We start from the raw sequence: 549,616 nt of genomic DNA on the forward strand, positions 1-549,616 counted from the left end.
AAAGCAGCAAATAAAGAGAAATATCTGTGTTTAATGAGCAAACAAAATGTGAGTAAACGAAAACTTTTTTACTCCCCTACTCCAAGTCATATCAAAATGTTTAATATGATAAAATCTAAGTAAAAATAATGAATGTGCAACATCCTTAAAATGCTCAGGCACTTTCATTTCTATTAGGAAAATATTCTGTGGGAAAAATATAGACAGTGTTGTTGTAAATGACAGGAACTAATTATTTAACTAAAAATTAAAACAATTGAACTCATGGAGATATAGAAAAATAGAATGATAATTGCCAGATGCTGGGAAGGTTAGTGGGTGGGGAAGGGAATTGGAGATGGTTAATGTGGGTACAAAAACAGAATGAATAAGATCTAGTATTTGATAGCATAACAAGGTGAATGTAGTCAACAATAATTTATTGTACATGTTAACTAAGAGTATAATTGGATTGTTGGTAACACAAAGAAAGGATAAAAGCTGGAGGTGATGGGTGAATATCCATCATTTTCCCTGGCGTGATTATTAAGCATTGTATGCCTCTATAAAAATATTTCATGCATCCCATAAATATATACGCCTACTATGTACCCATGAAAATTGAAAATAAAACAAAAATAAATATAGTATGTAAAATATGTAGATAATGATTTTTATAGACATTAACATATTATAGATAATACATACTTATCAAGTGAGTGTTCACATTTACTTTTGTAATGGTTGTAATGGTTACCCGGGGATGTTCAATCTTTTGACTTCCCTGGGCCACACTGGAAGATGAAGAATTGGCTTGGGCCGTGCATAAAAACACTAACACTAACAATCGCTATTAAGCTGGAAAAAAAAAAAACCCTCATAATGGTTTCAGAAAGTTTATGAAATTTGTATTGGGTCACATTCATAGCCATCCTGGGCCACATGTGTCCTGTGGGCCGTGGTTTGGACATGCTTGGTATACCTTAACTTTGATACTGGGTTCTGAGAAGAACTCAGGTAGATTTTAGCTCAGTCCTTTCCCCCTTTGTGTTTAAAGCACCCAGTTTCATATTATTAAATAATATTAAATAAACTTCTAGTGCAAATGAACAGATGATACATGTCAAAATAGTCCAAGAACTCACAGGAAAATTAGCAACTGAACAACTCTTGGACAAAAGTCTCCAATCTGAAGAAAAGATATAAAGTATTGACTATTTTGGGATGTTGGTTCTTACAGTAAATGGAAGGCAATAGCCAGAATCTCCATGATTCTTAAAGTCTATTAGGGATACTGACAAGAAACACACAAAAATGAGTAACTATGTAATAAACCAGGTTATGATGTGCGTGATGTGTGGGGGAAAGGAAGCAGAATAAGAGGATGGTTAGTGATGAAATTAAAGTGAAAATTAGGGAAAGTGCTTATATAGGAGAAGGATCTTTGAAAAAATAAAATCTGAGCAGAGACAAATTTGAAGTTGGTTTGAGACATCAATGAATTACTTGATTCTCTGATGCCAGTTGGCATCATTTCCCCCGTAAAATTTCCCAAGATTCTGCAAGCTGTATGATTATAATATATGACTACCGCGGGTGGGCTCTGTTATCTGTATCATTCTATAAAATTTAACATTAAAGACTTATACACATGTCACTTATAATAGAAAACCAACACAAAACAAAATGAAACATTTTAAAGGGAGTAACTATAACCATCAAAATAATGTTATAACAATATTTTATGACAAATATTTCCAAATCTATTCAATAATTTTATGAGAATATTTAATTACACAGAAATATTTCCAAATATATTCAATGGGAAACTGTTCATAAAAATATGAACAGTGATATCCTACGTTTGTTTATATCAGTACATATGGAAAATTATATGGAAAGGTATGCCAGATTTTTTATAGTGTTGTGTTTCAGGGAGAAATCACAAGTGCTATGCTTTTTTATTTTCTTTTGCCTTTTGATTTACTATATTGTGTTAAAATAAAATTTTATTGTAAAATAAATGGCAGAAATTAATTTTAAAAAGGAAACCAAAAAAGTAAGAAAAGTCTAAAGTTGTATTTCCAGATTGTAAGAATAATACATAGATTTAAGTGATATTTGGATAGTAACTTTCACTCAGGGATTTTTTTTTCCCAAAGCTAAAAGGAAGAATGCTGTATGTCAAATAATGCCCATAGATTGAGGCTGGTTTTATATCACCTTCTTTGGTTTATTTTATCTCATTATTTAGCCTTCAAATTACTTTCATTTATTTGGATATCAAAGAAGTTTATATGTTCAAAATTTGTATCCTTATATACAAACTGTATATAAATTTATGTGCTCACGTGGGGGTATCATCGTTTACTTTGCAACTCCTAAGATATTCTGATTAAATAAACATTAATAGATGATGACATGTAAAAACTGTTTAATGCAAAAGTGACATCATACCCATGTCTTATTATGTGTTCTCCAAGAAGCAGAATGTTAGACAAACATTTTAGTACAAGCAGTTTATTTTGGAGAGGATCTGAAGAAATGGGGAGAGGGAGTGGGAAGGAAAAGGAATAAAGAGTGAGTTATCCAGCAAATTGTCACTGCAAATAAAAGATTCTTACCAAAACTAGGAACAAGGGCCTGTGGTATTTATATATCAATTTATCTCCATAATTTGTTGAGGGCTGCCCCAGTGGTTTCTAGTTCTCTGCATTTCTGGTGCCCATTGAAAAGAGTGAGGCGATATGAGTGGTATATTTGTCGTGTCCATTGCACTCTTCTTCATTAAGCATTCTTTTAAGGTTCTTTGAAGGCTCTCTGTTTGTAAACATGATAGAAATTTTAAAAAAAATGGAAAGTTGATCAGGAAGATGGGTTACAATATATAGATTATTTTACAGTATTCTTAGGATAAAAATATGTTTATGATATACTTTGGCATTGGGAAAATGACACTGAGGAGTAGCCAGAAAAACTTTCAATGGAATTCTTACATTATTCTAAGACATTTGCACCTTGTCCTAAAAGGCAATTGGAGGCCACTACAAGATTGAAACCAGAATTTAAGCATTTCTGAAGAGTTTTCTGATGTAGAACTGGAAAAAAAATGGGAGAGAAGAAAGGGAAGCAGCAGATTAGGTTCCCAGAGATAATGGTTTACATAGACAGTGATAAAATAAGAACAGAATATATGAATATATTTGAAAACTATTTGGGAGATAGAAAAATTAGGAAGAAGAAAAAATTTAAAAGAACAAAAATAACTTCCAAATGTTTGCCTTTACATGCTGGATGAAGTAAAAGCAAATGACAGACGCAGTCAAAAAGCCAATATCTTCACTGGTCTGAAATCAAGATTATTTATAGCCACTGCTGCACATTATGGTATTTTGTACACTAGATGTGTAAAATTATTATTTAACTAAGCTGAAGCATGTAATTCAATTATAAAATTGAAGGAGGGAGTGGTAAAAGGAATTAAATATTCATTAGGAAGCATTTCCCCTCAACCACTTGTTCATGCTTAGATCAAACAGATCTAATAATTTCTTGTTAAATTCATCACTTTTCATTAGAAGAGTAATTGTAGTTGGTAAAAGGTAATGGTTACAGTGTGTTACACAATTAACAGTGTGAAATGAACTAAAATATATTCTCTATAGATTATTTTCTTGGAACACTAGATACTGGGTTTAGGATATATAAATGTAGGAATTTCTAAACACTATTTTGTTAAAAATCATTTATATTTCAGTTGAAAACTAATATTGTCATTTAGATATTTTTAAATTGATAATATTTTGTTAAGGATTAAGACAAGAAAGTTCAATTTTTAAAGAAATAACCATGATCTCTATACACAAGACCAGAGGAAATAGCTTAGATCCATGTTGCTAATTTCAGGCCTGAAACTCTTTGTTTCCTCTTGTTTTTGTTTGTTTATAAAGGCAACATGAGTTCATTTGGAAAGTAAAGAAAATAAAGGTTAATACCAAGAAGAAAACTTATGGGTAATTATTATTAAAATATAGTTATAGGACTTTCTAATCTTTTGGGGTCATGTTTTATATTGCATTATAAATGTTATAGTGCATCTGTAAATATATGTATGTATATTTTATACCTTTTAATATACTTTAGGTATAATTTATATTCAAGAGACTGCACTGATTTTAGTGTAGTTTGATAATTTTGCAAATATATTTGCCAGTCTAACCACCACCACACTCAAGATACAGAACATTTTAACACTCAAAAAAAGTTTCCTTATGACTCTTTCCAGTCATTACTGTTACACTGTAAACTCTTGACAACCTGATCTTTCAGTCATCATAGATGTGATTTGTTTTCTCTAGATTTTCATATAAATAAAATCATGCAGTAAAAACAGTGTACATGGCTTCTTTTGCATAGAATAATACTCTGATATTTAGCCATGTTTTTCCATGTATTAGTAGTACTTTTTCAAGTAACATTCCATTATATGGGTAGAGAAAAACTTGTACATTCATTTTCCTGTTGAAAACCCTTGGGGGTTTTCCATTTTGGGGTTATTGTGAGTAAAGCTAGAATGAACATATCTGGACATGTTTCAGTACTCTTTGGTATATAATCAGAATTGGGATTGCCCCAGGTATATAAGTGTGTGTTTAATTTAAAAATGATAAATATATTTTCAAAGAGATTATACTACATATCTTCCCAAAAGCAACATATGAGAGCTTCAACTTGGTGTTTAATCTTTTTAATTTTAGCCATTCTAACATGTGTACAGTGGAATCATGTGGCAATTTCCATTTGCACATGACTAAGGATGTTGAACATCTTTAATGTGCATGTTGGTCTTCATATATTTTCTTTGATGAAGTGTCCGATCAAATATTTGCCCATTTTTAATTGAGTTTTTGTCTTTGAGTTGTTAGAGGGTCTTTATATATTCTGGATACACATCTTTGATAAAATGTATTACAAATATTCTCAGTCTGTGGTTTTAATTTTGTTGGAGTATAATTTAACACTGTTTTCTTCTTAACATTTGTGTTGTGTCCTATCTAAAAAATTACTGTCTGCAACATTTATCTCCTCTATAGTCTTCTATAAGACTTATACTTACAGATTTTTTTGGTTTGGTTCTATAATACATTTTGAGTTAATATTTATATAACTTTTATAATATAAAATTTTCCTTTAACATGGATATGAAATTATTTCAGTGCCATTTTTGGAAAAGTTAGTTTTCCTTATTGAACAATATTGACATATTTCTCAAAAATCGATCATATACTGGATTTATAATTATATTCCATTGATCTATATATTTAACATTATGTGAAATCTGTCTTTATTATAGCTTTACACTGAGACTTGAAATCAGAAATTGCAAGTCCTCCACATTTTTTCTTTATCATTTATTTTTGGATACTCTAGATCATTTGCCTTTCTCATATACATTTTTAAATCAACTTATCAATTTTTACAAAAGCATATTGGGATGTCGTTATGGCTTGAATGTGTTTCTTGAATAATTCAGTATTCAGTATTGCCAATCTGATAGTATCAAGAGGTGGAGCTTTTTTTAAAGCTGTTCTTTATTATTATTATTATTATTATTATTATTATTATTATTATTAAGTCTGGGATACATGTGCAGAACGTGCAGGTTTGTTACGTAGGTATACACGTGCCATGGTGATTTCCTGCGTCCATCAACCTGTCATCTACATTAGGTATTTCTCCTAATGCTATCCCTCCCCTAGCCCCCCACCCCGTGACAGGCCCCAGTATGTGATGTTACCCTTCCTGTGTCCATGTGTTCTCATTGTTCCCCTCCCACTTATGAGTTAGAACATGTGGTGTCTGATTTTCTGTTTCTGTGTTAGTTTGCTGAGAATGGTTTTCAGCTTCATCCACGTCCCTGCAAAGGATATGAACTCATGTTTTTTATGGCTGCATAGTATTCCATGTGCCACATTTTCTTTATCCAGTCTATCATTGATGGGCATTTGGGTTGGTTCCAAGTCTTTGCTACTGTGAATAGTGCTGCAATAAACATACGTATTCATGTGTCTTTATAGTAGAATGATTTATAATCCTTTGGGTATATACTCAGTAATGGGATTGCTGGATCAAATGGTATTTCTGGTTCTAGAACCTTGAGGAATCGTCACACTGTCTTCCATAATGGTTGAACTAATTTACACTACCACCAACAGTGCAAAAGTGTTTCTATTTCTCAAGGTGGAGCTTTTTAAGAGGTGATTAAGGCATGAGGACTCCTTCCTCCTTAATGGAATTTAAGCTCTTATAAAAGAGGCTTCATACAGTGTTCTGCAAGCTAATTCGCTCTTCTGTCTTCTGCCACGTGCGGACATGGTGTTTCTCCCCTCTGGAGGATAGAGCCCTAACCAGATCACCAAACCTGCCGAAATACATTTCTTTTTATGAATTACCCAGCCTCAGGTATTTTGTCATAGCAGCACAAACAGACTAAGACTGGAATTACATTGAATCTATTGATCAATTTGTGGATAATTGATATCTTGATGATGAGTCATCTATTGAACGAACATGATATATGTCTCCATTTATTTGTTTTTTAAAAATAGTTCTAAATGGTTTACAGATTTAAATGTACAGAATTTGCACAAACATTAAAATGAACATTAAATGTTTCATGCTTTTGGAGCCTAGTAAAAATGGTATTTTTAACTTATTTACCTGTTGTTCATTTTTAGCATATAGATTGATTTTTTATATTGACCTTTTTGTGATCTGTCTCATTTTGATTAATTCTAAGAAATTCCTTAGAATTTTCTGTGCACACAATTGTATTAAAAATTTTGACTCTATTTTTGATATTTGACAACTGATGGCTTTTAAGCCTGACCCCTTTCTCTTCTCCTTCTGCCCAACATTTAGGCAAACTGATAAGAAAGCTCAGATTCCTTCTATCTGGGAATTATTCAATACCATTTTATCTTCTATTTCTAATCCTTTTGTGTCAGCAGGGATGCAGAGACTCTCAACCCACTCTTATTAACCACCGTAAAACCCCAACTCAATCTATTTTCTTTGCTTTCTCAAGTCGTTTCCTTTTCTCTTCTTCTTTTTTTTTTTTTTTTTTTTTTTTTTTTTTTTCCAGACATAGTCATTCTGTTGCCCAGGCTGGTGTGCAGTGGCACAATCTCGGCTCACTGCAACCTCAACCTCTCAGGTTCAAGAGATTCTCCTGCCTCAGCCTCCTGAGTAGCTGAGATTACAGTCACACACCACCACACCTGACTACTTTTTGTATTTTTAGTAGAGACAGTGTTTCATCATGTTGCCCAGGCTAGTCTCAAACTCCTGACTTCAGGTGATCCACAGGCCTCAACCTCCAAAGTGCTGGGATTACAGGCAAGAGCCACCACTCCCAGCCTCAAGCCATTTTCATACCTCGTTAAAAGATCATTGTGCTATCCCTAGAAAGCCTCATTCTGTGAGTAGTAAGTCCTTTTATGCATTTTTGGTACATGTGTGGGGTCATCTGTCTCAACAACTAAAACAAATTTTGGGTGAGGGACCAATCCTGCTTCTGCAGAGTGATTACAAAAATCATGTTGTCTCAATAAAGATAAATTTACTTTTTTCTTTCCTTGTATTTATTTTTATTCTCTTAATGAACCAGTGCAGTCACCTGAATACTATGTATCATGGTGTATTGCAGTGATGAGAGTGGACATCCTTGTTTTGTTACCAATATTAGGGGAGAAGGAAGAAGCATCAGTATTTTAGAGAAGTATTTTACTGTTAAGTATGATATCAATTGTAAGCTTTATCGATACCTTTTATCAAGTTGAAAATGTTTTCTTCTTTTCTAATTTTGAATTTTTAATCCTAAATAAATGTTTTGTCAAAAGCTTTTCTGCATCTATTTGAATGATAACATTGATTTTCTATTTTAATCTCTTAATATCGTGCCATTCCATTGTCATAGGTCTTGCACAGTTTCTGATGAGAAAAATGTTTTGGTCAATGGTAAACTGCATATACAACAGTGGTTTTATAAGATTATAATACTGTATTTTTACTGCACCTTTTTTATGTTTAGATACACAAATACTATTATTTTACAATTGCCTACAGTATTCAATACAGTAATGTGTTATGAAAGTTTGTAGTCTAGAAGCAATAGGAAAAACCATATAGCCCAGGTGTGTAGTAGGCTATGCTAGTTATGTTTGTGTAAGTACACCCTATGGTGTTCGCACAATGATCTAATCACCTAATGATGCATTTCTCAGAATGTCTTCTGTTATTAAGCAACTCATGACTGTACTCACTCCTTTGCAATATGTGTCTCTTTGCTCTGGCTGCTTTTTAACATTTTATCTTTATTACTGGTTTTCAGCTATTTGATTTTAATATACTGTATGTGTGCATAATGTTTGGATTTATTCAACTTCCTGGGTCTGTCATACTTATTTCATCAAATTTTGAATGTTTCAGGCCCTTGTTTATTAAAATATTTTTTTTCCTGGCTACCTTCCTTCTGTGACTCCAATTTCACATATGTTAAAGAAACATGATAGTGTCTCATAGGTCACTGAGGTTCTGTTTGTTGTTGTTGTTGTTCCATATTTTTACTCTCTGTATTTCACCTTGGTTGGTTTTTGATGCTTCATTTTAATGTTCACTGGTCTTTAATCATGCAGTGTGTACACTGTTAACCCCACCCCGTAAAATTTTAATTTAGACATTGTATTTTTCATCTCTAGAAGTTCTAACTTGCTTTTTTATCTATATTTTAAATTCTGAAATTTTTGTGCATATTGACCATAACTTTTTAAATGTTCTTTTCCATCATTTTAGTACTTTTTTTACAACTGTTTATACTTATTGATCTTTTTCCCCATTTTGGGCCATATTTATGTCTTCATATACCTATTCATTTCTGATTAGACAACCCCCTTTTCCTCAAATCAGGAAGACTTACAGACTCTTCATGGATTTTCCTTTTTTGCACGGCCATCCAGAAATTGCCTCCAGGCAACACGTCTGGTCAAGCATATGGCCCACACTATGTGTTTGCCTTCTCTCAGGGATCTCAGTCCTGTGCTGTCTGCTGTCCAACATCTGAAATGATGGTTTTATCGTAGTTTCATTTTTCTCGTTGTTTGTCTGGAGAGAGTAATTCCACACCAGTTATTCCAGAAGCAAAAGCTCACATTTATTTTTTTTAAAACTTAGCACTATATTATAAATATATTAAATTTACCATGTGTAGTAAATATTTTTCTTCTGGTATATGAGTTAGGATTTTAACATGGCTACAAGCAAGAGAAAACCCAAGCTGTAGTGGTTTAACCAAAAAGAGATTCTTTTTTTCACACAAGATCAGAGGTAGATGGTGCAATTCTGACATGGCAAGTCCATGGTGCTCAAGATAAATATAGTCTCTTTAGAAAGTGACACCACTCTTATTCTTGCCATCTTGTGGAGGCAAAATGGTTGCTCCACTGTCACACATGTATCTGTGTTACATGAAATGAAAGCAGAAAACAGATGGGAGGGGCTAGCTGAACCTGCTCCCACCTGGCAACTTCTTCTCACAATTCAACAACCAAAGTTATTTTATGTATTTACCCTTTGGGATAAGCCAGAAATGTAGCTTTTGTTTTAATTGGAGCATTGCAAACACTCACATATCACAAAGAAGCAAACGAAAGTGAGACTTCACTCAATATTCTAAAACATTTGCAATAGGTAAGTTGTAATTCACAGTATGGAAATAATATGATTTTAATGCTTCATTCTCTGCTATTCTACATGTAGATGCCATCTCAGTCCTAGGGTCATTTTTAAAGAGGGCATCAAGTACAAGTAGTTATATAAACTCATCACAAGAAATGTGAATTCACAGAAGTAAGGAAAATACCTAGATTTTCTGGGACGTTTCTCCTCATGTAAACAATAGAAATTTTCCGACTTTCATAATTATTTTACCTTGAAGGAGTGTGATAACATTGAGAGTGGGAAATAACACATTTAATTCTCAGGTGAATAAATGAAGATATCAAAAAATATACCACCTGAAAGTCCCAGGCAAACCAAACATACAAGAGTATAACTTTTATATGATATATACCAAATTGCACAAATATAAATCATAGAATCAGTGAACCACTGAAACTGGCAGTTTTTAAGTGACTTATCAAAGCAAGCAGTTACTGACTATCCAAATAGAGAGAGCAAACTCACTGGTACATGTCAGATCTTTAAAGGTTCCATAAACTCTTTCTTGCTGACTACATTTTTCAGTATTTATAGTGAGAACTTCAGTGGTGTAAGAGTGCATAAAAATCCAGAGACTAAAATTCCGCAATCAGACATCATTGCAATGAACATTCTAAAATCAGAAAAACATATATGGAATGGGAATTAAGTAATTGAAACAATTACAACCAGATTTTCTTATCCAGGCTCATAAATTAAAGCCCGTACAAATAGTTTAATACTTACTATAAACTCTTCTGCATCCTACACTAGTTTCTTGCAGAAGTCTGAGAAAGTTGCAACACTGCCCTGTAATGCTTGGCACATTCCCAGGCAGCTGAAGTAAAATGCATCAAATCTTAACTGAGGGACCATATAGAGGCTCCAGAAATACTATTTGTAATACTAAAGAAATGCTCAACTACAAATGAAATGTGTTGAATTCCTCTTGAACATTCAGACTGAGCACTAATGCTCGTTGTGGGTCCAACAATATCGCTTGTGTATATTTTGATGTACACTCAGAGCCATATCCTTTGGTCTGACATGCCTACTTCACTTAAAACTGTTGAGCATACATTGAATATATTCTTGGTCTCTGGCCATCTTTGGTGGCTCAGCTTAGCTATCATCTCTATCATAGTTCATGCTTCATTAATATTTACTGCCATTTTTAAAAATCAGAATGCTAGTTTTAAAGAGAAAAGGTCTGTATGGGAGTAAATTGTCATCTAGCGTAACTATCGGAATAGTTAGATCCTATTGTTTTACAAGATATAACGGTATTAATAGCTGAGATTTGAGGGTTAAATTCTAGTTGAGATGAAATCTTAAAGTTGCCTTTTCATGCATTTACCATAAGAGGGAGATGACCATTAAATATACTGTCTGCATTGCTTAGATTGTGAACGTATGCGTGAAACAATGATTCTCTAATTTTGTATTTAAGAAGTTATTTCCACAGACTGTTTATACTGACTAGTTTCATAAAACATGATTCCTGGAATTTAGGACATTTGGCTTTGATATAATAAATGTCTAACTTATTTAACTGTATATCATTAGAAATTTTCCGATTACAAAGTTAGTACCTGCATTGTAACCTTTGGTAACTATCCTTAGCTTGATACATCATGTCCTTTCTGGTCTGGCCTCTGCCTACTTCTGCAAGCTCTTAACACTTCTTCCTAACATCAAGCTATTGTCAGTGTCATGATTCCCTCACATGATTGAGTCTTTGATGGCCGTGTCTTCTTTCTGAAATACTTCTCTTATCCACTGGAGCCTAATAAACACCTATTTACTATCTACAGGCGTCTTTTAATATTCAGATCAAGTTTTACTCTTTCAATAAAGTATTTTCTCATCAGCCTATGGCCTATCTTAGAATAACCACATCCTTCTTTGTGTTTTGCTTGCCACTCAAGAAATTCCCCAAGTAAACGAATAAATATAAAATTAAATCATATTTATGACATAGCAGAAACTTAATATATTAAAATAAGTTTTTAGTTCAAGTAAATTGGATTTTGTAAAATGTGCATGCCTCCTGGGAAAATAGTGGACTTCACCAATTTTTCAAGTATTTGAATGTATTTCGTATTATAGAACTATGATTTGTATTGTGCAGATTCAAAATAAATATAAGGCATGATGCTTACATCTAAAAAATTCAAAATGTAACTGGGAAGATTAAACTATGAAATTGATATTATTAATTGTTTTAAAATATCACCATTTTAATATAGTTTTTAAACATTTTCTATAAAAGTTTAAAACATTACATTTGAAATATTAAGGGATTTTTCAGGTTGTTTAATCATGTTAACTTTGGTTTTGTTTTTCTTTGTAATATTCCTATTTTATAAGTTCATTAAGGATGATTTAATCTGTAATATAAAAAGGTAAAAAGGTATCCTTGTTGAAAAAAAATTTAAAAAGAATTAACATTATCATTTTAGTAATATAGATTTGGAATTCAAAAACACAAATTAATAATATTTGCAAAGGCAGTTTGGTATTATACCAAGGTGCATAAGAAATGGTTCATACCCTTTGACACATAATTTCCCATAAATATTCTAAAAGGAATGAAAACAGAATGATGTTCATTGCAGTGCAACTCATGATAATTTAAGAAACAGAGGCAACACAAAAACTCACAAACTACAGGAATGTTTTAGTAAATTATAATACACAATTTTAGTGAATTAATCTGCATCATTATATTAGATTGGTGCAAATGTAATTATGGTTTTTGCCATTAAAACTGATGGCAAAAATCACAACTAAGTTTGCACCACCCTAATAGTAATAAAAAGTGTGGGAACAGAAAAACATTAAACATTTTTAAATCAAAAACATAAGTATTGTAAAGTATGGTTAAAATGATGTATGTTGGTAAAAATAAGAAGATACACAAAATTAAATATAAAGTTAGAGAAAGGTATTGTTGTTTTTTTCTCTTTGTAATACCTTTAATGTCCTGGTTTTGTTGTTTTATAATTTAAACGATGATTTTAAATAGAAAATAGTGAAAAATTTAATTAAGCAAGTTTGTTTTCTTTAACGTTATTTTAAAATTCTTTATATATGAGTTATATACCCTTTGACAAATAATTTTCCATAAATACACTAAAAGGGTATAAAAATAGAAGGATGTTCATTGCAGTGTTACTCTTAATAAGAAACAGAGGCAACACAAATACCCCAAAATATGTGATTGATTTAGTGAATTTTATGTCCTTTAATGTATGTCAATGTGATGTGTCCACTTAACACTAAGTTTAATATTATCCTATAATGTGATATTGCCTTGTGCATGGTGTTAACATAATATTTAGAGGATTCCACTTTAATTTATGTTTATTCCAAGACCACCTATCAGATAGTGAATATCTTCCATTTAATTGACATGAATGAATGTCTTCAAATGTAACCACCACAAAATTTCACTAGAATATTTTCCTATTCCTGCTCAAAATCTTACTGCATTATTTCCATTAACTTCACTTCACTTCCAGATTTACTGAGTCTTCAGTCATTATTGAATTTTATTAGGAGACCCCTCTATTGTTAAAAAATATACTCATTTGTTGTATTGCTTGGATATTGTTTTGGTCATCTCTTAACGCTAATTTACAGAAATAAAGGATTATTTGGCTGGTTGTGAATAAAGTGAGAAAAGTCAAAGAAACACTTTCAGAAAGCAAGACAGCACTGGAAGCATAAAAGACTAACAACATGGGTCTTTCCATGTGTCTCTACGGAGCACGTCCCGGTTTAACACCAGATGGATAAAACTGGACAGAATGGCAGATGAAAGGGGAATTCCCCAGTGGAAGAACTGTTTCCTCACTCTCACATTGCCAGGTGTACTGAAGACAGACGAGATCAGAACTTGTTAATGGAACAAGCCAAAAAATTCAGGAATTTGCAAATTGAACAGGTGAAAATGTAACTGGTGATAATTGAAAGCTAATTATCATCAGCTAGCAATTGGCAACCAGGTGTTCTGAGTCACCTAAAAGGCAAAGCACGGAGGACTGTGAAGATATTTACTTTTGGCACAGATGAGATAAATGAGTTTCCTGAGTGAGTCCTCAGTATAGGAAAATTAGCCTGTTTATTTTTGCTGTTTTGGCATGCCTAGGAACTAACCATGAAAGAGCAAGGATTGCAAAGCAAAGTAATGATGAATTGCATGTAAAAAAAAAAGCACTTTATGTTTTTCTAAATAGGACTTTTCCAAGTGAGTAAAAGCAGAAATATAGTAACCATCAAACCCATATCTATTGGCTGTAGGCCATTCTGAGAGGACACTGGCTTTACTCCTTAAACAGCACTAAACACGCAAAAAATGCTAACCAACCAACCAACAAACACACGTCTATTGACACATTCTGTATTCTTACAAGGCATGTTTTACCTATTCAAATCAATTAGGTAATGTGTTCTGGTGTTCAGTTTCATAAAGCTGGCAGGCAGTAAATTTAAACTTAGAATTCAAAATTGCCTGATCCGAAAGTCCATTCCCTTGTGTTATACCATCCTGTTTTTGATGGAAAACATTCTCAAGCTTAAAAATCAACAGGTTTTTCTTTTTCTCATATGAATGTCCTGTATGTCTAATAATTCCAAATCATAGAGATTTCAAAAGTTTATATTCAAGTTTAACATTTATATAGAAAAGCACATAAATGACAAATGCTGCTCAATGGAATAGATCCATCTAACTCTACCCACCCACAAAATAGATTTCTACTATCAATTCAGAAACTCCTCCATGCCCCTCTCAGACACTGCACCTCACTACAGTAGTAACCTGTAGCCAGACTCTTTACCCAAGGGATTTGTCCTGCCAGGGATTGAACTTTATATAAATGGAATAGTACCAGTTTGTGCTTTTTTATCAGACTTCTTTCACTAAACGTTATGCTCATGAGATTTATTGCTATTATTTCATGTAGAAATATTTTTATATTCATGGCTATACAGTATTCCATTATACTAATATATCACAATGTATTCATCCATTCTACCTTTAATGAACATTGGGGTAGAATACAGCTTTTCTCTATTACTATTAATGCTGTGGACTTGTTTTTAATGAATGCATGTATGCACTAACTGTTTAACAGTTAGTGATGATAATATTGAGTCACAAGGTTTGTATAGGTGCAGCTTTACCAGATATTATCAAACAGTTCTGCAAGGTTGTTATACCAATTTACACTTTCACCACCAATGTATGAGTTTTGTTTGCCCTATAATCTTCCCAATCATGAGTAATAACCAGCATATAGTTTTAGCCATTCTGGTGGATGTGCGGTTGTCACTCATGGATTTAATTTGCATTCCTCCAAGGTCTAATGAGTTAAGCACCTTTTTATATGTTATTTTAGCCATTTGAATATTCTTTTGTATTGTACCTCCTCAAGTGTAAAGTATTTTTATTAAATTTTCTGTCTTTTTTAAATTGACTTGTAGGAGACTATTACAAATCCTAGATGTAAGTACCTAAACCAGAATATTGCAATATTTTTGAACTCTATGACTTGCCCTTCATTGATTAGTATTCCATATAACCTATGAACCAATTTAAGTAGAATTAACATTTGTACAATATAGATACTTCCAATGCCAGAATATACAGAAAGATTCATCCATTTTATTGAGTTTGTGTAACATGTAATGCCTTCTTCCCCAACTCACAGAAAAACTTATGAGGATCCCACAATTAAATATATTTTCTTCTTATCTTTTATATATATACTCTTAATCAGACTAAGGAAGTTCTTTTCTGTTTCTAATTTTACAAAAGTAAAATTGGATACAGAATTTTAACATCTATTATGCTCTTACTATGTTGAATCTATCAAATTCATTAATTATCAAAAGTGTACATTCCTGGATATGCTATTCATTCCATATGCCATTGGATTTGGTTTGCTAATGTCATGTTAAAGGTTTTTAACATGTATTTTTATAATGAATTTTATTTATAATTTTTATTTCTCATAAGGTACCTGTCAGATTTTATCAAGATTATGCTGATATTTGTGTTTCAATTTTCTCTGTTTAAAGAGTTTGTAAAGGACTGATGTTATTTATTTCTAAAAATGGCTGAAAGAATTATTTCACCAGTAAAGCTATTTGAGTCTAAATCTTTTCTTTGTGGGAACTTTTAAAATTATGCCTAAAGCTTATTAATATGTTTTCTATTTATAATTTTGTTAGTTTTGAATATTTTCTAAGTTTGCCCATTACCCCTACATTTTAAAACTCAATAGCACAGTGTTGTTAATATTATTTTATTAGACTTTAAAAGTCTGTAGAATATCTAATTTTATTTTCTCATTACTGAAATTTAAAATTCATACTGCCTTTTTCTCTCTCTCCCTCTGCTTCTCTCTCTCCACCCATCTTACTAAAAGTTTATTAATTTTATTAATCTTTGTAAAGAACTATTTATTGGCTTTGCTGACCCTCTCTATTTTATTCCTGCTTACTATTTCATTGATCTCTGCTACTCTCTTTATTGTTTTATTCCTTTTAATTTCTTTAGATTTACGGCACTGTTCTTTTAACCACTTATTGAGAGCAATACTTATTTTTAATCTCGTTTCTAAGATATTTATTTAGGGCCATAAGCTTCTCTCTAAGTACTGATTTGCTTTATGCCACAAGTTTTTAAATGGTATCTTTTCATTCTCTTTCAATTAAAATATTTTTTATTCTATTGGGATTTAATTATGTAAGCATTAGATTTTTAAAAATAATTCCTTAATTTTCAATTTTCTATCCTTGTTGTTAATTTCTAGCTTAATTTCACTGTCATAAATAATCATCTACAATATTTCAATTTCTGGAGATGTGTTAAAGCTTGCTTGGTGCAGCAGCATATGGTCAATTTTGAAAATGTTCCATGGGCACCTGAAAAGATTTTGTGACCTGCAATGTTGGCTATATAACACCTACATTATGTATGTGTATTTATGTATCTATATAACCACTTTTTATTGTATCTTTAAATCTATACACTTAATTTTTGACTATCATTTATTGAGAGAAATTTAAGTCTCACACTATGATAGTAGATTTGATTAATTTTCCCTGTAGATGTACAAGTTATAGCTTCATATGCCTTGAAGCTGTGTTACTAGGTACATATGAATATAGAGTTGTGTATATAGAATTATGTGTCTGTTCTATTGTTTATGATTTAGCTGTGATTTGTCCTCACTAAAACTCATGCTGAAATTTAATTCTCAATGTAGCAGTGTTCGGAGGCAGGGCCTAGTGGAAGGTGTTTGGATCATGAGGGCAATGACCTCATGAATAAAGTAATACCATCTTGTGGGAATGAGTAAGTTTAAGGGGGAGTGAGTGAGTTCTCTCACTCTTTTGAAAATAGATCAGTTCCTCAAATAACAGGTTGTTATAAAGTGAGCCCAGATTCTTGTGTGCATCTCTTTGTACACACCCACTTGCTCTTTTTCTCTGCCATGTTGTGACACAGCACATGGCCCTCACCAGAAGCTAAGCAGATGCCAGCACCATGCTTTTGGAATTTCTAATCACCAGAACCATAAGTCAAATAAACTTCTTTTCTTTACAAATTATGCAGTCTCAAGTATTCTGTTATAGCAACAAAATGGACTAAGATACCTGTATATTAACCCATTTTCACTATAAATTATCTTTATCTCTAGAATGTCTCAGTTTAAAAATCTACTTTGTATGATACTAGATAACTTTACCAGTCATTTTGACTAGTATCTTATACAGCATTTTGCTTTCAATCATTTCACAGCTTCATATTTAAGCTGTCCCATTTGTAAATAATATAGAGATGATTTTAATTTTTTGTTTACTCTGGCAATATTTTTCTTTCAACATGAGTATTTAGTCCATTTACACTTAATGTAATTATAACTTAGGGTTTAAATATTAGTGCTTCTCTCTTTCTACACACACACACGCACACACACACACCCATGTCTATGCATGTATGCATTCCACAATATATCACTGTTATTTTAATATTATTTGTTTTACTTTACCCACATATTTGAGCATTCATATAATCAACTCTCTTGTGGCTTCAAACAGATGGTTTTTTCAATATAATGTTGCTAAATACTCTTTCTGGGAGATTTATTCTGATACAGAGAGTTTCCCAGAGCTGGTAAACTGAAACAAAAACATTATGAACTGTGAGTCAGCAATAGGAACTCACTACAGAAGAAAGAAAGAGTGGTAACTTGCAAAAATAGAGATTTGATGGGTAATTAGAAGATTTTAGAGTAAAATCTAAGATCATTTGAGTTGGGACTTGCACAAGTACTTATTAAAATTTATTTATTAATTAATAATAAATTGTAATAAATACTGTGCAAGTCCTGACTCAAATCACCTCACAAAATAAAATTTATATAAAATTTGTAGACATAAATACACACTATGCTACAGTTCCAATAGAACAGTCAAATTCTGTCAGATGTAAAAAGAAGAGCTGGTACCATCGCTACCAAAACTATTCTTAAAAACTATTATCTTAGGGAGGAAGTACTCCTCCCTAACTCATTCTGTGAATCCAGCATCATCCTGATACCAAAACCTGGCAGAGATACACACACAAAAAAAGATCACTTCAAGTCAACATCCTTGATGAACATACATGCAGGATATCTTCAACAAAATATACCAAATCAAATCCAACAGCACAACAAAAAGCTAATCTACCAAGCAGGCTTTATTCCTGAGATGCAAGGTTGGTTCAACATTCACAAATCAATAAGTGTGATTCATCACTTAAACAAAAACCACATGATCATCTCAATAGACACAGAAAAGACTTCTTAAAAATTATAACATCCCTTAATATTAAAAACTATCAACAAACTGGGCATTTGAAGTAACATACCTTAAAACAATAACAGCCATCTCTGACAAATCCTGAGGCAACATCATACTGAATGGGCGATAGCTTGAAGCATTCCCCTTGAGAAATGGTACAAGAAAATGATGGCCACTCTCACCACTCCTATTCAACATAGTACTGGAAGTCCTAGCCAGAGCAATCATGTAAGAGAAAGAAATAAAAGGCATCCAAATAAGAAGTGAAGAAGTCAAACTATCTGTTTGCAGATGATATGATTCTATACCTAGAAAACCCCATAGTCTCTGCCGAAAAGCTCCTAGATCTGAAAAACAACTTCAGCAAAGCTTCAGTATACAAAATCAATGTAAAAATATCAGTAGCATTTCTATGCACCAATAAAGTCCAAATTGAGACCCAAATCCTATTCACAATAATCTTTTCACAAAATCCTATACACAATGAGAACGTAATCCTATTCACAATATTCAAAAAAAGGAATAAGATATGCAGGAATATCACTAACCAGAGAAGTAAAATATCTCTATAACAAGAACCATAAAACATTGCTCAAATAAAACAGAGATGACACAAACAAATGGAAAAACATTCTATGCTCATGGGTAGAAAGGATCAATAATGTTAAAATGACCATACTATCCAAAGCAATTTATAGAATCAATGCTATTCCTACCAAAATACCAAAGATATTCTTCAAATAATTAGTAAAAACTATTCTAACGTTCAAATAGAACTAAAATAGAGCCCAAATGACCGCCAAGGAAATTCTAAGAAAAAAGAGCAAAGGTGAAGGCATCATATTACGAGACTTTAAAATATACTGTAAGGCTACAGTAACCAACACAGCATGGTATTGATATAAAAATGGACACATAGACCAATAGAACAGAATAGACAACCCAGAAATAAAGCCACACATGTACAGCCAACTGATCTTTGAGAGAGTAAACAAGAATAAACAATAGGAAAAGGATTCCTCATTGGCTAAACATATGCAGAAGAATGAAACTGGACCCCTACCTCTCACCATATACAAAAAGGAGCTTAAAATTAGTTGAAGACTTAAATGTATAAACAAAAACTATAAAAATTCTAGAACAAAACCTAGGAAATATTCTTCTGGTCATTGGTATAGGGAAAGAAGTTATGACTAAGTCCTCAAAAAGAAATGCAACAAAAATAAAAATTAACAATCAGGATGTAATTAAACTAAAGATCTTCTTAACAGCAAAAGAAACTATGAACAAACAACCTACCAAATGGGAGAAAATATTTACAAACTATGCACCTGAAAAAAGGAGTAACATCTGGAATCCACAAAGAAAAGAAACAAATCAACAACAATTAAAAAACAAACAGCCCCATTAAAAAGCAGGTAAAGAACATAAACTTCTCAAAAGAAGACATACAAGCAGCCAATAAACATGAAAAACTACTCAACCTCACTAATCATCAGAGAAATGCAAATCAAAACCACAATGAGATACCATCTTATACCAGTCAGAATGGATATTATTAAAAAGTTTTAAAATAACAGATATTGGCAAGGCTGCAGAGAAAATAAAATGCTTATACATTGTTGGTGAGAATGTAAATTTGTTCAGCCCCTGTGGAAAGTAGTTTGGAGATTTCTTAAAGAACTAAAAATAGAACTACCCATCAACTCAGCAATCCCATTATTGGGTATATACTCAAAATAATAGAAAGGGGTCTACCGTAAAGACACATGCATGCACATGTTCATGGCAGCACTATTCACAATAGCAAAGATATGGAATCAACCTAAATGCCCACCAATGGTAGACTAGAAAAAAAATTGTGATATATATACACTATGGAACACTACGTGATCATGATAAAGTAACGATCATGTCCTCTGCAGCAACATGGATGGAGCTGGAGACCATTTTTCTAAGGGAACTAATGCAGGAACAGAAAACCAAACACTCCATGTTCTTACTTATAAGTGGGAGCTAAACACTGAAATCACATGCACACAAAGAAGGAAACAACAGACACTGGGGCTTACTTGAAGGTGGTGGATGGGAGAAGGGAGAACAGGAAAACTGCCTTTTGGGTATTATGCTTATTACCTGGGTGATGAACTAATCTGTACACCAAACCCTCATGGCATGCAATTTACCCATATAACAAACCTGCACATATACTCCTGAACCTAAAATAAAAGTTTAAAAAGAGAACATTTCTCATTTTAAGTTAAAAGCACATTTGTCTTAATTTTACCCTACCTCAGTAAAAATTATGTTGTATTTTCATTTTAAATTTTCAGTTGCTTTTGGGTATGCTTCCATAGTGCCATACATATACATTTATATAGCATAAATAAAATTGTATTGTTAATGTTTACTTGCCAGTCTCCCCTACTAGACAGTAAGCCCATTGATATACAGAGAGAACTCTCCTGTATATACTATACCCCTAATATCAATACAGTAGAAATTCAATAAATACACCTTTAGTTTTAAAGCTTTTACACGCTGAAAATCTTTCTCAAAATGAAATATTTTGCTAGGCCAAATATTTTCAAATAATTTCTTTGTCTATTCAAACACTAATTGAGTATTGGGCATGGAGTATGGACAATTTCTTTGAGAAATGTGTTACAAAAGTTATTTGTTGTTGTTGTTGTTTGGTTTTGTTTTGGTAGAAGTGATTTGAACATGCTCAATTGTCACTGCAAATAGTCCAGTAGAGGGGGGTATTGGATGTAATTAAAAGGAAAAGGTAAGAAGACAAGTAATAGCCTGCAGTTTCTGAGAAAACAGACGGAGTTACTTTAGTCTTGGTCAAGAGAACTTGAAAGACCAGTTCTTCCATTGTAAGAGGAGAGGATGATGGGTAGAAGTACAACTAAATTTGGGAATTAGTTCTCTTTTATCTATTTCTCTTTTTTCCCTCTATAAATAGAAAATAATATGCTGACATTGAGGGATTGAGTGGGAATGTACATATTAGACATCTGAGAAGAGTGTAGAAACTTTGAAATATCAATGTGGGTAGTGGGAAGATTGCCCAGAGGTACGAACCATGATTGCCAACAATACTAAGAGTTGGTCTGAAATCATGTTATGATTTTTAGAAGAAAAATTATGTTTTGTTATAGTATTTTCTCAAAGATCTTTGTGCTACCTGGGCACCGGTACAAGTAAAGCAGACAGTTGGCTTCGTCTAGGAATGGGATTCTGCCATAGAGATGTGACAAAAGGAAAGTGGAAAAGAATTTATAATAATAGTGAAAGTTTATTGATATAATATAACTTAAAGTTTAAAGTGAACATAAGGGTTGTGAATAAAAGAGAAACATGATGAACTGGAAAATGAGTTAGGAGAATAGGAGGAGCCAAAAAGATCTATGAATAGGCATAATGAGAACTACAGAATAGTATGCTAGAAATAGAGGAGATTTAGGTCAGGAAGTTAGATCCTTGAATTAGCAGTTACAGGATGGGGCATTTATAGAGGCAAGGCATGACGAAGAAAGTAGGTTAAGGTGAAGAGGAAAAGGAAGTCATTGGAAATAAGGAAGTCAATGAATTGACATGTGAAAGATAATGGTCCACCTTCCATATAGATTATAAATCACTCAAGATTATGAAACTGCTTTAGTTCAAAGGGAATGGGCCACTCAGCCTTATTCTAGTATTCACTTGTGCTTTAGTCATAACTCTGCGGAAACCTTGGCATCAAAGGCTTGAAAAAACATAGGTTTAATTTTGTAAATGGTCTTCTTTTAAATTTTTGAGTATTTTTAAATTTTTCTGCCAGTTTCAAACCAAAACAGATGTTCAATGGAGGGGGTATCATTTAGGGAAGATAGCTCCTGAGATGAGGCCTTATGTCAAACCATAATTATATAAATCCTTTGAAAGCTATTTTGAATATTTCCATTGCTGAGCCATTACTCCAACGTCAGAATGGTAGTGCCTTACCATCAGCTCTACTGCTATTTCACCCAAAGCTAGAAGCAGTGTGGACAAGAAGACCATTATCTCTCACCCCTAGTTACAATCCTGGATCACCCACAGGGAAGAGAACATGTTCCTGCATCTATCAACACTCATCCTTACACACATACTAAAGTGGAGGAAAACAATCCAGAAAGCTTTTTTTCCACACAAGAAAAGCAAGAAGGGTTAAATTTACGTGATTTTCTTCTAGAGACATTGATATTCTCATTATTAAGGAAGCAAAGTAATGTACTAAAGGTTCAGTTTCTGAAAAGAAAGGACTAAAACAGCACAAATAGAAACAAGACAAATATCCACTTCAGAATTGCTAGCAGAAGGTGAGGAGAGGTTAAGTACCAAGCAGTTTCCAGGAAAGATTCATAGAACTAATTCAGCTTGTGCTACTTTGGCAGGAGAAAATTCAGGTCCTTGTAACCATACCAATAGTTTAGGAAGACGAGTGAGTCCTCTTGCCCCACAGACAGTAGGTCACACATATGTCAGGTAATGCTAGATTATTCAAGGGTTCATTATCTTTTTCATGAGTTTCCCCTTAGACCTCTGTTCTACCTTTTCTTTATTCATGTCCATAGTTGTGTCATTTCACTGCTCATTAGCATCTAAATTAAAGAGTTAGAACTTAGGTTAAGTTGAAATTTGTGAGATGCTCTGAGGAAAAGAAGTGGGGGAGTAGCAGCAGGTTCAGGAACATGGCTCAGCTGGTGATTCAGAGTGCCAATTGTTTTCTTCTTGCCCCCAGATTTCCTCCTTGGAGCATCTCTCCATTCTCTCTTTGTCAACATTCCTCTCTACATCCCCAGCGAGTGGTCACTGGCCCAAGCTACTAGCCCCCTACTTTTAACCCACTGAAATGGGTTAATATGTGGCCTAAGATGAACCAATTAGGATTTCTTTCCTGTCATTTTGGAATTGTGTTGGAGCCATTAGGTATTTGCTTTTTCCTTTTTTAATTTTATTTTTTACACTTTAAATGCTTTAGGGGGACAAGAGGTTTTTGGTTACACAAATGAATTGTGTAGTGGTGAAGTCTGAAGTTTCAGTATACCCAGCACCTAAATAGTGTATATTTTACCCACTATGTGGTTTTTCATCTGCCTCTCATCTTCCCCCTTCTGAGTCTCCAATGTCCATTATATCACTCTGAATGCCTTTGCACAGCCATAGCTTAGCTCCCATTTATAAGTGAGAATATGTGGTATTTGGTATTTTGCTTCTGAGTTACTTCACTTAGAATAATAGCCTTCAGTTTCATCCAAGTTACTGCAAAAGAAGTTATTTTATTATTTTTAATGGCTGAGTAGTATTCCATAGTGTATGGATACCACATTTTCTTTATTCATTTATCGGTTGATGGACACTTAGTGCTGATTCTGTATCTTTGCAATTGTGAATTGTGATGCAACAAACATATATGTTCAAGTATCTATTTTGTATAATGACTTCTTTTCCTGTTAGTAGATACCCAGTATTAGGATTGTTATTGGGGTCTTTACTGGAAAGCTTGCAGAAATCTGTGACTAACACCTTCAGTTTTTATCCAAACAGAACCAGACTTTACAGAAGAGAATTAAAACAGGCATATAGAGAGGAATAGGGTTAAGAGATTACAGCAGGGCGGACCTGTAGAAAGAAAAATCACAAAGACTTTTCAATTCCTGATTCTTGTAGCTTTATAATGCCTAGCCAATCTTCCTACCCTTGAATTTAACGACTGGCTCCTTACGTTTCCAAAAGAAGAAAATGCACACACACACACACACACACTCAATCTCCTTTACTCTTAACTTAGTAGACTGAGTTAATTTTCCTATCTCTAAAGGAACCTTTGTGTTAAAAAAATCATGGCAGCTACTAAGAAAAGATGAGACTCAAATAGTATTAATTATTTTTGAAAAATAAACTACTGCCACATGTCAGGAAATGATGTTGCATCATATATGCAATGAAGAGTCACTAAAGATTTTACATATATAAATAAATATACATACAAAATATTTATATATATATATAATTGACAAACATGTTTTAAAAGGAAAGAAACTGACAGCTCTATGAAGGTTGAATTGTGGGTAAATGAGCATTTGATGAAGCTGATAAACTCTCAGCACAATGCAGCTTTAGTTTCGATTTTATAATCAGCTGTAGCTTTTACTTTGGGAAATTGTACTTTACATTATGAAAAATTTTCTTTCAGACATAAAAGAGATAAAAGATTGCAGAAGTAAATTAATCTTATTGAGGAAGACAGAGTCACAGGATCAGGAAAAGAGACATCTTTACCATCCAGACTAAGACCTGAAACCCAGAGGTATTCCGCTTCTGGTTTCACCGGAAGAAAAATTACTATTTCCTTGAACAAGCAGAGAAAACTTCTGACCTTTGTCTCCATATGGTGAATTATTCCCAATCACAAAAAGGAATGTTACTTTCACCTGCCGACAGTGTAGTGTGCCCTTCACTCTCCAACCTCCACTCTCTGCCACCACCGCTGCTAAAGTACTGAGCCCTATAAATCTTTCCATACCTGAGTTCTTGCTCTCTCTCCTCCTCTCTTGCACACCACCACCACCACCACCACTAAAATCTGATATGTTGAATGCTGCCCATCCTAACCATAAAGATGTGCTTGATTAAGGTCTGATCTATGAAATCCATGAGTAAGATATGTCAATGACCCTCACTGACTACAGGATAAAATATAAACTCCTTAGCATGGCATATAATTAAACTAACTCTGACTTTATTCTAACTAATCCCAGATGTCAAAACTCAGCAAGCTCCTTTTCACCCCATACCATTGCATATACTGTGCATTCTACCTAGAATGTCTAATCCCCTCAGCTCACCAAGTCTAACTATCAATCACTTATAAAAACTCAATTCAGATTCACTTCCTCTGGAAGCATTCGTGAATTTCCACTTCCTCCCTACTATCCAATACTGAGCATGGCATGATTGCTTATTTACTGCATGTTTTTCTCTACTCTAATGTAACCTCTTTAAGAAAGGGACCATGACTGTGCTGTCTATATCCCTAACGTTTATCAGAGTGCATAGCCCATAATATAAGAGTAATATATGTCAATTTAATAGCTATTTATTTAATTAATTTCTACTCGATTTTTAATAACTTATGCCTTGAAGAAGTTCAGTCTGAGTCTTCTATTTAATAGGATTACAATTTAACTAACAACTGGTTGGATCTTACTTTGAAGCTAACTTCTTTTATTGGATTATTTTTAAAGATAGCAAAGCATATTATTGATGTTAATTTCCTTTACAATCCAGTCACTTATCTGAACTTTAGAATAAGTGGTCTCTCTTCACAAATGAAATAGAAATAGTGTCTAAGTGTTTAATGATATTTTAACAAGGAAAGATGACAATTATATACAGGACAAGAATTCTATTCATTAGCCTGATACTTTTAATTAGCAGCAAAATAAAAAGGCAGAGCAAGGTTTTATTTTGCTCATAGGATGCTGTTATTCTTTCACAGAGACACTTTTCACTGTATTAGCATATCCCATCAGGTGTCTAGAAACTAAGCCATTACAAAGTTTTGCTAATCTTGGGAAATGCTGATGCCCATCATTAATAAGAAATACTCTCCCAGGAAAAATACTCCTAGGTGGAGGAATCTAACATTAGATGCAAAGCAGTGTGATTCTGCTCAAGATGGCCTTGAGATGGAGCCCATTCATGGATTTTAGCACCCATGAAATTGGAGGAGTAAACATACCTTGAAAATGCTTTTATTTGCTTTTAGCTAGCAGGATAGTACTTTCTTGCTTTGCTGCTTCTTGAAGGTTTTTGGATCTTCAAATGGCATTAAAAGCTAGAGAATGAAAAACAAAAACTGCAAGCAATTGCCCAGCTAATGTTTGCCTTGGATGCAAAGTCGGGGAAAAGCAGAACATCTTCAAAGAGCATAATCAGCTTGAAATGAGTGATAAAAATTCGATTATCCAGTGCAAATTTGTGCAACAAATTGCCATCATCTACGTATGGCCTAGGAACCTATTTGCTATTTTAAAATTGTTTTGATGTTCAGTGAAAAAAAAATATTCATAAAGATTTCAAAAATAATTTTCAGGTTTGTTGATGCCTACCAAATATGATTAAATGCACCATTCATGAACCTCAAGTAAATTCTCTTCTTAATGTACTTATCTTTTTACTTAAAATTTAAAACACATTACAGTAACATTTTTAAAGTACATTTATAGGATAATAGATGTTTCTAGAAACAAAACATCAAAATATAAAAACAGTTCATTTTCAAAAAAATACTTTAGAAAAACTTTGAGTAAACAAAGGCCAAGGGATTTCTCTATGTTGGATGTCTTAGGGATTTTATTAGACTGACAAACTTTTGAGAACCTCCAGGGAATAAGTGGTTTATCAAATTCATTTGACCATTGAATTCTTTTTCCACAAGTATCACAAGAAACTGCTGTTCTACAGCATGTCCCTAATAAAAGCCATATTTAAGCATCTGTGACCAACTGGTAATAACAAAGCACAATTCCTATGGTATTTTGCTAGATTTTGCCTGTGTGCTTTTGTGATGTTTGTTTCACTTCAGTTGCTATTGAAGTACACTGCAGTGATTCAGGGAGAGCCAACCCTCATCATGATGTCAAGAGTCTTCTAACCATGTGGTCTGACCATTTTGGCTTGGGAATAAATGAAATCAGTAATGTTGAAGGAAAATCTCAAATTTTCATGAGGTTCATTTTAACAAGCATTTGTACTGTCTTCTTCCATTTCAGTTAAAATAACAAAGTATGATAAACTGAACAGTATGTATAACAAATTAAATTTATTTCTCACAGTCATAGAGCCCGTGAAGTCCAAGATCAAGGTGCCAGTAGATTTGATGTCTGGTAAGGGCCTGTTTCCTAGTTCATAGCTGGTGTCTTATTTTTGTCTTTATATGGTGGAAGAGCCGAGAGGTCTCTCTCAGGCCTCTTTTCTAAGGGGACCAATCCATTAATTTGTCCTCCTAAACTATCTCACCTCCCAAAAGCCTACCTTCTACTACTATTACCTGGGGAATTAGGACTTCAACAGGTTAATTTTACTGGGGACACAAATATTCAAACCACAGCACATTAACTCCACAGCTCATTCCTTATGCATTTCCACTTCCATTTTTTAAAGCTAGACTTATCTAAACTTCAGAATAAATGGTCTCTCTTCACAAATGAAATATAGTGTCTAAGTGTTTAATGATATTTTAACAAGGAAAGTGGAATAAATTCTTGCTAGATAACTATTCTCAATCCAGGCACTCTGCAGATTAACCGGGCTAGAAGGATGGATAGGGCTCTATTTTGGACCTAAAAGTCTAGAACTCTCAAAATTAATGTAGTAAGAATCCAACATAACTCTAAGCTACATAAATACACTGATCTTTCTGGACCTAGTAAAATATCTGTAATGTTACCAAAAAATGGCTCTTCTTCTGGGATGCAGTTGAATGGGTGCTTAAATGTAATGAATTTGTCTGTTTATATTTCACTGGTTTCATTGTTAACTTTTTAGTTTGAGGTTTTAATTTTAGAGTAATATAAGTCTTACGAAGGTAGGGAATTTAGTATGTTTACTAGTCAATATATCACCAGTGCCTATAACAATGCCTGGCATATAGCAGACAGTATAAATATTGTTGGGTGAAGGAATTAATTTTAGAAAATAAGTTGTCTTATGTCTGAGATGTTAGAACCCTCTTTCAACTATTAGAAGCAAAAGAAAATAAATTGGCAAAGGCAAAGGAGCTTGGTAATTCTGATTTTATGCAACATCGCTGGATTCATTATTGAGTTCCCAAGTTCATATACAAAATTCTGCCTTTTTCAACCATAAATTAATGCCAACTGACATCATCTTGCCCTTTGAAATACAAATAAAGCTAGCTCTGTCAACCAAATGGGAGGAGACATCTCTCTCAATCTCTCCTTGGATTCTTGGGGACTTGCATCTCTCCTAGTCATCACTGGCTTCAGGTTCTTTCCTCTTATTTAGCTCAGTTTGTCTTGCCACCCACATATGTTGTCCCTTTCCTTCCCCGAATCACTTCCCACTGCAAGAAATACTGATTTTTTCATTCCCCAAAACAGCCGCTGGTATAATGCTATGTCTGTAACTGTCTTTTACTGGATATTTGAGTAAATGGATGAGATTTACTGCACAGCAAAGTAAACAATAATTGAATACCCTCTATCTCAGCTCTCACAATTCTTTGGCTATCCCACTACAAGGAAAGTGCAATTGAACATTCTCTGCGCAGACCCCTATGTTCCCATCAGGTCACTCTTTCCCATCTTGGTACTTCTTATGCAGAGATTAGAATGTAAGGATGGGGGTGATTTTTTCCTCATAGGTGCATGTGATAATTTAGTGAAAAATTCTCAACAAAACTTATTTTCAAACATAATTCTGTATTGTTCAGTAGAGTTTTATTTCAATCCCTCCTCATACCACTCTCCATAGCACCCACAGACAAATGGTGATGCAGGGTTCTTGGGTGAAATTCAGGTGTGGACTTCTGAAAGATGGAGTCTTTTTTAGAGATAGATCCCTATCTGCCTTGATACTGACGGATGGGGAGCCAGTAAAATAACTGAGTTATAGTCAAGGTGGTACAGACCATTTGAGAGCTTACTTTAAATGTCCTATTTTTATTTTAAAATTATACAGACAAAAATTTACCAACACCATCTTTTTTTAGTCATGTTTATTTTGTCTTATGAAAGAATGGTCAGAAAAGAAAATTAGGCATATAGAGAAAAATAAAGGAACAAATAACCCTGGTGGTCTATCACTGAACAGAACCACACTAATCATTTTGGCATATTTCATTCCATTCTTTTTTCTGTCCAATGCCCCTTTATGCTAAGTTATTAAAATCCTTTCTGTAGATTCATTGATACATCCTGCTTGTTCATCTCACATATTTTAAGCATTTTCAATATTTTATTTTTAATATCTTCACAACAGTTTATCAAGTAAATATCCAATAATTAATTATTCTTCTAATAGATACTTAGCACCTATCTAATATTTTGTCATTTAAAAAATTTCTGAACATATTTGTACCTAAAATTTGCTCAATATTTGAAATTATTTCCTTAGGACTTACCCTCAGATGTTAAATTAGCCCCAAAATATAAGCATTTTTTAAAGCTCTTGATATTATTTCCAATTGCTCCCAAAAGGGTTATCTTATTTTTCACCTTATGATGTTTAAAACTTTACTACAACAGCTTTATTCTTGTTTGATATGAACCAAATATTTGCTGCCACCAAGGCTGTTAAACTTGAGAATAACAGAGCTGACACAAAGCCTTTGTGTTTGGCATAAGGTCACTGGAGGCTTCTGAGTATCTTTCATCATCCTCTGTTTGACTAGGATGATATGGTCTCTCGGTCATGGAGTCATTACCTGGCAGGCTGTATTCCTCCAGATACTAACAAAAAATTGTGCTTCAAAATGATGATCTTTTGGGGTCCATTGTTATCTTTACTGAGCACCACAGTTTTCTTTTGTAACATCTTTGAAACAAAAATATAATACATATTTACAGTAAAAATGGAAAAAATACAGAAAAGTACAAGAAATTTTTAATTACTTTTAGTAACACAAGCCAACAATGACCTCTTTTAATATTTGATGCATTTCCTTCTGAATGTATTGAAAACACACAATGTCATACTCACAGTGCTTCTATCACCAAATCACAACAACCAGAATCATGTTATACAAGGAGCCTCCAATACTGAATGTTTTTCAGGTAATATTATGAGACCAATTAATAGCCTTTGAAACTATGAATTTAAATGACGAGTTGATGGGTGCTGACGAGTTGATGGGTGCAGCACACCAACATGGCACAAGTATACATATGTAACAAACCTGCACGTTATGCACATGTACCCTAGAACATAAAGTATAATAATAATAAATAAAGTTTTTTTAAAAAAGCATATACTATGCCACAGCATAGATATACTACAATTTATGTAACAATTCTGTTAGTGGGCATTTAACTTTTTTTTTTCTGCATGATCTTTTGTATGTTAAAAGCTGTAATAAAGGTCTTGTAAATGAATATTTTTATATAATTTTGATTATAACTAAAAGATAAATTATTAGATGACTTATGCACATTTTAAAAGGCATTCAAGACAGACTTCCAAACTTCAAATGGTTTATACCAATTTCCTTGTTCTGCTGAAAGAGCAACAACAGATGACAAAGATGAATAGAATAGGTAAAAATTATAGCAATTTAATTAACATTTATTAATACCCCTCTATGAGCATTTTAGGCAATAATTTAGAATTAAAAACAAGTAAATGTACAAAAATACTTAGACTGTCTGACTCTTACTGACTTTTCATGAGGTAATACCAATTTTTTTAAGCAATAAGAATTTAGTTTTAAAAAATAAAATTAGGCCACAAGTGTTTCCTTTTATATGCATTTTTCTTTTGTTTTGAAACTAATTAAGGTAAGAGGAAAGTTGCCATGTGTATTACTTTTCTTCCAAGTTTTTTACACATTTTTCGTAAATGTTTATGAAAAATTCCAAAAATTTCATGTAGTAAAACTAAGCTGTCAATCTTCTTGGACAAAATCTCACTGTTTACTACAATCCATTATATTAATGTGAATATATCTTTGAAATGTATGAAATATATTTAATATCTTTAGGATACAATTATATATAAGCACATATACTTCAATTAAAAAAAAAGTCTTACTTTTTTAAAAAAATTAAAAGCTAGGTGCTGTGGCTCACGTCTGAAATCCCAGCACTTCGGGAAATTGAGGCAGGCAGATCACCTGAGGTCAGGAGTTCGAGACCAGCCTGGCCAACAGAGTGAAACCCCATCTCCACCAAAAATACAAAAATTAGCTGGGCGTGGTGGCATGCACCTGTAATCCCAACTACTCAAGGGGCTGAGGCAGGAAATTCTTTTGAACCTGGGAAGTGGAGGATCACCAAAAATATGAAACAATATGTCAGAGGAAATGGCTTAGTCAGATATAAAGAATAAGGAAAGAAGAAATCAGGTGGTTTACATATATTTTAGTTCAAGGTAGATTGTCAATCCAAGATTAGAAGCTATTTTAATCCTGTGTTTTATGCAAATGGAAAACAAAAAAAGCAGGGGTCACTATTCTTGTGCCAAATAAAACAGATTTTAAACCAACAATAGTAAAAAGGACAAAGAATGGCATTACATAATGATAAAGGTTCAATTCAACATGACAACTTAACTATACTAAATATATACACATTCTACATAGAAGCACCCAGATTCATAAAACAAGAACTTCTAGACTTATGAAAAGACTTAGAAAGCCACACAATATCGGTGGGGAACTTCAACATTATACTGACAGCATTAGAGAGACCATCAAGGCAGAAAATTAACAACAAAATTCTGGACTTAAACTCGACACTTGACACTTAAACTAATAGACATCTACAGAGTACTTCATCTATCAACCACAGAATATACATTATTCTCTTGTGCACATGAAACATACTCCAAGATCAACCACATGCTCAGTCATAAAGCAAGTCTCAACAAATTTAAAAGAATCCAAATAATACCAGTCATACTCTCAGACCACAGTAGAATGAAAATAGAAATCAATACAAAGAAGATCTCTCAAAACCAAACAAATACATGGAAATTAAGCCACTTGCTGTGGAATAACTTTTGGGCAAACAATGAAATCAAGAAAGAAATCAAAAAATTATTTAAAATAAATGAAAATAGAGACACAACACAACAAAATCTCTGGGATGTAGAAAAAGCAGTATTAGAAGAAAAGTTTATAGCACTAAATACTTCCCTCAAAATGGTAGAAGATCTCAAATTAATGATCTAACATCGCACCTAGAGTAACTAGAAAAGCAAGAACAAACTAATTCCAAAGCTAGCAGAAGAAAAGAAATAACTAAACTCAGAGTGAAACTGAATGAAATTAAGATCCAAAAATCCATACAAAGGATCAATGAAACCAAAAGTTGGTCTCTTGTAAGGATAAACAAGATCAATAGACGGCTACTAGATTAACAAAGAAAAGGAGATCTATATAAGCACAATCAGAAATGACAAAAGTGACATTACAACTGATCCCACAGAAATACAAATGATCTTTGGAGACTATTATGAAAATGAATACCTGTATACATACGAACTAAAAAATAGGGAGTAAATAAATAATTCCTGGAAACATACAATCTCCCAAGATCAAATAAAAAAATTAAAATACTAAATATACAAATACCAAGTTCTGAAATTGAATCAATAATAAAAGAAAACCTACCAATCAAAAAAAAAAAAAAAAAGAAAGAAAGAAAAGAAAACCAAAACCCCAGACCAGATGGATTCACAGCCAAATTCTACTAGCCATATAAAGAAGGGCTGGTGCAATTTAACTGAAACTCTGAAACTGTTTCCAAGAATTGAGGAAGAAAGACTACTCCCCAACTCATCCTATGAAGCCAGCATCACCCTGATACCAAAACCTTCCAAAGACAAAACAAAAAATGAAAACTACAGAGCAATATTCCTGATGAATATAGATGCAAAAATCCTCAACAAAGTACTGCAAACTGAATTCAACAGCAAAAACACCAAAAAGTTAATTCACCATGATCAAGTTAGCTTCATTTTTGGTATGAAAGTTTAGTTCAACATATGCAAATCAATGAATGTGATTTACCACATAAACAGAACAAAACCACATAAACTAAAAACAAAAACCATACGATCATCTCAATAGATGAAGAAAGAGCTTTTGATAAAATCCAGCATCCCTTCATGATAAAAACCCTCAATAAACTAGGCATTGAAGGAACATATATCATCTATGACAAATCCACAGCCAACATCATACTGAATGGGCAAAAACTGGAAGAATTTCACTTAGAACTGGAAGACAAGAATGCCCATGCTCACAACTCCTATTTAACATACTACTGAAATTGCTAGCCAGAGCAATCAGTCAAGAGAAGGAATTTAAAAGCATGCAAATAAAGTCAAACTAGCCCTTCACAGATGATATTATTCTATACCTAGAAAACCCTAAAACAGCCATAAGAATTCTGGAAGTGATAAATGATTTCAGCAAAGTTTCAACATACAAAATCAATATATGAAAGTCAGTAGCAATTCTATACACCCATAACATTCAAGGTGAGAGCCAAATTAAGAATGCAGTCCCATTTACAATAGCCACACACACAAAAATTAAATAACAAGGAATACATCTAGCCAAGGAGGTGAAAGATCTCTACAAGGAGAACTAAAAAACACTGCTAAAAGAAATCATAGAGTACACAAACAAATGGAAAAACTGTCCATGCTCTTGGATTAGAAGAATCAATATCATGAAAACGGCCATACTGCCCAAAGCAATTTACAGAATCGATGCTGTTCCTATCAAACTATCAATGTCATTTTTCACAGAATGACAGAAAAAAACTATTCTAAAATTCATATGGAAACGAAAAGGAATCTGAATAGCCAAAGCAACCCTAAGCAAAAAGAGCAAGTCTGGAAGCATCACATTACCCCACTTCCAACTATATTATAAGGATACAGTGACCAAAACACCATGGCACTTGTACAAAAACAGACACATAGGCCAATAGATCAGATGAGAGAACCCAGAAATAAAGCTGCACAACTACAGACATCAAATCTTCAACAAAGTTGACAAAAATAGGCAATGGAGAAAGGACTCCTCATTCAATAAATGATGATCAGATAGCTTGCTAGCCATATGCAGAAAAATGAAACAAAAACCTCTACCTTTCATCATATATGAAAATTAATTCAAGATAGACTAAAGATTTAAATGTAAGACCTCAAGCTATAAAAATCCTAGAAGAAAACCTCAGAAACACCATTCTAGACATGGGCCTTAGGAAATAATTTATGACTAAGTCTTCAAAAACAATTACAATAAAAACAAAAATTGACAAGAAGGACCTAATTAAAGAACTTGTGCACAGAAAAAGAAACTATCAAAAGAGTAAACTGATATCCTGCAGAAAGGGAGAAGATATCCACAAACTATGCATCCAACAAATGTCTAATGTACAGAATCTATATGGAACTTAAACAATTGAACAAGGAAAAAAGAACTAACTCCTTTAAAAAATGGGCAAAACACATGAACAGACACTCTCAAAAGAAGATATACAAGTGGGGCCAACAAATATATCAAAAAAATGCACATCATTGCTAATTAAAAGAGAAATGCTAATCAAAACCACAACAAGATCTCATAGTACATGAGTCAGAATGACTGTTACTAAAAAGTCAAAAAACAACAGATGTTGGTTGGGCTGTGGAGAAAAGGGAATGTTTTTACTCTGTTGGGATGGGAATACAAATTACTTCAGCCACTATAGCAAGGAGTCTGGAGATTTCTCAAAGAGCTGAGAATTGAAACTACCATTTGACCCAGCAATCCATTACCGGGTATATATCCAGAAGAAAACAAACTGTTCTACCAAAAAGACATATGCACTTGTATGTTCATTACAGCACTATTCCCAACAGTAAAGGCATGAAATTAACCCAGGCGTGCCCATCAATAGTGGATCGAATAAATAAAATGTGGTACATATACACCATGGAATACTACACAGCCATAAAAAGAATGAAATCATATCCTTTGGAGCAACACGGATGTAGCTGGAGGACATTATCTTAAGTAAACTGATGCAGGAACAAAAAAATAAAATATCACATGTTCTCACTTAAAAGGGGGAGCTAAACATCAGGTGCTCGTGAACATAAAGATGGCCACAATAGACACTGAGGACTATTAAAGGTAGGGAGGGAGGGAGCGGGCAAGGTTGAAAAACTGTTTGGCACTATGCTCAGTACCTGGGTGACAGGATAATTCATACACCAAACCTCAGCATCACACTATGTAGCCGGGTAACAAACTTAACACATGTACCTCCTGACTCTGAAATAAACGTTGAAAATAAGCAAATAAATAAAAAAGAATTCCACAGGTTTCTTTGAACAATCTCAAGCATGAAAATCTACCATATATACCAATTAAATATTTTATTTATGGCATATAAAATTATAAAGCAAAATATTACATTTTAAAAGCTGAAGACTAATAATTTTAGATTTTCTAAAAACCTGTGTTCTCTAAGTAGCATAGCACATTGTACATAAAAGAAACTGAATAAATATTCTGATTAAAAAATGCTGTGTTTTACAATGTTGGAAAACATTTTCATTTGTATGTTTCTCATTCACTTCACAGTAGTCCGCATATCAATCCATCTGCTATCCTAGATGATGTCACGTTGTTTCTGTAGGTACCAGCAATTACTTACTGTACCAAAATTATGGATTAAAATCATGAATTGATGGACAGATTCTGGCAAAGCATCATAGATACATTATAGCATAGTATATGTTTACTAATGTTGTGACCATGTACATTCTTTGAGGAGGGGATAGGGAAATGTAGCAATATATATTAACTGTAATTTTATGCTTCTTAGAAACAGAGAGGTACATACTATCTACACATGACATCTAGATGTGTCAGTGTATACATTCGCTATAATACATATGTACTTACAAAGAGAAATATATTCTTCTAGCCATCAAGAATATACTAGTTTTATACAAAACGATAGCTAGCTAAACCAGATGGGAATAAAAAAATCACTTATCCACATGATTACTGTTGCAAGAGTCCTTTGAATGTCCAGATTTATAACACCAACATGGGCAGAAAGATTGATGCCCTAAATGAACATCACCACTGCCAACTGCCTGGGGGATGTTAATATGATCTAGCATCACAAACACTGATTAAATCCAGGGCTTCAGAGCAAAGTTTGCTTTGCATCATCAGCACACTTTGATTCTACATCATTGAATTTGGGCGCCTAGTCAATTCCAAATTGATCTGATAATGGAACTCTTCCTTTTTTCATTCTGTATAAATAAACCCCAAACAAGCCTCTAGACAGGTGGTTTATAGTACAAGAAAGCAGCCGTATGAGAGTCCCAGATCTTGCACATTCTCAACTGTAAAAAGTTTCTGAGATGAGTGTTAATTAAGAGTCAGTCATGGTTTCTTTTTAAAATAATGGTAGAACGGAGGGCCTATCAATACTCAATAACCTAGCATTTTTTAGTGTTTCACCAATTAAAAATTCCCATATCTACTTACTTTTTTTTTCAGCAGCCTATTACACAGATTCTGCTAAACTTGACTTTCTTGTAAGTTTCTAATGCTGCTCATAACCCAGACAATAAAAGATTTAGGAAGTATAATTAAACATTACAGCCTAAGATGCCTACCTTAACCAATATCCTTAACCTAATTTGATTGTCTTATTGCAATTTATAAAAATGATGCATCAGTCTTGGGGTTAGATGCGTGACAGGCCAGATATTCTCATCAAAGGCCACATCTGACTTGAAAAGCTCTTAAAAACTACAAATACACAGGCTCTACCTTGAGATTCTGGTTTAAGTGTCACAGAAAAGGAGACTGAGCATTCTTTTTTTTTTTTTTTTTTAAACTTCAAGAACTGTTGGTTGAAATAGTTGAGAACTATTGGTTTAGAATGAATATATATTTACATACAAATCAACATAGGTAGTGAAAAGAACAAAGTCATTATAATAGCTTTGACTCAAGGACCTTCAGAAGCCTATTTTTCTTGCTTCTATAGTAACCTAAAATAAATAATAATGTGGTGGTGGTGGTGGTGGTGGTGTGGTGTGATTTTTAACATTTCATTTGGATTCTCAGGTTAAAAGATATTTTATAATAAATCAATAATAGCAACTAGAATTCATAGAATATTCACTATGTGTAAAGCTCCATGCTATGTTACTTTATAAGTTTCATCTTACTTAATCCTTATAACCCTTGGAGGTACATATTATTACACCTATTTCACAGATTAGGAATCTGAGACTCAAGAGAGGTAAAATGATTTGCACTAGGTGAAACCAAAACAGCTTAAAAAGCAAATCTGTACAGAGCATCTTTCCCAGCATCCTTCTGCTTTCCAATTCTACATTCAATTTCTCAACATAAACTGATCTGGTTTTATATCTACTTATCCTGGAGTCCAGTCAACACATTTCAGAGTGTAAGAACTGTCCTTCTCAGCGAACCAAAGTAAAAAGTTGAATGCTGACACAATTATCTATATTTTGGTTTCAAAAAACATTTTAATGTAGCAAACTTTGAGAGAATATCCTCAAAAATGCATGCTAACTACTTTCTCTCCTTCCCAGAGGACATGAATCCTAAATGAGATGCTTCCTGCCTGCAGAAGAGCAATGGAAACAGAGAGATATTTGAGGCCATAAATATGCTTTGGGGTGACGGTTTACAGGATTTACTTGCACATAAATCATCTCAAGAACAGACCTAAATCCCAAGCATTTCCATACAATTTTCAACTACTAGTAAACAGCAATCCTGAACAAAAACACTCCTAAAAAAAAATGAAAAGACCCAAGACAGTAGAATCCTTTACCATAAGCTGATACACAAAGTTTGTTCAAAAACAAAAACTTCTTCCAGACTAAATGTTTCACTAGCCTTGTTTGAGCTGAGGATGTTTGACCCATAAAATGTCATGCGAATGAGTAGAAGATGAAGCTCCTATGAGTATAGTCCTTAGCATAAAAAATATAAAATCATGTTTACAAAGGTTGCATTATCAATTTATCCCATTCTTGTTTCACAAGAAATAGCTTTTCAGAAATCAAGATTAGGTTCATATTTATTTCTTTCACAATCTTTTATAGAGTAGTTTTAAGCTAATGATTACTGAAAACACGTATCAATGAGCCCTTCATCTTCAAATATCAAGTGAAAAAGTTTTCTAATATGAGAAAGTGAGAAATTCTTCTGTTCATATCATGTTAGACCTTTTCTAGAAAATTTGATGCCACCTCAGCATCTTATCTTAAAGTCAGAAAAATAAACTGGGTTCAGGGTCAAAAAAACTCTTTGGCACAAAACACTATAATTCAATCCTTTTTGCCTTCCTCCAAACTAGTCATCAATTCAGTAAGATAAAATTTATTTTGAATAATGTCAGCTTCCTGTTATTTTTTTGTTTCCCTTCTTAACTGACTGCATTGACCTCCTATGTAGACAGACTTTATGGTGTACTTAATAAAAACACCACAATGGAAAGGCTGACAGAATGGAAGTCAGAAGACTCCGGTTTGACTCGAGCTCTCTAGTCCTCTGCCTTGAACCCATGATGTAGTCTAACATCTCAATTTCTTCCTCTCTCATATTCTGATTTTAATGCCAACCTGAGAAGATAGCTTTGAGAACAAAATACAATAACACACATTAAAGAATTTAAACAGAAAAAAAAAATGGTCCTATTAATTCGTCTGTGAAAGAAAGGACAGTAGTCAAGTTTTAAAATTCTACGTTACTCACAATTTATATTCAAATTTCAAATGTGTTAAGAAATCCCATAGTCATAGTCTTGGACCTTAAAGCTTTATAAGCTCAATATTTTCCCAACTAATGTGACTGCACCATTTTTCAAATGTGAGCGTCTCGCTACTTAGATATTCTATAGAGTAAAAATTTGAAAGATGATGTAGACTATATTAAATTTAAAAATATAGTGACACTGTTAAAGCTAATTTGGAGCAAAGTTAAATTTTAGTTAAGTTTGTAATTACAACTATTTTACACTTATTGTTTAGAACAAAAGTGATGCCCAAAATGTAATAACCATATTTTAAACAAATAGAAAATTTTTATTTAAAGGATACTCTGATGCTATGATTTTCTATATCTTTATCATTATGAGTAGTTATAAAATAACAGATTTTCCTCAATTTGTCCTAAACAACAACCACCCCAAATTTTTCTTTTTTTTTTAATTTATTTATTATTATTATACTTTAAGTTGTAGGGTACATGTGCATAACGTGCAGGTTTGTTACATATGTATACTTGTGCCATGTTGGTGTGCTGCACCCATCAACTCATCATTTACATCAGGTATAACTCCCAATGCAATCCCTCCCCCCTTCCCCCTCCCCATGATAAGCCCCTGTGTGTCATGTTCCCCTTCCTGAGTCCAAGTGATCGCATTGTTCAGTTCCAACATATGAGTGAGAACATGCGGTGTTTGGTTTTCTGTTCTTGTGATAGTTTGCTAACAATGATGGTTTCCAGCTGCATCCATGTCCCTACAAAGGACGCAAACTCATCCTTTTTGATGGCTGCATAGTATTCCATGGTGTATATGTGCCACATTTTCTTAATCCAATCTGTCACTGATGGACATTTGGGTTGATTCCAAGTCTTTGCTATTGTGAATAGTGCTGCAATAAACATACATGTGCGTGTGTCTTTATAGCAGCATAATTTATAATCCTTTGGGTATATACCCAGTAATAGGATGGCTGGGTCATATGGTACATCTAGTTCTAGATCCTTGAGGAATCGCCATACTGTTTTCCATAATGGTTGAACTAGTTTACAATCCCACCAACAGTGTAAAAGTGTTCCTATTTCTCCACATCCTCTCCAGCACCTGTTGTTTCCTGACTTTTTAATGATCGCCATTCTAACTGGTGTGAGATGGTATCTCATTGTGGTTTTGATTTGCATTTCTCTGATGGCCAGTGATGATGAGCATTTTTTCATGTGTCTGTTGGCTGTATGAATGTAAAATAATAAGAGCTATTTATGACAAACCCACAGCCAATATCATACTGAATGGGCAAAAACTGGAAAAATTCCCTTTGAAAACTGGCACAAGACAGGGATGCCCTCTCTCACCACTCCTATTCAACATAGTGTTGGAAGTTCTGGCTAGGGCAATCAGGCAAGAGAAAGAAATCAAGGGTATTCAGTTAGGAAAAGAAGAAGTCAAATTGTCCCTCTTTGCAGATGACATGATTGTATGTTTAGAAAACCCCATTGTCTCAGCCCAAAATCTCCTTAAGCTGATAAGAAACTTCAGCAAAGTCTCAGGATACAAAATTAATGTGCAAAAATCACAAGCATTCTTATACACCAGTAACAGACAAACACAGAGCCAAATCATGAATGAACTTCCATTCACAATTGCTTCAAAGAGAATGAAATACCTAGGAATCCAACTTACAAGGGATGTAAAGGACCTCTTCAAGGAGAACTACAAACCACTGCTCAGTGAAAGAAAAGAGGACACAAACAAATGGAAGAACATACCATGCTCATGGATAGGAAGAATCAATATCGTGAAAATGGCCATACTGCCTAAGGTTATTTATAGATTCAATGCCATCCCCATCAAGCTACCAATGAGTTTCTTCACAGAATTGGAAAAAACTGCTTTAAAGTTCATATGGAACCAAAAAACAGCCCGCATTGCCAAGACAATCCTAAGTCAAAAGAACAAAGCTGGAGGCATCACACTACCTGACTTCAAACTACACTACATGGCTACAATAACCAAAACAGCATGGTACTGGTACCAAAACAGAGATATAGACCAATGGAACAGAACAGAGTCCTCAGAAATAATACCAGCCATCTGATCTTTGACAAACCTGAGAGAAACAAGAAATGGGGAAAGGATTCCCTATTTAATAAATGGTGCTGGGAAAATTGGCTAGCCATAAGTAGAAAGCTGAAACTGGATCCTTTCCTTACTCCTTATACGAAAATTAATTCAAGATGGATTAGAGACTTAAATGTTAGACCTAATACCATAAAAATCCTAGAGGAAAACCTAGGGAGTACCATTCAGTACATAGGCATGGGCAAGGACTTCATGTCCAAAACACCAAAAGCAACGGCAACAAAAGCCAAAATTGACAAATGGCATCTAATGTAACTAAAGAGCTTCTGCACAGCAAAAGAAACTACCATCAGAGTGAACAGGCAACCTACAGAATGGGAGAACATTTTTGCAATCTACTCATCTGACAAAGGGCTAATATACAGAACCTACAAAGAACTCAAACAAATTTACAAAACAAACAAACAAACAACCCCATCGAAAAGTGGGCAAAGGATATGAACAGACAGTTCTCAGATAATCTGTTCTACACACACTCTCTGCCTGTCTCTACTCCTTCACTGTCTCTGCCACTCAGGAACACAGTGGTATATCTGACAAATGTGAGGAGAATAACTGTGCATGTAAAACTCAGCTCCACCCAGAACAAGCTGGCCCCCAAAAGTAGAAATTCCTCTCACCTTACTCCATCTTCCATGGGAAGGTGATCCACATGAAAAGCATATTTCCCCAACTATTGGGTAAGTCAGCACAGTTCTTGGGTGTGGATATCAGACCCATTTAGCTCTTACAATAAATTACATCTTCGTACAGAGTCTCTATCAATAAGAGAGTTGGCATTTTGGCCTGCAAATTTACTCTGTATTTGTCACATTGTGTAGAATGGGTAGAAAAGAATGTTGCTATGATTGAGGGCTCACTTTTCAACTCCAACAATCTGTGTTACAAATTCTTGTCAAATTCTAAGGAAAAAATAATACTCAAAACTATGTATTTTCTTCACAGAACATGCCCACTGGTGAGATATACTTAGTGGAAAATGTTAGCTTCACACTGATCTTCTATTTTCAAGTTGGGTGTTCAAGGTGCTTTGGACTAATTAAGAAAATTGTGAAAAATATATGTCAGCAAAGAGCTCATACAATCATTTTTCTCTATAGAAATAGCATCAGTCGTCTGGGTGTGGCAGCTTACGCCTGCAATCCCAGTACTTTGGGAGGCTGAGGCGGGTGGATCACAAGGTCAGGAGTTCAAGACCAGCCTGGCCAAGATGGTGACACCCCATCTCTACTTTAAAAAAAAAAAAAAGCCGGGCTTGGTGGCACACTCCTGTAATCCCAGCTACTCATAGGCTGAGGCAGAGGTTGCAGTGAGCTGAGATCATGCCACTGCACTCCAGCCTGGGCAACAGAGTGATACTCTGTCTCAAAAAAAGAAAAAAGAAATGACATCAGTCTGGGCCCCCCAAATTATTTGTTCTTCGTCTTATAATCAAGCTTGGATCCTTTATTTAAGTTTCCCAGTTAATGTTATGGCTTTCAGAGAATTATCAGTTTATTTTTATTCTGTGTCCAATCCCATGTGTAAATATTACCTCTGCTGCCTCCCATTATTAAAGCCCTTTTTATTGGCTGTCTTTCCTAGTCTTACTTACCTATCTTTCAAATAAATTACTTGCATTTAAACTAGAGGGAGCATCTAAACCATAATGCACTTCATTCTGTCTACAGGCAAGATATTTTATTTCTTCAACTGGGCCACCAAAGCAATTTATCTTCTTTATCATATCATGTTGATATGGTATAATATAATTATATTTATCATGATACAGAAATTGTTTTTTACCTCCTACAATGTGGAATTTCTTTTAAAATATTAGTTTGATGTTCTCAGCACCTATTATGATGTCTAGAGCATTGTAGGGGCTCAATAATTTCTTATTACATAATTTTTAAAAAAATATATGACTGCAATAAAGAGCCTAATATTTAAAATATTATTTGATCTCTTCAAATACTTCTAATACTAAGAGTGAGAAATCAGTAACATGCAGAAAAAGACAAATATATTTTGGGTAGGGTAAAACTAAGCAGTGGTTGAAAAGTGGAATATTAAGAAGAAATTATAACCATGCATTAGGCTTGCCAGTTAAATCTGTCATGTATCATAAACTAGTTGTTTTATGTGAAAATCAATATGTTCTCTAAAATATATTTTCCTATGCAATTTATTCACTTAAAATTTTAAAATTACTAAAAATAATAGTTTACCTGGTTTTCATAGCATTAAAGATGTCTATATTTATTTCACACATTATGCCCTACTAATGTCAAAAATATGCTATGTGCACATTATTTTTCTTGCAAATAGGCAAATTTCTTTTCTCACATAAAGGTTTGAATAAGTTAATGGTAAAAAGATTTTTTTAAGTATACTAAAAAATTAATCAACACTAATCCATGCTTATATGCCTATACTATAGGCATCTAGGCATCTACATATATAGGCAGATGCTAGAAGTGAATAGTCACCTTGAGGAAGAGAAGGACCCTCAAATCACAACTGTAGCTATGTCAAACCTCTGCCATTGTTTTGAGTTCTTGCTTAAATATTTAATCATGACCCCATAATTCAAAGTAAGGGTATAACTGAAAAGTGAGTGCATTTTTAAATGTTAGTGTTCAAATGCTACTGTATAATGTTAATATATCTAGGTCATCAGAGTTAAATATTTAATGTACATTATCTGAAATAAAATATTCATATCATCTTCAAATATAAATAAATGAGTTCTTAAATTTCTTTATATAGTTTTACCAACAAAAAATAAAATATATACTCAAAGATACATAAGCATATTTCCTAGACTACTAAAAAGTTAGTACCAAAATTTCTGTTTAATTATGTCCAAAAATTAAGACCAAAATGAAAGCATAAAAAGAGCACCCAGTTTGGAATCAGACCCAATGTATACTCTCTTAACCTCTATGAATTTCAGTTTCACCATCAGTAAAACATGAGCGATTGCATCTATAGCTCTCACAGGTTTACCCCCAGGATTGAAATAGAGAATATGTAAAGTGCCTAGGATAGTAATTGGGACCTAATGTGCATTCAATAAATGTTTCTACCATTTCCATTTAGTTATCAAATTGGAAACTGATCACTCATGTATGCTATGTAAGTACTTCTGTAGGACACTTGCAGAGGGTAGAGGAATAAAATAAATGCATGTGTCATTGAGGCTACTGATGAGAATATACCAACTCATTTTGCCTATCAGTCCTGGCATTTGATTTTTATCCTGTCTCATCTAAATCAAACCTTTAAAAAGAAGTTGCAATTGGTTTATTTTATAAAAGATATGATCCTTTCTAGATTAACATACATCATCCATTTCTAGCTCCAAAGGACTAGAAACTCAGGCAAAGGCCACATTTCATTGATTAACACAGAAAAGGAAACTTAGTAGCATAAATGTCTCTTAACATTCTTAAACATTTACATATAATTATTTGATTTTCTATATAATTTAATGGAAGCATCAGAATAAAGGTGAAGTGTAAAGGTGATTTTTTTTAAATGGGTATTTCACAATGAACAAAAAAACTCAGATTAGCCTTATCTTCTCTGATACGTCAACTGGAGCCAGAAATGTAATTTCGGAAGATGTGATGAGGCAGCCCTCTGGAGCATAAGCAATTCATGAAGAAACTGAAAGCTAAAACCCATCTGCTGACAGCATTCTCAAAAGCTTGGGCTAGAAGTATTTTATTGAAGGAGCATATGAGTGACAGAGCACGGTGTTCACTATACTCAACTATATGCTGTCTATAAGAAACATAATCTAAAAATAAAGGCATGGGTAGGTAAATAGTAAAAGGATTTTTTGAGGTACACTATAAAAACACTAATCAAATAAAGATGAACTGGCTATATAACATTTTTAAATGACGTACTTAAGATTGAGGAATATTACCAAGAATAAAGAAGAACATTTCATAACAAAAAGTCTTAATTTGTCAAGAGGATGTAACCTCTGATTTGTGTATATGCCCACAATAAAGTTTCAAAGTACACAAAGCAAAAAGTGCTCAGAATTGAGGGAAGAAATAGATAAAACTAATGTGGATAATTTCAGACATTGATATTCTTCTTTTGGTAATAAAAAATTAAATATACACAAAATTCATAAGGCTATAGAATTGTTAGCCAACTTAACATAATTGACATTACATTACACTATAACAAACAGCAGAACACACATTCTTCTCAAGGGTGTATAAACAAGCCACCCACTAAAATAAACAGACCATATGCTAGCCCATAAAATCTCAGTAAATCTAGAGAGACTGAAATCACCTAGAGTATATTCGTTAACCACAATAAGATTAAATATCAATAACACAACCACATCTGAAAAATCTACAAATATTAGGAAATTAACATATTTCTAAAGATATGATGAGTCAAAAATATCACAATGAAACTTGGAAAATATACTGAAATGAAGAAAAATGAAATCACAACATATCAAAATGTATAGATAGAAATCAATGGAACCAAGTAGTGTGCAAAAGTAGATGCCATATATATGTTTAATCATTTTTTTTACAATGTTGTCAGTATAATTCAGTGAGGAAAAGACAGTCTCGTCAACAAATGTTGCTGGCAAAAACTATGTTCATTTGTAAAAACCTCACACCTCACACAAAACCTACCTTTAAATACATCATAGACCAAAACAAAGAATCTAGAACTCTAAAATTTCTGGGAAAAAAATTAAGAGTAGGCAAAGATTCCTTAGATAGGACATCAAGAGAGAACTAATTATTTAAATAATGACAAATTGCACTCTGTTCTTCAAAAAACACTATTAATAAAGAGACAAGTTAAGACTAAAAGAAATTATTTTTAATACATATATCTGACAAGGGACTGTTATCCAGAATATATGAAGAACATCTACAACTCAATAATTTTAAAATGTTAATTTATAATTTTAAAATTATTGAGTTTAACAGACATTTCACAAATGGAAAATCTATAAATTGCCAATAAACATCTGAAAGATACCTAGCTTCACCCATCATGAGTAAAATACAAATTAAAATCACAATGAGACACTATTGCATACACACTAGAATGGCTAAGATTTTTAAAGATTGATAGTACCTATTGTTGGGAAAGCCCTGGGGCAACTGTAGCTCACATAGACCATTGGTGGGAATATAAAATGTATAAAACCACTTTGTAAAGCAGTAAAATATTTCTTACAAGTAAACATACCCTTATTATACAACCCAGAATTCCCTTCTTAGGTATTTACCCAAAAGAAATGAAACATAGGTCCACACAAAGGCTTGTTCACAAACATTCAAAGCAGTTTTATTCATAATAGCCAAAAGTGGGAAGCAACCCAAATGTCCATCAACAAACAAATGTATACACAAATTGTAGCATTTCTATGCAATGGAATACTACTTAGCAATAAGTAAAACCTATTGATTCATAAAAAAACGTAATGAATGAATCTCAAAAACATAATGCAGAGTTAACGAAGCCAGACAGAAAGAGTATATACTCTATGATTCCTTCTATATAAAATTCTAGAATAAGAAACTTAATCGATAGTGAGGAAGGACATGTTGGGGGTCATGGGGGTTGACTACAAAGGGGCATGAGGAAATGTTTTAGAGATGTTCCATATCTTGATTATAATGGAGGAAATTACATAGTTGTATCAAATTTATTGAACTGTACAACTAAAATGTACTTTACTGTGTGTAAATTATACCTCAATAAATGTGATTTTTAAAATCCACATTCACAAAAGATGTCATTTTATATTTGTGATTGAATGCAAATATAATGATCAAATAAATTTTTTTCAATCTATATATATCTTAGTGTCCATTCCCCTAAAAGTGTTTCCTGAGACAAAGATTTGAATGAAAGTAATTTATATTAAAGGTGATTATATGAGGCATCAATAATGAATAAGTAAGGAAGTGAATATTTGAAGCAGAAAAAAGTAGTTTAGTAAAGTGTGTTCCATCAAGCAAGTTACTACTGTGGGGTTTGATGAATCCGTATACAATACACACATGAAAGGTATCCCTCTTGAGATCATTGGATGAGGACTTCTCTGGTAACTCGTAGAAGCCTGTTCTTGGGTACCAAAGAGCATTATTTCCTGAGCACTTCTGTCCTGCTGTACAGTTAGCAGAGCAGGCTCCAGTGGATAAAGAAAGCCTTCAGGAAAAGAAATCCATGTGCTGGCAGTTGGAAATTGAGCTAACGTGGACTGCAGTGATGAGGAAAGTAGTGACATAGACGGACAGTGTCAGTGTCTGCTACAGCAGTGCCGGAAAAGAACACTCGATAACTTAAAGTTCGTTGCTAACTCAGGAATTTTAGGTATATAAATATTAGAGCTAAAGACAACTTTGTATCCATTATACATTTATTCTCATTTTGTTTTCAAGACTAACACACCTTTTACAACTAGAAAGATGTAAGTCAAAATGAGCTGACCACAAATTTGAAAGTCAGGTTTATGCCATTCAAATATGCCGGAAATAGTCAATATCATTGAATGTTATCATCAAATTAAATACACATCATTTTTTAAAAAAAGATACAAATACAGTTAATAAGTGTTTCAATTATTAATTCCTGCAGTAGTCTTTATTTAGCATTGATAACTACATCATCCCGAGGATCCCTTATTTGCAGAAATATATTAAAGGATACATATAGTATTTAAGACACTTAACTGTTATAACTACCAAACTATTATTCTACAACAGAATACTAAATGCTATCCCAGAGGCCTATAAATATTAATATCAATTTCCACATATGAAATGAAACAATTAAACTTGTTATTATTTTGTTTTGTTTTTAAACAATAGTATGAGGAGAGTCAGCATCAACTGATGGCTATAGCAGACTATTCAACCACCACATATATTTACATTTCTAAGTAAATATCAGTTCTACATATTTAATCTTCAAGCAAAATACTTTTGAATCAATTGTCCCACTAAAGTACATCAATATGAATTAAATGTATTAGCCAGTGTACAATGGCATGCCCAATTACATAATCAATTTTTTCTAGACAAACAGATTATTATAGCCTTTCCATTGTACGATTTGTAGCTTCTTTCCTGGTTTTCAGTTTAATTGCACATTTCAGGGAAACCTGAGTACAAGACCAATGTTAGTGCTCACAGATTTTGAAAAGGTTTTGTAGATTAACAAGTAATTGTGGTGACAACACCTGATTTTAAGGTATGCCCCAAGTATGTTTCCAGACACTTTAGGATGATGTAATATTTTAAGTTTAAATTAATTATTGTTTTGTTCATTGAACTTTTATTCAGAAGTTTAAAAATATACAAAAATTATAACCATCCAGCCACCTCAAAAATAATTTTTTAAATTGCAGATGGTTAAGTATAAAATAATACTTTTTAAGTAATCTTCCAAAAATCTTTCAAAATTTTCCTTTATTAATTTAGCTAATTAGCGAGTAGCTTCAGTCCCAACAACCATTTTCTATTTCCTTAACCATTCAGTTGTTCTTAACATTTTTTACTTTTAAAAACTCTTTCATAAATATGTTGGAAAATAGAATGTCTCTTCCAGGAAAAAGGAATATATGCACAATTTGGGGAGTTTCATGGTCTCCATAAAAGTCAAATTCAGAACCTCTGCCCTATTGGCAGGTTATATGTAGATCTACTTAGATATGAATAAGAAATGATGGTTTAAAATGGAACATAAATTTACATGTTCTATTTTTTTATTTACTTGTCCCTTTCAATTTACTTAATAGTAAATTTTCTCTCAAATTTTCAACAATGGATCAATATAAAGCAAGTTTTACACTTGTTGAATGAGTTCTTCATATATTTTTAAATAGTGGCATCAAAAGAAAATAACTGTGTAAATCTCATAAAGCTTCTAAGAGCAATTAAGTGACTGTCAGAATGGTCCCAAAGAAGATATAGAGTATTCAAAATATAAAATTATTTTTTCCCTTCTATGGATTCCAAAGAGACAGATCAAGTGTAATAGAATGGAGATCAGAGGGAGCATGCACATCTGTAACTTTCTACTAATGTCAAAGCAGATTTTCGAATGTTTGCTTTTATAAAGCATCTATCTTTATTTGTAACCTGAATATAAAAAATAAATAAGGCATCATTAACTCGCTCTTTCACACATCATAACCAATTCAGCCAGTAAATCCTAGGCTCCACTTTTGTCCTATATGGAGAATCTAATCATTCCTCACCCACACTGCTACCACAGTGGTCTAAATATAAGCCCTCATGATCTCTCCTCTGTGTTATTATGCTAGCTTCACATCTTGCCTCACTGCAGCCACCCTTTCCACTTACAATCCATTTTCCACAGTGCAGAGTGGTCCATAAAGGTAAGGCAAGTAATAGCACTAATTCTGAAGATTTATTTTACATTTATAAGTAAAGCCAACATTCTGCTCCTTTTCTTAGCTAATTTTCTAAGATTCTCTCCAGTGTTCACTCTGCTCCAGCTACTCTGGTCCTTTTGCCTTTCAGCAAAACCACATCAAGTGAGTCCCTGTCTCAGACACTTAGAATTGCTATGCTCTGTTTTTTGGAATGCTTTTGTACTAGATATCCTTATGACTAGCTCCCTCACTTCCTTCAAATGTTACCATGGAATAGAAAAGCCACCTTTCCAAACCATCGATTAAAAAGAAACTAATAAACCCCTACATCATACCTCTCTTTTGTCTTCATGACACTCACTACCACCAGATGTACTAAGTGTTTATTTAGTGACTGCTGTCTTGTCTTACTGGATTCTAAGCTCCATTAAGTCAGGCAGGGACTTTGTCTATATTGTTCACTACTGTATACATAGTACCTAAACTGGCACATGACACATGTAGACATTCAGTAAATATGTCAAATGAATACATGAATGCTAAGATAGAAAGTTACACAAATGGCTTAGTTCTGTCTCCTTCTTGGCCTCCTTCACGTCCTATTTCAGAGACCCAAGAAATGGAAATTTACTATGGCAAGGTATATTTGTGAGGAAAACCTCATAAATACCTGAAGAAAACAAAACAAAAATCCTGTGATCCAAAGAAAACAAAATTTACCAGGCAATAGAAATTTACCAGACAATGGAAATTTTACTATGTCTGTGGAAATTTAGGAATTTGGGACATATGTATAGACAATGACCCTAATATAGAAACATGATTTTACAATTATACAAGTAGGACCTCTCAGAGAGAGTAGACAAAGTATAATTTGGTATGACAGAAGAGTGTTAGATGTGTATCTGATGAGTTAGGTTGAGTCCTATTCCCAGTGAAATGCATCTCCATAGCACAGGTGTGTAAGATTTCCTAAAACGTCTGTTTCTTTCAGTATGTCAGCATTTGAAACTAAGTTCTACACTTATCCACAAAGTATAAATATTCCATTCCAGAAGGGGAAGGGGGAAAGAATGTTGAAGGTGTGATTTGCAAACATATTTACACTCAACCCATCTCCTTCATGCTTCTGTAATTGTCCTTTGAATCTAAAACCATTATTTATGAAAATTATTTAAGCCAATATTAAAATGTTGAATTTCTATTGGATGGGAAGCATCATAAAGGTTGCAAAATCCTCTCTACATTTTAATAGACTACCTTGTCCTTCAATATAGGTGTCTCTATATTAAAACCTGTTTCACAGTGTGCTACCATTCTACTTTTTCCAAAATATATACCATCAAATTCCATCAAATGAATAAAATGACATCTAGTTGATGTTAATTAGTCACATAATCAACTGTAGAAAAAGTAATTTTACCTTTCTGTAGCTTAACTTTTTGTCTTAAACCCAAATTCTATCAGATGTAGAACACACAAAATTTCAGCCAATCGAAGTCATTTTCAATCTATCTAGGGATTATTCGAACCTGTTCCAAAGGTTGCATACAACTTTCACAGGGCATATATAATGCCATGGTGTTGGCAGAAGCTAGCACCCAATTATCAATCACTATGAGCCCACACTGGCCTCCCAGAAACTCACATCCCATCTAGTCAGCAGCAGTCAGGTCTGGTAGATGGCTCCTAAATACTTGTTGTTCCAATCTCAAGGCCTCTTTGGTACTCTGGGCTCCATCAAGTTTATGCCACTCTGCTACAACAGAAAACTTCCTGCTGCTCTTATGAGACTTTTGACACTCCTTTCCCAATGGCCTAGCTACTCCATACACCCATCTCAACTCTGCTGCAAGACTTGCTGTTTCCCCATATTCCATTCCGGGAGGAAGTATACCCCTGGTGTCAGATCCCAAAGCCCCAAGAGGTCAAGGCTCTTTCCCAGGGCCACCCCAGCATTTATAATCTTGCCTCCAACTAGTGAATTCCTTTTCTTCACGGTGTGAATACAGAACACCTATTTTGAGTTGGTGGAATGAGTGAGGAGGAACTGGCTTTGCATGACCTTAACTTTTTCCAAGAAACTCTACTAGATATGATGTAGAATTTATATCCTTGTGCTTCAAGGCATTCCTTTTGATATACATAATTCAAGTGGAAAGAAAACAAAGCAATAAACAGAAAAACTTTTTATGTCAAGATCATTAGCTCTGCCAAATTTTCGAAATAAATTTGCCAAGAATTTCCAATGTTCTTATTTGTTTTTTGGCTCTGCTATAGCAAAGGCCTGAATGTGGAAAGCTGTAGTTGCCGAAGTTGAGGGAAGCCCACACGGTACAAATAGGTAAATGTGTGTATGGGGATTTAGGGGGCACATACTGCAAAAGGCGCCAATAAAAGTAACTGCATGAATAATACCTCACAAAAACCTGATGAAAACAAACAAAAATCCTGTGAACCAAAGAAATCGAAGATCATTTTAAGCTCAACTAAACTTGTAGTGTTTTGTAATTTATAGAGAGTGAAAATTTATAGAGAGTGTAATTTATAGAGAGTTTAGACCTGACCGCGTGTCATTTTAATAACATTCACTTTTTTCTAAAATTGGGAGAAAAATGAAAAGGTGACCAGGTTCAGTTAATAACAGAAAGTTCATACATTGTGTTCATGGATTATTTATAACATGCTAGAATTTGAACATGATTCTACTTAACATAATGGAGTATAAGTTGCCTTCACACTTACGGTTCTCTTAAAGAATGTTAATTTTATACATGAGCAAAACATGAGTAACTTAAAAAAAAGTAAGTGACTATAAGTATCACTGTCACAATCAGAGTACCAGGGCACAGCAGCCAAAAGCATTCAGTGTATTCCAATTCCTGTTTTTTGTATAGAGCTGGGTTTCTAAGAAACTTGAGACAGTAAACAAGTTGCTACCATTTTTGGGGTGTGTGTGTGTGTGTGTGTGTGTGTAAGAATAAAACCTTGAAAGCAAGGAAAATGAAACATATCAGAAGAGAGGATTTGAACAACCTTTTCAAGGATCCTCAACTCACTTAAGCTTTTTACAGAAAATACCCTCATGTGTTTTTGTTTCGACTCTGTGAGAATACCCAATTCAAAGCCTGTCGCGGAAGGGCAGAAAGACTCACTATGATACGAAATTTAAAAAGTTGAAAAAAAGCCACATTAAAATTACCTGAGTCATTTTTGAGGACAACTTAAGTCACGTTGCTGAAAGTTTCCTAAGCATGCAGTAGTATTTCCCTGAAATGAGATTCCTGTGAAGGAATCTTGGGTAATTCTGAATTACATTATAGCTCCATTTATCCCTGACCTGCAACTTTCATATGTATCAAGCTCAGAAACAACTCTGGCCCTAAATCAAAAACGATTTTATAAAAGGTATTTTGGAGAACAATGCTAGCTACCACAGCAGTGTATTAGCAGAGGCAACTACATTGCATAGCTGGTTTCTGCCTGAGAGCCACCAGGGTTGGAATTTGCCACAGGATTATGAGGGGAATGTGAGCAAATAAGAGAAATAGCGAAAAGCTGAAGAAAAATAAATGAGTTAAATGAATTATTCATCTCTTTTCGATATAATGATACCATGCTATGTTTACATTAAATGTGCTAATTTTGTGTAGAAGTGTCTTCAATTCGATTTGAAAATAGAGTAACAAAGAGGAGTAACAGTTTAAAAAGTCAGTGTCTGGAGTCTAGAGGTGGGTTTTGACTCCTTGATTTATCACTTAAGAGCTGTGCTACTTCAGACAGGTTACTTCATGTTTCTAAGCATCAGTCTCCTCTTGTAATACAGGTATGAGAGCATCTTCCTTACAGAGTCATGATGCTTAAGTGAGGGAATAGGTAGAAACAGATTAGCACAGTAAATGGTCCACCCTTATGTGTTCAACAAATATTAGTCATTATCATGGACTTGTCGCCTTTCTCTTTTGGGTAAGGGGGTTAGTAAAAGAGAATAGCAATTGTTTACCTCTCTTACAAAGCTTGTGAAATATTTTTAACCTGCTTAGGCAATGTCATTTGGCCATGCTTTCTATCAAAAATTGCTATGAAATGCAAAACAAATTGATTTTGGTAATAAAACTGGACTTCAGAAAATTGACATGGTAAATTTTAGCAGTAATAGACACAATGGTAGATGTTTTATTTAAAAAAATACCTATTTTGGGAGGCCAAGGCAGGTGGATCATGAGGTCAGGAGTTCAAGACCAGCCTAGCCAAGATGGTAAAACCCCATGTCTGCTAAAAATACAAAAATTAGCCAGATGTGGTGGTGCATGCCTGTAATCCCAGTTACTTGGGAGGCTGAGGCAGAAGAATCACTTGAACCTGGGAGGCGGAGGTTGCAGTGAGCCGGTATCACGCCACTGCACCCCATGCTGGGAGACAGAGCAAGACTCCATCTCAAAAAAAAAAAAAAAAAAAAAAAAAGAAGCATTTATTCAGCAATAGCTGAATTCTAACAACTTCTTACATTATTTCTTTAAATTATCACAATAACAAGGGCCAAGTTTACTCTTGTGTTTGAGTAGAAGAATTGCATTCTATTTGTCCCTTTGAACTCTAAGATTAGGAAATAAAAAGCCAGAGACTTTTTGGTGAGCATGTGAACAGAGCTGTATGTCTAATTTGGTAGCTGGAATTTTGGGTAACAACACCTGGCCTCTGATGGCAACAGCTACTCCAGCTACCAATAAAGTCTCTAAGCCTTCCACAGTCATCACATCTGGGAGCTTTACAGTGATCTTGCAAACCATCAGTGATAAAAGGCATGTTATCACTGATGCAGAATTATAAAAGTACTTTTGGACACCTGGCTAGCTGCTTGGCACTAGTACTCCCCTAACTTAAGGCTGTTTCTCTAGACCTTGCTCACGGAGCAAATCCTAAGTAAAGCTTTTATTAGGAGGTTTCTGTCTTTCCCATCCTAGTAAACAAATTATAAATTTGTTAAGCAAAATATTCGATATCACTGCATATAAAACTTAATGATACACTGCAATTTTAGACTGTTTGTCTTATGTACCCAACCCCCGCAATTATTCTTTCACATGCATGGGACTCCTGAGAAAACCCAGACCTTGCAGTAAGTTTTTCAGGATTTGATTCAGCCTATACTCAATTTTTGTCATCTAGAGATTCGATAAATGGTCATCATTTTTATGCAAATTATTTTTCAATTTTTGAATCCATATACTAACTTGCATTTTATTTGAAAAATGTAAATGAAATAAATGTAAAATAAATAGATTGACAGTTGAACAGGTAAATAAAGGTCTAAAACTGGTAGATCAACCGAGTCTTCCAATGGTTTTTAAATACAGCCATTAGAATTTGTTTCAGGCTAAAACTGGGCATTCAAAGCTGATGGTGGAGATGGATATTGCTATTCCAAAGAGCTGTTTATTGGTTAGGCTGCTTCTTACATATAAAGCAGTGGGAAAAAAAGTGAAAAGAAAACACTTTCTCAGGCTTCTCATGATTTTTTAATCTATTCTGTGCAAAAATATGGCTTACAATTTATTGCTGAAATGTAGGAACCTGAAGATTTCCAGTCCACACTTTTAAATTTAACAAGTATCTCAAATACTTGCAAAGTGATCACTTCCAGAACTTTACTGCATGCCAGGGATGCCCTTCCACCTGTTCAGAGAAATTCTCCCATGCCCAGCTGAGAACATAACATGACAATTCATTGTTTTTGTTTCATAAATAGATAAACCAGTAATTTGTATCATTTTTCTTCCATGAGGCAAGAAGCTACAACAATCATTACTTTATAATAATTTTGATTTTACTAAATTGTTTTTGAAATGAACAATAGGAGATGACAAACCCATGGTTTGCATCAGATACTAACCATTTCCACCTGGAAGGTTTTTTTTCTGTACTTCAACAAAGGCATGAAATAACATTTAAGATTCTAGAGAATGTTATTTTCTTAGTGTTGCTTAAAGTTTTTTTTTTTTTCCAAATAACAAAAGCATTTTCTAACACAGTTAAAACTTAACCAGTGTGTTTAAACAAGTGGATCTAACAGTTTTCGTCTGAGCCTTTGATCTTGATATTGATCATCTTCCTTCACATTTCTGTGTCTAAGAAAGGAAGAATATAATGGGTGCAAATACATTTCTTTGAATCAAAGTTCTATATCATAATAATTTTTCTCTATTACAGATAGAGGTGTTGTTGATATAAAAGTTCCGGATGAGTGTCTACCAGCCCAGAATAAGGGTCCTGAAGGTTTGGATTTTTTTTAAATAAAAATGCTTGTTGGAAGTTTGCTACATCTTTTCTTGTTGTTTTTCTTCTAAAGAAAATATCAGTAAAACATTTCAGTCTATGACTGTTAGTTAACTGTGCTCTGTGTTTATAAAACTGTATAAGCTACATTTCATTGGGAGGTTAGAATGCAATATAGAGGGTTGGAGACTGAAGCACATTTTTATCTCACTTTGAATTTTGGATTACAAAATGACAGATCAGACCATACAATGCGAGTCATGGTCCACTAATCAAATGATCCTTTAAAAATATATATTTTTTTCCTTTCTCACTTACTCTCATGTTTGCTAAGAGCCAACTAATTCCTAAGTGATGACTTTTGATAAATAAACTCCAGAATGACAAGATTTATCTATGACAAGTATGTTCAGCAGCCAGGACTCATTAAGCTCTTATTGCCTGTTGTGCCAGAGACACTGTTCTGACAGTAGCTTCTAAATTCCATGGTAAATTAATATATTGATATAAATGGTCATCTAGATATTTTGCAGCATTTCAAGAAATGGACATTTAACAGAGTAATGGGTGTTCAATTTGCAGTTGACTCTCGTTAATCAAATTGGCCATTGAGTTCTCACTTTAGAACTCTGTGGTTTTGTTTCTCTTGCTGTACTTCTATTATTTTCTGTATGAAAACGGACTTATTTCTAAGTACCATGAGGGGAAGATAATGAATTTGTGTTCTTAATTTGACATCTTTTGTTAACTTCTGAAACACTTCAAGTTCCGATTCCCAACTTGTGGCTTTAGAAATTGGTCACCTCACATATTTCTTCATCTGGTTATTTTGCTGAGATTGTGTACAGCAATTATTTTTGAAAATAAAGTTAATGTCCATAAACAATGCTATATATATCTCCAATCTGCTATAGGTAAATTGAGCATTGAAGCCCTCCAATGTTATCACAATTTCTTCAGTTGAGTTGAGTCATTACAGTATAATCAGGAAAATTCAGCCACAATCTTCAGGCATCTTGACTCTTTTAAAGCAAAAAGAATGCCTTCACTTCTTTTCTTCTGCTAAATAAAGACTGGTCAGGAAATAATTCAACTACATATAATTAATTTAGGAGACCTCAATTATATCCTTATGTTCATTGATTTTTGGTATTCTTGAATAGCATGACAGTAAACCAAAAATGTGTGCGATTCTATATGCCACAAATTCCCCAGGCTTCAGATTGAAACTCTTAAGTTGTTTTGACTAGGCAACTAACAGCAGTTTAGCTAGTTCTGTACAAATTTAGAGATGCAAAGCCATGACCGTATTCCAGCACATTCTTCTTGTCAGAACCATTTAAATCACCATCTTACACAAGTACATATTGAAACTCAACTTTAAGTGTTTTATTTTTATGTACATTTCATTTTGTCCAGAAATAAAATATCTAAATACAGACAGACTGTAATGTTGTATATGTATAGCTTTCAACAATACTTGATCTGAATAAATGCTCTGTACATTGTTTGTCTTTTTAATGGAGTTCACAGCTACATCGATAAAATGAATTCCTCATATCCTTTTTTCTTAACCAATAACAAGCAGAGAGACAAGTACAAGTTAATATTAATAAGCAGCTCAAATAACACTTGGTTAAACTATGTACAATACAAACCATTCATACAAATGAAGACTAGGATATTGAATTTGTTACAATATGTGTAGTAAAGATAAGACAGACACTTATAACTTACATGGTGTCTGCCAGGCATTTCCCTTCTTATATAATGATCAGAACTTATTTTAAGCAGCTTTAGCTGGTCTCAACTTCACAAAAGTCCAATGATTGGTGATGAAAGTTGTTATACCAATGTCTGCCCACATGTAAATTCCAAATGTTTGCTCATCTTTACTGAGAACAGGCCCCTTTCATAGAAAAAAGAGCCATCTTGGACCACCCTGAATGTGCCTACTGTATGCTGGAAAAAAGTTACTACATTTTGTTGTGTTTGTAAAATAAAGAATACTGAGCTCTAAAGACACATTTTTCCATTTTAACAAGCAGATACTCCTACAATAGTATTTACCAGTACAGCTACTCCAAGCAGTAGGAATGCATGAGTGGGGATTATTGATTAGCATGTACTCAAGACTTTAAAAGAGATTTCCATAACAGCGAGTGTTAGAAACATTCTCCGTCTAGTTAATACTTCTGTTTGATGATAGTTGATCCCTGAACCATTATGAGTCAGACAATGAAAGCCCTCTCAACAGGAATCACGACAGATGCAAGCTGAAATGTGCATGACAGTGTGTTTGTGTACCTCTATATGTGAGAGCATGTCTTCAGGTGTGACTTCAAAACCTGTGATGATTTACAATTATACTGAGGGATGAAGCTGACTGGGCAGAAATTACATCAGATTGTTTTCCACTAGTGTATTTGCAGCCAGTTGACAAGAGCAGCAGTGTAGACACATTCCAGGCAACAGATGTGACCTTCTTCTTTGAGGTATCAGCCCTGTCATATGACCTTTAATTCCTCAGGCTTTAGTCTCACCCCCATGTTCACCTTCATCCCGAGGGAAAGTAAGGTGTGTCACTGTGGTAGTTGTAGTCAGGGCACACTTTCTGTACCAGTTTATAATCTGTACTATAAAAGGAAATGTAAATACAGATCACCTTAAAGGGCTTGGAGCAGAGCCAGGATACATGACTTTGGGTCTGCTCCTGGTAACAGGTTTTTGAAGGGTCATAGTTGCAGAGTGTGTTCTTGGTAGCCTTGTCAACCTTTTCATATTCAATGCGACAATTGAAAGACTTGGAATCTTTGGCATCAATCACAGTTTGTTGTGCCAAGTCAAATTCCACGATTTTTGTAGGGGGTACCAAGCTGACAGATACATTCCCTTGACCAGTTGAATTATGCCTGAAATAAACACTAAATGTTCCATTGCCGTGATCTACAATTTTCCCAGTTATCAACAGATTCAGCTTCACTGTTTTGATGTTGGAATGAAAATCACCCCATCCAAACATTTTCTTAAACTTGCCCGTTTTAACAATGGGCCTTCTCTTGGCCCTGGGTCGAGGCTCTTGAAGGTCTGTGGAGTTCCTCAGCCAGTCCCAGAGGTCTTGCTCAGAATAAGGTTCTGGGGTGTCATATCTCAGGTCCAAATCTGTATCATTCTCTTTGCCACGAAAAGTCTGTGACAAGAGTCGACTGATAGACAAGTCTTTGCCGCTTTCTGTCCATATATGCTTTAGTGTGGATTTGCTGCTTCCTGATTTCAGAAGTTCTGACTTTCCACCGTTCGTTAAATTGGCACATGTGACCTGAAAACAGAACAGAAAAATGGCATTTACATCTCTGCATCTGAGAGTAACACTGAATGCATAAATCCAAGCCTTCTCTGAGTCTCAGAATTAAATAATTACACTTTTTGTTTAAAAGCACCGCATCTGAGAAGAACACCCAAAGCACAGATTCAAGCCCCCTCTCCCAGAGTCTCAGAATTAAATAATTACATTTTAAAAGCACCATCAGCATCTGGCTAATATTTATTAATATGTGATAAAATACTTCTATTTTTGTATAACAATGGAAGAAGGGAGATGTGGGTAGAAAAACTACTAAATATGACCTAAAAATTATATAAAACCATTGGTTAATGGAAGAAAAGGCCACCCAGCATGAATAAAGCAAAGTGAATTCAAATATAAACCAAACTAATTACTTCTTAGCACAAAAATCCAAACTTTTGAAATCAAATTTTATAAATCATTGCATTCTTTTTCTATTTCAAAATTACTCTAAGCTTTAAAACTGTATGATTCTCTGGACACAGAGAGGAAGACAGCACACACCAGAGCCTGTTGAGGGGTGGAGAGGTGAGGGGAGGGAACTTAGAGAACGGGTCAATAGGTGCAGCAAAACACCATGGCAAATGTATACTTAGGTAACAAACCTGCATATTCTGCACATGTATCCCATTTTTTAGAAGAAATAAATATAAACTGTGTGATTCTCAGACATATGTCAACTGACACCCTTCAGACTATTTAGTTATCCATATTACAGTCATATTAGAAAAGTTAGTTTTGCAAAGGGACTCCAGTATATTTTCACTGATCAAAACAATGTTTACTACCACCTATAATAAGCAAGGAATATATTGAATAAGACAATTTTTTACCTTGCAGGGCTTATCATGTGGTCTAGAAAAGTGACTTTTAGTAATTGTCAAGTCTAGAGAAACCAACATGCGGTCAATGACTGAGAGGTCACTTCAGGGTGGATTATGAGAGTCACAAGCAGACACTGTTCTCCTAGGACTCCAAGATTATTTCTTAGGAAAGAATTGTATCTCAAACTGCACAGAGATACAGAAGAACCAGTGACCACAATGACTACATTGGCCCATAGTTAAAGCAGTAACTTCTTATCCTGACGTGGAAGAATCCAGAACTAAAGACCTACAGGAACTAAAATAGCCAATACCAGTAAACCACTCAATATGCGGACTTGCTGTTTTAAGGTACTGCTGTTGAATGGAGTCCCCAGCCACCCATTAAAAAGCCACATTTCACAATAAACTTATATTGCCATGCCCCTAGAGAACCAGTTCTGAGTCTTGTCTCAGATACCAGCCTGATTACTACTCGGCAGCTTCATTGGACCCTCCAGTCTCCTTCCAAACTGTTCTTAAAATGAATGGTCATTCCTAGAAAGCTTTTTAAAATTCAGGCCCATTAGGAATTATAGCTGTGTTCCAGAGACACTTCCCTAGACTTAGCTGTGTGGGACTCATGTTAGGATACAAATGTGACCTGAAAATAGCATTTTAGTCAACCACTTGTTGCTGAAAGGATGTATTCTCAATCTCTGGGGAGCAAGACCATAAATTTTAGAGCCAGACTCCCTGGAATTCCCTCCCAGCTCTGACACTGCCAACCTGTGTGCCCTTGGTCAAGTTAACTTCCCTCTGCCTCTTTTTTCCGAATCTGGAAAATGTAGGCAATATGATATCTACTTCATAAGTTTGTGAGGATTGAATGAGTTAAAACAGGTAAAACCTTTAGAACAGTGGCTAGCATTTGGAGAGGGTTCAATAAATGTAGCTATTATTGTGAACACCAAGCTGATGTTTGAAGACAATTAGAGAAAGAAGCCAAATAATACATATGGAGATCTTGCCTGGGAGAAGTTTTTCCCAGGATTACACAGCCAAGTGCTGTGGGACATGGATGTAGAGAACCTTGGTCATCTAAACTAGAACAAAAGCTCTTAGATCTTGTAATCCTTCTTTTCAAGCCAGGAAGTAGTCTCCTCTTTGCCCTCTTCAAATTGAGGTAATGTGAGTGTAGTTGGACTATTCTCGCCCAGAAAGAATACCAGCTGAAGCTGTAATCTTCCTAATAATGCTGAGCTTAAAAACCCTGAAAGTTTGTCTCCATGAAAATTCATTGCATCTGAGATAACAGGCAACTTCATCATGCATTCATATGACAGCACCCTGAAAAGTCAAAACTGAAACTTTGGGTAGGTAACCAAAATACTGTCAACTCTTTCAGGCTGCTAGCTTGAGTACAGTTGCATCGGCTGTGATCCCCGAGGCAATGGCAATGGCTTCATGGAAAGATGCAGAGGGTCATTGTGTGCAGAGATGAAGGAAGAATGGATAACACTGACCAATGGAGAATCAGACTCTGGATTATTGTGGGGGCAAGGTCACATCTAAGAGAAACATGGACCAGACTCGTGTATGCAGTCAGTCTTTAAAGTGTCAGCTACCCACAAAGAGCAAACACCCTGATGTGGAGTCAAATATGGCTATCAGATGGCCATTACTGGTCTTGAGGAAAATATAGGAAATTGAGATAAGGTTATCTTTGCTGCCAAAGTTTTTTTTAGTTTTAAGTGCTTCCCCTTCACTTTTGCTCAACCCTTGCTTTGGTATCTCTTCTTTCCCCTATGTACCCAAACTCTTTCCTGTTTACAGATTTTCCTCATACCAAAATATTATCCCAGAAATGGACCACATTCAAATAGTAGAAATGACTAATAACAGCAAAATGGTTGCTTTAGCACAAGTAATTTTTAATAAGAATTAAATATTAATTTCTAATAGGATAAAATTGAGAGGAAAAATATTCCTTGAGAGAAGAGGATTATGTATAGGAATATATAAGTTTTCTTAAGAAAAAAGCATTAAATTTCCAATCTATCCTGACAACAAAGCCATTCCATTAAGGAAAAAAATATTTACTCTCACATCAAAAGTATAATCCCTAGCAGTTCCAGAGTTAGTATTTTTCATTACAATTATAAAACTAATAAAAACAACTACAGCTCTCCCACTAATTTTCTGAAGGTACTGCATTTCAAAAGATACTATTTTTCTATAACACAGAGTAGCTATAATGTAAAATTTAAAACTAACATTAATCAGTAAAAATAATACATACCTTTGGATTTGGGAGAGTGTGTGTGTGTTTTAATAAAATCTAATTGATTAAACATCTGAATCTGCACTTGCCTAGTTACATAAGCATTGCCCTTATCACAGTTCCTACATTTATGCCTCAGTATAAAACAAATACATATGTATCCTCTTCTCTTGTTTTTGCCAGGAATTATCTAGACAGTTTCCCATTGTTTGTGTGGCAAAAAGAATAAATACAGGCATGCATTTAGCAGTGACTTAGTACTTATATCTCAGCATAAGCACAGGGCTATACTGAGATGCTTTCATGATGCACTGGCTAATGAAGCAGTAATGAAATTATCCCAAAGAAGGAGGAGAAGAGGGATTTACCGTTCAATTTACCAGTAGCATAGGGGGAATGAAAGGAAAACATGTGGAAGTAGTGAATATGGTTTCAAGAAGGAAGAATCAATCTATTCAAAAAGATGCTAAGACTCCTCTGACAGGCAAACAAACCTCTGATTTTCAGGTAGAATAGAAATTGTTTAGTTCTAAATTATATTATCCACAGCTGTAGTAATTATGAGCATGCACTCTGGAGCCAGACTGCCTGAATCCCAGTCCAGGCTCTGATCTTTTAACAGCTGTGTGATGTGGGCAAGTTACTTAACTTGTTTAAGTTTCACTGTTTCTCTCTTCTAGGGAATAGAAGAATAATATTGAGGATCAAATAGGGTACTCCATTTAAATCACTAAAGACAGTACCTGGAACACTGTTCAATATTAGTAGCCCTAGCTGTTGTCACCAGATATTTTTACCTCTGAATCTCACTACATAATATTTTATGTAAATTATTAATTTGTAATTTGATTTAAAAGCATAAAGCATTCTTGAAAGAAAATCTCCCTTCAATATAACCACAAACTTAAAGCAAACAATTCAAAACAAAGCATGCTGTGGGGGAGAGCAGGGAGAAGAAAATGGGGAGAAAATGAGCATAAAGTTTTAATCAGGTTGAAATAAATTCTAGAGATCTGCTGTACAACATTGTACTTATAGCCAGTACTGTATTTTACAGTTTAAAATTTTAAGAGGGTAGAACTCACATTAAGTGCTTATACCACAATAAAATATTTTTTTAAATTTATATTAAGGATAGCATCGATATATATTGAACTCTAAACAAACATGAATTGAAATGCTGAAAAGGAAAGAAAGCAAGCATATATTTTTGAAAGTGCTGCTGTGACTATCTAAAAAATACGGCAAGTCAAGTAAGTGGTTGAACTCAAGTTAACAAAGGATGAGCATAAATTTAGCTATTAAATAGCTTAGCTTCCAAATGCAATGAATTATTTGCCTTCAGTGATATAATGGGAACGGCTTCAAGTGGTGCTGTCAGGAAGCCTCTCTGGAACATCTCAGTGCGGGTAAAGAATCAAAGCAGGTTTCAGCTGTAATCATCATTAACACTGTCTTAAATATTCCCATTCCCTCAGTCCTTGCTTTTTTCTTAGATTGGGAAGGGAGTAGGGCAATGTCTAAAAGAGAATGTAAATCTGGAAAAACCAGGAAGGTTCCTTAGCAAAGTCCCCAGAGCTGTTCAATACTAACAACTCCAATTTCTTTTGTCTTATTTACAAAATAGCTGTATAGTGAGACTACATGAATATTGAGTGGAATAAAGAAATGCAAACATAAATGGCACATGGTCCTGGCTCTCAAGAAGTTTATAGTTTACTGGAGGCATCAATTAAGCCATCACAGTGTGATGCGACCAGCACTATGTGTAACATTCCAGCAGTCATCGTCAAAGTTGAAAGGTAGAGAAGGTATAACAAAAGAGATGATCCTTAGATGTAGCAGATAAAAGAGGCTTGGTAGTCGAACAGCTAGTGCATGGGCCAGAGGAGTTCTTCCAAGAATAAAGAACAGGGCCGGGATGGTAGCTCACGCCTGTAATCCCAGCACTCTGGGAGGCGGAGGCGGGCGGATCAAGAGGTCAAGAGATCAAGATCATCCTGGCCAACATAGTGAAACCCGTCTCTACTAAAAATACAAAAAAAAAAAATTAGCTGGGCGTGGTGTAACGCACCTATAGTCCCAGCTACCAGCGAGGCAGAGGCAGGAGAATCGCTTGAATACGGGAAACGGAAGTTGCAGTGAGCGGAGATCGCGCCACTGCACTCCAGCCTGGCAACAGAGCAAGACTCTATCTCGCGGGGGGTGGGGGGAAAGGCAGACAGTGCAAAAGCACAGCGCAGAGAAAGGACACGTCAAATGTAAGAACGAAAAATAACTTGTTATTTTCTAATTAAAATTTTATATTCATAGACAAACATCTCTCTACTCCACCCAACCCCACCCCCAGTCTCTGGTATCCACATTTTACTCTGTTTTTATGAGTTCAATTTTTTTACACTCCACATATAAGTAATGCCATGCTAAAACAGTAGATTTTAAGCATTCTCACCACACACAAAAAATAAGTATGTGAGATAATGCATATGGTAAATAGCTTGATTTAGCCATTCCACTATGTATACATATCTCATAGCCTTATACTGTACACCATAATTATACACAATTTTCACCTGTCAATAAAGAAAGTGAAAAAAAAAGAAAATAGCTTCTTACTGCTGAACCCTAGGGAGCATTACTTTAGAGGAGAAATGGAAGAACTTGCCAAAAACATGTAGAAGATAGGCTAGGGCCAAATTGTAAAGGTGCTGCTAAGGCATTTAAACTTAATCTTACAGGAAATAGGGAGTCACTACATTTCATTTTGTTTTGTTTTTAAGTAGGTCATCCTGGCTCTAGAAAAATCGCTAAGTAGACATTGAAGGGTGGTTTAATAGAGAGAGACCTTGAAGGAAGGGAGACTAGTTAAATAACTAATTGCCAATCCTTCATTTGAAAAAGAAGTGAACCTGAACCAAAGCAGTAGCAGAGAAAAAGAGGAAGAAATGATGGATCTAAGAGATAATTCAGAGGTAGGATTAACTCAGCTTGATGATTCTTGGCTAAATAAAAACACGAAAAGGTTGAGAAAGTTTGCTTGCATCTGTAAGGAAAACAGTAGTAACAAGTTGGCTCGAAAATAAAATTAAATCTCATAGAAATATTAGGAGTTTAAGTGCCTGTGGGAAGTCATTCTGGTGATGCCATCCACTAGGAAATTGGGAACAAGGATCTGAAGGTCTGGAGACATGAGAGGGATGGTGATGTTGATTTTGTATTATGAGTAGATGGTATTATGCAAGTAACGTGTGGTAATAAAGAAGTATGCTAAGAATACCTTTTAAAATGTTAGCACTTTGAGGACAGGCAGAAGAGGAGCCAGGTTGATTATCAGAAGTGGTAAGGACTATGGCAGAAAGATGATTACAAAAAAAAAACCAAACAAAAAACCCTGACAACTTCTAATTAACCCAATTTCAAAAAGGCAAAGCATGTGAAATTTTTTCTATAAAAATTTTCTATATTATAATGAAAACACCAAATATACTTCCTGAGAATAATTTTCCCTGTCAAAAGTGGCCAATGCCCATTCCAAGGGAGCTTGCTCTCTAGTTCAATGATACCATTTGCACAAATTTTATGTGTCTCATTGTTTTAGGAACCTTAAGACATAAAGATTCTTAACATAAGTGTATGCATTTCAAAATGTATGATTCTTTTGAGACTATATAAAAATAGGAGCAAAGACAAGGGTCATTTTCTTCAGCCTTAAACAAAGACCAAGTTTAGATCTAATATCAAAAGAGCATACCTGGGACAGAACCTGAGTTTGGGGCTAGAGCAAAAAAACTACCATTGGATGGTGGAAGTGTGAGCATATGAAAAGTTGCCACACTTTGGCCGGGCGCGGTGGCTCACGCCTGTAATCCCAGCACTTTGGGAGGCCGAGGCGGGCAGATCACGAGGTCAGGAGATCAAGACCATCCTGGCTAACACAGTGAAACCCCATCTCTACTGAAAATACAAAAAAAATTGGCGGGGCGTGGTAGCGGGTGCCTGTAGTCCCAGCTACTGCGGAGGCTGAGGCAGGAGAATGCGTGAACCTGGGAGGCGGAGCTTGCAGTGAGCCGAGCTCGTGCCACTGCACTCCAGCCTGGGCGACAGCGCGAGACTCCGTCTCAAAAAAAAAAAAAAAAGTTGCCACACTTTGCTCTAGCTCCTCCTCTACATGTCTTGGGACCATAATTACACACTGCTTGTTCTAATACCATCTCATAACAGGTTTATAGTAATAATGTCAATATGTTATCTTTTAAAACGTTGTTGAAAGACACCATTTGGGGGGGGAAACCACTTCTCGACCTCACTCCCACTTCAACTATTCTGGCCTTACGTGACAAAATGTTTACTTCCTTATATAAACAATCTTCAACTAGAAGTGTCTCCAAACATTTGTATACCTCTTTTTATAAATGAGAAATTAGATGTCTTTTAACTTTTACCAACCTGCATATTTTACTGTTGATCTATTAGTATTCAATATAAATAATCTCGATTGCTTTGAAAATTTTATATTTATTTCACTAAATGTATGAACACAAACAAAAATATTAAAAAAAAAAAACTATTGCTTAAGCAACATTGCTCATCAGTGAATAAGTAACCAACAAACTAGCATTGCTCTATAATTACAACTTCATTTTAGTGGTTTATGGCTATCTATGTTGAATACATGTTGCATAATATTGACTACTCTTGGTTAAGGGCACACTGTATCCCTGACATTGTAATTAGCACTTTACATATGGCATTGCATTATGTTTAAACCACATACACGCACACACTCACTAACTCTGAGGTCAATACCGAAGTCTTCAGCTTACTGAAGAGATATGGAAACTCAAATAGCGTTTTTCCAAGATAACTACTGGTAAGTTACTTCTTCCTATTCCACAGCATATATCCTTTATTTTTAAAAGTCATTTTAATAATGAAATTTTACTTTACATAAAATATTTTATTTTATTTTAAAATATTTACATAAATTTAATTTATGCTTATTAAAGCATTAAACATTATAGGAATTTTATAAAATAAAATGTAAAATATTTTCTTCATCATCAACCCCTGATCCTTTGCAATCCCATCCCCCCCCACCACAAAGGTAAAACCTGTTCAAATTTTGGTATATGTTGTTCCTATTTTCACTCTTTTTCATATATAAATATCTTACATACATGGTATCATATTTTACAATTAACAAAATATCTTAGAGAAACGTCTCTGCTAGCATATTCAGATATATAACCTGTATTTTATTAACTAAACATTCTACAATACACATCACCTTCACTTTAAACTTAAGTATAGATAGAATTCTATATTATGAATATGCCATATTTTTACATTTTATGTATGTTTTGTGTGATAGATCCTTAATTATTACATTGTTTCATAGCCAGGTTACACAATTACTATTTTAGCCTTGATTCCATTGTTTTCTTTGTTCATTGCTATTTCAGATATCCCACTCCTCTCTCTCTTGTTGAAAATTCATTTTTCTGGGTATATATATTTGTATGATTACTTTAAAAGAAGTTCATATAGGATAAAATGAGTTGTCCATACCCAAAAGTGTCTTTATTGACCATAGACTTACCTGGATATAGTATTCCTTCATCTTTTAATTTGTTTTGTTTTATTTTTCTCTCTGCAAAAATTTTAGAATGTTCTCTATCTCAGGCACTCTGAATCTTACAAGGTGGATTACATGGTGCCCATGTTTTCACTAGACCCTTTCTTAACTAGTTTAGAGAAAGGTGGGCAGCTGTTTATAGATGTGTTAGACTCTTTTTCATACACTTATCTCAAGAGTTTGGTTTCCCAAGACTATAGTCTTAAGAATCTTTGAGGGACGTTCTTTCTATTTTATGCCATGTGTATCTTGGCAAAAGATACATTCTAGCATAAAGTAAGCACCTAATAAATTTCCTGTATGGTTCATATTCTTAGTTACATCTATTTTAATAGTGAATGTTAATTAACAATCAATATTTTAGGGGGACACATGGCATTCCAAGATTCCTTTCTTACGAATTTAGAGCCTGTATTTTATTGATAATACCCAAAGTGCCTGCATTTTACATAAGCCAGAGGAAAGAAGTTGGTGTTTAAATACATCAAAAATACATTCCTTCCTGTAAATCAAAGCAACAGTGATATATCACCTCACACCTGTCAGCATAACTATTATGAAAAGGTCAAACAATAATCAGTGCTGATGATGATGTGGAGAAAGGGAACAGTTGTACACTGTGGATGGGATTATAAAATGGTAGACAGATTATGGAAAACAATATGAAGACTCCGCAAAAAACTACAAATAGAACTACCATTTGATTCAGCAATCTCACTTCTGAGTTTATATCCAAACAAAATGAAATCAGGGTCTCAAAAAATCTGCATTTTATGTTCATTGCAGAGTTATTCACAATTGCCAAGATAGGAACCTAAGGCTCCATCAAGGGATGAATGGAAAAAGAAGATATGAGCTATATAATGAATGAGAAATATGCATAATGGATGAGAAAATTATTCAGCCTTAAGAAAGAGGGAAATCCTGTCATTTGTGGCAACATGGATGAACGTAGAAGACATTGTGCTAAGTAAAATAAGCAAGATAACAGAAACAAATACTGCATGATTTCACTTGTATGTCGAATCCAAATAAGTGGAACTCAGAAACATAGTAGACTGGTATTTGCCAGAGGCTGGGGAATGGAGGAATTTGAAAGATGTTGGTTAAAGGATACAAACATTTGACTGGCGGAGCAAGATGGCCGAATAGGAACAGCTCCAGTCTCCAACTCCCAGCGCGAGCGACACAGAAGACCAGTGATTTCTGCATTTTCAACTGAGGTACTGGGTTCATCTCACTGGGGAGTGCCAGATGATCGGTGCTGGTCAGCTGCTGCAGCCCGACCAGCAAGAGCTGAAGCAGGGCGAGGCATTGCCTCACCTGGGAAGTGCAAGGGGGAAGGGAATGCCTTTTCCTAGCCAGGGGAACTGAGACACACAACACCTGGAAAATCGGGTAACTCCCACCCCAATACTGCGCTTTAAGCAAACAGGCATACCAGGAGATTATATCCCACACCTGGCCAGGAGGGTCCCACAACCACGGAGCCTCCCTCATTACTAGCACAGCAGTCTGTGATCTACCGGCAAGGCAGCAGCGAGGCTGGGGGAGGGGCGCCCACCATTGCTGAGGCTTAAGTAGGTAAACAAAGCTGCTGGGAAGCTCGAACTGGGTGGAGCTCACAGCAGCTCAAGGAAACCTGCCTGTCTCTGTAGACTCCACCTCTGGGGACAGGGCACAGATAAAAACAAAAGCAGCAGAAACCTCTGCAGACGCAAACGACTCTGTCTGACAGCTTTGAAGAGAGCAGTGGATCTCCCAACATGGAGGTTGAGATCTGAGAAGGGACAGACTCCCTGCTCAAGTGGGTCCCTGACCCCTGAGTAGCCTAACTGGGAGACATCCCCGACTAGGGGCAGTCTGACACCCCACACCTCACAGGGTGGAGTACACCCCTGAGAGGAAGCCTCCAAAGCAAGAATCAGACAGGTACACTCGCTGTTCAGCAATATTCTATCTTCTGCAGCCTCTGCTGCTGATACCCAGGCAAACAGGGTCTGGAGTGGACTTCAAGCAGTCTCCAACAGACCTACAGCTGAGGGTCCTGACTGCTAGAAGGAAAACTATCAAACAGGAAGGACACCTACACCAAAACCCCATCAGTACATCACCATCATCAAAGACCAGAGGCAGATAAAACCACAAAGATGGGGAAAAAGCAGGGCAGAAAAGCTGGAAATTCAAAAAATAAGAGCGCATCTCCCCCGGCAAAGGAGCGCAGCTCATCGCCAGCAATGGATCAAAGCTGGACGGAGAATGACTTCGACGAGATGAGAGAAGAAGGCTTCAGTCCATCAAATTTCTCAGAGCTAAAGGAGGAATTATGTACCCAGCGCAAAGAAACTAAAAATCTTGAAAAAAAGTGGAAGAATTGATGGCTAGAGTAATTAATGCAGAGAAGGTCATAAACGAAATGAAAGAGATAAAAACCATGACACGAGAAATACGTGCTTCAAATGCACAAGCTTCAAACCGACTCGATCAACTGGAAGAAAGAGTATCAGCGATTGAGGATCAAATGAATGAAATGAAGCGAGAAGAGAAACCAAAAGAAAAAAGAAGAAAAAGAAATGAACAAAGCCTGCAAGAAGTATGGGATTATGTAAAAAGACCAAATCTACGTCTGATTGGGGTGCCTGAAAGTGAGGGGGAAAATGGAACCAAGTTGGAAAACACTCTTCAGGATATCATCCAGGAGAACTTCCCCAACATAGTAGGGCAGGCCAACATTCAAATCCACGAAATACAGAGAACGCCACAAAGATACTCCTCGAGAAGAGCAACTCCAAGACACATAATTGCCAGATTCACCAAAGTTGAAAAGAAGGAAAAAATCTTAAGGGCAGCCAGAGAGAAAGGTCGGGTTACCCACAAAGGGAAGCCCATCAGACTAACAGCAGATCTCTCGGCAGAAATTCTCCAAGCCAGAAGAGAGTGGGGGCCAATATTCAACATTCTTAAAGAAAACAATTTTAAACCCAGAGTTTCATATCCAGCCAAAATAAGTTTCATAAGTGAAGGAGAAACAAAATCCTTTACAGATAAGCAAATGCTTAGAGATTTTGTCACCACTAGGCCTGCCTTACAAGAGACCCTGAAGGAAGCACTCAACATGGAAAGGAACAACCGGTACCAGCCATTGCAAAAACATGCCAAAATGTAAAGACCATCGAGGCTAGGAAGAAACTGCATCAACTAACGAGCAAAATAACCAGTTAATATCATAATGGCAGGATCAAGTTCACACATAACAATCTTAACCTTAAATGTAAATGGAAGAAATGCTCCAATTAAAAGACACAGACTGGCAAACTGGATAAAGAGTCAAGACCCATCAGTCTGCTGTATTCAGGAGACCCATCTCACATGCAGAGACATACATAGGCTCAAAATAAAGGGATGGAGGAAGATTTACCAAGCAAATGGAGAACAAAAAAAAGCAGGGGTTGCAATCCTAGTCTCTGATGAAACAGACTTTAAACCATCAAAGATCAAAAGAGACAAAGAAGGCCATTACATAATGGTAAAGGGATCAATTCAACAGGAAGAGCTAACTATCCTAAATATATATGCACCCAATACAGGAGCACCCACATTCATAAAGCAAGTCCTTAGAGACTTACAAAGAGACTTAGACTCCCATACAATAATAATGGGAGACTTTAACACCCCACTGTCAACATTAGACAGATCAATGAGACAGAAAGTTAACAAGGATATCCAGGAATTGAACTCATCTCTGCAGCAAGCAGACCTAATAGACATCTATAGAACTGTCCACCCCAAATCAACAGAATATACATTCTTCTCAGCACCACATCGTACTTACTCCAAAACTGACCACATAATTAGAAGTAAAGCACTCCTCAGCAAATGTACAAGAACAGAAATTATAACAAACTGTCTCTCAGACCACAGTGCAATCAAACTAAAACTCAGGACTAAGAAACTCAGTCAAAACCGCTCAACTACATGGAAACTGAACAACCTGCTCCTGAATGACTACTGGGTACATATCGAAATGAAGGCAGAAATAAAGATGTTCTTTGAAACCAATGAGAACAAAGATACAACATACCAGAATCTCTGGGACACATTTAAAGCAGTGTGTAGAGGGACATTTATAGCACTAAATGCCCACAAGAGAAAGCAGGAAAGATCTAAAATTGACACTCTAACATCACAATTAAAAGAACTAGAGAAGCAAGAGCAAACACATTCAAAAGCTAGCAGAAGGCAAGAAATAACTAAGATCACAGCAGAACTGAAGGAGATAGAGACACAAAAAACCCTCCAAAAAATCAATGAATCCAGGAGTTGGTTTTTTGAAAAGATCAACAGAATTGACAGACCGCTAGCAAGACTAATAAAGAAGAAAAGAGAGAAGAATCAAATCGACGCAATAAAAAATGATAAAGGGGATATCACCACCGACCCCACAGAAATACAAACTACCATCAGAGAATACTGTAAACACCTCTACGCAAATAAACTGAAAATTCTAGAAGAAATGGATAATTTCCTGGACACTTACACTCTCCCAAGACTAAACCAGGAAGAAGTTGAATCCGTGAATAGACCAATAGCAGGCTCTGAAATTGAGGCAATAATTAATAGCCTACCAACAAAAAAAAGTCCAGGACCAGATGGATTCACAGCTGAATTCTACCAGAGGTACAAGGAGGAGTTGGTACCATTCCTTCTGAAACTATTCCAATCAATAGAAAAAGAGGGAATCCTCCCTAACTCATTTTATGAGGCCAACATCATCCTGATACCAAAGCCTGGCAGAGACACAACAAAAAAAGAGAATTTTAGACCAATATCCGTGATGAACATCGATGCAAAAATCCTCAACAAAATACTGGCAAACCGGATTCAGCAACACATCAAAAAGCTTATCCACCATGATCAAGTGGGCTTCATCCCTGGGATGCAAGGCTGGTTCAACATTCACAAATCAATAAACATAATCCAGCATATAAACAGAACCAAAGACAAGAACCACATGATTATCTCAATAGATGCAGAAAAGGCTTTTGACAAAATTCAACAGCCCTTCATGCTAAAAACGCTCAATAAATTTGGTATTGATGGAATGTACCTCAAAATAATAAGAGCTATTTATGACAAACCCACAGCCAATATCATACTGAATGGGCAAAAACTGGAAAAATTCCCTTCGAAAACTGGCACAAGACAGGGATGCCCTCTCTCACCACTCCTATTCAACTTAGTGTTGGAAATTCTGGCTAGGGCAATCAGGCAAGAGAAAGAAATCAAGGGTATTCAGTTAGGAAAAGAAGAAGTCAAATTGTCCCTGTTTGCAGATGACATGATTGTATATTTAGAAAACCCCATTGTCTCAGCCCAAAATCTCCTTAAGCTGATAAGCAACTTCAGCAAAGTCTCAGGATACAAAATTAATGTGCAAAAATCACAAGCATTCTTATACACCAGTAACAGACAAACACAGAGCCAAATCATGAATGAACTTCCATTCACAATTGCTTCAAAGAGAATGAAATACCTAGGAATCCAACTTACAAGGGATGTAAAGGACCTCTTCAAGGAGAACTACAAACCACTGCTCAGTGAAATAAAAGAGGACACAAACAAATGGAAGAACATACCATGCTCATGGATAGGAAGAATCAATATCGTGAAAATGGCCATACTGCCCAAGGTTATTTATAGATTCAATGCCATCCCCATCAAGCTACCAATGAATTTCTTCACAGAATTGGAAAAAACTGCTTTAAAGTTCATATGGAACCAAAAAAGAGCCCGCATCTCCAAGACAATCCTAAGTCAAAAGAACAAAGCTGGAGGCATCACGCTACCTGACTTCAAACTCTACTACAAGGCTACAGTAACCAAAACAGCATGGTACTGGTACCAAAACAGAGATATAGACCAATGGAACAGAACAGAGTCCTCAGAAATAATATCACACATCTACAGCCATCTGATCTTTGACAAACCTGAGAGAAACAAGAAATGGGGAAAGGATTCCCTATTTAATAAATGGTGCTGGGAAAATTGGCTAGCCATAAGTAGAAAGCTGAAACTGGATCCTTTCCTTACTCCTTATACGAAAATTAATTCAAGATGGATTAGAGACTTAAATGTTAGACCTAATACCATAAAAATCCTAGAGGAAAACCTAGGTAGTACCATTCAGGACATAGGCATGGGCAAAGACTTCATGTCTAAAACACCAAAAGCAACGGCAGCAAAAGCCAAAATTGACAAATGGGATCTCATTAAACTAAAGAGCTTCTGCACAGCAAAAGAAACTACCATCAGAGTGAACAGGCAACCTACAGAATGGGAGAACATTTTTGCAATCTACTCATCTGACAAAGGGCTAATATCCAGAACCTACAAAGAACTCAAACAAATTTACAAGAAAAAAACAAACAACCCCATCAAAAAGTGGGCAAAGGATATGAACAGACATTTCTCAAAAGAAGACATTCATACAGCCAACAGATACATGAAAAAATGCTCATCATCACTGGCCATCAGAGAAATGCAAATCAAAACCACAATGAGATACCATCTCACACCAGTTAGAATGGCGATCATTAAAAAGTCAGGAAACAACAGGTGCTGGAGAGGATGTGGAGAAATAGGAACACTTTTACACTGTTGGTGGGATTGAAAACAGTATGGCGATTCCTCAAGGATCTAGAACTAGATGTACCATATGACCCAGACATCCTATTACTGGGTATATACCCAAAGGATTATAAATCATGCTGCTATAAAGACACATGCACACATATGTTTATTGTGGCACTATTCACAATAGCAAAGACTTGGAATCAACCCAAATGTCCATCAGTGACAGATTGGATTAAGAAAATGTGGCGCATATACACCATGGAATACTATGCAGCCATAAAAAAGGATGAGTTTGTGTCCTTTGTAGGGACATGGATGCAGCTGGAAACCATCATTCTTAGCAAACTATCACAAGAACAGAAAACCAAACACCGCATGTTCTCACTCATAGGTGGGAACTGAACAATGAGATCACTTGGACTCAGGAAGGGGAACATCACACACCGGGGCCTATCATGGGGAGGGGGGAGGGGGGAGGGGGGAGGGATTGCATTGGGAGTTATACCTGATGTAAATGACGAGTTGATGGGTGCTGATGAGTTGATGGGTGCAGCACACCAACATGGCACAAGTATACATATGTAACAAACTGGCACGTTATGCACATGTACCCTAGAACTTAAAGTATAATAAGAATAAATAATTTTTTTTTAAAAAAAGGATACAAACATTTGATTATATGATGAATAAGTTCTGGAGTTCTAATGTACAACATGGTGACTACAGTCATTAACAATGTATTCTATACTTGAAATTTCCTTAGAGAGTAGCAAAGTTCTCACTATATACACACACAAAAATGGTAACTATGTGAGGTAATGGATATTTTGATTAGCTTGGTTGTGGTAATCATTTCACAGTGTATGCATAAATCAAAACATCACATTATAAGACTAAGTATACATAATTTTATTGGTCAATTACATATCAATAAAGCTGAGAATAAATAAATAAATTTAAAGGGAAAAAAGACAAGCAACAAAAAGGTACATCATTTCCTTCATGCAGAGCATTACTTCAGGTACCGCAGAGCTGCATTAACAATGGAAAAGCAGAAAAGGAGCTTCATGGCTCTCTCTTAAGCCAGTAGGCTCTAGCCTGTGTTACATAGGAACTAAAAGAATGGGCTTTGCAGTCAGAGATCACAGATCTAAATGCAAACTCTGCTACTTCATCATTGTTTACCCCTTAGAGCCACATTTTATCCAATTAAAAAATTGAGACAATACCTAACTCATTGGGTTTTTGTGAAGACAAAACTAAAAAATTTGTATGTAGTGCATATCATGGGGATAAATACATGCCTGCATTTATTCTTCTTGCCAAACAATGTGAAGCTATCTATATAATTCTGGGTAAAAATCAGAGAAGAGGATATGCCTTTATTTCCTTCATTTGTTTTATACTAAGGTATAAATATAGGGGCTACAAATATAAGGCATAAATACAGCATTATATGCAGTTTGAGCACAACATATGAGATCTATTATGCCAAGTTAGGTTATGAAACCCTCAAGGAGAAAGGAAAATAAGGCTTTCAGAATGTGCACTGCTATTCTATTCTTGTCTTCTGACTAGAAACATTACATCAGCTCAAATAGTCCAAACAAACTGAAGTGGGAATTAGCATAATTCTGACAACTCTGTGGTCATCTTTAGAGGTACAGTCACACACCGCCTGTTGATGTTCAGACAAAGATGGACTGTATATACAATGGTGGTTCCATGAGATTATAATGGAGCTGAAAATTTTCTATCACCTAATGATATCTTGATGATGCTGACCCTGTGTAGACCTAGGCTAATATGTGCGCTTGTGTCTTCATTTTTAACAAAAATGTTTAAAAAGCAAAAAATAAAAAATAAAAATTTTAAAAATAGAAAAAGTTTATAGAATAAGAATGGAAAGAAAGAAAATATTTTGTACAGCTTTATAGTGTGTTTGTGTTTTAACCTAAGTGTTATTACACAATAATCAAAAGTTTTTATAAAGAAAAAAGGTACAGTATGCTAAGGTTATTTTAAAGAAAGAAAAAAGAGAAAAATAGGTGGCTGGCAAGATGACCAAACAGGACCAGCTCCAGCCTGCAGCTCGCAGGCGAGATCAATGCAAAAGGTAGATGACTTCTGCATTTCCAGCTGAGGTGCCCAGATCGTCTCATTGGGAATGGTTAAGACAGTGTGTGCAGCTCATGGAAGGCAATCAGAAGCAGGACAGGGTGTTGCCTCACCCAGGAAGCACCAGGGGTCGGGGAACTCCCTCCCCTAGCCAAAGGAAGCTGTGAGAGAATGTGCCTTGAAGGATGGTACACTCTACACTTTTGCCATAGTCTTTGCAATCTGCAGACCAGGAGATTCCCTTGGGTGCCTACACCACCAGGGCCCTGGATTTCAAGCAAAGAACTAGGTAGCCATTTGGGCAGACAAAGAGCTAGCTGCAAGAGTTGTTTTGCATACCCCACTGGCGCCTGGAACTCCAGTGAGATGAAACCGTTCACTCCCCTGGAAAGGGGGATGAAGCCAGGGACCCAAGTGGTCTTGCTCAGTGGATCCCACCCCCAAAGGAGCCCAGCAAGCTATGATCCACTGGCTTGAAATTCTCGCTGCCAGCACAGCAGTCTGAAGTCTACTTGGGATGCTTGAGCTTGGTGGGGGGAGGGGCATCCACCATTACTGAGGCTTGAGTAGGTGATTTTCCCCTCACAGCCTAAACAAAGCTGCTGGGGAGTTCGGACTGGGTGAAGCCCACCACAGCTCAGCAAAGCCACTGTAGCCAATTTGCCTCTCTAGATTCCTTCTCTCTGGGCAGGGCATCTCTGAAAGAAAGGCAACAGCCCCAATCAGGGGTTTATAGATAAAACTCCCATCTTCCTGAGAGAGAGCACCTGAGGGAAGTGGTGGCTGTGGGCACAGCTTCGACAGACTTTGAGACAGAGCACCTGAGGGAAGTGGTGGCTGTGGGCACAGCTTCAACAGACTTAAATGTTCCTGCCTGCTGGCTCTGAAGAGGGTGGTGGATCTCCCAGCATAGCACTCGAGCTCTGCTAAGGGACAGACTGCCTCCTCAAGTGGGTCCCTCACCCCTGTACCTCCTGACTGGGAGATACCCCCCAGCAGGGGTTGACAGACACCTCATACAGGAGAGCTCCAGCTGGCATCTGGCAGGTGTCCCTCTGGAACAAAGCTTCCAGAGGAAGGAACAGGCAGCAATCTTTGCTGTTCTGCAGCATCCACTGGTGATACCCAGGCAAATAGGGTCTGGAGTGGACCTCCAGCAAACTCCAGCAGACCTGCAGCAGAGGGGCCTGACTGTTAGAAGGAAAACTAACAGAAAGGAATAGCATCAACCTCAACAAAAAGGACATCCACACAGAAACCCCATCTGAAGGTCACTGACATCAAAGACCAAAGGTAGATAAATCCACAAAGATGAGGAAAAACCAGTGCAAAAAGCTGAAATTCCAAAATCCAGAATGCCTCTTCTCCTCCAAAGGATGACAATTCCTCGCCAGCAAGTGAACAAAACTGGACGGAGAATGAGTTTGACAAATGGACAGAAGTAGACTTCAGAAGGTAGGTAATAATAAACTCCCCCAAGCTAAAGGAGCATATTGTAACTCAATGCAAGGAAGCTAAGAACCTTGAAAAAAGGTTGGATGAATTGGTAACTAGAATAATCAGTTTAGAGAAGAACATAAATGACCTGATGGAGCTGAAAAACACAGCACGAGAACTTCGTGAAACATACACAAGTATCAGTAGCCGATTCAATCAAGTGGAAGAAAGGATATCAGAGATTGAAGATCAACTTAATGAAATAAAGTATGAAGACAAGATTAGAGAATAAAGAATGAAAAGGAATGAACAAAGCCTCCAAGAAATATGGGAACATGTGAAAAAACCAAACCTACCTTTGATTGGTGTACCTGAAAGTGACAGGGAGAATGAAACCAAGTTGGAAAACACTCTTCAGGATATTATCCAGAAGAACTTCCCCAACCTAGCAAGACAGGTCAACATTCAAATCCATGAAATACAGAAAACGCCACAAAGGTACTCCTCAAGAAGAGCAACCCCAAGACACATAATTGTCAGATTCACCAAGGTTGAAATGAAGGAAAAAATGTTAAGGGCAGCCAGAGAGAAAGGTCGGGTTACCCACAAAGGGAAGCCCATCAGACTAACAGTGGATCTCTCTGCAGAAACCCTGCAAGCCACAAGAGACTGGGGGTCAATATTTAACATTCTTAAAGAAAATAATTTTCAACCCAGAGTTTCATATCCAGCCAAACTAAGCTTCATAAGTGAAGGAGAAATAAAAATCCTTTACAGACAAGCAAATGCTGAGAAATTTTGTCACCACCAGGCTTGCCTTACAGGAGTTCCTGAAGGAAGCACTAAATATGGAAAGGAAAAACCAGTAACAGCCATTGCAAAAACATACCATATTGTAAAGGCCATTGACACTATGAAGAAACTGCATCAACTAATGGGCAAAATAACCAGCTAGCATCATAATGACATGATCAAATTCATACATAACAATATTAACTTTAAATGTAAATGGGCTAAATGCCCCAATTAAAAGACACAGACTGGCAAATTGGAAAGAGTCAAGACTTATCAGTCTGCTGTACTCAGGAGACTCATCTGACATGCAAAGACACACATGGGCTCAAAATAAAGGGATAGAGGAATATTTACTAAGCAAATGGAAAGCAAAAACAAAAAGGTAGGGGTTGCAATCCTAGTCTCTGAGAAAACAGACTTCAAATACATAAAGACGAAAAAAGACAAAGAAGGGCATTATATAATGGTAAAGGCATCAATGCAACAAGAAGAGATAAATATCCTAAATATATATGCACCCAATACAGGAGCACCCAGATTCATAAAGCAAATTCTTAGAGACCTACAAAGAGACTTAGACTTCCACACAAATGTGGGAGGCTTTAACACCCCACTATCAATATTAGACAGATCAAGGAGACAGAAAATTAACAAGGATATTCAGTACTTGAACTCAGCTCTGGACTAAGAGGACCTAATAGGCATTTACAGAACTCTCCACCCCAAATGAACAGAATATACCTTCTTCTTAGCACCACATCACACTTATTCTAGAATTGATCACATAACTGAAAGTAAAACACTCCTCAGCAAATGCAAAAGAACAGAAATCATAACAGTCTCTCAGGCCACAGTGCAAACAAATTAGAACTCAAGATTTAAGAAACTCACTCAAAACTGCACAACTACATGGAAACTGAACAACCTGCTCCTGAATGACGCCTGGGTAAATAATGAAATTAAGGCAGAAATAAATAAGTTATTTGAAACCAGTGAGAATAAAGACACAACATACCACAATCTCTGGGATACAGCTAAAGCAGTATGTAGAGGGAAATTTATAGCACTAAATGCCCACAGGAGAAAGCAGGAAAGATCTAAAATCAACACCCTGACATCACAATTAGACAAACTAGAGAAGCAAGAGCAAACAAATTCAAAAACTAGCAGAAGACAAGAAATAACTAAGAGCAGAGAAGAACTGAAGGAGATAGAGACACGAAAAATCCTTCAAAAAAAAAAATAAATGAATCCAGGAGTTGTTTTTTGAAAAGATTAACAAAACACATGACTAGGCAGACAAATAAAGAAGAAAAGAGAGAAAAATCAAATAGATAACAGTAAAAAAATGATAAAGGGGATATCACCACTGGTCCCATAGAAATACAAACTACCATTAGAGAATACTATAAACACCTCTACACAAATAAACTAGAAGATCTAGAAAAAAATGGATACATTCCTGGACACATACACCCTCCCAAGACTAAACAAGGAAGAAACTGAATCCCTGAATAGACCAATAACAAGTTCTGAAATTGAGTCAGTAATTAATAGCCTACCAACACAGAACCAGATGGATTAGCAGCCGAATTCTACCGAGGTACGAAGAGGAGCTGGTACCATTCCTTCTGAAATGATTCCAAACAATAGAAAAGGAGCCTCAATTAAAATGCCCCCAAAAAAGTTTGGGGCATTTAACTCATTTTATGAGGCCAGCATCATCCTGATACCAAAACCTGGCAGAGACACAATAAAAAAAGAAAATTTTAGGCCAATATCCCTGATGAACATCGATGCAAAAATCCTCAATAAAATACTGGCAAACCAAATCCAGCAGTACATCCAAAGCTTATCCACCATGATCAAGTTGACTTCATCCCTGGCATGCAAGGCTGGTTCAACATACACAAATCAATAAACAGAATACATTACATAAACATAACCAATGACAAAAACCACATGATTATCTCAATAGATGCACAAGGCCTTCAATAAAACTTAACACCCCTTCATGCTAGAAATTCTCAATAAACTAGGTATTGATGGAACATATCTCAACATAATAACTATTTATGACAAACCCACAATCAATGTCATACTGAATGGGCAAAAGCTGGAAGCATTCCCTTTGAAAACTGGCATAAGACAAGGATGTCCTCTCTCACCACTCCTATTCAACATAGTTTTAGAAGTTCTGACCAGGAAAATTAGGCAAGAGAAAGAAATAAAGAAAACTCAAATAGGAAGAGGGGAAGTCAAATTGTCTCTGTTTGCAGATGACATGATTGTATATTTAGAAAACCCCATGGTCTCAGCCCAAAATCTCCTTAAACTGATAAGCAACTTCAGCAAAGTATCAGGATACAAAATCAATGTGCAAAAGTCACAGCATTCTTATACACCAACAATAGACAGAGAGCCAAATCATGAATGAACTCCCATTCACAATTGCTATAAAGAGAATAAAATACCTAGGAATACAACTTATAAGGGATGTGAAGGACCTCTTCAAGGAGAACTACAAAGAGACTTAGACTGCCACACAAAAGTGGGAGACTTTAACACCCCACTATCAATATTAGATAGATCAAAGAGACAGAAAATTAACAAGGATATTCAGGGCTTGAACTCAGCTCTGGACCAAGAGGACCTAATAGGCATTTACAGAACTCTCCACCTCAAATCAACAGAATAAACATTCTTCTCAGCACCATATCACACTTATTCTAAAACTGACCACATAATTGAAAGTAAAACATTCCTCAGCAAATGCTGAGGAAATCATAACAAACCACTGCTCACAGAAATAAGAGAGGACAAAATAAATGGAAAAATCATTCCATGCTCATGGATAGGAAGAATCAATATCGTGAAAATGGCCATACTGCCCTAAGTAATTTATAGATTCAATGCTATCCCCATCAAGCTACCATTGACTTTCTTCACAGAATTAGAAAAAAACTACATTAAATTTCATATAGAACCAAGAAAGAGCCCCTATAGCCAAGACAATCCTAAGCAAAAAGAACAAAGCTGGAGACATCATGCTACCTGACTTCAAACTATACTACAAGGATACAGTCTCCAAAACAGCATGGTACTGGTACCAAAACAGTTATATAAACCAATGGAACAGAACAGAGGCCTCAGAAATAATGCCACACATCTACAACCATCTGATCTTTGACAAACCTGACCAAAACAAGCAATGGGGAAAGGATTTCCTATTTAATAAATGGTGTTGGGAAAACTGGCTAGTCATATGGAGAAAACTGAAACTGGACCTGTTCCTTGTACCCTATACAAAAATTAACTCAAGATGGATTAAAGACTTAAACATAAGATCTAAAACCATAAAAACCCTAGAATACTTAGGCAATACCATTCAGGACATAGGCATGGGCAAAGACTTCACAACTAAAGCACTAAAAGCAAAGGCAACAAAAGCCAAAATTGACAAATGGGATCTAATTAAACTAAAGTGCTTCTGCACAGCAAAAGAAACTATCATCAGAGTAAACAGGCAACCTACAGAATGGGAGGAAAAAAATGCAATACATCCATCTGACAAAGGGCTAATATCCAGAATCTACAAATAACTTAAAGAAATTTACAAGAAAAAAACAACCCCATCAAAAAGTGGGCAAAGGATATGAACAGACACTTCTCAAAAGAAGACATTTATGTGGCCGACAAACATGTAAAAAAAAAAAAAAAAAAAAGCTCATCACTGGTCATTAGAGAAATGCAAATTAAAAACCACAATAAAAATTTAAAAAGTCAGGAAACAATAGATGCTGGAGAGGATGTGGAGAAATAGAAAGGCTTTTACAGTGTTGGTGGGAGTGTAAATTAGTTCAACCATTGTGGAAGACAGTGTGGCGATTCCGCAAGGATCTAGAACCAGAAATACTATTTGATCCAGCAATCCCATTATTGGGTAGATCTATATAGCCAACGGAGTACAAATCATTCTACTATAAAGACACATGCATGCATATGTTTATTGCAGCACTATTCACAACAGCAAAGACTTGGAACCAACAGAAATGCCCATCAATGATAGACTGGATAGAGAAAATGTGGAACATACACACCATGGCATACTATGCATCTATAAAAAAGGATGAGTTCACGTCCTTTGCAGGGACATGGATGAAGCTGGAAACCATCATTCTCAGCAAACTAACACAGGAACAGAAAACCAAACACCACACCAAACATCGCTCATAAGTGGGAGTTGAACAATGAAAACACACGGACACAGGGAGGGGAATATTACACACTGGGGCCTGTCGGGGAGTTGGAGGCTAGGGGAGGGATAGCATTAGGAGAAATACTTAATGTAGATGACGGGTTGATGGGTACAGCAAACCACCATGGCAAGTGTATACCTATGTAACAAACCTGCATGCTCTGCACATGTATCCCAGAACTTAAAGTATAAATTTTTTTAAAAAAGAAAAATTTTTAAAAAAATTGTGTTTCATGTAGCCCAAGGGTACAGTCCTTATAAAGTCTACAATGGTACAGAGTGGTATCCTAGGCCTTCACATTTCCTCACCACTCACTGATTCACCACTAACAAAGAGACAATAACCCAGAAAAAAAAATAGCTTATATTTTATATTACATTATTTTAAAAGTTATAAGGAGTATCTCATCTAAGGACCCATGGGTACATGGTCATAATAATGAACAAAACATTTAAAATAACATATTGAAAGACTATTTCTTTGCTAAAACAGACACTTCAGCATCACTTTTGTATTACCCATAAAACGATTTGAATTTGTCAGTAAATCCACATGCCTTTCAGGAAGAGAGAAATGTTCTATATGTAGAAATTGCTTCTTTCTATCTGAATTGGTGGTCAATATAAATGATTTTTCCATAACAAGGCTATTATATGAATGGTCATAGACAAATTTTTAGCTTCTTAAAGTCAAGTGCAATTCTGTCTAGAACGAAACAAACGAGGAAGGATTGACTTACCTTCCAACCATATTTTCAGAGTAGTATATGTAAGACATTTGTACCTATTAGACATTGGTATTCATAACATACTTACAAATGTTCTCATATACAACTGTGGTGTATAAAAACATACTTTGTAGCAATAACACAGCTTATCCAATAGAAGTCCAAATTCCTAAGGAAATAATGACTTTGATATTTTTGATACAATATGCCTACATTAACACCCTCTGATTATCCAGAGTTTCATCTGGAAGCCTTTTGTTAGAAGGAAGCATTATATAAATTAAGTAATGGAGATTAGTTGCCAAGGAATAACATTCCTGTGTCATTTAGATCTTAGATTGATTCAAAAACTCTTCTAGTGTCTTTTTCTGATCAGAGTATTGTGCATGGACGGTGCTCAGAGATTCCCAGGTGCTGAGTGGCCAATGGCAGTCAACTCAGAAATAGAAAAAAAAGGTAAAATCCTGGAAATAGAGCCTCTCTACACTCCTGTAAAAGTCCTGGAAATCTCCAACTCTCTGAAGCAGAGCAAATCCAGTGTTCTATTGTGGCATTATCTAAGAAAAAATAAAATCTAGTAGATAGAATGGACCTCTCACCCTTTCAATAAAGGTGGGTGATGCTGGAGTTTGAATTACATAAAGAATTTTTTACATTAAGTAAATAAATATTTTTTGGTGAATCATGCCTTGGCCAGAGCAAAAAGTGGTAAAAACACATCCAACTTAGAGTACCAGGCCCTACAATGGAATTTTTTTTTTTTTTTTTTTTTTTTTTTTGAGACAGACTCTCACTCTGTTGCCCAGGCCGGAGTGCAGTGGCAGGATCTCAGCTGACTGCAACCTCCACCTCCCAGGTTCAAGCCATCCTCGTGCATCAACCTCCTGGGTAGCTGGGACTACAAGCACCCGCCACCACACCCGGCTAATTTTTGTATTTTTAGTAGACACAGTGTTTCGCCATGTTGCCCAGGTTGGTCTCGAACTCCTGGTCTCAAGTGATTTGCCTGCCTTGGCATCCCAAAGTACTGGGATTACAGGCATGAGTCACCATGCCTGTACTACAATGGGTTCTAGGCATAGCTCAGGGAAGACACAACTCATGCACTGAGAACATCAACCACCACTATTTCTATAACAAAACTATTCCCTTGAGAATTCTTTTTAAAAGCTCTTCCCTAGGCCGGGCGCGGTGGCTCAAGCCTGTAATCCCAGCACTTTGGGAGGCCGAGGCGGGTGGATCACAAGGTCAGGAGATCGAGACCACAGTGAAACCCCGTCTCTACTAAAAATACAAAAAATTAGCCGGGCGCGGTGGCGGGCGCCTGTAGTCCCAGCTACTCAGGAGGCTGAGGCGGGAGAATGGCGTGAACCCAGGAGGCGGAGCTTGCAGTGAGCCGAGATCGCGCCACTGCATTCCAGCCTGGGCAACAGCGTGAGACTCCGTCTCAAAAAAAAAAAATAAATAAAATAAAATAAAAAATAAAAGCTCTTCCCTAAGAAGATAACATTCCTTGACCTTCTGTTTCTCCCTTGCAAGACTCCTAGCACTGGATTACTATACTCTGCCCTCTGCAGACCTCTTAACCAGTTACTGCCAGATTTGGAATCAGACGCTGCTGCTGTCCACAAGCCTGGGCTAGATTTTACTTTGGTCTTGCATCACCCTTTTCTTCAATTCCCAGGTTCTTAAAGCATGGTGTGTAAAATCTCCTACTAAAGAGACATGTGCTGATGAAAAAAAGATGTTTAGCCAGAGAGATCTCATAAATAAGCAAAAAGATGGCCTCTGGATTTAGATTATGTTAAGAAAAGTTAATCAGACATAAAACTGAGTGGTGCTCCTGGGGTTAAAAGAAAAAATATCCCTTGGTAACAAAAAGAGCCAAGTCTTAAGTAAACAGTTCCATTAAATCAAAGAAGGGTATTCACGCAAATATCATAAGATGAAAAAGGTCATAGAGAGAATGAGGCAGACATAACCTCAAAATGACTGGAGATGCTGTACGTCACAATAGAGAGGTTGAATGAAAATTTGTATATATCAAAGCTCAGAAATTCCCTCAGCCCTCTTTTAGTGTAGCTTAAAATGGCTTACTCCTTATTAGTAGTTTGTTTTACCTTGAGCACTGTGGATAGAAGGCATCATAGGCAAACTGAGAGAACAGGTTGTTGGGGAAGACTTTCCTCTCCTAGTATGTCCCCAAACTCACTGACTTCAAATACTGAGAGGTATTTTAATTACCCTTTTCAAAGAACTGGGTAACATTCCAGCTGCCGCTAGAGGGCACAGCTAGGACATATGACAGCTGCCTCTATTCATGGTGCTGAAAGACAGGATTGTGTCACTAAGGGTCCCAGGTCTCTTTGAAAAAAGATGGACCAGCAACTTTGATAGTAACTGCTGGCTGAGGCACTCTGTGGGAGCCACCTATTCTGTGAGCTTTAGTGACCAGGAAGGAGCAGCTGTTGTTCAAGGAACTACTACTAAAAGCCATCATCCACTAAAGAAGTTATTGTGGGCCCTATTCCTGATAGAAAGGATGTTCAAAGATAAGATACACTTACCTTTTTATTTATTTATTTATTATTTGCTTGCTTACTCATTGGAAAGTAGTCCAAGTCAATGCAACATGTGTCTATATCTCTAGCTTCATGTTAGCTACTTTTCCCTTTAGTCTCAGGATTTTTGCACATCAAACTTTTTCATGTGCTCTCTTTATTCCAACTTTAGAAACTGTGTATAAGCTGCTTCCCCTTCCTGGAATCCTTTCTACCCATTCCCATTAGCTAAGCTAACTCTGCATTATCTAGCTCACCATAAACTTCATTTCTACAGCAGTCATTGATTCACTCGTAGCACCCTATACAAATCCTTCATAAATATTATCTATCTGGCAGAGATAAAGGTGTTTGTATTGTAATCCTTTGTGGAGGTTTTGTGTAATTCTGTAAACATGCACAGTGACACAAGAAAAAAGGTGGCATTCTTCTTGGAAAATACAAGTGACTACTACAGGCCATTATAACCAAAAATGTTGTATCAAAAATCCCCAAGTAAATGTATTTTTACTTAAGACAAAACTGAATAAGAGCAAAATACCTAGATGAGAATAAAACTATATTTTGGGGGGTTGACAAACATTAGCAAAACTTAATAAAAATAGTGAGTATGGTCTCTTCAGTGGCAAGAAAGTTAGCATCATCTTCTACATTTTCTTCCTTGAATTTCTGGAAATTTGATCCTAATGTGGTATTGAAAAGAATACTGATAGAATTGAAGCAGAGAACAAGAGCCTGCCAAACTTTCTGGGAGCATTTTCTTTGCACTACTCAAGTGGACATTTGTGTTGACAAATAATAATTGCTTTGAAACAGGCAGTTAGACACGTGTTAGGCTATTTGTTTGCATAAATGCCTATTTGTTTGGGAAGTGCAGTGGGGTTTTCAAAATGTGAAGCAAACACAATTTTATGGGTATGTTTGCAACAGTTTAAAATAGAGCTGTAAAAGTGTTCATTAACAGCACAAATTAAAATTATATTAAAATGTGAGTATTGAAGGCCTTTTTGGCTTCACTCTACAGTTGATAAAGTGTAAATAAACACAGTTTGACTGTGACATTTTTGCTCTGTGGCTGTGTCATGAAAATCCATGACTGTTGAGAGTTACAATCACTAAACATCTGAGGCTGGAAGGGGCCATTGAACATATTTTATAACTTGGAAAACTGAGCCCCATAGAGCTAAAGTGACTGACAAAAGGCTATCAAGATGGTTAGGAGCAGAGCCAAAATTGTGATGAAGGTTCCTTAGCATCCAGCCCACTCCTCTTGCATTCCAAGATTTTCCTTTATTGAGAGCTTGTACTTAATGTCTTCTGCAGAGCTTTTGGAGCTTCAAAGCTCCAGAAATCAAATCACTTCAAAACAAGGAACTTGCTTAACTTTGCTGAAAAGTTCTAATTTTGTGAAAGGAAGGGATACTAGAAAATTGGCATCATTTGCAAACCCTAAAAAAGAGGCATTAACCTAGTCCATTGCAATTACACCGCGGGGTCTCTTGGGTTGACTTTGGACAGAAACTTGTGCACAGACCTTCCCAGGCTTTCATCTGAACAGTGACGGCTGTGAGGAAGGAGAGAATTGTAATGACAGAACCATTGTAACAGAATTTCAGTCAAGCAAATTATAACACAGAGGGAATTATTCTTTAGGCTCTGAAGGGAAAATGTTTTATATGTGTTTCCCAAAATCTCATTCATCCCTATTTTCAGAAAGCTTGCTTTTAAAAAGGGAAAGTAAAAGTAAAATGTCAGATTTTCTCTTTTATCCCAGCCAAAAATAAATAAATAAATCCATCAGCAAGCTTTTGTTAAATAACTATGATATTAAAATTTTAAAAAAATTATTCCAGGGAAGCCTTTCTTTTGCATACTTTAAATCCATCTAAAAGTCAACTCACTCCATATAACCCACATCATCGGTACTTTTTACCCTCTAATGAATAAAGGTCCTGGTGTTTTGGAGGCTCTCTCCTGCTACAAGCCTTGAAAGTCAGTAACTCTCAACAGGAAGTACTAAAGTAAAACCAAGGTAACTTGATCTGTAATATTTACCAAGGATCATGGAATTTGTAGTGGGGGTGATGAAATTAAATAGCATATTCTAAATGTATCATTAATTTCATTTTTAGTTAAAATGTTTATTTCATAGTTTCACATAATGTTAAAGGAAGGTATGAGATTTATGGTTTATTCGAACTGGATGATTGTTTAAACAATCAAATGCATTTTTAAGTGAAACTGTCTTTCTTTAAGTAATCTTGGTTCTTAAGTAGACTGCAAAGATTATCCATCTTAATTTAAATCTGCACAAAAAAGTATTTAGATTTTTTATTTTGATATAATTTTCCATTTTACAAAAAGTTACAAGAAACTTCCATATGCCATTTACCGAGATTCACCAATTAGTTTCATTTGATTATGTTGTTTTATTGCTCTCTTACTCTCTCTCATATTTATGCACATATGCATGCACATGTGTATAAATTTTCTGAGCCATTTTGAGAGTAACTTTGAGACGTCATGCCCGTTTACCCTTAAGTAGGTCCTGGAGTAGACCCTAAGAAAATTACATTATCTTATACAACCACAATAGAACTATCAAAATCAGGAAATTTCACCTTGATATATTACCATAATTTAGTCTAGAGCTATTATTCTAATGGCATCTGTTACCCCATTATGTCTACCAATTTTTCTAGTCCAGGATCTAATTCAATGCATGCAACTGCATTGCATTCAGTTGTCATGACTCTACAGCTTATTTCCCTTCCATTTCTGGTTCTTTACATTTTTGAACAGCATAAGCTATTAATCTGTAAAATGTCCCTCAATTTGGGTTGTACTGATGTTGATTGCAAATCATTTTATAGTAAAGTTCTAGAACTTTAGATTGACAAATGTGATATTAGAGAAAGTGTACTCCTTGATTTGAGTATATAGGAAGCAATGTTTTTAGTAGTTGCAGAGAGTAAAATATTATTGTACTATGCAAAATCATTGCCTAGTAAGTCATTTAGGCTCTTTAATATAATTTTACAGGTAATTAATTTGCATTATATTCAATTGTTTTACTGATAATAAGCTCATTAAATCTTGTCATTTTGTGGTCTGTTTCATTTCACATTTTGTTTAAATGAGGCTAATGTTTTTTTTAAATCCATTTGCTGGATTTTCTAAACTTATCTTTCAGTCTGAGGCTGACATTCTTTTGTTTTAACCATAAAGATTCTTAAACAAATATTTGCATAGTGTTTATCATTTCCATCATATGTTAATACATTATGTGAGTGGATTGATCCCCACAAATCTGCCTGGGTTGTAGATACCAGTAACCTAATAATAGAGTAGAGAAATGCAAGACCCACTGCCCCAAGAGACGGCCTTAGAATCACACATCCAAGAAACAGCATTCGGATTCTTATCCTGCTCTTCTGACCCAAAACCACAGGATTGTTCTGCGATTACCAAATGAAAGGTGGTTGTACTACCTATTGCTACTTAAGACTGTATATTATGGTGATTCAGTTCATTGAACAGGCATGAACCAAGAATGGACACTTAATGACGTAGAGGTATTTTCAGGTTTCAATGCTGGAAGCCCAATCCTTGAACTTCAAGTTAAAGTGTAACTTCCATCATCACTCTCCAAACGGAGCTGACAGGCAGATCATACTGTTCGTAATACACCAGGTGCTTACACAGACACTCAAAGATATATTCAGCAAGGACTTCATAGCCAAATGACAATTAACTGTGAAGCCATAATCTCTTGAACCTAAATGTTCTTATTCTAAATTAGGGATGTAATACCCTGTCCCAGTGTTATTTTGAGAATTAGAATGTATATGAGGTGTTCTTCTCAGATGTTAATATTTTTATTTCATTTTTACTTATTAATAATATGATTATATTGATCTATATAGTTAAATTTGTATAAAAGTATTTCATTTCCATAATTTAAATTCATGTTGGAAAACATTGCACATTTTAGGTAGCATGGCATAGTGGTAAGAGCCTAGATTCTGGAGCCAGGCTGCAGACTCACAGCTCTTAAGGCAGATGCCTTTTTTTATGGGAACTCCCTCAATGATGACTTTCCAAGTCATTTTGGCAACCAGAACACTGTTATCTTTTTCAAATGGTTATCCACCAAATACAATATAATTTTCATTAATAATCCTACTTTTAGAATGTGAAATTATGACTTTGCACATAGATTTTTGGTTGTTTTCTTAATAACATATGGAGGAAAAGTACCACCCAATGTCCCCACTAGGGTTGTGCTATCCAAGCCATAACATTTTTGATCTATGCTTTACGGAGCATCCCATTAGAGTTCCAGAGAAACCCTTACTTTCTATTATGTCAATGACACCTTTGCTGGCCTGGAGCCATCATCAGCTCTTGGAAAGCTGAACCATGAAGCAATATCTCTGTAACTAGGCCAAATAGGCCATGACCTGACAGGCTGTAAAGCAGTCATTATCTCCTATTAAGTCTGAAATCTGCGTTTTGCATATTTTAAAACAACTATCCAGTTGTGCTACAGAGGTATATCTGCCAAATGAATAATTAGATTTTTAAGAGACTATAAAGGGGACCAAAATGCTTTCTACTATGCCAAAAACAAAGTCAATTCAGATTTTATTTTCTCTCCTCCCATATTTTTATCCTCACTCTTTGGCAGTGAAACCAAAAATATTTCAGTAACAGATAAACAGACTTCCGTTGCACAATTTACTGTATAAAATCAAGTCTGGTTTGACGGCATGTGAGTGCCAAAGCATTTTGTGTTATAAACTGTACCCTGCTTCCTCATACAGTTAGGTAGAAAGCTGCAGATGGCTGGCACCTAATATTTGCTTGGTTTGGTGGATGTGATCACAAAAAGTATGTTGTAAAATGTAAAATGACTGAATGGGTCACCTAAATGTCAAAGCTCAGAAGAGATTTGCTTTTCTGGTTTAAAATTTAAGTGTTTTTCTTCCCCTACTTCCTGGAAATGTCTAAGTAACTCATTTCATACCTCTTTAATGGTAGAGATGCAAGTGACTTTAGAAAGATTTGGAAAAGGATTGAAATATAACTATATAAAATATCCTATTAACTCTTGCCCCCTGTTTTACATTTTGAGAATGATTTTTAACTAAACTCTTGATGTCATTAACTATTTTTCACTTCAGTGAATTGTAACTCCAGAAAATGTGCAACTACTCTTTTCAACAGGGGATTAAACTTTCAGGGAATAAATTAAATTGGGTTAAAATATCTAACAGAGTTTTCAGATGAGTGCTTTATTCAAGTAGCACAGAGACATGTTAGCTCTGAAATGAAACTCTAGTTAGGTAAATAACGTTTGTCAAGAACCAATTGCTCAGGTGCTACACTGCTCTAAGCCTACTTTATTAATATTGGTTTGCGGTCTTCAGTACAGTGCAGAAAGGAATTTTAAATGCAATTACAGCTAAGCTAGAAGGCCACATAACTATGTTTTAATCAAAAGTTGAGTTCAAGCCTGCTTTACATATAATATGTTCAAAGAAATATCTCTTTTTCACTGTAAGTAAAACTGCATAAATATGCTGAGAGAGAGCAAACTCATTTCAAGTAGAAATGTAAAGGAAGAACAGTTCCACATCAGGAGGAATATTACAAGCAACTAAAGAAGTATTGTGTCAGAAATAAATTAATACATTATTAAACATTAAGAGATACAACTTTTTACATCCTGAGTCATCAAGCCAAAATAAATGTATATAGGGGCTCTGTGTCTATGTGTATATGTATACACATACATATCTATATGTTGTGTGTGTGTGTATATATATATATACACACACAGAGACAAGAATACACCCACATGATCCAGTTTTAATTTTAAAGTTTAATATTTATTAGGAAAACCTAGAATCCATTACTCTCAAATCCACTTTAAAATAGACATGAATGATGTAAAGATCAAGAAGTTTGTCATTATTAAATTATATTCACAGGTGGTAGAAAAATAAGTTTACCTCATATGTACCAGGAGGGAGCTAGCATCTCCTAGATGGGAGCACAAGTCTCATTGGTATTACAAAAGATTTCATTCCACTGCCTTGCGGCCCAGAAAATGAAGGCACCTTTATTCTAGACTTCTCAGTGAAAAACCAAAAGTCAGAAAAGGGACTTAGATGGTCATCTTTAACTAACGATTCAAAGTTATGATTAATTCAGTGATGGAGCTTCAGGAATCTTAGATACATCTAAGGGATTTTTTTTTTTTAATCTATACATTATCTTTTTCAGCTGAATCCTAGGAACATTTTGCAGAGGTTGACTCACTAAAGATCAGTCAGTTTGTTGGAGTTTCTTCATCAATCTCAGAACTGTTCTGCTTTGGGGAAACATACATAATAAATCCTTCTTGTTTTGAGTCCATAGGCAAATACAGCGACCAAAATACCACTCTTATTATTTTCAACATTTTTTTTCTTAAAATCAGAATAAGAATATAGGACATTAATACAGCTAGAGACACACTTAACTCAAGAGAAAGAATGCATCACCTCCAAAGTTATGTGTTTATGTTTCTTAGCAAACCTACTAAGGAAAGAAACGTAGGGAAAGAAAGATGTACAAACAGAAGTACTTGAGTAAGAGAAGAAATGGTTACATTTTCAATCACATTCACCCAGTAACTTGCATGCTATTACTTGGGGTGCAATTCAAAATGATTAACAACTATACAACATGAAAGTGGGTACTGGGGCACCAGGGCAGTATCTTGGAGCCTCCCTGCTGTACTAATCAACCCTTTAGATATTGTGCATTAAGGAGGTGAAGAAATAATCCTGGGGGAAGGGCCAGAGACTAGAGTGCCCAGTGCAGCAGTGGGAGGAAAGGATTGTGGGGGAGGACACTCCAATGGCTCAGGGCAATGACTGTTTACCAACTAGTACATCAGTTTTTAAATATTTTATTGCTGGTACATACTAGTCAAATATTCCCTGAAGGTTTTCTTTTTTTAAATCATGTACTCTTCATTGTTCATCAGCCTAGAAGCACAGATATATCCCAGTGATACCCATTTGACACCAAAATCCAAAGAATTCAAAATGGTTGAAAGGCAATGAAAAGTAGAGAAACAAATTTTTCACAAGTTTAAATTTTTCTTATCTTTTATGTTTGCCCTTTGGTAATGCAGAGGTAGAATTCTTTTGAATTATTGCTGTCTGATACAATAAATTGGATAACAATCTGTACTTAATAAATTTAGTTATAAATTTTCTAAACAAAAGCTTTTGTCAAACTGACCTTTGCATGACATTATAAAACAACATTAGTGCCTTTTTTCTCCTTGATTAATCCTAATCCCAGGGTCCAAGGTTTGGGAAAATTATATTGGCTAAACTCCATTTCCTAGCACTTTTTATACAAAGAATTTCAGACTAAAGCTATAGTCAGGGCCAACTTAAAGGGGAGATGATATGGGAAGACTTTCTGAAGTTTTGAGGTTTGCAATATGAAAAAGAGTAAGATATGAAATGTATTCTGACACTCACATTGTTTTACTGCCACGAGGAGTTTTAAGAATAATTTGAGGCCGGGCGCGGTGGCTCAAGCCTGTAATCCCAGCACTTTGGGAGGCCGAGACGGGCAGATCACGAGGTCAGGAGATCAAGACCATCCTGGCTAACACGGTGAAACCCCGTCTCTACTAAAAAAAATACAAAAAACTAGCCAGGCGAGGTGGCGGACGCCTGTAGTCCCAGCTACTCGGGAGGCTGAGGCAGGAGAATGGCGTGAACCCAGGAGGCGGAGCTTGCAGTGAGCTGAGAGTCGGCCACCGCACTCCAGCCTGGGCGACAGAGCGAGACTCCGTCTCAAAAAAAAAAAAAAAAAAAAAAAAGAATAATTTGAGTCCTGTGGTTCCGGGTTTCTTAATATCCAAAGATGCTGGCTTTTTCAGCTTGTCTGCTGTCCCTCTTTTGTCTTTGCTATGTGAAACTCACATTAGTGCTCAGCACCCACAAGGCACCATCGTACATATATACACATGTACATATGTATGCACATATACACGTACGTATGTATGCACATATATACACATACGTATGTATGCACATATATACATGTACATATGTATGCACATATATACACATGTACGTGTATGCACATATATACACATGTATGTATGTGCATATATACACATGTATGTGTATACATATATCTATATTCCTATATGTGCATTGACACCTGCTAACACATTTTTATATATGTATATATAAATGTATATACACACACACATGATGTTTTATGTGCTCAGCACTAAGATTTCAAATCAGGATTTCAACTTCTTATAATGCTATTAATTTGGGGACACCTCTCTCCTCATCTCTAACGTCAGCTGACTGGTCCTGTTTGCTGTCCCACATCCATAGTCAGTCTTTTGCATTGTAATTATAAGTCTGCCATTTCCCTCACCCGGAATGTTCTCTTGAACTCTCTCACCTAACCTGTGTTTCTTCCACAACCCTAGTGGCTCCTAAATCATGACTCTATGTAACCTTCCCAAATCATTTTATTTTTAATTAAGAAACAATAATTTTGGTATTTTTGCCTTTTTATAACTGATTATAGCAACCTGAAAGGAGACCTGGCTTAAATTCGAGAGCCAAGAGTTCAGATTCTGGGGAAGTAGAGCAAGATGGCCGAATAGAAGCTTCCTCCTGACACCCAATTGTCCTCCCTGCAGGAACACAAAATTTAACAACTATCCACATAATAAAAGCACCTGCAAAAGAACCAAAAACCAGTATCTGGTTTCAACTTCATATCACTTAAAGAGTCACTGAAGAGAATAAGAAAGGCAGTCTCAAATTTTTGATGCTACCCTTCCCCCATCCCCTCACAGCAGTGGGCCATGTGGTATGGAGAGAGAATCTGGGCACCAGAGGGAAGGAGAGGGTAGTGATTGTGGAACTTTGCATTGGAACGCAGAGCTGCCAAAACTAGACAGGACTTAGCCAGCACCCACAGAGGGAGCATTTAGACTAGCCTAGCCAGAGGGGAATTGCATATTGCAGCAATCAGAACTTGAGTTTCAGCAAGCCTCACCACCACAGGCTAAGTGCTCTGGGATCCTAAATAAACTTGAAAGGCTGTCTAAACCACAAGGACTCCAACTCCTAGGCAAGTCCTAGTGCTGTGCTGGGCTCAGAGCCAATGAACTCAGGGGGCATGTGACCTAATGAGACACCAATCAGGGAAGCTAAGGAAGTGCTTGTGCCACCCATCCCCCAACTCCAGGCAGGGCAGCTCCAAGTTCCAAAAGAGACCCTTCCCTTCTACTTTAGGAGAGGAGAGGGAAGAGTAAAGAGGACTTTGTCATGCAACTTGGATACCAACTCAACCACAGTGTGATTTGGCACCAGGCAGAGTTGTGATGCCCCCATTCCAGGCCCTTGCTACCCAATGACATTTCTAGATACAACCTAGGCCAGAAAGGAACCTGCTACCTTGAAGGGAAAGAGCCAGTCCTGGCAAGATTCATCCTCTGCTGACTAAAGGGTCCTTGGGCCCTGAATAACCAGCAGCGGTAACCAGGTAGTACATATTGTGGGCATTGGGTGAGACACAGAGATGTGCTGGCTTCGTGAGTGACCCAGCACATTCACAGCTGTGGTGGCTATGGAAACACCCCTTCTGCTTGAGAAAAGTGGAGGGAAAAGTAAAGGAGACTTTGTCTTAAGCTTAGACACCAACTCAGCTACAGTGGGGAAGAGCAATAAGCAGGCCCTTGGGGTACCCAATTCCAGGCCTTGGCTCTTGAATGGCATCTCTGACATATCCTGGGCCAGAGGGGAGCATACTTTCCTGAAGGGTGAGTCAGTCCCAGGCCTGTCAACATCCACCACAAGCTGAGTAAAGAGCCCTTGGGCCTTAAGTGAATATCGGTGGTACCCTGACAATACTCTCCATGGGCCTGTGGTGGTGATGGATATAGGAAGAAGCTCCTCTCCCTGGAGAAAGGGAAGGGAAGAGTGGGAAAGACTCTGTGTAGTGGTTTCAGTACCAGCTCACTTGCAGTAGTTTAGGGAACCAGGTAGGTTTAAAAGATTTCATACTCTAGACCCTGGATCCTAGACAGCATCTCTGAACTCACCCAGGGCCTTGGTTGGCTTTGACACCTGCTAATTGTAGAGTACTAGTTCCTTTAGTATTCAAGGCAATAGGCAAACAGTGGTTACAGGGGCCTTGAGCAAGACTCAGTGCTGTGGTGGCTTCAGGTTTGACCCTGTGCAGTACCAGTGGTGGTGGCCAAAGGGGTGATTGTGTTCACCCCTTCCCAAGCTCCAGGCAGCTCAGAACAGAAAGAGAGACTCCATTAGCTTGGTAGAAAGTACGGGAAGAGAACAAGAGTCTCTGCTTGGTAATCCAGAGAATTCTTCTGGATCTTATCCAAAACCACAAAGGTGGTCACTCTGTGAATCTGCAAGAATTACAGTGTTATTACACTTGGGGTACCCCCTAATGCAGATATGGCTGCAGTGACCAAAAACTTACATCAAAGTACACTAGTCTCTTTGAATACCTGGAAAGGCTTCCCAAGAAGGATGAATAAAAACAAGCCAAGCTTGCAAAGACTACAATAAATCTCTCAGTCTTCAATGCCCAGATAGCAAAAAAGAAATCTGCAAGCATCAAGACCACCCAGGAAAACATGACGTCACCAAACAAACAAAGGCACCAGGGACCAATCCAGAAAGACAGAGACATGTGACCTTTCGCAAAGAGAACTCAAAATAGTTTTTTTTTTTTTTTTTTTTTTTTTTTGGAGGAAATGCAAAGAAATTCAAGATAACACAGAGAAGGAATACGGAATCCTATCAGATAAATTTAGCAAAGAAATAGAAATAAATAAGAATCAAGCAGAAATGCTGGAGTTGAAAATGCAACTGATATACTAAAGAATACATCAGAGTCTCTTTATAGCAGAATTGATCAAGCAGAATAAAGGATTAGTGAGCTTGAAGATAGGCTATTTGAAAATATACAGTCAGAGGAGACAAAAGAAAAAAGAATAAAAATGAATGAAGCATGCCTACAAGAAAACTTCTTGTAGAAAATAGAAAGCCTATCTAGAAAATAGCCACAAAATGGCGAATATAAGATTTATTGGCTTTAAAGAGGAGGTAGAGAGAGATAGGGTAATAGGGTAATCTATTCAAAAGAATCATAATAGAGAACTTTCCAAACCTAGAGAAAGATATCAATATTCAAGTATAAGAAAGCTACCAAATACCAAGCAGATTTAACCCAAAGAAGACTACCTCAAGGCATTTAATAACCAAATTCCCAAAAGTCAAGAATAAAGAAAGGATCTTAAAAGCAGCAAGAGGAAAGAGACAAATAAGAGTTTGAATTCTGACTCTGCAGTTTACTAGATGCTTGACCATGAGCAAGGTGGTTAACCTCTCTGAGTTTCATATTCCTCATCTGCAAAATTAGTCATGCTGATAGCACAATCCATGGGGCTGACACAAGAAGTAAATGAGATAATGTTTGTAAAGTTTTTGATACACAGTAATTATTTGATGCAGAGATGTTATTATTCTAGGATTTTTTATGTTTTCATTCAATGCTTAGTCTGTGCTTTTTCTTTTTCTCATTCTATTGAAATCATATCAGGAGTGGAGAATAGTCATCCAGTTCTTTTTGTAATCCCAAGACACAGAGGGAAGAATTTTCATTCAGTGGGCACTATTGACTGATTTTTTGAAGGAGTTTAAGCTACTCATTTGTCAAAGCAGTTGATTTACTTTGCTATCTTAGAGCATCAGGGAAATGCTGCAAAATGAAATCTGGTGAGATCATGATAGGTACTGACACAAAGATTTATTATCTAGATGAGATATCTAATGTATATTTAATTCAAGGGAACGGCCTTGTAAAAAATATTGGATACCTGGCTGGAAAAAAATAACATAAAGAGAACTGATCCTGAAATTAAGCATACTGAGTTCAACACTGATTTAGGGGTACATACTTGTGTTCATTTTTGATCTAAACATAAAGATGCCTGAATCCAGCTCCTATCAGTCTATACCAGAGCTGTAGTCACATTAGCACATGTCAGTTAAATCAAGCCCCACTTCTCATCTCTTTTGACAAAGAACAACCTTGAGCTTTCAGAGGAAATAAAAAGACAAGCTGATCAAGAATTTCTGGTTGTGAAATCAAGCGAATGGCAGATAATGTAAACATAATTGTCTCACAACTGGATGGCATTCTAATCAGAATTCCTGACACTGGCCCTTTCCTGTTCTATCCCAGCTTCCCTATTGTAACCATATCCTTCCCAAAATTTGCTTTCAACAATGGCTTTGTAATCTCTTTAGTATATCACTTACCCTGGCATTCAATTCCTCAGAGGTCAGGCTTCATTCCATTTACATGACCCTCTTCACCTTCAGTTCCTTCTTGAATTCAAGTCCTTGTTCATTCTGCAGCATTCCCATCCCCTTACACACATATGCATGCATACACACCCCCACATGCACACATTCATGCTCCCAAGTGATAGCTTTCTTCCCATACCCCAAAAAAGCATGCATACGCTTCAGTCCCCAGAGCAGCCTCACTCCTTCCATAAATTGTGCCAGCCCATATTGACACCATTATTCTGACACTTCACCTGACTGCTTGTAATATAACTTAACTGTGTTTTCTGGCTATGGCCTATGTTTCCAAATCAGATTATGAGCTTCCAAAGACAAAACTTGCTGCCTTTATTTTAACTTACATGCCTGCCTCAGTGCTAGGCCTCTAGAAAGGATATAGTAAATCCTCTCATGGAAAAAATATACTATTTTGCATTAAAAATAAATATGTCTAACCCATGCTAGACTAGCCTAACAATAATATGTTACTAACGTCAAAAAGAAAAGCAAGAACAAAGAGAACCAAATATACTAACATCTAGAAGGCCAATGGGGTCAAAAAATAAGTATGTCAATAAAGTCTTTGTTTTCTTCTCCAGGTATATTGAGAATCTAGGTCACTCGTAGGCAGTCATTACTTGGAAATGGTTCATCCTTTAGTTTTCCTTTTAGTAGGAATACTCCAGGGAGATAACTTGAAAGTTATGTTGCCATATCTAAATTTAAAACTGCTGAAGATGGAGCTATAGCAGAAAAATGTAGGAAATAAAATCTACTTTCCATGGAATAGAGTATCCTTGTGTTATCACAAAACCATAATAGTTGACATGCTTTGTTCAACAACCATGTAGGAAAACCTGAAAATATTTATGTGTTTGGCAGTTGATTTTGGCCTTCAATGTCATTTGATTATTATGTTTCCCCTTGATATCATTTTCCTGAAAAAGGAAATTCAAGGCTTAATTCCTCAATCTGGAAAAATGCTTCTTTAAAATGTACAATGTGAATAGCAGAAGAAAGAGAACAAACTTCACACATTAGTAAACTGTCACTCCTCCCCCATGGAAGAATTGATTAAAAGATGAAAACCCACCACAAGATTTCCAGATAGGCAAGGAAGCCCATTTGCCTCAGTTGCCTGGAGACATTTTAACAGTAGGGACTTTGAGCTTTTAATGAAAATCAGGTTGAACACAGTGTGGAATCAGGAAGCTGCCCAACCTATCTGTCTGCCAGAATAAACTGCTCCACTTGCAGCACCCTTCCTCTTCTAATCAAGAGCTCAAACACCCCCCACGAAGTCACAAAATTGTTCTTAAAACCAATTCTGATGCTTAAGAACAAGGCTTTAAAACAATATCAATACAGACACTGCCTAATTATTCAATTCTGTTCATAGGGCAAAGGAGATTCTCTTCTGACCCCTGCAGTGATTAATTTATGCCCCGAAGCATAAGATTTGATTACCCCTCTCTTAGCATGTGTAACTTGTGAGCCTTATTACTGGTCATAAAATTATTCAGCCACTATAGTTGGTTCCATGGATTCCTGAGGCAGTAAGTTCAACTACTTGGCTGTCTGCTGGTAAAGATATATAGCCTAACATTAGCTCAGAATTTACCTGCGACTTGTTTTAACAGTACAAATTTGATGTAAATAATTTCTAGATTCTTAGAAAATCATTGTACTTTAATTTTAAGAAAAGGACTAGAAAAACAATTTATCTATAAAGATTTAACAGACTCATATTCACCAGTGTTCTCATAAAATAGAATGTTTTAATTGAAGTGAATGTTCTGATTTAGTCAGAAATCTTTTGGGTTTTCCACTCTTGTTTAAATTCTTTAGAAAACATATTAGAGTCCATGTTTCTGGCTCAGTAAGTACAGTATAGTGTGCTGAGTATAATTAATACTTCTCTGATAACTGTAACCCCCAGAGTGCCTCAAAAATCTTCATACTGAACATTAATTATGATGCTACAGAGAGGTAGGTAGCAAAGAGGAAAGAGTAGGTTTGCAATGCTCAAGTTATGCAACAAATCCTGGAAATATTTAGGCTCTTTATTTTGGTTTTATTTCTTTATACTCATCCCACCAAGAATTTGAAGCACCTAATACACCATAGAACAATTTTAAAAACTGAAGGTATCAAGGCAAAGGGAGCATGTGAATGACATACGAATCAACAAATAAAAGGATAAGAAAAGTACTTTCAAACAGGACTACCATACAGTACTAAAAAGTGGTAGCATACACTGCCAAAGCAGGTAGGGAAATGAGATCAACCACAGAATTCAGTGTTCAAAAGATTGAAAACAGTAACAAATACTTATTTGGATAAGCACAGTTTTTTTCTTAATTATGTGTACTGTCACAATCATATAATTACTATTTTAAGATAAACTTTATCATAAGCTAATTTTATGAGGAATCTCATAAAAAGGACACTATTTGGACATGGTATCCAGTGCTTCCCACACTTCAATGTGCATATGGATCACCTCAGCCTCTGGTTAAAATGCAGATTCTGACTCAGTTCATCTACAGATAGGGCCTGTGGCTCTGAATTTTTAATAAGCTCTTGGGTATTGTCAGCATTGCTTGTCATGGAACACATGTTGAGTAGCAAGATACAGAGAATATCAAGGTTGTTCTTGCTAACAATCCATCAAAAGTGAAATTTCATAATTTCCTTATAGTATTCTTCATGGTATGATAATAGCATTCCACCAATTCAGTAAATGCAATTCTGTTTAAAAAAATTGTATAGGGGGATATAGAGAAACATGTATTCTAGGCCAGGCTTCATGGCTCACACCTGTAATCCCAGCACTTTGGGAGACCGAGGCAGGCAGATCACCTGAGATCAGGAGTTCCAGACCAGCCTGACCAACATGATGAAACCCCATCTCTACTAAAAATACAAAAAAGTAGCCGGGCGTGGTGGCAGGTGCCTATAATCCCAGCTACTTGGGAGGCTGAGGCAAGAGAATCACTTGAACCCGGGAGGATGAGGTTGCAGTGAGCCAAGATCGTGCCATTGCACTGCAGCCTGAGCAACAATAGCAAAACTCCATCTCAAAACCAAAAAAAAAAAAAAAAAGAAAAAAAAAGAAACTCATGCATTCTAGGTACACATATCTCTTAATCTATTTTGACCAAATGACAAAATTTAGAACACCTAGATAAGCAAAGGGGAAAAAACATATCTTCCTTTGTGTCAGTTGAATGAATTAACTAATAGACATCAAGTTCCTCATGTTTGATCATTTTTCTGAGTAAAGAAAAGAATTGAGAACTCTTTGTAGACCATGATTTGGCTCTTTGTCACTATAGTGATTCCAAATGTAGGATGAATCCTTTGTAATAGCATGTTATAAATATTTTCAGCTTCAAATTAATCCAATTTAAAATTTGCATATTCATATATATGAGTGCATATTAAATTATTTAAAGATTAATGTTTTGTATCCTAGCAAAGTTTTAAGCATTGATCATTTTCAAAAGAAAAAAAAGCTTTTATCTGCATTATTTAAGTAATTAAACTATATGAAAATAAAGAATAAAAAAGGGAAATTCTAAAAGTTAATTGTTCCTATAATACAATTTATTTCTTTTTTTGAAGTGAGTAATTAAATAGTAGAATGACAAAGTTAAAAGAGGCCTCCTTTCTAGAAAAGAAGAAATCAAAGCTCAGGGAAGTTAAGTGACTTTCTCAAGGTCACGCAGCTAGCAAATCCTAGAGTCAGGCCTTTGAATATTAGACAAATGCTTATCTCTCATATGTCTTACTGCTTTACTATCATTATTCAAACTGACCTACAGACCCTGATGGATCTGTATGAGATGATGAGCATTATATAAATATATATATATATATACTCATTGCCATTCAATATAATGGTAAAACCAGAAAAAAAGTGGAAGGTACCATATTCCATTCACTCACTAATATATACTGAGAACAAACAATGTAATAGTCATTGACTTGGAAGCAGAAGGACAGGATGCAATAATAGCATTGGCAAATCCTTGTGAAACATACTATTTAGATGGGGTAAACATGCACTTATAACGTGTCTTAATAATACAGCCTGAGAAGTATTATGCTGTAAATACATAGGAAATGTTGTCAGGAATTAAAGGATGTGATATTTGAGATGGGTCTTGAACATTGAGCATTATTTTGGCCAGGTAGAATAGAAAAGCTGGGCCTGCCAGAAGCTTAAAAAGTATAATATGTTAACAAATGACAAATAAATACCTTGTAACTGTAAGAAATATTGGGTGGAGTGAGTGTGAAGTGCTAGAGAGCAAATTAAAGATGGAAGTCAAGGATACATGTTTCTAGCTTAAATAGTAAAAGTCAAGCTAATACAGTCAATAGTCATTAAAATATATTAAAACATTTTTGTTTTATAATTTGTATAAATTTATGGAGCATGTGTGCAATTCCGTTACATGGATGTATTGTGTACTGGTGAAGTCTGCGATTTCTGTGTATTCATCATGTGAATAATGTATATTGTACCCAATAATTTCTCATCACTCACCCCCTTCTCACTCTCTCACCCTTCTGCACCTCAAAAACATTTTTAGACAATGAAAAGGAATCTGTCTAATATAGTCAATCTGCTCCTAAGAGGGTCTCCTCCTCCCTCTTCAATGGGGTACCCACAGAGGACACAGCCTTAGCCTCTAGAATTGTCAGATTAGTCACTCAGGAATGGAAACAATTGGACCAGTCTTGGTAAGGGAATATTCTTGTTGTTGAGCCCAGGAATAGTATCTAGTTTTGCTTCTATGGCCACCCTGTCCATGAATCCATTGAGCAGGAATGAGAATGGCTGAGGAGAGAGGCAAATTGACAATCAGAGGATGGGTCTTCAATTCCAAATGGTTGTTCTGAGCCTGTTCTCTGGTAGTGCTTTTTTTGAACATTTACATAGAATGTGACATCTTCACACTCTGACCATTCCAAACAGAATACTTTAATCAAGTTTTCCTCTCAGCACTCAACTATTCCTAAGGAATTCCCCCATGAGGGCTTAGTTATGCATTGAGGGAGGAGAGGTAATGCAGAAGGACTACGTGTAGTAAAAGTTTGAGACATCTGCTTCTGCCTTCTGAATCTGCTTAAGCCTGCTCTCTAACATATTATTCCCCACATGATACATTGTTGCACACGTGCCCAATCAAATAGTTTATGACGGCAGCTTAAATTGCATGGTTACTTGATGATCCATGTTCAGGTATTCCAATGCTACCAAGGCCTGATAGCTTTGCAGGAACTATTTTTTGAAAAGAGGTTAGTTAACTGCAGAAGTTGACATAGCTTTCCTCCAAACCCTAGAGATTATAACTCTGATTCTCCTATAAGGGTTGGTTTTTTTTATTATTATTATACTTTAAGTTCTAGGGTACATGTGCATAATGTGCAGGTTTGTTACATATGTATACTTGTGCCATGTTGGTGTGCTGCACCCATCAACTCGTCAGCACCCATCAACTCGTCATTTACATCAGGTATAACTCCCAGTGCAATCCGTCCCCCCTCCCCCCTCCCCCTCCCCATGATAGGCCCCGGTGTGTGATGTTCCCCTTCCCGAGTCCAAGTGATCTCATTGTTCAGTTCCCACCTATGAGTGAGAACATGCGGTGTTTGGTTTTCTGTTCTTGTGATAGTTTGCTAAGAATGATAGTTTCCAGCTGCATCCATGTCCCTACAAAGGACACAAACTCATCCTTTTTTATGGCTGCATAGTATTCCATGGTGTATATGTGCCACATTTTCTTAATCCAGTCTGTCACTGATGGACATTTGGGTTGATTCCAAGTCTTTGCTATTGTGAATAGTTCCGCAATAACCTAGGTAGTACCATTCAGGACATAGGCATGGGCAAAGACTTCATGACTAAAACACCAAAAGCAATGGCAGCAAAAGCCAAAATTGACAAATGGGATCTCATTAAACTAAAGAGCTTCTGCACAGCAAAAGAAACTACCATCAGAGTGAACAGGCAACCTACAGAATGGGAGAAAATTTTTGCAATCTACTCATCTGACAAAGGGCTAATATCCAGAACCTACAAAGAACTCAAACAAATTTACAAGAAGAAAACAAACAACTCCATCAAAAAGTGGGCAAAGGATATGAACAGACATTTCTCAAAAGAAGACATTCATACAGCCAACAGACACATGAAAAAATGCTCATCATCACTGGCCATCAGAGAAATGCAAATCAAAACCACAATGAGATACCATCTCACACCAGTTGGAATGGTGATCATTAAAAAGTCAGGAAACAACAGGTGCTGGAGAGGATGTGGAGAAATAGGAACACTTTTACACTGTTGGTGGGATTGTAAACTAGTTCAACCATTATGGAAAACAGTATGGCGATTCCTCAAGGATCTAGAACTAGATGTACCATATGACCCAGCCATCCCATTACTGGGTATATACCCAAAGGATTATAAATCATGCTGCTATAAAGACACATGCACACGTATGTTTATTCCTATAAGGGTTTTTAAGAAGTTCCACAAGTATCTCCATTTCCAGATACATCAAATATTATTAGGTCTACTGGGACACTAGGCTCAAGTAGAAGAGTAGTTTGCACTACAGTGTTACTAGCTGCAGAGACTTTTCTATGAGATGCCTTTTCAGTTACTCAATAGACACAGTGGAAAAATGTGGTTTATGTTGTCCCCCAAAGCCAAATAAGCTAACCAAGATTTGTACCACCATAATCTTTGAGGACTAAATTAAGGCAGAGAGAAATGTTCACATAGCCCTGAGGTAAGACTATAAAGACACACTGCTGATCTTGCTAGGTAAAAGCACACCGCTGCTGGTGATCTTTGCAGTAGTTATAGAAACAAAAGCATTTACCAGATCAATTACTGTGCACCAGGTCCAAAAGGCTATGTTGATTTGCTTCAATAAAGAAACCACATATGGAACCACAGCTGCAATTGGAATCAATGCCTGATTACATTTAAGATAATCCACAGTAATTCTCTAAGATGTTTGTATCTTCTTCAAAACCCAACCAAGGGAATAAAATGAGGACATAAGGGAAATAACCATCCCTGCATATTTCAAGCTTTTGGTGGTGGCACTAATCTGCAGTTTCTCTAGGGCTGCAGTACTACTTTAGGTTCACCGTCCTGGCAGGGATGAAAAGCTCCAGAAGTTTACACATGTCCCATCCTGCCAGAAAAACTTTCACTTCAGGAATCAGGGGTCAATGTATGGAACCTGACAGTTGTCATATGAGTGTGTTGCAATTATTCACACAGATGTCAGAGAAGTAATTACAATATGGGTCCATGGACCCACTAGGGGGATAAGCTTTGTTCAAAACTCCATTCCTTAATTCAGGATTGAGACTTCAGGGAGAGTCAGCACTTGCATAAACCTGTGAGTGCAGCCTACAATTTTTTATACCCTACATGCCTGGCTTGCTTTACCCTAGTCCTGGCTCTGTGTCAGGACCAGCACAATCTCCACTTTGACTAGGTGATTGCAGTAGCATTTTGAGTCCCATGAATTAGTATAAATTTAGACACTACATTTACTAATCCCTATGTATTTTGGGTATTTCTCTCTCCCAAGTGCATAGTAACCCTGTTTAGTGGTTCCAGGTCCTTTTGGGTAGAGCTTGAAGGAAGATTTTGTGTACACTTGTGAAAGTGCTTTAGGATTTACCGTTAGGAGGATTTTGCCTCCAGTTCTGAAAGCTGACTTAACCTATGAACTCGGTGAGAGGCCAGGACCCTTCGTTGTGGTGATTCAAGTCAAGTTCCTGGCCACAAAACCTATGATTTTGTCTTTTTTTTTTTTTTTACAGATTAAGTGATATTTTAGGAAAATGTTTATATATTTGCTTTTGTGAATACCATAATTATCTATAACCAACTCCATGCAGATAATAAAAGTGCTCCATGCTACTTAGCTACTGCTGCCTTCTACTGATGGTCTCCCTTAATTCTAAAGGTTAGGCATCACCACTTGGAATTACCTTGCCCCTGTAGAATTCCAGAAACCACAGTGAATTCAGGAACTTATCTCATTGGCAGCATCTCCCACCATCATCTCTGGCTTATAGAAGACAGTGATTTCTGGGATATTCTATTTGTCAATGTATTTCTCAACACTTAAGTTAAAAGAATGTCCTTTGGGATCTCTCTGGCAATACAGTGTCTAGTGTGGTGGTGATGTCATGGGGTGAGAGAATTGATTGTGCAAGACACATGGAATAAATCTACTCCAAAATACCTACCTACCTCCATATGCCCTTTTATTCTTTCCTTCACAGTATGCCACAGAAGTTCTGGGATTTCAACCTCAGCGAATGTAGGCTACCACTGAGTTAAAGTTTCAGTTACTAACCAGGTAAATTTTTACAACCACTTTCAGCAGAAAACTGGAACTAAAATACTAAACAAACTAAAACATGAAATCACAAATTTCTGCCAAGTTAACCATAGCAATAAGTTTGACCTTATCTCATATACATATATAAAATTATATATCTCCTCCTTAGTCTAAAACCCTTGAAACTGTTGCTATAAATTAGCAAAATTTTTTATTCATTCTAGAAGTTATCCTGCGTCAGACTTCATTTTTCCTCTGGAGTATTCTGATATCTGATTCTAGTTCTGGGTCTGGAAGTAATAGGAATGGGTTTGGAAAGAAAAACATCCCTTTTTCCCCAGGTGAAATAATTGAACAAAGGGAGAATAGTGTAATTTATATTTCTTTCTAGTGGGTTGGCCCCACAATAATAAGAAATAAAATCTTTCAGAGCTGCTATGAAAGCTCTCTGATTCTCTAACAGTGATTTGAAACAAGGGTTTAAAGAAAGGAGTTTGCCCTTTTCTTTTTTGAAAGCTCCTCAGTGAAGTCATAAAAAGCTATCCCACCCATTTAATCCTTCCAACAACTTGCTTCAGCAGACACTTCATTTCAATCAACCAGATAATAATTTAATTGAGTACCACTACATACTATAAGCAAAAACATCAGTACTGCTTCCAAAACAAAGATAAATACATAACCAAACCAACCCCAGAATATAACCCAATCCCAGAGTATATTTTCTGTGACTACTCATGATAACAAGCATACCATTATACAGGGTGTTTTCAGGAAAATGAAAACCAAACCAGGTATTTCAATAGAGTGCCTATAACATAGGGAATTTATTTCACAGGTATTAAATTAGGGGACTGAGAAAGCATGAGTGGAACACTAAAGTAGCACAGACATAATAATTGTAGAAAGCAGCTACCATGACTAAGCATTGAGAAATATGAGAGGTGTTGTAATGATCAGAATCTCAGAAGTTCATAGGAAGGGCTGGGACTTGAACCTCTGAGAAAAGGCACTGCTTTGTGGATGCTGGTAGCTCTAAGGAAGTATGATGAGACTGGTTTGGGGAAGGCCAGGATAAGTTTCTATTCAACTTCAATTACTAGGGATATGCTGACAGAAACAGCAAGCAAAAAGGGAAAGGTAGAATGGGCCCTCTCTTCCTCCAGCAATATCTAGCCTCCTCATGTGCCCTCTATTGGCAGAAACTAACAGGAGGCCATCTAATGAAGGAGAACAGGACCCTGCAAATCCTATCCCTGTACCACAAATCAGAGTATGGAAGGATAGTTTTAGAGCCCAGAGGCAACAGTTTGATAATGAGTACATATTTTATATGAAGAAAAAAAATCAGAGAAAAATTTCATGGAATCAGGAACTAAGTTTTACTCTCATCACATCTCTAACTGTGAGAGTTTCAGCAAGTAATTTCATTTTTCTGAGCATCCGTTTCACTTGAAAAATCTCTGGAACAATACCATCTATGCCTTCCTAGCAGGAGGCATAATGTAGGTGAAAGCACTTTAAGTAAGTATAAAGTACTATGTAATCATATGCTTGTCTCACTATTATTGTCCAAACTAAATGGAGCCAGGAAAATAATAGATGAGTGAAACTCATAGATAATCTTAAAAATCTTTATTTAGATGGTTTTATATTCTTTCCCATCCAACCAGTCTATGTAAGGCACACATATAATAGTTCAGTAAGGCCCATGACTAACCTCCCATGGATGTGCTAACAAGCAGTAATGTGAATCTAAGGACAGAAGCAGAGGGAATGATAGGACATCGGAATCTTACTTAATTCCTCAAATAAATGTCCAGTTTGAATAAGTGAAACATAACACATATTTTTAAGTTTTATTGTATTATTGATACAATCATTGTATATATTTATGGGGTACAGTGTGATGTTTCAATACATGTATACAATATGTAATGATCCAACTAGGATAATTTGCATAAATGATTTTAGGTGACAGAGAGCCATGTACTATTTCTACATGACCTGATCTTCTTGGTATTCTAATCTTTGAGATGCCAAAAAAGCACCAGAGGAAGCTGAATTTTAAAATTTAACTATTGCCTATAGAAATAATTAATTCATTAATTAAAACTAGATCAACGTAACACAGACAACAAAAGTTAGAATACAGAGGGCTTTTTTTTTTCTTTAATTGGGATCATGAATAATTATTTGGGAAAGAAATAGTTAATAGATAAATTGGTACATTTTATTCAATAAATTTGCAAGTTAGGAAACCAGAGAATTAAATAAGGAAGACTGTTCTAGATGCTTATCAAAGACTTTTGGATAATCACCCACAAAGATTCAGAGGTTCATTCCAGACCATATAGAATAATAGACTTGATTGTTATTATTTTTAGAATTTTGGTTCTGCTGAATTAAACTGAAGAATCTTTCTAAAGTAAATGAGCACTTATTCAGCCAACAAATATTTACTGACTATCTTTGTAACAAATGTGAGGTTCTGAGGATACAAAATGGGGAAGAGTTCCAACTTCTACATAGATGATTAAAATACAAGTGCAGAAATTCAGTGGGAGAACACTTAATTTTACCTGAAAGCCCTTGAAAAGGATTCTTAAATGTGACATTTAAACTGAGTCTCAAAAATTTCAATCAAGTTTGCTGTTTAAAAAGTAGTAAAAGGGCAATAAAGATAAGGCAGCCGCATTACAAAGGCAGAGAATTTTGAAAGAAATCAACATATTGGGGTACAATAAGAAATACTGTCTTGTAGGAATTTAAGATACAAGAGGGGCAAGAGGAGGGAACAGGCAGTCACAGGAGATTAGACTAGAAAAGGAATCACGGCCAATGAATGACGGGATTTGTTATGGTGCTAAGGAGTTTGGACTTGATTCTATGGAAAGAAGGATCCCAATGACATCTTTAATAGGGGAAAAAAATGGTCTAATTTATTAATGTTCATGAGACGATAATTCTAGTACTATTATAGAATTACATTTTATTGATGAGAAGCAGGAGTTATGGAAAACTATTGCAATTGTCCAGGCAAGAGATAAAGGTTACAGTAAAGAGAAGTTTGGTCTGGAGATATGCCTTATATACATTAACAGAATATGAATATTAATAAAAGGAAAGGTTGGAAGGTGATTTGGTGGTTTTAAGATTAGGAGATGAGAGAGTGGTGAAACTTTCCAAGTGTGACTGTGTTCCAAAAAAGTATTATTTATAGAAACAGAAATTTTAATTTCATCTGAATTTCACGTATCATGAAATATTACTCTTTTTATTTTCTTTCAACCATTTAAAGATATAAAAATATTCTCACTTTACAAGGCCATGCAAAAATAAGCAGTGGACTAGATTGAGCCCAGAGACCATCATTTGCCAATTTCTGTAATAGAGAAAACGTGGGAAGGAACAGTGCTCAGGCTAAATTTAAGGTGCTATGGGATAACCAGGTAAAGATGTCCAGAAGGTGGGTGTACAGCTATGGACTTCAGTAAAGGGAGCTACCCCAAATTCTCTGCAAACACTGCTCTTCATGGTCATAAAGAACCAAAACTACTTAAGAAGGCAAATATAATAAAAAAGTGAAGACCATATTGTACTCTAATGCTGCTTTTAAAGTACTTTTTAATTGAGGGTAAAGCAACATTTGAGGTTTTTATACTATCAAACCCAGACACTTATCTCTATAATAGGCTGTTAGAAGCCAAGGCCAAAGAGGTAAAGCATTTATGACAGAACTTATAAAAGTAATGAAAGATGATAGAGTACAGGAACTGTCTAAGAAGCAAATAATGTTTCATTCTTTATGGGTGAAAGACAGAAATGAAGCCTGATTTAATTTTAGAAAAGGAATTTCATTTGTTACCTGTCAAACGCTGATGCAAAAGATAAATAGAAGTAATAGAAACCTCCTTCTTAGGCAATATGTAACACTACTCCACAACATTATGCTTGTTAAATAACATTCAAACTGCTCATAAACGATCCTAAATAGGAAGAGTTTACAATTCAATTTGGTAAAGAAACGATGACAGTTTCTCTCAGGTGCCTCACTGGAGAGCTTTTAAACATGTGCTCTGCTGCCTTTCATAGGCAGAGTAATGAAAAGTAAATTTATCTTCAGGTTTCACCATTCATTTGGTTGAGGTGCAGTATCTCTGGTTCACACTGGATTTTTAACACATGAAATATTTCCTAAACCAAGTAATTTGATTCTGTGAAGATAATAACCACAGGCAGTGTAATTAATTTCTTTTATATCTTCCACATAGTAAGTGGATCTTTCCTTTCTATCCATAAGACAAAGACAGCACAAATCACCATGAAGAGCAAGGTGCAACATGAAGATTAAGAAATCTTCCATGATATTGTGGATTGCCCCACAGTAAAAAGGAAATGTTAAAAATCAATCTTTTAAAACCATGTCAATTTCCAGTGTGAAGTAGCCCAAACAGAAGAATACAGATTTAGTATTTTAACCCATATTTTCCCCATCATCAAAACCCTATCAAAAAACTCTTTGATATAGTACACAATGTGTTGATATATTATTCCCTAGCAACTATCTTTCTTAACTGTTGCAAATTCTTTTAACGTTCAAATTAAAATGCATTGGTGATAGTTGGACAATGGCTCACAAAACTGTCATATCTGTTCAAAATTACTTTTTTTCATGAGAATTACTGCCAATTTAATTCCTTCTTGGCTATTCTTCTGCAGAATAATAATATTGTTGGTACTTGCTGAGATAAAACATTGACACTAAAAAGAACATTTCACTATGTGAATTTGCAAAGGGAAAATCAGAGATAAAAACTGAACAACAGCTTTTCTAATAAACAATTAGTAGTTTTAAAATCTTAACATAAAAATATGTGTTTCCATTTATGATAGTCCTGAAGCATTTATCTAACCAAGTATGAGGCAAGTTTGTGATAAGAGAAGATAATTAGAAACAAATAGAAACCTGTTTTCATGTTTAAAGTGAAAAATCATGAGAAAACCTAGACTTTTCCATAAGACATCTCAACAACTGGATCTAAGTGAAAAGAAACCACAATCAGGTTTTGTTCATCATATAACTGACCAAAAAAATTGATCTGTTCTAATCCTCCAAATTTAATTATTTGTATCACTAAATTGGCTGAATCAACAAATCTATTTTATTGTTAAGACACAGCTTTAAAACATTTTCTTTGCACCAAGAATTTAAGCAGCATACTCTACTACAATGAATAAACTTCTGAAAATAAATTTTTACCCTGATATAATGGTATAATGGAATGAATATGGGCTCTAGAGACAGTCTAGGCTGAATTCAAAATGAGCACAAGTGGCTGATTAGCTATATGTTCCTGGGAAAATTACATTGATATAATAGACTAGCAATTCTAATTCCATCTAGCTTAAACTGGTCATAACCATAAACTTAAGATTCCAGATTATCCATAATTATATAGATCTGTGGTTCTCAACTTATCACTCTAATAGCCTTCTTCATATAGCAATAGTTTATTACTCTGAAATAAAATTCATAGATATTGTAACCTATATACACTACAAAAAATCAGTATAGTACCCCATGTCTTTCAATATGTAAATGCATAGATACTACTATTCTACAAGACGTGTTGAAATCAGATGCTTATGCCTATACATAGAGCAATCAATAAGATAGCAATTACAAATACAGATATATACTGGTATGAGATATTGGCCACACCAATTTAAATACCAGGTGTGACATTACCATCAATGACTTGATTTTCTAAAATGGTGAATAGTTATTGGTATAGTTCTGAACAAAACAAGTACAACATTTTCTTCAATATGTGCAATAACTGTATTCCTGAAAAACTTAAGTGTACAATAAAAGTATGCAAAAAATGGTTTGTATTTATATATAATATAGAATTGAAAATAGGTTTATTACCTCCATGAATTTTCAGTTGAGTATTCAAACAACACATGGAATATTGGTGGAAATATTTGTCATGGTTCAGGACTCAGCCATGCATTGTAAGATGTCTAGTATCTCTGGTTCTGAAAGCCTCCTACTAAGCTTTTTATCTCCCTCTTCTACTTTTGCTCTCTGCACTGTCCTTTTCCCATCAATTCTTCATATAACAACCAAAGTGATCCCTTTAAAAATGCTAATCAGACCATTTTACTTGGGTAAACCCACCAGTGATTTCCTGCCACACTTAGAAGGCAATCCAAATTATCTTGCATGACCTTCAGGCTGTAAACGATCCTGCCTGTAGGAGTCATCTCTGTGATCTCTATTCTGCCAGTGTGTCCCTCTTGCTCCACGCTCCAAACACACCGGCTCTCTTGCCGGTCCTAAAATTCATCAAGTTTATTCTAGTCTTTGTACTTGCAGTTTTCTCGCTCTCTGGAACATGCTTGCCTGAGCCTTTCTCTGGCTTCTGTATCCTACCTCACTTCTTCACCCGAATATTGAGTACGCATTTTCCAAAACGGATACTTTGTTCACTCTCCTCAAATCATTATCCTCCCCATCTCATCAATGGTGTACAAATTGAAATGTCTGTTTACTAATTATCACACAACCAAGAAAATCTCAATTACAAAAAAAGAGACACACCAAGTCGTTCAGGCTAAAATCTCTGACAATATTCTTCTCCTTACCCCAGCACTTCAGTCTGTCTAAACGATGAGTGAGTCTTCTGTCTACCTCTAAAATATACCACAAAAAGCAGCCATGGCTACTATTGCAGTCTGAGCCACTATCATCTCTCACCTGTACCATTTCACAGGCCACCTAACTGGTCATACTACTTCTATTCTTACCCTTATAATCCATTATCAACGCAGCATCCACAGTGACCTTGTAAAAGGATTAAAAAACGTATCACTCTCCCATTTCAAACCCCCAACTGGCATCTTTCACACTGAGAATGGAGCCCAAATTCTTGGCACCATAATCTACGAAGGTCTTTGACAATCTGCTCCCCTCACTTCATCTTTCAGATTTTTTTTGTTTGTTTTTGTTTTTGTTTTTTGAGACAGAATCTTTCCCTGTCACCCAGGCTGGAGTGCAGTGGCGCAATCTCAGCTCACTGCAACCTCTGCCTCCCTGGCTCAAGCGATTCTCCTGCCTTAGCCTCCTTAGTAGCTGGGATTACAGGCACCCACCACCACGCTCAGCTAATTTTTGTATTTTTGGTAGAGACAGGGTTTAGCCATGTCAGCCAGGCTGGTGTTAAATTCCTGGCCTCAAACTCCTGGCCTCAAGTGATCCACCTGCCTTAGCCTCCCGAAGTGCTGGGATTATAGGCATGAGCTATCGTGCCCAGCCTCACTTTTATTCTACTCACTCTCTATACAACTTGCCTTCTTTCTGGTAAAAGAAAAAGTCACACGCATTTCTGCCATAAGACTTTTGCTCTATACTGGAACTATATGCCTGGAAATTACTGCAACATATATTTGTATGACTGGCTTTTGCCTATCATTCAGGTGTCCATTTTAAAAGTTATATCCCCAGAGAGATCGTTCTCAACCTATGGGGTCTGAAAAAGTCCATGTTTATTCCAATCATAATATCTTGCTTTATTTTCATCCTAATATTGTCATGTGGCATTTTCTGGCTTACTTAGTTATTTAGTAATACTCCTCCTCAGAATGTAAGACCCATGAAAGCAAGAACCTTGATGGAATTAGTCATTAGCTTGTACCCAATGTCTGCACAGTCATTAGAGTGAATTCAAACAAGAATATCTGTTGAATGAATCAATGGACGAGTGGCTCCATTTTCTAGCAGGATCTCCTGGAGAAAATTCTTTAGCTTCATGATTTTCAAACTAGACCATGTGCGCCACCAGAAAACATGAGTTAGTTTTCCAAAACAGTTCACACCAGAGGAAAATGTAGCACATCTTCCTGAAACATCAGTTTTATGTGAAAGTATTTTAAACAACATATTTATATCATATAGATAAGAATATACAAGTTAGAGTGCACTCATGAATTTTTAATATGAAACAAAACTTGAAACTTTATGCTGTTAGAAGTTACTTCAGACTGTGCTTCCAAATCCCTGGACACATGGTGTTATTTTCTTTCAGTTTTAAGGAGTACATCAATATTTTTACAAAGAAGAAATTAAGAAGCAATAGAATTACTCCATGAACATTCATTGGGGCACAGCTGAGAATAGGATCCACGTTTAATCTCAGAAAATTTCACTACAAAGGGTAAGCAAAGCTTCCTATTGATTAAAATTCAACAATCTGAATCTTAACATTTGTGGGGTATTTTTTCTTTATAAAAAGTTTTGAGTGCTGACAGTACTTGTCAATGGTAGTAAATGTTTAACTATGGCACAAAATACTTAGTATATTAGAAGTTAAGTTGGAAGACCAGAACCAAGAAATATCCAAAATTCCTTAACAAAGAAGGCTGAAATGGTTCATATCTACTTAACCATAGAAAAGTAGGAGGTAAAGGTCATACAAATAGCAATGTAGTTAAGGCTAATGATGGCAATCTAATAAATAAGGGATAAAGAGGTGTTTAGCAAGCATTATGATTGCAGTAAATTGTGACTTCCACTAAAGTTATGACATCCAGGAAAAAAACATAACAACTCTTGTAAACAAACCACATTCTGTAACATGGTAAAAGAGCAAAGTCTAGCATTGAAAACTGGCTCCATCAATCACTAACTGTGTGACTTTGACCAAGTTAGTAACTTCAGTTTCGCCACCTGTGCTATGAAGATAACACTAACTCTTAAGAAGGCAGGGAGGATTACATGAGACAGTAAACTTCAAAGACCTAGCATCCGCCAAGCCCTTAAATTGGAGCTAATATTGTTATAGCACAATGTACCTACCATTATAAAAATTAAAAGTACCATATTCTAATTCCAGATTCAATATAGAAGAAAATTTGGAATAATATCAGCAATGAACATCTCATGTTTTCTCTTAAAAGGAATGTTTTAATAAAAGTTGATATTCTAGTTCTGCCAGACATCCAAAATTATATCCAATGCTTTTAAAAGTCTAAATCCTCTAATACTTGGTTTTTAAATAATAATGTATTCAGAGATTTTCTTTCCTAGGTAGACTGAATTATCAACAGAATCCCAAATCCTGCCCTGAAGTATTCATTTTAAACTTAACAGTTATTTTTCACTCTCTTCTCATTTTCTTCAACTTTTTTTCATGTATACAACTCTGAGAAGTTAGCAAGCCAGCTGAAAGCAGATGCTATTTCATGTGAACTGATTTATATGAATTTCTAGTTACACTATGGTAGGAAAGAGGTTGGCATAGAAAGTAGAATGAGATGAATTTTAAAGGTACTTGACATTTGTTAATTATAATATTATGAATTTTTTAGCTCCTTTCCTGCTACAACATATAAAAATCAATCAAATGATGAATCAAATATGACAAAAATAGATGTGTTATTATAACCTGTTTAAGAGAAATGAAATATTAAGAATTCAAAGTTTCATAGTTTTCCAATCTGGTGTGGAACTAGGACTATGTCCAGACTATACTTTTTAAAGAGCCTCTTTTTCTCTACCATGTGACCAAGTTGAAAAATGAAATTACCATTCCCAAAAAATGTCATCCCAGTGGTTCCCCCAGAACCACCTAGCTATACTTTCTGTTGAGACTTCAAAAATTCATTTTCCCTAAAGACAGTCATGTTGCTTTTACAAGCATCCCTGACATGGGTGTCAAGGGACAATTCAACCCTCCCCCAATGCGCATAGGGGCACCTGAATCACAGAGACCACCGTGCACCTGCACTTGGGAAACAGTGGATTGCATTCCAACATCATGAGCACTTTCATGACATGCAGCTTGAGGAAATGATCCACAAGAATGTATCTGGTCTGCCCCAGCATGTTCCAAGAGTGACAGATCATTATGAGTGTCTCAATCCATCAGGGCTGGCCAGTGGATTCACTGCATATTCAGTAAATAAGACACTGCTTTGTTTCAGAAAACTGTTTTTACAAATGTAATCCTGACATGACTTTTTCTTCAAAAAAATTCAAAGATATATATTTTAAATTATACATTGGACGATTACGTGAGTAACAGGAACCATTAGTGGGGTGACAACATAATTTGTTGTCCAAACTGGGACACTTTTAGAGTGACAAGAGAAACCATTAGTAATTACACCAAACTGAGAGGGAAAGAAACCATGCAGAGATCCCAGGAGAAAAATAGTTCAAAGCAAGTATGTACTTATTTAAACAAACTTGAAAACCAACATATAAATGCTGTGTATGGGAGTGATATTCTGTAATGGAAGATGAACAGTAATAATATACAAGAGTTAAAGAAAAATTAACAGAAAGGAAAAAAATATTGATTGATTGCCTTTTCTGACCTGAGATTTTAAACACTGAAACTTCAAAAACAATAATACTTAATGATAATGTATTAGACAACAATCTTGTGACATAGATATTAGTCTTGCTTTAGAGATGAGGAAACAAAGTTTTAAAAGAGTAATTATCTTGCCAAAGACAAACAGACAGGAGTTAGAGTCAAACACAGCCAGCTCGTTCAATGTTTTCTAGGGTCACTATGATTTAGACATTATATCTCCATTTTCTACATGAAAAAATTGAGACTCAAAGACAATTCCCTGTTGAAAGAAGCATGATAGAAAGGGATGCTGTGTGTAAGCATCCCTCTCTTACACACAGAAGGACACACATGTAATTTGGAACGTGGATTCAAACTCAGGCCTGCCTGACTCTAAAGTCAATGCTCTTTCTTCCAAATCTTGACTTGGGCTTTGTTCACAGACTGAGGTTTGTTTTTGTTTTGGGGTTTGTTTCTTGGTTTTTGTTTTTGAAGCAAATGGAAAATGAGACTCTTCCCTTCTTTTTGCTTTGACTCGGCTTAAGTTCCATTTCCATTCTAAATTTTTCCTCCTTGCTCCTTCACTTGCCTCTTTTTTCTCTTTTCCTAAAAGCTCCTTCTAAATATTTAATCAAGATATCAGCCGTGGGCTTGTAGAAAGACTTCATTTACTTGTAAAGGGCTTCAGTAATGCATCCTTTGTATCACTTACAGGCAGTGTTTTGTCTAAGGGTGATTTGTTCAAATTCCCTTCTTCCTTGTCACATTCATTCAGCACGGGTCATTTCATCTCATCTTCCAAACAACCTACTTACACACAGCATCCCTTTCTATCATGCTTCTTTCAACTCGGCTTTAGAAGTTACCATCACCCTTTTCTAAATAGCACAAAAATGTATGAATTACAATTGTGTACACAAGAGATACTGGGAGTTAGACTAACACAAAGCACCCAGTCAATATGGGCAGGTTGAGAGGCAACTATGGAAACTTTTCCCATAATATTTTATGAGAAAAGTTGAGTAGCACTTTTCCAAATAATAGGCCAAGAAAACTAAACAGGAAAAAAGTAGTATAGCTAGAGCACATACAAGTCCCTCCTGAGTTCTTACCTAGGAAGTCTTGTTCTGTTAAAAAGAAACAAACAATCCTTTGATTCTAGTCACCAACTATTACATTCCTATAGACTGCTTTCTAAAGTCAAACATCCAACAAAGCAAAACTTGACCCCATTCTGCCTATTTCTCTCCAGTGCTGTCACCACTACCTTATTGTCAGCCACCGCTGTCTCTCACTGGTGGTGCAATAGCTTTTCAATCATCTTCAAGCCTCCTTTCTAGCTTACGTGTGTGGTTAATTCTTCACTCAGCTGCCCAAGTGATCTTCTAAACATGTTCATCAAATCATTTCACTTCCTTATGTAACACACTTCAATTATATCCCAGAGAACAAATAATAAAATCTGAACTCTTTATCCTGGTTTACAAAGCCCAACAGAATCTAGTAAGCCCTTCCTGCCATCTCATACCACTCTCCTCTCTGCTCACTCCAACCTCCCTGACCATCTTCTGGTGCCTAGAACCTGCCAAGCTGGTTCTAGCCCCAGCCCCCTTGTGCTAGAGATTCCTACAGACTACAAAAGTATCTCCCCAGATCTTTGCTTGACTGGTGCCCCTTGTCATTCAGACATTAGCTTGACAGTCACCTCCTTCAAGAGACCTTCCTTAACCTAGAAAGAAGCCACTCTGTGACCCCATAACAGCATTCTCCACATAGCACTTGATATTCTCTGATGGTTTATAAACTGTTTACTTGTGTTGTAGTTGTTCATTGCTTGTCTTCCCTACTTAAAATTTAAACTCGATTAGGTTAGAGAACATGCCTATCTTACTCACCATTGTACCCCTATACCTGGAACATGTGGTGATAACAGGACTTAAAAAGTATTTTATGAATGAACAGATACAGTAGTTAAGCAGCTTATTTGCAAATATTTGCTTTACCTTTATATGGTAGTTTCAGTGGTTAAAATTTTTCCATTTCTACTTTTCAATTAAAAAAATTGTATTTGATAGCAAAAAAATATTTTATTATAATTACATGTGCCTTTTTAAAAAATCATGTTTACCAATACCAAATTGTGTAAATTCCTTAATTTGTTTTTGTAGAGGTGACATTAAGAAGTTCTAGAAAGGGGAGGACGCAGTGGCTCTCGCCTATAATCCCAGCACTTTGGGAGTCTGAGGAGGGTGGATCACCTGAGGTCAGGAGTTCGAGACCAGCCTGATCAACCTGGAGAAACCCCGTCTCTACAAAAAATACAAAAATTAGCTGGATGTGGTGGCTCATGCCTGTAATCCCAGCTACTCGGGAGGCTGAGGCAGGAGAATCGCTTGAACCCAGGAGGCAGAGGTCGTGGTGGCTGAGATCATGCCACTGCACTCCAATCTGGGCAACAAGAGCAAAACTCCATCTCAAAAAAATAAAAATAAAAAAATAAAATAGAAGAAGTTCTTAAAAGAACTCATTGGAAAGTTAGGATTATACCCTGTCTTTCAAAAGGGTTGGAAAACACTAGGGCTGAGAGAACCATATGTTACCCCAATCAATTAGACTCACAGTCAAGTGAATCTACCAATTGTTAAATAAAAGGAAGTCTCTAGAGGAAAGGAGTAACTTACTCCTTGAGGAGACTTTATTCAAATCTGAATGAATGGCAAAGGAGCAGTGCAAGATCCTATGAACAATTGGACACATCAAAGTTGGGCAAAGCAAGCATTTTCAAGAAAGTCAATGGGCCAGGAAAGGGAAGCAGCAGGTTATTGAGGTTGGCAGGGATGTCACAAACAGGTCAGTAAATGCGTCAATATGAAAATGGAACACTGATAAGCAGACATCACCAGGATTATTTATTTCTCAAGTATGCTGTCAAAAAAATCACACTGAAGATATATATACAAGGTAAACCACAATTTCCATACAGTTTCCTTTGTTCCAAATGCACTTTATTCCATTTAATCCTATTGACATTTCTTCACTTAAATAAAATTGTTTTTGTCTTTGAACTTACAAGTTATCTATGCTGAACTGTTTGTTGATATCATTAATTCCCTTTATTCATCAGTATTCTTATTTCTTGCTTGAAATAAGACATTAAAAACCACTCCTGGTCAATCACCAATATTAACACAAACTAAAAATACTAATCACAGATATCTTTAAAAACATAGCAATCTACATATGAAGTAATTGGGCTTAAGATAGAAATAGAAAGACCACGGCTATAGAAAAATAAATAGCTCACCAAATTTATTCATGCAAAGCATGTATATCCCATTTATTAATAGACTTTCTGCTGCTTCTACTGTCTTCAGTGCTCAAAAGAGGTTTCTAAGCAAGGGGAGACTACTAAACAAGATAATCAGGACTTAAGTTTAACGAATAACCTAAATCCTTTGCACTCTTCTGGCAGATGTTAGCAAGGGACTCAGTAATAATTATGACTTTGGAAAGCCTGCCACAGGGGTATGAGTCTAGATTGCTTTATTAAAATAATCCAATCTTCTTTCTCAAAATACTCACATTACACTATTATAAGAAAAGAAAGAATCTGAGAAAAGTGGTTAAAAAGGGAAAGGCAATTCATATTCACCTAGGCTTATTATGCTCTTAGTAAAGTAACAGTAAGCCCTAATTTGCCTGACTCAGCTCTGCTTTATGCCCATTGTCCCAGTGCAGTTATTAATAGTGATGTCTCCTTTTGTTCTCGAAACTGTTGCAATTTGGACAATAAATTATATGGCCACCCTATATGCTAGGTAGCAGTCACTAAGTCCATGACAGATCCATAGACAGCTAAATATATATATTTTCCTCTCTGTTCCACCATTCTCTGTTCCCTAGAGGCTGATTTCTATAAATTGCATTAGTGGATTCCCTTCTGGCTGAGTATGGCCGATCAGAAGCCCTAGCAGAAAATGGGAGAGTGGGAATCAAGTAAAGTCAGTGTATTTACTTGCTGTTCTCATGCCCTACCAGGCTATGGTTCAGTTTCATTCTTCTGCCAAAGGCCACACTTCCAGAAGGCACTCTCCTACGCCCTAGCATTATCTCTGGGTTTTGGAAACTTCACTCCTCTCACTCCTTCTGGCCTATGCATAGTGAGAATCCCACACTGTTGCTGGCCCACAATACCTCATAGTACCTTGTAGGCCCCCTTAACCTTGTCCATACTTGTATAAAGGGTTGCTTCCCTCAATTTCCCATTTGAATGTGCCCTATGCTTCCTGCCAGTGAACTGACTGATAGAAACCTTTTTTTTTTTCCACTTCATCTACATAGAATGTAGCATGGAATAGAAAGCACACCTACTTTACTTGTGTAAAAGACTAGGCTCAGCAAAGCTACATTATTTTTTCCAGCTAGTGCAGAATAGAATGAGAGTCAAAGATGAGTGCCCTTGACTCTGAAAACTATGGGTTATCCTCCTATATCAAGTTAGTCATCCTATATACTCTCATTCTATAAATTAGATAATGAAGGGCACAATACATGCTTTAAAAAATTCCAGAGACATATGAACAAACATTCAGTCAACAAACATTTTTTGAAAAACAGACCACTATGAATTTGGTGCTGTAATAATTAAGGCAGCACCAGAAGAGATCAAAAACAAAGACCATGGAAAAGGAAGTTACCTAGAAACATTAACAGATGTCAATTTCAAAATGTAACAATACAGTATCCAAGAGCATCTTTAGAAGGATGTGCCTGAAAGCTATAATCCAGTTCTGCAACATTTACCAATTACATTCTGATAAATTGAAATCCTAATTATTAGCTGTGTCATACAAGGAAAAAGTATCTGCAATGTCAAAGAAGGTTTCTCAATAAGACTAGGAGATGATGAGATGTATAAGAGCAGGACTCACAATTCCCCTTTCCAGCACAGGACTGTCTGATGAATGCCAAAGCCTTAGAAGTGAAAAGAAGATAAATGCATGTGTCTAATTTGAATATGACACACTATGCTAAAACATTACTTACTTTCTATCATATCTTTGCCTGTCATGCAACAGATCAATGACCTGTAATCCTTTGCTTCTTTAACTGTACTTCCCAATTCTGTTGGCAAGCAGACACAATCTAATGATTGGTTTGGCCTAAAGCAAGGAAGATACGCAAAATAAGGACAGAAACAGCAATCTAATATATTACAGTAATGGAAAAAAAATGAGAACCACATTTACCCAGATATATACTATAGGACATTAAATAATAGAAGATAACATTTAAAATGTTGAATTAGCTACAAGATATGTAAATGAATTTATAATGAATCAGTTCCATGACTTACATTAGTGTTATTTAAAAGTTTACATTTCTGCTTATCAAGTTTCTGAATAATGAGTCTTACCTGCATCAAGAACATCAGATCCTAGAGCATCCTTTTGCTCAGTCTGCTGTGCATTTTGAAGACACCCTTATACACACAGACCTCTGCCAAAGTAAGCAAAAGCTCCTGTCCAAGATGCCATGGAGAAGCAAGTAATAATGTACATTTCATAATGATTACATTTATACAAAGAACCATAACAATTTTCAAATAAGGAATCTACATTTCTTGGCATAAAAAGGTTTGACTAAGATTCTCTTACCTCACTTATTTAAAGTCAAATCAACTTTGCATGTATTTGTACCACTTGGAAAAAAACAACAGAGCCCAATAGTCCTGATTTTCAAATATATTAAAAATGAAATAACAGTTATTTTTGTTAAGTCTGACCAAAACGCTTATGTCTAGGAAGAAATAATTTTTCAGAATGTCTCCAAAAAGAGATAGCAGTATCAATGATAATGATACTAGCTAACCTTGAACATTTACCATGTACCAGCACTCAATGAGGTGATGTACAGATATCACATTACTCTATAAAAATCTCATCAAGGTTATTATCTCTGTTTCTCAAATGAGAAAATTATGATCAGTGTGGTTATTTAACTTGCCCAAAATCACTTTGCTCCTATGTGGCAAAGGCAGTATTTAAACTCATTTCTTTCTGATTTTGTACCCATGCACTTTCAGGGACAAAAATGTCCAAAGACATAAATGTTACAGGAAAAAGAACCATGTTTCTATGATTAGAAAAATGAGGTAAAATGATGTTTTAATATAACATTTTTCCCAAGCAAATGTCTACATGTTGACTTTTCACAAGCTAAATATCAAATGGGAACAAGTTAGTAATACTAGGCCTAAAATTAGTCCTACTTAATATTGAAAGATTTGATGAAATTTGGATTCTCTGTCTCTCATGTTAGCACTCCTCCTTCTTGGAGCCCCCCTGCTCCTTTTCCTCACTCACCTCCAAAAGCTCACTCAGGCAGTGCTCAGTCCTCTAAAACCCAAACTAATGGTCTAATGGTCCCAATACTCCACCAGTCATCACAGTTTACATGCATGGTATCCCGAGAGCCTCTGCACTGATGCATTACATGCAGTAAAGTCTACTGAAAGGATTAAGTAGGAAGGTAATGAACAGCCTTTACATATAGACTGAGGTCAAAAGGGTGTCTTGTTTTGAGACTGAGACCTTTACTTAGCACTTGCCAAACTACATTCTATGAACAATGACATATTTTGTCTTCATGAAAATTCTATCTTGACAAACAGGACAACTTCTTGTCTGCTTTTTTTCATTAAAAAAAATAAAATTTCTTATAGGCATCAAAATTATTGTCATTTGTTTATGGTAATGTGTAATTCAGAATAAAATGCAGCATCCTTGGCCGTAAATACAATGATGGCATAAATGACAACAATGACAACAGTTCCAGTTTATCATAATGTTAAGTTGGTTTGAAGGAACCTAGATTCCAGTTGTGTATGACATTCCACACATGGTATTTTAAAGATTATTCTCCTCTCTCCCCTAATTTAACAAGATTAGAACTAAAGGCAGATGAAATAATGCCACTTGTCTCTTTGTCTTTAGCACATTTGTGGAGCTAACTTTCTTCACCTTTTTCTCATTACATATCAGAACAGGAATATAATTCTGATATGAGCAATTACTTAAAGAAACTATACTTTTACCGTGTATAGATGACTTTTTATTCAGCCACAGTTCTCCACTGCTTCTTTAACAAAACCAGGCACTATATTATTTTTCCAAAGGTCATATCCAAGTGTAATAAATACACCCGATATTTTCTGCATTATTTGCATGTAATTTGTTTATGCCTAAATAGGCTTTGATTTTGAAGAGTACAAATCTAATTTAAATTTTCCTGAACTACCACAGAGAAATGATAATGGTTCCTTTTGAATTTTGACAGCAATACAGAATTTTCATTAGATGTAAGAAAAGAAACATCCAAACACTTGAGGAATAAAACACATTCTAAATGCAAACTAGAAAGAGGAATCTTGTAGGTATAAAATATCAGACATGTTTGCTAAACTTAAGGTCATACCTAACAAAGAGCTTTAGAATATTTAATCAAATACTTAACTTTTTAAAATGGCTCTTTTCGATTGGGATAAGAGAGGAAAAATAATACATTTTTCATTTTAAAATTAATTTTTGTGGGTTTATGGTAGCTGTATATATTTGTGAAGTACATGAGATGTTTTGATATATGCATGTAACATGGAATGAACACATCATGGAGAACTGGAGTATCTATCTTCTCAAGCATTTATCCTTGGTGTTACAACCAATCCAATTACACTCTTTGATTTGTTTTAAAATGTGCAATTAAGTTATTCTTGACTATAGTCATCCTGTTGTGCTATCCAATAATAGGTCTTATTCATTCTTTCTATCTTTTTAACCAATTAACCATCTCCCCTTCCCCCTGCCCAGCCTCTGGTAACCTTCCTTGTACTCTCTATGTCCATGAGTTCGATTGGTGGGAATGTAAATTAGTACAACCACTATGGAGAACAGTTTGGAGGTTTCTCGGAAAGCTCAACTTTGAGCTACCATATGATCCAACAATCCTACTGCTGGGTATATACCCAAACGAAAGGAAATCAGCATATCAAAGAGGTATCTGCACTATGTTTTGTATAGCACTGTTCACAATAGCTAAGATTTGGAAGCACTTAACAGTCCAGCAACAGATTAATGGATAAAGAAAAGGTGGTACATATACACAAGGAGTACCATTCAGCCATAAAAAAATAATGAGATCCAGTTATTTGCAACAACATGGATGGAACTAGAGATCATTATGTTAAGTAAAATAAGCCAGGCACAGAAAGATAAAAAAATCACATGTTCTCACTTATCTGTGGGATCTAAAAATCAAAAGGAAACATTTTAATCAGCCGGGAATGCCTCTGTACTTCAAACATACCCAATTAAAAAAAAAAAAAACTCATTCGGCTTAGGGTATTATAACCTATTAAAAGCAAATGCACATAATAAAGGATAACTCTCAGTTATCAGTTGATTAAACTATTGTGTGAATGAATTTAAAGGAGTATCATATAAGGGAAGGTTTTGAAAGGAACAGGTAGAAACTGTTCCTGACAGACAGAAGCCAAGACCACTGACAGGAGAGGGAAGGGACAAGAAAAGCAGGTCTAGGATGCAGAACAAAGTTTCCTTACTTCTAATTCTGCCCAGAGCCATCCCCAGATACACCAATTGTAGTTGTACAATGCGACGTGGCAATCTGCACTTGAAATCAAACCCACACATTGTTTATGTTGGAGGATAGTTAAATAATTAACACAGCAAGTACATCTTATGGAAGGGCCTAAATATGACCAATGGGACAAAATTAATAGATTTAAAATAGGTAAACAAAATGGTTTCCAGAGGAACATAATAAATAGCACACGGGACATTGGACACAGAAAGAAATGATTTGAAATTTTCTTCTAACCATGACAAAAGTTGGTTTTAAAATATAATTAATCATTAGATCTGATTTATTAAGGTAAAGCCTCTCCAAACTCATAGTCTCTTCTTGCAGTTACAGTTCTGTAAGTATGCTGGATGTTAGCAAGACTATCATGAAGCTCTGAATATCCAGGATCATTAGTACTTAGTGTCAGGAGACTTGTATTTTCTCTTTTATTTCAAGCGTCAGTTTCTCCTTCCAAAATACATACCATCCTGAAACATACTGAAGGAAGGAGACTAAGAATTAGTAAAACCAGAGTATGGCCTGAAAGAAAACAGTCAACAAAGAAGGAAGAGTGAACCTAACCTTTCACATCAAGTATCACATATGAAAGGCCAGGATACCGTGTCAAAAGTCTCCTGAAAATAAGCTCTGGTAAACACACACATACTATGTGGTGATCACAGCTAATGGCAAAGGTGCCTCATGGGCAGGAATAAGACGTTAACAAACCCAGAAACAGCCTGGCCATAGAAAGTTGCTTCCTGAAAAGGCAAACCTGTGAGCCTCATAGAGGCACTTCACCATCATTCATACAACCCATCTTTTCAGCTCATTTCCCAGGGATTCTCTTCTCATGTCCTATGCATCAAACTTAATTATTCGCTGTTCTCCAAATATGGTACAGTTATTTCTTCTCTCTCTACCCGAAGTGCTGTGCCCCACCAAATTTCCATTTTTAAATCCTTCCCGAACTTTAGTATGCAACACAGATGCCATCTCTATAAAGCAGAATCAGGCTGGGTGCGGTGGCTCATGCCTGTAATCCCAGCACTTTGGGAGGCGGAGGTGGGAGGATCGCGAGGTCAGTAGATCGAGACCATCCTGGCAAAAACGGTGAAACCCCGTCTCTACTAAAAATACAAAAAATGAGCTGGGTGTGGTGGTGGGCGCCTGTAGTCCCAGCTACTGGGGAGGCTGAGGCAGGAAAATGGCATGAACCCAGGAGGCAGAGCTGGCAGTGAGCCCAGATCACGCCACTGCACTCTAGCCTGAGCAACAGAGCAAGACTCCGTTAAAAAAAAAAAAAAAAAAAAAAAAACAAGCAGTATCATAGTAGAAATAAGCTCTCCTAGTCTGAATTGTTATAATTATCATTCTATAACAATGTCTCTAGCTTCCTGGGCATTGTCTGTTTCTTGTCATCTCTATTAATCTCTAAATTCCTTTGGGGTTAATATTTTTCATATTAAGCAGGTTAGTGTCTTGAATATAATATGTGTCAATAAATATTTGTTAAATGAATAAATAAATGACAAGATGATCTAGAACAAATAAAAAGTTAGCTTGGTGCAAAAGTAATTGCAGTTAATGCCCAAAAAATTACAATTACTTTTGTGCCAACCTAATAGATCAAAGAGCCAGGAAAAAAATGTCATTTTTTAATTAAAGATATTTAAAGACTATAAACGGCAAACCCCTACATCTTATCAGTTGTAGCATTTTACCAGAAGAAAGCACACTGGGCTGATGCATTTTCTGCCAACCAACCACTGTAGTACTGCAGTAATCTGACCCATTCCTGTCTAAGAATTCTAAATCACAATGGCAAATATCATAGAAAATTAGATTTGGGGACACTTTGGAGATATAGCCCTACTCTTTTTCTGAGTCACTAAGGAGCACTGTGGAATTCAGCCAGTGTAATGGTTCGGATGTTTGTCCCCTCCAAACCTTGTATTGAAATGTGATCTCCAACGTTGGAAGTGAGGCCTAATGGAGTTGGATCCCTGAGGAATGGTTTGGTACCCTCCCTACAATAATGAGTTCTCGCTCTATGCATTTATGCAAAAGATGGTTGTTTAAAAGAGCCTGACATCTTTGTTTAATCTCTTACCATGTGACACACCTGCTCCCACTTCACCTTCGACCTGGATAAAAGCTTCTTGAGGCCTCACCAGAAGCCAAGCAGATGCTGGTGTCATGTTTCCTGTACAGTTTGCAGAACTCCAAGCCAAATAAGCGCCTTTTCTTCCCAAGCTACACAATATTCCTTTATAGCAATGCAAAACAAAAATATACCCAGCTAGTTAGGAGCTGAATGACAGCTAGAACCCAGATTTATTGAATTGAAATCAAGGCTCTTGGTGCTGGAGCAAGCTGCCTTGTGGTAAATTCATCTTCTCTTGATACATGAAAATATTCAACATCACATTCTAATGACTTGAACTATTAAAAGGTTAATAATGTGTGCATTTCTTTAAATGGCATATCTTGTACTGCATTTCTGAAGAAGCATCACTCGTCTTTTATAAAATGTTACAATGATTGCTTCTGACTGATGGTCAATACTTCTATTTATTCATGCCCAGAGTCTAGTTGGTGGGTACTCATTTCCATTAAGCACTAGAGGCACGAGATTATATTTCAATTTTGTATCTGTATGTTGATTCCACTGATGCTTATTTCAAGTGATTTTTCCACAGATAATAGAAGAATAGGAGAGTAAAGTCTTGCCTCTTATTTGTATGACCTTTATATGGAGCAAAGGAATTTGGTAAAGTAAAAATGGTATCTTGTAAATATTCCAGAGTCTTTATTAAACATTAAAATATAATCACTTAATCATTGTGTGAGTACTGTCAATAATTTCCAGAGGAGTATAGCCCAAATCAGCGGTGTATCAGAATCCTTTAGTGTGCTTTTAAAAAACATACACTCCTGATCTCACCCCAAGACCTATGAAGTCAGAATGCATCTTCCTAGGAATCTGATCCCAAAGAACTTCTGATGCACAGCTAGGTTTGAGAATTACTATTCCTAAGGCCAGAAGAGACTTAGAGAGGTCTGAATTATTTTCCCACCTGTGATCTTCAGTACCCTAAGTAACTACATTCATCCTCACTCCCTGCTCGGCCCCTCCCCTTGCCCTTTCAATGAAACAGGCATACTCAAGCACAATGGTGAAGATGATCAATCACCCCTCACCCCAGCACCCATTCAGACCCTTCCACTGGCCTGCTCACCCTTCACTTCTCTTCTTCCTCCTGTTTTTCTCCTCTCCTGCCTCTCTGGCTCTTGCTCCTGATAACTGTCCTGAGGACTTCTGGTTCTGGATCTCAACTTTCAGATTTCTAGAAAAGGGGCAAAGCTCAATCTCATTGCAGTAAATGAGGCACATATGGGCTGGACAAGTTTCTACAACCTCCCAATAGTAGAGAAAGACTGGAAAAATATAGATGTCATAGGCCAGATAGGCATCATAAGATCTAGGATGCAGCCTGACACAGGGCTGATGTTTCTCAAGAAAAACAGCCACACTGTACTAATAATCATAAACTTTGTAATGCAGTATAATAAAGATTTCATTTCACCATATATTTTATATTATGAAATCAAAACTTAGATATGACTGTTAACACTGAAGAAATGCCTGAAGGATTGTAATTGTCCTCTATATGCACACACCCTTCCCAGAAATCCTATGACTTACTGTCTAGTCATAGAGACAAGGGGTCAGTGGAGGCAGCAAAGGTCAGGCCAGTGGCACAATTCCAACTCATGGACTTCTGAGCAGCTTCATTAAACTATATATTACAATTTATGTCATACATATATTATAATAAACAAGGTCCCTTTGGTGTCTAAGAAGTTAAAGAAATCCACATTACTGGGTAAATTGTCTCAAAATATTACTTAACTTTCACAGAAAGAAGCATAAAGCAATTCCAGTTTATATTTGGTATTTCTGCATCATATATCACTTTGGTCAGAAAATAAACACTTACATATGAAAGATGGTGTAGTATGGTAGAAAGATCTCAACATCTAAAAGTAAAAGGGATTGATTTGTATTACTATAGTTCTGAAGCTAAATGACTTGTGCCACTTAATGGTGTCATAAATATCTATTCATCTAACTACTTAACACAAAGGGGCTGGCCAGGGACAGCAAAGTCTAGGAGAGGAGCACTGTACTGGACATTAGCGCTGGCTCTGTTCCTAGCCAGTTGTGTGTTTGAGCAACTCTCTTTACCTCTGTAGCCTCAGTTTGTTGATCTGTAAAACATCTAGTTCGATAGTCTCTTAACCCTGTCCCAGGTGAAGTATTCAGAAGGTTGCTGATGGCTTTAGGTCATGTGATCCTTTTCCAGTGCTAATATTCTGTTAATAGAAATTTTCCTCATGGCTCCTGCAGGAGCTGTTTTAGCACTTTTCTGCATATAAAAGATGCTGATCACAGGTACCCTTGATGGGAGCTACCTCATTAGCACTGGCAGCTCCAGGTGTTAACTTTAGATCAATCATTGTTACAGTGATCCCTGGTATTACACTAATTCATTCCTTTGATTATTGCATAATAATTCTACAATTTTTCTTAGTCACTACTAAGTGTATTGGCATAGTACTTCACTTTTTGTGTGCACCACCTTCCTACTTCCATCAGAAACATATTTTTTGTTTTGTTTCATTTTAAAATGCTTTTTGCCATTGAACAAGTTTTAACTAAGCATCTGTATGTACTACCTAACATTTTCTCTTTAGTCATTTGGAGAAATAATCTATAAGACACCAGATTCGTTTTTCTCAATGTAATCTATAATCTTAGGTTAAATGGCTTGGAAGAACAGACTCTATATCTTTTTAACTTTACCTGCACTGATTATTCATCTGACCTCACACAGCCCATGTGTTTTCCATACTCTGTGCTTTCTGCATATGCTGTTCCCTCCATCTGAAACAAGCTATCCCTCTCCCTGATTCACCACCAGCACACTCTTACCATGTTGAACGCACCTTCATATCCCCAGGATCTATCATAGTACCTGATGCATCACATGTACTCAATAAATGTTTGAAATGAATTTAACTTCTTTTGCACAATTACCAACATAGGAAAACCCACAAATGGCACCGAATAAAAGCTTTATGCTGTTGATGAGAGTCATCAGACCATGAACAAATACCACTCCATGTCTGAAAAAATACTAGGGTTTCAAACAGATGATTTAGCTTTTGAGATGTAGTCTTGCTCTGTTGCCCAGGCTGGAGTGCAATGGCACAGTCTCGGCTCACTGCAACCTCTGCCTCCTGGGTTCAAGAGATTCTACTGCCTCAGCCTCCTTAGTAGCTAGAATGGCAGGCATGCACCACCACACCTGGCTAATTTTTGTGTTTTTAGTAGAGACGGCGTTTCACCATGTCAGTCAGGCTGGTCTTGAACTCCTGACCTCGTGATCCACCCGCCTCGGCCTCCCAAAGTGCTGGGATTACAGGCGTGAGCCACCGCGCCCAGCCTAGCTTATATCTTAATGAAGAGAGTACAACAAATAAACCTGGTTAATTAAGGCCACCGTGAAACAAGCCTTCATCCAATTCAGACACATTTGATCACAAACATTTATTCTTAATCAAAGACTTTCAACTCACACCAAAAATAACAAAAGTTAATTTTTGACAAATAAACATTGAGGGAAAATTGACAATAAGAGTTTAACTATTAATAATTTCAAACCTGCTGTGACTAGGGTGTTTTTAATTCTTACTCTAATGTTATCAATTAAACATGTTACATTAATTTTAAAACATTCTGGCCATTATATGAGATACACAGATAAATGGGACACAGTTTCTCTTTTCATAGAGATCTTCAGTGCAGCACCCCAATTTCTTGAAATTATATTTGTCTAGCCCATAATGTTGCAAATCGTACTGAATTACACTTGAACATGTTCTTTACAGAAATATTTCTTAAAATGTTAGGGGCCAATAAGAATTGGATAAAGCAGCCCAGGCGCGGTGGCTCACGCCTGTAATCCCAGCACTTTGGGAGGCCGAGGAGGGTGGATCACAAGGTCAGGAGACCAAGACCATCCTGGCTAACACAGGTGAAACCCCGTCTCTTCTAAAAATACAAAAAAATTAGCCGGGCATAGTGGCGGGCGCCTGTAAGTCCCAGGTAGGAGAACGGAGCGAACCCGGGTGGCAGAGCTTGCAGTGAGCCGAGATCCCGCACACTGCACTCCAGCCTGGTCGATAGAGCAAGACTCAGTCTGGGGGGCGTGGGAAGGTGGGAGGAAGAATTGGATAAAGCAAAGATAAATCTAGAAAAGTGAACCAAAACTAAGAGAGGAGAGGTCTGCAAGGATAAAACAGATTTTATACTAGGGTCCAAAGCAACTCTGCTGTGGACCACTCTAAATAAACAAAACAACAAGAGGACTTTATTTCCCTCCCCCCCCATAGGAGTAGTGACTGTGCAGACCACAAACCTGCAGGCAGTCGTAACAGCCTAAATGGCACAAGCAGCAACCAACAGGAAGTGACCCATTCCTTAACAGGAGGCTCTGTGGACTCATAGGAGCCTGCGATTTGGCTGAGAGCAGTGGGAGTGAGAGTAGTAAGAGATTCTTGGTGATCACGAGAGGATGAGAGAGGCTCAGCTACCCTGAACACTGGCATAGCTGCCCATCCACTACAGCCAGCAAACAGCTCCAATGCTGGCTGTAGTGAACAACAACCAGACGGAGCTAGGATGCAACTGGAGAAAAAACACTGGAGATGCCAAAGGACTGTAAATGAGAAACTCCTAGAGACTCCCAGAGATGTTCTAGAAGGGGAAAGGGTACATAAGGAGTTCTAGGCAGAGTAAAGGAAAAGGAAAAATGTGTCTACTCAAGGGAAAGATGTGAATTTATATAACGGCAATTAAACCAAGCACCTGGAGGTAGTGTTTATTGAACTTCTGGACTAACTGCTGGCATAACCTTATTCTGAACCCATAACTTGGTGAGTTCTGTAGACGCTTGGGCTACTAAACAATAGTACTAGTGTACTAGTGACCTAAAACACTTAGGAGATCACCTACTTTAGAGAGTACTTGAAATAGGATAAATGTATTCCTCTTATCCAGCATTTTCTCTCAAAGTATCCTCTAACTCCATCAAACTTTAACTAATCCTGTCTAATTATTCTTCATTTTCATTGGTAACATATAAGATTGAGATGCTTATATTTGTTGATACTAAAGATTATTTTATAACCATATATAGTTGTAAAATATATATATATAAATATATGTATGTTTATATATATGTAAACACTAATTCTTTGGGCAACTATTTGGTAATGTAATCTAATTACTTTGGTGACAAAAAGTTAGATTGAGAGTACATTTTATCAAGTCATTTTATAAGTTTCAAATAAACTTTAATTAATTTATAACCTGTAAAATGCATTGTTTTACTATCAATAAAAATCATCTTGTTCATAGCTAAATTAATCTTTAGTTTTCTTCTAAATTAAATGCATTTGCATTTTCTTTTAATACAGTGCATTGCATATTTGGAAACTAAGCATAGAGAGGAAGGTTTATTTCTTTCTTTTTTCATTTCACAATCTTGGGATGGGCTCCATATGGCCGGGAGCTTTTGTCAGGCTTCACATTCTAATACCTTGATCATCTGGTTTTGTGCTATCATAGTTCCTTTTTCCTCTCTGGGGAAACTCATGTCTGTTGCTGGCATCTGTCCCCTGCCTTTCCCTGTAAATATCTTAGCAAATAATTCATTGAATGTCTACTCTTCCTATTAACAAACTAGCATTTTCTCTTTGGTCTGTCATTTCTTAAATGCACTGCTAAATACCTTCCCATTATTTCTTTATTCACATTCTGACAACCTTCTACTTAAATGGAACCCAGCTAAAACATTAACTCTCTAAGGAATCATAGATCTTAGTATAAATGTTATAACCTTAGAAATTTTTAAATTTATTTTAATTCCCAAATTCTGTCATTGTCAACCTGGTTAAATATAGCATGGGGAATTTCTTCAAAAACTGCCCTTTATAATTATTCTAGTTTCCTTAGGTCTCAACACCAAATTAGTATGAAACAAAGTACATCTATAACTTTCCTGTCTGTTGCCAAGATAACTCTGGTATATCAGACAGGACATCACAGATGGCTACATTCAACATGTACCATGCTTTCAGACACTGGAGACTAAAGGACACAATTGGAATAAACAAAGCAGAGATGCAATATTTGCTGAACAGTGTAAATTTGTAGCAGGGTTAGCATTTCTGCATAGGCCCATATACTTTAGAGTGATGAGAAAACATATTTGGTTCAGAAGCCTTTTCCCCCTTAATCACCTTGGTTGGCTCTTTACAGTTCTTGATAAATAATGAGATTTGAAACAACAGAGTATAAAACTATAGGTCCCAAACAGTATATTTTCTCTCTGGCCTTTAAGTCCTGTGTCATAATGGATTAGATATATTTAAGTTGCTACTACTTTACTTCTTTACCCAGTTAAGCAACTTACTAACATTCCTCCAAGTACTAGAAAACTATAAAGAGGCAGCCAAGATCTGTATTGATAAATAAGCACATCTTGGATTCCTGTGTTACCAGCCATCACTTCCTTTCTTTTCCAGTAATGTAAATGTATTTATTCAACATTTCTCTATATATCCATGCATTTCTGTGAGCTTACACTTTGCTAGACAAAGTGACATTTTAAATATATGTATTCCAATAATATACAAACAGCAAATTCTTTTGTCCAAAATATATTATCTAACTAAAATAAAATAAAAATCACGATTGTATAGATGAGGACTGATTTGGGGCTCTCAGGTGGAGTGTTATGCAAATGACTTCAGTTTACAGCTACTCATCTTAGCGCACATAAGTTGACTAAAGTATAGAGCACCAGAATTCCATCCTTTGCTTTGATAGACTATTTGTACAAAATTTAAACACTGTTTTTAAACTAGTTACATTATTGCACACAATAGATGCTTAGAATAACACACATCTTAGATGTAGGGAGTTACAATCCTTTCTGGTTATTCAATTTATAATACTTCTTTTCAAGGCTGTGTGTAAAGTATAGCAGCAACTGCACTGAAATGTTAATTCCCAATAAAAGTTTACACTTTTATTTTTTGTTAACACATCTGTGGCACTGACTGTGGTTACATTGTTAAGAAAACCATCCAGACTCTGCTTGCAAATCTAAAGCCTATCCCTAGAGCTTTGTTAGTTTACACAGCCAAACAGTATTAGAGGTAGCTGGAGCAAAGAATGACCAACGAGTGGCAAAAGAGAAGGCTAGATGGAAATGGGTGTCTGTGATTAGCACTTGAATTGACTAATTTATTAGAAGTTATTTAAACATTATAAATGACCTAAAACACCAGAAAGAGACACATATTTGTCCATGCAAGGCCTCCATATCTTTACATATGTTATCCTTTTTGGGGAATGTATCATTACTCTCATCCACCTTTACCTGGATAACCTATACTCATACTTTAAAATGTACCACAGATGTTAACCATCATTCTATCTGTCCAAGGTGCTCCATTAGCATCCTATACTCACCATATCGTATGGAAGTTGTCTATGAATGCTGCAATGATTCAGCATGGAAGAAAGTCCATGTCTTCTGTTTCTGCAATCTCAGTACCTGACACTGTTCCTGGGACATTGTATTTGTTCAATAACTGATTGTTGAATGAATAAATGAATCATCAACTTTAAGAAAAAAGCAACAATAAGAGGAAATTATAACCAGGAAAAGATATGAAGTACACTGTATATCAATTCTGGTCTCAAATATTAATAGGAGACTGATAAAACTAATATTTATTGGCTTATGCCTAAATATTAGAATATTGAATTTAAAAATTTTAAAAATAAAATAAAAATTATTAAATAGATGTTACATTACAGAAATTTATGTATATTAGGCATTTTGAGGTAGGTATTCTTAGTCCCATTTCAGAGATAAACTAAAGCCTAAGAAGGTAAATAACTTACCCAATATTATATAAAATAAATGGAAGAGCTGAGTTTTGAATCTTGGTCTCTCTGACTACAGAGTTCCTATTCTCCCACCTACACTGCAAGACCAGGAGGATTTAGCCTAACCCTTGTTCTATATTAGGGTTTACTCATCCATACCCAGTCCAAAAACCTGTCAGCCCTGGCAGGAAATACTCAGGGTTGCTCTGTCACTAAGTTGGCTTAGAAAAATTATATATTTCATCTGGAGCTGTCTACACCAGTAAGGGCTTGACTATAAGATACCCCTTGAAATACTGGCCTTGGTTTCTAGGTCGATTGTTCCTGATGAGCGTTCACACCTCATCACAGTGATGTATGGAATCTCATTAGTTAGCATCCCTTCTGTGATAGGCCTCCAGAGAGCATGATTTACTCTTTGGTGCATGCTGCTGGCTATCAGCATGGTTCACCAAAATTGACAAGAACCTGCTTCATTAACGCAGCTACAATTCAACCCCTCTGTGACTATGGTCACATTTTTCCAGTCTGTCTATTGATCAGCATCTTCCATGCTTATCTCTGGCATGGAAGCCTGGAACCCCAAACTCCTTTAGAGTGAGTTTTGTTTCCATTCTGCCTCCAGAGATTTGCTTGCCAGTCTCAGGCCTTCAGAAGCTCTCCATATGAATGCACCCATATTTCTTAGTAGAGATTAATTGCAAAGAACATTCTTCTTAAATATAATATGTTTTCTGAACATAAAGTATAGCAGAGGTCCACAGAGAAGTGTAATAGTCATACACTCAGGAAGTGAATATACTGAGAGAAACAAAGAGACCCAAAGAATAGTCAAAAAGTCTCCCATTTACTCAGTTTAGTCATCCCTTTAGGCAAGCCACAGAATTTTTCTCATCTCCAATTTTTCCATTTATGCAATAGAAATATTAATACCTGCCTTGCAGAATTGCAGCAAGGATTGAATTGCGTGCATGTGCGTGTGTGTGTGTGTGCGTGTGTGTCTATATGTTTGTGAGTACTGGGGACATTGATTAAAAATGTACCTTACAAAAAACAAATGTACAATTGATATTTTCACAAAAGAAAAAATAATTTTTAATTAGGCACAACTCCAATACTGTATCTTATTTACAAACCAAGTAGACAATAGATCTTTACTTTGTTATGTGGAGTAGCTTTCAAGATTGTGGCTATCTTTAACTTCTTCATCAATAAATAAATGCAATACTGATAATATTGATCCCCTTGTTTTAGGCTCAAACAGTGTTTTCTTCTAGTCTGTGAAGATATTCAATGCTCAATCAATGTTACCCATAAAATAATGTGGGGAAGATGTATTTGTTTTCAAGTAGCACTATCTTCCTGTAGCTACTACTACTGCTAATGATAGCAATAAGAGGATCTAATTAATATCAAACACTTAGTCTTTGCCAAAGACTGTTATAATCCCTTTCATGAAATAATTCAGTTAATTATCATACACACATGCACACACACACAAACCATGTAAGCACAGAACTATTATTATTCCAAATGTATGCATGAAAGCATGAAGCAGTTAGGTAGCTTGCCCAAGGTAATACAACTAGTAACAAAGTTGAAATACAAACCCAGCACTGCACTTAACTCTAATTCCACACAGCTTCTTTGACTCAGAAAATATCACATGCTTTCACAAACCAATATACAAATTTGAAATGCATTTGCATTTTTGAGTATATATCTGAAATATTATTTCTCCATAGTGGCCTCTAATTTAGGAACATTACCAGAGGTATCCATCCTCAAATTATATCTGAGAACTTGATACTTTTCTCATAATGTATTCGGTTTAAAAGCATGCATCTTAATTGAAACAGTTTATGCCTGCTTTTATTTATGTTTGGCTATCTCATTCAAATAACTTTTGCTTCTATTTATACTTTTTTTCCTAAAGCCAATTTGTATTCCTTTTATTAGGCTTAATATAACTATGTTTAAATTGGGTTGTGGTGGTATTTTGACATGGCATATGAAAATAGAGCAATAATGCCTAATAATTATTGAGAATTCATTATTTGTCAGCAATCCTGCTAAGATGTTTTCAATATATTACCTCGTTTTGTAACAGAAATTATGCCAGTGTTTTAGATGGAGATATGTAACTTGACTAAAGCAATCTTGATGGTAAGTAATAAAGCAAGATTCCAATTCAGGTCTGTCTCATTCAAAGTCCATGTTCTCTTCACTCTACCACCTTGCCTCTTCCCTTAACAGCACACAGGGGAAAGAACAGATGCTCAGGCCAGGGAAAGTAATGAGGAAAGAGATGGCAGAGCAGACTGTGGGATAAGAAAGAACCGTTTGAAAGAAAATGTCTCAAAGTTGGAAAAAGAGAAAGGATCCACAGTGGTTAGCACACAGTGTTGGCATAAGCTGAAACCACTTAGGTCACCTCTATGAAACAATGGTATTCCCTGACTTTCATTCTCACTTATTATTTCTTCAAAATGCAGACTTCTTTTATTAATTGCCGCAACCATCACAACAGTTCAGCTGTATAGAGATTAAAAAACAATTAGACAAGACTGTATTGGATTTTTGTTTCAAGCTGTTTTCTAAAGAGGCAACAGAATGTTTACATCTATTATTTCATTCCATCCTAAAACACTCTCTTTAGAAGTGGTGACAGGATTAAGATTTATGCAATAATCTTATGATAGAACCAGTGCCAGACCCAATTTTTCTGAACAGGAGTGTTTTTCTGTACCAAACTTATCTAAAACATTAAAACTACTCAAGACCTAAAATGACCTCAAAAAACATCACAGAACCATTCCTCCCATGTAGAAAGAGCTTCATTAAGACAACTCAAGAAATATAAATAGCCATTCTGTTTTTAAAGACCTTAATGGGAGGTAATTATACAGCCTTCCACAGTACCTCATTCCAGTGCTCTAAAATGTTTCTCTTGCTAAAACTGAGGGAAAGCATCAGTATGTTCATTCTTTCTGGCAAATACATGAGACAGAAAGTCTCTAAAACCAGACGTCATATTGGCAATCAAAAAGAGTGTTTTTAGAATGCTCAGACACATATCTATCCAAGAAAGCGTCAATGGCCAAAGACAGCTGGGTGCTTAATATGATAAAATCTTAGTCAAGCACATGGTCTTAACGTGATAGTATTTTCCTGTAACAATGTTACCAATTTTTTCTCTTTCATATAGAGATAAAACTGTTCATTTAAGCACTATGAACATACAAAAATAACATATGTAATTTATTTAACTATTTGTACAGAAATATTCTTGCCTTAAAAAGTAATCTGAAAAATGTGTAGCCTTTATTAGAGTTGAAAGGTATGTATCTGTGGAGTGCCTGTCTTAACTGTCCACAGACCACGGTAGGGCAATTTTTTATTTCTTGTTAAAGAACATGATGATGATTCAGCGAGATGAGCACATCCCAAGTAGATAAGACCATGTCAGAGGTGCTATCAGCTTAGATATTACCTAACACACTGTGTATGGATTTCAATGATTAGAAAGCAGTATCAGAGGGGAACCCATAGTGAAAAACCTTCCAGACCACAAATCCTTGAAGAAGCTGGAACAAAGAGACCCTGTTGCTAACCTTCTACATAGAAAAAGAAAACTCTTCTGTGATGCAGGTAACTGAAGCATCAAAAAGTTTTTCAAATTGCTTTTATATTGTGATACATATTGGACCACTGACCTATATTTTAAAGAATACATTTTTTTCTGGTAAATGATGATATTGGGCAGCCTAAAGGTAATGCTAATAGAAGTTACAACTTCTGTTAAAACAGTAGAGGATGAATTTCACTGAGATTAAATGGAAAGGAAAGGAGGGATGGGACAAAAGGACTTGGATATGTTGGCAGAAAAGATGCATGAGTTTACATGAGAAGCTTTGCATTGGATAATTCAGACAATAGTTGGTACCATTAAATCAGTAAGTTACAAAAAGTCATAAATTTGGGGTTAGTTAAGTTCAATTTTACATAATCTTTGGTAAACCCAATTTGGTTTTAAACATTGGTTTTAAGTAGACATGTTTCGGAAGAAAAAAGGGATAGAACTTGTGAGAGATTTCAACACTAAAAATGTAAATTTCAGAAAAGTAAATTTTCCAGAGAAGAGTTTATTAGACTAGAAAGCAAAGGACACTATCTCAAGGGACATCTACATTTAGGAAAGCGAGAGGAATAAAAAGTCAGAACCGAAGAAAGAGAATCAAAGGCAGTGGGAAGTTCATCTCAAAAGATGCAGTAGCCATTCCAAATGCCAGAAGGCCCAGAAAATGACATTGGTTTGCATCATTATGAGTTACTGATAACCTTCAAGAGAGCAATTCCAGTACTTGTTTATAATAGAAAATATTCTGAATCCTTAACAACTCAAGACTGGGGTTCTGATCAGCAAGATGTCAGGAATATGGCAGAATAGGACTTTCCAGTTCTCATTCCCTGGCTTCTTGCAGAAACATCAATTTGAACAACTATCCATGGATGAAAATATTTTTATAAGAGCTAAGGAAACAGGTGAAAGATTATAGCACCTGAGTGTGACACAAAAATAAGAAAAGATTCATTAAAGAGAGTAGGAAGGACAGTTGTACATTACCCACATCAATCCTTCTCATGTAGCAAGGCATGGAGAGAAATACTCTTTGCTTGAGGGAAAGGAAGGGAAGTAAGCAATGGACTTTTCCTTCAACTCCAATACCAGGCTCACTCCAGTAAAACACAACTGGGCAAGCCCACATGCTCCTCAGACTGAAACTCCAAGTTGGTGCCAAGACTTTGCCTTGGACTCCAACACCAGGCTCACCGCAGTAAAACACAGCTGGGCAAGCCCACATGCTCCCAGAATTCAGGCTAGTACCCTCAGACTGAACCTCCAAGCTAGTACCAAAACCAGTTGAGTTCCTATAGCCCTAAGTTTCATACTGTCCCCCAGGCCAGGTCTGAGATTCAGGCCAACCCCAGTGCCAGGCCAACCCCCACATCCCTAGTAATCAGGCCAGCATCTTCAGACTCAACCTCTAGGTCAGGCCCTTTGGTTTCCAGGTCTACCCTTTGGTTTCCATGTCTACCCCTGTGTGGGTGGACCCACACAGCCCCAGGCTTCAGGTCCACACAGGACTAGCTTGGCACTCCTGGTCTTGGTACCTAGGCTGGTACCCATGGACACATGCTCCATGTCTGCCCAGTCTCAGACTCGCCCCAGCAGCCCCACATACCAGCAAATCCAAGGTCCAGGCCTCCTCCAGAAAATACAGGCTTCAGACCCATCCCAGTAAATCCCAGCAATTTACTGGCTCAGACATAGTCAAGCCCCAGGACCATCCCTGTGGACCCAAGTTCCAGGATGGCCCTCATAGAACTAGTCTCCAGGTCAGCACTCACACACCCATGCTCCAGGCAAATCCCAGAGGACCCAGGCTTCAGGCCAGTCCCCATGGGCCATATTCCAGTTGGACCCAGAGTCGAATCTGGCTTCAGCATACCCAGGGTTCGGTCTAACTGCAGTAGACCCCTGAGTGCCAGGGCGGTGCTAGGGCAGCCCTCACGAACCCTGCAGACCCAGGCTCCAGGCTAGCCCCCAGTGGACCCAGAAGACATATTTGCCCCCATGAACATAGGCTTCAGGCCTGCTACGGCACCAAACCAGACCCTATCGACTCAGGCTCCAAGCCTGTTCTAGTAGACCCAAGTCAGCCCCTGCACACTCAGGCTCAAAGCCTGTTCACCAGTATATTAGCCTTTGTGGACCCAAGTTTTAGGCCAGCCCCTGCAGATACAGGCTCCCATGGACTCAATCAACAGGTCTACCCAAGTGGATCCAGGATTCAGGCCGGATCCCATGGACCCAGGCATCAGGCTTGCCTACCTGCTGAACCCAAGAATCAAGCCAGCTTGCATGAGAACTCCAATAGCAAGCTCACCTGTAGACTATGGCAAATGGCCTGCCTAGAATCTCTGGATGGGCTGATTGCTGAAGGGTATTCGCAGACAATGTCAGTCTGCAAAGACTAAAATAAGTCTCAACTTCTTCAAATGTGCAGTTATCAGCATAAGACAACAACAACAACAGCAACAAAAACATAAAAAAAAAACAAAGAGACAAAACACCATCAAAAGAATACAATAATCTCTCAGTAGCTGACCACAAAGAAATTAAGAAACAAACTATCTGACAAATAATTCAAAATAATTATTTTAAGAAAGCCTGGAAAACTTCAAGAAAATACAGAGAAATAAAATAATAACAGAAAAACTATAATAAACAACCAAATTAGAAATTTAACATAGATCACAATCATTTTTCTCTAAATCAGAAATCCCAGAGCTGGAAAAGACAATGAACTAAACAACAACAACAAAATACAATACAGAACATCAATAGCAGAATTGATCAAAGCAGAAGAAAGAATCTGTGAACTCGAAAACAGGATATTTTAAAATATACAATCAGAGGAGAGAAAAGAAAAGAGGATGAAAAGGAATAAATAAAACATATGGGATTTATGGGACAGCTTTAAAAGATCAAATATTCAAGATTTAGGAGTTCCAAAAGAAGAAGAGAGGGACAAAGAGGTAGAAAGCTTATGCAAATAAGTGATCATAGAAAACTTTTCAAATCTAGGTAGAGATATAAATATTTAGGTATAGAAGAGTCTCCAATTAGATTTGATCTAAATAAGACTACACAAAGTCATATTATAACCAAACCGCCAAAAATCAAAGGCAAATAGAAGATCCTGAAAGCAGCAAGAGAAAGGATGCAAATCACATATACAAGAGTTCTAATCAGGCTGGAATCAGATTTCACAGAAAAAAAAAAATTAAAGGCCAATAGAGAATGGGATGGAATATTCAAAATGCTGCAGAGAAAAAAACAAACAAACAAATAAAAGAAAAACCCTGCCAACCAAGAATACTGCACCTGGCAAAGATATTCTTCAGGAATAAAGGACAGATAAAGGCTTTCTCAGACAAAACAAAATGAACATTAGGGAAATTACTTACTACCAGACCTGAAATGTGAAAGGGAGTTCTTCAAGCTGAAAAAAAGTGGGACGCTAATGTATAAACACACAATCATCTGAAAGTAAAACTCTCTGGTGAAAGTCAAATTCAGAATATGCTAATACTGTAATGGTTAGTTATCACATATCCTTGTATAAAGAGTAAAATGCAAAAGCATTTAAAAAACAGCTACATTAACCTGTTAAGGAATACATAGTTAAAAAATTAAACTGTGGCATTTAAAACAAAATGTTAGAGCATGTGGAATAAAAGTGTTCAGTTTTTAAGATGATAAAAGTTGTCATTGGCTTAAAATAGCCTTAGTTATAACTATAAGATGTTCTAAGCAAGCCTCATGTTAGTTACAGAGCAAAAATTTATAGTAGATGAACAAGAAAATTAAAAGATAATAAAATTGACAAGGGTTTAGCTAGATTAATTTTTTTAAAAAGAATCAAAATTAGAAATAATACAGGAGACATTACAACTAATACTATAGAAATACAAAAGACCATAAAAGACTGTTATGAGTAATCATATGCCAACAAATTGGATAACCTAGAATAAATGGATAAATTACTAGACATACACTACCTACCAAAACTGAATCATGAATAGAAAATCCAAACATACCAATAATGAGTAAGGAAATTATGTAAGCAATAAAAAGTCTTCTAGGAAAGATAAGTCAGGACTTGATGGTTCTACTGCTGAATTCTAACATCTAAAGAATAATTTATACCAATGTTTGTTGAAGTCTTCCAATAAATTAAAGAAATTGGAATACTTCCAAACTTATTTTACAAGGCCAGCATTACCCTGACACCACCACCAGGCAAAGCCACTACAAGAAAAGATCATTACAGGTCAATATCCCTGAGGAACATAAATGCAAAAACTCTTAACAAAACACTAGCAAAGAACTTAAGCAGCATATTAAAAGGATTACTTATTATGATCAAGTGGTATTTATCCCAGGTATTCAATGATGTTTCAACATATACAAATCTACAATTGTGATACACCACATTAACGGAATGAAAGACAAAAACCATATGATCATATCAACAGAAGCAGAATAATCCTTTGACAAACATAATAACCTTTCATGATAAAACCTCTCAACAAATTAGTAATAGAAGGAATGTACCTCAACATGATAAAGGCCATATGTGACAAGCCCAAAGCTAACATACTCGGTGGTGAAAACTTGAAAGCTTTTCTCTATGATCAAGAACAAGGCAAGGATGCTCACTCTTCCCACATTTTTCAATGTAGTACTAGAAGTTTTAGCCAGAAAAACTAGACAAAAGAAAGAACTACAGGGAACTAGAAGGTCTCCAAATTGGAAATTAAATGCTAAATTATCCCTGCTTGTAGACAACATGATCTTACAAATAGAAAAACCCAAAGACTCCTTAAAAAAAAAAAAAAAAAAAAAAAAAAAAAAACCTCCTAGAACTAATAAATCAATTCAGTAAAGTTGCAAGATACAAAGGATACAAAATCAATATACTAATAGCAGTAGCATTTCTATACACTAACAAACTTTCTAAAAAAAGAACTCAAAACATCCCTTTTATAATAGCTACCAAAAAATAAAATACTTTAAAATAATTTAGCTAAGAAGGTAAAAGGTCTGTGCACTGAAAACTATAAAACATTGATGAAATAAATTGAAAAAAAAACACAATAAATAGCAAGATATCCCATGTTCATGAATTCGAAGAAATAGTATTGTTAAAATGTTCATACTACCCAAAGTTATCTACCAATTCAATGCAATTTCTATAAATATCCCAATGGTCTTTTTCCCAGAAATAGAAAAAACTATCCTAAAATTCATATGGAACCACAAATAGACCCCAAATGGCCAAAGCAATCTTGAACAAAAGGAACAAAGCTAAAGGCATCACGCTATCTGTCTTTAAATATGCTACAAAATTATATTAAAACAGCATTGTATAGCATATGAAAAGACAAGGAGACTAATGGAATAGAATAGAAAGCCAAGATATAAATCCATGTATTTATGGTTAATTGATTTTTAGCAAATGTGCCAAGAACACACAATGGGGAAAGGACAGCCTTTTCAATAAATGGTGCTGAAACATTTGGATATTCAGACGTAGAATTAGGAAATTAGATCCTTATCTTAAACCATTTACAAAAATCAACTTAGAATAGATTAAAAACTTAAATATAAGAACTGAACCTGTAAAACCACTAGGACAAAACATGAAAAATCTCTACAACATTGGTCTTGGCAATGATTTTTTTATATGACCCCAAATGCACAGGTAACAATAGTGAAAATAGACAATTGGATTACATAAAATATAAAACTTTCTGACAGCAAAGGAAAGTATCAACAGAGTGAAGAGATAACCTACGGAATGGGAGAAAATATTTGCAAACTGCACACCTGTTAAGAGATTAAAATAAAAAATACAAGAACTCAAACAACTTAATAGCCAAAAAAAAAAAAAACTAATTAAAAACAGTCAAATAAACTGAATAGACATTTCTTAAAAGAAGACATACAAATGGCCAACAGGTATATGAAAAAAAAAATGCTGAACATTACTAATCATCAGAGAAATGCAAATTAAAACCACAATGAGATATCAGCTTGCATCTGTTCAAATGGCGAGTATCAAAAAGACAAAAAATGAGAAGTGTGGGTGACGAGGTGAGAAAAAAATCCCTTGAATACTGTTGGTGGGAATATAAATTACTACAGGCATTATGGAAAACAGTCTAGAGGTTTCTCAAAAAATTAAAAATAGAAGTGCCTTATAATCCAGCATCTCTGGAGAAAGGTATTAAAGGTAATTTTTCTTTCTTTAGTATATCTTTGTAAGTTTCTATAGTAAATAGATATCACTTTTTAAATCAGACAGAAAACAATAAATGCCAGTCAAGGCAGAGCAGAAGCAATTTCAAAAGGGCAGTAGGAGAAGATTACCAACTGCAAGAGGTTAGGTAGTGAGCAGTTGAGGCACATGTGAAGTTTGCTTTGTGCAGATTACTTTTAAACAAGTTGGGCAATGTAAGGAGGGAAAGAAGAATGCACATGTTCTAGGAAGCACAGGATATTTTTCTTGGTCCTCATAAAGGGGAAAAAGCTGGCAAAGAGAAATAAAAATGAAAGAGAAAGTACTTGAGGGAGGAGATGGGATAAGGTTACCCTTCTCTTTCTCTAGGAAGATGGGAAACAAAGAGAAGAAAATGAGTGGAAATACCAAAAATAGACAGAGAAAATGTGTTAGGGATGGAAAGTTAAAACATCATACATGGTGTTCTAAATTCAGTAAAAATTTGTTTGAGTTCTTTGTAGGTTCTGGATATTAGCCCTTTGTCAGATGAGTAGATTGCAAAAATTTTCTCCCATTCTGTAGAAGTGGGCAAAGGACATGAACAGACATTTCTCAAAAGAAGACATTCATACAGCCAACAGACACATGAAAAAATGCTCATCATCACTGGCCATCAGAGAAATGCAAATCAAAACCACAATGAGATACCATCTCACACCAGTTAGAATGGCAATCATTAAAAAGTCAGGAAACAACAGGTGCTGGAGAGGATGTGGAGAAATAGGAACACTTTTACACTGTTGGTGGGATTGTAAACTAGTTCAACCATTATGGAAAACAGTATGGCGATTCCTCAAGGATCTAGAACTAGATGTACCATATGACCCAGCCATCCCATTACTGGGTATATACCCAAAGGATTATAAATTATGCTGCTATAAAGACACATGCACACGTATGTTTATTGCAGCACTATTCACAATAGCAAAGACTTGGAATCAACCCAAATGTCCATCAGTGACAGATTGGATTAAGAAAATGTGGCACATATACACCATGGAATACTATGCAGCCATAAAAAAGGATGAGTTTGAGTCCTTTGTAGGGACTTGGATGCAGCTGGAATCCATCATTCTTAGCAAACTATCACAAGAACAGAAAACCAAACACCGCATGTTCTCACTCATAGGTGGGAACTGAACAATGAGATCACTCGGACTCAGGAAGGGGAACATCACACACCGGGGCCTATCATGGGGAGGGGGGAGGGGGGAGGGATTGCATTGGGAGTTATACCTGATGTAAATGACGAGTTGATGGGTGCAGCACAGCAACATGGCACAAGTATACATATGTAACAAACCTGTACGTTATGCACATGTACCCTACAACTTAAAGTATAATAATAATAAATAAATTTAAAAAAAAAAAAAAGAAAAATAAAAAAAAAAAAATAAATAAAATAAATAAATTCAGTAAAAAGAGTAACAAGACCTTTGAGAAGAAATAAGGATTCGGATTAGAGGCTAACAGACCCTGACGACCAGACCTCTCTTCAAGCTATCTTGACTCAAGCTATCTCCATGAATTAAGACTATCAGACATTGGAAACCCAATTATTTCTCTGTATCACAGGATTAGACTCCTTTCAGCTCAGTTAAATTTGAGAAAGCTAATGCTGGATCCCCTGGCTGATTAGTCAAGTAATTAATGTACTTCTTAAGAATTTTCATAAATGAGAATATTCGATTAATGTTAATAATTTTGTAAGGGGATATCTTTATATTTCGGCAATTGAGAAACCTGTAAAAATTTTAGTAGGTTTTGCAGCCTTAAAACAGTATTATCTGGAACAGAAGCCGGCTTTAGCTATTTTTTGTGTGCAACTATACATACAACCAGTTAATTGTAGATGAAAATGCCACACGGATTTTTGTTTTGTTTAGCAAAAAGAGAACTTGGAATTAATCTACAGTGGGGCTAGGCAGATAACAAAAACTGGAAATCAGATGGATCGTAAGACCAGAAAGGATGATGGGGCCCATGGCTAAATGTCAAGTGCATCCTCTTGCAAAGGGATTTAAAAAGGAAAATTGTGCACACTATGAGTGCTAAAGGGACGAGAAGGCAGAATCAGCCAGAATTCAACAATGAGGGATCCTGATGTCTACCAATCTCCTCCTTTTTACAAGTAAGAATTTTGCTACTCACAAACATTGACTCCAGTATACTAAATGACTCCAATATCTCAATTTCTATCCCAGAGCTTTCTGTGAGACCACATCCTGATACTCTCTGACTTTGTCATTAATCCTTTGTAGGCAAGCATTCCATCTCCCAACACACCAAAGTATTCTATCCATATCAGTTCAGAGTATTACACTCATATCTTCCTTTAGCACTTACTGTGTTATAATTAGTAAATTTTTGATAAAGATAAAAACATGGATAAGATAATCTTATATAGAAATGTCCTCACTTGTTAAAAAATGCATAACCTTTTATTGTTGCATCTTCTAAGCATTGAATAATGACACGTATTTTAAAATATATTTAAGAAGCAACACTAGTAGCTGCACAAATATCAAAAACTATGGCTTGTTGATATCACTGCAATATTGAATAGATTTAAAACATTTGCTGTAGTTTAATGAACAGAACATTGAACCTGAGGTCAGACAGCCATGGTTTAAGCCCTGACTGACACTTATTTACTTGCCATCTGACTTTAGTCACTTCTCACTTTTCTCATTTGCATAAAGGTAATGCAATAACAATTACCACTCACCCAGACTTCATAAAAAATTGAAAGTCCTTTATTCACAAATTTTTTAAAAATCTACATAAAAGTGAAATATTAAATTTTGTACAATTTTTATTTAGGAAATAGAATCATAATTATGCTTGAAGTTGTCAAAGTATATTTTCTCATTCTAGTTAAATATATTGGTCAAAAAGTTCTAGTAACTTAAGCCAAAACTTATCCCCATAGTTTAAAGGAAACTCTTCGGACATTTATGAACAGAAATAAATAAAAAATAACTGTCCACTTTTCTTATTGGAATCACAAGGCATCAATATCATGTAGTGCCAGTTACAAATTTATATGGCAATGTTAAATCAAACATAGAAACAAATACCAAGACTATACAACTATGCATCTCTTCTTGAGATACATATGTGTGTGTATAAATATCTATATATATAAAATCATATACCATATCTCAAAAATATATGAAATAATCATTTAAACTAGAAATGTAAGCCAAGGCATTTAAGAAGGCATTTTCAAGCTCCTGAGCAACTTTTTGGCTGGTATCTACCTGGGAAATCTTTATATTTTAACTTACTTGATATATTTTGTTTAATTTACAAAAGACTTTATATTTTAATTTACTTACTACATTTTGTGTAATTTATAATTTCAAGTTAATTGGTTTGTTTTTTTGGGGGGTACTTGATATATTTCAAATACTTGTAAGTTTTCTTTTATAGTATAATTTTATGTGTCAGTCATACTTGGTGGTTAACTATTTGGAAACATACGCAATAATAAATTTTTATGTAAAAGAAGACTGAGGGGCACTCCTCATTTAAGAAGTTAAAAACTGAGTACTAGGCACTCCTCACTTAAGAAGTTAAAAACTGAGTACTATCTTTATATTTGAGAATTTTTGATCTCCCCTTGGTTATTTCTACAGATTTGGGATATCTGGGATATAATTGAACCAAAGTCATAAATTCCGCTTACATTTTTGTTTTTTCTTTGTTTTACACTGACTTTTTAATGTCCTTTTTCAGGTGTCCAAGGGAGAGAATACAGACATAGGTTCTTAGTTTGTTTCTGGTTGGGCCAGTAAAGCCCCTTCCTCTTCCCTCTTTTCTGCTTACCACTTCAAACAGAAAACAAAAAAACATGACTTCAGGCTGCTAAAAGCCCAAAACAAAACAGAAAAACAACAACAACAAAATAAGGTGGGTCAGACAAGCTTTCTAGGCAGTTGTCAGATCCACTTAGGTTGAATTATTTTGATAAGTCTGGGTGTGGTGAGCCAAATTGTCATTTAAGAATCAGTAGGTGTAGGAAACAGTCGCATTAGTATTGGTATTACTTGGGATAAACAGATCTTTTCATAACCCATCCTCAGTTCAAACTGTTCTCCAACAATATCATTTTATGTGCTGCAAACCTTAAGGTAACAAAAAGTTTCAAATGCATTTTAAAGATAAAATAAATTGGTGAAATATTCTGAGGTTAGAAAATGAAGACACCTCAATACTCCCAGTTATTCTTGCTTTGACTACTTATTATTCAGATATGATTTGTAGAGGAAGCAATCACTCTGCTATATTTTTCTATGTCACTGTGCAGCTTCTTAATCAAAAGAGATTACCTTAGAAAAAGATCGTCCCATCTAAGGCAATGTATAATGGTGTTAGCCACTTAAAATAAAGGAATGATATAAAAATTATGTCCTCTGATTTTTCCATAACTGATGCTTTTCTTCATTTGTGAAATTAACTATTTTTAGACTGGAAATTTTTGATAAATAAAAGACAAATAGTAAAACTAAAAATCAAATGTTTAACCTTCTAGAGTAACCTTAAACTCATTCTTGTACAGTGTCATAAAAAAATTCACATAGCTATTATTGGAAAGATTGTGAATCTTTTCCTTGTCTGATAGTGCTGCTTCAATCATACATTAAAATTTTACAATTATTATTGTGCCAAAGAAGCCTTCAGTTGTTATTATGGTAAAGGATTTCAGTTCCAGTGAATAGCTTTACTTTTGTCCAATTCATTTCAAATTTACATTTCCTGTCCTCAGATGCCAAAAAATGAGTTTTACATTTGAGCGTTACTCATTTTAAAAACATCAACAAGTTTGGCATTGCAATCTTTAAAATTCATAGCTACTTAAATGTGGGAAAGTTTCTTCTTAAATTTTGAACAGTAGTTGTGTTAGTGACAAACACTATGCTTTTGCTTAGTGTCTCTTCAAAAGTTTCACATGTGTTTATGTAAGTTAACAGAGTTTTAAGAGCTAAAGGTTCAGTAAGTTAAGAATTTTAAGTCCAAGAGTTTGAATCTTCTCACCACCCCTGATTAATTCTGTGCTACTCAGACTGTTACTTAAAATCTTTAGGCCTCACTTTCCTTATTTGCAAAATACAAACAACAAAACAAATTAATGCCTATCTGGTAGTGTAATTTTAAGAATTAAAATGAAATAATTTATATAAAATATTTTCACTGTGCTGACACATAATAAGATGCTCCATATATCTGCTGTCATTATCATTACCATATTTTAGCAATTTAAATTAATTTAAAGTAATATTGCAAGATGAAGAAAGTCACACTGGGATTTTTCCAAGCAGGATTATGCTCCTCTTAAGTATTCCCCAAACACTTGACACCAATCCCATCCCAGCACTTCTCTCTGTATTGTGACATGTCCCAAATTGTTTGCCCACACAACCATTCACACATCCCTAGCACTGAATGATAAGTTGCATCAGAGCTGAGACTATCTGCTGTGCTGTGCACCCTCAGGTGACTAAGTGCACAGTACACAATAATTTGAGTTGATAGAAGAAATAACACAATGCATTTCTAAGTTATAGTCATTCATTCTTTTTAAAGAAAATTTCTTCTGATACCCTTAATAGAGGGTCTGAGAAACAATATCCCTAAGTACTGAAGGCATCCAACATTTTTCTAAATAGCAATGTTTTCTGGACAGATAAACCTGTTTAAGGCCTTTCATTATCTCCATTTAGTTATTGTCAATAGCACTCTGGTAACCCTCATTTTTAAATTGTTAATCAGCTTTCAAAACTTCCGGGATTCTTCCACATCCCTCTAAGTGCGACTCAAAACTATAACCACACAAAGCCAGTTGTCACTTGGCCCTGATACATGAAAGAAACCCATTTGCCAGTGCATTCACCTTATACTTTTTCTGTTTTAGCCAAAAAATATATATATATGTATTATTATGCCAGCTTTCCCTTTATCATTCTTCTGTAAATGACAGCATTTAAATGTTAAGTATGAGATACAAATCTTGTGCATATAATTCATTATTTCTTTTAGAGCATTCAAAACTAACCTACCCTGTCCCCAAATCATCTATTCTACCTCACACTGATTTTGTATGCACATTAATCTGTATTATTTTATTTTCTTATAGGTAGCCTAAATTGGTTGACCTTTTTTTCTACTAGAGTGTAAGAAACCAAAACCAGGACAATACATAATACTATAAAATAATACATACTGAGTGCTGCATATTGCTTTTATAAATACACAGTGATATGGGAACCAGAAATGATTATAAATGACTGTTTTCATCTTACTTGATTATATAACTTACAAATCAAAGACAAGGATAGATAAGAAACTTTTTTTTAATGTCTGAATGTGGTCACAGTAAATCTATATGTTTTTTAAAATCGCAAGATCAACTTCATAAGCACAAATCAACAAAAAGCAAAGTTTCCTTGGCGCCTGGTACTGCATATTGTATTCAATTTATTGTAGCTGTAGTTACAATGTGTTCAGAAGTTGTGAACCAATAGAAACTAAAGAAAGAACTTCTTAAGTACTAAACACTGCCACATACTAAATGGAAATATGTTCACTAATCAAACACTCACTGAGTACTTAATATAAATTAGACACCATGCAAGTACTGAAGATAAAAAGAATAAAACATAGCAGTAGGAACTTACAATTTAGGCACTGAGAGAGTGTATAAATATGTAAGTGTTAAGCCTAATTTTATTCAAACTTTATGTGGAAAGTTTCTATGGACATAGAAAAACTGTATTTTCAAACTCACTAAATACTGGTATGAAAACAGAATTGTAGAGTGAAATTAACTTTGAATTACTGCATTTCACTGAATTTGTTCTCCCTTCACAAAACAGTATTGCTTATTTATTTATTTATTTAGAGGTAGTCTTGCTCTGTTGCCCAGGCTGGAGTGCAGTGGCGCGATCTCGGCTCCCTGCAACTTCTGCCTCCAGAGTTCAAGCAATTATGCTACTTCAGCCTCCTGAGTAGCTGAGATTACAGGAATGCGCTACCACACCCAGCTAATTTTTACATTTTTAATAGAGATGGCGTTTCACCATGTTGGCCAGGCTGGTCTCGAATTCCTGACCTCAGGTGATGCACCCACCTTGGCCTCCCAAAGTGTTGGGATTACAGGCATGAGCCACTTCACCTGGCCCAGTATTGCTTTCTTTTCTTTTCTTTTTTATTCTCTCTTTTTTTTATTATTATTATTATACTTTAAGTTCTAGGGTACATGTGCATAACGTGCAGGTTTGTTACATATGTATACTTGTGCCATGTTGGTGTGCTGTACCCATCAACTCGTCAGCACCCATAAACTCATCATTTACATCAGGTATAACTCCCAATGCAATCCCTCCCCCCCACCCCCTCCCCATGATAGGCCCCGGTGTATGATGTTCCCCTTCCCAAGTCCAAGTGATCTCATTGTTCAGTTCCCACCTATGAGTGAGAACATGCGGTATTTGGTTTTCTGTTCTTGTGATAGTTTGCTGAGAATGATGGTTTCCAGCTGCATCCATGTCCCTACAAAGGACACAAACTCATTCTTTTTTATGGCTGCGTAGTATTCCATGGTGTCTATGTGCCACATTTTCTTAATCCAGTCTGTCACTGATGGACATTTGGGATGATTCCAAGTCTTTGCTATTGTGAATAGTGCCGCAATAAACGTACGTGTGCATGTGTCTTTATATCCGCATGACTTATAATCCTTTGGGTATATACCCAGTAATGGGATGGCTGGGTCATATGGTACTTCTAGTTCTAGATCCTTGAGGAATCACCAAACTGTTTTCCATAATGGTTGAACTAGTTTACAATCCCACCAACAGTGTAAAAGTGTTCCTATTTCTCCACATCCTCTCCAGCACCTGTTGTTTCCTGACTTTTTAATGATTGCCATTCTAACTGGTGTGAGATGGTATCTCATTGTGGTTTTGATTTGCATTTCTCTGATGGCCAGTGGTGATGAGAATTTTTTCATGTGTCTGTTGGCTGTATGCATGTCTTCTTTTGAGAAATGTCTGTTCATATCTTTTGCCCACTTTTTGATGGAGTTGTTTGTTTTTTTCTTGTAAATTTGTTTGAGTTCTTTGTAGGTTCTGGATATTAGCCCTTTGTCAGATAAGTAGACTGCAAAAAGTTTCTCCCATTCTGTAGGTTGCCTGTTCACTCTGATGGTAGTTTCTTTTGCTGTGCAGAAGCTCTTTAGTTTAATTAGATCCCATTTGTCAATTTTGGCTTTTGTTGCCATTGCTTTTGGTGTTTTAGACATGAAGACCTTGCCCATGCCTATGTCCTGAATGGTATTACCTAGCATTTCTTCTAGGGTTTTTATGGTATTAGGTCTAACATTTAAGTCTCTAATCCATCTTGAATTAATTTTCGTATAAGGAGTAAGGAAAGGATCCAGTTTCAGCTTTCTACTTATGGCTAGCCATTTTTCCCAGCACCATTTATTAAATAGGGAATCCTTTCCCCATTTCTTGTTTTTCCCAGGTTTGTCAAAGATCAGATGGCTGTAGATGTGCGGTATTATTTCTGAGGACTCCGTTCTGTTTCATTGGTCTATATCTCTGTTTTGGTACCAGTACCATGCTGTTTTGGTTACTGTAGCCTTGTAGTATAGTTTGAAGTTAGGTAGCGTGATGCCTCCAGCTTTGTTCTTTTGACTTAGGATTGTCTTGGCAATGCGGGCTCTTTTTTGGTTCCATATGAACTTTAAAGCAGTTTTTTCCAATTCTGGGAAGAAATTCATTGGTAGCTTGATGGGGATGGCATTGAATCTATAAATTACCTTGGGCAGTATGGCCATTTTCACGATATTGATTCTTCCTGTCCATGAGCATGGTATGTTCTTCCATTTGTTTGTGTCCTCTTTTATTTCATTGAGCAGTGGTTTGTAGTTGTCCTTGAAGAGGTCCTTTACATCCCTTGTAAGTTGGATTCCTAGGTATTTTATTCTCTTTGAAGCAATTGTGAATGGAAGTTCATTCATGATTTGGCTCTCTGTCTGTCTGCTGCCGGTATATAAGAATGCTTGTGATTTTTGCACATTAATTTTGTATCCTGAGACTTTGCTGAAGTTGCTTATCAGCTTAAGGAGATTTTGGGCTGAGACAATGAGGTTTTTTAAACATACAATCATGTCATCTGCAAACAGGGACAATTTGACTTCTTCTTTTCCTAACTGAATACCCTTGATTTCTTTCTCTTGTCTGATTACCCTAGCCAGAACTTCCAACACTATGTTGAATAAGAGTGGTGAGAGAGGGCATCCCTGTCTTGTGCCAGTTTTCAAAGGGAATTTTTCCAGTTTTTGCCCATTCAGTATGATATTGGCTGTGGGTTTGTCATAAATAGCTCTTATTATTTTGAGATACGTTCCATCAATACCAAATTTATTGAGTGTTTTTAGCATGAAGGGCTGTTGAATTTTGTCAAAAGCCTTTTCTGCATCTATTGAGATAGTCATGTGGTTTTTGTCTTTGGTTCTTTTATATGCTGGATTACATTTATTGATTTGTGTATGTTGAACCAGCCTTGCATCCCAGGGATGAAGCCCACTTGATCATGGTGGATAAGCTTTTTGATGTGCTGCTGGATCCGGTTTGCCAGTATTTTATTGAGGATTTTTGCATCGATGTTCATCAGGGATATCGGTCTAAAATTCTCTTTTTTTGTTGTGTCTCTGCCAGTATTGCATTCTTAATATTCCAATTGATTGTGTTGATGCCAAGAAACTTAACTTTTGAAGTTATATTGGAAATATCCCTGACATCTCCTACTGCTATACTACTCATCTTAAATCATATCTGAATCTTATACTCCAGGCTGCTGTCCACTTCCCTTTCAGCTGCCATGAACTTCCATCTCTGACTTGGTGCTGGTTCCTATTCCCAAATCCCTCACCCTTCCTCCAGTGACTGCCTAGGAGTAGGCCAGGGCTTCTTTACTTTTGCCTTGTTTCCAAGTCAAGTGTCCAGACCCTTCTTGTGAAATGAAATGTCCTGCAAATCACTGCTCAAAAGCAGACAAGAAGTACCAAAAATAACCTAAGGCAGGAAGTTTCAAAATATCTTACAAAATTATCAAATCCAACCACCCTGACAGTTCCCACCTACAATGATTCCTCTCACTTCTGAGTTCATAGCCCATTTTTCTTGTAACATTTCTTTGGCACTTGCACTGCCTTATGGCATTTATGGTGCTGATCTTTTGCTCTTTTAATTCAGAATTTCTAATTAAATGTGTGTATGCTTTTATTAGTAATGTGCTGTGTCAGGTAGACAATATAAGTCTAAGAAATAAATTAAACACGATCCCTGCCCTTATGTAGCTAAGACTGTATATCCTATAGCAGTTAGGACATCACGTACATAAAAGTACAATAAACACTGAATCAAAGATCCACCAGCTGTGGAAACTCCAATCTTACTCTGCCATACACAATTGGAATGAGGACCAAAATAAAAAAATCTGGGGGGCGCGCCCAAGATGGCCAAATACGAACAGCTCCAGCCTCCAGCGCCCAGCATGAGTGACACAGAAGGCGGGTGATTTCTGCATTTTCAACTGAGGTACTGGGTTCATCTCACTGGGGCATGTCAGACAGTTGGTGCTGGTCCATGGGTACAGCCTGACCAGCGAGAGCTGAAGCAGGGCGAGGCATCACCTCACCTGGGAAGCGCAAGGGGGAAGGGAATTCCTTTTCCTAGCCAAAGGAAATTGAGACACACAACACCTGGAAAATCAGGTAACTCCCACCCTAATACTGCACTTCACCAAGGGTCTTAGCAAACAGCACAGCAGGAGATTACATCCCACACCTGGCCCAGAGGGTCCCATGCCCACAGAGCCTCCCTCATTGCTAGCACAGCAGTCTGAAATCTAACTGCAAGGTGGCAGCAAGGCTGGGGGAGGGGTGCCCACCATTGTTGAGGCTTAAGTAGGTAAACAAAGCCACTGGGAAGCTCGAACTGGGTGGAGCCCACAGCAGCTCAAGGAGGCCTGCCTGCCTCTGTAGACTCCTCCTCTGGGGACAGGGCATAGCTAAACAAAAAGCAACAGAAACCTTGGCAGATATAAATGCCCCTTTCTGACAGCTTTGAAGAGAGCAGTGGATCTCCCAGCACAGAGGTTGAGATCTGAGAACGGCCAGACTGCTTGCTCAAGTGGGTCTCTGACCCCTGAGTAGCCTAACTGGGAGACATCCCCCACTAGGTGCAGACTGACACCTCACACCTGACACGGCAGGGTACAACCCTGAGACAAAGCTTCCAGAGCAAGAATCAGACAGCAACACACACTGTTCAGCAATATTCTATCTTCTACAGCCTCTGCTGCTGATGCCCAGGCAAACAGGGTCTGGAGTGGACCTCAAGCAAACTCCAACAGACCTACAGCTGAGGCTCCTAACTGTCAGAAGGAAAACTAACAAACAGAAAAGACACCCACACCAAAACACCATCAGTATGTCACCATCATCAAAGACCAAAGGCAGATAAAGCCACAAAGATGAGGAAAAAGCAGTGCAGAAAAGCTGGAAATTCAAAAAAATCAGAGTGCATTCCCCCCTCCAAAGGAACGCAGCTCATTGTCAGCAACAGAACAGAGCTGGATGGAGAATAACTTTGATAAGTTGAGAGAAGAAGGTTTCAGTCCATCAAACTTCTCAGATCTAAAGGAGGAACTATGTAACCAGCACAAAGAAACTAAAAACCTTGAAAAAAGAATCGATGAATGGATAACTAGAATAATCAATGCAGAGAAGACCTTAAAAAAACTGATGGAGATGAAAACCATAACACGAGAACTACATGACAAATGCACAAGCTTCAGTAACTGACTCGATCAACTGGAAGAAAGAGTATCAGCGATTGAAGATCAAATGAATGAAATGAAGCGAGAAGAGAAGTGTAGAGAAAAAAGAGTAAAAAGAAATGAACAAAGCCTCCAAGAATTATGGGATTATGTGAAAAGACCAAATCTACGTCTGACTGGTGTGCCTGAAAGTGAGGTGGAAAATGGAACCAAGTTGAAAAACACTCTTCAGGATATCATCCAGGAGAACTTCCCCAACCTAGTAAGGCAGGCCAACATTCAAATTCAGGAAACAGAGAGAATGCCACAAAGATACTCCTCGAGAAGAGCAACTCCAAGACACATAATTGTCAGATTCACCAAAGTTGAAACGAAGGAAAAATGTTAAGGGCAACCAGAGAGAAAGGTCGGGTTACACACAAAGGGAAGCCCATCAGACTAACAGCAGATCTCTCGGCAGAAACTCTCCAAGCCAGAAGAGAGTGGGGGCCAATATTCAACATTCTTAAAGAAAAGAATTTTAAACCCAGAATTTCATATCCAGCCAAACTAAGTTTCATAAGTGAAGGAGAAATAAAATTCTTTACAGACAAACAAATGCTTAGATATTTTGTCACCACCAGGCCTGCCCTACAAGAGATCCTGAAGGAAGCACTAAATATGGAAAGGAACAACAGATACCAGTCATTGCAAAAACATATCAAAATGTAAAGTCCATCGATGCTAGGAGGAAACTGTATCAACTAGTGAGCAAAATAACCAGCTAATATCATAATGACAGGATCAAGTTCACATATAACAATATTAACCTTAAATGTAAATGGACTAAATGGTCCAATTAAAAGACACAGACTGGCAAATTGGATAAAGAGTCAAGACTCATCAGTTTTCTGTATTCAGGAGACCCATCTCACATGCAGAATCACACATAAGCTCAAAATAAAGGGATGGAGGAAGATCTAGCAGGCAAATGGAAAACAAAACAAAGCAGGGATTGCAATCCTAGTCGCTGAGAAAACAGACTTTAAACCATCAAAGATCAAAAGAGACAAAGACCATTACATAATGGTAAAGGGATCAATTCATCAGGAAGAGCTAACTATCCTAGATATATATGCACCCAATACAGGAGCACCCAGATTCATAAAGCAAGTCCTTAGAGACTTACAAAGAGACCTAGACTCCCATACAATAATAATGGGAGACTTTAACACCCCACTGTCAACATTAGACAGATCAACGAGACAGAAAGTTAATAAGTATATCCAGGATTTGAACTCAACTCTGCACAAAGCGGACCTAATAGTCATCTACAGAACTCTCCACCACAAATCAACAGAATTTACATTCTTCTCAGCACCACATTGCACTTATTCCAAAATTGACCACATAGTTGGAAGTAAAGCACTCCTCAGCAAATGTCAAAGAACAGAAATTGTAGCAAACTGTCTCTCAGACCACAGTGCAATCAAACTAGAACTCAGGACTAAGAAACTCAATCAAAACCGCTCAACTACATGGAAACTGAACAACCTGCTCCTGAATGACTACTGGGTACATAACGAAATGAAGGCAGAAATAAAGATGTTCTTTGAAACCAACGAGAACAAAGATACAACATACCAGAATCTCTGGGACACATTTAAAGCAGTGTGTAGAGGGAAATTTATAGCACTAAAGGCCCACAAGAGAAAGCAGGAAAGATCTAAAATTGACACTCTAACATCACAATTAAAAGAACTAGAGAAGCAAGAGCAAACACATTCAAAAGCTAGCAGAAGACAAGAAATAACTAAGATCAGAGCAGAACTGAAAGAGATAGAGACACAAAAAACCCTCCAAAAAATCAATGAATCCAGGAGCTGTTTTTCTGAAAAGATCCACCAAATTGATAGACTGCGAGCAAGACTAATAAAGAAGAAAAGAGAGAAGACTCAAATTGATGCAATAAAAAATGATAAAGGGGATATCATCACCGACCCCACAGAAATACAAACTACCATCAGAGAATACTATAAACACCTCTACGCAAACAAATTAGAAACCTAGAAGAAATGGATAGTTTCCTGGACACTTACACTCTCCCAAGACTAAACCAGGAAGAAGTTGAATCCGTGAATAGACCAATAGCAGGCTCTGAAATTGACGCAAAAATTAATAGCCTACCAACCAAAAAAAGTCCAGGACCACAGGGATTCACAGTCGAATTCTACCAGACGTAAAAGGAGGAGTTGGTACCATTCCTTCTGAAACTATTCCAATCAACAGAAAAAGAGGAAATCCTCCCTAACTCATTTTACCAGGCCAACATCATCCTGATACCAAAGCCTGACAGAGATACAACAAAAAAAGAGAATTTTAGACCAATATCCTTGATGAACATTGATGCAAAAATCTTCAATAAAATACTGGCAAACCGAATCCAGCAGCACATCAAAAAGCTTATCCACCATGATCAAGTGGGCTTCATCCCTGGGATGGAAGGCTGATTCAACATATGCAAATCAATAAACATAATCCAGCATATAAACAGAACCAAAGACAAAAACCACATGATTATCTCAATAGATACGGAAAAGGCCTTTGACAAAATTCAATAGCCTTTCATGCTAAAAACTCTCAATAAATTCGGTATTGATGGACCATATCTCAAAATAATGAGAGCTATTTGTGACCAACCCACAGCCAATATCATACTGAATATGAATGGGCAAAAACCGGAAGCATTCCCTTTGAAAACTGGCACAAGACAGGGATGCCCTCTCTCACCACTCCTATTCAACATAGGATTGGAAGTTCTGGCTAGGGCAATCAGGCAAGAGAAAGAAATCAAGGGTATTCAGTTAGGAAAAGAAGAAGTCAAATTGTCCCTGTTTGCAGATAACATGATTGTATATTTAAAAACCCCATTGTCTCAGCCCAAAATCTCCTTAAGCTGATAAGCAACTTTAGCAAAGTCTCAGGATACAAAATTAATGTGCAAAAATCACAAGCATTCTTATACACCAGTAACAGACAGACAGAGAGCCAAATAATGAATGAACTCCCATTCACAATAGCTTCAAAGAGAATAAAATACCTAGGAATCCAACTTACAAGGGATGTAAAGGACCTCTTCAAGGAGAACTACAAACCACTGCTCAATGAAATAAAAGAGGACACAAACAAATGGAAGAACATACGATGCTTATGGATGGGAAGAATCAATATTGTGAAAATGACATTACGGCCCAAGGTAATTTATAGATTCAATTCTATCCCCATCAAGATACCAATGACTTTCTTCACATAATTGGAAAAAACTGCTTTAAAGTTCATATGGAACCAAAAAAGACCACACAATGCCAAGACAATCCTAGGCCAAAAGTACAAAGCTGGAGGCATCACGCTACCTGACTTCAAACTATATTACAAGGCTACAGTAACCAAAACAGCATGGTACTGGTACCAAAACAGAGATATAGACCAATGAAACAGAACAGAGCCCTCAGAAATAATATCACACATCTACAGCCATCTGATCTTTGACAAACCTGAGAGAAACAAGAAATGGGGAAAGGATTCTCTATTTAATAAATGGTGCTGGGAAAATTGGCTAGCCATAAGTAGAAAGCTGAAACTGGATCCTTTCCTTACTCCTTATATGAAAATTAATTCAAGATGGATTAGAGACATAAATGTTAGACCTAAAACCATAAAAACCCTAGAAGAAATCCTAGGTAATACCATTCAGGACACAGGCATGTGCAAGGACTTCATGTCTAAAACACCAAAAGCAAAGGCAACAAAAGCCAAAATTGACAAATGGGATCTAATTAAACTAAAGAGCTTCTGCACAGCAAAAGAAACTACCATCAGAGTGAACAGGCAACCTAAAGAATGGGAGAAAATTTTTACAATCTACTCATCTAACAAAGGGCTAATATCCAGAACCTATAAAGAACTCAATCAAATTTACAAGAAAAAACCAAACAACCCCATCAAAAAGTGGGCAAAGGATATGAACAGACACTTCTCAAAAGAAGACATTTATACAGCCAACAGACACATGAAAAAATGTTCATCATCACTTGCCATTAGAGAAATGCAAATCAAAACCACAATGAGATACCATCTCACACCAGTTAGAATGGCAATCATTACAAAATCAGGAAACAACAGGTGCTGGAGAGGATATGGAAAAATAGGAACACTTTTACACTGTTGGTGGGCCTGTAAACTAGTTCACTCATTGTGGAAAACAGTTTGGCGATTCCTCAAGGATCTAGAACTAGAAATGCCATTTGACCCAGTCATTCCATTACTGGGTATATACCCAAAGGATTATAAGTCATGCGGATATAAAGACACATGCACACGTATGTTTATTGCGGCACTATTCACAATAGCAAAGACTTGGAATCAACCCAAATGTCCATCAGTGACAGACTGGATTAAGAAAATGTGGCACATATACACCATGGAATACTATGCAGCCATAAAAAAGGATGAGTTTGTGTCCTTTGTAGGGACATGGATGCAGCTGGAAACCATCATTTTCAGCAAACTATCGCAAGAACAGAAAACCAAATACCGCATGTTCTCACTCATAGGTGGGAATTGAACAACGAGATCACTTGGACACAGGAAGGGGATCATCACACACTGGGTCCTATTGTGCAGGGGGGCAGGGAGGGATAGTATTAGAAGATATACCTAATGTAAATGACGAATTGATGGGTGCAGCACACCAACATGGGCACATGTATACATATGTAATAAATCTGCACGTTGTGCACATGTACCCTAGAACTTAAAGTATATATAAAACAAAAATCCATTGCTGAAGAACTATAAATTCATGGGCAACAAGCAGACAGGTGAAGACCTTAATGAGAAAGTGAGTAAGACAAACCTCAGTTCAAACACTAACTCTGCAGTTTGTGAGTTATCCGATTTTAGTAAAATTATGTCATTTCTTCGAGTCTATATCCTCTTCTCTGTAATGGGGATAATAACACCTTGCTCCCAGTGTAATAGAAGTAAAATGAGATAAGTAAATAAATTTACTCAGTGTCTAGCATATAGCAAAGGTTTAATTTAAAAAGCTTTTATTAATTATTCATTTATTCTACAAACATTACAAAGAGCCTACTTTGTGTTTTTCTGATGCAAAAGCAAATAACGCTTTGTCATTGTTAATTAGTTTTATTATTTTTCTTATCAGAAGTGAACTAGAATATTTTGCCTTTGCTGTTTCCTTCTTATGTCTATCTTCCTTGTGCAGCAACCAAGATGCAAACATCAAATGATGCCAATGAAATAAATCACTTAGATGAAGATCATTCATTCAATAACATCTTATCTTACATCTAATTTGTGCTACAAAATTGCTATGCACTAGAGATGCAATATTAAATGCCTTCCTAGCCCCATATAGTTTAGTGTAGCTAGGGAGAAAGACGCATGCACAACAAAATATAGTATCGTAAAACAAAATTGTGCTTATGGTTGTGCCAAGGCAGCACATTGGAGTAAGGGTTAATTCTGCTAGAGATCAAGGAAAGCTTTTCAGAGGAGCTGATATATGAAAGGGACCTTGAAAACTTTGTCACATTTTCCAAATGCAAAAGCTGGGGAGAGAATTCTAGGCAAAGGCAAGAGTCTGAACAAACAGATCCTTATTTTGCCTGGCTGCCTATCAACTCTTCTTGAACTGCTTGTTATTCTCTTCTCTGGATAGATATTTCAATACAAGGGCAGTATCCTACGAAGAAAATCTTTTAATAATCAACAATAATCACAAATGAGATATGACCATCTCACACACACACATAAACACACACACACACACACACACACACACACACATTTATACATTGAGATGATAAAGGCAAAACTACAATGAAAGCATGTGTGTGTGTGTGTGTGTGTGTGTGTGTGATGGACATATATGATGTGTGTGTGTGTGTGTATATACACATTGCACTATACACACACATACACACACACATCTATATATAGACAGAGAGAGAGAGAGAGAGACTCCCTTTGTCACCCAGGCTGGAGTGCAGCAGCGCAATCTCAGCTCACTGCAACCTCCGCCTGCCTGGTCTCAAGCAATCCACCCACCTCGGTTTCCCAAAGTGCTAGATTTACAGACATGAGCTATTTCGCCCAGTCACCTATATTTTTTCATCTACTCAGAAATTGGCCAATTTCTAGGAAAAAGAAAAAGACACAGTGGGGAGTCTTATCTTCAAGAAAAGTTGAGTTTTCCTGACTATTCAATAAGCAATCTGGATAATTTCAATTTTCCTCTCCCTTGATCTTCCATATACACACCTTTGCATTTTATTTCCCTTGGATTATTAGACCCACCTATCTCTCTCTACCCCCAGCAAGAATCCGTCAAAATCATCCCAACGATACTGCACCAAACCCCTTCCTTCTTCTGTGTCCACCTAAATTCCCAAATCTCCAGCTCAGATAGAATGAAGCTGCCATGGATGTCAGGAGGAATTATCTGGAGCAGACAGAGGTGTCCCACCTGGAGCACCTCTTCCCAAACATAAAGTATGTGTCTATGCAAAGAGGTGGCTTGAGTGAGGATGCGAAGATTGGAAGAGGTAAGACCACTATCACTGTGACTATTGATTGCCACATGCCTCATGGAATGTTTTATAAGCCATACAAAGAGGAGGAACTCCAGCAAATCCTTCTACCAACTGCTGGGGATGGGCTATGTTTTCACAGGAATGAGTCTTCCCTTCGCATCTGAATCCCTCATTGTGACACTATATGATAATGCACTTTTATTATATATTCCTTCAATGGAATGTGGTTTTAGTGGTGAAAATTCAGAATAAGATAATCATGTTTGTTTTGTGGCCTTCTAAAAAGAGATCATTTTCAAAACAGTTGAGCTATACGTATTTGCCCCTCACTCTTTTTAACTCCAGCTAAAAACCTTTCCTAAATGTCAACTAAAAACATAAATACTAGTTGGAATGTAACTCCATGAAATCTGTGGTAAATGACTTACTCTAAAGGATCTAATAGAGTGTGATTTTACAAAAAAAAAAAAAAGTTTGAACACTAATTCTGAATTTTCTTAAGAGAAATGGAAGAAGAAATTGAGACTATCAAAAAGCAATGAAGAGTTTTCCAAAAGTTGAAGGTTATGGAAGTCTTAGATTTCTGCTGTCCTGCTAGCCAGCCCTCCCCTGAAAATAGATTTATACATTGAAATGAAAAAGGCAAAACTACAATGAAAGCCCAATTAATTATCTATCTCTGAACTTCCACACATGAAATCCAAGCAAAGTTAACTCTTACATTAATAGTGCCACTTTTAATCTATATTTTTCTAATGATAGGAGTTGACCCCTAGCCATGCAAAAGTATATAGAGGAGAAAATAGTCAGCTATGTATTGTAAGAAATGAAAACAAGAAAATGAATGAAGTCCAATGGGGTATATCATGTTTCTGATAAAATGAAAAGTCCTCTGAAAAGTTCTGCTATCACCTTATGGAACAATTTAATAATGAAGTGAGTTCCCCAAAGAAGTAGGCAGGCTGCCTTTCTGCATTCAAGAAGGCAAACATTCCCCAGGATTTAGAGGAGAGAAATTGAAGTTATGTATATAGAATAGGTTGTTGGTATAGACTATCCTTCTTTGAAAATCCTGCCATTACTATGATTGAAAAAGGCAGTATAACATCTTTATGGGAAACCAGAACCAGAAGCCAGAAGATTGGATGATTATATATATATACAAAAGGGTTTAAAGTCATTTGTACCAGAGTCTTAAGAACTATTTTTACAGTAGTTAGTGCAATGCTTCTCTGTCCAGAGCTTACGAGCACTACAGAAATCACCTCAGCTTTTACAGTTAAGAATATGGAGCAATGCCACACAGGACAACATGAGAGTAAAAAGTGGCTGTCAAAACTCCACCACCAAAACTACTAAAATATACGCAGCCTATGAGGCTTAGATGAAACTGTACTGTAACTCATATATACAAAAATGTGTTTATTTAGGAACATTTATTTTTAAAAAGAGTGATAGTAAAATATGATTCTTTAGTCAATAAATACAAATATTCCAGCTACACTTTTAGTTTTACAAGAGCACTCATTTTTCTGTACCATCAAAGTCTTGAAAGAAAAAAAAAAGCAGAGAAAGTGAAAAGTGCTTCAGAAAGTGAAAAAGTTCTTTATAGATTTGTGAAAACTTAAAAAGAGACAAAAGGAATTTTAAATGCTTTTGGAAATTAGCAAAAGGAAGCAGAAAATAGGATGGAGGTGGGAGGATCAATGGCCCTATATTTTTCTGTGTGTCAACAAAATATACAAAAAAAATCAAAGTAGAAAGAAGTCTCTTAAAGATTATTGTACTTGTCCTTAAAAATTCATAACCTACATAAAAAAGAGAATTAAATATTTTAACCATGAATGGTTACTCATAGTTGGTGGAAGAAAAGGATGGGGAGATACATCCAAGATATGTTTTTTCCCTTAAGAAGGATATAAATCATCACCTCTGGAGAACAACCTAAGATATGTGTGTGATAATGAGGAAAAATACCTTGGTTAAAGAAAATAGAGATTAATTCGAAGCTACTTTCCAGAAATAAGCTCCATATGAGCAGAAACTTACCTGTCTTGTTTATTGCTAAATTCCAGTGCCTCAAATATGAGCTGGCACATAGTAGGTGCTCAAAAATTGTGTTTAATAAATTAATGTTCTTAGAAACCTCCTGAATTTCTAGTAATTGAGGATTAAAATTTGTCATATAATGTAATAGAATTTTGTTATATATAAAATATAAGTTGTAGAGGCACAACTAAAAAAATAAAAACAGATAAAGCATTAAATAATATACAAATTATAAGAATAATAGAGTTTAAAAGATTGCTGGATATGAGATAAATGTACAAAAATCCATTGCACTTGTATTTACCACTCATGAAGAGTTTTAAAATGTATCTCTAATAAGTTCATTTACAATAAAAAATAAAATAACTAATTATACCCAGTAATACATCTAAGAAAAATGGTACAGGGTTGTCATAGAAAAAGTTAAAATCTTTGCTGAAAGACGTATTTTAAGACCATTTAAAAGTTGAAGAGTGGGCCACATTAATGGATAGGATAATAATATGTAAAAGATGTCAACTTTTCAAAATTATTTAATTCAATTAATAGCAAAATCATAATATCTACAGGGTCATAAGAGGACTTGACAAGATGTTACTAAAATGTGTACAAAGGAAAAAAATACTTCATGGACATTAGTACCTATTATAAAAATACAATTAACACCCATGGAATTGGCAAAAAGATGACAGAGACAAATGAAACAAAGAATTGGACCTATAAATATATGCAAACTTGATATATAGTAAGTGGAATTGCTTATCAGGGGAGAAATAATGGTGTTAGGAATTTCAAATGAAATAAAAACATACAATTATGTTACTACATCATAATGTACTACAAATCTCAATTCCATATGGATCAAACACTTGAATATAAGAAACAAAACATTAAAATGTATAGAATAACTTTAAGACCAAGATACAAAAATATTTCCATTGAAACACACAAAAAGCACAAACCATGATGAAAACATTAAAAGAAAAAGAGATAATACATTTATAATACATGTGATGTTCATTAGATAAAATCAAAAAAGAGTTGATATCTAAAACTTATTTTAATAAAGTCCTAAAAGTAAATTTAAAAGAAAAAGATGCCAATAAAATGTGCAAATAATATAAAGGAGCATATCACGGAGGGAGTTTGAATACCATAAACACATGAAAGGATGTTCAGAATCATAGGAATCAATAAACTGTAAATCAAAAGCCCAATGAAACACAACCTTCCATATAATATAGTTGCAGACATTTTAAAGCTTTGAAAATATCACTGAGGGAGTGGAGGCTTGAAAACTTTTACATAGAATTTGTGGGAATGTAATGGGTACAGCTTTTGGGAAAAGGTAAGTTATCTAATGAAATTAAAGATGTATATATAGTTCATGACTCAACCATTCTAACCCTATTTATATAAACCATAAGAATTCTTCGTGTGCATTAGGAGAGAAGTAAAAGAATCATAGTAGTATTGTTTCCAATAAAAAAGATTTAGAACCACTCAGATGTTTACCAACAAGAGAATGAGCACTATTTTTATTCAGTGGAACACTGTACATCTGCAAAAGTGACAAATAAATTAGAACTGCATTTATCAACAGGGATGAATCCCACAAATAATATGCTAAGCAAAAAGGTAAGCTGCCAAAGAAGACATTCTATTTATATAAAGTACAAAATATGCAAAACTAAACCATATACTGTTTAGAGAGATAAACATATATAGTAAAATTATTACTGAAAGCAAAGGAATGATATGCACAAAATTTAAGACAGTGGTTACCACTTGGAGAGGAGGAAGATGTGCTGGGCTGTAATACACAATAGGATCCAATGGTCATTAATTCTTAATCTGGGCAGCAATTGTTATAATATTTTTTATATTTAGATATTAGATATTTCATATTCACAAAAAAAGTTCTAGTCTGTTAAAAACATGACACTATCAATTTGAGACAGCAGGCTGAGCACAATGTTCTTTCTTAAATCCCAATATGGCAGAAAAAAAAATAGTCTAAAACAAGAATTCAACAATAACTGCAGTCATCAAGAAGAAAAAATGCCATCAGCAAACCAGAAATACAGAAGGATTTCTAGACAGGAGAATAAAGAGAGGATCAAACTGACAGAAACTATAGTGAAAAAACTTCAACCGAAAGTAGGCCTGAGAGAAAGCCATTGCCAAGGTGAGAATCTTTCTTCCCAAAGGAACTCCGGAGAAACTCCAAGCTCAGAGTCAGCAAATTCAAACAGCAGGACATTCATGGGTACAATTAATTAAAATACCATCAGTCAAACAGCAACTGCTGTGTCAGTATTGGCCCTCTTTCTCCCAGACAAAAACCAAAACAGCTAGAAACACTGACATTTGCTTCCCAGGCTAAAGTCTTAAGAATTACTTTCCAAAGAAAGAAGACTCTTCCGTGAGAGGGCTTTTAGCCTAGATATCCAGGCCAGAAAGAAAAGCAAAGCAAACCTCCTCAAAAGGCAGGGAGATAACTATGTAGTATGTAAGTGTGTAAGGCCCAGCTGTGAAACACACTACATTTCTCTACTCCAAGAGCAAAGATTTTCAGCCCAATGTTGTCCATGAACCCCAAAGAAAGCCCTCTATGAGCACACACTGCAGTATTATTATTAGAAAAAGTTTAATACTAAAATAAGAACAAAAGTATGAAATGAAACAATACGAATATTTAGATTGATAGAAGGCCAAATCCACATAGTTTTAAATTTTATACACCAAGTAACATGGAATTTAAAGTTAAAATTTATATATGAAAGAAGGTATTGTCAAAAATTATAATTGTAGAAGGGTACTCTAATAAACCTCTATGCAAAAGTAATAAAGTAATAAAGAACCTAAAAGTAAAAAGTTTAGTTCAGTTAAATAACAATAATTAGTAAGCTTACAATAAGTAGATATATAGAGAAATCTTGTACATATTATACATTCTTTCAAATGTGCTTTGCAATAATTATAAAACCTTAACATATATTAGGTTAATTAAAAAATCTCAATATATTCAAACAAGTGAGATTTAAATAAATCAGTCAAATTGTCATATTAACAAAACACTAGTCAGAACATTTATAAACGCGAACATAACGGGATGTCAAAACAGAAGAAAAGCTCTAAAAAGGTAACTTTAGAATATCTATTTTGAGAATATTCATGTAAAATTCCCAATAAAATATTAGCAACAATTCAGCAGTTTCTTAACAAAACAATTCATCATAGCCTCAAATCAACTTTCCAAAGAATGCAAAATTACACAGGTATAAGAATATATATGTACATATACATATATTATTAAAAATTAATGTCAAAATAAAATGGCCAAAATGTATAAGCTATTTATCATGCTAATCATATAAAGCTGGGAATGAAATGAAGTGTCCTTTGCTTATAAAAGTATATGCCTGGCCAGGCGTGGTAGCTCACACCTATAATCCCCGCACTTTGGGAGGCTGAGGCAGGTGGATCATGAGGTCAGGGTTCGAGACCAGCCTGGCCAACATAGTGAAACCCCATCTCAACTAAAAATACAAAAATTAGCTGGGCACAGTAGTGTGCACCTGTGATTCTAGCTACTTGGGACCCTGAAGCAGGAGAATCACTTGAACCCAGGAGACGGAAGTTGTGGTGAGCCGAGATCAGGCTACTGTGCTCCAACCTGGGCAACAGAGCAAGACTCCTATTCAAAAAAGAGAAAGAAGAAGTATATGCCCAGACATCCATAGTAAAACATTAAGAACTTTCCCATTAAAGTCAGTGAAAGTGAAAGAATATCTGCTGTTTGCAGTTACTATTCTCCACTGACCTAGATGTCTTGGACAACTAAATAAGACAAGAAAAATAAGGAATATGAAAATATGGACAAATAGATAAAAAGTCATTATTTATGGATGATATTCATGTAAAATATCCAAAAAAATCAACCAAAAAAAATTAGAATGTTAGAATAACAAAATCCAGTCAGATGGTCAAACAAAAAAGCAGCATTAAAAAGATAAAGTATTTTTTTACATATTGTTGGTAACCAATTTTAAAAATTAATCTCAGAGGGAACTGCTTAAGCACCCTCATCCTCAAAAAATTCTGCCAAATGAAGGAAAATATGCCCATCTAAGGGATATCATTTGAATTAAGAATACCTGTGATTTAAAAAGAAAAAGTCTTCAAAGCTTTCAGAGAGAACAAAAGAGGCCACCTACAAAATATTTGAAATGAGAATGGCATCAGACCTTTTGACGGCAACACTGAAATCTGTAAGACAATAGAGCAATGGCTTTAAAATCGCTAGAGAAAAATGATTTCCAGTTTGAACATTATACTCAGTTTAACTATCAACCAAGTATCATCCAAGAATAAGGATACTTTCAATTCTGCAAAGTACCAGTAAAAGGATCTTCAAACCACTCTTTTTAAAGAAGCTGATTGGGTGGTTCAAAATATAGAAATAGCCCAGGACAATGAGATACCATCTCACACCAGTTAGAACGGCAATCATTAAAAAGTCAGGAAACAACAGGTGCTGGAGAGGATGTGGAGAAATAGGAACACTTTTACACTGTTGGTGGAATTGTAAACTGGTTCAACCATTGTGGAAAACAGTATGGCGATTCCTCAAGGATCTAGAACTAGAAATACCATATGACCCAGTCATCCCATTACTGGGTATATACCCAAAGGATTATAAATCATGCGGATATAAAGACACATGCACATGTATGTTTATTGCGGCACTATTCACAATAGCAAAGACTTGGAATCATCCCAAATGTCCATCAGTGACAGACTGGATTAAGAAAATGTGGCACATATACACCATGGAATACTATGCAGCCATAAAAAAGGATGAGTTTGTGTCCTTTGTAGGGACATGGATGCAGCTGAAAACCATCATTCTCAGCAAACTATCACAAGAACAGAAAACCAAATACCGCATGTTCTCACTCATAGGTGGGAATTGAACAATGAGGTTGCTTGGACTCTGGAACGGGAACATCACACACCGGGTCCTATTATGGGGAGGGAGGAGGGGGGAGGGATGACATTGGGAGTTATACCTGATGTAAATGACGAGTTGATGGGTGCTGATGAGTTGATGGGTACAGCACACCAACATGGCACGAGTATACATATCTAACAAACCTGCATGTTGTGCACATGTACCCTAGAACTGAAAGTATAATAAAAAAGATTTAAAAAAAAAAAAAAAAAGAAGAAGAAATAGCCCAGGAAAATAAACTCCAGTGAACAGAAGTAAAAGGAATTCCCAGAATGACGGTGAAGGAAAGCCCAAGAAGGACACTTGCATAGTAACATCCAGAGCAGAATGGAACAGGAAGGTGCAGGGCTCCAGGAATGTCTCCAAAGGGTAAGAAATGAAGCTTATAGGTAAACTGCATGGCATTTGATTTCATTGTAGGAGTTTCACACATTCATTGAGTGAAGGGGATGATTAGTGATATATTCATAGAAAACTAAGCTAAGAAAAATTAGGCAATTATTAACTCAAATAAGGACAAAAAGGTTGTATAAGAATAAAAACTAAATTATAGTATATAACTCATGAAAAATATGGACATAATCAAAATAGTGTGCCTGAATAAAATGAGATGTACCTATTATAGGAAGAGGAGGGGTGGAAAGGAGAAGGACTGTGTACGAGAGTTAAATTCTCATCACTCAAGGTGGGAAGTAAATACCATAAGCAATGGCTAATGAAATTTTTAAAAAAGAAAAAGGAAACTGACAAAGCATATTTAGAAACAGATACGCATAGCTGAAGAGACTGCTAAAAACGTTGAAAATTGTTGTCTCTGGGGGTGGGAATTGGAGTGGAGTAGTGTTGTTACAGTGTTAGGCTAATAAATGTTTAAAATTTGCTCTCCAGGAAAAAAAAAGAAAAAGTTCAGATTTACAGCACCTGCCAATTTCTGTGGTAGAAATACTCCCACCATGGCCAATTTAAAGATAACGATTTGTCATCCCTGAACACAGAGCTGGGAAGAGATCCACACAAGCTTGTTCCCGCACACCAGGGTTTTCGATCCTAGGAGAACTCTTTTCTATTATTTAATATTAAACTGTGCATAGGTATTACTTTGAAAATTAATAAACAAATACTTGGTTGGGATGATAACTTAAAATTAAAAATAACAATAAAAAGTCCCCATTCTTAAAAATTATAAAATACTTAGGAATAAATGCTATTGAAAGGGTTAAAGATCAGTATCAAGAATATGATAAAACTTAACTAAATATTTTTAAAGACAAGAAAACTTTGTTCTTACATGGAAGACTCCGTGCAATTAAAATGCTAAAGCTTCACAAACTTTTAGTTAATTGAAACTTCAGCCTAATATAAATAACACTTTTTAAATTTTTATTTAATTTTATTTATTTATATTAGAGACAGAGTCTTGCTTTGTTGGTCTGGCTGGAGTGCAGTGGTGTGGTGACAGCTCACTGCAGCCTTGAACTCCCAGGCTCAAGAGATTCAACAGCCTCAGCCCCCTGAATCACTGGGATTACAGGCTCGCCACTACCCTGGCTAATATTTTTATGTTTTGTAGACATGAAGTCTCCCTATGTTGTCCAGGCTAGTCTCAAACTCTTGGATTCATAGCAATCCTCCTGCCTTCATCTCCCAAAGTGCTAACATTACAGGTGTGAGCCACCATGCCCAGCCAGGATTTTTGATAGAAATTCTTAAGCTAATATTAAATTTTATCTAAAAGAATAAGAATTATGAGACTATCACATAAAAAATGAGTGAGCATTTTCTATATATTAAAATACACCATAAAGCCAATTCATTTTAAGATTATGTTATTTATTTAAAGATAAGTAAAGAAGTATAAGAATACAGAATGTATAAATAGATCAAAGAAAGCAAGCAAAATGAATTTAAAACTATACATATATTTAATACTTAATAAATATAATATTCAAATCAGTGGTGAAAAAAAATGGAGTGCTCAAAACTTACATGAGGACCTTGAATATTCTTACAGAGAAAACATTAATGGAATTAATTTTGATTTCCATGCCATATATTTTAAAAATCAATTTTGTATAAATCACTAAACATTTTTTAAAACTTTAGAAGCATTTAAAATACAGATTTCTCTTTGAATTTAAAATCTTCTTAGATATGAAGCCCAAAGGCCTTACAGAACAAGATGTACACTGACATAAATAGTAATAATTCCTATGGAGTAAAACAACCAAATATTAAAAGGCAAGTAGTGGATGGGAAAACGGATTTGCAATATACATTATAAATTAAAATCTGTAGAGAGTTTCTATAAATCAATAAGAAAAACACAAATAATTGAGTAGAAAAGTTGTCAAACTATAAGATCAATCAATTCATGGAAGCTAGGTATATTAGTTCATTTTCATGCTGCTGATAAAGACATACCTGAAACTGGGAACAAAAGGAGGTTTAATTGGACTTACAGTTTCACATGACTGGGGAGGCCTCAGAATCATGGTGGGAGGCGAAAGGCACTTCTTACATGGCAGGGGCGAAAGAAAAATGAGGAAGAAGTGAAAGCAGAAACCCTTGATAAACTCATTAGATCTCATGAGACTTATTTGCAATCATGAGAATAGCATGGGAAAGACCGGCCCCCATGATTCAAATACCTCCCCATGGGTCCCTCCCACAATACGTGGGAATTCTGGGAGATACAACTCAAGTTGAAATTTGGGTGGGGGACACTGCCAAACCATATCACTAGGTAAATAGCCAATAACTTATAAATAAGATGCTCAGCCTCACTAATGATTAAGAAAATGTCAATGAAAATAACAAGATACAACTTTTCAGCCAACAAATTGTCAAAAATTTAAAAGTATATAGAGAAACAGTCTTTTTTTTTTCTTTTACACTGATAGTAGCCATATAAATAGGTACTCTTTTAGAGCACAATATGGCTGTATCTATCTAAAGTAAATGTTCATGCCTTTTGTTTATAGTGCCTGGAGTCAAGATGTGAAAATCTATTTGACTATACATTCTCTGGAGAATTCCTTATATCTCCATTTGCCTATGTAGAGGCAGATATCAGACTATATTTTTTTCTAAATTAAAATAGTTCCTGACATATCTGAAGTTTGATAATGTAGTATTAGGATGGTCAGAAGTCTCAAAATATTAATTCTATTATTAGTTGGTTATTAGAGCTTACAGCACCTGCCAATTTCTTATTAGTTTATATGAATTTTTCATAATTCTGTTATCAATTATATTTGTATGTAACACTGACAGAAAAACAAGTTAATAGCTACGAGTGATTGACTGCTTGCCTTATGCCAGAAACTATACTAAGCACTTTCTATACATTTCATTTCCTAGTTTCAATATATTTATACAGTAAATGTTATTATCCTCAGCTTGGAGATGAGGAAACTGAGGGTTGGAGAGGTCAAGGAACTTAAACTTAGCAATGGTCAAAGAGTAAGTTAAGTGGGTAATTCAAGCCAAGGTCTAGCTGTCCCCAAAGATCCTAATCACTATATTGTGATTGTAAAATATGAACAGTAAAGTGCACAACAGTGCAGTGGGTAAAACGTAATGCAGCCAAGATGGGTTATATTACAAATTATTATACAGCATTAACTATAGGATCCATTGTTAAAATCATACTATTGAAACATTAAATACAATAATCATTCACTAAATTAACATGCACAGCACTGCACGGAGAAAAGAATTTTTGAATTCCTTGCTCTTCTCTCTCCCTCTTAAGAGCCCCTCTAAGTGTTTGTTATCTAACTAAAAACACAACTACTTATGAAAAATATGATACAACAATCAATCCTTAAATAAGGCATTCCTTTGTTCTCCCCATTCTCTTTCTTTAAAGCTTTCTACTGTGGATTACAACTTTTTAATATAGTATCTTACACAATTTCTTAGCTTACTGGTATATTTGAATGAGAATAGCACTAGCAGTGGTAATATGCAAACTTCAAGAGGTTTCCTGGCACCAGGACATTCTAATTCTCCCCAGTGGTTGTTGGCCCGCAGTGAATGGGAGCATCTACAGGCTGGTGGTCCCTCTGCTTTTTCTGATATGCCCAAGACAATGAGCTGAGCAATGCCAATTTGGGTTCCTAGCTGTCGGATGTGGTTGCCGAGGTGTTTGTTCGCTTTTATTAGTCCATTGCAGATGTTGGCTCTTCTCCCAGACTTTCTGCTTTGTTTTCCTAGCTCGTGTTTGTTTGAACCATCTGCTTTAGTAGATCAGCATTCTCCTCTCCAGGTTCTTCATCTCTGTCGCTACAAGCTGGAGTTTTTTTCTTTTCAAAGTAATGACCACCTGCACTGCATCCATTTTTATATTCAATTCTCCAATTTTCTTTAGCTGACTTTTTATTTTTGGAGGAGTTTGTTTTATTTAATTTGATAGTCTAGACTGGGATTCCTATTCCAGGTATGGGGTCAGCTTATTCAGTGCATGTTTTTAAAAACCAGGAGCACATTTAAAATAAATTTATTTGATTTGCTTTATATCATATCACCAGAGTCCCTCTTATTAATATATTTACCCAGTTGAATAACTTACTTATTTTCTGACTTAAACCACCTATGTAAGAAAAATATCAATCTCTGTGTAAACAACAAATTCAATGAAGCTGAAGAGCATGTATTGTATTGTGAGTTCATTGCACAAATTAATTAAGGCCAAAGTAACTCAAAGCCTAAAATTTATTTCTGAATCTAAACAAAAATCTAAACACAACATCTAAAAATAAAAAGGAGCTGTTAATGTGGCCAGTTAGATTGTGTAAAAGCAGGTTAATCAGGGACAGCCCAGCCTCACTGACCAGAACAGGAAATAAGAGTCAGTCCCTTGACCAGGTGCAGTGGCTGACACCTGTAATCCCCTGCACTTTGGGAGGCTGACGGAGTGAATTACTTGAGCCCAGGAATTCAAGACCAGCCTGGGCAACATACTGAAACCCCATCTCTAAAAAATGCTTTTTTAAATTTGTCAGGCATGGTGGCATGAGCCTGTGGTCCCAGCTACTCAAGAGGCTGGTGTAGGAGAATCACTTGTGCCCAGGAGGTCGAGGCTACAGTGAGCTGTGATCGCACTACTGAACTGCAGTCTGGTTAATGGAGCCAGGCCCTCTCTCCAAAAAAAAAAAAAAAAAAAAAAAAAAAAAAAGAAAAGTCAGTCCCAGCAGTGAGCAAGATGAGAAATACGAAGTGTAAGGGACATTCAAATGTTTACAGTTGTACAAAAGACAAAGGTCCTGCTATTTTCTTGATTTAAGTGTAAAACCTGATCACATGTCTATAGGCAGTGCCATGACTCTGCTCCCAGGAAGAAAAAGAACAAAGTTGTACACAAAAGGATTGTTGTACCATGCACAGGGCTCTCAAGATGAAGCTAGGCTGCTTAAAGTAGGTTATGGTCACAAATATCAAAGCAATGCCCCTAGATCTAGAACTGGAAGACCAAGCAAGCAAAGCTGGCCTATTACTGAACCTTCAATTATTGCTCAGATTTGAGCATTTCACTAATTAAAGAAATCCAATATGAATCTTCATATTCAGTTGGAAATAAGAATCCCAAATTAACAGAGTATGAATGATGTAGCTCAGAAACCCAAACAGGTAATTTGTAGGCCTATAAAACCTGACGTTGAAGATTAAGCCAGAGGTGGAACACGTGTATAACATATGCCATCATTTGCCTTCCCATGCCCATGGCAAAATCAAATCAATCACAGCATGCTTTCCTACTGAGGGCAGATACATCCTCATCAACCCTCTTAGCTTGCATGTGATGCCATACTCACTAAATGATTGGAATTGGCATTCCATTGGAATTGGAATCAATTTGCTATCCTTGGTTTGCCCTTTCCTTTTTAATCCTTTGCTAAGTTCTCGTGGAAAGTTTTAAAGGCATATCATTATGGGCTGTAGACATGTGCTTCTAGTTCTTTTACCTATTAATATGGGGAGAAAGTGACTTGAAAATACAAGAGGCATTACTGGAAATTCTGCTGACTGATGAACACTTTTGCAGGCCAAAATGTATTTTTCAGATCTTATCTGGAAGACAGTTCTGCAGATAAATTTCTTTAAATATGTTCACGGTGTCCTGAGTTAAACTTTTGTTTAAAAGGAACACAGAGACAAACACAGGGAGCTTTCACTTACATTTACTCAAATATCCCAGAGGGCTGTTGCTGGAGTTTGGCTATTGAGTGAAAGAGTCTCCTGAGTCTGTAAGCACAAACACAATCCTTTTCAGGGTATAAATGAAGCTGGGCACAATTAGGTGGAAAACGATATCTTTAAAGGAAAAAGAAAGTCTATGCAGGCTGCAGTCCAACTTCAATAAAAAATAAAAGAGAGAAAGAAAAGCTTTACCCTTGGATAGATAAAGCGACCTTCAGTGGGTGTAGTGAGAGACATTACCTTTAAGCATCATATTTCCTGGATTCTTTCTCTCTCTCAAAGAACAGCACTTTTTTTCTATAAATAGGAGGAAAAATTAATACACATTTTAAAACCCTACCAGTTAGCTGAAACAAATGAGCAAACTATTCAAGTGTATATATTTTAAATTCAGTTGGACCAAACTTTTTTAATTGTCAAAAAAAAAAGCTGTTTTATCTTTCCATTGGTTAAAGACTTAAATGCTTCCAAAAAACAATTCAGTAGAATAAAATATGATTTCTATAGGTGGTTGATTTGTTATTACATTTCTTTTTAAATATTTCAAATCATTTTAGACCCAGTGTCATCACAGTCACTCTCCAGCATTCTGGCAGGTAACTGAGTGATGGTTCTCCATCTAACATATCCATCTTGATGTATCTTTACTTTCTTTTTTCTATGTCCATAACGTTGCCCTTAAGATTTAGCAGTGGTCTTGATAATGGAGGAAATACCAGAAACCAATCATTAAGATCTTGCAGAATTTAATAGAATAATTCAAAGGGTGCCCAAGAGATTGAATTCATTTATATTACTAAAAAGAGAAAGGTAGGAAAAGAAACTTGAAAGAAACTCTGAAGTTCTTTTGAGTTCAATAGCTGTCTAACCAAATAGAATATGATGTGAGATTTTAGGGCAAAAGGCAACAAAGACTGCTGTATGCTAGTTCTTAAAGAATTGTGCCTTCAGCCTGCTAATAGCTGTCATTCCCATAACCTTTGAAGAATTATGCACAGTACTTGAGCTCCAAGCTTACGTATACCTCGGTGACATAGCATTTTTTTCCCCTTGCAAATCTTATTCAGCACTTTAGGTTGCCTCTAGAAAAATGGCCTATGGGTTGACAACTTCAGACAGGTAAGACCTCTAGTCTGCTTTTGACAAATGTGATTAGAGATAGCTATTGTTCAAAACTTCCAGTATTGTAGCTACATCATCAGATATTGTTTGCACTTCCAGTAAAATGTCAATGATGAGAAGCAAAAGAGTCATTTCTACTCACAGTAGAAAGTTATACAGAAATTATTATTCAAGTACTTTAAAAGTGCCTCATGAAGGAGTTGAAACATCTGAATTCTGGAGTTCTCAATGCTTATTCTTGGGGAAATTATCAGAGATTTGGGGCAGAGAGGAGCTCTTTATGTCTGCATGCTTTCCTATTAAGTAAGAAGATAGATATAAGCCCTATCACTTCCTGGGCCATTTCCATCTCAAAGCAAATCACATGATGAAGTGAGGCTGCTCTTTGAAAAAAAAAAAGAAACTCTTCTGGACAATCTCTATCATGCAGATAACTGCAGAAGAAAGAGCTCACTCCAAGGAATTGTATACCTATTGCTTTGTAAGTTAATGCAAATCTGGCCATATCATAGGCCTGAAACACTCAGATGAGTATGATAGCAAAACAAAACAAACCTTATCATTATCCAGGTGTATTAGTCCATTTTCATACTGCTTTGAAGAAATACCCAAGACTAGGTAATTTCCAAAGTAAAAGAGGTTTAATGGACTCACAGTTCCACATGCCTGGGGAGGCCTTACAATCATGGTGGAAGGTGAAGGAGGAGCAAAGGCACCTCTTACATGGCTGCAGGCAAGAGAGCATGTGCAGGGGAACTGCCCTTTACAAAACCATCAAATCTCATGAGATATTCGCTATCATGAGAACAGCACGGGAAAACCAGCCCCCATGATTCAATTACCTACCACCGGGTCTCTCCCATGATACGTGGGGATTATGGGAGCTACAATTCAAGATGAGATTTGAGTGGGGACACAGCTAAACTACATCACCAGGAAATGAAAAAATAAATAGAAATTACCCTGAGACAGATTAGATTTCAGCCTCACATCAGACTCAACTTTCACACAGTCAGAATTACCCTGTAATGGAATAAATGACCTCATGATGGGAAGAAATCTCTATTTACAGATGCTCTTAAGCAAAGGTGTTTTAATAAATAAGGAAACTGACCCAGCATATAACCTAGATTTCAAATTCTTAAGCAAACACTTCACACAAAAATTGAAAAATATTTAACTTTACTACAACTGACAAGAACCTTCCTTCTGCAGACCTCAGTTTTGTCATCCACAAAAAGAGGGTTCAATTGAAGAGAGACTGTCAAACATGCACTGTTGTCAGCTAACACAACGTTCGGCTTGATGAACCATGGGCTGTATAAAAATTACAAATTCTTTTTTCAGGTCTTCTGGGTAATTGGCAATTACTTTTTGCAAATTGTTAAAGGTTACTAAATATCCTATTGAGTGGTTTGTTAAGTGTTTCTAAAGTTTGGATTCTATAAATTAATGTTAGAAGATTGTTAGAGCTTACTCTGGCTGAAATTCAGTATTCTGCTAGAAATTCGGTTGTCACACAGCACTGGAGTACAATGTGTGTACGCTTTCACACCTGCATAATTTTAAAGAAGGAAACTCTATTGTGAAATCATCAACAAGGATGTCTTGAGTAGCTTTCACTTGCTGTTACTCTTTTTTTTTTTTTTTTTTTTTTTTTGAGATGGAGTCTCGTTCTGTCTCTAGGTTGAACTGCAGTGGCACGATCTCTGCAACCTCCGCCTCCTGGGTTCAAGCGATTCTCCTGCCTCAGCCTGACAAGTAGCTGGGATTACAGGTGCATGCCACCACATCCAGCTAACTTTTTAAATTTTTAGTAGAGACAGTGTTTCACCGCTTTGGCCAGGATGGTCTTCATCTCCTGACCTCGTAATCCACCTGCCTCGGCCTCCCAAAGTGATGGGATTACAGGTGTGAACCACCATGCCCAGCCTGTTACTCTTATTTTAGTGATACATTATGGTTGTATTAACTTCATTATTAATTGATTTTATGTGAGTTTGGTTGCATGTAGAAGCACATGGATGCATCACTGATAATATCTGTAAAATTTCATAAAGTAGTTTTCCACATTCTCGACACATGAATTAATTACAATTTGAAAAAGAATCATCCATACTCTTGTGGCTAAAGTGATGTAATAATGCACAGAACATACAGAAACTGCCCCAAAAATATATTTGTCATGTTTGCTTTTCACCACTAGGTACTTGATTATTAGAATGTCACCTAAGTAGACTGTGGTTCAATAAAATTCTAGAAAGATATATATAAAATCTTCCAACAAACTAGAATATTTCTAGGGGCCTTAGAAGCCCTACTTTACAATTACAGCTCTACACCATGGAAATTCTTCTCATGGGAGAGGAAATTTGAGAGTAAGTTAAGGCAACAGTATATTAACTTATAAGGAGAAAGTTAGCCACACTGCTGCCATCTTTGAGGAGAATGCTTTCTAATTCAGAAGAATCATGAGGCAATAAGAACAGATTCCATGCTCCAGTCACTGTGCCAGCTGCTGCATTTGGGAAATACATGAGACTAGCCACTAAGCATATAAGTGAGAAAAATCAAAGGATAACCCTTAAAGTGACTAATTTCCCACTCACCTCTGCCAAGCAACCCTCGATGTAGTCAGAAATGAAGCTACCAGATAAAAAGAGCCAAAGACATAAAGTTATACATCTACTTGAATGTAAACAGGTGAGTAATGGAATCAAGAATGCTGATATAGAAGTAAATTGCAATCAACATATAAAATATTGATAGAAAAATACTGCTGTAAAAGCAGTTTTAAATTTAAAGTATGTTTTAAATCTTCAATCCTGCTTCAAGCTAAAATTCTTCGGTTAGTCGTCATAAGATTTTCTTAATTCAATATATTTATTTTAAATAAAGAAATGAATTAGAGAACAGAAAAATTTTAATTATGAGTAAATCCTCAGTCCCTGGAGAGAAAAGAAAGTATATGGCAATTTTCAAGTTATCACAGCCATCTGATGGACACTCCCTGAATGGCAGACATAAGGTGTCAAAGCTGAACTTACAGGATTCTTTAAATCTTTATCAGTGCTTTAGCGATGTCAGGCACAGTCAAGAATACCCTATAACCTACACACGAATAACAGTGTCCTCCTTCAGACCAGAAAACTGAGGACATTTATTATTACAAAAATGTAATACTCATCTTGATCAAATACATTTGAAGTAAAGACACATGGATTTGGAATTATAGTTTTTAGTGTTGTGTCCTAACAACAGTTCTAAGTATAACTTGCTTCTAATAAGAGAATGTTGGAAATTAAAGAATACAATAGAATTAAATGGATTGACACCTGTAATATCCAATAATCCATGGCTCTCTGGATGTTGACCACAGCACCTGCAAATGCTACCAACATTGTGGTGACTGAAAACCGTTAAAGTCTTTTAAGTGGTCATTTTGTGGACATACTAAGATTAAAACAAATCAACAAAGCAGTCAAAAATAAAAGTTGAAAAGTGCTAATTCTGTTATTAATAGTATACTAGAAAGAAAAAGAAAACCTTATAGATGCTGGATATTAGACCTTTGTTGGATGCATAGTTTACAAAAAATTTTCCCCCATTCTGAAGGTCATCTACTTACTCTGCTGATAGTTTATTTTGCTGTGCAGCTCTTTTGTTTAATTAGATCCCATTTGTCAATTTTCCCTTTTGTTGCAATTGCTTTTAGCATCTTCATCATGAAATCTTTCCCTGTGCCTATGTCCTGAATGGTATTGTCTAGGATGTCTTCCAGGGTTTTTACAGCTTGGGATGTTACATTTAAGTTTTTAATCCATCTTGAGTTAATTTTCATTTTATTATAAAGACACATGCACATGTATGTTTACTGCAGCACTATTCACAATAGCAAAAATATGGAATTAACCTAAATGCCCATCAGTAATAGACTGGATAAAGCATATGTGGTACACATACACCATAGAATACTATGCAACCATAAAAAAAGAATGAGGTCATGTCCTTTGCAGGGACATAGATGGCACTGGAGGTCATTGTCCTTAGCAAACTAACACAGGAACAGAAAAACAAATACCACATGTTCCCACTTATAAGTTGGAACTAAATGAGGAGAACACATGGACACATAGAGGGGAACAACACACACCGAGGCCTTTCAGAGGGTGGAGGGTGAAAGGAGGGAGAGGGTCAGGAAAAATAACTGATGGGTACTAAGCTTAATGCCTGGTGATGAAATATTCTGTACAACAAACCTCCATGACACAAGTTTATTTAACAAACCTGAACATGTACCCATGAACTTAAAGGTTACAAGTTTAAAAAGGAGGGAAAAAACCCTGCATTTGTAATTTCAGACAATAAAGTGAAGTCGAATTATGCATAATATTCAATAGTTTGACTTTGGCTCAGTAGTATCATAGGCAACAAGAGAACTGAAAAATTCAAGACATAAAAGTTCAGTAGTTTTAACTACTTTGGACATATTTCTTTTCCATGTAAAATGACAACTTAGAATGTTGAATGATGGATTTTATTACGTATATGCTTGCAGAACATTTTTATAAATGTTATGCCAAGCTGTCTATAGTTCTGTTTGCATTATTTTCTCAAAATCTTTGTTATCGTTTTCCTTTGGTCAGCATGGGGAGCACTGGTGGGAATGTATTGCAACTTGGGAGCTGTCATGAGGAAGCATTGCACCTGAAACAACATCCAATCCTGGATACAAAATGTATCATTAAATATCTTGAGAATAGTGAGACATTTTAAAACACTGTACAGTTTTAATTCTTCAATTAGTTTTTTAGTATTGGATTGAATTAAATTCAATAATTATTTAATTATTATATTTTAGAACATGTCTTAGTAGGAAAGACTTTCCAGGTGAATCTCTTAATGAGGCACAGGACCCAGAACTATAATGTCACCCTCTGATGGAATCTATTATCATAGTATTATGTCAACGTGATACGTCTGAACAACCATCAGCATGCCTTACAACAGAAGTTATTCTGGCAAAATTAATGGCATGCTTTTTTCCCAAGACCCAGGGGTGAAATGTGGGGGACTAAAATTTTCACCCACCTGCCCATCTTGGCCTCTTTAGCATAGTACAACCAAATCAAGAGATTTGGTTATGTGAACTTAAAGCTATATATAAGCTATTCAGGCCAAGAATATCTAATTCTCACAGAGGCAAAGGGTTGTAGGAGCTAAATTATCTGTAGTAGCTGCTTAAGCTGATAAAAGCACCAGGCAATTTCTAAACTCCCCACTTTACTTTGTGCTGCTACAACTGTGTTTAAAAAGTCCCATGCAAGGCTTTAAATTGGCTCATTTGTAATATACTGCAGATGGTACTTCCATTTATTATTGGGTATTGCTCTGCACTGTATTATAACTTCAGTGTTTGGACAGCAATCAAAACATTTTTCACCTAGTGGCCTCTACTTTATAGACAATACTATGTAGTTATTGCCTACCAATATAAAGAGCAAATTTTAGTAATTTCGATGAATTATACACGTAACAGCTTGTAATATTATTTTAACACACCAAACTTAAAATCAGTTTGCATTATTTTTAACTAGCTATGAAAACCTGCCCAAAGATCTTAAATGAAATACCTCCCCCAACTGCATGTAAGTCATTATAAGCCTCCTATCACAAAGCATTCGTTATGGCTCCTACCAGCTCACCTTTCTTAGTAATTACAAATTGTCTGTAATTTCCAAAAGTTGCTAAACTAACCCATTTTCAATGTCCATCCACCATAATTTTCAAAACTCTTGACTATAAAAACTGGAAAGTTTTCAGTACAAAAGGAATGCTTAAGAAACAAATTGTTCATAATGTTCATGTTTACGCATTGGATTTTTACAAATATCTGGTTTAAATTATTTCTGTGACCATAAAATTTTATAACAACTGGGGTAAATAATCTATCTTTAAAATCAATCATTTTAATAATGGAACAGTACTTCTGAAATGGAAACTTTTGTACTTGAAATTTTGTTTTTATTCATTTATCTTTCTCCTTCTTTCCAAAAACAGCACAAAGCTATTAGAAGAGTTTACTAGATTTATCTTAAATTTTGCCAAGAACTAGAATGCATGTGGCCTTGACCAATCTCATTAGCCTAATGATAGTGAGATACATGAGGCTTTCGTCATCCCAACCCCATATGGGGTCTGGCTTCAAGGGAAAATGCAGCTTTCATAAAATAACCTCAGAAGATAACAACTGCACCACCGTCTGTTCAAACATACGCGTCAAATCTCTGCTAAATTTACACATTCTACTTCTAAGCTTTGCTTCTTCATTTATCCAGAAAACATTCATTTATATTTGTTTTCTTTCAAATACATCAGGCTTTTTGTATACCACTCAAGAACATTGTTGAATCTTCCTGAAGATAATCTCTGCATTGATTATAGTACATGAAAAGAATCATTTCTTTCATACCCACAGTTCTTTTTTTTATACATACACAAAAAGGGCTGGCTTAATTTAGAGAAAATGAGAGTTCTAGTTTAACTTGTAATTTTCCTTATCCTATCACCAGAAACTAAATTCTTGTCCCTGACTTTCCTCTTAAATGTTTGTTTGTTGTTGGGTTTGGGTTTTTGGTTTGGTTTGGTTTTTGCTTTGTTGTTTGTTTGTGATGACACTTCTAACCTTACATTGTTCAAAAAAAAAAAAATCTATGCATAAAATGCTGTAATGTTTCCTACTTGGTTGAATCAGTAAGAATCAATTACTGTGTAGAATTTCACTGAAACTTCGAAGATAGATAACATCAAACTCTGTAACATACTAGTGACGTTTTTTATTTGCACCTTTTCATGTCTCTTCACTGTGAAAATCTTATGAGGAAATAGTATGTAGTTACTAGGTCATCCACATATTCTCTATTTTCCCTTTACATTTATTTTGCTTTGATTCAGGAAAAAAATATATACCTGTTATGTTTTAAAATAATACTAACTTCTGAACACTCTAATGATTCTAGTTGTCATGATCTTCTCTCATTTTAACTTTGGCAATTATTCTCATACATACCCAAGATAACCTACCCAGTCTAGACATCACTTCTTCCTTGTCCTTCTCTTTTTGTAATATACTTTATGCCCACATAGTGCCTTTTATCCACAGATCTCAAAGTGCTTCTTTTTCTCTAATATGCCTTTATATTCTCTAGAGAACCAAAGAGGCTTTTTTTTTTTTTATTGTACCTCTGGCTTTCTTTCATGGGTGAAATCTGGTCTGGTTGCTAAGAAGCATGGATTTGAATACACTCTCTAGCAGCCTTCTACTCTTCAGCTTTTAAAACAGTTATTTTTTTAATCCATTGAAGTGCAATTTGACTATCATTTTAAAAAATCTCCTTTTAAAAGTCAAAATGCAACTCTCTGGAAACCAATGAATCTCATTGCCACGGTATGGTAGGTTCTCCTGCTTCACGATCTATAATCATTTCTTCAGTGTCAGTAATAAAATGCTTCAGTACCCTCTCCCAGCCCCTTGGCATTCTGCCTACTAGTATCAGACCTTTCTCCCCCTGCAATCCTACTACTCAAAGAGCCAAGAGTGATGGTGCTGCTGCCATGGCAACTTAGAACATTGAAGGCTTGTAAGTCTTTTCTTTGTTTTATATGAGATATTAACTGAAGAATATCTACTGAATATTTAAGAGGCTTATTTCATTACCAATTTTCCCTGAGTTCTTTTCTCTTCCCATATAGACTTGCCTATCTATATATGGCCTTAATTTCTAGACTAACAAGTAGTTTTTTATTCTGCCTCATTTACCGAATGAGCATTCCCTTGTTACCTTGCCCAGGGTCATGCATGAGTTCCCAGGTAAGTAAATAATAGTTGCTGGACACCAAATATACATAAAAATCACCACTAATCTGAATCTTTTTCTTCTTCCAAGTAGGCCAGTTCACTTAAATGTGTATTAGTCATTTACTGTGTGCCAAGCACTCGGCTGGGTATTGGAATGATCTACAGAATATCATTGTCTAATGAAGATAATAGACATAAACAGAAATATAAACAAGTTGGGGACATAAATTCAGAGGTATTCACAGGGTATTAAAAGAACATCCAGAGAGGCTCTTTGTCCTTATGCTTAAAGAAATGAGGATGTCAGGAAAAAGAACCCGGTAAAAAGGGAGTCTGAGCAGAGGTGTATAGGAAGAATAGAAGGTAAGTAGGCAGAGTGTGGGGGAAAAGTGTCCCAAGAATAAGAGAAGCATGGATAATGGCTTGCAGGTGATAAACATCACATCACATGAGAGAAATTACTAGTTTACTGTTATTAAGGCATAAAATCTGAGTGAAATATACCTTGCAAATAGAAGACATTATCAAGAACCAGATCATGAAGGGCCATATGCAACATGTTGAATATGTAAAATGGATAAAGAACACTTTGATTTCATATGACCTGACTTCAGTGTAATATTAGCACAAAGTACTGGCAAAGTGTGCTAATGAATCCTATCTCTTTTCAGTCATTGTAAGGAGTCATTTAAAAGAAAAAAAAAAAGAAAAAAAGAAAATTCAAGTGCTTGGAAAGGAGTCCCTTGTGGCAGTGAAAAAGCAATGGAATCCAAAGTAGGTAGCAAGTTACCCTCAGCAGAAAGTTAGATCTGGAATAATGAAAGTATTTGATGTTGCCAAAAAAAAGTAAACTGCATGACAATGAGTATATCCTACTGACACATCAGAATTATAGTCCATGAGGTTCAACAAAGTTGCAGTTTACAATAGACTAAGAACCAAAGATACATGATTTATTATGTATATGCAAACATGCTTCATCACACTCAATATGAGGTCAATACCAGCACTTTCCTTATTAAAATGTTCTCTTTTTTTTTTCAGAATTGACTTTCCTCATCAGGTTAAATACATCCTTTGTTTGCCAGTGAAGTCTACATGCTTAAAGAGAAAGAGGTCCCCTAGCAGAAATGCAAAAAGAATGGGTCTTTCCAACATATGAGAAACAATAGCACCTTGTATTTCCTATAGTCCTAAATGAACAAACAAAAAAGCAGTTCCCATATATCACAGATTAGATAACTGATTCACAGACAAAAAGAAGATTATATAACTAATTGAAGGTCATAGAGAAAATCAGCCATCTCAAGATCAGAGCCCAGTCCTCTGACTCATTGTTTAAAACTTCCCATTATGCCATTTATCTAATGGAAGGCTGTGGGGTTAATCTACAATTACACTTTGCCAAAATCCTTTCCAAAAATCTTTAGCTTGACATTGATCTAGGATAACAGATGATGCCTGAATCATAAGGAGGATTTCAGGCTCTTTATCTCTTTGTGTGATAACAAAGATCTGAAAGCTTTGTTAAGAAAACTGGTGATGAGCCAGTTTCTGCACAAGCCTCTGGTAAATGTTCTGAGAAATAGGGACCCATAGAGTTAAAAGGAGCTGGTAGATTTCTAATGGAACACTATCCTCTTCAGAAGACCTCTAATTGTATATTTTATAGTCTACTTGAGACTGTGTTCCACAGCGTTTCTTTTAGTCACTGAGAGCTTTGGCAGGGGTTAATTGACCAGGAAAAGCATTCATCATTCCAGGTTTGTCATTTAAGCAGAATGGTATCATCTGCACAATTCCTTTCTGCATATTTGGACCTAATAGGATGTAGAAAAATTTATAATGGAGTATAGAAATGTTCAGAATTTGAGTTGATCTTCCCCCTAACTTCCTACCAGAAATTGCTAATGCATAGCAACATAATATAACATCTCCTCAGCTCTTTAAAATTACCTTTGAAATTGGAAAAAATTAAAGTATTATTTTACTATTCAGTCAAATTACATTTTGCTTATGTCAGAATGCTATATGGATATAACTATTGACCATTCCAATAATTTCATTGTAAATCAGTGAGGTTGCCAAAAAGAGAATAAGATAATTCTATTTCTACATAGGGACTCTATAGTCAAAGCAATTGTGACACATGGGAAGTTGAAAATGGCATTGCAATATGCATTGGGACAGTCTTCTCTAAATGTGTATTTTTTTAATTATACTTCATGTTCTAGGGTACACGTGCACAACGTGCAGGTTTGTTACATATGTATACATGTGCCGTGTTGGTGTGCTGCACCCATTAACTCGTCATTTACATTAGGTACATCTCCTAATGCTATCCCTCTCTCCTCCCCCCTCCCCCGACCCCACAATAGGCCCCAGTGTGTGATGTTCCCCTTCCTGTGTCCAAGTGATCTCCTTGTTCAATTCCCACCTATGAGTGAGAACATGCGGTGTTTGGTTTAAAACAGGTGAAGGGCCAGTGGAATGTGAGTGCTTTAAGAAATGTTGGACATCACTTAGCCTACCCCACTTTTTTAGGGAAATTGACAACTGAAGCCCGGGAAAGGCAGTTATAGAGTTAAGAGTCATGACTTGAATCCAGGTCTTCCTATCCCCAAACTGCACTGAGGAGCCCTCTACTACTCAGCTTCCCCACTTCCTGGTGCTGACTTTTGCTTCCACAATGAATCATTGCAACAGCCTCCACCAAGCCTTTAGTCTGAGTTTAAAATAACCTCTCAACTCCTAATCCCAAATGCGTTTCATTCACTCTGCAATTGTCTTTACTGTTCTCTTTATCTTTACTTTAATGACCCTCACTCTTTTGCACAATTCCATTCATTCATTCATTCAAAAAGATGTATAGTATGTTCACCATGGGCTGTGTGCTCCCTCCACTTCTCCACATGACACTATCTTTTCCTTTCTGGTTTGGCATGATCTGTCTGCTTTGCTCTCCTCACTTTTTCTTTCCACCACCTAAATATGGGAATTTCTTAGTGTTTTCCTCAGTTTTCCTTTTGCACACTACTTTACTCATAACTTTCATCCAATTTCATGATTTCGACTGCCGTCTGCTGTGACTGACTATGGAATTGGCATCTCTAGCTCTGATCTTCTCAGTCTGGACAACCTTCCTCCAACAAGGTTCAATTGGAAAGCTCATATTTGCTGGAAACTAAACCCTTCTGAAAACGAGTACATTCTCTCCCTCAAACCTACTTTCTCTAAAGACATTCCTGCCCTTATTCAAAACATGACCACAGCCAATCAGCAAGGCCTTAATGCCAAAACTCATGCTTAAGAGGCTCCTCTGATGCTTTGGGTTAAAAAACTCACCCTCTGCTACCAATTATCTCTGCACATCTGCTCCTTCTTTTCACTCATACTGCTTCTCCTTTAGGCTCCAAGTCCTGACCTATTTCTCCCCCTTCCCTCTAGCTCAATTATTATTATAAAAATCTTGAACACACCAAAAAATTAGAAGAATAGCATGGTGCTCATCTGTACATCCATAAACTAGATTCAAAAATTTTTAACATTATGCCACATATATTTCTTCTAGATCTATATCTGGATCTAGCTATATATACAGGGATAGGGATGGGGTGACTATGAGTATGGGTCTGAGTATGAATGTAGATATAAATACATGCAAAGCCATAGAAAAGGTTTACATGTAAATATAGATACAGATAGAATACTGATAAAAATACACATATTCATATACATATATTTTGCAGAAAAAATTGACAATAAAAAGCACATGAGACTTCTCAGCATATATCTCTTAAAAATAAGAACTTTTTCTTACTATACCACAAAATCATTATCACAACTAAAAATTGACAGCAATTCATTAATATTACCTAAAATCCAGTCTATATTCAAATATCTCCACCGGTCCCCCAGCTTTTGGTTTTAGTTAACTATGATTCAATCACAGTTTACAAATTGTGGTTGTAGTTAATTATTCTGTTTCTTTTATCTTTTTTATTTCTCTCTCTAGTATAGTTTTCATGACAGTTTACTTTGTCTTACAGAATGTCAAATAAATTAAATTTCTCTGATTGTTTACTTGAAATGCCGTTTATCTATTTATTCTTCCTTATTTAACTTGTGGGGACCTGACCTGTTCCAATCACTTTGTGGTTTGTGTTATTTATTTCATCCAATTTCCCCAATATTTTCTATAACAAATTAACCTTGGACTCTACTCTCCTCCTGTTTTAATTCTTCTCCCAGAGTCTTCTCTGTCTCCACTCCTCCGCACCTCCAGCCCTTCACTGCCCTCCCTCCTGCATTATTAAATCCAGGCCTCTTAGTTTTTCTTTAAGACTTCCTCAAGCTGACCCTGACCCATTTCTGTGATTTTATCCTGTATTTAAATAACAGTTCTAGACAAACTGCTCCCTGGAGCACACCACATACCTCCTTACCGCTCTACTTTTGCTCTTTCTGATATCTCCAAGTCTTCCCTTCAAGGAGTAGTTCAAATACTTCCTTCATGAGTAACAATAAATTTCATGTTAACATTTCTCAAGACCACTCCAGCAGCTAGAAATATTTTCTTCCTCTGCATTCATAGTCCTTAATATTCATATCATACATCAATTCATTATATCCCACCTCAAAATATTCATTTAATCTTTTCTCAGAGATTACTCACACATGTACTGTATAGGTTTTCGCCTTGTCCTCAACTATATTTTCTATTCCATTAGTGTAGGGTTGGCACAAAGTTCTTTTTACATTAGCATATACTTTTACCTAATGAATTGGTATTCAATAAATATTTTTTTTATTCTGACTTCTTGACAAATCATAGAACAAATAACCAGACAAATGGAAAATTCAAACTTTGAGTTTGAACGAGACTTAACTTTGTCAAATTATCACTCGTATTCGATAATTACTTAGACTTTCCACACTCACTAGTAATAAGCACAAATGCCAAGTCTCGTTTGTACTCTACGGCCACTTAAGGTCTAATGTAACTCCAATACATATAAAATGCCAAGTTTCATATGTACTTTTTGGCCACTTATAGACTAAAGTAGTGGGGAAAGAACTAGACTTATAATTGAAGGACCTGAATTCAAGTCACAGCTCTGCTCACACTAACTATATGCCCTTATATAAGCTACTTAAATACTTTTGATTTCAGTCTTATTGTCTATACAAAGGGAATAATGACACCCACATTCACAATCTGTTAGGGAAAAATGAAATAATAATGATGCAAATACTTTAACTCAACCCCTTAAGTTGTGACGTTCTTAATAATTATTACTTCAATCTAATTTATGAGATTTCACTCCCTTGCTTTAAGTGTAGAATAAATACCAATGAATTTCATGGTAAAACAGAGGCTTTTTAAATGCCTGAAATCTAGTCATTCTAAGGATTTGTTAGTAGTAACTCCGAATATTAAACTTGCCAAAAATACAAATACTCACTGAAATGTGCAGAGGACTATTATAAACTTACATGACATGTGCAAAGTGACTGCTCTGTTCATCTTAGACAGATGGAATTTCATGACCAGAGCAACTGCAAGGTTTTCAGAGGCAGACTGTCCTTGGTTCATTCTGCCTCATACACTTACAGGGTTGGTTGGTACAACAACACCTACCTGAAAGTTATTATTACTGAGATAACCCATGTGAAGTTTTTTGTTTGTTTTTTGTTTGTTTGTTTGTTTGTTTTGTGGAGACAGAGTCTTGCTCTGTCACCCAGGCTGGAGTGCAGTGGCGCCATCTCGGCTCACTGCAAGCTCTGCCTCCCGGGTTCACACCATTCTCCTGCCTCAGCCTGCCGAGTAGCTGGGACTACAGGTGCATGCCACCACACCTGGCTAATTTTTTGTATTTTTTAGTAGAGAGGGGGTTTCACTGTGTTAGCCAGGATCATCTCAATCTCCTGACCTCATGATCTACCCGCCTTGGCCTCCCCAAGTGCTGGGATATCAGGTGTGAACAACAGTGCCCGGTCCCGTGTGAAGTTTTAACCTAATGTCATATATGTAGTAAGTGCTCAATAAAGAGTTGAATCCCAGCACTTTGGGAGGCCAAGGCCAGTGGATCACCTGAGGTCAGGAGTTTGAGACTAGCCTCGCCAACAAGTTGAAACCCTGTCTCTACTAAAATTCAAAAATTAGCCGGGCATGGTGGCAGGCACCTGTAATCCCTGCTACTCTGGAGGCTGAGGCAAGAGAATTGCTTGAACCTGGGAGGTGGAGGTTGCAGTGAGCCAAGATCGTGCCGTCACACTCCAGTCTGGGCGACAAGAGTGAAACTCCATCTCAAAAAAAAAAAAAAAAAAAAAAAAAAAAGAGTGGCTAGCATGTTATTGTTTCTCAATACAAATCTTAAGCAAAGAGTTTTGTCCCAAAGTTCTTCTCAAAAGTAAGAGATGGAAATTTCCAAGCTATTTTGTTCCTCACCCTACTCCTCTACTGCAACCCATCCTGTTGAGTCACTGCCTTCCTCAAACACCATTATTTCCTATCTGAGTCCTTGTCTGTGCTAAGCTCCAGCTCCTGGACAGACTTCTTCCTGGTCACCTGCCCAAATCCTAAAGATTTGACTCCAGTTCTCTCTTTCATAGTGACTATCACTTTTCAATCTATGGCAACCTTGTCCTCCTTTGACCTACTCCTGACACTCACATCAGACTTAGTTATATACATTAATTAAATTTAATTTTCTTTCCATTGTAACATTTTTTTTCTACCAACTAAATTATAAATTTTTTGACAGCAAAGATGATGTCTTGTTCCCCAGCCTACCTCAGTGTCATAACAATAATTATTTGATGAGTTAATATAGGCAACTGACTATGACAAAAACACCTTTAGATTTTGTGAAAGTTTACAGAGAGAATTTTTATTCATAGGTTATGAATTACCTTTTCAAAGGAAGAAGAAAAACATACAACCTGAAAGAGATCAGATCAAATTGGAACATCCATTTCTAAATCGTCCCTGTCCCCATGAGGCCTTTAAAGTGACAAATTAGAATATTTAACCATTTATGAAAGAATACAGATGATTTTTAATGATGATAACTTCATCTAATCATTTTAAGGAAAGGAGAAATGTACTGGTTTGTATAATTCTAAAGTGCAGAATTAGCTTCAGCTTTTTTGTCAACTTGACATCAAATGGTATCAGCAGGACTCAGTTTCTCTCTCAGATCTCCTTAATTCCAGCATTGGCTTCAATGTTAAGCTACACGAGGAGTCAAGCTGGTGGCAGCAGCCTCAGCCTGCATGCTTCCAGAGTCAGTTACAGAAGAGTAGCAATATTCTCTTGCCCAAAATTCACAGTCTCATGAGATCTGGTTGGCTCTAGTTGAATCCCATAATTACCCTTGAACTAATCACCATGACAAGAAGAGGCAGCACAGAGGCTTACTGAGGCCCACATCTTTAACCTGGGTCAGAATTATTGTCAGCTGGCTACCTGGAACCACACAGACTGTCAGTAGGGAGGGGAGGTTCCTTGGAAGTAAATATATGTGAATATCAGAGGTGGATGAATGGAGACTGTGAAAACATTTCCAGGACTGTTAGGCACCTAGTAATCTTTCAATAAACTCATTGAGTGACTTAATCAGGTCTCTCTTTTTCCATTATATGTTAGAACTGTGCTTCTGTGTTTTTTCAGTGTCAAGGTACACAAAAGGTAATAGTTCTGTGTTGCACTGAGGTAAGAAGCCTGCTTGTGGCTAGAGGTCAATGGCTACTCTGGCAGCTCTAAGTGCTGAGAGAGTCAGTGTCTCCACACAGTACAGCACAGTAGCACATGGGTGGGAAAACTCTGCTCATGAGCCAGGATCATATTTGGGAAAGGACACTTGATTAACAGCCTTAAGTCTTGGATTTTAGATCCAGATTTACCACATACTTGTTGTAGGTAGTTGAGGAAGCAAGTCTCAATTTCTCTACATCTTTTTTTTCCTTGTAAAATAGAGATAATAGTGCCTTCCTAGCACACCTCACAGAATTACTGAAAACATCATATGAAATAATGGTATCAGTATATTTTGTAAACTACAGAGTGTTATTATAAATGCAGAGAATTATTCCTATTCTCTGGGACTCAGTTTCCCACTTAAAAAATAAGTTGGAGAGTAAGATAGGACATGATCTCTGTAATACTTTCCAATACTGAATTTATAACTATTATTTTGCTTCATAGTTAAATAAATCCACAAGAGTCAGTGAGGTTGCTCAATATAAGTATAACTGACAGTACAGACACATGGGTAAAATGAGGTTAACCAGGATATGCATACTTATAAAGGCTTAAATTATTGATCCCATTACTTTAAAGGATATCTGAAAGAGCATTGTACATCATTTGCTTAAGCAAACATAAACAAAATAAGACCTGGATTAACCAAAACTCTAGTAAAGACTTTGCAATGGACACATAATTATAAGCTTCATCCCAGATGCAGGAACAAATGTTAACAAGAGAATAGAAGCAGATTGCAGAAGTTAACTGGAGGTCATAAAAGATTCAGAGGCCAATCTGAACAAGGAGACAAGACAGGGATTGCTGACTACACAGAGGACCTAATTTCTTTCAAACGCAAATCAGTGCCCCTTCAAAATGCATGCACCCTCAAAACTATGCCAGGAACACACGGCAAAAGCAGAAATGTTCACCAAGGGCACCAGGGCAGACATAATCCTAAAATCAAGCTCAAGTTCTCAACTTCCTTCTTAGAGAGAAAAAATAGCCAATTAATGCCACAGGAATTCATTGAAACCATCTCTTTTGTACATACTAAACTTTTCCTGCTTAAAAATAGTAAGACACAAAATGAAATGATTTCAATTTTATGATTTTCATCTTCTATCAGATTCTTGCCATGAAAAATGCAGCAGCAAAACAGAAAAACCCAGGGTCCAGATAACTTCAATTGTGGCACACATAATTAGCATTCCTTGAATTCTGTAGAATGTGTTTAGCATAAATTCAAACAAATAAAATTAAAAAGAATACACATTCTCCAGTTCTTCTTATGCAGATTCAACATATAAAGATATTGAATTAAATATCTTGTATAATCTCAGAAGGCTCTCAAAATGAAAGAATGATGCAATGATTACATTTCTAAGAAAACAATGCATTAGCAAAAGGGTAAATTCTGATTCCTTGTTTCCACCTCCTCTCCTACTTTGCAAGTGAAATTTAAGCCTCAAGAATATCTCATTGTCTGAAAGTTTGTGCTATAATGCAATACAGTTACTTTGGTCTCTTCCTGCCAATACAAGCACATAAAGAGTATGAAGGAAAAATGTATATGAAAATGCTTTGGGCTCTTGTATATAAAGTTAATAAAATATTTAATTACCTTTACGTAGTCACTCATTGGCTAAACATCCAAGATTTTCTTAGCACAGTGTTGATGCTCTCTAAAAGATGCATTCAACGACTATTTTGATGAAGCCAGCCCTGAGAATTAGTGCCACACATATGAGCTATATGAATACAGTCAGATGAATCAGTGGCATCAGTTAATTGAGTGAAAATATCAAACTAAATGTTGTATTTCCTAACCTCCATACTAATACAATAAAGTAGAGCCCAAAATGCCCAGATCATAAAGTACAAACATGACTATTCATTCTACCCTTTTGGTTACTGTTGTTAACATCAGAGAAAAGATACAGGATGGACAGAAATCAGTAATTCCTTATGGGCAGAAGAACTCTGCAGTGAGTGACACTCATCCGTTTAGTTACCCACATCTCAAATCTAGGAGTTTTTGATTTTTAATTTACTTTAAAATTTTTTTTAACTTTTGTGGGTACATAATAGATGTATATATTTATGGGTTACATGAGATGTACCCACTTGCTTTTTAAAAAGCTTTAATTTTTGTGGGTACATAGGTGTATATATTTATGGGAGTATATGAGATGTTTTAACATAAGCATGCAATGTGAAATAATCACATCATTGAGAATGAGGTAGTCATCCCCTCAAACATTTATCCTTTAAATTACAAACAATCCAATTATACTCTAAGTTGTTTTAAAATGTACAATTAAGTTATTATTGACTGTAGTCACCCTGTTGTGCTATCAAATGGTAGGTTTTATTTGTTCTATTTTTTGTACCTCTGCCACATTCCCCCAATCTCCCCACTACCTTTCTCAGCCTCTGGTCCATTCTACTCTCTATGTCCACTAGTTCAATTGTTTTGATTTTTAGATCCCATAAATAAATGAGAACGTGCAATGTTTGTCTTTCTGTGCCTGACTTATTTCGCTTAATGTAATGATCTCCAGTTCCACCCATGTTGTTGCAAATGACTGGATCTCCTTCTTGTTTATGGCTGAATAGTACTCCATTGTGTGTATATATATATACCACATTTTCTTTATTCATTCATCTGTTGATGGACACTTAGGTTGCATCCAAATCTTAGCTATTGTAAACAGTGATGCAACAAACATAGGAGTGCAAATATCTCTTTGATATACTGATTTCCTTTCTTTTATAGGAAATATCCACTTTCTTAACTCCCTTGTCTACTCCAACATCAAGTTTTGAGTTTTTACCTCATGAAGAGAGTTCATGAGTTTACCTCTAAAACAGTTTATCAATCTCAGCACCATTGACATTGGGACTGGATCACTGGAGAGTGTTCCGCGCATTGTAGGATGGTTTCCAGCATCCCTAGCATCTACTCAATAGATGCCAGTAGACATCCCCTTTCCCCCAACAATTGTAATGACAAAAAGTATCTCCAAACATTGCAAAATATTGCTCCAGTTGAGAACAACTGCTCTCAAGCAATCCACTCCCTTCTAATCCACTGAAGCCAGTGGCCCAAGCTGGCACCATCTCTTGGCACAACTACTGTAACGAACTCCTAATTGATCTACTCACATTCACTCTGTCCTCCCCTCAAATCTGATATCCATACTGCAGCCAGAGTGGGGTTTTTTTTTTCTTAACATAAACTTGATCTGGTCCTTCAACTCCATCTCAACTTAAAATACTTTAGTAGCTTGTATTTGTTTTTAGGGGAAAATCTTTATAAACTGTATGATCCAGTCTTTACAAGACTACCTTTTTTCCCTCCACACTTTTTTTAGTTCACTGTGTTCAAAAGCAACAATGTCTTTCCCTCATTCCCTCCTAGCTGCCATGCTTCCACCTGCCTTGGGGCCCTTACATGTGCTTCACTCTCTGTCCTAAATGCTCTTGCCACCATGTTTCTTCTTCCTTAATTCATTCCTCAAACATTGAATGAGTTTCTAGTACCTTCAAGGCACTATTCTTGGAGTTGGGATTTCAGCAGTAAACATAACCTCCTGATCCCATGAAGTTTTTAACAAGTTGAGTTGAGATAATGAGGGAGAACAAAAAATAAACAAATAATTTATAAAATGTGGGATGGTGATAAATACAGCATAAGGACAATGAGGAGTACTGATAGAGACAGAGCTGCTATTTTTCTCTAGGGTCATCAGGGAAGAGCTCACTGATATGGTGAGGGGGGTTTCGGGGAAAGTGTTTTGGGCAGACAACAAGATCAAAAGAATTCAAAATGAAATTTACCTATATGTTCAAGGAACAGCAAGAATAGCAAGGAGACCAATATGGTTGAAGATGACTATGTAAGAAGACAGCGAAAGAAAATGAGGTAAGGAAGGTAGCAGGAGGCCAATCACATAGGGGTCTATAAAACAAAGTAAAAACTACGAGATTTATTCTGAGTGAGATGTAATGAAGTCATGATGAGAGGAATTTGAACAGAGATATAATATAATCTAACTTTCATTTTAATGGGGTCACTCTGGCTGCTATGTGGAGAATAAACTTTTAAGGAGATAATGGCAAAAACAGGGAGACTACATAGAAGTCTACTGCTTCGCCTGTTTACTTGTTATACTTTATTTTCCTGTTTCATTTTCTCAGAGAAGTCTTTCCAATCTCCTATATGCTCTTATAACCCATGCAGCTGTGATTTATGTAGCACTTGTCATCCTTGCAATTTTACATTTATTTATGTAGCACTTGTCATCCTTGCAATTTTACATTTATTTATGTGATTATCTGATTAATATTTGTCTTCTCCACTGGTATGTTAGCTTCTTCAAAAAATGGTTGTTATCAGTTTTCCTTCTCCAATCTTTAGCAAAGTATAGAATACCATCGGTTCTCAATAAATGCAAGGAAAGGAAAAGAAGGAAAGAGAGAAGGAAGAGAGACAGGAAAATATTGACATAATAGTTATTTTAGAGATTCTGTTATAACTGTTTCAAAATGAGGCAATAATCTGGGACAAGCAGAGTCAGATTATTTTTGCAATAGCTATAGGAAATATGCCCTCCCATCTGAGAGAAGTGTGGATCACCAAGAGATAGCAGTAACACCTAACATCTATTGAAAGCTTACTAGGTCCCCGGTACTTATTTAAATTATCCCATCGAATCCTCTCAGCAACCTTAAGAGGTTTGTATCATTACATTTTTCAGATGAGTAAATGTACTTAGAGAGGTTAATTACATAGCCAATAAGCTACAGATCTGAGGGTTTGAATCCTCATGGTTAGCCACCATGCACACTGCCTCCTGCAGGGACAGTCAATAACAATTTTATTAAAGATTTAGCTCCAGCAATCCCATTCCTGAAAACTGATTTTGTCAAATAAATAGCAGGGTTCAAATGCAGATGAATTTCTGGGCACATCTAATTCGTACATTTTCCCCCAACAGAAACAATTCCAATCAGCGTCATACAGTTTCATTTGAAATTGTAATGAGGCACAACAAGTAAAAAGAAAGAAGAGATGAGAATTTAAAATCAGAGCCAACTAACAGTAGAAGCTAGGAAACTATATTTGCTGCAGTGTTAAAATATAAAACAGGGGCGCCTGTAGTCCCAGCTACTCGGGAGGCTGAGGCCGGAGAATGGCGTAAACCCGGGAGGCGGAGCTTGCAGTGAGCTGAGATCCGGCCACTGCACTCCAGCCTGGGCGACAGAGTGAGACCCCGTCTCAAAAAAAATGTATATATATAAAACAGAATCTTTAATCTCAAACACCATTTAAAAGATCTTTGTTTGCTTAATATATTAATAAAGAGTATAATTTAGTGTTACGTTGAGGCATAGAATAATTCTTGTTTCAGGATGTTCAATAAGAACAATAACTGCCACAAAATGAATCTCTCTTTTTGATCAATCTTTACAGAGAAATAGGAGAAAAGTCCATTTAAGCCTATACTTTGATATTCTTTCATCACAGCTGCATAATCAGAGTTTCTAAAATATTTATGGCAGCTTTTATCATTTAAATCTTTCCAGTGAATTTCATTTTTCCCAAAGAGGAACTTTCCTTTTGCCTAAATGGAAACTATAGACATATACATACCTACATATATGTACACGGATATGTCTCTATCTCTAAATGTCTCTATCCCACTCAGCTTGTTAAGGAATCAAATACACATATATGTACACATGTATGTCTATTTCTAAATGTGTGTGTATGTATATACATGTATCCATATATATAGACATATACATATATCCACTTATATGTATATCTCTATAGAGATGAATACATATATATAGCATCCTCTCTTAAATAGCCAGCAGGAATGTAAACTGGTTCGACCTTTTGGAAGGCATTTGGAGAGCAAACTTTAAATTCTTACAATGTTCACCTTTTTTACCCAATAATATAATGTCTAATTATAACAAAACAGATTTAACTACAAGTATAGCTATTCCATTATATTTTATAGTAGTAAAAACAACAACAAAGATATAATCTATCTAACAAGGGGAAACGAATCAATAAATTATGGCACATCCACTGAAATACTATGCAATCATTATAAATAATGCTGTAAAAGTACATTTATCAACTTAGGACTGTGTTTAACACTATATCATTAAGTGAAAACAAATCAGAAATAGTAAACTTAGTATGCTCTCACTTTTATAAAAACACAATGGACAGAAATAAAACCATAAGAACAGTTATTAAAACAATATTAGTTGTTGAAACAGATTATAATTTATGATATAATTTTATGAATTATATATACACATGTGTGTTCAGTCTATATGTGATTTATATGTATGTGTGTGTGTGTGTGATTTTCACAGTTTTTTAATGAAAAAAGTTGGCCAAGATATATGTTCCTTTCTAGAAAAAAGTTATCAATGTTATTTGTTAAAAATAAAGTCCCCATAGCCAGTCACCTTAAAAAACACTATGAGATATAAAATATATATAATCAAAGTCAAAGGCTTAAGATATGGAATGATGACACAATGAATAAAATAAAATTTATCCAACAGCCTCTACTAACTGTATTCTGAACCACAGATAGATAATGGTTGCTGTTCCCTTTTTACAAAGATATCCTACATTAGCCAGTCATTTTCCCTAATCTGCATTTTCCCTAAGCCTTTTAAGATTGTTAGAAAGCTACATCAAGTATCTTACTCTAATAAAAATACCCACTGTGTTCCCACTCAGCTTGTTAAGGAATCAAAGAAAGAAATTAAGTTAGTTTGGCATGATTTGTTTTTGATGAACCCATGTTGCCTTCTAATTATCACATTATTTTCCTCCAGATGTTTGCAAATTGAGTGAGCATAGAGATTCTCTTTGTTGAAATGCACCATGAAAGCCCTGGACAATAGAGTATATGTGAAAGCTTTTGAGTTACTGGATTTGCTAGCATTTAAAATGGAGCTTTTCTGGCTGAAAGAAAATGTGCACAAAACTTAAAACATGACTATAATTATTGAAATTGGCTATGTGAAACTAATGGAGCTAATTATTGAAAAAAAAACCCTGTGAATCCTATATATTAAGGAAGACTCAAGGTAGTAGTGGCATGAAAACTCAAACATGGTTATATAAATGTGGAAATACATGTGTATAGAGTGACAAGTAAAAACACACATATCTCTACAGTTTGTAACACACTGATTATCTTTATTATTATTTATTTACAGAAAATTCAAAATTAGTTTGTATTCCCTGGTCACATCCTACCCAACAAAGCAGTTTCACTGCAGCATGGAATCCCCTGGTGCATAATTGAGACCTAACTTCAGGTGAGGTAAACAAGGCAATTAAGCTGCATTTTTTCAATACTTTTATCTAACATCAGCAATAGCAATAAGTAGACAAAACACTTGCCAAGAAGGTTGACCTCTGTGCCTCTCTTTATTTACAAAGCAAGGTTAATGATACCAGGCCAGGAAAAGGGTATAATGAATGAATGAGACATACTGTGAAGACAGAATGCTAACAAAATAAATAGTGATCTAATATCAAGAAATAAGAATATAAACATGGAATATTTTAAATATTCTCTTTGGACTGTAACAGAAGTAGGAGAAAAAGGCAATGTTAGAATGCAGAACTGATTAGATTCTCTTATAACCTGGCACATATGAATGCTTATTAATTCACTCTTGGTAAAATTGGCCAAATCAGTATTTATATAAATGTAATGTAATAGCATTGGAATGCTTATAAAATTTCAAGGTAAATCAAGTGTCTCTTGAGTGCTCCTACTAGCACTAAATCTCCTCTCCTCAAAAATATGTTTGAGAGGAGAAAAGAGAAGCAGGGAGTCACCAAAACAGCCTTTATTACAGCCAAATTCCCTGAGCTGCTTGATTATATCACTATAAATACTCAAAAGGGAGAAAAAGAAAAAAAAAGTGGAAGGAAGGAAGGAGAGAAAGTTAAAAAAAGAAAGAAAAAGAAAGAGGGATGGAGAGAGGTAAAGGAAGGGAAAAAGAAGGAAAGGAAAGAAGAGAGGGAGAAAGGACAGAAAGAGAAAGGAAAGAGGGGAAGGGGAAAAAAAGAGAAAAAGAACTCAAACATTGAATATGCTTTCATATATTCATTTAGCTTTATAACAACTTGAACTCCCAGAGAGTCAGTTCTTGATATCCTTTATTACTTTATTACTCTGGAAACTTCAAGAAATTTACAATCTTGAAATATTTATAAATGCATCTGACTCATTCTGAAATCACATTTCCTTTTAGTGTTACGTGCATGCTGGGAACTTTCTGACATCACAAATTAATTGCCTAAAGTTTCACTGCTGAGAATATTTTATGACAATTCTCCACGTTACTCTAGACTTAGTAGTACTAGGAACACACAAGAGAGCCCTGCTGAGAAGGATATGCTGAGTGGCTGGATAGATGCACCTACTACCTAACCAAAGTCTCCTATCATCACTTTATCATAAACTTCATGCAAATTTGGCAAAATTATGCATTCCAACATACCAAGAGATCATTGGAGTTACTGAAAACATATTTGTTAAATATGCCACAAGGTTTCATTGTACAGAGCAAACTTTAAAATTTTTCTTTCCCTATTTCAGTGCCTTCCTTCACAAATTCCCATCAAATACTTAGGATTTTCACACTGTGTCCTAGTGACTCAAAACTCTCCACTTTGACTTCATCACCTAGTGCTACTGATAGTGATCCACAATCCAAACAATTCTTTCTCTCCCTTCCTCTGTCAATATTCTTACTTTATGCTCATTTCTTCAGAGATTTGGTCTTTAGCAAGTAATCTGTAGAATGGTGGTCTTGACCATGTAACACAAGTATTTTCAAAGACATTTTCTCAAAATACAGTGATTTAACCTAAAGGAAGACAGAGGTAATTGAAAACCCTAGGGCCAGCTGATTGAGAGAAACTTGGGGGTAAGGGAACATTTTAAAAGCCCATCAAATTATATCATGTAGTCATCTGCCTGCCCTTCAATAATCTAAGTACATTGATTTGATCACAGCATGTATCATAATTTCTATGCATGTATCAAAATATCACTTTGTATCACATAAATGTGTACAATGATGTGGCAACTAGAAATAAAAGGGAAAAATTGAGAAAGATAACTCATTTGCAATTTCTGTGGGTAAAGTGAATTTGGCACAGGGTACAACTCTAAGTGGTGTTTCAGCTACAGTGGCTATCATCCAGATCCAGTGCTATTGTGACTCAAGTTAAGTGCTGCCTAGGCTCTTAATGGCTATTCCATTGGTGATACCCTCCCAGCACACTTGTTCCATGCTCACCTGAGCCTCTTAAACATTTGCATATCCCTGGAATTATACTTAATAGCAGTCTGCTCTCCTGTTCTAAAAAAGACCCTTTGATATCTAGTGTTTTGGTTATACTGTGGAGATGGGATTTAAAACATTCACCCTAATTCAGTTGTTCTAAGTTGAAAAAAATATTACACAATTAATGCATGTTAATCATAGAAAAATTAGAGGGAATGGGTAAACAAAAGGAAGAAAATAGAAACCAGTTGTAATTATACCACCCAGAAATAACCCTGTTATTTCTTTCTCTCCCTTTCTCTGTCAATATTCTTACTTTATGCTCATTTCTTCAGAGATTTGGTCTCTAGTAAACAAAAGGAAGAAAATAGAAACCAGTTGTAATCATACCACCCAGAAATAACCCTGTTATCATTTGGGGATCTACATCTAGAAGGATACATATATTCTCCTCCTTTCTCTCCCCTTTCTAAAATTATACTGTTCTATGTGGTACTTTCTATGTGTCCTATTCTTCCTTACTCTACGTGATCAATTTTTATGTAATAAAATTCTGCAAAGGAATTTTAAAGTTATGTTTTCTGAAATGACATAAGTCATAGTGATGTGTGCTCCTCTAACATGCCCTGTGATAGAATCACGAGGAATGAAGATTTGGAAATAGACAGAAAATTAAAAGAAAAGAGGAGAATGTTGACAGGTATATAAAAGTCTTATCTAATTCAGTGCAAATTGCTAGCTAATTCAACATTCTTGTGCTATGGAGAGTGTTCGGTTTTCTACGTGTATCAACCTATGCATTAATTCACAGAAAGGCTCTCCGTTCTTAGAAATTTCAAAGGAAAATATTTACCACTTCCCTTAATTGGAATCATATCTCTTAATGCTATTAGTCAAATGTGAAATTGCAACCAAAATTATCTCAAAATGATTATAAAGTGCAGTTATTTCTGTTAGCAATTTCCATTTAAAATAAAATGTTATGAATTCTTCATAGCTATCACTCTAGCAAGCAAATAAATCAAAATTAAAGTTCAAAAATCTTAGCATGTCCAACAGCAGTACTTCTAAATCAAACAAGTAAATTTTAATAATGCAATACCTTCTTCGCCAAGGGATTTGAAAGTCTGAATGGGAAAAATAATCATCCTCATTTATTTTAACAACAAAAATGCTTTTCTCTACCTAGCTTAAAATAAAAGACATATTTCTCCCTTAGAACAGCAAAATATAAGAAAACCACAGTCTCCATTATGTTAAAATTAATAGAAAAAATAGCTCTGAGAGCTTGGGAAAAATATATTAAAATTGTGTCATGTTGAGATCATTCTTTGCTCACATAAAACCATGAGGCTAATAAAATCTACAACACAATCACACAAGTGATAGGATTTTTGTCTGTAATGCTAGTTTAAAGATAACTGCCCTCAAACAGTCATCAATCATAATGTGCTTTGTACCAAGAAACATCTTTTTGTCTTTGAATCTTTCTGAAAGTGTCTCAAAGTACGTCACAGTCATAATCTCAGTTCTGAGTTCATTTCCTCTCACAAGATCCATTTGCATAATACCAGCTTCTTGATATTTGAGGCAACATCATAAATTAGCTAAGTCGTGGGTTTCTCTTAATTCTTTCTTCCATTGCCAATGTTTTAGACTGTTTCTTGATTGTTATATTCTTTATCTACAAAGTGTAAACTATAAAGCCCTTATGGTATAGTGCCTGCTATAATTTTGGAATAGAAGGTTAAAGAATAATCTAAAACGATATTTTTGGGTTTTCCAGTTGCTTACATGTATTGAGCTTCTAAGTTTTTCCTAACTTACCTTGTTTAGCTAGTAGACATTAGCTATTTGTAGAATAAGAAAGACAGAGATATATCTTTGGACCTAACATATTGTTAAATAATATATAAATATATGCACACAGTACGTCCACACCTAAAATCATTGACAGGTTCTTGTAAACAGTGATGTCAAGCAAAATAACTCTTGTTTATATCATTTAGGTTGGGATAAAATTTGTTTCATTATAGATTAGTCATTTCCCTTAAAGTCAAGTTTCCAAGAACCTATCAATGCCATTAAATGAGGACTTACTGTATACCCCTGTTCTCATTTTAATGTTCTACCAACTTACACAAGTAATTTTTAAGTGTGATCAAAACTCCCTAGTATACCTGTCAGTACTTACAATATGACTCTTTGAATTTTTATATAAATTATTAAAATTCCTTATAATCATTTGTCATTGATATCACACAAAAAATGGATTATTCTTTGGAGTTTATTTTATATGAAGTTTGTGGTGGTATTTTGGTGGGGTAGTTTCTGTTATTAGTGCCATATGATGCACAAAAATGTTAATGTTTTCAAAGTTGCATATCAAGAAGATGCAAACCTCCATATTTTTTAAAAAATACAGAAAGGGTTATTTCACTTTCCTCAAATTTCTGTAGTTTACTTGTCTCTCTTCTCACTCCACTTCTGCCACTACCCCCATTCTTATTTATCTGTTAAAAATACCACTAGGCCGGGCATGGTGACACATCCCTGTAGTCCCAGCTACTCAGGAGTGGGAGGCTACTGAGATGGGAGACTTGCTTGAGCCCAGGAAGTCTAAGTTGCAGTGAGTTGTGACTGCTCCACTGCACTCCAGCCTGGATGACAAAGCAAGACCCTGTCTCAAAAAAAAAAGAAAAAGAAAGAAAGAAAGAAAAAAAATCACTGAATTTTTAAGAATTTGTCCTAATGAATAATTATCGGACTTTCAAGACTTCCATTTACCCCTGAGAACAGCTGATCACTTCTTCCTAACTAGCTAAGTAGTTAATCTACTATGGTTAAAAATTCAAGTAAGAAATTTCTATTCGTTTCTTCAGGCTGCTATAACAAAGTACCACAAACTGGGTGGCTGAAAACAATGGAAATGTATTCTCTCACCATTCCAGAGGGTAGAAACCAAAATTAGGGAATCAGCAAAGCAGCGTTCTCTCTGAGACTCTGGATAGAATCCTTCCTTACCTCCTCCTGGTTTCTGATGGTCACCACCAATCCTTGGCATTCCTTGGCTTGCAGCTGCATCACTCTGATCTTGACTTCTATCACCACATGGCATTTTCCCTGGGTATGTGTGTGTCTCTTCTCACCTCATGAGGGCACCAGTCATATTGGATTAAGGGTCCACCCTACTCCAGTATGACTTCATCTTAATTTACATCTGTTATGACCACATTTCCAAATTGGGCCATATTCACAGGAACCAGATGTTAGGATCTCAACAGATCTTTTTGGGGAACATATTTCAACCCACAACAGTATCCCATAAAGGCATAGCCAACACAATTATAACAAAGCAAAGGGGTCTAGCAACATATTCCCACAGCTGAATGTGAAAACCATCATAGCTGAGTATATGGGATACTCTATTTCCAGGAGGATGTAATAATGATTTTAGAAAGAAAAGAGTCAAAGTTATTCACCAGAGTTAACCTGAGTTCTTTTCTTAGGCAGTTCTTCTAAGAATAAGTACAGAAGTCTGTTAAATTAATAACCAAGGGCAAAATGTGGTCTGTAGTAATTATAGTGATAACATGATCAACTAATGAAGTTCATTAGTCTAGTTGATGGAAACAGGAATTTATTGACTTTTTTATTTGCCACTAGTTAATGAGTACTGTATAGAGTGACACTATCCCAGAAAAGTATGAAGCAAAATGCGTTCTTCTAGCAACTCATTGGTCTTAATTAAACTGTGCTTTTAACTCATTTAAGCAAAAATCATCCAGAGCATGTAAAATTTAAACACCTATTTAAGCAATTATACTTATAAGTACTGTATTAATTATGGATAGGACAATTATTGCTACTAAATTTAAAATGATCCAGTGTGATTTCACACTGTTTAATTTCAAACTTCTTTGAGTTAATTTTGTTAATTTTAATATAATTTAAACTGTATTGGTCCCAAGATATATATGAGTCCCAACTATATATTTGTCCCAGGAAAAAATGGAATTAAAGCCCCAACTACAAGTATTCAATAAAATATGTCCTAGATTACCAAATTTACTTAGAATAGGTTATATTTGCAAAACATCAGAAATCAAGCAATCAATAAAATTAGTGGTTTGCTTTTCAAGGTAGAAAAATATATCTAGAAAAAATAAAATAAAAATGTGTTTCAATATACCAAGAAACTATATGTTCTCATCATCTAATCCCAGCTTCCTGCCAATTCTGTTTTTTAAGATTCTTCAGAAAGTATCATTACTATCATGTCTTGATTTACACGTATCATTCTGCACATATTCACTGAACTAGTAGGATATACACTTAGATTTGAACCAAAGACCTTGGGCAAATGTGTCAAGTTTACAATATGACAGAACCAATTCATTTAACAAGCTTTTGAAAAGGCAGAGTGAGAGGGCAGCAGTCCTGTATCTTTGCCCAGTACAAAAAGAGGGTCAAAAACCATGCCTTAGCTTCCAATGCCTGGCAGAAATTTTATGCTATGCTTGTTTCAGATGGTTTTCTTGATCCCCATTATGTTTTTAGCTCAGCAGAGGAAAGAGACAGTTTTTAAAATGTCACAGTGGGAAGTACTTTAATATTGAGTGGTAAATCCCCAGAGGCAAATGCAAAATACATCCACATTGTTAACAGTACCTTTGAAGCAGGCACAAGATTGTTAAAACAAGTAACATAGGTTTCTTTCCTTTGGTTGAAGTTGTTTGTGGTTAGGGGTTACTTAGGGTAGGGAAAAGGAGATGAGTTTTCCATAAAACATAATTTTTTTTTTATTCTTGGGTGTTTTATATTGTACCACAAAATAAAAAAATTTCCTCTCATCTTCTATCAATCTATTAATATGTTTCCTAAATGTAAGAAAGGAAATTATATATAGAACAAACAGTGATGTTAAATTGAGTACTGAATACCTGAAAAGGTCAACTTGTCTGTTGTACCATGTTTAGTAGCATCATTGTAGGTCATTGCTACCCCATACCTTGCACAAAATCACCAAGAACCATTTTTACATATTAGACACAGGAAGAACTATGAATATTCATATGTGAACTAATTAATTTTCTAGAATGACAGATTCTTTCAAGGAAAAAATGTTGGCCTCGTTTTATTTATTGTATGGAAGAAAATAACAAAGATATATAACAACTCCAAACTACAGTCTCTGGAGATTAAAATCAAGAATGATGCTTTTACAAAGCTGGAAATAGAAATATTAAGATCTTCAGAAACTTCCACACAGCCCCTTCTGATGCCTTTTGATGCTTTTTCTTCCTAATCTCATTTGATTTTTATTGTCCCCACTCTAAAAGATTTAACTTATCTATTTTCAAAAGTGCTTAGATTTTCGGTATCCATTGCAAATCTTTTGTAGGCAAAATTGGTATTTTGATCTCTGACGTTGAACATCTGCAAACTAAATTTGTATGCATGATAATGACACACAATCATAAAGGATGTGAAATATTCTGTCTGTGTTATAACAGATGTCAATTTTTGTTGCTTGTTATTACTAAAAGGGGAAATGGAGCTCCTCTCTGTGACAAGTAATGTTGCTTCTAATCCCTAGCAATAAATGTACCTAGAATATGTGCAGAAGTGGCACTCAGCCTGAATATCCATCACCGTTTCGATTGTTTGAAATGCATCTGGTCCCTTTGAGTATATTTACTGTGATTACCCAGTTCAAGCCTTTTCACACTACTGCATGTGCCTTCAAATGACAGTAATGAAAATAACTGCAACCATTATTATAGGTTTTAGGACTTTGCCATCTGTTGAGTATTAGCCTTTGCCATTCCCCAACTGGCATTCCAGTGAGCCAAAATTACACAGAAGCTACCCTACAACTCTGCATTTTTATATCACCTTTCATTTTCCACACATCAAATATAAGGCATTCCTTAAACAATCCTATTAGGAATCTCGTAATTAAGAATGAATCTGAATGAATTCACTTGAAGTTATTTCAAATGTTAAAATACAAAGGAAAAGCTTTAGAAGTAAATATGGCATAAGGTATGCAGTTCTTGAGAATTAGCAATGATGTACAATGTTGTGATATTTAAGAATCAATCTAAAATGGTGGGGAAAAATGACAAGCATGTTACTATTTCCATATAATATAAATTATTTGGAAGTACTCAGTGTATCTCCTTTATGAAATGAGTAAATAGATTTGGGCTTATTTGAGGCTACAGACTTCCAATTAATCAGAAAGTCAGCATTTTGACCAGCCACAAATTTATAAGAAATGTATATTCACAAATCTCAAAACTGGTATTTGTTTATGCTATGCCACTAGTAGTGTAGTACCATATTGGAACCTGCCTATAATACCTTGTTTTAGAAAATAATTCCATACAAATTCAAAATCAAAAGTAAGGCATATATATGTGATAAAATATTATAGATTCTAAATTGCAATGAAAAACATATATCCATGAAGCTCAAAGTTTGACTGAAATTATATTTTTGATATTGTTCACTTCAAAGCCCCTCTTGCATAAGTCAATTTTAACCAAAAGTATGGTGAGAGAAAAGCAATCTACTATGTAACAAAAAGGAAATCATATAGTAAGAGATCAGAAATAGTGAAACTAAAAAGAAAATGCAGGTGAAACCAATTTAGTGTATTTTCTTATTGTAACACTTTATATTCCATTTGTACCCCTCAAAGAGTACATTCAGTGTTGGGTATATTGTAGGTAGGTGCTCAAGATATGTTTTTGTACAAGACAATTAGAAATTTAAAAGATCAGGCTATATTGAAAGTGGTTGCAGAGAATATTTAATCAACAGGTTTAAAAAATACATGATGTTTTATAACAACTTAATCCAAATCACTTCTTATATCATTCTAAATGTACTAAGTATCATATGATCTTGACTTAGAAAATGTCACCAACATTAAGGGCAGCTACCAGCTTAGTCTTTAGAAGAAAGGATAGAACCATCCACATTTTTTTATTTTTTCCTCATTTGCACATGACTGATAATATCGCATAGCTAACACACTATCTTCATTGCATTTGTCCCAAGAAAAAACAATGGAAATTTGGGGTGCTTATTTTAAGGAATGTGTAAGAATAGATTTCAACAATAGTCTTGATTTTTTTTTTCTTATAAATGGAGTCACAGAATTAAAGATTAACTTTCTTATGCTCAGTTAGTTTTTGAGAAAGTAAATAAGGAAAGAATAAATAAGTAATAAAACATACCTGGAATGATTTTTTAATTAAAAGAAAAATCCAACAAATAAAGGAGAGGACGTCAAGGAGATTACACAGTGTGGTGAAAGATAAAATGCATTCCTTTCTACTAAGATCCTGGAAAGAGTAAAAAATAAAAATAAAAAGTGTGCACCTTTCAATGTCACTTAGAGAACAACCAAAAACAGCAAAATTATATTCTATCCAAAAGTAGACTTGGAAAAATAATTCTAATAGGTAAAAGCTGAAAAGATATCACAAAATGTGGAAAAGGTAAACAAATGATAGTAATGACCAATAATACCCAAAATGATGAAGGCAGACTTAAGTGGTCTTAAGTAAATTGATACAATCCTCTACCTGGAAGGTGGCTGATGACAAAACTATTGATTCAATCTTAATGCCAATGTGTCCAGCTGAACAAAAAAAAAAAAAAAAAAAAATAGTAAGAACAATAATGTTTCAAAAGGTGATAGTGGCTATTGAGGTCACTAAGAACACTCTGTAATACACATTGCTACCTGGAATAATACTTAACTGTATTTCTATTCAAAATGCTTTATACTACTGAATAGGTTTCATAGTAATAAGCTTACTTCCTTCAAAAACGTTCCAACGAATTTGGACATGGCCCATGTATGCTCCTTACTTACAGTAAATAACAATTCAATTTAACAAATATCTCTTAGGCATTACCATATTCTAGGCATTATGCTAAGAGCTGCAAAACACACAAGGGTAGATAGAGCACGGTGGTTCACGTCTATAATCCCAGAACTTTGGGAGCCTCAGGCAGGCAGATTACCTGAGGCTAGGAGTTTGAGACCACCCTGACCAACATGGTGAAACCCCATCTCTACTAAAAATACAAAAATTAGCTGGGCATGGTGGCAGGTGCCTGTAATCCCAGCTACTCAGGAGGTTGAGGCGGGAAGGCAGGGGTTGCAGAAAGCCAAGATTGTGCCACTGCACTCCAGCCTGGGCAACAGAGTGAGATTCCATCAAAAGAAAAGACACAAGGGTAAGTCCACTATTGTTGAGTTTGTACTATTCTCTCCCCAGCCAACAGGAACATGATATTGGAGCTATGAAGGTGGACCCTGCCTTTATACAGATAATAGCAGAGTAGAGAACACTGACATTAAATGAGTCTTCGCAACAAATTGTGAGAATGATAATCCTCTCCCTCCAGACTTAAAATCTAGTAGAGAAAGCAGTATATAAACATGGAGTTAAGGTAAGGCTGACTGAGAATTATGCTTAATATAAATGAGCTGAATAGCAGAGTAAAGCAAGACATTAATTCTGAGAACATTCAAAGGAAGGAGAATTTGAACGGCATTAGCCAGATGGATAATGAAGGAGAAAGGGCATTTGAGACAAAGGGACCCAGCACCCAAAGCTACACCTATTCATATGTCAGAGACCAAAGTATAAATCAGAAAGTTTAAGGGGAAACAGTCAAAAAATCATGAGGAGTCTTAAAAACAGGCCAGGGAGACTGAGTTTATTCTACAGACACAAGAGAACGCAAGTAAAGATTTTTAAGTTTAAGAATAATGTGTTCAGATCTCTAATGAAGGAAGAAAATTTTGTAACACATTCATGGATCACTTACAAATCCATTTTAAATATAAAGAGAAATAACTAAAAAAAAACATAGCACCAAAATATTAACAAAAGTAAAATTTTTGAGTAACAGAATCTAACTACTCTTGCCTATTGGCATTTTCGAAATGTTTTACAATGAACATGACTAGTGTTTGTACTTTTAAAAGTTGCGTACTTAGGCCGGGCGCGGTGGCTCAAGCCTGTAATCCCAGCACTTTGGGAGGCCGAGACGGGCGGATCACGAGGTCAGGAGATCGAGACCATCCTGGCTAACACGGTGAAACCCCGTCTCTACTAAAAATACAAAAAACTAGCCGGGCGAGGTGGCGGGCGCCTGTAGTCCCAGCTACTCCGGAGGCTGAGGCAGGAGAATGGCGTAAACCCGGGAGGCGGAGCTTGCAGTGAGCTGAGATCCGGCCACTGCACTCCAGCCCGGGCTACAGAGCAAGACTCCGTCTCAAAAAAAAAAAAAAAAAAAAAAAAAAAAAAAAAAAAGTTGCGTACTTTTCCGATATACTATATCCACCAATAGTAAACATACTAATTGTTATTACTATAACATATATATAAGAGGTTGGAGGCAAAAAAAATGAAAGCCATAAAAGTATTTAACTTTCAGTATTGATTAAGCTAAAATGTGACCATTGGTCTTTGGTCTGGACTTTTATTGTAATTGATTTAAAGCCAAATATTTCCAGCAGCCAACAAATGATGGCATTTTAACGAATATCCTGCAGTCTGGTCCTAGAATAGCACTGTGGCTCTAGGAGTTACAGGAAGAAGAGCAAGTTGGATCACAAATCTGGGAAGTGAAGGAGTTTCTCATCACAGAGCAGTTTCGGCACTAAATAAGCACAAGGTCACAGTGACTTCCTGTATTTTAGGGAATCAGGTCCTGACGTGATCTATTCCATGATGAGTAGATGTACCTCTTATGGGACTTGTCCCTATTTTCAGTGAAAGACAATCCAAGCATAACATTTGTGAGGACAAGGGTGAGCATCACTAACCATTCCTGGAATATTACTTGGTCTTCACATGAGGAAGACAAGGAAAATAGTGAAGGGACTGACAACTTTCATCCTAAAGAACAGGTAGTAAGTGCTGAGAATTTGGGTAACCTCAGAGTCACTGGATACACCAATTTGGCAGCATTGTCTTTTAGCATTTTTTTCCCTTAATGCATTCAAAAGTGATTTGGCAACAAAAATGATATTTTTTTTCACTTCCTCTTAGTCTGGTTCCCCTGTGACCAAACACCATAGTAGATTAAAATTCAGATACTAATAAAAGAAGTTTGGTTACTTCCTTTAACGGGATTTTTAAAAAAACAGAAAAGAGAAATGATAGTAACTAATTGCATAAGGTTCAGGAAGGAAGACATTGTAATCACCACATGGAAAAATATATAAACTCATCCCTCGGTATCTGAGGGGCATTGGTTCCAGGACCTCCTGTGGATACCAAAATGTGGGGATGCTCAAGTTCCTGATATAAAATGTCATAATATTTGCATATAACTTATGCATATCCTCCCATATACTTTAAATCATCTCTAGATTACTTATAATACCTAATACAAATGTTATGTAAATAGTTATTATGCTATATTATGTAGACAATAGTAACAAGAAAAAAGGTCTACACATTCAGTACAGACACAATTTTTTTTAATCTTTTTGATCCAAAATTGGTTGAATCCATGGATGCAGAACCCAGGGATACAGAGGGACAACTGTATATACTTGTTTTATAAACAAAGTGTTTGCATTCGTATGGAGTCCCCTAATGAAAACAAAGTGGTTCATTTATATTATGCAATAAAATTTAAATACTCTTGCAAAACCAAAAGTCAATCATAAATAGTAGAGAAGAGAGAAGGTTCAATGAAGGCAAGTGGCTTAAAGTTCAAGACTTAAAACTGGTTGTCATACTATACAATCCACATTTCTGCTCTGAACATCTATGTCTGATCTCCCCCAAACTGTCCTAGACAGAGCCTAGACGTTGATGCAGGTCCACACAGCAGGGTCTGCAAACCAGATACGACCACAGTGGCAGGCCTTTCACATATGTGGTGCACAGAGGTACGTCAAGTAGATGGTTCAGTTATGTAATCTGATACCTGGTAACTGAGGCTGAATAGATAGATCAGAGAAGGGAGCCAACACCACTAGAAGCCAGTGGGTCAGGCATTGAATGGGCAAAAGCATAAATAGGAAATAAATTGCACCTTGCAAAATCTCCTGATCTAGATTTCAGGTTTCCAAATTAGCTTTTTACGTGGTTCCTCTCAATCACAGGCATGGGTTTCCAAGGATTCGGTTAAAAAGTCAACACAGTAAAAAAGTAGGAAAAGGCCCCAGAACAAGCATATACCCAATGCCCTGCGATAATCATTTTTCAATATTTATTTACTGAATCATACTTCTTATTTGAAGACTGACATCATACAAATATTTTCTTAGAAAGAAATTTGAAAATGTTGGAAAACAGCCTCCACCAATGCCACCTTCCCTCCTTCAACTACTAATATTCTCTTCAGATAATTCTCACTCCTACAATCCCACATCTTTCATTTCTTAAGCTCTTCCTCCAAAATTAACCTGTTTTAGCATCTGCGTAGTTATCATAATATGACTGAAAGATACATAAATAATGACTAAAGATGAAAATTCTATTTGCTACTAAACTAATACCAACAATCCCTCCCTTCACCACCCCAAAAAAAATCCCACCATCTAAGGGTAATATGGGCATAAGTAATGAACAAGTGTGGTTAAATAGCACTATGTAATGGTGCTATTTACTGGCTCCACTCACACTAGCCTGCAGTACTAGTACAATAAACCAAGTCTTGAGAGCTAACAATAGTACAAATTGAAGTGATTGAACTTAGTGTTTGACAGGCAGATAAGAAATAAAGGAATTGAAGGCAGTAAGACAAACAGTTGAAAATTCATGCCTGATTAATAGGTAATCCTAAATTAAAATGCAGAAAGACATGAAATGGCAGACATAGGTGCCTACCAGATCATGGCAGGCCTCATATACCAAGCCAAGAAAATTGGATACTATTGTACTTACTAATTGGGGAAGACAGGATGAGAATGAGATTTTCAAAAAGGATAAGCCTGGAGGAGGAGCACAGCATTAGGAAATAGTAGGATTCTCAAGGCCACGACAAAAGTCATGGCAGGGAATGGTTAAGAAGATGAAATCATAGAGTGTAATGACCTTCGTGAGTGCTGATGGCATTTCCTCATCCTGAATGTCCAACCAATCCCATACCATCTATAACTATCCTTCTCACTCCAAAGGCTCAGCTCAAATATTTTCTCTTCCAAGAGGTCATCTCTTTGAGAACTGCATCTTCATCTCTTCTCCCACAGCCTTCTATTTGTTCCTCTTTCATTCTACATTGTATTCGAGTTAACTGTTTCCGTGTCTACTGCCTCCATTATATCACAACTCCTTTAAAGAGGGTCCCTGGCTGATTCATCCAATTATACCCCTTCTCCCAATAAATGTAGCACAATTTCTTATGCATAATAGTAGGAATAAATGAAGAAATTGAAATGTCTCAAAGAGACACCTTGCTGATTTTGCATTGCTATAGACATAACCAAATCCAAGAGCCAGGAGCAGGCATAAAATGATCAGAAGCAATTAGGCTGGCTTCAAAAAACTCTTACCAGGGTATATAGAGAAAAAAGGAGTAACTGAAACATGATCTATTTTGAGGAAAGCACTGATATTTGTTTCTTTGCAGAAATATTTCTCTGTGCATCCACCTGCAAATAGTGACAATAATAACAGAGATACAAGTATATTTTATCTGTAAACTGCAAACAGAAAAATACTGACACTGTACAAATATACTTATGATACACTGAATAAAAAGTTTCTTTTCCTCTACCCCCTTGCTTCCCATTCCAACATTAAAATGGAAAAAGAAAACTCATCCTAATTGTTCCTTAGTTAGGAATAACCAAGCATGGGCCCTTAGGGCTCCAGAAGAGTCTAGTTATGGGAGAGACGGGAAAAGTGACAAAGATAGCAGCTTCTCTTCTTTAGTTATGACTCTACCACCAAGGAAGGGAACTATGTCTATTTTCTCCAATATTAGCCAAAAAGAAGATTGGATAGTAAGCTATTCATTAACAACTTATCAAGCATTTTGGATCTCATAATAGAGATAGGGTGAATTATAAAAGGAGAGCCATCCAGGCCTACTGGCTTCTTAAGAATTCCTCAGCATTAATACCACTCATTCTAAATCCCTTTGAGGATAGCTGCTTAGATGCTGGGAGAAAATAATTGAACAATTTCATGGTGACATTAAACAGCAGCTCATAATTGACCTCAATATGAATAGCAATAAAGATGGAGAAAATGACATATGCTCTATATATGAGTGTGGGCAGGATTCAAATCCTAATGCCTTTAACTCCATCAAGGAAAGAACACATGAGAAAACTGCTTAATAATCATGCAAAGCCTATTTGCTTTCTGTAGCAGAGCTGGAGGTTTTCATATCGCCTCTGCTAATTGACTACACTGAAATGATAGGACCACTCTGTGCAGCAAAAGAACTCTCAGATTTGCATTGATCCAGGAATTGACCGATTTGGTAGTGCCACTTGTTTCCTAAAAGGGCATTTCAATTGGCCAAATCAAAGTGAGGTGTTGTGCAATTTTCTGTGTAATCAACATTAACAGTAGCTAAAGAATGACTGGTCTTCAGAGTGGTAAGGCATGTTGCCAAGTAGAATGGTGATAGCTACTGCTCCCCGCATGCCCCCACCTGGATCCTTCTTTTACATCCTGGACCTGACTATATAAGCAGGGCTGCAGACATTTACTCAGTTTTCTAATTCTTCTTTAGACAACTCTGATGGCTGAATGAGCAAATAGAGAGAGGCTGCTTGATTTTAAAAACTGATTCCTCTGAGTATCTGTCCCCATACAAATTTACATTAAAGAAAATCCTAGACCTAAAGGAAGTACAAAATATCACCAAATGACTCATCAAGTAATTGTACAACCTTCATTCAAACTCACTATCTTCCCCAAGCCTGCTCTTGTATTCCCGAACACAGGTTCTCTACCATCCACCCACTTACCCACCCCCATTATCTTTGGTTAGATTCCGGCACTGGACCGGAAGAGGTCTCCCAGCCACCAAGTCTGTCCACCATGCACGTCCAACTAAGCAATCTAGCTAAATAAACTTTACCCTTTAATGGCTGAAACCTCTTACTCTGGCTGAAAAGACCCAACTCTCTTTGTTGTTGTCAGTCTCTATTCTTGTCTCCTGGACACTTCACCCACTCCCACTCCATTTAAAAATTTATCATAACTAGTACTTACAGCTCTATGAATTCATGTTGTAGTGGCAAATCTCTTACATTTGCTAGACTCTTTCCTCAGGTGTGTATGACCATCCCCACTTTGTCCACCTGGAAGGCCTCTCTTGATCCTTAGTGTACCAAGGTGTCACTGACTCTATAAGCTGCCTTCCTTCCCATATCAAGACTATTCCCACACATAATATTAATAGTTCCTTTTCTATAGGATTCCTGCATGTTGCACATAGTTGTTTGATTGTATTTATCCTACTATATTAAAACTGTATGTACCCATTCTCCTTTATTCCTAAAGTAAAGCACTGATTCAGAACATAGGCTTCAGAGTTCCCTGATTTCAAGTCCTGACATCAGCCTTTATCAACTGCATGACCTGGGCAAGTCACCTAACCTCTCTGTGCCTTAATGTCTTAACTGTAAAATAAGGATCATGATAATATATACCTTAGAGAGCTATTAGGATTATTAGAAAATATGATTTCTATAAAGTTCTAGCATAGTAAATGTTTAATGAGTGTTATCTATGATATTGAAAGGTAAATGACATCCATCTTTAATCTTCATTGGACACATGGTAGAGTCTTAGACATGACAGTTAACTGGCCTGCATAGGTTGACTTAAGAAATAATAGTAAAGTTCATTCCAATAAAAAACACTTTGGCAGTGGTTGATGTTAGATTTTGTGGGCCATTTAGCAGGAAACATTCTTCCAAGAGCTCTAATAATTAATGTCTTCATTAACTCCTTCCACGTACGCTATTCTGTCACTTTTCAAACTTTAATTCTGAAGCACTCTCATCCTTTTTAAGATTTTATTTCTGTACCAATGCTGTCATTCTGTTCCTGAACAGAGTTTCCTCAGGCAATTCAGAATTAGCTCATGAGCTTACTTACTTAGCAGAAATGAACATCCCAATTTCAACTTCACTGCTCACCTTAGAAAAAACAGGATTTCAATAGTCCTCAACCTTAACTAATTTTATAAGTATAAAAATTGAGTAATGCAAAATCCCCAGGAAAAAAATATATAACACCTAAGTGAATACATATACCATTTGTTTTCTGTGACATGTACACCATAGACATATCAAACTTACTTGCTAAATTTTTACAAGGGATCTGAGTGTCAGTACAGTGTTAAATTTACAAATTAATTCATCTGAGTAACTTAAAAATCTGAGTAACTTAAAATCTTAAAAATCACTTAAAAATCACTTAACCTATTATTTATCTGTCCTTAATAATAACCTTTTAAGATGAGAAAACAGGTTGTGAAACTGAGCCACAAATGGGTACATGACCATTAAAAGTGATGATAAAGTTCAATTTTGTTCAATTGAATTTTTGTTCAATTTTCCTTTCACTAGGGAAAGAAACTTGAAAAATTCAGAAGAAAAACATCCCTCCCCAGAAGCGCGCGCGCACACACACACACACACACAAATAACTAAGCTCAACTAAAATACACTCAGTATACTCTTGAGTTCCATAGAAGTCAGATATACTTTCACAAATTGTCAGAAGTTGCAGCATTAAAAACCGGATTTTATCAAATACCTTTCAAACAAATGCCTAGCAGATTAAATCAATATTATGTATGCAATTACTAATTCATACTTACAATGTTTAAGGATTTTCACTATGCAAACTAAATTATGAAATTACTATATATATATATATGTTTACAATATAATTTTACCAAATAATTTCCAGATGGTTATCATTTTTCAGCTTTTCAACTTATGGTAAACATGGCTTTAAGTTCATTTTTTCTTAAGTAAAAAATAAAACAGTATTTGTACATCCAACGATATTTTAAATGCACTAAAATCCATTACATGACTTCTTTAAATGCATATTTGTTGTCTTTATTTTATATTTTCTTATACTGGGGTTGCTCAAAGTGACATAAGCCAGAATTCTTGAAATCAAATATTTGTTTATTTATTTATTTATTTATTTATTTATTTATACTGGCAGAAGTAACACTCCTTCTTTATACTAGAGAAAACCTAACTTCATTTTTAAAAGACAGATAAAGTGTGCTTCCCACGAATATTATAGAGATGTTGCCATTGAAAATTAGGGCCAAATAATTCCCCAGGGTGACCTTGAGATTCTACTTAGTGTAGAATCTATAACTTCACTTTTGTGAACTTTGGTAGCTTTGTCAGGTTCAAGAGGTTTTGAGTCTTACCTAGGTTTGTTCATCTTTTGGTGTCTTTGCTTCCTGCATTGCTAATTAATGGAAATACATACTCAGCCTGCAGCAAATTCAGAAAGTTTATTCCCCACGAAAACCTAATGAAAAGGCTGAGCCTACACAAGACGATAATTTGTTTAAATTTGAAAGTGCCAATTGGAAGCGGCATTGATTCTTTAGGGACCCCAGGGCTCTATTAAGTAGAATCTTCCTTCACTGAACCAGAGTAAAGTTAAGTCGACTTCCAAAGAAATATAACTTGCCACCAAGGCTCCCTTGAGAAGATTCCACTGAGGCCAAACAAAACTCATTTCTCTTCCCCCCCAAGTCCTCATATCATTTTGTGGAAGCCAGCTGCGGAGGTCAGAACCTCCTCACTTAATTTATTTTGTTCACAGCCTTGTCCCACAAACAGGCAAAGAGAAACATATTTTTAAGCTTGAATGGCTGCTTTATAGGGACATAGACTATGCATCTATGCTGCTGATGTACACTGTAGTTAAGAAAATATGCTTTCTCTGTTTCCAGATTTCTAAACAGGGTAATCTCAACTCCCTCCTCCAGCTGTTCCAGGCAGTTATCTTTACCAGCTGTTTACCATTGTCAACAATGACATAGTTCTGCATATCTGAAATATGTGAAACTTCAAAACAGCCCTTTCATGTTTCTACCCAAGGTAAACATCAAAACACTTCCTCTTCCTGCAAATACTAGAAAGTAAAAAATACTCATTTCAAAACTACTGTAATTTGGATGCATGTCATTTCATCAGCATTCTCTTAACTTTACATTTGCCATTCAAGTAAACATGGGGTTAGAGTGTGGTGGTCTAGTAAAACATGGGCCTTTTAAGGTAGATAATCATTAGGGATCTTGAAGAACTCTGGCTTTCAGAGAAACCTTTAAAAAAAAAAAAACACCCTGAAGTCGTGGTCTTCAAAATTTGTTGCTATCATACCTCCCACAAGAATTTTGAAAAACTACCCACTTACATGTTTTTAAGTTGATGTCTAAAAATGTTATAAGTTAAAATGTTTGTAAAAATATATGTATTTTTGTATGTAACACATTGTGTATACTTTAAATATATTTTTACCAAATCATGGTACATTTTGGGTCCCAATCTATGGAAAATGTCTGTTATAACCAGAATCCAAAATGACAAAGCCAGTTATCATTGTTAAAAATATTAGCCACTTCTTACGTATTAATGACAATTTTGTTACATCTGAATTTTAATTTTAAGGTAACTAGGGAGATGAAGGGGTCCAGAGACAGCAAGACCTCAAGACAAACTGGCTACTGGTGTATTATTAATGAATTTCTTCAAGCTTTTTCTATTTTTTTACTCATTTTACTTAGATTTTGAAAGCTCTTACCTTCACCTTTTGACTCCACAGGCACAATTTCAAAACAAGAAATTAAAGAATTCCCCATGGTTTAGGGGACTAGGGGGCAATTTATTCCACAAAGGAAGAGAAATCAACTTTTTGTTTTACAAGATTTGCATGTGAAAACTGGAAATATGGCACTAATTCTACAAATATGATGTGAAAATGGCATCCAGGATTTTAATCATCTTCCTAATCAGTTTTCAGGGCCCCCCTTTAAGAGGGCTAAATTAGGTAGGCAATATAAATACGATTGCTATGTATTCCCAAAAATCTACAGTTCATAGCCACTTTCAGAGAAACCATTTGAAGGGCAGGTAACCCACTATTGAATGCCTACTGTAAGTCCATCATTCTTGTGGAGGGAAACAAGAAAAATAGAAGAAAAAAATGCCTCTTCCTCTGAGAAACATGCAATCTGGTTGGGGACTAAAAGTTATATGCCAGAAACAATTAAGAAATTATTCTGGGAACCCAACAAATTGTTAATGCTGTGAGGCATTTGAGTTAAAGAAATGGACCTTGGAATCTACCAGACCTAGGTTTCAATTCTGACTATAAACGACTTCCCAGTAACTCCAGCTTCCTTGTTGGTAAAACAGGGACAATGAGGAGAGCAGGTGGGAGTAGGTAAATTACAGCCCTTGGTCAAATCCTGCCCAGTGCCTGTTTTTATATGACCTGTGAGCTAAGAATGGTTTTTACATTGTTAAATGGTTGGAACATTTAAAAAAAAAAAAGACTATTTCACAATATGTGAATATTATATAAGGTTCAAACTTCAGTGTCCAAAAATAAAGTGTTATTGGAACACTGCTACACCTATTTATTAACATATTGTCTACAGCTGCTTTTGTACTAAAACAGCAAAGTTAAATAGTTGCAACAGAGATGATGAGCTCTGTAAAGCCTAAAATATTTACTATCTGGCCCATTGCAGAAACATTTGCCAAGATCTCTGTTTTAATGGATTAAAAGTAATAATATGAATAAAAGGGTTAACATACTACTTAACATATAAGTCCTCAATGAACAGTAAATATGATGATTGTTTTGTAAGAAGCTATAATTTAAACCCAATTTACAACTTCAAAAGTAAACAAGCCTACAGAAGGCATGACTTACCCCTAAGTGGCCACTAAAGCCCCTAAAAAATGGAAATACTGGCACGGTCTAAACTATAACCATGAAATGCCCATAAAACTGTCATGCATGGATTATGGAGAACTGACCACCAGAAAGCAATTGTTGCTATATTATGTATTGCGTGACATTTGAAAGGATGGTGACTGAATTCTTGAAGCTCCTGCTTACCTCAGGACTCTCACACATCATGTCCCATAATGAGTATACACCTTCGTCTGCTCATCCCAGGTTTCTCCTTTCTACCAGTCAGGTCTTCCCTTAAATATCACTTCCTCAATCACTTCATTCTAACACCTCTTTGGTTTCCTCCATAGTACCCTTACAGTTATATATTTAGATGACAACTTTTGACAATCTGTCTCCCCTCCAGATTATCCCTTAACTCCAAGAGAAGAGTGACACAGTCTTTGTCACCATCATATGCCTGGCTCCTAGAAGATTAAAAGATGATAATGAGTATCTGTTAAATGAATGCCTGTAACCCTGGAGGTCACCAGTAAAGTACAACAGGCAACTTGTCCTCAAACATAAGGAAGTGTAACTAAAGAGACTATCGAAAAAAAGAAAAGAAAAGAAACCTCAGCCCTTTCACGCTCCCTTTCAACTCAGAGTCAGAAAATACAATGTTCATTAAGTTGTGAGTGAAATTTCAAAATTGTCAGCAACAAAAATATTTTGTGTACCTACCATATTAAAACACACTTCTAGGCCGGGCGCGGTGGCTCAAGCCTGTAATCCCAGCACTTTGGCAGGCCGAGACGGGCGGATCACAAGGTCAGGAGATCGAGACCATCCTGGCTAACATGGTGAAACCCCGTCTCTATTAAGAAATACAAAAAACTAGCCGGGTGAGGTGGCGGGCGCCTGTAGTCCCAGCTACTGGGGAGGCTGAGGCCGGAGAATGGCGTAAACCCGGGAGGCGGAGCTTGCAGTGAGCTGAGATCCGGCCACTGCACTCCAGCCTGGGTGACAGAGCGAGACTCAGTCTCAGTCTCAAAAAAAAAAAAAAAAAAAAAACACACACACTTCTAGGTACCAGTGGAAATAAAACTTCTATATGCTAAAGTTCTGACTCCTCAGAAGCTCAGAGTACAGACATAAAATTCCAACACAAAGCAGACTTTGAAAATAATGGAATGGAAACACAAAGTTTTGTAAGATTAAGGGAGGAAAAGAATGTTCATGTTGGCTGAAGAGGTGTGGAAAATCCTGGAGGAGATAAGAATCTTAAAGCATGACAAAACTTCAAAGACAACTAGGAGTAGGGTATTTCCAGTCCAGCTTGAGAAAAGACACAATTGGGAAAGCAAAGAAGGTGTTCAGTAAACAGCCATCTTAGTCAACTAAGATATGAAAATGGTGGTTAAAAAAATGGTCTCTAGAATCAAACAATTTGAGTATTACAGCTTAGATCCACCACTTACTAGCTCTGTGTCGTTGGGTAAATTACTCTTTCTCTATAAGCCTCAGTTTCCTCATCAGCAAAATAGGAATAACAATCTTACCCACCTGAAATCATTCTTGTGAGGGTCAAATAAAACACATGAGACAGCAATACAATGTTTATCCCATTGTAAACACTCAATAAACATTAGGTCTCATTGTTTTTATTATCCTTCTTTGGTAACTGTAGGTGTGAGAAATAGTATCTTGTTTTCTCCTCTCTGCTTTTCTTACCCTATTCTAAACTAAGCTATTCCCTGGTAGCAAATTAAACATTTCTGAAACTGCATGAGCACTTTCCAGCTTCTGGTGTGCCATTGTGTACACAGAAGCAATACCTAATTGAATAGTAGCCTAATAGCCTCAGGAAGCTGATGCAGTTTTTTTAAAAAACCATTGAGTTAAAAATAGGAACAGTTCAAGGAGTGAGGAAATGAGCTTCTATGTGTTGCCTTGACATTATTCCTCAATACCATTTTTAAAAGAGCAAAATTTAGCAAAAAACTAAATAAATATGCAAATCCTAATTGCTTACCAGTTCAACAAAATTGGAGTCAATTACTGTGAAAAGGTCCCTGTTTCTAGGAAGAATCATTGATGAGGGCAAAAAATATCTAAATTAAAATAAATACACCAAGTCAAATAATTAATATTTACAAATAGCAGAATGTGAATTTCATTTTTTAACATTTTTTGTTCATGAACAGATTGAGTTACTGCCAAAAAAAAAGAAAAAAAAAAAAAAAAGAGACGGCTTTAGTTTCAGGATCTCAAACCACCACATTCTTGCGATAAGGCAGGTATTGTTGCAATTATGTAAAAAGACCTGACGTCTGTAAAGGTTCTAATTTTACCACTAAATCCCAGACAAAGTTAGCATGTCCTTGGAGAGATGAAGCAACATCTAAAAAGAGCTTGGCCAGTCGACTGTTTTATATGGCTTAGGTACAGCCTTGATTGGAAGCAGAAGGATCACTCTAGGAGTTGGCTAACCATAATTAAAACAAGTCTTTACCTGGTAGCCTAGACCTAGACTGACTGACTGACTGACTGACTGACTGACTGACTGACTGAATTATTTATATTTTGGAAGGAAGTGGAGAACTCTGGATGCAGTGTTTCATATCTAAACCCAACCCCCAGTATCTGTCTCTCTAGTGATGCTAGATGCTTGCCCCAAAATGTTAGTGTCAGAATCTAAGTAGATTCCTAACATAGTCAATCTCCAATAACTATGGAAGGAAGAGTGGAGCCAGGACATGGGGTCAAGGCTTCAGGTTCATGTTCACTTCAGGCTCACTGTCATAGCCTTTCAGTGCTATCCAATAGAGCTTTCTGCCATAAGGGAAATATTCTATGCCTGCACTGACTTTGAACCCCTAACTCCATGTGGTTATTGGGCACTTGAAATGTGGCTAATGAGACTGGGGAATTGAATTCCATTTTATTTTAATAAAGTTAAATAGGCATCTGTGGCTAGTGGTTATCTACCGGATGGTGGCTCTCTATTGGATGGTGGCAATCTATTGGATTGTGGCAATCTATTGGATGGTACAGCTACAACTGTAGACCTGCTGTCTGCTCTGTTTGTCTTTTCCCAGAGCATAGTCTTTTAACACCTTCCAGTCAGCCCCAACTTCATATTTGGTTCAATATTTAATACTTATTCACCAAATTCTCTTCAGATTATCCTTTTCGTTCTTTTTCTGACTCACTGACCTGTTCTGTCTGCGTGACCCATGCTCTTGTCTCCTGCCCCTGGAGTCCAGCGTCAGAAGCTGATCTCCTCACCTTCACTTTTTGCTGGGGATAGTACCCTCTCTGGTACATACTCCCTCAGAAACCACTCTTCCATCATCTCATGTCTTCAGCAGGATTCCATCCACATAGTTCTCAGCTATCTTCTCCTGTTTGCTGGTGAGCATACTTACTTTCTCCTTCTGGATAGTAATATTTCAAGAACTAATATTGCACCCATCAAAAACTACAATTTTCAGAAGTCTTGCTCAAAAATCTTACATCTTGTGGCTTAATATAATGCAAGTGACCAGGCCTGCCAAACAAAGATAGTTCAGCTTCACCTCTAATTCTCTGATTCTCAGATTCTATTTTAGGTGTCCGTTCTCATCTTATACTTAATCACCATTAGTTTAGTCACCATTTTTTATTATTCACCTGTAGCCTTCTTTCCACAGCCCAGAGCAGAGGAAAAATATTTTAGAAGTTAAATTTGATATTTCTAAAAGTCAGTTATCCAGGTGTGAAAGCAGGCAAACTTTATTCTACCAGAAACCTGTTTTGAATCCTTTTTCCTCTACTGATAATAACATACTGCTTTATTCTTAAATTACAAATTTGGAGAGTCTAGATTTTTTTCTATTTCCATATAGTGCTAATACACAAAGGAAATTTTTTAAAGATGACAGCATGCATGTAAATAAATTGTACACTTATCAACCTTATTTCCATAATTGTAAACAATGAAGTTCCAAAGTATTCTGAACTTTTATGATCTTATAATCACATTTTATACACCCTTTCCATGTTAACCCAAGTGTAGTTTTATGTACATCTCTGACACCAGTTAGAGGAGGGTGGCTGCTCAACTCCCTCATCTTAGAACACAAGATAAACAGGAATGTACTCCAATTACCAGGTGTGCCATGTGACTCCATTCAAAATCCACTGGGCACCTAACCCAAGCCATGCCAGTCTTTCCCCAAAGTCTTCCAAGATGGAACTAATGAAAAAGAGTCAGTACCTCTCTGGAGGGCTGTGGAAATTAAAGCCTGGGAGCCTTGAACAACCATGTTCCCCACCATGTAGTTATGTGGTCTATTGTGCAAGAGAAGGCCAATGTGCAAAAATAAGCAGAAATTCCATTCCTTTTTTTTTTTCCCACTGTCATGGGACACAACTTTCCCTGTCTTTCCTGATTTATACCAGATATCCCAGTGCAGTTTTAATAAATTTCCTCTTTTTTGAGTTAGTTCAAATTATGTCTGCCACTTGAATCCGTAGTGTCATTTAATACAATGTATTTAACATGGTAAAAAATTCACTCCTATGTCTTTATAGTAGAATGATTTATAATCCTTTGGGTATATACCCAGTAATGAGATTGCTGTGTCAAATGGTATTTCTGGTTCTAGATCTTTGAGGAATTGCCACACTGTGTTCGACAATGGTTGGACTAATTTAGACTCCCACCAACAGTGTAAAAGGGTTCCTATTTCTCCACATCCTCTTCATCATCTGTTGTTTCCTGACTTTTTAATGATTGCCATTCTAACTAGCGTGAGATGTTATCTCATTGCTATTTTGATTTGTATTTCTCTGACAAGTGATGATGAGCTTTTTTTCATATGTTTTTTGGTCACATAAATGTCTTCTTTTGAGAAGTGTCTGATCATAATTGCAGCATATTCTTAATAGCAAAGACTTGGAACCAACTCAAATGCCCTTCAATGATGGACTGGATAAAGAAAATGTGGCACATATACACCATGGAATACGACACAGCCATAAAAAAGTATGAGTTCATGTCCTTTGCAGGGACATGGATGAAGCTGGAAACCATCATTCTCAGCAAACTAACACAGGAACAGAAAACCAAACCCCGCACGTTCTCACTCATAGTGGGAGTTGAATAATGAGAACACAGGGACGGGAACATCACACACCAGGGCCTGACAGGGGGTGGGGGCTAGGGGAGGGATAGCATTAGGAAAAATACCTAATGTAGATGATGGATTGATGGGTGTAACAAACCACCATGACACGTGTATACCTATGTAACAAACCTGCATGTTCTGCACATGTATCCCAGAACTTAAAGTATAATTTTTAAAAACATTCTCTCCTGAAACCAGGAGCAGCGGTATGCACCTATAGTCCCAGCTATTTTGGATGCCGATTAGAGAGAATCCCTTGAGCTTAAAAGTTGGTGCCTATAGTGCACCCTGATCACTGCAGTAAATAGTCACTGCACTCCAGCCTGGGCAACATAGCAAAACTGCACTCCATCCATCTCTATAAAAAAAAGTTTAAAAATCCACCCTTGAATAAATGCAGCATTGTGGATAAGAATTAGAGATATATACACAAACCCAGGAAATTTAAAATAAAGGATTCCACAGCAACTATTTTCAAATAAATGTCACAAATGTATTAAGGTTATGAGAAACATGGTACATGAGATATGACTAGGCAATTAAAAGAAATGTCATTTTGAATTCTCTGACATGTAAAGTCTTAACTGTATTTTGACACTATTTTTACATAAAAATAATAAAGAATATAATTTATAAGCAAGTAAAGCATGATCCCATTTTTATTATTTATGATTAATAATTATCTATGTATCAATCTTTATATATTCATAGAGAATTGTCTGGAATATTTACCTAATGTCAACAATAGTCTTTTCTCTAAGGGACAGAGTATTGCATGGTGCTTTACTTTCTCCTTCATGGTCTGATGAATTAAAATTTCCAACTCAAATCAATTGAAATACCTTACTCCACATTATCAACACAGAAAACCAACCCAAAGAAAAATCTTAGTGCTATTCCAACTGGAATGCAAAAGGTTAAAAGTTTTGAAAATCACTACTTTTATCCTAAAATAAATCTCCAACAGTATGTGAAGTTTCTACTTGGGGTGTGTGTGTGTGTGTGTGTGTGTGTGTGTGTGTGTATTCATTATTCTCTTAACATGTCATTCCTTCTCCCAGAATTTTTGACCATGCTCTTCCTTAATCCCCTTTCTACCTTGGTTATTTGGCTGTAATCTTCAAGACTGAACAAAACTCATGTCTTCTTTGGAAACTTCTCTGACCATTTCAGTACTCAGGGTCCTCATTTCCTCTTAGATCCTGTGGTTTTAGATCCTACTTGCATACCAGCAATAATTTGGCACTGGTGCATATGACATGGAGTTTTATTAATTAAGTTTCTATGAATTATTATTGAATTCCATACTAAACTCCCTACTCTTTGAGATCAGGAATAAATTCTTAAACCCATTTTTACAACCTCCCTCCACAATCTTCTCCCCTTCCATTCCTGTTCTATGGGTTCTAGTACAGTATCCCAAACAGAGTGTTCTGGGATTTGAATTTCCAGCATTTTAGGTTCCTCGGTGTTTTTGGATTAAAATTTTCATTTGATTTAGTCAACTGATTCCATTCTTATCTAACCAACTAAGACAGATATGGTGTGTTCATGATGAGATCATTCAAGACTTTCTATGTTACTATCCCTCCATCTCTATAGCAAACTGTATCACTAACCTCTCCATGATAACTTATAAAAGGGTCAATGTCTATTCCACACTGAGCTTCCTAAAAGGTTTTATCCCAACATTTCCATGGAAAAATATTTGAGGAAGAAACAGTTCTATGGTTCTAGCCAAGAACCCACCTACTGAGGTCAAGAAGTACTTTTTTCCAAAGCTCAATAAATCCCTCCTGATAAAAATGTGGCACTGTCACAAATTGCAAATTGGCATGAAAAAGAATCTGAAAAGATTGCCAAGGCTGGCTGTCTGCCTGCCCTACCCAATCACTTAAGAGAGTAGCACTAACTAATTGCAAATGTTTCAACATATGTGATGCACACTCATCTTTTTTATTTTAATACACAAATAAAGTTTCTTGAAATATAAACAGTCCAGCCAAAACATATCATATTACCAGATTGAGTGCAAGGATGAAAATAGATTCATAAAATATATTTAAGACTCTTAGATATGAGACACTTCAATGTAAGAGCAGCAAGACTGGGGCAAGTTTCCCTGTCCCTATGACTCTTTCTACTAACCCTGGCTCTTTCATCAGTAATCCTGGTTATGATTTACCCATGAATGATTATATCAAGTTATACTGAAAGAATTGAGCTACTCTCTAAGAATTATGTTGTAGTAAAGCCCAAGTTCAAGATCCATAATAAAGGATTGTTTATAGCAAGAACACAAAGCTTCAATTGAACTCCCCACTCCCAGACAGAGCAAGCTTACCTCATTTGGACCCAGTAGAGCTGGGCACCTGTCAGCAGGTTGGATCCCTTTTACAAGGGCACAAATAAATAGAAGAGGCATCTCTTTATATTTTAAAAACACAGAAGAAAGAATTATGAGCAGAATTATAAGCAAATCAAGTATTTCATGTTACCAGATGTTGTAGACATAGAATGATTTTAGAGAAGTTCCCCCCAAGTTACTGATATTTCCCAATGAAAAGAAAGCAGTAAAAATATTGGGTAGGCCAGTTTCCAGATTTCGAACACTACTGATATCTCCAATATAGAAAAGTAACCAAAATGTAAAATGACAACTTTTGTAAACTGTCGAGAGGCCTTAAGTCAATTTTTTAACATGGAAAGAGATATAGATAGTCCTAGTTACCAAAGCAATTCCTATGTGGTCAATCTAAGCAGTCTAAATGAGACAGAAATATTTTAAGATACATAGTATGAAGTAATATAAAATTGTGAATAATGTGAAAAGGCCACTGAGATAGATAATAATTTGAAATGGGATACCTTGGACACAAAAGAATTGTGAAATTACTAGATGTTTAAATGGTGAACACAGACAACCTCAAACTTTAACAACCGTCTCCATTCTGATCCCCCAGATTTCACTTGGAATAACTGGTTAAGGGTCTAATAAATCACAAATGTTTTTTGAACAAGTCCTCCCAACCCATAATACTGACCGTATTTCCATGTCACTTTATCCCTCTGTGATAGCATTTAATACTTTATTTTGTATTGGATCTCTGAGTGTGTATTTGTCTCTATAGAAAGCTTGGCTTATTAGATCTTGACCTCTTAAAAGAAATCTTGGCCGGGCGCGGTGGCTCAAGCCTGTAATCCCAGCACTTTGGGAGGCCGAGGCGGGCGGATCACAAGGTCAGGAGATCGAGACCACAGTGAAACCCCGTCTCTACTAAAAATACAAAAAAAAATAGCCGGGCGCGGTGGCGGGCGCCTGTAGTCCCAGCTACTCAGGAGGCTGAGGCAGGAGAATGGCGGGAACCCGGGAGGCGGAGCTTGCAGTGAGCCGAGATCGCGCCACTGCACTCCAGCCTGGGCAACAGCGTGAGACTCCGTCTCAAAAAAAAAAAAAAAAAAAAAGAAATCTTATTCATCTTTGATCCCCCAATGAAACCTAAACTTATAGCTTATATATAATAAAAATATGCATGCATATTTGTTAAATAAACTAAAAGTTTATTTTCTTGTTGAGTAAGACAAGTCTGTAGAGGAAGAAGGCAAACTAAGCTATTCTGTGCTCCTACAGTGATTGGGGAACAATGTTATTGGTGCTTCAATAGTCTCTTTTAATCTTCACAGTTAAGAAAGTTCTAAGTATGGAGGTTCAGATTACAGGCTCTAGAGTCTGACTATCTAGGGCCAAGTCCTGATTCCACTTTACAGCTCTATAAGATTCATCAAGTTGTTTAACCTCTCCATGCCTCAGTTTGATCATATATAAAATTAGGATAATAATAGTACTTACCTCACCAATGTGTTGTGAATATTCGTTAATATCTGTAAAGTACACAGAACAGCATCCAATGCAGAGTAATATCTGAAGAAAAATTAGCTTACACTTATTAATAGTTTAGGAGAACTGAGAGCCTCAGCCATGTTAAATTTTCTGTGCGAGACCATGCAGATTACTGTATTCTCACTGTATGCCATTAGCTACTGGAAGCTTGACCACCACTTTACATCTTCCATATCCAAACAAGGGCTCCATGCCCAGGCTGTGGCATGAAAGATAACTTGCTACCCTACATCTCCTCCAGCTCTTAGAGGAGTTTCCAAAGATGAAGAGGGAATGGGAGGGGACTCCCTGCCCTCTCACCTTTGTCAGTTCTCAAGTCCTGACCACCTGGCAAATGTCTGGGAACCACTGTTGCTGTACTTGTTGCTCTTGGCCCCTGTTCAGTATCTGCTCTCTCTACCAGAAAAGCAGAGTATGGCATCCTTCACCAGGGTAGTGGCATCCTCAGTTCTATCACTAAGTGCTGTGTAACACATTTCTTAAACCCCCTGCAACTCAGTCTCTCCCACTGTAAGATGGGGGTAATAATGGGGTAATAATAATAATCATGATAGCAAACATGCATTGAATGCTTACAATTTGTTAGGTACTGACCTTAGTTCACTTTAAATTCACATAATCTTATGATACAGGTACTATTATTATCCACATTTTACACATACATAAGGAAACTGAAGCATAGAGAGGCCATGTAACTTGCGTAAGGTCATATAGCTAATAAATGGCTGTGCCGGGATTCAAACTCAGACACTCTGATTCCAGACCCCAGAAGGCACTTTACAGTACCTGTCTACCTATAGTAGATGGTTGGGAAATGCCAGATCTCTGTACCTATTTCGGGTAGTCACAGTAGATCTACAGATTGGCAGACAATTTAGAAGTCAGGGTGGGAGTCTTCATTATATACTTGTGGGCAAGAGAGAATCCAGCCTATACTTGAGCAGATCCCTAAGCACAACTTTCACACTCTTCACGAATTGGCCCCTTCTTATCTCTTCAGTACCATTTCTTACCATCTCCTCCCTGACCCTTCATAATGCCCTTCCCGAACACCATGACCATTAAACTTTACCCCGCCCATGTGAACTTCTCTCAATACCTTAAACATATCTCAATTCCATCATCTCTCTATTCTAGATCTTCTCAACTCCCTGCTCTCTTGGCTCAGAGCACTCTGCCTAGCTCCATTTCACCTAGCTCACTATTGATGGCCATGGTGGGCTGTCTGCAACAGCCACTGCAGGAATCCCAGCAGCAACTGGGGAACCAGCAGGGGCTGATAACAGGAAAGAACGCTGCCCACTACCAAGTTAATGGGGTAGGAGCCCCATGCTCCTGGGCACAGCTGCAGTTGCCCAACAGTGGCTCCAGAACCAGCGTCCTTGTGGTATCCAGGCCCAGGAACCTACCCTGCCCCCTCAGGCTTGGAAGTGCCTGCTCTCACTCCCTGGCCTCTCCCTACTCCCAGCTCCTGCTCTGATTTTGGAGTAAAGTTGTGGCCAAGCCTGGGCACTGTCACAACGTGGCCAAGTGTGCTCACACTCAGGGTGGTGCTGACATACCAGCCACCTGCCCCCTTGGCCCCCTCTGGGCTTTAGTCTCCAACAATCATGGGAGGAAGGCCAAGGGGGTGCTGAAGGTGGCTTGGTATAGGCCTGTAGCTGCCCCTCAGCATGAACAGCCTGGTTGCCATGGACAACATAAGTGATGGCAGCAGGAGGCTGACAGGCTCCTGGGTGGAAAGGGTCCCTAGTGAAGCCCCACCTTCAAGCCAGGGACAGCCTGAAGCATGGGACTGGGCTGTCAGTTGCAGGTGGAATCAGCGCCCAGAGTGAGAATTTATAGATGGTGCCTCTTCTGGCCCACCTATGGGGCCCATGGACCAATCAGCATGCACTTCCTCCCTTCTGAGCCCATAAACCAACCCCCGGACACAGCCAGACTCACACAGGTGTCTGAACTACCAGCTGCAGGAAGAAGCAACCCATTTCAGGTCACCGGGATAACCTTCCTGCAGAAGGGAGTTACTCACTGAAGAGCTACCCACTGCAGGTCTCCTCTCTGCTGAGAGCCGGACACTCATCAGGACAACCTGCCTGAAGAAAGGAGCTACATGCTTCAGGTCTCCTGTGAGCTGTTCTGTTACTCAATGAAGCTCCTCTCCACCTTGCTCACCCTCCAGTTGTGTGTGCACATACCTCATTCTTCCTGGACGCCGGACAAGAACTCAGGTCCTGCCAAATGGCAGGACAAAAAGAGCTGTAACACAAACAGGGCTGGAACACAGCCCCCACTCACCACATTGTGGGCAATGAGAAGGTGAGAAGAGCTGTGTCCCTTTGGGGAGACCAGACCTAGGGGCTCTTGGAGCCAGGGCTATGACACTCTCTTTGGGGCTCTGTGGTTCCTGGCATCTCCAAGCTTCCAATTGCCACTGTGTTCCCGTCATCCAGATGCCAGTGCCCACAGCAGAAGCTGCATGCAGTACATCTGGCCCAGCCACAGCCTGGCACAGAGCCAGCACCTATGCTGGTGCCCAGAGCTACCCACCCTGCCACAGCAGCCAGCATGCCTGGCTATGTGCAGAGGCTGGACCCAGCACTCGCTCACCACTCTGCATCTGTCTCACCCTTGGTAGATATAGGATCCAGGCCGGTAGCGCAAGCAGAGGCAGCAGAGACAGAAGGTACAACCGGCCATAGAGGTTTCTGGCTAGCAAAGCAACACCCCAAGGATCCCATGACACGATTATTTTGTTTAAATGGCAATTTCTCTGGGGAGTCATTTTCGACCTCCTCTACTCTCCTTCTCAAATAAACTCAATGTCGCTACTTTGTCCCCTAGTTCCCTACAATTTCCTATTTTGGCCCCTATCACACTGGACTATACGAGCTCTGTTTCATATGTGTGTTTCCTTCTACACTCTAAGCTCTGTGAAGACTCCAGCATGTTGTCCTTATCATTAGGATATGGTTTGGATTTGTGTCCGCACCCAAATCTCACGTTGAATTGTAATCCCTGATGTTGGAGGAGGGGCCTGGTGAGAGGTGATTGGATCCTGGGGACAGAATTTCCCCTTGCTGTTCTCATGATAGTGAGTGAGTTCTCACATGATCTGGTTGTTTACAACTATGTACCACCTCTCCCTTCTCTCCCTTCCTCCTGCTCAAGCCATGTAAGACGTGCCTGCTTCCCCTTTGCCTTCCATCATGATTGTAAGTTTCCTGAAGCCTCCCCAGGCATGGATTCCTGTACAGCCTGTGGAACCATAAGCCAATTCAACATCTTTTCTTTATAAATTACCCAGTCTCAGGTAGTTCCTTATAGCAATGCAAGAATGGACTAATACACATTATTTCCCCAATGCCTGATACACAGATGTCTTTAATAAGTATACATTTTTTTTAAAAAAAAAAAAAGGAAGAACAGGAATGAGAAAGAGAATGGCTTTCTCTTCCATCCTAATGCCTCTGGGGAAATTTTCAATAAACCTGAAACTTCTAGGATTGTAGACCAAAGATTTCTAGAATGGTAGAGGTGGAAGGCGAATGTAATGGACTCCCATTTGGTCCTTGAATGTAACTCCTTTTCTTGTTCAGGGATTTAGCATTTCTCAGGGATGAGCGCTCATTCAGAAACACTAGAGGACTGGATGAATAAATGGTTATGTTTTTAAAAAATCCAAATAAAAAGGAAAATGTTAAGAAAATAAGAATAATTCAATATGCCAAGTTCCAGATGTTAAAATATTTCATTGATAGAAGGACTAAGACTTGAGGAAAGCAGGTGTCCTAATTGCTCTGGAAGGAATTTAACCCTAACGGGCCCCAGATACTAATTTTTTCCCTCTGCATAAGAATTTAAAAAAAAAAAGTGACCAACACAAGTCAGCCTGCATAAATACCGCAGACTCAGCTTGGGTGTCAGGGAACTTCACTCAAGTGCCAATCACCAGAATTCTAAGCTATCCAGAGGTTTGGCTGGATCACTGCCAGTCAGTACTATGACTGATATCTTTTTCTTCAGACATCGAAACATTCAAAAATAAAAGGAAAATATGTTCAGCTGCTGCCTCTTCAGCAGCTTTGCAATTTTCCAAGGATCAGCCTCTCTCCCATTCTCAGCCCCCTAATCTCCAAGCAGAGTAATAGCTTCTTCTTGCCTGAGGAAGCAGTCTCTGGTTAGTAATTCAAAAATTCTTGGTTTCCTAATCTTTTTCTGCCAGGAGTAAGTGGATGTTAGTTAAATGTAAGGCCTCATGTAACACCCTGTGTCTCTCTTCTTCCCTTTATTTTCCATCTTTCAAGATGTCATAGGCAGTGGAAGTATAAACTTTTAACAATAGCAGCCTGTGACTATCTCCTCTAAACTCCATATTCAATCAGCATTATCTTTGGTCCATACCCATTCTTGATTCGGCATATAAATGCTGCATAAGCACCTTCCTTCTATTCTCTTACATGGAAGGTCATAAGCCCGTCCATATCCTTACATGCCCCTTCCAAGTGAAGCAGGCCTCAGGGACTAAGCCTACTTTGTTCTCCTTAACTAACAGCTGCTGCCCATTTTACATGTTTTAGTTCTTGGCCAAAGTAGTTGTGGAATGGCATAGACTCTTCCCAGCTGTCTCCACTCACTGTTTCTGATAACAAATACATAAACCATTTTTTATGTAAAGACTTTGCTTTTTCTCTATAGGTCTGAAGCCAGAGGCATTCAATGCAGACAAATGCCTGACCCCCTTCTAGATGATCCCTAGATGCCCCCAGTGGATTTAATAGAGATGGCTCTAGCTGGACTACCCTTCAGGCTCTCTGATAGCCCTTGTGACCTATGCTCTGTAACACTGCCAAAGATGCTTCTGGCAATCAGGTGGAACAATTGTGAATTAAATGAAACCAAGTGGATAAAACAAATTACATCCTGAATTTTGTGTCATAAAACTAGAATTCCAGCCAGGCGTGGTGGCTCACACCTGTAATCCCAGCACTTTGGGAGGCTGAGGCAGGCAGATCATCTGAGGTTGGGTGTTTGAGACCAGCCTGACCAACATGGAGAAACCCCATCTCTGCTAAAAATACAAAATTAGCCAGGCATGGTGGTGCATGCCTTCAATTCCAGCTACTCGGGAGACTGAGGCAGGAGAATTGCTTGAACCTGGGAGGCAGAGGTTGCAGTGAGCCAAGATCATACCATTGCACTCCAGCCTGGGCAACAAGAGTGAAAACTCTGTCTCAAAAAAACAACAACAAAAAACTTGAATTCCATGAATCTTAGATTAATAGCCAAGTTCCTTACTGTACCACAAATGAGTTATAATTTTAGGTAAGTCTTGTCTTTGCTTTCACTGAATCTGTTTTCTTCCTCTCTTTTAAAGTAGGTATTTGGTTGCTCACTCTCTATCTGTCAAGAATACTCTAACAAAGTAATAGTAAGTGCTAAAAGATGAAAGGATTGGAAAGAAAATCCAAGTTCAAGTTCTAGTTCAGTCACACACAGCCATGCACTTCAAGTTTCTCCCTTTAACTTTCACAAGCATGTGGTACTGAGTGATCTAAGATGATGAGTACCTGGCCCCTGCCTGCTTCTCCAGAATCATCTACCACCAAGTGTCCTCTTGCTTGTCCTGCTCCATACATACCTGAGTTCCTTCAGGTTTTCAAACAACACATATCCTGACTCACAGCTTTGATATGCCTAGAATATTCTGCCTCATCTTTACCTACCACACTTTTTCCATTTGATAACTCCTGCAATCTTGTGAGACTCAACTGAACTAAAATGCTTTCAGAGAAGACTTTCTTGGTCCTTATATTACTTTGGCTTCCCCCTGTTTTATGTTTCCAGAGCAACTTATGCCTGAACCTTGGCAGCAAGCATGCTCTAGTAGCCATTTAAGTGTTCCTCCCCTCTTCAGTGAAAACAGAGACTTTGTCTATCTTTATTTCTGCTGTGAATTCAGTAACTAGTTCATGACCAGCATGCAGTAGTTACTCAATACAGATTTGTTAACTCCTCATCTATAAAATCAGCTCTACTTTCAGAGGACTATAGTTATTGTGTGAAAGTACTTTGTAAACTGCAAAAGTAAATTGCAAATTGCTAGAAAATTCTAAGTCACTACTATTATCTATGGTATGAATTCTGAAAAGCTCAAATTGTAACTATCTATTTGCTGAGGCCATAGTTGAACTTTACTATTGTTTGGGACATGGCTGAGATGTGAATATAGATAGTCCCTGACTCAACGATGGTTAGACTTGGGATTTTTCAACTTTACAATGGTGCAAAAGGGAGATGCATTCAATGGAAACTGTACTTCAAATTTTGAATTTGATCTTTTCACCTTACAATATTTTCAACTTACAATGGGCTTATCAGGATAAAAGCCCATCATAAATCAAGTAGCTTTATACTACCCTCCTCCGTTATAGAAGGGAGAATAATATCTTCAGGTAGGAACCAGTGTTGGAGTCTACTGCAGTGTAACAAATCGCCCCAAAAGTTAGTGGCTTAAAACAATAAGAAACATTGATTATCTTTCATGGTTTTGATGGTGAAAAATGTAAAAGTAGCATGGTTAGATATTTCTGGCTCAGAGTATTTCACGAGGTTTCTGTCAGAAGTCTGCTGGGACTGCAGTCATCTGAAGGTTTGCACGGGGCTGGATGATCCACTTCTAAGGTGTCTGCTCACTCATATGGCTGACAATTTGGTACTGATAAGTAGCCTCAGTCCCTCTTCAAATAAGCCTCTCTCAAGCGATTCAAGGAGCAAGTGATTCAAGGAAACAAGATGGAAGACCCAATGTCCTTTGAAACCAAGCCTTGAAAACCACACATCATCACCTCTGTAATACTTGTTCCGTCACAGAGGCAAGCCTTGACTCACTATGGAAGGAGACTACACAAGGGCACAGTATCAGGAGGTAAGGAGTACTGGAAGCCTTCAAGCTAGCTTCCACTGATGATGTCTTTTTCTCTGTCCAGAGTCACTAGTACAGTGCCTCATGCACAGTATATAATTGAAAATAAATATTTGTAGGGAGCTACGGTTGGAATCATGGATCAGTAGATGAAAGGGTGGCACAAGGAACAGATGCTACATAGTTTTTGATGTAAACAGTGAAAAAAAAAAAAAAACAAGGAATACTGAAGCAAGTAATGAAACTACACATACATATTCCCCAATCACCACAGCAAAGAAGATTGTTACTCTCCTGGTTTTGAGGAGAAGGGTTAGTGAGAGTGGGAGAGGACACATACCCCTGCAACAGTTCCCAAGTTTCTGAACCAGTCTTACTTGATCCACTAGCATAGTTCTGAACAAAACATACAGACAAATGAAATTTGTCATTTATAGTAAAAGAAACGATAAGAGGATTAGAAACTGCCAAAGTCAATCTTTTTCGCATTATCCTTGTAATGGAAATTCACAATTTAGATACTCCTGTGAATGTTATACAAATACATTAAATACAGTGAGGATCTGAGCTTTTAGAACTCCTGAATAATACAGTATTAATATTATTATTTCAAAGTTCTAATAATAACATTATTTGCATTTTCTTTTGCCCTGTTTTTTAAAGGAATTTCTAAATGCTTGAGTAAATATTTGTACATTTTTACCATAAAAGAGTAAAGGCCATTCAGAGTAAAAAGGGAATTTTGCAGACCAGAATTGATTAATATTCAAGCTTACTAGTTCATCTAGAAACATAACTCTGACCCTGTAGGAGTTTATAATCTAATGAACTCAAGAGAAAAGCAACATTTCAATGAAGAACAACCATCATCAGTATAAGGAACAAGTCAAAAACATGGTACTTATCCTATCATCTCTCTTTCCCTCACCTCTCTTATCTAATAAATCAATATCTCCTAGATCTTTTTTCCTCTACTGTCTGTTCCACAAAGCCACGTATGATCTGGTCCCAATATAACTTTCCCACCTCACCTCACAAGACTCCCTCCTAACCCTATGTGTCAAAGAAGGCTGAGGCCTTCTTTCAGTCCTACAATACAGTCATTCACCACTTTCTTCCATAGGCTACATTTTCTAGAATGCCCCTCAAGACATCCTTTCATTCAAACATCACTTCAAGAAAGGCTTCCTTGTGCTTCAGTGGAAATTAGTTCTTCCTATTATATGCATGATAGCACCATATATCTCCTTAATACCACTTATCACAACTGTCACTTCTATTCCCTGTGGAACAATTCAGATAGTATTGATCGCCACGTTCTCCTCACTCCTACCCCAAAGGGCATGGATGATGACTACTTTGGTCATTATTTTGCTCACAGTGCCCAACACTGTGTTCAAGACATAGTTGATGTTTGCTAAGTATGGAAACATGGAATGAATGGAGATTTCAAACATATACCCAGAATACAGTTAAGACCATCGAAGAGTTTGATGTACTTGTTTAAGAAAAAGAAAGCAAATAAAAGGCATATCTCAGTTCTTGTGTTGTTATCAGTGGCTAGAATAAAAAGAGATAGAAGTTATTCTGGACAATCAGGGAAGCAAGTATCCCCATCCTCTATTTAGATGGGAGGCTTTTACAGATAATAAAATCTTTCTAATAACCTTAAAATGTAAGTTTGTCGATAGCAGCTCTTTTTCATTTAGAAGGTTTTCAAGCACTCTATAAAGAAGGAAGAAATTGGAGAGAGAGGAAGTAATGAGAAACTATGATACAGCAATAGACTGCAGAATATATCCACCAGTATCCATAAAATGGGCCTATACATAAGCCATAGCTACCTAACTTTGACCAAGTAAAAGCTTATTTCAAAAAAAAAAAAAAAATCATTGCCCAATGCCACACCTTTTGGTAGAATTAAAGAAAAACAGTGCTTCACAGAAAAACAGGAAAGCATTATAGAAAATTATATTAAGTGCATAGGCCTATCCAGATAATTCAAATGGAATAAATCTATTCACATTGAAAATATGGAGCTTACAGAACTTATGTTCTTTCTGCAGAAAAATTAGCAGCAGTCTTTTAAGATCAAAGCAACAGCATTGACTATAGGTAGAAGTAATTTCATATACTTCAACTCTTTTAAAAGAATTTCTATGCTTTCTATTCATTTAAACAAATTCTAAACATGAACTCCAAATTTCTATTAGGACAGTCACATATAAAACAAAAGAATTTTAATGAGTTTTCTTCCCAAAATACCCAGAGGTATAAATTCACATTAAGGATTAATGACCTGTCAGCTTGTACTTAAAGGAGAAAAAGAGACATTTTAGTTGTAGAAATTCGAAAATAAAAGAGTATGAAGTAAGAAAACTTATCATTTTTCCCTTTTGTGTCATAAAGAGAACTGACCTGATTTATTTGCTTTAAATTGGCCAAAAGAAAAATGAATTAAAGAGTTGGCCTTTTAAGCAAAAATTCATTCTGAGCAAAGTTTTATGACAAAATTAGAAGGCTTAGTCAGAAATACTCTTTTAGTAACTTAAATGATATAGCATTAATGTCAGAGTCAAACATAGTATAAAAGGGAGAAGCTATTTACATTTTAGATTTAATAAAACATCTCCGATGAATGCTATAATGTCGAAGGAGTACCTCACTCTCTTAACCAAGCATGTCTAGTGGTAAGTGCCATAAAACTACTTGAATTGCTATTTCAAATCATCAATGCAATTTTATCCCTATTTTTTAAAGTCTTACCTATTTCAAGTAAAAGTTAATGCTCAGTTTTCTGATTCATTTACATTTGACGCACAGCCACGCCAGAGAAACTCTATTTGAAGTCCTATGAATCTCTTTTCTTCCCTTTTGAATTGAGAAGGGATGTTGTGACAGCAGGAGACAGAATCCAAGGCTGAACAAGATCAAGTTGAATTTGAAACACAGAACCTTCAATGTTTAAATAGATTCCAAATCTGGAAGCTTACATTGTCCCACCCCCTGAGTATATGTGATACAGACACCAGGAAAGTGGTGTTGTTTGGCCTTCCTTTTCCATCTGGGGTTCCATCTTCCTTTTTGTGGGTATGCACTCACATGAAAGAAGTTAACAGATTCCATCCTTTTCCTTCAGAAAGAGACAACCTATTGACCAGACTGAGCAATCTTAACTGAATCTTTACTAGCTCCATAAAAACATCTATGTGATGAGAGAAAATAAAATAAAATCAGCTCAAGTCGGAGTCCCAGCTACTTGGGAGGCTGAGGCAGGAGGATCACTGGAGCCCAGGAGTTGGAGACCAGCCTGGGCAACATAGAAGGATCCCATCTCTTAAAAAATGTTATTAATTTTGAAAATTAAAAAAAGTTTTACCTAGGAGATATAAAATAAATTTCAGTATTTTATTTAGCTTTCCAGATAAATAGTTCATGTCATAGACAAACAGAACACTTGAGGAAAAGGTACAAACTGTGTACACATTTTAAATAGACAATATGTACCTGAATAGCCTTTTTATAGCATTTTTGCTGTTCTGGTCCTGCTCAGAGCCCGAACAGTTACAGGGCACATCATTAAACAAGAAGGTCCTAAGAACATCTTAAATCCTCAATAAATCTTTATGACACTCAGAGTTTTCTATATACCAGCAGAGTACACGTTTAAAGGTTTCGATGACATAGAATTGACCTAGCACTTTCTACCTTCCAGGAGCTTTATGTAGTCACTGACAGAAGTGTGTAAAAATCAATTTATGTTCAATAAGGTAAATGTCAATTATATCTTTAAACATGAAGAGCCAATGGCATAGTTTATTTCCAGACATTCAAATTTTGATAGCTGATGACCTTAAATATTATTTGGTCATGATCCAAAAGTTCAGAAACATTTAATAACCTATAATTAACTGGAAGAAAGTTCTAAAGTCATGGCATTCTCCTACTCAGAAGCCTTCCATGGCTCTCAACTCCTTGCAAAAAGAAAGCTCATTGCATTAGTTTGGCATTTAAGAGCTTCCATAATAACCTGGTTCTAAACTACCTTTTCAGGCTGTTTTATCTATCCATCACTCATGCCTTATGCTCCAAAACATTCCAACTGTTCCTTGTTGCTGAATACATACTACACTTCCCCACCTATGCCCTATAGTGCTCTTTTTTTACTGTCTCTATCTGTTGACTCTTCAAGTCTAAATTGGGACAATCTATTTATAAGGTAGTATGTATGTCAAGACCATTCATGTAATTTTATACCCTTAAGTCCCCAAATTTACTTCTAAGACTCAGAAATAATTAGAGCTATTAATTTATTTAAATGTACAATAGTTGTTTTTATAATCAAACATAAAAACCTTATCAGTACCTAAAAACCCAAAGTTAAACAATTATATTGAAAATCACTACTCATCCATATAATGTATGATTGGTTTAAATGATGTGAACAGAGAGTTTTTAATGACAAGGAGAAATGTTTAAGACATTTGTTAAGTGAAATAGCAGGACAGAAAATTGCATGTACACAATATGATCTTAATTGGGTAAAAAAAAAGACTCAGAGAAAGACTGGATGGAAATATATCAAAACAATATCAGTATTTCTAGGTCTTGAGATTCAAGGTAATTGTTTTCTGCTGCTTTTTTAAAGTCTCCTCTACTTTACAAAATTCCTGCATGTATTACTTTTAATCAGAAAAAATAACAGACTGAGAAGGTTTTTTTTAAATCCTGTATTTTAAGAAGATGCTCTCATGCTGCCCTCTGTAAAACCTTCTCAAGTGACCCTTGATGGAATTAATTCATTATTTCTCTGTGGTCTCATAATATTTCATACTTCCAGCTATTTTAATTGCATATTCTGTTTGATATATTTGTTGAATTTAATTGAAAAACCTAATATATATCCATGTCTTAAAATTTTAAAAAACAGATCCAACTGAAAAGGAGGTTTCCATTATGTATTAGATGCTACCTGCAATAGAGTTTGATTTTCAACATTGCCTTGTTCACTACAAGCACATCTGCTTTTTATCAGAGACTCCTTTTAAAAACAAGCATCAGGCTTTACCTTCACAGCTCTATGTCTGCTGTTTGTTTGATACCTTACACCTTAATAATAGACTGTCTTGCCATTAAATGCTGCATTATGATTATAGAACGAGATGCTAAAATGTATGCAGGGGTTAAAAAATAAGTCAGTAATTTTATCACAAGCACAGGAAGAAAAATCATGGCATAATTTCTCCAGCAAGCCTGTTCTGTTTCTTTTTCCCAAAATTGAATGTATACATGTTTGTATTAATTACTGCTTTAAATGTCTACATAGCGTTTTACAAAATTCTCAGCTTAGCCCTTAAACATTATTTGCTATGTTCATTATATCTGCAATATATATATTGTAATTATTTAATATAACTAGGGCATTGGAGGAAGTATCCAGATAAAATATATGACATCTACTTAATGTTGAATTTCACATGATTCTTTTTAAAGTATATGTATATTCCATGCATTATTTAAGACATACTAAAGAATTATTTGTGTTCATCTAAGATTCAATTTTAATTGGGTGAACTGTTTTTTGCTAAATGTGGCAACTCTGAGTTGGGGATTGATTGCATATTTAGAGATTCCACAATCTGGCTAAATAACCTTTTAAGCCTACCCCTGGGTAGCATTTCATTTCAACTCAGTAGATAGTGCATTCAGATATCTAAATCCTTCACATCCTTCCAAACCAAGTTTTTTTTTTTTTTTTAACAAATCTACCAACAATGATGCCAAGGAATCACCAGGACTCCCTAACCTCTCCAAATTCCAGAGCTTGAATTCCTGCCAAGTCTATAGAGGAGAATTACGTACAAATTACCAAGCTTTGTTGTGTCTTATGGTTTTATTTTCATGCATTTATACTTAACAGAGGAACCAGAGATCTTTGACTTTACAAGCTCAAAATTTTTCAGAGTAGTTAATGCTTAGTAGAGAACCAATTCTAATTTTTCCGTGTTCTGTTGTAGAAGAACAGTAGAGAGGGACGTGTCTAGCATTTGTCCTTTGGGGACTCTTCCTTGACATTAAGATAACTGCTTTCTTAAGATTTTTCCTCATTATAAAGTGACTCCTTTATCCTCAATCCATTTCTTAGGGATCTTCTATGTTCTACAGGCTGCTTAATATGCAAAAAAATGAATTATTTTTCCCACCTCTGTTCCCCCAAATTTCCCCTTTTCCTGTATTTCCCATTGCCATCCATAAAGAAACCCTAATAAGTAATCACAGACATATTCTCAATGGGCATTCTCTTTACGACCCACTATCTATCCCCATACCATATCAGTCAAATCTTTTCAGTTCCACTTCTTAAACATATCTGGGAGTGGTCCTCACACCGTCCGTTACATCCCACTATTCCTGTCTTAGCCCAGACTCTCCTGTGACATTGTCAAGCCAGTGTTTTTCAAATTTCAACATGCTATGGCTCACCTGGAGATTTTGTTAAAGATTCTGGGTGAGGTGGGACCACATAATTCTATGGGTGGAATGGGACCAGGAATTCCCATTTCTAACAAGAGATAGATTAGATTAGATTAGATTAGATTAGATTAGATTAGATTAGATTAGACTAGACTAGACAGACACATATATACTGATTCTGTTGATACAGAAACCACCTTCTGAGTAGGTTATTTTTATAAACTCCCAAGAAGTCTTCCTTCAGTTGCAATTCATCACAATATTGCTATTGTTCTTTTGGTTAAAATCTCCTTATGACTCTTTTGCCTACTGAATTATCAAAATATAAACCACCCAATCTACCATGACTGTTTCATGTCCTGTTCCTCTCCATTCCAAAGACCTACATTTTAAACACTAACCCTACTCCACTTCTTTCTGCTCCTGAAACTCTTCCCTCCCAGGGAAGAGTAGTTAATGCTTACTAGAGAACCAATTCTAATTTTTCCTTGTTCTGTTGTGGAAGAACAGTAGAGAAGGATATGCCTAGCATTTGTCCTGAAACTCTTCTCTCCCTCCCTGTACATTCCAGGTTCTTTGCCTAAGGTGTGCTTAGAGTAATCCTTGCCTGCATAACTCCTTCCTGTTGAATCCCGTATGTCATACCCTCTCTGTGAAACCTTCTATGATCCCCTCAGTATCAACCCCCAACACCCAATATGATTATCTGCACCTCGCACAATTGGGTGCCTTCACACATCACTTTCTACATATGCTGATTACTATAATATACAGGGTTCATTAGGTATTAATTACTGTTCTGTGAATGTTATGTGCCATCTTCATAACAATCCTATAAGGTAAGTACTATTCTATCCCTCACTTTATGATGACACTAAAGCACATAAAGATGACTTTGCCCAGGATCACACAGCTTATTCATGCCAGAGCCAGGTTTCAAGTCCAAAAGGTCTAGTGCTAGAATCTAACATCTTAACTATACTGCCTCTATTATCATATCTCACTTTAGTTACCAAGTTGAACTGTATGAAACTGCTGATGTTTGACAGTTTTATATCAACAAAACATCAAATCTCTTCTGAGTCAATTTTTTAAATAAATTAAGAACCATTCATGGGGAGAAGTATATCTTTTTTTGTCATAAAATCCCGTGTATTTTGCACAAGTTCTGGCACATAACTGACACTTAATTGATCTTTGTTAAGACAGTAACAGCTCCATTTTATTGAGGAGTGAATGCATGCTGGGCATTGTACCAAGTATTTTACATACATTGTCATATTTAAACCTCATTACAATCATGTACTATGCATACTATTATTTTCAAATCACAAATGATAATTCCAATGGCTCATAGAGGTGAATGCCCATAGACACACAACCAGTAATAGAGCAAAGTAATACCATAGGTATCCCTCTCCTAATAAATAAGTTGTCAGCCTTCACTGTTGAGTAGTGTGGGAAACTACAGAATATCATTTTTTGTTACCAAGTCAAACTTGAGTTGTGGTTCTAAAGATCTTGCCCACTCTAGGAAGAAGACAAACCCCTGTTAGCTTATTTTGTAATTTTCTTACTTTGAAAACTTTGAAATATACACAAAAATAGAGATGAGTGTAATAATCTCCCATAGACCCATCATCCAGCTTCAAAAATTATTTACAACTTGCCATTCATGACTGCACCTGCCCTCCCACATTTTCTTTTATTACTAAACAGCTTTAAAGTGAGTTCCAAATATTATATCATTTTACCCATAAGTTTATCAGTAGGTATTGCTAATAGATATCTTAAAATAGTTATATGATTATCACACTTAACAAAATTAATACTTCTAAATGAAATCTAATACTTGTCTATTTTTCCTTGATTGTCTCAAAAATATTCTTTTGTAGTCATATTTGAATTAAAATCCTAACAATGTATATCCCTTTCAATGGGTTGTTATGTATATTGTTTCTTTTAAAGACAATGAATGACTCCTCCCCCTTTTCTACTTTTCTCATGACATTTATGTAGAACTGGTAGCTAGTTGTAGAAGCTTAATTAGATTTAGGTTCAGTTTTTTTTTTGCAAAACTTTCATATAGTGACACTATACATGTCCTGTATAATTGATTAGAATGCACATAATGTCTGGTTATCCCAAATTAGTAGATTGATGTGATGCATCAGAATTGGTAGCCTGATGCATTAATTACTCTGTGTTTGAATTTCATCAAAATAGTTTTACAGTCATAGAATTATGTTGTCAAGGGTCGATATTTTAAAGCCTTTTAAAATTATAGTTTTTTTTGTAATTCTATAATCCCTCTGCATTTGTTAACTTGGAATTCTTATCCATTATCAAATCCCTGTTGCATCGCTCAGTAAATGGGTCAGTTTACAAATGCAAAGATATCAAACATTGCACTCAGTACTGACTTGGAGGCATATAAAAGTCTCTAGCTTTAGAAAATATTACCCATATAAGGACCAAAGGAAAAGCCCTCCATCAAACTGTAGTTGACCTAGACCTCAAGTACCAACAGGGTACTTAGTTCTTCACTCAACATTTTGGCACTGATTCAGCAAATATTTATTCTGTTGAAACTAGAATTTTTTTTTTTTTTTTTTTTTTTTTTTTTGCGCTAAGAATGAAAACTTTCTTCTATGCATATGTAAGGGATATTTGATGACATATTGCTTGATCAAAGCATGAAGCTTGGATATTTACACACATGCAAAAGAACAGAACCACAGTTAGGAGATCATAATACTGTGAAAGGAAACAAATAAAAAATAGTCTCCTCATTGCATTAACATAGCTTACATACCAGATACAGCCTTTTCTTTATGGACCTGCATGTAAGCTGCTATTTCGGGGCCTTGAGTAAAAATTTATCATTTAAATTATTTGCACAAAGCATGAGATTTTAAAAAATCATAGCGTCAGGAGGGAGAATGTGGCTAAAGAAAATACATTATTAGTTCTTCTTTGCCTATTCGTTCGAGGAAATTGGGACCCAAAGAGAGACATACAAGGGAAATTTTAAATGCTGAAAACATTTGAGAAAATAAAATTCCAGCATCTTGGTTTAGGACCAGTTATAAGCAACAGAAGTTTTTACCGTTCTCAGGACATTTACAGTTAGTATCACATAATCTGCTCTATTTACCTGTATTTAAAGGACTTATGATGACTATCAATTTTAAAGCTGTATGTTATATCCATCCCTGAAAATAGCATGGGACATTGAAGAAAACCTCACCCTGCAATTCAGCAAGCTTATTTTCACCCACACAGATTATCTGTATTTGGTCAAATTATTTTCTATAAATATGAAGAGGTTGGACTTGATTTGGAGTAAATGATGTAAGGCCACTCCTAGCTCAGACTGCCTATGATTTTGTTAAGTGCCACACTGAAAACAAAGTACATGACTGAGATTAGTCCAGTGAAATCATGCCCTGAGCAACACTGAAAGACCATATGTTCTCCTTTAACTAAACTATATTTAGGTCGATTATGAACATCACACTCCACATAGCCACACTAGCAGGAAGCTAACCTCAGAGAGCACCTCAGAGAAATATGCAGGCTTCAGTCTGGTGGCATTGAATACCCAAAAAAGATAAAATCGGTGGCTCAAGCCTGTAATCCCAGCACTTTGGGAGGCCGAGACGGGCGGATCACGAGGTCAGGAGATCGAGACCTTCCTGGCTAACATGGTGAAATCCCGTCTCTACTAAAAAATACAAAAAACTAGCCTGGCGAGGTGGCGGGCGTCTGTGGTCCCAGCTACTCGGGAGGCTGAGGCAGGAGAATGGCATAAACCCGGGAGGCGGAGCTTGCAGTGAGCTGAGATCCGGCCACTGCACTCCAGCCTGGGTGACAGAGCAAGACTCCGTCTCAAAAAAAAAAAGAAGAAAAAAAAAAAGTTTGAAAAGATGTGGCATAAGTCAAAATATTTCATTATTTTGTTGCTTTATAGTTTCACACTTTTTCTTTAGTTTAAAAGTAAACTAACATCTATTTTAGTTACTGGATAAAAATGTTCTAATTTAGAATGAAACAAGGTATATGTCTGACTCATTGTGATTCTATAGAAATAGTCCCATTCTAAGGATTGCATATCAGATACACAGGTGGTTAGTCATTGTGGGCCCTGCCCACAGCCTTTTCCACAAAGAAATGTAATGCTCATAATTCTGAGGCACAGTATTTACTATAAGACCCCTGCAGAAATGATTTGACCAGAGGTGGGAACATGAACTAAAGGCAAATAATTCATACTTAGCAAGTGACCTTTGAAAAGACCTGTTATTTAAAATAAAATGAAACAGGGCTTCTCAAGAAATGGTGTCTGGAAAACCCAAAAGACTTTAAACTGTTATTTGGGGGAGATAAAATCATATTTAGAGTTGGAAATATAAGATTTGAAGCAAGCTAACAGTATAAGGGACCAGAGCCAAACCAGCTAGTAGAAAGTGTATAGTGGAGATTCATAGAAAAGCAAAGCTTCCATCAGAGATGTGTATGTGTGTGATAAAGCAGACAGTCAATAGAGAAGCCTGGATATTTCACTAAAATTTTAGGCCACATGAATCTTTATTTTAAGTATTCTTTTTTTCTCCTTGTTTTTGAAATAATTTGAGTAAATGATGGATTTCTCTATCAGTGTTCTCCAGAGGGACAGAACTAACAGGAGATAGATAGATAGATAGATAGATAGATAGATAGATAGATAGATAGATAGATGAGAAAGAGAAAAAAAGTATGAATGAATATAAGGCTATTAGGGGAACTGACTCAGATGATGAGGGAGGCTAAGTCCCACGACCCAGGCCACCTGTAAGCTGGAGTCCCTGTGATACTGGTAGCATGGCTCGGGCCAAGTGCAAAAACTTCTGAATCAGAGAAGCCAACAGTGTAATTCTTAATTCAAAGCCAAAGGCCTTCAAACTCATGGGGGCCACTGGTGTAAGTCCAAGAATTACAAGGATGGAGGACCTGGGGTTCTAATGTCTGAGGGCAGGAGAAGAGTGTCCCAGCTCCAGGAGAGAGAGAGAGACCAATTTGCCTTTCTTCTGTTTTTATTCATCCAGGGCTCCAACACATTAGATGCTGCCCACCCACCTTTAAGGTAGATCCTTACTACTTAGTTCACTCAAGCTCACATGCCAATCTCCTCTTGAAACATCCTCACAGGAGAGCCCCAAAATAATGCTTTACCACTTTCTTAGGTATTCATTAATTCAGTCAAGTGGACAATTAAAATTAATCATCACAGTCTCTGTCCATGCAACCAAAGTTAAACAACAGGTTTAATTTGGGAACGATTTCATGGTCATCCAAAAGAGAGCACCACAGTGTCATTACATAAAGAAGATTCCAATGATTCCATCTGGACAAGTGTCTGAGTCATCAGAATCAATGGTATCAAATAACTAGAGAGACTGAAGCTCCTTTGCTGGAGCCTCTATGAGAGACTCAGAAAGCACAATGCTGTTCTTACTTGGAAAGCAAAGTGGATAAGAAGGAAGCAGAACAACTGGATTCTCTTGACAGTAAAGTCCTTATCTGGCATCATTCCACCTACTTTGGAGTAATCAGGATGCCCCAAGTCAACAGAAATCCAAGGGAAACTGTCAGCACTTTAAGACACACATAGGATCCGCCATTCGTAATTCAAGGAAGAGAGTTAGGCTACAATGAGGTTTGTGGGAGAATACTAAACTAAATGAACACTTTAACACCTTTGTCATTTAATTTGTGACCCTAAAATTCACCAGGAATCAGAAATAGAAAGCCAAACCCACTGTAAAGTTGTGCTTCGCAAAATTCTCATTAAAAGCAACCATGGGCCAAGAGATAGTGTAAGTTGATTTCACTAAATATGTTGTGAGGGCACCAAAACACACCAGTGAAACACCCAAAAAAATAAAATTACAAAGTTTAAAAAGATGTGGCATAAGCCAAAATATTTCAATATTTTGTTGCTTCATAGTTTCACATTTTTTCTCTAGTATAAAAGTAAACTAACATCTACTTTGGATAAAAATGTTCTAGTTTAGAACAAAACAAGGTTTGTTATACCTAAACCCTCTCTCCTTTATATTTGAATATATGTCAGACTCATTGTGATTCTATAGAAATAGTCCCATTCTAAGGATTGCATAAGCTCTTGAATCAGATTTAGACAACAAATCTAGATTCTATGTTTCAATTTCTCTATTGACTTATGTCTTCCTTGCTTTATTTGGCTTTAAAAATACTAAGATCCTGCATTGCATGCTTAAAAGATGGGTATAAGACAAATTCTTCCCAGTGATTTTCTTTGTAAATACTCTTGAGAGAAAAGAAATTGACACTCAAATGATAGCAAAATCACATTTTGATGTTTTGAAAGGACCCACCCAGAGTGACAGTGGGCTGGAATCTATCCACCATCACTCTCTAGGTTTCTGAGAATGACCCTGAAAACTACAAGAATAATCATGAGAAAGAATACACAGGGCCACATCTGATTTGTGGTACCATTTTATATGCCACAGGTGATTGGGCAGGAAAGAGTTCTCAACAAAAGTTCCCTATTTTATTACTACTGCTACCTCTAATCCAAAATTTAAGGGACTCCTGAAGTCTACTTGTTTACTTCCTGAGAGGACACAGTCCAGCAAATAATAGAAAAAGATTCAATAGAATAATTCCAGAACTGGCATTGTAGTATTGAATAAACATAGAGCAAAATCATTCTATGTCTCCTGCTTCTTCACTTATTTCCAGCAAAGACTGTTACAAACTCCGGTTTCTAAAAAGCACAGAGTGCATATTCTTTTTAAACTTGAGCAGTAATTGACTAGCTCTATCTAATGAGATTAAGAAAGAAATGGACCACGCTTCACCTGGATTGAGTTCTGGAATAAAAGAAAAGTATCCTGCCTTAATGAATTGCCAGTTCATAAAGCATTCAAGTGATGCTTATTCTTTTCCCTCCTTCTTGATTTTCTCTTCCCATTAGGAATTTGGAGTAAGAGTTCAATCCAGTGGGGAAGATACAGGGTTTACTAACTGAGATGGCAGCCAGGATCCCTCAGTTTGAGATATGCTTTCAACTAGGTGTTGCCAACTTTCCTTCCAGATGGCTGTTAAGCACCCACAACCTACAATCAACACAGCTTCTGGCAGCAGTTGAGCCATGAGCAATGTCACATCCCGAGGAGAAAGCCAGCAAAATCATCCCCTGTACAGTCATTCCCAAGTACCATACACGTTCTACTTTTATTAACAGAACTATTTAGAATAGGCATGAAATTAATTTATTGCTACACTGGTTTAAGACATTTATTTTTAAAATTAATTTTGCAATGGGCTTGAATCTGTTTTGCTATTGGAGACTAGGGTGGCAAACAAACAATGAAAAAGAAAGACTATGTAGCCCCATCAGAGTAAGCGAATGGCAAGGTGATTGATATTTCTGCCCAAGAAGTGAGCAGGTAATCACAAAGCATGGGCTAAATCTATAATTTTGTGCTCTGGAGACAAGAGGAAGGATTGGAGGTGGGAAGTTTCTTAGTTTTATGCAATGGAACTGAGAGAGACATTTTATCTGTTCTTTGCATATATTCTACCCTATTCGATTTCCAACTGGCAGTGATGAGTTCTGGCACTGGCTAACTGAAGAAGCATCACTTATTTATTTGTCTTGTGGCTGTTTTGCTCTTTTAATCTCAATGGCCCAACAATTTTTAACTAAGCTCTCTCCAGGGTTTATGGTTTAGGCAAGCCAGTTAACCACAATAAGTAGCATTCCCGAAGAATTTCTGTGTGCATTATAAGCAGACCATAGTGGCGCCTTGAACTCCAGGTAAAAAGATAAAGCATTTGCTGGAGATATTTGTCTCAATATATAGAGAAGGAGGAATTTCCAAATGAGTAACCTCTTCCCCAAACCAGAATCACTCCAAAGAAATTTGACTTCTCCTAAAATCCTTTCCCTTTACCAGCTCTCATACTAGCTCTCCACATTTTTCACACCATATTGCTCATAGTCAGAAAGTGCTTCCGAGTCTTGTTTCAATCCCTTCTGCATCTTCCTTTCCTATGTCATCAATAAAAATGGTAACATCGACATATTATACTTTCGTAAGTTTGCATTGCTGTAATGGAATACACCAATTCCGTTGCTCATTCTAGGCTCTAAATAGGAGCACATATATCCAAATTCTTATTTAGTGGGCATTCTCAAAGAGCTCTAAGAATTCAGACACAATGACTGAATATAACCTACATTAAATTAGGCTGATTTTTGCCTTAAGACACAGTTTCTTCTTTTTTAAAATACACAACAATGTTTTTCTTCTCTAATTAAATAGTGCAGTACACTAGAAATCAGAGAAAGAATCCAAGGGCCCAAAGTTTAGAACAGGATCTGGCAGTTTTCTTTGCAATGTGTGATAGAGAATTGGTTTCATTTTGACCTCCTGAGGTTTGACTAATTCTGTTACAGATTTGGAAGTCAATGTTCTATCTTGCATATAAAGTCAAAAAAGATTTAATTCAAATAAAAAGCAGAACTAAGTATATATATGCTTATTGGTTGGAATTCATAACTTAGTTATCTACTGGAGCCATTTCTAAAACATGATGTTAGAGCTGTATTTGTTTTTACTTTTGATGGCATCTTTTCTGCTTATAGAGATAATACATGTCATTTTTTAATTCAGAAAAAATGTATAAAGTCATTGATATTCTCACCACCCAGAGATAGAGATATGTTTGTCCAATCTTTTTTAATATATACACATACCAATACACATTTTTAAACAACAGTAGCTTATACTACACGTATTTTTTTATACCATGAGCATTCCCCATTTATATTAAACATTATCCTGATATTCCATCAACTGCATTTATTTTTAGATTTATTTTAAAGTTTCCATTTAACATCACTCAAGCACAGGAATGTGTTAGTCATTAAAGAATATCTGTAAAAATCACATTTAAGAAACTTATGGTATAAAGAAAAGAAAAGAAGAAAAAAAAAACTCATTTCATTATCACCAGTGCTGAATTCAGAGTTATGGAAGAAAAGGAAAGTAAGTTAATCAATAGCTTCAAGGAAATGAATCAACCATTAAAAATCATGAACTTACAAAGCTCTCTTTTTTAAGGCATCTCTTTTGCTGAAGTATTTTTGTTAATATTATTCATCTGCCTGGAATAGACATCAGCCCCTCTGCCTAGCTCAATCCTACGGGTTTTTTGAGGATCAATATTTTCCATCTGGCCTTTCCAACTGTTCCAACCTCTTCTTAAAAAGCCTCTTCTATCTCTTGGGAGGAAGTTGAAGTATAATGGTTACGAATATAAGGTTGATCTTGAGCAAATTAAAATTTAAGGTTTCTGTGCCTCCAGTTTCCTATCTGTAAAATGGTAATAAAATATTCCCTTCCTCACAGGGTCATTACAAGGATCATAAGTCAATAGCATGTCAAGCACTTAAAATGGTACCTGGAACAGTGTAGATATTCAATAAATGATAAGTGCTGTTATCTGTAACTCTCTTTTAGATGCTTAATACTGCTTGACCATAGTAACCATTTCACTATGTGTACATATATCAAAACATCATGTTGTTAAATATATACAATACTTTTTTAAAAAATCACATACTGCTTTGTTCTTTTGGTTCTCGGCAACATTTTTCCCATTGTTTGCCCATTTTCTGCAGTTTTATTCTTTTGGCACCACTCTCTTTTTATGTAAATACCTAAATTTTTCCCTGCCTGATGCTCTACACTTTTTTTCTCTTTTCTTCCTGTTGAGAACTCATGGACCTTTACAAAACCTCATTATGCCCTCTAATCATCTAAGGCTTTTAACTGTCAGCCTGGAGTTAGGGAGTAGTCTAGCAGAAAAGTCAGCCTCAAAAGATTCAGTCTGTGAATCTGTTTCTGCCAACAGGCTCCCTATACCATGTGACTCGACCCATTTTATAATCTTTGCTCATTTGTTTTCACCCTTGGGCTGAATGTCTCAGGGCATCTCTCAGGTGGCAGTTGAGCCGAAAACAAAATGTACTACTACATTCTTTGGTACACTATTCTAATTACTGAAAACAGCCCAGAGGGAGGGAGGGAGGGAAAGAGAAAGAGAGAGAAAGAGAAAAAGAGAGGGGTGTGTGTGTGTGTGTGTGTGTGTGCGCGTGTGTGTGTGTGTGTCATACAGGCTTCCGTCATCTCCAAAACTGAGTGTTATAAGAAGTAAGGAGACCCTACCTAAGGGCAATTTGCTACACAGCTAGCTCAGCAGTTGTGAGTGGTTCTCCCTCACCAACCAAATCTCCTTGCTGGAATCATTTTTCTCTTTTAGAGTTTCAAAACACCAAAGCTCAAGGAAGCATTGAGTTACAAGTATCAGAGCCCAGCTGAGTCCCTGTGTGTGCATCTGTGCATCCTACTGGGAGAGTATATAGAATTCCCGTAGTTATAATTGGTGCTGCTGCCCTTCGGCTTAGAATTGCATTACTTGAAAAGCAGAGGGGTTGCTGTTGTACTTATGATCATTAATATTTCAATCCAGAGGGGCCTGTTTCCTAAACCCTAGGAGAGGTAACAAAGGTTAGCATGGTGAAACTCAGCCAAAATGCTGTAACCTGCAGCCAGATGTGTTATGAATAACAATGTGTGGAAGAAATAATACAACCAGATAAGGAGAACAAGCTTCTAGTGTTAAAAACCTTAGCAAATTGAGGTTTTGTTTAAGTATGTGGGAGCTAAATGCCAAAGAAAAGCCCCCTGACCTAAGCAGCTTGCTGAAAGTGGCTGCACATAATTCAACAACTCTGCCAGGAAAGTTACACACAAAAGGTTGAGAAAAGCTGATCCAATAGATCAACTAATGGCTTGGAAGGAAGTTACAGAACCAGATGTCTCATCCCAGGCTCCTCTTCTTCTCCCGCTTCCTCGACTTTCCCTTAGGGCCCCATTGCCTTGGAAAAGAAATTTGACTTACACACTGCAGAAAGGGTAATAAATAGTTGCCAACAACCTGCTATTGGAGGGCATAACAGTAATAATGTGGATTCAAGTAAGTGGCTGCTTCTGAAATGAGAGCATCCCTATGACCACAGAGTATACTCCCTTGCAGTCTGTCACATCAAACAAAATCATAAAGATCAGACTACCTTTTTTTCTAGAATTAGTGTGCGTTCTTTAGAGAGTCCATGTTCAGCTCCTCTGGTTTTCAAATGTCAACAGTCTTTGAGATACCTAATGCCAAGGAGTAAAGCATATCTGCATTATAACATGAGAAGGTTGGGTCTGAGAAATCAAACTTCACGGCTTATAATTTTTTGATAATACTAGACTTCTACATATGCTATTATTTTTATATGACCTGACTATACTATGAATATTGAAATTAAGTGGATTATTCAAGATGTGCAGAAATGAGTTATATTAACCTTTCAAGTAGAATTCTGGTTTTGTAGCTGAGGCATCAAAGTAAAATGAAAGGGAGTCCTTCTTTGTTTTCTTCATAAATAATGCCTAAAGATGGCAAATGCATGGCTCTACCATTACCACTTTTCTCTCCCTACTTCTCGGTAGATATCAATAATCAATTCTGGCAATCTTTCATGTCAGCCTAGTTGTAATTTCAGAAAACCAACACTCCCAACAACAACTACAAATGGATCAGATTTGGAGGCAAGCTGACTACTGACCCAGCATGCTATGCCTACTTCAAATTGGTGACATCATGATGACTCATTCTGTGTTGACACATTTGAGTTTCTATGACTGAAATCCATGTCTATGTAGCATTATCTTGAAGGAAAAATATAAGGTAAAGTTTACAGACCTAAGTCTATAAGGTCTACACTTGGCTGTGCTAAGGCACCAGACCCACCCCCAGCCTTCTATCAACACTGAAGGGATTAGTAGCATCTAACTGAGGAAAAAAGCTCATGTACCTATTAACTTAGTGCTGAAAGTTTTAGGGAACTCAGCTAAGACAAAAATGAGTGTTCTCAGCATAATTAATCTCTGTGTCTTAAGAAAGTAGGGAGAAAACAGGAACCAAAATAATTTATATTTTTATTGGACATCCAGATAATGAGTTTGTCTGGTATTTATGAATTTTAATGAAAACACCTAAGGCAAAAGCATGTCCTACCAATTTAAGGGAAATTGTAAATACAGATCTTCTAAGACACTGGGGAGGTGACAGAAGAAAGAAATGACTTTTCTTTTTCAATCAAATTAAGAGTTTTTTTGTATGTTCATATTAATATTCTAAAATTAGATTCCAGCGGGGTGTGGTGGCTCATGTCTCTAATCTTAACAATCTGGAAGGCTGAGGTAGGAGAATCACTTGATACCAGAAGTTCAAGACCAGCCTGGGCAACATAATGGGACCTTGTCTCTTAAAAATTTTTTAAATTAGCCATACATGGTGCCTATAGTCCCAGCTACTCAGGAGGCTCAGGTGGAAGTCACTTTAGCCCAGGAGTTGAAGGTTATAGTAAGCTAAGATCATGCCACTGCACTCCAGCCTGGGCAACAGAGCAAGACTCTGTCTCAAAATAAAATAAAATAAAAAGATCCCCAAATTAGGATGTAATCAATATTCTATTGTTTTTAACTTTATCCTGCAGTTCACTATACTTTCAAAAACAGATCAAAACAAACAAACTATAGCAAGGTAATCAACAGAAAGGATGGCAGTCATCTATGAAACAAAATGAAAAGCAATCAAGACAGGTAGGCAATTTAAACAATCGATTCTAACTAGAAAATACCTCGAAATCTGCTGTAGGCTGATGAAACTTAATTTAAAAATAACAAGGAGAAATGAAAACTTATTAAATATCAGTAACAATCACATAAAAGGAAAAGGTTGGGCTCATAGGTGACTTGAGTATATGAGATATAAGAATCTAGCTCAGTATGGAGCCACATTCAAAGGTTTAAAGAACTAAACCTACTCGTAAGAAAAGGCTCTAAGAACAAAGAAAGAGACCGCACTGGAAGCATTGTTAATAGATATCATTTTCTGTAATATCTAAGCTTTATTGGTTCCAGTGTCTCCTAGACATTAAAAAGATAAAATTAAAAGCCTACTTTACTGTAAACCATTTACTAATATTCTCTCCCAAGCCCCAGCTGCTCTAATTCTTCAAGTCTAACCGGATGTCCAGTGGCACCTAAGAAAAACACTCTGGAAGAATTACAATTCACTTCCATTACCTACAGTAGCTCCCACCTCCCACAAAGACCTGTTAATGTTTGCCAAAAAAAAAAAAACAAAAAAAAAAAACCCACAGATAAAATGTGTCACCGAAAAAAAAAAAAAAAAAAAACCCAAATAAACAGATAAAATTTTGACTCATGAAAGCTGATAATAAAGAAACCCATATAAAACCTAAATGTTGTTCATACATAAATTTCATAGAAATCTCTCTCAGATTTTATTAAGAAAATATCAAATTAGGGAGGACAGAAGACAAATTTTAATAACAAGCCTTTTTATGTGTGTGAAGTGCTTTGAACCTTTTTTTATGATAGGACTGTGGGGGCAGAGAAGATAATGGTCTACACAGAAGAGATTAAGTACATTCAAAGCTGGGGATAAACTAGGAGGAACTGATCAGAAAGTAAAGAAGCAATTGCCTGGATTGACTTTCTGTATGCCTTTACATGGTACTAAATCTGCAGAATGTTTTTGCACAAGGAAGAAAATATGGGGTCCAGCATTCTACTGAATCCTGAAAAGTGAGCTGAGCAGTTTATGTCGCTGTATATGAGTGATGTGAGAGATGAATTTCATTGGAGGTTTGTCCTGCCTTTAGAGGGTAGCAGCTACTCGAGAAGGAAATGTTTTTACTGCACCAGTTCTGTGTAACATTCAAAATACCATTAACGGAAATAACACTGGGTAAAACCCTATGACTGCTCGGTACATTACACACAGTAAATTATTCTGTCATCGAAACCCTTAAAGGCAATTGTCATTAGCTCTATTCTACAAACCAAGAAACCAGACCCTGAGGGGAGGGGTCAATAACTTACCCAAGATTAAAAGGATTGCAAAGGAGTAGGTAGGATTTTGACCAACTCTGTCACAGGACCCAAAGCAAGCATAACCCCAGTATACCATGCAAGCCTCCTTCTGAAGGTTTTAAAGGAAGGTGTTGATTGACATTGTTATGAGATATTTGAGATTGAGCCTGCCTTAGGAAGAAGGGTCTAATCATGTTGTTGTTGTTGTTGTTAACATTTAAGCATTTACAATGCATGCCCTTTTAAGACTAACAAAAGCCCAGGATGTACCCACGTGAACAATGCTGTATCACAAATCACAGAGGTTTCAACTATCCCATAAGCACATGTATGGACCCAAACACAGGTTCTTAATCTCTGGACAAGTGACCACTGGTATTTCTCGTATCTCTGTGCTACATTACAATGTCTCATTCTATGTAGTCATTGACTAGGAAACAGGAGAGTTAAGCATATGTGTTATGAATTTAGACGACTTCAATTCATATCCTGCCTTTGCCTCTTAATAGTTATGACCTTGAGCAAGGTACATTACCTCATTGGATCTGTTTCTTCATCTGGAAAGGGGACAGGAATAAATGTCTGACCCACAAGTTGTGAGAATCAAATGAGAAATCATGTATAAGCCCTTTAGCCCATGCCTGACACACAGTAAGCATTAAATAAATGTTAACTATCATCACTGGTTTGAAAAGAGGTCACTACCAAGGAGTTTCCATGCTTTATGTAATGTGACTTTGTGTAGTTTTATTAGTAACACAACATGTAGCCGTCCGTATTTTCCAAATACCTATGTTTAAAACAAGTGTGGTTTTCTGCAATACTAACTTGTTACTCCCCCATAAAGATATAGGGTTTGTTTCTGATGATGTAATGTTGTGTCAGTTCTAGACATACATAGTCCTTAACTGGCCAGTTAGTTTTTACTTTCTGCCTGTTGGAGCATTCTTGGAACTCACTGATCACTCTGTAAGAAAGCACAAGCAACCTGGTGGAGCGGCCCACATGAAGAAATCAAAGCCCCCAGCCAACACTTGCAGCTGAACTCCCAGCAGACAACCAGAGCCAACTTGACAGCCAGGTGAGTGAGCAATCTTGGAAGTAGATGCTCCAGACTCAGTAGAGAGAAACTCCAGCTAACATCACATGCAACAGAGTTGAGCAATTACTTCCAAACCCTGCTAAATGGCAGATGATTGTTGTGTCAAGTCACCAAATTTGGGAATAGTGTGTTATGCAGCAGTAGACACCCAGAACACAGCACTCTGTGTAATCACCCTATTCCATTTTCCTGATGCTCACCTTCTCTGATGCTCACCTTTCTCTAAGAAACATAAAGATATTTCTTAGTTTTGGATCAACAGCCATAGCACGTGCTGAGTGCCTGCTGTTTGCCAGTCACTGGCCTATCCTGGGTGGAGGGAAGAAGGAAGAATACAACCGCGTGAGTAAACATGTTCCTCCCCTCAAGAACCTATATAATAGTTGGAGAGAATCACTGTCCATAGTTACCAAATATTTAACCCCAATGCAAATTATACAGTCTAAACTAGATCCATTTGTTCCAAATACAGATAGAAGGATAAGCGGGGGCATAGTACATAGACAAGAGAAGCTTAGATACGAAATGCTGCCCCAAGAGTTAGATTTAAGCCAGATTTTTTAAGATAAAAAATATAAAGTAGACGCACAGGAATCAGGCAGAGAATATATTCAGTAAGTGAGAAATAACAAATGCAAAGGTTCAAAACTAGTAATGAACAAGTTATAGCCAAGATCTGTGAAGGAAACTGCCTAAATTCTAGCAGAGGGTCCTTGCCAAGAAGAACAAAGAAATGAGGTTGGGGAGATTGTACAAGAGGTCAACAAAGCTCTACTCCAAGCTTTTACAACCTGGCGTGCTTTGGCCTTGGGAAAGTTTTTCTTTTCTCCTTTCAGAAAGAAGCCTCCTCTCCAGTCCTCAAAGACAAGCTGCCTGAAAAATGACTTAGGTGCTTCTGTCATATAATGCTTGGTCTCTTTACAAACTGGCTTGCTGTGTTTTACTCAGCAGTCTGTGTCATCTCTTTTGTGGAATCAGGATTGTTCAAAATCTACTCGTATCTTCTGCCTGGTGTCTTCTGTCAGAGGTGTCTAAGCGGATTCCTTACACATCCATCAAAGAGACACACTTCAAAATGGGAACTAAAAGCAAAGTGACCATATCAATAAAAACTGATTCACAAATGCAGCCGCCAATGGAGTGCTGAGCAGAAAATAACTCCCACTGGACTTCAGTCTATCAGTTGTGTGTTAGTTTTCCCCAACCAGTGAACTGCATTCACTCCTGACCATTCGAACCACAGGTTCTTGACACCAGCATATCTGGGTAGCATTCAGTCCTTTCATTCAATGCCTTTTATTGAGGACCTACACATTTTCAGAAAAAAAGCCAAACCACACTGCCTTCCAAGGACTGCCCTTCCCTACTATCAAGCTCTGACAGAAGATGACATCTAGGTGTGTCTTGATCCAAAAGAGACTTAACACCCCTGTGATTCAAGATGTCATGGTGATTTCCATCAATTCGATATCCCTCTCTAAAATTCTAATGGGATCAAGAAAAAATTTAAACTGGAATTAGAAAAGTTAAGGTCTTGATTGTTTCATTTTTTAAATCCTTAAAGTCTCGTTTCACATACTGTTACAAACATAATTGTTCTGGTGAAGACTGTATTATTTCAAGCAAAGAACCTTCCTAAAGAATGGAAGGACTTCATACTTAAAAGGCCAAAGAATTTAGGAAATAGATCAGCTATGTTCTGTTTTTTAACACTAAAACAGGTATCTCTAGTGTCTCTTTTCTACCCAAATACTACTATGCTTTTCCTGAAACGTGAACATAAGAAAGGATGTGGAAGTATGTGGAAAACATAAATAACACATATTAATGTACTAAGAGCCTTTCTATTATAAATGTATTTATGGACTGCAGTTCAGGATACTGAGGACTGCAGCTCATTTACCCAACCAAATACACCCAAAAACATGTACAATCCCATAAGCACAACATTCTTGGTTTCAAATCCTAAGAGCACTGACAGGCTCATTCTGATGGATGTGAGTCAATCTCATACCATGTGGCCGGTATTGCTCCTCCTCTGACGAGTACATCACCCCCAGGTTTGGATCACATCTGTCTCATTAGACTGAAGGATTGCCCCTGGCTATTATTGTATTTTAGACAACTTTGGTGTCATCCTAAATGCCTGAAGGTTAACACCTAAGCAATGATAGTATCGAACATTGGCATAGTCTTATTTTTTTGTTTTCTTCCATCATGTTGTAAGCTCCTGGGTCCCACATCTTGTTGAGACCAAGATCTTATTTAGCTCTTAACAAACATAACTCCACCTATAATCAATTTGTGTACCTCTTACTGCACAGATTAAAACCACACCTCAGCCACTGACATAACCATTTCAGCTTTCTAGAGATTCAATACGAAATTCCACAGTTAAATCAAAGGATTATTTTCCTAAGAAATGTTCTTAGAAATAAATATAATTGAAAAATTTTTCCAATGCCACAGGAAATCTCAACACTCATTAGAGAATCATGTGATGATTTGGAATTAGTAATATATCTCAACTTGGGGAAACCTCTAGTTTGTTTTATTTTTATCAAACAGAACAAATGATTACACTGATCATGACTCAAGATGATGTTTTCAAACCAAGGGTATTTGAACATCTTAGCCTGATGGGACTTGGTGATTCTTTAAATCTGTGGAGATAAATTAGCTGTAAGATTTAAGGGAAAGACAGTATTGGGTGGATAGATGAAACTAGAGATGTACTGCCACATATATTCTAAATTATTACCCTGAGAAAGTTTGCTGGATAAAAGTGCCTCCATTTCCTTAAGGCCCATTCTAAATTAAGGCCAAAACCTGGGTATCTTCCTCATAAGTCAACTAGTCATAAAACTAGCCTAGGCTTCAAGTCAAGACTATGTCAAATAATATTTAATCCAACAAGCATTTATTTACTAATGATTATGTACCAGCCAATTTATGCTCCATCACTTTAAATATAGAAAATTATGAGATTGTTTCTGGTTTTCTAATATACAGAATATGCAAAAAAAATGCCCACCACCTTCGTCAGAAAAAAAAAATACGAAACTTTTATTAAAAGCTACCAAATTTCCTTTGGAATATAAATTTTTAAACACCAATGAAGACAAAACGGGTTTGCCCACTGGAATTCACTTTCCATTCAATCCGTTAAGGATAGAGAAATAAATTTGTTTGTCCAGCTCTGCTTTTTTTCTTTTTCAGCCAAAGAGAATCTGTACAATTTCCAAACACAGCTTCACTAAAAACTGCTTTTCATTTTCTCTTTGCTTCTAGTCAAGTTTTATAAAAGGGATCATTGGAGGGGAATTTGGTACACATGTGCTCTCTTTCTTCCTTCTTCCATTTTGTGGCTGTATTTAGTTTTTGTAAAAATGACTGACTTCCTAAATAATGGACCTTTATTACTCTTCAATACACTTCATACATGACCATTAATGCCTGCACTTTTAAAAAAGGAAAAAATAATTTCTTCCAATCTGATTTGCTTAAAATGTATTACATAATGTCCTGAGATGTAATCTCCTAGGCAAAGAGTAAATACAAGCAGATTTCAATTAAGGGTAGTTGAATGGTGACATTGAAGGAATTGTAGAAATAAATACAGTGCAGTAATCATGCAAAAATGAAAACCAAAACAAATTGAATATTTTTCTGTGCCCTTACATCCAAGAGAAAAACTTGACAGCACACAGCATATGTTTAAATTGTAGAACTGATTGCCCATTTTAGAGTGAAAACAGTTCAAGAAATCATAACTCTACACAGCACAAGGTTAAAGCTATTTAAAATGCAAAAGCCAGGGAAATGGTACCCATATTACCTGGTATTTTTGCCATTTATGTACCCAGGGGCAGACATGTTTATCTTCCATCTTGACATCTGATTGCTGTGCTAATGCCATTTAAAACCAGATAGAAGAAAATTATATTCTCCTAAGAGGTTGACTGATTCTTTTCTTTAAAGAAAAGAAAAAAAAATAAAGATAGCCATTTTGATTCAAACAAAGTGCTACAAAGAAACCTCTGGGTATAAATCGCATCAGGCCTCTATAATTTTTGCTTGCTATCGGTTATTGCTGGGATAATTGCATAGGAACACTATTTGTGTAATTGTCAGCAGTAGTACTCCTGGACCAAGGACCAAGCCCTCCTGCAGATTTCCACAAACCATTACTCTCCTTACAGTTTGTGTGGTTTTGGTGTGGGGTGTTTTTTGTGTGTTTTTTTGGTTTTTTGTTTTTTGTCTTTTGTTTTTTTCTGCAGATAATTGGAGTTAAGCCAAATAGAATTATTGTTCCCAGACTTGGGAAGATTCACATTAATTTCTGAAAAGTACAGACAAATTTTGCAGCCAAGCAAACTGTGTCTTTTCTTTAAGAAAAAAGAGACACCAGAGGATTTAGGGGAAAAAATGTTCAAAGAATATGTACATCTTTAAAGCTATAGATCTACTTGATCAAATTGAAAGCTGACTTGGTGAACAAGGTCAAGAAAACTATTAGACTGTTTAACCTAAAATGGTTGGACATGGAGAAAAAATATTTGACGATATTTGCACAATTCTGTTTTCTTGCTCATTTGTTTGCTCTTCAAAGTCGTTACAATGCACTGTAGGAATTCAGAAGCAATGAGCAGTTAGAGTAGTAAATAAGACTTAGGAATGAAACATATTTCTAAGTCTTATTTTAAAAGAATGTTATTCTGTTTAAAAAAGAATGGGTTTCCCTTCTTCCAAAATTGTAAAGGATAATTTCCTCAAAATTGTAAAAGTTAACTGTAAAGGATAATTCTTATTTAAACAGAATATTTTACCATGTTCCAAAATCGTAAAGGATAATTCTGCATTATTTATAATTCATCACCATTTTATAAGACATTATAAACATGTTATTTGTTTCACCTAAATCTTTCCACATATCTCATTTTAAAAAGTCTGGCTGAATTTTATGTAGTAAAGGAAAACTTTTAAACTCCTTGTGAAGTTGATTGGCATTTAGCATGTTTTGCTTTAACCAAGTTTGTTCAGAATTCATCATTTTGATCATAACATACAGTAGCAAACACTTCTTTTGTTTTTTGGAATCACTTAAAGTATTATTAAAATCATATATTACAATATCATCATTAGAATGTATAATGTTAATCTATAAATAACATTTGCAAGTAATTATTTCACAATATACTGTTGGGTAAAAATGTGTAATAGAAAGCATCCTATATGACATGATTGCATAGTATAGTTTTTTTCTGAAAGGTAGAATTTTGGAGCTATCTTATTTTTAGCTTTCCTTCTTTGGATATTTTATTTATTTATTTATTTTATTATACTTTAAGTTCTAGGGTATATGTGCACAACGTGCAGGTTTGTTACATATGTATACTTGTTTAATATGTTAGATCTTAGACAAAGGATATGAGTTGATAATTCATTTGTAAAAGAGGAAACACAGATGACAAATAGTTTAAAAATAGAAATTGAATAGGGTATAATAGTTGACCTACTAAATTAACCAGACATTTTTAATGATAATCTTTAATCTTTTGAGGATCTCATGAGACAGAAATCCTTTTGCACTGCTGATAGAATTTTTTAAAAACTAAGATATTTCAGTAAGACAATTTCTACATATTCGAAATTTTATTTAAAACTGTACATTCTTTGAAGACAAATGCCTATCCTAAGAAAGACTATCCTAAAATTAATTTTTTTAAATTCAAGTGTAAAAATATGTGTTATTCAAAATTGAAAACATCTGTATACAATCTAATTGTTCAACAGTAGGAGCATGTAGAATAAATTATGGTACAATCTGCGATAGGTTATTATCCACCCATTAAATGGCATTTTCAAATTTAAAATTTAAAAATATGTAACAATCTGGAGAACTATTTACATTAAGTGAAATACAAGATCCAAAATTGCAGATGCATGTGGTTCAAAACTTGTTATAGATATAACTATAGCTGTAAATATAGAAAAATGTTAACTGATAGTTTCTGAATGGTGGGACTATAAATAATTCCTATTTCCTCTTTAAGCTGGTATTATGGCTTATTTTGCATATAATATGTCTATTCAAGAGTTATTATTTCTGATATAAAGTAGTACTATTTTTAAAAGTCAATGAAAAACAGAAGCACTATTCTTCCCAATAAGTCATGGGAAGAGTTTGTAGGATTGCCCATGTGTCTTTGCCTCTGAAAAAAGACTTCAGGGATAAAAGTGCAGGCTCACTCTATAACAGTGGAACCTAGGGTTTGAATAGTAAGATCCTTTTGGAATGTCATTTAAAATATATTATCAAATTTGTTTTGAGTTGAGGTTGTTGGTGAAGTTATTACCATAAGCCAGATCCCAGCAACCCCCCTTTTGCCCCCAGGCATTTCATGTTCTGTCACTTCCCTCTGGAATCACTAATTGTATCCAAGTCATCTCTATCCCCTACAGCCACTGATGGCTGTCACTGGGCAGACACATTCTCTAGTGGCTTTAGCCAAGAACAGAGTCCGAGTCACAAGCCTGTACTGTTCCTGCTTTCACTAAAGTCTCCAGGTCACCGCAGGCAAGTTTTATAACTACCTATTCGTGGTTTCTCCTATTTAAAAAGTGGGTTGCATTTGATACATTGTATTCTTTCTAACTGAGAAACAAAATAAGTCACAAATATCACCAGATACAAACTTGCATTCTGTGGGTTCAGTCCTCACTGTTCAGTGTTTAGTGTGTCTCTCTGCCTAAAGAAACCAGTATAATTTAGAGGGAATTTGAGAAACAATAGTAGTTTAGTGGTTACAAACACACACTGAAACTGGGCTTCCTGAGTGTGAATCCAGCTCTTTCACTAACTAGCTAAAATGTGTAAATGGGTAAATGTGTAATCTCTGTGTACATTTATTTCCGCCTCTGTAAAAACAGATTAAGTTAATTAGTTAATTAGTTACACATATATGGCATTTATAACCATTTCTGGTGTAAAATCTTAGCAATATTATAAGGCAATGTATTCTCTCTTTTTTCAAAGTTATACGTATCTTTACAAAATTCCAAAAAACACAGATTAATATTGGGGACTGGGGGCTGTTTATAAGTAATTCTATCTTCCAAAGAGGGCGAAGAAAGCAATCTATTGAATTAGTCTTAGCAACAACTTACTCAAAACAGGATAACACAGGAGTTGTATTATATTTAGTTTTTATTATTGACAGAAGCTTCATTAAATAGACTTGATATTCAACATACTTACTCAGAATAAAGCCTGGATAAATGAGGATTCACAAGTAGTTGTGAATGTGTTAATATCTGTCTGTGATGTGCAACTACAGTCCAATAGGAACAGATTTAAAATAATTATATTTCATTTTGGCTCATGTCAGTCACAAGTTAACTCAGCACAATTGAATGGAGAATTGCATTACCTGTTGCACTTAATGAGGTCACATTTGATAAGAGACTCTAGTGGGATCTGGAATCATAACAGTAATGAAATCCAAGGTCTGGGTTCTTGGTTCATTAGGCAACAAGACTGGCTCTTCAGTATACTTGTTTCCAAAGAGGAAGAAAGAAACCAACTTATTGGATTTTTTAATTTATCTTTTAAGATGCTAGATAATTAGCGGGATTTTATCTTTCAATTATTAAACGAAGGAGTTCTACAACAACTTTTACTTCAAAATAATTTTTTATGAGTACAATATATATAATCCAAGATTACTCAACATAGAATTTTATGAATCTTAAATATCATTTAACTACTCCTTTTAGTGATGAGGAAACTGATGTCAAGAAGCTAGTTAGTGTCAAAGACAAAACCAACTACAGCAACAGTAATTGTCAGTATTTATTGAATACTTACTAATCATATTAATTCATACAATCCTCACAACAGTGATACTTAACAGATAGTGAATATGTGATAGTGAAATAGGACTAAGTGAATGAGCACAGGTCACATAGTAAGCAGCAGAGCTGTGTTCAGAACTCAGGAATGCCAACTCCAGAAATCATGCTGTCAATCCCTGTGTAATACTGACTTTAGTAAACTGGCATTTAAGTCCTTCTCATGTCAAAGGCAGCATCAGTGGCACATTAGGCAGTCTCACAGGAAAGTATCCTAAAGTCTGAATATCCCTCTATCTTTCTCCATTACCCAGCATTTATACAGCTACTTTATAGGCTTATTAAGAACTCACAAGTTAATTAAGTCACAGAGTTTTGATATCTGGAATAAATAACCTAATAGTAGCCGTCACATTCTTCTGGATTCCTTTAACAAAGAATGGGCCCATGTAGACAGAAATTTTCTTAGAGAAAAAAAATGTCACCATGCAGATTGGTCCCTGAAACCAGGGCAATGTCCAACATGGAACCCAAGTGACAAGGAGCTACACTAGGTGTAGTGCTCATTGAGGAGCAAGGTAAACTTCATGAACAGGAAGTATCCTTTTTAATACTTGTCCTATTCTGTGATTTCAAACAACTCAACTTCAACACTTCATCTGAAAACTGGGAGGATAAGAATTACACCTTTTGGGAATGTTTATACACTGTTGGTGGGAATGTAAATTAGTTGAACTCCTATGTAAAACAGAATGGAGATTTCTTAAAGAACTAAAAATAGAACTATTATTTGACCCAGCAATCCCACTACTAGGTATCTACCCAAAGGAAAATAAATCATTGTATCAAAAAACTCTAGCACTTGTATGTTCACTGAAGCACTATTCACAATAACAAAGTCATGGAACCAACCTAAGGGTTCATCAACAGTTGACTGGATTAATTCATATATACCATTAAATACTATGCAGCCATAAAAAAGAATTATGTGCCTTGTAGCAACATGGATGGAAGTGGAGGTCATTATGCTAAGTGAACTCAGAAACATAAAATCAAATACCACATGTTCCCTCTTAGAAGTGGGAGCTAAACAATGAGTATACTTGGACGTAAGATGGAAAGAGTAGACAATGGAGACTCTAAAACGCAGAAGAGTGGGGCGAGGGGGAACAAGGGTTTAAAAATCATCTATAAGAAACAGATACAATATTCACTATTTGAGTAATGGGTATACTAGAAGAGCAGTCCCCACCAGTATGCAGTATACCCATGTAACAAACCTGTAACTGTACCACCTGAATCTAAAATAAAATAATTTTTTAAAAGAATTACACCTTTTCTAGTCTTTCATTCATTTATTGTACATACATCTTGTGCTGTTTCTATTACTGAGCAAGGAGTACAGGCAGAAGTGCACTTACTGAGAAGTGAGTGAAGCTTAAGCTTCAGGGCCCCTTACTTATCTGGAACGCTTTAAGAGAAGGACAACACATGTTCTCGTAATCTGTATGTTTTTCTAAAATTTGCAAAAGAAGATACTTCGATGACATTAAAGCCACTATCTTTTTCTCCTGCAATTTCCCCGTCTCACACTTCCTCTAATCTTGTGTGCTGTGGTAGCGATTGTGTGCAGAGATTTTTGGCATTCACTTAAGGGGGCGTTGGGTCGTGAATGGTTACATTTAGTTGGACCTTAATGGGAAATATTTATGTGGTTTACAGTTACTTCCACGTAGACTTCAGTTATTGCTAACCATCTCAGTTTAGGAGGATGTTCAAGAGTACTCCTAACTTCCCAATTTGCTGACTCATCTAGAGTGATTACATAAAAGTCCAAGGCCAACACAATCTCACAGTATGAAAATTCCCTACAACCTGTGACACCAGAAGTATTTGGCGGTAGAAGAGATACAAGGTTTCAAATGTGTAAAGCAGATATTACTGTTCTTCTTGTTGTTGCTGTTATTATTATTGTTGTTGAAACAAAAATACCACCATGAGCATCAATACTTTAAGCCCCAATTAGCAGACATGAATTGATAGTTCACTGAAACCTAGATAAGCTTACGGTAGGGGATGGAGCAGGGAAGAAGGGTCACTGGGAGATTAATGGGCAGAAAGACAAGCAAGCAAATGACAAAATATTTGTCCTAACAGAGTTTAGGTTCCTGCAGCCTAAGTTAGTGGTTTGAGAACTTTTAATGAGTATCAGAACAAAATATTAGGAAGCATATTCACAAACTCTACTCCAGACCTACTGAAACAGAACATCTGACCATGAGGCCAGGGAATATGCATTTTAATAAGAACACCCAGTGACTCGAAGACAGAGTCCGTAGATTGTAGTGTGATCTAAAGAGACAAATTTTTAATGAAACTAACACAATTAATTATACCAGAATACTCACAGGTATATAATAATAGGCCCAAAAACCACTAGTGAAGAATATCCCCATCTTGTTTCAGTAATGATCTGATGGAACCTACTTTCCTCTGTATTTGTGACTTTCTCTCCCAAACTCAATTTCCCTTTGTCATGAGTGGGAGGACCATACTTTAATGTACTCAATTTTGTGTATGAAAAACGGGTTTCAGATTTACATACTAAGAGCAAATTTATAAGTTGCATAATTATTGATATTTTAATTAGCTGGCATCAAAAGAGTTCTGACCTTTCGCTACAATCTCTACAGTGAAATCAAAAGTACAACAGCTGGTCTCTCTACCCACTGTGAGCATTTAGCCCACACAAAAAAAAGTGACTCTTGTTGTTTATCAACATAATTAAGTCCAGATATTGACTGCCTGTGTCAGACCATTTGGCCAGAAGCTAACTTGTATGAGAGCTTGATGTAATCGTATTAAGGGCTGACAGTGCTTAGCTGCCATGGATTAAGAAAAATGGTGTCAGTTATGAACATGTGTATTCTCTACTGCATGTTAATAAGCTCATTGGAGTCTAAGCAGTTGTTATTTATAATTTCTTTATTTTAATTATGAAAATCATCAATATTATAATAACTGAGTATTTCCTTTAAATATTAAACTACTAATTGACCTAACAGAGCAGAGAGTTGCTAAGAGCAAATACAGTACTTTGTTTCAAACATAGAAAAAGAAAATTATTTGCAGGTTAGTATTTTGTTTTATTTTAATTAGAACCATTGTGTATTGAGGTCTCTATGTACATATGGCCCAAAGTAAAATCTCATATTTAACTCTACAAGAGGACAGTTTTTCCTGATTAGGTTTATATTATTAGTTGAGGCATTTTTCTAATACTATTTTTCATCTATTTGCTTAGAAAGATTTTATTTTGAGCAACATAAACAATTAGAATTTCTACTGTAGATATGTAGCACAGGCATGTACAAGATCAACTGGCCCAACATTGTCATTAACTGATGAATAAAAATGATCCCAAGAGTAGAAATTTTCCTAGTGACACAGCCTGAACTGAAACTCAATCTTCTACCCCCTGCAGGGTGCCTCAATTTCACAAGCTACTCTTTGGGATAAAACTTTCCCTAAATAATATTCCTCTTCCTTTACTTTGGACCGTTAATAGCACTGAAGAGAGGTTTCCCTGGGAGCTGTTTGATAACATGTTGCTCATCTGATAAACCTCAGTTTATATCCTCTTCTGTGAGAGCAGAAAGATGTTGTTTCCTTCTGTACCGCGGCAAAGTTGAGTAGATATCCATTAAGAAACTATTCTGTTAAGGTTAAGCTAGACTAAGTGGTCGAATAGCTTCCCTAAGCTTCTACAATCAAAGAAAAGAGGAAATAAAAAAAGATAAGACATTGCATATAACAAAGCACTATATGTAGTTACATTTTCTAAAAGGTACAGCTACATAATTTTTTTTGACTTTTGAAAATTCTACAAAATAAATGCTTCATGTCTAGAATAGATATACGTTGGTTTATAAATGTTGAAAACCACTCTTTATACCATAACATAATGCTCTACTTAAAGAAACAGACACTTTAGAACTGATGAGTAAAATTTTTAAAAGGCATAATAAAAATTCATACAAATAAAAAATGCATAAAATCAAAATCACACTATCATATGCCTGAGAACAGTCTATATTATAACATTGCATTGCACTCCTAACTTCACTATTCTTTTGTTTATGGCATATGCCTATGGTGTCTTCGGGTAGGGATTATTTCAAATGCTAAGCATCCTTCCATGTAAACATTCTTTATGAGTCTTTCAGGAATCTATGATCTATGTCTTTGTCTGTAAGTAGAGGTTTTCAACTGCAGGTGATTTTGCTTGCCAGAGAATATTCTTCATCGTCTAAAGACCTTTCTGATTGACACAACTGTGGTAGGAGGTTGCTCCTGGCAATGAGTGAGGGATTAGAGGTCAGGGATCCTGCTAAAATTTCTACAATGTATAAGAAAGCCCCCAAAACTAAGAAGTATTGAATCTAAAATTATCCACACCAAACAAGCTAAAGCAACAGTTGCTGTGATTTCTTTAGAGTGACATAAAGTTTTTAGTCACTCAAATTATTGACAAATGCGTGTTTGAATCTTCTCACTTGTGTGACTAACTAGAAATACTGGGCAAATTTCTTGGTAAGAGGCAACATGTGCCCCAGCAAGAACATTAGGCTTGGGAGCCTGGAGAGTTGGATTGTCGATGTAGCTCTCTTTCTAATTAACTGTATGAACTTGGTTAAGTCACTTAACCTCTTTTGCCCTCAATTGCCTCCAGAAAAAAAAATGAGAAAACCGAGCTAAATTAATTCTACAGATCCTTTCCAGCTCTAAAATTATATTACTCACATGAAAAGCAAAATCACAAGTTTAGAAAAAAAAATTAAAACACCTGATATGCAATCATTTATTTAAATCTAACTGAAGAGTACACACATAAAATGTTTAACTGTACTATGTCAATAGGTAGACGAGCATTTATTAAGGATCCATTATATGCTTAGCATGCTACCTGTTGACATAAAAATATAAAAGAAGGATTAGATACTGTGCACCTATGTATGAACTAGATAAATTATTAAAATCCATTAAAGAAATTTGTTTTTTCCAAAGTGTGATTCACAAATCATTGCATCAGAATCTCCCAGGATTTTTTATAAAATACAAATTCCTGACCCCCAGTTTTAGTGGTCTGGGATTTTTGAGTATTTGGCCCCAAACCTGCATTCTTACAATCACCCAAGTAATTACAATATATACTAACGTTTAAAACCTGCTGAATACAAAATTAATTAACAAGAGAGTCTATGTGATATTGTTTTAGTCTTGATTATCTATGAAATTCTGTAGGAGTTCAGAGAAGAAACATAAGTGACAGATCAGAATAATAGAGGAAAGTCCATAGCAGGTAAGATGGGCGCTTGCATGGATGAGGTTTGGAAAGCAAAATGGAAGGAAAAGGTATTCAATGTGGAGTTTCGACATGAGCAAAAATGCACAGGTGGGAGCGGACGAGATGCAACTGAAGGTCAATGAAGAGTTTTATAGTAGCAGTATATGTATTGAGCAGAAATAATGAATAAAAGTGAGTTAGCTACACATATATGGTAGAACCAATTTGAAAACATCTACCCCCAAAAAGACAATCATTATGGGGGTCGAGGAGGGATAGCTCAAAGGCATGAACATTTAATTTAAATGTTGTCTGGAGGAAAAGTGTTTTCAGTTACTTTAAAGCTTGTATTTGCAATACAAAGAGAAAATGAAATTACTCTAGCATTATACCTTCTAAATCTCAAAGTCTCCTAATGCCTTCCATTTATCCAAAGTACATGTATATTTGCTAAGTCTTTCTCATAGTACCCACATTATTTTGCCTGTGTAAACTTATACCTAAAATGGTATTCCTATATTGGTAATTTTTGCATACTCTAACATCATAATTTTTCCTCCTGAGGTGAGAGTTGATAGGTTTTTGTCCCTAAAATCAAAGGATACTTTCACTTGAATTGTTGTATAAGTAATTTCATTTAGTTATTAAATGGACTATTTTACTGATTTCCAATGTATTTTTGCGGCGGTCAGAGAACCTACTTTTTGTAACTTGAATACCTTTCGAATTTACTGAGACTGCTTCATGGCCTAGAATATGATCTATATTGGATAATATACTATGTAGATTTCAAAACACTGTATATTCTGCTCTTGTTGCATAGAGTTTTCTATACCTGCAGATTAGAACAATTTGTTGGTTGTGTTGTTCAAATATTCCATATAGTTTACTGATTTTTTTTTGCCTACTTGTTCTATCAATTACTGCGAAAGTAGTGTTAGAATCTCTGACTCCCTCATTGCTATAAAAGTTCTATCAATTTTTGCTTCATGTATTTTGAAGCTCTGACATTAGATACAAAAGTGCTTATAATTACATGACCATTTAATGAATTTACCCGTTTATTATTATGAAATTACCTTCTTTATATCCAGTACTATTTTTTTGCTCTAGGATCTACTTTTATGTTAAATATAGCCAATCCAGCTTTGTTTCGTTAATGTTAACATTGTATATTTTTTCTTTTCCTTATAATTGATAAAATGTTTCTCCCAAGCCACATATAGTTATTAATAGATCTTAATTTTTACATAATCTGACAATCTCTGCCTTTTAATTAAGATATTTAGGCTATTTACACTTATTTTAATTCATGATATGGTTAGGTTTAAATCTATAATTATCTTGCTATTAGTTTTCTAAATGTTCTATTTGTTCTTTTTTTCTCTTTTCCTCTGTTTTGACTTATTTTGGATTAACTAAATATTTTTGTTATTCCATTTTATCCCCTCTGTTGTTAGTTTTGCTATTTTAGTTACTGCTTTAGAGTTAACTGTATACATCTTTAACTTATCACAGTTTACCTTCAAGTGGTATTATACCACTTTATAGCATAAAAACCTTACATTAATATACTTCTATTTTCCCCCTTCTGACATTTGTGCTTTTACTGCCATGTATTTTATTCTCACCCATGTTTTTAACTCCATATTACATTGTGATTGTTTTGGTTTAAGCAATTTTTATGAGATTTAAATTATACCAAAAATTATTTATTTACCCATGTGGCTACCAGTTTTAATGCCCTTCCTCCTTCATATTTATCACTGGTTTTGATCAATTTGTTTATGATGTGCCTTGTTGAAGATTTCTTCATATTTTTTGTGATTAGGGTTCATTGGACTTCTTGAATTTATAGTTTTGTCAAAAGTGGAAAAATTGTAAGCATCATTTTTTCAAATATCTTTCTTTCCAATCCTCTCTCCCTTTCCTTCAGTGACCTTAATCATATATATTAGGTGGCTTGAAGTTATCCCACAACTCACTGATGTCCTCTTTGATATCCTTTTTTCTCTTGTGTTTCATTTTGGATAATCTCTATTGTTATTTCTTCAAGTTCATTCATCTTTTCCAGAGTTTAATTTAGGTCTTTTTTATATCTTCCATATCTAAACTTTTTGAACATGTGGGATAGAATGGTAATGACTACCTTAAAGTCCATATCTGCTCAACCTAACATTCATGTCATCTCTGGATAACTTTTGATTGTTTGATTTTTCTCCTCCTTAGTGGTTGTGTTTTCCTGCTTCTTTACATGCCTGATAGTTTTCAATTAAATGCCAGACATTGTAGATCTTCCTTGGTAGGCACTCAGTATTTTTGGATTTCAATAAATATACTTAAGCTTTGTTCTGGAAGAGTTGTTACTTAGAAATAGTTTGATTCATTCTGGTTTTGGTTTTATGATTTGTTGGGAAGGTCTGGAGCATGCTCAGTCATAGGTTAGTTATTCTTCACCATTGAGACAAGAACCTTCTAACCCATGAATCATGAGGTTTTCAAGTCTGACTGGAAGAAACCAGCACTATTCCTGGCACCGTGTGAGCGAGTGTGAGCCACTGTTACCCATAACGTTTTCAGCTGGTTCCTTCTGTAGGCTGGTTAATATATTCACATGTACATGGTAATTATTATTCCACTGAATTGAAAGGTACCCTCTGCAGACCTTGGGAATTCTCTTTAAAATCAGCTCTCTCCTTTCAAGGACTTTTTTTTTTTTTTTTTTTTTTTTTTTTTTTTTTTTTTTTTTGGTGAATCCTAACCACCTTGACCTCCCCATTCACTCAGCTGCATCTCCTCACTTAGGGAGTCCTCTGGGCTTCCCTTGGGTTTTCCTTCCCTGCAAAGTGGCCTGGAAACCCTCTCAAGGCAATAAGTGAGGGAAACTGTAGGCTCACCTTGTTTATTTTTCTACTCTCAGGGATCACTATCTTTCAGTGTCTGATGTCCAACATCTTTAAACTTGTCGTTTCACACATTTTACTAATTCTTGGTTGTTTCAGTGTAAATTTTGCCCCAATTACTTCACTTTTACTGACAGCAGAAGTCCCAGTTCAAGTGGATTACTTCTCTCAGATTCTGATAAGAATCATCACCCTACTCTCCCATGATATTGGGAGAGTTATTTCAAATATCCAAGGTGGGTAGTAACTTAACGTCTTAAATTTCCCAGGTGATTCTGTGATTGCTATTGATCTCCTTCCCCAAATAAGAATCACTACTATATTGTTTTTAAGATTATAGGATCTGCTAATAAATCTGCTATAAAATTAGTATGTAATAGAATTTTCTATTTTCCAAAAAGGATACTACAAAACCACCAAATGAGCCTATCAAAGTCAAACTTTAGTTACTTTTTAACTAAAGTAAATTATCTAAAACAAAATATAAAGGTTTACTGTCTTGCACATATTCATAAGAAGAAACATAATTAACAAAAGTCACTAATGAAAACATTAATAACTCATATATTCATTGTTGGGTTCCAAGAATTATCAAAGATGAGAAAAACTCAGTTTCTGCGCTCAGTGTAATAAAAGTAGAGTAAAACAGTAAGCATTATCATGCATTATTATAGTATCTATTTATTTTAAAAATTATAATCTCAATTTTTGTTTGTGGACAAGTGTTTGGTAATATTAATACATGTGCATTGATAATTTAATCAATACATGCTTTAATTCCAATATTAACAATATCTGTATGTAAATGTCAGAAAAATTCTATTGTCCAATACTGTATTTTATAAACATCCTTATACATAATATGTGAGCATTGTAGTTCTGCAACCACTGTGAAAGTCTTGATAAGCATTTTAAAAGGAAAAATTTCATATAAATTTTACTGATAACTCATATTTATCTCATTTACAAAAAGGAAAGATATTATATATTATCACTTTTTCCTATTTTTGCTATCAGAGTAATTATTATTTTAAAAGTCAAACAGTTCATAAATGCTTACAAGAAAAGACAGTGGCCTCTATCCAACAAACCCCTAACTCCCCATGTCCCATTCTCCAAGTATAGCCACTTTCAGCTTCTTTAGTTGTTTTTCTGCATGTTTCTAAATATAAATCTTGTATTTTTTATTTATCAAGCTTAGATATTATACCTTAGCTTCTTGTCATTTAGATGAGAATTTAGCTGATAGTGGTGCTTTTCTTCAGCACTACCATCAATTCCTCCCCTTCCACCTACCCATCTTCCCAGGAGAGTGAAGTTGCAATTTTTGGTTATATAGGTAGTCATTGTTTGCATAACTTTGTGTGTAATATTGTTCACTGTTGAGCCAAATGATGTCCAATGATGACATTTCTTTTACTAGCCTCATTTACTCAGATTTACATGAATTATTACTGAATTTTAAAGTATTTCCACATATCTATCAACTACTAGTAATATTTTTCAAACATTCAAAACACATTGGATAATCTGCCAGTTTCATTTCTTTCCTGCCAACTCCCTTCAATGTCTCTCCATCCTTCTGCTCAAATCCATGCAGCTTGCTGTCTGGGCCTTCAGCTTTACTGTCACCTTCTAATATCCAAACTGAATGATTCTGATGATATTTCTCAAGTCAACATTTGAATTGATATATTTGTCTGCCATAGTGGTAGCGTCCAAGTCTTGTTTCAACAGTACGTGTAATAACTTCTGTATAGGCAATGAGGAGGCAGTGTGGAGAACGTCTGCCACTTAGCACATTGGTGAAAGGTTGATAATTAAGATAGATACTATTTATTGACCTTATTCGTGCCATGAGCTGTTCCAAGTACTTGACGTAATGTCTTTTATCCTTACTACATCTCTTTGAGGTTGGTACCTATTATTATGACCTCATTTTACAGATGAAGAGACTGAGATTCAGAAATGTTCAGTAACTTACTCAGTGTCCCAGAGATAGAGAATATCAGAATTTAGTTTCAAACCCAGGTTTTATCCTACCCCTAAGGTGTGTTCATAACTATTTCACTGTATTATCTCCATATTGTATGAAGAAGGATAGTTTAGCTCTGATTGATGGAGGAAAAGACAAGAAGGGGCCTAGAAGAAAAATGAAAGGCTTGTATGCCTTAAGGAAACAGTTCAGTCCCAGCTTTGCCAGTCACCAGCCAGATATTTGGGGGCAAGTCACATGACATCTAATATTAAAAACCACTGTGAGAATCAATATTTATTGAATCTTTACTCCTAGCTAGGCACTTTTATATGTTTTATCTAATTTTAGTTCCACAAGAATATTTTGATATAGGTGTTCTTTTTATCATTACTAGTATCACACTTGATCTTAGCTAAAGGATGAGAAGCAGTTTTCACTGCTATAACTATTTTTATTGTTACTATCATTGGTAGTCTTATTTTATAAATGGAGAAGCATATCATAGGGCTCCATTCCCCTCACCTTTCACATGAGTGAGTTGAACTGATTATCTCTAAATTGATTCTTTCTAAAAATGCATGCCTTTGAAAACAGATAAAAAGTAAAGTCTGCAAGTACATATTGGATTTGAACATCTCAGAGAGAAAAATACCAATTACAGAATTTTCAAGCTGAAAGGAAATTTAGAGATCATGTCTAACTGCCTCATTTTTCAGATGAAGAAACTGAGGCCCATAAAAATATTAATTAGAGCTCCCAGTGTCACACAGCTAGTACACAAATGTGATGATTCCCAGTTTAGTGCTTGACGTGGTTTTGCTGTGTCCCCACTGAAGTCTCATCTTGAATTGTAGTTGCCATAATCTCCGTGTGTCATGGGAGGGACCTGGTGGGAGGTAATTGAATCATGGGGGTGGTTGCCTCCATGCTGTTCTGATGAAGTGAATGAATTTTCATGAGACCTGAGGGTTTTATAAGAGGCTTTTCCCCCTTTGCTCAGCACTTCTCCTTGCTGCCACCATGTGAAGGACATGTTTGCTTCCCCTTCTGCTATGATTTTAAGTTTCCTAATGCCTCCCCAGCCATGCCAAATTGTCAGTCAGTTAAACCTCTTTCCTTTATGAATTACCCAATCTTGAGTATGTCTGTATTAGCAACATGAGAACAAATTAATACAGTGCTTTTGTTAAACTGCAGAAAGCAGGGAGGTGGCACATAAAGTGAATGGGGGGAGAGGGAGAGGTAAGACAGAGAAATAAAGAGTAAGCAGTGTAGAAGTCCCTGTCATCATCCATTCATTCATCCATTCAGGTAATTGAGAGACTCCAGAAATAAGGAGTACAAGAGAGAATACAAAAGTATGCTATATGCTCAGAAGGAGTTCACAATTCAGAACGAAAAGGTTTAAAAATTATTTCCAAACATTATAATAAACGCAATAATTTGTAGTCTTAGCCCGGAACATAGACCTGTATGTGTAATTTGGTATCTCAAACTTAAAGCTATTCATAACAAAACTCTCAATATCACTTGGCCACCATCTAGGCTTACCGTCTCAGTGAATGGCACCACCAGTTAGCTGGATACTCACACCAGAAATCAGCAGACATCTTTATTTCCTTCTCATCCTGTATCCAACCCATAAAATAAATCCTCTTGATTCGATTTCCAAGATACATCCTAAATATGTCTGCTTCTGTCCTCCATTTCCACAACTCTAAGCCACCATACTCTCTCGTCTGGGATATTAATATAGATTTCTAAATAGTCTCTCTTCTTCTTCTCTGGGCCCCCTACAATACATTTTCTACCTTGCAACCAGAATGTCTCTAAAAGCAAGTGAACCAGATGATGTCACTCCCTTTTTTGAAGTCTACCAATGGTCGCAATAGCCTCCTTTCTGTAGTTTATAGCTGAACTTATTAAGCACTTGCCCAAAGAACCCCAAAAGTACAACTAGCATCCCTTGTCAACTACCAGTTAACTAGGCAACCTACTAGCAAAAAGAGCCATTCATGACTTCAGTTACCAGAATTTGTTACATGGTACCTTTCTTAAGAACAGCAAATAACAGGAAGTTGCTAGCTATACAATGCAATCACAAAAACAGAAATGTTCTAAAGCCATTTTCTTACCACTTCAGAATCTAACTTACTGACACCCACGTTTACTCCCCTCAATATGTGATCAGAATTGAGCTTCAAACATTCTATTCTTATATGCGTTGATACATGTGAGTGAGTTCAATTCCCCAACTAGGGGATAAACTCATATTTTCTTTTCTGCAAGCTCCACAAGGACAGAAGAAAGAAAATGCAAAGGTTAACAGAGCAACATGATCTTAGCACTCATAACTCAATCGAGTGGGAAGACCAATATTAAACACACAATTACAAATGTGATTCCTATTACAAAAGTAGAAGTACAAGGTATTTAGGGGGAATTTAAGAGATAATGCCTGTCTGAGCAAAGGATCACACAAGTTGAGACCTGAAGAATAAACAGGAGTTACCACAATCACCTAGGCAAGGGGAGAGCTGGGTGGGATATGGGAACAAAGGAGATGCTTCTGGCAGAGGAAACAGCAGGTGGACAAAAGGTAAACATGGCATGGTTCTGCCATCACATATTGCCTTAATATTTTCATATCAACCACATTTGAAAAACCCAGTTTTTTCAAAATTGTAAATAGAATTAAATTTATTATTAAAATTTTACCTTGTCCACAAACTGCTTTGCCTGATCCCTTATCTAAAAGAGCACTCCGGTCACTTTCTATCTCTTTCTTACTTGCTTTATCTTTCATCCTAGCCCCCTGGAATGACATATAGTTAGGATTTTTTATTTTCTATCTTTCTTCCCTTTCTAGACTCTGACCAGCATGACAGCAGGGTCTTGGTTTGTTCTTGTGTTTGGTTTGTCTGGATTTTTTTTTCCAGTGCTGTATTCCATATCCCAATTAATCCCAGTCACCAGGACAGTGTCAGCACATATCCATATCAGTCTCATGTGATAGGAATCCAGGTCATCTAATTTCAGGGGGTATTTTTGTTAATAGCCAAGGGTATTCAGAAGTACATTATCAAGGGCTTAAATTGGAACATTCTTTTAACAAATCTTTTCAAAAAATCCCAAATGAAGCATGAGATTCTATTATGTATCTCTAAATTTGTCCTCATTATTTCCACTGATTGTTTTCTGTTTTTATTGGTACAAACCTAAACGTGACAGGCATCTAGCTATATTCAAACCTGAGTCAAAGATAGGACTACTACCAAATGCATAATTTGATTCAGATTTTTGGTGTTCATGTCTGTTTGTCTATATTTTAAGTTTATCTGGGTCTAAATGATGCCATAGCATCTGGATACAAGGAAAAATAGTAGTCAATGACCTAGACTTTTTTTGGGACACTACACTTTACTTTCATTGATTTGGGCATGTCTAAATATTAAATGATACGTAAACAAAGCAAACTAGGTGCTGGGTTTTTTCTTTTTGTCTATTTGCTTATTTTCTTTCATGTTTCATTCAGAGTACATTTGTTCCATGATGGCAAATGCTCAAGACAGACAAAAAATATAGTGTACAAATAAGCTCCAATTTAGTAGGTACATAACCCACGTTGTAGTTTTTGCCTTACCAGTAACTTTGAGCAAATGACTTAACAATGCCTTCATTTCCTCATCAATCAGGGCTGTAAATGCCTACCTGACGCAGTGCTCTTAACAGGAATAGAGTGATAAGAGACCTGAAAGCATGTCAAATATCTGAGAGTACTATAATTTATAAATGTAAGATACTGTTATTGTTTGATATTTCTTCTTTGGCTTACACAGATAAATAAAAGGCTTTTCTTCTCCAAATTCTTAGGAACTTACAATAACATCTCTCCCTATTTTACATAGTACGCTTTTATATGAGATATGAAATGCCTTCTTTCCAGAGCCTCCTATCCCATTAGCTACCCAGCAACTCTTATTATAAAGTAGCTTAATGCATCAATGTGGCTGGGAGATTATTATTGGTGTGGAAGATTTTTTTACACCATCTACAATTTCTTTATACCCAAAGGTTTTCAATCTAGTAGTAAATAGATTCCACTGTGCTATTTTTTAAAATTTAGCAATCACTTTATTAGAAAATGGAATGTTTCCAGTGGTCCTTTTATGGCTCTGAAGGGTACTAGAGACTTTTTCATCACATTTCCTTCTCCGACTTCATATTTTCATAACTGTTGTCTTTGAGGCACCAGCATCTGCTCAGAGTGACCTCTAACTGTGTCAAGTGATAAATAAATACATGAATGGTAGAGAAATCCCATCTATAAGGTGATAGCCTGATCTATAAAATAACACCCATATTGATTTTTGTGTGTTTCCAATGACTTAACTGATGTTGTTTTTCATTAAACTAATAAGTTTTGGCATCATAGAAACACAATATGTTGTTAACATTTGGTCAAAATTAAAAATGAATTATCTTGCTTGTTTGTTTATTCTGGGGCTTAGTCCTCTGGTTATCCTAGGTTAATTTTCAAGGTCAGTGAACTGAGGCATACTTCTAACAGAGCTCACAGAAAGAATTTCAAAACATTCCCTCTCACCAGTTCCTTCTTTCTCCCTTTGACACCAAAATATTGATGAGCTCTTCTCTCAGTGTCCTATGGAGGTGACCAGGATGCATTCTTAGGAATGAACAGCAGGCTGAAGAAATGTGGGACCAATGCCACAGGGTCCCATTTGTAATGAATTTGCTTTTTATTTACAGAAAGAATTTCTTTCTGATTATAAAAGTATTAATAGCATCAGTTCTTTGTGGTACAAAATTTCGAAAAAGCAGAAAACGTAAAGAGATAGGCAAATTGCCTATAATACCACTAGCCATAAATAACCATAAACAATACTAAATTTTCAATTGGTTTTTAAATATTTTCTTCATGATTCCCCTTGAGGATGAACACTAACCTGAATTAAAGAAATATATATGCTAAGTTTTCCTATATGTCACCTAATGTTAATCTTTATGGGGGAGGGAGACAGAATATCAGATTATTTGCACTTCTTACATTTTATGATATAGATACTAATTTTAGAACATATTCTAAAAGTATATGTTAAGAGTCCTTTCACTAATAAAATATACTAGTGCCAGAACCTATAAAAGAACAACAGATTAACCAGGAAGACAACTTCAATATTGGGCTGATGACAACCAGATGTAAAGCTAGAAGAAAAAAAAGATAGGTGAGCTATAATGAAAATAGATAATGATAGTGGGTAAAGTATGTGGTGTTAAGTCATACAAACTCAGATTCTTGTCTTTGCTCTATCACCTCAATGCTGTGTGACCTAAAACGGGTCACTTAATTTCTCTGTGCCTGTTTTCTCAACTATAAAATAAGGATAATAGCAGTACCAACCTAAGATTTAAAAAGGGTGAATACATGTAAAATACTTAGAACAGTGCCCCTGAGACAGTAAGCACTCAGTAATCCTGGCTGCTGGCAGTAGCAATAGTACACTATTTATCAGGCTCTAAGCTAAATGTTTAACATACATTGCCTCATTTACTCCTACACTAACCTAGAAAGTAGGATTAAATGAGAATGTACCCAGAGCACATTACCATTCATAAGCTTGAATTACAAATGAGAAAACGGAGGTATAAAAAAGTGTAATTATCTTGCCCAAGGCCATACAATGTATGAGTGATAGAGTCTGGATTCTCACCCAGGGCGCAAATGACACTATGGTCTTAGGACCACCATCAGCAAAATCAGAGTCTCTGTGATGAAGCCCAAGAGTCGGCAAATTTAACAAGTTCCCCAGGAAGGTCTCAGGCCTCAGATCACGGATTTTTGCTACAGAGTGGTCTACATGGGTAAGTCACTTTCTGTCACTTTTTTCCAGAAAGGACTAACTTCAAAACCTCACTTGAAGCCCAAAAACTCATATTTTATTCGGAGCCCTGTATAAAGCAGCCCCCTCCCCAACAAAAAAAAATACCAAAGGATAATTCTAGAGCAGGTGAGAGTATTGCTCCAATAAGAAACCAACAGGGTACAACACAGGGGCACGCTGCAGCAAATGCTTTCCTTCTTTCCTGCCTGAAGGTGTCTGTTTGAGCGGGATTGATTTTTATCTTACACTGGATGAATTGATACATAGATTTAATTATATCATATGTTGTTCCATCAATACTGCTTTGCAGCTATTTTACATTCAGCCTGGGTGCCAGATTGAATTAAATGGTTTTTTTAAAGCCTATAAAGCAGGAAAATATCTTTCCCTGGTTGGTATTTTTACATATTGGTTACTAAGAGTCTGTAAGCTAAAGCAGGTTGTAAAGTTCATTTGCTAGAGAGGAAGCTGATTTGACTTTTATGGTTATTAATTTTTTATGGAGCACAGGGCAGAATTGCTGGTGTTGTTCCTAACTTAGACACCTCTGTAGCTGTTGGGATTCAGGGTACCTCCATTTGGGAAGTAGTTATCCTGACCATCCCTAAAGAGACAAAGGATCAGATACAAATAGCTTCTGGGTCCTGGTAATAAGATCCAACCACATGTAAGGATACCTACTGTGAGACACATAGAAAAATACTGCTACTGCTTTAACACCAGATGTAACATATTATAGGCTGCAACTAATGGTGGATAGAGTGAAAATGGCTTGATTGTTTAAGAAAAGTCATTGTCACAACTGAGGCATCCCCAAAAGATATTAATTCATCATTTTATATGCCTGTGTGCCATGTATTGTTCATGTAGTTTACACAGCAACAAGAATTTACAAAAGCAAGCAAAGAACCTACCTTTATAGATGCTACATTCCAGTGGGGGAAGTCAGACAATAAGTAAAAATACACTCATCAGGTGATACTAAGTGAGTGCTGAGATGGAAAACAAGGCAAGACAGAGAACAGAGAGTGAGGGAACTGGAGGGAGTTCCGCTTTTGACAGGGTGCTCACAGAAGGGACTGTTGATATTAGGTGACATATTATGCCATCCACCTCCCTTGGGAAGAGATGTTTAAAGAATTTTTCTACGTTTCTGTACATGTAAAAACTGTTGCTTCATTCAACAAATAGAGTATGACATTACTATGTAGTACATCACACTAACTTATTTTGAACTTCACTATACCCTTTTCTCGTTCATTCATTCAATAGCTGTTTATTGACTGTTTTGAATTTTTCAGGTACTGTGCCGGGCTGGAAAAATAATAGCTCATAGTTATGGAGGATTTACTAAGTGAAACATTGTGCAAAGCACTTTACATGGCTTAATAGGCTAGTAGGGAAGATGTTATTATCTCCACTCACCAATAAGGAATAAAATCTTGATGGGTTTCAGAATGCCCCGGTTTGTGTCTCTGTTTAGTGCCAGAGCAAAGATGAAAATCATATTTTCTGATCCCCATTCTAGTTCTCCTTAAACTACAACATATAAAACCTTAGGTTACATTCTGTCCTCTTTTGAAGCAAAAGAGATAATGTACATCCCAGAATAAATATACCTCATTGCCAACTGAACCTCAAAAACTATATAACTTAACCCCCCACCTTCAGACAAATAAATTGGTATTAACTTCATTTATAGACAGAGCTTTCGCCAACAGAGTTCAATCAGCCCAGGAAACAGGCTAGTAACTTTATAGTACAAACCAGATGTCTGAATAGATGATGCCTGTAGTCAGAGTTCCTCAGCAGGGCTGGAAATTGGGCAAGGGCCCGCACGGCACCCTCTGCTCTCATCTTATCCCTGAGAACATCTCCTCTGTGGACTCACCTCCTCCCTCATGCGCCTTCAGGCAAGTTTTCACTGCCACTTGCAGAAACCTTACAACAATTGTCTTTCCTGCTCATCTCCTCAGAGGCGGCCTCCTGGAGCAACTGCTGCTCACCAGAATGGTTGTCTGATTTTTATATACCAAGATCAAAGGTCTTAGCTGTCTAGTTCACAGAATTTAGAAGAAGGAAAAGACTTCAAACATCATTCTAGACTAACCTCCTTCATTAACAAATGGGACCCAGAAAGGATGTATGATATGTGGCTAACAAGTCCTAGAACTAATCTAGATTTTTGTGAGCGAAATGTTCTTTGTATTCTATCACATTGCTTTTTAGCTCTTTACATTGGAAAAGATAAGATCTCTAAAATTAGTATTTGAGACATTTGCTACAGGTTAATAGCACACATATTTGAGGGGAGTTGGTCTTTCTGACATCTTATAACTCATATCCCTTAGCCACTCACCTACCCTGCCCATCCATAGGGCAAGTCCACTTCCAATAGGCTCTTCATGATGATTGGTTTTCTCTGCATCCCATGGGAAATGTCCTGGGCCTCTACCATTAGTTGTAGGGTGACTCTGATACGGAATGAGCTAAAAGAAATCAGGATTGTTTTCCCCTAGATTATCATACACATTTCAAAAATAACCAGTGATTACTTCAAAGTGCTCTAAAATCACCAACTTACTTTTGGAATGATTAGCATAATTAACATCATCTTCATTTTAAAAGTGACAAAATTGTGACACAAAGAAAGATCACCCAGGTAGCCAGTAGAAGAGAGAGGACAGAAATTAAATTCAAACCATTCTCAGTTTAATATAATTACTCTGGACCATTTTTTTAATTCAGAAAGAAAAGGAGGTAATAATAAAAGTTACAAAATTTATTGACCACTCACTGTATGCCAGACTGTGCCCTAGCTCACTTAATCTGCATGACATCCCTATAAGCTAAGCGTTATTATTATCTTTATTATACACATGGGAAAATGTAAGCTTAATATAATTAAATAATTTGATTGAGTTAATAAATTTAATAACTGGCAAAGCCAAGACTTGAATGCGGGCTGCGTGATCCTACCATTCACACTTAGCCACTGTACTCTACTGGTAGTGGAGCCCTTTCCTGCCAGCATGAACAATAGATCTTGGCAGGTGTGAACCCCTATCATGACTCCCATCAAGTCTCCTTATCTTTACTGTTCTTTCTAAAACATTTAATCATATGTCCTTTTCCCTTCCCGTGTGTACTGCACCCACACAGCTGCCTATGCTGTGCTTCCTGCTGGAATCCCTCTCTGTGGCAGGCAGAATTTTGGCCCCCTGGTGCCACATCTATGACTATGCCACTTTACATGGCAAAAGGGACTTTGTGTATATAATTAAGGTTATTAGTGACCTGAAAATAGATATTACCATAGATTATTTGGGTGAATCCAATGTGATCACATGAGTCTTTAAAATCAAAGGACAGAAGAGGAAGTCAGAGAGATGTGACAGAAAGGAACATCACCACGATGAGAACATAACCAGGATGAGAAAGAGTCAATGCATCATTGTTAACTTGATGATGACTGGTGTCATGTACCAAGGGAATAGAGTCCTACAAGAAACAGGTCAAGGAGCTAAATTCTGCAACAACTGGTGAACCTGGAAGAGGACACTGAACCTCAGATGGGAACCACATGGGATACCTTGATTGAGTCTGGTGAGTACTTAACCAAAGAAGCGGTGCTGCTGTGCTGAACTTCTGACCTACAGAAACTGAAATAATAAATGAGCGTTGTTTTAAACTGCTAAATTTGTAGTAATTTATTATGACAGCAATAGAAAACTCATGTACTCTCTTCTGTATCATAAGCTTCTGCTTTTCTTTCAAGGTCCACCTGGGACAGGAAAAACAGATGTCTCAACTTTAATATAAAACTTAAAATGAAGCACGTATGTGCAATTTTCCTAAGGTCTCTCTTTCTACTCTTCAACAAAGTAAACCTTATGCTTGTCAGTAGCAAACTAAAGCTGTTCCTTCAAAGAAGAATGAGGGAGAAGAGACCACTGCAAAAAGGAACATATTTTTCATATGCAAATGAGGCATCATTTCAGATAAAGAGTCTTAAAACAAAGACAGACGATTCAATATGGTTTATGCCTTGCACTTCATCTGTGCAGATTTCATGTTAAAATGAATCATGTGTCTGTACATGTTGTTTACTTGTGGGATGCAATCTGTTAGAAAAACAAAAGCATTTCTGAAACCAAAGTCATGCCTAAATTCCACCACATTCTCCTGCAATGTCCAGCCTGTAGCCCCAAGCTGCACGGGCACTTCCACCCACTCTGGCTCCCCCAGAGCCATTACCTCAGCAAGCAGCCCTGGCACCATGGAGAAGGTCACAAGGGAGAAGGGCACAATCTGTGCCACTGCTGGTGGGCACTGCCACAGGCCTCAAAGCTTGCCCTTCAGGGGAGGAGGGGTCCTTTGCAAGATAAGCCTTTGCTCCCTTCTCTAGCTTCTGTTTTCTATAAACGAAACCACTTCCCCACTCCACAGCTCCTCTCTCTCATTCAAATCATCAGTTATTGTGTTTTTGGAGCTAGGTCAAAGAACCACCCTTTTGAGTTTTATCAGCTACAAAAAGAAAACTAACACAAAGAAAATAGTCTACAGAGGGAAGATTCTCCCCAGGGAAACCCTTTTCTACCAAATGATCAATTAGAAATAGATAGCATGTCATGGGTCATTGACAGTGGATTAAAATCTATCTGATCAATTTCCACATCCCATGTTCCTTCTTTTCCCTATCTCTCACACTAAAAAGTGTATCAAGTTGTGGATGTCCTTTTGCCGTGTTAAATTACAATAGTTAGGTCTCTTCAGGAGAAGAAAATGTCTGTCAAACAATTTCATATTGGATCCTGGATGAATGAGCCATTTGGAGGACATGACAAATATTCAGCTAATTTCAACAAGTTCATTTCTTTCCTGCCAGAGTCTGGATCCATTTAGCAGGTCCCCGGAAAAGTCTCATTCAAAAGTATGGAACACCTATACTAATTCTTGCAGATTTATAAACATTTAAGTCCTAGTCCCAACTAATAGCATTGGTCTCCCCCTTCTGATTGTGTAGACTTAACTTGTCCCCTCTATGGGTTTGCCAAAGCCATAATGCTGGTATTTTTTAATGAGGAGGTATGTTAGTTTTATCTAAAAAGACAAAATGTTGCAGCTGGAAAATGAGTTGTATGCACTACATATAAGATTCTGAAAGCAATTCAGAGGCCATCTGAGCTTCACTCAGTGCCCACTTCTGTCTACTATCCAGCCATCACGCATGGATCACAATTTCATCCTCTGGAGTGCATCCAAGAAAGCAAAAGCTGAGGCTGCATGGGAGGCGACGGGTCACTATGTGGTTCCTTGCAACAATAGCCTCAACCAGAATCTCCACATAATACGAAGCTGCCGCGCAAAATGGCCTTGCCTTCTTCTACTCAATGTCAGTTATAAATATTACTCTGGCCACTAATGAGAGAGGAGGAGGAGACTATTAAACCTGATTTGCCCAAGTATCAATTAATAGGAAAATTCTGCCCACTTTCATTTTGGTAAGGGCCAAATTCTGTTGGGAAATTACTGTAGGAGAATTCCTGGTGAGATATTATCATCAGAGCAGTCCTGACTGGTATTACAAGAACAGGAATTAAAAGCTTTGATAGCCCCTGTTATTCAAGGAACAGAAGTTTATGCATGACAATATATTTACCTATGCCTTACCTCTGCTGAGACACTATATTAGTCTGTTTTCATGCTGCTGATAAAGAAATAGCTGAGACTGGTAAGAAAAAGAGGTTTAATTGGACTTACAGTTCCACATGGCTGGGGAGGCCTCAGAATCATGGTGGGAGGTAAAAGGCACTTCTTATGTGGCAGTGGCAAGAGAAAAATGAGGGAGAAGTGAAAGCAGAAACCCCTGATAAACACCTCAGATCTCATGAGACTTATTCACTACCATGAGAATAGCATGAAAAACATCAGCCTCCATGATACAATTACCTCCCCTTGGGTCCTTCCCACAACAAATGGGAATTATGAGAGATACAATTCAAGTTGAGATTTGGGTGGGGACATAGACAAACCGTATCATTCCACCCCTGGCCTCTTCAAATCTCATGTCCTCACATTTCAAAACCAATTATGCCTTCCCAACGGTCCCCCCAAGTCTTAACTCATCTCAGCATTAACCCAAAAGTTCACAGTCCGAAGCCTCATCTGAGACAAGTCAAGTCCCTTCCACCTATGAGCCCGTAAAATGAAAAGCAAGCTAGTTACTTCCTAGATACAATGGAGGTACAGGCATTAGGTAAATATGGCCACTCCAAATGTGAGGAATTGGACAAAACATAGGGATTACAGGGCCCGTGCAAGTCCAAAATCCAGCAGGGCAGTCAACTTTTAAAGCTCCAAAATGATATCCCTTTGACTCCAGATCTCACATTCAGGTCACGCTGATACAAGAGGTGGGTTCCCATGCTCTTGGGAAGCTCTTCCCCTGTGGCTTTTCAGGATACAGTCTCTCTCCTGGCTGCTTTCACAGGTTGGCCTTGAGTGTCTACAGCTTTTCTAGGTGCATGATGTAAGCTGTCTGTTGGTGGGTCTACCATTCTGGGGACTGGAGGGCAGTGGTCCTCTTCTCACACCTCCACTAGGTGGAGTCCCAGTAGGGACTCTGTATGGGGGCTCCAACCCCACATTTCCCTTTTGCACTGCCCTAGCAGAGGTTCTCCATGAGGGCTCCACCCCTGCAGCAAACTTTTGCCTGGGCATCCGGGCATTTCCATACATATTCTGAAATCTAGGTGGAGGTTCCCAAACCTCAAGTCTTGACTTCTGTGCACCCACACACTCAACACCACGTGGAAGCTGCCAAGGCTTGGGGCTTCCACCCTCCGAAGTCACAGTCTATGCTATATGTTGGCCCCTTTCGGCCATGGCTGGAGGAGCCTGGACACAGGGCACCATGTCCCTAGCCTGTACACAGCATGGGAACACTGGGCTCAGCTCACGAAACCACTTTTTCCTCCTGGGCTGGGCCTGTGATGGGAGGGGCTGCCATGAAGTTATCTGACATTGCCTGGAGACATTTTCCCCATGGTCTTGGGGATTAACATTAGGCTCCTTGCTACTTAGGCAAATTTCTGCAGCTGGCTTGAATTTCTCCTCATAAAATGGGTTTTTACTTTCTATCACATAGTCAGGCTGCAAATTTTCCAAACTTTTATACTTCTTTTATAAAACTGAATGCCTTTAATAGCACCCAAGTTACCTCTCAAATGCTTTGCTGCTTAGAAATTTCTTCTGCCAGATACCCTAAATCATCTCTCTCAAGTTCAAAGTTCCACAAATCTCTAGGGCAAGGGCAAAATGCCACCAGTCTCTTTGCTAAAACATAACAAGATTCACCTTTGCTCCAGTTCCCAACAACTTCCTCTTCTCCATCTGAGACCATCTCACCCTAAATTTTATTGTCCATATCACTATCAGAATTTTGGGCAAAGACATTCAACAAGTCTCTAGGAAGTTCCAAACTTTCCCACATTTTCCTGTCTTCTTCTGAACCCTTCAAACTGTTCTAACCTTTGCCTGTTAATGAGTTCCAAAGTCACTTCCACATTTTCGGGTATCTTTTCAGTAACACCCCACTCCTGATACCAATTTTCTGTATTAGGCTATTTTCACACTGCTGATAAAGATATATCTGAGACTGGGAAGTAAAAGAGAAGTTTAATTGGACTTACAGTTCCATGTGGCTGGGGAGGCCTTAGAATCATGGTTGGAGGCAAAAGGTACATCTAACACTGTGGCAACAAGAGAAAAATGAGGATGAAGCAAAAGTGGAAACCCCTGATAAACCCATCAGATCTCATGAGACTTATTCACTATCCTGAGAATAGCATGGGAAAGATGAGCCCCCATGATTCAATTATCTCCCCCTGGGTCCTTCCCACAACATGTGGGAATTCTGGGAGATATATTTCAAGTTAAGATTTGGGTGGAGACACAGCTAAACCATATCAGACACCTTGGCATTGTCTATTTAAACAAAAGTCCCCTTAATTAGGCAAAGGATAGAGGAACAAGCCATTCTCTGATTTCCAAACTGCCTATCAGTAAGGAAGGAAAAGATGGGACAGCTGAACCTCTGAAGCAGATCCTGCAGACAGACTCCTGTAAGTCCCACCTGAGGTACCCCTTTTAAGAGCATAGCATCTCAAGGGGAAAAGAGCCAAGACTTAAAAGGATATTGACCAAGATTTGTTGGGGTTACTACATTCATGCTGCTATGAGGATTCACAAGTATGAAAATAGCTTTCCTCTTTGTTTTTTTTTTTTGTTTTTTTTTGTTTTTTTTTTTAAGACAGAGACTCACTCTGTCACCCAGGCTGGAGTGCAGTGGCACAATCTCTGCTCACTGCAACCTCTGCCACCCAGATTCAAGCAATTCTCCTGCCTCAGCTTCCTGAGTAGCTGAGATTACAGGCGCCTGCCACTGCGCCTGGCTAATTTTGTATTTTTAGTAAAGGAGTTTCATCATCTTGGCCAGGCTGGTCTTGAACTCCCGACCTCGTAAGCCACCCGCCTCAGCCTCCCAAGGTGCTGGGATTACAGGCATGAGCTATCATACCTGGTTGAAGATAGCTTTCCTGTATCCTTGACACATGAGAAACACTAGTGTTTTCTCTCACTCTTGACATTCTAGATGGGGCATGCAGGTTGGTAAAAGCAGATGGTTAGTGGGGAACAACAGCAATCATGTCCAGATCCATGATATAGAATGTATGAAGGGTGAGGAGTGAGGGGAAGCCGATAAGGCTTCAAAACTGGATCCAGAAAGAGAAATTTGGGTTTAACACAGCCGTTCATTTACTCATTCACTCATGGAACAAATGTTTGTTGTATGCCTAGTCTATATCAGGTCTTTTAGAGCTCCTTAGTACAAATTACTATACAAAAGCTTTAAGAAATCCTGAACAAAAAGAAAAAAAGATTACTTAACCCAGGTTTCCCCAAATGTATCTAATCCTTAGAATCCTATTCTTCTTCCTCTAAGAACATTTAGAACATCTCAGAGAATTAGTGTTCCTTGGGACACAGTTTTAGAAGTGCTAGTGTAGAGAAAATTGTACTTAATTATCATAAAAGACAAATGTATAGTCATATTTATCAAATCCCTCAGTCATTTTTATACAATAGTGAGAGAAAAAAAGACTCTACGAAAATTCATGTAGTGAAAACCTGGTTGGGAGGACCCCAGCTTCAAGATACAGGTGCCAGAAGAGGTCAGATTAACATCTCCCAATATTAGAAATTCTGAGTGTGCCTGTTACAAGGCACCAAGTGTGAAAAGTAACAATAGGTTCTCTACTGTAACTCTGGAAGATATGGGCTTGAGACGGACCTCAATCAGGTCCAGAGTAGTCAAAGGAAGTCCTGGACTAAACTGTGCCAACGTTACTGGTCCAACAATCTTTTTGCATGCCTGTTATCTTCTAACATGAAACACATCCTCTCTTAGCATTCTCACAACTAGTATACTTGCATATTCCCATTTTACAGATGAGGAAGCTTGAGCACAAAGAGTTGATTGGCCCAAAGTTACACAGCTAGTATATGACAGAGCTGGGACTAAAATTCAGGTGTGTCCGTCTCCAAAGCCAATGTTCTGTGTCACATTGTAACACTTTCTAAAGGGAAGTCCCATGGGTACCCAGTAGACTCTACAGAGGCTGCAGGCCTTTGAGCTCAGAGCATAATATAATCACTGTCTCCACCAGAAGCATAGGGTGACCTAGGGCTGGACCTAGACGTGGGAAGCAGGAATGAATCCAGCTTTGGCATTTATGGAAGATACAGGCTGAGGGAACCAGACTTGGGCTGACAATTCAGCCTTTAAATAGGAAAATCAGTTTTCTGTAATGCAGGAGGAAATTAATCTAAATGACAATGGAATAAAATTAATCACAAAATGAGGACTTGAATTTTAAGTCCCACACTGGCATCTCCTTTGCTTTAAAAAAATGGTGCTAGAGCTGATACAAATTCATAAACATATCTCTCAAAGAATTGTCTACTCTATAAAATCAATAATGCATACTCAATAAAATAATATTAACTACATAAAACAAATTAGATCCATTTTCTAAGGGACTTTTTAGCAATGTTGGGCATAATTAGTCATCACATTCAATTGTATGAACTAGATGATTTACAGGCCTCAATGCTGTGCAATGAATGCTATGCCTGCACTGTCCACACTGCACACAACTGGAAAGCTAGCCCAGCAGAAAATGGGACCAAGGGATAGAGTTAGACTCATGCTTGGTGTCCTGTATTTCACAAGAATGGCCTCCTATTGCCCAGGGATTCTTATGGTCTTTGTTCAGTTGTAACTTGTCTTGCTCTCTTTCAAATACTCAACTGTGATATTCTCTGCACTGAATGTCAGTAATGCATTGTAGTCCTAAATTTTGAAACAATTCCTCTTAAGAACAATAACTACCTATATGTGTATGAGTTTATAGCTTTTAGTATTTCAATAATAAAAAGTTTATCTTTCTTTTTTCTTCTCTTTTCCAAGGTAGCAGTGTCAGTATCCTACACCAAGGCTCTACCTTCCAGCCATGTAGTCTTGGCTCACAACATCGTCTCATTGCCTTCTTCTCAAGGTATCTCTCCTTCTGCCTCTGTCCTCCTCCTCTCCAAATCTTCCATATCCTTCAAACCACTTCCACCCACACTGGTTATCTTCCTATGTGCTGAGGAAACTTGTTCACCTGAATTCTTTTTTGGTGATTATTCTTCTACCTGCTTGTGAGTTACACTGCCATTGTCTTATACTGCCATTTAATTCTTATGATTTAACATTCAATCAGTCAAAATAGACCAGACTATGCAATGATGTCTAAAAACTCCTATATCTCAACTGTAAACCCTTCAAAAGTGTATTTCTCACTCACATAAAGTCCAGTGGGGATTATTAGGGTCTCTCCAGTATTCAACAACCAGAGATCGCAGCTCCCTCCATCTGGCGATGCTGCCATCTCAACACCTGGCCTTCAAGGATACCATGGTGGGAAAAGAAAAAGCAAGCATGGAGGTAGCTTTCTCAGCATTTCAATTCCTTGGCCCAGAAGTTACATACATCCCACTCACTACTATGCAATTGGCTAGAATTCATCACACAGTTCCACCTAACAACAAAGGGACTGGGAACTACAGCTTTGGCAAAGGTTCCAACAGAATAGGAGAACTGGATGTGGGTGAGCACCAGTACTCTCTATCACAGTAAGTGTACATCATATTTCCCAAATGGACTGGGATATCAGTGATGCCAAGCAGGTTTAAACTGCACTTTGATTGTTCGATAGTGGTTCTAACTTGTCTGAGTGCTCCTGAGTCTTTAAGTACAAAGCACTGATCATGTCCATCTTCAGGATTCTGCTTGAGTTTCTAGAAATGTACCTCATATATACTAGAATCACCTTACGAAGTGTTTATTGATGGATTTAATCTGAAAACTGACAGAGAAAACATCATCTGGTCAAGTTTTGTCTCTTCCATAGCTCTTTGCTCCAATGTCTAGCTGCGGAAAAAGTGCAGCTTACAAGACAAATGAATTTGGCAGGGATGTCAGAATTTCTTGTAGCTGTCTCAATCAACTACATGTGAATGCCACAACTTTGAAATGTCCCCCCTTCACTGCTTTGTACTCTAGGACAGAATGAATTCAGCAGTGATGGACAAGGCCTTACCAAAGAGAAAATGAAGTGACAAAACCCGGCAAGAAATATGTTTATGATACAATGCAACCCAACAGCATATTTCTCCTGAGCTACCTTATATAAGAAGGCTGAGAACTGAGACACTGTTATCCCCATTAACAGATGGGGAGAGTGATACCTGAAAAGGTTAAGTTTCTTGGGCATGGTCAGTCACACAAGAAAAACCAGGGAGAATACCTGCAAGGTTGCAGGCTTAGAGCTGTTCCTATTAAATTAGATGATGTTCATTCGTCACTGACAGCTTTGGGGGGAAATGGATCAATAAGCACTTCCCTTTGGGTCACTTTCCTACTGTGTTGGATTTATATCTACAAATGTTTAAAGAGTTCCCATTTACCTGGGGTTTTATGACTTTTTTATAATTGCCAGAGCTGAGAGAAAGCCACCTTCCGTCTGGCTTCTCCTCCTGCAGGGAGCAGTCCAAAAACCATGTCATCTCAATCACAGAACAAAAATGCTTTGAAGGAAAACAAATGCTGCTGCTTTTTTTTCCCTTAAAAAGAAGTTGTTGAATTGTCTGAAAAAGTCAGACAGTGACTTGCAAAAAAAACCATATTTTTAGGTTGTCTAGCTACTACTGGCAGGAGAGGATGGATAGCGGCAATGGATTTTCTGAGTGCCTCATCCAGGTCAGCACGAAAGATTGGAAGATTATTCCAGAGTCTTATGACACATGGTCAAGGAGTTTTTTCAATCCATATTTCTCATTTTTGAATGTGGGGTTTATAACCCCATTCGTTTTGTATAATGAAAACATATATATTTTCATCATCTTTATATAAATAATTTTTGATGAGCATTATTATGAAGACAGTGAACAACACTAGAAATTTATCTGTAGCTACTGTGGCAATGAGATTTTTAAGATGATATGGTTTCATCAATAAACTTTCCCATTTCAAATGATACATTAATGTGTATGCAAGTACATGTCCACCTACATATACATGTATTTGTATGTATATGTATGTATAAATATATGTGTGTATATATATATATTTCTTGTTAACAGTGAAAATCAATAAGCTTTGGTTTGCCTTCTTATTTTTTTCTACTGCAACATCCTTCAGCCCATGCCTGACTTTCAAGTAATGCACACACATACGGAAAGGTGAAAACATGGGGAGGGGTGAGGGAGACAGAAAAGAAGCACCAAGAAATGAATGCTGTTTTGCAATTTATGAAGATAGGAAAACTGACAATTCAATTTTACAGCAAAAAAAAAGCAATGAAAAAGTGTTTATTCCATATGGGAACTCTTTCCTTGTATAGCCTATTCCTTTTCTTTCCTTGGAATCCCTAGTTTAAGTGTGTTTTCAGTTTAAATGTGTTCATTGCTGAAAACAAAATAGCATTTTTAATGTTGGTAAAGATTGTAGGAAATTTCACTAAACTAAATAATATGGCTAATCTATCCTGAATTTGAACAAGTGAATTACAGTATATATATTACTTAGCTCTTTTAGGGACGCTCTACATAGGAAGGGGCAACTTTAATTAATGTTTGTGTCATTTGCTTCACATTTTTTAAAGGTGTTTTTTGAGTAAATGTAATACATTTTCTATAATTTTTTACACCATTCATTTATTTAAGGAAATCTTCCCTTATAGAGTATACAAAATACATTGTCTATTCTTGGCAAAATAACAAATTCAGAATAAATGAGATAATACTAATGAGGCTTAGCCACACTGCTCAGAAGCTTGATTCTTCAGAACAAAGGAAAGGGTAATGGAAAGATGAGGAGACAAATAACAATCACCCACCCTGTGCCAAGCACTCTGCTACATGCTTTACATAAAGATACAGTCTGCTTGTAGCTTCACAAAACTCCTACAAAATCAGCACGCACTATCTCCAGTCCTTGGGAAGAAAAAAAAATGAACAGTGGATGGGGGAAGCTGGGGAAGGAGATACAAAGAATTTAAGAACTTGCCCCTATATTACTTCAACAGTGGAAACTGTTAGGTTTAAGCACAAGCTTATGTGGCTCCAAAACCCATGTATTAGCAAGAGCTACTTGGGTGTGGTGGCTCATCCCTACAGTCCCAGCTACTTGGGAGGCTGAGGCAGGAGGATTACTTGAGGCCAGGAGTTTGAAGCCACCTGGGGAGACATAGGAAGACCTCATCTCTACAATTTTTTAATTAACTGGGTGTGGTGGCCTGTACCTGTAGTCCCAGCTACTTGGACGGCTGAGGCAAGAGGATCACTTGAACCCAGGAATTCGAGGTTACAGTGAGATTACACCACTCCAACCCAGCCTGCACAACACAGCAAGACCTGTCTCTATGAAAGAGAGGGGGAAAGCTACTTGGAGCTAGGAAATAAATGTATGCTTTACATAGTCTTCTGTTTTTGCTATCAATATTTTCTTTTTTAATAATTGTATGTGTTACGATAGGTACATAACAAAATACCATGAAAATGTGAGACATAATAACTGTGTTGCTGATGATGAAGATATTTATGCTACTCTTATTTAGGACTACACTCCTTCAATGTACCAACAAATATTATATACCCAGGCCCTTGATCAGTACTAGGTAGGAATAATGCAAAAGAAGTAAATAAATTGTTCTTAATATGGAAGAATATGGGTTTTTCCTTGAATTTCATATTGATCTGTATCCTTTAGTAATATATTCAAATGTTAACTTCAATCTAATAAAATATTTTTTACACTTACTATGTGCAAAGTACTGTCATAATTTAGATGAAGGCATACCTCAGGCCTGCAAAGTTTCACAAATACAGCTACTAAAATTCAGCACCTAAGCATTTGCTATTCCTATCTACCTTTTATCTGCATGTTTGATGAATATTGCAATGGTGGAAAGAAACTGCTTCAGGACATTAAGCTTATGCAAAACTCAATTTCAAATACAATTCTGTTCACCAAAACATGGTCCCAGGCAACTCCGTTCACTCCTAATGGTTCTTCAGAGATGTCAGGGATCATCTCCCTAGATCTTTCCCAGTGCATATATTACATTATCTCAAAGAATTGCCAGGAACTGCCTCTATATAAATGTCCCAAGTAGAGTATAAGAAAAATAAATGTTATTCCTCTCCCTACTTCCCTGAGCTCCGCTCCACCACTTCTATAAACAGAAGCCCAGGCACAAATATGAGGAGAGATCTCTTCTGGGAGGGCTCAGTAATCCAGTGCCATATGTTCTCTTTAAAGAGAAACATCCCTTCAGTACTTGTGTGAGTATCTGTCTGCTTCAAACTCAGAATCGGATCTTAAGCAACATAACCAAACACTGATGTGCAAGGACCACTCCAGACTCCACTTCTTACTCCTGTACCTAGGAGATGGGCTCCCCCAGAAATAAAATTTACATCTGGCAGCACCGAACTGTGCCCCCAGCTGCTATGTTTCAGCCATGTCAACCTTCATACACTCCATGTTCTTTTCATCCCAGTCCTCCACATGTGTCCTCCACATGCTTACAATCCTCTTCTCCTCAGTCTGATCAGTTACCCTTTAGTCTCAATTTCTAGACAACTCTACCTCTGAGCCTCTAAATCTGGGTGAGGTAGCTCTCTGTGTCCCCGCAACACCCTGTCCTTCTCCTCTAACAGCCTAGTCACCCGCCACTGTTGCTCACTGCTGAGTCACTACTGTGCATACTAGTTCGCTAGCTCAGCAAAGGCAAATGCTACATCCATCTTCTTTACTGTTGTGTTGTGTTTATGCTTTATTATGCCTGGAACATAGTAGGTGCTCAGTACATTTGTGGATTGGATCAATCCATTGATTAATGTGTGTTTATAATTTATTGATTTATGCATGCTTTCTTAGATGTTCAATGATGAATCTTATCTAATTAAACCCTAAAGGACAAAACAAAAACAAAAGCCCCTAAGGTGACCAGACCATGCATCATGAAGGGAAAAGATCTGTCCTCTTTTTCCCATCCACCTTCTGGGCCCTGGGCATTGGCTTTCTCTATGGTAGTTAATGATTTTGTTGTTAATAAACAGCTTTGCAAACCTGTTTGAGTGGGAATAAATAACAAGAGATTCATTTTTCTCTCCCTCTCCACTTCTCACTAAAGTTCTAAATTTAAAAAGCTCCAGAGTTCTACCTCCTCTTAATAACTGAAAGTATATAATAAAGGCAAGAATAACTTAGATAAAGCAATTCCCCCATTTTGCTGTTGGCCTTGGGCAAGTATGTTCCTCAAGGACAAAACCATCAATTTTATTGATCAACTTAATGGAAACCTCAGCAGGATCAAGATGTCCCTGAGCACCAGGTGATATCTGAAGACTTTCAAATGATATTTCATACAAAACAATTTAATTCCTAATCAGCAAAAACAATATTAAATCATCATTTGAGGCTCACTGTAATGCTTTTTGTGTTTATTACTTCACAGTAGACAACCAAACAAATATTCTGAATTACTGGTCTCTTATTGATTGATGATTCTATTGCCTTAAGGTACAAGAGAGCACCCAGCCAGTAACATGAAATATTCAGCAACTAATAAGCAAATCCCAAGTAGATAAAGCATGAGAAATTGTGGAGGCAGGAGGAAAGAGATATAGTCGATGATCCGACTGATGAGTAATGGCTAAAGAGGTAAAAATAAAGAGGTTACTAACGATGGAAAGGAAAGGACATCAAAAAATGGTCTTGATAACTGGTGGTATTTGAATAGCTCCTCAAAGATGCCCAAGACTTAAGCAAGCAGGATTTGAATAATAGCCTATGGTGTTACAGATGAGTAAACAATCAAATCAAAGGTTTGGTGGCAGAAAAATATATGACTAAGACAGAAGGTTGTGCATACACACCCAATGGGTATGCATGAGTGTCTGAGAGGCTGCGGGAATGTGAAGTGGTAAGAGCAGAGAAGGGAAGATTTAGAGTTAGGTAGGATATCAGAGTAACAAGTAACCCAAGGGCCATACTGAAGAAAAATTAGTATTTAATTCAATTTGCTTTGGCTCAGAAGGCTGATGTGATCAGATTCATGTTCCACATGTGAGTTTACTGATGTGATTAAAATGCTTAGGCCTCAGTTCTACCAACTGTTGAATGAGGAAAATAACACCTGCAATAAAGACACTTCTCAACGATTCCAAATTTATACATTAGGTCTTATCTAAAGCCCTTTAGAACACCATGGTAAAAAGTAATGTGGAATTCGTGAGCTGTGTTATTACTCTACTCTTAAAGAAAGCTACTTTGGGTGTGATACATACATTTCTCTTCCTCTCTGTGATAATCAGCTAAAAATTATACTAATTCATAAAAGCTTTTCTTAATTCCAAAGAATGTGAAGCATTTTTGCATTTTTATAAACAATACATGAATGAGTCCCTTTAACCAACTGTTCAAGTATCCACAATTTAGCTGTGAAATGTAGCAGCTCTCCAGGAACCCATGGCAGGAGATAAAATATTAGCCTCCGAAGCAGCATTCAGTACCATGTGTCCTGTGATCTATCCCTCAATAAATATTAATTGATGATGATGAAGCAAAATCACACAGACTGGTGGACATGCTGCAGAACTGTTCTCTAATTTATCCCACCTCCCACCTAGACACACATCTGCCCAGAAATGCAGACTTCTTGCCTCATTCACAATCATCCCCCATGGGAAACATTTTCAGCCCAGCTAGATTAGAAATTCCTTTAAAAGGTCATTTTAGCTGGAAAGCATTTTGTAAACTATAATCTCTCTTTCTTAGTCTCACTATCTCTTGCATGTGTGCACTCTTACACACACACACACACACACACACACACACACGGGCATCACTTTCTGCAACGCTCTGTTTATTCTAATGTTCTTTGGGAAGGGAGAAAAGGCACTAAGTATGCAGCTGCCTCTGTGTGGGACAGAGGACATATGGCCGTATGAATTAAACTGACCGTAAAACATTTGGAAACTAAGATAGTAAAGTAAATTTCCTTTAGAGTGTGTAATCTGGGTTAAAAATCATCTCAACTGAACTACTGACTTGTAGCAAGGGGAGGTGAGTGGAGGTGCAGGAAGTGGAGTGGAGATGGACATCCACTTGGTGAAGAGAATAGCATGCAATTTAAAAAATCAATATGCCGTTTTGCACAGTGTCTGGATCAGAGATAGGTACAGAACTTGTATTATCTCACAAGCTAAGAGTCTAAAAGACCAGTGAGATGATGGGATCTACCCATTTGGAGCATAGACCCTATAACTTTCATGAATCCGCAATCATGACACACACAGCACATGGGGGATATGAAGTTTTATCTACCATCCTGAGGTAGCATCAGGGAATGGACTCTTCTTTTTGTTTTAACCATTTTCCAATGCATGGGGCAAAAGTCAAACGCTTGTCCATAGTAGTAGAAACACTTGAGACTGATTCCCAAGTCAGGTATTTGCTGTGTAACTTTAAGGATGTCACTGAAATTATCTGAATCATCCTTAGAAATGAGGATTTTTTAAATGAGAAAAATAACTTGTAGGTTTCTCGAATAATAAGGCTTAATAAATGTTGGAGAGAGAGAGTCTATGAAGGAGAAGCAAGACTTATAGCTTCAGCCTACTAATATAAAAAGCAGAATGTATTGAGGGCAGGCAAGATGTGGTAAGTTATAGATTAAATTTGTCCCTCCAAAATTCTTGTGTTGAAGTTCTAACTCTCAGTACCTTACAATATGGCTTTATTTGGAAATAGAGTCTTTTCAGAAGTAATTAGATGAGATGAGATGATTAGGATAGACCCCAATCTGTTATATCTTTATAAAAAGGAACAATTTGGACACAGAAATATGCACAGAGAGAAAACAATGTGCAGAGACACGGGGAGAAGATGGCCCTCTACAAGCCAAGGAGAGAGGCCTGGAACAGATCCTTCCTTCATAGCCCTGAGAAAGAAACAACCTTTTGATTTCAAACTTGTAGTCTCCGGAACTGAGAAACAATACACTTCTGTTGTTTAGTCCCCCAAGTTTGTGCTAGTTTGTTATGGCAGCCCTAGAAAACTAATACATGGAGCAAGGTGCAGGCAAGTCTGACAAACCATATGACATAGGTGGTTCTCTGTGAAAGCCTTAGTGGAGAGCTCAAAGGGAATTCAAGGGGTTCAAACGACTGTTCTTACCTTTTTCATCCTATCTCTAATCACATCTCCAAACGTTCCTTGTTCCCTCAAACCATAATGCAATGTTTGTAGCTACTCAAAGGTATACAATCCCTCAACTGCCGCCCTTAGGGCCAGGTGTGTTGGAATTCAAAATTATTCAGGTTTTAGAAATAGATGCATGTATCATCTATTAAGTAAAACCTCCAGCAGGATATATTGGCATACACTGTAATCAACATTTTAATATTTCTGCAAACAAATATGTGAGTATTAATCATGATAAGTAGAAACTACATGCAGCTTCACCTCACGTAAAGTCAATTTTGTTGCCACATGAGTTAAGAAAAACCTTCAGATTTTAAAGATGTGGGGAATTCAGAATTACAGGTAAGAGACTGAGAACCTATAGTTCATTCTATTCCGTGGTATCCCTGTATATTCTGTTTCCTGCACCTGAACTGTTCCTTTTGCATCCTCACCCCCCTGTAAAATTCCTATTCCATGTTCATGATCCCACTCAAAGACCACCAGTTCCAAGTAACCTTTTCTCATTACTTAGATAGTTGGGTACTTTTCCCTCCTTCTTCTATGATGTCTTCTACATACATATTTCTATTTAGTAATTCTCATATTGACTTTGTACGCACTCAGAAAGAACACCTTTTTCCAGGTCCTTAGAGAGACTGAAGGTCGATACTATATAGCCTCATCTTCATGTAGCACTAAGGACTACTTGCTAGTAATATATCAAGTGTGTCATAAGTTTGTAATATTAGTATTTGTAAATGAAAAATTACTGTTTCTAAGAGTGTAGTTAGAATTCTAACTTGGTTTTCTACTAAGAAGTCTGGCTGCCATGCAATGCTGGTCAACATGGAAATGCTCCTTTTCTACACATGCATAAGCAGATGGAATTTTGCAGTTTGGAGAAAACACTTTATTATGAGTACAATAAATTGGATGTAGTTTGTATTTGTTATCATTAGTAAGAAATACTATTAAATTAACTTTCTAGTTGTTAATTTACTTTGGGCTACTTGGTTAACCTTATAGTATAAAGAAATGTGTATTTGCATCAAAATTATTTTAGCCTCTAGTTTTTAAATTGCTAGACTGGGCATTATGATTCAAATTCATCATAATTACCTTCTTGAATATTCCCCTACCAAAAGAGGAAAGGCTGGAGTTGATGAGTCACAGTACTTTCCCCTTCTAATTAGACTGTGTTCAAAAAGCTTAAAAGTCACCTCCTTAAGGTAAGTTACTATACCTTTATATACCTCTGTGTTCTCACTGTTTGTCATGCAGCGGACATTTCATAAATGTTTGCCAAATGATGGAATTAATGAATGTTTTAAAATTCAAAAAGGGTTACAAAAATATAAGGGATCTAGCTCATAACCTCTTCCAGCCATTGAAATAACACTTGGTTAAGATTATTGCATGATTCTTTGCGCTTCTCACAATACAGGCAAAATTGCTGTGTTCTCTTGGCTTCCTTTTAATGCTGTATTTGGAGAGGAGCCACAGCAATCCCTCTGGTTCCTTCCTGTCATCTCCTTCAGAAGAGCCAACTCATTTGGACACTCAGGGGGCTAGTTTGGCAGCTGTCAAGCTCAGGATTATGCATCTTGAGCATTGGCATCTGCAGCTGTAGTGAGACTCATCTCTAGCATCTGCCCTGGCTGGGTGCCAAGGGCCAGAGCTGCTGGGCAGGGTCACCCATTCCTGGGTTGTCAGAACCTCCTGGTGGCTACTTTCTTTCAGTCAACCTTGATAAAAGAAAATATGCCTTCAATTCAGTCCCTTGGACCATGTCTTATTGAAGCCGCCTGCACCAGGACTGAAATTGTGCCAGAATCTTCCGTAGGGTCTACAAATTTGCTGTGTGTGAGAGGATTTAAAGCTAAGAATCTAATTCAGCATCAGGACAGAAATAATTGTTATTTGCTGTATTATACTGGTGCCAAAAAAGTAGCGCATGGTGACATATAGTCTCCAGGTTCGCTGGGCCCAGGAGGTTGGAAGAGAGGTGGAAAAGTCTTCCCCAAATCCTTCGGGTACAATGTGCAGCTTCACCTTTTGTTCTACTATTAGGCTGTTCATCTCCACTCCTTATGAGTGAAGGAGATATTTCAAGGTCTCTAGTTGAATGAGGGGTCAGTCTATACTGTACACACCGGCCTCACATCTGAGAAAGGGAACAGGGTGGCAGACAGCAGTGGAGCCAAGGCCACATGCAGCAGAAATCTGAAATCAAAGGCTGGGACAATATTCATAGGCAGGACGAGTTTCACGTGCAGGAATGAAATGCAAACTTGTGGCTGGCAGCCTCTGTCGCAAGAGTTGTGGCCTCTATGGAAAAGAAAACAGACTCTTCAATAATTAACCCAGAAAGTCACCAATACAAAGCCTGGTGATATAGCAAGTATTTACAAATGAAATATTAGTAATGTCCCAGATTGGCTGTTATCATTAAGAGTTAGAATAATTCTTTAACGCTATACATAATGCATTATTTTTTTTTAGAAGACTTGCCTGTAATTGTAATTCAAGTACTATTCTTTTTGGATTCCAGGTTAAACCAAGCTCTATTGCTCTACTTAAAATAAGGTTTGTTCGCAAAGTGGAGAACACCTACTTTGACCCCTCCTTTATTGATCCAAGGTCAGGGAAGCAGAGAAGATCAGACCAGTAGCAGCACACTACAGGTATTTATTTCCCAAGAGCCCATGACAAAATACATAGAACCTTCCAATGGAAGGGTTCAGAAGTTCAAACTTAAAATGAATTGGAGCCAAAAACCAAGTGTCTATTAAGAGAGACTATACTTTCAGTGTACAGTGGCAAATGCCTTAAATGTACACTAGTCCCTCACTTTGAACCTATAACAGAATATTTAAGTTAATATTAATAATGTTTATAAATACATACATTATGAACATATGCATATAAAGTATTTTTTAAAGTTACCTATTGCTATATATTATATGACTATATATTTGTATAATTCTTCAGAAAGGAGCAGGCTTTCCATGCTTTTGTGCCCACACTTCTCATTCTACCTAAAACCAAAATATAATATTCCTTCAGTCACCAAACTTTAAAAACTTTTAAACATTTTACCTTCCCCTGTGGCCCTATATGTTAGTGGGGTTAATGCTAGAATTGTATGTGCGGAATATGTGGAATTTTTTTAAATCTTAGATTCGAGTGCAAATTCCACTACAGATAATTGTTTCAGCCTCTCTATGCCTCAATTTTGTCATCTGTGAGAGAGGCATATTAGTTACCTCAGAAGGTAGTTGTGAAAATTATATAAAAATAATGTTTGTGAAAGTATTTCACTTATGTGTATAATGATAAATATTAGTAATTACTAATTAAGACTATGATTACATTCATCATTGACTTATAAACAGTCATTTCAATGTTGAAAATAGGCAAAATGTCAAGTTTATCTCTCTGGCCTCCCCAGTCACCCTTTGTCACACCTGGCTTTCAGCCCCACTAGGTGCTAGAGCTGAGCTCCCTTATAAACAACTTTCTCAGCCATCTTGAGAGAGCCCCGTTTGAACAGTCAGCATGTCAGGGTGAACAGTAAGCTTCTGAAGCTTAGGATTAGCTCAGAGCTAGTGACTTTGAAACAGTGAATATCGAAATAGAATCCTTCACTGTAGTATTTATATCTGAAAAATTTTCACTAACTCTTTCCTGATGAAGTTTAAAAGAGCTGTCATTAAGCAGATGTTGCTTTAAGAAGAAATAATCATTGCTAATTCTCAGCTACATGAAAAAATGTTGTTGCCCAACTTCCCATTGCTCACCACACAAAGGCATTGATGAGACGTTTTTCACATTGGTTTTGCTTTTGTTGGAACATTTGTTAACTGTCTCACGGGTGTGAGTGAAGCCCATAGTGAAAAACACAGGAAGAAACTCAGGTCACACCAAATAGACATGTCATGCCTGACTTTCCCAGTCCCCTTTTGTCACTCTCGTCTCTCTCAGAGGAAACATAAGCTTCTGCCCACTGCAGATCCTTGCAAGCTCCCTAACAAGCACACACTCAGAAAAAGCAGGGGGTATACAATAGAGCACAAAAATCAGAGGACCACCAGTTTCCTTAGGGTTGCCTCCAATTATTGGAGACCTTAGGTAAATGAAGATATTAGTCCCCAGAGACAGAAAAAAGAGAGAAAGAAATAAAGAAAAAGACGTTCCACATATGATGTTACTCTCTATGACAGGGCACAAGTTAACTGTCTTTGGAAAATAAATGTGCTCTTCCAAAGCAAGGTTTTTATCCTAGCCATCACATCATATTTATTAATGTGGAAATAAGCTACTTAAATTGTACAGAATGCCTTCCAAAATTAATTCAATTTACATAATTTGCAATATGAAATCAGCATGACTTAGATTCTTTGATAACTCTGCAGAATCAACATTTTAATTTTTAAATAAGATATGTAAGTTTTGCAGTTCACCTCAAGCTGGTAAACAGTAGGCTCAGCAGTCATGCACTAATGGATAATGTCACTTAATAAAGATATCAAAATTACACCAAGTGTTAGAATTTTTGCTTCATGGTGCTTCACACCTCCTTCAGACAAATTTGGTCATCTAAAAACAAGAAAATATCCACAGATATGGAGTTGTTTTTACGAATGTCACTTGTTTGGATTATGCCACAAGAAATTGTGTTTGAGCCTTCTCTTTGGCCATGGATCTAGTCCTATTTCCTCTAATGTGCCCTCCTCCCCAAATGACCATAGGCATATTATTAATAGTCTCAGATTGATATCTTTCCTTTTAAAAGACCCTGACTTGCTTCCACAGAGACTTGAGGGCCAATGAGAAGACTTCATATCACTGTGCTATGTACTCACTGATGCAACAAACAGTGAATGAACTTAGATCCTTTGCGGCAAATGAGGCCAGACACTGGGGTTATAGAAGAAATAGCTGTAGCCTCTGAACTCCAGGATTTACATTCAAGACAAAAAAAAAAAAATGCTTAGCAAATATGAGCTCTCACAAGTGAAGGGCAATTTATTTTGGTGTGACTCAAACTCCACCCACAGTGCTTATCCAAGAATGGAGAAATGGTTACACTCTCTCTCCCCAGGCTGAGCTGGAAGGAACTCTTTAACAATAATATAGCTTTCACTGAATGAATGCTTTTTATGTGAGAGGCTCTGTTCAAAGAATTTTACAGATATATACGACAGATATTTGCTTCATTTAGTTCCAGCAATTACACTATGAGGGAGATAATATTATTTCTATTTTACAGATGGAAAAAGCAAAGCTCAGAGATGTAACTCAATATAGCCAACTACTGATTTCACATGCCCTTAACAATCAATCAAAGTTTGTTAGCAGAAAATGTCTAGACTGTCTGTTGGGTTAAAATATACCTATAAATATGCAGGTATTCATCTAATTATGATTTTGTTGCACAGGTAAAGAGACAACTAAATTTATAATAGAGAAAAAAAGCTAAATTGCAATTATCTGAGTATTGTTCCACTGAAAGGAATATCAGTCGTGATTTGATAGTGATATACTGGGAACCGTCTAAACTTGAAATCAGGAATATTGGATGGGTACCAGGTGACCAGTGATATGAGATCCATTGAAATTAGCTTGGCAAAGCATAAAGATTCTTTTCAAAGGGTGTTCCTGATTTGATCATTAATCAGCTTATTCCCTTTTTTCCCTATTGACTGACCGTCTACTTCAATAGAACACTCTGGCTGTTTTCCGAGCTTTCTCATTCAGCCTTTAAATTAGCTAACTGCCCAGCCACAAGGCAGGTAGCAATTTATGCCAAACAAATCAAGAGGCAGGAGGTGCTGAGGAAAGACTGCTTATTTTCTCTTGTGAGGAGGGGAGAGGGTGACAAATGTTTGTGGGTTGGTAAACTGTACTAATTTACAAGCCTGCTGTTATCTTTCTAATGTAACACTCCCTAGAGGCACTCTGAGGAATGATCTAGCTGCAGCTTTCAGCTTCAATCAATAAACTTAGAAGATTATGAAACATGTGCACCTACGTAATACAGTAAAATCCTGTTTTTATACCACTGGGGGAACTACTAGAAGGATTCATGTTATAAGTGATTTTGATGTATATGTGGAAAGAAATTAAAACATGAATTAAAATATTGCTTGCCAAGTTTTATGACCAAAGTAATGGTAATAATAATATAGCTCATTACAGCTTAAGATGTTCACTAGGATGCCTCAATGACATCTTAAACTTATCACCATCATGATAGTGGCTACCCCTAGTTATGTCTAACACTGGTGCAAATGTTTTGCTTGTGTTTTACTCATGATCTACTCCTTCACCTTCAAATTCTTCATCTTTGTATTCCATGCCCTAATGTATTAACAATCATCTATTCAATTCTGTAAGTCAGAAAGCTAACAGTCATTCAGACACTTCCTTCTCCCCACCCTACCCTCAGATATAACCCATAGCTAAACCCAATCAATTACATCCCCTAAATCTGCCTCTTCTGCATTCACCTCTCTCCAGGTCCACCACAACTACCTTAGCCCATCATCTCTCACCTAAACTGTTGCATAGCTTCCCAATTGGCTTTCTGATGTCCTCTGCCCTCCTCCTACTCCCCCTTTCATCTTCCCAGGGTGGGCACTTGACATGCAAATCTGATGTCACAAGCATGCTCATGAAAACACACACACCGAAAACCCTTCAAGGATTAGGACCAAACCTTCACATGGGCTGTGGGACATGCAGGGTCTGGTGCCTGCCCCCTAGCAGCACCCTCTTCATTGAGCCTCACATTGCAGCTACTCCAGCATTTGTTCAGATCCTTGTAATGTTCCACGTACCCTCTGCTGCATCAGCCCTCATTCCTTCCCCCTGATATGCTAGCAACACCATCCCCTTGCCTAATTAACGCCAGTTCATCTGTAAGCTCTTATCTCAAACAACACCTCCTTCAGTAAAACTTCTCTGACTTCTTTAAACAGGATCCTGTCTTACCACTCAACTCAAATTTATTTGCTGTATTTTCCCAAAAAACATATACTGTCCCTACTGGCTGTCTGCTCAGGGAGAGCAGAGAAAGTATCTGTCTTTACTTACTAATAGTCCAGTTCCTAAACCATCAAGTAAGCAACCAAAGGTAGGTATTCATTCACTAGATAGTTGAATAAACTTACAAATTGCACTCCAAATGTCTTCTCTCATTTAATCTTCACAAGTATCCTATAAAGGAGATATTAATAGCATCCCCGTTTTACAAATGAGGTGACTAAGACATGGAAAGACCCATTTCCCTTGCTCCTAGGTCTCAGGACACTGGATGATGTAGCCAAAACTCAAACGTAGGTCTTTGACCCTTTAGTCTTCCTTTGGAGTAACAGAATTCCTTCAATCTAGGCAAAGAAGAGGAGGTAAAAATCATGCCAACAACAGTTGTGCAACTCAACAAATGTATTAGAAATATTGAATTGTGCACTAAAATAGGTAAATTTTATGATAGATAAACTATACTTCAATAAAATTGTTTTTCAAAATCTCCGTAAGTTCCTCAAGGATATTTTGGAGTTCAGCTCAGAAAGTTCCTCACCTCTAAAACTGTGAAACACTTGAACACTTTTGGTAAAGACTAATTTATTGTTTCTTAAAGTATGGTCCTCAAATCACATACATCAGAACCATATGGACACCATAAAAATGCAGGTGTCTGGGCCCATTTCTGTATCTACTGAATCAAAATGGTCGAGGATGAGTTCCCAAAAATCTACATTTTTAATTTGCTTGAGAAATGGTTTTTATGCCCATCAAAGTTTAGAATACAGAAACACCTGCATGCTCCTCAGAGTCAATTTTCTAGCAAACAATGACACTTCTGGTAATTGAGAACAGAAACATCATGTGCCTTACATAGTTATTTAACTAACTGTTATTGAATGTTCAGTGTATGCAAAACTTTAATGCAAACTGAAATCTCCAATTAATCACATGAGAAACCTAATGGGCACAAGTTTTACAAAAAGTATTATGGAAATTATCTGATAAGTACACACTGTGATATTCTCTAGATTTAGATTTGCTAATATAAAAATGTGATTTTAAGACTGTTTTTCTTTTATTGCTTCTACCAGGAACCACTGCTGAGTGCCTCAGAAATCCAGTCTGCAATGTTGAGGTCTATTATTTATTTCTAGGCATAGGTATTCTCATGGTATATTGCTCACAAGTGACTATATTGGCCAGTCAGGCTACTCTGGGCCAAATTATAGACCACTATCAAGGACCCAGAACTGGAGAGGAGGTTAAGGCAAGCCTTCAAAGATCAAGAAGGTTGTTAGCACTGAAAATGAGTCCAAATTATGAGGAAAGTTTTGAAAACTAAGCAGTGACTAGAGGTCTCAATGGGTCTGAAAATTAGAAAACAGAGAGGTAAGCATACATATAGAAAGAATCAGAGCCAGCAGTGGGTCAGAGGACTGGCATTCACTTAATATCAGGAAAACACTGATCTTCAGTGCACTGTAAAATCAGAGATTTAACCAAAAAATGACAAAAAAAAAATTGAATTAAAAAAAAAATTTAATGGTATCCTACTGTGTGCAGGATACCATGGTAGTGAATGTCCCTTACTCTTGCAGGGCTGTGTAGCTAGCAGGGCATTCAAACTGAATGTCTTAGTAAATTTGGGCTGCTACAACAGAATACCATAGACAAGGTGGCTCAAACAACATTTATTTTTCACAGTTCTAGAGGTTGGGAAGTCCAAGTTCAATGAACCAGCAGATTCAGTATCTGGTGAGGATCTGCTTCCTGGTTTTCAGATAGCCATCTTCTCATTATATCCTCATTTAGCAGAGCAGAGAACAAGAGCAAGCTTTCATGTCTGTTTTTGAAAAGGCACTAATCCTATTAATGAGAACTCTAGCTTCATGAATTAATTACCCCCAAGTACCCCAAATCCTAACATCATCACATTAGGGGTTAGGATTGCAACACAAACATTCAGTCCATAGCACCAAGAAAACGCAGAGCATGTGATTTCTCTGACAGTAAATGAATGGAGAACAAGGCCTATTAATCTTAGACAAAAATATGTCCCAGCCATGACTAAGAGATAGAAACTGCTCCTGAGTGGCTGCAGTTTCTATGATGCTGCTGCTTTACATAGGTGAGTTCCCTGTTCTACATTTTTTCTAAGTAAACTTGCTGCTAAGTAAATCTAACTGAGTCTTATGAACTTGACTGAAAATCCATACCTTGAAACCTATTTTGATGGCCTCTCAGACTGAACAAAATACAATTATATATAAATAAAATGAAAGAAAGGAAACAAGGGCTGGAGGCTCACGCCTGTAATCCCAGCACTTTGGGAGGCCGAGGCGGGCAGATCATGAGGTCAGGAGATCGAGACCATACTGACTAACACAGTGAAACCTCGTCTCTACTAAAAATACAAAAAATTAACCAGGCTTGGTGGCGGGCGCCTATAGTCCCAGCTACTCTGGAGGCTGTGGCAGGAGAATGGCGTGAACCCAGGAGGCGGAGCTTGCAGTGAGCCGAGATCGCACCACTGCATTCCAGCCTGGGTGACAGAGCGAGACTCTGTCTCAGGGAAAAAAAATTAAAAAAAAAAAAAAAAAAAGGAAACAAGAAAGAAAGAAAAACTGGTGAAATATTGCCTCTGTCTTCAAGGAATTTGTGATCTAATAATAGGGTGGAGGTTGAAAATAGTATTGCTATCCTAAGAAACAATACTACAAGAGAAAAATATAGCATTCTAGAGCTTCAAAAGAGAACAAGATTGTTTGGAAATGAGAAAGGCTTTGTGGAAAGAGGGGCATCTGATTCTCAGATGGGTGACATTGGACACACACAGGGGGACAGAAAAGCCCCTGGTATAATGCATCCCTGAAATGAAGCAGGGGCAGGGCAGAAACAAAGTTGAGGAAACACTGAATAGAAACTTCAGGCAGAAGAATAGGCACTAGCAGAAGAGAGAAGAGTTGGGGCTGGAAAGCTGTCTACTTAGGACCACAATGTAGACGGTTTTGCAGGCTGAACTGAGGGAATGGGCTTTAACAGAGCAGTACCTAAGGAAGCATTGGAGATTATTGAGGAGAGTGGTGATGTGACCAGGCCAGCTGTTCAGGAAGACTAATGTAGTGATGGTGTTCAGGATGAGCCAGACCTTAAATGGGCAGCAGACAGACTGTGAGGTAGGGTGTGTTCATAGTCAGAAAAGAAATACTATGGGCATGAACTAGTGTAGCAAGATAGCAGAAAACAGAGAAATGTTACAGAGAGAATTAAACCACTCCTTCACATTTCCTTCCTTACCTGCATCAGGAAATGTAAAAAGAAAGTAGGTTTGAGGTTTGGGTTGGACACATGATTGTAGCAGAAATTGAAGAAACATCAAAAACAAGCAGGAGAAATAGTTAAAGAAGAAAAAGTATCAAGAAAACTTTGTGCTAAAGTTCAAGGACTTTATGGATGTCTATAAATGTAAGAGCCAATCTTCAAGTGTAGTGGGACTTGCACATAAAATCACAGGATAATGCAAGATAACACTGACCATGCATCACAGGTGAAGAAGGAGCCAACGAGGCTACACAGGAGAGGAATTTAGAGTAGACTATGGAGTCAAAATACTCAGGTTCAAATCCTAGCTCTGTCCCTTATTACTCCTGTGACCTTCCTTGTGCAGGTTGTTTCACCTTTCTGTGTCTCAGTTTCCTTATCTATAAAATAAGAATAATAACAGTATCTATTTAATGGAACTGTTAAAAAGTGTTCCAGTTATCAATGTGTTGATTTTAAAGCTGCATATTCACCCTTTGTTGCCTGCTCTGCACAAATAGAGTGGGGCCCTTTAAATATTTCTCCTTTGCCAGCTGGTGTAAGCAAAACACCATCATGAAAGGGCAACTAAAAAGACATTTTCAGGGGGTTCCCACCCAATTCCAAGACACTGCACTCAACAGGCTCCTGCAGCATGTGGTCTTTCCAGGATCCAGCTCTTACCATGGATGGGTTCTCTAGTACCACCTTGTGTATCATACAGTGGCCAGCTACACCTAGCACCCAGCAATTCCCCCAACACTTCTGAGACAGTATTGCTGCACATTCTGAGGCCCAGCCCATCTCTGTGAACAGCTTCTCCCAGCACCCCAGAAGATGGGCTTGCAGCAACTTCTGCCAGTGAGGTACTTTGGCGTCTCCTCTACCATCTAGTAAGCCATGATTACGCACTTCCTAATGAGTTCTGGATCATAATCCTGGATACAGGAGACCCATTTCTTCCTTGAAAGCTCTATTTCAGCCTGGGGATAGTAAGTGCTCCTATACTTGCTACTCCTCTATTCTTCAGAGTTCTCTCTACTTCTTACTAGCCAATCCCCCATTACTCCAAATCCTTGTCACACCTACTAATGCTTTCTATTGTATTTACCCTACTCAAATTACTGTGTGGTTTCTGTCTTCTGGTTGGACTCTGACTGATGTAAGAGGATTAACAAAATCCTATTTGTTGAGTGCAAGACAGCGCCTTGTACATAATAAGCACTTTTATAAATGTTTGTTAATCTTTAACATAAGGGCCAGGGTTTTAGACCTAGTTCCTTATCAAAATGTTCCCGATCACCTGGGAAAAAAGAAAAACTAATATTTGCTTTCCTTTTATTTAGTTTTGGCCATTAACACATCTTAGTACAATAAAATCTAAAATTTCTGTACATTTAAAAAAATTTATACTCACAACAATTCTGAAGAATACTTAGTAAAGACATTATCACTGTAATTTCTGAGATAGGGAAACTGAAGCTAGAAGAGGTTAAGTGACTTACACACAGTTCCACATTGCCAATTAATGATAGACATGAGAAAAGACCTCAGATCTCCCAGCTCTCAGCCAAATGCTTTTCCCCTCCACTCTATTAACTCCCCCATTAACAAGGAACAAGATCACTCCAAACTCAAATGACATCTCAGATTAATTCTTTTCTCTAATTGTATAATATTCCAAGACAACTTTAGAATATCTGTGTAGGCCACTGGATGAGTATATAGGCCCTAGACCTTACCCTCTAATTGTCATCTTCATTGATGTACCCACAACTCTTGGGTAAGACTGTTAGTCTGTTCCTTCTATAGCTCTCGTTGCTGCAGTGGGGAGCTATCACAGCTCTATCTTCACTTGCTGCACTGGTTTTCAGTTTCTTCATTTATAAAGCGCCAATGGCATATCAAATTATTGATGTGCTTTCTCCTTGCTCTAAACCTCTATGACCCTAAAATTGCTACATCATTCCCAGTCTTAATTTATTCACCTGTAAAATGGTAGAATGTAAATTCCTACCAGTGTCCAAATGCTTTAATGTTAGTATTTGAACTGTGACTCTAGAGTTTTGAAATTATTTTAATGTGTCATTGGGAAAATGGTTCATCAGAATCACTATGGAATTTTTTCATAATTCTGTTCATAAGATATATGTATTCCAAAGTCCTGAATGGACCCAGGAATCCACGTTCTTAAAGGCCCTACCCAGGATACATGGCTGGGTATGAAAATCACTGTGTCCAGGCACTCAGGCTGTGATTTGTAGTCATATCTTGCAAGGCACAACTCCTAAAAGCTTCCAGGAACTGATTATTTGCCATTTCATTACTCAGTAACAAACTGCAGTTTCTCATGTTTGCATTGTGCACATGAAAAGCCTAATTTCAATTCATTGGTGAGAACTGATAGTCACATTATAGTATGAAATTTAGAAAAGGCAGATCCCTAGAGCTCAAAAGAGCCAGACGACAAAAATCCTATCTCTGGCAGCTGATACATTTTTCAAAGTTCTAAAAGCAAAAACCAAAACTGTGCTGAAGATCCCAACTCATAAACAAGTGTCATTAAAGGATAAGACACCTTCTACAATTACAGACCAGACCTTTCAAGATTTGAGTCAGAGACCTCTTCCATGCTTTTTACTTTTGAACATTATGTTTTATTGGACACTTCTTCGAGCTAAGTGCCTAAAGACGTGTATATTCAAATTCAGGCTGCAACCACAAGCTAAGGAACCCCTAACTCATTATTTAACCTTTGATCATATGTCTGAAAAATGGGAGGGCCAACTGGAGAAGGCCCGCATCAAAATCGTATGACACTGTGAAAAATGAGGTTAAGAAAGTAAAAGATGTTGAATCTGTATTTTGCTATTAGGATTATGGATAATGCATCAGCTAGTTCCAGTGGTTACAGACAGTGTTATTGCCATTAAGCTAGTTAAGAAACAATCTCCTTTCAAAAATTCTATATTACAGAAGCAGGCAAACCCTGAGCAGTCTAGATAATATTGTGCCCTTCACAAAAGAGGCTTGTGTTTGGAAATAATAATAGCAAACACATGTCAGCCACTGTTATGAATGTTCAAAACACAGCAATTCATTTAATGCTCACAACAGCCAAATAAGGCAGATGCCATTTCTGAATCACAGAGAGGTTGGCAACCTGCCCAAGGTCACACAGCTAGAAAATGCCACGCTCGAATTCAAGCTCAAACAGCCTGACCCTAAGATCTGTGCTATTCATCATCGTGATATCCTGCCTTTTCTCAGATAATCAAACTTTAGAAATTCCTTAAAACACCGAACATAAAGAAATTTAATTATCTGATCCAATACTGTTACCTGAGGGACTACTAGACAAAAGGTAATTGATGCTGCTGAAGTAAAACTTAGATTTAGAATCTAAAAGTAACCACTAACTAAGTCCATGCCAGACACAAAAATCCCTGGCCTTTTTTTTTTTTTTTTTTTGCCCTCTTTGGGTTCCAGGATCTTGACCTGATGGCGACGAAACTTCTGCCAGTAGGAGTTTATGCCTGGATGCAATATTTTTAACTCACAAATATATGAAAAGGACAAAAAGGTTTGTTTGAAATATTGCAATCCACATTCTGTTATAAAAATATTATTCACTTTATAGTACACAGAATCCATACAAAACAAACCATAAAGGATATGAAGAGATTTTGCCATCTGTACATGCTTCTTCCTCATGAGGGAGGTGGTGAGCACCTTTAACTCCTAATGTGGCCACACAAGGAGGCTCTTTGCGGACCCAGTCCTTCCGTCTCTGTAAAATCTGTGGTTCTATGGGAACCCATGGCTCATCCAGCTGCAGAGGCCAATGCTCAGAAGTGTGCAACTATGGCATGCAGTAAAGGCCTCAAAAATAGGGGGGAATAGACATTTGAGAGGTCTTTCGGCCTCACCACTGGGAGCCTAGCTTTTGTTGTTCCAACTTGGTGGGTTTCCCACTAGGCATGAGTATTGATTACAGAATTTGGGAGCATTTCTGTGTGGAACCTGGGAGGTCCTGGGAAGATGCTGCATATACTTGCTTACTTGTACCCATATTTTTGCACTGCTTGTTTTTGTAGCTCAATAATTAACCAAACTACAAGCAACTTAGGCTGAATCCAAGTCTCATTCTTGCTAATTTCCAAATCCAGACTGGTCTTTGTAGGCTGGTATAGCTCAGCTGGGATCTCTGCTGTTTGTATCAGGGGCCTTATTACAGAGCCTTGGTCTTTGGCTGAGTATTTGATGAAAGTTGTCTTGGAGCACTGGCTGTTTGCTATGAACCGTGGGAGGGCTGTGTACAGCTGTCACCGCTGGGGGTCACCTGGGCATTCTGTCTGTGCTGTCTCAGCTGGAAGGAGCATTCTTATGCTCAAACAAACTGTTCTGTTTTGTACTGGTGACTGAAGGGATTTTTAAGTCCTTTCCTTAAGAATCGTCCTTTCCTGCTTGGTATACAAACCAAAAAGAATTCTCCACTGGCACAGCTCAAAGATACCTCCTGTCCAACACCATTGATCATCACCCCAGGCACCTGTAGTGCCTCATATCATCTTACCCGATAGGAGGCTTTACACTATGTACAATCTGTTCACTTCATGCTAAATATTCTCTCAAGTCCAAGCTCCTGGAATGCCAAATACCAAACTTTATACTCAAATGTTACATAAAATATATGCCATCTATTTAATCCGAGTTAAATTCTCAAATTCTCAAGGAAGCCACCCACACTTATGCATTATCTACCCAACTCTAACCTAGATTCTATTTGACTGACATCCCATTTCCCTTTCCTAGGTCTAAATCTTATCCCTCTTACTAAGCTCTAAGAACAACTTGGAACAAGGACACATTCGCTATTTCCCCTAGGACTTTGCTTATAATAGGTCCTGAAAATAGTGTGTTCATTGACTGCTAGCACGCTGAAGTTTGTAACACACAATTATCAGTATCTATAAACCCATTGTGCTATAATTTCCCAATAGAACTGAAAAAGAGATGTTCCAATAAGAACAAAAAAATGAGAGACTATTTTCAATATGAAAAGGACTTTCCACAAGTGGAAATTTCAAAAACAATCAATCTCATCCTTAAATTTCTTCTGGTTTGCAAATTTTATTAACTTCATCCAAGGCTGGGTCTATGGAACTGGCAGAAACCTTTTCGAAAGTAGAGGGAAAAAATAGAGGGACTGATAAACCACTATTCATTAAGTTACTCTAAATATCCAATTTCAGCCAAGACAAAATCTATCAACTCTACTTTTTCCCACTAAAATTAAAGCATTCAGCCATGATTTTACCAATTTTCCCCTTTGATTTGGCTCTTCTGCCTGATACTTAATTGGACAGTGGTGGAAACTGGTTGACAGGTGTGATAATGAAAGTTAAATGATCAGCAAACCTCAGGGATATCCTTTCAAAATGAAGCTGATGTCCATGTAAATAAGGTACTTGTAATAATAATAACTTGTGTGTGTACAATGCTTTATGGTTTAAAAAGCATTTTCACAGATATTAGCTTATTTGATTCAATATTCTCACAAAATAAGCAAAGCACTATGATTGTCTCATACAGTGGAGGAAACTTCAGTTTTAACACTGCTGCTATAAGGAAACAGGTTAAAATCTGTTGTTATTCCCTAGAAGAAAACCTAAGCAATACCATTCAGGCCATAGGCATGGGCAAGGACTTCATGACTAAAACACCAAAAGTAATGGCAACAAAAGCCAAAATTGACAAGTGGGATCTAATTAAACTAAAGAACTTCTGCACAGCAAAATAAACTACCATCAGAGTGAAGAGGCAACCTACAGAACGGGAGAAAATTTTTACAATCTACCCATCTGGCAAAGGGCTAATATCCAGAATCTACAAAGAACTTAAACAAGTTTACAAGAAAAAAATCAAACAACCCCATCAAAAAGTGGGCAAAGGATATGAACAGATACTTCTCAAAAGAAGACATTTATGCAGCCAACAGACACATGAAAAAATATTCGTCATCAATGGCCATCAGAGAAATGCAAATCAAAACCACAATGAGCTACCATCTCATACCAGTTAGAATGGCGATCATTAAAAAGTCAGGAAACAACAGGTGTCGGAGAGGATGTAGAGAAATAGGAATATTTTTACACTGTTGGTGGGACTGTAAACCAGTTCAACCATTGTGGAAGACAGTGTGGCAATTCCTCAAGGATCTAGAACTAGAAATACCATTTGACCCAGCCATCCCATTACTGGGTATACACCCAAAGGATTATAAATCATGCTGCTATAAAGACACATGTACATGTATGTTTATTGTGGCACTATTCACAATAGCAAAGACTTGGAACCAACCCAAATGTCCATCAATGATAGACTGGATTAAGAAAATGTGGCACATATACACCATGGAATACTATGCAGCCATAAAAAAGGATGAGTTCATGTCTTTGTAGGGACATGGATGAAGCTGGAAACCATCATTCTGAGTAAACTATCGCAAGAACAGAAAACCAAACACCGCATGTTCTCACTCACAGGTGGGAATTGAACAATGAGAACACTTGGACACAGGGTGGGGAACATCACACATTGGGGCCTGTCGTGGGGTGGGGGTGGGGGGAGGGATAGTATTAGCAGATATACCTAATGTAAATGACGAGTTAATGGGTACAGCACACCAACATGGCACATGTATACATATGTAACAAACCTGCACGTTGTGCACATGTACCCTAAAATTTAAAGCATAATAAAAAATAGTCTGTTGTTATTTACCTACCTACCTCCTTTATATTTATTATGAGAAGCATGGGTCATTAAATAGATATATCTGAGCATAAGAAAAGGAAACCACTTTTCTCTTGTGAGACATTGTCCTAGAACACTTGTTCTAGGACAAGTGTTCTCAAAGTAAAGCATGTATCACAGTCACCTGAAGGGCTTGCAATTGCTGAGCTCCCTCTCCCTGAGTTCTGGGAGGGGGCCCAAGAAGTTGCATTTCTAACATGTTCCCAGACGATGCTACTGTAGCCTGTCTGGGGACCACACTTTGAAAACCATTTTCAAGTACTCATGACACAATTCTCTTTTGTCTCTTACTGGCTCCAAATAAAGACTTGGGCAGTTCTCAAGGCTCTTCTGCCCACTCTTGGATTATATTAAATTACAATTACTATTGCTGTAAATTATGAACACAATCTCAATTTAGAAATTAGAATGTCAAGATTATGATATTCATCAAAACTCTGAATTTTATTTAATGTTAAAATTTCTGCCTTCTTTCTCCTCCGGCTGGATGGAAAACCGTGAGGAAGGAAGGAGGAACATGTCTGGCCTCTAGATTTGTCTGCCTTGTGCTCCCCCTTCACACACCAGCTCCTCTGAGGTTGGTAAAGTGTTCTTGGGTGGGTTAAGAGAGGTAAGGGGTGAAGAAAGGCCCGACATGAAATGGTACTATTGTAATAATCTTTGCACTCTCTAGGTCTGGCAGATTTTGAAGCTGACTCTCCAGTAGGTTTTAGTGTGCTGTTTGGAGAATCGTAATGCTGCAACTCATTTGATATAACTTAATTCAAACTAGCTACCACCTAGTCCCTCTTAAGCCCCTAGAAATCCAGTGCTCATACCTAAGTTCTTTCCACAGGAACCCTCTGTGCCTTCAGGAGGCCCTATTAGAAAGACCCATGACAAGCTCACAATAGTTCTCTCTCCTGTGATTCACCAGAAACACAACTACATGCTTTGCCCCTAAATTCCAAGAATGCAAACAAAGACCATGACAGCCATGTCTATCCTGCTGCCATAGGCCCATTAACCATTCCCATGCCTGTGTAAGCCCCATTCCTCTAGGTCTTTCTCTCAAATGCGAGGAACATATTTCAGATTCTCTGAGTGGTCCTATAGAATCTCACTCACAAAGCTTGAAGCAGAGGAAATAACACCCATCCCACTTCTTTGGGGAAAGGTCTTCCTCTGCATATCCACAAAATAGTATGCCTCTCTTCGGTTACATCTCTTCCCACATCATTCCTCTTCCTTCTCCATAGACCCTCTTACATTTTTAGAATATGAAAAAAATGCTAGAAAAATATAGAATTGGCTGTAGGTCATCTCCTCTATGAAGTAAATCTACAGAAAACCAGCTGCAGAATTTCTCATCCATTGCATCATGATGTGTGATGGTAAATTTTATGTGTCAACTTAGCTAACATGGTGTTCAGTTGTTTGGTCAAACACAAGCCTCAATGTTGCTGTGAAAATATTTTTTAGATGTGATTAATCTTTAAATCAGTAGACTTAGATTAAAGCAGATTACTCTCCATAATGTTGGTGGGTCTCATCCAATCAGTTGAAGGCCTTAAGAGCAAAGTGTGAGGTTTCCTGAGGAGAAAGGATTCTACCACCAGACTACCTTCAGATTCAAGACTGCAACATCAATCCTTGTAGGCAGCCTACCGACCTGCCCTACAAACTCCAGACTTGCCAGGCCCCACAATCACTGAGCCAGTTCCTAAAATAAATCCCTATCTATCTACTTATCTACCTATTGTCTATCTCCTATTGATTCTATTACTCTGGAGAAGCCTAACTAATCCATGATATTTTGCTGAAACTTCCATTTTAACATCCCTTTTTAAACCTCACAAAAATCTATATTATCCCCATTTTACAGATCAGGAAATAAAAGTGTGAACTTAACCAAGAGACAGCATTTAGTGAGAGTACAATCAGGATGTACCTCTGGGATTAGAACTCAGGTCTCTCTGACTCCTAGGATCATGTTCTCACCACCACAATCTATTACTCTGTGCCCATAAAAGCTAGACCACTAAATTAGTTGAGTTGTATTCTATATGCATATGCAGAGTCATCCATGAAATTATGTGTACCTGGAATAAGAACAATTAATGTAGTGACTTAAGTTCAGGATAATTCTGTCAACTCAATAGAACTAATTGATTGTACTTCACAAAGATACAGCATTCAGATGATTGACTCCATTATTGGCATTGTCGAGGTATTTGGAGGTAGGGAGAAATATAATAGCAATAATAATGAAAATTTTAAAAAGCAACAATTTTCTGAAATTGTTACTATGTGATTGCAATCTTCACTCTACACACATTATATCATTAAATATCTATGAAGAAGTCATGATCAGCCTCATTTCACAAATAAGAAACTGAGCCTTACTGATGTCAAATAAGGTTGCAGAAAAAATAAGTTAACCCCTAATTCCCACAGTAGTAAAAAAGAAAAAAAAATACCTACCTACCTCACAGGTGGATACAAAGAGACAAAAATTGAAAACTACATGTAACATACTAATCATAGGATTTATCACATTCTATTTAGTCAATGAAAACTAGTTCATTTTCCTCTGCAGGAATAAAAATTTACATAGAGAAATTATGCTTTCTGCCAAAAAAAATCATTGTCCTATGAAAAATCTATGAAAAATCATTCTACTATGAAAAATCAAGAAATCTAACTTGAAAAATCAAGTTAGAAAACACAGTGTGATAAGAAATACCTCCTTGTGAGCCTGCTGATAGCTTGATTCTCAGCAAAGGCCTTCAATATCCTGAGACGGAAAAAATCTAGCACATTATACACAAGAAGGAACTTTTCTAATTTAAAACATGATTTTAAAAATCAACTAACTTCTTAAGCTTACCCTCATTTTATTTTTTTTTTTTATCCTTTTTCTTATTTGAGTGAACAAAAACATGATAAATATCCCATCCTATGGATCTTAGCCCAATAGTACCCATGTTTCTCCTGGCACTTAAAACTTACAGAAAATGAGAGAGAGAGAGAGAGAGAGAGATCACTTTTCATGTACTCATGAGTATCGCATCTGACTAGAAGTGGTTTCTTCCAGACTTTTGTGCTTAAGACAAACAGTGGCCATGACGCCACTGGAACATTTTCTTGACAATACAATCTTTCTGATCACAGATACATGAACATTTTATTATGTCACTGACTTCAGTGAGCTAAAAGTAGGCAATTAATTTTCTTCTAATACCATAAGTGGACATTTACTCCAGGTCAAGGAGAGAAAATATATTGTAGTCACATAACAGTGAAGTTTAATACTACTCTCCAGTTTTCTGTTCAAGGTAAATTAGCCTGAGCTGTTCTCTCATTCTATCAGGACAAAATGTTGTTTCTTCACATAGTCCAAATGTTCCAGCAAAATATGAGATTCTGGGCACAGCAGTAAGCAAAGTCAAAGCATAAGGCAGTCTGATATACCAATTACTTACCTGCTGCCATTTTCTATGCCAGCAAAGTACTGAGTTTGAACCCTACCTTTCCTCCAGCCGTGATGAAATAGCCAGAGCTATAGGGTTAAAATTGCAAGTAATTTAAAACACACTTCCTTCCATGGCTGGTGCAGAGCCTTGGAAGGAGACATTCCTTCAGGTGAGCTAACCATCATCCTCACATTATTTGGGGAACAGAAAATCCCATAATATAACCCTGGCAATGGCAAATACATTCTAGGTCAAAGGGCCATAACCCCTTAATCACAAATTTACCCTGTCTCACAAAGATAGTCAAGAGGAGAGTGGATTATTCATCACATGCTGCCCCAGGATAAGATCCTGAGGGACCGTGGATGAATCAGGAAGATTTGTTCTTTGAAAATGAACTTCTTGTGCTCATTGACTCTAATAGATTACATTTCAGGAGAGTCAAAAGAAAAGCCCTTTCCTTCTTTTTCTTTCTGTCTCTTTCACTTAGAACACTCTGGCTACAAGGGAAATAATCAATAAATAGAGTTTCCAGCCAAACTTAAGGGGATAAACTAGTAAATGCTAAGCTTTGGAGCATTAAGAAGGCTCATTGTGCAGTTTCAGAACAATTTCCATGTCATTAGTTCTAAGTGCTCCCTCCACCAATGGGACCCACTGTCAGGAACAGCATCAGCATTATTGTGCTTTCCACTCTCAGGCATGACAACAACCACAGTGTGTAATAGCAGTGATGATGATGGTGCTCTCTTCCATATGTATAACATATTAAAGCATACGGAGTTTATTTACATACCAGCTGATTGTGTAAGCTCCATGAAGGCAGGAATCATATCTGTTTTATTCACCATTATGTCCCCCAAAACCTCTCAAAAGGTTGATAAACATTTGTTGAATAAATAAATTCAACATTTATTTGTTGAATAAATATCTTACTCCTCAGAAAACAATATCCCCTGAAATGGATTATTGTTTCTATTTTACAGAGTTTAAAACTGAGACTCAGGTATGTAAGCAGTGCACCTACAATCACACAGCTCTCATATGGCTAAATCAAAAGCAAACTCAGATCTTCTGACTCCAACTTTAATTTTTTTTTTTTTTTTTTTTTTGAGACAGAGTCTTGCTCTGTCGCCCAGGCTGGGGTGCAGTGGCCGGATCTCAGCTCACTGCAAGCTCCGCCTCCCAGGTTTAGACCATTCTCCTGCCTCAGCCTCCCGAGTAGCTGGGACTACAGGCGCCCGCCACCTCGCCCGGCTAGTTTTTTGTATTTTTTAGTAGAGACGGGGTTTCACCGTGTTAGCCAGGATGGTCTCAATCTCCTGACCTCGTGATCCGCCCGTCTCGGCCTCCCAAAGTGCTGGGATTACAGGCTTGAGCCACCGCGCCCGGCCCTGACTCCAACTTTAGTATTCACCACCCTATAGTGCTGCCAAACTTAGTAAGAGTGGCATCATGGATAAGGCAAGTAACAAGATTAGCACGTCAAAACGTCAGAATAACTATGCTTCTGGAAAGAATGACAAAAGGAAAAAATCTAAAATTCTAATGTCAGATCACAATAAAAGTGCAGTAAGGAGTCAAGTTCAAAAGATTGGTCATTATTAATCAAATTATAGATCAGCTCCAATAGCCACATATTTCCTTGTGCTTGCACTCAAGAGAACCTTTTGTAAAACATTCACAGAAAAAGATCGATACCTCTCTGGAGGTAAGTGGCATAAATTATGTCTCAACATATACACCACAGGAGTTTTACTGTGTGTTGTATACAGTAATTGCATTTTATAGATGGCTGTGGAAAGCTTCAGTCCTCATTGATTTTGATCATAAACTAAAAGGCGACAAAAAGAAAAGAACAGCACTTTAGATGAAGAAGTCAGTCAGCTGAAGCTGCAAAAGAAAATGAAAATTTGGCATGCCGAATGTGATCAATTCATGTTTCTTGGAAAATGAATGTAGATATCTCAGTGCTTTCATTATGAGCTGGTAGCAAGACTTGAAAAGTACTGTGAGAATCCCTGTTCATCTAATAGTCCATGGTGGTACCTATCAGCAGGATTTAAGATAATGGGAAGCCAGCCTAAACTATAGCCCTCTCTAACTTTCCACATTGTGAATACCATCAGAATGGCTTATGAGCCACACTAACTGAATATTTGTGTTTTTACTAGTGTATTTAATGTGTCTTTGAGATTTACAATCAAAATCAAATGGAGATTGTGATGTAATCTGGATTATCAATATGTCACTAACATTTCTAACTTCCAGGAGCATATTTTTCAAACATTACTGTCTTGATTTCCTTCATTTCTTCATGCCCTTCACAGCAAGCAATTCTGAAGGGATGTTAATGCAGCATAACAACTCTTTACCCTTTTTCAAGGCCAATTTTGCAATATGGGAAAAATGATTGGAAATGGAGTCCTGAAAACGCTGAAACCATCTGTCAGGGACTCAGTTAAGAAGATCCACACTGTTTCACAGCCAAGGATAGGGAAAAATTATGCCTGGCTGAAAATGTCCAAAGCAAGTGGATTCCCATTCAAGCTTATTAGTACAAATTACAAAATTTGTTTATTATTCATTGCTCTGGTAAAATTACACTTTCAGAGGATAATAAACTACAAGCTATACTGATGAGGAAGAAGGCAACTGGTGAACATTAGGCAAAAAAAAAAAATGTTTTTATAATAGTAAATAATAACGAAAGTAGGTGTCACTAAAAGAAATCATAAGCATCTGTCAAAATGTCTGTCAACCTATTTACATTCGTAGACACAGTCCTGTGAAATGTTCTTATGCATTTTGTAAAAATAACTCTGTTAATATTTAATCACAAACACCAGAAGTACTTGGCTAATATTTATTCATAAAATGTATTTGGTAAAATATTAAAGACCTGGAAGGTGGGGCTGTTGTGATTAAATTATATGGCTTGGGATATCAAGCTTTAGAATCACTTAAATATTTTGTCTCCTTCCCCCCTTAAATATTTATTGCCATTTTAAAACTATTGACATCTTACATAGAAAACAGTGATTCTCACATTTTATAACACAGATTTTTATACTAGTAAACAGTGGTAGTCAAAATGTTCCCACAAACACCGGAACCGATCTGCTTCACAGGAAGCAAAGAGCTCCCCAGTTATAAATGTAGTACCACACAAAATGAATCATCACTTCCACATTCCTTCACTCAGAGAAGGTTAAATGAGAATGAAAACTATACTACTTTCTATGAAGTGCCAAGTAAACAATTTGGTTACAAAGTTGTAATCAGCTAATTAAATTTGCTTTAAAAAAAAAAAAAAAAAAAAACCGCCTTTGTATGTGTAACTACAAGCAGCTATTTCTCTGCAACTCCCCAGACCTCCTACTGTAACACTGGAATACGTGGATTTAAGTTAGTCTAGTAATTTCTGTACTCATTAGATTACCATTCATGCATTCTTTTAATCTCTCCTGTGTTTTTTAAAATTAATCTGAAGTACTGCCAGAATGATTTGGTTAACTTCCCTCTAAGTAGCATTCATGAAAGTCTTTTTATTAACAGAAAAGCATTTAAATATTTGGTTTGGAAAATTGTGGACTTTGAATGCACAAGTCAAGCACATACTTTGAGAGGCTATTTCAAAGAGCCAGACTAAGTCAGTAGGATACTGAAGGACACTCCTTTTAAGGCTGGGACTCAGGAATACAATAGTCTCTGGCTTTTCCACTGAAGATACCACGGAACTTGAGTTTTGGAGGGATCAAGACATAGGCTCAATAGAGTAAGAGTTGTTTGGCTTAATTAAATCAAGAACAAAATTACCTTGAATGAGGGTGTCAGGCCAAAACATGACCCAGCAAAGCTATTGAGATGCAGAGAAATTCTCCTGACCCATCCATTAAATTGGTCTCTTAACTGAGAGCAGGGTTGAATTTATAGGTGGAGGTTAAGTGTCCAGCTAAGGGAATTGAGGGTATGTTGAGGCAGGTCCTTTCAACATGTCACTCATAATACTAATATGCCATGAGTCTAAGTAGTTTTGTCAAATGGAAATAGCAAAGTAGAAATCTTGAGCATTTCTTTCGTGACACTAAATGTGAGAATAACTCTCAACTATCCAACTGAAGTACCTGGCACATCATACACACTCAATAAATTTCTGTTCCTTTCTCTTTGTTCATTGTGGTTAGTAGCTTGATCCCCTGTATTATAGCACCAGAATTTTCTGGAACTGGAACAGATAACTCAATGGTGTTATGAAAATTCAGACACCCTAGAAGAAGGGTCATTTTCCATATGAGAAGGCCACTCCCTTTCCAGAGAGTTCTATATAGAACACCGAAGATGGAAGAGAACATCCTCCCTAGATAGGCCAAATCTTCCCCAGCACGTGGGGACAGATGTTGCTGTTATTTTACCCTCCCTTCTCAGCCCTGATAATGAAACAGCCAATCACATGAAATCCTCTTAGACAGGAATCTTGTAATCACATCCCATCTATCAGAGCTCCATACGTGATGATCTGCAAACGCAAGGAACAAAATTATCTGCCTCTGAGAGTTTGAGTCCAAAGACTCTTCAACCACAACTAGTATTGAGACATTAAGAGAACTTACTGCAGCATTCAAAACAGAGTTGTTGACGTTCAGTAGGCTGCTAAAAGATAAAGTTGACAGTTATAAAACCCATCATCTTAACAAAACCAATAGCATTAGCTCTTTTTGTTGAGCTCTTTTTATCTTCCAGAAACTGTACACAGTGTGATACAGAGATTATCTCATTTAGCCTTCAGACGCTTTGAGGTGAGTTGTACCATTGTGCCCATTTTACAGATGTAGAAACTCAATCTAGATTTATTCCTGGTTCCACAGCTAGTAGGTGATTGATCTAGGTCAGAAATTCCTATATGAAGGGAAACATGAAAGAGACAAGTCCTCAATTAGCCATCAGAAGACCAAAAATATATAAATTAGGATAAAGGGCACAAAATAAAATTCCAATTATGTACCTTCTAGTAGCACTATAAGCGGCCATGGGTGGGAGAAAAAATTACAAAATCAAGGGAGATGAGGCCTGGGTTCCAGTCATTTAGATTTCTATAAGATTAGCTTTTTGCTTCTGGGAAAATCACTTAATCAATTTAATCTCTAGAGTTATTAAATGGTCAAATGTTATAAGTATTTAAGAGGGAAATCATTACTTTTTTTGAAGCCTGATATCACAACTAATGTATTTATGATTTATAAACTGACAGATCACATTATAGTCATACATAGATGTGTACTATGTAAGATGTAGTATGTGTCCCATGGTATGGGATAGTAGTAAAAGAAGAAAAAGAAAAGTTACCTACTGTAGGATAATGCTTTTCATAAAATGTGTTCATGAGTTATATATGTTAGATATTGTTATCACTGTTAAACAAATGAAGAGCAGAAACTATGTAAGATAAAATGATGAGTAAAGACTTTGTCCTAAACTGGCTTATAATCTGGTAGCAGAGCCTGATAAGTACCTAATCCTGCCAAGTTACAACTGATGACCTTTGTAAGCCTTTTAATAGTCTTTTATAATTTAATTTTTTAACATACTTTATTCTATGTGACCCTTAAAATTCTTCAGGTAAGAAAATTAAGTTTGAGAAGTTTAAATTACTTAATAAAACAATCAGGTGTTGAAAGAGAAACTCAAAACACATCCTCTAATATTAAACTCTGAGCCCTTCCCACAGTCCCAAGCTGTCTCATGTCCCACGGTCTCACTCCAAATGGGGAAGCTTCCCTTGTTAAACAAATTCCAAAATTTTGTTCTTTCTATTTTGAGTAGAGTCACTTGTTTCAGAGCAAGCTAGTGAATAAAGTTAAGTAAAAAGATTTATATTTCAAGACACTTAAAAGTCTTACACAGTGATTGGAGAGATACAGTACCAATGCATAAGTAGTATGGAAGTAGAATGATAAAATGGAAGGACAAGAGAGAAACTAGATTAATTTACAGTATTAGTCTGTTCTCACTGCTGCAATTCATAAAGGAGAGGGGTTTAATTGACTCATGGTTCCATATCACTGGGGAGGCCTCACAATCAAGGAAGAAGGCAAATGAGGAGCAAAGTCACATCTTACATAGCAGCGGACAAGAGAGTGTGTGCAGGGGAACTCTCCTTTATAAAACCATCAGATTTCATGAGACTTATTCACTATCACAAGAACAACATGGGAAAACCCACCCCTGTGATTCAGTTACCTCCCACCATGGGAGCCACAATTCAAGGTGAGATTTGGGTGGAGGCACAGCCAAACCGTATCACTAATGATGGATCTACCATCATACAAACCAGTGAACTGATAACATATTGAGGAGAAAGAGAAGGAAACTAGTATTTATAGAATATATTATATGCTAAGTAGATTACATATTCATTCAAAAATATTTACTGAGAAACTATTATGTCAAGTACTCTAAAGGCTCTCAATGTGCAATAATAAATGAAAAAAACATAGTTTCTTGTTCTTACATGCATAATATCTGATCATGGAAAATAGAGATTAAACTAATAATCAAAGAAAGATAAATTATCATAAGGGCTATAAGCAAGAAATAATAAAGGGCCTGTAATTTAAATAAATGAGGGAGATTAGAAAGGCTTAACTAAGGAAGTTATATTTAATCTGAGAACTGATTAAAAGGCAGGAATTAACCAGATCAAAAATAATGAGAAGACCTATCCAGATAGAGAATTGCATACCAAAAATTCTGAAGTCATAAAGAACATTATGTATGCCAGGAATTGAAAGAAAGATGGGAAAGCCAGAACATCAGAAATAAGTGTAGACTAGCACAGGATGAGTTTGGAGAGGCAGGCAGGGCTGGATCCAGCATGGCATTTATTATCTTGCTTAATCAATCTACTAAGCAGGTCTTTATGACCTCTGTCTTACAGATGAGGAAACAACGATTGAGAAAAGTTAAATGACTTGTCTGAGTTCACACAGCTGGTCTGTGGCAGAAGGCAGTCTATTAAAAGAAGAATGTATCCTTTGAGGGAACACTCATTCCTTCCCAAATGATTCTTACAAGTGAAGGAGTCTACTAAAACAATAGACCAGCCTTTTTCTGCTGCACAGGAGAAAATTAATCAGAGTGAGTTTGGAAGGTGAAAACAGCAGTCAGAGCCAAGGCCCTGTTTCCTAGTTTCATCCTTAAAGAACATTCTGCTCTGCTCCTCTAGGTCTTCCGACATTAGGAGAGGCACAATGCCATTTTGCTCCCTGCGGCTGATGGGAATTCTGTCTAGTTCTTCCTTCAGAAGGAGGGAAACTACTTGCAAGCAGATAAAAATTACAATCTCCAAAATCAATTTTATCAGAAATAAAATATTTTTGACTCATTTGGATGGGGAAAGAAATGGTATTTATAGGGTACCTCAAATCCCATCATATATTTATATTTTAAAATCTGAAGAGTAAATCTTCCTAGCATTTTATCTTCATAAGTCAGGCTGGAAAGGGAACACCAGATAAGTTGAACTGATCTTTATAACCAAAGTCAATGCCAGATGAACACCAATGAAGTTTAACCCACAAATGGTTCTGGCAGCTACTGTTCTAATTTTTATGACGTTGATTTAAGCTTATTCATTTTGGTTTTCTTTTCATTTTCATAGAAGGTCCTAATCAAAACCTGAATCCAAAATGTTCTCTTCAGGAAAATAATTTGTAATTATTGCCTCTGATGTGTCCGTTGAAATTTATTAGCCTAAGATTAAAAAACAGTTGTTTTTTAACATAATATTTAAACTACAAAGAACTTTGGCAAATGAGAAGTCTTTTGAGCTCCCATTCCACTTAACTGAAATACTACACCTCTAGTCTATCCCCTACCTACACCCCTAACTATCTCCTGGAAGACAATGGGAGCTCATGGGGCCGGAAGAAGAACAGAGAAGACAATGGGAGCTCATAGGGCCGGGAGAAGAACAGAGTCATTGTTTGTGCTGTCCTTCTGTGGAGTGAGGAAAGATAATGAGAAATTAGAAGTTCCTCTGAGGAACTTCTGAGATCTCCATGAACAAGACACTCTGGATGATGCGTTGACACATTTTTATTTAGTTTGGCTTCAGTTTTGGGCTTCGTATCTGTATTAGTCTGTTCTCATGCTGCTAATAAAGACATACCCAAGACTGGGCAATTTATAAAAGAAAAAGGTTTAATGGACTCACAGTTCCACATGTCTGGGGAGGCCTCACAATCATGGCAGAAGGTGAATGAGGAGCAAAGTCACATCTTACATGGTGGCAGGCAAGAGAGCATGTTCAGGGGAACTGCGCTTTTCTAAAACCATCAAATTTCATGAGACTCATTCACTGTCACAAGGACAGCACAGGAAAAGCCTGCCCGCATGATTGAATTGCCGCGTACCAGGCCCCTCCCATGAAATGTCTCCTCTAGGTCTTCTTACATTAGGAGAGGCACAATGCCATTTTGCTCCCTGTGGCTGATGGGAATTCAACACAGGGGCTGATTATTATAATTCAAGGTGAGATTTGGGTGGGGACACAGAGCCAAACCATATCAATTCCCTTACAAATGTACTTCAGGCTCACAATTACCTCACTTGTATATTTTTTTAGAAGCTTACATATTTTGCAAATTACTTAAGTGATGGCCTTTATATCTAAATAGAGTATAGAATAACAGGTAAAATGTCACTGCTGAAATTTGATCCATTACTGAATAATGCAATATTTTTCCCTGATGAAAGGATACCACTATTTTTATAGAAAGGAGGAAATTAAATACACCTACATATGTCCATTTTCCTATTACTACTTCTAAAAAGTGATACCATGAGATTTTTTTCATCATTTTTTAAAAGCTCAATTTTATGACATTTACTCAAACAAGTTCAGTAAATAAATCATCCTAAAGAAACTTATGAAGTGGTTATGTTGTATACAGTTTAAAACTTAGAGAGCTAATCTTATTTCATTCATTGATATAAATCCTAGGATTTTAAAAATATTAAAATATTTTATGTTATTAAAATATCTAACTTGTCTTATTTTTGTCGAAAAGAAACTCCAAGTGCTTTGTCAAAATCACACATCCTTTGACAGTTGACATCACTGAGCTCTCAGTCACAGGCATTGTCATCATCCTGCTTGATGGTGCAGACCTACACAAGCTACAGTGAATAAGGTGGACCAAATATTTCAAGCACAAAAAGCAAGCTATTTTATGTATCAGCCCTTGAAAACCTAACAAATTCTTGATATGTAAGGCCCAAAATATGAGGTTTCTGTTGTGATTTGCTGAGCACAATTTGAAAACAACTGTGACTGTGTGAGATTCTGGAGGTAGGGCAGTGTCTTAGTGACCCTTGTAGCCCCAGTATGAACATTGTGATTGGCTTATGGAAGACACTAAACAATTTCTGCAGAAATTTGTTGGTTTGTTGCATTCTGAGCATATGAAGATTCAAGGTTTACTGAAGCAAATGGCTTCCCAGACAAGACTATAAGGACCATTTCTGACATCCTCTACAGTCTACTTCTTAAAAAAACAGGGTGGGAGGTGGGGGTGTTATTCTAGTTGCTAGCTGTGCTTGCATAGAAATGGCCATAAATTTCTAGTTATTTCCACCATATAAAAGGAAAGTTAATAAAGGCACTGAGAAATTAGTCTTCCTTAAACATTTAGAATTGTAGAATGTTAAAACTTCAATGGACCTTGGAGAACATCTGGTCTAGTGGTTTTCAAATTTTCAGGGGATCCCAAGATGCTACAAGAGTACTTCTGGGAACTTTCAGAAGAGGTCAAACAGGCAGGCCTCTGGACATCCCACTCTGACATGATTTAGCACAGCTTTCTTTGTCTCATATCAGGGTTTCATACAACTTCACTAGAAATATGGTTTTGAGCCAGGTGTGGTGGCACATGGCTGTAATCCCAGCCCTTTGGGAGGCTGAGGTGGGTGGATCACTTGAGCTCAGGAGTTTGAGACCAGCCTGGGCAACATAGTGACATCCAATCTCTACAGAAAATACAAAATTTAGCTGAGCATGGTAGCACATGCCTGTAGTCCCAGCTACTCTGGAGGCTGAGGTGGGTGGACCGCTTGAGCCTAGGAGGTCAAGGCTGCAGTGAGCCAAGATCACACCACTCTACTCCAGCCAGAGTAACAGAACAATACCCTGTCTAAAAAAAAAAAAAAAGAAAGAAAGAAAAAGAAAAAAGGAAAAAAAAAAGAAATTTTGGTTTTGAGTACTAAGAACAATGCTTAAAACTTCTAATTCAACCTCATAATTTTATAAATATGGATGTAGACCCCAAACAACCAAGATGTTGTAAGCAATTACTTATAGCACAGAAACAAAAATCTAGATATGCTGATTCCCAATCTAATGTACATCCCACAGCGCTATTAATAGAGAAGTTTTGGTTCTTAAAACACCTAGTATATAATTGTTACTGTAAGACTAGGAAATAGAGAAACAGGAATTTGCAATGTATTAATATTACATTGCTAACAGCTTCTAGGCTTGTCACAGTAGGCTACTTGCAAAGGAATCCACACCCATTTATTTCCGCATATTGACAACAAAATGTAATGTATTTAGAGAAGATATTTCATTTATTTGGATAACAAAAACTAAGCTTCAAGAAATCAAATGTAGCTGTAGTTAACTGGTAAGTGGTAAAGCTAGAGTGAACACAATTCTTCTAACCATTCTATCCAAGACACCATCCATCACAATGCTGGGATAAGGCCTGCTTATCAGTCTCTTGGGCCACTATACTCCACTGTCACTCCTACCAAATAGCAAATGGGATTCAACACATGGGCTAACTGATTGATTGACCATATTATTAAGTATTCTGAGGTTGAATATGGATTTAGCAGAAAGGAGTCAACGACCATGAGCATTATTGGCCTTTGGTACAGGAGGGAGAAATGGAGGCATACCTGTCAAGTCTTCACCACTCCTGATTTAAATGGCCAAAATAGAGAACAGTCCAGAATAGAGAAAAAGGTTGAAACACTGAGACTTAAATCCTGAGCTAGGGCAGGCTAGCTTTCACTTTGAGTCACATATCTGTCAGTTTAAGCTTGGGAAGCCCAAGAGGGAACCTAAAGACTCCCAGTGTCATATAAACAGTAAGTACTTCCAGATTTCGCTAGCCTCAAGAGCTCCTTGCTAAAAACAGAAGTGGGCCTGGCTAGAGGAGACTTGACTGTGTGGGAAATGGACATTAGAAAGGGAAATGAAACCACCCTCATTTCATTCACTGAGGCACAATCAGATAGCTGTATTTTGGCACTGCTGACAGGGGCCAGATTCCACACACTCATTTGAGAAAGCCAGCGAAGCTCACGGAAACACTTTCCCTACAATTTAGCCCCAGCTGTTCAAGCTGAGGCTGCTCTTTAAAGTGAAGCAAACTGGTGAGAAAGCTGAAGTTCAGCAGTTTCAGTCTGTTGGGCCACAGCTTCTGTGTAATCCCAGCCTACGGATTCAGCTACATTGACCAGATGCTCTGGGCCTCCCAAGCCAGTCTTAGAGGGAGCTCCATAAAAAGGCAACAAGGCTGCATGTGCATCAGGTCCAAGTTGAAGTGAAGCAGTCCAGAGGGGGCATCAGGTGCTGGTCCGCCTGTTCTGTCAGCACTGAGTGTGATCTATGCAAAAACTCCAGAGGGCTCAGAAGTCATTTGGATGGCAACAACAGACACTGGGGAGTAGAGGGGAGGAAGGAGGGAGTGGGGCAAGGATTGAAAAACTAATGAGTACTATGCTCAGTACCTGGGAAATGGGATCATTCATACCCCAAACCTCAGCATTATGCAATATACCCAGGTAACGAACCTGCATATGTACCCACTGAATCTAAAATAAAAGTGAAAAAAAAGTAAAATGAAATTAAAAACTAGTTATTAAAGCAAGATAAAACATTTTTATTGTGGTGGATATTTGAGGGTTTTTTTTTTCAGTTTTATAAATTACATCACTTACTTGGAATGCTAACTTCAATGTGGTGGATGTCTCTAAATTATAAACAAATCCAAGATCAATGAAAACAGGCTCACTATTTCACTTACGACCTCTGTTTCATTTCATAGTATTTATTTTACTTCCCAATACCCTCAAACTTTCAAATCAAAAGATCTTTCACAACCACCGACAAATATTTTCATGGAGGTGTTTTTCTTTCCCAAGATTTTTCTGTACCCATCCTATTACCACTGCAGCTGGATAAATGACATCTCTGTGTAGGTCTCTCTGAAATATGCACTATGGCCTCATGTGAATAATCTGCCCTCTGACCTCTCAAGTCACTCCAGCGTTATTCATGATGCAGCTTATTCTATATGAGTTCTGCAAAGGAGAAAAAGGAGTTGACCAGTATAATCATCGCTAGGTATCTCCTTTTTATTTTAAGATATTGACTGAAAAGGGAGACCTTTAATTGAGCTTCAGAAATCTCAAGCAACATCCACGAAAGAGGCGGCTATGGCTCATCAGACATTGAACACAATATAGTACATGTGTGATCCTTATCCTGAGCACTGACGTACAAATGAAACCTCGCTGTTTGAGCCTCTCACGCCTAGTTTCTGTCAATAATAGAGGTATCTGGAAGATAAAAAGAGTCTCACCATGAAATGAAAAAATAATACCTTTAGAAATATCCATCTTGACAACAACTAAATGTGTGGACCATGATTGCAAACACTTAGTGAATCACTAAGGAATAAAAGATTTAATTTCCAGGATTGCTTGGTGGGGAGGGGGAAGTGTGCTTTCCACAATGTACAAATCTTGGTGACTCATTTTTCTTCTTACAATTCCCGGGTGGCAAAGTTCACACAGTAGATGGATAAATTAAATAGAGATCAACTCTAGGTTCTGGAAAGTACAGCTTTTGCAGTCATTGTTAGAGGCCATTCAGAGAGTGTTAAGGCATGAGTAAGCCACTTAGGGCTGTGGTTTAGTCCACTGAGATTTATTGCCCAGTTTCCTGACACCAAGTGTTAGAAATTCTCACTGGTGACAAGTCTGTGTCACCTTGTTTTCCCTGGAGGCAAATAAAGAGCAGAATAATTCTGAATTCCAAGAGGAAATTGTCCATTCTGAATCATGTCTATTCTCTGGAGCATTGAGCATACTCAGGTAAAGATAGATTTGCCTTCTATTTCAAGAGTTTTGAACTATAGGCATTATTAAGATCTCACACATATGAGCAGAGGAAGAGTCATAGAATTCATCCAGGAGAGAAAATAAAAATTCCATTCAACCTTTTTCTCTTTTGTTTTCAAATTTTTAATTATAAATAAAACACAGAAAACCACAGAAAATATATGTATAGTTTAATGAGTTATTATAAGGCCAACATCCTGCAACCACCACCTATATCAAAATACAGACCTATGTCAGCTACCTAAGAAATCTCATCAGTGTACCCCATCCAAATCTCAAACATCTCCCTCCTCCCAAAAGTAACCACTATCCCAACTTTTATAGCAATCACTTTTTATAGTTTTATCACTTGTGTACATTTCTAGACATCTATAATTTTATTAATTATTTTTTATCTTATTGGAAAGGCAGGATCAATGTTAGATTCTTTCCCTCTATTTACCCATTTTCAAGACAATGAACTAGTTCTCTTGCATCTTCTGAAGGTAACTAGATTTTTAAAATACCGTTTTCTATTCACACATTTAACTTATTTTATGGATTTGTTCTATTGCAATTATTATCTCTTTTAAAGCCTAAATTGTCCCAATAGGAGGTTCTTAAAATTGATTCATGAGTTTCTTTCGACATAACCCCAGGAGTTTTTGATAGCTTCCTAAGCTATATGGTTGAACAAAATGTTCCAGATTCATCTTATACATTTCCTGCCCCAGAACTGGAATTAGTCATTTCTCTAAGTCCTGTTTCTTCTAATGATAAATATTATTTCAAAGCCACCACGATTTGGATGTTAGGAGTGCCTTTTGCACTAAGTTGCTCATTGTTCCTAAGCCTTTAAGGGGGCAGAGATATACAAATATATATATTTATACATACGAAAGATGTCTTGAGTTCATACTCTTACTTCCAACTTAAATTCAAGAATACAGCCCTTTCCAAATTACATTTGTATTTTTCTTCCACAACAAAAATTCTAATGCTCAAAGATACACAGGAATGACAGAATTAGAAAATCACATAATTACTCATCTTTTCCCATATTAGTTATATAACTGTCCAAGAATAACAATACAATACTACCACCATCAGTGAAGTTAATGAGAATAGCTTTTAAACATTTTAATATGCTTACCTAATTTGTATCCCTATTTTAATAAACTATTCCTTATATATATTTTATTAAATACTGCTGTTTCATAGACACTTGATCTTTTTTAACCCTCATTTAATCTTAGTTCTACAAGTAACTATGTTTAACACTTATCACCAGTTCTTATGACAATATCTCTATAGTTATTTTTTATTGTCTGAAGTTCACTCTTTAGTAGATCCCTCAGAAAGTTCTCAAGGGAACAATATTATTTGGGTCATTGTATGCCAATAATAGTCTGTGTCCTTTATACTTGAAAGTCAGTTTTTCTAGATATAAAAATCTTTGGCTCATATTTTCTTTCTTTGAATTTCTTAAATACGTTACTCCATTTTGGTATAATGGTATAAAGAATTGCTTGGTATAAAGAATTGCTACCAAAATAGTCTGATAATAAGCTAATTTTCTTTCACTTACAAATCACTTTGTTTGATCAATATGCTCAAATGGCCTTTGTTTCCTTTTGTATCAAATTATGCTAGAACGTGTCTTGGCATTTGTTGTTTTGGATGGACTTTCTCAGCTACATATTTCAATATGTAGTTTCAAATCAGTTTTTTATTTCTGGAAAGTTTTCTTGAATTATGGTTTTAGAATTTGTTCTGTTCTCTTGGTTTATTTCTTCAGAAATTCCCATTATACCTATGTTGGATCATTCTTTACAAGAACTTTTTACTTCTTCATTTCTTTTTTATCTTAAAATTTGTCCATTTTACTTTATATTTCTTTTAAGGAATTATCCATTCTGTTTATTCGGTTTTATGTTTATTCTCTCTTAACTGATATTTTTTAAATTTCTGATAATTTCCTGAGTTACACCCCCTCATTGCTGGGTATTTTTATTTTTACTTAATTAATCCATATATTGAGCCATTTTCTTAAAGTTTTAGCTTATTTTTATATAACACATTACAGTTTTTGTTTTTTTCCAACCATGTTTTTCTGGTGGTTTTTGGAGGAAAGGAGACAGTTATACATTTCTGCAAGTTCTCATGCAAGATAATTTCCAACTAGACAATCCAACTTCAATCTCAGAGAAATCTCCAACTGCAGTGTCTCCTTGTCATCATGCATTCATCTTTTTATTCATTCAGCAAATGTCCAATGAGCACCTACTATATGTGTAACAATGGGAATCAAATTATTAACAAGATTATTCATGATTAGCAAGAAGAATGATTAATTAGGCAGACATGGTTCAGGCCTTTACAGATTTAAAACCTGATAATGGAGTCAGAAATTCAAACACATAATTGTAATAAAGTCCTTGGACAATCAGCTTATGTGGTCCTCAATCTTTCTCTACAATAAGACACACGAGAAATAGAGTAGAAATAGTGGTTAACTAGACAGTGATGATTTTTCAGCTCAGAAAACATGTTTCCTTAAGGCAGCACATCAAACACTCATCTATGTGATCCTGTTGCAGCCATCTTCCCCACCACCATCCCTGCAGCAAGAGGTGATTCCTATTGAGAATCATTGGTCTGACCCAAGTACCAAAATGCCATTAAATCTAGAGTTACATTAAGAGGCCCATTAAGACGTGTGAGAAAATTAGGCACATTTGCATACTTCTTTAATTACATAGCTCTCTCTATCCTATTGTACATTTGTATGTATCGCTAGACAAAAGTCTAGGAAAGAAAATTTATTGTCATTTGTCCAGTCATTCTCATGTCCAAAAAATGTATGTTTATTAGCTGGATTAGCAACTCAGCTTGATCACTAGAGTGATGATCTATAGCCATCAATCACCTGCACTCTAGCAACATAAATTATTTTTTAAAAAATACAGCTCAGGAATAGCAGGGGTTGGGGGGGAGGGGAACAAGTAAGAGTAAGTAAACACAATGTGTAGAAGTATACCAATCTTTGGGTAGACCTGATTTTTCTGTTCTTTTAATTGCTTATGGAAACTGTGGACATTTGCTGTCCCAGGTCATCCACCAGGGAAGTACTTTTTAAGAGAGTCATGCCCCATATGGTTGTCTCCATTTTAGAACCAAGAAGGAGAGGAGGAATTCTTCATTTGCTTACTCTCCCAACTACACAGACATGATGTATTTTTGGGTACTACTTTACATATAGACAAACCCCAAGTCTCACAAAAACGTGAACACATTTGAACTTAGGTGTCTTCCTCTGGCATAAGATTCCCAGCTAGTCTTCAATTTAAATAAATTTGAGGGCAAGTATAAGGAAAGAAGTACATTGTGATCTCCTATAATCAGCTCTGGGAATAGTTCTACATGGTTGTCAGATTTTTAAGTACAACAACACCTGGTTGTGCTTGGTTAAAATTTCTGATTCTTTCCTGAGTTACACCCTATCATTGCTGGATATTTTTATTTTTATTTAATTAATCCATGTATTGAGCCATTTTCTTAAAGCTTTAGCTTATTTTGTATAACACATTACAGTTTTTATTTCTTATCATCTTTATTAACATGAAGACTTTTAATGATATACTTCACAGCTAAGGGAGAAAAAATAAATAATGTATAGAGTTGTATTTAAGGATGTCAGATCAAGAAAGTTAGTGTAAAAACATCATTAAAAAACAACATAACACCTGTATATCAAATAACATCAAATACGAATCTATATGAATCCCTCATATGAATTTGAGGGAAAAGAAAAACAAGCTAAGGTTTGAGTAATGTTAATAAGGAAAAAACTGAATTGGGTCTAAATTCAGATAGGGTAAGAGGATTCTATAGGAGAGAGTCAAAAGGCATGTGTGTGCTGGGGACATGAAGATACAAACCCAGGCCTGAAAGAACAGAAAGATTAGAAAAAGTCAGTTAAGCGTTTGAGGGAAGAAGGTTGTCAGCTGACAGAGAAAGAACAGGGCATTCTCCTATGAATATCCACACTCACTTGCACTGCTCAGAGTATTGCCAAGAACAGGCCAGAGATTCATGGGCATCCTTTAAATACACAGAGAATAGGGAAAGGTAATCAAAATCTTTAAAATGGAAGATCCATAAATATTTTCAGATTTAGAAAAGGGCCAACGGTCCCCAAAACATTAAGAAACCTACTGTAGAAGAACTTATCAAATTACTTGCAAAACATTACTTGCATCATTTAAGAACAATATTAGCATCATTTCAGATTCATCCTACCTCCACACTCTTATTGCCTTAAAAATAAACAAAAATATTCCTTGCCGGCAAGGTGAGTGGAAGTTGGAGAGGTTGTGCAGGGGTGGCAGACATGGGTATTAGCTGGAATTAAAACAGAGATAAAGATTATAGAATTCAAATCCCTGTTCAAGACAACATTTTTAATATTACTAAATTTACTTTAATCAAGTGGCTTAGTGTCCCTAATCAATAATTATATATGTGATATTATATCCTTCTTATTTTAACAGGAGCAAAAGAAAAGAAGAGGCGAAGAGGTAAAAGGATTTTAAAAATTAGAAAACACTAGCATTAATATCCTGAAAGGGAAAAAAAGAGCTTCCCACCAAAGAAGAATTCTTTTGAACACTAAACTTTCCCTAGCAATCAGTCCCGATTCCCTTGTTGCAGTTAGCAGAGAAGAAAGGTATATGAAGACATCAACTTTATGCAATTCACAGAGGATCACTTTTTGTGGTCCAGTTGGGTTTTCAGCATTATTTTTAATAATATTTTTAATGATAGTTGGGCTATCATTATTTTTTATTTAGAAATCTTCATTCCATGGGTTTCTTTAATTATTATTCAACTGTAAATCAAGTCCTAATTTGCCCTCACATACCTAATACCAAATTTTCCCAAATTATCCATTGCTTTTAGGCCAGAGCTACATAGTTTTAGCTTACGATTTACTTATAGAACAAAAGGGTTCCTAATAAAGGTAAACATCAAAGGAAACAAAGTCCCAGAGATTCTCTCTGGGGACACCAGGCAGCAGGGTTCAAATAGAGCTTGATAGGGACAGGCCAGATTGGGAATCAGGCTTCACATCCTTGATCTCTTTACACAAGAGTTAAATAACTGAAGTTTAGGAGTCTCTAAAGAAGGAATCTAGGAATGCAAAAGTGAAAAAGCGAAGAGAATAATACACTGCAGGAAAACAAGTTCTCAACGCCCTCTTCCCACCCCCACAGTCAGAGTGCCTCTGCATAACCCAGGATGGCCTCCCACAAGTAGGGGTGATGTCCAGGACTGGGACTTTGGTAGTGGCATTTCTGCTGTCAGACCTGGGGCTGTCCTCACACATAAGCCTCAGGAGCATTCGTTCAGCTCACCCTGGGAGAAGCCGCGTGGAAGAACCAACCAGCATGGCCGCAGCTTCATAATGTGTTCATCTTAAACTCCAGCTGAGAGGGAAGAAAAAGCCAGTAGGAGGTGGAGAGAGGGGTATAAAAGTAAGGTTGGAAAAAAGAGAAATGAAAAAGTATAGACCTGGATGAAGTGAACTAGAAGAAAAAGGTGACTGATTAGGGCTGGATTGAGTGAAAACCTGAGAGTTAGTATGCGACTATTAAAATAATGTTTTATAAGATATGTGATGTAGGGATCCGCACAATATAATGATCAACTATAAACGTAGATTTCAAAATAGTTTGCAGAGCATCAACCTGTTTTTTGTAAATGTGTTTAAACATACATACTTGGTATGTGTTTAGATGTGTGTAAGAGAGAGAGGAAGGAGTAGAGACAAAGGCCAAGAAGACAGAAAGATGTATAATCAAATGGTAGCATGAGTCTGTTTTGCATGATGAGATTATGGGTGATTATCTTCATTTTTAGGCTTCTCTATATTTCCCAATTTTGTACTATACAACAATAGTTATTAATAAAAACAAGAAAGCTTTGCTACTACTTTTCTGTATTTCTCTCAGCACCCATTCAATAGAAACTGTGATCAAAACTGTTTGCACCAATTGAAGAGAAAGAAAAAAAAGCCTGTCTAGTAATCCTAAAATTATTTTTATACACCTGATCCTTGATTCTAAGTCCTCTCACATTCCTAATTACAACAAGGAAAATAAACATCATGTAAGAGAACAAACTCAGACTTTTGACAGGGCAACAGTCAAAATTCATGAGGTTATATTTTGCTGTTAATTGGCTATCCACCATCAGAAACTGGCTTTATGATTCCGAGTAGTCACAGCAGGCTCTTGTAGATTGGCTAATGAGCTGTCCACTCACTGGTGAGTCCAGCTATTCATCAAGCCCCTGGGTAATTTGAAGGGAGCTCAGGATACCTGCAGCAGTTCAAGTGGAAAATGAAATCTGAGTAGCCTATAAAAGAGAAATGACATCCTGCCCAAGCTGAAACCTTCAGTTCTTTGGGGGTGGATTCATCCAGACTAGTCAAATTGGGCTGTGAAATTAACTAAATGGAAGGTTTATCATTGCTGGTCTAACTTTTGGCAATTTGCCTTCTCTTAAAAAACAAAAAAGAAAAGAAACAGCACTCTGATATCTACCTCAAATCACAAATCACTGTGGACTACCTTAGAATGCCTTTAGAATCTAGCAAATGATAATGTAAGCTTATTTATACAGAAAACATAGCATAAAGAGACGGAAACTGAAAAAATACAACAAAAGTTTGTGTGGGAGAGAAAAGATGTTGAACTAATATAGTACAATAATAAGTTATATGGAAAAACTCCAATAAGAGAGAAATTATTTAAGTAAGTATTAATCTGAAGCCTCATACCCACATGCCAGTTTTAGATGGCAGGGGGTATAGGACACTAGAGCTTAGCAATGTCAGCTGACTGTCATCCTGTCAAGAATACAAACAAATAGTCGCCATGTGAAAATCAATAGCAGTGGGAAAAAGGCTTTCTTGTACATTTATGCTAGATAACATAGCCTGGGTGTAATGCACTGAAACAACTAACTTAGATAACGCAGCCTGCTTTGGTCAATGATTTTCAAGTCTTGGTTGGGAATAGCTGCTCTGTAAAGCATGTATAGTCCTAGGCACTTGACAATGGCCATTTCCCTACATTGAAGAATTAATCTGAAGGGTGTTCCCTGAAAACTTCAGATATGAAAATGGTAAGAAAGATTTTAAAAGACCATCAGTTATGCCATGTCTAAACCCCATAACCAGAAAAGTGATTCTTGGGTGCAGATCTTTGTTTTTAGAATTGGAGAGCGGCACATAACACTGATAGTAATATGTGCCTCTTATGCAAGGCCCTCAAGCAGATGTTTCAGTGACAAGGTAGATTGGCCCTATTGTTGAACTATAGAGAAACTGAGATCTCAGAATTGTAATGGCTTTTCCAAACTTCTAGAAGCCTGTGGGAATGCCAGGACTAGTTGCTAAAACCAAGTGAGTTGCCCTCGTTTAGTCTAGATCTTTCTATTTGAGGCTTCTGCATTCATTAGAAAAGTGGGAACCTATTGCACTAATGAGCCGATTCCTTCACCAGCCTAGTTTAACTCTTTATAAGACTAAGAAGGATGATTTGAAACCAACAGCTTCCCTGACTTGGCCTGGGATTTCTTCCATCTCCTCTCTGCCATTAGGGTGCTCAGATTGTGGCATCCTATCCAGAGTCTCTTCCCTACCAGGCAATTGGACCCTTCCTTCCATGAAGGAAGTGTGGCATCCAGATCCTGGAGTCTCTGACAGCACCAGAAGCAAAAAGCGTGGGCCCACAGAAGGACAGCCATAGCCTCGCACATGCTCTCATACCAACTCAGGGTGACTTTAGACAAACCATCCAACCCCTTGTTGGTTCAGTCTCTCATTTGTAAAATGGCAATGTTCTTATCTCCCTCACTAGGTGGTCAGGGAATCAAATGAAATCATGAATACCAAAGTACTTTGAAGAATGTGTTCACTCATAAAATCACAGAATTTTAGAAGGGCCTTAGAGATCATTTATTGCAGTCCCTTATTATACAGATGAGGAAACAATCCCCAAGTGCTTAAATGACTTGAACAAAGTCAAACAGAAGCATAACTGTTACACAAGTCAAAGCACAATTATTACAAATTTGTACAGTTCCAATATGAGTATACCTATATTAATAAGTTATTTTTCTATATTCTTAGCCCAAAAAGAAGACACATCACCTATGGAAATAAAATAATAGCTAGTATGTTTGGGATACATAATGATGACTTATTGCTATTATATTGTAAATATGATAAAATAATATTATTTATATTTTAAGTTTATATGGCCATCCTGTAGGATGTCAAAAAATAATAAATGAATTAAAATTACCCATAATGTCTCTCTCAGGAAAAATATCAATGTTAGCATTTCGGTAAACACCATTTACCATGAAATTATACTCTACCTACTGTTTTGTAACTTGTTATTTTAAATGAAAAGAATTTAAGATGCTATCCTGTATAGTCAAACAAAGGAACATCAGTGAAACATGTTAACAATGAGAAATGTGAGAGTAATAGGGTACTTGTTTTCATGTAAAGAAAAACCTTCACAAAGATTTTGCTCTAGTCTCCAGGGAACAAAAAAATAAATATAGATAGTTCAAGAATAAAAAAGTAAAAAGTGATTTCTCTAGTTAGTTGAAGGCCATGGATGAATCCTTCCTCCTATTGTTCCATGCCAAGTCAAGATCTTTTCTGTAGGAAGTAACAAAATGAGTTCCTAAGGGAGGTTGTCTGCTATTGTATTTACAACCCATTTCCAAAGCAGCCATTGACTCAGCAGTTCCCATCCTAAGTAGCAGAATTGAGACTGTGATTTTTTAATACTCATCCTTAACCCTCTGTCCTTCCATCCCTCTTCTAAACTAAAGGTCAGTTTTATGAGAATATATCTTCTATGTTAATGATATTTTTGTGACCCAGAGTTTTTACTCTTCACAAATCCTTCCCCTCAGAGTGAGGGTTCATTCCACTTATAAATTCCCTTAAGTGCAACTTTTCTTGTAGAGTACCGCCTCATTGGCCTGATCTCTGCCTTAAAGAGTGGCATTCAAAGGTGACCACATCCCATTGTTTTCTTTAATTTTGAGATGCTAAACTTGGCAGTTCCACATAAGTCACTCAGATCCAATTTGGGTAAAACCAGGCCTACTGCACTAGCTCCGATTTTCAGATATAAACTCACTGGAAACCCAAATGCTATCACTTTGTATCTGCCCACTACCCCAATCACCCAAAAAAAGGACACCCAAGAAGATTCAAGCAGCTGTTTACTCTTCCTGTTCTTGCCCTAACCTCCAGAAAAATTTGTAAGATACTATCTGAACCACAGAATTTTGTAAGATCCCATTCCCATGTCTAGGCCATTCTGCTATTTCCTTCTTCTTTATTTAAAAAGTCAATTTTCATCATCCCAGAGCCACAGCTGGTGAAGAGGAACAGAGTTCACAATTGCCAGCCTTGAAACCATGCTACAAAAGTAGCACCTTTGCAACAATGTTTTTTATGGTGACAGGTTGACAGGACATTTTAAAGAATTTGATAAAGAGCCATTTTGCTAATCTATATGTAAACCAGGCTATGAAATGCCTAAGCAAGGGTCTTAAAGGTGGGTGCTTATTTCATGCTCACCCTCTCATGAACCTCCAGTAAAGGATTAACACTTCACCACTAGCTTAGCCAGGCACCAGGTCTCCCTTTTCCTGAGATCTGTTCCTACTCTGCATTTTTCCCCACAAAGCTACAGTTGGCCCTAAATGGTCTAATATTCAGAAGTGATTCAGCTTCAGGCAAAACATGGATTTCTGAGAATCTGAAAACAGCCGCATCTTGAATAAAGCAAAATATTTCCCTTTGTAAGAAAATTATTTCAAAAAATTCAGGAGTCCTCAAGAATGTTAGTCCGTTACTCTTGACCACATATCAAAAACTTCAACTACTTAAACCCCCCTCCTTTTTGGTTGACATGTATTAACACCACTTATATGTGCATCAAATGATAGAAATCCACATTTCAACCATCTTAGTGGTCAATGTAGATCTCTGCATAATCTATCCAGCGATATAAATACAGTGTAAATGGGAAGTGGACTTTTCTCTGTAAGCCTGACAGGTTGGGCCATGGCCAACTCTAGATGCTTAAGCTAAACTCAGTCCAAAAGTACTTTCAACCAATTTGACCACACCTGAGCTGGATTCCTATAGTGCATGCATGTCAACTACATACACAAGACATATAATCCATATTGTCTAATGTATTCAATGTTAAGATATAGTTGGAGGCCAAGTAGTAGAATGAGAGGGACATGGGTATGATAGAATTGCAGTTCTTCTAATCATTAGCCATAAGAACTTCAGCAAGCCAGTACCACTGAAGCTCAGTTTCCTTATCTGTAAACTGAGAGTAAGGACAATGACATTTCACAAACATTGTTACACGGATTAGAGACCATGTATATAAACACCCAGCATGTCTAGCCTTTGGTAGTTATCATACATATCAAAGACTTCTATAGTTAGCAATAATAGTAATGGTGTGTATTTTACTCTCATCATAGTGTGTGTTTCAGTCCACAATTCGATAGAATTAAAGTGTAAAGATCCCTGGGAATCTTCATAATGAAGTTAGCTTATTCAAGATAAGATGTAAGTTATCTGATTATCTGACTGTTTCCTGGGACCATACTTTGAAAAAGAGAGATAAAAGACTAGTAGTTTCATGGAAGGATAAGAGGGGAGGGAGTGATTGCCCAGGACTTAGAAAAGAAACTGAGAGCACATATACATTTGACCCTCTCTATCATTATATCCTAGATGATTATACTCACAAAACCGAGAGCTGCTGAGCTGGAGCCAAACACCCAGCACAGTGTCTGGCACATGGTAAATACTCAATAAAAATGTGTTAGCAAATAAAGTTTTTTTTTAATGTTCATGTGACTATTATCACAGAAAGTCCATAGGTCACTATAGAAGTCATTTTCAAAGCCTAGATAAATTCATGTGAAAGTCTAAAATAGTCCAAGAATTTAAATTTCAGAGATTGTAGAATTTCCCAAAAAAATCACTATAATGATACTTTTTTAAAAAAATAACATTCACCCCTTTCTTTGTATAATATGGGACTCTAAGAAAATTAACATGCTTTTTCTACATTCTAATATTTCTTTTTTTCTGTATCTTATAGATACTTAAATCTACTTTTTAGGTAAACTTCAAATTTATGAATTAAAATATAAGAATTTCAACATTTCAACATGAGCATTCAGTTAAAAGCAAGATTATTCTTTTCCAATTGCATGGAAAAGAAATGGTCTCAAAATCACAGATAAAAATTTAACAATCTTAAAAATTGCCTTATATACTTTTCCAGAAATAGAAGTAAATAAAATAAATTATTTGTGATGAAACTACCTTTCCATAATTTTATTGCCTCAGGTAATTTTTTACACTGCCTTTTACACTAGCACAACTAGAACAGTCACTCAAATGTAAGAATTGAACTATCATAACAACTTAACCATTAGGGAAAAACTTACAAATAAAAAAAGCATTTTCAATCAATCAACTGCAAGCAACACAGAAACTTAAGCCCCAGCTTTGAACTTTCTAAAGCCAGTATTATCTTGGAGACTTCCAGGGAAAATATACATCCTAAGGAACAGAAAAGAATCCCAGACCATAGTTTCCTGATCATTGGTTGAGTATTGATGAAAAATAAGATAGCAGGACATGGGACATTATCTTTGATTATACAACACAAATTAAAAACCAAAAATCAAAACAAAAGATTTTCTACTCATGGACAAAATATCTTAAAATGAGATACACTAAAACAAATGCAGATTGTTGCAAGCATAGCTTTTATCTAATGGTCAGCATTTTCAAAGAAGACATTTTTCAAGATAAAATGTGAATAGGCTTTAAATTTCTGAACTGGGTTTAAATCCCCTTCAACTTGTCTAAACTCACCTATGTAACCATTTTAGGACAACTCCAAGGAAAGATCATTCTTACTTGGCCATTTGACATTTGTCTGACTTTATTTTTAATGCTCTAGCCAAGTTCTAGATTTAACTTTTAGAATATCGCATGTGCTACATTCTGGAAGTATTTATATTTATTATTTATTCTATAGCCTGCTTTGTTTTAGAAATTTTGGTGAAAGTATGTTAAAACACAGCACAAACCATTTTCCTTATCTTTCCTGCTTTATTTAAATGGAGTATGGATGGATCACAGATTTTTCTTTTTCTTTTTGTGCAATTTATCTCACAACTAAATGCTCAATAAACTTTATTAATTAACTGCATACAATTTACAGGCATTCCTACAGAGTGCAATCAATAACACTGATAGTATACAATACCCGAAAAACTTAGAAGCAGCCTCAAAATAAATAGCCGTGCTTGATAATAAATTTTCTAGAAGAAAACAGGCAGAACACCCAGTAACTCCTTTCTTCTATGGAAATGTGTATTCATGATTACTCACTTTAAATAAAAAAGTTCTAAATTGAAAGAGGTTGCTATCTTGTTACTGACCACTGTATTAACTAACTGGACATAGTTTCAACCTGATTCCCCTGAACTTCCAAGATACTCTCACAAGATCTAAAGATGCTAGACCAAAAATTCAACATTTTCATTTACAGGCTAAGAAGCCCAGTCAAAGGTTTGTGCCAGCCCGCCACCGCTATATCCCTCACTGCACTTATATATCTACTAACTCAGGCTCATGTTTTTAGAACGTTAACAACATAAAGAGTATAAGATATAAGAAAGTCTGAAAGAAGATTAGGGATACTCAGAAAATTAGTGTCCTAAAGGGAGCCATAATAAAAGCATAAGTTAAAAATATCTCAGAACCGACAGGAAGCTTCTGTAAATCATATGCCAACTATACGTAAATGTGCATGATATGACCTTAGGGAGAATTCTAGAAGAGGTTTCATCACCTGATGTTTCTGTGGCTCCTCATTTCACAGTCTTTAGCTATTAATACCCTTTCATAGATCTATAAAATACATTGACCTTTTAAACCAGATTTTAGTTAAACTTGCGCATACTTTAAGTATCATTATCAGAAAAATTCAAGAGACCCAAAGTAGTCACAGACTTTCATTTAAAAAAGATGTACTTTATAATAGGAAGATTTTCCAAGATTTATATCCCAAATAATTTTTTAAATTCACTCAACACTGAGTGTCAGGCAGTGTGCTAGGTGCTTTTTATTTCTCGCATTTATATTATTCATCCTCACAACAGCCCTGGAAGGAGGAGAGGCTATTATCTCCATTTTACAGATGCAAAAACTACTACAGTTTGGAAAAAATTAAGGAGATGGTCCCAGGTCACATAGTTAGCAAGTGGTAGAGTCCACATTCCCATCAGCTCTAATGACTCTAGACCCTGTGCTCATTACCACTATCCTACACCACCTCCCAAACACAAAATGGGGCGGGGGTTAGGGGCGGAAACTGAAAGAAAAGTAAATTTTCAGGACTAGGGAACAAAAAACTAGGACTTGACTTCCCAAAGTTTGTTCAAGGTCTAAAGTTTTAGGTTTTTTACTTTTTAAAAAATGGGTAATATGAGTAATATCACAAGACATCAGATGAAAGGATTTTCCCCACACCATCTTTCTTAATGATATATTAAAAACTAAGAATACGTTAATTCATAAGGTCCCTTTGAGTCTTTATCTAAGTGTGAGGCTGAAGGAAAAAGAACATGAATAGATCAGAACTCCAGCAAATGTTGCAGACACCTTTATTCTCACAGTCAAAAATGTCTACATTTTATTTTTCCCTTAATAAAAATTCATAATTAAAATTGCAAAGAGCAGCCTAATCTGTTCCTTCATTTTAGTGCTTCCATACATCACTGGTTCTGCTGACCTAATAAAAAGAGCTCATCGTTCCCATACCAATTGATGTAGCACATCACTGATTAGCTATGTCCATCTTGTGTACAGACTAGGGTTGTATTTAATATATCAACTCCATTAGCTGCTTAATGCCATTTTCAAGATTTAACAAAGCAAATTCAAAAGCTCATTCAACAAACTTCCTGATAATATCATGGTCCCAGTCTTGATTTCCTTTAACTCATTAATCCTTTTGTAATTTTTAATGACTTTTCAAGGTACTCACAAAAGTCAGTGAGGGGCAAGAGAGACCAACAGTACCAAATCCCCTTTTGACTACTGCACATTTTTCACAGATCATTTCATTAGGAATGACCTCAGTGAATTAAAGCAAGTCAAGGAATAGCCTTAAGATTCCCCCAGCCACCTAAGAACAGCCCATTGATATTGCCCTATCCTCTGAATTAGAGACTTTGCAGTACATGGGGGACGAAGGGGATTCTCCTTCCTTTTCAAGGCTGTGGGCAGAACAGTCTCTAGTTTAGTTAATAGCAGGCCAACACCATCACTTCTGTTCAGGGGGCTGCTGTAATCCCCATGAGAGTCGTGCTGTGTGACATGAAGCCAGCTATTGCTAAGTGAGGTCTAGGGAATAATTAGAAAGCAGGCATTTTGACTTTTAAATATTCTACTGTCTTTAAGTGGTTTAAATAATTCCTAAGTATAAGTGCCACCAGGGAGAGCAGAGTGTCAGCAGCAGAATGGATGTTGTTGCTAACAGACAACAGCTGGAAAGGGACCGTGACAATGCCCCCTGCTTTGCAATACTTTCCTGGTATCTTGCACTACACTAGCTTGGGAGTCTAATAGCACAATATGAGAAATGAGAGCTCATCTATCTACTTGTCAGGGACACTGCGGGCAGCCCACATACAACCCTTCCCAACTCAAACCAGGCTGAGCTGGACCATGACGTAAGAGGAAGCCTTTCAGGGGTGAGAGGCCTTATAAAAGGTAATTAATCCTTCAGGAGGCACAATCCCCAATGTCACCTGAGCATAGAGGAGTAGGAAATTCCACTATTCTAAATTCTTTATATAGATCACACTGAAAGCGGGCTATATCAGAAATTCCAGCAGAAAAATGTTTCTGTAAGGATGCCATAATAATCCTCTGGGGGTTTCAGCTGGATTTTACCCATACTTCTCCATCAAACTGAGACCTCCTTGTGTAATTGAAAGCTTTGAGATTTTGGGGAGATCTCCCATACTATATATTTTCCTGTTGTCCTTTCTGTTTTAAGTCCCACTGTTTCTAGTTAGAATTGTTCTCCTTTCCAAGTCCTGGTATGTATATCCACCCTTAATAGGTCTTTGTGTCTCCTCCTCTCCCATCTGGCCTATATTAGGCTCCAAGATTTGTTTCCCAAAGTACATTTTGGTCCTTCGCTCCCTCATTAAAAAAACAAAAACAAAAACAAAAACAAACAAACAAACAAACAAACAAAACATCAAAAGTCCAAAGTCTAAACCAGTTAGGCTAACTTTAAGGCCCTCCAGAACATGTGCATATGAATCCTTGGCTATGAAGGATGCCATCCCAATGAGTGATATACTTGCTATATGAATTCATAGGAGAGTAAAACATTTCCAGATAAGCTGTCAATAATAGTCTTCAAGTATATATATATAAAAAAAAAACTATACGCATTACACATCTGCTCTGTGCCTCTAACTCCACTAAACTCTGTAGCAAGCATCACCCCACCTTTATTGTCCTAGATTTTAATAAACAAGGAAATTGGTTATCTTTTCTAGGTTACCTTAACAGAACTAAGCAGAATTCAAATTTAGATCTTCTTGACTCCTACAGGCAAGTGATATACGTTAAGGAGGTGCCATGAGCATGTGTAGGGAGCAGATAAAAGATTGATTAGGATGGTTAAATATCACGAAGACATTTTGGGATCATGAGACAATTAGTGTAGTGGGGTAAAAAGACTGGAAGATTAAAATTACAAGATGCTTTGAATGTCTGACTCAGGAGATTGGACTTTAACTTATGGGTAACAGATGGCTATCAAATAATTTGAAAAAGAGGAATACTAGCATCTTTGTTTTTAACAAAGAAAAAATCCTAAAAGAGTGAAAAGGATGAATTGAAGTGGCAAGTGGTCACAGATAAGGAGCTCTCATACATTGTTGGTAAAAGGTTTTACGGGGGGCTATAAAGATGTCTAGGGATGGCTAAGAAAGAAGGAGGTTAAATGGAGACAGATTATTAAGTGGAATTGATACAATTTGGCAGCTGATTAGATATGGGGGAGAAGGAAGAGTGAGGAGTGAAGGACAAAGAGCACTGGTAATTGTCAAACGGGATTATGCAGGAGCATGTAAGAGCCACTAAGGTAGAGAACAAAGAAAAGGAGGAAGAGGAAGAGGAGAGATGTCTCTGGGAACATATAGTTTTGAACAAAAGATATGAACAGAAATATGAATCAGGAACTCCTAAGAAAGGTCCAAATGACAGACGAAGGTCCAAGTATGTAGTAGTAGAAATGCCAGCAATAGTCAACATTTATTAATTGCCTATTTTCTGCCAGACACTGTACAAAACCCCTTAAATAATCTTTAATCCCTCAAAACCTCCATTTTACAGATAAGGAAACTAAACTTAGAAAGCTTAAGTGACTAACTCAAAAAGGGAATGAACAGTCCATAGAACAAAGCAATATAAATGGCCTTAGGCACATAAAAGGTACTCAACCTCACTCTAAGTAAATGCAAATAATTGAAATAAGTACCTATTTTTTATCTAAGAAAATACTAATAATCAAAAAGTTGGAAAGGGTAGAAAAACAGCTCTCATATACACTCTTAGTGGAAACATAACTTGAGACAATTTTGAAGGGCAATTTGGAAATATCTATCAAAATTTTAAATTGCCATTCACTTTCAAGAATTTGTAATAGTGATATAACTGCACATAATAGTGTATGTGTGTGTGTGTGGTCATTGCAACACTTTATATTTTCAAAGGGTTAAAAAATACATAAATGTCTATTTGAGGACCTCAATAAACAAATTACAGTCCATGATACAAAAAAATACTATGTGGCCATGAAAAAAAAAATGAGATACATTTAAAGATATGAAAAAAAAATGAGATACATTTAAAGATACCATTTAGTAATACCTCCAAGATGGTAAGTGAAAAAGAAGGAAGTGTCAGTATATATAAATATGCCTCAATTTGTGTTTTCGAGGAGCAGTATGTATTTCACTTTTGAGAATTTCAAATCTACTATAAAAGGCTTATTTTCCATTGCCTTGGCTATGACTGAAGAATTACCCCTAAACTTATGAATTATATGTGTCAATAAATTCCATTGTTTGCTTAAAAAGTAAAGAATTTTCTGGACTAGAAGGGAGATTACAAAAGAGAAAGGAATCTATGTAACACCTACCTCAAGTAAGAGATTAAAGTGAAGCTGGGCGGCAACTTGGTAGTCTGTAACATCTCTTCAAACTTTGTTAGTCTAACTATAAAATGAGCCTCTCAATCCAGCAATTCCACTTTTAGCAATTTATTCAAAGGAAATAACTAAGTAAACACAAAATGATACGCAGATAAATAACATAGTGATAAGAGTAAAAGGATAAAAGAAATGCGCAAAGGTATTCATCTCAAGTATTCTGTTTTATTTTTTCATTGGCAAATAAAAATTATATATATTTATCATGTACAACACGTTGTTTTGATATCTATACATTGTGGGATCAGCATTTTATCTAATGCAAACAAAAAAACCTGAAAATAATGTAAATGTTCCAGGAGACTGGAAGGAGCATAGCTTAGCAGTTAAGGCATAGTCTGTGGAGCCTGCTTTCCTGCAATTGAATCTCAGCTCTGTCATCATTAGCTGTGTAACTGTGGGAAACTATTTGACCTCTGTACACTTCAATTTTTTCTCCATTTCTCAGTGATGACAATAGCAGAACCTATATCAGGGAGTTGTTATCTAGATTAAATGAGTTAACGTTTGTAAAGTGCCTAGCACATATATGTTTCTTAAATACATAAAATATTTATAAATTATAATACAAGGCCGAGTGCAGTGGCTTACACCTGTAATCCCAGCACTTTGGGAGGCCAAGGCGGGCGGATCATGAGGTAAAGAGATTGAGGCCATGCTGGCCAACATGGTAAAACTCCGTTACTACTAAAAATACAAAACTTAGCTGGGTGTGGTGGTGTGCACCTGTAGTCCCAGCTACTTGGGAGGCTGAGGTGGGAGAATCACTTGAACCCGTGAGGCAGGGGTTGCAGTAAGCTGAGATCAGGCCACTGCACTCCAGCCTGGGTGACAAGAGAGACTCCATCTCAAAAAGATAAACAGATAGATAGATAGAGACATAGAGACATAGATATATATAACAATGTGGTCATTTAAGAGAGTAATGATTTTAAGAAAAGAACATTGAGCTATATTAATATAAAATATACTACATATAAACCCCAAGTAGCTTGTGGAGTATGACTCCATTTGTGTTAAATGATGTTTAAGTGTATGTAGGTGTGCGTGCATGCACACGTGTGTATATTCTTGAAGTGAGCAAAACAATAAAGCTATTTGGATTTGAGGAAAATTTCAGTGACCTAGATAATGCTATCTACTTCACATTAACAATACCATCTTCAGAGTCTCTACAAAGCCTTCCCCTATCTTAGAGTCTCCTTAATTCTTTTCAACTTTTCTATTTTTTCTCTCTACCTTAGAACTTGAGAGTAGCTGAACTTACTCTTTCTTCAACTGGTGTTTTACACAAAAGAAGAGAGAAAGGGAAAAAAAAAATACAACCTGGAGAATGAGAAAGGGATTTTTGCCAACTGGAATCTCTTCCTAACCATGTAATGTGACAGAGGGAGGATGGAGAATTGAAAACTGAACAATTAGAGACCGAATGCTAGGGGGCATGGTTCACTCCCCAAATGTTCTCTTCCTCTGCAACCCTGTGCTGAGATCTTCTCCAAGCAATTATCCAATCTTTGTTTATTTTCATAACCCTTTAAGTAGACAATGGCTACCACATTTTTAGTCCATCCAATACTTATCCATCAGTGTAAGGCAGTTTTTTAATACCTAATATTGAAATGATCCAAACACAAATAGCCAAAAGTAAATGAAGATGAGGAAATGTGATGAGGCCCTATTGAGTGTGAGGTACTTTCACATGGATTATTTCATTGATTTTTCACAAAGTCTTAGGAGATGATCACTCCAATCTTCCTTTTTGTAGATAGGCAACAGATGTTTGACTGTCGTTGAATAATTTTTCCAAAGATAGGTGGTCAATAATTGGAAGTGCTGAGATTCACACTCAAGCATGTCCATTACAAGGTTCATGTTGTTTTCCTTTCTACTTTCCATTATGCAAGAAACAAAAACCTGGAGTGCAATAACCATTCAAAACACTGTTGGCTTATTTCCCCTAACTTTCTACTCATCTAGAGGGATCAGAGCTACGCATGTCCAATGGTCAATGCAAAATGTAAAACCTTCTCATTGAATCTAAACCTTCCCATTGATCACATTCTATTACTAACTAAACAAACCTGCTTCAGGAAAGTCCTAAGGGGGGGTGCCATGCAAAGAGAAGTCAAGTTTGCTATCAAGGCTCAAACCCCTAAATTTGTACTCTGCTGCTTGATTTTAAAGAATTCTTAACAAAAATACAGTCCAAAACAGCAACAACTAAATGGACGAGGAAAGATAGATATAAAGACAGCCCCTCTTTACTTTCATCTTTTTTTGGAATGGGAAGTCTAAGGCCATTAGGGCCTTAAAAGATAATTTATTATCTTTTAATAAATTAAAAGATAAGAGGTATAAAATTAGTAAATAATAAATTTCAGTTAAAATTTTTTTACTATATGTGCTGCTGAAGCAATCACAAATTTTATATAAAATTAACAAAAGTTTAACTTCAAAAATCTAGCCTAGGGAAAAATGATATATTTATATCATCCTTATATTTGTAAATTAAATATTTACTGAGCTTCTTTTGTCTAAAAATAAGCTTTTGATTTACTCATCTGAACAAAACTAACAGAAGACCTAACATGGAAACAAGGAAGGTCACACGTTGAAATATAATTCTACAGAAAGTCACTTATTCAATTAAACCTTTGGGGTTGTCACAGCATAGCTGTTTGGCTAAGCATCCATGTTTTGTATAACTCATGTTTGCTTTTATTTTCAAGGGATCTTCAGCCCTGTAACATTCATTCATGAATTCATTTGTGCAACAAATATTTATTGCATATCTGGGTCTACATTGCTTTCTGTCATATTCTTTACAGACACATGGACTTCATAATGGGATTTTATATCTACTGCACATCCTTACTCTTTTCCCCTAGATTTTCCTTACCCCTTCCACTCCATTTCAATGCTTTTGCTGCCTCAACCTCAGTCTCTTTCAGTCTTGAGGACCCATAGTGGACAAGTTTAGTAGACTGGAATCAAAGCTGAAGTCATTAGTAGGGAAAAGCAGTGACTGCATTTGCATTAATATTTCTAGAAGAAAGAAGATGGCAGGGCAGAGTACAATTACACATTTTAACCAAATTAAACTGAAAATGCAGTTTAACATTTTAAAACTCTGGCACTCAAAGTTGTTTTCTCTATTGATGAAACTGTAATTATACTATTGGGCAATTTAATTAGTTTTGTGTTTTATTACAGAAGTCTACGATTCTGCCTAAATAGAGTTAAATTAATGGAATATAAATCGGTTTGTCACATCTCCAAGAACTTTTGTGAAGGGTGTTTGGCTTTAATTTGTAAAATCCAGTAAAGTCTCTACATGATAAAATTAATCATCCTTCTCTCATATCATTTCATCTAGAATTCAGGTAAAAATGAATAATTTTATGTCCTCATTAACCACTTTCCATGCAAAATACTAAAATTCTTAGATAAGCATTAAATTATTAGACCACAGAGACAATCCAAGATGTTCATTAAGTTAACTCCTTCTCCTTGGAAAAAAAAAAAAATCAAGGAAAAATCATGACTAGATCAGAATCAAAAAGCTACTTTGTGGTAAAGGGAATGTTTTATGTAATTACAGTTTTATGAGTAAGAATGCTCCCAAGACAACAATCAATTTATAGATTTAGTTTAAGGAAAGGAAAGAGTCATTTGCTCCTTCTTAACCTTGCCCCAAAATTCTATTTCCATGCCAGGAGGCATCTTTTCAAGTAGTTGTGTAAAGTGATTCCTTCTATCAAGATCATTTCAACCTACTAAATGTGCAGTGTTTTACTCATAATTCCTACTCTACGAAGTTATGGTAAACCCTACTGTTCTTTCTCCCTCTCGTCTTCTCTCTCCTTAAAGGTTATTCTTTCAACAACTCTATTAAATAGTTAACCAAATGCCACAATCATCACTTTACATATAAGAAAACTGAGACTTCAAGAAACTGAATGACCGAGAGCAGTTTATTGTAGGAGAAATACTGAAGGACATGAAGTCAAAGTCTGGGATTCTCTTCTTAAGTCCCCCTAAAACTAGCTATGTGATCTTGAATTAGTCACTTCATCACTCTTTGGTTCATTTTCTTTAGGAATAAGGTTGAGGGGATCAAGTAAATTAACTCCAAATTACTTTTCAGCTCTACATTCTAAGCCTTACCCAAAACTGAGAATCTTTATCAGGGTGTATTAGGAAACTGCATTAGAATGTTTTTTCTATCAGTGTGTCAATTCTGATCCAGTATATATCAACCACAGCATGCATCTGTGGATTGTTTCCTTCCCCCACTTAGAAAGAGGTTCTGGAACTGCCTGAGAATATTCCTCATCTGGTCTTCTTCCCACTAGTCAGTTCCATAGACCCTAAAGTCAATGATTCCGCATGTCTCTTTGCAACACCATTGTTCATCTTTTCACATCAGTACAGTCCCACAGATTATATAGGAGAAAGTGCAGAATATATACAATCAGATTAAATCTCAATTGCACTAGCGCTAACATTTTATTTTTATGGAACAGCACTTATTTTCATAATTTTTGAAATGTATCAGTTCCAGTTAAAATTTTTCTCAAATAATTAAATAAGAACATTTAATATGACATTATTAAGAATTGCTTTGGGAACCTGATCTGGCATCTAACTCTTAAAGGAAGAAAGTGAACCATTCCTGGCCTTGGTTCTTGAAATGAAGAAATTGGGCTGAATTGTTTCTAATTTTGTATAGCTTTAACTTTTTTTTTCAATTATTTTAATCAATGGCAACAAAGATGACAGAAATGACAACCTTGGTCTTAAAGAAACACATCAATACACATACATAGCCTGCACTTAGTCTTTGCCAGAAGGCTGAGAAGCAAGGGATAAGTATGCAAATATTTTAGGTGAGCCATGACTGAGCACTCCAGTCAAGGAGAATGCTGAGAAAATACAAGTATGAACAATGGGAGAATGCCAGGAACTATAAGAGACCAAATAGACCAATGAAATTCTTACCTGCCTTCTGAGGCTCCTTTCAAGTGTGTTTTTTTTGTTTTGTTTTGTTTATTTAAGAAAAAAACAAGCAAGAATTAGGGCAATGAAAAGCATTCTACCAAAGGAAATAAAAGTATGTGACTAGACCCTCTGTTTTCCAACTATGTTAAGAATGTGGGCCTCCAGGCCTAGCTGTCACAGGCACTGTGATTCTTTGCTGCATAGCTTGACAAGTGCCTTCTCCATCAGTGTACCAATCCTGACCCAGCCACAGATTGCATCTCTGGGTTGTTTTCTTCCCCCATTTAGGAAGAGGCTCTGTGATTGAGAAAATTAAGACTACATAGATGAGAGAAGTAGACATTTATTTCCATTTGTGTCAGTTGCCTACTGTTGTAAAATGGTTGCACAGCAAAGAGAATTTCTTCAAGGCCACCAGAAATTAAGTGAAAAAGTCAAGAATTAATGCCTCTTCCACAGCTAAAGAGTTTGAAAACACCACTTAACAGTCATTTTAAAATGGGAAGAACCCCAAGTTCCTATACAATGTTTTTAAAAACCCTCGTGTCAAGCATAAATATTCAATTGACCTTTGTGGACATTAGGGATTCTTTGTCCTAGATGCCAGGGATAATGTTTGGAAGATACTGTGCCACCGTTTTAGAGACCTTATCTAGGCTGTGGTGGGGAGAGTGGTAAAAATGGAGAGTTATAAATCACTGGCAAGGAATAAACTTAAAACACAAATCAAAAGCAAAATGTCTCTTTCACCAAGCTAGACCTTACCCATGGAAAAGATATAAAAGGGCAACATGCCTTCAACTGTAAGTCTCATAAAGTCAGACATGTGTTTCTTACTAAAGTTAATTGAATATAGCTTTATGGATTTAGATGTACAAAGTTATGGATAATAGAAAAATGCAACTACCTTTGTTTTGGTTTTTCAGCTCAAAATCAAATAGACCAAAAAAAGTTACATTTTCAAGCCTGTCAAATTTCTCTTTCGCCATGATTCACTGACCCCTGGTATGTCATGTCTGGCCTGGAAGAGAAGTAGATGTCATTCCAACAAGACCTCTGTTTCCTTAAACCTGCAATTCCATTCATCATTTTTTGTCACATGCTGAGCACACAGAGCTACTTGGACCAGACTCAAGGTCCCACAGCCTCTGAATTCTACAGAGTTAGACAGATTATATTGTAAAATTGATGAAATTATTGTAACATTAGAATCAAGAAATAGCGATGAACCATTACAATATGCATTCATTATTATTTCCAATTCAGTGATCAACAAGGTAATCAGCTACTACCAAGACAAACCAGAATTCTATCTCCCTTACAAACATAGTATTGTTAGGTAAAGTCCTCCTTAGTAACATATTAGACTTTCACCTTTATGTCGATGGGGAAGCAGTAAAATCTTGTGGCTTTAATTTCTGTCATAGGCAAGATGGAAATCAGCAGACTACAGTTCTCATTCCAACATGTGTAACCCAGGTAAGACAATTAACTACCCTATGCCTTATATTCACCACTTATCAAATGACTTACCCATGCCTGGCTTTCCTCTCTTCCCATTTCAGAGCAGAGGCTACATCTAGAAAACTGCCTAATGACCTTGCAAGAATTATGTGTACCATTCCAAAGAATTTTCCTTTTCTATAAGGGTCAGGAAATAAATGATTGGCAAGGAAATATCCCCTAGGACACATGGGAAGAAAACCCTGCCATCTCATATTTGGTTTGAACAAATTATAAGTATGGCAAGGTACACTGTAACAAGTCACTTCATGTTTTATAGGCTAGTGGCTCCAATAGCATCTGATATTGAATATTGGCCCAAATCCTTTTGGAAGAATCAACAAAAAGTGGATGCTGATAAGCAGCAGGCAATTTCCTCCCAACTTGTGTTCTCAAACAGCCTATAAGAGTTGAAATTCCAGGCTGGAACATTGCTCAAATTCTGATCCTTTCTGGGAAGTAACATTCTCTCTGGACAGTAATGGCAATGCAGGCCACAAGGCTGTGCAGATGGTGTACAGAAAGAGGGAAGTCTGTTCTCATTGTGAGCTGAAATGTCCTGGCTAGGAAATAATGTTTTACCTTTCACCCTTCTGCTAAAGCTGTAACAGTTCTGATTTCCATTAAAAAATCCACTCATTTCCTTTTTCAATGGCACCACGAATGAAAATAGGGCCAGAGTTATACCCCAAGACACAATATACTGTACCTCAATTTTCTTCATGTATGGAATATCATGACAACTGATTAAAGTCTCAGGATTAGTCTTTGAAAGTAGCCACAAGTTGCTCTTTAATTTAAGCCAATTTATTTTTTTTAGTGCTATGCCACCATTCTGTGAACACAGCTTTAGTCTCCTTTTATTAGATTTATGTATAGGAGAACCGACAAGACAGTGGGTGGAATAATTTATTGATTCATATGAGAGTCTAACAAAAAATAATGGCATGGCATACCATTGCAAGGTTACCTCTGATAATCTAAGACACAAACATGTAGCCCTCTGGCCCATGATTTATTCTACTGTTAATGATTACCCAAATGAAGAAATCAGCATCATAAATTAGACTTGTAGACTATTTTTAATGTCTTTTGCAATTATCAAAGGAAACATACTTCTTTGAAATCTCTTCATCCATTTTCTGTCTCTGAAACACAACTTACCATGAGCACATAAATATAATGCAGTGGCTCCTAGGAAAGATGACTGTCTAATGTAGTAAGCCCCAAGAATGGAGAAATTTATGATTCACTAAGAGTGTCATATTGACCAATCAGAATGTGGACTCTAGTTTCAATAATGGGATTCCAGTGAGCACTGAGTGCTGGAAAAGTTGACTTACTCTAACTCTACCACAAGCCACCAATGTACCTCTAGAGCCACGTTTCTCTTTTTAAAGAGCCTTTTTGCACTTATTGGTAATTTTGAGTATATCATAGAGGAGAAGAGATATGGTGGGGGTCAGAAAGAGGGGCTAGTGACCAATGTATGTCATTAGAAAATCTTCTATATCTAGCTCTGTGAGTGGCCCTAATTTTGACACTTCCCAATCACAATACAAGTCAAATTTACAAATGAACAAAGGGCTTGGAAAAACTGAAACATCCTGTAGAAGGAGAAGCATGATGCAAAAAACAGAGGATAAATGCTTTGTCTCAGATCTTGTGGTGGTTAAAATCTATCTCCCCTCTAAATTCTAAACACCTAAGACATTGAAAATTATCCATTATTTCAACCATATCACAGAGTTCACTGGTAAACTACCAGGTTCCAAAGGCAGTCCACTAACTTTCTCTTTCAAAATTCAATTTGACAGATTCCTTTTTTAAACTTTCATTTTAAGTTCAGGGGTACAAGTGCAGGTTTGTTACATAGGTGTCATGGGGGGTTGTTGTACAGATTATTTCATCACCCAGATATTATGCCTAGTACCCATTAGTTATTCTTCCTGATCCTCTTCCTCCTCCCACCCTCCACTCTCCAAAAGGCCCCAGTGTGTGTTGATCTCCTATATGCGTCCATGTGTTATCATTTAGCTCGAAGCACTTGTAAGTGCAAACATGTGGTATTTGGTTTTCTGTTCCTTAGTTTGCTAAGGAGAAAGACCATTCAACCCAGCAATGCCATTACTGGATATGTGTCCAAAAGAATATAAATCACTCTATTATAAATACACATGCATGCATATGTTCACTGCAGCACTATTCACAATAGCAAAGATGTGGAATCAACCTAAATGCCCATCAATGATAGACTGGATAAAGAAAATTTGGTACATATATATGATGGAATACTATGCAGCCATTAAAAAAAAAAAAAAAAAACAAGATCATGTCCTTTGCAGGGACATGGATGAAGCTGGAAGCCATTATCCTAAGCAAACCAACAACTTTCTTAAAACCATTATGTGTAAAGCATATGTTAGAAGAATTAATCACTTCTGAGATTCAAGAGTACCAATATCATTAGTCCTCAGAGCAACTATAACCTACACAATACAGATATTCCTCTGCTAAGGTAGTTTAATAAATAAAAGATTTTAAATTTTCTTAAAGCAAATGGTTCTTTACAACTCATGATTAAGAGCATATTTGTTCATATACTAAGTTTATAAAACAACCCCACTACAAAATGCCATGGTTGGAAATAAAAATGCCGTGTTCGGAATATACAGCCACCTTGGCAGCAAATTATGCATTTCTATAATATTTTGGGTGGTGATGCATGTTTGATGTTTGGGTGGGTTTTTTGTCTCTTTTCTGCTGATTAAAATATTTATAATGATTTTCAGATGTTCGGTGACTAAGGCAAGTTGCATGTCAATTGTTTAGCTCATTGGAGAGGGTAATAGTTTTATGATAACAGTTTCTGAATACAGTATAAATACAAATACAAGTGTTTCTTTCTTCCTCTCCTCCCTCTTTCCCCTTTTCTTCTCTCCTTCTGATTCTATAAAAAAGAAAAAAGTATCTTTGAAAATCAACTTAATGCTTTCTGTCTTTTAGACCATTTTAGTTTCCAAACTGGAGTGAAATTTCTGGTATGTTATTATTAGCTCTGTTCTTGCCAGAGGCCTGAAGAAATTATATTCCTGCGGTACATGTTCTGATGAGACTTTTCCCAGAAAAGCAAACTAAGAAGTACACTCATCTTCTGGGCTGTCAGAAGTAGCAATCTGCATTGATGCTTCTTACCAAGAAGGATCCAGTTAATTTTTGTCAATATATTTACAAAAACAGAAAATTGTGAAGTGGCTCCAGTATCAATCCCCAGGACCACCTCACCCTACCCCCACTCTATTTATCAGACACCAACTTCTATAATCCCAAGAAATTTAGGAAAACTAAGATATGTCTTTAGGATGCCCACTAGAAAAACAAGTCAAACATTTGAATTAGAAGCATGGAAAACGCTTTCTTTTCCCCTCTTTCCATCACACAACTAAATGACTTTGCCTAGGATCCTAACTAATTGCTTGAATTCTCCACCATGAATAATCTGACCTATTAAATCAACATCACACATTCACAGTTCTACCCCCAAGGCCTTTACATCGCCTTACAAAGGGAGCTGTAAAACATGATGAAGAATCAAGGCTGTCAATGAGATTCTAGCCTATCAAGGAACAAAGACATTAAGGGAGATAAAAATGCCTTCAGTGGATATAATCAACCAAAAATGGGAATAGGAGGAATATTTAACAGGTCCATGGTACAGCTATTTAACTGAAGTTTCATCAGTGACGGTAACATATTTAAAGAAAGAATATTTCAAAAAGACTGGATGGGCTTGTCAGCATAGAAAACTTGGATTCAGTTATTGGATTGGAAAGGAAAGTACTCTAAATAGTGTTTCAGATATTCTTCTCACAAGAAAAGGGTATATCAAAAGGGTATTCTGGTGAGAGTCAGTTTATTTCTGAATATCTATTAACTCTAGAAGCACTGACAAAGTTCCATTTCCGGGCCTGGGACCAAATCAATTTCACCAGGCTGATGCAAGCTGCAGGATATCTGAATGGCTAATCAGTCAGTTTTCTTCTGTCAGATTTTCCTGTAACTGTGTACTGCCAAATTTTCATTCAAAAATTTTACCAGATCTTTAAGGAAAAGAGTATGGGCTATGTTCCATGAGATATATCATGGTGAACCCTATGCACCCAAGTCCATGAGGACCCTGAATGCCTACTGGAGAAAGGAGCATGAAAAAGAAATGGAAATACTCTTCTTGCCTATGCAGCAACCTTTCATAGCTCATGATCAACCTTTCTCAGTCAGCCATTTGAACACTGAAAAGACTACCACATAATTTATCATCCAAACCAGGATACTTCTGAATATAAGAGGATTTTTTTAATATATAGGCAATGGGCATAAAACAGAACTGTTCCAAGTAAACAGAGAAGTATTCTCTCACCTTAGTTGTATGGCCTTGGCCACTGAATAATTGTCACACACCCACTCAGACAAGAGACTAATGCTTTTTAGTATCAAACAAAATCCAAAAGCCAAAAGCTTTTAAAAAAGAGCAGTCTCAATTCATTATTCAATAAACAAAATAATATTCCAAAGACAGAAAAACCTAGGATGACATTGGTATGTTCATCTTCCCAAAATAATTTGTTCAGCTCAAGGTTAGTAAGAAAAAGAAACTCCTACTGCTGCTGATAAAGCCATCTGTGCTTCGGAAGCGGCTGACAGGTGTCTCCAGAAGAAGCAATCAAAAGTCATTAACGATCAAAATCATGACAATTAAATACTAGGATCTATCAGGGTTTTATTATCCAAATTGCAATAAAAAGAGTTCAGACACCCACTCTCTGAAAGACAGAACAGTCACTACTTTCCAAGTCTATTGGCTGCACTCTGTTATCGGGGTTCCTAAACCCTAATTCCTGAGGGATCTATAAGAAAAATTAATAAGCAAAAGGAACACAGATGATAGTTGAAAAAAAGCTAGAGCCCTCAAAATCTTTTAAATGCATATTCTTCCGCAGTGCAGATGTTCATCCAGACCACTTTTATAACTAAGGAAATATATTCTGGGAAGATTTGGCATTTTTTAAAGTTCAAAGTTGAAAGCACACATTCTATAAATAAACCTACAATGAAGTGCTAAAAGGTTTATTTCTGACTTCTTATTTCACAAACTAGGAACTAGGCATTAAAATATTGGGTCATAAAATGCTTAAAAAGTAGATTACTAGAAACTAATAGAACACATTATTATCTATTGAGCCAATGATGGGTCAAATGGCATTTTGAATTCTTGCGGAGAATATGAATATGACCTTCATGTATACCATTTACAGAAAGCAATTTTATTTACATTTTTAAATCCACATAAAGGTGAAAGATGATACTGCTGCAAAATGGAACATTTAATTTTTTGCCCCAAGGCATAACTAAGCTCTCCCAAGGTCAAATGTAGTACAAGACTGAAATGAAGCCAGACTCTCCTCCCTCATCTCTTACCAGAGAATTTCCACTTTGGGCAAAAGTATCTTGGATCTACTTTTATTTTTCAGAGATAGATGAATTCCTAGATCCAACATAGACTGAATAATTCTATACAATATTGTGAAGGAAGTTTTCTACTTTATCTTTAGATTACACATGCAGAATGCAGTGAAACACCTGTGCTAAATTAGTTGGATGTCGGAAACCCTTTTGACTGTATTAAACTAAGCAGATTTGAAGTTTCTTAGTTTGTATGATTGTGCAAATATTTCACTTCAAAAAGAGCATAGATTTGCATCCCCTTTTAAATCCAGTAAGCTGTCACCACGCAGGACTCGTTAGGTTAAATGCCACAGGAAAGTTAGAGTTTATGCTCTGTATATATGGTTACCCCCTTAGAAGTGAACTCTGGTCTTCTCTCCCCACCTCCTGCTGCCAAGACATGGCAAATAATTCAAAAAACGTGAGTGTAATTTGTTAGGAAAGATACAGATGTTATGCATCATTTTTAAATCTACTACAGATGACTGTGAGGGCTGTACTTTATGTCCCAGTCTCACTTCTTACCTTACCCTGAGGCCCAGGGATCATTTTTCATATTGGTCAGGTCAATAGATGCAGACTTCCTAAAACGCTTGTGTCCCACATGCCACGAGCAGAAGCTGCAGTCACAATCATCAGTATCAAGCTTGCATTTCTTAACTTTGTATCCCCATTTGATGGGAAGTCCCTAAAGAATAAAAACTGCATCTAATAAAACTACATAACTACAGTAGTAGCAACAGCAATTTTATGCACACCCCAGTTCCCCAAATAGGATTGGCCCAAAGGAGGGAGAAAAAAAGAACTCTTAATTAAAATGGAAGGCAACATAGTTATTTCTTTTGAAATATTTTTACAATGAGATTCTCCAGCACAAGCATAACATGGGGTAGTGATTAAAAGTCCTGGCTCAAGAATAAGACTGCCTGAGATAGAATCTTGCCACCTTACACCAAACACACTCTCAATGCCTCAATTTCCTCATCTATAAAATGGGGTATTATCAACCATATCACTAGCATGAGCATACTAATATATGTTAAGAGTAAAGATATTAATATGACCTAATATTAATAGTACCTGTCATCTCATAGGATCATTAAAAGAAATAAATGGGAAAAAAAAAACTCCATGTTAAGGTCCTGGCACAGTGCTTGACTCAGAATATAAACAGAAATATGGAACATTTTATCCTTTGTAGTAGTCTTTACACCTTCCCCATTTTAATGTCAAATATAAAACAAAATAGTGTTTTTGTGTAGGAACTCTTTTTGGATACCCACAGCAATGCCTTGGAAGGGGGCATATGGTAACCTATACAAGATATCCTTAGCAGCACATGAGAGGGCTACTGTGGCTCTCATTCCACCAAACTGTTTCGACAAGTGCTTCCGGGGAGTTAATGTGTCACACTCAGGTATTCAGCTAGAATGAACTTCAATAGGGAAAAGTCCCCTGGACTTTAAAACCCAGTAGGCTATTATGAGTTTTGATTACACTGTGTGCAAATTTTAAAAGAATCTCAAGTGTTAAAAGTAATCTAAAGCAAATATTACTCACAAATTTATATTTAAAATCAGATCTTAATAAATGGCCATAGTGTTTTCCACCCGGAATTAAAACATCACAAGGATTCTCATCTCAATTAGGCAATCTATTTATTGAGCCTATTGATGATTTGTCTCTTCATTTCCATAAACATTGGCTAGTTGCTGTAGAAATGTCTTTTTTTTTTTTTTTTTTTTTTTTTGGAGACTAAGTCTTGCTCTGTCTTCCAGGCTTGAGTGCAGTGGCATAATCTCAGCTCACAGCAACCTCCGCCTCCCAGGTTCAAGCAATTCCCCTGCCTCAACCTCCCGAAGCTGGGACTACAGGTGTGCACCATCATGCCCAGCTAGTTTTTTGTATTTTAGTAGAGACAGGGTTTCACCATGTTGCCCAGGCTGGTCTCAAACTCCTAAGCTCAAGCAATCCACCCGCCTCGGCCTCCCAAAGTGCTAGGATTGCAGGCGTGAGTCACCGCACCCAGCCAAAATGTCCATTTTCTTCTGGCTGTAATCACAAAGGTAACTACCCACACTAAATACATATGACTTTCTGGGCAGCATTGAGCAACTGTATAGCTATCAACTAGCTGAAAGAAGTAAACAAAAAATAGGATGGCCCTAGGATAGAATCAACCCTTCTGTGTCATGTTCATAGGGACAGTGCTGGATGCACATGGGAACCTGGTCCAGAAACTCTTCTCTCTAAAATGTTAGCAAGAATTTTTTTCTTTGTTAGTTCATCATTGCATTGTACCAGTCACCTTTCTAAGCTCTTTATAATATATTAAGTCAGTGAATCCTCAATAGTAACTCTACGGCATATTGTCAGCCCCATTTTTCAAGTAAGGAAATTGAGGATTTGAGAAGTTAAGTTTGCCCAAAGTCACAGAATTAAGGATATACTTTACCATTACCCTCTCTTTTCTCCTAGCCAGGCTTTCACAATGCTGCTTCCCTTAAGAATTGCAGTGAGGGATCTGAGAGAGAGAAAGAGGTCCTGGGATGACTGAAGGGGCCTGTTTTCTCTCCCTTATGGCCAGGTCCTCAGTGGAGCCAAGTGAATTCAGTGTTGACACCTGGTTGGGTGCCATGATATTATCCACCTGGCTGGAAGTTTGATGCTGGTCTTTGGGAAAATATCAGCCACCTGGAGGCACGTTGATTTGCCTTTAAAGCCTCTCACTCTTTTAACCACTTGTTTAAGGAACATCAAGGGTTGGGGGGAATCCATCAATCTGTGCAAATACATCTGGCCACATATTAATGTGAGTCACCCTAATTGTGAAGAATTTCAGTCAAGAATGCAAGGCAGGATTAAACGTCTCAGGCCAAATCATTCACTTTTCACGCTTCCACACTTCAGAATGCTTATTCAAGAGGTGCAGATCCAAAAGTGGTAGCTCAGCTCATATGCCAGATCTGCATTTATTTGATAATAGCTAGATATTGTAGCTGCCTCTTCACTGCAGCTGTTCACAATTCTGCATTGTTAAACCAAAAGAAATAAGGTTGAAAAGCTAACACCAGGCACTCATCATTCAATTATATATTTCTTTGAAAGAGGCAAAAACTCTGCCATGTTCTGCAAAATCTCCACGTCAATAGTAATTAAGTTCCACATCAAGACCAGAGAAATACTACACTGACCATGCATGAATAACTTCCTTTCATATGCAGTGGCTTGCATCTTTCTCTGCATTTAATTCTATAACACAGTAAATGATGGTGCCCTGGTGAAAGAAACTATTCACAAATAACTGGAAAAAAATATGTGAGTAAAGGTGTTTTTTATATCTTCAATTTCAGAGATTAGTTAGGCAACTCTATTACTAACAGCACAGCTGCTCCAACAACAAATCACAACTCATCATTCTGCAAACAGATTTTAGAATTAAACTTAGGATTAATTATGGAATTTTCACTTAAAATTTCTCAAACAGAAAATATAACAGGTCTCATATAGCCCAGCTCATGCTTTTAAGAGTTTTCCATCAAGTATTAGGCAGCATCAGCAGTGCATGTAGCCAGTTGATAAGTCAGGGCACTGTTTCTGATTTAGAGGAGATGTTAACAGGATAGTGCAGTGGTCATTCTTATAAGGAAAAAAAAAGAATATTACTATTCTAGTTATCATTGGAATGAAATGGGGAGGGGAACAGCCTTTTAAACTGTCACCATGATTTTTAACCGTGTATAATTCTCAGTCCACGAAGGCAAGAGAAAAAAAAAAAAAAAAGCTGCATTCCCCCAATATAAATACACAGTAAGGAAAAAAGGAAATCATAATGGAATCTATGGCATTTTTTAGAGATCCATAAACTATGTAACAGAATAAATGAGAAAATGTAGTTTTAATTTTTGTTCAGAGGAAGAACAAAATAAGGACCTCAAATTGTGCCTATGGAAAACAGGAAGAGATTTGTTTTTAACGATTTAACTACCTTCAAAAAGTCTCATTTTTATTATGTTTGATGCTGAAATCAAAACCTCTTTTCATTTACTTATTCAAAAATGCATATAGAATATCAACAATATGTAACTAATATATTGTTATAACTAATATATTATTGATCATTTTAAGCAAAATAATAAAGCAATGTTAGAGGGGCTTTTCTGTTTCTTAGCCGTGACTTCTTTGTGACCCATAGATTTCTTTGTATCTAGTAAGTTAAGAAAATGTATCATTCCTAAAATTTTGATTATGTACTTAGATGTTACCTTGGACTCTTACAATCAGTTTCAAAACAGGTCAAGTACATAAAAGAAGGGACAATTCATGATTAGCATATCAGTGTTCATATCACTGCACTAAGACAGACAATAAATTTCCATTACATTGTCAAACTCACTCAAAACAATCAAATATTTCACTGAACCATTTACAACTATCGATTGCACACCAAACCTAACTTTATATTCTTCCTATTTTAAATAGATGCAATATTTTACAAGGGCTTCACAAGTAAGAGATTGTGAATGTAAAGCAGTCCATTAATTTTATATAAGCTGTTTTATATACCTATGGGCCTCTCATAACATCCAGCTACAAGGTTACAAGGAGAAGAATCATTTTCTAAAGTTCAGTTGAAGAGGCTGGAGTATGCATGACTAAAATTTCAGCTATCATGCCATTGTAGTTCCTCTTTACCAAAATTGCTTTCATTCTGTAGCTGAAAACACTGACATAAACAGGGCAACAGTGCAATGTCAGGTACCAGATTCCTATCAAGGAAATGGTACTTTCAAACCCATGTTGGAACAACTTGTATGAAAACAAAAGAATTCTCCACAATTATTTTCCATGGAATCCTCTAAAGAGGTAGACAAATAGAAACATATATAATCTTGCTCTGCTTTGTGTATATGTGTATATGCAATCTGTAAATGAATTTCAAGGCTCTTTAAAACCAGGAAATTTTCTCTAAATCTTTGTCATAATTTTTGTTGCAATAACCTCTTAGAGAAGAAAGTCAGTGCCTCTTTCTTTTAGTCTGTGGTTTTCAATTATATTAAAATTCCTGCCAATTTGTATCTTTATCTTAGCTCTGGAAAGCCCTGTTACACTATGTGTAAATTTATGCATTATGGTGGGTTAGAGGCAGGGAGGCAGAAAAATGTAGGGCCCTGCAGCTATTTCCAGTCACGTCTTTCTGCTCAGCATCCTGCGTCATACTGCACTTTACTATAGTGTACATTTCCAGTGAGTGGTAAGCCTGGCCTTTTGTTCCTCTAAGTTAGTACAAGCTAATAAATGTCTTTTTCACTTTATTGGGATCTCTCTTTAAAGAGGCTTGACTGTGGTGTCTGGTCTCAGAGAGATAGTCCTTTAGACTTGAGAGAAGTAAATTAAGAGGACAATTCTGTTAATATCAAAGTAGGCTTATTACTTCAATATAAGCACTTCCTTAATTTTCCTTTCTCAGCATGCTATATAAATATAAATAAAAGGGCTCTCCACTGGATATATGTTACATATATCTCACAGAGTTTAATTACAAAGCCTCTAAAAATGAAGAGGGTGGGAGGAAATGATGCCAATAGATCATACAGTCCTAGTATTGTGTTGGCTAGCTGTCTCTGACCACAAGGAAACAAAGACACTCAGGTAATCACAATGTACCATAAAAAGGCTGGGCTCTGAGGAAAAGAAAATCCAAGAGAAGAGGGCAGATATTATTACTTTAATGCCTGGAAGGCTATAATTTTTTATTTTGTTCTCATTAATGTTATTATAAATATGATCATTTTACTGCATTGAAGGAGGAGTTAGGTTATTTTAAAACTGTTACATCCTATCTTCTTTGCAGTGATTGATTCACTGTAATAAGGGAAGGGCGAGCTAGATGAAGACGATGAAGAAGACGCACTCACAAATGCACACCACACACACACACACACACCTCAGTTAACCCTAAGTAATATGGCATTGCAGGGAACTGTAAAGACACCTGTACAGGAATACAGGTTTCATCCCAGCAGCTGTCCACCGGGGACATCAGGCAACTTCTGAGTGTGAAAAAGACTGCCAGGGAGGGTGGACTGCGGAAGAAAGGATAAATGGGAATAGGCTTGTAATCCAGCAGGCAAGACCCTGGACAGTTCAGTGACCTCGGTGGGTGGAGGTGGGGCCTATACCCACTCCTAGAAAACTAAAGCGGGCTGGCCCTTAAGCTAAAGGCCAGAATCTCTCCAGGGCCTCGTATAATACCTCCAAGGCGTTGCGCCTAAACCTTCTCTTCCTCTCCTATTCAATTTTCGACCGCTCTTTTCACCTTCTGATTCGTTTCCTTCTCGAGGGCTTGCCTTTCTCCGAGCTAACTTATCCTATGGGTTCATGAAGCACTACATGCCAGATCTCTGCTCCTTTAATACAGCGAGAATTTGCAGAATCGGGTGACAAGAAAAGGATTGACTCCTACGCTAAGGCAAGAGAAACGGATAGAACTTCCCAGCCAACCTTCGCCTTTGACACAGACAACCCCTAGCGCCAACGCTCGGTACTATCCGACCTTATTTCTGGATCAAATCAACGGTGTGACCGCTGCGGTGGAGGAACTGGGCGCGCTTTAAGTGACCGCAGTGTCTGCTCTAGGGCGCGCAGACAGCCCCCAGGGGAGTGTGCAACAGCGGCCAGGGCAAAGGGCGATAGAGGTAGGGCAACGTTGTGTGAGAATGAGTGTTTGGAGAGGTTGTTTTGTCGTTGTTTGTTTGTTGTTGCGGTTTGGTAAGTAAAGAGAAACTCCCCCCTCCCCACCCCGCCCCATCCCGGGTCTAATGATAATAGATTTCACGCTGCATCAGGCCCCACGCTGGCGAGCCTAACCACAGAAAATAATGAGGCTGCATCCCCCATTCGTCTGCGTTAAAGGCGAGCCAGGCACTTTCGATAGCAAATATATCGATTTCCCTGCCTGGGCCGCGGTTTGTCCTGCTCCCCGTGAATAATTACTGTGCCTTTAGAAATTCATAATAATTAGGACTCTCCCCACCCCATCCCTCACCCCTGCGCGCCACTAAAGGCCCCTTAGCCTGGAAGGCGCCTGGGTGGTTCCAACCGTGTTCCTTGCGGGGGGAAGAGGGGCAAGAATCGCTTCTCCCCATAGGGTTTTACTCTTGCGAGAAAGTTGGTTGCCTCAGTTTCCTTGTCTGTCAGTTGAGACTTTTACGTTTCTAAAGACACTTCTAGCCCTACTTCACAGGCTTCACGTTTCTGTTTCGGGGGAGGGGTAGATTTAAAGAACTGTGAGAGAATGGGAGGCTGGGTAAGGGGAGAAGTTGGGGAAAAGAAAGATTCGCATAAGCTCCGTGGTGATCACGTGACGCCGCAACCACGGGGTGGGGGAATGGAGAGGGGTGCAAGCCAGAGTTTCTGACCGCAGGGCACGGTGGGGACCTAGCGACTGGAGCTAGCTGCCGCCCGAATAACTGGAAAGTGTAGGCGCGTCGTCACAGTCACGACTGGGCCTTGAGGAGGTATCTGCGGAAACTGAGGGTGCTAACTCGACTTTAAGGGCCCAGCCGGAGCTGCAGCGGGGAGGGAGGTCCTACTGAGGGCACCAGGCGGGGCGGAGCCTGCGGCGCTGGCCGCGGTGCTGAAGAATCGCTCTCCGGGCCCTGGCGTGCCCCAAGCCCTCCTGCGCCGGATCAAATCTTATAGCCTGCGGCCTCTCTCCCGAGAACTACCACTGTCCAGCCCGCTGTCCCAGAAGCACCGAAGCTTGGTGGCGTCGACGAAAAGTTCCCCAGAAACAGCGCTTTGGTGTGGGAACTTGGGGTCCGGACGCGAGAGGGTTGCACCTGCGTTTCCATAAACCTTTCGGGATCGCTCGAGGTCACCTGCGACTGAAAGCAGACAATAAAGCGCGCAGCTGTGGCGGCGGCCACTTCAGCTGGGAAACCCCGGGGCCCGAACACTGCGGCTTTGGTCAGCGGACTGAGTTTCCGAAGGGAGGGTATGACATCTACGTCGAAAAAAGTTTCTTGTTTCTTGTAGAAGACGAAGGAAAATGGCCTTTTAAAGTCTATCTTTGAGGACGGGGTCTAAGATATAGGGTGGAATGTGTGAGCCGGACGCCCTCTCCCTCTGGTGTGGCGAGGACGCGCGGCCTCCCCCTTCGCCCTTAGCCGCGGCGGCTGGGATCCTTCGCGTCAGAATCCATTAGGGCGGCGGGGGTGATGGCGAGGCGCGACCAGAGGCAGTTTCAGTGGGGACGCGCAGAGCCCCCGCAAGCCAGTTTCTAAGGAAACACTCGGTTTTTCTAAGCAGCAATTTGTCTTATTGTGGGAGAAAGAAACAGTACAAGAAAAGCCTCCCGGTTCTCCATTCTCATGTAGATGAGGCGATGCGCTCTGGCTGCGTCCGGTGTCACCCCCTCCCCATCATATTTCCGGCTTGAACGAGTAAAATGCCCTCATTAATTTATAGAAAGAAGGAGCTAGGAAAGCTTTTCGCAAGCCGTGGCCCGAGAGGCGCTACTGTCTTGCTGCTCCGGGGACCCCACCGCTTGCGCTGTCCCAACGCCCCGGCTCCCGACGCCATCTCGCTCTCCACCACCCGGAGCCCCTGACTAGACGCCTAAGGAACTTTCGACCACAGAGGGCACCGGAGCGAGATAATCCGCTCCCCGCCCACCCCCATGGACCCCCTGCTGGCTCCCACCTCCGCAGTCAATAAAATATACTAGGGAAAGCTGTTTACAGAGGAGGTAATTAGGTTTTTCATACTGTAGCAGAAACGTAGCGCGCTCATCGGAAGTTTAAACAACAGCCACCAACCCGCGAGGGCAGACGGCAAACTTGGAAAATGCGCAAACGCGCTATTGGGCGCGCGGAGGGGTTTGAAGAAGCCGCCAATATATATCATCTCAATAAAAAGCCGCTCTTGGAAAGCTTGCATAGTAATTGAGACGGGCGCTCTTTTCTGATCTGGGTTGGCATTTCCTCATCTCGAGCTGACAGAGCCAACTCAGGAAATTGCTGGTAATATTCATCTGGGGAGCACTTTCATTAAACGTAATTCATTCGACTTTCACAATAAATTGAGTGACATCCTTACAGCGGAACCTTTTTATCCTTGATTAAGTGCTTGCCAAGCTTTGGTTTCCCACTTTATTGTCACATTCCTTCAAGCAGAGTCGTCAACATGCCAATCTGAGGCAGAAAAATGCGCGCGCTGTGTTTACCAAGCTCCGGGAGGGGGTTAGTGCTGACATCCAGAAAAAGAGCTGGTCGGGAACTTGACTAGTGGATAAATCAAGACTGAAACTTCCTGCACACACGCGACGGGACCAGGCAAGTGGTGGCTAAGAGAATGCAGAGGGAGGCGAGAGTGCAGACCCGCTTTGAGACTCAGCTGCACCATGAAGCCGCTGACCCGACTGCTCTTGGCTGGCAGGCTCGCCTGCCTTTCCTTAATTAAAACGGCGGGGACTGTTAAGGTCTTAAAATGAGATCTGAAGCCCCTAACAGATATGGTTGCCCAAAAGGAGCTTTCCTGAATCGAATCAAAGCTAGACACTTTCTATTTTTAAAAAAATCAGAAAGAATGCACACTTCCTAACTTCCCACTTGGCAGGCAAACTTTCAGAGCTTACATCACTTGCTTTATAGGAGCGCAAGAAGAGTGTTATTCCTCATTCCTGAAATTCCCTTTTGACTCGCAGCCGAATTCTTTGAGGGCTCTTCAGATCCAGGAACTCCAGGCGAAGCTGACAAGCACCTTGGTATTCCAGGACTGGGCGGATGGGGAAGGCATCTCTGCCAATGCGTGACTCCTTCTTCCCCACCGCCCCCCTAGTTAACTCCCCACCCCCTATAAAATCAAAGAAGCTCAGGACAGAAAATTTCTTATTTGAAAAAGCAATATCCAAATGCTTTCATCACTCAAATGCCCTTTTGAAAATATTGTCGACGACGGTTATTACCCGGACAATGCTGTCAATTTCTGCAGTGTGCAGAAAATCTTCCCTCAGATAGAAAAGCAGGACATTGGGCACCTATCTCAAAAAAAAAAAAAAAATCAACCAATTTCCCAGCCACCCGGTATATTTTTCACCCAGACAACACTTTCATTAAGGAAGAAATAGCCGTCAACAATTCAAAGCCAAATAGAAATCAACTTCGCACAGAGGAGCCACGAATTTAATGGCTTTCCAAAAAAATACCGCTGAGAAAGTTGGAGCAATCCTGGTTCTCTCCTAACACTACAGTCAGCTTCCCTAAAGCTATCACTAGAAGGCCTCAGACCAAGATAATCCTTCTGGAAATGGGGCAGAAATGTGGCCCACCCAAGTTCTTCCCACACACTTGGGCGAGCTGCTTTCTTGGTCAATGGAAAGTTGAACATTTCAGGGAAATGCCTAGAATAGTAGCAATTTCTGTGTTCCACAGAGCTCAGGAATACATCTTAAAACTGATGAGTTCTACGGCTGTGATGCTGGGGGAGAGGACCTTCCAAAAATCTAGTCTGAATCCTGTATCTATCTAGAAGGCTGGTCTGTAGTAGAAGAGTCAGGAAATGCAAAGGAATGAGAAACTTTTAGTTTCCAAGAACTAGCCTTAGTAGGGAACACTTAATAGTCACTGTCAGGAAATTTATTTTATTTTGTTTATTTTCAGCAATAAGCTCAAATTGATTAAAATTTTCACTGAGCAGCTGGCTTAATTTTTAAAGGATGAGAAGTACACATACCTAATCCAAAGAAAAGACATTGCTGTTCTCTCTCCCTCTGCTTTTCCCCCAGCTCCAATATACCTAACAGCCATCTTCATAATGAGTGGAATTCACCCAAATGATCTGGCTTTTAACAGTGTAGAGGTAGTGGTCCCATGGATACATTAATTACTCTTGAAACTCTATTAAACAATTGGTGTAGAATTCACATTTTAAGAATATCCTAAATTTGAGAGAATAGATGGCTCAAAATGTTGTGGCACAAGTTTAGAAAGGATTTTTAATTCCTGCCTATTTTGATTTAAAAAGCAACTCGATTACTAGCAATTTAATTCCCAACAGAAATGGTGGGGCCTCTTCTCATTAGAAGAGAGCTGTGGATGTGTGACTAGTCACAGTAACATTATACAATGCCTTGTCAGATGCCTTGGACTCAATTTCTGAGTAACTTTTTCATTAGCACGTTCAGAAGGTGCTCATTAGGCTCACCTCTCTAACTGAGAATTACCACAGGTGAGCCCCCAAACAGAATGCCACAACCTGTAGGAGATGCTCTCCTAGTGTCCTGGCCTATCCTTCTACTTGATCCAATGAGGCTGACTCAAGTTAGAACCCCCATTCTTCAGAGCAAGAAACCATATTTTTCTAGCTTATTCAGTATATGCTTCAATAAAGTTAAAATGCTATCATCCTGCCATCCCATTGTATCATACTGAAAATACCCTGGAATTGGTCCAGGACTAATAAGAGAATAAAGATTGCAAAACTTTTTAAATTATTTTTAACAAGCATTGTCAACCATAGACTTCTCTCCTATTGAATTCAGGCTTTTAAATCTGCAATATATAACATTCAATAGTCTGAAATTTTCTTTACCTTTATGTTTAAAAGTTAGTTTCCCACCCCCATGCATTTATGGCTGGAGCTTGTCCTGTGGTGGATTTTGAGTATTCTAGCTAACATGCTTCAGAAGGTAACTCTGTGGGCACATATCTAATTAGCTTCCCATTAAAATACTAAAATAAGCTTCTATTTTGAACTAGGACAGAATTGTCTCTCAAAAAACACAAAAATCCTCAACCTAAAGCGTTCAAAGAATCCTGGGGCCAGAAATATACTTTGCAAACATTCACCCAAATACAGGCAGGAAACTGTGGGTTGGTGTGGAGTATTGACCTATTGCAGAGTTTTCATAAGAAATTATTCTCAAATTTGGGAGTATTTAAGGTATTCTCTTTAAACAGAAGCCTAAATATTTCTGTAGGAGATAACTAGACAAGCCTTGCTTCCTGGATTTAATGTAGTGATTACTCCCTGGGAAACATAGCTAGGATACCATGGGCTTAAAGGGCAAGGTACACTGAGATATCAGTCAAGAGGCAAGGCATAAACAGAGTGATACAGGCACTTAACTAGTGGTATGAGCTCACAAAGGCAAAAATTATCCATCAAATTTTTCCCTGGCTTATGTCAATTCAAGAGAAAATTAAAATAATGGTTTTGCCACTCTTGCCTTCTTTGAATGTAACTTAAAGCAGCTCCTGACAATCTGTATGCATCTAATGCAGGTTCCTACAAAGGGATAAGATCTTCCAATGTGCAGCTACAAACAAATGATCAATCCAGTTAACTGTATCTGGTATTTAATGAAATAGATGAAGAAAGAAGCCTTGATCGCTTCTTGATCGGTTCATTGCCCTAGAGTTTTAATCAAGGCTCTCTACTTCTTTATTTGTCTAAAACCATCCTGAAATGACTGCCCAATTCACCGTTTTAAATTCATTTCCATGGTAGAAGTCAGCTTTTTGCTCCTCCAGGAAAACAGCTCAGAATTCTGCTGGCAAATATCCATGGGATTACAATCCCTGGAAATACTGCTTTGGGTCACAGCCATCAGCCTTAGTTTCTGTGGTGCATGTGGTTTCTAATCCCCGACACAAAACTACTTTAGATTGGAGAAAAAAGAATGGACTTCTAAATCGCCTTCTCTATTTTATTGTTCACATTTCGTATTGTTTTGAGTGAAATTGGAAAAATTGTCTCCTTTCTCTGTATTGCCAAAAGGCATTCAGGTAATGAAGTCTGTAACTAAACGGTAATTGAATCAGCATAATTTGCACACTGAATGGTTTTCAAATGCTCCCAGTTTACAATTAAAGGAGAATTAATGCGCTTGTTGTTGAGAACGCATCGCATTAGAATAAATCCAGCACTGTTGTTGTAATGAGTGGAAAACGGTTTAACTGCCAACAAACACATTTAAAATTTAACACAACGTATTGATTTCACTTCTGCTTTTGATAGATTATTTTCCAGACTATCGAAATACTTGCTCCAAGCAATAAACTGCACCAAGCCCTTGCCGTGTGTGTGAGCACAGCCCAAGGACATAAGAACAGTCTTCAGGTTCAGGTCATGCATAAAGGTATGCAGAGGAAAGGGGCAGACGGGTTACGTTGGTCAAGGGAATCCTTAATATTCCCGGCCTCCCCTCCCCCCGCCCCCGTCGCTTTCACTTTGCTTTCCCTCCCCGCATCTCTCAATAAAAAATTTCTGTATTTCCTTTGGCCAAACTTTCTGCCCTCCATCCATGGTCTCTCAATGTCAGTGGGCTTATTGGACACAGGTGGGGGAGAAAATGATTGAAGATGGGAAATGGGAAGGACACTTTTTGCATTCTGTCTGCGTTCCAGCGGGGAAAGGCACAGACTTCGGCGACAGAATCAGAAAGGCTGTTCTTTTGGATTGGCTGCCCTGGCTTTCACCTGTTTACCCCAAGGTGTCCTGTGGGCGAGGACGCTGATGCGCAGCGCCCTCTGGCGTCCGCGGCTGCTACGGTCAGGCGATAAAGGTGCAAAGACAGGCAACGTTAAGGGTTCTTGGATTGAAACTGAAATCGGTTAAATACACATTCACACACACACACATATATACGTACTCACTCACATACACAGAATTCACACAACTCGCAGCTTTGCAGTCACATGCATCAAGGCAACGGCCGAGAAACGCTTTCAATTGTAGGAATGGCAATTCTTCCAGGCTTGTGGGTTCTATCTAAGGCTCTTGGGACTGAGGGGCGCCAATACCACTTCCAATCAGAGGTGTAGCCCCATCAGAGAGTTCGGGCTGCTTTAGCGCACCTCACCCCTAGACAGAACACAGCGAGCCCTCGGTGCACTCCCACAGCTCAGGATGGGCTATGGTGGTCAGGACACTGAACACAACTTCACCAGCAGGGCACAAGTGTCCCTTACCCCCATTCCCCCATTCCCACCCCAGAAGCCAGACCTGAAATATCGCATTTTCCTTGCCTCAACACGGCACAAACAGCTCTCAATTCACCACAACAAAGCGCTTCAACCAGGAACCGAGTTCCAGCAGTGTACAAAGTCCAGCCCCCGGAAAATTCTGCTACTGAAAGACACAGACCGCGGCTTTGTTTAGGATTCTCTCCCTGGCGACAAGGCCTACCATTCCCTAATAATGGACTAGTCACTGGAAATGGGATTTAGTTATTTGATGAAAACGAGAGGAAGGTGGACATGTTTGCTGTAGTATCTCTGACCTAACTCCGATTGCTTGCAGTACTCCTGATAGTTTAACTTATCCTGTCGGAACCTTTACAAGTCAAAGAAAGTTAACTGCGCTTCTCTATGTATCTCATCTCCAAATCGGGGAAGTGGGTGGGTAGATTCACTTTTAAACTCACAGACCTGGGCAGATTTGTGCTTTCCACCCCCCAACTACACCTTGCTTTTAAACTTCCCTTCGTTTAAACTCCGTGCATGAGCTACTGAGAGTTCTTGCCTTCCACTTCATCTCGTTGCCCTCTACCACATAAAGCGCCCCATCTCACTACCTCCTTGGGTTTAGGGTGTCTTGGGCGCCCTAGCCGCTTTTCAGAATCACGCGCAGGAGACTGGGGGACTGGAGCAAAAAATGGGGATGGGAACCCCGGAAAGTCCGCAGGAATCCGGAGACCAGCTTGCCAAAGTTGCTCCAACACAGCTGCTAGGAAGCTGCTCTCGCTGAACTGGCGGTGTAACCCTTCTCCCGCGTGACTCCAGTTTCTTTGCCTCCCGGCCGGGGTGGGAATGCAAAATCCCCGAACCCGCCAAGACTTACCAAGTAGACGGTGGGCTGCAGGAGGAGAAGCACGTACCAGCACGCAGCCTGCATTCTCCCGCGTCTCAAACTTCCTTGGCGGTGCCTTCTCTGAGTCTTTGTTCCTTCAAAAACATAGATCCACCTGACATCCACTTTACAGAGCAAGGAGCGCTCTCAGCAGCCTAGATACAAATGAAATTAGACATCCCATGACCACGCGGGCAAGGTTAGGCTTGACGATCAAGCGGGGAAAGGGGGTCTTGGCGGGGAGTGGGGGACCAAAAAAAAAGCAGGAGGGAGGGTACGGAAAAATTGAAAAGCGAGTAAATCCAGCGCCTGAGACCAGCAAGCGCGGGCAGGCGGGAGGGCGGACGAGAGGGAGGGTGAGGGGCTCCTTGCGCCCTGCGCTTCTCGGGTGCGAGTTCCCAGGCGGCGGAGCACACTGAGCCGCGTGCAGGCTGGTTCGGAGCCCAGCCTTCTCTGGCAGCGAGACCTGCCCTAGTGTTTGGTGGCCGGGCGGCTTGGACTAAAGGCGGCGGCTGGTTCTTCGCCAGCCCTGGCAGTGCTCACACACGTACACACCAGCAGAGAGAGATAGAGGGAAAAGATAAAGAGAGAGAGAGACTGAGCGAGGGGGGCGCGGTGAAAGGAAAGGGTAGGTAGAACTGACCAGGATTAGGTACTGGGTATCTCAACACGTTCGGTGAAGTGGGGGTGGGGAAAGAGAATGCAATTTGCATACAGGAAAGCAGGGCTCAGTTTACCCATTCGAGCCCCTGGCACACACAGAGATACACACGAACGCTCACAGTCACGTCTCTAGTACTACTTTTTTCGAGCCAAGAGGCACAGCCGGTCGCTAACTTCTAGAGAGGAAGCCTCCTCCAAGCTGTGAGGGTCACCTGCCAGGCTTGTTCTCTTTCCCAACCAGCGCCCCTCCCTGCATCCCTTCCTGGTGCCCACCACCCCGCTCCAAGGTGTCCCCTCCGGGAACAGTGGAGGCGAAGGGTACGTACCGCACAGGACTTGGGGTGAAACCGGCGAGAAGGGACAGCTCCGGGCAGGCTCCATTGAGGAGCTACTCGGGCCTGGCGTCTCCAGCGCCCCGGACGTGCCCTCCCAGGCGCTCCGTCTCCATGCTCGAGCGCAGGCGGGTCCAGCTGCCTCGTCCAGCTTTGGCGGAGTCGCCGTCCCAGTGCCCGGGTCGCGCTCAGGATTGGTTCGCGGGAGCCAAGGCTTGGCACACACAGTTGGATTCACGGTGCAGGAAACTTAAGAGGCAAGAGAGGGAGGGAGCAGTAGAGGAGGAAAGAGAGGAAGACAGAAAGGGAGGGAGAGCAAGAGGGAGGGAGAGAGGGGAATGCGCTGGACTGCTGCACCGGACGGACTGGGACTGCCAGCGCTGGCACCGGGACGAGCAGTCTAGGACTCTCGGCTTCCCACAGCTGCCTGAGGATGGTGGAAATGACTTAAGGGGAGGAGACTGGGCAAGTCCTCTGGACTTGAAGTTGAGAGATAAGACTCTGGCCTTTCGGAAGAAAAGAGAACCACACGGCAGACGAGAGCAGTCCGAGTTTCTGAGGGAGGGGTGGGGTGGCGAGAATCTGGAGCCTGCGGCACACGGAGCAGCTGTACCTCTACCCGCGACGCTGGGAAGCCCAGGAGCCTGTCCCCAGTGGATTCTCGGGCGCTGTCCCTGGTGCTGCCCGGCCACCCGGGGACGCTCTGGAGCGCGTTGGGTTTCTGGCCGCCGCGGTGGTGGTGGTTTCTCCGCAGAGCCGCGGCTTGGCACGCCTACCTTCCTGACACGGACAATTACTTTGGCACGTGGGTGAATGATTCCTCAAAGACTAATTAGTACCCCATGTAAACAGATCCCGCTCTCAGGCTCTCGCGGGCTGGGCCTACAGGGAGAAGTGGCTCCCGCCGTGTCTTCGGTGGCCGCAGCGCCCCCTTCCCGGGGGGCGTAGGGAAGATCGCAAAGCCCAGGGGAGTGGCGGGAAGAGCAGCAGGGAGTAGCGTAGGGCGGGGAAGGGCGCGGGAGGGTGCAGGGCGCCCCTGCCGGCCTCGAGCGACTACGCCGGGAGCCTCCGACCTGTGGCTGCCGGGCCGGAGGCGGGGGAGCAGCGGACTGCCAGCCATTCAGCTCCAGACAGCCGAGAGGACTGGGCGACCTTGGGCTCTCGACTCCTCGCCGCCGGCTGGGCTGAGCGTGAAGGGGGAGGAGGAGAACGGGGGATGCTTCGAGCCGTCACCACCTCCCTTGCTACTGACACCTCCCACTCAACCACCGTCTCCCAGACCCGGCCTCTGTGCTCCAACTCTGGCTGTCTCTGTCTTTCTCAGTCTCTCCCTTACTGTCCCTTTTTCTCAGTATCTTTCTCACTCCCTCTATCTGTCTCCTTCTTCTGTCATTCTTGTAGTTGGTGTCTCTGTCCCTCAGCATCTTTCTGCCTTTTTCTGCCTTTCTGTGTGTCTCACTCAGGATTTCTGACTCTAGGTCTCTCTATCTCTGTGGCTCTACCCTGTCCCTGCCATTCCCCCTCAGACCGCATGTGTGTGCATGTGTGTGTGTTTTCTCCACCCTTCCAGGGCACAACCAACAGAGCAGTTTCACCAGTCTAAGGAAACAGCCAGGACCAGCTTCTTCTGGTGCTGGTGGGGTTGCCAGTGCTCCTAGAGCTTGCCCAAATTCAGGGCACAAATCGGAGCCCGGAAGAGGGTATCTCTTCCCCAACCTTGCCCATTGCATCTCCAAGCCTGCCCTTCATCAGAGCCTGTCCCGGGGTGATGCACATATCCATATTAATCTGTAGGAATTGTATGGAAATTTATCTCAGGAACCTGAGTTAGTGGCATCAAAATCGAATTGTGATATTTAATGAGTCTGGAGTGTCATTTTCTCAAGTGTGCCTGTGGACACTCTGGCAGGTCTGGGCCTAGATACAATGTATACTCTAGACAAGTGGTCTCACGGCAACCACAGGCTGAATTCCCTTGGATGATGGAGACCACCCCTCAAACAAGGCAGTGACAATCAGCAGAGCTACCCTGTCCTGTAGCAGAGGCAAGAGGAGCCCCCCTGAGACCTTCATCTCCAATGACCTCCAAATTAGATCCCCACTGTAGAACATACCTGCCAGCATTTTGAGGCCTACACTCTCCCTTCCAGCTAAAAATAAATCTTTAAAGAGTAAGCTCTTCTAATCTCAAAAGTTGTACTCTGCTGCTGTGACTGCCTGGAATTCATTAGGGAATATGCAGAGTAAGACAGTGAAACACCAGCTTCCAACTGGGTCTCTGAAAATCCACTTTAGAAGAAATACACATGTACATATAGCATAATGGCAATGTTTTCTTGACTATTTTCACTTACCAGCTATTTCATTTTCTTAAAAACTTTAAACTTTAAAGAAGAAAAATTAAAGTCTTGGGGCACCCATATCTGAGGTCAAATGGTCAACGTAGGGGCAAAGAAAGCTTTGTCTAATTCCATCTTCTAAGATTCATGAGGCTATCCTAAAATTGATTCCTATTTGTACAAGAGCTCCCAGGTCTCCCAGACTAGAGTGTAGAGCTGGAACAAATGTTGCCTGCCTCTATCTGGATGCCCAGGTACAATGCTGTCAGAGCTGAACTTCTGTCTGACCTTTGGGAAAATGAGAAAGAATCTGGCTAACTTTGGAACATACCAAGTCCTTTTCTAAACCTTACTTTAAAAACATTCTGCTTCTAGTGCCATTTAGCCTAAAAAAAAAATACTGCTTGTGAAATAGAAAGATGATCAGAGACCTTAAAATCTCTGTCTGAATGGGACTGATTATTTAAGAAAAGCACCACAGGCACCTAGTAATGGGAACGGGTTTGACACTTTGTTCTATGACACAGGGTGCCAAAGAGCTTTTTCTGTTAATGACTTGAGATCTTCTGCCAGGACATTCAACCCTCACTGGATCCTACAAGACACTTGGCCTGGGATATAAAACAGTGGCAGATTGTCATTTTTCATATTTCACAGGGGTCTTCATCTCCTATACTACTCAACCGGAAAAGGACACTGAACCACCAAGTAACACTGAAAAATGTATCATTGTTTCTGCTAAACCACTCCAGTTTTAATAATATAATATTGGGGGAGAGGTGGACAAGAATGGTTCATTCGCCCTCCTTTTTTTCCTATCATTTGCTTTATAAAGAACAATGGAGCAATAAAAGCATGATTTTCTTACATTCTTCTGTTTAAAGTAGTATCCTACTCTAAAACGCACTGTTAGAATACATGAACAGTCAGCTTCACTGAGCGAGAACAAAAGTGTGATTACCTTAAGAAGAATAGTGTTTGTACCAATTTTTACAGACTTTACTCATGCTGAAAATTCTTTCAGAAATACTGTTTCCAAACTTTGTGTGCCATGCAACTTAATACACATACAAACTTAGTATGAATGATAACCACTGTAAAACACAGCCCTCTGCATCTGCTTTTCCCCATGTCTACCTGGTCCAATCTGAAATGAACAGTACAAAAAATAATATAGACCTTTGTCTCTAAGAAATATGTTTTTAAAGGGTTAAAAATGGGCTGCATCAAAAGAAAATAGTGAAATTAATTTTCCTGAAAGTTAAAACCAGAAGAAATTGAAATTAGAATCTTCTGACATAAACTGATAGTTCTGTTAAATGTAATTATCTATTTTGGTTTGGTTCATTTATATGATTCTCTGTTTTGGCGGGGGAGAGGGAAGGGAGGGGTTGGAGGTTTGAATTTTCTTCAGGCTGGAGAGAAGAGAGACAGAAAGAGAGAGATTAACTCTGAGTTCTACAAAACTTTGTCCTAAAATGAACCTGTCTTAAACACCTTAGTATTATCATATGTTACCCAAAATCCAAGTAAAAGCAGAGAACTGTTGTTATGAAGCATCCAGCTGTGGTCTTGCTTAAGCTTTGGGCCATATTATATCACTTTGTACATAGTACTGCATTGTACCTAATTTTTTCCTAATAGTGATAGAAAACTTACAAAGACTGTATCATCTTTCTGCCCTTAATTTAGTATAACCTGTCATTTGCACGTTGTATAGTCCTGGGCAAGTGCCTAAATATTCCCCTGGCTTCAGTACCCTCCTCTGTATAAAGCAGAAGTAAGGTTACATGATGTTTTAAATGCTTTCTAATTCTAAAATTCCTTTATTCTACCTTTTATGATTAAATGCGGGTTTTAAAAATTTACCTGCTTCCCAAAAAGCAACTGTATACTGCATTATGATTTTCAAAGACATTAACAGTTTTAAAAAACATTCCTTTTTTGGTTCATTTCAAAGATTTTTTAGTCAAGTGTGTTTATAGGTTTGAGCCAAAGATTTTTTCAGCATTTCCTCCCTGCGCCACCCTCATAACATTTCTTCTAGGTCAGAGGTTGACTGTCTTGTATGCATCATATCACTTTTTCATATAAATTTTTCTGCACCTTTCTAATGTCACTGATTTATGAGAATCTACACTCATAGTGGCATCCTTATTATACTTACGAATATTGGTTAGAAAAGATCCAAAGCTATTTCCACTACCTTTGCAGAATTTTTTTTTTTTTTTTTTTTTTTTTTTTTTTTTTTTTTTTTTTTTTTTTTTTGGTGAGATGGAGTCTCGCTCTGTCGCCCAGGCTGGAGTGCAGTGCCGCGATCTCGGCTCACTACAAGCTCCGCCTCCCGGGTTCAAGCCATTCTCCCGCCTCAGCCTCCAAGTAGCTGGGACTACAGGCGCCCACCACCATGCCCGGCTAATTTTTTGTATTTTTAGTAGAGATGGGGTTTCACCGTGTTAGCCAGGATAGTCTCAGTCTCCTGACCTTGTGATCCGCCCGCCTCGGCCTCCCAAAGTGCTGGAATTACAGACGTGAGCCAACGTGCCCGGCCTTTTGCAGAATTCTTAAACGTCACTCAGGACTACTAAAAAAGTCCCTGGACTCTCCACTCCCCCAACATATTTCGCTAGTGGAAAGAAGGATTATTTGCAAAGTGATTTTTACCAGCCTAGAATATTTGGTATTTGAAAGTAGTAGAACTTGGTTAAAAACTATGAGGCATGTGTGCTAAATTACCTTTACAATTATGCTTTAATAACAGGATCACTGGACTAGAGAGAAAAAATAGCCATCAAGCTCTAAAATGAAAAAAACTAAAGGGAATCAAAAAGCTTTATGTAGAAGGCATTTTCTTTTTTAAAGGTAATTTACATGCTCAGCCTTTGTATCCATATTTCATTTATTCTACTAGATGAAGACAGAGGGTTCTCAAAGGTAGGGTAGTTTTAATTATGCCCAAAAACTTTAAAAAGAGGATGAACATAATAAGAGAAATTAAAGAAAGCCAGCATTTAAAAGGCAGTTGAATGTAAAAGATTGAAAGATTGGGGTCAGCGCCCAAAAATCATAATTAAAATTTAAAAAAATATTGTGACTAAACAAACCTTTGCATTATAATCTCATTACAGAAATTCTTTACGATGATTCCTCCAGAGATTATTAATTGACAGTTCCCTAAAGCAGAATCATTAGAGACAAAGAACTTGATAACCAATGTTCTGGTAACAAAGCAAAATACAGTACCGGCTTTCAGCCAGAAAGAACACTGGGACTCTCAACGACGTAGGGACGGAAGAAATGATAAGGACAAAGGCTACAAGCACTTTGGTTATCAGAAGCTGAAATGAGTCTGTAAATGCATAGTTCATCTCCATAATCTAAAGTACCTGGATATTTTGAAACATACATGTTGGTCCAGCTTTTATCCTGATTTGGCAATATGAATACATCACTCTAAAACAAGATGACTTATACAGGCAGGGAACAAAGAGCTGCTTCAACCCAAATATCATAGTGTCATAGTAATAACAGTGTTTTGGATTAGACACCTTTTAAATAGGAGATATCGCAGGGATGCAATAAACCTTTCAACTTCTCTTTTTAATATCAAATTAATGAAAACAACTATACTAGAATTTCACCATAATTAACTTTGGGGTCATGCTATAAAAATCACATAATATTACATTTTTCCTGCTTCTTTTAGTTTCAATAATAAAATGCTTTTGATAAAGTTCAAAACAAAATAGTCTAACATGAAATTTTGTATTAAGTAGATGGTAATTTCTCAAAGCTCCATAGTTTTCCACAGGGTAATGGCTACCAATTACCACGTGCCAGGCATACACCAGGAACCATACCCTGTGTTTTCTTTATATCATTCCACTGTGTCCCTAGTGAGTCTATTAGCATCAATCAACAATTTAGTTTTAAAAAAGAAACTTCCCAGGTTAGATGAGATCTCATTCATGCTCATCTCCATGAAGGCTAACTTGAAAATCTGAGAATCACTGGACAATTAATGTATACTCCCTCCTCTAGTAACTGTCTCCATTATTTTAGTTTCAGTGTCACTATTCTCTCTCCAAGTACTTTAAATAACCAACTAACCATTCCTTCTCAGATTATCCATGCACTAATCTTCCTACATTAAACATTGGTGCTCCTCAGGGTTCCATCAATAACTTTCTTTTCACTCCTATGAGACAATCCTGACTAGTTCCATGTTTTTATTACATATTAACATCTAGTGACCACCAAGTTCATAAAGTCCATTTCTGATCTTTTTCTTGGTCTGAATATTCAATTGCCGTCATGTCCACTTACATGTGCTAGAGGTACCTAAAATTAACATGCCTAAAACAGAACAAATTATGTCCTTACATTACACATATATCTTGTTAGTTGGTGTCATACACAGTGGAGTTCCCCACTTGTAATGGGATTAAGCTCATGCCCTTTGCCAAAAGATCTCATGGTGGAATGGAGAAGTATACCTCCCCATATATGCGGAGGCTTTCTTTTTTTTTATTCTTTTTCTTTTTTTTTTCTTTCTTCCTTCCTTCCTTCTTTCCTTCTTTCTTTCCTTCCTTCCTTTCTTTCTTTCTCTTTCTTTCTTTCTTTCTTTCCTGTCTTACTTACTTATTCCTTTCCATCATAATCAGAGCCTTTAGGAGGCATAGCATGTTTCCACTTGCTCCTTCAGCCACCAGGAGAAGAGCACATACCATATAGAAGCTGTGTCCTTCAGCCTGGGACCTAAAATGAGAAAACACATGAAGACCAGAGTGTGACCTGGATCTGGAGCATAATCACCATGCTGGCCTTCAGTCCGGCAGATCCAAAAGTGAGAAGTAAATGTTTACTCTTTAACTGTTAAGATTTGAGTGTTGTTTTGCAGCATTATCACAGGCAAAGCTGACTAACTGATCCCGCTAACATACTGGAAAACTTAAGTACCAGATTTTCTTATGCCTTCTTTTTAGTCCTCCACATCAAATATAAAATTACCAACACCTCTCAATTGTATTTCTAATTATCTCTTATCTCCTGTCTTCTCTGCTCCTGCTCCTGCTCATGACCCAGGCTCATTTCATTAGTCATCTGGGCTATGGAAATAGTCTTCTCACTGATCTCCCCTCTTTTCAGCTTCTATTTCCGTAAATATATCCTCCTCACTGTTACCTGAATGATGGAGCTAAAACCAAAATGTCCCCACATCAGACACTTGTTTAAATCTCCTCATAAACTCTCCACTGCTTACAGAATCAAGTCCAGCTCCCTAGCTCAGCACAGAAGACCCCCTGTGAGCTGGCCTCTGTCCACTCCATTTTTTTCCCTTCCACCTGGCCCCTCCTCAACTACATGCTTCACATTCATCAGATACCTGTCCCTAGAGCTTCTAACACACAACCATATGTTTCAACTTGGAGCCTCTGCACCTTCTTTCCTTTGCTTTGACGCCTCTCAATTCAATCTCCAGGTAAACTCCTCATCTTCCTACAACCTCTGCTCAAAGATCACCTCCCATCCTCTCCGTTTTTCTCAGGGACTTGTGCACTAAAACATATTCTTACTCATTTGCACCATGCTGTTTATACATGTGTCTTCTCTACTGGACAGCAACATTCAGTTTTGCACCCCCAGCCTTACCTTGAACTAGATTGAGCTGAATGTTCAATCATGCTCAGAAAGCTCATTGTCCAGAAAACAGCCTCGTGTACCCCACAGCAGGAGAGCGTATCAGAGCCTCTGGAGCAGCAAGTCCTCATCTAGGAAGTTCTCAGAGAATGCATAGTTGGAGAAAGTTTTCGGGCAAACACCAGCCAAGTGAAACGAGCAAAAGGAACAGTACTAGAGTGGGAAATTTTGGCCAGAAGTCACAAGCTCTTTCTTTTTTTTTTTTTTTTTTTTTTGAGACGGAGTCTCACTCTGCCGCCCAGGCTGGAGTGCAGTGGCCAGATCTCGGCTCACTGCAAGCTCCACATCCCGGGTTCACGCCATTCTCCTGCCTCAGCCTCCCGAGTAGCTGGGACTACAGGCGCCCGCCACCTCGCCCGGCTAGTTTTTTGTATTTTTTTTTTTTTTTTAGTAGAGACGGGGTTTCACCATGTCAGCCAGGATGGTCTCGATCTCCTGACCTCATGATCCGCCCGTCTCGGCCTCCCAAAGTGCTGGGATTACAGGCTTGAGCCACCGCGCCCGGCCAGTCACAAGCTCTTTCATCCCAAACATCCTCAGAGACTCTGCTCAGAATCATAAACTGAACGAAAAATTTGGGCTGAATGGGTTAGTCAGGACTGATTCGTTAACCCCCTCATGTCCAGAATCAAGTATGTGGTGATACCAAAAAGACCCCAATGTCCCTAAATTCTAGCTCACTCTGCACAGGTACACCCCAAATCCGATCTCACAGTTCAGTTGCTTCACCACTTATTAGCATCTTACCCAACAGTTTGTTACAACCAGACCTCACCTTATCACTCTACCTTCAGGACCAGATGAAACAGCGAAAGGAGATAGAGGGAGAAGAGTTAGAGAAAGCACTGTGCATACTATTATCATAACTACCACCAACTCTGGACCTGGGAAATGGAGTTAGCCATCCCCAGAGAAAAACAACACTAAGTCTTGGAGTCCTGGGCTTTTGAATTAACCTTACGAATAACTATTTAATAAAACCACTATTTCCAGGTCTCTTTGCTACACCTGTGACAGTTTCCTCTTGTCTCCTGTGCTGGTTTTTCCTACTAACCACTCCCAGGCTGACAATTTGCCCTCCAGCCCACCACTTTGGTTTAAAACTACAGGCTAATATCTCCATCTGCCAGAGGGAATCTTCATTCAAATGCCTGCCATTCTTTGATGCAAAATGTTCGATGGTAAACTAGACAATACCCCCAACACCATACTCCACCCCAACCCCCGACACACATCTTCCTATTCACAGATCCCATGATTTCATTTGTGGCACCCAAACTTTCTACGTACCTTTACACCTCGGAATTAATCTGGTTATTTTTGTGTTCATCTCACAGACCAGTCAGGCACATTGTCTCGTCAAGCCTTCCTTCAGAACATCTCTTGCATCCACCTCCTTGCCACCACCCTGGACAAGGCTTCATCATCTCATATGTAGACAGACGTCTTATAACTGGTTTTCCAATTCCTAACTAGTTTGCCAGTTCTCACTAATCTCACTTCTATGAGCACTACAGTGATAAGGACTATAATGGTACAAAGGTCTTATCCATATTTGTACCCCCAACACTTAGTGTGATGCCTACTGCACAGCTGCACAGTAGATGCCCAATAAATGTTTACTTGATGGGTGGATCAGTTCTTTATACTACCCATAGATTATTGCTTACACAACATATTTGCCATGTTACTCCCCGGCACACACACATAAAATTTCCTCTTACCTTTTGAGGTCTAGAACAGGGTTATTTTTTATGTATTCATTAATTTTTTCCAAGAAATTATTTATTCAAGAGAATTCTCACTCAAAAATATGGTAGATAAAATACAGAAACTCAAAGCTTCTCTGGTTAAATCTAGGGTAAAATGTTTACATCCATACCTACAGCCTTTCCCACCTTGCCTCCTTTCCTCCCATCCCCAAGCAAACCTAGAGCTAGAAACTAAGATACCCTAAGACAGAAATTCCCAAACCTTAGTTTGCTTAATTTCCACCTGGAGGGTTAATTAAAATGCACATTATCAGGCCCTACTTTAGATTAGGATTTACTAGTCTGGGCTTTGATCTTTAAAAGGATGCATTTTAACAAGCATCCAGGTCATCCGATGAAGGTTGTCAGAAGAATAGACTTTGAGAACCTTATCCTAGCAGGTGATAGATTGGAATTTAAAAACTCCATCTCACAGAATGACATTTGAACCCCTTGTGGCAGAAATTAAGGTCTGTCAGAGTCTGCTATTTATCCCACCCATCAAGATTTAATAACACAAATATATTAATTAGTTTGATTCAATCATCCCATGATGTATACATACACAATTGTCCTTTGGTATCCACAGGGAATTGGTTCTAGGACCACCCCTCCACAAAGTCCATGGGAGTTCAGGTCCCTTATATAAAATGGTATGGTATTTGCATATAACCCATGCACATTATCCTGTGTACTTCAAATCATCTGTACTTACAATATCTAATACAATGTATTATTTTTATTGTTATATTGTTACAATAAAAATTATGTATTATTTTATATTGTTGTATTATTAATTTTTTTCCAAATATTTTCAATTCTCTTTTTGTTGAATCCATAGATGCAAACCCCATGGATATGGAGGGTTAACAATATCATAAAGTCATGTTGTACTCTAAAAATATATACAATTATTATTTATTAATTAAAAACAAAATATATTTTTAAAAAAGATTTAATAGCAAGTGCACCCAAGAACATTTGCTTCAGTTTATTGCCCTATTGCCCTCAATCATATTAATATCCGGCTTGATTCATGTCTTAAGTTCTTTCTTTCTCAGTTTGTTTGTTTGTTTCTTTCTTTCTTTTTCAGGGTCTCATTCTGTCTCCCAGGCTGGAGTGCAGTGGCGTTATCTTGGCTCACTGCAACCTCCACCTCCCGGGTTCAAGCAATTCTCCTGTCTCAGCCTTCCGAGTAGCTGAGACTACAGGCCCGTGCCATGAGGCCCAGCTAATTTTTTTCTATTTTTAGTAGAGACAGGATTTCACCATACTGGTCAGGCTGGTCTCAAACTCCTGTCCTCAGGTGATCTGCCCACCTCAGCCTTCCAAATTGCTGGGATTACAGGTGTGAGCCACTGCGCCCAGCCCTTACATTCTTTCTTATACAGCTTCCCCCTAACTAGAATGCTCTTCTCAATCCACTTCCTCTTCCTTTGTACATCTCCAAATTCAACCGTTATTCATCATCTGGAACAAGGCCTTCCTCACTGAAGCTTTCCCCCATCCATACAACCATCCATTCATTCAATGTAAATTTATTGAATGAGCAGCAGTTCTAGGTACTGTGGATATATCACTGAACAAAAAAAACACAAATCCTAGTCCTCAAAGAGTATATATTCTAGTGCATAAAGACTAACAAACAAACTGTAATGTAAGATAAAATATGTAGTAAGTTAGATGGCAGTAAGTTCTGTGGAGAAAATAAAGAAGGGAAGAGAGAGAGAATGGCAGGAGTAAAATGCAGAAGCAATTTTAAGTGGAGTGGTTGAGGATAGTGACAACTGAATAAAGATAGAAGGAGGTGAGGAAGTAGACCACATGGATATTTGGAGTAAAAACTTTTCAAGTAGAGGGAAGATCAGGTGAAAAAAACGCTGAGGCAAGAGTACACCTTGGGCATTAGAGGGACAGCAAGAATGCCAGTTTGTCTGGGGAGGAACAGACAAATTTCTAGTGAGCTAGGAAGAAGTGGCAAAGAGTTGATGTCAGAGGTGACAGACTGAGCAGCATCTGAAGGGCACTGGAAGGACTCAGTTTCAGTCCTTCAGGATACCTTTACACTGAGCAGAGAAGCATGTCCTGACCCACATTTTAACCACAGTGTTATACATCCTGTGTCAACAACAGTCTGAAGCAGTGCAAGAGCAGCAGTTAGGAGGTTACTGTAATAGTCCAAACAAGAGGCTATGGTGACTTCATGACATGGATTGCGGCAGAGGTTGTGAGAAATGAACCAATTCTGGATATATTTTGAAGGGAGAGATGACATAACTTGCTGACAGATTGAATATGGAATGTGAAAGATACTGTTGTCTCCAAGGTTTTTGCCCTGAACACCTGAGAGAATGGAAGTCACCATTAATATGAGGAAGACTATGTAAGAAGAAGGTAGGCAGAGGAAGACGAGGGATCAACAGCTCAGTTTGAGACATGTTAAGTTTGAGATGTACATTGGACATCCATGTGGAGCTATTGAGTATTATGAGTTAGGATTCAGGGTAAATGTCTGTGCTGGAAACATAAATTTGGGTATTATCAGCATATAGATGGTGTTTAAAGACCATCAAGGAAATCATCAAGGAAATCAATGTAGAAAAAGGAGAAAAGAGCCCTGGAGCTCTTAAATGTTAAACAGTTGGTGTGGAGGAGTGGGGAGGACCCAGAAAAAGAGACTGAGAATGAACACACACTGATGCAGGCAGAGATCAAGAAAGAGAAGTTAGCAATGGAATCAAATGCTTCGATAAGTCAAGTAAGATTAAAAAAAAAAAAAAAAAAAAAAGACCATTGAATTTAAAAATGTGGAAGTCTTTGCTGACCATGACAAGAGTAGTTTCAGTGAATAAATAAGTGGAGAGCTAGAATGGAGTGGATTCAAGAGAAAAATGTAAGGAGAGAGGTGTACAGACAATGAATAGGGATCACTCTTTCAGGATGTTACTTTTATCCTACTTAATTTTCTTCTCCCTCAGTCTCTGTAACATCTAGGACCGATCTGCTTTCCTGAGCATTTTTATCATCACCCTCAGTGATAATTTTTAATTGTGTTTATGTCTTCTTTCCAGCTAATTTGGAAGCTCTTATTGGAAAGAATCAGTATCTCCTTTCACATCTGCAACACTCCCCTCAGGGCTTTGCACAATTCTGTGCCCATAATGAGTGTATTAGTCTGTTCTCACATTGCTATAAAGAACTATCTGAGACTGGGTAATTTATAAAGAAAAGGGTTTTAACTGACTCACGGTTCCATAGGCTGTACAAGAAGCATGGCTGGGGAGGCCTCAGGAAACTTACAATCATGGTGGAAGGCGAAGGGGAAGTAGGCATGTCTTACATGCCTGCAGAAGGAGGAAGAGAGAGAAGAGGGAGGTGCTACACACTTTTAAACAACCAGGTCTTGTGATAACTTACTCACTATCACAAAAATAGCAAGGGGAGAGTCTGCCGCCATGATCCAATCGCCTCCCACCAGGCCCCTCCTCCAGTATTGGAGATTACAGTTTGAACATGAGATGTGGGCAGGGACACAAATCCAAACCATATCAATGAGTATCCAAAAATACATGCGTGTCAAACCAAATAAATATTTCTCCAATGACTTTCTCTGTCCCTTTTCCTAGCTTTTAACTACTTCAAGCAACTTGTAGATTAAATTTCTGTTCTTCAATTTGACTTTTAAGTACCTTCATAAAATGGCCCTCCCCAAAATTTGTCTTTTAGTATTTTCTTATATAGCCCTCTGCTTTAGTCAGGATATTTTGTTGACTTTACTGAAAAGAGGCTGCTTATTTTCACATATTATTTTAATTATGATACTATCTTTTGGAAATTCTTCATTCAATCCAAGGGCCTTTGTCCTCTTAAAAACTAATCAAGGAAGAGCTGTGGTCCCATATTTGGAATGCTTTTTGCTTTAATATGTAGCTACCCCAGATTTTAGGTATCATATCTATGTCAACTTCATGAGGTATTTCCTGTGCTGTCTATTGCACTCCATAATTCTACTTTTATATTTGTTCCACTTAAAAATAAATCCTAGACCAAGCTTAGCATTTTTGGTTTTCTGTTTCTCCTATTCATTAACTAGCACTTTCAGGATCAATAAAAAAATCAAATGAGAAATAAAGTATTACTACATGTAAAGGCTTTTAATTAAGGATTAATACATGATAGAATGAATAAATAAATGATGGATGGATGGATGGATGGATGGATGGATGGATGGAAATGGCTTTTGCATTGTACAGTTATCTGATGCAGCATACATTATCCTGTTTAATCTACACAAGAGCTGTCAGATGTTGGTAGCATACATTTAACAGATGATAAAATAGTTTTAAAAAGGTTAACCTTCCCAAAGTTTTTCCAGGACACTGGAACCTAAACTTCCTAATTCAGTTCTAGATTCAGAATCCAATTCCAAAACTACTAAAATCCAGTTATTTTCTTTTTCCACCATGGTCGCTTGCTGGAAAGCAATAAATAAGTAAAACCACTAGAATCTTAAATCGAAATTGTTTTCAAAGCATGTTCACTTAGAATTGATGAGATTTTGTTGAATCTGTTTTCCAGTGAAATTGTAATTCTAAAATTATATTCTTTTCCTCCTTAATAACAAACTTATAGTCTCACAACCGGTTTGATTACTTAACAAAATATCAGCACAGCAAAGTACATAGCTCTTTAACAACTTTCTTTCCTTTTGATTCTGTACCTCTACAAAGCTTTGTCAAACTACCACTGACTCAAACGGTAATGGTACACAAGCTAGAAATGTACTCTGGGAATACATTTTCTCTTTGGAGCGAACGTCTTTCTGCCACATGTTCATTCTCTTAGATTTCTGATCTTAAGAGCACAAAACAAAGAATGGTTTATTAATCAAATGTTTTCGTGAGCCTATTTGAACTCCACATCTTAGATATATTTTAAAAGATGTTCTACTTACTTCCTTAGTGTGGAAACTCTTGTGAATTTTGAAAGCTTTCTTAACCATCTTAGATCATTGAGATACCGTTCGAGATCTGAGTAAATAATTTACTAGCAGGTACCCCCAACATGATTGAATCCTTCAAGTTAACAATAAAAATCTGACAATCTCATTTGCTTTATTTTTGGTTATGGGCTCTAAGGAAAAAGAAAACTAAGAAAGAAGAGTTATATGACAACATATGATGCTATAAAGGAAATATATTCTCTAGTTAAGACAGCCACTCCGCATCCCAAGTGCCCTCAGTGTATAGCGTATACCCTAAAGGCATCTGTCCTAAAACTTGAAGTTGTGTTGAGATTTTCACAGAAATTATGTACAAAACCAAAGTGCTATTTTTTATAATTATCTTTGATAAAGGAATATAAAGTTGGGATAATTTAACTTAAATGTAACCACATATTAGTAAATAAATTTCTCATTTTATATAACACTAAATGCTTTTTGGTTGTTTTCATGGTGAATTGTGAATCTATAATGTAGAGGTTTTGGATTTTAAAAGCTTCTATAATTCAAAATAAAATGAATTATATTAGACTCATGTTAATTTTGTGGGAATGATCTTCCTATCGAGTAAGATATTAAGATACTTTAGACTTTGTATCTTGAGACTATGTATTTCTATATTTTAAGTCCCAGGTTCACTACTTCTATCTTGCCTCTTAAGTTTCAGAATTAATGAATGAGATGGAAACTCTCCATATATTGCAGAGGAATGTAACAAATAAGCGGATTGAAAAACTAGGTGTATGCTTTCTTTTATCATTTCTTAAAAAAAGAATAAAAATGTAATTAATTAACCTTGCATACTATCCTCTCTTTTGCCAAACCTTAATTAGGTTCTGGGAAGTGGATACCCTTCAATGAAAATGAACAAAAATAGCCCTCGATGAAACGATTACAAAATGAGTTTTCTCATTGAGGAGTAAAGATGAGACATGAAAAATATGAGCTTCTGCAGCAGGCATTTTTCATTCTTTTTTACAATGTGAGCAAATGGAGGATGAAGAAACAGCCTTCACCTTTCATATGCTCTACTATGCTCCAAGATTTACAGTAACTCTTTAAGATAAAAAATTTAAAAATAAAAATAACAAACCTGCACAAAATAGGAAATTGTCAGTCACTAGGGAGGTGACTATCAAGTATATTTTCCTGTGGATGCTTTACAACGAGTTCATGACTGTTAACCAGACTAAGACCATGACTTTGAGGAGCAACAAAATTTGAAAATGGGAGCTTCCAAACAAAAGGATGTTGTTTCCCCAGTGTAATTTGTTTTGAAGTTATTGCCTAGTAAGCACTGCATAAATTCTATTTCACTCATGCATGACAAAACTGCACTTGGATTTTTACTAAGCAAAGCCATAGTCAGAAGAGAAAGAAATCTGATCATATGCATCGTTTCTAATGTAAAAATTCACACTCTTCCTGATTCCGACAATGATGTGATTTGTAAAGGGTTCTAATTGTGGTCAATTATTACAGTCCTTCAGCGCCACCTAGTGTTTTCCATATAATGGTATGCCCCAGTTCACCTATGAAACCAAACTAACAATAGTCATACATCCCAAATAAAAGGAAAAAAGGAAACCTCAAAGTTTAATTTTGATATTTCATAGTCAAAGTGCTTTCCATTGTTTTATTTTATTACTCTTAAATTGCTTAAAAGCTTTTGTCGCTTTTGTTGAACTAAGTCTTTTGCATGTTTGGGTTCTTACCATTGATAAATGCCTAATTGCCATTGTTCCCTGGAAAATCAGAGTAACTATAAGGTTAACCCTGTTTTTATAAAAGGTAAATTATTTCATAGTCGATTCATTTTAGAGTGAAATGCCTACACATATAAGAAGCAGCAAAGCAACATGAAAATAAAGGTGACCATTGAATATCTAATATTTGTGAGCTGACAAAATTGGTTGAGCACACTCTCAAGTTACTCTTGTTGGTAATAGTGGTCTCAAAAGAATGTTAAGGTGGGTGTCTGCCACTTCCCCATAACCTCATTACCAAATTATAATAAAAGCATGTCTCAGACCGGACGATGAAACATATATATGGACATTTATTAAATAAACATAAAATAGCAAGCAAGTAAAAAAACTGTTCATACAATCTATCTTGAACTAAATACTCAGCTGTATTCTTTTTAGTTCTGTTATAAATAAAGTTTCGGTGCCACAAAAGAAATAGCACTCAAATATAAAATTTTCTTTTTTTCTTCTCAGAAGGACAATTTACTTCTCTAGAAGGGTGCGCCCTCACAGAGGGAGCAATGATGAGCACACGCCTGGACGAGGGAGCGGAAGGAATTCTTATTCCTGATGCACGTCGCCCCTGCTACTGTGTCATTCCCCTATTGGCTAGGGTTAGGCCGCGCAGGCTAAACTAATTCCGATCGGCTGACTTAAAGAGAGTGACGGGGTGATGATTTGGCTGGAAAAATGGTTATGGCAGAGCAGGACATCGGAATGAGTCAGGGTGGAGCAGGTGATCAAAAAAGGTTGCTTTATGAGGAAGTTAAGTTTAAAAGTAGAAGGCAAAGAATTGGACATACTGACATATTGATTCTTTGAAGAGAAATTTAGAACTCATATCTAACAGTGCTCAAATAACTAACTTACATGAGAGATTCACTAGAGGCAGGTGTAACAAATCCTTGAAACAAAATTTTGTTATATTGTAATCAGCATCAGGAAACTAGAAATTATCCTAAACGAATGGCTGGACACAGGAACACTTACGGGTAAAGATTTAGGCACTATCCCTATGGATGAAAGCTACAGGCCTCTAATTTTATTTTATAATTACTGAAGTTAGTTTTGTCACAGAGAGGAAATGTATTGTTAAAAAAAAGATCCACTTCTGCCGGGTACGGTGGCTCACGCCTGTAATCCCAGCACTTTGGGAGGCCGAGGCGGGCAGATCACAAGGTCAGGAGTTCGAGACCCGCCTGGCCAAAGTGGTGAAACCCCCGTCTCTACTAAAAATACAAAAATTAGCCGGGTGTGGTGGCACACGCCTGTAATCCCAGCTACTTGGAAGGCTGAGGCAGGAAACTCGCTTGAACCAGGGAGGTGGAGGTTGCAGTGAGCCAAGATCATGCCACTGTACTCCTGCCTGGGCAACACAGCGAGAATCTGTCTCAAAAAAAAAAAAAAAAAAAAAAAAAGACCTGGTGCGGTGGCTCACGCCTGTAATCCCAGCACTTTGGGAGGCCGAGGCGGGCGGATCACAAGGTCAGGAGATCGAGACCATCCCGGTTCACACAGTGAAACCCCGTCTCTACTAAAAATATAAAAAAATTAGCCAGGCGTGGTGGCAGGCGCTTGTAGTCCCAGCTACTTGGGAGGCTGAGGCAGGAGAATGGTGTGAACCCGGGAGGCGGAGCTTGCAGTGAGCGGAGATTGTGCCACTGCATTCTAGCCTGAGCGACAGAGCCACTGCATGACACTGACTGAGGAAACATGTACCCCTTTGTTCTTGAACACACATGAGAATGAGATCTTCTACATGCATGCCTTCAGAAAATATATTATTCTTGTTCTGATTTACTCTCTCTCAAATCTCTATCAAAGTAATTCAACAACTAGAAAAATGTCTTTGCTTCTAGATAAGAAGTGCTAGAATTGGGTCAGATAAAGAGCATTGTCTAGGGAAATAGAATTGCAGTCTGGATCTTTCAAATCCAGATACACACCAGGTTAATAACTAGTTTAGACTGCTCATGGAAAAGCCAACATTACTGTGCAACTCTCATGTTGCACTTGTCAGGAGGAAAGAGGAGACTCACCATTTAGGCCTGAATGGCTTTCTTTTTTCTATTGCAAGCCAAGGTAATAAATGAAGAAGAATCCACATTCCCTATAAAGCTTTTTCAATCTCTTCATTTACAAATTGTGAATGGTAGCGCAAATGTAACAAGAGGAATTGTGGTATTGCCTTGTATTCAATTCTCAAATAAATATTTCAAAAGAGACCAAAGAAAATTGACAACACAGGCATATCTCAGAGAGATTGCGAGTTCAGTTCCAGCCTATCACAATAAAGCAAATCGTACAGACTTTTTGATTTCCCAATGCATGTAAAAGTTATATTTGTGCTACACTGTAGTCTATTAAGGGTATAATGATAGTATGTCTAAAAAGGCAATATACATACCTTAATTTTAAAATAGTCGTTTGCTTAAAATATGCTAACAGTCTTCTGAGTTTTCAACCAGTCATAATCTTTTTGCTGGTGGAGGGTCTTGCCTTGATTTTAATGGTGGCTGACTGATCAGGATGGTGGTTCCTCCAGGTCTGACTGTGGCAGATCATACCTGTGGCTGTGGCAATTTCTCAAAATAAGACAACAGCAAAGTTTGCACAGTGATTGACTCTTTCACAAAAGATAGAACACAATGCTATTTGATAGCATTTTACTCATGGTAGACTTCCTTCAAAACTGGAGTCAATCCTCTCAAACTCTGCTGCTGCCTTATCAGCTAAGTTTAATGAAATATTCTAAATCTCGTATTGTCATTTCAACAATGTTCATAGTCACTTCACCAGAAGTAAATTCTATCTCTAGAAACCACTTTCTCTGTTCATCCATAAGAAGCAAGTCCTCATCTGCTCTAATTTTATTATGAAATTGCAGCAATTCAGTCATATCTTTGGGCTCTACTTCTAATTCTAATTTTCTTGCTATTTCTACCACATCTGAAGTGACTTCCTCCGCTGAAGTCTTGAACACTTCAAAGTCATCCATGAGGGTTGGAATCAACTTCTTCCAAACTCCTATTGATGTTGATACTTTAACCTCCTCCCATGAAACACAGATGTTCTTGGTGGCATCTGGAATGGTGAATCCTTTTCAGAAGGTTTTCGATTTACTTTGCCCAGATTCATCAGAGGAACTATGAATGGCAACTATAGCATTATAAAATGTATTTTTAAAACAATTAGACTTGAAAGTCAAAATCACTTCTTGATCCATGGGCTACAGAATGGATGGTGCATTAGCAGGCATGAAAACAACATTAACCTTGTACATCTCCATCAAAGCTCTTGGGTTGCTAGGTACATTGTCAACGAGCAGTGATATCTGGAAAGGGATCCTTTTTGCTGAGCAGTAGGTCTCAATAGTTGGCTTTAAATATTCAGTAAACCATGTCGTAAACAGATGTAAACAGATGTGCTGTCATCCGGGCTGTGTTGTTTTAGCACAGGAAGATATTTAGCATAATTCTTACGGCACCCACGATTTTCAGAATGGTAAATAAGAATTGGCTTCAACTTAAGTTCATCACTTCATTAGCCTCAAAGAAGAGAGTTAGCCTGTCCTTTGAAGCCTTGAAGCCAGGCATTGACTTCTCCTCTCTAGCTATGAATGTCCTCGATGACATATTCCACTAAAAAGCTGTTTTGTCCACATTGAAAATCTGTTGTTTATTGTAGCCACCTTCATCAATTACCTTAGATAGGTCTTCTGGAAAACTTGCTGCAGCTTCTGTATCAGTACTTGTTGCTTCACCTTGCACTTTTATATTATGGAGATGGCTTCTTTTCTTAAACTTTATGAATCAACCTCTATTCACTTCAAATTTTTCTTTTGCAGTTTTGTCACCTCTCTCAATCTTCATACAATTGAAAGGAATTAAGGCCTTGCTCTGGATTAGGCATTGGCTTAAGAGAATATTGTGTCTGGTTTGATCTATTCAAGGCTGTATTGCTTTTTTATTATTCATGTGTTCCCTGTAGTTGCATTTTTAATTTTCTTGAAGAACTTTTTCTTTCATTTACAGCTTGCCTAATTGTGTATCTCAAGAGACCTAGCTTTTGGCCTGTCTTGGCTTTGAGCATGCCTTCCTCACTATATGCAATCATTTCTAGCTTTTGATTTAAAATGAGAGATGTGAAACTCTCACTTGAATACTTAAAGGCCAGTTTTAAGTTATTAATTGGCCTAGTTTTAATATTGTGTATCTCAGGGATTAGGCCTGAAGAAAGGAAGAAAAGAGGACTGGCAGTCAGTGGAAAAGTCAGAACACCAACATATTCATTAAGTTTGCCATCTTATACAGGCATGATTCATGGTTCCCCAAAACAACTGTAGTAATAACATCAAAGACCACTGATCACAGATCACCATAACAGATATAATGATAATGAAAAAGCTTGAAATATTGCAAGAATTGCCAAAATGTGAAACAGAGGCATGAAGTAAGCACATGCTGTTGGAAAATGGTGCCAATAGACTTCCTGGATGCAGGGTTGCCAAAAGCCTGCAGTCTGTAAAAACAATATCTACAAAGTGCAATAAAGTAAAGTGCAAGAAAACCAAGTATGCCTGTGTTTTCTAGCATTAATTAATTTATTTTTTGAAAAATACACCACCAAAGACCTCATTTTGTTTCAACACAATAGGAGATACATCGAGGCTAAAATAGTCCTTTCCTTTAGTGTTTAAAAAATAATCAATAAATTCATCAGCAGGAACTATATAGTATAATAGGGCCTAACATATTAATATTATTATGCTAGCTAGAACATTGAAAATGTACAAGTCTTAAGCTCTACAATGAACCTTATTTCTCACTAACACATATGCAAAACATTGGTCTGCATGTTGCCACAATAGGTGACTTGCTCAGTATGGCTTAAAGCTTGCCATAACATTCACATGTGCCTAACTACTTTACTACATTACTTTCAATAACAAAAACCGCCATTACATTTGCACCAACCTAGTATCTCTCCACTGACTCCGTGAAGGCCCACCTCCTCTTCCTGATGAACCTCCAATTCTCAATTTTGAAGTTTGCTCAGATGTAGATAACCTCAACAGAACCTTAAATCCTAGAGGCAAAGACTATAAATACTCTAAAAATGTATGCAAAATGTTGTAAATCTGTGTGTGTGTATCCTTCTTCTTTTCCAGAAAGTGTGTTCCATAGCTTTAATCAGATGCTAAAGATGTCCCTACTCTGACTCAAAAGACCCAAGGAGTGCTGCCCAAGGGATTTAACTAGCATCCCCCAATTATCTTGTTATTATGGATTTGTCTATCAGAACTACCCAAATTCCCCTGATAGGACTCAGAGAATCCTTGAGGAGGCCAGACCCTTTGCAGGGAAGTGCTGCCTTGCATTTGCCAAACTTAAAGTATCAGTTTCTGTGATTAGAACTTGCATTTGACAGAGCACAGACTCTGGAGTGAGGCTGATCTGGGGCTGCAGTCCTGCTTAGCCCCTCATTCCACGTGTGGTTATGGTCTGAGTCACCATTTGTGCTGCCTGGAACCCCGTAGTAGCTCACTAAATGCTTTTCCTGCTTCTGTCTTTGCCCCTCTTCCATCCGTTCTCAATACAGCAGCCAAACCAATCCTTTACAATGAGTCCCATTACCTGACTCCTCTGCCCCAAATCTTTTGGTTTTTTTCCTTTTTGAGAAAGGATCTCATTCTGTTGCCCAGGCTTGAATGTAGTGGTACTATCAAAGCTCCCTGTAACCTGGATTTTCCAGGCTCAAGCTATCCTTCCACCTCAGCCTCCCGAGTAGCTGAAACTACAGGTTCACCACCACCACACCCAGCAAATTTTTAAATTTTTTTTCTAAGTTTTTAAATTGTTTGTAAAAACAGGGTCTCCCTATATTGCCCAGGCTGGTCTTGAACTCCTGGGCTCAAATGATCTTCCTGCCTCAGCCTCCCAAACTGCTGGGATTAAAGGTGTGAGCCACCACTCCTGGCCCAAATCTTCTAGAGATTCCCCATGTCAGAGAAAAAAATAGCCTCAAACATGCCTACTCAGCCCCTTCTCCCCTTCTCCTCTCCTCTCTGACCTCAGCTCCTTCCACTCTCCTCATCCCTCAGGTTCTCTTCTTTTGTCACACTGGCCGCTTACTGTTTCTCAAATCTAAGGACCCTTTTCTCTTAAAGCCTGGGGCCTGTGCAGTTCCCAATGTGCTTCTCTGAAATACCCTCCTGGATCGCTCCCTTCAATCCCAAGCCACCATTTTGGAGAGGTCCTCTTGAACCCTAAATTACCTAATGACCCCCCACAGCCTCTGCAGCTGTTCTTGGTATCCCTTTTCCCTTGCTTCATCCTTCTCCATTGCTTCTATCGCCATCTGACGATCACTTGCTAGCTTATTTTTTCTGTCTCCTTTTGTGTCTAACCAACCCTGTCCCTGCTCAATCTCTAGAACGTGGATCAGTCAACTTTTTTTATGTAAAAGGCCATATAGGACATATTTTTGGTTTTGTGGGTCACACAGGTCTCTATTGCAACTTCTCAACTCTGCTATTATGGGGGAAAGCAGCCATTGACAATATGTAAACAAATGAATGTGGCTGTGTTTCAATAAAACTTTACTTATTTTGAGCACATCATAGATGAAAACTAAAGTTAAAGCTATAAAACTTTTAGAAGGAAATATATGGGAATATTTTTATAACCAGTGAATAGATAAAAAAAAATTTCAGCCAGAAAAAGAAAAAATTAGTAAATTAGACATCATCAAAATTAGAAATTTCTGCTCATGGTAGATTGAAGAATCGTGATCAAGAACATTCAAAGTAGGTTTTCTTCTTTCTGTGTTTAACCACATTTACAATTACAATATATATTTAAAGATGAGCATATCTGTGTTTTAATTGACTGAAGTTTTTTTCTTTTTTTGAAGCGCATTTTGTTACATAATAAAAAACAGAGAAAAACACATTTTAAAAACTTAATAAAAACAAGCAGCTACTGAATTTGGCCGAGGGGTAGTTTATAGTTTGCTGAAAGCTGCCATAGAATAATAAGCTCCATGAAGGCAGGGACTCCATCTGCTGTATTCACTTTTCTATCCCCATCACTTTGAAGAGTGACAAATACAAATTAGTTCCTCATAAATATTTGTAGAATGAATTCCTGACTGTGACAAAGGTATCAGTTTCTCATCTGTAACATGAGGCGATAATGACAACTTTTAGGGTTCCCATGCCAATGTCCTGAATTGTATTGCCTAGGTTTTCTTCTAGGATTTTTATGGTTTTAGGTCTTACATTCAAATATTTAATCCATTTTGAGTTAATTTTTGTATAAGGTGTAAGGAAGGGAGTTCTAGTTTCAGTTTTCTGCATATGGCTAGCCAGTTTTCTCAGCACCATTTATTAAATAGGGAATCAATTCCCCATTGCTGGTTTGTGTCAGGTTTGTCAAAGATCAGATCGTTGTAGATGTGTGGTATTATTTCTGAGGCCTCTGTTCTGTTCCATTGGTCTATACTATGCAGCCGTAAAAAAGGATGAGTTCATGTCTTTGCAGGGACATGGATGAAGCTGGAAACCATCATTCTCAGCAAACAAACCAACAACAGAAAACCAAACACCACATGTTCTCACTCATAAGTGGGAGTTGAACAATGAGAACACATGGACAGAGGGAGGGGAACATCACACACCAGGGCCTGTCAGGGGTTGGGGGGCTAGGGGAGGGATACCATTAGGGGAGATACCTAATGTAGGTGATGGGTTGATGGGTGCAGCAAACCACCATGGCACTTGTATACCTATGTAACAAACCTGCACATTCTGCACATGTACCCCAGAACTTAAAATATAATTTAAAAAAGAGAAAAGAAAAAAACAAATAGTTCATGAAAGTATGTTACACAGTAGCAGAACAAATAGATGACAGTTGTTACAATCATTCTAAACTCCTTACCTCAAGAATAATATGGAAAACTTGAAGATAAACAGGATTTAGAGGGAACCCAAGGCTGTGTATTCAAGAAAACATTGAAGGGAAACAGGGCATTTTGTTTAAAGGAAACCCAGGAGAGGTATAATCATTGCTATCCATATTTGAAGACTATTTTGAGCAAAGAAATTTGTCATATACTTTGTGGCACCAAAATGGGTAGAACTAGGATCACTGGGTAAATATTATGTAGGGAGGCACTTTTTTTCTTTTTTTTTTTTTCACTCGGAACGATTAGATTTTTAATAGGCGATTTTTTTTTCTGGCTTTCTTTTTTTGTTATACTTTAAGTTCTGGGATACATGGGCAGAACGTGCAGGTTTGTTACATAGGTACACAAGTGCCATGGTGGTTTGCTGCACCCATCAACCCGTCACCTACATTAGGTATTTCTCCTAATGCTAACCCTTCCCTAGTCCCCCACCCCACAGAGGCCCTGGTGTGTGATGTTCCACTCCCTGTGTCCATGTGTTCTCATTGTTCAACGCTGACTTATGAGTGAGAACATGCAGTGTTTGGTTTTCTGTTCCTGTGTTAGTTTGCTGAGAATGATGGTTTCCAGCTTCATACATGTCCCTGCAAAGGACATGAACTCCTCCTTTTTTATGGCTGCATAATATTCTGTGGCATATATGTGCCACATTTTCTTTATTGAGCCTATCATTGATGGTCATTTGGATTGGTTCCAAGTCTTTGCTATTGTGAATAGTGCTGCAACAAACATACGTGTGCATGTGTATTTATAGTAGAATGATTTATAATCTTTTGGGTATATACCCAGTAATGGGATTGCTGGGTCAAATGCTATTTCTAGTTCTAGATCCTTGAGGAATCGCCACACTGTCTTCCACAATGGTTGAAGTAATTTTCACTGATACCAACAGTGTAACAGCGTTCCTATTTCTCCACATATTCTCCAGCATCTGTTGTTTCTGACTTTTTAATGATCGCCATTCTAACTGGCATGAGATGGTATCTCACTGTGGTTTTGATTTGCATTTCTCTAATGACCAGTGATGATGAGCTTTTTTTCATAGTTTGTTGGCCACACAAATGTCTTCTTTTGATAAGTGTCTGTTTATATCCTTTGCCCACTTTTTGATGGGGTTGTTTGTTTTTTTCCATGGGGAAAGACTTCATGACTAAAACACCAAAAGCAGTGGCAACAAAAGCCAAAAGTGACAAATGGGATCTAATTAAACTAAAGAGCTTCTGCACAGCAAAAGAAATGATCATCAGAGTGAACAGGCAACCTACAGAATGGGATAAAATTTTTGCAATCTATTCATCTGACAAAGGGCTAATATCCAGAATCTATAAGGAACTTCAACAAATTTACAGGAAGCACTTTTTAATCACTCCTGGAGGGCAGAAATTACATTTATTTTCTTCACCAATGTACCTTAATGCCCTAGCATGGGTGGTTTTTTTTTTTTTTTTTTTTGAGACAGAGTCTCGCTCTGTCGCCAAGGCTGGAGTGCAGTGGCCGGATCTTGGCTCACTGCAAGCTCCGCCTCCCGGGTTCCCGCCATTCTCCTGCCTCAGCCTCCCGAGTTGCTGGGACTACAGGCGCCCGCCGCCTCGCCCGGCTAGTTTTGGTTTTTTTTTTTTTTTTTTTTTTTTTTTTTTTTGTATTTTTTAGTAGAGACGGGGTTTCACCGTGTTAGCCAGGATGGTCTTGATCTCCCGACCTCGTGATCCGCCCGTCTCGGCCTCCCAAAGTGCTGGGATTACAGGCTTGAGCCACCGCGCCCGGCCGCATGGGTCTTAAGCTGCATAATCAGTGTTAATTAAATGGATGAATGGGAATGAAGAGTGAGTAATCTTCATAGCTAACCAAAGTCGGAACAGGCTCCCTCAATTTGTGGATTAGAAAGTTCAAAGGAAACTTTACAACCACTTGCCAGGACGCAGCAAACATGATATGTTACATTACTGTGGTACCTTTGTCACAACTAAAGAGCTAACATCACTATTACTAATCATCACACTTTTTTCAGATTTCACTAGTTTTTCCACTAGTAATCTTTTTCTGTTCCAGGATTCTATTCAGGATACAAGATGACATGTAGTTGTCATGCCTCCTTAGGTGCCTTTGACTGTGACAGTCTCCCAGAGTTCCTTTGTTTTTTATGACCTTCACAGGTTTGAGAAGGACTCGCCTGGTATATTGTAGAATGTCCTTCAATTTGAATTTGTCTAATGTTTGCCTCATTATTAAACTGAGGTTATAAGTTTGGAGGAGAAAGACCACAGAGGTAAAGTGTCGTTTTTAATCACATTATATCAAGAGTGTATACTGTCAATGTGGTATCATTGTTGATGTTAATACTGATCATCAAGCTGAGGTAGTGTTTGTCAGATCGCTCCGCTATAAAGTTACTCTTTTTTCTCTCTTTTCATTCTTATGTTCTTTGGAAGAAAATCACTATACACAGCCCACATTCAGGGGTAGGAGGAATTGAGCTCCATCTCTTGCAGGAGATAGTGTCTATGTAAATTATTTGGAATCTTTCCATAAGTAAGATGTGTCTCTCTCCCCATTTATTTATTTGTTTACTTGATCAATCATTTATACAAGTATGGATTCATAAGTATTTATTTTATCTTTAGGTTATAATCCAGTACTACCACTACATTTTTTTTCTCTTCCGCAAATTTGTTTTTTTGTTGTTGTTGTTGTTTGTTTTTCTTTTTACTCTTCTTCCAGCTTTGGCCATTGGTAATTCTTTTACCTCCTGTGCTTCTTAGACATGTTCCCATCTTTTTGGTTTTTGACTGCTTCCTTACTTTCTAGCAATACAAGATGCTCCAGGCTCATCTTGTATTTTCCCTGCCCCACCCCTAGAGTCAGCCATTTCCCCAAGGAGCCCTCTTCCTTAAATGAAAGAATTGTATTAGAAACCAAGATCTGTACTCTGGGTATGCTCCTTGCTAATAGGGTGTCACTGCTTCTAGATCCCCTCGGCAGACAAAGCTAGAAAATATATATATGTATCCTAAACCATGTAAATGGCTTATACATATCTACAATTAGGTCTGTATTTATGCATCTTTATATTAAAGGAAACATGACATCATATGGAGATTTCTGTCTCTAATCCATAGTTGATTCACATGGCTCACTGTTGCCTCCTCCTGGCTTATCTAACATCACTCTCCAGCAGTGAGAAAACTGATTCCCGTCATCCACCATTCATTTCTTCATTTGTTCAAATCCAGTATACGTACATAGAAATTGTTAACAGTTTCTTAACATTAAGAATTTTACATGTATGTTATTATATTTCATCTTCATAACAACTCATATAGATGAGGAAACTGATACTAGAGCTTTTTAACGACTTTCCCAAGGTCACACACCTACCAAGTCCCGGAACTGAAATTTGAATCAAAATCTGCATGTATAGAAAGTCAATGACTTTTCTATTTTACATATTGCTTTCCAATAATATAAAAAAAGGAAAACTACTTTGTAACATATAGTTTGAAAATAAACAAATGTATTGTTTTCATTATACAAGATATTTGTGTTTATTATAAAAATCTGGAAATCTTTATTTATCCAATAATATTATACAACATAAACAATTTAAAATGCATCTCTTACCTAATAAGTGCTTTGTAAGTATAATTTTTAATAACTGTTTAATGTTCCATTCAGTCAGTGAACCATAATCTGCTTAACCATACTTCTATTACTGGAAATGTAGATGGTTTCATATTATTCACCAATGTAAAAAATGTTTAAATGCATTTGTATATCCAATAAATACGATTACTGGGCCAAACTGTTTAAGGCTTTTAATGCATTTTGCCAAATTGCTATCATAGGAAGTTGTAGTAGTTTAACCCTCCCCAATATTATCTGAATGGTTGTTTCACTGATACATTTTAATATTATTGTTTAAGAGAAATCTCTGCTCTACAAACGGTCATTAGAGATGAGCCTTGTTCTTATTAGGATGAACTACAATTTAATTTACTCAAGCCCCTACTTCCAGATATTAAGTGATTGTAAAAAAAAAAAAAAAAAAAAGTTCAGCTTTTTCTACATAATCCTGATTAAACAATGAAAAAGTGTATTGTCTGTTGATATTATAAAGTATTTACTTCTTTTTTCTGCCCTCCCCCCATATTAGAAAATAAGTCTTTTGACAGAATATACTTCTGCCTCTAAGGCTTAGTCTTGGTTAGCTTACCACTCTTTAATTAAGAATTTCTGGTAAGATCAGTAAAACAAATTAACCACTATTTGTATCTGCAGTTCCTTAGCTATCACGCTCTGATCTTAGCACCAAACTTATTGTAAGGAGTTCCAAAATCAACATGTTAACCAAGAGTTATTTGTACATTGAATATATATTGCATATCTCATAAAGGCAGACCACTATTTTCCAATGTATATGTCTGTTACTGTGAAAAATACAGATTTACTTCAAAGCACTGCTGAATTCATAAGAGCGTTTGTTACCAAGCGTTTTCTCAGAAGATCCTAAAAATACAAAGCTATTATGGAAGTTTTAGAGATGTGGGAACATTAAAAAGTTTTCATCATATTCAAAAATGTTGAACACTGCTTAAATATGTTTCAGAGCAGAGCACATGTGTACGTTTGGTGGCATTAGGCGAGGCATGCACTTGCTAAACACATTAAAGCAAATGTCATTCAAATAGTTCTTCTTCAGCTTGTGTTCAACATTAGGTAAAAATTGAGGGGTTTTTGTTTGTTTGTTTTCTTGTTTGAGACAGAGTCTCACTCTGTTGCCCAGGCTGGAGTGCAGTGGCAAGGTCTCTGCTCACTGCAACCTCCACCTCCCAGGTTCAAGTGATTCTCCTGCCTCAGCCTCCCAAGTAGCTGGGGTTACAGGTGCCCACCACCACACCTGGCTAATTATTGCATTTTTAGTAAAGACGGAGTTTTACCATGTTGGCCAGGCTGGTCTCAAACTCCTGACCTCAAGTAATCCACTCGCCTTAGCCTCCCAAAATGCTGGGATTACAGGCGTGAGCCACTGTTATCGTATCCTTTTCTGAGATGTTCAAGCACTGTCTTCTTTCAATAAGGGATGCTGCAACAATCTAAAAAAAGTTTAAAAATTGACAATGGCACCCACACTCAGGGCCAAAATTTTCCTTAAGTCCACAGTATGAATTTGGGTGAATGTAAACACAACACAAATCTTCAGTTACTGTATGTGTGTGCCCAGTCTCTAACATTGATCTAAGGCATTTCCCACAGTGCAGATCAGACATGTAGTCATTGTAGGATCAAGAGGAACTATAGGGAAGCTGAGCCCTCATCAGCTGATGGGGGCAGTGGATTCCTTTGTCACCATTTAAATATCCTCAAAGCTTGAGTGGCAGTGCTAAGACTGACACTAGGCAAAAATAAAGGAGACCAATTTTTATATAGCAAAATGGAAGCACTGTTACTCAACTCTGCTGTAAGACTGCAAAACCTTGCAACTGTTTTATAGGAAGGAGCAGTGAAGCAGGAAATTGCTAATGCAGCATATATGGAAAAAGAGAGGACACGTAAGGATATCAAGCAAAGATGCCAAGATTTTAATATCTGCCAAAAGTCACTACAACAGTGACTAAAGGGTACAGAGTAAGCACTCAAGAAGTTAGATGTCACCTAATTAATTACAGATGTGGGCTTGATTAGCTTTAAGGAAGCTTATGAAGAAAGGAAATGGGGTTAATCTGTTGTATTTAGTTAGCAGGCAGTTAGCAGGCATCCTTCTTTCTCACCAGCTTTGATCTGCCACTGCACTTATTTCTAATAAAACATGGTAGCTATCCCTTATGGCATGGGATGCAAACATGTAGTCACTCTTTCAGCATCTTATAGAACTTATTTCTCACATACAGATTTTAAGACATACATTATATCTTTAAGCATTATAATACCTAATGTTCAACATGCAAGAGTATCCAGAGGACATGTAGACATAACTTTTAAGGAAATTCATTTCTAGATCCTCAACATTCACATATACTCTTTCTTAAAATGAATTTTCTTATCTAGCAACCAGATCTTGGTTTCTGAATACTATTCTCCAATAAAAGGAACCAGTGCTCCTTGAAGAAATGGCTGAGTGTAGACCTGGGGCAGGGATAATACAAGATGAACCTGGAAAATCTTGTAATTACAGAAAATAAGGATGTGGAAAGGAAGAAAGAGACAGACAGAGAAAGAGAAGGAAAGGGAGGGAGAGAGAATAAAAGCCTGTCAAAAGGACACAGAAGTCAACTTGAAAGGGTTCTCGATGACCAGAGCTGAAAGAAATTGAGCAATAAAATAAATAACAATATTTTTGATTTATAACCCCAAAAATAAAATAAAGATTCATGGATCTATACTGATATAAACAAATGATTGAATAAATAAGTAAATTGAGAAGAAACAAATCTTCCTTATATAGTTGCTTCGCTATGAGTAAAACCAGGCAGGAAGGAGTGAAACAGAAAATCTCCATCAAAATACTGCAGTAATAATTGCTGCAGATAAGATCCAGTCATGCATGTTAAAATTAGTGGATAACATTTTAATGAGAAACAGAATAGTTGAATAGCTTCAAAGAACCTCCCCCAAAATAAGTATTAATTACTGTGGTGGTTTTAACATACATTCACATTCTCTAATATTCTTTCCTCTAGGAGGTAGAACTGAATTCCTCTTTCCTAGAACATGAACTGGATTTAGTGACTCTCTTTCTATCAAATAGAAAATGTAAAGAAAAATAGTAACTTTACAGTGAAGAAACCTGGCATATACCACTTACAAAATAGATTAAGGTTAACATCATCACTAGTGAGTCATGTTAATATCCTGTAACTCCTGATATGATACAATGGAGAGCACTTCACATCTGTGGTATTCTTAAAAATGCATAATCCAAAGTCTTTGCTATTGTCAATAGTGCTGCAATAAAAATACATTTACATGTGTCTTTATAGTAGAATGATTTATAATCCTTTGGGTATATACCCAGTAATTGTATTGCTGGGTCAAATGGTATTTCTGGTTCTAGGCTCTTGAGAAATCGCCACACTGTCTTCCACAATGGTTGGATTAATTTGTACTACCACCAACACTGTAAAAGCATTCCTATTTCTCCACAACCTTGCCAGCATCTATTGTTTCCTGACTTTTTAATAATCGCCATTCTAACTGGCGTGAGACGGTATCTCATTGTGGTTTTGATTTGCATTTATTGCAGCACTATTTATAATAGCAAAGACTTTGAACCAACCCAAATGACTACCAATGATAGACTGGATAAAGAAAATGTGGCACATATACACCATGGAATACTAGACAGCCATAAAAAAGAATGAGATCATGTCCTTTGCAGGGACATGGATGAATTTGGAAGCCATCATTCTCAGCAAACTAACACAGGAACAGAAAACCAAACACCACATGTTCTCACTCATAAGTGGGAGCTGAACAATGAGAATACATGGACACAGGGAGAGGAACGACACACACCAGGGCCTGTCGGGGCGTGGGGAGCAAGGGGAGAGAGAGCAGTAGGACAAACACCTAATGCATGTTCTGCTTAAAACCTAGATGACGGGTTGATAGGTGCAACAAACCACCATGGCACATGTATACCTACGTGACAAACCTGCACATTCTGTACATGTATCCTGGAACCTAAAGTAAAATACAATAAATTAAAATTTATATACCCAAAGGATTATAAATCATGCTGCTATAAAGACACATGCATACGTATGTTTATTGTGGCACTATTCACAATAGCAAAGACTTGGAATCAACCCAAATGTCCATCAGTGACAGACTGGATTAAGAAAATGTGGCACATATACACCATGGAATACTATGTAGCCATAAAAAAGAATGAGTTCATGTCCTTTGTAGGGACATGGATGCAGCTGGAAACCATCATTCTCAGCAAACTATCGCAAGAACAGAAAACCAAACACCGCGTGTTCTCACTCATAGGTGGGAATTGAACAATGAGATCACTTGGACTCTGGAAGGGGAACATCACACACCGGGTCCTATTGTGGGGCAGGGGAAAGGGGGAGGGATGGCATTGGGAGTTATACCTGATGTAAATGACTAGTTGATGGGTGCTGACGAGTTGATGGGTGTAGCACACCAACATGGCACAAGTATACATATGTAACAAACCTGCACGTTGTGCACATGTACCCTAGAATTTAAAGTATAATAAAAAAAAATGCATAACCCCAATCTACCCATGACAACACAGAAGAAAGACCCAAATTGATAAACATTCTACAAAATACCTGACAAGTACTCTTCAAAAACTGTCGAGGTCATGAAAGACAAGGAAAGACTGAAAAACTGTCACAGATTGAAGAACCTAAGAAGACCCAAGGACTAAATGCAACATGTTATCCCGAAATGAAAAAGAAAAAAGAAAAAACATCACCAGAGAAAGTTGAAGAAATCTGCACCAATCTGTAAAATCTGTACAAATGTTAATTATTTTAGTTTTGATAAATGTACCATGGTTGTTTGAGATACTAATATTAGCAAAAGCTGGGTGAAGTACAAGGGCCCAGCTTAGCCTGCGAATTCCGGGCTAAGAGATCTAAACTTCTGGCTTATAAGGAACACGAGCCCCAAGCTGGTCATCTGAGCCTTGGCTTTTCTTCTTCCCCTGTTTCATGCTCATAAACACAGCTCCAGGCTGGCCAGACAGACACTCAAAACAGTCTAGGTTCTGTACGAGCAAAGTGATGACAGGGTCATGGGTGTCAGTAATTCCTGCAGCCTGTTGATTGTCAAAGTACCATCCTAAACTGGTTATCAAAGCCTTTTGAAAACTTCTGATACTAATTTTTATTTTTCTAACTATAGTAAAATATATGCAGCATAAAATTTACCATTTTAACCATTTTTAAGTGTACAATTCAATAGTTAAGTACATTCATATTGTTATATGGCCAATCTTCAGAAATCTTTTCTTCTTGCAAAACTAAAACTTTAAACCCATTAAACAACTCCCATTCCCCCTCCCTTCAGTACCTGAAAACGACCGTTCTACTTTCTGTCTATGAATGGGACTATTCCCGGTACCTCATATAAGTGGAATCACACAGTAATTGTCTTTTTGTGACTGGCTTATTTCACTTAACAGTCATCTCAAGGTTCATTCATGCTGACGCATGTGTCAGAATCCTTCCTTCTTCAGACTAAATAATACCCCAATGTGTGTGTACGCCACCTTTGTTTATCCAGTCATCTATCAATGGTCACTTGTGCTGCTTTTGGCTTTTGGCTATTGTAACTAATGCTGCTAGGAACATGGGTGTGTAAATATCTCCTTGGGATCTTGCTTTCAATTCTTTTGGATATGTGGCCAGAAGTGGAATTGCTGGATAACATGGTAATTTTATTTTTAATGTTTTGAGGAACTGCCATATTGTTTTCCGCAGCAACTGAACCATTTTACATTCCCATCGACAGTACACAAGGGTTCCATTTTTTTCACATCCTTACCAATGCTTATTGTTTTCAGGTTTTTGGTTTTTTGTTTTTGTTTTGATAGTAACCATCCTAGAGTGTGTGAAGTACTAGATTTTATTTTATACAATCAAACTAGAAATCCATAGCACATGAGACTGGAAGTTCCCCCTCTTTTGAGTCAATCACAAATATCCTGTGTTTTAGTCTCTTCTTGTACAAAATTGGGATAGTCCCTCTTCTTATCTTACAAAATGAAAACAAAAAAAAAATGCTCCATCAACCTGAGAGAAAGGATATACCTAAGATTACCTTTGAATAAATGGCAAGATATTATTAGAAGTGTATGAAAGAAAAAGAGGAAAATGGGGAGGACAGTGTGAAGAAATTAGAAGTTCATGGGAGACTCAGCAGGAGCCATGAATAGCCATACAGGAAAATACATCATGGTGTGCGAAGCTCACCTGCCATAAGTGAATAGCCAATAGCAGAAAGTAAGATGACTGAAGACAAAGAGAAAAGGAATTCACTCTTGCTGTTCTTTGAATGTGTCATGCCTGCTCCAGCTTTTGCCTCTGATGGAAAGTTTTTCCTCCTATTATCTGCAAGGATAATTCCCTCCTCTCCCACAGGTGTTTAATCATATATCATCTTTTCAGTAAGTCTACTCTTACTGCCCTATTTAAATTTACAACACCCATCCAAACCCTGGAACCCTTGTTTTCCCCTTACCCGCTTTAATTTTTATTTTTCTCATAGTTTTTATCACCTTCTAACAGACTATGTGATTTACTGTTTACTGCTTGTCTCCCTCAACCAGAATGTCAGCTCTATAAGGGCAGGAATCTTTGTCTGTTTTATTCATGTATATATCCCAAACTGATAAAATAATCCTTAGTACATAGCAAGTGCTTAAGAAATAAAAAAAGAATAAAGGAAGGAAGAAATATGTGAAAAGGAGAGATAAGTGCAAAAATAGAATAAAATGTTCCTAGTGCTTCAGTGATGGCCCCAAAATTCTGAGAGCAAACAAAGAGAGAAATAGGGTATTATTAAGTATATGTGCTAAAATGTTCATGATGTCACAGTCTGAGTTTCCTCTGAAGGCAAAGACTGATGTAAAGCCTTAGGCGCAGGTAGTTTATTTGGGAATATGATGCAAGGAACAGGAGTGAGGGACCAGTTAGAATGACACAGAGAAGGAGAAAGAAAGAAACAACAACACAAGGATGCAATGCTGAGATTGCCACTGCATTACAGATGACTCGTATCTGATCTGGCTGAAGCATTTGAAGTAGTCTCAGGAAATATCAGAGCTGTCCACTCAGGAGACAAAAGAGAGACAGACACATTTCATCCATTGGCTTCTGTCTCCCAGTGGTCAAGGATGAGTCCACAGGCACTTCTAGGTTGCACATGCATGGAACTCTAGCTCTTGTCACTAAAAACACCATGATAACATGAAGCAGCCTGAGGTGAGGTGCCAACAGATGACACCCATGGAAAGCTGCATGGAACTAGTCACTGAAGCACAGCTAAGAGGATGCAAAGTGGTGCACAAGAAGTGTCTCACACAGCACACTCCTGAGAACTCCTTCTCTGCCAAATTTTTAACCCTTCCGTAGCACCTGGAGTCCTTCCAAATACCTTTAAATACTGTGCAATAAATACCATGCAAGCAGTTGCCCTACCTTGAAGCCTGTTTCAAAGGAAGAGAATAAGAAATTTAAATGTATATGGTTTCTAAATGAGAAACAAGGGATGACAAGGCCCCCAAAGAGAATTTGCTGTAATATAAGAATACCCTAGAGAAGGCCCCCAAAGATAATTTAGAGTAACATAAGGATACCCTAGAGAAGGTAGCAACTGATCCGTAAGTGAATCAAAACTACTGGCACTTTGAATGCCCCAAGATATTTGATCCAGAAATCATACAGTGTGGCTGACACTTTATAAACAAAGTCTCTAACATCTTTCTGAAGAGCTAGTAATGTGGCAACCTTTACTCATCCAAATGGGGCAGCAAGTAGACTGGAGGAACTTGGCATTAGCCAGAGCTAGGGCGGGGGAAGGCTGTAACAAACTACTTGCTCTTGACGCTCACTAGAGGGTGGAGAGAAATCACTGTGCACGTTTTGGGCCAATCATGCCTCCTCATTCAATGTCATTCAGTGTCAGAGATTGGCCATTTCAGTCTTTGATGGGGACCACTGCACAAGGTGCAGGTATGCAGGGATCCTGAAGGGATACTTCCACTTACTCATTCAAGGTCCAACAAGAACAAGGGAGAAGAGAAGGAAATAGAAGCAGAAGGAACACTTGGAGAACTATGGCTGGCCAGTGCCAGTGGGGATGAGAGGTTTGGTTCCCTCAGAATGGTTTAGTAAAAATGGAAGGAGGGGATGGAAGGAGGTAGAGAGGGATGTGAAAACAATAAGGATTTAACTACTAGTACTAAAAATAGTAGAAAGAAGATGACTAAAGTAAATCGAACTAATAGAGGCACTCATAGACACACACACACACACACACACACACACACACACACACACACACACACACACCAGAAAGCTCTGACACATTGCTGCCCTCAGTCTTTGCCTGCTCAGTGTTAATACTTGTAGGAAGCCGGGCCCGACCTACCCAGGCTGAGTTGACTCTGCTGTGCTGTGGCCTGCCCTCCTCGACCACAGCTCTCATCATTGGTATGTAGTAATTGTTCTCTTGTCTGTTACTCTCTTTAGAGGTGAATTCCTTGAAAGCTGAGACCTTGTCTGTTCTTTGTATCAGTGTCTCATTCAAATTAGAGTCTCAGTAAAGAGATGTGTGTTAAAAAAATGAATCGAAGGCCAGGCGCGGTGGCTCAAGCCTGTAATCCCAGCACTTTGGGAGGCCGAGGCGGGCGGATCACAAGGTCAGGAGATCGAGACCACAGTGAAACCCCGTCTCTACTAAAAATACAAAAAATTAGCCGGGCGCGGTGGCGGGCGCCTGTAGTCCCAGCTACTCAGGAGGCTGAGGCAGGAGAATGGCGGGAACCCGGGAGGCGGAGCTTGCAGTGAGCCGAGATCGCGCCACTGCACTCCAGCCTGGGCAACAGCGTGAGACTCCGTCTCAAAAAAAAAAAAAAAAAAAAAAAAAAAAGAATCAACTAGTCTTTCCGTGAAATGGAGGTGTAGATATAAATGTAAAAATAAGTCCAGAAAAGTCAAATACGGAGTGAAGTAGTCATGGCCAAAGACAAAACAAAACCTAATAAAACTAAAAAAATCTTATTAACAATACAGATTATTTTTTGTTTTCATACCAAGAGATTTTGATTCAAACTTTCTGGCCAGGTCTCCAATTCTGGCTCTAGGTTTAGAAAGAAACAGCTCTCCCAGGAAATTCTCACAGTCAAACATTTTCTTCAAATTCTGAGGAACTGATATTTTCTGTTTTCAGTTGTATATTCAAAAAGGAATTTTCGATCAAGAATAAGAAGAGGCCGGGCGCGGTGGCTCACGCCTGTAATCCCAGCACTTCGGGAGGCCGAGACGGGCGGATCACGAGGTCAGGATACCATCCTGGCTAACACGGTGAAACCCCGTCTCTACTAAAAATACAAAAAATCAGCCGGGCGTGTGGAGGGCGCCTATAGTCCCAGCTACTCGGGAGGCTGAGGCAGGAGAATGGCAGGAACCCGGGAGGCGGAGCTTGCAATGAGCTGAGATCGCGCTACTGCACTCCAGCCTGGGTGACAGAGAGAGACTCCATCTCAAAAAAAAAAAAAAAAGAAAAAAGAAAAGAATGAAGATGGTTCAGACATGCAAATATTTCTTCATGAGTCCAGTGATTCTGACACAGTGGCAGGTGTGACAGGTGTCAAATGATCATGTACATTTAAAGGCACTCCTAGGACTTCTGGTACAGGTGACCCGTGGACCACACTTTGTGGAAAAGCTACTGTACATCTATTGAACTGCAGACAGAAAATGCCATCCTGACCAGTTGTGTGATAATGGGAATTATGTCCGAGGGCATGTAAGTATCATCAAGAATTTGCATTAGTAAGTGTGTACTCCTGAACAGGAGGGACCAGTAAGCACTACTATCACATTCAGTGCTATCCATGTCCATGCCAGGAGACTGAGAGGGAAAACAGGAGCAACCCTCAGGCTTCTAAGACCAATGGACATAGTAGGTTAGAAACAGTGCATGAGAGTTCTATGCAATGGAGAGTGTGTAATAGTCAACAACAATAGTAAAAAAAAAAAAAAAAAAAAAAAAAAAAAAAAACAAATATGCTTCATAAGGAACTTTCATTGATTTTCCTGGAAATACTGAGGAGCTGTCTCGAGGAGTGTGGGTGGAGATGTGTTAAAAATGAGAAGATAATAAACAAGCAGAAGTGTAATAGAGTGAGGCTCCAGAGGGCAGAGTATTCTTTAGTTGGAGAATTTCACTGGTGGATTTTATTAAGGCCCTTGACAGTTTAAATAAACCTTGGACACAACATTAATGGAAATGACCGTAATACAAGGATAAATGATATTTCTGAGTAAAACAGGGTATAAAAAACATTGAGAAATGAAAAAGCCTTACTGTCACCGAATCCAGACAGTATCTTCATCCATTACTGTGTTGTCCATGACATTACATATAGGGCAGACCCTTAGAAGATTCTCCCAATATTGGCTAACAGAGCTGTCTACCCAAATATGTAAATCAAGCAATCTAAATTAAAGTACATTTCAGAACTTTAATCACCACATGAAAAATAATGATAACAAGTAAGAAATACAGTGAGATCTCAACAGTGCATCTTGAGCTTGATCTCGAAAATCTAATATCTAAACTCTTCTCATGCCATGACTAGCTCTTCCAGGAGTAAATTTGCATGAGGGTTGTTGGGCTTGAGGAGAATTTGTTTTGTTTTGTTTTGTTTTGTTTGCATTAGTACTAGGAGGAAAAATCTATGGTATCTATCTTGAATGTTGCTCTCTCATCCAGTTCCAGGTGAGGAGCTATATTTCCAAAGAATTCTGAGAAATTCATGGGCACGAGCAATGTTATTTGGTGTAGAGAGATGAGGTAGGATACAGACTGGGTAACAGGAATTCTCCCTTTAGTTTTGTGCAGCCTTTAGTGTGACTCAGACCTCTTGAGACCCCAGCAAGCAGCAGAAAAAAAGTGGCCTCAGCTCGGACATCAGCTCTCTTATCGAGTGCATGAGCAGCAAGGCCAGGAGGGAGCAGCCAAGTCAAGTGCCTTCCCAGGTAGCAGAAATCAACTAGGAGCCAGAATCAAAGGCCAGGAGGTGATCATTTGTAGGTTCATGTGCACCATCTCTGAAGGACTTATGTAACACTTGGACAACAGCTGCAAGTTCTGAAAGAGTAGGTGGGGTGAAATTTGTGTTGTCACTATTAATTTGATCTGCATTTATACTAATATTTGGTGAGGCCTAGGCAATTTCACATTGCACAAATGCAGGAAACGCAGCTTATCCAGAAGATATTCCCTTTGTAAACTGGCCCTTCAAATCATTAGTGTATTTGTAATGTCTAAGAATTTAGTCATTCAGTTTTTACATCATATTTATTATGTGATTTTTACTCATTATCTAGATTTTCTTGTGATTATATTTCATCTCTTTACTTGGACTCTGTGTTCTTTGAAGAGTGGAATCATGTATTCCAATTTTTTTCTTTGTTTGTTTGTTTGTTTTTGAGGTAGTGGAGTCTCGCTGTGTCACCTAGGCTGGAGTGCAGTGGCACAATCCAGGCTCACTGCTACCTCTGCCTCCTGGGTTCAAGTGATTCTCCTGCCTCGGCCTCCCGAATACGTGGGATTACAGGTGCCAGCCACCATACCCAGCTAATTTTTGTATTTTTAGTAGAGATGGGGTTTCGCCATGTTGACAAGGCTGGTTTCAAACTCTTGACCTCAGATGATCCACCAGACTTGGCCTCCCAAAGTGCTGAGATTATAGGTGTGAGCCACTGTACCCAGCCTGTATTCCAATTCTTTTTTGCTCCTGAAATAACTGGAAATGTCAAGCACAGCTTAAAGAGCTCAGAGTACATGGTTATGAAAGAAATGGAGGAAGGGTACTTAAATTATTTCAGGTAAACATTAGAAAAAATGAAGCATGTATTAAAATGTAAAGTGGTGCAAATACATGGTTTCAAATCACATTTCAGAAATCAATTAAGAATTACATAACAGTAAAGCATCCCATCATGCAGAGATAGTAAGTACATCTTAACTAGCATGACAATTCTAACCAAGCCATGATGGCAGGAAATCAGCTCAACTGGAAAAAGACTCTGGATCCATTAGCTATGTCTGCCTTGGATGACATATGGGGAATTTGTCACTTTTATGACACCTCTTTACCATTGTTCATAGGATAAGGAGACATTGGAAAGTAAAAATAGGTGAGAGAAGAAATAAGACCAGGATCTCTACACTAACTTTTGCTGCTTATTTTTTACTATTTACAGACAAAACATAAGATACAAGCATCACAAACCAGGAGTGTTTTTTTAAAACCTTATTTTGAAATAAGTTTGGACTTACAGAAAAGTCCTGTTAGTAGCACAGAAAGATATCATACACCCTTCGCCCAGCTTCTCTTAATGTTAACATCTTATATAACCATAGTGAAATTATCAAAACCAGGAAATAAACCTACAGATTATATCATCAACTAATATAGAGAGATTATTCAAATTTCACTACTTTTCCATGAATAGCCCTTTTCTGGTCCAGGACCCAGTTCAGTATCTCACTTTGCATTTAGTGATCTTATGTCCTTAGTCTCTCCTAGTCTGGGACAACTTCTGAATCTTTCTTTGTCTTTATGACCTTAACACTTTTGAAGGTCAGGTTTTTTGTGAAATATCCAAGATGAGTTTAACAGTCTCTCTTAATCAGCTTGAGCATTGTATATTTGGGGCAAGAATCCCAAAGAAGTGATAATTGTGTCCTTTTCACTGCATGTATTGTTAAGGGGCTTCAGAAGAAATCAAGAAAGCAGTGGGGAAATGCTAAGTTGCATTAAAAGATAAGACAGTAATGTTTTCAAGAAAGAATGATGGACTGCTGACAGAAAAGAAAATGTCTGGTCAGTGGGAGTGAGGGCACAGTGAAATGGGATCACTACGATATGGCTGGAGTGAGAACAAAATTGGTACAAAAAATTTTAAAAGTCATTTGATAGTATATATCACACATCTTAAAATTTTTATAAGACCTTAGACTCAAAAACTTTACTTCTGAGAATGTATCCTGAAAATAACCAAAAACCTTGCTATTTACCAGACTGCCATTTAAAATAGCATGAAAATGAAGAAAAATATCTAAACATCTTTATAGTAAACAATTGGGTTTGTGGGTTGTTGTGTTTCATTTATGTGATGTTATGTATGTTATGTTATGTTTATGTTATGTTATGTTATGTTATGTTATGTTATGTTATGTTATCTACCCAAACCTGAGCTGATTTGGGGGAAGCCTCAAGAGGTGAAGAATTCACGGCTTTGCCTCCCACAGTGGAAGACAACCAGGGCATGTGTTAGCAACCTAGGCTCATCCAATCCGATTCTCATGGGATTTTGAATATTGACGCAGTGACACAAAGAACCAGGAGGTGGTTGGAAGTTAACAATAATTGAGGATATTTATCCTGTAAACTACTGACTCACATTATCTTAGTTCATATGTTTACCATGCATCATATGTGAAAATTAGGATGTGAATTGGAAAGTAATTGAACCCTGAGAATTGTACTGAGGATATATAGTACTATGGACTGACCTGTATCCCCCTAAAATTCAAATATATGGAAGCCCAAATCCTCAATATAATGGTATTTAGAGATAAGACCTTTGGAAAGTAATTTGTTTTAGATGAGGGTAGGAACCTTATGATGGGATTAGTGCCTCTATAAGAAGAGACACCAGAGAGTTTGCCTCCCCACCTCCTTCCCTCTATCTCCTTCTCTCTCTCTCTCCACCCGCCCCGCAGGCCTTTCTCTCTATCTGCCATGTGAGGCCACAGGAGGGAGGAAGCTGTGTTGCTGTGTTAGTCTGTTTGCATTGCTATAAAGGAATATATGAAACTGGGCAATCTATAAAGAAAAGAGGTTTATTTGGCTCATGGTTCTGCAGGCTTTACACAAAGCATAGTAATGGCATCTGCTTATGGTGAGAGTCTCAGGAAGCTTACGATCATGGAAGAAAGGGAAGGGGAGCCAGCATGCTATATGTAAGAGAGGGAGCAAGAAAGAGAGAGATGAGGTGCCAGGCTCATTTAACAACCAGATCTCGAATGAACGTATAGAGCGGGAACTCACTCATTACCATAAGAATGGAACCAAGTCATTTATGAGGGATCCATTCCCATGACTCTAACATGACTCCTCCCACCAGGTCCCATCTTCAACAGTGAGGATCACATTTCAACATGAGATTTGGAGAGGACAAAGCAACCAAGCCATATCAGCAGCCATCCACAAATCAGAAAGAAAGCCCTCACCAGGGAACTAGATCAGCTAACACTTTAATCTTGGACTTCCCCGCCTTCAGAACTATAATAAATAAATTCCTATGGTTCAAGCCACCCAGCCTATGGTATTTTGTTATGGTAGACCAAGCTGATGAATACACCATATGTGGGAAGATTTGGAGAACTTTAAATGCCTTGAACCTTCAACTGCCACAGAAGTTTCAGCTCTTCCATCCCTGTCTGATGAAGTTATCTCTACTGTACTTGAAGGCCCCCTAGTAACCTCATATGAAGAACTTGCTTTGCAAGGAAAAGCCAATTCTCTCTTTATGCTTCATTTCTCTCTACTACTAGTCTTAAAACTATATAGTCAGATCCCAGAATGTCTTGGGAATACAATTTTAAAGTCAAACACTTGAGAAGATTTATATACCAAAAGAATTTCTGTGCTCAAACAAGTGTATTCAGCACAAGTACATTCACCAAAGATTATGTATTTGATCAACTAATTCAAGCAGCTACAAGTGGTTTTAACTGACATTAGGATGATTTTCCTGAAACCTAGACATGACAGTAGACAATACTAAATGAAGTTGGCATGCCAGAAAAAGAAAAACAGCCTTGGTTGGGTGCAGTGGTTCACACCTGTAATCCCAGCACTTTTGGAGGTTGAGGCAGGAGGATTGCTCGAGCCCATGAGTTCGAGATCAGCATGGACAACATAGCAAGACCCCGTCTCTACAAAAAATTTAAAAATTCACCAGAGGCTGAGGCAGGAAGATAGTTAGAGCCCAGGGAATTGAGGCTGCCATGAGCTGTCATAGCATCACTGTACTCCAGCCTGAGTGACAAAGAAAAACCCTCTCTCTATAAAATAATTTTTTAATAAAATTTTAATCTTGGTATAATAAACAAGAAGATATATAAAGAACTAATAATATAGGAATAACAAAATGGATTAGTCATGCTCATCTTCACCCATCCTCTAACTTGTCCTTCAAGGGCATGTGACACTTTGTTCACCATGGCCTTGAGAAACTCACTGGTGAGAAGACTGCTAGCATCTCTGAAAAGCACTTACTTGGTTCTTTCCTAATGCCAGGACACTGGTAGGAGACACTGCAGTGAAATGGGCTCTTTTATTTCCTTGGGGATGGCATGATCCTGAGATGGCAGAGGCTCAGGAGCCCTGATGAAATGCCCAACAGAAAATGGTAATAGCTACCACAACAAAAAGAAAAGCCAGGGTGAACATTGCAGTGATTGACTTAAGTGGGCTTTTTGGCAGAGGATAATTGACCATGAGGTCCATAGCATCAAAATAAATGGAAAGATTACCAAAGAGCTTCTTGATTCTCTAAGTCTCCAGGCTGGTGAATAGAAACCTAACAATCACATATCTCACAGATACAGAGCTCCTTAACTGAGGAAGAATCTGCTGGCACTTGAGGAGGGCTTTGCAGCAACACAAGCTTTTAATGTGAATCTTCTCCCTAAACTTCAAAGAGAATCTGTGGCACTGGGGACTCTTAGTCACTTGCTGAAGCTAACATTAAATCTTGGTCACCCTGAGCACCACCAGTGTTATACCTGTCAGAGAGGGTCATGTGTAAGTCTGCTGATAAATATTGATCAATTCTGAACCAAGATCATTTCATTGTAGTCTGGGTAGAATCTCACAATTAGAGATTATTTCCCCTTTTCTTGAGTATGCCATTGCAGGCTGATGAGCTGACAGAATTCCCTGCCTGGCTGCTTAGTTTGGGGACCAATAAAGTGGTGAATCTTAAGCCAGTCAGACCCAGGGCTTCAGACTTCTTTTTTTTTTTTTTTTTCTTGTTGGAGTCTCCCTCTGTCACCCAGGCATGATCTTGGATCACTGCAACCTCTGCCTCCCAGGTTTACCTGATTCTCCTGCCTCAGCCTCCCAAGTAGCTGGGATTACAGGTGTGCACCACCATGCCCAGCTAATTTTTGTACTTCTAATAGAGACGGGGTTTCACCACGTTGGCCAGGCTGGTTCTCAAACTCCTGACCTCATGGTCTGTCCACCTCAGCCTCCCAAAGTGCTGGGATTACAGGTATGAGCCACTCTATCCAGCCTGGGTACAGGGTACAAAGTACCCTATGAATGTTACAGCTGCCAGTGTAGACCAATGCATGTGTGTCATGTTGGCAACCCGAGTGCCACAAGTGCCATTACCTTCAAAGATGCGATTTTGCAAAGTGGTGTGAAACTCTTTAAAACTTCCAAACAAAGTAAAACCAAACCCCAATTTGGTTTGCATGGGAGTTCCACTACAGGAAAATTTGAAGAGTATTGAAACTATGAAAGCATAATTAGTATTCCATGAAAGATGGAGTTAAGTCTTAGTCTGTAGAATATCTGGAGTGTTACTGCAATTTGTGCAGTAGTAGGATGATTCTCTCTTGCATAGGTCTGTCTTGTATATGACACCCCTGGCCCTTGTCCACAAAATCCAGTAGCACATATAATCATTGCAGTAACAAGAAATGTACCCACAAATTTCCAAAATGTCCTTTCAGGTGACACCACCCACATTGAGGACAAGTGTGTGGAGTGAGTGCTATAACAGCAAGACAGGACAGCTGGAAGCTCCTGGTGGTCTCTGTCTCTACCAAAATGGTAAATCTCAAGGACTAGTGTCTTCCTCCAAACCTGAAAATTGCAAAGGGGAAGATTCTTTAGAATATAAGCTATATGATGGCAAGAACCTTTGTTTTGTTCATTTATGTGTTTCAGGTCTAAAATAGAACCTGGCACTCAGGCATTCAATATCTATTTGTGAAACAAATGAATAGACAATTCCATTTAAGCATTCAGTTTAGTCTGTGCATAAGACTTGTGGGTCTTAGAGAATTTAAATTAGTGGTTACACGTTAGCTTCCTCAGTTGGTTGCTCTACTTGAAAATACTGTTTTAGCTGTGCTGTTCTTCTTGAAGCAAATACATGTAGACCTTAGCAGCTCATATATAACTTTTAATCTAAGAAAACATGTTTTTCTCTACATATATTTTCAAAAGCAGAAAGGACCAGAAGCAGCTTGCTACAATCTAGAAGACAGCATAGTGCACCTTTACTATCTTGCCTCAGAATCATACAAAATCTCTAGCTCTGTGCCAAAATTAATCCAAAAAAATTCATTATGTCCTCCCACAGTTCATTGTGGTGGCTCTCTATATGGATGATATCATGATGATATGATCTGGAAATCAAGATCCAGATAATTTATCCTAGAAACCACGGAAAGATATCTATATATGACAGAGTGGAAGATAAATCCCATAAAAATATAGGAAAGTGTCAACTCAAGGAATCTTATAGGACCTAATATCAGCATATTCTCTCCAAGAGGAAGGGCAAGTGGCTGTGCAACAAGCCTGCTATCGGAAAAAAAAAAAAAAAAAAAAGGCATAATGCTTATGGGGCTTCTCAGTGTATTGGAGGCAATAACAAAGGATGGCACAGTCCGAAATGAGAGGTCCATGACCAGGATTCTAAGCATACTATGCAAAGTTATCATAGCTACCCTTGTCTCCCTAATTCCTGTGTCGTGTCACCATTCCATAAGCCATCTGAATGTCCTTTTATCACAATATGTTCTACTTACATTAGCCAGAGTTGATTTCTTACATTTGCATGCAAGAACCCTCATTTGTACAGTTTCCAAATTGAAGAACAGAAAAAATTACAGTTACAATAAATTCACAATCATAAAGAAGTATTTATATAATAGTAAGTAAAAATAGCAAGATACAAAATGTTATGCACATAATGAGTACAATAAATATAAAAACTGCACAGAAAACATTGGAAGGAAATATATCAAAATGTTGAGTGGTTTCCTCTGATAATGGGAAAATAGATGGTTTTTCTTTTTCTTTCCATGTCTATTTATTTCCAATTTTCTATAATGAATACCTAATTCATTTATAACAGAAAATGCTTATCTTGTAAAAATCAGGTTAGCAGGAAGATAATAAAACCTGCAAAGACTCCATATATTAGACATTGTTAATGTTTTTGCGTGCTAAGCTAGACTAAAATCCCTTCTAATAAAAAAAAAAAAAGTTGTTAGGATAAATGAACCAGTACAGAAGAGTTCTTTGAGCTCATTAAAAGTCACATGTAGCATTCCTCCCAGGAGCTGCATTTATTACTCTCCCTGCCCAGCTGATAGAAATCACCAAACAGCTCTATGAAAAAGGAAGTATAAAAGGTACCTTCAAATGAGAGACCAGAGCCTAGAAACTTGCTGTATTAGTTTCCTATTGATGCTTAACAAATTACCACAAACTCAAATCTTAAAATAATACTCACTTATTATCTTACAGTTCTGAAGATCAGAAGTCTACATGGGATGTCAACAAGGTTATGCTTCTTCTGGAGGCTTTAGGGGAGAATTCATTTCTTTGCTTTTTCCAGCTTCTAGAGGCTGTCTGCATTACTGAGTTCATGGCTCTTCCTCACATGACTCAGACCTCTCTTCCCATCACTACATTTTCTTATGTGACTCTAACTCTACAGCCTCCCTCTTCAAAGGACCCTTGTGATTACAGTGGGCCAATCTAGGCAATCCAGGATAACTCACCATCTCAAGAGCTTTTACTTAATCATATCCGCAAAGTCCCTTTTGCCATATAGGGTAACATATCCATAGGTTTCAGGAATTAGAATGTGGGTATCTTGGGGGGAAGAGTGCATTATTCTGTCTACTACGCTTTGCTTTTCAAAACCATAGTGATCAAATGAAAGACTCATTGCCTTCCTAGTATAGAGGAGGAATATGAATCAGTCCTTTCAGGGCAGTTCCCCCACTGCAGGTCCCCAGCCTGGCTGGTCCCAGCAGGTGAGGGACTGATAAAGGAGTTGAGGTGATCCCCCCAACCTTCAAACAGGGCTTTATGACACTGCATTTCAAAAAGAGATTTATTGATGATTTTTTTTAAGTTTGAAGACCACTGTGCTCCTTGAAAATGCTCGGGCAGACTGATAAATTCTTGATTTTTTTCCTTATCGTGACTTCTTTTTTATTAGACTAGCCTTTTTCCTTCATAATATCTGCCAGACTGGAGAATATTCCACATTTACGTGGTAACTCCTCCCAACAAATGATTTTATATCTGCCCAAGAGAGAAGCAAAGTATAAGACATGAGTCATAATGCAATTATAAGGCATCTTGGGAAAGGAAATAAAAGAAGAAAATGAAAGCTGAACTTTATTCTGGGATGGCTTTTGCTTAATATCAGCAACAGTATATCAAAACAACTCAAGAATCCCCTTTTCACACAATTTTTTTTAACCATATATTGCCAGTTTGGTGGAGTTGAGTAGAAATTTTGTATGTTGTGTGTATTTTATGTTATAATAGGCTATTGTTTCAAGAAGTACATTGGCATATGATATCATGATTACAAAATGTTTCACCCACATTATTTAATGTATACATTATTTAATGCATTTAATAGAATAAACGTTCACTTTTAACAATATCTTTGTCTCTATTAACATTTCAGCTTAGCATCAAAGTGATATGACGGTAATTGTTTAACAACTGGCTCCTTCTTCCACATGCCCCTCCCCCTCAGAAAAAGCCCTGATTGAAGATTTCCATATGTAAATATCCCTGCCATCCTTGATTGCAAGCTACCAATGCATCGCTCAAATGGGAGTCAGGATGTGCACAATCAGCTCTTGCAAGTAAATTGGAGTGAGCTCCAGAATATCACTCCACTTTAGCTTTCAAGCTTCCCGTTAGTGCAGCCCGATCCCTAGAAGGCTTAACTAGCAGAAAAACATTACCCTTGGAAGAAACATCACAGTGATACTATGAAGCCCAAACCAGTTTTCACAGGAGTTATGTGACGTAGTGGATACAGTGTTCTGCCAAGTTGCTCTCAGATCTTCTTTGCTGTTTCTGTGTGCCTCATCTGGCTTCAGTGTGCCTTAACTTCCAACAAATGGTAATTGTTACTGTGCTATGGAAGCAGCCCTCTAGCCTCTGAACCCGCTGGCTCCGCCCTCACGTGGTACTCAGCCAATGACTGATGGGGGACGGGACCAAGCAAGCCCAGTTGCCTCTCTCAGGTGCTTCCCTGCGGGGTTAGAATCCTGAGACTTAGCTTGGAATCACACCCTTGGTTCCCTCACTCTTTTCTATTTGTCCAAAGAGTGTTTCTCTAGCAAATCACTCACATATGAATCCTCATCTCAAGGTCTGCTTCTGATGCTAAACTATTAAATCGACAGAAATGTGAGGAGTTCTTACTCATGTTTTCTAAAGCTCTGGCTCCAGGGTGTTCCCAAGATAGTAGAGCGCTGTTTGATCATCCTGCCACTTTCTCATGACTCCCAAGTGGCACTTCAAAAGATGCACAGTGAGAAAGGTATGCCATAATATGGGGGAATTCTACTTATATCATAAGTTAACTAGATCTTTTCTGGCTAAGAAAAAAGGATCTCTCTGCTCTCTGTGGAAAAGATTCCATTTGTCTTTGGAAACACATCCTGTAACTAAGTGGAAAGACCCGCTGTGCTTGTAAAGATGATGCCAACGGCACAATCTGTAACAAGAAATTTCTACATAACAAAGCAAAGGAAAGACACAGGTATTGATGCCTGGAGACTCTCTTTGGTTTCACACACACACAAAAATGAAGAACCCAGAGGAATATTTGTGCTTCCAGACTAAAACATAAAAATCCTACTACCGGAAAATTTTTAAAAAGTTCTTCACAACCAGGGATGAGTATTCTTTCACTGTGTAAAGCGCACACCTGTTGGTATCCTTACTTGCCTGACTGAAGAAATGTGGGTGAAATAATGCCCTTTTAGAAATAAAGACCATTTTAGATTCTCATCTGTCAGGCTTTCATTGTCCTCTGGAAGAGGAAAGGTTAAATTCTCATACAGCTTCTAAAGAGCAGATAAATGCAGTCCAAAAATAAAGCAATTGCTTCCAGGCAAGGATAAAAATATCAATAAATTGGAAATATTGCAGAAGTTTGTAATTTGTGTTTGCACGTGAATTATTACCACAATTATTGAAAAAAAGCAATCCAAACATAAATTCTGAAGCCATGCATTTTCAGATACCTTGCAAATTACCATCTAAAGATAGAGCATAAGGGGTTAAATCTTGAGACATTCTTTTTTATTTTACTGATGTAAAATCACTCCACCTAATTATAAAGCTTTCCCATTTGAGGAAAAGAATGATTTCAAAGGAAAGATCTTTAAAGTGCCACAGATTGGAAATAGATTAGCAAGTTAAGGAACATAAATTGATAGAAAAATTTTAATATCATACTAACTTTGTACATAATGGTGATGAGGAAAAGAATTGCAAAAGCGTGCCAGGGTTTTACAATTAATTACAGACTTTATTTACATAAGATATTACATATGGAAGCAAAGATATGACAAAGAGATTGTTATGAACTAGTGTGTATGTGTGTTCAAACTTGTTGCTCACAGAAAGACAAGTCCAGGAATGAATAAAACACATCACACACATATTAGGGTTGCACATAGCTTCTTTACTGTCAGGGAAATGCAGCTTTACTGGATTCAGTGCCTTTAAGTAAGAAGTAGGTTTCTACTGCTGGTAAAGAAACATAAGTGAGAGATAGAAAAAGAGAAAGAGTAGTCATACAAGACCATTCAGTTTCAGAGGCAATAAGCCAATATCTGAAATAAAATAGATTTGTTTCTCTCATGTAAAACCTTGAAGGATCCTTACGAATGTTTCTTCCATCCCCATTGTTCCTTTGTCACCTTCCCCGCAGAAGTGTATTGGTGGCAATTTAATTACAATTATTCTTTTCTTCCCATTCATTCCACTGGTGTTGCCCTAGACCTTCAACTTTCAAGTCCTAAAGTTGTTTAAGTTAAAATCTTGTCTCATATTTTTCACAGTTCTCACTTGTGGCCATGTGGATAAGCGATAAGTAGTGGGGGGAGAGGTCATGAGGGAGGGGGCCAGGGAAGAACTAGAAGCCAAATAACAAAGCCTAGTTGGAAATTGCCCCATAGAGACGTAATCTTTGACAGGTGACTAAGTGCATAGCATCTCCTAACCCTATCACCTTTGTGCTGCACAACAGCACCAGATTGTAGCACCGAGGTTCCATCCAACGCTAGACAGACGGGAGATGTGTGCAGAAAACAATAAACCATACTGTTGGTTTTGAACTGTGGGCGACAAGTTGCTGACAGGCTGTAGCCTGACACAAGGCTGGAAAGGGACACAGCAAGGAAACCAATAATGAGATGCCGTTTGCATCCACAAATGGGCACCTAGTAAAGAGACATGAAGAAAAGGTCACTGGGCAGGAATGCATGACTGACAGAGCACAAGAAGGTACAAGTTGTCCACCCTGAGAAACATCTGTTCATGTCCAGCAGCAGCCATGAGCCTGGGAAAGTGGAGACTCCCTGCACAGCCGGGACCCTGAGGAGCTGCTGCAGAGAAGCAGGGTGCAGTATTCTCCAAGTCAGCAATGACAAGTCAACAGCTGCCCAGAGGACACACCCTGACACATGCAGGTCTTAGGAGTCCTGTTTAAGGACTCATCACTGCTCCTGGGTGTTATTTAATCTTACTGAGGGCAGCAATTGTGATAATCCTTCAGATTAAAAAATAAACTGTAGCCAATGCTTCGGAACAGGGCTGTGAAGAATTGAGTAACATGGGTGCACTCAGTATGTCCAAGAAAGCTCAGTAGACTGCAAATTTTCAAGACCCTGAATAAAAGCTACAGGAAACTCACTGATAAGAAATACTGAAATGACTCATGGGTCTGTTTGAGGTTAGTCCAACTTAGATTATGAAAGAAAGAGCACCTGAGATCTGAGGCCCTTCTCGAGGGCAAATATCTGAGAAATAGATCTGAATAGAAGTGTACACCATCCTTTAACACCCAAAAATCAGTCGGGGTTCAGACCAGATAAGCGTGTGTCTTCTACTCCATGTCACATTGTCTATCATGCTCTTCTGCTTGGTTAAGTCAGTCACTTTGTATCTACCAGGAAGTACCACGTCAAACAGGTCACCCAACCTTCTCTCTGTGTGTGGATTCTTGACAGACATCAAAGCCAAGATGATCGTAAACAGCCTGACAGCTCTATTAAGACAAAGGAGATGATTCTTCAGTGGTTCAAAGAATTCAAAACAACTCAGTTTGTTAAATATATATTTCAGATGACATTCCAGAAAAAAAAATTTTTAAACACATAACGAGCCTATTAGATATTAGTGTATATGGAATGTAAGCTGTGTTTTTAAAGGCCTTTACAAATTATCTTTCTTCTAATGTGCTCTGAGCCAATTCCATGAAGTTGGTCTGTTATATGTAATTCTTTCAAATACCACTACCTTTTAATAAAGGCTTCTATTGAAGACCTGCATGGCTTGTTAAAACCGTCATGATAAAAATATCATCCAGTAGTCTTTGAAATTTTCTAAAGTAAAAGAGCAATTGGACGTAACGCAGGTTTAAGTTTAGCTGGATTCCAATCCAATTAGCTTTATAAATTAATTGCTCTTTGTATTGCAGCACTAGGGGAGGCTGTTTAATTAGTCAGTTTTTTTGTTTCCAGTCTTACTTCAGAACTTCACATTCTGAGTTACAGAGTTTTAATTGAGTGGATGAACATTCATCTAGAAAAGTGTTTGTGCTCAAACTTCTGTCAGAACACGGTGGTAACATTAAGATTCTCAGGTGTAACATTCTATCTCCAGAATTGTATAGTGTTTATGGCAGAAATCACAAACAAGCTGCCTACAGTATGCCAGGCCTCCAGGTAACTTTTCTTTTCTTTAATTTTCTTTTGTTTCCCGCTCTATTTGTTTTATTTTTTCTTCCTTCCTTTCTTTGCCAGGACAATTTTTTTTTAAATTAGTGTCAAACCAAGCAAATTCATAGATCTCATGTATGTTCTTGAAAGCTGGAAGCAGTAGAGCTGAGTAGCAGCTGCCCCTTTTGAATGGGCTAAATGCTGTCCTTCCTAAGCCTGTGCTGTTTACTTACTCTAACTACCTGGCTCTTGTGGGCAGGGGTTCACATTTGCCACCACTTTTGCAGTGCTTGTCTGACCTTAAGGCCATATCTTTTTAAAACTTTCCACTTCTTTGCAATAGAGACTCTACAGCCAGGTTCTGCAATAACTTTCATCCTTTTTCTCATCAAGCACTCGGGGAATAAAATCAGTTCACCAAATATTAGGATACAGAGGCAAGTAAGATCACCATCAACAAATGCTTCAGTGCCAATAGATATTAAAATGGCCAAACATTGCCTGTGATTTAGCCTAAAAATGTAAGGGTAGAAGGTATCATCAAAAGGAAGAGGGGGAAGGGGGAACATTCAGGAAAGAAGGGAAAACTGAGCGAATAAGAAGGAGATAGGAGAGGCATAAATGAGGAGGGAAAGATTGTCACTCTGATAGAGGAACCCCTACAGTGCCAGCCACAACTCTCTCAGGATCCCAGTGGTTCCAGTTGTTTACCCAGGATTAAAGCAGATATCCTGGGTAAAAGCAGAAAAACAGATATTGAATAGGAGGAAGAGAGAGTTGGGATATTACCTACTAGGTAATAACTTCATGTAATCACTTAGAACATGAGGAGGGATGTCCCATGTGTTCCACACAAATCTATTAAGGAAAAGAAGTTCTCCTGAAATGTGTTCATTTCTCTCAAGGTTTTGCTGCTTTGGGTGCTCGAGCCCACCTAAAAGTCAGTAATAGACATTAGTCTCATCATCTTCTAAGCCAACCATTCTAGTGACAGAAAAAAGCTAGTTTCATTATTTTAGCTTATTCCCAATATTTAATAATAGGAGACATTTTGAGGCCACTAACAGGGTTACTTGTCAGGAACTCCTTTTACATAAGGCTAAAAACAAGCCAGGAGTGACATTTGAAATTGATCATCCTTTTAGCCATTCTGTCAGGCTTCCGAAAATTAATGAGTGGGTTGCAGAAGGGAAGTGGCTTACCAGAACATCGCACGAATTTGCTGATCTTGACTTGCTGAAATTCTGCTTACCTAATGCAAAGCTAAACACTTCACTTCTCTACAGTGCTTACATTCCCCCCAAATCTTCTCCTGGGGTTCCTCTATACAACGTTGTTGTCTCCTCAGGCAAGTAAGAGCAAAATACAAAAGAAAGCAGCAGAAGCTACCGTCCTTGACTGACAGAATGACACAACAGATAATTTTCAGGCTTAAACTACAAAATCACTGTGCTTACATACAACTCAAGATTCAGGATGGAAGATAACATTTATTCAACATTATTAATGCAAGGGATACGGCGTTCAGGGATACTCGAGATACAGTACAAAACTTACATGGACAGGGAACTACCTTGGTCAGGAAGGTGGTTCCATGGCAGTTTAGCTTTTGTGTCTTGTATGAATGATCTCTGCCATTTTTCCAAATATGAGAAACTTAATGGCAGGATCTGTGGAAAAGATATAATATTCACTGTCCCTAAATACTATAATTTTCTGAGTTAAAGGAAGAATATAAAGAAAGTCAAAAAGTGGCTGGGTGCAGTGGCTCACGCCTGTAATCTCAGCACTTTGGGAGGCCGAGGAGGGTGGATCACGAGATCAGGAGACCGAGACCACCCTGGCTAACAAGATGAAACCCCATCTCTACTAAAAATACAAAAAAAAAATTAGCTGGGCATGGTGGTGGGTACCTGTAGTCCCGGCTACTGGGGAGGCTGAGGCAGGAGAATGGCATGAATGTGGGAGGTGAAGCTTGCAGTGAGCTGAGATTGTGCCACTGCACTCCAGCCTGGGCAACAGAGCGAGACTCCATCTCAAAAAAAAAAAAAAAAGAAAGTCAAAAGTTTTAGAAAAACAAGTGATAGCCACTAGTAAGCTATTCTCCAAGTTATGACAATTAAATAATAAACATCCTGTACATGTTTCAGACTTCCTTTCCCCTAAAAATCCTATGCTCTGGCTAAGTAGCTTTAGCTACAAGACTGTCTCAGACAACACTGCTGCCTGGTGGGCCTTTGAGGAAACTATCAGACCCCACATTTATAAAGTCTTTTTCTTCCTTCTTGAGTCAGTTATAAAGAAGCTTTAGGCATATGGAGCAATTCCATATATTTTCTCTTTCAATACTCATTTAATTTTTAAAATATTTTTTCTTATAAATTTCCTCTTTCCCCCTTTTCCTCTGTTTTAAATTCTTCCCAAACTCACAAAAAAAAAAAAAACTTCACTTACTTTCTCTTTTTCTTTATACCCTTTCTCTCTACTTCTAAAAACAAAACAAAACAAAAAAACTTGCTAAGAAGGCAGCAACTGTCTACACCTCAATAGAAGCATTTTTGTCAACTTCTAAAACACTTAACAGTGTCCCAAAGTTATCTTCTGAATATATTTACTAAAGCCATCTTCTACACTTTCTTTCCTTTATACCATTAATATTGTAGTTAAAATCATGACATTTGGAGTTAAACTCCTTGGCTCAAATTACAGGTCTATCATAGCTATGTAAACTTGAGAAATTAAAACCTTCTTGGGCCTCAGTTTTCTCCTCTGTAAAATAGTGGTACTTACCTTACAGGAATATTGCAAAAAGTAAATGAATTAGTACTTGTAAAGAACTTAAGACAGTGCTTAGCATATATAAAGCTATAATATTAACATTTTATTGTATTTTCCATATTGCAATATTATCATCTAATGCTATTTTTAAAATGTTAAATATTGGTACTTAGCCCATACTTTGGGTTAAATAAATTTTGTGACTTGGCCTAAAGCTATAACCGCTACATAAAACATTGTTTCAAACAAAAAATATGTCTAGACTTTTTTAAATGCTCTTGAATTTGTAGAAGTCATCTTAGTTAAAAATTAATAAACTGAATGTTCACATTAACTTCACAGAGGCTAAGGAACAATTGTGTAGGAAAGTGAACAGGATCTAGCTGTAGATGAGATGAGAAAATAATAATTTCCTGAAATATTTTATTTGGGTTGTTTTTAGCATTAGAAATATTGAGAAGTGGGGAATGAAAAAGAGGATACATTCCAAGTGATGAAAATAGCATGTGCAAAATCTTGGAAGAATGAGCAAGTTAGAAGCCTACAATTAAGACAAAACTCTGCTAAAAGAATTTTTTTATTTTCTAAAAGACGTCTTGACAATTCACTTTAAAATTCACATTAAAATATGGCTTTTGGTAAAACACTTTTTTCTTACATTCTGGAACACAATACTGCTCTCTTCAAACCCAAATTGTGATCTAGATCCAAAAAGGAAAGTGAAATGTATTGTCAACAGTCCTCTCCATTATAGTATTTAAAGTGGATGGAAATTGAACATATTAAAAGAGTCTTGCCCTCTGCTTTTCATAAGGCTCTCTGCTGAGCATGGGCTGCCGCGGGAGATCTGAGCAAGAGGGGTGGGTAGCAATAGGTCGATGCATTCATGACTGCAATCAGAATCAGATGCTTAATTTGCAGACTCATAGCACATAAAAGAAAAATTTCAAGCACTTACTGTAGCTGCTGCTGATTACTGACTATTCATTAAAAAGGTATTTGGCTTGTTCCAATGTAACCCCAATGTTCTTTGTGAAGGAAAACTCCATCGTGCCATTTTCCTATAAATTATGCAGCCCCCTGTTTATTCTTCAAAAGCCCATGCATTTCTTTTATAAAAAGAAGTGTTTAAAGGTTCCTGCAGCCTAGGGATTGTAGCTAAAATACTGGAATCACACAATTAGAGGGAAGAAAAAGCTAAATTAAGCCTCTGAAAGGGATACTGCCCAAGTTAATGCTTCCCTTGTGCCCCAGTGAAAGTCACTCTGACAAGCAGTGCTAAAATGTGTTCCAGTAATTGCTTCTTTCTTCAGCGTTGCTGAGTAATTGCTTTGCAACTTTGCCCTCCCGGCACACACACATAGAGTTATCATGATGTGATCCCAAAATGATACCTAGACCCAAAGAGCAATGTTTTATAAATGCTGCAGTCAAGAAGAATGGGAAAGATTAACAAGGGAAGTAATTCTGTGTTTAGTGTAGCAGCATCCTAGGCTTTCATCCAGGAAGGAGAGGAATGAATCCAGAATACAATCAGAGCTTGCACCGTGGCTTTATCTGCTCTCTCTAGACAGTAGCCCACACAGCCAAACATAGTCCATCTAGATGCTTTGGCTCTTCAGCCTCTACTCCCATCAGAAGAACTAGAGAACATAAGAAATGTCTTGCTGGATCAGGCAAATTTCTTATACCATCAGGCCATGCCTGAGAGGATATGTTCATTTTCCTCATCAATCTCAAAACAGGGAAGGTTGATTTTGAGACATCTATAGATTTCCTTTCCTTAAGAAAGCTAGGATGCATACGATATTGCTCCTTTATTTTCTAAATCCTTCCTGACTCAATAAGCATTTTTCATCTTGTGCATACCCCTTGAAGTTCAAAAGTTTGTAAGTTTGGCTGCGATAAATGGTGTCTTTTTTGTTTACCTGAAAACAACACTTTACTGATGGCTGGCTCTATGGTAAGCATACAAAAGATGTTTCAAAAAAAATACATACCAACTTGATTTGGCAGGATTAGAAATATGCAGGGTCTGAATCCTCGATATGAATACATCACCTGATTGACTCAATTTGACTGGGTGCCTCAGGATGCCAACTTGAATGCATTGACTTGGAAGGGGAGGCAAGAATATAACATCTGGGTCTCTTTTTTGGGCAGGGGGTTAAAAATATTGATTTCAAAAGAATAAGACAGGATTTTCAGAGATTTCACTGTCTCAGGGGCATGGTTAGGGCTACTCTTTTCTTTGATGAAGCTGACCAAATTCTTTACCATATGGCATGATTCCTTACCGTCTGGAGAATAAATGAGTTGATCTTGCTTTAGTCCGCTCTAACCTCACTTTCTAAGAAAAGCAAGTTGATCATAATCTTTTCTCTGTTTCCTTTATCCTCTGCAGCCATTGAGCCCTCCACATGTCCACCTGCACATTATTGTTATATCTTATTGAGAATCTCTCTTTGCTTTCTATGACCAATCAAGTAACATTTGAATTCCAAAAAAGGGACTTGGGATAGGTCATTTGTAACTGTGAAGTTTTGGGAGATTGCTTGAAAGAAAAGTCCACCAGGATTCCCCAACTAAATTATTTCTATTCCCAAGCCAAGCCATCTGTTACCAACAGAATGTTGAACTTTATGTATATGAGACCATGTGTTACACATGGAATTGAAACTTTAGTTCATATGAGATTTGCTCTCTGATTAGACTAATTTTTCTCGGGTTTAAAGTAAAGAAACCTATGTTATAATAGTTCTCACCCTATAAGACTGTCTACAGATCTCTAATATTTGTACTAAGATCTACTACCCTCTAAGTTATACCTTAGTTAAGAGAGAAAAGCTCATATTGCTACAAGGATGCATTGATGATATTGATTTTCCCCCTTCCTGAAATATGCCATCCCATTTAATGGCTAAACAATAAGAGAGCTGCTCTTCTTGGCTCAGAAATATGGCCAACATTTGCCACTAATGTTCCTTTTCCCTCTGCTGCTGTCACAGCTTATCTCTCCTATTTGATGGTGGGTAGACCCACTGCTTTGACTTATTCTGTTACTTATGTGAAAAAGGCTAACCCACCAAGGTCAGTGGTTGGGTATCATCCATCATGTTGCCAATATGTCTGCCATGATTGATGGGGTGATGTACTGCAGGGTCTCTAACTTCTGTTACTGTCACATTTGTGCCTCTCAGCCACACCAAGACTGGAGCTCTCAGGTATTGTACCATCTCATCTCCTATGGCTCTCTGATTAAAATAGCTCAGGAACTGCCCTGCTTTCATAGAGCAGTGAGAGACCAACACTAATGTTCTTGCTGACTCAAAAAGTGTGCTGAAATGTGCATCACCTAGAGTGAGGATCCAAACTGAGTTGTAATCCTTTGCTTGAGTGTAAACATGGATGATTTTAACCTGAATCCATAGCCCTGATAAATAAACACATCCAAACATTACATCCTGGATGATAGGAACAAGCCTGTTAAAGTACCCTTGAATTTTTAGCAAAGTTAGCAATAGATCAGGGTATTTCATAGCTAAAAAAAAAAAAAAAAAATTTTTTTTAATGAAAAAAGGGTAATCTTCTTGCTTTTGTAGGTAACATGCAATCTCACAGACATGATTAAAATTCTAATCCTAGGTCAATAAACACTATACTCTTGATTTCAAGCTTTTCCTCCCGGCAAACCTGACAACTCCAACACAGATAGAAGCACAGAAGTTGATTATGGGGAAAATGCAACTAGACCATGTATACACTTCCTCTTCATTGTCTTCTCCTTTTAATCAATAGCACACTGAGTCTCCAGCTTCTATTGAATTAGGTTTACAAAGCTTTTTTTGTTCTCACCTGTCGCTAAGAAAAATCATTCATGGCATCCTGGATCTGAACTAGCGGAGACTGCATGAATCAAAAAGGTAAAAACGCTCCCTCCCCAGGGAGGCTGCCAGCTGTCTCATTGATTCAGTGCTGCTACTGGCTGATTTGGAGGCTACCCTGGCACCAGTTCCAGAGAGTATAATAAGGTACCACAATGCAAACTGTTACCAGGGAGAAACAGAACATCTGGTCTGGAACAAAAGCAAAGTCCATCGCTAAGAAGCAGCCTGGCCATCAGCATTCAAGCATGAATATGCCAGGTCCTGTCACCTGAAAGAGGCGGTCCCTCGAGCTAAATAAGAAGATAAAATAGAAACCGTAAGGGAAAAGAAACCTGGAGAGAGAAATAATATTTTTTCTCATTATTTTTGTCTAAATGTAGAAGGATGTTATTTACTAGTCTTTCTAGGAGCTCTATTTTTTATTTAACACAATCAACAACAATGATAAACATTGAAAATTTAAACAGCAGAGATCGGTTGACTTTTGTCTCTTCATTCTCTAAGTTTGGAGGGGTTTGTCTGTTTTGTAGGCATTTTTTGTTTTATGGAGCTTGGGGGCAGTTTTTCCTCGTTTTTGTTTTCTGTTTTGGTGTGACAGCTAAAAGCTTCCTTTGTTATCCTGCTGTTACAAGCAGAGCTAATGACTGGCCTCTCTTCTGTAGAAATATTTTAATTGCCAAGAACCTATTGATATGGGCAGCCAATCTGAGAACAACAAGAAATGGCATGCATGATGCCTGCCATGTGCCTTCTACCAACCTGTGTCCCTATTCTGGGCGTAGTAGAGTCTATGGCTGTCTAGGCTGCTTTATATATAAGCTCATTGTTGTTTTTGTTGCTGTAAGTACTAAACAACACCTTTGGAAAAAGAGAAGAATTTTACTCCAACTGCTTTAAAATGCAGATTAAAAAATAAAAGGGGCTTACCCTGTTGACAAAGCCCCTGTCAAAGTGAGAGTCATTATACTCTACATAAGGTTTGTATACTTCATTCCTTTCCAAAGCCATCTGCCTGAATTTAATTCACTGATAATTTTATCGGTCTCCCCATGCTTTGCCTGAAACCTCTCCATTGCATTTTTTATTCTTCACAGATGTTAACTCTTTGAATGACAGTTCCAATGTGTTTAGAATTTTGATGAAGATACACAGTCTCTCTCTGAAAGATCTCTCTCATATGCAACCCTTTCTGCTGTACCCGCAGTTGTGATCTCTGACAAAAGTTGTGCTTCTCCTGGACAAAGTCAATCTACATGCAAAATTGTATCCACAACGTGGCTAAGGAAGACACCTGCAATGGCACTATCCCAGCCACACAAAATACCTACCATTTAAGGTACCTTTTGAAAACCAGAAATCATAACTCATTTTATCGGGATAATTCTAATCTTTCTTTCTGTCTTATTAGTGCATATAATATTATCTTTAAGAAACTACAGACTATCAAAGAGCACTATGAATCTATTAAAAATTAACTGTTTGAAAAAATTGGTTTTTTACTACTTGCTCTAAATCATGCATTGTCTTTTTTATTTTTTAAAGAAACTATTTAAATGCACTTTTAGGTTGTGAGTAAGGTGGTTTATCTCAAGTATATTGTCAAGTCATTTTGAGGATAGTCTCTTGTTAGTCTCCATTTTAATTCAAAAAAAAAAGTCTTGATACAGCTGATGTCAAATCCTGCTGTTAATTTTTCCCAGTAAGAATTTCTAAGCTTCTGTACTGAGCAAGGTATAGTGTTGAGCAGTGTGGGATGGATAGGACACAAACGAAAGAGAGATTTATTTTACCAGAAACACGGTGCGGACTTCACAGAACAGATCACCTGTCACTTGGGCCGTGAAATCTGGGTAGGATTTGAGGAGTAGATACAACAACAAGAAAATATCCAGGTATTGGGAACTCTAATAATAAAAGCATGGATATAGGAAAACATGCAGCAAGTTCTGAAAACACAAAGGACACCAGTTTGGCTGGATCCGAGGGCATATGAGGGAAGAAAACAGAGACAAAGTTAAAGATGTGGGGTAGAGCCATGATGTGGAAATGGGGAAGTTCCATTGGAAACTTCTGAGCAAGAATAAGACACGACATGTACTGCACTTTTAGAAGATAATTATCACCCTGTGTAGGATGAATTAGGAAGATATTAAAAACAGAGACAATTTGAAAGTGTAGAAATATTTTAATTGCCAAGGACCTATTGATATGGGCAGCCAATCTGAGAACAACAAGAAATGGCATGCATGATGCCTGCCATGTGCCTTCTACCAACCTGTGTCCCTATACTGGGCATAGTAGAGTCTGTGGCTGTCTAGGCTGCTTTATATATAAGCTCATTGTTGTTTTTGTTGCTGTAAGTACTAAACAACACCTCTTTTTCTTTCTTTAAGGAAAGAAAAAGAGGTCCTGGTTTAGGGCAGGTGCATTTGAAATGAAATTCAGGGAATTTGTTTAAACATTCCAACCAAACAGATGGGAAAAATGTACTGAAATCAAAAGAAAGACTCAGGTGGGCTGAGCAAAGCAATCTGACTAAAGTGCTTCACAGCTTTGCCTCTTCCTAACTTAACTCTTAGTCTCCCAGGTGTCACCACCATTTCCCAAAGGAACCTAAGCCAGACTTTATTTGATGTGTCTTCTTCATATTGATGTTTTGTTTTGTTTTGTTTTTGACTATTCATTTATCACTAGCATTGTTTCTAGAGCAATTCCAGAACATAAAATGACACTTATTTTGTGTTTATAGAGTTTTCACTGGAAGTCATCATTCTGAGAACCTGACACAGGCACAAATTAAAAACCAGAAAACAAGGTGTTGACTCCGTGGTGGTCCAGATCTGAGGGGCAGCACAGGAGGGAATGGTGGGAAAGTAAGTGTAATGCTTTAGTTAAAATAATGTAGATACGGCCAGGTGCGGTGGCTCACGCCTATAATCTCAGCACTTTAGGAGGCTGAGGCAGGCGGATCACAAGGTCAGGAGATCGAGATGATCCTAGCTAACATGGTGAAACCCCGTCTCTACTAAAAATACAAAAAAATTAGCCAGGCATGATGGCGGGTGCCTGTAGTCCCAGCTACTCGGGAGGCTGAGGCAGGAGAATGGCCTGAAACCGGGAGGCAGAGATTGCAGTGAGCTGAGATGGCGCCACTGCACTCCAGCCTGGGAGACAGAGAGAGACTCCATCTCAAAAATAATAATAATAATAATGTGGATACTACCTGTAGATTAGGATGTCAAAAATTTAAGAATAAAAATGTATTGCTTAAAATTGGAGATTATAATAATTATTATTGGCCCTATGAGGGGCAATGTGATACATACATGAACCAAATATCCAAATCTTCTAAGAGTATGATTTCTGTTAACTTTCACTAGCTTAGAGGGACTATTTGTGGTACCAATCCAGATTCCAAGACTAGAAAAATGCCATTTAGAGCAAAATGTATAAACACTTCCCAAAGAGCAACTTAGGGGAGAATTTGGTTTAATGTGTTATTGTAGAGACTAACTAGATTTTTCACTAAAACCTCTTTCCCTTTTCTTCCTGGTATACAGATAGACCACATTTCTCAGCATCCCTGTGGTTAGGTGGGGCTTGATAACTGACTTCTGTCCAGCTGAATGTGATCTAAGGTGATGTTCTCCACTTACCAGCCTTAAGAATTTCCAGCTTGATTCTCCACACTGTCTTCTTTTGTCTTCTTATAAAGTGAAACAACAGAGAACTCCAAGTCCCCCAGGAAAGGTGGAGCCACTAGAAGGAAGGACTGTTGGAGGCTGATGCACCATCCACTCACACCAGAATTGATGAGAACTAGAACACTTTCATAGACTGTTACATTCAGTCAATGAGAGTTAAGAGTAGTTTGTTACAGCAATTACCCTACCCTAAATGATACGCATTTGATGTTTTAGAGTCACACAGACTTAAATCTATGTCTCAGATCTGCCATATAATCAGCCCTGAGAAGATGGGCAAGTTACCCTCCTGGAGCCTCAGTTTCCCTATAAGTAAAACAGTGAAAGTAGAGGTTCTTTGTACATTAAACAAAGCAGAATGTATGTAAATTTTTGGAACAGTGTCAGCAATAGAAAGCATCTGAGAGAAGATAGCTATTATTATCTTTGGTAGAGAAGACACTTTGGTAGAGAAGACACTATTCATATGGTGTTTATAGCCAGCATAGAAATGGAATTGGAGGATGATATGAGAAGGTAGCTGTAGCAGAAATACTCCTTTCTAGCATTCCCTAGAGAAGGAAACTGCAATTTTATCTTCATCTATTATCAAATAATTACTTCTGTTTACAAGAACAGCTCATTACTATCAAAGAATGATGGAGAAATCTAAGATTTAGGGTTGGGATTCAAATTTTATTTCTGGGATATCTACTTCTGGCCATGACAGAATGACTGGTATAGAAATCATACTCCTATTGTAAACTATAAAACTGGACAAAATATGCGAATCAATTGTTGTTAGACATTGGGCAACAAACTGTACAGGGCTGTGACCCTTGACAGAAGAGAAACACGTGAGGTGAACTTCATTTTTACCTCAAATTTCTGTCTAAGGCTCTTTCTGAACTGAAATACAGGAAGTAGCAGTCTCATTAGGTAGAGGAGACAGAGCTTGGAGTTTAGGGCTGGTGAGAAGGCTGGAATTTACAGAGAAAGGAACTTGATACATGGGAGACGCAAAAAGTGGGGTGTCCCAAAGTTTGCACAGATATGCTGCTCAGGACCACGCTCTGGGCTCCATATGGGCTAGGTAATACTCATGAAGGCTAACAAAAACACAGCTGCTGGAAAGTCTCTCCTAAACGAAGACACAAGAGGTTATAAAGCTGGGAGACTTCAGAGTCCCAGCCTGTCATTGTGGAGAGAAGAGACTTCACCTAGTAACCTGGGCATCTAGTTAAGGCCCCAGAAAGGCCATACCTTAGAAATAAGGAAACATTCCCTAGAGGAAAGGACATGACCTAGGACTGGGGAAAAACTGAAGCAGACTTTCTATAACAAAATCTAAAACCTCAGGTTTCTCAACCTCAATATTATTGAAATATTGGATTAGATAACTGGTGCTATCCTGTGGATTGTAAGATCTTTAGTAACATTCCTGGCCTCTGACTTCTATATGTCATCATTATCCTCAAGTGCTAACAACCGGAAATGTCTCTATACATGATCAAATGTTTCCTGGGCTGAGGGAAGCAAAATAATCTGTGGTCAAAAACCACCACTGTCCAGGTCTAAGTGATTCATCATGAATTGTCAGCCAGAAAAAAAAAAAGAAAAAAAAAAAAAACCTCAAAATTCTTTAAAGAAAACATCATAATCTATAAATCATGTAACATCCACATTGTTCAGTATATATAAAAAAGTACTGCACATGGCTGGACGCGGTGGCTCACGCCTGTAATCCCAGCACTTTGGGAGGCTGAGGTGGGCAGATCACGCGGTCAGGAGATAGAGACCATCCTGGCAAACACAGTGAAACCCCATCTCTATTAAAAATACAAAAATAAAAAAATAAAAAATCAGCCGGGCGTGGTGGCGGGCGCCTGTAGTCCCAGCTACTCGGGAGGCTGAGGCAGGAGAATGGCGTGAACCCGAGAGGTGGAGCTTGCAGTGAGCCAAGATCGCGTCACTGCACTCCAGCCTGGGCGACAGAGGGAGACTCCGTCTCAAAAAAAAAAAAAAAGAAAGAAAAGAAAAAAGTACTGCACAGACAAATAAGCAAGAAAATATGAGTTACAATGAAAAGGAAAAAATAGTCAATAGAAGCAGTAGCCCAGGATGATGCAAAAGTTGGAATTATCAGAAAACTCAAAAAAGCCATTATAAACATGTTTGAATGTTTTCCTTAACGATATATAGAGTGGGTGAATAGATAGAGGATATCAGTAGAGACATAAAAACTATAAAAAAGAACCAAGTGAAGATTCAAAAACTAAAAAATAAAATGTATGCAATAAAAAGCTCATTGGATGGGCTTAAGAGCACATTGGACAATAAAGGGATCAGTGAGCTTGAAGTTGTATCAATAGAAATCACCCAAACTGAAAAAGATAAAAACTATTTTTAAAGAATGAACAGCATCTCAGTATCTTGTGGGAAAATAGAAGATTATATATATATATATATATACATATAAAAAACTAGATTCTCACAAAAACGGGGGAGTGAGAGGTTAGGACATAAAAATGTTTGAAAAAATAATGGTTGAAAATTCCCTAAATATGGTGAAAACCCACAGAATAAAGAAACTGAGCAGCAAACTCAAAACGATACAAATGCAAAGAAGACTATACTTAGGCATGTGATAGTAAAACAGTTAAATTCTGAAAACAAAGAAACATTTTATGTTTCCCAAAGGAGTAAAAATAATTATACACAGGGGAACAATAATAGGAATGTCTCTGACTTCACGTCAGAAACATTGAAGACCAGAAGACTATGAAACAGCATGTTGAACGTGCTAAAAGAGATTTCTACTTCAAGCCAAGATGGAATAACATTTAAAAAAGGAAAAAAATAAGCAAAACATATGAAACAGTGGTTTTCAAGACACTGGACATCAGTCAACAAAGGATAGTGATCCCCAAGAGACAGGAAATAAATAAGGTGAGTCTTACTTATGACTGCCTCAGCTTCCTGGCTTGAGAACTTCAAAGTCACTGTCCAAAGAGGGAGACAGCAGGAGGACCTCACTTTCTGAATGGAAGAGATGAAGCTCAGAATCCAGAAAAACAAGGCAACTTGAGTTTTTAGGACAGAGTTCTGGAAAGGAGAGATGGGCACAAAAACAGAAGGCTGGAGATATTCAAAGCATTTCCATCAACTATTCAGCAGATTCGTGTTAGGAAACTACCCGAGGCCAAGGAATGAGAAGACACAGCATCCAATGGTCACGAAGGACAATGATTTGTGCCTGTTATAACCAGTCAGACTGGAGAACCACATTATTCATGGGACATTGAGTTGAGTACTCAGTGGGACATACTGCCTTAGAAATGGTAAATAATTATCCCTAGACCAAATGATGCTCTGGTTACACCTAACAAATTTTTAAAAAAGCAATACCTAAAAGATTCAAACTATTTTCAAGTAACTTAACTGCATCTCAGAACAAAGCACAAAAATATTTACAGGAATATATAAATATCCAGCACTCAACAAGATATAATTCACATTTGGCATCTAATCAAAATTTGCCAGGTATTCAAAGGAGCCAGAATATACAATCCCTAATGAAGGGGTAATTCAATCAACTGAAATCAACCAAGAACTGAGACCAATGTTAGAACTAACTGACATGGACAAAAAGATACTTATTATTACTATATTTCTTATGTTCAAAATGTTAAGTAGAGACAGGAAATATGAAAAAGAGAGGAAGACTGAAAACAGTAATTTGGGATAATCAAACTTTAACATATGAAAGCTACAATGGCTGAAATGAAAAGTACCTTAGATGAGAATAATGACACATTAGATAATGAAGTAGAAAAGATTAGTAAACTTGAAGAAGTAGCAATTGAAGCAATAAAAAATTAATCACAAAAAGAAAAAGAATTTACAAAAATTAACAGAGCATCAGTGTGCCGTAGGCCAACTTCAAGTGGCCTAGTATTTATATATTTGGAGTTGCTAAACAAGAGAAAAGAAAGGGAGGAAATTTTTAAGTGTCTGAAGAAATAGTGACCAAAATTTTTCTAAATTATGAAAATTAGAAACCCACAGATCAAAGAAACTCAAAAAACCCAAAAAATAAGAAATATGAATTAAACTATTGTATTAGTCCATTTTCATGCTGCTGATAAAGACATACCTGAGACTGGACAATTACAAAAGAAAGAGGTTTAATTGGACTTACAATTCCACATGGCTGGGGAGGCCTCATAATCATGGCAGAAGGCAAGGAAGAGCAAGTCACATCTTACATGGAATGCAAGCAGGCCAAGAGAGAATGAGAAGATGCAAAAGCGAAAACCCCAATAAAACCATCGGTCTCGTCAGATTTACTCACTACCACAAGAACAATATGGGGGAAATCACCCCCATGATTCAATTACCTCCCACCGGGTCCCTCCCACAACACGTGGGAATTATGGGAGTACAATTCAAGATGAGATTTGGTTAGGGACACAGAGACAAACCATATCAAATATCAAGATACATCATAATTAAATCAGTCAAAACCAGTGATAAAGAGAAAACTTTGAGAGCACCAGCAGGGACAGGAAAACATGCTACATTAAAGAAGATCAGAATTAAAGATGAGAGCAGATTTCTTATCTGAAAGTAAGGAAGCAAGAAGATAATGAAATAATGTCTTTAAAGTACCAATAGAAAAAAATAAAAATAAACCCTGATGATCTAGAAATCTATACGTAGCAAATATATACTACAAAAGTGAAGGCAAAATAAAGACTTTTTCAGATATAAAAAAGCTGAAAGTATTTATTACCAGCAGATCTGTACTCACTACTTGTACAAGAAATAATTTTTAATAAAAAGGTTGTTCAGGCAGAATAAAAAAGATATCATATAGGAATATGGATCTAGAGTCCAGAAAAAAATGGCAGATAAGAGGCAGGACTACATTGCAGCTCTCACTCAGACAGACAGAACAGCACGTGGAGACTCACACTATAAAGCTTTGCTCCAAGAACTCCTGCAGGAACATACCAAGAAAACTGAAAAAATTCACAGGCTCTTTGAAAGAAGCAGCTTGCCACTGCAAACTCCATGAGACAGCTGAAAACTGTGAGTGCCCAAAGTGTGAGAGGGGCAACACCCGCCTCTGAGCATACATACTCACTGGGGAACCTGAAAATCCAGATCACAGGAGAAGGATGTAAACTTACCTAGAGCCGAAATGAATTTAGAGAGCCAAGTGAAATATAAAAGTAGAAGCAGCAGCAGGAAGAGCCCCGTAACGCCTCTGGGTCCCCAGGGAAGCCATTTCTGACTATCTCTCAGGGGTCCTGGGGGAGGGCTTTCAGTGGAATAGGGGAAGGACCACAAGGAGAAGAAAACTTCTGATTTTAGTTTTCTTAAAATTATTTTTGTAATATTATTAATTTTGACCAAGCACAGATTTTCCTGGGCAGAATCCAGGGGGCAGGGGTGAATGGGAAGTGCAGATATGAGCATAGAAGCCATGGCAGGCAGGGAGGGATGGGACCTGAAAGCCCTGCTTGCTTTCACAGTAGGGAGCCTTGCAGCCTGGGGCAAGATCTCAGCCCTGCTCACTGGCTGCCTGGAAATAAACTTGATGCTGTTGGTGGGGCATAGTGAAAGTGAGACCAGCCTTACTGGCTGAGTGAAAGCTAGGTGAGGCCTGTCATTACCAGCTTTTCCCGACTTCCCTGGCAATCTATATGATGCAGCAGAGGCAGCCATAATCTACCTGGAAACATAACTCCATTGGCGTGAGAACCACACCCCCATCCCCCACTACAGCCGCAGCAAGCCCTGCCCAAGGAGAGTCTGAACTCATCCATGCCTAACCCTGCCCCCAACAAATGGTCTTTCTCTGCCCGTCTTGGTAGCTGAAGACAAAAAACATAATCTCTTGAGGGGTCTATGACCCCCCCGCCCCATAGACTTTAAAGCAACAACAGTTAAAAAGACAGAGGGACATTAATTAATGATAAAACGACTAGTCCAACAGGAAAATATCACAATCCTAAATATATATGTACCTAACACTGGAGCTCCCAAATTTATAAAAACAATTACTACTAGACCTAAGAAATGAGATAGACAGCAACACAATAATAGTGAGAGACTTCATTACTCCACTGATGGCACTAGACAGGTCGTCAAGAAAAAGTCAACAAAGGAACAATGGGCTTAAAACTATACCCTAGAACAAATAGGCTTAACAGACATTTACAGAACATTCTACCCAACAACTGCAGAATATACATTCTATTCATCAGCACGTGGAACATTCTCCAAGATAGAACATATGATAAGCCACAAAACAAGTCTCAATACATCTAAGAAATTGAAATTATATCGAGTACTCTCTCAGACCACAGTGGAATAAAATTGGAAATCAACTCCAAAAGGAACCCTCAAAACCATGCAAATACATGGAAATTAAAGAACTCCTGAAAGATCGTTGCATCAATGAAATCAAGACAAAATTTTAAAAATTAATTGAACTGAATTATAATAGTGATGCAACTTATCAAAACCTCTGGAATCCAGCAAAGGCAGTGCTAAGAGGAAAGTTCATAGCATTAAATGCCTACATCAAAAAGTCTGAACAAGCACAAATCAACAATTTACCTCAAGGAACTAGAGAAACAAGAACAAACCAAACCCAAACACAGCAGAAGAAAAGAAATAACAAAGACCAGAGCAAAACTAAATAAAACTGAAACAAAAAAAAAAATACAAACGATAAATAAAACAAGAAGCAGATTCTTTGAAAAGATAAACAAAATTGATAGACCATTAGTGAGATTAACCAAGAAAATAAATAAGAAGATCCAAATAAGCTCAATTGGAAATAAAATAGGAGATATTACAACCAATACCACAGAAATACAAAAGATAATTGAAGGATACTATGAACACTTTTATGTGCACAAACTAGAAAAGAGGATATGGATAAATAGAGAATCCAGATATAAAGCCACTGGATCCAGCAATCCCACTACTGGGTATCTACCCCCAGGCAAAGAAGTCATTATATGAAAAAGATACATTATATGAAAAAGACACTTGCACATGCATGTTTATAGCAGCACAATTTGCAACTGCAAAAATATGGAACCAGGTCAAATGCCCATCAATTGAGCAGATAAAGAAAATGTGAGATATATAGATATATAGATATATATAGATATATATAGATATATGTAATGGAATACTATTCAGTCATAAAAAAGAAATGAAATAATGGCATTCACAGCAACCTGGATGGAGTTGGAGACCCTTATTCTAGTGAAATAGCTCAGGAATGGAAAACCAAATATCTTATGTTCTCACTTATAAGTGGGAGCTAAGCTATGAGGACGTAAAGGCATAAGAACAATACAATGGACTTCAGAGACTCAGGGAGGAAAGGTGGGAGGTGGGTGAGGGATATAAGACTACACTTTGGATGCAATGTACACTTCTTGAGTGATGGATGCACCAAAATCTCGGAAATCACCACTAAAGAATTATCCATGTAACCAAACACCACCTGTTCCCCAAAAACCTTTTGAAATAAAAAGAAAAAAAGAAATATGGATCTATATGAAGGAATGCACAACACTAGAAATGGTAGCTACCTGGAAAAATAAAAATAAAATGTATGATAAAAATAGTCCAAAGGCTGAAAGAGGGAAAATAAAAGTATATTATTATATGATTATTATACTTTATAGAAAGCTGTGTAATATTGATTCTAAATAGACTGTAATAAGTTAAAAATGCATATTTTAACCTCAGATCAATGTCTCAAGGAAACAAAGAGATATGGTTCAAAAACCAAATTAGGAAATAAAATATAATATAAAATACTTAATACAAATTGTTATTCTGCCACTTACTCCTTGTGTAACCTTATGAAGGTTATTTCAACTTATTTTAACTTCAGTTTCCTCATCACCCATTAAATGTATTTAATAATATTAATTTCATTAAGTTGTGATGATAAACCAATCTTGAAGTTCCTTGAGGGAAAAGACCATATCTTATTAATTGTTATATTGTGTATGCCAGGCACAGTGCTTGGCACATGGATTTTTACATTAAGTAATTTTTCTCTTAAATCCTACCTTATGTGACTTAGTGCCTGGCATATAATAGACATGCAATAAATGTTTTTAAGTAAATCTATGGCAAAGTTTTCTATAAAATGATGAAATACAGTAAGATATATCAAAAGTAGAACAAATAAAATAGGCAATTTGATACACTGTAAGTAAAGGGAGAGGTGCATATGTACGTGCAAAAACAAACCACACAAAGAATATTAGAGATAATGAGCTGGGCGCGGTGGCTCAAGTCTGTAATCCCAGCACTTTGGGAGGCCGAGATGGGCGGATCACGAGGTCAGGAGTTCGAGACCATCCTAGCTAACACGGTGAAATTCCGTCTCTACTAAAAAATACAAAAAACTAGCCGGGCGAGGTGGTGGGCGCCTGTAGTCCCAGCTACTCGGGAGGCTGAGGCAGAAGAATGGCCTAAACCCGGGAGGCGGAGCTTGCAGTGAGCTGAGATCGCGCCACTGCACTCCAGCCTGGGCCACAGAGTGAGACTCCATCTCAAAAAAAAAAAAAAAAGAAGATAATGAAAGACAATGCTTCATTTTTTGTCTCATTGAGATAAACATCAAAATCTACAATGCACCTTAGAAATGTAGCCTAAAATAAGTTTATCCTCAAATGATTGAAAACTCATCATATATTGAGTCCTGATGATCTGTAACAATTGTTCTTTCCAAATGAGGTGGTTTCTGGGGACTCTAGTTAGCAACAAGCAGCGAAAGAGAAAAGTTAAGAGTCTCCATATACCAATCACAGATAATGTCTGATTAGCAAGTACTGAGGCCCTGGAACTGTTTGACCCAAAACCCCTTTTATTTAAATATGAAGTAGGGTCAAGGAGAAAAAGCAAGACTAACTCATTGAAACATCTCTAAGAAGATATATCAAGAAAGTCTTCAGACCTGAGAAATATTTACTGGCTTGAAAGGATTCCCACTAACTCTTCTCATAATTAATAATGGTAATTGTCATCATTTGCTAAGCATAATTTCTCCAGACTCTGAGTTAACTTTATATATATTACCTAATTTAGTATTCACAACAACTCAATGATTCCTAAGTCCAGCCTTTTTAAAATTTGAGATAGGCAGGACTTGATTGTCCTATCTCAAATGTATTATGGAAATGAGGATATCTAATATTAGTGATTATCTGATTAGGCATGCACCTGAAAAATGAGCCCACCATGATGCCAAGCACCTGTAGTCCTAGATGCTTGGAGCCTGAGGCAAGAGGATCCCTTGAGCCTAGGAGCTTGAAGCCAGTCTAGGTAACATAGCACGACCTTGTCTTTAAAAAAAAAAAAAAAGCATTTAAAGGAATATATTATTATATGATTATATTCTAACATATTTTTAATTGTTCACATTTATCTGAGATTTTGGAAGGCCTTCATTAATTTACATAGCAAATAGTACCCTCTCTGTTTACGCATGCACACGCACACAAACACACAAACACACTTTAGAGTCAGTGCAGTGAAAGGAAAGAATCCAGGCTTCAAAGTCAGATAAATGTGTTTCAAATATTGTCTCAACCACATACAAGATGCATGGCCATGAAAAAATATTTAATTCTCCCTTTTCTGATCTATACAATGAAGATAATAGCATCTACCTCCTAGAACTTCTTGGGGTTTCACTTGGGTAGCGTTTGTGACAGATCTCAGCACAGAGACCCATAAATGTTTCTCATCTTCTTTCCTCTTCCAAAAAGTCACATGCATTTAAAAGAGTCCTACTTTTAAAAAATGACCTGCCATTTGGACACCACCATTTTTGCTTTCTGGACAGCACAGGTCCTACTGTGTTCTCCAAATATGTAAAGACTTTGCCTGGTCTCTTGTTTGCTTAACAACCTACCACCAGATGGCAGAAGATGTGTGATGAATCAGAAGCATAAGGGCACCTCTATTGGGAAGAAGATAGGCATTTTTCCTATAGGATAGTATAGACTCTTCCCACCAATGGATATAAGACATTGTGAAGATAATTCCTACTGTCCATGAGAAAGTAATGCTTAAGATCTCTTCACCTCTTAAGAGCCATAGTCAATATGTTCCAGGAAAGCTCTGTTCCAGGCTAGATTCACAGTCACACAGATTTCAGATTCCCATCAGCAGGACTAAGATAGTATGGATCTAAATTTAAAAGATTATGATTCAAGTATCATAATGAAGAATGGTAGAAACAAATTATAACACAATGAATTTTTTTAATTCATGATTCCATGCAAATATAAAATGTGTATATATATTATATGTGTGTGGTTATGTTTATATGTTTAACAATGATAAATAAATAATATTTTAAGTGGGGTGGAGAAGGAAAAGCTCTATTTTGCAAAAGAATTCTAACTAAAAAATTCAGAAGGAATGACAGAATTCAAAAATCACCATCTGCAACCACCATAGTAATAACTGATTGAGATAATAATCAGTAATAGATGCCAAAAGCACAGATAAAAGACTGTTGAAGAACAGGATAGTAACACAATCTGAAAGTATATCTCCTTCAAGTACTTATTAATTTGAATGAAGAAAGGTATGTTTGATAGTGGGGAAATCTGATGAACCTCACTTTAATCAAAAGATCAAATTTAGCATAACCAATAAAAGAACAAACTGACCTAATGCGTCTCCTAATTAGATATCCTAGGGTGACAATACACAACATCACTTTTGTAGTTTTCTGCCAAAAAAATGTTTAACCTGAATCATAAGAAAATCATTAGACAAGTCCAAATTGAAGGACAATCTGTAAAATGATCAACCTTGACTCCCCAAAAGGCCAAAAGGCAAAAAAAAAAAAAAAAACTGTTTTAAATTAAAGACCCCTAGAGGCATGACATGCAAATGCAATTTTAATTTTTTAATTTTTAAAACTTTTTTAAACACCTATAAAGGACATTGTTGGAACAATTGTGAAATTTTGAATACGGACAGGAAATTAGATACTAGTGTTGTGTTAATGTTGATTTCTTGAGTGTGATATTAATGTTTGGTTATGTCAAAGAATGTCCATTTCCTAGCAAACACAGACAGAAGGGGCAAGCATCAGGAAACCTGCAACTAATTCTCAAATGGTTCAGGAAAAGAAAAATAGACATATATATTATATATTTTTTCCTACCATACATGAGAAGGTAATACTTAAGATTTCTTCTGACTGCTAAGAGCCATTAGTCCACATATACCAAGAGAGCTGTTCTTATATTGAATAGCAACAAAGAGAGAGAGCATACAAACACAAAAGTGACAAAATGTTAATAATTAAATCTAGGGTTTAGGTTTATGTGTGTTTATCGTTCTATTCTTGGATATGCTTTTTCTTTGAGATTGAACTTTATTGGGGGTTATTTTTTGAATTTTTCAACTGACAAATAATCATTGTACATATTTACAGGGTACACAGTGATGTTTTGATACATATAATGTTTAGTGATCAGATTGGGATAATTAGCATATCCATCGTCTCAAACATTCATCATGTCTGTGTTGAAAACATTCAATAACCTCACCTCTAGCCATTTAAATCTATATAATATTGTTAACTATAGTGGATGACTATAGTTATTCCCAGAGGTGTGGGGCAAGAGTTTATGCTCCTCCCTCTGTGCTCTTCTGACTTTGTCTTTCATTTTCTCTTAAAGTTCCTAGTTACAAAAATAGCTCAGGCCAGAGGGAGGAGTCATTTTCTTCTCACAATGACAAAGTCTGCAGTCTAAACCTTTACTCTTCTGAATTGCTTTTCCAGTTGGGACCACAGAGATGACTATCAGTGCATCTATAATATAAACCTGATTGCTCTGAGCTCCAGCAGCATGCCCATTTACTGTAAAGCCACATGTGAGCTCCACAGGACAGCAGCATATACGGTTATCTGAATTTATTCTCTACCTGGAATGAAAGTAGGTCATCACATCCATATCTGAGATAGGTCAGACTTCAGAGCTTCTCTCAGCACCCCAGCTGTTTCCCTTATGTTGTTACACTTTCCAGGGCTCCACAGAGTCTATTTTGAGATATTTTTTTTTTAAGTGGGCAAGTTGGTATGGTGTCTGTGATCCATTGAAATATATTTTCTAAAGGACACACTTCTTTAGAAAACAGGTGGTCTACTGCCCTCCCATTCCCTGTCTCCTGTGCTTAGCCCTGGAATGTACGTTAAACCTGGAATGGACACAGGAATCTGTGAGATGTTGAAAGAAACAACATGCCCAGGAATCCATTCTGACATGGACTGGCCATGTCTGGACTGTCCTTAGGTTCTTCCTTCTTTCTATACCATTTGTAAAGTGTATCGATATCTTTTACTACTATGTTAACTTGAATCCAGAAAAATAAGCAAAGAATTTCAAATATTTTCAGGGTGTCTTAAACAAATTGCCTGATCTCTGCATTTCTGTTGCCTCACTTCTAAAATAGTGATGTGGCTCATTAAGTTGCATGGGAATTAAATAAGAATGTGAACTTCTGCTTGATCATGAACTCCTAAAGAGTAGGGATTTCCTCATTCGTCTTTGTGTCACAGCACCACATCTGAATATAAATAGATGCCTTAACAAAAACAGTCTCCTATTTCCAGGAAATAGAATATTCTTCCAGGAAAAAAACATTTTAACTAATAGGTTCTATAGTTATATGCTGTTATACTTGATGTATAACAAGTGTATGTAGCTCTGTTTGTTTTGCTGTTCTTACACTGAATGGCACCAGTTCTAAGATAAAAGAAAATACTGGTTTGAATTTTAAAATACCACATTGTTGTCTTCTAATTAGATGGTTAAGATAAACAAAGCAATAAGAATATTATTCAAAGCTTTTTCTGTGTTAGGACAAGGGTCAGCTAATTTTTTCTATGAACAGCCAAATAACAAAAAGCTAAGCTTTGTGGGCTATGTGGTCTCTGTCACAACTACTTAACCCTGTGATTGTAATGAGAAAGCAGCCATAGACAATACATAAGTAAATAAACATGACTGTATTTCAATAAAACTTTATTTATAAACACTGAAATTTAATTTAATATTAATTTAATTTCATTTTAATTAACTTTAATTTTAATTTCATTTTATTTTCATGTGTCTCAAAATATTCTTTCTTTGACTTTTGTTTCAAACAGTTAAGAATATAGAAAACACTCTTAGCTCACAGACTATACAAAAACAGGCAGTTTGGTGTTAGAATATTACCTGTATTTGAATATTGAATGAATTTATCAAGCATTTTCATATCAATCTAAAATTTGACTTCTAAAAGTATGAGTTAAACAGATATTGAATTGAAATTCATATTTTAAAGAGAGAGGGTTAAGACAATCATTACGAGCTTCTTTAGAAAACAGTCCTGGGGGGGTGCGCCCAAGATGGCTGAATAGGAAGAGTTCCAGCCTCCAGCTCCCAGCATGAGCGACACAGAAGATGGGTGATTTTTGCATTCTCAACTGAGGTACTGGGTCCATCTCACTGGGGCGTGTTGGACACTTGGCGCTGGTCTGCGGGTGCAGCCCGACCAGCAAGAGCTGAAGCAGGGCGAGGCATCCCCTCACCTGGGAAGCACAAGGGGGAAGGGAATTCCTTTTCCTAGCCAAAGGAAATCGAGACACACGACACCTGGAAAATCGAGTAACTCCCACCCTAATACTGCGCTTTACCAAGGGTCTTAGCAAACGGCACACCAGGAGATTATATCCCACACCTGGCCCAGACGGTCCCACGCCCATGGAGCCTCCCTCATTGCTAGCACAGCAGTCTGAGATCTAACTGCAAGGTGGCAGCGAGGCTGGGGGAGGGGCACCCAACCTTGCTGAGGCTTGAGTAGGTAAACAAAGCCACTGGGAAGCTCGAACTGGGTGGAGTCCACCACAGCTCAGGGAGGCCGGCCTACCTCTGTAGACTCCTCCTCTGGGGACAGAGCATAGCTAAACAAAAAGCAGCAGAAACCTCAGCAGAGGTAAATGCCCCTGTCTAACAGCTTTGAAGAGAGCAGTGGATCTCCAAGCACAGAGGTTGAGATCTGAGAACGGACAGACTGTCTGCTCAAGTGGGTCCCTGACCCCGAGTAGCCTAACTGGGAGACATCCCCCACTAGGTGCAGACTGAATACCTCACACCTCACACGGTGGGGTATACCCCTGACACAAAGCTTCCAGAGCAAGAATTAGACAGCAACACTCGCTGTTCAGCAATATTCTATCTTCTGCAGCCTCTGCTGCTGATACCCAGGCAAACAGGGTCTAGAGTGGGCCTCAAGCAAACTCCAACAGACCTACAGATGAGGGTCCTGACTCTTAGAAGGAAAACTAACAAACAGAAAGGACACCCACACCAAAATCCCCAACAAAAAAAGAGAATTTTAGACCAATATCCCTGATGAACATCGATGCAAAAATCCTCAATAAAATACTGGCAAACCGAATCCAACAGCACATCAAAAAGCTTATCCACCATGATCAAGTGGGCTTCATCCCTGGGACTGAACAATGAGATCACTTGGACACGGGAAGGGGAACACCACACACCAGGTCCTATTGTCGGTGGTGGGGGGTGTGGAGGGATAGCATTAGGAGATATTCCTAACGTAAATGACGAGTTAATGGGTGCAGCACACCAACATGGCACATGTATACATATGTAACAAACCTGCACATTGTGCACATGTACCCTAGAACTTAAAGTATAATAAAAAAGCAGTCCTTTTTCAGAAATATATTGATTTGTTTGTATTATTTTCTAATAACAATAGAAATTTCTAAAATTTCTGAATTTAAGTGAACTGTAAAAATTATTTTCACTGTGTGTAGGTGATGTAAAGTGATTAAATTAGGTACGCTTCAATCAAGTTTAATTGCTTAGGGGTACTAATCAAGAGCACATTTATTCATTTATTTTTTATAAGGAACCTCCACACACACACAAGTACTAACAATGTTAGAGGTGTCGTACATGTTTTTGAGAAAGATGTATTTTTTTTCTTGATATGTAATCATCTCACTTGGGGGGGTTCCATATATGTCAATAGAAGGGAGAACTTGACAAACCCAAAAGAAAAGCCAAAATGGGTAGAAGACTCTTACCAAAAACAAGGAGCCTGTTAGGTTATTGTTCACCCTTCTCTAGCTGATTCACCCAAAACTTCAGAACCTTATGCTTGAAAACCTGTGTCATTATTTCTTCACATATTGTTGTGAGGGATGGGGAAGATGGGAGTTATTCATTTAACAAATTTTACTGAGTTCCTCTTATTTGCCAATGACTGCTCAGGCATTGGCAAAGTGGTGGTGAACCAGGTAAGTAAGTTCTCTGTTCTCATAGAGCTTGTGTTCTAGTGAGGACAGATGAACAAATGAAGAAAAATGTTAGGTAATGACAAGTACAGTGCAAAGAATAGGCTATTGTAGCAGAGAGTAACTCCTAGGAAAGCTGGTTAAACCAGCTGATCAGAAAAGGGTGTCCAGAAGAAGGTAACACTGAAGTTCAGATATAATTAACAAGAAACTGGTTGCATCTTGAAAGGTAAGTGCATTCCAGGCAGAGGGAACAACTAGAGCAAAGGCCTAAGGTGAGAATGAGAATGAGCTGTTCTATTTGAGAAACAAAAAGAACACCTGTATGCAGTGTTTTGTAAGCCAGGGTAAGAAGTTTGGATTTTATTTTAGGCGTAATGGGGCAAGAGCTTAAGGAGGGAGATCAGCAAGAAAGGTGTTACTGTAGTCCAGGCCAGAGATGATGGTGGCTGTGAGCAAGGTAGCAATCAAGGAGTTGCAAATAAATGGAGGTGGAAAAGGCAGATCTGTTTTGAAGATAAAAGCAACATGTCTGTAAAACATTAGATGTGGGAGACAAGGAAAACAGGATCAAGAATGACCACTCAAATTTTTGTTTTAGCAACTGGAAGGATAAAATTACCACCTACTGAGAAACTAAGACTGTGGGGAAGTGGGTTTTGGGTGGGGGCAGAGCAAGAGTTCTGTTTTAGTCATATTAAACTTAAGATACTGTATTAGTTTCCCAGGGCTGTTGTAACAAATTACCACAACCTGTGGTGCTTAAAACAGTAGAAATGTGTTCTCTCACAGTTCTGAAGGGCAGAAGTTCAAACTCAAGGTGTGGGCAGGTTAATGAATTCTAACTGATTCATTCTAATTCTACATCTGTTGAAAACTGAAATGAGCTCTTCAATCGAGAGAGAGAGAGAACTGCTGAATGATTAAGAGCTAAAAACTTTTGCAGGCAGAGACTACAGGCAACAGATATGCTACCCTAAAAATATAACACTTTTGCTTAAGGATTATTTTGAGCTGATTATTTTGAGAAACAACAGACACAGGAGGTCTGAAAACAGAAGTTACCCTTTTGTAAGGTAAATTTACCTTTGTAAAATAAATCTCCATTTTCAAGGATGATCTTCCTTTCTGATCTCCTTTCTTCTTTCCAGGAAGAAAAAAATGACCAAATCACAAGAACAAACCTTATTCTTGCTGATGTACTTTTTCTGGCCACCTTCCTGTAACTGGCCTTCCCTACATCCTTTTTTCTTTTTCTTTAGCTGATGATGATATTTAAGCCTGAATTCCAAGCCACCTCAGAGTTACTCTTTCCTTGAATTTTCTCTCATGTATATAGGAAGCACACATGTTAATAAACTGCTGTTTGTTTTTCTCTTGTTAATATGTCTTTTGTTATAGGGGCCACAGCATTCGAGGGTCCAAGAACTTTGAAGAGTAGAGGGAAAAATATTTTTTTCTCCCCTACAATATCCTGGATTTAATTACTGGTGCTGCCACTTACTAGCTGTGAGACTTTGGGCAAATTATTTGACCTCTGCATGCCTCTGTTTCTTCATCTGGAAGGTGGGGCTACACAGAAATTCTGACACTAATTATCTGGAGTTAGGTAAAATTCCACAGATCAAGGGCTCAGACCTCCACAAGACTGGCCTCACTTCAAACACTTTTCCACAAACTCAGGGATTCCCAGGCCACCTGCACTTCTGACCAAATGGCCTCAAGTTTGGAGGCTATCACTACCTCTCCAGGTTTGATAACTTGCTGGAACAACTCCCAGAACTCAGGTATGTGCTATACTCTCACAGCTTTATTATAATAGAATCAGCAAAAAGAAAAGACACACAGAGCATGGTCTGGGAGGATCTCTGTGCAAAGCTTCCATGAATTCTCCTTGTGTGGTCACGACATGCCAGTCCCTCTCAAGCTTCAGTGTCCAGCGATTTTATTGGGGTTTCATTATATAGGCATGATTGACAGAATCATTGACCATGTGATTGAACTCAACCTTTAGCCTGCCTTCCCTCCCAAGAGGTTGGATTTATATTGTATGGGTCAGTCCTTTAATCACATGGCTGGTCTTTCCAGCATAGTCAGCCCTCATCCTGAAAGTACCTAGGGACCCACCATGAGCCATCTCATTAGCATAATCTATCAGGACCCACCGTGAATAACAAAGACACTATCACTCAGGAAGTATCTAAGGATTTAGAGGCTCCTTTGTTTCTATGGACCAGGGAGAAAGTCCAGGCAAACTCATTACTATGTAGCAGGGGCTAATGACAAGATCTACCTCAAGCAGCTGTTGTGAGGATTAAGAGAGCTAATAAATGTAAACTAGTTAAAACACTGTCACTCTAGAAATGTTAGCCATTATTGGTCACTGAATATTAGCTATTCTGCATATGTTCAATAGGTGCTATTAAACCTCATACTTATGCTACATTTTCCTCCCTAAGAGGAAATATAGGAAATATTTCCCTAAGATAATCCATGTTAACTTGTCTAAATGTAATATACTCCATAGGAAATTCATGCAAAGGCTGAACAATACCTAGTTCTCAACTATCTTTACAAGATCTGTGCCAAGTTTCTAACATTACACCATTGTGTGCCAGAGTAAAGTTCTTATATAAAACCTAAAAAATGTTGAGTGACTGGGGGAATTACTAGCAATCCATGCTTCAGCCTAAGCCATCCAGCTGCAAGGAAACATAGCCAATTTATAATTTTCATGTTTTATTAATCGTTTCAACCAATGTTTATTTAGTGCCAGGTGCTACTCTAGGTGTCGAGGCTACAGCAGTGAACTAAACAAAGCTATTGCCTTCATTGAGCTTGTATTCTAATGGAAAATTCAGATAACCACATTTTAAAAATACATGTATTTTAATATATTTGATTATATGTATGTATACATATACATATGGTGAAAAATAAAGCTGAGTTAAGGGATGGAGAGTGACTTAGGGTTCTATATTTAATAGGGTAATCAAAGAGAAGCTTTCTCTGTGGAGGTAACATTTAAGGCAAATCTGGAATGAAGTGACTCCTATGTCTCCTGGCCTGTTTTCTGCTGTGTGTATACCAGCTGTTCTGCCGTGCTGGTATATGTAGATATAGTCTTCTCTCTCACCTTGTCTCTACATTAAGCCAGGTCACCCTGTTTATAGCTGCCCATTTCTTCTATATGTCAAGGTCAGTTTAAAATTCAATGATGTTCTACACCTCATCATTTTGAGTCAATAACAAATTTAATAAAAGGGTAATGCTGATGTTGATTTTTTAAAAATTTTAGTCAGCGAGAGTGGTTAAAGGGATGATTTTGTAGAGAGAACACTGGCGCTAACTCGAGCAAGGCAGTTTAACAATCTATCCTTTGAGAAAGCATCAGAGTTCAGGTTTGTTTTTGTTTCATTTTTATTCTGCAACTGCAGACTTCAGTTAATATTACTTTATCAGAGACAGTTTGAATATAGTTTTTTAAATATTCCATTTGACTTAATATCATTTCTCTATGGTGAAGTCTCTTTGCTGTAGAAGTTCTTTTTATAGATAATTGAGCCTGAGAGTGAAACCTAGGCATTTGAGGGAAATGTAGCTGATTGTGTTTCCAGAGGGACAGGATATAATCCCAGACTCATTCCTGGAACCAGTGAAGCATGAAGCACAGGACAGTCCTTGATTTCGATAAAAGATCCAAGGCTATTCCCTGACAGTTGGTGGGCAGATTGCCAAGTGAAAGACTGCCTCATCTTCTCCACCATCTATTCAGGGCACATAGCCCTCAGACAATAAATGATGGGCCAGTGAAGCCATTAACAAGTAGAAAATGCATTGATAGCTTATCTTCTTTTCACAAAAATTCAGCAGAAATATTCATCAAGCCCATTGTCGAAGAAGGAGACATAGATCAAAGAAAAAAGTGGAAGGAAGGGAAGGAAGGAGGAAGGGAAAAAAGAAAGAGAGGGAGAGAAAGAAAGAGAGAGAGAGAAAGAAAAAAAGTCAACAGCGAAAAGGATACCCTCTTTTACTCTCAGAAAATAGCACTAGAAACAGATAAATTCCTTAGTTAAAAGTACAGAAGGGGTTATATTCAGCTTTATAACCGAATAGCAGGGTCGTACATTGCAGACCATTATGAACAGAATCATAGGAAGAAAGCAGCAGATATATACAATCAAACCGTCTATTGAGGCATGGAACTACAGAGCTGCGGCAATCACCATAGAAAGCAGTGTAGTGACAATACAATTTGAAATCCATTTGATAGGCAAACTATATCAATTGAAATTTCTCAGGGTGAATGAGTTTAAAACTCGTTATCTGTAGAGCAGCCTATCCCTCGATACCACTTTATTTATTCAGATGGAGATTGTAGAATATGGGTAAACATTACAGCTCCAGCCTCAACATGCTTTGCAGATAAATCCAATACAGTATTTGTTCTCTATGCCTTTGCATAAGGTTCTTTTCCACTGTAGAAGGAGAGGATAGAAAGTGAGGAGAATGAAGAAAGGGGATATCTTTAAAAGACACTGTGCAAGGAACTGTGAAATAGCAAGATGTGTTTACCATGCAGGCTGTATCAATACTAGAAGGCACTCTGTCATTTAATGTTCCCACTTCAGAGTTTTAAAGAGCTGAGACGTGCTCTAACCTCTTTAAACAGCATACCAGATGGTAAGATTCATTGTGTCTAAAGGCAGGCACCAGTTAGCCAAAACACTCAGCAAGGTAACTTCACCAGGTAAAAATTCTATAATACGTATTTGTTTTTATGGTTGAATTTTCACATTTTCTTTTTTCTCCCATTGGGAACCCTAGTTCAACCTAATGAAGTGAAGTGTCTAAAATGGAACCAAGGGATAAAATGTTTCCATGAAAGTACAGTGAAAATAATTCTTCAAAGAATTATGGATAGAGAAGGTTGGAAACATTTTCTGCGGAGGGGATGAAAATTGGAATACAAAATGTAAGCATTCAATATAAAAATTTCACCACACCTCTGATGAGTGGTCTGCAGATATTTTTTTTCACTTACTGAAAGGCACAGGTGTATTCAGACTAGACAAAGCACTCTGTCTTGCTAAATGTCTTAACTCTTCTTTTTGTCTATTACATTGTTTACTCATGGAAAGTTTGCTATTTTAGGTAGGAGGGAGAATATTGTGATCACAAGGGCCTCTTTGTTCCCCTACAAGAAGAATGTTTTGGTGAGTTCACTGATTTGCAGGCGAAATACTCGTGTATGGAATTTCTTCGAATGAACAGCATATTTGTTGAATGTGCCACATGCACTTAGTGTTATAGCATAAGAGTCAGGTGTGAGATATTGGTGTGGGATTTGGAGCATGTCACTTAGTCTCTCCATGGAGGTTTTTTCTTTTATGTATAAAATAAGAAATTTAGATTAGGTAATCTGGAACCCATTCAATGTTCTATGATTTGAATCTTTATTAAGGACCTTGGAATGGTACATAATATTTTTAGGGTAAGAGATCTCAGACAATATGAACTGGTCTTTATCAGGCACTTGCATATGACTTTTAATCCTCTAAGGATTAAAAGCAACTCTCTAAGCAACCTTACGAGGTTACTAGCACAGCAATCCTATAAGGTAGTTAGTATCACTTTAAAATTTAATTTGAGATAATAAACAAGCTTATAAAGATTAAATAAAATTCTCAAGATTTCACAGTTATGAAATGGAAGAGGTTGATCAAATCCAGGTCTATCTGATCACAAAGATAAGTTTTTAACCACTGGGCTGTATTACCACCCTTAGAGAATGTGGTCAATCCCATGTCCTCATTTTTACATCTGTAACTGGCAGCCAAATGAGGTCAAGTAACTTGCTCAAGGTCACAGAGTAAGAAGTGACAGAGTCAGAATCTGAATCCAGGTTTGTTTTCCTCCAAGTCAATATATATTACCTTACACCACATGGCCTGTTTTCTGAAGCTACAAAATGGTACATAAGCCAAGCAGGAGGGTAGTATTTCCTAGGAATCTAATGATCAGATTTAATAAACAGAAGTTCATATGACTAGAGAGATCTTAACTGAAGTCCAGGGTAGGTTGATTTTCAAAACACAAAAGCAAAAACAAACAAACAAAAAGAGAAAATAAAACAGACTTAACGAGAACTGAAGATTAAATTAAAAAGGCTTAAATGCTACCTTTCCATCAACTTGCAATCAAAATGGCATCCAAATTCCCATTATTTCCTGTCCCTAAGAATAGTCTAGATCCAAAAATGTTCTGAGTTCACTATCTTTGGAGAACCTCTCTAGTTTACATTAACCTTACTGCCAACAGGAGTCATAGAGTAGCAATTTAAACGGACCACCTTGGTTTCCTGTAGAAGTCTCATCATTCATAGACACATGAGCATCTTTTGTAACGGTGAACAGCTTGATGCCTAAAACTTTATCAGTTTTAAGCTGTCATAAGAAAAGCAGCAGTTCCTTTGCACAGAGAGAATATGTACATATATTTTGTCCCATCAAATATGACTTGAAAAGTCCTCCTCCAATTTGCTTTGAGAAAAAAAAAATAGCCTTTAAGCTGAGATTAAGAAGGGAAAAACTTCCGTTAAAAGGGAATATTTTTCAAAAACTTGCAAGTGACTGCAAAGCCAGTTAACACAGAAAACCTTGTCACCTTAAGTATGCCATTTGTTATCACACATGCCGGAATACATCTATTCATCTTCTTTTAATTGCTTAGCTGCGCTAGAAATACAAAGCAGCTCACTGAAGCAGAGACTGTGAAAGAATATTTTGTCATGGAAACTTTGAAAACATTTCAAAGCAGGAGCTCTTCTCTGGTTAAATGAAACCTTCTAGCTGTTTCTTGGGCATTGTGTTTGGCTGATAAGAGTCTAGAATAGGAGGTCTTCTCTCTGTGTGCTTTTGCTTATATCTTCTTATGCTCACGGATGGCTGAGAAAATTCCTGCAATTTTCCAAGTAGAGTTTAGAAGAGTAGTAGGTTATTCTTTCTTCCTCTTCTTTTGCAAAATGACAAGTGAGATGTTCCCTGAGTAAGTATGAATCTTGGGGCATTTTTGAACTTGTCCTTCCTCTGAAGAATTTTGCTGAAAGCTGTTTTACAAAAATTAATTGCGAGGCCATTAGCCTGAGACAGACGCTGTCTCAGACAGAACCTCGAGTACCTACATTAGTAAAATGAAACCCAACTCAAAGTGAAGGGCCACAGCCCAGGAGAGCAAAACAAGCTTAACCAATCAGAAACTGCCAGAAACCTCTAACTAGGGACTTTCCACTTTAACTAATCAAATATTTTCTCTGTATTGCTTGCCAGAACATCTTATAAAATTTTCCCTTCACAGCACCTCTGTGGAGCCCTGAATTGCTAGTGATCTGGCACAGGTGGATTTATGAATCACTGTTTGCTCAAATAAGCTTTTTAAAAATTTAAAGTGCCTAAGTTTATCTCTTAACGAAGTAAATACCGCACACGTATTTATGCTTTTTAATATTGTTTATTGAGCACTTACTATGTGTTTTACAATCCAAGTACTTTATGTTATGTCACTGACTCTTTATAGCAACTCTATAACATATTAATAGATTGTCTCAATTTCACTGATTACAGAATTGGCAGCTTAGTAACTAATGAGTAACAACACCAGCCCCTAAAACCTGGGGTCTTTCCACTACAGCACACTGACTGACATTGCTGTTGTTCAGACACAGCACTCCGTACCTAGAAAAGGATGGAGAGCTAGAAAGTGGTTTTCGTTATCAAGTTGTTCCCATTCATCAATATCTACCAAGATATATGGAAGAGTTATTTTCTAGGTCTTCCAGGAAGGGCTGCTGACACTTGGGAATTCAGAATAATTATTCCAGAGGGAAATGTGGGCATGGAAACTTTTTAAAAACTGAATTTTCCCGATCTAATCTCAGCTTCCTCATACAGTACATTATTTCTTAAAAATCGCCAGAAATGCACCTGCAATTATATCTCCTGGGTTTTCCTTTCCCAGGCCCATTCTTGTTTAAGGAGGTTTTTTTTTTTTTTTTTCCATTTTATAAAAGAAAAGCATACCTTCCACCTATACCTTCTCTCCTTATGGTATATTATCTCAGGGGATAATTTGAAATGTTGCTTGAGACACAATTCTCATTAAGAAATAAATATTCAGGCTAGGTGCAATGGCTCACACCTGTAATCCCAGTATTTTGGGAGGCCAAGGTGGGGGAGGATCCTTCAAGGTCAAGAGTTCAAGACCAGCCTGGGATATATACCAAGACCCCCCCCCCCCAACAACAACAACAAAAAAGCTAGGCATGGTAGCACACACCTATAGTCCCAGCTACTTGGGAGACTAAGATGGGAGGATCACTAGAGCCCAGAAGTGCATCATTGTACTGAAACCTGAGCAATAGAACGAGGCCCCTGTCTCAAAAAAAAAAAAAACTTCCAATAGATTTTTAATATTTTGCAATAATGTAATATGTTTACTTTGGTTCTATAAATTCTTAATTAACAAAAGTGTCATTGCTACTTAGAGCCTTATCAAATTTTTTAAAAATTTTAATTTATGAACATATTGTGATAGGAGAGAAGTATGATAGGATGATCAATAAGACACTGTCAGACAAAAAAAATGTACTTCATTAGGATAAAATGAAGTGAGAGAAGTGAGAAAAAAGAACATAAGAACAATGTTAAATGACTGACTCTTAAAAAAGAGTTTGTTCTTGTAATTTTAATGGATAGTGGTGGATATCAAATCACTGTCATATTAGATCCCCACTGCATACATTTAAATATGACTAACATAATAGTTTTATTTTAAAAGAAATATGGCTTTCAGGCAAGTTTAGGGCCTCAAAAAATGCCATAATGATTTGCTATTCTTAACAGAGATGAGCGCAGGAAATAGGATGAGTACTAAAGGCCAATATTCAGAACTAATGAATGCACGTAGGTTAGTATAATTTCCTCTCCTCTAATCCCATTATATTCTTTTCATGAAAAATGCTTTCATATTATACCATTTCCTCTTCTGGTTAATATCTTTGTCATGTGGGAAGATATCAGCCTTTCAATGATTTAGTTATTTAAACTTTTTTGATAATCTCTGTCCTTTGATCGACCCTTCCACTTCACCTCTTCTCCAGTCACAAGAACTGAGTACAAGAATTGTCAGCAAATCAAGTTACAGAGTGTTGGAAAGGTTATTGTGCCAGGAACTGCTATTATCTTTCTGACAAAAATTATAACAAGCACAGGAAAAGGTGCAACTAGAATTCATTAATAACCTACCACTCAGAAATAGAGGATACCATGGTGCAGATTTTTGAAACAATATAAATGGTTGATACTCAAAGAAATGCCATAATTCATGTTCAGAATTGATTTTCCTTACCTTTTTGCTGAGACTGTCAATAAATGAAATGGCTATTAAATTTGGCAACAGTGGAGTAATATGATGCATGTCAACTAAGAAATTGGAAGATGTTTCATCATTCACCACCATTACAAATACTTGCCTGAATGATCAACATAATGCAGCACATAAGACCTTGGGGTTCAGTTCAACAAAGGCACCTGTCAGTCCTGGAAGATTTTTGTGATAGCATGTTCTCACCAGCATACTTCACCTAAAGCATGAGCGGAAATACACACACGCTACAATGAGAGAAGATAACACATTTCACGTTTGGCAGGTCTATAAATTTAGACTTTATGAAAAAATATTATTAAGTTGGAAATGATTTCAAATTCAAATCAGCATTTCTTGTAAAATAAAGATTCATATTTTATGACAACAAAAATAATTTTAGCCAACATTTATTGAGTGCTATCCACCATGAAGTGTACATGCTTTACATATTGGATTATTCAGGCATCATGACAACACTTTGAAGTAGATGCTTCTATTATCTTCATTTCAAACACAAGAAACCCAGGATTTAAAAAGTTAAATAGGCCGGGCACAGTGGCTCATGCCTGTAATCCCAGCACTTTGGGAGGCCAACGCGGGCAGATCATGAGATCAGGAGTTCGAGACCAGCCTGACCAACATGGTGAAACAGTGTCTCTACTAAAAATACAAAAATTAGCCGGGTGTAGTGCTGGGCACCTGTAATCCCAGCTACTCAGAAGGCTGGGGCAGGAGAATCACTTGAACCCAGGATGCAGAGGTTGCAGAGAGTTGAGATTACGCCATTGCACTCCAGCCTGGGTAACCAAGCAAGACTCCATCTCAAAAAAAAGAAAAAAAAATTAAATAAATTGTCTAACGCCATTTGTCGAATAAGGTAGAGAGGTCCAACTCCAACCCAGGACTGAAAGCCCTCAATCTAAAACTGCTCTTTCCAATAGGGTGGCAATAGCACTTGAAATGTGGTCAGTCAAAATGGAAATGTACTGTATGTGTAAAATGTACACGATATTTCAAAGACTTAGAATGTAAAAAAAAGTTACCTATCTCAAGAATAATTTTTTGTTTCAGAGATGGAATCTTGCTCTGTTGCTCAGCCTGGAGTACAGTGGCACAATCAGGATTGCAGCCTCAAATTCCTGGGCTCAAGTTATCCTCCCACTTCAGCCTCCTGAGTAGCTGAGACTACAGGCATGCACCATCATGCCCAGCTAATTTGTTTTTATTTTCAGTAGACACAATGTCTTGCTATGTTGCCCAGGCTGGCCTTGAACTCCTGGCCTCGAACTCCTGGCCTCAAGCAGTTCTCCCACCTTGGCCTCCCAAAGTGTGATTACAGAAGTGAGCCACGATGCCTGGCCTGAAGAATAATTTTTAAATGATTACATGTTGAAATGACAATATTCTGGCTATGTTGGGTTAAATTTAAAATGTTATTACAATTAATTTCATGTTTTCATTTTTTCTCTTTTCAATGTGGCCACTAAAAAAATTGTAAATGTATGTGATTAATGTATGTAATTCACAATATATTTCTATCATACAGTGCTGATGTAAACCATTGGGTATAATGCCATCTTTATATGTACATAAGGATGGATGTGTTGATGGATGGATGTATATTTTAGTATAGAATAATATTAAAATATAAAAGGATGTAAAAATATTAACAGTGGTGTGTTAGTCTGCTTGGACTACCATAACAAAATACCATAGACTGGGTGGTTTAAAAAACAGAAATTTATTTTCACAGTTCCAAAGGCTAGAAGTTCAAGGTCAAGGTGCCAGCATGATCACCTTTCTGTCTTGTAGATGGCCACCTTCTTTGTGTGTCCCCACATGGAAGAGATAGCCAATGAGCTCTGGTTTGTCTCTCCCTGTTTTCATAAGGGCACAAATCCTATTGGATTAGGGTCCTTATGACCTTGTTTAACCTTGTTTACCTCCCAAAGGCCCCTTTTCAAATACTATCACTGTATTAGTCCATTTTCATGCTGCTGATAAAGACATACCCATTTAGGCAATTTACAAAAGAAAGAGGTTTAATTGGACTTTCAGTTCCACATGGCTAGGGAGCCTCACAATCATGTTGGAAGACAAAGAGGAGCAAATCATGTCTTACGTGGATGGCAGCAAGCAAAGAGAGAGAAAGCTTGTGCAGGGAAACTCTCATTTTTAGAGCCTTCAGAGCTCATGAGACTTATTCACTATCACAAGAACAATATGGGAAAGACCCACGCCTGTGATTCAATTACCTCCCACTGTTTCCTCCCATGATACATGGGAGTTGTGGAAGTTACAATTAGAGATAAGATTTGGGTGGGGACACAGCCAAACCATATCATTCCACCCCTGGCCCCTTCCAAATCTCATGTCCTCACATTTCAAATCCAATTATGCCTTTCCAACATTCCCCCAAAGTCATAACTCATTTCAGCATTAACTCAAAAGTCCACCATCTCAGACAAAGCAAGTCCCTTCAGTCTATGAGTCTGTAAAATCAAAAGCAAATTAGTTACTTCCTAGCTACAATGGGGGTACAGGCATTGGGTAAATACAGCCATTCCAAATGGGAGAAATCGGCTAAAACAAAGGGGCTACAAGCCCCATGCAAGTCTGAAATCCTGTGGGGCAGTCAAATCTTAAAGCTTCAAAATGATCTCCTTTAACTCTATGTCTCGCATCCAGGCTTTGAAGGGTACAGACTCCCTCCCAGCTGCTTTTACAGGCTAGCATAGAGTGTCTGTGGCTTTTCTGGGCAAACGGTGTAAGCTGTTGGTGGATCTAAAATTCTGGGTTCTGGAGGACAGTGATGGCCCTCTTCTCACAGCTCCACTAGGTGGTGTCTCAGTAGAGACTCTGTGTGGGGACTCCAACTCCACATTTCCCTTTTGCATTGCCTTCATAGGGGTTCTCCACGAGGGCCCTGCCCCTGCAGCAAACTTCTGCCTGGGCATCCAGGCATTTCTATACATCCTCTGAAATCTAAGTGGAGGTTCCCAAACTTCAATTCTTGACTTCTATGCACCAGCAAGCTCAACACCACATGGAAGCTGCCAAGGCTGGGGGCTTGTACCCTCTGAAGCAACAGTCTGTGCCGTACCTTGGCCCCATTTAGTCCTGGCTGGAGCAACTGGGATGCCGGACACCAAGTCCCTAGACTGCATACAGCGAGGCACCTGGGCCTGGCCCACAAAACCACTTTTTCCTCCTCAGCCTCTGGGTCTGTGATGAGAGGGACTGCTGTGAAGACTTCTGACATACCCTGGAGACATTTTCCCCTTTGTCTTGGGGATTAACATTCGGCTCCTCATTACTTATGCAAATTTCTGCAGCCAGCTTGAATTTCTCCTCAGAAAATGGGATTTTCTTTTCTATCACATTGTCAGGCTGCAAGTTTTCTGAACTTTTATTCTCCCCTTCCCTTTTAAAACTGAATGCCTTTAACAGCATCCAAGTGGTGACCCAAGTCACCTCTAGAATGCCTTGCTGCTTAGAAATTTCTTCTTCCAGATACCCTAAATTATCTATCTCAAGTTCAAAGTTCCACAAATCTCTAGGATGGGGGCAAAATGCTGCTAAAACATAACAAGAGTCACCTTTGCTCCAGTTCCCAATAAGTTCCTCATCTCCATCTGAAGCCATCTCAAGCTGGACTTCGTGGTCCATATCGCTATCAGCATTTTGGGCAAAGTCATTCAACAAGTCTCTAGGAAGTTCCAAACTTTCCCACATTTTCCTGTCTTCTTCTGAGCCCTCCAAACTGTTCCACCCCTGTCTGTTGCCCAGTTCCAAAGTAGTTTTCACATTTTTGGGTATCTACAGCAGCACCCCACTCTACTGGTACCAATTTACTGTGTTAATTCATTTTCACGCTGCTGATACAGACATACCTGAGACTGGGCAATTTACAAAAGAAAGACATTTAATGGACTTACAGTTCCACATGGCTGGGGAGGCCTCACAATCATAGTGGAAGGCAAGGAGGAAAAAGTCATGTCTTACATGGATGGTAGCAGGCAAAGAGAGAGAGAGCTTATACAGGAAAACTCCCATTTTTAAAGCCATCAGATCTCATGAGACTTATTCACTATCACAAGAACAGCATAGGAAAGACCTGCCCCCATGATTCAAGTACCTCCCATTAGTTTCCTCCCATGACACATGGGAATTGTGGGAGTTACAATTCAATATGAGATTTGGGTGGGGACCCAGCCAAACCATATTAATAATATTAGGGGCTAGGGCTTCAACATATGAATTTTGGAGAACACTATTCAGTCCATAAAAAATAATTATCTGTGGATAGTTGAATTACAGGTAATTTGTATTTTTCTCTTTATTTTGTTCTGTCCTGATAATTGTATGTATTTCTTGTTTAATCATAAAACACACACATAGGCCAGGCGTGGTGGCTCATGCTTATAATCCCAGCACTTTGGGAGGCTAAGGTGGGAGAATCACTTGAGCCGAGGAGTTCGAGACCAGCCTGAGCAATACATGGAGAAACCCTATTTCTACAAAAAATTAGCTGGATGTGGTTATGCATGCCTCCCAGCCGCCCAATAGGCTGAGGTGGGAGGATTGCTTGAGCCCAGGAGGTCGAGGCTTCAGTGAGCCATGATAGCTCCATTGCACGCCACCCTGGGTGACAAAGCAAGACCCCGTCTCAAAAAAAGGAAAAAAGAAAACACACCTATATTTCCATTACAGTGCTATTGTGACAAAAGCCTTATGGTCATTCTTCAGGATTCTTCTTTATGTTATAATTTTATAATAAAGATTAAAATGTTCATCAACATTAGGCATTTATTTCTTATGTGGTATCATTTGCTTCAGTGAGCACTTTCATGATTTGTAACTTCCAAATGGTGAGTTGTCTCTAATGTTTAAGAGACTCTGGCAGGACCAGACCACCCAGGGTAATGTAGCTGGGTGCTCAGAGGTTCTCCCTTTGCCCCAGGGAGAAGCTCCTGCTCTTTTGCCTGTGATTCTAGTGGCTCTGGAAGCATGAAGAAACAAGAAGAATGGCTCAAGTGTAGGATATGCTAAGGACTCCAAGCAGAAAGTTCAGTGCCAATGCATGAGCAGAGACAAGAATTGACCTTGCTTATCCGTCACATATTTCAAACATTCATCTCTTTGTAGATAAATAAGGGATATTAAAAATACACAAAGATATACATTTATATGTATATAACTATAATATATTATTCTTTATATGAAACCTGATGAAATTTTCAGGCTCATTTAACCAGTTGTCAAATGACCAGGAAACCAGCCGGGAGATACAGACCAAGATATTTTTGGATAATAGGATGCTAAATGGGAAAGACAGATTAGTTACAAGCATTTGATTCTCAACAGATTTCATGTCTCCCTCTCTACCCCCATTCCAATAACCATATCTGCTAGCTATGAATAATGGGTCTTAAGTTCTCTTGGACTATTATGATAGCTGCAGTAGCAACCTTTTAACATAGTGCTTGCTCATTCAACTCCTATTATAATTTTCAGTGAAGTAAAATATCACAAAGTCATTCAAATTCATAGACAAAAGATATATCTATAGTGACAAAGTAAAGTATAGGATAAAATTCATTATCCTGATAAATTGATGAACATGGACAGTCGCTCTGAATAATTTGAGCCAAAGGAAGTTTTTCCTCTCAATGGTTGGATATTTTTGGCCTGATTTATCCACATAATTGCCTCAGCTCTTCATTTCATTTTGCCCATGTCAACACAACAAAGTCTCTGTACTTGATTTTGAAAGCTTCAGTATTTCATGTCACGTTAGCAAGTGAGACGCACATAGCAAATTCTGGATGGGGTTCTTGTGACAAATGACTTCTATGGTTTGCACGTGTCTCCTCAATGACAGCTGCTGGGAAGAAACATCACCTCCCAGCTGCACAACTTGATCCTTCTCTCCCTTGTGAATTAGGAGGAATTGAATGTTTGGCTGTAAAGTGGCACTTCGCACTCCTCTCATTGAATATCACAATTGTGTCCGCACGAAAGGAAACAAAAAACCTCATCATTGGCAAGTGATGGGAGAAAAAATAGTCCTCTCATTACAGAGATAATAAGCAGGATGTTCCCCTGCAGCCTTTCTTCTTAATTCTCCTTATTGTATTTTATTAAATGATGCAGTTTGAAATTAAGGTTCTGGCAACCTTTGTGCACACTCTGCATAAACAAGCAAAACAGAAACACAGTTAAAAGAGCAAGTATGAGCCCCTCCCAAAAGCCATCTGCTTTCTTCTTGTTATGAAACTTCAATTCATCAGCAAAACTCTAAAGAAAATATTTATAGCAGAAATGTAAGCTGCATTCTGAAGCTGCTTGGAGGCAGGGTCAGTGGAACATTAGAAAACTCAGTTAGGCTGTGTCACTTAGTAACCAGTCTAGAACTGGTCATTTAACCTGCCTCATTCACTCCTTCAACCTTTTGTGCACTTGTCTACTCATCTGACAGAATTTATTCAAGACCCTCAATGTGCCAGGACCTGTGGTAGGTGTTTTCACATCATTAAATGAAGATAATGGTTATACCAGCCATGTGTACCTCTCCAGGTTACTGAAAGCATTGCTGTAAAATATAAAACAAAAACATCTGTGTTTATTTTCCACCAATAAGCCACTAGAACAAAGTACACATTCATTTAGTTACATATGCAAAAAGTATAAACATGATTATAACTTAAGGGGAAATTTTATTTTATATATGTACTGTCACAGATTTTTTTGCTAATTTTCACCTTGGTTCATCTGATAAAATATATTCCTATTTCTATTCTTACTCATTGTTCTTCTCTGTGGAGGGGAACCAGTGAACCATGCACTATAGATTTTTTTAAAGCCATTAGGCAGTCACGCTATGTAAACATACAAATAAATATACCATACCTAAGCAATAATACCAACATATACTCCAAGTTTGCTAAGCAAAATGTCATCTTGAACTTCCTTTCCATTTGCCCCACAATTTGTACTTCTCCAATACTCACAACCACAGACCAAAGTGAAATCAAACAGGAACCGGGAGATTTCGTGTGAACAAAAAAGATAATTTCATTGTTTAGCAAGTGAATTGAAATGGGAAATTTGTTTTCACAGCATATTCTAGCCTATCCTAACAAATTCAGAATTTTTATCAGTGATAAGAGGCCATCACAAAGAAACCTAAAATGTGTAGCAATGACTTAGCAATTAGGCAGAGGGCAGTGAAAAATCCAATGTTGGAGGCTGGAAAAAATGGCAATTCGTTTTAAGCAGTAGGAAATCATTTGGCAAAAATTAAAATCCTGTGGTAATTTGGGAGGCAGACCATGCGGCTTCTGAGCCCAATGACTTAGGGAAACAATATTGAAAGTGAACGTTGGCTGTATTTGGCAGAGGACTGCAATAATGACATAAGCTCAGGAAAACCCTGGCTGACTTGCAAACAGAAATGAAAGGGATAAAAATCATTCAGAAATTTTGAAGTTTGCAAGTTGGAAAAGTGACTACTTCTAGACTTTAAACAGTAAGACTCGGCATCTCAAAAGACTGCCACAAAATCACAGTGAAATGTCCCCATTGGATGAAATGACTTAGGACGAGGATCAGATTAAGTGTATAAACAGATTAAGTGTGTGAACGTTCTACCTATTAGTCAGACATCTTCAACACAGCCCCCATATAGAAGAGAGAGAAATGCACAGAAGCGAGAAAGCAATGAAACAAAGCAGATTTTAGAATTATGCCTAGAAAAGAACTTTAGGTGTGGTTACTACCACATCAAAGTTATTTAAAGCAAATAGATCAGAAGCCTACTGTGTGTCTGAGGGAATTGCATTGTTAAATAAATCATGAGGCTGGACTAAAAAAAGCCACTGACATTTTGAGACTTATAACCCTTAAGCTGCCAATGTTCCGTGGGAAAGAAGTTTACTGAGAAAACTGTGCAGCCCCCAAGGAGGACATATTCCCCCTCACCCACTTCAGAGGTGGTGGAAGAGAGTAACGGAAAAGAAGGAATATCTTGGAGGGCACAGCTTTCAGCCATAGAGGACAATGGATAAAAGAATGCCTCTCGAGGACCAGAACCAAGGCCTAACTAAGGAACACTTACTACCATCCCCTGCATAAGGGAACTTTCACCATGTCTGACCAGTGAGATGTTATCATTGTTGTGTGTCTCTAATCATCCCGTTTCAAATAGCAATGTATACCACGGTTACTCTGTTCCTTTCCACCACTCTATATGCGGTGGTATAGACAGTAGAGGACAACGATATATTCTTTCTTTCAGTTCATAGGTCACCTGATCAAGAAGAGCCTCATGCAGACATGATAGAGAGGCCCATGAATCCCATTAAGCTTGATGTAGTGACTAGATTGGACATCAGGATGTCTCCCCTGAGGCTGGATTAAGATGTCTTATGTGGGTGAAGAAAAAAGTAATTGAAAATTTGCTGATTAGAAGGGCAGATGCTGGCAGAGATTGTAAGTGCCTACCAAATATTCACGTTTTTCTAATTTTCCAAGCCCCCATGCACCTATCTGAGTGGGATCATGCGACCAGATGAGGCCAGCAGAAAGTAAGTGCAAAGGACATGTAACTTCCACCTCAATCTTGCCCTGCTCTTTGTCTTCCTCTGCTCTACTCACCTTGGAGACTATGTGATCCAGATGGCATAGCTACAAAATAGAGCTTCATCAGATTCTGCATGAGAGAGAAATACTTATTATTTATACAAAGTCATTAGGATCTGAGGGTTTATTTATTATCCCAGCATAGCTGAAGTTAGATTAATATTTATATTGTGCAATAAAAGCCCCATCCTCATTCTCCCTACGAAAGTTTTATCAGGGTCTATGCTGATCACTAAATTTTGTGGTGTGAATAAATGGAGAAGGATAGGTTTGAAAAGATCCCATAAATGTCTAGGTTGAAGTGAGCTGAAGCTGAAAATGTTAAGGTATTATGTGCAAACACAGACATTTTGCAATGAAGAGCAGCTGATATGTAGGTTATGTTTAACTACCTATCTCTGGGATCTTAGTGCCCCTCTCTCTGGATATAGGAAGAAGATTTCAAAACAATTGCAATGGGACATCATAGCTTCACCCTCAGCCAGAGTTCGAACACATCCAGGTATGTGTTACATAATGATATGGCAAACTTACAGCAGTGCATTTATTGGGAGTATAAGAGCCTCCTGAGAAAGAGCCCATCCTCAGGAAGGAAAGAGTTGAGCATAACAAAAGTTGACCCAACAACAAAGCCTTTATTATTGAATGAGAGAAGTAGTTCTGGGCATAATGTGGCATCTTCGTTCATTTCTTTCCCTGGCCCAGGGTGCTGGAGAAACAAAGAACCATAAGTAAAACCTAAAATGTATTTAATGTAAACTTCCTTAAGACATTAGGCATATTGACATAGCTTTAGTAACCGTGTAACAGAGAATAGCAAAAAATGAGGAGCAAGGCATTTCTGCAATTTCACTACCCTCTTTTCAAGAAAAGCCTTGGCGTCTTGAAGCACTTGTTGTTGATTCCCTAGTGCAAAGCAGAAAAAGGTAGAAGCAACAGCTGCCACCAATAGGGTATCAACATGCCCAATTGAATCAACAGCACCCAGCAGAAGTTGCAGTAGGACCCTGTGGGTGCTATTTGGCAAGTAAGACTTTTCATGAATACTTAGGAAATATTTCCTAAGGACCCTGAAAAATAGTCACAGTCAGGGAGAGAGAGAGAGAGAATTTTACTGGGTACTGAATTATTAGGTGAACAAGTGGACCTTACATATCAGTTAACTTTTATCATATGAAAACCCCTGAAACTTATGGGTTTATTACAAGGAACATTTCTTATTTCCCATAAGTCTGGGTAGATTGGGCAGCTCTGGTAATCTAGGCTGGGCTTGGATTATCTCATCTGCGCTCACTCATGTGTCTGTGATCAGCTAACAGACCAGCTTGAGGTTTGCTGAATGAGGTAGCCTTGACTGAAATGACACAGTTTTCTTCTACATGTCTCATTACTCCAGCAAATTAATTCAGGCTTGTCCTGTCAGTGGAGACAGGGGTCAGAGAAACAGCAAAAGAGCAAGACTTCTGGAGGCCTAAACTTGGACCTGGACCACCATTACTTGCATCCCATTCCATAGGCCAAAGCAAGTAACAAGGCCACCCAGATTCAAATGTAGACTCCACCTCCGTGGGAAAAGCTGCATAGTCAATTGCATGGGAGGCAGATTCTAAGAGGGCAATGCCTGGGGCCTTGTTACGTTCAATCTACCATACCTGGTATTTTTACTTTTATTGCAATACTGTTCGTGTGGGATAAACTTGGTTACCTTCTCCATAAGTTTCCTAGAACTCTAGAGCTGTAAGGATCTTAGTGATCATGCTCTACTTCAACCTTCTAATTTCAGAGATAGAGAATTTGAGGCCCAAAGTGGTTAAGCAATTTGATTAATGGCTTATAAATGAAGGAGGACTACAAATTTCTTTGATTCAGCTTAGAGTTCTTTCCACCACACTTTACCTCTCTTCCAAGGATACTCTTTGGACAGAACAAAATTTGATTTTGTACTCCATATTTTGTCCACATTTGCTACAAAATGATTATCTAGAAACTCATCAACTATAGCCAACCAAGCCCGTTGGCCTTTCAGCTATGGTTTCCTCATTAGGCCCTGCCCTGCTCTACTTTGAACTCTCTTCGGCCGTGAGCAAGCTGCCCATGAGCATGTTTCCTGGCAGTGAACTTCCATAATCCTAATTATCTGCCCTGCCATGAGACTGTTTCTCTCTCTAAACCAAGTTGCCCCAGAAGGTGTCAGCATTTGCCCAGTGATGTCTCATCTAGAGATAACTGCCCCACACATAGTTGCTAATAATTTTAATCTTGCAATTTTCCCTCCCTATTTTGTATCAATAGCCAAATTCTGCCTTCTTCAATTGTATTTTTTCTCCTATATTACAAGCTGTATTACAAACCAGAAAACTGAAAGTGTGGTATCTATTTCCTACCTCAAAAGATATAAACCCATGTTAACTGACAAGGTATTAAAACAGCTATTCCTCATGTTTTTAACTCGAGTGAGAGTGTTAGAGGAAGAGAGAAGGTACAACCTCCTGACAACACAATCTTGATCCTAAGAAGCTGCAACTTGAACATCAGGTACCATCACTCTCTTGGGGGCAAGCATATGTTCAAGTGACTTGTGAGCAGTGAGCCCTGCTTTCCATACAAACAGCATGACAATAGGACAAAAAGCTTCAGACTTTTAGCCATTTTTATGATTCATCTCTGTTTTTATGGGCATCCCAGCATAGTCCACCTCATTAGCCATTATAGAGATTTTAATTCTTGAGTTAATCCTGTGTTCATTCAGTAGAATGAATATTAATATCTTTCTAATGTAATTTTTAATTAAATATAGCATCACCATTATTATACCCAAAAGATCTAAATAGAGTTTGAAAGAGAAGACAGACACTATCACAATAAAAATCAGCAAATTCTGCTCACATCCTTTTCAAAAGGCTGATCACCTATGAAGTAATGAGAATAAATTGTGAGATAATGTAGGACAGATCTAATTAAGATAATGAGCTACGATTATGGACATGATTTTCCAGGGTTAAAGATCTTAACAAAAGGCAATCTATGGATATATTTTAAATATCCTCCTTGGTCTACTTACTTATATTAGCTATGCCTCTTAAAAAAAGGAAAATATTCATCAAAAGTAATGACCCTGAGTCTGCTGCAACTGCAGGGTTTTAACTATTTTGCTATCACTGATGCATTTAATACTTTGACATGCTCTTTTTGGGGGGATATTTGTCTGGAACAGATTTTTTTTTTCCATCATGGCATTCAAGGGGAAACAGATATTAGGATCAATGCTCTCCCTGTACCTTGAAAGCTATATTATAAAGATATTTTGATTTGACTAGTACAGATTTGGACGGATATTTCTGGAAGAAACTAATTAGACTGGCTTCAATAGCAGTGGCAGGCAAGACAACCAGGGGAAAGGAGCAATTAAGTTTTGTAGGTATGCCTGGGTGCCATCTCTGCTCCCTGTCCAAAGAGACAACTCAAGGGAGAGAAAAAGCCCAGAAATAAGAATGCTTAATCCTTGGTCGACATTATTAATAAGCAGAAATAAATATTTCCTGAGAATTGTTGAACTGCTGCAGGAGAGACTGGAAGGATCTCCTGGCCATATTACTTGATAGAGATTCAACATCGCTCTTTGAAAAGTAAGGCACATTGACCGACACCCACTAAAGCCAATTAGTAAAAGGAACTGCCATCCAAGGGGCAACAGTTCTCCCCATGTCCTGTGCTCTATCTACAGTGACCCTCAAGGGGAATATTTAAATCTCATTAGCAATACTTGTGCCACAGTGGATCCCAGGCTCAGAGTCAGCCCCACTGGTATGCTGTTCACAGTTGCTATTATGTGCATCAAGTAGCATCTTACCGTGGGTCTGTTTCAGACCATGAGGCATGCTCAGCTCATTACCAGCATGGAAATTGTAGCTCTGATGCTGTGCATGACTGCAGCAGCAGTAGACTTCTGGGGTCCATTAACTCCCCATCTCCAGGACCCTTTAGTGACAGCCTGTGTGGCTACCTCAAGTGGCTCTTCACTGAAATCTTGAGAGTCTAAAAATCTTTGAAAACAGTGGGCAAAACAAAAGGATGAAAAACAAAATGATGTATTTGAAAGCAAAGAAGTTGTTGATTCCTTGTTCCCTGGATTTTTATTAGCTTTTGCTTTGCAATCCTTTTCTCTATTATATATCCTCTCCCTCCCATCCCCTCATCTCTCTCTCAATCTCTCCACACCCTGCCTGTGTGATATCTCAGAAAGCATATTGCCAATAAGTCAGAAGACTTCTATTTCTAGTACTGGCACCAACTCTTACTAGATGTGTAGGTCTAAGCAAGTCACTTAACCTCTCTGATCCTCCATTTCCTTAACTCTGAAATCTGTCATCTTGTAGGATTGATGTGAGATCATGAAATTTAAGGACATTGAAAATGATAAGCCTTCACTCTATATTCTCTATAACATAGCACTGTCAACAACATGTTCCCACTGCCAATATGTTCCATGGTAGATAAATTTGAGAAGCAAAGCCACTAGATGGAATGCTAATAACCAGTGACTGATATCTCGAAGAAGTAAAATTATTATTTTCAGATTTGCCTTATCTCAAATGCAATTCTTAGGATGCTGGTGAGAGATCTGAGGATCTAGGAAGAGGCTTGAACACAGGAACTGCAATGAGAAGTAATGGCGACATCTTTTCCAAGGACCTATATCTATCAAACACATTTTAATAATGTTACTCATTCTTCTTACTTTAGCACTTTCACATATCCTATTAATTTTCTTACTCTGTCCTCTCAGGATCCAATATGATACAGAACAAAGAGTATTGTGGACTTTGTAGGCAGAAAGATCTGGCTATGCCACTTAGCAAGTTATTCAACTGTCCAAGCTTCAGATTTTTCATCTGTAAAATGGACTCACAGATATGGTCATATCTACTTTAAATTAAAAGTACTTGGTACACGAGTGTTATGCTCCAGCTGTGGGGGATTATTAGCAATGCAGTAAACAGGACCCTCTAGGGACAAAACTCCAAAGCGCTATAATTGGGACCCTCTCACCTCTCTGTCCAGACTTATTCTTCCTGACAGTTGGCATTCCCTTATTCTAACCCCCTAATTTGGGTGGTGTCATGCACCCCTGGCTGTCTAGTTGCCACTATCCAGTAATTGCAGCTTCTCCCATATCCCAAAACTAGTTCCTCCCACTTCCTCCAAATTTAAGATGAACTCAGCTATTTATTACTCTATTTAACATGAGGTTGAGAGTGACTGGCACTCCACTAACTCCCACAAGCTATTTTTCTTTTAAATTACACATCCATTGTAGTGCTGGGGTAGAGGGGTGACACTAGCCACACAGTAGAAGGGAGGAAAGCTGCCCATTCTCCTGGGCTTTGTATACAGGAGATAACCATTTTCCAGAGAGGTACTTGCCAGTCAATCTGGATGAATATCCCTCTGCCTGTAAGGTCAATGCCAAGTTGAGCCTCCCTCTATCCATATTCTACACTATCATCTGTCAACCAAGCTATCATCCAGGACCACAAATGTAGCATGCCCAAAACTCAAATGATTATCTTCCCAAACCTGTATTCCCTATCCTAGTGATAAACTGCTGGTGACTCAAGCCTGAAATTTGGTAGTTATCTTGACACCTTTCTCTACCACACCTCTGTCCTAGTTCAAATCCTGGTTTCTGGCAATGACTTCCCAATTAGTCATTGTTCCCTTAGTTTTTCTTCAATCAGCTCTCAATGAGGCAGAGAGAATGGTCTTTCCAAAGAGCAAATTGAATAATTTTACGCTTCTGTTTAGAGCCCTTATATTTGTCCCTCTGGCCTATAGGACAACATCTAAATTCTGAGCCTGTGACCCTCAGCCTTTTGAGTCCTGTGCATTTTCTCCAGTCCCCTCACCGGTTTTCCCAGCATCGCACCTGTACTCTGATCTGTTAAACATCTCCAGGTCTTGGCGTATGCTTGCTACTCAGAAGGCCTTTTCTCCCCTCTCTGCTTAGAGAACTCCTGCTCAGCCTTAGGGATTCAGCTCAAGAGATACCTCTCTCTGGGCTCTACCTGTGCCTTCCCCACCACTCACCTCCACCCTACTCCTTCCCCATCCCGTATACCCCTATTTTGTACAAATCTGTTTTATCATGACCAACATAGTGTGGTTACAATTATTTGCTAACATATTTGTCTTCTCAACTCATTATGGAAAATTTAAAGACGAGAACTCTGCCTTGACCATCTCTGTGTCCCCAGTGACTGTCATATCATCATTGACCATAGTTGTCCCTCCAAGCCTCTTGCTCCCTCTTCTAGTCATATATATTAGGACATCCTTCAGGCAACTTTGTGGGGACTTAGTGGCAATGGAAGAAAGCCTGCTTGGGTATTCAACTTTTACTTTGCCCAACGCTAGTTGGAGAAATAAAAAGAAACAGTTGGAAGACAGTGGGAAGTAATGGAAATACTAGTTAGTTGTCTGAGTGTGTGAGGTAGTGGTTTATAATCCTAGAAAGCATTGGTACTTATATGGGTCTCGGGGTTGTTGATTCCCTATTTTCTTTACAGGGCCACCCTTAGTGCCTAAGTGTCCAAGCCTTGTCTTCCTCTCCCTCCAAATGGAGTATATTTAATCATGTGTTACAAGAAGGATTCTGTCTGTATACATTACAGGAGCTATAAATTTTGAAAATCTGGTTTCAGTTAAAATGAATTTATCCCAGTGTATTGCCTCAAGATGTCTCAATATCACATGACAGTAATACCTGTCATATTTTGGCATTACATACAATGTTATTCCAAAGAAACTTTAATTTGGCATTTTAACCATGGTTTTGTGCATTATTCACATTTCTCTGACGTTTGAATCTCAGGGTTCTATATCAGTGCTTTGTTCTTGATTTAATTGCTATCCAAAGCACTTTAATGTAAGAATCATGTCTCTCTTTGTGCGATTGACATCCGTTGTCTTCCCTGTTGAAAACCTTTATTTGGTACTATTCTACAAAAGGTAATAGCAAACAAAAGGTACATTGAGGATTTAGTCAATTTATATTGAAATATCAAACTGATAGCATAAAATGTGGTTGTAAAATATTTATTTTTCAAACCCACACAATTTGTAAACTCTCTCAAACCAACTAGAAATATAAATTCATCCTGTTTCTCTTACTTCCGTTATTTATGTGTGTTTACCACCACATAAAACAGAGGTGGTTTTCTTGGCCATAGAGTATAATATATAAGATCAATTTAATTCAAGGTTTTGCCCATTTAATTAAATAATAATTTCTGTTGGGGGTATGGGAAGGAGATACTTTCACAAATACGTGCATGAGTGATTTGTTTGTCTGAGGCTTTTGTGGATGTTGCTGCTGTTGTTACTTATTCCATCTCATATCTCATAGCTGAATTTTATTCAAAATGCTCTCATAGCCTGAAAGGATCTTTCTGCATTCTGGATATACTATTCTATACTATATTGATAACTATTTATTAAAGGTTTATTTACAACATTTAGATGCAAAGGATAGGTTCTAGTCCTAGTAGGATGAGTCCTAGTAGGATGAACTAACTATATTTAGCTTGAATCTCCATGAATAATGTTAGTAATGACCATTCAACCAGATATTTTTGCGGTGTGGGATTAGTGATAACCTAAATCGGACTCTTTCTAACTTTATAACAGATGTTCATTGCAAATGTCTATTTTCCTTAAAATTCTGCCTCTAATAACACTGCAAAATACCCCTACATAGGAAGTGCACACATAGTCAAAAGCCATGTTTCCTTAATAGCTAAAGAAGAACATACGAAGTCTTGGACTCTTAGAAAAGAAAGAGAAAGGCTGACTCTCCAGTGCTCAGGTGTCCCTGAATCAACTAAAGCTGGATGATTGCTGGATCAACAGACTCCCAGAGGCCTTCAGCCATTTTCATGTGAAAATTTGAATTGATTGCTGATCCTTCAGCTCTTGAAAGATGGGTTTTATCTCTTTTTTTTTTTTGGTAGAAAAAAAATTTTTAAAGAGGCAATGCTTCCTTGTGGAATAGAGTATTTTTCAAACACGGAGATTAGACTATTTTTCAAAAGTGGAAGGCAAGGGAAGGAACAAAATTTTTTTTTTTTTTTTTTTTTTTTGATACGGAGTCTCGCTCTGTCCTCCAGGCTGGAGTGCAGTGGCATGATCTCAGCTCACTGCAAGCTCTGCCTCCTGGGTTCACGCCATTCTCCTGCCTCAGCCTCCCGAGTAGCTGGGACTACAGGCACCCACCACCACGCCCGTGTTAGCCAGGATGGTCTGTCTCCTGACCTCGTGATCCGCCCGCCTCGGCCTCCCACAGTGCTGGGTTACAGGCATGAGCCACCGCGCCCAGCCAGGGAGGAGCAACATTTTAAGAGACTCAGCGATGGTCTATGACTGGATTCAGTCCTCCCTAAGGTGTGCTGCTTAGCATAAGGTTTTATATCATGTTTTCAGATGGAATCTCATCAGAATGCATACTATACATGGAAAACCCAGCCCAGAATTATGATAGCTAAAACTCCATTATGATAAATACCATATAATAAATACCATTTCAAGTTAAGTCCCCATACAGCAGAATTATTTCTGTGTGCTAGCTACAGTCTTTCACCACATAATGACATTTTGGTCCACAACAGACCACACATGCAATAGTGGTCCCATAAGATTACAATACAGTATTTTGACTGTACTTTCTTTGTTTAGATATGTTTAGATACACAAACACTACTGTGTTACAATTGCCTACAGTATTGAGTACAGTAACATGCTATATGGGTTAGGAGCCTAGGAGCAATAGGCTATCCCATATGGCCTAGATGTATAGTATGTTATACCATCTAGGTTTGCATAAATATACTTTATGATGCTCACATAATGACAAAAATGCCTAATAATGAATGTCTCAGAACATATCCCCATTGTTAAAAGGACACATGACTGTATTTGTAGATATGACTTAGCAAATGCTATGAAATAAATAAGTCTACTCAGCAAATGATTTCAACCAGGTGCAGTGGCTTGTGCCTACAATCCCAATAATTTGGAAGGCCAAGGTGGGAGAATTGCTTGAGTCCAGGAGTTTGAGACCAGCCTGGGCAACATGCCGAGACCAGGTCTCTATAAAAAAATACACAAATTAGCCAGGCATAGTGACGTGCACCTGTGGTCCCAGGTACTCAGGAAGCCAGGAGGCTGAGGCAGGAGGATCACTTCAGCTTAGGAGGTCAAGGCTGCAGTTGTGTTCACACCATAGCATTCCAGGCTGGGTGACAGAGGGAGACCCTCTCTCAAAACACACAGACACAATGAATCCCTGGTTCCTAAACATGTAAAAGGCCTTTTCTATCATGCTCATATCTGCTCATCCATACTATCCAATTTAGAACTCAATTTCACTTCCTTGAACTGACTCTCATGTGACATTGTAGTCCCAGGGATTAAAAATAAACATGAATGCTTGAAGGAAAGAAGCTTTGGGTGAACTCCAATCAACTATGTTTAGCATAGATAAGAAAGGGTTTCCACATGCATTCAGGAGTATTTCTTACACCCATTCCCAGTATACAAAGTTCTACAGTTTTAGCTTTGTACATGAGCATTGCAATCTCAGAGCACAGCAAAAACCAGAAGGTCATTCTGACCTGGCTCTGTCAGGCCTCGTCACCATGACTCATCTCTTTGCTCCCAAATAGACATAAGAATTCAGTCCTGAAACCTGGCATCCTTTCTTTCCCAAGGCTGCCATAGAAAAATATACAATGAACTTCTGCTTTTAATAATAGCAGGGTAGGTAATTAAAATCAATATTTTCACTGAAGACAAATTGAAAAATACTGGATGAAATATTTTTAATGTTATTAAATTTTTAAAAACACTTTAAACAGGTTTTAAAAGCATCAAAGAGTCTGGGTGCAGTGGCTCACGCCTGTAATCTCGACACTTTGGGAGGCTAAAGCGGGCAGATCACCTGAGGTCAGGAGTTCGAGACCAGCCTGGCCAACATGATGAAACCTCATCTCTACTAAAAATACAAAAATTAGCTGGGTATGGTGGTGCAGGCCTGTAATCCCAGCTACTCAGAAGGCTGAGGCAAGAGAATGGCTTGAACCCAAGAGGTGGAAGTTGCAGTGTGCCAAGATTGTGCCACTGCACTCCGGCCTGGGTGACAGAGTAAGACTATCTCAAAATAAATAAATAAATAAATACGTACATACATACATACATAAATACATAAATAAATGCATCAAAGAGCTAACAAAACAGTGAGGAATAACCAGGTCAAGATTTAAAGAAGAGAGAACTCAGAGACGGCTTTTGCCTGTTAGCTTTTGTCTATCTGGAAGAGACAGCTGAGAGACTACATTGCACAATAGTAGCCTTGAAGGGCTGGGAAGACCAAAGTAAGAATCCAAGGCCTACTAAGGTCGAGGAACTGGTTAAATCACCCTCTTCTGCTTTAGGCTGGGACCTCAAAGAGCTCCACCTTTGGGCTAAGGGGAGACTGTAAGAAATACAGCTGTCATTATCCACAGACAACATAATTGAGAATGTAGAGAATCCAAAGAATCTATAAATAAGTTATAGAAATTAATAAGTGAATTTAGCAGGTCACTGAATACCACGTCAAAACCAATTGTATTTCTCTATCCCAGTATCAAAAAACTGGACAATTAAGTTTTAAAACAATGAAGCATTGTAGTCTACAATAGCATCTACAACTCAAATCCTTAGAAATTAATAAAAGATAAATAAGACTTGTATACAGAAAATGACATAGCATTTTCAAAAGATATTAAAGGTATAAATAAATGAAAGTATATACCATATCAATTCTCTGAAAATTAAATTATATTTCCAATGCAATCCCAATCAAAATTCCAGCAGTGATGTGTGTATGTGTGTGTATATGTGTGTGTGTAAGTTGACCACCTGACACTGAAGTTTCAATAAAATGCAACAGACCAAGAATAGCCAGTACAAGCATAAAGAGGACAAAGTTGGAGGATTTCCTCTACCAATTATCAGGACTTACGATAAAGCTATAAGAATTAAGCTAATATGCTACTGATACATAATAGACAGATCAACACAGGGTAGAGTGCCCAGAACAAACCCATACATATATTATCTCTTGATTTATGACAAATATAGCACTGTAGAGAAGTGAGGGAGCATCGTATTTTCAAAAAGTGGTGCTGAGTTGATTGGGTATCCATATGGAAAACAATGAAACTTGACCCTTACTTCGCATCATACCAAAAAATCAATTCCAGGTGGATTGTAGATCTACATGTGAAAGGTGAAACAATCAAGCATCTCAAAGATAACATTAAAAAAAAGCAATTTTGTGACCTTGAGGTAGGCAAAGATTTATTTAACAACACAAAAGAACTCAAATCATAAAGGAAAAATAGATACACTGGGCTTCAATAAAGTTAAGAATATCCGTTTATCAAAAGGCTCTACTAGTAGAGTGAAAAGGCAAGTTGCATGGCAAGAACACATAATTGTAATGCTAATAACAAAGGGCCAGTATCCAGAATGTATAAGAATACCTACAAATCAATAGAAATATGCCAGACAAACAGGCAAAAGAACAAACACTTCACAAAAGAAAATATCCAAATGGCCAATAAATGTATGAAAAGATGCTCAACTTTTCAATAATCAGGAAAATGCAAGTTAAAATCACAATGATTTTGACATACACACCAGAATGGATATAATTTTAAATACTGAAATAACTAATGTTTGCAAAGATTTGAACAACTAAAACTCTCATATACTACTTGTGGGAATGTAATTTGTTACAAGCATTTTTAAAACTTCATTGGCATTATCTATTAGTCACATGTGTTTATGTGATCCAGAAAAACCACTCCTAAGTTTATACCCAACAGAAGTGTGAACCTGTGCACACCAAACAGCTTATACAGGACAATTTTAGAAACATTATTCTTAATTGCAGAAAGAGGAAAACTACCAAAATATTCATCAACAATAGAATGGATAAGTTGTGATATAGTCATGCTATGGAATATACCTATCGTTTGCCTGATGAACTTTAATTAATTCCTTAAAACCCTGCCACTAAATCAAAAACATTAAAAGAAAAATATTTATATTAGTTTTAATGGAAAAAACTAATGTATTTTATTCTAATCCTAATAACCCAAGATAGTAGATCCAGATAGAAAATAATAAATTGAATAATGAAAACAAATTTGTATATGTAATAAACAATGGATTAGAAGTAAATAGTTTGCATCTAAAATGTAATGAAGGATTTTTTGCATTCAATCTTTTTTCTTCTTTCTACACCATTTTCTATAACAATTTTTCAGCATTTGGGGGGTTAAGGGTTTCTTGCTCTCAAATGGCACTGATAAAGTACAGAAAAGCAAAATAGAGGGCAAAATAAAGGCTAAATATGAGATCCCTTTGAAACAAGTAGAAATATCACATCCACTCAACACAATGAAGAACCACTGAAATAGACCACCTCTTTATCCCTCTCTCATGGCTTGTACATGCAAAACAACACATTTGGGCTCATGTAAATGTGGCACACAATTAAAATTTGTTTCATGTGACAGTCCTTGGTCAGGAACAACTGTGTGAAGATTATTGGTGAATGTGTCTCCTTTGAAATCATTGTCAAATATCACTTCCTACAGCATATTTATTTAGTATATTTTACAGTGAAAAAGTCTTTATATTTAATAAAAAGGAGTCATTCCTTTAAAATGGTATAAATTTATAAGAGTCATCATAATGAAATGTTATTAACCGAACAGTCATTAGATAGGGGAAGTCTGAACTACAAGCAACGAAAATGAACAATCAATTGCCACATGAAACAACATGGGTGAATCTCAAAAATGTATTTTTGAGGCAATGCCACATGCAAAAAAAAAAAATGTGTACTGCATGCTTCTGTGTAAAGGAAATTCAAAACATGGAAAACTAATCTATGGTGTTGGAAGTCAGAATAACAGATCCCTCTGGGGAAGAGGTCATTCAACAAAACTTGGGCATCAGCCGTGATTGCCTTCTGAGTCTGAGACAGTAAAAAATATGTGTCGTTCTGTATTTTTACTTGACTTTGTTATTCTCAAAGGTACGAGACACAATTTTGTATAAAATATTTGTGAGATTCAAATAAAAGTATTATTAATGTTTAAGAATTAATTCCACAAATACATTATTTTAAAATAAAGAAAATAATACAAAAAAAAACTAGCCAGGCGAGGTGGCGGGCGCCTGTAGTCCCAGCTACTCGAGAGGCTGAGGCAGGAGAAGGGCGTAAACCCGGGAGGCGGAGCTTGCAGTGAGCTGAGATCCGGCCACTGCACTCCAGCCTGGGCGACAGAGCAAGACTCCGTCTCAAAAAAATAAAAAATAAATAAAGAAAATGAGGTTTGGAATAAAGAGTTAATGATTCCTGGTTCAAACTCCAGTTCCATCCGTTTATAGCTGTCTGACCTTAGACAATTTACCCTCTCTGAACCTCAGTTTCCTCAAATATAAATTGGAAATGATATTAATCCTCTACTAGGTTGCTATGGATACTACTAACATCAAACATATGAAAGGACTTGGTAGATCGAAAATTTTAAGTAAATGTTATTTTCTTTTCATCCTCTGCATTTATTGGGGGTTGTGGTGGGGTCAACCCCCAATTTGTAGCCTTCATTCCTTCCTCAAAGCACAGGCTGGTAGACTTGTTAAATCAACTAATGGTACAGATGAAAGAAAGAAGTACTTTGAGTTCAGCCAAAAAAAAAATTTTAAGTGTCAAGTAAGGACACTGAAAATTCACCATAGAACTCCTAAGAACATAAAACCACATAAGAAAGTAGATAACTTATTTTACATAGATAAATATGATATTGGTGCTTACAATTATTTGTAAAGGCTCATTTGAAAGTCAGACCCTTGAAATACATCATAATTGTGTTCATATTCACAGTGATAATGTAAATTTCTATTTTTATTTTCATTGTCAGTTAAATGTTCTGTCTTAGGAAGAGGTTTGAGTCAGTTAAATTCCTGCAACCATAATAATTAATGTAAATCCATCAATCTCACAATTTTTTTTTTTTTTTTTTTTAGCTGGAGTATCGCTCTGTCGCCCAGGCGAGAGTACAGCGGCACCACCTCGGCTCACTGCAAGCTGTGCCTCCCAGGTTCACGCCATTCTCCTGCCTCAGCCGCCTGAGTAGCTGGGACTACAGGCGCCTGCCACTACACCAGGCTAATTTTTTTTTTTTTTTTTTTTTGTATTTTTAATAGAGACAGGGTTTCACCGTGTTAGCCAGGATGGTCTTGATCTCCTGACCTCGTGATCCACCCGCCTCGGCCTCCCAAAGCGCTGGGATTAAAGGCGTGAGCCACCGCGTCCGGCCCAACCTCACTATTTCAAGATTCTTAGTGAGCACCTCACAAATCCAGCACTTAGAAAAACTGGAGGAAATTACTGAATGCACCTGGTCACATTTGAAGATCCCACATTAACAAAAAAAGTCAACATTAGAAATTTTTCTGATCTCTTCACATTATATCCCAGATTTAACAGAACAGAAAATGAAAAAGTAACCCTATCTTATTCCCCAGGGACTTATTATATTACATTTTTCCCAAAACCAGAGTTGAGATCTTCTAACTCTCAGTCTATTCCACCTTGCTTACTGGGTAATAGTTGTTCTACGGGTTGGTGCCACTGGAAGCCAAAAATTTACTTCTTTGCATATGTCGTCTGGTCACCTGGGATGCTCTCCTCTCTACCTCATCCACTGTCAAATTGCAGCTCCAACAAATCTTTGTTGTCCACTCCAACAAATCTTTCTTCCCTCTGCACCAAGTCCTCAACGATGGCCTTCTTCAGAACTCCTACCAGGTTTTAATTATGCATCATCTTGAAATGCTCCATATTATGGGTTTGTCCTATCTCCCTAATCACATCGTAAGTTCTTGCATGACAGGGATCAGGTTTCCCTCCTCGTCTGTTTCTCCCACAGCCTCTAACACAATTCTGAGCACCTAATAGGGCTGTTAAGTGAGGATGCCATTCTAGGAACAAGAAGAATGTCTGCTGCAAAAATTACATATGGTTAAACTCATCTAAAATCACCACATGACTTGCCCAAAGAAAATCAGAAGCAGAGTGGAGAAGAGAGGCGGAAGTAAACACTCACAAACCCAGACAGAGAAGCCCTTTAATCTTGCTTGCAGATGTTCTAAGTTTTACATACTGCATATTGTTGGTCTTTTCATCTTTCCTTGTCTGGGAGATGAAAAGGATATTGTTGTTCACCCTGTTCCAAGTCCCGGAGGGCTAACTTGAGTGAACCTGAACAGCAGGCTACATTGCACACTGACTTCCAGTAGGTTCCAATGCATAGCATCAACAGATTAGAAAGAGGAAACCGAGATCATTTATTCCTCCACCTTTCTCCCTAAGGGGTCAGAGAAAGTCTCTCCACCAAAGGTCTCAGCAGCCCTCTCCACATAGCCTCACTGGGTCTAGGTCCTGCTAACTTCCCTTACTTACCCTAAGACCTAGGAGTAGTAATATGAAACCTTCCCACCCTAGCCAGTGATTTCCCTATACTACCCTGCATCTGTAAAATTCTCCACAAATCACTTCATTTGAATTGGCTATTTCTTGTCAAAACCTTGTCTGATACTGATGTTTTACTTGGGACCCTTATAATTTTAATATTGTAATACCAATAATATTTACAGTATACTTCCTTGCTTCTCTAAGTAAATGAGTGCACATATTATATTGTGCCCGTCTCTTAATGATTCATGGCCATCACCAGGACTCTCAGAGATGGGACCATTGTTCATCAGCTTGTAGCATCCACATCTATGCCGTGCTTTTCAAACATTACCTCGTTTAATCTCCCCTCCTCCCCTCACCAAAAAAGTCCTACAAGTCTGATAAGTCCCTTTTACGGAATCAATTTCTATTACAGCTGCTAAGTAATAGAAATAGGAAAATGAACTCAAGAATGTCTCACTACAAAACCTGTGTCCTTACCCAGTAAATGAAATCCCTTCCCTGCCACACTGTACTGTCTGAAAGAGCTAGTGAGTTGTGAAGATCTATTGATTCTTACACTAAGTGATTCACACTGTTTTCTTTCTGAATTGCAATGATGATTTCATTCCTCCTTTGATTAAAAAAACAATCTGCAGCCCCAATACTAATCTGACAATCACTGCACTGTCTGTACACCTGTAGCAGCCAGCCTTGCGTGTCTACTTTGCTAGTCATAATCTGCTGTAGGCCAAATAACCTAAAACGCACCCAAATTGGTGTTGTGTGTGTGAAAATAAGAGCAAACATTTTTTAATGAAGGCTGAGAGATTTTGAAATATGGGGTTTGTGAAAGCTGTTTTCATCACTCAGGAACTATATAGTACTATACTACATTTTAATGTACAATAAAAGTCATTGTTGGAAGTCCAAGCTGTATCAAGAGGACACACATAGACTCATCAGTTGACAGTGTCCCAGCTGAGCCCAGACTTCAAAGCCACCCCATCCCAAACAACAAACATGTGAGAAAAGAAGCCTGCAGATGATTTCAGCCTCCAGTTAATCAGTCACCCCAGCCATTCAATTCTTTCCAGCTGGGGTCTCAGACATCATGGGGAAGATAGATATATTAATAGATATAGATAACAAATAAGACTGTTATATGGAACTCTGGAAAGCTAGGTTGAACCACTTCCTTTTCCTTCTTCCAAGCCTACACCTGAGTATTTCTTCTTAGTACCCAAAGATCAGCAACATGACAGGACCAAAGAGAATGAAAGAAAACAGAATTTAACATTGCTCCAGTGTGGAGCAAAAGGTAGACAAGAAAAGTGCACATCTCTGCAGAAAGTCACATCTGTTAATAACCCCACCATGAGTGGCCTAATTAACCATCTAAATATGCAATCAAAATAACATTATCACCTTTTCAGAACTGAGGAAGGGATGGGAGAAGGGAAGATTTTCCTGGAATAAGGACCTGAGTGAAGAACTTCACTTCACCCTATGGATCATTACCAGCTCTAAGGCAAAATTGTATATGTTTGTTCCCATTTTGCTATTCATTACTGTCATTCAAATGGAATGTGACTTCTTGAACTAGTCATGTCTAAATCCTGCCTCCTATGTTTGAAGCATGGGTGAGGTTGCTGGCAGCGTTTAGTTAGAAATGTTCCCTGGGTCTGAGTCAGAAGGAAGGTGCATTGCCATGGCAGGTCCAGTGTTCCTTAACAGAATGGAGCAGGGTCCTTGTGCAAAGGAGTCAAGAGCACAATCAGGAAGATAATAGCACAGGACTAAGGCAGAAGGTGAGGGTGGAATGAGAAAAGCAGCAGTAGGTAATTGGATGGGGGAGTGATGAACAGAGCAAAACAAGACGTCATGTGAGTTATCACCGTTTTAATGTGGCACATGGTGCTTAATGATATGGCAGGCAAAACTGGCCAAAGGTGATCATGGGGTCAAGCCCCTACTTATTGCACTTTGAAGTGCAGACACAGAGGTGATTTGGGAGCTGGTGGCATCCAAGGCAAAAATAAAAATAAAAAATAAACAAGGTGACTTCTAGGCAAAGTGACTGCAAGAGCAAAGGCCCTGAGAAAGGAGGTGCCCAGCATTCAAGGACCAGCAATCAGGCCAGTGAGACTGGAGCAGAGAGAAGATTAATAAGAGATGAACACAAAGAGAACACAGAGGTTAGACAATGCAAGGCCTCAGAGGGTGTTTTGAAGACTCAAGCTTGTACTCTAAGTAACATTGTAAACAGCTGGAATGTTTATAGGAGATGAATGAAATTATCTAACTTCTTTTTAGCAGAATGACTCTGGCTGCTGTATTGAGAATAAACTAAAAGAGGCCAAGTTAAAGCAAGAAGAACAATCAAGAGGTTGAGCATTATTCTTTTGGGGATGTGGCCCAAGCAGTGGAAGTGAAGAAAGTATGGGTTTTGAATATTTTTTGAATGCAAATCATCGGGATTAGCTGACAGATTAGACGTGAAATGTTCCCTTTTCTTGCATTATTTTTCTTTATAGCACGTATCACCTTCTGACATAATACATATTTAATTTTCAATGTTTTTATTATCCATCCACATAAATGAAAACTCCATGGCAGGAATTTTCATGCCTGGAACATAGTAGGTGTTCAATAAGTAGTTGTTAACTAGATTAATTTGTCTGAAAATTAACAACATTTTACCCTTGTCATATTCTCTTCCATTTGTAAGCATTAGTTATTATAGGTTTGATCTCATTGTTCCACCATGAGTCATTTACCACAAGTGAATGTACTTTAAATTGATCTACATTGTTTAGAAAGTGCCACCTAAATTACTTCTGTGGTTTGGTTGCCCTGTTCCGCTAACTGGTATACACAAACAGCTGTTGATTTGTAAGACATGGAATTAGGTCATTGCTGGGTTCTAATCGACTTGATTTAATTAGCATAGATGTCAGTGGTGGACATTTACAAGGGCAGATGGTATAACTACCACTCTTGTGCGGAGGCAATGTTGTACCCAATTTCTGTTTTGAGTGCATGATCTATTGAATGAAGCTGTGTTGATGTGGCCATATTGATACCAAGGACAATATCGTGAGGTCAATTTGAGGGGATTACTTTGAAGCAGGAACATTGTGACACTGTCCAAAAACAAACCGCCAGATTTTCACCTTTTGTTTTCTACCAAACAATGAGCATCATTTTATCTCTGAGATTTAAGGGCTGACACTGAATATGAGACAGATCAGAAATGGGCTGAGGGATTGGCTAAGATTAGATCCTATCTTTAAGAACTCATGTTTCCCACACTTGCATATCTTAGAAAGGGACATCAATGATTCTAAGTGGAATTGTTCTCATTCTCTAAATATTTGCCTATATCTTGAATGATCTGCATGTTGAATAATCACTGCTTTTATATAAATTTCTTTGGTCCATAGTGGAAGTTGTTCTATTTTTCATGTGAGAAGACGGACTCATTTGCTCTGGGGCAATGCTTTCTTCTTGTTAATGCCGGCCTCATTTGATTAGGTTTCTATTAGACCCAAGATGAGGCAGGGAAGAGAGCCTGTCAGGGCAGAGAATGTTCCCCATTCTCAGTTTCAGACTCACAGGAAATCCTCAGGTGAGTTTCTAATGGTTTTCTTTTCTTTCTTTCTTTCTTTTTCTTTCTTTCTTTCTTTTTCTTTCTTTCTTTATTTCTTTATTTCTCTCTTCTTTCTTCTTTCTTTCTTTCCTTCCTTCCTTCCTTCCTTTCTTTCTTTCTTTCTTTCTTTCTTTCTTTCTTTCTTTCTTTCTTTCTTTCTTTTTTTCTTTCTTTCTTCCTTTCTCTCTTTATGTTTGTCTGCTCTGTCATTCAAGCTGGAGTGGAGTGGCATGAACATGGCTCACTGCAGCCTCAAACTCCTGGGCTCGAGAGATACACCTGCCTCAGCCTCCCAGGTAGCTGGGACCAAAGATGTGTGCCACCACATCTAGCTAATTTTTTTTTTTTTTTTTTTTTTTTTTTTTGTGGATACAAGGTCTCACTGTGTTGCCCAGGCTGACTCCAACTCCTAGCCTCAATTGATCCTCCTACCTCGGCCTCCCAAAGTGCTGGGATTACAGGCCACCATAGTTGGCCTCTAATGGGTTTCTTAGTGCTCTCAATAATATCTGGAAATTGTGTGATGACTCCTTTTTTAAAGAGCTTAAGTGCTGGCATCTACATCTGGCAAAGAGATGTACACCTGACCATTTCTTCAGCCAGGCCTGGTCTGTGGGTAGACATCACAAGGACACAGATGGCCACCATAAGTCACAGCCACAGGCAATCTTCAAGCAAATCTTTTTTTTTTTTTTTTTTTTTTTTTGAGATGGAGTCTCGCTCTGTCGCCCAGGCTGGAGTGCAGTGGCGCAATCTCGGCTCACTGCAAGCTCCGCCTCCCGGGTTCACACCATTCTCCTGCCTCAGCCTCCTGAGTAGCTGGGACTACAAGCACCCAGCCCGGCTAATTTTTTGTATGTTTTTTAGTAGAGATGGGGTTTCACCGTTTTAGCAGGATGGTTCAAGCAATTCTTTACTGGAGAAGTAATAATTACCAAGGGGGCCATCCTGGGGTGTCTGTGTATTGGCAGGACATATGTTGGGAGACTGGAAGGAAAGGAAGGGAATCAGAGATTCAGGTGTTGTAGTCACTGGTCCAGATCTCTTATAGCCTCAGGTCACACAGGACTCATTCTTCTCCTTTGATGAGGAGTATGGGATGGGGAGGATCATGTGGAACAGTAGAAGGAAGACCTAAGCTTTCCCCAGGCCTTGCTGGGCCATGGCCTTCTTTCCCTGACTCTTCCCCCTTTGCTTCACTTCTTGTGTCCATCTCCCTCTCACTCTCCCCCTCCTGCACTTTTGCCCCACCCCCAACCAGGTTTCCCACCTCTCCCTACCAACACACTTAGGAACCCACTGACCCCTTCAAGTAATTCCCAGCTTGGAAAACAGACTATAAATTGCTTTTCACCTCTGCACTTAATGTTGCTCCAAAGAAGGAAGGAGTGGGCTGTCCTCATTGTCCTCTTACCAATGGCCTTACCTCCCTCCCCTTTCCTCCACTGAGGTGGGAGTGTGAAATGGTTGGGGCAGATTCTCACTTCAACATGTAAAAGCAACACAAGGAACTCTTATCAAAAGACAAAATTACAACAAATGTAGCAAAATGATCTAACTAACTCTTATCTGCAACTCACGAATTAGAGTAACATCTCCTCTAAAAATTTAGAAAAGGTGCTCCATTCAGCTGACCAAAGAAGTTTGGCTTTATAGGCAGAACAGGGCTGAAGAAAGCAGAAACTAAGAACAGAAAAGGGGTTGCTTAGCATCAAGTTACCTTCCTTGTAAGGTTAAAGCAGAGAAGACTTCGTTATCATGCTGGCTAAACTGGCCTGTTTGGAGATTTGACTATTATCTCTCTCCTGATTACCTGGAGTATCAGATAAACAACTGTTTCAGTTTGGTGACATGAAACTTTAGCATGAGAAACTCCATTTTGGTTGGTCTATTGCGGCCTACTGCAGGAGCTCAGTCCAAATCAATGGCCTCCTGTAAATTTTATTTGACATTCACTCTAGGGTTACTTTTCTTCCAAAGCTGTTTGTTTTAAAAAGGAAATCCATATCTTCCCAAATAACTTGTCTTTGACCTTATTTTTTACAGATGCCTTTCCCACACCTGTCCTACATCACATTACAGTGCGTCCAACATTAACTTTAGAAGACAGAGAATCCCTCTCAAACCTATTCTCACATGTATGGTGGTTACAATATACTTGACATCACAAAACTCATATATAATGCTGTTTTGTGTGTGCGTGTGAACAGAATTGATACCTGTATTTGTTTTCTATTGCTGCATAATAAAATACAACAAATTCAGCAGCTTAAAAGAACACACATTTATTAGCTCACAGATTCTGTGGGCCAGGAGTCTGAGGATAGCTTAGCTGGGTCCTTGCTGGAAGGTTGCAATCAAAGTATTAGCTGGGCTATATTCCCTTCTGGAACCCAGAATCCTCTGCCAAGTTCACTGGGTGGTTGGCAGAATTTAATTCCTTGCAGTTTTAGGACTTGTATGTTCCCTGCCATATGGCCCTCTCCAAAGGCAGGTCACATCTTAGCAGCTTGCCTCCTCAGGTCCAGCAGGAGAGTATCTCACCTCAGATAGGGCCCAGTCCTTCTTTTAAGAACTTTAATCTGATTAAGTCTAGCCCATGCAGAATAATCTCTTGTTGTCACATAATATAACAGTCACCTTGATGACATCCCATCATCTCTGGCATAGTCTATTAGTTAGAAGCAAGCTGCAGATTTCACCTACACTCAAAAGGAGGGTGTTACACAAAGGTGTAGATACCAGAAAGTAGAAAAACAGTGAGGGTTACTTTGGGCTCTGTCCAATTCAATGGATTCAGCAAGGAAAATGTTCCAAAGCTAATATGTTGCCCTCTTTTAATAATTGTTGGAAAAACATGGATAAACCAGGCTTGGAAGAATCAGGGACTCATTTAAATGCAACCATGAGGCACACGTAGCATGGGCTAGAGGTGGGGAGAGGAGGGTATTTATATGATCTCCTTAATGTCCTGGTCTAGTCAAGCCTCTGATAATGCTCTTGGCAACTTTTGGCTCACCTTGCTGCAGGGCTGCTTCTGAAGATGCCTGACCATAGAAGCCAATAAGTGCTTCCATAGAACCAACCCAGAGCAAAACCCTAGACCATTATAAATATCTATGAACACTGAATTTTTCCCTCAAGAATATAGGGTTCACTACAGACACCCCTTCAAGTGCCTACATGATGCTAATATTACTGTCTCAGCACTACCCTATAGATTTTAATGTGGGGAATTTACAGCCATTTTATTTATCCTAATTAGTCTCACCACTATTACATCCAAAGCCCTGTCCAGTCAAGATGAATGCCTCCCTCACGATATGCCTTTGCAATTGTGACACCATAGTTCTATCATTATACTACATTCTTACCAAACTGATAAAATGTGCTATGAATCAGAAAATGCATTCATCAAAAATTGTTAGCTATAAATATTGAGAGAAAACCCTTTCCTTTGTTCTTTATCTTCTTCAACTATTCCAAATAATTTAAATTGCATCTGTCAGGGAAGACAAGAGATTTCATTTTTACACAACGATTTAATAAAAATGGTAGTAACTGAAAAAGTCACACTCTGAAAAGGTCAAAACAATTCCTTGTACTACAATCAAGTAAATTTGGAATTTGCTTAATCCCAATCAAGTGCTCACAGTTAATTTAAGAAGATTAAATTACCCTACGGACATTATTCATTAACCAAGAAGAATGAAATGGCAACAATTCTGCCAAATAGTAAAGTGCACTTATAAGACTGTTTTGCAATTTATTGAACAAATTTTTATGGAGTGCCAACTAGTGCCAGAAACTGCTCCATATCCTGGGGCTACAAAGGTAAATCAGGCAAACAAAATGCTTTACATCATGGAGATACGGGAGTGTGAGAAACAGAAAATAATAAATAAATAAAAATATATATATATAATTATAGATGACAAAAACTGTTATAGAAAAATAATACATATGTGGGAATAGAGCATAATTGGGGATTAGGTGGGCTTATTTTAGGAAAGGTGATCGGAATAGGTTTCTCTGAAGAGGCAATGTTTCAACAGACCTAAGAAACAAAAAGCAAATCCTAAGCCCCCCAACTGACTGAAGTGATCCCCTCTTGGCAAAGTGGACCCCACAGAAACCTTAAAAAACAAATTCCCAGCCATGATGGGCTGGGAGGTCAGACAGGCCTCAGCATGACCTTTTTAATTAACCTGGAATAAGAATTATTTCATAAGGAGTAAGCAGAAACCAGCTCTGGAAGACAAGAAACTGGCAACTCAATCCTTTATCAGCTTTAGCCAATCATCTGAGGCTGCAACCAGACTTGCAACTGGACTCCCCTCCCTTTTGCAGTTTCAACACAGTATCTAAACAGCATTCCTTCCTGATAAGAGACAACTGACCATAGAGTGGTTCTGGCCAGTCTACAGAGCTGGCACATTGAGGATTTTCATATCTTCTGCTTCACCTTTTGATAAAACAGTGAAACTGCCTTTGCAAAGATCATGACAGTGAAAGAAATCTAACAGGGCAGATTCCATCTTGCTTCTAGCCTCACAGGTGGGCCATCCTCACTCACTTCTAGGTGTGGTCAAGCTGACCATGGGAGGAATTTAATTTATGGTTTAACTTTGAAGCAAGCATGATAATCATCCCTCCCTAAAATTAATCCCCTCTTTGTTTGGGGGCTGAACTACCTTTGCAAGACTAATGAAAGGATGCAAGCTCAGGAATTACAGGAAGGACTAGAATTCCGCTAAAATGTAAACATAGTTTCTATAACCCCTTACAGATCAGGAGTCATTCGGTCAGAGGTCATAAGATTTGTGACTTCCCCAATTGCTCCTATAGATAATATCACTATTATAGAACCTAAGATTGGTCTTTTGAGATGTTTTTCAGATTTTTGCATTCTGGCAACTAACTGACCCCACGTGTGCTCATGACTTATGACTCAACCAGTCCTGTGGACCCCCACCCAAAGGCAGACTCAGCACATAAAGACCATTTCCCACACACCTATGATTGCATCCCTAACCAATCTGCAGTACCCATTCCCTAGTTCCCTGCCTACTAAACTATCCTTGAAAAACCCTAGCCTCTGAATTCTCAGGGAGGCTGATTTAAGTGTAACTCTGGTCCTTCTGCTTGGCTACCTTGTGTTAAATCTTTCTTCACTGCAATACCACAGTCTCAGTGAATTGGTTTTGTCTGTGCAGTAGGCAGGAAGAATTTATCAGGTGATTACAAGAGGGCCAAAATCTTCACCCTCAGATCATACTAATGCTGCCATTTTCTGAACATGCAGCCCAAAAAGGAAATGTGAAGCTCAATTGTGCATGCACATGTTTCTTCTTTCATAAATATTTATGACTCCTCCTATTGCTTATTAAATATGTACCTTTAGCCAACCCATTCTGCATAAAGTCCTGTCTTATGCTTCCCTCCCTTGAAGTGCTGGTTTCTGGCTACTGTCAAAGGTTATACATCCCAGCCTGTCAGAATGGCCACCTTACAGTATGCAACCCTTAATGAGAAATAAAGCTCTCCTTTCCAAATTTATGAACTTCATCATTTTTCAGTTGGAAGAATCCTGAGTTGCTGAAGGGTGAATTAAACAAAGATTGTTCTAACCAGTGGCAAGATCAGGTTTTTTGTTGTTATTTGTTTGTTTGTTTTGTTTTTGTTTTTGAGATGAAGTCTTGTTGCTCTGTTGCCCAGGCTGGAATACAGTGACACAGTCTTGGCTCACTGCAACTTCCATCTCCCAGGTGGTTCAAGAGATTCTCCTGCCTCAGCCTCCCGAGTAGCACACAACACCATGCCCAACTAATTTTTATCTTTCTAGTAGAGATGGGGTTTTGCCATGTTGGCCAGGCTGGTCTCGAACTCCTGACCTCAAGGGATCTGCCCACCTCGGCCTCCCAAAGTGCTGGGATTACAGGCATGAGTCACTGTGCCCAGTCAAGATCAGGCTTTAAGATCTGAAGGTTACAAGCAAGCCTAGTGTAGTTGAATAGAAAACAAAAAGAGTTGTAAGTAGTGGGTTTGAAGAGGCAGGCAGGGAACAAGAAAACATAAAGCCTTAGAGACTCATGATCAATCTGGATTTTACTTTAAGTGTAATGAGAAGCAATTGGAGTTTTAGCTATTATATTTTAAAATCTCTAATATAGTGAGAAAAGAAAAGTAGCTTAGAACAGTCTGAGCTATGTGAGGTAAGCAAAATTTATCAGGCCCAGAAAGATATGAGTATGGGACTTCAGTCATCCCCACCACCACCACCCACCTGGAGACAATTGTTTAAAGGCATTTTGTTCCTGACTAGCTGCCTCACCCCTTATCTTCACATTCCTAGAATTTGTGATACAAAGAAAAATGTATAGCCAATCAATAGCTTATGTTACCTTAATGTAAATTCTTAAGAACTCCCTCTTCTTTTTCTTTAAAAATCTACTTGTAACTGCTGCTAATTGGAGTGTATATTCACGGCAATTTGAATCTATGCCCACAAGCTGCAATCCTCAAGCTTGGCCCAACAAATAAACTCTCTACACTTATTAATTTTGCCTCAGCTTCTTCCTTTTAGGTCGATAATAATGTTGATCATGTATTTGAATTGCTTTAAGTGCTTTACAAATATAAACTCTTTTAATATCTCCACAGCAAGTCTATGAGGTAGGTGATATTATATTATTCTCCCTGTTTAACAAAATTGAGGTTCAGAAAGATTTTATAACATATGATCACACATGCTTATATGTAGCAGAGCCAGGATTGTAACCAGGAAAACCTGTCTAATTTATTTATTTGTAAAATTCACTCTAGCTCCAATGTGGTAGACAAAATATAGGAGGACAAACATAGCCCAAGGCAGAGATGTGGTGGCTTAGACCTGAGGATGACAGTGGAAGAGGCAGATGGTTGAGTTCAGAACATACTGACAAGGCCAAACCAACATGATTGCTGATAGATTGAATGGGCAGGGCAAAGAAAATGTAAAAATCAAGGATGCCACCTAAATTTGTGTTCCCAGCAAGTGGGTGAATGTTTTCACAAATTGAGAAAGGGAAGACACAAGGAAAATAAGTGTGGGAGAGTAGAAACTGAGAGTTAAGTCGTATTAAGTTTGGCGTACATGTTAGACATCCAAATAGAGACGTTGAGTAGGCAATTGGATGTATGAGTCTAGAGTTCAGTCAAAAGATACAGCTAGAGATATAGATCTGGGGATCATCAGCTTGTAGATGATGTTTAAAGTCAGAAAACTGAATGGGATGACTGAGGGAGAGAAGAGGTGGGGGCTCTAGGACTAAGGTACAGGCCCCCCTACCCATTAAGGGGTCAGGGATGGCAAAACAACAAGCTAAGGAAGTTGAGAAGGCACTGGAAAAGAGAAAACAAGAAAGAAGAGGGGCCCAAAAACCAAGTGAGAATGTATTTCAAGAGGGAGGCAGAAGACTATTATGTTAAATGCATCTGTGCAGTCAGGTAGACTGCAGACAGACCTGTCGAATTGGATTTGGCAAGATAAAGGTAACTTGTAGCTTTGATAAGACCAGTGTAGGTAGAATGCTGAGACAAAACCCTGACTGGAGTGGAATTCAGAATAATTGAATGGTAAGGAAGTAGAGACAGCAAGGATATAAAAATCTTTAAAAGAATTTTACTATGAAGGAAAGAAGAGACGTAGGCAAGTCTACAGGGGGAGGTGGATCCAAGAGAAATCTCTTTTTAATAGCAGATAATACATGTCTGTATATTGATAGGAATAATCCAACAGAAAAGGAAAATTAATGAGGAAGGAGAGAAAAAAGAGCAGAGTTCTCAACAAAGTAGAAGTACTGGGATGCTGCACATAAGTGGGAAAGTGGCCCTGAAGAGAAACATAAAGTTTATTAGGTAGTCAGAGACAAGACAGCACATTTGTTTTTGCAAGATGGTGGACTGGAGGCATTGTTAGCATGCTTCTCCCACTTTGAAAGACAAAATAGTGAGTAGAGATTTTGAACCATTTTCAAGGAGCAACACAGGAACTTAACAGAAAAACTGAAAGAAACCACAGACCTTTTGAAAGAAGCAGTGGGCAGCAGCCTACACTGTGAACCAAACGGAAAATTGTTGAGTCTGTAGAGCATGAGAGGGAGAGAGACTGCTACTGTGACATGCTCCCACAGGGCAACCGGGCAATCCAGGCCAAGGGGGAGCACCTTACCCCTACCCAGCCAAGGGCGAAGGCCTTGACCCTGCCCAGCACTGGAGCTGATTTAGTGAGTGATGGCGAATATATGAGAACAGCAGTATCAGGACATGATTTGCATGCAGTCCAAGACTGCAATGGGGATGAAGGGAAGCCGTTCTTGATCCTAACCTCACAGGTGACCTCGCTAACTGCCAGCTAACTCAGACAGTGGTCACAGGTTGGGAGAAGCTTTCAACTGAGATTTGCAATACAATCTTGAGTAGGGACAAATCCCATTGGCCAGACTGAGGGGTGAGTGGGAAGAGTACTATAGTCATAGATGCAGGAGCTGGACACCTCTTCCTCACAGGTGGACCAGGAGAGGTGTGGCCTGAAAGCCATACAGTTTCTGTCTCTGTCAGGAAGCCTTGTGGCCTGGGGCAGTTTTGAGTTCTGAGCACAGGCTGCCTGAAACCCAGCTAGCTGCTCCTAAAAGAACACCGTGGGTGTGAGACCTGCCTTGCCAACTGTGTGGGAGTGGAGTGGAGCTTACTGCCACCTGCTACCTGCCCGCTTTTGTGCAGCAGAGGCAGCTGCACTCCTCCCTAGAACATTACCCCAGTGGCCAGGGAACTGCCCTTCAATCCCCACATAGGGAACCAGAATGCAAATTTACCTGACCCAGCCCACACCGAGATTTGTCCTTCCACCTGCCCTGGTAGCCTAACACAACAGAATAGGACATTTGGAGCTCCATGGCACCACCATTACCTGAGACATCAGAATACCTCTCCTGCATAACATAAACCAAGCACAAATTCCACTGCTACCACCAAGCCGATGCTCTTTTGCAAGCACCACCTTCTGACTGGTGGTCAACCAGCACAGCCCATTACAGCATCTGCAAGCACAATAACACAGCAATCAGGAAGGAGAAAACTTTTGCACAGCCTCATCTATCCTCATTGCCTGCATCACTCTGGCTAACCAGAAAGTCTTGAGTTTGTCCATGTGCCTAGTAAGTTGTGACTACAGCTGGCATTTGAAAAAGTCAACACACTAAAGCTATTTATAACCAAGGAAATCTCACAGTTTACATCACTCCCCTCCCACCTCTACCAGAGCTGGTGCTGGTATTTGCTGCTTAGAGCCTAGAGGACAAGTCACATCACTGGAGCCTAGAGGATGGCAGCCCCACTGGGCAGCTAGACCCAGAGGAGCAACAGGATTCGCAGTAGTCTTGTTCTCAGGGACTGCTACACTTAGGGGAAGAAGGAGTGTATCACATTAAAGGAGCATGGGACAAAAGAAACTGGACTGCAGGCCTTGAGTCCCTGAACTTTCCACCTGTGGGCTATTTTCTTCACCAGAGGCACAGGTGCAATGCTGGGCTCAGTGGGGAAACTCTGCAGGTCTACTCCAGTAGTCAGATAGCTCTGGTGCTTGTGAAGGGTCTTGGAGAGGGGACTCCTCCCTTTTACTCACCACTGCAGACACAACTGGGCCTTCTCCCATGGAATCTCAGCATCGGTGCATCTATAAGCAACCTTTCTGGAACTTCAGGGTGACTGTATCCCCAGAGAAGGAATGCCCTCCAGGCTCAGGCTTGAATGAGAGGTAGAGTCACAGTCTCTCTCTAAATGAAGCATCAGCATTCTTGCAGATAAAAAGAGATGCCTGTCTGATCTGTATAGCCAGAACACCAGGTCAGGAGTATGACTGGAAGGCAGATTGCTTTCCTGCTGGTCTGGAAGGAAAGCTGTGGTGGCTCCCTCCCCTCCCTCTGAAAAGACCTCAGTGCATTTTTACTGAGAGCTCACCCAGCCACATCTGTCAAAGCTGGGACCTCTGCCCAATATTAGGGTATTGCATTTACCCACCTGCTTTAGCCAAAGCCAGTTTTTACCCATGAGCGTCTCCTACTGGCCCGAAGCCTGAACCATTTAACCTAGTGAATAAAATACTGGGGGAAAAGGTTTTGAAAGTGCATGCCACTGGAAAATGAGATAAGCTTCATGAGACCTCTGCATTCCAACCCCACAGAAAACAGTAAACCTGCTCCCATACCCCGCACATCACTACTAACCTAGTGAACTTGTTTTCTTCATTGTATTCTTGTTTTATAAGCTGTGTGATTTTTATGCTTTGAGAGTGTCTATTCTGGTGTGTACTGACCTTTGTCTCAAGATTTAGAACTCCTTTTATCATCTCTTACAGGGCTGGTAAGACCATCAGCATCTGAGAAAGCTATTGCACAAAGATTCTCTATAATAAAGTAATTCATACAGAGGCTTTAACACTGAAAGCACCCACAGCCAAAGCTAGGTAACAATAAACTATAAACATTAAAGTCACATTTTCAAGAAGGAAAAAATGAAATTAAAAAAAAAACCATTGAATCAAAAATAAATTCAAAAATAATTAGAAGAAATAGTCTACCTAAATGAGAAGGAACCAGAAAAGCAATTCTAGCAATACGAAAAAACAGGGTTCTTTAACAGCCTGAAAAGATCACACCAACTTTCCAGCATTGGATCCAAATCAAGATGAAATCTTTGAAATACCAGATAAGGAATTCAAAAGGTTGATTACTAAGTTACTCAAGGAGATACAAGAGAAAGGTGAAAACCAACATACAGAAATGTAGCAAACAATTCAGGACATGATTAAAAATTTTCTAAAGAGATAGATATTTTAAAGAAAAACCAATCAGAACTTCCACAAATGAAAGACACATTTAAGGAACTACAGAATACTGTGGAAAGTTTTAACAATAGAGTCAACCAAGTAGGAGAAAGAATTTCAAAGCTTAAACACAAGGTTTTTGAAGTAATCCAACAAGACAAAAATAAAGAAAAAAGAATGCAATGAAGTAAAAAAGTCTCCAAGACATATGGGATTATGTAAAACTGCCAAACATAAGAATTCTGTGTTCCTGAGGGAGAAGAAAAAGCAAAAAGTTTGGAAAACCTATTTGAGGGAATAACTGAGGAAAGCTTCCCTGATCTTGCTAGAGACTTAGACATCCAAATTCAAGAAGCTCAAATAATTCCTGGGAGACTGATTGCAAAAAGTACATCAAGAAGGCATCTGGTCATCAGGCTATCTCAAGTCAATGTGAGGGAAAGAATTCCAGGAGCAGTGAAACAAATGCATCAGGTAACCTGTAAAGGAAAACCTAACAGACTAATAGCAGACTTTGCAGCAGAAACTTTACAAGCCAGAAGGGATTGAGGTCTTATCTTTAGTCTCTTTAAACAGAATAACTCTCAGCCAAGAATTTTGTATCTAGCAAAACTAAGTTTCATAAACAAAAGAGAAATAAAATCTTTCTCAGACAAGTGAGTGCTAAGGGAGTTTGTCAATACTAGACCAGCCCTACAAGAAATGCTAAAAGGAGTTCTAAATCTTGAAACAAAAGGTCACTACACATCAGAATAGAAACTCTTCAAAGCATAAAATTCACAGGGCTTATAAAACAAGAACACAATGAAGAAAACAAGTTCCCTAAGTAACAATCAACACGATGATCGGAACAGTACTTCACATCTCCATATTAATGTTGAATGTAAATGCTCTAAATGCTCCACTTAAAAGATACAGATTGTGGAAGACAGTGTGGTGATTCCTCAAAGACCTAAAGACAGAAATACCATTTAACCCAGCAATCCTATTACTGGATATATGCCCACAGGAATATAAATTGTTCTATTGCAAAGACATATGCATGCCTATGTTTATTCCAGCACTATTCACAATGGCAAACACATGGAATTAACCTAAATGTCCATCAGTGATAGCCTGGATAAACAAAATGTGGTACATATACACCATGGAATACTATGCAGTCATAAAAAAGAATAAGATGATGTCCTTTGCAGGGACATGGAGGGAGCTGGAGGCCAATATCCTTAGCAAACTAAAACAGAAACAGAAAACTAAATACAGCATGTTCTTACTTATAAGTGAGATCTACATGATGAGAACACATGGACACATAAAGGGGAACAACACATACAGGGACCTATAGGAGGTTGGAAGGTGGGAGGAGGGAAAGGATCAGGAAAAACAGCCAATGGATACTAGCCATAATATCTAGGTGATAAAATAGTCTATGTAACAAACCCCCATGACACATGATTATATATGTAACAAACCTGCACATCATGCACATGTACCCCTGAACTTAAAAAAAAAAAAAAAGTTTAAAAAAAGATATGGATGGCAGAATGAATTAAAAGTTACAAACTAAATATCTGCTGTCTTCAGGAGACAAACCTAACACAGAAGGATTCTTACAGACTCAAGGTAAAGGGGTAGAAAAAGACACTTCATGCAAATGGAAACCAAAAGCACACAGGAGTAACTATTCTTGTATCAGATAAAACAGATCTTAAAGCAACAATAGTGAAAAAAAAGACAAAGAAGGTCATTATATAATGATAAAAGGATCAATTCAACAAAAAGATATAACAATCCTAAATATATATGCACTAACTCTGGAGTTCCAAGATTCATAAAGCAAGTACTACTAGACCTAACAAAAGAGATAGACAGCAACACAATAATAGTCAAGGACTTTAATACTCCACTGACAGCACTAGACAGATCACTGAGGCAGAAATTCAACAAAGAAACCATTGGAATTAACTGCATTCTAGAACAAATGGTACCTAACAGATACTTACAGAACATTCTCCCCAAGAACTGCAGAATATACATTCTTCTCATCAGCATATGAAACATTCTCCAAGACAGATCATATGATAGGCCAAACAAGTTTCAATAATTTTTTAAAATCAAAATCATATTAGGTATCTTCTCAGACCACAGCAGAATAAAACTAGAAATAAATTCCAAAAGGAACCCTCAAAACTGTGCAAATACCTAGGAATTAAACAATCTGCTCCAGAATAATTTTTTGGTTAACAATGAAACACAGATGGACATTTAAAAATTTTTCAAAATGAATGATGACAGTGATACAAGTTATCAAAACCTCTGGGATACAACAAAAGCAGTGCTAAGAGGAAAGTTTATAACGCTAAATGCCTACATCAGGAAGTCTGAAAGATCACAAATTTACAACCTAATGTCACACCTCAAGGAGCTGGAGAAATAAGAACAAACTAAACCCAAAGCTAGCAGAAAACAATATATATAACAAAGATCAGAGCAGAACTAAATGAAGTTGAAACAAAAAAATACAATGAAACAAAAAGCTGTTTCTTTGAAAAGAAAAGCAAATTGATAGACCACTAGATAGATTAAGCAAGAGGAGAGAAGATTCAAATAAGCTCAGTTAGAAATGAAAATGGACACATTACAACTGACACCACAAAAATAAAAAAGGTCATTCAAGACAACTATGAGAAGCTCTACGCACAAAAACTAGAAAATATAGAGGAAATGAATAAATTCCTGGACACATACTATCCCCTAGCTTGAATAAGGAAGAAATAGAAATCCTGGACAGACCAAAAACAAGTAGTGAAGGCTGAATTAGTAATTTAAAAAAACCTCCCAACAAAAAAAATTTAGAACCAGATAGATTCACAGCCAAATTCAGCCAGACATTAAAAGAAAACTAGTACCAATTCTACTGAAATTATTTCAAAAGATTAAGAAGAAGGGAATCCTTTCTAAATCATTCCATGAAGCCAGTATCACCCTGACACCAAAAACCAGAAACAGACCTGGCAAAAATAAAAAAGAGAGAGAGGGAGAGAGAGAGAAAACTACAGACCAATATCCCTGATGAATATAGTTGCAAAAATCCTCAACAAAATAATAGCAAACCAAATCCAACAACACACCAAAATAATTCACCATGATCAAGTGAGTTTTACTCCAGGGATGCAGGGATAGTTCAACATACACAAGTCAATAAATATGATTCATCACATAAACAGAATTAAAAACAAAATTCATATAATTATTTCAGTTGATGCAGAAAAAGCATTTCATAAAATTCAATGTTGCTTCATGATGAAAACTTCAAAAAACTGGGTATAGAAGGAATATACCTCAACATTATAAAAGCCATGTAAGACAGAACCACAGCCAGTATCATACAGAATGAGGAAAAACTGACAGTCTTTCCCCTAAGACCCGGAACAAGACAAGGATGCCTACTTTCTCCACTGTTATTCAACATAGTACTGGAAGTCCAAGCCAAAGCAATCAGGCAAGAGAAAAAAATAAAGGGCTTCCAAATTGGAAAAAAAAGGAAATCAAACCATCTCTGTTTGCCAGTAATATAATCTTACACCTAGAAAACCCTAAAGACACTTCCAAAGACTCCTAGATCTGACAAATGAACTTGGTAAAGTCTCAGGCTACAAAGCTAATGTACAAAAATCAGTAGTTCTGATATGCACCAACAACAACCAAGCTGAGCATCAAATCAAGAATTCAATCCCTTTTACAATAGCTACAAAAAAATAATAAAATACCTAGGAATATACCTGACCAAGACGGTGAAAGATTTCTGCAAGAAGAACTACAAAACACTGTTGAAATTAATTATGGGTGAACAAACAATGGAAATACATCTCATGCTCATGGATTGGAAGAATCAATATCATGACAATGACCATACCACATAAAGCCATCTGCAGATTTAATGCAATTCCTATCAAAATACCAACATCATTATTCACAGAATTAGAAAAAGCAATTCTAAAATTTATATGGAACCAAAATGGTTCCGAATAGCCAAAGCAATCCTCACTAAAAAGAACAAATCTGGAGGCATCATATTACCCGACTTCAAATTATACCACAAGGCTATAGTAACCAAAACAGAATGGTACTAGTATAAAAGTAGATACATAGACCAATGGAACAGAATAGGGAATCTGAAAATAAAGCCAAATACTTATTAATATAACCAACTGATCTTTGACAAAGCACACAAAAACATAATTTGGGGAAGGCACACCCTTTTCAATAAATGGTGATGGGAAAATTGGATAGCCATATGCAGAAGAATGAAACTGCATCCCTCTCTCTCACTATATACAAAAATTAACTCAAGATGGATTAAAGACTTAAGTCTAAGACCTGAAACCATAAAAATTCTAGAAGAAAACCTAGAAAAAACTCATTTGGACATTGGCCTGGGCAAAGCATTTATGATTAAGACCCCTAAAACAAATGCAACAGAAACGAAAATAAATATATGGGACCTAGCCAGACACATGGTTCATGCCTGTACTCCCAGCACTTTGGGAGGCCAAGGCAGATGGCCTGCTTCAGGTCAGGAGTTCGAGACCCGCCTGGCCAACATGGCGAAACCCCGTCTCTACTAAAAAAAAAAAAAAAAATGCAAAAATTAGCCAGGTATGGTGGCACATGCCTGCAATTCCAGCTATTGGGGAGGCTGAGGTAGAAAAATCATTTGAACCCAGGAGGTGGAGGTTGCAGTAAGCCAAGATCATGCCAACGCACTTCAGCCTGGGTGACAGAGCAAGACTCTCTCTCAAAAAAAAGAATAAATAAAAATAAATGGGACCTAATTAAATAAAAAGTTTTACACAGCAAAAGAAATTGTCATCAGAATAAATAGACAACCTACAGAATAGGAGAAAATACTTGCAAATTATGCATCTGACAAAAGACTAATATCCAGAATCTGCAAGGAACTCAAACAAATCAACAAGAAAAAAATCAACCTTATTAAAATATGAGCAAAGGGCATTAATAGACATTTCTCAAAAGAAGATATACAAATGGCCAATAAACATTTAGAAATGCTCAACATCACTAATCACCAGGGGAATGTAAATTAAAACTACAATGGGATACCACCGTGATCCAGTCAGAAGGGCCATTATTAAAAAGTCAAAAAAAACAGTAGATGTTGACGTGGATATGGTGAAAAAGGAACACTCATTCACTGCTAGTGGGAATATAAATTAGTACAAACTCTATGGAAAACAATATAGAGATTTCTCAATGAACTAAAAGTAGATCTACCATTCAATTCAGCAATCTCATTCCTGGGTATCTACCCAAAGGAAAAGAAGTCACTATATCAGAAAGACACACCTGTACATGTATGCTTATCGCAGGACAACTCACAACTGCAAAGATATGGAATCAACTACTCGGCCATAAAAAAAGAAAAAAAATAGAAAAAAATAATGTCTTTCAGCAACTTGGCTGGAATTGGAGATAAATTCTAAGTGAAGCAACTCAGATATAGAAAAACAAATGCTTCATGTTCTCACTTATAAGTGGGAGCTAAGCTATGGGTATGCGAAGGCATACAGAATGGTATAATGAACATTGGAGACTCAGAAGGGAAGAAGGTACAAGGGGGATGAGGGATGAAAAACTACCTATTGTATACAATGTACATTACCCAAGTGACAGATACACTCAAACCTAGACTTCACTACCGTACAATTCATCCATGTAACCAAAAACCACTTATACCCCTAATGCTCTTGAAATAAAAGAATTTTTTAAGAAAAAAAAAAAACACACACAGACACATACACACACCTAAAATATCTTTTTAAAGTCTGGAAAAGAAAAAGAAAAAACACTTTTTTCTTTTTGAGAGATGGAATCTTGCTCTGTCACCCAGGCTGGAGTACAGTAGGACGATCTCGGCTCACTGCAACCTCCACCTCCCAGGTTCAAGCGATTATCCTGCCTCAGCTTCCCAAGTAGCTGGGACTACAGGCATGCACCACCAGCCCAGCTAATTTTTGTATTTTTTAGTAGATGCGGGGTTTCACTACATGTTGGCCAGGCTGGTCTTGAACTCCTGACCTCAGGTGACCTGCCCGCCTCGGCCTCCCAAAGTGCTGGGATTACAGGCGTGAACCACCATGCCTGGCAAAGAACTCATTTAAGTACAGAATAGGAAGGCTGGTCAGTAGGAAGGTGGCCAAATGATTACCAATATTTTCTAAATGAATCAGGAAGTTATCTTATCAACTAAGAGCACAGAGAAAGGAAATCTCTAGCGTTTAAAGTTGAAAAGGAGAGTGTGATGTGTATGAAACTGTTATCTGGAAGAAAAAGAAATAGAATATACCAAGAAGGTGAAGTTAAACTTCATCTTAGCAGTGCTAAAAGCCCACTTGGATCAGCGAATCTAAATCTAAAGTGAAAACAATCAGCACATTTGGGTATTTTTCTGGAACACTTTTAACTACTTTACTGCAAGTGCAAAGTAGTCAGAGAATTAGTTTTAACCAGGAAAATATGATAGAGGAAGGCTGGGGCAAGAAAGTGAAGGATGTGTGGAATGAAATCTAAGGACGTTAATGAGGGCGGAGAGAAGATGAGGGACGTGAGGTAACACGGAAGAGTGGCAAGGCCAGTGAACTGAATATTAAAATTAAAACTGATAAAGTTTTAATATTATGGAAGCTGAGTACTAGAGTTAGTGAACTGGAAAGTTAGGCGTTGATATTCAGCTTATAGTCTTCATTTCAGAGGCAGTATGGTTTTTGGTAATGACAAGGTCTAGGATACGACTGAGAGAAACAGAGAAGAGAGAGTTGAAAGCAAGGAGATCAAGAAACCAAAGTCAGACTGTTAGATGCATGGCCTGTGTTTTGTTATTGCAATCACTGAGAATGGTGACAGTAATAGTGATAGCCAGAAGGAAAATGAGCCTGGTGCTAAAAGCTAAATTAAAATGGACAAGAAGGTCAGTGAGTACACTAAAAGCATGTACTTCAAAGGACTAGACTTCTGAGGGACAAGGGCTAGCAAATGCGCTGAGATCCATTGGCTCAGGGAGGACACCTAACCCACTCTCAGAAGTGGATGGGGAGGTAAAAGCAGGCTGCATTTGAGAAGGCTCCAGGGACAACAGGTTTTTGTTAGAGTAACAAGATGAAGAAAACATTTAAAAATAAAAAAAAAAAAGTTTGAAGAAAGAGGAGATTTTGCTGGTGACGACCCTTCCAGAAGGCACCATGGAAGCGTTTGTAAAGTCAAGAATCACAGCAGTGCGCAGTGGCTCACGCCTGTAATCCCAGCACTTTGGGAGGCCGAAGTGGGCAGATCACGAGGTCAGGAGTTCAAGACCAACCTGGCCAACATGGTGAAACTCCATCTCTACTAAAAATACAAAAATTAGCTGGGCATGGTGGTGGGCACCTATAATCCCAGCTACTCAGGAGGCTGAGACAGGAGAATCACCTGAACCTGGGAGGCAGAAGTTGCTGTGAGCTGAGATCACACCATTGCACTCCAGCCTGGGTGACAGAGAAAGACTCCGTCTCCAAAAAAAAAAAAAAAAAAAAAAAGAATCATGGGAGATTGAGTCAAATTGAGGGTTGTACCAAGCTGTATGTGGACAAGAGTGAGGATGCTGGAGGCTTGGAATTCTGGTGGTGACCACGGTGAACAGGATGTGAAGCTTGATGGTGCAGTCCTGAGAGCTTCTGGGGCAAGGTGGGTCCTCACATCTTATTGGAGCTTTCTTTCCAGGACTATTGTCTCAGTGGTAAAGAGGTATTGTGCTTCTTGGAGCATGAACAATTTTCCTGCCAAAATGAAAGACAATTTCCCTGACTCTGTTGAATATCTGGGATTCTTCTGGATCTTTTGTTTGTCTTACATGACTAAAATTTAAATATACATCCATTACGTGGGGAATTCTGCTTGCAATGAGTAATCTAGACTTTGAAAGTAAAGTATAGCCAGCACTATTTCTTAGATACCAACCTGTTGGAAAACTCACAAGCACTCTCTACTAAATAGTTTCACATCTCCTTTCACGAAGCGCAGGAAAGAGCAGTCAGAAAAATGATGTCTTTCTGGCTTTTTCTCAACCAGCCTGGTTCATCTTGGCCAACACACATGTGCTTTTAGCACTTAAAAAACATTTCTCCAGGAAAACTGTCATGGACACCCAAGTTAATAGGGTCCTTCTTAGGGAATCCACAGCATCCTGGGCTCTTACCCATATCCTGACCACATGGTCATTCCCTCTTATTTGCTTGCCTTCCCTAGAAGGGGGAATGCTATAGACTGAATGTTTGTGTCCTCCCCAAAATTCACATGTTGAAGCTATAACACAATGTCATGGTATTTAGAGATTCAGCTTTTGGGAGGTAATTAAGGTTAGATGAGGCCGTGAGGGCAGAGTCCTCATGATGGGATTAGTGCCCTTATTAGTGCCTTAAGAGACACCAGCGAGCCATGTGAGGACACAGCAAGAAAGCCACCATCTGCCAGCCAGGAAGAAGGCCTTCACCAGCACTTAACCACGCTGGCACCCTGATCTGGGACTTCAGCCTCCAGGACTGAAATAATAAATAAATTTCTATTGTTCTGCCTCCAGTCTATGGTATTTTGTTATGCAACCTAGCAGACTAAGATAGGGTATAAGCTCTTTGAAAGCAAGGACTCTATTTTACTGATTATTCAATCTCCAGTATGGATTACAGTGTTTGGCACCTAGTAGGTGCTTGATAAACAATTAGTGAAGGAAGACATTAATGTAATATAATGCCCATGCTTTTGCATTCATAAAATGAAGCTCATGGTAGCAGAGATATTGTCTACAAAATATGAAACCAAAATTATGTGACCCACAGACCAAAAATAAATGTTCTCAGCCCTATCAGGAAAAAAAACAAAAAAACAAAAAAACCTTGTAAGGTTTATGGTGAAGAGGAGAAAAAGATTGTTTTACCCCATATTATCTCCAATCATATGATAGAGGCAAACTCACTTCATGACTACTCACTTCACTGCTCTTATATTGCCTAGCAGGATCTGCTATGGGCAGACTTTGGGCTAGCTGCCTGTGGAACACAGGCAAAGAGAAATTTTTTTAAAATATACTAAATTTAAATAATTGAAAATTGGGGAAAATACTGCCAAAGCAACAAAAAAGGTGCCAGGAAGGAGAATAGAGGGAAACCTACTTAAGTGGGGTGACCAGAAAAGGCCTCTTTAAGAATGTGACATTTTAACTGAGACCTAAGGATAGACAGGAAAAAAAGGTATTCCAGGCAGAGTAAAAAAACCTGTGCAAAAATCCTTAGATAGACTAGAGTTTAAGAAGCCCAGTATAGATGAGGCTGCATAAGTGAGATTAGCAAGGTAAGCAAGTCTTGAAGGTCAGGGTGGAAATTGAGACTTTATTGTATACATACAGGACACTCTTGGAGGATCTTAAACAGAAGGATGGCATCATATTCATTCAGTCAGTCAGTTATATATTGAACACCTGTCATGTGACAGGCACTATTAGGTGCTGGCGCATGTATGCCCTAGCATTTCGTAAGCAACAACAGGCCATCCCCTGTGTCACTGTCACATGTCTAAATTCATCTCCCCCCTAGACTAGATACATGAACATGGGAGTAATATTTTTAAAATACAACTGTAAGTCTATCAAAGTTACTTTGACTGTAAATACTTAAAATTAAGAAAATTCATCTTCACTGACTCAATGTACAAATGAATAAATGATAGCAAGGCCAACTGCAGCTCTAAATAATAGAGAATATAAATGATTCAAGCATAAAGTGGTTAGAGTTCCCTGAATAAATATTTTCCTACAGTCATGTATAAATAATTCAGATTTCTGTCTGAACCACCTGTCCATGTTCCTAGGGAAACTAAAGTGAATACATGCCTGTCTGTGACTCTACTCCCTGTATCAAAAGTCAAAGTGGACACGGCTACAGAGGGGAGAGAGGTTCTCTTCACATTCTGTTGTTGGATCACTTTCTTATCCACAATCGTCCCAGAAGCCATAGACAATAAAGGAAAGAGGAATTGATGTGAAGGAATTGGATAGGGAGGTTCTCACCCTTCCATGTGTGCGGATAGTTTGGGTGTGTTTTAAAGACTCCAGACCACACTCCAGGCCATCTAAAGATCCGGCTTCCATTTCTAACTGCCCTTACTAGAGCCTTAGGAAAAGCATTTAAATGCACTGAGACTTGGGTTGCTTCTCTTACATAGTAAGGAAAGAACCAGGACAGATAAGATAATAATGATAATTTTTCTTTTTCTTTTGAGACGGAGTCTCACTCTTTCACCCAGGCTGGTTTGAGCGGCACAATCTCTACTCACTGCAACCTCTGCCTCCCAGGTTCAAGCAATTCTCCTGGCTCAGCCTCCTGAGTAGCTGGGATTACAGGTGTGTGCCACCACACCCGGCTAATTTTTGTATTTTTTTTTTTTTTTTTTTTTAGTAGAGATGGGGTTTCCCCATGTTGACCAGGCTAGTCTCAAACTCCTGACCTCAGGTGGCTGCCTGCCTCGGCCTCCCAAAGTGCTGTGATTACAGGCATGAGCCACCACACCTGGCCAATGATAATAATTTTAAATGGTATTGAAAAAAGATAATTAAAGCCCCATGGTGGAGACTGAGACTGGGAATGGTGAGAATTCTGAGTTAACCATTTTGGAGAAAGATTAAACTGGAGGTGCCAGTCACTCTGCACTAAAGGAAATATTAAGATTCTACACAACACACATTGTGAATTTACATGTGAGAGGGAAATAGTATGCATTTTATAAAAGTACGCTTGCTCATGCATTCATTTATGTATAAAAAATTAGAGTTGTGGGAGATAAGAGACCTACCACTATCAAAGGGAAACCAAGAAATTATGACAAACAAAATGAAGATTGAGATTTATCCTGCCTCTGTCTATATTTACAAAAAGGGAGCTGAAATCCCAGCTGATGTGTTGTCAGTTCCCTGGGTTCTAAGCCAGAGGACTCAGTAGTTCAGGGGTGTGCTTTTCTTTCTGGATCTGTTCTGTCTAGCACAGAGGTTGACACAAGAGTAGGAGTTAGGTGATAGGATAAACACATTAATTAATTTATTTTTAAATTTACGCCTTCACTAATCCAATCAATTGCATGGAAGTACAACCTGCTTCAGAGAAGTAGTGACAGAGCCAAAGGAATGTGGAACTTTGTTTATAATACTACATTTACAAGAAAAGAGTTATCAAAGTGTCAGTCACTGAAAAACGTGTTGCTCATTCACCTACTTAATAAAAAATAAAAATGTAAAAACTCATGATATAAATAATAAAGTAGAAAACCCAAATCTGAACAATAAGATTTCCAACTGACCACTGGTATATCATCAAATGGAAAAGGCAGCCATTTTAAAAACAAGACTTACCAAGCCTTTGGGAAAGCTTGAAGGTAGCTAAATCTGTCATTGGTATATGCAGCCACCAGATGTCACTATTGGCTTAAGCAAATATACTCTAGCTCGCTCTAGGCTAATTTGCACTATTTGGAATCTTAGAGACCTTGGAGGGCATCCTACCTAGACAGTTGATGAAACTGAAGCTCCAGTTAGCTCCGAACTACTTGCAGAGACATCAGGGCTCAATCTAGAATCTTCAAACTCCCTTTCTATTTCTTTCCCTTTTCCATCCATGTTTTTGGTTTTTGTTTTTTGGTGGTGATGGTGGTGTTTTTTAACTAAATCAGTCCCATAATGCTCTTCAGGTTAGTAAATGACAACTAGGAAGACGAATTATATTAAAACAGTTGCCTGTATCACAGGACTTAGATGCGAGTAATTGTGTTTGCTCACCTTTTCCCTGTTTAAAATGCTGCACTCTTGGGTGTTGCCAGTTGGAACAGATCTTTTCATAAAGGCAAAGGAAGTAGTGACAAACTTGCCAATCGAAGTCCAATTAAAATGTATTCCTTTTAGGTAGGTGACATTTAAACAGTAGTCCCTAGAAGGCAGTTCACATTTCTGAAATTTACAAATGACTTTTTCATTGAATGGGTATACCCAAGATTATTCCTTAGTTTCTCTATTTCTTAATAAGCATGAATAATAAATGTTAATATCCTTTGTTGTTAATCTTTTGGTTTCTCTCTGTAGACTAGTAAGTAGTCTTCCATTTACACAAATCTATTTTCTCTCCAGAAAGACTCCCTCTGAATCCTCATCCTCACTCAAATATTCCAACAAATGGTTCTTTTTCACTACTATCTCTTCCTTCTCATCCTCACAACTTTTACTGCCTTCTCAGGGAGAAAGCATCTAACAGATTTCCACTTCCTAAAAATGCTACATACTGTATCTTGGAAGTTCCTCCACTCCATAAAAACTCTCCATATTGTTTTCCCCTACTACAAACAAAAATCTCAAAACAAGAAACAGTACGTGGCAAGAGCAAGACATGAAGAAAGACAAAAACCAAGAGAGAAAACAAAGAAGTACGAGGAACAGAAATGCAAAAGAAGAAAACGTCAGCCCAGTGTGGTAGCTAACACCTGTAATCCCAGCACTTTAGGATGCCAAGGTGGGAGGATCACTTGAGTGCAGAAATTTGAGATTGGCCTGGGCAACACAGTGAGGCCCCACTAAAAAATATTTTTAAATTAGCCAGGTATGGTGGCACATGCCTGTAGTCCCAGCTACTCAGGAGGCTGAAGCAGGAAGATTACTAGAGCCTGGCAGATCAAGGCTGCAGTGAGCTATGATTGCACCACTGCATTCCAGCCTGGGCAACAGAGCAAGACCCTGTTCAAAAAAAAAGAGAAGAAGAAGAAGAAAACTTCACATAGGAATTTACTTCTGGCTTGTTCTTATTTAATCACATGATTCTAGTACTGCGTTTTTTACAGCCCCATACTTTTGTTTTTCTTTTATTTGGCAACAGAATTATGTTCATTATTCAAACAAATGACAGAATTGTGTAAGCCAAAATGAACAAAAATACATAATTGATTTATTTAAGTCTTAAGAATAACAGTTGAAGTTTGAATAAAATTTGCTGCTAACAACATGACATTAAGGATAATTTAAATATATTCGATGCAGTCATTTATTCCAGTTTCATGAACATTCAGTAGCTTTTTACCTTTAAGTTGCCATCAATGGACCTCTTACACATTCAAAATACTAGCATTATATCATTAACACTTTTCTAATCAATGGGTTGAGTAATATAGAACTTATGAAAATATGTATTGCCATTCTTTTTCAAATGAGCTACATGGTACCTCTATTAACATAACTATATTGATCTAATTTCATTATTTTCAGCAGAATGCAATTTGGAAATAAAAAATTGATAAATGGGAGTCACATGAGGAGAGGAGTTTAAACAAAAGGTCATAAATTATAAAGCCTTAATAAGGAAGCTCCTAGATAACTGCCATGATGTGAAAGTGTTAAGTACATGCATTTCTTTTTTCTTTTTTTTTTTAAGAAAATCTTACATTTTGGGGGGGGGGGTTTTGTTTTAATAATTTTATTTTTATTTATTTATTTATTTATTTTTGAGACAGAGTCTCTCTGTGTTACCCAGGCTAAAGTGTAGTGGTGCGGTGTTGGCTCACGGCAACCTCTGCCTCCCAGGTTCAAGCGATTATCTTTCCTCGGCTTTCTGAGTAGCTGGGATTACAGGCACCTGCTACCATGCCTGGCTAATTTTTGTATTTTTAGTAGGGACAGGGTTTCGCCATGTTGGCCAGGCTGGTCCTGAACTCCTGACCTCAAGTGATCCATCCACCTCTCCTTCCCAAAATGCTGGGATTACAGGCATGAGCCACCGCGCCTGGCCTAAAATCTTATAGCCACTGTGCCCGACCAAATTTTTTACATATTTTATCCATTTTATTTCAGCCAGACTAAATCTATTGGTGGTAGATAATTTCATCTCCTTTTCAGAGAGGTAGTTTGAATTCACCTACTTACGTAAGTTATTTATCACATGGACTGAAGGAGACTCAAATCACAGCCCTGGATCAAAATATTAGATACTACGCTCAGATATTCTGATTAAATTGGCCTGAATGTGGTGTGGACATCAGTTAATTAAAACCTTCCCAGGTGATTCTAATAGGCAGGCAAGATTAAGAATCACTGCACCAAACCTCACACCTTACACATACAGATGTGAACACATTATTGCTTTATTATTTTCAGTGTTATTTATACAGGAGTTTACTTCCAAGTTAGGTTTAACATGTGTTTAGAAAAATCTGCCAAGTTACTGCAAAAGGTGATCACAAATTAAACATTCTTCAAGGTCAAATGAATAAAGAATAACTAGTACATGCACCTTCATTCATTGTCTCTGAATTAATCAGTGAATTCATTAGTTAACTTCCAAAAGCTGATTCTAAGGAACTTCCAAAGAATGTTATTGGTGTTGCCCCCAAAATTGAAAAGAAAATCCAATATCAAATAATTTGGGAATAAATACACATTTATACAGGATCTTTTAGAATCTATAACATGCTAATAGATTGCAGATCTCCAAGAGGGACAGAATTCCCTGTGTGGCATGCAGTAAATATGTGTTGAATGATTGAATGAACCTTGGGTCTAATGTTTCATGGAAACACACTTTAGGAAATGCAATCCAAAGATATTTCTTTTAAAGAAATAATAATTGAGACTTAGAACCAAAATGTTACCCAAAGATTTCACTCTGCAAGTCTGACATACCACTTGGTTTTTAGTATTCTTTTGGATATATCACGATATTGCCTTCAAATATTTGGACGTTTTCTACCAGAAGCACAGCATAGTGGTTAAGAGTAGAAACTTAAGATTTGTTAGGTTCACATCAGGCATTTTTTACTTAATCTCTCTGTGCTTCAATTTCTTCACCTGTAAAATGGGGAAATGGATCACACCTGTTTCATGGTATTGCTGCGCTTGCTAAACATAGGTCATTGTTATTATAATTGTAACAGAATATTGAATGACATTGAAAAGTAAGATACAAAATTGTCACATAAAAAACATAAAAGGAAATTTCTGAGAACCCACCCCATAAATTCTGAACCATCTGACCCACTACAAGGATATGAAAGAGTTGAGAGAGGAAAGGAAAAGGGATGTTTGTGAAGACAGCACTTGGGGGAGAATAATTGCCTCATTATTAGTTTCTATCATCACACTCTATTGAGAGGGACTCCCATGGGTCCACTTTGAATTCCTAAGTGGGGCCTCCCTTCATTTTGGGGACACTGGCCCTGCATTCTGCCTTCTGCCCAGGAAATCTAGAGGGCCAAGGATGGTAGAATAACTGCTTTGAGGACAGTTATTCCCACATGCATTTCCAGGGTTTTTCAGGTCAAAGGACCCTAGAGTGTTTCCTGTGGACCAGAGGCGGGCAGCAAATGAGAGAGAGTTAACATGAGTCTGGCCCAGTGCAGGTCCTAGAGGGCAGCATCAAGAAGCTGGGGGCAAGGCCAAATTCCTAGGATCCAAAGCAGGAAGAACAAGTGGCCACCTGGACTTGACGGGGTTCTGCAGCCAGCAACAAGGGGACTGCAGGAGAGGTCGCCAACGAAGGTAATCAAAAGCCTCACAAAAGTGGCCTACAGGGGAAGGCATCAGATTTAAACCAGAAAGCTCAACATGGGTAAATAGAAAAGAGCTAGTGAGGGCCCTTTTAGGGACAGACTGCTGGGGAAGCAGGCCCAGGATGGGCCAAGGGAGCTCTGCCCTTTAAATCGAGGTCAGAGCCTGGCTAATATCTTGGGCCCACAATCTAATTACTGAATTGAGCCTGTGTTCATGATCTTAATTGACATTAGGATGGTGTACTACTTAAGCATGAGCAGAAAAGGCATAGGGTCTCCAGAAATTTGCTTCCAGGAGCACCCAATGATTACTGAATAAATTTTAAAGGAGTAGCGGCCAGGCGTGGTGGCTCACGCCTGTAATCCCAGCACTTTGGGAGGCCAAGACGGGCAGATCATGAGGTCAGGAGATCGAGACCATCCTGGCTAACATGGTGAAACTCCGTCTCTACTAAAAATACAAAAAATTAGCTGGGTGTGGTGGCGGGCACCTGTAGTCCCAGCTATGCGGGAGGCTGAGGCACGAGAATGGCCTGAGCCCGGGAGGTGGAGCTTTCAGTGAGCCGAGATCACACCACTGCACTCCAGCCTGGGTGAAGAGGGAGACTCTGTCTCAAAAAAAAAAAAAAAAAAAAAAAAAAAGGAGTAGGAAAGACAAAAATAAAGTTGATTTGACGATATGCTGTGAATCCTGAGGTTTACACACCAGATAAATATGTATGTTTTTAGCCAGAATATGTCATGAATTCCCTTGAATTGAGGAATGGTGATACATACCCTCAATTTTACATCCATGCTACTCATAGTGTGATCTATGAGCCAGAAGCATCAGTATCATCTGGGAGATTTTTAAATAATGCAAACTCTCAGGCCACACCCCAGACCTGGTGACTCAGAACCTGCAGTTTAACAAGATCCCCTGGGGATTCATATGCATATGAAAGTTAAAGAAATATTGCCTTATACCACCCAGCCATCCATCAGCAAGTCTTTGTGACATTATAATACCTTCTAATTGCAACAAAACCAGTCCATTGAAGCTATATCATACAAGACTCATAACAGCAACAAATATTTTATAGCACTTTGGCATTATAAAGCTCTTCTACAATTTTATTTTATCTTTGTCATTCTCACATGACATGTCATGCTTAACTTTTAATCTGGTGTGTTATTTCACGTGTTATCTCTTGCATTTAGTGCATAGGAAACTGGTTAGACGAGTGACAGGAAAACCTGTCTTTAACACCTGGTGTTTCAGGCCACCTTCCAATAACAAAGGAAGATTAGAGAGTTTACCGTCTGTTATTGCATAATGTGTGCTCATTACCTTATCTTTGCAATGCACCATGGGGCTTCTAGATTCTGTGGGTAATAAATAAGAGACAGCCCTGCAGATTACCATAGCCTCAGGGAAAACTTGCTTGGGTGTCCTCATCAGCAGAAATGAAGACAAATTACCTCTTTCGGTTCTTCACTCTCCCTTATATCAACCTCTCTCTCTAACTGGAAAGCCCCTGGCTGCAAATCAAGACGCAAATTATTTTCTGAACTTTAGTGGTTGGATACAAGGATGAACATATAAATAAGTTTCACTTTGGAGAACCCAATAAAATGCAACATGGTGCCAGGGTGGCGCTCAAGACCCATGCCAGGTGTGAGAAGCAGGGCTCATGGTATGTGGAGATGCCAAATCAGTGTTTGTTGAATGAATAAATGAATCATAAATGAACTGGTCTGCAATGCATATCCTCAAGACCACTTGGTATTCCTAAATCCCTAAGTTTCTCTGATGAAAGAAATCTTTAGGCAGTATTTCTTTTTCATTCCTTCTCATACTTGAACTTGTAATAGATACGGGAATTCTATTGTTTCGGGAGAAAAATTCTAAAATCCAGACCTTCCTAAGATCACTAGCTATAGAGTTAGAGGTTTAAGTCCAGGTGCCACCACTTGAAGGCTGTGTAATCTTGAGGAGTTACCTAACTTTTGGAGCATTATTTAAACATTTGAGGTCTATTTCCTAAAACCCAGAGATGTGGCACAATCCAAAAGAAGCACCAGGCTCTGCTCCTGCCTCCCACCTAAGGGTCTCATCACCTTTCTGCCTGGCCAGTTCTCTTGCCAATCACTCTTCTAATCAGAAGTTCTGTCTTCTCTTAATTGTGTATAATTACTGTCTAACCTGTGGTCACTGATGTTCTTAATAGTTTGTCTTTGAAAGTGAACCTTCTTTCCCAGATTCTTTTTCACTTGCATTTTCTACAAAGGTATTTCATCCTATTTAGCTAACAACATAATTTTATAGTACCTCCATAGGGCATCCCAAACTTCAATCTAGCATAAAGTAAGGCAATATTGTTACTCATGATTCACGTGAGTCCTCCTGCATCCCCAGCATTCTGCTTGGCTCAGAGCATGTGTTTTCTAAATATTTGTTCAGTGAAGGAGACCAAATTGAACCAGAAATTTGTTTAGACTTCAATTTTTTATTTCTTTCCTCTTTCTCCCGACTCTTTTCTCATAATCTATAAAGATCTAAAAACTAAACTTTATTTGAAAAGAGTTAATTTTAAGTAAACGAAATCATTTTAACATATCTATCAAGAATTTTTCATGCATCCAGCTTTTTTTATTTTGGTGTTAGATAAAATCAATGATTTGACCAAGTTGGTGCATAACTAAATGATATTAAGTTACAGCTTACATTCACTTGTGCTCAGTCTGCTATTTAAAACTAAATTATTGCCAATAAAGATAGTCAAGTTTTCTGTAGCTTTTTTACAAATCTTAATGATTTGTACACATAAACAAACACATAGACAATTTCACTGGGTAGTTTTAGAATTATCAGAACTACTAGTGTTTATTTGGGTGTCCTGTCTATTATTCTATAAATACACTACAGTTTAATTAACTACGTAACAGATATGGTTGAGATCGGAGTAAGAGAGCTAGTTTCAACATACTTTTTGTGAGCAGCATTAGAAAGATAATTTTTAAATTGCTATTGTAAAGAAACAATAACAAAGAAACATAACCTAACACAGTGTCCAACCTGTGATAGGCACTCAGTAGATGTCTGGCTGGATAAATGGACACAGAGAAGACAAATAAATGTGGGATATATAAGTGTACACTTTCTTAAAACTATAGAATACCCTTATATTAGGGGAGATAGAAGAACATGTTTTTATATTCAAGAATCTCAAATATGATAAAAATAAATAATGTTCAATTTGCCACTCAAAAAATAGAAGAGGAAAATCATTTAGATCAATGTAAGAATGTTTTCATTCTCCCTTATTAATTTGAGCTAACAGAAAATATAAAAATCTAAGAAGAATTATAGGTTTAATGTATTAAGGAAGGAAGGCACTGCAATTAAATTTTGCAAACAGTATGAATGCCTCTTTAGAAGGAATTGATAATAAAAATGTTAGTATAAATTGAAAAAAAATCAAGAGCATTGAAAAAATTCAGAAGAAAAAGACAAAATTAATTTATAAAGACAGATCATTGCGACACAGTAAGTACCAATAATGCAATAGCAGAGAAACACAGCAGGAAGCCAGGAAGGAACTAGTTTCACAGTAATAGATTTACAGTACAAGAAAATGTTTTTTAAAAAGAATCATTAGGAAATGTTCTGGAATGATATGGGTTAACAGAAGCTAAAAGTGACATTTATTTTATAGAAAATACACACACCGCAGTATGGCCTATGTATAAGAAAGGTTTATTTAGAGTTTATATTTCCTTCTTGTTGAATTTCTTAAGGAGAGCTAAATCTAAACAAAAAAATTTCAACTTATGATTTTTAAATTATATTTACACTAAGTAGTACAACAGATAAAAGTCCAAAGAAAAAATAATAACTTGTTTAAAAAATATTTATCTCTCCATTAAAGTGCTTCATGTTGTTCCAAGTCTTTTAAAACATCAGTAAGATGACATGGCATCAACAAAAATCAAAAAGTGATGATAATTATCTTCCCAAGTAAGTCCCTTTTCTCTTTGGTAAAGAAGAGAAAAAGTAAACATTATAAGGCTCTTTCAAGCTCACTAGCACTCTTAAATTTACAAACCTGGGGAGGGGGTCATTTTCTCTGAGGCAGATAATTCAAATGGCTGGATATTTTTAAAGGAACATTAATTGTTTATAAATGTAATTTGCTATCTTATTTCTTCAGTGAATACCATTTCATATTAGTGATCTGAAATCGTTAATGCTTTCCTCCTCCCTGGCCAGTGCCTACTTTTCTGACACACTTGATCTGTTCTCTATAATGCAAACCCAAAGTTAACTGGAAAAGAACAAAGCTAAACCTTATCATCATCTACAAGAGTGATTCTAAACACATTGACAATCGAGCTAGACAAATGAGATATAATTTCATATTTACATTTAACTATTGCTTAAAAATACTTTGAAGTATAGTCCTTTAAACGTTCAAAGTTAGAGTGTTTCTGGTTGAGTCACTAAACCAGCATTAAAGTAAAATACATGGTTTCTTTTTAGTTCTGTTTTATTTTTAATAATGTTGAGCCAAACATCTATTCAGATCAGTAGCAAATCACAAAGGTTACAGGAGCTGAGCTGTCCCCAAATTTTTATAGATAGTAAGAAGAAAGAGGGTCCATGATTATGTTCTCTCAGTCTTTTACTTCCTCGGTCTTCTGGATTACTCAATGAATATTTAATAAATGAATGGGTGAGGGAAGGAAAGAAGGAAGAAAGGAAGGGATGGAAAGAGGGAAGGAAGAAGGGAGGTAAGGGGGAAGGAAGGAATTTTGTGATGTAAAAGTACTTAAACCATCTCAAAAATCACTTGACAAAACAAGCCTGCCCAGGTGATGTGAGTTTTCTGGGACACAGCAGGCAGTCCCCCATTTGAAGAAAAAAATCTGCTTGCAACAATTTTTTCTTGTGGCCTAAATTTTCTCATTCATCAAAAAGCCTTTTATACCACCATCAGTGCACATGGGAATAGTCCGAGTCACAGTAACTGAAAGTCAATTTCACTTAGCAGCATTTCTCAAATGTTGACCCATGACTGGCAGAGACTTTATGTCAGAGTCTGCCTGAGACAGAGCTGTTTTGCACTTGTTATCTCAGAGTAATTGTCAGCAGCAACTCACTTCACTCTCCTAAGTGTGCTAGTTTGAAAATAATTTATATGGTCATTCAACCAATGACTAAATGCATTTGACACTCCTGGTTCTTACTAAAAGCAGAGCTTACTGGGTCCCACCTTGAAATGAATAAATGAGATTTTTTTTTTTTCGGTGCAGGCCCAGGATAAACCATTTTAACAAGCCCTCCTTCCTCCTGCACTGACCTCCCGCTCAGGTTAGGTGGCCCCTGGTCTCCCCACAGGTGCTGGGACCCAGTCAACTCCTTATAGCCTGGAACTGCTGAATTGTTCTTTGGTTTCCAGGCCATGGCTTGATAGTCTGTTGTCACCCCAGTTCCATTTTGAGTAAATGACCTTTTAGACAAACTGGCAACAAAAGTTTTCAAAACTTTAAAAAAATAATAAACAAAATAGAAGAATCACTGCATCCCCAACCCCCTAATAATTGTTAGGAATACTAACGTGTGAGAACCACTGCATTATTATACAATAAAGACTATTATATTTCAATGGGCAAAACCCCAGAAAGGCCAGTAAATAAAGAAGATAGGCCAGCTGCAGGGGCTCACATCTGTCCTCCCAGAACTTTGGGAGGCCAAGGCGGGCAGATCACTTAAGGCCAGGAGTTCAAGACCAGCCTGGTCAACATGGCGAAACCCCATCTCTGCCAAAAATACAAAAATTAGCCAGGCGTGGTGGCACTCACCTGTAGTCCCAGCTACTCCAGAAGCTGAGGCACGAGAATCACTTGAACCCATGAGGCAGAGGTTACAATGAGCTGAGATCATGCCACTGCCCTCCACCCAGGGTGCAGAGCAAGACCCTGACAAAAAAAAAAAAAAAAAGAAGAAGAAGAAGAAAGAAGAAAAAAAAGAAAGAAAAGAAAAAAAGGCAGGGATCTACCATCTTACTATCTTGTCTGGCCACTGCCTGAGACAAATACGTGGCTTCTGTTCTTAAGTCCCTATTAAAGTTTTCTTTCTAAGAAAAATTTAAGAAAATAAAGAAAAGCAGATGAGGTGACATTGTTGAATAATATGCCTAACGCCACCAATATATAATTTTGCTGATTTGGCAGGTTTCTCCATGGTCTGTATCCACTGCTGGCAGGACATGTGTCTTTGTCTCAGTGGCAGCATGGTTGATGAAATGGCAACATATGAGGAAGCTAGTGCAGGAGAACTTCAACCAGGTTCTGCATGTTTTCATCCTCTAGTTGCCATTACTCCAGGTCCATGTGTCTTCACGTCCTGACCTAGTTTTCTCACCAGCCTGGCTAACCTAGGCTACCTGTAAAAACTCATTCATTCCAGATGGCTGGGGTTTTTCCCTCCACATGTCATCCTCCCTAGTTCCTAATTTTAACTCTAGAAAAATGAATGTAATTACTCCAGTAATGCTGTTTTTTCCACCAAAGAATTAAGGGAAGGGGAGATTAACTCAGATGTCTTCTTCTTGTAGCTTGCTTCTTCACAAATACTTGATAATGTTTAGCTAAAATTGAGGAACCACATCTAGGATCACTGTATATATAAGTAGTCTTTAATTTCCACATTTGTTAATGTTCTTTGGTTGCAAAGAGTGTAAAACAACTCTGGTTAATTTAGGCGAAGAGGAAAGGTTATCAGAAGGACTATAGAGCACTTCATAAAATGCAGGGGACGAGTGAGGGACAAAGGCTCAAAAGGACAAGAAATGGGGACACTCCAGGGCCTCAGTAGGAGTTTACACATCTCCCCATCTCTCTGTCTCATCATGCCAGATGTTAATCATCAAAATGAAGAACATAGGTGGCAACTCCCAGACAAGCAGCCATGGCCAGGAAGACAGAATCACAGAGCACAGATGTGATCTCCCGGGGCTACATCTGTATACAAACAAATAATCCTTCTAAGAAAGGAGCCATGCTTAGCCATAGCCGTACAGCTACCCCCAAAGCTATCTGCTACGATCTACCCTCTGGCTGCCCAGAACACCCACATGCTTGCTTACTCACATACATATCTTTCTTTATCTGTATCAAAAAAAAAAAAATCACCATAATGCATGATTCAACCAAACATCACACAATGGCAACAGGAGACAACCAAAGTCATTTCCAGTAACTGCACTCAGGGGTGGGACATTGTCCTTCAAGTCTATGACCTCTGACTTACGTCCATTCATTCTCAGTTATCACAATCCCGTCTCAGTATTCTTCAGTCTATGAACTACACGGTGGATTTCATTGATATTTAGATGACTTTATATAGCTCTGGGAGAAATGAAGAGAAAGAAAATTTATTTACTTCTCATGTTTAAAGGAAATGTGAGATAAATAGTATACTTAGCAGGAAATACTGGGGAAAGCTACTGTCCTCCATTCTGCAAGAACGCATACGACTGCTGCTGACATATAAAATATGTACTTTCCCTGTTTACTCCAAGTTCTCCTGGCTTTCAGCCAACACCTCAGCTTGTCAAGCATCTTTGCCCTGATTGTATACAGAATACAAAATCTCCAGGTGGCAATCTCAGCTCCCAATTCAATAAAACCTACTTTAAAAAAAAACTCTGCTTGAAGCACTCCTCCATTGGGTACTGAATTCCTTATGCTAAAAGAGTTAAGGGAACATTTTTAAAAATTAAAGCAAAAATTCTAAGAGTGAGAGAATAGGTATAATTGTAAGAGGTGCCTTCATCCCTAGATTCTTAGGTTGTGTTCTGGTTCTGAAAGTAATAACCAATGTATTAGTCATTGTTTCTGCTCATGTTCTATATCTCACAACATAACATGCCATATCACATCTGCTATTTTTCAAATGGCATCAGGGCTATGTTTTCAATAGGTCATTCCAGTAGTTTCATCAGGATGACTGGATATTTACACAGTAAGGCCAGTGAGTTATTAGCCTATTGCCTTACTTATCTTATCAAGTGGTGAGTTCATTGGTCAGAGGCCATATATAGAATCCTGCTGATGTGTTAGCGGCATGTAAGCAGGGAAAGCAAATCTAAGTTCAGAAAGACTATTCCAGTGATGATAAGTCCATGATAAAGAAGCATTCCCAACTTAAAATAATTTAGCCACTACCAGGCAGTAGACCAAGTTCCTGAGAGGTGCAGTGCCAGTCACTGCTGTTAACAATATATAGATGGGGCTTGTTAAAAGGAGATTTATGCTGTTAGACCCAATTATTACCTCCATTCTGGCCATAATATCTGTTACATCCATGAGCCAAGAAACTGGCTGGGGACAGAAAATAACTGACTCGTGTAGAATAAATCACTTTGTTCTCCTGGATATTAACAAACTAATACGGTTTTGCCGTGTCCCCATCGATATCTTAACTTGAATTGTAGTTCCCAAATCCCTACATGTCATGGGAGGGACCTGGTGGGAGGTAATTGAATCATAGGGATGGTTTTCCCCATGCTATTCTCGTGATAGTAAGTTCTCACAAGATCTGATGGTGTTATAAAACGCTTCCCACTTTGTTCAGCTCTCATCCTTCTCCTTCCTGCCATCATGTGAAGAAGGATGTGTTTGCTTCCCCTTAGCCATGATTGTAAGTTTCCTGAGGCCTCCCCACCCATGTGGAACTGTGAGTAAATTAAACCTCTTTCGTTTATAAATTACCCAGTCCTGGGCAGCTCTTTATAGCAGTGTGAGAGCAGACTAATACACAAACTCTTCTATAATAATGACTTCTCAGTGAGGACTCACATGAACCCACATGTTTTCACACTTCAGGCCCATTTTCAATAGTGCATCAACTTTCCTTAAAACCTACTTGTCATCAGTTCTCCAGTCTTGATCCTTCTAAGTCTCTGACCATCTAATCAGACCAGGACTAAAAATGACTCATTGTGTACTCATCAGCTTTAAGCATCTCTCAAATCTCAAGTCCTTTCCCCAATATCCCCACCATTGCCCAAGTCAGTCTGATCCCTCCCTCAGAGACATCTCTGACTCCCCACAATTCAGAAATCAAAGGGTTAACATCTGGCAAAACTGGACTTCGAGACTAGTTTCAGTGTTAGATTCCAATTGTCTTACTTGTTAAATATTTTTAATATCACCTCTGAGCAAATTATTAGCTCAGGAATTGGTGTAGATCCTGACCTCAGATAAAGTTGACAATATTTCCTTCCAGGTCAAGTAGACAGTGAAATTTATGCTCAAAATCAATTATTGTGAGCATTTTCCTTCTCGACTGTACTTCACAGCCACACTGAAGGACAGCAACACCTCCTCTCATCCTGTGTGGTGCAAAGTCATCTGCACACCAGGTTCAAGTTAGGTCTCTCAGTGAAGAACTCTCTCATTGGGCCACTAGTCACTGGAAACTCTCCATGAAGCATAGGACGAAAGAGTAATGTAGTAGGAATACAACTACCTGCTTGTACCATTTACCTGTGTTTTTAGGCTTCTCCACAGGCTCAGCCTCATAGGATTTTTTTCTTCCTTTTTAGTTCACTCAATGTGGACTACTGTTGGGAATGCTTGACTTTATGGCTAAGTACCTGAGACAACACTCATTCCATGTCAGGTATCAAAGTACTGAGATCATCTTATACCAGAGAGTTGGGTCTTTCAGTCTCTATCAGAGCCCAGGAACAAGCCAGGAGTCATGTTTCAAAATAAAGGGTCATCTGCTAAAGGGGTCTTTGCATTTTCCCAAACACAAAAGTTTTCCTCTGTGATGGCTCTTGTAGGCACTTGTCATGGATGCCATATAGCTCTCCAATGGGCCGCACACCATTTCAGCAGCACCAAATCCATTTGCTCACAAGGGCCAAGGGGCAGAGCTGCTTGCCTTGCAGCCTGAGCCAGCTGGACAGCTCCTTTTCACTTTGGGCCTCACTCAAAACAGACAGCTTTTGGCAGGTCAAGGTCACCCAGAAAAAAGTCAGAGTATGACACCCAAAAGTGGCACTACTACTTCTCAAACCTAAAGAAGCCCCTCACACTATGCCTGGTAATTTTTTTAATATTTGTGAATAAATAATTCATTAGTTCATATTAATTACAAACTGAATGTCCAACTTCAAAGTGCTAAAATTTCCAAATGCTGCTACATTATATTAATCATATTTGGTGATTATTTTTCTCTTGCTTTGTTTTATTCCTGATTTAAAATTACCTTGTTATGAAAAGAACTGGAAGTGCCTTGTTATGTCACATTATTGCTTCTTCCTAATAAGATGACAGCAAGAAGTTACAGAGTAAGACAACATCTTAAGAAGTTCAAGAAGTAAGTTAATCATTTAGCTACATTCAGTTTTTATGTTGAGTCCATGTGCAGAACTCTGCCTGTTTGTAAAACTATTTAAGGACCACTCAAAAGAAAATCTTAGAATCTTTAGTCCTGCTATAAGACAAGTAAAATAAATGTTGCCCTGCCTAAGTGGGGAATCATCCTTTGCTATGTTCTTTCTTTGGAAGCCATCATGGCAAAGCCTTTAAAATGTAAATATTTATCAAGCATTTTAAAATAAGTCACTTTTTTGTCCATTCTCTTTAACAAAAATCAGAAGTAAGTTAATACCTACATTTTTATGAGCCATGATTTCAATGGTTCTCACACAAGTTGATTTTGAGTGCACCCAAGAAGTGCTTCATCTACTTCTGCAAGTATTTATTGATGATTACAACGTGCAGGGAGGCAACAGAGAAATAAGACTCAGACAACACACCATCAAGAAGTTTATAGCCCAGTGGGGGATATTAATAAGTAAATATAAAATTACAATATAGTTTGACAAGTTGTAAGACATGACAAACCTGAGAGTGCTATGGTATTAGGGATTAGGGAAGGCTTTCTAAAGGAAATGATGTCTAAGCTGAGGCCTAAAGAGAAAAGTAGAAGCCACCCAGACCAAAATGCTAGTAAATGAAGGGAAGGGAGTATATATAGGGCAGAGCACATTATGTGCAAAGACTCTGAAACCACAGAGAGCCTAGCATGTTTGGGTATCAAAGGCAGTTCAGTCAGGCTAGCTCTTAGAACTGGGTGGTGGTGGTGGTAGTGGTGGAAGAATAGAGAGGGTAATTGAAATATATGAGTGTGACACACACAGTTCCACGCCCACACTACAGCCTTTCTTTCCTTTCGCTGCAGACAGAACCTCTGAAAACTGGCAGGGATCCCTTGATTTAGGGACAGCTAGGAAATGAATCAAGGTAATTTTCACTTCACAGTCATGAGTCTAGAGTTGGACATGTGAGCCATTTCTGGCCAATGAGATCTAAGGATAAGTCCACAGGGGCTTTCTTCCCGGCTAGAAACAGACCCTTGCGAGGAGAAAGCTTTTGCCCTCTTCTTCCCCGTCTGCAATGCTCACCTAGATCTTAAAGACTATTTGCAGTTCCTATAACCATCTTGTGATCAAGGAAAAGACCCAAAGAATAGCAAATTGCTGACTAAGTCACTATCATTTAGTTGAGTTGATAAACCAACCCTGGAACTGTCTTTGTCAACATTTCTTGATATGTGAGAAAACAGGATGCCTTTATTATTTAAGTCTACTTGTCATGTGTTCTATTACTTTCAGCTAGGCACATTCCTGCGGGTTTTATAAAGACTGAATTGATAAGCCAGTTCCATCTCATGAAGGCCCTTACAAGGTATATTCTAAGCAACACTTTTTATTTGCAGTGGCAGAAATCTATTTCTATCTGGCTTAGATAAAAGGGGCTCTTTATAGCACTGTACTGGGGTATCTCATGTGATCCAAGAAAGGGTTGGAAAACTACTTCTGAAAAGACAGAACCACATGAATGAGAGCTTCTAATACCACCTGCAGAATATTCCCTACCTCTGGGCCAGATGCAGTGGCTCATGCCTGTAATCCCAGAACTTTGGGAATCCAAGGTGGATGGATCCCTGAGGTCAGGAGTTTGAGACCAGCCTGGCCAACATGGCAAAACCCCATCTCTACTAAAAATACAAAAACTTAGCCGGGCATGGTAGCAGAGGCCTGTAATCCCAGCTACTCAGGAGGCTGAGGCAGGAGAATCGCTTGAATCTGGGAGGCAGAGGTTGCAGTGAGCCAAGATTGCACCACTGCACTCCAGCCTGGGCAACAAGAGCAAAATTCCATCATTCATATATATACACACACACACACACACACACACACACACACACACACACACACATATATATTCCCTACCTCTAATCTCTGATCTTCCCCATGGGTTGGTTTAATCCTTTCTCACTACTGACCAAGTTCCTGCACATGGTGAAAAACATGGCTACTGACAGCTCCTGAGCTTCTCCTTTTATAGCTTCTCCTCCCCAGGAAGGACTGGCACATGCTCCCTCTAATATTAAATTTTAAAATCTCATTTTATTTACATCAGTAAAGAAAGAAGATCCAGGTGGCCAGAGCAATAGATAACCACCTCATAGGGAACCACCAGAAGGTTTTAAGCCAAAGAAAGTCTTTATTCAGTACAATTAAATTTGTACTTTAGAAAGATGTTCCCTAGGTTTAGGCTAGAGAATGGATTAGGAGGGTCATTCCAGGAAAAAGGACAATTGCCATAACTTAAGTGAGAAGTCATAGTGCCTACACAAAGGTGGAGATGGCTCAGACAAGATTAAAGTTCTTACATAAATAGTGCTAATCTAGCCATTTGTAGTTAGTACTCCTTTCAAAATCACAATAAGGAATACAACTTGTTTATGGTGGGGTGCAGGGGAGTGGACAGAGAACTGCATATATAATTACAGCTTTAAGTAAAGTTTTAGAAAGATTAATCAAGCTGCCAGCTTCTATCATAATCTACTTTTTTTGTTTTAAAGTCTACTTTTAAGATTTTGTAGGTTTCAAGTAATGCTGAGGCAATACTTATTAGATGTTGATTTAACATAAAAATTGATTAATAACTTGCAAGTTTGTGTAGGACATAAAATATCAAATATGAAAATCCAGTTATCCAAGCTTATCATGTGTTCCTACCAACCTAACAAATTTTAGTAGAAAATCATTTGCTGCATGTTTTGCAGAAGGAACACAGTTTATCTGAAATCAGAGGCAGATGACAACTCACGTTGTATGTATTAAGATGCTGGTAAATGAAAGTTAACTGCTCAAAATAAAAGCATAGTCATGAAACTAAAGAAGACCAAATACAATTGTACAAAATAGTAAAAAACTTAACCCAAGATAATTATCAAACATGCTATTCTTGCAACTTAAATATGAATGGGTGATTTCATTGTTATTGATAAGATTTCAGAAAAATATTTTCTTCTTTTTAGTGTCTAAATCTGTTCTAGATGGGTGTTTCTTAAAGAGTGGACCACAAACCAACATAACAGGGGGAAAATTTTGACAATATATGGAAGAGGTTATGTTGAGGAAAGAAAAGGTAACAGAGGAGGAAGATGAGGATAGCCTCAGTGTAAACCAATAAATAGTTACTGCATGTCCCAGGTTCCATGCTAAGATTGGCAACATAAGTTGCCAGGTTTCTGCTGCAAACTTACCAACCAATGCTTGGTAGCTCCTCAGGGTTACTGAGACAGATATGGCCTGAATAAAGAGCACACTTACCACCATTTACACAAAGATGAAGCACAGGAAGAAGGGAACACAGTTTCTTACACATCTGCACCTGGACTCTGTGCGCCCTCCCTCTGTATTCTCTACCTTACCAAGGCTGCTCCAGCCTCTCAGTGCCAGAGTTAGTGGTTCTCAAAATATAGTGTGTATCAGAATAACCTGGGGAGATGGCTTACAATGTGCAATTATTGGCCTCACTCCAAGGATTGATCCATTAGTTCAAGATAGAATGCCCATTGTTAATGAGCCTCGCAGGTCTACTCACCCACACTGAAGTTTAAGAACCTCTGCCCTAAGGAGAGAGCTTCACTCCCATGAGGGAATCACATATTCTCTGACTTTTTAAAAAGGCAAGTCATGGTCATAGTCATTGGGGAGGTTTGAGTATATATTAAGATACATTTTAAATAAAAATTGTAGGATTAAAGATTAAACAGTAGTAGTAATAAGAAATGGGACCTATGTGAATTTAAAGACTTTTAAAAACTAGTCTAAAATTGTTTCTGCTTTACATGATGAAGAGATTATTTTTGACATTAAAAAGTAGAACGTCTATGACTAAATCTGGTAGATATAGCAGAAGGCCTAACCAGAAATATCAAACTCGCCGTGGTTAACAACAGGGAATCAGAATCACATGCTGATCTTTATAAACTTATAGATGCTACAGTCCCACTCCACACCTATTGAATCAAAATATCGGGGGATAAAGCCCAGCCAAGAAAAACTTTGATAGCTGGCAGGGCTGAGATGGTCTGCTTTCAACCAGGACAAAGACACTACTGCCACCTGATGGAAATGTACCTAAATTGTAAGGACAGCTTTTGGAATGGCAGTTTCCTTTGCAAGCTGGATCTAAGCTAAATTGTCGAACTGGCAATCACAATTATAACCATAAAGAATGTAAATATACAGAAAAATGCAAAAATTTCTAACTCCACATTTGTTCATTTTTATTGAAAATATTAGGGCTGGGTGCGGTGGCTCACGCCTGTAATCCCAGCACTCTGGGAGGCCAAGGCGGGCGGATCATGAGGTCAGGAAATCGAGACCATCTGGCTAACACGGTGAAACCCCGTCTCTACTAAAAATACAAAAAAGTAGCCGGGCGTGGTGGCGGGCGCCTGTAGTCCCAGCTACTCGGGAGGCTGAGGCAGGAGAATGGCGTGAACCCGAGAGGCGGAGCTTGCAGTGAGCCCAGATTGCGCAACTGCACTCCAGCCTGGGTGACAGAGCAAGACTCCGTCTCAAAAAAAAGAAAAAAGAAGAAGAAATAAGAAAATATTTTGGGCTGGGTGCAGTGGCTTATGCCTAGGCAGAAGAATGGCTTGAGCCGGGAGTTTCAGACCAGCCTGGGTAATATAGCGAATCCCCATCTCTATAAAAAATTAAAAAATTAGCCAGGGATATGCGTGCGGATTTGTAGTCCTACTTACTCAGGAAGCTGTGGTGGAGCACTTGAGCCCAGGAGTTCGAGGCTACGGTGAGCTATGATCATGCCACTGCACTCTAGCCTGGATGAGAGCAAGACCCTGTCTTTAAAATAAATTTAAAAATATAAATAAAATATTTGAAGCCTAAAATAGAGTGTGTTAGGTTTATATGGAGTTTTGTCATGTATAAAGTGCATTAATCACATGCATTAATTAGATTAACAATTACATATTAGGAGGGGAGTTATTAGCAACATTTTATATATGAAAAAACTAGCTTAGAGAGGGTAAATGATTATCCCAGCTGTTCCCAAACTTGTTTGCATGTTGGAACCACCTGGGGAGCTTCAAAAAGTACTCATGCCTGTGTGGCAGCCCTAAAGATTGAGATTTAGTTGGTCTGGGTGTGGCCTAAGTTTTGGAATTTTTAAAAGATACTCTGATTCTAATGCGCAGAGTTGGGGAAAAACCAGACCAGCCCCCAATCACCTAGACGGTAGTGAATGAAACTGGAGTTCAGGTGATTTGACATCAAATTAATACTCATGGAATTATATTTGACATAAAGCTCAAATATAATAATTATCCTCAACTAATACCCATTGAATTTTACGATAGAGAAGGGTTTTCAGATTCTTCTGGCCATAAGAATCAGCTGAGTTAGTTATTAAAAAATGTAGAATCTCAGGTCCCTCCACAAAAGTTTTCTATTTGGAATCGCATGTTCCCAGTCATAAATGGGTGCTAAAATTGTGTACACATAGACATGGTGGAATGATAGGCAATGAACACTGGGAAGGGTGAGAGGGTGGAAAGGGTGCAGATGATGAGAAAGTAATTAATGGGTATGTTACTCACGTGATGGATACCCTAAGAACCCTGACTTGACTACTACACAATCCATGAATGTAACAAAGTGGCACATTTACCCCATAAATTGTACCCAAAAAAAATCTGATTTCGAAGGAACCTGGTGAGTGTACACATTTCACAAGTGTTTACCTGATTTGGGGGATAAAATAAATTTGGAAAATCTATAATAGAGCATATCAGACCATGTAGTATTATAAAACAGTAGTATTGAGTATCAAAGGTTGGTTTGAAAAATGGCTAAGAATTAATGGAGAGACTTTATCAAAACACAGCCAAGAAAATTAACACCCCACCCTCAGAGGGTCTAGTTGTATATGAACTATTCACTCATCCATTAATTCAACACACTTGGATTAAACACCTAACATTGTACATTCAAGGCACTATGGTGGATGTGTAAGGGAACACACAAGCTGGGCAGAGTCTTTGCCTTCAAAGACCTAATTGCCTAAGTATATCTCTTGTGGGAAAATGCATAATGTTTGAGCTGGGTCTGGGTTGTACGTCCAATAGCTCTTGTTTTTCTAACTGAGAAAGATTTCATTTAAGCTTGCTTCAGCAAGCATTTATTCAGACCTCTAATAACTGTTTGGGACATACAGATAAAGTTGCAGTAGTAATGGTGGTAGTGGAGAAGGGAGGGCCAGGAGTTTCTGGGGGACTCCAACCTGGAGTTCAAGGACACACTAAAAGTTTGGCATTGGCAATTGGAGACAGTGATTGTTCTTGGTAAATATGTCCAGGAAAAGGAGGAGGCTGAACGTGGGGAATGGTGATCAGGAGAGGACATGCAGAAATCAGTATTAGAAGGTGAGAGGTGAGTAAAGAAAATTAGGACTGATAAAGGCTTCGAATGTTTAGATTAGGTATGGATTTTGATGTAACCTGTGGAAAATTTCGTAGATGGGACTGAAGCCAATCAAAATATTATGTAATTAGCTTCATACTTAAAGAGTAACTCAAAGACCTGAGCTGTCTTCTATTACTTGACATATCATCTCCCATCCCACCACAACCCACACACACATTCGATTCTTAGCATAAAGTAGTTACAAAGAGTATGTAAATTATTTATTTTGTGATTACCTAAGCTGATTTTGTATTCATTAAAATACACAATCGTAGGTGGAAGCTATTTTTAAATTCCAGGTAAGAAGCAGAGTTAGAAAGGCAATGGAAATAAGAATGAGAAAAATGGACACGACAGCTGAGAGACACTATAAAGGAAACTGCAATTTCCTGTAGTGAATCATAAACTTGTAATGAACCAGAATTTAGCAACCAATTGAGCATATAAGGTAAACTACTAGGAAGGAATTCAAAATAACACTGCAGTTTTTAAGCTTGCCAAGATAAGGAGAAAGAGCTCTGAGAGAAAAAATACTTTTCGGTCACATCAAGTTTGAGATAATAAATGCTTATTGAATGAATGATACGCCATCCTACTACTCTGGGAATAAAATAGAAAACCCTAGTTATACATATATATAAAAATCAATTCATGCTCCTCCCTTCCCATCCAAATCTGTACAACCTTAGGCCCCCAAAGAAGTGATGAGATTCCTAGAGCCACTTTTAGCCTTTTCAAATTCCAGTGTCTTGCTGCAGGTCTCCTCTATCAGCTCAAGGATGTCACCAAGGAATAAAGTCACTTGAAGTATGAACAAAATAAGAATAAGCCAGTGTAAGCGTCTCTCCATCACAGAGTGTCCAAGATTTACCTAAGCAAGTCACATTTGTCATGGCAGCGGCAGCAAGAGGGGAGGAAGTCATGGACTTTCAGCACTAGAAGACTTTTAGCACTAATTTTAAAGGTTGGACCCGTCATTAGAACTGAATATTACACAGTAAGGAATTTCAGACATCATCTAAACTAGTATTTCCCAACATTTTCAAACGTGAGTATCTCTTTTATTTTGTTCTAGTGTCAAAATTTAAATCTTTATTTTTGTCAATTATAAAATACTATATGTGCACTTCAAAAATTCAAACACTACCGAAGAGTATAAGTGAAAATACAACTTTCCCCCACCTCCAATGTCAGCCAAAAAAAGATCACTCTGCAGAGATAGCTTCAGTTAACATTTTAGTGAATATCATTACAAGATTTTAATGTTACATAGAAAATATTTACATAAACAAAATCGTATTTCACACTGTGTTATATAAGCTGCTATTTTCACTTGAAAAAAAAAATCTTGACCTCATCCTTTTCAACAGCTGTCAATGTTCCAACGTGTAAATGTACCATAATTTTGTTAACTAATCCTTCCTTCAGATGGATGATTTTTGTTTGTTTGTTTTTTTGAGACGGAGTTTCCCTCGTTTCCCAGGCTGGAGTGCAATGGTGCAATCTCCGCTCACTGCAACTTCCACCCCGCAGGTTCAAGCGATTCTCCTGCCTCAGCCTCCCAAGTAGCTAGGATTACAGGCACCTGCCACCACACCTGGCTAAGTTTTTGGGGTTTTTTTGTTTGTTTGTTTTTTAGTAGAGATGGGTTTTCACCATGTTGGCCAGGCTGTTCTTAAACTCCAGACCTCAGGTGATCCACCCGCCTCAGCTTCCCAAAGTGCTGGGATTACAGGCCACCGCACCCAGCCAAGATGGACAAATTTTTTAACGGTATAAATAGTGTTGTTGTGATTGTCATATTCACACATTCACTACTATAAACTTCCATATTATTTTGGCAAGAAAAAATTCTAAGTGGACCTACTGGGTTAAAAGATATGTACCACTAATAATTTGTAATATTGCCAAGTTGCCTTCCATAAAGGGTGTAAAATTGTTTCTTTCCTCAGTTTATGAGAGTATGACAATGCTCATCTCCCATATTCTCATCAACCCTGAGCATTACATTTTTCATATTTGCCAATAAGATAGGTGAAACTGGTTTTGTTTAAACATTTTTTAGTTTAAAAATGTGGGTTTCAAAAATGTTTGTCATTGGAATTTCTCCTTGAATTGTCTGTTCCCGGTTTTTACTCACTCTTCAGCTGAAGTATTCTTGAGGATCTTTTTTCTTTCTTTTTGAGGCAAGGTCTTGCTCTGTCACCCAGACTAGAGTGCAGTGGCACAATCACAGCTCACTGCAATCTTGAATTCTTGGGCTCAAGGGAGCTTCCTGCATTAGCCTCCTAAGCAGCTAGGATAACAGGCATTTACAACCACATCTGGTTTTTTAAAAAAATTATCTTTAGTAGAGATGAGGTCTCATCATATTGCCCAAACTGGCCTTGAACTCCTGGCCTCAAGTGATCCTCCCAACTCGGCCTCCCAAAGTGCTAGGATTATAGGCACCCAGTCCGAGGACCCTTTTTAATATCAGAGAATTCCTAGACCCTCCTCAAAAAAATAGTAGATGTGCATATAATATGTCAAATTTATATCAAATGTGTATAAATATATATCGATGAATATAATATAGATCAAGAAATACATAATGCAAATTCATTAATGGAGGAACTTTGACTTCTGATCAAAATGGAATAACAGTGACTAGATTTATGTTCCCTCCTGAAATAGCCAAAACAGAACAAATGCTACTCAAAATATTGGATATTAGGCAAAGAAGAATGGTCATCCCTTGGAAACAAATGAGGTGAACTCTATGCTTTCCCTAACTTAGCACCTGGAAAAAGTTTCCAGGCCATGCTGGAAACAGAGGGAACCCAGGAAGAGCTTGGCAGTCTCTGTGAATTAAGAGATGGAGCTCAGAATATAGCCAAGATGGACTGGGTTTGCAAGGCAAGGTACCAGAAAGGAGAGAGTTGTACAGAGATAAAATTCCAGAGATCTACAGTTTTCCCCTCCACTATTCAGTTGAGTATTTATCAGCCCACGCACATGAGGAAAGTCCTGGAGACCAGGGAAAGAACCATCAGAAAGGATGATAAAGAACAGTGCCCCCAAGTCCTCACACAAATCTGAGAGCAGTGCCTGTTTTCAACAGCCGGGGGGAATTCCTCGTATATCAGGGGGCATCAGTCTGTTAGAACATAAAGAATGGTATTGCCTCAGTAGTAGAGAAATATAACCTCTGACTAAACACAGCTCTGGTCCACCTAAAAAAGCTTGAAGGCAAAACCAAAAAGGTTCAATCTGTTTTCAAGTAACCTAACCACATGCAGAACAAAGCTCAAAAATATTTTAGAAATACAAAAGTATGTACTATGCAATAACATAAAATTTACCGTGTCTGGGATCCCATCAAAAATTATAGGAAATGGAAAGAAGCAGAAAGATACGAACATAATGAGAGTAAAATCAATCAATTGAAACTGACTCATAAATTATGAATTATAAAATAAGAAGACACAGATTTTAAAAGTTATTATGATTGCATTTATATGTTCAAGAAACTAGAGGAAAGACTGAACACAGTAAGTAAAGACATGGAAAATACTTAAAAGACCCAAATTGAACACCTACAGATAAAAACTACAATTGATGAGATAAAAAAATTCACCAGATAAAATTAACAGCAGAATGGACTTTGCTAAAGAAAGGGTCAGTAATACTGAAGACATTGCAATAAAAACTATGAAAAATAAAAAAGACCAAAAAAACCCAGAACATCAATGAATTATAGGACAACTTCAAGCAGTTAAATGTATGTGTAGCTGGTCTCCAAAGGAGAGGAGAGAAAAAGAGGAGTCAAAAACATTTTCGAAGACAAAAAAACTGAAGAATGTTTAGGTAATAAAGTCTTTTTAGAACAGTTTTAGTTTTACAGACAAATTAAGCAAAAAATACAGAGAATTCCCAAACATCCTTAAACGCACACTCATATATTTGGCAATTATAAATAAAACTGCTACAAACATTCCTGTACAGGTTTTGTGTGGACATGTTTTCAACTCATTTGAGTATATACCAAAGAGCGAAATTGCTAGCTCATATGGCAAGAGCATGTTTAATTTTATAAGAAACCACAAGACCGTTTTCCAAAGTGGCTATACCCCTTTGCATTCCCACCACCAATGGAGAGTTCCTTCATTAGCATTTGGTATTGTCGGTGTTTTGGATGTGGGCCATTTTAGTAGGTGTGTAGTGGTATTTCATTCTCTTAATTTGCAATATCCTAGCTATATATGATGCTGTGCATTTTATATATGTGCCATCTGTATATCATCTTTGGTGAGGCATCTGTTCAGATCTGTTGTCATTTATTTTTGAAAAAGGATCTCACTTTGTTGTCCAGGCTTGAGTGCAGTGGCATAATCCCAGCTCACTATAGCCTTGACTTCTGCAGGCCCAAGAGATCTCCCACCTCAGCCTCCCAAGTAGCTGGGACTACAGGCATGCCACCACCATGCCTGGCGTTTTTTTTTTTTTCTTTTTTTTTTTTTTTGAGAGACAGAGTTCCACCATGTTGCCCATGCTGGTGTTGAACACCTGGGCTCCAGTGATCCGCCCTCCTCAGCCTCCCAAATTGCTGGGATTACAAGCATGAGCCACTGTGCCCAGCCCTTTTGTCCATTTTATAAATTGGATTATGAATTTTCTAATTGTTGATTTTAAGAGTTCTTTATCTGTTTTGAATAATAGTCCTTTATCAGATATATTTTTGAAAATATTATCTCCTAGTATATTGCCTTTTCATTCTCTTGATGGTGCCTTTTGCAGAACAGACGTTGTTAATTTTAATAAAGTCCAATTTATCCATTTTTTGCGTGTGTGTGAATCATGCCTCTGTTGTTGTACCTAAGAAGTTATCACCAGACCCATGGCCATCTAGATTTTCCTCTATATTTATCTTCTAGGGGTTTTATACTTTTGTGGTTTATACTTAGATCTATGATTTATTTTGAATTAATTTTTCTGCAAAGTGTAAGAGATGTGTCTAGATTCATGTTTTTGCATGTGGATGCCATTTGTTGAAAAGACTTACTTTTTTTCCATTGACTTGCCTTTGTTCCTTTGTCCAAGATCAGGTGACTATATTTGTATCTATTTTTGAACTCTCTATTCTGTTCCATTGGTCTATTTGTCTATTCTTATGCTGGTACTACACTCTTGATTACTGCATCTTTATAGTAAGTCTTGAAGTCAGGTAGTGTCAGTCCCTCATCTTTCTTTTTCTCCTTTGATATTGTGTTGACTATTCTGGGTATGGACAGAGTTTTTCAAAGTTTAATTTTAACTATAAACCCACAGCTCCAAGAAGCTCAACAAAGCCAAGCATATAAGAATAAACAACACTAACGACATCATAATCAAACTGCTTAAAACAAATGATAGGGGAAAAAATTCTTTAAAGCAACCATTGAAAAAAAAAAAAAGATGGCCAAAAATAAGAATAACAGAAGATTTCTCAATGAAAACAATGCAAGCTAGGAAACAATGAAGCAAAATCTTTAAAAGTACTGAAAGAAAAAAGTCAATGTAGATTTCCTTGCCAGTGAAAAAAGTTTCAAAAACAAAAGCGAAATAGAATTTTTCAGATATACAAAGCTAAGAGACTCATCAGTAACATACCTTCATTTCAAGAAATACATTAATGGTTTTAAATAAATTTTATTTTGTAATCACATCATATACATTCCAAAAAGTGCTGTTTCTGTTTGTCAAGCAAGTTGTTCTGTTTGCGGGCATTACTTGTTAGGGATTTGAATCCCAGGATCCTTTGTGTCACCACTACAGACCCTCATGGTCCTGGGACCCGCAGATGGAGAATCATTATATCAGAATATAAACTTCATAAGAAATGAAGATCCAATCCAATGTCATGGGGCAGACAAATGGATTCATGAGGATAAAGGCTGAGCTGCAATGATAATATTAAAATATAGTGACTTAAAAATATTAAACTTTATTTCCTTCTCATAAAACAAACCAGGCAGAAAGGCCAAGGCAATACAGCAGCTCAGGGGGTCAGAGGCCCAGGTTCCTTGCCATTCCCAAGGTGTTGCCCTCACCTGCATGGTCAAAGGTGATCTAACCAGTGGGAAAGGGAGAAAGTAAAGATTAGGATGTGTTTCTTTCAAGGGCAGGACACAAAAGTTATATGCATCTCTTTCTGTCATATCCTATTCACTACAACCTAGTCATATGACCACACCTTGCAACAAGGGAAGCTAAAACCAATGTAACGTAGCAATAATGTGCTCACCTGAAACTTATATTGTAGTTTCTGTAGAAAAGGGGAAGAATAAATATTGGGGAAATGATTAACAGTATCTGCCAAACCAAGTTAGTGACTGAGTTAAAACTAGAAGGGGAAAGCTCATCAGATTGACAATTAAGAAACAGGGATTGCAGTTGTAATTCAGCCTCTTATCCCATGATTAAACCAAATATTTGTCCATGTTTCACCTGACTACCTTAATTATCTGCACCTGAATTTGAGTGATTCTTCTCAACTGTCCCTGTGTAGGGGGAGCAAGCTATACCAAGAACTAAGAGAATTTCGTCCTAATTTTTAAGTTAAATCCTGTTCTTTATTGGACAGTGTGACCCTTCGAGGAGTCATTAGCTCTACATCTATGAAGACCAGTGCACAGCTGTGAACTCTAGGCTGATGCTAGCCCAAACTCCAGCACAGTTCCTAGTCAGAAGCAGGGTTCTACTCTACGGCACATGACAAAATTCTTCACCTGCAGTGAATTAAAAAAAATATATACCATTTTGATGCCATCACCAGCATTTTCTTGCAGAAGTTCCAATGGATGATACTAGCGGTGGTGAGATGGAGAGCAGCATTATTTATGCAGAAATCTAAGCTGGTGTGGTAATGAAAATAATTACCTTTCTTTTAGTGTAAAACAAGGCTCCTCTCTTCATTGTAGCCTTAATTTTGAAAGGAAAGGAAGTTAATTTTAATTAATAAAAGTTAACGCTACTAATTAAACATTTGTTCTATTTTCACATGCACACATAAATCTGCCTAAAGATATAACTAGCTCTGCTGAGGGTATAACAAAAGCTTTGATTTGCTATATAGAGAGTACAAATGATCACAGGAATTAAACTCAAATTGGCCAAGATACTTAGTCCATATTCTTGAGTAAATCCAATTTGTTTTTAAGGATTACACAATTCAGGAATAAATGACTTTATTTTTATTAATAAAATTTGATGTAATCTTTCTTTAAATTTATAACATCCTTTAAATTTATAACACCTATAGAAATCAGACAATGATTTTAATAATTTTTAAACATCATTTTTTTCTAAGTTTATTCTTCTAGATTATCTAATTTTAATCTGCCAGCAACTCTAAAGAGAAAGTGATTTTTTTCTTATTAATGAGCTGAGCTCTGGAGAGATTTATATGTATGGCTCGTTATTAAACACATTGATAATGATAATAGCTTAAGCTCTGTTCTCAACATCCCCTACTATAGAACAGGTACAATGAGTACTTATGATGCTGCCAAACACGAATCAGGAAACAAAAGGATTGCAGAGCTGTAGGGGCTTATAAATATCTGTCTAGAAGGAACGGTAGAGCGTTCATTTGCTTTACAGTACCCACACACCAAGAGAAAGTGGGGCATTCTGCCTCACTTGCTCATGTTGGCTGAGATCTGAGATCATAAGGAACATTTAGAACATCAAAAATATGTATCAACAGTCTAATAAAATAGACCAGATGATATGTAAGTGAGAAGTTTGTATTTGTATGTCCATATATAATTTATATAAATACATATACATGCAAGAGAGAGATTATTGAATTCAGTCTACATGATAATCAATGTCAAATCAGAGATGGCCTATGGATTAAGTTCCACTTGAAACAAATAAATATATATTCCTATGTATTAGGAATATGACACTGTTTCAGTCACATGAGATGAAATACATTGCTAATTTAATTCATTTTAGATTACCTCAGAGGGAGAAGAGAGAAAGTAACTTGGCACACACTAAGGAGCCTTGGGAAGTATTCAGCTAAAAGGATCCCCTAAGACATAAGACCATTAAATAGCTCCTGAAAAACTTATTTCCTATATGAATATTCCTATAATTTGCTCATTCAAAATAACTGGCATTAATTTGAAAATATCTCTGAAGTGAGTATTCTTTTTTAAGAATTAAATAGAAGTTTGGGGCTTTAGTGTCATAATTCTTATTTTGCTTTGTTTTTGGGGGTTTTTACTGCAAGTGCGGATTTGGGGCAGGTAGAGTGGGAAGCTGGTTTTGTTTTACCTTCAATGGTATCCTCCATTAATATTAATTTTTCAGGACAAAGTATCACTTTACCTCC

At 37.4% G+C, this 549,616-nt stretch overlaps 1 protein-coding gene across 1 annotated transcript; it reads right to left on the bottom strand.

Annotated features, from left to right (window-relative positions):
- Positions 1-57,311: 57,311 nt before the first annotated feature.
- Positions 57,312-382,834, bottom strand: NXPH1 (neurexophilin 1). Its single transcript, XM_015134016.3, has 3 exons — positions 382,577-382,834; positions 381,579-381,742; positions 57,312-59,263 (listed from the first exon to the last, which is right to left on the bottom strand). Exons 2-3 carry the CDS (start codon positions 381,630-381,632, stop codon positions 58,502-58,504), a joined length of 816 nt encoding a protein of 271 aa, XP_014989502.1. The 5' UTR covers positions 381,633-381,742; positions 382,577-382,834; the 3' UTR covers positions 57,312-58,501.
- Positions 382,835-549,616: the final 166,782 nt, after the last annotated feature.

Source organism: Macaca mulatta, chromosome 3 (assembly GCF_049350105.2).
Source record: "Macaca mulatta isolate MMU2019108-1 chromosome 3, T2T-MMU8v2.0, whole genome shotgun sequence".
Classification (NCBI taxonomy): domain Eukaryota; kingdom Metazoa; phylum Chordata; class Mammalia; order Primates; family Cercopithecidae; genus Macaca; species Macaca mulatta.

What these genes read in the sequence shown, in the direction of transcription:
- NXPH1 (XM_015134016.3), bottom strand. Translation starts at nt 381,632, where the DNA reads ATGCAGGCTGCGTGCTGGTACGTGCTTCTCCTCCTGCAGCCCACCGTC. An exon ending in TGCAGCCCACCGTCTACTTG is followed by an intron (nt 59,264 to 381,578) that starts GTAAGTCTTGGC and finishes TTCTGTTTTCAG; the next exon opens with GTCACATGTGCCAATTTAAC.